At 37.9% G+C, this 540,797-nt stretch overlaps 28 protein-coding genes, 1 long non-coding RNA gene, 2 other non-coding genes and 1 pseudogene across 70 annotated transcripts in view; 12 read left to right on the top strand and 20 right to left on the bottom strand.

Moving 5' to 3' along the window:
* The first annotated feature begins 8,471 nt into the window (after positions 1 to 8,471).
* Positions 8,472 to 11,688, top strand: LOC132118071 (3-hydroxyacyl-CoA dehydrogenase type-2-like). Its single transcript, XM_059527589.1, has 6 exons — positions 8,472 to 8,554; positions 8,983 to 9,147; positions 9,281 to 9,445; positions 9,689 to 9,817; positions 10,025 to 10,133; positions 11,161 to 11,688. The coding sequence occupies exons 1-6, from the start codon at positions 8,531 to 8,533 to the stop codon at positions 11,349 to 11,351; spliced, it is 783 nt and encodes a 260-aa protein (XP_059383572.1). The 5' UTR covers positions 8,472 to 8,530; the 3' UTR covers positions 11,352 to 11,688.
* A 21,840-nt stretch (positions 11,689 to 33,528) lies between these two features.
* LOC132118070 (chemokine-like protein TAFA-1) lies at positions 33,529 to 76,237 on the top strand. 4 transcript variants are annotated; one of them, XM_059527585.1, is made up of 6 exons: positions 33,529 to 33,600; positions 35,162 to 35,324; positions 36,213 to 36,345; positions 69,712 to 69,852; positions 74,709 to 74,833; positions 75,600 to 76,237. In XM_059527585.1, the coding sequence occupies exons 2-6, from the start codon at positions 35,316 to 35,318 to the stop codon at positions 75,627 to 75,629; spliced, it is 438 nt and encodes a 145-aa protein (XP_059383568.1). In that variant the 5' UTR covers positions 33,529 to 33,600; positions 35,162 to 35,315; the 3' UTR covers positions 75,630 to 76,237. The 4 variants fall into 4 exon arrangements, with proteins under 4 accessions (XP_059383568.1, XP_059383569.1, XP_059383571.1 ...); XM_059527586.1 differs by lacking the exon at positions 33,529 to 33,600 and adding an exon at positions 75,296 to 75,368 and having other exon boundaries at positions 34,988 to 35,324; XM_059527588.1 differs by lacking the exon at positions 33,529 to 33,600 and having other exon boundaries at positions 34,988 to 35,324; positions 69,715 to 69,852.
* Positions 76,238 to 90,362: 14,125 nt separating this feature from the next.
* LOC132117703 (chemokine-like protein TAFA-4) lies at positions 90,363 to 98,552 on the bottom strand. 4 transcript variants are annotated; one of them, XM_059527017.1, is made up of 6 exons: positions 97,809 to 98,552; positions 93,732 to 93,885; positions 93,374 to 93,536; positions 92,661 to 92,816; positions 90,846 to 90,970; positions 90,363 to 90,650 (listed from the first exon to the last, which is right to left on the bottom strand). In XM_059527017.1, the coding sequence occupies exons 2-6, from the start codon at positions 93,732 to 93,734 to the stop codon at positions 90,639 to 90,641; spliced, it is 459 nt and encodes a 152-aa protein (XP_059383000.1). In that variant the 5' UTR covers positions 93,735 to 93,885; positions 97,809 to 98,552; the 3' UTR covers positions 90,363 to 90,638. The 4 variants fall into 4 exon arrangements, with proteins under 4 accessions (XP_059383000.1, XP_059383002.1, XP_059383001.1 ...); XM_059527019.1 differs by having other exon boundaries at positions 93,777 to 93,885; XM_059527018.1 differs by lacking the exon at positions 97,809 to 98,552 and having other exon boundaries at positions 93,732 to 94,219.
* Positions 98,553 to 98,626: 74 nt separating this feature from the next.
* LOC132118069 (protein FAM13A-like) lies at positions 98,627 to 102,134 on the bottom strand. Its single transcript, XM_059527583.1, has 8 exons — positions 101,684 to 102,134; positions 101,240 to 101,357; positions 100,950 to 101,156; positions 100,666 to 100,843; positions 100,331 to 100,457; positions 100,077 to 100,135; positions 99,816 to 99,902; positions 98,627 to 99,600 (listed from the first exon to the last, which is right to left on the bottom strand). Exons 1-8 carry the CDS (start codon positions 101,741 to 101,743, stop codon positions 99,573 to 99,575), a joined length of 864 nt encoding a protein of 287 aa, XP_059383566.1. The 5' UTR covers positions 101,744 to 102,134; the 3' UTR covers positions 98,627 to 99,572.
* An 84-nt stretch (positions 102,135 to 102,218) lies between these two features.
* On the bottom strand, positions 102,219 to 114,522 carry LOC132118067 (NEDD8-activating enzyme E1 catalytic subunit-like). 2 transcript variants are annotated; one of them, XM_059527582.1, is made up of 19 exons: positions 114,437 to 114,522; positions 114,254 to 114,324; positions 108,163 to 108,277; positions 107,962 to 108,042; positions 107,801 to 107,883; positions 107,647 to 107,727; positions 107,488 to 107,531; positions 107,326 to 107,390; positions 105,089 to 105,244; positions 104,851 to 104,953; positions 104,603 to 104,716; positions 104,460 to 104,513; positions 104,327 to 104,363; positions 104,055 to 104,136; positions 103,843 to 103,943; positions 103,696 to 103,759; positions 103,531 to 103,585; positions 102,733 to 103,394; positions 102,219 to 102,682 (listed from the first exon to the last, which is right to left on the bottom strand). In XM_059527582.1, exons 2-18 carry the CDS (start codon positions 114,271 to 114,273, stop codon positions 103,288 to 103,290), a joined length of 1,362 nt encoding a protein of 453 aa, XP_059383565.1. In that variant the 5' UTR covers positions 114,274 to 114,324; positions 114,437 to 114,522; the 3' UTR covers positions 102,219 to 102,682; positions 102,733 to 103,287. The 2 variants fall into 2 exon arrangements, with proteins under 2 accessions (XP_059383565.1, XP_059383564.1); XM_059527581.1 differs by having other exon boundaries at positions 114,286 to 114,324; positions 114,437 to 114,502.
* A 1,834-nt stretch (positions 114,523 to 116,356) lies between these two features.
* LOC132118066 (nuclear ubiquitous casein and cyclin-dependent kinase substrate 1-like) lies at positions 116,357 to 121,999 on the top strand. 2 transcript variants are annotated; one of them, XM_059527580.1, is made up of 8 exons: positions 116,357 to 116,767; positions 118,295 to 118,344; positions 118,616 to 118,670; positions 118,859 to 118,887; positions 119,013 to 119,144; positions 120,050 to 120,220; positions 120,309 to 120,449; positions 120,596 to 121,999. In XM_059527580.1, the coding sequence occupies exons 1-8, from the start codon at positions 116,751 to 116,753 to the stop codon at positions 120,904 to 120,906; spliced, it is 906 nt and encodes a 301-aa protein (XP_059383563.1). In that variant the 5' UTR covers positions 116,357 to 116,750; the 3' UTR covers positions 120,907 to 121,999. The 2 variants fall into 2 exon arrangements, with proteins under 2 accessions (XP_059383563.1, XP_059383562.1); XM_059527579.1 differs by having other exon boundaries at positions 116,359 to 116,767; positions 118,856 to 118,887.
* Positions 122,000 to 123,360: 1,361 nt separating this feature from the next.
* On the bottom strand, positions 123,361 to 133,758 carry mfsd4ab (major facilitator superfamily domain containing 4Ab). The gene is made up of 10 exons (XM_059527016.1): positions 133,420 to 133,758; positions 132,281 to 132,479; positions 126,789 to 127,022; positions 126,560 to 126,713; positions 125,679 to 125,809; positions 125,429 to 125,602; positions 125,121 to 125,268; positions 124,118 to 124,188; positions 123,920 to 124,037; positions 123,361 to 123,824 (listed from the first exon to the last, which is right to left on the bottom strand). Exons 1-10 carry the CDS (start codon positions 133,647 to 133,649, stop codon positions 123,697 to 123,699), a joined length of 1,587 nt encoding a protein of 528 aa, XP_059382999.1. The 5' UTR covers positions 133,650 to 133,758; the 3' UTR covers positions 123,361 to 123,696.
* Positions 133,759 to 152,546: 18,788 nt separating this feature from the next.
* lemd1 (LEM domain containing 1) lies at positions 152,547 to 160,157 on the top strand. 11 transcript variants are annotated; one of them, XM_059527572.1, is made up of 10 exons: positions 152,547 to 152,678; positions 155,268 to 155,373; positions 155,469 to 155,627; positions 155,938 to 155,999; positions 157,243 to 157,311; positions 157,571 to 157,678; positions 157,800 to 157,889; positions 157,965 to 158,051; positions 159,247 to 159,311; positions 159,440 to 160,157. In XM_059527572.1, the coding sequence occupies exons 2-10, from the start codon at positions 155,292 to 155,294 to the stop codon at positions 159,708 to 159,710; spliced, it is 993 nt and encodes a 330-aa protein (XP_059383555.1). In that variant the 5' UTR covers positions 152,547 to 152,678; positions 155,268 to 155,291; the 3' UTR covers positions 159,711 to 160,157. The 11 variants fall into 11 exon arrangements, with proteins under 11 accessions (XP_059383555.1, XP_059383554.1, XP_059383552.1 ...); XM_059527566.1 differs by lacking the exon at positions 152,547 to 152,678 and adding an exon at positions 152,879 to 153,337 and having other exon boundaries at positions 157,571 to 157,672; positions 157,794 to 157,880; XM_059527567.1 differs by lacking the exon at positions 152,547 to 152,678 and adding an exon at positions 152,884 to 153,337 and having other exon boundaries at positions 157,800 to 157,880; positions 157,965 to 158,055; positions 159,251 to 159,311.
* Positions 160,158 to 160,283: 126 nt separating this feature from the next.
* Positions 160,284 to 484,468, top strand: LOC132118065 (N-fatty-acyl-amino acid synthase/hydrolase PM20D1.1-like). The gene is given in 14 exon segments (XM_059527578.1): positions 160,284 to 160,645; positions 164,262 to 164,348; positions 164,427 to 164,662; positions 164,743 to 164,829; positions 164,916 to 165,049; positions 165,126 to 165,245; positions 166,013 to 166,088; positions 166,172 to 166,233; positions 166,313 to 166,391; positions 166,551 to 166,622; positions 168,663 to 168,828; positions 168,988 to 169,087; positions 169,178 to 169,300; positions 484,393 to 484,468. Coding segments are annotated over 13 exon segments (1,548 nt in total). The 5' UTR covers positions 160,284 to 160,431; the 3' UTR covers positions 169,293 to 169,300; positions 484,393 to 484,468.
* Positions 171,595 to 177,476, top strand: LOC132118059 (N-fatty-acyl-amino acid synthase/hydrolase PM20D1.2). The gene is made up of 13 exons (XM_059527559.1): positions 171,595 to 171,866; positions 172,053 to 172,139; positions 172,848 to 173,083; positions 173,165 to 173,251; positions 173,327 to 173,460; positions 173,552 to 173,671; positions 173,848 to 173,923; positions 174,018 to 174,079; positions 175,655 to 175,733; positions 175,813 to 175,884; positions 176,166 to 176,331; positions 176,426 to 176,525; positions 176,607 to 177,476. The coding sequence occupies exons 1-13, from the start codon at positions 171,653 to 171,655 to the stop codon at positions 176,734 to 176,736; spliced, it is 1,563 nt and encodes a 520-aa protein (XP_059383542.1). The 5' UTR covers positions 171,595 to 171,652; the 3' UTR covers positions 176,737 to 177,476.
* On the bottom strand, positions 178,903 to 183,168 carry LOC132118668 (acidic mammalian chitinase-like). The gene is made up of 8 exons (XM_059528635.1): positions 183,139 to 183,168; positions 180,892 to 180,988; positions 180,501 to 180,709; positions 180,114 to 180,238; positions 179,852 to 179,972; positions 179,522 to 179,710; positions 179,300 to 179,416; positions 178,903 to 179,214 (listed from the first exon to the last, which is right to left on the bottom strand). Exons 1-8 carry the CDS (start codon positions 183,166 to 183,168, stop codon positions 178,987 to 178,989), a joined length of 1,116 nt encoding a protein of 371 aa, XP_059384618.1. The 3' UTR covers positions 178,903 to 178,986.
* LOC132118055 (acidic mammalian chitinase-like) lies at positions 191,297 to 262,873 on the bottom strand. 2 transcript variants are annotated; one of them, XR_009425877.1, is made up of 12 exons: positions 262,746 to 262,873; positions 262,623 to 262,649; positions 262,239 to 262,443; positions 261,928 to 261,984; positions 261,680 to 261,845; positions 261,099 to 261,223; positions 260,829 to 260,949; positions 260,499 to 260,687; positions 260,277 to 260,393; positions 260,060 to 260,192; positions 256,261 to 256,583; positions 191,297 to 191,514 (listed from the first exon to the last, which is right to left on the bottom strand). XR_009425877.1 is itself a non-coding variant. In XM_059527557.1 (11 exons), the coding sequence occupies exons 1-11, from the start codon at positions 262,771 to 262,773 to the stop codon at positions 256,315 to 256,317; spliced, it is 1,437 nt and encodes a 478-aa protein (XP_059383540.1). In that variant the 5' UTR covers positions 262,774 to 262,873; the 3' UTR covers positions 256,157 to 256,314. The 2 variants fall into 2 exon arrangements, 1 of the variants encoding a protein (XP_059383540.1); XM_059527557.1 differs by lacking the exon at positions 191,297 to 191,514 and having other exon boundaries at positions 256,157 to 256,583.
* Positions 191,508 to 200,773, bottom strand: LOC132118056 (acidic mammalian chitinase-like). The gene is made up of 11 exons (XM_059527558.1): positions 200,661 to 200,773; positions 200,541 to 200,567; positions 200,114 to 200,318; positions 199,749 to 199,805; positions 199,497 to 199,662; positions 198,982 to 199,106; positions 198,731 to 198,854; positions 192,809 to 192,997; positions 192,587 to 192,703; positions 192,369 to 192,501; positions 191,508 to 191,743 (listed from the first exon to the last, which is right to left on the bottom strand). The coding sequence occupies exons 1-11, from the start codon at positions 200,686 to 200,688 to the stop codon at positions 191,538 to 191,540; spliced, it is 1,377 nt and encodes a 458-aa protein (XP_059383541.1). The 5' UTR covers positions 200,689 to 200,773; the 3' UTR covers positions 191,508 to 191,537.
* Positions 211,347 to 241,633, bottom strand: LOC132118058 (acidic mammalian chitinase-like; annotated as a pseudogene).
* On the bottom strand, positions 266,883 to 280,231 carry LOC132118054 (neurofascin-like). Of its 3 annotated transcripts, none has more exons than XM_059527554.1 (27): positions 279,978 to 280,231; positions 277,149 to 277,260; positions 276,915 to 277,020; positions 276,514 to 276,704; positions 276,304 to 276,426; positions 275,283 to 275,453; positions 274,895 to 275,006; positions 274,585 to 274,769; positions 273,709 to 273,840; positions 273,482 to 273,625; positions 273,277 to 273,388; positions 272,953 to 273,116; positions 272,597 to 272,744; positions 272,364 to 272,488; positions 272,183 to 272,284; positions 271,881 to 272,093; positions 270,884 to 270,960; positions 270,546 to 270,771; positions 270,330 to 270,445; positions 270,034 to 270,244; positions 269,833 to 269,955; positions 269,237 to 269,410; positions 269,016 to 269,147; positions 268,859 to 268,925; positions 268,578 to 268,589; positions 267,868 to 267,903; positions 266,883 to 267,773 (listed from the first exon to the last, which is right to left on the bottom strand). In XM_059527554.1, the coding sequence occupies exons 2-27, from the start codon at positions 277,234 to 277,236 to the stop codon at positions 267,542 to 267,544; spliced, it is 3,522 nt and encodes a 1,173-aa protein (XP_059383537.1). In that variant the 5' UTR covers positions 277,237 to 277,260; positions 279,978 to 280,231; the 3' UTR covers positions 266,883 to 267,541. The 3 variants fall into 3 exon arrangements, with proteins under 3 accessions (XP_059383537.1, XP_059383538.1, XP_059383539.1); XM_059527555.1 differs by lacking the exon at positions 279,978 to 280,231 and adding an exon at positions 278,104 to 278,300; XM_059527556.1 differs by lacking the exons at positions 276,304 to 276,426; positions 276,514 to 276,704; positions 276,915 to 277,020; positions 277,149 to 277,260; positions 279,978 to 280,231 and adding an exon at positions 275,141 to 275,187 and having other exon boundaries at positions 275,283 to 275,367.
* On the bottom strand, positions 280,602 to 288,323 carry LOC132118053 (calcium-independent phospholipase A2-gamma-like). The gene is made up of 10 exons (XM_059527553.1): positions 287,967 to 288,323; positions 285,136 to 286,560; positions 284,293 to 284,442; positions 284,038 to 284,195; positions 283,739 to 283,833; positions 282,920 to 283,091; positions 282,783 to 282,840; positions 282,496 to 282,690; positions 282,211 to 282,406; positions 280,602 to 281,192 (listed from the first exon to the last, which is right to left on the bottom strand). The coding sequence occupies exons 2-10, from the start codon at positions 286,399 to 286,401 to the stop codon at positions 280,930 to 280,932; spliced, it is 2,553 nt and encodes an 850-aa protein (XP_059383536.1). The 5' UTR covers positions 286,402 to 286,560; positions 287,967 to 288,323; the 3' UTR covers positions 280,602 to 280,929.
* LOC132118052 (uncharacterized) lies at positions 288,355 to 289,868 on the bottom strand. The gene is made up of 3 exons (XM_059527552.1): positions 289,425 to 289,868; positions 289,017 to 289,205; positions 288,355 to 288,683 (listed from the first exon to the last, which is right to left on the bottom strand). The coding sequence occupies exons 1-3, from the start codon at positions 289,545 to 289,547 to the stop codon at positions 288,498 to 288,500; spliced, it is 498 nt and encodes a 165-aa protein (XP_059383535.1). The 5' UTR covers positions 289,548 to 289,868; the 3' UTR covers positions 288,355 to 288,497.
* LOC132118049 (nascent polypeptide-associated complex subunit alpha) lies at positions 290,734 to 299,359 on the bottom strand. Of its 8 annotated transcripts, none has more exons than XM_059527539.1 (10): positions 299,278 to 299,351; positions 298,336 to 298,411; positions 292,980 to 295,018; positions 292,727 to 292,925; positions 292,187 to 292,272; positions 291,991 to 292,068; positions 291,744 to 291,890; positions 291,335 to 291,463; positions 291,081 to 291,203; positions 290,734 to 290,855 (listed from the first exon to the last, which is right to left on the bottom strand). In XM_059527539.1, the coding sequence occupies exons 2-10, from the start codon at positions 298,403 to 298,405 to the stop codon at positions 290,841 to 290,843; spliced, it is 2,886 nt and encodes a 961-aa protein (XP_059383522.1). In that variant the 5' UTR covers positions 298,406 to 298,411; positions 299,278 to 299,351; the 3' UTR covers positions 290,734 to 290,840. The 8 variants fall into 8 exon arrangements, with proteins under 8 accessions (XP_059383522.1, XP_059383524.1, XP_059383526.1 ...); XM_059527541.1 differs by having other exon boundaries at positions 292,727 to 293,090; positions 293,160 to 295,018; XM_059527543.1 differs by having other exon boundaries at positions 292,727 to 293,624; positions 293,766 to 295,018.
* On the bottom strand, positions 290,928 to 291,003 carry LOC132118873 (small nucleolar RNA SNORD59). The gene has a single exon (XR_009426040.1). It is a non-coding gene; the product is annotated as a small nucleolar RNA SNORD59 (small nucleolar RNA).
* Positions 291,547 to 291,622, bottom strand: LOC132118875 (small nucleolar RNA SNORD59). The gene has a single exon (XR_009426042.1). It is a non-coding gene; the product is annotated as a small nucleolar RNA SNORD59 (small nucleolar RNA).
* LOC132118050 (tuftelin-interacting protein 11) lies at positions 299,291 to 306,492 on the top strand. Of its 2 annotated transcripts, none has more exons than XM_059527547.1 (14): positions 299,291 to 299,421; positions 300,069 to 300,281; positions 300,372 to 300,528; positions 301,023 to 301,176; positions 301,322 to 301,449; positions 301,702 to 301,857; positions 301,944 to 302,135; positions 303,276 to 303,590; positions 304,318 to 304,424; positions 304,497 to 304,665; positions 304,741 to 304,984; positions 305,067 to 305,209; positions 305,716 to 305,881; positions 305,985 to 306,492. In XM_059527547.1, the coding sequence occupies exons 2-14, from the start codon at positions 300,076 to 300,078 to the stop codon at positions 306,344 to 306,346; spliced, it is 2,499 nt and encodes an 832-aa protein (XP_059383530.1). In that variant the 5' UTR covers positions 299,291 to 299,421; positions 300,069 to 300,075; the 3' UTR covers positions 306,347 to 306,492. The 2 variants fall into 2 exon arrangements, with proteins under 2 accessions (XP_059383530.1, XP_059383531.1); XM_059527548.1 differs by having other exon boundaries at positions 299,302 to 299,421; positions 300,072 to 300,281.
* Positions 306,572 to 310,759, bottom strand: prim1 (DNA primase subunit 1). 2 transcript variants are annotated; one of them, XM_059527549.1, is made up of 13 exons: positions 310,546 to 310,759; positions 310,210 to 310,367; positions 309,416 to 309,522; positions 309,264 to 309,337; positions 309,019 to 309,155; positions 308,845 to 308,903; positions 308,649 to 308,758; positions 308,342 to 308,433; positions 308,073 to 308,208; positions 307,666 to 307,735; positions 307,430 to 307,536; positions 307,214 to 307,312; positions 306,572 to 306,887 (listed from the first exon to the last, which is right to left on the bottom strand). In XM_059527549.1, the coding sequence occupies exons 1-13, from the start codon at positions 310,652 to 310,654 to the stop codon at positions 306,868 to 306,870; spliced, it is 1,278 nt and encodes a 425-aa protein (XP_059383532.1). In that variant the 5' UTR covers positions 310,655 to 310,759; the 3' UTR covers positions 306,572 to 306,867. The 2 variants fall into 2 exon arrangements, with proteins under 2 accessions (XP_059383532.1, XP_059383534.1); XM_059527551.1 differs by having other exon boundaries at positions 308,342 to 308,439; positions 308,655 to 308,758.
* On the bottom strand, positions 335,238 to 343,677 carry LOC132118048 (rho-related GTP-binding protein Rho6-like). Its single transcript, XM_059527537.1, has 5 exons — positions 343,421 to 343,677; positions 343,019 to 343,106; positions 336,969 to 337,078; positions 336,442 to 336,576; positions 335,238 to 336,343 (listed from the first exon to the last, which is right to left on the bottom strand). Exons 1-5 carry the CDS (start codon positions 343,538 to 343,540, stop codon positions 336,098 to 336,100), a joined length of 699 nt encoding a protein of 232 aa, XP_059383520.1. The 5' UTR covers positions 343,541 to 343,677; the 3' UTR covers positions 335,238 to 336,097.
* On the top strand, positions 404,411 to 406,001 carry LOC132117701 (class E basic helix-loop-helix protein 23-like). Its single transcript, XM_059527015.1, has one exon. The coding sequence runs from the start codon at positions 404,678 to 404,680 to the stop codon at positions 405,359 to 405,361; it is 684 nt and encodes a 227-aa protein (XP_059382998.1). The 5' UTR covers positions 404,411 to 404,677; the 3' UTR covers positions 405,362 to 406,001.
* LOC132118060 (voltage-gated purine nucleotide uniporter SLC17A9-like) lies at positions 455,489 to 466,749 on the bottom strand. The gene is made up of 13 exons (XM_059527560.1): positions 466,185 to 466,749; positions 465,316 to 465,513; positions 464,049 to 464,188; positions 462,875 to 462,974; positions 462,642 to 462,772; positions 460,827 to 460,923; positions 459,531 to 459,627; positions 459,173 to 459,260; positions 458,858 to 458,892; positions 458,335 to 458,450; positions 458,141 to 458,196; positions 457,654 to 457,683; positions 455,489 to 457,500 (listed from the first exon to the last, which is right to left on the bottom strand). Exons 1-13 carry the CDS (start codon positions 466,313 to 466,315, stop codon positions 457,322 to 457,324), a joined length of 1,398 nt encoding a protein of 465 aa, XP_059383543.1. The 5' UTR covers positions 466,316 to 466,749; the 3' UTR covers positions 455,489 to 457,321.
* On the bottom strand, positions 466,924 to 467,382 carry LOC132117700 (uncharacterized). The gene is made up of 2 exons (XR_009425827.1): positions 467,098 to 467,382; positions 466,924 to 467,009 (listed from the first exon to the last, which is right to left on the bottom strand). It is a non-coding gene; the product is annotated as an uncharacterized LOC132117700 (long non-coding RNA).
* On the bottom strand, positions 467,709 to 473,424 carry LOC132118063 (glucose-induced degradation protein 8-B homolog). 3 transcript variants are annotated; one of them, XM_059527573.1, is made up of 5 exons: positions 473,376 to 473,424; positions 471,878 to 472,006; positions 471,589 to 471,785; positions 470,852 to 471,049; positions 467,709 to 468,644 (listed from the first exon to the last, which is right to left on the bottom strand). In XM_059527573.1, exons 1-5 carry the CDS (start codon positions 473,407 to 473,409, stop codon positions 468,471 to 468,473), a joined length of 732 nt encoding a protein of 243 aa, XP_059383556.1. In that variant the 5' UTR covers positions 473,410 to 473,424; the 3' UTR covers positions 467,709 to 468,470. The 3 variants fall into 3 exon arrangements, with proteins under 3 accessions (XP_059383556.1, XP_059383558.1, XP_059383557.1); XM_059527575.1 differs by lacking the exon at positions 473,376 to 473,424 and adding an exon at positions 472,773 to 472,850; XM_059527574.1 differs by lacking the exon at positions 473,376 to 473,424 and adding an exon at positions 472,477 to 472,579.
* LOC132118064 (dnaJ homolog subfamily C member 5-like) lies at positions 472,926 to 488,866 on the top strand. The gene is made up of 5 exons (XM_059527577.1): positions 472,926 to 473,086; positions 482,163 to 482,324; positions 484,063 to 484,276; positions 484,675 to 484,846; positions 488,298 to 488,866. Exons 2-5 carry the CDS (start codon positions 482,215 to 482,217, stop codon positions 488,399 to 488,401), a joined length of 600 nt encoding a protein of 199 aa, XP_059383560.1. The 5' UTR covers positions 472,926 to 473,086; positions 482,163 to 482,214; the 3' UTR covers positions 488,402 to 488,866.
* Positions 488,867 to 492,520: 3,654 nt separating this feature from the next.
* On the top strand, positions 492,521 to 497,522 carry trim101 (tripartite motif containing 101). Its single transcript, XM_059527536.1, has 9 exons — positions 492,521 to 492,908; positions 494,800 to 494,948; positions 495,025 to 495,199; positions 495,277 to 495,372; positions 495,458 to 495,691; positions 495,788 to 495,810; positions 495,897 to 496,021; positions 496,101 to 496,324; positions 496,500 to 497,522. Exons 1-9 carry the CDS (start codon positions 492,744 to 492,746, stop codon positions 496,584 to 496,586), a joined length of 1,278 nt encoding a protein of 425 aa, XP_059383519.1. The 5' UTR covers positions 492,521 to 492,743; the 3' UTR covers positions 496,587 to 497,522.
* An 8,179-nt stretch (positions 497,523 to 505,701) lies between these two features.
* Positions 505,702 to 516,351, top strand: LOC132118045 (tumor protein D54-like). Of its 8 annotated transcripts, none has more exons than XM_059527527.1 (10): positions 505,702 to 505,930; positions 507,613 to 507,764; positions 507,920 to 508,068; positions 511,433 to 511,480; positions 512,276 to 512,377; positions 513,591 to 513,617; positions 513,918 to 513,962; positions 514,271 to 514,319; positions 514,771 to 515,708; positions 515,740 to 516,351. In XM_059527527.1, exons 1-9 carry the CDS (start codon positions 505,912 to 505,914, stop codon positions 514,855 to 514,857), a joined length of 678 nt encoding a protein of 225 aa, XP_059383510.1. In that variant the 5' UTR covers positions 505,702 to 505,911; the 3' UTR covers positions 514,858 to 515,708; positions 515,740 to 516,351. The 8 variants fall into 8 exon arrangements, with proteins under 8 accessions (XP_059383510.1, XP_059383511.1, XP_059383514.1 ...); XM_059527528.1 differs by having other exon boundaries at positions 505,703 to 505,930; positions 513,921 to 513,962; XM_059527531.1 differs by lacking the exon at positions 511,433 to 511,480 and having other exon boundaries at positions 505,703 to 505,930; positions 513,921 to 513,962.
* A 1,866-nt stretch (positions 516,352 to 518,217) lies between these two features.
* Positions 518,218 to 520,088, top strand: LOC132118044 (pancreatic progenitor cell differentiation and proliferation factor B). Its single transcript, XM_059527526.1, has 5 exons — positions 518,218 to 518,392; positions 518,910 to 519,002; positions 519,101 to 519,178; positions 519,537 to 519,636; positions 519,815 to 520,088. Exons 2-5 carry the CDS (start codon positions 518,948 to 518,950, stop codon positions 519,936 to 519,938), a joined length of 357 nt encoding a protein of 118 aa, XP_059383509.1. The 5' UTR covers positions 518,218 to 518,392; positions 518,910 to 518,947; the 3' UTR covers positions 519,939 to 520,088.
* Positions 520,089 to 538,096: 18,008 nt separating this feature from the next.
* The window catches only part of LOC132118041 (protein-tyrosine kinase 6-like), a 10,487-nt gene continuing 7,786 nt past the window's right edge, over positions 538,097 to 540,797 (bottom strand). The window contains exons 5-8 of the mRNA XM_059527522.1: positions 540,192 to 540,350; positions 539,879 to 540,060; positions 539,338 to 539,491; positions 538,097 to 539,158 (exon numbers count right to left, since the gene is read on the bottom strand). Coding sequence (XP_059383505.1) covers positions 538,980 to 539,158; positions 539,338 to 539,491; positions 539,879 to 540,060; positions 540,192 to 540,350 — 674 coding nt within the window. The 3' untranslated portion in view covers positions 538,097 to 538,979. The remainder of the gene's footprint in view (positions 539,159 to 539,337; positions 539,492 to 539,878; positions 540,061 to 540,191; positions 540,351 to 540,797) is intronic.

Here is a 540,797-nt window from a genome sequence, read left to right as displayed (position 1 = left end):
TAACAATTTCTCATTTTTAGTATAAAGAAAGCACCTGATTGTTTTGGAAAGAAACTTTTTCTTTTTAATTTGTCTTGCTGTTGTGGTCTGATTTCACAGTGGATTGGGGAGAAAGCCAAAAGGCTCAAAGAGAGAGAGAGAGAGAGAGAGAGAGAGAGAGAGAGAGTCAAAGTTGGCAGTCATGTTTGTATGGTTGGGAAATGACTTACAGTGCTGAAATAAAATTTATTCTTTTAGTAAACAGGAGTTATGGTTTTTATTTACCTGTATATTTGAAAGACATTCAGAATTATACTCCTATGTTTTCTATGTAAGGAAATACTGATTCTGTGTCTTAACTGAAAAAGCAAAACTTGTCAAATTAAGGTTAGGTTTCATGCACAATGAATAATGTGGACTACAGTTAAAAAGATTTTAATGTTATTCAGCAAGGATGCATTGAATTGAACAAAAATGTAAGAAAGAAAAAATATTTAAAATAAACGGCCCTTTTATCTTTGTCCGCCAATGAATATATCAAAAATATTAATCAGCTCAACAGTTTTCAACATTGATAAACGTTTCTTGAGCACAGAATAATCATTAGGATGATTTCTGAAAGATCATGTGACACTGAAGGCTGGAATAATACTGAAAATTCAGCTTTGCATCACATTAATAAATTACATATAAAAATTACAATTAAAACTGCCAGACACTTATGGTAAATATACCATTGTTAAATACTTTTTGTTTGTTCATCATCATAGTACCTGCTGTTAATGTCACAACTGACAACTAAATGTGAACTGAATGTATCCGTAGCTAAATAACCTGCCTACTGTTAAAGTACCGTTCATTTATAAAAAAAAAAGTAGGCTATAAAAATAATGAGGCAATCAAATCACAAGTATTTTACTCATATTTCTAAGCATAACATGTTCAAAAGGTGCTGCAGTATTCTCTTGGTCCGGTTGTGACATTTGACAACCACTGCTTAACTGAACACTTTGTGGTCCACTTAATATCCACAATGATCTCGTCGTGATGTGAATGGAAGGCGGGTTGGATCGGATCACTGGAGGGGCAGGTCACCTCAGGGGTCGATCTGCGAGCCTGCAGCAGCTGAGCTGGTGTATCTGCTCGCTGCTGATGTAAGATGGCGGTATCGTGTACAGTCGCGGTCTCAGGTGAGCGAAACAACACGGTCCTTATTTAAAATATCATTACCGCAGTCACCGTGAACAGTGGCGCTACATTTGCATTCTGTCTTGATTTTGCCTAGACACGTTTCAATTCAATATGACGACTAGGTTTGTTTAGCATGTAATTTATTGATGACCATACCGGGCGAACTAGTGAGGCAACCGCCATTTTTCGTATTTGATAGCATAAATATAATATCCGAGTATATGATCATAATGTCATGTTAAAAGAGGAGTGTTTCATGCATGCTTGTCTACAATTTCCTCTGAAGTATTAGCCGACAGAAGGCTCCATTTCAAACATTAAGTAAATCAAGTTAAGCTGTCGATCTGATTTGTAAAGCTGCGATTTTTTGATAAAACATTTGATAATCGCACGCGTGTCTCTGCTTGCCATGATAAAGTGAATCTGGCGACTAGACAGTCGAAACGCCTCTTGTGATTCAAACACATTAGACTGACGTGCATTATCATGCCTCTGCCAGCTGTTGATTCCTAAGACTCAAGTACTGAGCTAGTATGGATAGTTTGCAATTAATAACAGACCATGTGGACAGTCATCATCAGCCCTGGCATTCAGTTCTAATGCATATTATTTTGATGCAAAGATGTTTGAGTCTTGCATTGCTCAAATGTGCACATTCCTGCTGGAAAATACAGTTTAAGATGGTCGATGAGTTGTGGAGCATGGCAGCTTGATTCTAGCTGGTGCAAACTGGTAGACCATCATTGGTTTGGGAACAAACAAGAATAAACCAGTAAAAATATTATATGACTCAGCTACCAGCTTAAACTGGATTTTCCAACTGGGATGCATGTTCAAGGGACCACAGTGCACGTTTGCATACATACTATTTTGTAAGTATGAAAAACGTTTCCATATGGGTTGATTCATTGCTTAATTTCACTTGGTCCTAATACATATTGACACAGCTATTTCCTTTCTTGCATCATCTTTACAAATGCATTGCACTGTATAATGCATATAACCAGGGACACAGTCATGCAGTGAAATATAGGCGTGAATATATTGTAATGCATAATATATTATTGTAAATCAATATTTAATATGCAGCATTCATGATTTTTTCCGGTGCTCTTTAAGCTTCAATAATGAGCACATGTAAGTTGCACATTAATCACATCAAATGCCGCAGAGCACCGGATCCTTAATCCATTTTGTGCAGTCTCTTTGTTGTTCATGGTATATCATGACTCACATTTCAAAAGATGAGTTGTGTTGCAAGAAATCTGCCCACACTCATGGTGTGGATTTTTGAGGAAGGTTAATACTGGGTTAAAGGGATGATGACGACAGACAGCTTTCACTGTGGGATTTATAGAAATCAAATTAGTAACTGCAAAGGTGGTTCATTAAATATAGAGTAAGAATGGCCACAGACACTGACATGTCTTTGTGCCTCTCTTCTCCTCCCGCAGGGTACCAGACAGAGGGGCTGCAAGGTTGGGGGCTGTGGAATGAGGTAGTAGTTTGTATAGTTTGGGATCACACCAGATCTGGGAGATAACTATACAGCCTACTGTCTTTCTCACAGCTACTCCCTCACATCAGATGACGATGACGTACCTTCACATGGGATTTGTGGGATAGCTGAATATATTATGCATCTTTGTACTGTCTGCTGAGTGTGTAAATAAATAGTAGATAATTGGTGATTGTCTCTTTGTACAAATTACTATAGCTCATCCCACAAATAAAAAATACTGAAGATCTTGTTTTAGCTCATGTGGTCTTTACTATGGAATGGTTATGGATGTGTAAATGTTGATATCCAATGTGCTATAACTAGATTGCTATGGTATGTGATTATGTTCACTGCCAGTTTATACATTGGTGTATCTTGTGTGATTACTTATGTTATTATTTTGTTTGTCTACATCTGTTGTAATTTATATGGGTAAATTAAAATAGACTCATGTGTGTCTCCTTCCTCAATTCACTTTATTAGTAATAATTTAGGGACCCATATTATGCGATTTTTACTATTACTAAATTAAATTGACCTTATAAAATCAATTATCCAAAGGTGAGTATTCAGGCAACCTTTAGCCAATCTTAAGGAGGAAGTTATGTAATGTATGTTTGTTTTGTATGAGTCTGTCAAAGTTACTTTGGAAACGTAATAGGTCCTATCCTATCCTAATCCTATCTAAAATGTAATAAGTAGTGTAACTATTTCGATTACTTTTACTAAAGTAATGTAAATGAATACATTTGATTACTTTTTGAAATTTGTAATGTTTTAAACTTTTAATCATTTTCAAATATGTAAACGGCAGGGTTAACCTTACAGTAGTTTCCAGCACTGATTACTGTCAGACTTTCCAAATTCTTCATCACTTAAATTAAGATTATAATAATTGAATTTTAAAGGGTTACTCCAGCCCAAAATTAAAATGTTGTCATTAATCACATACCCCCAAGCCGTTACAAAAGCTTCGTTCGTCTTAGTCTTCATTCAACCGTAATGTTATGAAGCGACGAGAATACATTTTGTGCGCAAAAAAAAATATATATATATTTTATTCAACAATTCGTCTCCTCTGTGTCTCTCTACATCACCGTTGCACCATTTTGGAGAATATCCGCTGAATGCAAGCAGCGTCACATCTTTGCATAGTTACGACAAGAAACACTGGCATCTAATAAAAACAGTTTCTTAAAAAATAAAACATACATAATACCAAGGGCGTAGATTTGGTTTGAACATTGGGGGGGTTGAACGTTGTATGCTGCCTGTTATTTAAAAAAAAAAAACATTTTTATGTGTATTGTTATTGGATAATTTATTTCTTCCTATCTATCTATCTGGCAACATGCTTTAACTGATTACAAATTCAACATATACAAATATGAAAGAGACAACATTTAGACATTTATTTTAAGATTTTTACATTCCACCTTAATGCATTTTATTTTTTTTTCTAAAGGGAAACAAATCTTTAAAACATTAAAGGCATTAATGTATAGTCTAACTTTACAAAGCTGCTGTTTTTCTATACTGTTTCCTATTTTATTTTATCGATTGAATGGCATCTTCTTTACCTGATCACCTGCTCCCCCTCTCCCTCTGCTGACTTTTCTACCCTGCTGCTATATTTACCTCGAATCTGTTATAAAAACATGTTAAGAGATTATACACCTCATAACGTTATGAAATTTGTGTATAATCATCATTCATAAAATTCTAACATAGTAGAGATTATCAAAAGAAAGAAAATAAGTATTGAAACCGCCAGTAGGCGGCAGTGTTTCACTGTTTTAATGAGTTAGCCACTTAAATCGTTAATTCATCCAATTCGTTCAAAAGTCAGATTAATTTAGTAAGAAAACAAACACCGATGTGAATACTTTTGTCGTTGATAATTACAGACACTATTGAAAAATATACTAGCAAAACAGACAGCTGCTTTGGTAACTTGTTATACTGATAGTTATAGCTAAATACATTGCAATGGATTAGCTAGCTAAAATATATGTGGTGTGTACTAACTATTACACAATATTCTCATACCTCATTCTCAGTACATGCTTTATTTTTTTATTTTGCATCCCTCTCTGACCAGCAGTTAAATATAGTCCGCTGTGCAGCGTTTCTCTTCATTTTTGGCGTTAACATTAACCGTGTGCTCTCCCATTCAAACACCACTCGCTTGTTTTGGTGAAAGTGCGACTCATTGGTTGGGCGTTACCAATCGGTTCAATGGAGGGGGATAATTTTTTGTCTGATTTATTATGACATACTCATATTTGATTAGGAACAAAATTATTTTTTACAAAATAAATGAATTCTATTTTTTCATATTATATTTTTCATTTGATCTACTGTGATTTTCATGTTGAAATATTGGGGGGTTGTAACTGATGGATTTGAATATTGGGGGGGTTACCTCCCCCCCATCCCCCCCATAAACTACGCCCCTGCATAATACATACACAAACATACATAATAATTGTAAAAATTTTCATAAGTAACTTTAATTTAACTACACATTTCTTCTCAGTAACATTTATTTTGTAATTAAATTACATAATTTAGTTACATGTAACTTACTTCCCAACTCTGGTCAAAGACAATTTTTGTTCTTTTTAATCTTGTCATTTTATTTTACAATAACAATACAATGTTAATAGAAACATAGCAATGTTATTTCCAGTCCGGCTTGTGGGTTTTAAAATCGAGGAGGCACACTAATTGTATTCATCTGGGGATCGCTGCCAATTATTATTATTATTTGCTTAACCACTTTAAGATGGCTTTTTGGTAGATTTTAGTCAAAAAACATAAAGAAAACAACACATACAGCAAGACAATATAACTTCACTTGCCTGTCTTATCACTTGAAGCGAACATTCTTAAAAGTCTGTTAAAATCGCATTCTTCAGAGACAAAACCAGAATGATCAATAATCAATTCTCATCCCCACACACTCAGGACCTCAAACCAAACATACCCACTGCTAAAACTCCCATCTTCTACTTGTGTCCCCTCACTGAGGCAGAAGTATCAAAATTCCTCCTCTCCAGCCATCCTACAACATGCCCTCTAGACCCAAACCCCTCACACCTCCTCCAAAGCAATCTCTCCTTCGCTCTTTCCAGCACTCATCAACACATCTTATCTCACTGGCACCTTCCCCACTGCATTCAAGCAGGCTCAGATAACCCCACTGCTCAAGAAACACTTCACTTACAGACCTGTCTATCTCCTTCCATTCATAGCAAAAACCCTCAAAAGAGTTGTTTTCAACCAGATATCATTGTTTCTTTCACAGAACAACAAACTGGACGCTAACCAGTCAGATTTCAGGAGTGGCCATTCAACGTAGACTGCTCTACTGTCAGTCACGGAAGCCTTGCGGATTGACATCAGTTCTTTTTCTGCTGGATCTAGCTGCTGCTTTTGACATTGTCAATCATCAGATCCTTCTGTCTGCCCTCTCATCACTGGGCATCACAGGGATTCCACTTCGCTGGTTTGAATCCTATCTTACTGATAGGTCTTTCAGGGTGGCTTGGGGAGGGGAGGTATCCAAAGCACATCAACTGGTCACTGGGGTTCCTCATGGATCAGTTCTTGGACCCCTCCTCTTCCCCATATACATGACATCACTGGGTCCCATCAACCAACCTTTGATGGCCAGCTGACCTTCAAAGACCACATTGCAAAGAGTGCTTGATCTTGCAGGTTTTCATTGCACAACATCAGAAAGATCAGGACCTTTCTAAAGGAGCATGCTGCACAACTTCTTGTCCAGGCCCTTGTCATTTCTAGGCTGGACTACTGCAATGCTCTTGTGGCTTGACTTCCATCAAGCACAAATCTCTACAAATGATTCAGAATGCAGGGGCAAGCTTGTACTTATTTGAACAATGTTTAAAACTTGGTATTACAAGCAGTTCCTATGACTGTTTGTCTCTTTAAGAAGAATCGCTTCATGTACCCCCCAATTGTAAGTCGCTTTGGATAAAAGCATCTGCTAAATGACAATGTAAATGTAAAATATAAAAGAAAGCTGCCTGTTGTGCTATTTAATGAAGCCGACTTCTGTAGCCTATATCCAGCTAAGACGTGTTCTAACTCCCTTTATCTTTAATTTGTATATATGCTGTTTGAATGGCAGATTGGAAAATCTGTTGACGATCAAATATTTAATTTTGCTTCTCATCGTAAGTACTTGGGACATTATCAGTGTAATGGGAGATGTTCAAACTAATATCACACAATTTACGTCTCTATGATGATTGGTTGATAATATACCAGAAAGGAGGCTAGCCTTCCTTGCTAGGTTTCTTTTCTCAGTGAAAAGAGAGCACTTGATGATGATTGGCTAATTGTTTTTTAACCAATGGGGACACGAAAGCTCAGCTCTCCACTGGCCTCCCCCTCTCCTTCTCTATCATTTAGCGGTTGTAATCACATCAGCAGATTTGGCACATTCGTGATAGAAAAGCGGCAATTTCACGTTATGGTATTACAACTGTCAAATTATAACAAAAAATACACATTCTAAGAAATGAGATATGACCAGATACCATCTGGTCAACGCTACAGACCTCGGCCAGACACAGGAACAGTTTCTTTCATCTCTTGAACACTTAAAGGTTTACTCCTCCCAAAAATGAACTTTTTGTCATTAATCACTTACCCCCATGTCATTCCAATACCCGTAAAAGCTTTGTTCATCTTCGGAACAAAATGTAAGATATTTTGGATGAAAACCGGTAGGCTTGAGACTGTCCCATAGACTGCCAAATAAATGACAGTGTCAAGGTCCAGGAAAGTATGAAAAGCATTGTCAGAATAGTCTATCTGTCATCAGTGATTCAACCGTAACTTTATGAAGCGACGAGAGTACTTTTTTGTACAAGAAGAAAACAAAAATAATGACTTTATTCAACAATTCCTCTCCTCTGTGTCTCTCCAAATCAGTGTAGCGCCATTTTGGCAAATCTGAGCTGTACGCAGATGGTGTATGCTCCACACTGCGCCGATGCGTTGTCTGCTTTCAAACCAAAGCGTAAATACACGTAAAAAAAACATATCCTTGTGGCGCGGCTGATACAGAATAGCATACGCCATCAACTTTTACGGGTTTGGAGCAACATGGGGGTAAGTGAATAATGACAAAATTTTCATTTTGGGATGGAGTATCCCTTTAACAATAATCTTGGTACACACAACATTACCTATTTAAGGCCATACTTGTTTACATTTCAAATTTGCACATATCATACCTGTACTCAATTGTCTACAATTTATTTATTTTTTGTACATTGTCTATTTTTTATATTATTCTTTTTATTATCTGTGTCCTGTCTTGTCCCTGTCATTCTGCTGCACTGTGCAGCTTCTGACACTAAAACAAATTCCTCATATGTGTAAACATACCTGGCAATAAAGCTCATTCTGATTCTGATTCCGAAATGAATTGTGAATTTTATTAATATTAAATCGTCCTCCTTTTCATCTCAAACTGCCACTGGTTATTTCTCTAACTCTGCGAATTAGAAACAACAGTAAAATACAATATACCGTGATTTAATATTTGAGGCAATAGAATTAAAGTGAGAAATACTGCACAAATCTAATAATCAAATGTAGAAATGTTTTGAGACCTTTATCGGATCAATATATTAAAGGTAGGTCGCTGCTGAATGATCATCGACTGGCGTGCGACTTCCTGTGAAGTTGTCAATCAAATTAACTGTAGCCAATCGGCTTAAAGGGCGCTGTTTTGTCCATATTTCTGATTGGGCTGCAGAGCGCTCACGCGCGGTGACGTCACCACTGGTACCATAGCAGCAGCTGCAGCGCGTGAACATGGCGAACATCAGAAGTGTCAAGGTGAGAGGGAAAGTGAATGAATTAATGGAAATGTACTGGCTCAGAAAAGTCACCTGTCCTGAAGTTCAATATTTCAAGATTGCTTTGCAGCTCGTTTTAGTCTGCCCGTCGTTGTGTGGTTGTGTTCCGCTTCTTCTCACTATATTTCGAAGCTGTAGCCGCTGTGCTAACTACTTCAGTGGAACTTCTGTGCAGTTATGAGAGTGATTGATAGACGTAAACATAAGAAACAATGGCGATTAACCAGCTTTGCTCTTACTTATTACATTATTATTAAATTCCGGTGCTGTAGGCTTAAACATCATCGGTTTGAAGCATATTGCAGTTGAACCATGACCGAATTGTGTTTGTTGTATAATCATGAAACACGACCAAGCTCCATGCAGGCTGTGTTCCAGTGTGACCTGACTGACTGTGTGCCGTGGCAGGGTATGGTGGGTCTGGTGACAGGAGGGTCCTCTGGTTTGGGCAGAGCCACTGTGGAACGGCTCATCAGTCAGGGGGCCAGCGCTGTGATCCTGGACCTGCCCAGCTCAGATGGACACAAGGTGGCCGCTGCTCTCGGAGACCGATGTGCATTTGCCCCTACTGATGTGAGTGACACTTATTGTTAATGACCTTTTGATATTTTCCACTTTCTCTTCTTGCTCTTTTAGGCAGCAGTGCTTGATTTGGAAATATGAGCTATTTGTTTTCTTCTGATTGGGCTTTTGTTTTTTAATTCAGGTCACGTCGGAGTCAGATGTGAGATCGGCTGTGGATTTGGCCAAGCAGAAGTATGGCAAAGTGGACCTGGCGGTGAACTGTGCTGGGATAGCTGTGGCTGTGAAAACATACAACTTTAAGAAGGACCTTCCTCACAGTCTGGAGGACTTCACTCGTGTTATCACTGTAAGCCTCATTGTATTTACAGTGCTGCCTGAACCTCATGACACTGGTTCATATTTCTATAAATGATGACCATTTCAAATATCCTATAGCAGCTGTCTTTTTTCACTGTAAATTTTGTCTCTATTTCTCTAAAGCATCCATCTTTTTGAGATGGGTTAAATCTGAAGACAGGTAATGCCATGATATTGCATAAAATATAATGTTTTTTTTGTGTGTGTGTTTTTTTTTTTTTATCTGTTAAAGGTGAACATCGCTGGGACTTTTAATGTGATCAGACTGGCTGTAGGGGAGATGGGAAAGAATGAGCCTGATGCGGATGGACACAGAGGCTGTATCATCAATACAGCCAGTGTTGCTGCTTATGATGGACAGGTATATCAGCTATACACGAACGTTCAAAAGTTTAGGGTCTGTAAGATGTCTTATTATTTATTTTACATTTATTTTACTGAGGCTGCATTAAGTTGATCAAAAGTGACAGTAAATGCTTTTATGATGCTACAGAAAATTTATATTTCAAATAAATGCTGTTCAATTAACTTTCTTTTCACTGATAATAATAATACATGTCTTTTTAAGGTGGGTCAAGCTGCGTACTCTGCATCTAAAGGTGGGATTGTGGGTATGACACTTCCTATTGCTCGAGACCTTGCACCAATGGGGATCCGTGTGGTCACCATCGCTCCAGGTCAGTGCCCCTGAGATTCATATTTTGTTTCTAAACCGAAGGATCTTTTCATTGTGTCCCATCATTGCTGTATGAAAATTCATTGTTTGATAGGCATATAACGATTCATTCAGCTCGGGATGTGATATGATTTTTTCACATTAAATTTTTTGCAATTTTTTTTGTGAAATTTAAATATCTTTTGTCAAATGACAAAAATAAATTGAAATGTAAAAAAACAAATCCCAAATCAAATAAATAAATAAATAATACAAATCTACATATAAAAACTTAACAAATGAAGGCTTTGCATGGGCTCTTTCCTCACTTGGATTTTTTTAAAGGGGTCACCTTGCACTCTTACAGGAGAATTGCCAAAACAAGAAAAGCCATGCTTGAAAAAACATTTTCCGAAACTTATATGAAGCCAGGAGGAGTGTATTTGGAATTACTCCATCATGTTTAAATCGTTTTGTGAAACTTTGGCCATGTTTAGCATGAGAATTGAACTCTTTAACAGTGTAGATAACTCAGAATGCATGAAATAGCAGGAATTTCTCCTTGTACAGAAGATGCATTTGTAGAAAACAGAATGGTCTGATTTAAGCTTCATGAAATTATGCTACATAAAACCACATAAAGCATACAGACTGAATAAGAACGCAGATTAACTCTCTTGACAGCAGGTGGCGCTTATGGAACAGCAGCGAGACAGCATTTCCTTTGTTACTGCTGTTAACAAAACAGCGCTGTGCTTATAAACACTACTTTAGTACACATTTTACAGAGGCAAGATGGAAATAAAAGATTATCTAAACTTTTTCTGATTGTAGTTAATTGCCATCGGAGACACATTCATATAAAACAACACCACAAATTGTATTGCGGTTAGATTAACATCTCATCCAACTTGAATCGTCACATATTTTTATAAATTTTCAGGGTACATCTCTACTTCTCTATTGTTTGAACACAGTTAATAAAGTATTTTTTATTCTTTTTGAGACCTTTTCAATTATATCCTCCATATCATTTTCTTTCCCTACAGGTCTGTTCTCCACGCCACTTCTAGCAGGATTACCTGAGAAAGTGCGAAGCTTCCTGGCCAGACAGGTGCCCTTCCCGTCACGTTTGGGAGATCCAGCTGAGTTTGCACACCTTGTGACTGCAATAGCAGAAAACCCCATGATTAACGGCGAGGTGATTCGCTTGGATGGAGCCATCCGCATGCAACCCTGAAAGAAAAAAGGAAACAGAGTAGAGAAACTCCAGTTGAAATATCCAAAACTAGTCTGTGACCGAAGACCTAAACTTACTAAGCTTTTTCAGCATAAAGTTAAGATACTTTGTATCTGAGAGAAAGTGCTTCCAACTCCAAAGAGTGGAAATCTTGTAGATTTTTCAACTTGAGTCTGTCTTGTATTTATATACTGACTGCAATTCTGTGCCTCTGAGGTACTAATGACTGATGACTGATGTGTCTCCATAGTAAATGCATTTATACAATCAAAGTTGTACAGGAGTCAAACAATGTCTCTGGTATCCATGTATCTTTGTGTGAAATAAAATATGTAAAACATAATGTGATGAGTTTTAATGAATTAATATTCGCTGATGTAGATAAGCTCATGGATCACCGCAGTGAACTAAATACAGCTTCAGGAAAGATGATCAATATGCAATGTTTTGGATTTGCCACTTTACTGACAATTATATCACTATTATATCAGTGGTTCTCAACCAGGGTGCTGGGACCCACTAGCAGGCCTCAGCATAATTTAGATATTATTCATACAGTTCAAATAAAATCTACTGCTGTTAAGTGTTGTCACAAATTATGACTTCGATACAATACCAGACTAAGTTACCTTGATAATTTACCAAAACCGAATAAATGACAGAATGTCGAATGTAAAGTTGTTATTTTTAATATTATTATTTTATTTAAACATTACTGTTTGCCAGTGTGATTGTTATGCTTGTGTATAGAACTATTTGCAACACAAGTTAAAGTCAAGTAAAATCAAAGTAATTTTTATTCTCATTTGCTTTGTAAGATTCTGATGGTGAAAATTTTCATTTGTCAAAATGTTTTTATATTTATTTTGTATTTATTTTTAGACCGTTTTCCATCCTTGTAAGTAATTTTATTTCACAATAACAATATATCTAAATATAAATATTTTTTCTGGTACAGAAAAACTTAACAGTAGCATACAAGTAGCAAAGATACTAGGCCTACACAAACTGACTAAGGAAACATTTTACTGCTCTAAAAAAAAGAATCACTGCTCTTTATGATACTCCAAAATTCTTCTCTTTTCCCTTTGCTGTAAAATGACACTTTGGGGTCTCGTTCTTGTTTTTTTTTAAAGATATATTACGATCATTTTGTGTCTGCGTATACTACCAGAACTACCAACAGAGGGCAGAATTGAGCTTGTTTTGACAATCAGGACAGGAGGCTCATACAACTTGCATGTGATCTACAGTATGCTGTGACTGACAAGGTCAAAGATCTTTAATTGCAACAGCATTAAAAGACTTGTAAATGCTATTTTAGATAAGTTAGATAACATTCTGTATATCTTTTACATGAATAATTATATCTGTAGATCTTTGTGGATTTTTGTGGCTTTTTAAGTATCAACTACACAGCACATAAGACTCATCACCAGCCAAAAAAAGTAAAACTGGAAAATATTGGCAGCTGTGCACAAAAGTCCTGCTAAATCCTTTACTGAACAGATTGTGCATAATTAAAGTAAGCCCAGATTGATGTTGGTAAATCTGCTTCAGACACACACACACACACACACACACACACACACACACACACACACACACACACACACACACACACACACACACACACACACACACACACACACACACACACACACACACACACACACACACACACACACACACACACACACACACACACACACACACACACACTGATGGATTTCTGTCCACAGGGTGGCAGTTTCAGTTCACCCTAAAATCTACATGGGCCATATTAACACGATTACACTTCAGAGGTTAACAGTTCTCACAGTTACCATTTGGTTTTGAAATATGCAAGGATGATTCATATTTTCTACCATCCAGTTTACCATTTTGTTACTATGTTGTTTTATTATTATTATTATGTTTTCAATTTTATCTACCATGCACAGCACACTCTGATATTCCAAACCATATGGAATGGGTCAAACATACATTTGTGGAGTGTGCAGTGAAACATCAGGTTGAGGCGAGTGGTTTGAATCATGGCGGATGGTTATTGAGTGTCACTGTGTTGTTTCACTTCACTCTGATGTGTTGCCCAACGTCTGCTCCATCATGTCATGCATCTATCTGGGGGCCGGGAGTTAGGACAGCTTTGATGGACACTTGCTATCATCCCATAGATCTCTGCACTGTCAGGAAAATTACTTTCACTATTAACAGTGGAGCTCTGGCTTCCGCAGAGGACAAACTGAGGTTGTGTGAAGACAAGGTTAAAGACTGAGGGGTGTAGGAAAGAGACGACCTGGTGCTTGTTCCCAAAGCAACTCCAGAGCACACTAACAGACCGATTCATCAATATGCATTATTAATGTGCTCGGGACAATCCCCCCTGGACTGTGTAAATATGAGAGTTTGGGTGTAGGCTAATCAGAACACAAGACCGCTTGATGCTGAACCTCTAGAGGGCAGACGGCACAAGCATGCGACAACCTGATCTGCGTTTAGGAACACGTGCATCGACAGCATGAACATGCATCATCTGGATAACAGGCTGTCTCTGAAAATCCCTCAAGATATAGAAAATACAGTGCTTCATGATGATTTTATCAGCATAGATCCCCAAGAATTCATGTCTAGCCTGCTGTGTGCTCCATGAAGTAGTCTAAAGAAAAAACAAGGGATATAGGCTGAGACTCTGTTGGAGAGGGGGACAGATTTTGATCTGGTTGTCATTTATCTGGGTCAGCCAGACCGACCTCTTTTCCTCAATAAAACATAAACATGCATATGCACGTCTTCAGATATATCAGTGAGATATCAGCAGTATATTAGTGATATTGTGTGCAGATGGGTTACTCTTAGAAAACAGAGAAAAAAAGTTTAATTAAATGAAGCCTATTTTTAATTTTTTTTTGTAATGAGACTTAATCAAATTTTCTTGTCTATTACCATAATGCTTTTAGAAAAATACACACATACACAAATTGATTATTAAAATTTTGGAATTTATATGATAGTTTGTTATTACTTTGTTATTTCCACATGACAGTATAAGAATATAATACTGGTTTTTGCATTATGTTACTGGGATTTTGGTGGTATATGAACTCAGATATCATAATGATCCTAAAAATATGCTTCATTTTTTCATGCAATGTATTAACACTACTGCTCAAAAGTTTAGTCAGTAAGATTTTTTTTTCAAAGAAATGCCTACTTTCATTCAGCAAGGAATTATTAAATTATTTGAAAGTGACAGTAATGACATTTATGTTCATGATGTTAAAAATATTTGTATTTTAATTTAACCCTTTAAATGTCACCCCTATTTTTGAATATAGACATGAAAATGCACCATCCAAACTTGTTTTAATTAATTGTTTTAATTGATGAACAAATACATTTTGTAATATGATTTCCATGGTTATGCAATGTCTGATTTTAAAATGGTTTTTACATGACAAATTTTGAGACAAAGATCAGAACTCCTGTTATGATGTAGATTTTTTTTTCTATTATTGTTCACACATAATTTAAAACAAAAAACAGCTATATATATATATCTGTTTAGGAGTCCTTTGCAATATATATATGTATATATATATATATATATATACAGTACAGACCAAAAGTTTGGACACACCTTCTCATTCAAAGAGTTTTCTTTATTTTCATGACTATGAAAATTGTAGATTCACACTGAAGGCATCAAAACTATGAATTAACACATGTGGAATTATATACATAACAAAAAAGTGTGAAACAACTGAAAATATGTCATATTGTAGGTTCTTCAAAGTAGCCACCTTTTGCTTTGATTACTGCTTTGCACACTCTTGGCATTCTCTTGATGAGCTTCAAGAGGTAGTCACCTGAAATGCTCTTCCAACAGTCTTGAAGGAGTTCCCCGAGAGATGCTTAGCACTTGTTGGCCCTTTTGCCTTCTGTCTGCGGTCCAGCTCACCCCTAAACCATCTCGATTGGGTTCAGGTCCGGTGACTGTGGAGGCCAGGTCATCTGGCGCAGCACCCCATCACTCTCCTTCTTGGTCAAATAGCCCTTGATGCCTTCGGTGTGACTCTACAATTTTCATAGTCATGAAAATAAAGAAAACTCTTTGAATGAGAAGGTGTGTCCAAACTTTTGGTCTGTACTATATATATATATATATATAGTAGTATATATATATAGTTTGTCATGATTAGATTTGGATTCATTTGTAATATATAGTGAAGTTAACTCATATGGGTGACAGTAGAGAGGTTAAAAAACACCTTGAAAGAAACATCACCTTTAAAATATTAAGCAGCACATCTGTTTTAACATTGATAATAAGAAAATGTTTCTTGACCAGCTAATGATTAGAATGATTTCTGAAGGATCATGTGAAAATAAAAACATTTTAAAATATATTACAATAGAAAACAGTTATCGTAAATAGTGATATTTTACAACATAACTGTTTAGACGGTATTTTAGAGCAAATAAATGGAGTCTTTGTGAGAACAAACTTCTATATGGCGTTATAATGAATATATAACTGCATGAAGAAACATAAGCTTATTTTTAGCATAAAAATGTGACAGAAGAATCATACTTGGAGAGTCATTAGAAAGCACATGAGCAGAAACAGCTTTCAGACTTGGGTGTTTGTAATTAAACGGCACAGCGACGTCCCACTGAGACGTTCAATCCTTAATCTCCAGAGAATACTGCCGTGAGAGCGCTTAGGACAACAAGATCCCTCCTCCGTCAAAAGCAAGAAAAACAAACAAACTTTGGGAAACTCAAGAAAAACACCCCAGAAATCTTCAAGGGACGACTGCACCCACTAAAGAAACAGCGAAAGGATGATTCCCAGTCATTAAATCTAAAGAGTCCCAAAGATCTCAGATGTGTAGGACCATTGGCTGGTTTGCATATGAGCATTATCGCTCAATCCCACATTTACAATACCTTTCACATCCAACAATACCATAACCCAGCCTGACACTGCTCATTTACGTCTTATCCTTTAAGAAAACAAATACATTTGTCTGAAACATTGGATACAGTGTCTTTCTGGGACCTATTAGAGGCATTGTGTTGGTTTTATCAGTTGAGCGCAGGCTACAGTAGCAGTCTTTGTGCTGAGGGACAGTAATCCTGTATCTGTATGTGTATTTGTGCCCACTTGAGGCTTCGAGAAAAGAGGAGGGAATCCACTAATGCTGCCGATGCTGGAGAAAACAAATCAACACAGCAGGCCTCCAACCAGCCACGGCAGAACAGATATTCCCACGACATTCGGTCTATACAAGTGTATGCTCAAATAAAGCGATTATTCATGTCTGTTCCGACACACACATGTTCCGTATGGCTTGGACATCGATTAGAGTGCTTGTAGCTCGCAGGATAACAAACATACAAGGGCCACAAAGAATCACCTCCGGTGACTTTAATACCACTCTGTTATATATATGTTGCCAGCAATGGGATTCTTTTTATATTTACTGGGCATTCAGTGCACCATCAAGAGCCAGTTGTGTTCCTGAGAGGCTAGTGAGTATATTGTTTTCTGGATGGCCTTTGAAACAGCCTGTAATCATAGCTTTGAGAGCGTGATGAAGATCCAGCGCTCCTTTAGCAACACACACTGACTTCTGACCTCATCCAGCTCTTCACTGTAGCATGACCACAGAGCTGATAGAGGTTATCCGATTTAATCAGAACACAGTAACAGCCTCTCACGAGGGTCAGACACTGACATCCTCACAATACCGCTGCGGAAAAAGCTTTGCTTCTGAAGTACGCATCTCCTGAACACGGCGGAGTGATCTCTAAAGGGATCGGCATCACAACGGTGCCATGGTGGGTGTAATTTCTTTACAACCTACTTTGAGACTCGACAATGTGTAGAAAATCATCGAAATCATGTTATCGAAAAAGCATTTCAAACCGAGTAATAACATGGTAAAAAAAAATATAATTTGACTTCTCTTCTCATTTGGAGGATCTTATCTGATCTGTGTGATGCTCAAATCTTTATCAAAGGAATAGTTCACCCAAAGATGAATATTTGCTGAAAATGTACTCACCCTCAGGCCATCCAAGATGCAGATAAGTTTGTCTCTTCTGATTTGGAGATATTTAGCATTACATCACACACTCACCAATGGATCCTCTGCAGTGAATGGGTGATCCTCTGCATCATTATGATGTTTTTCATTTTTAAACTGTTGCTTTCGGCTAAAATACTAGTCATTTATCCATAACATTGCTCCAGTTCAAAACAGTTATATGTCAGTGGATTTTGAAGTAAGAGAATGGATTTTTTTCACTGGAGGAAGCATTATTATGGATTATGGACCCAGAAGCCACAGTTTGAAGTTAAAAACATCTTCATGATGGATTGGTTTCTTACAAACACGCTTTTCACTTCACAAGACATTAATTGATTGGAGTCTCGTGGATCGCTTGTGGGTTATTGTGATGGCACCCATTCACTGCAGAAGATCAATTGGTGAGCAATTTAATGCTACATTTAATGCTAAATTTCTTCAAAACTGTTCAAATGAAGAATCAATTTTTCTTTGATGGCATGAGAGTAAGTACATTTCTTATTGGTTGAACTATTCCTTAAACATCATCATGCAGTAAGAATCAACAATTTATATTTTTCTGGAACATTTCAATTCAAAGTTTATTACAAATTATTTATCCAGGTACATCATTATTTTTTTACACTGATCTGTGTGAGGCTCAAATCTCTATTAAAGTCACAAAATAAAAATAAAAACTATTTCATTGTTTATTATAAATTATTAATTCATGCACATCATTATTTTTATTGAATATTGCAATGATTACTATAAAATATTTGTGTATGTATTTATTTGTGAAATATTGCAGTGTTTATTTTAAATGCCTTATTAGTTTATATCGTTCTTTTTTTATTGAGTACTGCAGTGTTTATTTTAAATGATTTATCTGCATGCATCATTTTGATGATATGCTGCAGTGTTCATTGTAAATGATTTATCTGTGTACTTAATTCATTTGCCCTTATAATCTTTAATCAAAAATATTAACTTCCCCTCCCTCTCACACATCTCATCTCTAATGACGTGTGCACCGACATGATGATGGGACAATAACCCTCTCCTCTCCTCTAGCAACCTGTCACACACATGAGATTGCAACAATTAGCACTTGACAATGATCCAACCAATCCGTTCCCAATGGACAAAACAAGTCCCACCTAACATGTCTCCTCATATGAGAAGCTGTTTCACTCGGATATACATCAGTATAGGGAAGAAAAGACGACTGCAATTTCCGTTTCATGCTGACTTTAACATGGTGAACAGGCAGCCACACCGGTGACAGGTCCACTGGGAAAGAGATGCCAGCTTCAGATGGGGTTTGAGAGAACAGAAAGAAAAAAAACTGACACAGAGAGAAACAATTATGAGACATAGTGAGGCATGTCTGTCTGCTCTACCCTAAGGAGAGATTGAACCATCAACTCCGAAGCATAGATCTGTCATGACATACAACTGAAACTTAAAAATGTTTCAAAGTTTAAAATTATTTTCCTCATATGCCAGCTTGATATACAAAGTCTGTGAATGCTATGGCTATCAAAACATTGCTTTGTTTGAATCCAGCTGTAGGGCAATACTGGCTCAACCAGTGGCATAAGGTTGGAGGCCTGACTATCTCTTTGTTGAACCAATGGCAGACAAGGGAATATTCACTGACCTATGAGATTTTTTTTTTTTTGAGTGTAAAAAAATATTTTATTTACTGGTGTCTATAGTTTTTGCAATCTTTTTAAATCTCAGTTACACTAGACAAATAACAGAATGTGCTGTTGCATTTAAAAGTGCGAATACAACATATATTTGAAAGACGCTTTCATCTAAATGATATGCAGTTCACGCATTCCCTGGAAATCAATCCTGTGACCTTAACATTGCAGCATAGTGTACTGTTTGAGCTACAGGATATGTTGCATGCTTATATGTTAGACTTTAAACATGATAGATAGATAAATAACATTATGCATGCATACGCCTCCCAAGGTCTTTTATGCATGCAAAATCTGGATCATTTTCCACCTGCAAAATAATTACCATGTCCATTCAATTACCGTGTGCATCTGGATAATGAACACTGAAAATCATAACTTTGTTAATGAGAAGGTATCAGCATAAATGTGTATTGCTGGCTTGCATGAAAAGAAATGCATTTTTAATTTCAACAACTGCTGAAGTTTTCCACCCTTTTGAGCCGAATAATAGAGCTTACAAATACTCATCTCCAGCTGCGAGTCAGTGCCATGGAGCACGAACTGTTTTTATCCATTCATAGCAGCCTAACTCCAATTGCTTAGTATTTCAAAGACATCATTACCACAGTACGCAAGCATCTTGATAGTCTGGGATGTAGTCAGCGAGACTTCATTAGCAAAGCAGTTTCATGTAGAGATCCCAAAGGAGAGCAAAACTCAGATGCTTTCCATTCCTTCAGCAGGGTGCCATTCTCTCAAACTTCCCCTCGAGAGCAAGAAACTCAGGTTGTAAGAGTTGCTATTAAATGCATTACGGCTGGTCTGTTACACAACGCTCCTCGGAATACCAACCCCCCCCCACCCCCCCGCCCCCAAAGTTCAGGGTAAATTATGCAGAGGCTAATGTCATAACTGAAGTACAGTTTATACACGGGCATTTTTCAAACCCATCTACATGATTCATATCAAAGACACATCGCCGATGAATTAGTTACTGATCTGGGGATGAAGGGTTGATCCTGAATCACAGTTCAGCATATTTATATGCTTTCGCTTTTGCACCTGAATTGCCCTCAGAGATCCACTCAATTATCTATGCATCTATCTGTCTGCCACACCTTTTTTCTCAAACTGCTTTCGCACGTCTTTTCCACACATTTCAACTGAAACAAAACTCATAATAATATCGGATGGCATTGATAATCACCTTAGAGACCGGCATGAAAACCTGCAGCTGAATATAAAACACTTTTGCTCTAGTTTATAACACTTGTGTGTCCGATCAATTTTAATATATTGAAATCTATTCAAACAGAAGCTCAATTATGCAAAAGATGAATCTCATACAGGATATGCCAGTGTGACGAGTGGGGCGGGGCCGAGGGACATGGGAGCGAGGCCGGGGGAGTGATTGGAGATGAACTACACCTGTTCGTCCCACCGGTCTCTCGTCCTTCACTGTCGTCGCTCCAGTTTTATATCCTTCCATCTCCTCCATGGGCCTCGAGACCGGTGGGACGAACAGGTGTAGTTCATCTCCAATCACTCCCCCGGCCTCGCTCCCATGTCCCTCGGCCCCGCCCCACTCGTCACAGCCAGTAAGCCTCAAAACAGCCATCAGCATACTTAGGGCTAACGTGACCGACTCGAACATGCATGTAGACACACTTCAACTGCCCTGAAACAACTACTAGAAAAATATAGTGGATTAAAGTTTACAACAAGTAAATTAAGGTCAGAAATACTCATAGTAAAATCTCCTGAATTATATATATATATATATATATATATATATATATATATATATATATATATATATATATATATATATATATATATATATATAAAGCTTATAAGGGAAATTTTCAATTTTCACATTTGCACGTGTTATATTTATATTATTCATATTATTAACTTTCCACATGCATAAGTTCACATATAAATCCAAATGACCTTAATGGTTAATCAACAAATCATTTGGTGAACCTGTAGATTATTATGTGTGTTCATAAATGATCACAAATCGAAATAGTTAAACCAAACGTAATAATGCTATTTTATAAACTAGTAATACACTAGTACATGCACTACAGTATTAAATAGTATATGGTGTAACTGTACACATTTGTTAAAGTTCTTTTTACAGTTCTTCATTATTGACAGTTTAGTAATGAACAAATGTTGCCTATATTTGCACATTTCTAAATAAATTATATCGAGATTCTACCTTCACAAATCTTTGTTCTGGTAACACTTCACTTAAAGCCTTTATGTATAATGCATTCTAAAAGTAGTTTTAATGCATTAATTATGCCTTGTAAGTCACCTTATAATCTCATGAATAATTGTAACCACAGTTAATATATTATAACACTTATCAATTTGTTATTATACTGTGCATTTTAAATAGGGTTATAATTACTCACGACAAGATATAATGTATTAATATGAATAATAGCAACGCATTATACCCTTTCATAACCCATTCTAATGCATTATACATGATAAACTTTGACATAAATCAGTGTCATTCAAGGTACTGCTTTTGCATCTCCTCTGTCACAATAAAGCCAAAACAATATGATACAGTATGTATAACTTGAGATTGAGATCTTCTGTAATTTTAATATGCATTAGCTCTCAAAACATTATAAATGCAAAACAGGTGTTCTTCTACATGCAACCAATTTCTGAAATCGAAACTATTCAGTCAATTACACACAACTGTACAGCCAGCTCTGTGGAAACAAGACGATTGTTACACATTTCAAGTGTTCTTCAGTGAATGAATCATTTTGAGGAGAGGGAACAGATTAGCTCTCCTATCTCCTGTCTTCTTTGCTAAACTCGCTCTTCTTGTTGGAAATCACACACAGTCTGAAAAGGCCTTATTTATCATTCAATGTTGCATTGTTTCTAATGGGATCACTATAGCCAATATAGGGCAAAGTTTATACGTCAAATTTGCAACCAGTACTCCGTGACGTGAATGATTTAGTTGGACAGATGACATTTTGAGTTCCTTCTCCTTCATTATGTGATGTATGGAGTTCATGGACGCACTCTTTAAGAGAATAATTCACCTGACCAACAGCGCATGTCACCCGGGTTGTGTCAGCGCTGGCGATGAGATGACGAGGCTGCGTGATCCTGTATTCAAGAGTATGAATAGAACATTAGTCCACGTTACATGACTGCTCTGAATACATAACACTGTATGAAGACAGACAGAGGCATCCAGAGAGCCATCACCCCCCAAGCACTGAACTATGAAATGAACGCCTGTCCTCTTGCTCTTTGAAAGGCAGGTTCACTAGAAACTGGACAGAAGTGAATTTAATGATGTCTGAACAATGAAGAACCATGCCCTTGGTTTGTAAAACAATGTTGAAAAAGGAACTGGGATGCAGTTATCAGATAATGAATCCAGGTCGCTGGGTGAAGCAGGTCCATATTTGCAGCTAATGTCTTGGCCGAGATCCTAATTGAGTCCTGAACAATCTGGCTGGTGGAATGATCCACTCAACTAAAAGGATAATTAAAGATAAAGGGCTCCCATTTTTCTATTCAGCGCTAATGTAATTGTAACGGTCTTAAACGAAGTACAGCTCAGGGAGGTCATTATCTCGCTCTTGTTAATATTCTTTGGAAACTCCTGCAATGAGATAGCTGCATCTTACCTGTCTCACTCACGGAGGGCTCGATCTATGTCAAAATACTCCAGTTTTCTGTGGCTGGAATCAAAGTAAAGTTAAATGTCCATACGTAAGTCAACCTCCAATGTGCTTAAACGTACAATTTGTTTTTGATTGTTATTTGCAGTAAAATATCCAAAAACCACTATGCTAGTGTTATATATTTTGTCCAGCTGTTTACTAACAATATCTCTAATGTTTTCAACTACTTGTAAATTATGAGAAAATTCCCATTCTGAACAGTGATACAGGGCAGTGCAGTCGCCTGTCAATGACGTTAGTTCCCCTTTGTTCCCACCTTTACTGACGTAGAAACCACATGCCAACTGTGTCGTGGACAAATGCGGAAGTAGTGTCTAGCGTCCAGCAAACCACTAGCTTGCTTCAAGCAGTTCCTTATTTACTTCTTCTTGCACGTTTTATGGTGGATTGTGTTACTTATTTATGGAACATAATTACTGTTCACCGTCTGCCGCTGGTTCTGTCAACAAGGACAGCTCCCGTAAACGTAAGCATACGGGCCAACCAAACGACCCAAGAAGAGTTTGGGACAAGAGGAGAGAAAGAGCGAGGATCAATATTGGTGTTGCATTTTCTAGATGGAGAGAGCTTCGCGACAAACTTCAACTAGAATGAGATGCCGATCACGCTTGTGTTTTACTCGACAGGCGAGTTGTTTTGATTCGTATCTTTACAGAAAATGTATGCTATTATAACGATCAACAAGATTAGTATTATGGGGCATACACGCCAAACGCGGGGCATCGCGTCTCTACTCGCGCAAATCGATGAACTCACGTTTGCTATGTATTTAGTTGTAAACCTTCCATTACTCGGGTCTAACACAATATAATAAATTATGACATCAAACACAACATTTATAAAACTTTACCTCATCCGTTAAATCCATGAATTATCTTTCCGTGTGATTGATGGCCGTCAGCGGTTGGGTGGAAGACAACAAATCCCATCATTCCACGCTCCTTCTTAGCATCATCAACCATGCGATTGTTATTATTTAGGTAGTGCGCCCTCTTGTGGCAGGTCCTACAACCTGTACCTTTAATGCTGTTTTGATTTTCACATGATCCTTTAGAAATCTCTAATATGCTGTTCAAGAAACATTTCTTATTATAAATGTTGAAAATAGTTGTGCTATTTAATAGCCTATTTTTGTGGAAGCAATATCTTTTCAGGATTCTTTGATGAATGGAAGCATTTATTTGAAGTTGAAATAATTTTTTGCATTATAAATGTCTTTACTGTTACATATAAATAAATATATTAATACCCTATATAAATATTATAATATATATTGACCACAAATGTTTTAACTGTGGTCTAAAAACTGTGTACCAATTGACTACCCACTCATCCCTTAGTGTCTATAAATGAACAGGAGACATATTTACAATAAAGACACTAATGAAACCTTGCAAGCAAGAATGTGGAATGTAAACTTATAGTTTATCTCAGGAGTTGTTCAGTATGAAATGTTTGTTACTTGAGGTGTTAAGTTGTTACCAGTAGAAATCTGCAGGAATGATGCTGTAGTGCCTGTAGCAACTTAACAGCTCAAGCAACAAATATTCTGCTGAATTCAGCTCTGTGTGAACAGAGCTCTACAGATGCTGGCATTACTTCCAGCTACTTCCGCAAAGACACTTAAAGAAATCATGTTTACCTGTGAAACTGGTCATGACATGAGTTAATATTTACTGATGTAGCACATGTACTGTCAGAGTGCTATTGTTATAGCTGCATATTTTAAACATTTGTATTCTTTCTGCTTACTTGATAAGAACAATTACAACTTTTCACTGTAAACACATTTCCCATTCACTCAGGTATGAATTATTGTCCAAAAATTAACAGGGCACTGTCAATGCAAATAATGGATAAAAGTGGCCCTAAAACCCCCAATTAAATTATTTATTGCTGAAATGTGCAACTTCTGTGAAATTAGTGTCATCAGGTGGAAGTAATATATATATATATATATAGGAACTGACTTATGCTGAAAACATTGGTATTTTTTGTAGTGAATTGATAAACTGTTAGTTATCATAGCTATTACAATTATTTAACTGATTTGAATCAACACTGAACTGTTGTGAGTTGAATAATGAAACTATTGTCTTTTAGGAGCTGTTTTACAGCAGAATTTGAATTTGCCTCATATTTAATGAAGATTTCATCATGTATTGTTATTTTCCTGTTATTATTATCCTGTTATTACTGTCAAGCACAGTGAGAATGTAAAGCACTATATAAATAAAGGTTACTTAACTTGAAAAACTAAGAAAATGATTTAACTATCAACAGTAATGTTTTAAAATAGTTTTCCCAAAATTGCATCAGTCTAAGAATACCTTATGTACGACAGTACATATTAAGCTGAAATAAAATAAAACATTTTAACGTATAAATAACTTAAAACGTCACATGGTAAAAGCAAAGTCAAATTTAGAATTTTGCATTTATTTTAGTGTTGGAAATGTGCTCATAACTTAGCAGCAGACTCGGATGATTATTATATACTAGTCATTAATGGATGTAGTTTAACTATAACAGACAGAAGTAGAATTGAACATAAAAGTTTAATAGATTGTAATGGGAAAAGAGTCTAGTAAATTGGCCCCAAATAGATAATAATGCATTATAAACATTAGTCTAAGAGTTTAGTCTGGAAAAAAAGACATTTTGTTTTTTAAGAAGATTTTGCAAATAGTTTTCTGAACAAACTGAATGAATCAGCTCCATCCTAGGGGTTTAATGGACCTCTCAGAATACCTAGTAAGTAACACAGCTCTCACTTTGAACTTGAAGGCTGAATTGCCCTCACTCATTACTCATACACACACTCACACTCGCACACCAAGAACAAAAGAGAGAAACGTCTCTCAAAAGACCTTTGCTGTACAGTTCCTCTGAAAAATTGCACTTATCAACTGAATGATGATGGCACGTATCTATCAACGGGGCATTACAGGGCAGGGGAACAGCAGCCTCTCGGCGCTATGCTTTCTGCAGCAATGCGCCGTAAATTTACAGGGCAATAATTATGAGTCTTTTCAGGAAGATAAAGGCAGGACCCTGTTTCCCAAAAGTAATAAACCTGACTCACGCACCCCTAGTTGAGGATGAAAAATGTTCCCCTGGCAACTGCGTTTGTCGTGCATGCTGGTTTTCCTCAACTGGCTTGCTAGGCAAGCAATCTCCTTTCATCACAGGGAGAGAATGCAATTTCAGGGCTCATATCCACCAATTTTGTGTAACTCACATAAGGGAAGAAGGAATGTAAGCTGAAAAACATAACACGAGGTGAAAAAACGGCACACTAGACCCATCTCCTCTTGTAGGACTGTAAATACTCCACTTTTCGGTTAAAATATGAGACACTCCAAAATGAAAACATTTCAGACTATGAAAACAAGATCTAGGAGAAAACACTCATTAGATCCTAATTCAAGTGCCACATGATGTCAAACTGTTTTCTTGAAGTTTGGTCAGATTTACACTGGTGGCCAAAAGTTTGGAATAATTCAGATTTTTGACAGAAGTCCCTTATAATGAACAAGCCTGCATTCATTTGATTAAAAATATTATTGCAAATTATATTGTTCAAAAAATCTAATAAATAATGTTGAATGAACTTTATATTAATCAAAGAATGCTGAACAATTGTGCAATTATTAATAACTGAGGACCAATATAATTAAGCACCAAGCAGAAATATTAGAATGATTTTGAAGGATTTTATTACTAATGGCTGCAAAAACAAAACAAAACACACACACACACACACACACACACACACACACACACACACACACTTACACACTTACACACACACACACACTTACACACACACACACACACACACACACACACACACACACACACACACATATTAAAGATATTGAAATACTGTAAAACAGAAAATAATTATTTTAAATTGTAATACATTTTCACAATATTACTGTTATACTGTATTTTTGACAAAAAAAAATGCAGCCTTGGTGAGCATTAGAGACTTCTTTCAAAAACATTTAAAAACTATCATTCTTATTTTACATTTTTTGCCAATAAAGTATGTGTCAGGAAGCCATCAGGTGACATTTCATTGACGTTCCAGATGCAATAAGCCTTCCTGAAATAGTTATCTTCTCCAGTCTAATCTTTGTCACTCTATATAGTTTGTGTCAGAAGAATGACACCTAGTTTCCCCCCAACATGGAGTTTGGTAAATTGGTGTGTGCTAAAAGAGAGCGGAGCTATTCTACATCTGCGCGTCCCTGCAGGCACGTTCCACTGACAGGCCCAGTGCGAGATCTGTCCATCACCGTGTTCCTCTGCTCTTTCCCTGCTGATACACGCAATGTCCTTCTCCCCTCATTCCACAAGACACAATCACACCAATACATCTGTTTTAGACTAGGAAAACCAGGGATAGTTCAAGTTCGATCAGTGATTAGATGCAAACACCCTGATGAAATTTGTGCTGTGTCCACCAAAGTGAGCCATGAATGTGAACAAATACCGAAACGGTCTCATTCATTACATGCTTGTGTGTAACAAATAAGTGTGTCGTCTGCTCCATCCAGGTGCTTTGTGTCAGGAATGAAAGCCCCAGACACCAAGCAAAGAAGTCCTCCTTTCAATAAGTCTTGTGTAAAAAACTTACTGAAGCTTTAATCTGCAGCACAGTGACCTTGACATTTTCACATAGAATGTCATTGTGCCACTTCCACAGAAAGAGATGTATCTGAATTAATCAGGTATCTGGGAGCTTATGCAGTGTTGAAAAGGTAAAGCTGTTGATACAACACTCACCGCCGAGTTTAAAGCAATGCAGGTACCTCAGATGCAAACTGAATAAAATGACAAGAAAACTTCAACTTTCAAAATTCAAAATTCAACCAAGCAACCAAAATTCAGCTTTGCCATCACAAGAATAAATTACGCTTTAAATATATTCAAACAGAAAACCATTATTTTAAATTGTATTTTTCATCAAATAAATAAATAAATGCATCAAAAATTTTCATCAAATAACTAATTGCATAAGGGCCTTTTTTTAACCTTAAAAAAAATTCTTACTAACCCAAACTTTTGAACGGTAGAGTAGGTTTAAGAAATAAGACACCCACCCACCTACACACAGATCTTCACTTTCAGCATGAATGAATCAATTTGAATAGACAAGCTCAATGCTTCACAAAACAAACCACTAAATTTGACAAAAACATCAACAATAACAATGCAAAAAAGTTTTGAGTTTTCATTTCTACAGACTTGAATTGAGTACAAATGAAGTGTGTCCAATATTTTCAAGTTTACACTTGAACAAATATATTTTTATATAGAAAGTCCCAAATCTTGTCTTCTGTTTTTACTTCAGCACACAATCATTTTCCCGAGTGCATTCTATTACTATTGAACATCTTAAATGCACTTTCATGCAGAGGTTTAAAAAACCCCTTAACGTGAATAATAAAGACTCTAGAGACTGCATTTCAATCTCAGAAGAGGCTTCACTTCCAATCTTATGACATCATCAAAACATCTATGCCAAACAGTGTCAGAGTATCCCTGTCCACTCCATGTGATCTTAAAATGTCACTTAGACCTCTTACACGCTCAAATCACTTTGTGACTTTCACTTTCACAGGGCTCTCAAAACCCATTTAGATGTGAGTCCAAGTGAGAGGGCAAAGCTGTGAGTCAATTTTAAAGGACACCACATGGCAGAACAAACATCTTTCTCAAAGCGCTCCTCAATGTGACGTGAGAAGTCCTTATGTACTCACTGTTAGCATGCACCTGCATAACATTATACAGAGAATTATTCATAAACATACAGTATGCCCTCGATGAAATGTGATATTCCACAGGAAAATGCCTGATAGGGCATCTGATTTCAGGTTCATTAGAGTGGAGTGAAGGCCAGAAGCTGGAGCAGATGCTCACTCTGGAGATGTTCATCAGCATTCTGGACGGAACCCCTGCAGTCATATTCCATTCCATCTGCCTGCTTCTGTCTTTCAGCTGGAAATGGAGCACCTAGGTCCATTAATTCCCCAATAAGTGCTCTGCACATTCAAATGCTTTAAAAGAAGGACATCCATTGTGGACCATCCATTTAAGCACATTATCTGGGCCAGTCAAAAATGACAGCAATCGAGGGACTCAGTAGTAAGGATGAAGCAATGTGCTGTGATGTGATATGAGCTGGGGCATCTTTTCGTAACAGGACAGGATGAGACTTTGGCTCTAAGGCATGAATGAACCAGAGTTGGAGTAGGTGTGAGATACTACCGCTTTACCCTTGATTGGGTAAATGACATGGAGCCTTGTTTTTTGTCAGGATCTATTTATTCATAAAATTACTTGAACAGACCTCTACTATGATGAACCTGTTCTCATTTCTGAATTAACATTTATTTGTATGTTTCTACAGAACAAATGTTTGGAGTCGGTATGATTTTTTAAATAGTTAAAAAAATGTGTTTGATTTATATGATTACAAATTAAAATAACTGTTTCTAAATAAATATGAAAAAGTTATTCATTCCTGTGATGGCAAAGCTCAGTTTGAGCAGCTATTTCTCCAATCTTAGTGTCTGCAGAATTTTTCTGCAGAATTAATTTTAATGCTCAACATTTCTTATTATTATCATTGCTGAAAACAGTTTGCAACTATTGAATTCTTAATATTTTTGTGCAAATCATACTATTTTTTTCAGGATTCTTTGATGAATGGAATATTAAAAAGAACAGCATTTTTTTGAAATTGAAATATTATGTAACATTATAAATGTATTTACTGTCACTTTTGATTCATTTAATGCATCCATCAATTTATATCAATTTATCAATCAAATACCATTTTATTTAGAAAAGCCAAAATTTTATTTTTATTATGAAAAATGCCAGGGTGATACAACTGGCCTGATATCATTAAATAAAAAAGGCTCATTAATAATTAATTAATAGTTATTTATGATTATGTTTATGATTTTTGTTTTTTAAATCATGTAAAAACAAGTCAAGTGCTACAGAAAAAAACACATAAAACCGGAAATTATATCATAGAGAGTACCTAAATCTCTCAGAATATCAGATAACTGTGACTTTTTATGACAAAGTTAGTTCATGATGTAAAATGTCACATGGAGTAAAAATATTCTTACATTACACGAAAAATTATTTTCATTAATATGAACAGTCACAAATAGAGAGAAAAACAGAATACATTTTTTTTAATCTGAATTTTACCCAACATGAAATTTTTACCTTTCTTGAATTTTTTTTTAAAAAACCATATAAAAACAAAATGAATTCAGAGAGTACAGTACATTTCTATGACATTTTGTTTTCTTTATGGTGGCCACTCCTATTTGTCATTTATCCGATTGTGTAGGATTCAATTGCGCTCTATTTCTTTCGGTGCATCCACATTCTTATTCATCGCCTGTGGGAACACCAGCAAAGGACAAAGTGCAATGCTTATTAGCGTACAGCATGTGCTCACACTTGCTATCTCTCCTCGATTGAGCTGCAACCAATTAGAGCTAATAGTCTACAGTAGCTCTTGTATATGTGGGAGCTGTCCACTCAGCAGCGGTGCTGAACAGAGGCTGCCGCTATCCGTGGTGCTGAGGATTATCAGTTGCCAGTACTGGCTTAAATGGCCATTGACAATCACTCCAAAAACTCATCCCATCCATCATCCATCACATACTTGCCCTTGGTGCATCACTACTTCTCAAGTGCACCCCTCCCCCCCAAAGCCTCTTCCATCTTCCTCTCTCTTTACATCATGTCCCTCTCATCCGTTCTCAGACACCACTTGTCAGTGAGATGTGCAATGTGGTCAGATGAGTGTGTGGAAGTGTGTGTGAGGCCCACAGGGCATCTTTCCCTCCATTGAGAGATCAGAGCAGGTTCCAGATGCCTGGAGCTCATAAAAAAAAAGAACATCTTGCTTTTCAGCTCACCTTCAGCTCCTCGATACCCACGCATATAAGGTTAACTCACTTACTGCCGACAACACCTGCACATTGCATACTGCACCACGTTCCCCCACAGTTACAAGAATCTTGTCTCACACGTCATGCGGCATGAGTGCTTCTCAGTGCTGCTTTATGTCATTCATAATGCTGCTTGACAGAGGTCTCGAGTTCATGAACACTGCATTTTTATGCTGCAGAAAGCACAGAATAAACCAGAGCGACTTAAGGATAAATGACTATTTATCATCTGTCACCGAGTTCAGCAGATGAAGTGAATATATGGGGCTGAAAAACCACGAGCCATGTTTCTCTCAGGCAAGATATTAAAATGTGTTAAATTATTAAACTGTGCCCTCTTGACCCAAACGCGCTCAGTCAGACACGATATGCAGATATGAGATGTTTAATCAGACATTTCATCATGTCGTATCAGAGACTCCTACACTGAAACTGTTCAAATTCACCTGTCGTCCACCGGCTTCCCTAATGAATATAAAATAGCGAATATATTGAGAGGACTGGATTTAGACGGATGACGTTGATGTGGCTGACGAGATACAAATGCACATGCGATGCAAATCCCTGGCATAACATTAAAAATATACTTTTTAATAGAGCATATGCACACCAATGACGTTTGGAAGGAAGATAGAACTTTTTTTTTTTCTGCTGTCATTAGTAATCTCTTCAGGGCATGTAGAAAAAGTCACTGATGGGAGAATCGGCTGAGAGACAGACTGTATTAGAAGAGAGATCTGCATCCGGCAGGCTCACTGTGAAATGTAACTGTCAGCCATTAGAAAGAATCAGAGGAGAGAGATTTGTGCTCATGAGATAATGAGTTTCAATCTAAATCCATTCCATACAGAAATATTCTCATAAGACTGACATTCAGTTCTCCAGCAAACAGCAGAAGTATTGACACACGCATTTCCTTTGATTTCCCTTTGGTTAAAATCCACATAAATCACACCCCAAAAGGAGTAAATATTTAAAAGTTTCATGGCGCTCATTATGAAAATCCTGCTTTATCAGCTCTAAAGCACATTTCTGTTTTGTGTTTTCTTTTTTTTCTCCCTCAAACGCCTCTAGTTCTCTAGTTTCTTCAAAACTCTTACTTCTGGGATTTGTCTTACATGGTCCCTTGGTTTTGCTGAAATGTCTCTATTACAGTGTTTCCCAAAGAATTACATCCTGATCCTGTATTCCCTCGACTATATCCTGGTGCTTTGTCTCTATAAACACACCTCCCATAGATTGAGGTTAACAAGGGAATCAGGAGATATGCTGATGCTGTATTATCTCACCGGGTTTATCTTCCTAAAATTGCTCAAGTGCAGCTCTCAGAATAAAGGTCTCTCTAGCAATTTAAAAATCCAGAGATTTCAGAACAAAGTTTAAATTCTTTATATATATGATAAAGTATATAATATTCTATATAAATATAATATTCTAATAAAGGTTTTTTAATTAACTGAAGATTTTCCAAATGTCATTTAATCACTTCATTTCATCAGCATAAAAAGCTGCAATTTTCTTCTAATTAGTGTACGGAAAAGTATATTTCCTCATAAACACCTCATACACAGCGTGTTGATCACAACCCTTAACCAAAAACACAAGCCTTTTGTGTGATATTAAACCCAAGCACACAGCTTGAGTTTCACTTCACAATAAAAAAACTCCAAAAACAAAATAAAAAATGAGCTAGAAACATGTTGCTACTGTATATAATATCATTAAAAATGCAGTAAGAAAAAACATTCCCTAAATAGTTTCCGACTTCTTGGGAAAATCTGACAATACCTCTGTGAATTGGAGATGAATAGTGATAAAATCTCAAAATATTTAGAGGTATGGAATGAATAGAGGTGTAGAGGTGTCAAAGATAAGTACAAAAATATGTCCATGAGTTTAGTTTAAACCAATGAACAGCATAGCAGGCTTGAAAGCTAATGGATATATATGGAAATACAATGTAATGGCCAAAACAAACAACCAAAAAAAATCTGGTTTTCCATAATAGGAAAATTCTCATCTCTTGGTTTAAATTTTAAGAGTTTCGACTGTTTTAAATAATTAAATGTTCCGGGGAAGAAAGAATAGAACAGGATTAAAGAACATTTTTATTCAGATTCTGTCAGGAGTTAAACATTACTTGGTGGTAAGCACTCAAACTGTTTCAAAGACCGCTCTAAAACCTTCTCTTATGTCTGGTTTGGGTGACGTTATACATGGGCTTAAAAGGGAGTGGGGGTAACATTAAGACTTTAGCACAAAATGTGCTTGTACTTTCCAGCTTGTCCAAAATTTTAACTCAGACTTTACAAGAAAAGTGAAGAAAAATCCAACTGCCAGTGGCTCAAGGTCTCAGTTCAGACAGCTTCAGGAGCCCTGGTCTGGCAGATCTACTCTCTAAAGTGAGTGGCTGTACATGAGCTGTTGCTCTGGAAGAGTCAAACTCCACTCAGGGAAACATTGTCTGTTTGTAGATACATGTTATTCAGAAGCAGCTCCCTCATGTGAGCAGCACTGCAGTGACTAGTCTTTAGTAGGAGTGATATCAGGTTTGCAGCAGCCAGCAGGTGGAAGTGAGCCGGCCAGGAAGTGAGCCGGCCAGGAAGGGAGTCGGTAGGCAGGCTGAGTGGGAGCTCTCCATGTAGTGATGGTTTCCAACACATAACCATGGTCTGAAGGTCTGTTTTACAAACTCATAAAGGAGCATCAAATCCCATTACAGGCTACCCCAGGTGGAACAGCCTGAGGTAAGTTATCTTTTAAAGCACCTTGCGATGATCTGTGGTTGATAAAACATAATATTTGGATTTCGTTTAGTTAATTAGTAATTTTACATTGAATCACCCCATTCCCAAAGTTTAATATACTGCTGGATATTGTGGGCCTATTTTTCTTCTAGGGACCCTGGACATCTTATACATGGCGTCGTGGATTCTATCAAATACCAACAGATGAAAAATCTAAACCTGAATGAATCTTATAATGGGCCGTAGTTGGATCTTCCATCAGGTCAATGAACCAAAAAACAAAACAAAAAAAAAAAAACATCAAAAATGGGTCACTGAAATTAAAATGAGGGTTCTGACATAGCCACCCTAGTCCCTTGACCTGAACCAGTTAGAAAATGATTTGGGTGAACTAAGAGGAGAAGCATCAACATTGACCTCAGCATTTGACGAACCTTGAAAGGTTCTGCATGGAAGAATGGTCTCCGATCTCCAACCTTACCAAGCATTATAGGAGAAGCTCAGAGGTGTTATCTTGAAAAACTGAGGTTGCAAAAAGTAATGAATAAAAGAGGGCCAATAATTGTGGCCACCATATATTTGAGAAAAAAAAAACATTTATTTACTTCCCCTTTCCCCCACAATTTCAATTGTCTTACTTCAATGAAAGGTTGCATTTTTGTAACCGAACGAATGAATAAACAATGCAGATTTAATTTTACAACCTTATTTGCTCATATTTAGGGGGCTAATAATTATGACCTGATCATTGTCTAATTATATATATGTATGTATATAGATAGATAGATAGATAGATTCTGCACTTAATGCTTGTCCCTTTAAAAGAGCTAATTGATTGTTTTTAGGACCTAGGATTGTGTGTAGCCTGGTTCAGTTTAAAGAAAAACTAAATAAGAGTTTTGTTGTGTGAAACACTGCAATTTGTTGGTGACAAGCAAGTGACTCCAGGTCTGGGCTCAATTACATGCTGAGGATAGAAGGAGCTTAAAACCCTAAGAGTTACTGAGATCACAACCACAATCTGTTTGCATGCAGAGTGAAAAATATTGCTCAAGGGGGGATTTGTGTTGCGCTAGAAAAAAAATAAAAATGTTTTTGCTAAATGTCAGTTCATCATCATAACCCATTAGAACGATATATTAAGATACAAATGCCCGACATCATTTCCCAGTTTTCAGTGACTGCTAGATCAAGGCAGGTTTTAGATGAGAGATCAAGTATAGCTTGAAGCTAGGAGCTCTCGTGTATCGGGAAAAAAATAATTACATGCAATAGGAGGGAGGAAGAGAAAGATGGAGTAAGGGACTAAAAGAAAGAGACAGAGAGAAAGTGTGTGAGAGAGAAAGGGATGAAATGGGAGAGTGAAGCAAAAGAGAGAGAGAGCAAGGAAGAGGGAGGGAGGAAGAGAGAGAGAGTACCGCCCTTCAGTTGTGTTTAAATGTGAAGCGGAAAATCATCACTGTGGCTCAGGGGAGTGAAGAGGCGATTCTAGGGTTAGATGAGCGGGTTTGCCGTGCGTGAATCATAGTGCTCTCTCTCTTTCGCTCTTTGTTTGTCCTAGAGTGTCCCTGATTTCAGCTACAGGCTTCAAAGTGAGAAGACAGAATAACTGAGAGTTTCTACAAGACAACAATACCTGGACACAGGGATATCTGGACACCTCACAATGGATGGATTGAGGACAAAGTGTTGAGTTCTCCTACGGCTGTCCCTGAATGATACAGGTACAGTAGTTGTTTCAGCTTTGTTTTGCTATTTACCAAGTATGAGCATGCAGCTGATGCAATAGAAATGTTCAGAAAACAAATATATAACATATTTTTACCTTGATGCAAGGAAAATGTTTTTTTTTTTTGTTGTTTTTTCTGTGAAAAAGGAGTGCACTGAAAGATCAGCATGACTACCTTTACCCGGTCTCATGTTCAGTGATTATTATAGCCTACATTATGAAGTATATGTCATGAGACTGAATGGCTGGCTCTTTTCATAAGTTCTCCAGACGTTTTTATAGTTTTATTGTCTGACATTCAATTTCAGTACATACTATGTGGATAACTGAAGAATATGTGACTGTAGAGTCATAACTCTAATTTATGAATATGAATAGGCAATTGGAGACTCAAGGACGGAGGAGACTGTCAGGTGGCTGAGGAAAAAAAAACAATTGGCACTTTCATCTCTAAATGTGGCCTAATAGACAGACTAAGAGGCTAAAAGCAAGTTGGTCTACATGGAGATTGGATCTGCAATATTTTCTCTGCATTGAAAAAAATGTGGTGTAGAATCCATTTCTCACACAGAAATCACTAGTGCATTTCACAAACAATTACAAAGAAATGGACAACACTGACTTAAATGTGAAATACTAAAGTATAAAACTGAAATAGCAATTACCTGCAAAGCTTTATTTACAAATTCCTAGTAATTTTTTTAGAGTGTGAGGAAGTTCTGTCAGACTCGCATAAATTAGAATATATATTATTTCAGATTTAATTAGAAATACCAGGTTTGAATGAACCTCATGGAATTCACTGCACTTAAAAAGGAATGAATGGAAGTGAGAGATGAAAAGCCAGTGTGTTAGTTACTGACCTCTCTCTGTGTGTCTTCAGAGGAGTGTTGGGATGTCGTGGCTGGTGTGGGTGTGGGTCAGTGTGACAGTCATGATGCTGATGTGTGAGGCCACTTTCTATGAGACCATCCAGCAGCACCTGGCCCCACCTGGAACCAACATACAGATCCTCGGTGAGTCCTTCTTTCTCTTCATCTCCTGTCTCATCATCCACTATGACATCTGCATGATTTATCAGTCTCAATCTGAAAGTCCACACGACCAAAGATTTCATGCATCAAAAACAACACAAATAGATTTTAAAAGTATATAAATTGAGCAGTTTAATACACACATTGAAGAGAAACGCTTTATATAATAAAGAAATTAAATTAAGGCTTTTTTTGGCATATAAATATTGATTGATGAGCATACATATAGTATACATATAGTACTTTAAATATGGTAAACGGAAGCTCAGACATGCTTGTGTGACATGCAAGAACAAATCTCATTGGTTTTCACAGTTCAAGCAAGTATGTCAGCATTTCTGTTTGCCATATTTAATGTGCTCTATATATGTGCTTTGATCATGTTTTCTATATAAATAAAAGTTTAAAATGATGAGAATAGACACACTTTCTTTTTTAAATTTCCAATTCCAATAAAGAAATTAAAGGAATAGTTCACCCAAAAATTTCTGAAATGAAATGAAAATAGCTTCATAAAATTATGGTTGAACCACTGATGTCACATGGACTGTTTTAACAGTGTCCTCACTACCTTTCTGGGCCATGAATGTGTCAGTTGCATTGCTGTCGGTGAAGAATCAGAAAGCTCTCGGATTTCATTAAAAATATTGCTTGTGTTCCGAAGATTAACAAAGGTCTTACAGGTTTGGAATGACCTCAGGGTGAATAATTAATGACAGAATTTTCATTTTTGGGGAACTTTCCCTTTAAGAGAGAAGCTATTCTGAAAAATTTTCATAATGATAACAATTCAACAAAGGATACTTAATGAAAAATAAACATATACAAAATAACAATATCACAGTATATACAGTATTTAGATATTTTACGTGTACAGTAAATGCAAACAATATAATATAATATAATATAATATAATATAATATAATATAATATAATATAATATAATATAATATAATATAATATAATATAATATAATATAATATAACATATAAGCTATTTTTGATATCCTTCTCTATATGACAAAAAAAAATGGAATACGGTTATTTCCAGAGTATTTGAAGAGATTTATGCTGCTGTTTACTTCCATTGGTTAATCTACCATGGCAGACAATCAAAATTAATTGCAGGTGAAGGTTTTAATCACTGGTTTGTTAGGCAGTGTATTATTAAGTAGTGCACTCAATTTCAACAAATCCTTTTCTTAATTGAATTCTCATTGGTGCAACTCTGATTCAGGAAAGTAGACACACAGGGGATGGATTTCTAGCACAGTGGTTCTCAACATGGCATTGCTGCAGGACCCAGATTTGGACATTTATCAAGTGGCAACCCAACACAGTAGCACAATTGTTTTGATGGTTTCAAGCTCTCGGTACCCAGTAATTCACCGCACACAACAGATTTTGGTCTGTATTTAATGATGTCGGGTTTTGCAGAGTTTTTTTATGCTTTTCAAGGAGTCAAGCACTTGACATCAAGGACATGTCAAGTAACTCTGCCTAATTTGGCTAGCTTTTACCATCTGTAAATAAATGATAAATTTGCATTGGAGTCATGTCTTTTGACATCAGCAATTTTTCAATACAAGTTAATACATTACTATGCTAACCAAGCACAATTATGTGGTTAGTTGTATTATTTAATTTCCATTTAACACAGACTTTTTTTCTTTTTTTTCTTTCAATTTTGTTTTTTTTATCCCTATCAGAACATGCAAAACACCAGCTGAGAACTGCTCTCAGACCTCGTGGTTAGCCAAGTTTACAAGCACCTGGGTTGTGAGAGGAATTTTCAATATTTGTTCAGGTTCAAACATACTTACAGTTTTTCTTTCACACATCGGGTCAAGAGTATATTAGACATTTTTATCAGAATGTAAATCTATTAGAAAATCCTGTTTGTCTAATATCTCAGCGGTCTGGTGTGGTTTATAAGGTTCACCTCAATTGAAACAGAGCACAAATGCTTCTTGTAACCTCACACCTTCAAATGAGAGGGCTAAAAGCAATTTGAGACCGCACCACTTACTTTAACTAATCTTGCTAGAGGCACTTTAGTGGGATTGGATCCTGAATTGGAATTGATTTTATTGTACAGACTATAGAACAATTATAGAGGTACATGCTATTCTTGATTCAAAGTAGATGGTCGGTGGAGTTTTGCCTCTTTGACATCAAATACTTTTGACTATTTAGAATTGGCTTCAGTGCCATTCAGAGTGTATATAGAGCGATGTTAGGAAAGCTAGCCTTGATTGAACAATTGAGCTCCAGCTAAGAGACTTATCAGAGCACAGCAGTATTTCTTAACAATCACATGTTCATCCTAAATGGAGGGCTATATATTGGCTCTCTGGGATTCCACTACCATAAATCTGAATATCAAAGCAGATAAACAAACTGCACAGATTGGGCTTTTATGAGCTTTGGTGATGTTGCATAAAATTCACATTTGGTGCTGGATGGAATGAATGGACAGAGATTACGTTTAAGTGTCCATATGTTCTCTCAAAAGATGAACAATACTGAGGCATTTAGATTTTTCTTGACTGAGTATAAAAAGGGGCACTAAATAATTCATATTTAAGCCCCCATTCTGCTCCAAAGAGATGAAGATGTCAATTTATGGTCATATTTTCTGCACTACTTCAGTTACAAAGGAATGAATTTGAGATATCAGTGTTTTCTGAAAATAAATCTTTACAGTCATTTCATTTTACCTCTTGCCTTATATGAAAAACACAAACAACCGGCACCGATTGTAGTAGCTCCAGGATGTGTTTGCATGTTGTGAAAACATCAAGCTCAGCAAACATTCTCTCAAACTGCCAATCATATAAGAATTTTTTTTAAAGGTCAGCAAAACTGACAACATCTGCTCAGCTTTCAAACCTTGTGTGATTATGTTGACGTTTTTGATGTTATGACAATTGTGATCTCTAACGGTAATGCTTTTCCAGTCAGGGTTAGATTGTGGATTTGGAGAGGGTGGGAGTGTGTGTGTGTGTGTGTGTGTGTGTTGTGTTACAAAGAGATATTTGTTTAAGTATTGAGTGCTTTGAGGCTGGTAGATTGCACTGAGTATCAGGGTTGACAGGTCATGAATTGTTGCGGTACCGTTGCTATCATTAAATACATCAATGTAACTAGTGACCAAGATCACTGCAGGAAATTGCAAAATGGTGTTGTTCACAAACTGATGAATTGAGCTTGCATCCATTGCAAAAATGTTTATATATATATACTGCATATTTTAATTTTGTATTTGAATTTCTCTGGAGGTCAAGGTTTATGAGAGCATATGTTTGATTTATGCAGTATTGACTATTATGCAGTATAAACTGCACATATTAATGTGCCAAAATAATGTAGTCTGGGAACTGCAAACATCCTATAGTTAGAAAAATTGACTAAAAGCAATAGACCACAGAGCAGCCGATGTACACACATAATGTAAAAAAAAAGGCACTATGTTGCTTCAATGCATATAGCTATAATAATTCAGATTCCTCAATGTGTTTTGCAAAAATGCTTGTCAGAAGTTAGATAGATATGTAGTCATCTATATTCAACCTTTAAATGCTTGCTTTTGATTTACTAAAGCTATAAGCCAGAAGAAACTTGCAGTGATTTTACCTGGAAACTGTGACTCTGAGTGGCTTATACTGTAGCTTCACTGTAGATTTCTAAAGAACCTTACAGCGTTTAAAAATGACTAATTTTAGTTTTTAGTTTCAAACTAATTCAACTAATTCAACAAAATTCAAACAACACGTGTATAGAACTTTAATATCATTCATCGGTTTTCTACCATAACAAGAAAATAATTATTGATATCAACCAGAATTTTAATATCGGAGCATCCCTACTAGAAGATGAACTCCCGGAAATAACAGAACGCTGATATGCTATAAAAAATAATGATCCACTATGGGAGTTGTGGAGTGGTGTGACGAACAGCTCAAAGCTGTTTCTATATTGGTCAACACATCTGGGATCACCACCTTTATGCGAGAGAGGGGTTTGAGTACCCTCTCTTTGGAACTAGAACAATGTAATGAACAATCAGAAGCCAGGACTGGAACTATCTCTTCTGTAATGTTATTATAATATTATACTCATTTAAATAATTGGCAATAAATGTACATTTATTTAAATATGTCTTTAAATATCTATTATAATTATATAAACTATTATAATATGAACATTAAATATGATATATATTATCAATAAAAACTAAATACATTTATACTGTGTATTAAGCATTGGTGTCTTTTATCATAGTGCTGTGAAGCTACAGTATAAGCCACTCAGAGTCACAGTTTCCAGGTAAAATCACTGCAAGTTTCTTCTGGCTTATAGCTTTAATAAATCAAAAGCAAGCATTCAAAGGCGGAATATAGATAACTACATATCTATCTAACTTCTGACAAGCATTTTTGCAAAACACATTGAGGAATCTGAATTGTTATAGCTATATGCATTGAAGCAACATAGTGCCTACTTTTTTTTTTCTCTACATTATGTGTGTACATTGGCTGCTCTGTGGGCTCACAGGTCCTGATTTACTTGCCGCTGCAATGCAGTGCAAATCGATGATTATATGTGTTTTAAATGTAGAGATGAGTAAGAAGCGAGGGATGGAGAGAGTGAAAAGCACAGAGCGAAAGACAGACGGAGAGACAGACAGAGAGAGGAATGTGTAGCACTTCTCACAGATGTGCTGCCGGCTGTTCTTGCTCTCCGGCTCAGACAGACAGATGAGGATGGGTGATTCACGAGACCAGGTCTCTATTGAGCTCTGACAGCTGCAACAGCACTAAGCAAATTGTGTTAGTCATGCATGCATAGCTGCCATGTTTTAGTGTTATGAGTCTGAACTCTCCAGATGTAGAAAATAACCCTTCTTTAACAAACCGAGACCTGAACCAACCCTTTACAAACAAACACAGACACAGTTTCTCTGGCCCCTGGGAGACCATCACTAAGTCCAAGGACAAGCAGGCTATTACAAAATCAGCCACACCGTAATCAACCTGGGTAGATCAGAGATTTAAAGTCCAAGTGTTAATAGTAGACAGACGGCTAACTGTATTACGTTGAAAATACAGTAACAGCAGGCTAATCTGATAACTGTGGTTCAGCTGCCTCTTTACTTTAACAGCAACACAACTATGACTTATGAGCTTCTTGCTGTGGTTTTAGAGGGCAGATATCATATCAATCTTGTGGAGTTTCTGGGAAATATAGATTGTCTGTCAGATTCACTTTACTTGTTAGGTTCTTGATCAATGTAGCTCTTCCTGGACATGAAGCTGTGAAAATCTATGCCATATTGCAATATGTATCAACATACATCCAGACATGGTCATCAGATATACATCACGCCACACCTCCATTTAGATAAATATCTTTAAAAGGTATGCACTTTACTAGTCTTAGTAATGGATGGATAATGGTTGGTGTTCTCATGAAGAAAAAAAACTTTACTGGCAAATTAAATACAAATCTAACTAAATTCTTGATATACATTTTTGTCTCTTAAGTAAATGTATCTTGGTTTAGGAACGTTCAGACGTTTTTTTTTTTTTTTTTTTTACTGGAACACAAAAAAAAAAGACTGATTACGATTTTTTTTCAATGTAGTCAACTGCTGTATGTTGGTCTTGCACTCTTCTTATAGAGTGTGAGTTTTGTTAAAAGCATCTCCTGTCCATAGAGATATCCTCACAGGTAAATATCTACTAAAATCTCTGTTGAAATTAATATTAAATGTCTTAATTATGGTGTAAAGCAGTATGAACTATCACACTATATGGGATAATTCATCTGTACAGTGCAGGTTGGTTTATACGTTGGATTTTTTCTGGTTCACTTTGCTGGTAAAAAACAAAAAGCCTAAAAGCGAGATGATATTGATAATAAAGTGGAATTAACAGGACTGATAAGCTGGATAGACACTTCTTATGGACTTAAAGATGAAAAACTTAATCCTAAAAACTAAATTAAGATGAAAAGAGACCAATACATTTGTCTGTTTTATATATTTTCTTCTTAATAAAACATTGAATGATTTTTAACTATATTGTTTATCAAATTCAATTAAATGAAATCAATATTAACAGGGTTTCTTTCAGCATGAAAAAGAGAGATATCTGCAGACATTCAAAGCTGAAGTGTATAATAAAACATTTTACAAGCAACCACAAATATTTCATTTATTACTGTAGATGCTTAACCAAAGCCTGATTCTTTTTAAGAGGCTTCTAAATATATTTTTTGCTCCAAATTCCCAATTCGTGACATTTTTGTGTTGCCATCAGCTAATCAGTGTGATCATGACATCATTTTCCTCTGGGCTCTACAGTCATTAGTCACATGCCATTTAAGTTCAGTTAATTGGCTCAAAACAGCCTGGCAGCAGAACTGAGCCCCCATGAAGATGGCAGCCTCCAGGTCACTTACTTCCAGGCCTGGCCCGATGCCAGCCGAGCAAACGCTGCTGAGATAAATGGCAATTCTAACGCATAGCTCTCTCCAGGTATCACATAAATCTATTTATTTGCCAGCGAATGAACAAACAAACAGTCCAACCCCTTAACTCACGCTGTTTTAACTTTGTTAACAGTTTAATGCACTCATTGCGGGAGATCTGGCAATATTTCACATATTTCCCAGGCTACAATAAAGACATGCCCGGATCTCTTTGAATCAAAGCGTCATCTGGTTTCAGCTCTACCATTAGAGTTTCTCTGGAGGAAATCTCCAGGAGGGCTCAATAAAGCTCAATAACAGAGGTGACGTGGATGCCGGTTCTCCATCTGCAGCTCTAGGCTGCTGAAGCCGCCCGAAGACTTTCCTACAAAGTGCCTCTGACAGAATCAGGGCTCGACTGCGGCACGGCATCCTGCTTGTCCTTCTTAGTATTAAATATTTCTCAGCGGCATGAGAGAGAAGACAGTCATCTGTGATAATTCCCCCCACACACACCGACAGATGCAGGCCATGGATGTAGCTACATCAAAACAAACATGGAATGTGTTTTTCATCTGCTGCAAAACAAAGGTTATCTTCCCCTATGTATGGCAGCACACACTGACAGTTTAATAGCCTTATATAATACAGCTCCTAAAGGCACATTATTTTAGCAGAGACGTTCCGTCCATCTCTCCCGCTTCCATCCAATCTTCCTGACAGTGCCAGCTCGCCTGTAGGAACAATGGGAGAGTCTACAGTCTCAGCCCCTGGGCTGTCCTCCATCTGCTCTCTGTCACACTACTCTCTCTCTCTCTCCGCTCCAGACAGCGCTTCTATGAATGCCAATCTGACCTCACAATACCTGAAGCCACCACACACATGCAACCACATATTACCTGTGAATTCTACCCTTGCCAGAGCACGGAGGAAGTCCTACATCAACTTTATTACATCAGCCTTATGAGTTTTACTAGACATGTGACATCTACTGAGCTACCTGAACCAAGAGACAGATTTATATACTTTTTTCTTTTATTTAAAACACAAAGCTTCTGCACATTATTGCCAATTTTTAGCATTTCAAGCTGTTAAACATGCATAGTCAAAGCCAAACATATATTTACTATAAGTAACACTACATCTTCAGTACCAACAATATAGTTCCCCATGTTGGTAATGCATTACAAGTAAAGCAAGTTACGTAATCAAATTACTTTTTAAGTAACTAGTGAATTACTTTTTTAAACAAGTTATGCAAGTTACTCTGTTTTACAGACTTCAACATGAGGCTTATTGATTTCACTTTTGGTGTGAAAGGGCCTTTTACAGTTGCCAAAAATAGATATATATTTTATTATTATTTTTATTAAGGTGTGTCAAAAGTAACGCAAAAGTAATGTAATGCATTACTTACCATAAAAAGTAAAAGTAATGCAATTAGTTACTTTTTATATATTATAATGCATTTACTTTAAATAGTGACTTTCCCAAACCCTGATGGTGCCTATGAAAGAAGTATTCATCCCCTTAGAAAAAAATCGGTCAAATTTAAATATAGTTACTGAATACAAAATAAATATTACATTTTCATGTTTAATTTTCTTACAACACTGAACCACAAAAAATGTATTTAGACTTTTATGACACATTGATGAACATGCTTTTTTAATATATATATATATATATATATATATATATATATATATATATATATATATATATATATATATACACACACACACACACACACACACACACTCTGTATACTATGTGTCAGAGTGAGAATTACTACAAATCATTTAAAAATAATCATATGCAAAAGAATTTTAAGTCCAAATCAAGTATTTAGTAGATACATATTTGGCAGCAATTCTAATCTTGAGTCTATGTGGATTTAGATCGGGCCACTGCAGTTTTCCTCATTGTTCTCTGAACAACTGCTCCAGACAGGCTGCATGGAGATTGTAAGTGGAGCCTTTTTTCAAAACTCTCAGTTGGATTGAGATTTTTACCAATCCAAGACTTTAGCCTTGTCGTTTTATAATTGAGGTCTCCTTCTCTCAAGGTGCAGGTGTCTTACAGATTTGAGTCAGTTCTATAAAAACAAACAAATAAAATAAAATCAAACATTTTAAATGTTGCAAGTGAATTCAAGCATCAAAACATTATAATATGCAAATGTATTGATAGATAATTTTTTACATGAATTAATTTATTCTTAATTATCTTGCTTTTTTGTTTTTTTATTTACATATTTATTTTTGGAGACCATTTTTCACTTCATAAGATAATACAGTGAGTGTTTTTCTATATATCAGTGTCAACAAGGTCAAATGAAGTCCATTGTGATTCATTTCTGTAAAACAATACAACATGAAAACAGATTAGTGAGAACTGTTTATATGGCAAATAAATATGTTAAATGTCACAAAGAAAAGCTAGAGAACTGATGAAGTATTTCTACTTTACATCTGTATGTTGTGTCGTTACATGATCTCTCATCTCATTCTGGTTCAATGTGTTAATGCTCTCCAGATCTCCCATGATGCAACAAGTGTAGAACTTAGTGACATATTGCTGATGTTGTCATGGCTACCCTAAACTGATGATATGAAGCTGCGTTCTCCGTTTGATGGTTTGTGGTTTAATGGGGGATTTGCTGGGGTAATCAAAGTCTTCACAGCACAGTAAAACACTGATCTGCTCTATCCATTAATCTCTTCTAATTGATTTCATATCTCACAAACAGCAGAAGTTTAATAGGCTTGTTTGTGCCATCAGTTTCAAAACAAACAATTTCCAGTGTGCAAGTGAGAAATCTATATTGCAGATGAGTTTGGGCTGATGTTCAGATATTCAGCAGGGAGGAACTGAAACTGAGCTGCTGATGCATAGCCAAACATCGCCCTTATTGTTTTTTGTTGTAGTTTTAAATTTGTTTCTGTGAAACAAAACATGACAGCTCCAGAATTAGAACAAATATAGACAGAGCAGCAGACTCAAGTGTGCGGCTGTCTCGCTTACAATTCAACCTTCCTGCCATGGAAATTTTCTGCATAATTTGTGTGTAAGGAAACAGCCCATCCGTGATTTGTGAATCATATTCTGGGAATATCTGATGAGAATCAATATCCGAGTCCAACATGGCCAAAAGATGTGGACAGAATATTAGTGTTGCTTTGTGTAACTGGGCAGATTTGTAAACCACTGTTGTATATATGTGTACATTGACTAAATGATTACATATTGTTTACACAATACAAATAAATACATTTATTGAATCTCCCTAATTCCTCTTTTTCATCTTTTAAATGTAAATTTCTCTGACATTCTTATTTGATTTGTGACAAATATGTCAGAGACGAAAAGGAGGCATAGTTTAAAAATCCATCGCAAGTGTTAAGTTCTTATAAATGTAATCTCTTTATTAATTTTGGTTTCATTCATCCATCAAACACCATTTTCAATAGAAAAATTAACTGATTTATATGACAGGTCAAATTAAATGTAATGAAATACTTTCCTTACTTATTGAATGCCATTAATTATACTCATTTAGTACTCAGTCTCCTGGGGTTAATCTATTTGACCTGAACAAACCTTGTCTTTTCATAAAAAAGTCAAACTATATAATATTTCTTAAAGACATACTGACCTACTGTAGATACTCAGTCATACAGGTTTTTTTTTCTTCACTAAATGTATGTAAATGTACAATTTCAGGCTTATAATATTCTTTTTTTCTTTATTGCAGTCTGGACAAAAATGTCCTGACAATCACCCATTTGACTAAATTTAGATTTAAAAAGCCTAAAAAGGCACAAATCAGGATTCAAAGCACTTTTCTCTTTTATTCACTTGAATAAATCACACTGTGCATGAGACAAGAACAAACCGAATCTTTAAAAAAACCTGACTTCCCAAAGTGATACACTTTATGAGACAGAAGACCATTCAAGACCTTCCATTTCACTTGAATGGAGCAGACTTTCAAAAGGAACATTAGTTAGGTAAAGATTTCAACTTTCAGTTACTTCCCAACACTGATCACAAAAACAAAAGGCATCTCTACTTCTCATAGTCTTCAGTTACCAGTTTGAGTTTGTGGCTTGCAGTCAAAAATGGCTTTTGGAGATGATGAATAATTCAAAGGGTGTATCAAGAATGTGTTTGTGTGTAATTGTTTAAACAGCAGGAGTAATTGAAAGTGTACAGGCGGTGGTTGAGAAAAATGGATTTCGGTCGCCTACAGCTTAATTAATTACACCACACTTTGTTCTCACAGCCTCGCTCACAGCCACAAAGACCCAATAAGTGGATCCCCATGCAATAATAAATATGCCATCTCTCTGAATGTCTCTCTCATTTACTCTTTCTCGCTTCCTCTTTTGCATCCACTCTCACACCTACCCTCTCTCATACAATTCCTCTTCCTACCTGCAGCAGTAGAGGTGGCAAGGCAATTTAACTGTTTTGCATGCGAAAGTTGCAGCCATCAGCCATACAGAGAAGTAATCAATCAAAAACCGTCGTGCAGACAGGAAAATGAAAACCACATTGAGAGGAAGCATTATCTCTCGCAATGAATTTTAAGCAGTTCAACATCACTTGTAGCGTAACGCAGCTCAAGTTTTCATTGGTCTAAAATAGGTAATCATTGAACCGATTCACTAAAAAAATATATCAGCCATTCCAGCGTTACATAAAACAGAGGAACTGTGCAAGATGAACTGATTCAATTAAAATAATCAGAATTTCTAATGTCACATAACAGAAGGAAGACAGTTCAGGATGAACTGGTTGACTAAAAGAAAATATAAAAAATACAATTAGAAAATGATAAACATGGTTGTTAAATACCATTAGTCTACCATTTTCATGTTTGTTTCATTTTTGTAAAATCACAATTTTATTCGATTTTAGTTATAACATGTATTTGACTTATTTGCTATTTACTATGCTAATTATTTAAAATTTTTCATAGAATGAATTTTGGTAAATTATATTTAAAGCAGCTAGGGCTAATTTGATAATTAAAAATGTCAAAACATGTACATAAGGAACCCACAACAATTAAACAACTGAAACTCATTAAAATTAATTGTTAAAATTAAAAACATTTTTTTTTTTGGTTCAACTTCTGGCTCATCTTCTTTCCTGTAGATACAGTAGAATTTTATAATAGAATGTGTACCAAATTGAGTCTTTTAATATCATTGTCTTTGGGTGAGAAAACATTTAAGATTTCCGGATTATAGTTCCGTTATAACAAAAGAAATGTGTGAGAAAACTTGTTGCCCTGGATGTTGTTTTAGGACATTAAGCCACTTTAAAAAAAAAAAAAAAAGATTTCAAAAAAGGCATAAAGAAATAACCAATGACATCACGTATCATTTATGCAAAGATATTGTGCCCACAAATATTATCAATAAAGCCGCAGCTATTTCATATATTTGGTGAAGCAGAACATTAAAGGCTTACTTAAATTATACAAATTTGCATTTTTATTAATGATGCTTTTAAGATGTATTTAATATATGTCATGTTATTACAGCTACTGGATTCCTTCTGAACTTCAAAAAATACCAGAATGCATTTATGAATGTAAAAGCATGTGTGTAATAAAATATTGTCAAAATCATGATTAAAATTGAAATCAAAATACAGATTTAAAAAATAGTGATGGTATTTATTGTCCATATCACACAGCCCTAAGCACACGTCTGAACACACTGAGGGCCCTTCAGATGAATAGAAGAGAGCGCTTAAGTACTTAGGTTTGAGGGCAATTCTGAACTAATCTACAGACATAATGACTCACTTCAGCAAGGGCAGGACTTTTCTCCTGTCTGGACGCCACTTTCAAGAATTCAGTGCGAGAGCTAATGAATTCTACAGCATACAGTGGAAATGGACAGAAGGTTAGTGTGCCATTAATGTGTTCTAGCTGTGTGATGGAAAAACTGCAAACTCACATGCTGAATGTTTGTGAGAGAGTAAATTGTCCCAATACTAGACAAACTAAAAATAACTTAAGTCAAGCAAGTTGTCTGTGCACAGTGTAATTTTATGCTATGTGTCTCAGATTTTAATATAATTTTCCCATAGCTGTATGGTACAACATGATACTTTTACATAAACGGTATAAATTAGTGTCAAGTAGAAAGAGTGCTGTTACAACCTTTCACACTAGGCTGAAACAATATTACAAAACATGGGATGAAATTTTAATTATTATCTATAAATATATTGTTGCAAGCAAATTTCCTTGATCAAAACTAATATTATGCAATCACCTATTTCATTGAAAACAACATGAAATTAAATATAAGAAATATTACTTGTAACTTTAGTAAGTGTTGCTGTGAACAGTGTTACTATCAGGGGATGGTTGTTACAACACACATATATCCAAGTCAGCATGACAAAGCATACAGTGGAGTGGAAAAGTGTTGGCCCCCTTCCTGATTTCTTATCCTTTTGCATTTTTGTCACACTTTAATGTTTCGGATCATCAGACAAATTTAAATATTAGTAAAAGATAACACAAGTAAACACACCATGCAGTTTTTAAATGAAGGTTTTTATTGTTAAGGGGAAACAAAATCCAAAACTACATGGCCCTGTGTGAAAAGTGTTTGCCCCCTAAACCTTATAACTGGTTGGGGGACTCAAAAGTCTCCAAAGTCTTTATTTTGTCTTTCTTCAGCCATTTCAGAGGTGGACTTGTGTTGGTGTGTTTTGGATCATTGTCCTGCTGCAGAACCCAAGTTCGCTTCAGCTTAAGGTCACGAACAGATGGCTGGATATTCTCCTACAGCTGAATTCATGGTTCCATTTATCACAGCAAGTCGTCCAGGTCCTGAATCAGCAAAACAGCCCCAGACCATCACACTACCACCACCATATTTTACTGTTGGTACGATGTTCTTTTTCTGAAATACGGTGTTACTTTTACGCAAGACGTAATTGGACACACACCTTCCAAAAAGTTAAACTTTTATCTCGTCAGTCCACGTATATTTTCTCAAAAGTCTTGGGGATCATCAAGATGTTTTCTGGCAAAACTGAGACGAGCCTTTATGTTCTTTTTGCTCAGCAGGGGTTTTCATCTTGGAACCATTTTTGCCCAGTCTTTTTCTTATGGTGGAGTCATGAACACTGACCTTAACTGAGGCAAGTGAGGCCTGCAGTTCTTTGGAGGTTGTTGTGGGGTCTTTTGTGACCTCTTGGATGTGTCGTCACTGTGCTCATGGGGTAATTTTGGTCGGCTGACTATTCCTGGGAAGGTTCTCCACTGTTCCATGTTTTTACCTTTTGTGAATAATGGCTCTCACTGTGGTTCGCTGGAGTCCCAAAGCTTTAGAAATGGCTATATAACCTTTTCTAGACTGATAAATGTCAATTACGTTCTTTCTCATTTGTTTCAGAATTTCTTTGGATCTCGGCATGATGTCTAGATTTTGAGGATCTTTTATGGCAGTAAACAGGCCTGGGTGTGGCTAGAGCAAATTAACTCAGGTCTGATAAACCACAGTTTTAACAGGGGGGCAAACACTTTTTCACACAGGGTCATGCAGTTTTGGATTTTGTTTGATGATCTGAAACATTAAACTGTGACAAACATGCAAAAAATAAGAAATCAGGAAGGGGGCCAACACTTTTTCACACCACTGCAGATCTGATAAATGATCTGTATGAAGTTTGAAGAAGCTTGTTTTGTTTTGTATATTAAAAAAATCCTACATTTTACTTCAGCAGAAGTCCTAAGGAAGCTCATATACTCTCAAAAACACTAAAAAGATCAATGTCAGTAAGATTTATTTTCCCTTTTTAATTTTTTATTTTAAACATTGATAATAAGAAATGCTTCATTAGCAGAAAATCTGCATATGATGAATTTCTGAAGGATCATGTGACATTTAAGAGTGGAGTTAATAAACGGAGCAAGATTTAAAAAAAAAAAAAAAAATCCCCCGAACTTTTGAATGGTAATGTAAGGCGGTGATTTCATCCCGCTATTTTTAATTGGTTAAACCGATGATGTTACAACTCACCCCATGTTACAGTACATCACTCCCCAGCCTCCCCTACTAGAAAACCTGCTCACATTACAAGAAAACATGAACATTAATGAGATTAACATTTCTATATGCAATCAAGAGCAGTAAATTGAAAATAACCCTACGCTGCTGGTATAATTTGCAAAGATTTGAAACACATTTCCACAGTGAGGGGAAAAACTCATCACAACGGAAAATGCCCAGAAAATAGAAGCCAATTCCCCACTAAATGTGCAAAAAGTGAGAGATAATAGGAATTAAAAAGAGATGTGAAATCAGTGTGTTTGAATTAACACATCAGTTCATCTGTTCTTCCCCCAGGCCATGTGAATATTCCTAATGAGAGTTTAAAAGGCCCACTGCGACTTGTGTTTTGTATGCCCTGCAAACAAAACGGCAAGATTAGCACTACCTAAATCACAGCTAGAATGCTGTTAGTGCTTCTCTGATGCTAAATGATTAGCTTGTTAGTAAAACACGGTAATGATGGTTTACGGGCAAGAAGCATGATCTCCTTTGTGGAATAATGAAACTGGACACTCTCACAAATATGATCTCCTGTGTCCATAATCTCAATGCAAATGTTTAGATTGTTATATTCATATTATTATATATATTTTTCTTTTAAGCCTTTTTATTTGTGCCAACAATGGCCATAGGACTCATTAAAGCTGAATATCATGGGACTTCAAAACGAAATGAGTGGTAAACTGTGTCATAGTCATAAATACAATACGCATTAAGTTCTGTTGAGATATGCTGTTATTTTCCAGTCCACTGGGAAACTGCAGATACATTTCAATGAGACGCATTTTCACTGAATCTGCATTCTTCCAATAAGACTTCTTCAGGAATACACTGCAAAATTAATTACCATTATTTCATATATATTTAATTACCTTATTATTTCCAAAGAGAAAACATCTTGAGTTGGAAATTGAGCCCAAAAGGGAGGGAAACTTCATAAATTAGCAAGGTAGTGAGCAACCCGATCTGGGGCTTGGTATGTGATTAGGGCTGTTGTTGTTATTCAGTTCCTCATGTGTATTTTAGCACCCCCACATTCTGGCGTTCACCTTCATGGAGTTACGAGGCCGTTATTGCTCATTTCTCTCATTATGAGAGGATGAAGGGATTAGACAGAGGTTGTTTGAGGTGTGAATGGAGTAAGGAGGAAAAGCAGAGTGCATGTGTTTGATAGTGTTAACATTGGACAATTTGAGCCCATCGCATTTATACAGCACAAGTGGGCCGCTTTGATCAGTGTGTCAGTACTGAAAACAGATTGCTCTGTCCATTAAGACAGGTATTCAACAGGGTTCAGCGGCTGTATATTTTTAGAAAAAGAGTAGATAATACTTATGTGCTTGAATGCATCCAGAGCAGCATAACCGAGAGCGGCTTAATTCGGTTCTACCAGTTCAAGCTCTCATCTCCTGGTTATTCATGCATGTGGGCAGACAATCTCGTCACGTAATTGTGTTTGTCTGAAACACTTCTTCGCGACATTAATGGCAAAATTACTCAGGCCACAAGGCTGTCTGTCTAGGTCTATCATGTTGGTGGTGATTACGCTTGAGAATGAGACAGCTGTGTGAAGAGCAGCCAGGTCCAAATGTTCCACACACACGCCAGCCTCTTCTGGAGATGAGATGAGCTCTGTTGTGGAGACTGGAGGACGCTGGAGAGGAAGAGATTAGAAAGAGGACAGGGAATCACTCGCACACAGATCACATACTGATCAACCAGATAGACTTGACAATTACAGATGCGCTCATTGCATGCAGATGCACTTTCACATGCAGATGCACTTTCACTAGACAGGGATTTACAGGGGATGAAATTCGACATGGCACCCACAGTGAAGTCTGTAAGAAATGGTTTATAGTGTCTGGGTTGTGTAAGGACTCGACTGCTTTGCACAGACCTGAACTCCACTGGACACCTATGAGAATCTAAAGCACTTGACCTCAGTAATGGCCGTGACTGAAAGGGAGCAAATCCACACAGCTGTGATCCAATGGAAAGCTTTCCTAGAAGAGTGGAAGCCGTTATAGAAGCAAATGGAGGATCCACTCTCTATTAATACTAGTGGTGTTGAAATTAAAATGATTACCTGACGGTGCACTTGCTTTTGGATTTCAAATGGAGCTTTAAATGTAATTCTAATTGTTTTATAATTAAGTTGCAGAACTGTAAAAAAGTGCTTGTGTAAATATGCTCTGGCAGAAATCACACATCCACACGTCTAAAGTTAGTCAGGCCAGTTGACTCATGCCTTGTTCTGCAGATCATCTGCTTTAAACTGAATATTTGGTCATCTACCCACTCTCATGTATATTTATCATACATATTTTTCTTAAATATATACCTGCATGTGTAAAAAAATGAAAAAGGAGCCATTTTTAACTTTTCTACTTTCAATATTAAATCAAAAACCAAATGAATGAATGATACTCAGATACATGTGCACCTCCATATAGATTTGGTGTTTGAATTTCCACATTATACTTTAATGTAACCTTTTACTCTAATTCTGTCAACTAGCATCACTCTTGGATATGTCTCTCACACTGGAGCTTGGTGTAAAATCACTAGTGCTGCATGTGTCAGTTTGCTGGTGAATCTAGTGCACAAACAGAGCACCCGCATTTTATTTATTTATTTTTTTTTTTGGCGACCAGCTTCTCTCAGGGTCCTTTAGGAGATTCAGAATATGATTTCATGCCCCAGATCAGTTCCACTGTCTGAAGCTTCAGCCCGCTCTGAATGTGACAGCCCGCTGACGGCCTTTGAGGAAATGCATACTGATGTGGATAGATTCTCTCTCTTCCCCATCCTCTATCCTTTCTTCCCCTCTTCTTCTCCTCCCTCTCTCTTCTTCAGTCCCCTCTCTCTTTACCCCCTTTCATGCCATTCTTATTCATCTAAAAACAACACCAGCTCTCGCCTTTTGTAGTTGCACGGCATTTTAATAAAACATTGGCGGTTTTATACAGGCCTCCCTTGGCAGGTTGTTTTTCACTCAGCACTTGGATAGTGGTGCTCGGAGGCATGTGTAGTTTTATAAACCACCAGCTTTCATTTGTCTTCTGTGACTCGTGCTTTCAGTCCCGCTATTGATATTTGCTTCACCCATGTGTAAAATACATGTGTTGTAAAGATCATAGTGTGAAAAAAACCCTACCTGCCATTTGAAAGGGCACTGTTTCGGCAAAATGAATCTATGACAGAGATAATAAATGGAATATGTGCCCATTCAGAGTTTTTGCATAATTTTAGCTGTGATATATATCCATGCCTAACGGCTACTGGAATGAGTAAAAAAATAAACTGTATATTCACACGTGAGTTGCTTACAGAGATGTGGTGAAAAATGCATTAGCTGCTAGTCACTTCAAGTATCTTATTCTTTAGTGGTTGGGTCAGAAAACAGCCTTGCTCTGTCTCGGCACTGAACCACACTCAGAGCAGAGGTGAAGAGATGCCTCAACAGAAAACAGCTTGCATTTGTTTACCGAGTACACCTTTCAATACTATATCTTTCTTTTCATTCATATTTTGTTTAAGACGTGGTGCTGTGCATTTTAAAGGGGTGTCTCTCTCTGTTTGCCCTTCATGTGAAATCTCTCATTGTGAATCAGCTTCATCTCGAAGCACTGAACAGCATGACTCCATCAGACTGACATCATGCCAGCAGCGGCAGCAGAGAGACTGAACATTTAAAAGTTTTTCCAAATGCTTGTTCTCAGCTAGTGCTGGCATTTTATGGAAGTGCATATTGTTTTCAGAGTCTATGAAAGTCTGTAAAAAGTCATTAATCTCCAGATTTATATGATGGAGCAACAGTATAATATAATAATATAATAAAGTTTCCACCTGACAATTATATAGAAAACCGAAGTTTGCAATTGCGTATCGCTTTAATTTTTGTTCGGGTTCAGTAACACTTTTTCATGTTTTTGAAAGGATTCTCATATGCTTACCAAGTCTGCATTTATTTGATTAAAAAAAGAGTAAAAACAGTGATACTGTGAAATATTACTGTAAATAACTATTCATATATGTAATTGTAAATGTAATTTATTTCAGTAGCCATCACTCCAATCTTCAGTGTCACGTGATCCTTCAAAAACATTTTTGTGGAAACTGATGTGGAAACTTTTTTAAGGATTCCAATAAACAGAAAGTTAAGAACAGCATTTATTTGAATAACTGAATAAAAAACTGTCAGCTGAGACAATTTTAATGCATTCTTACTGAATAAAAGCAATAAATAAATAAATAAATAAATTAGTTAATTAAATCTTACAGACCCCAACGTTTTAAACAGTGTATTTTTCAACCTTGACTTTATGTCTTGAATTGTGACTTTAGATACTGTATGATACAGTGTGCCTTTTAATACTTATTTTAAACCTAAGTTCACAATCACCTATTCTGTTTTAAGTTTGAGATGGAAATAGGCTTCTATTTTACTTTCATCATAAAATATAAATAAAAAAAACTACATTCATAATGCTCATATGTGACTGCTGTTGTGTGTGTGTGTGTGTGTGTGTGTGTGTGTGTGTGTGTGTGTGACAACGTGAACAGTACAAACCACATGGGAACCGTTGGACAGGTCTGATATTTTGCCAGACATCTGCTGAAGTAGATGGTGGAGCGACAGTCAGGTGTTAGAACTCATAAGTATTACAGTGACAGCTCTATACCAGCAAAACTCAGTCATATCATAAATATTTAATTATTATCTCCCCGACCCTGTCTTCGTCCTCCTTATAGCCTGTGCACAAATTCGTAGGCTTCCACGGTATATCACCTTATAAATGCTGACTTTAAAGGCCTTCTGCATGACAGAGCCCTGCTTGCTGTCTTTGTTTATAGTTATTTTGAGCATGTAAGTCAGTTCAGGACCATGATCAGTTCACACACAAATCATAATGTAAACATTCAAGAAAAAAAATTGGATTGGATAAGTCTAATTTTGGTTCTCTGTTGGGTTACTTGAATGCCAAAGTAAACTTATAAAGCAAAACTAGTTAAACCCACTGCACTTTAATGAAAAAAAAATGCTGTTATATTAATTAATTTTTAAATAAATTATAAATATAATACATTTGTACTATACACCCCTTTGCTTGACAAATTACTTTTATACAAGTTAATTACCCTTTGCAAAGTTGCACAATAACCTGACAGGAATCCATTTGAGTGTGTTTCAAGCTGTACTGAGATATTGTATTTCCAAAGAAACACCAAGGAACACTAAAAGTAATTATGAGACAAGGTTCTTGAAAAATATCAGTCAATGGACGGCAACCCAATGAACTTAATGTACCTCTGAGCAGAGAGACTTCCATCACTGAAATAGTTTGGACACGAGGAACAACTATGAGTCTGTCCAGAACTGGCTGTTCTCCAACAGCTTCTGTGTGAGAGGAGAAACAGAAGCAGAGGTCATTAACAGAAACACTAACAGAGTTACAGTCCTCTGTGATAAACACAGAAGACTGTGAATCTGAGACAACAAGAGCAAACAGAGTTCAGAAATCTGCCTGGTACAACCAAAACGACTTTGTTGGGAGAAACACACACACACATGACTCAGCAGGAGTTTTTCCCAAGGGTGTGTAGGAGACACTCACAATTTGGAAGAGGATTCTGTAGTTAGACCAGATTCCAACTTCCAGGCCTTAATACAAAATGCTATATTGGAACAAACCTAACAAAGCACATCACAATGAGCACAGCATCCCTACTGTGGAGCAGCATCACGCTTGAGGCACGATTCTTTGCGGCACAGACCAGAAAACTCATAAAAAAGGGAAAGGAAAATGGATAGAGAGCAAAATCGAAAGCAAAGTAGAAAAATCCTGGTGGTGCAGTAAGGAGCTCTGGGACATGGAAGATGATTCATCTTCCTACAGTAAGAACTTACAACAAAAGTCACTGAAGTGACTTAAAACCAAAGTGTGTAATGTCCTGGAGTCACTCAGTCAGAGGCCAGACCTCAATTCAACAGAGAATGAGAATGACTTCTCTACAAAGATAATTCTCACGTGACTTAGAAGAAAAAGGCCTTTGCAGTTTAGTGTTGTTGAAAAATGATATACTTGTTTTTCTTTACAGAAAGAGAGACATAATCATGCTTAAAGAAAAATATTTGGAAAGCAAAATTGTATAACAAAAAAACTGTAAAGTTTGGGGTCAGATTCTTTTATACTTATGTAAAAGTGGCAGTAAAGACATTGTTACAAAAAAAATTCTAATTATATCTCAAAAAGTGCTGTTCTTTTAAACGTTCTACTAAAAGAATCTTCTGCAAAAATATTTATCATTAAAATTGATTTCAACATTCAAGTAATAATGTTTCTTGAGCAGCAACTGATGAATCACATGTCAGAGAAAACTGCTGAAAATTCAGCTTTGTCATCAATTTTTTTAAAATAGATAAATAAATACATTTTAAAATCTATTACAATAGAAAAAGTTATTTTAAAATTCATAATATTACTGTGTTCACTGTATTTGTAAATGCAGCCTTGTAAAAAATAATTCATTGACTCCAACCGTTTGTGTACAGATGCTGATTTATTTATTTATTTATTTATTTTCTTCACAGGATAATTTCAATTTCTATTTTATTTGTATAGCGCATTTACAACAGCCCCCAGGCTGACTAAAGTGCTTTACAGAAGAGCAAAAGTATTACACATACATGGAAAATATACCTGACAGAAATTTAAAACCATCCATTTAAAAATTTTACATATCAACCAGTCAACCAGTGAAGGGATCTAAGAATTGGAGTGATGTGTTCATGTTTCCGAACACTTTAAAAGAAGTCTGGCTGCAGCATTTTGGACAAGCTGAAGTCGCGCAATTTGAGATTTAGATGTACTGAATCTCTAGAGATTTTGGAGAGAGAAAGTGTTTAATTTTAGACAGTAAACGAAGCTGATAAAAACTGGATCCAATAACAGAGGAGATATGTTTATCAAATTTTAAGTGTTGGTCAATATTAAAGTTATGCATTTAGCAGACGCTTTTATCCAAACCGACATACGCTACATTGCATTCAGGCTAACAATTTTCTACTATCATGTGTTCCCCGGGATTGCCAACCTTGCGCTTGCTAACGCAAAGCTCTACCAAAGTGAGAATAGAGAGGGAGCTAAAATAGAGCCTTGTGGAAGGCCACAGGTCAGAGGAGCAAGGGAAGAGGAACAATTTCCCAGCTTCACTGAAAACTTTCTGTCAGATAGGTATGACTGAAACCATTTCAGAGCGTTTGCTTTTAGACCTACCCAAGACTCTAATCCAGATAGTAAGGAGGGGTCTATGGTATCAAAAGCAGCCAATAAATCTAAAAGAATTAGAACCACAGAGTCCCCGGAATCAGTGGAGAGGTAAATATCATTTAACACTCTCAAAAGGGCGGACTCTGTGCTGTAGAATTAGTGGTCAAAAAGTGTTGATGTTGATTCAGCACAATTTCTCTTAAACTTTTGAAATAAAAGGCAAAAAAAAAATTGGACGAACATTTTTTAGGATAGTGGGGTCCAGTGAAGGCCTCTTGAGCAGAGGAGTGACTGTAGCGACTTTAAGGTCGGCAGGAACACAGCCAGTTTGGAGACCCTTATTAATAAGAGACAGCAAACCTGGCCCAATCGAATCAGTTATTAAGTAAAAAAAATTGGGGTGAATGATATTGCTAGAGCAGAAAAAGGGGTTTAAGATTGTCAACCACCTACTTCAAATCCTGGAGATTGATGGGTTCAAAAGCATCCAAAAATGCTGAGGAAGATGACATGATTGGAGAGATGGTTAAAGTTAGTGTGGGGAAGACACCAAGTCTTAAGTTAGTAATTTTGTCACTAAAATATCTCAAGAAGCTTTCACAGAGAGCATCAGAGGCAACAGGCAAGGTGTTAACAGAAGGATTGGTAACAGATTGAATAATTGAAAACAAAACCTTAGGTTTAGAATGATTAGTTTCAATTAGGATAGAAAAGTATGCAGCTTTTGCAGACTTAGCTGCAGTCTAGTAAGAAGTAAGAGAGTCTCTGAACATTTGAAGAGAGATGTGCAGCCTGTCTTCATTAATTTACAGACTGTTGGGAAGCTTGGTGGTGCATGTAGCATTCCTAAAAAACAGATTCAGAGATGCTTTTGTGTGGAATTTTACTGTGAACAGAGCGGCCTTTCTACAGTTTTGTCTTAGGAGACGGGTATCAGAGTTTTGCCATAGTACAGATTTTGTCTTTTGCTTGTGAGACTTAAGGGGGGAAGTTGCATTTTCTGCCTTAAGCCAGGCAGAGTTCAAGAGGCTAAGATGTTGATCAGCATCCAGGTCAGATAGCGGTTGATCTAAGTGCAACTGTGAGCAACATTCAGAAAAGCACAAGTTATAAGTTGTGCTACACTGTGGAGAGTAGAAGCGAGAAAGACTTACAGTTGTATTTGAAAAATAAGAGAGTTCTGGAAGAGACAGTGTGAATAATATAGGCTTATGGTCAGAGATCATAAAATCAGAGAGCACAATATCAGTCACATCAAGCCCATATGAGAGTACAAGATCCAACGTACGTCCCTGTATATGAGTAGAGTCACTGATCCACTGGGATAGATTAAAAGCATCGATTATATTAAAAAACTCATGTGATAAAGGGTTAGACGGACTGCAGACATGGATTCCATGTTTCCCCCTTTGCTTTCTCCACGGGATGTTAGGGGCCACCGGCGGATATGTCCCGGGATAGCCGATGTGAACGAACCATCATCAGTTTTGTTAAAGGAGCAGTCCACATCTAAAGTGTAAGATTTTGTGAATGAGGTCGCAACCAATGGCGGATATCCAAGAGTGTTCGACGGTCGTAGAATAAAAGCGTGTAGCAGTTTAAAAATAGAGCAGACAACCCGACAAGAAACCACAAGAGCGACAGACGACAAGCCCAGTACACAAGCGCCATCTTGGATTCCGATCAGGATAATAATTCTGCTCTATTGGTGGATGTTTTTCTGTAGCAGTAAACCCCTGTTAGCCATTATTCCTTAGGGTAAAAATACACTGTTATGGATGCATTTCATGTGCACTGGAATAGATAACTTCTGTTCTTACCTCAGAGTTCATCCTTTGCCCTGGTGGATGCAGCTTGGTTGTGAGAAACAGTTTTTTTTCTTCTATCGGTGACAAATATGTTTTGAGGGTTCCGAGGATAAAGCAATTCATCAGTGAACAGTACTCACCAATTTCAGCTTTTCCCAGAAGAGTGACAGCGTTCTGTGATGTAACACCCACAGGAATAAACACCCCTGGCCAGTACGTAATAGCGGTGGAGGTTGTGATTTTTCTGTGTGTCATCAGTCTGCTCTCTCATCAACTGCTGTTGACAGCACTGTCAGTGTGTATGGCTAAAACCTATATTCTGACAAGGTCACCTTAAGAAACCTTCTGCTTTTGGGCTTTGAGACATTCTTGTTTTCTGGCTCGATCTAATCAGACCTTGTTTAGGGAGATAGGGTGAATAATAAAGAAGTAGTGACAGAAAATAACTGTAAGGAAGCAGTCTCTGTGTGTAATGGGTTTGTTGTCTTTAAAAATGAAGGATCCCTTAAAAAAGAGAAATATTCAAATAAATGGAGCCCCTTGGCTTTGTTTTTGCTGTAATTGTCATCATATGGCTCTTTTTACTTTAAAAGTAAAATTATTATTATTGTAAAAATAAAGTTAGGTTGTTTTTAATCCAGTGTTTTTAAGACTATATAAATAATAAAATATAAATGTTTGTAAAATAAATAAATAGAACACCTAAGGCTAAAATTATTTGCCAAAATAGAGTCTGCACATTGAGCAAACTGGATTAATTGCAAAGTACTGTGGAAAAAACAAGGTTATTTGCAAAAAAAGGGTGTTATTAACATTAATAGCGATAGATTCTACTTACACTAAGTGAAAATAACAGTATTCTTTTTTTTATAAAAAGTGTTAGATCCTATTTTTACTCGCAAAGACTTGCAAATACTATTTCCACCTCAGTGTTTTTTACTTCATTAGAAAACAGCACGCAATAATAACAACAAAAATATCAACAATAATACAATACTTTTTTTTACTTATTACATTTTTGCTACCTCTACCCTAACCATATTTATCCATCTGCTCCCTGTCCTCAAAGGTGCAGGATGATGGTAACAATATGAGCTGCACATATCATGTTCGATATGAAGCTTGTCCCATCAACGCGACCGCATCCAGTTTCAATTAGGCCTATTAAATAACCATTAAACACTTTATTTGCACTTTTTAAATATTTTTATTTAAAATAAATCCCTCTCTGAGCTGATATGTAATCGGAAAAGGGAGAAAAATCGGATACATCTCAGGTTCATGTCAAAATCTACATTTACTATTATTCACCACACCAGTGCTTCTGTTCTGGATGGTTTTCTTTTGTAATTTTTCAACCAGACAGCGGTGGGCGGAGTTAGTATAAATAGGCTCTTTGCACCTTAGTACACATAGACACTTAGTACACATAGAACAAAAAAATAAAATAAAATAAAATTTATAAATTGCAGCCTTGCAAGCACTTAATTGTTTTCAAATGTTCCTCCAAGAAATTGTAACCATCCCTTTGCCCCGCAAATCAGTATTTGTCAACAGTTTATCCCACCCAAAAACCAGAAGTCAAACCATTCATTCACACAAAGTGCCAAATAGTTTACACTTCTATCAGAAAGGTGACGTAATTTTAATTATAGATGGTTCTGTTCAATAAATTCTGATAAGAGACATTGAACAAATTACACAATTTAATTGTAAATTCATTCGAAACATAAAAAAACACAACTCCTGATCCAGACTGGCTCCTCTTTTCATTGTCCTATTCCCCCTCTAGTTGTTTTGCAGCATGTGACTGAAATCTTTCCTGTCCAGGCTCATATGTTTATAGTCAGAGCCGCATTGTGCCTGCTCATCTGTCGTGTTTTGTTTGTCCTCTGAAAGCGTGTTTGTTTGCTGTTGAGAGGTTGTGATATAACCTGTCTGTCAGGGGAAACTCTCACGCACATGGCTGCGTTTGAATGGAACAATTGAGGCCGAATGTGCACACTACGCCTTCTCCAGACAGACCGACACGACACACACACACACACTCCAGCTGGCTAATTAGACAGCAGAAGAGTCAAAGTTATAGCCCGTGTGTAATACGCTGTCTATTTTTCTCTTCCACCCCCCTGGCTGCTGAAGGAAAATGAGCTTTTATTGGTCCCCGATGGCCTGGTCTCATATCCATTAAACTGAATAAGTGCCTGAAATAGCCCTTGTAGTAAGCATTATGATGCAGGATTCCCTACCAAAGCAGCTATCAGCGCTTCCGCTAGATCAATCAGCGGTGTAGCCCACGCTCCCTCAGGGTGACCTTATGTTTTTAAAAATATGATACTCAGCACCATTCAATGATACTCTGTAGGTTTTCTAAGTTTGCTTAGTCATTAACATTTCATGGAATTATACACGAGACTTTTAAATTGAATTTTCGGGATGTTTTTGAGACGTTCCAGCAGGGGTTAGTGAAAATTATGGCAGCAAAGTGCTAGACTGCTTTTGGCTTCTTCCATTTAAATGGATACTGGATCTAATTTCAGATATAAATTTGATGAAAGGAACCAGAAAAGAGGTCCAGAAATGCTAAAAAATAGTATAAAGCTTTAAAAGTGAAATTGGAAAATGCTGTATTGTAGTCTGGTTGATGGTACACCGGGAGGTCCAAAGTCTGAGAATCTAATTTAAATCTGACCAAAAACCATTTTAGGACAAATAAATGCTATGCTGCACGATTCATAAAAATAAAATCTAAATCTTGATTTTGCTTAGTGTAACTATCAAATTGCAAAGGGTGAAATTTATTCCAATATTTGCGCTGTGTGTTCAGAGTGTTTCAGTTTCACGCAAACAGCTCATGATACAGTGTTTTCAGTGCCTCAAAGCCGCTCTGTTCACAGTAAAATTCCACACAAAAGCATCTCTGAATCTGTTTTTTAGGAATGCTACATGCACCACCAAGCTTCCCAACAGTCTGTAAATTAATGAAGAAATATTAGTATTGTAATTTTACAGTTTTACTGTAAAATAAAATAATTATTATATTTTTAATACCCATTTTTTATTTTACAGTCATGTTAATATATAATCACAATTGCTAATCACAATAAAAAAAAGAATCACAATTTGATGTAGCCCTACGTTATGACGTAAAATGATTAAGACATAAGCCTATTTAAGATTTCTAGGTCACTAATCAAATAAGTAAGCATGACTATTTGTACAGATGGTCAGATGCTCTTGCTTCCACTGAAGCTCAAGATGCTCTTTGGGTCATCTCAAATCATGCTGGAGAATACCAGGTTTTACACAATCTTATGGAGTTCATGCAGCTCAAGAGCTGCAGTCATTAAAGCAAAAAGAGAACAAATTCCACGACAAATGTATGTATTTTCTCACTTCAACTTTTCACTCTATTTGTAATGAAAAAAAAGAAAAAAAAAAAGAAGCAAAACAGCATAATTTTCACTAGTGGTCTCAGACTTTTGGTTTCAGTGTACAGTATGAGCGCACACACACTGACATAAGGTCCAGTTAATGAAAGCTGCTCGACAGTGCTTTACCACAGCTTTAAATGTCCCCTGACCCTCTGTTTGATATGTTGAGTAGGAAGGAGCCACACAGAGGCCTATACGAGATAACGTTAAGCCCCTGAGGTTCAGCAATCAATTTTTAGCGAGTCGCACAAAGTGACAGAATACAAAAAGCAATCACGTCCCTGCATGGATCTGAGCTGTCCACTGTCACCTGCTTAAACATTCAGAAGAGCTTTAAAATATTCTGATGTGATGTTAAAACAGTTGACAGGCAGCTCTCTGTTCCTGTCTTCCTTTGTGTGTCTCTTCCCTCCTGTTTTGACTAACTTCAATCTAGAGGTAATGAGAGCCTAAGAAGCTAGAGACAGAGAAGCTATTTACATTTTTATTGATTTCTGAAAGTGCATTTAACATTTTTTTTCTCCCCTTTCCCCCACTCTTTTCAAATCCCCAAATGAGAGGCCCACTGCTCTGTTTACGCTCATTGAGGAGTGAAGATATTTTAGTCAGGAGCTCCTGCATTTTCTCCCTCTCTTGATAGATCAAAGCGGAAACTGGGTCTGTCTTATATAATTAAGACTAGGCATTAAAGAAAACAAACCCCTGTGAATTCTGACTGAAGCCCCGCTGGGAAATGGAGTATTTTTCATAATTAAAGAAGCACAAACAAGGCCTACTCAACAATCCACAATAGATCTCAGTGGAGCATCATTGTTTCCTGATTTCCACAATGCTTTTTGTCTGTTTGACTCCTTGAAGCCAAACCTTCTAGTTAGAGTATGGCCATGACTGACTCGAACTGTGTTGTAAGCAGGTGCACATATTGTACTATGCAAATTTCCTTACCTAATCTGGATCATTTTTGATCACTTATGACTGTAAGAGGACTAGGATGGAAAACCTTTTTTTTCTGGACTTAATTTTTTAAATCTTGTATGATTTTTACATTTTAGTATAAAATTACACAATTTGGTAGGTCTTGCTAGATGACGCGAGGTGTGTATCCATTATATGTTGCTACATAAAAATACTTAAACACTAGAAAAAAAATGTATGTCATTTATTTATTTATAAAAACTATATTATTTTATCAAGCAAATTCATTAAGACAAGTTTTTAAAAAATTAAGCAAAAAATTACAATTATGATTTACTCACCATCATATTATTCTCAATCAACAGGACGTTCTTTCTTGAACCAAAGACCAAGGGATAAACTTTTGCAAATTTGCTGCTTTACATCCGTAAACGGTCGTCTGACTTTTATGCTTTAACAATAACACAAAACAACACCATAAAAGAGGTCTGTTTGAATCGTGTGCAGGTCTTCTGAAGTTATACGATAGCTTTGTGCAAGAAACAGTATGAACTGCAAGTTGTTGTTGATGTTAATTTTTTGAATGAGTGAAATTAACTCGGGAACCTAATCAGTGAATTAAGCATTTTAGATTGGCTTTGTGAACTGAATCAACCGATTCACTCAAAATTTCTGACTCAAAAGAACGATTAAAGGTCCCGTTCTACATGATCCCATGTTTTAAACTTTAGTTAGTGTGTAATGTTGTTGTTAGAGTATAAATAATATCTGTAAAATTCTAAAGCTCAAAGTTCAATGCCAAGCGAGATATTTTATTTAACAGAATTCGCCTACAAAAAACGACCCGTTTGGACTACATCCCTCTAGTTCCTGCAGTAATGACGTCACTAAAACAGTTTTTTGACTAACCTCTGCCCACATGAATACACAAAAAAGGGGGCGTGGTCTTGTTGCGCTCCGACGGAGAAGAGGAAGAGTTGCGTTTGTGTTTGTCGCCATGTCGTCGAAACGCTGCTATTTTCATCCCGAGTTCCAATCACCTTTGTTTGGCCTTCCCAGGGACGCTGTACTTGGAGATTAATGGTTACAATTTATGTTTAACTCGGTTCCCGAAAATTATAATCCACATGTAAAATTATGTGCAGCACATTTTGCTGAGGACAACTTCCTCAATCTCAATCAGTTTAATGCCGGATTCACACAAAGATTATTCTTCAAAGATGGAGCAGTTCCCTCTTTGTCTGGAGAAGGCGTTGTTTATGGACCACAACCGGTAAGTGTATTTTATTATTTAAGTTGGTGCATTTAACAGTTTCTGTAACTTATTACACAAAGGACAATGCTGTTTAGCTGTGTTAACTAGATGATAGGGCTGTGCAAAAAAATCGAATGAGATTTTCATGCGCATCTCGTCAGTAAAAACGCTCCTGTGATTATAAGTACATCTCCAGCACGTGCGTTCACATCAGCATTGTTTTCAAAACAAATCTTGCCCACATGCTTCTCAAAACTTGTCCAAAACTAGTCCAATCGCGTTTCGAGGAGGGCGGCGCACGCTCAGCTGGTGTCGAATCACAACACAGGAACCGCTGGCACAATCAGAACTCGTTACGTATTTCTGAAGGAGGGACTACAAAGAACAAGGAAGTCATCAGCTCGTTTTTATGACAGTGAAAACAGCGGTATACAAATAAGTGAATTGTGTGAAAAATACTGTGTTTTTTTACACTCGATACATGAACACGTTATATTGCACACTGTAAACACAAAGCTTCAAAAAAAGCATGAAAAACGGGACCTTTAAAACATGAATCAGACGACACTGCTTGCTTGTCACAAGAATGTATGAAGGGAGATTCAAACATTTTCAAACATTCCATGAAAAACGACTTTAATTTTAGTTTTTCCTCACATAAATCTAATGTAACTTCATCAGAATTAAAGGTCAGAAGGTGCACAGGTCAGAAAATGTAAATGACTCTGCTGCTCTCTGTGGAAGATGGGAGAAAGTGCTTGCAGATCAGAGGCATGCAGTAAAGAAAGTGAATGGGCTACAAACAAACCCAGGTGTTTATTTTTTCTTTTCTTTTTTTTTTAGACTATGCTTTAACTTGGAATAATATTTTAGCTATATAAGTAGATTTGTCTGATCATTATAATGCATTTTGACTGCTTTAATCACTTTTTAAAAGCTTACTTCAGACATCTGCAAACTATTTAGCAAATAGTTTGTTAATGAAAAAATACACATTTCAGCATTAGAATAATCTCTCTGTTGGTCATCACTCAGAAACATTTGCAAAGTTTTAATTAGTTTACATGGTTATGAAAGTAAAATTTAAAATAACCTGCAGGGAAGGTTCTGGAAAGGTTCTTAAATGAGCAATTACACTCGAGTACGAGAGCGTTACCGGCTCTATATCAGCATGACAGTGATTAGGCCAGAGGCACGACGCCATCACAATCGCTGATACAGAACCAGTATCGCTCAAGTACGAGAGTGATATTGCATTCATACTACAGTTTGATGGCACAAGTGTGTAAATATGAGAAGAAAAACAAGGGAGTTTCTTTAAAAACCCTTTTTTGCGGAAATACTTTCTTTGGCCACAGATTTAAATCACAGTTTAACAGCTGAGCTCAAGCAAAGACTATAGAATACCCAAGACATGTCACTCATATACAGTAGTTTTGAATGGGAAAATGCAATACTCATTATGGCCGCGCAATCATAGGAAGCCCCGCCTTCTGCATGAAAGAGACAAACGCTAATGGGTAAAGACATCACATCACTGCAGCTGCCGTTAGAAGTCGTTCTGAGTGCTCTTAGGACTGCACATACGTACTGGCAGATCAAGTCTGAAAAAAAAAACGCTTTTTATAACGCTGTATGACCAAAGGTAACAACATTGATGAGACAGTTGTTGTTAGGTTTCTTTGGTGATTTCAAATATGAAATTTAATCGTAAGCTTAGTGAAAAGTTTTGGAGAATTTGATGTTTCCCCATAAAGAGATCAGAGTTGAACTTGCCTGATCAAGAGGCGTTTGAAAGATGGCCGCCGAGTGACATGACTTGTCTTAAAAGGACTTTGGCTCAAGCCTCGATTACAAATTCGAAAACGTCACTTTAGAGCTGGAATGGAATGGATGGAGCAAGTGTGATTACCTGCATCTGATACAGCATTCATTCTTCAGGTCAATCTCATATTCACAAAAAGCAAGTTTGAATGTCCACTGAGGAAAGCGATATTGTCATACTCTCCTTTCATCAATTAAGGATGATTTCCGATGACAGCGCTGCTCACTGCATTTGTTAACTGCATCTTACAGGCAGTTATTACAAGTAAAAATAACTTCTGTTTCAGTCTCTTTCAATATAAAAACCTTTGCTGGCCTGTAAAACAGTCACTTTACTGTCAACAATGTCACGAAAATCACCATCATGAACATCCCCAATAATACTGTATATAAAATATTATTTATTGAATAATAAACAAAAACAACAACAACAACAGCCATCATAAATGCCATGCTCCAATATACAGCATTAAAGTTACATAAAATAACGTGATGAGATTTTTCCTTCAGCCGAAACTATTTGCTTTGGAACAAATAATAGATTAATGAGAGCAAAGACTGCTCATCAGATTTACCCAAAACTAATTATATGTCATGTTTAACCAGATGCATCAGAGCCAGTGGCAAATTCCAGAAGATCTGTAGTGATACAAACAGTGAAAGGCCATTCCTGTAGAGATACCAGTACAATATATCACAGTTCTCAACCATTGAGAGTCAGAACGAAATGTTGCTGTTATATAAAATATAACTTACAGGGAGCATTCCCATAGATTCAGAATGTTCTTATTTTGTTCCAAAAACACAGGGAACCATATGGGAACAGCTTTCTTGACAATCCCCCTCACAATGAATTTATTTTATATTAAGAAAAGATTGATCATGATAATCTTCAAAATGAACAGAAGTCATACTGGTTTGGAATGAAATGAGAGTATGTTAATATGATAATTTCCCATTTTGGATTATCTTTCCCTTTAATAATTGGTCTCTGTGGGTGTTTTGCACTGATATAAACAGTACTTGAACTGTTTTATCATAAGTTTATTTCTCTCCGGTGGTCTAATGTGGTTTTGTCATTTGATTCAACCGTTCACACAAATCTGTTTTTGACACAAAAGTACAGTAACCAATATGCTTTAAATTGGTAGCAAGTCTTCCCATTGCTGTTCAGTGTATTTACTGAATATCTTTTTTTAAATTACCATTTATTTAGGTAACCTTAAATTCAGAGAGCACTGCAGAATGGTGCTCAGTTTAATGAACAATAGGTCCAATCTGCTCATGAACGGAAGATTTTCCATCTCTATCTGATATATCTGTCTCTAAAGGCTGGATTAGCTGGAGTGTTTTGTAATATCTCATTGACAGAACATACTGCTGTACCAAATTAGACAATCCAAAAAATAAATAAGATAAAATAGAGAAATAAATAAAGGAGAAAATAAAAGAAAGAAACAAGGAATACATAAAAGGAAAACATAAAAAGAAATAGTCAAGTTGATAAGAAAGTATACTGAAAGGGTAATTTAAAAAAGGGAAGAGAAAAATAAATAAATAAAGTAAATGAATATTAGATTTTAATGGGAACATTAATACAAGGACAAATAATGGGAATATAAAAGAAAGGTAAGGTAGAAAATAAAAGCAAAACAATTAAACTTAATATAGAACAAACATAAGGAAAATATAAGGAATGGACAAGGCATAAATAAACAAACAAATAAATAAATAAATAAATATTATGTAATTAAAGAAATAATGAAGGATAACTTTTAAAAATGGACAAGGAAGAAAAAATAAATAATAAATTAAGTAAAGAATACTTCAATGGGAACATAAAATAAAGGAACAAATAAATTAAATCTGAAGAACTGAATGGAAAAATAAAGGAAAGTGACAAGGAAAAAAATGACAAGGTTAATATACTGTAAGTTAGTGGGTGGAAAAGACAAAATATATTAAAATAAAATAATAAAATTTGGATTTAAAATATGGTATATATACCTGTACAAAATATGTGTTTCATCTCTCATATATATTTCACTCCCTATATCTCATGTCTTTTCTCTTCTGCTTCTAAAGCACTACCTCATTTCATCCTCCCTAAGGAGTGTCTGCGGTGTCTACATTGAAATGCATGATGAATTATGTGGTAATATAAGGGGACCATGAAAGATGACATGCATGAGATAATGATTGCAAATGTAGATCCATGTGGCGAGTCAGGAGTTTTTGTTTGTTTACTAATGGTTTTTTCTTTTGGCAGAAGGAGGGACATGCCAGGTGATTGCGGCACACCGGTGCTGTAACAAAAACAAGATTGAAGAGAGATCTCAGACAGTGAAGTGCTCCTGTTTACCAGGGAAAGTGGCAGGAACCACCAGGAATAAACCCTCCTGTGTTGATGGTAAGTGAATAGACATGGCAAGCATGGATGAAGTCTTAAAGGAATAATTTAAGACAAAATTTAAATTAGCTGAAAATCTACTCACATCCAAGTCATCCAAGATGCAAGTCAAGATTTTTTTCTTACTTGGAGCAGATGTGTAGAAATTTAGCATTATATCAATTGCTCATCAATGGATCCTCTGCAAGTGAATGGGTGCCCGCCAGAATGAGATTCAGCTGATAAAAACAATAATCCACAAGTAATCCACACCACTCCAGTCCATTAATTAACATCTTGTGAAGTAAAAAGCTCCATGTTTTTAATAAACAAGTCCATCACTTGGACATGTTTCATTATTTCAAGTCCACTATACATTAAAGGGTTAGTTAGAAAAACATAATCAAAGTAGTCCATGTGACATCAGAGGGTCAGTTAGAATTTTTGAAGCATCGAAAATACATTTCGGTCCAAAAATGACAACTTTATTCAGCATTGTCTTCTCTTCTTGGTCTGTTGTGACTGTTGATGTATGACGCTACTGACGTGTTATCTTGTTATTGGGCGCACCAGAAAACCCGTCAGCAGCATTATACGTCAGCAGCATCGTGAACGCGCTCACAACAGACCCCGAAGAGAAAACATTGCTGAATAAAGTCGTAATCTTTTTTTTTTTTTTGGACCAAAATGTATTTTCGATGCTTCTACAAATTCTTACTGACCCTCTGATGTCACATGGACTACTTTGATGATGTCAGATGGATTACCGAAGATGAATGGAGGTCTTACGGGTTTGAAACGACATGAGGGTGAGTCGTTAATGACATCATTTTCATTTTTCGGTGAACTAACCCTTTAAATTGCTTTCTTCAGTGAAAATACCATTTCACTGGATTATAGATTTGTGTTTTGGCCAGAAGTGACAGGTTTAGGTTAAAATACCTTAATGATGGATTTGTTTGTTACAAAAATGCAGCTTTTCCCTTTCACTAGATGTTAACAGATGGACTGGAGTTGTGTGGATTATTGTGATGTTTTTATCAGCTGTTTGGATTCTGACAGCACCCATTCACCAAATCTATTCCCATCAAGAACTAAACGCCTATACATCTTTAACATCATTTGTTTTATGTTGTTAGAAATGTAACAAATGCTCGACTGTTTTGAACCATCTCAATGAAGCGTTACAGTGTGTGAACAGGTTTGCACAGTGCAGCTGTGCTTAAACACACTCTGTGCAGCTGTGTAAACCTGCAAGGTGCTCCAAAAGACTGTGGAGCTTTTTTTAAAGTGTGGTATGTTTAAAGAAACTCTGTTCAGGGTCGCTCTTGCAGTGTACCTGCCCTAGAAAAGCTCACATCCTCAGGGCTTTTCATTATTAATGCTCTGTCCTTATGACAAACGAGCTGCTGTAAACTAACACTTCTGGGAGAACATCTCACTCGCAACGCACCCAGAGATAATCAAAGAACATTAACTTTGACTGAATCTTGCGTAGGAGCATCCATGTCAAGCTTGTTAGGATATTCTATTCCTAAAGGTGAAATGTGTAATTTTTTGGATATTAAAACACCTAAACGCTCAGCTTAAAATGATTCTAGAATCATTTACTCATCATCATGCCATTCCAAACCTGTGACTTTCTTTATTCTGTGGAAAGGAGAAGTTAAACAGAATGACAGCATCAGTCACCATTGACTGTCATTGTATGGAAAAAAGATGAACGGTGACTGAGGCTGTCTTTCATTAAACAGCTAGGGCTAAATCAAGGGTTAGCATTTTTTATTTAAATTTCTATACAATCTCAGCAAGACATAAATATATAGGCAGTTGATGTTTCCATCTTTACAGGCCATAGTGTGTTGTCTATTCTGGTCTAATAATGTTCAGAGCCAGAGGTGTGTGTGTGTGTGTGGATGGGACTCTTTCCTGATATTTGTGTGTGTGTGTGTGTGTGTGTTTGCACGTGTGAGATTTCTGTAGTTGATGTTACAAAAAAAAAGAAAAGAAAGAAAGAAAGAACAAGAAAAATACACAAGGATGGTCTGTGCTCTGAAAGTCTTGATTTGTTTAAAGCAACAAGGGAAACAGCAACAGCGTTTGGTCCAAAGATGCCTTAAGTTATTTGGAACTTAATGTCGTTGCTGGTTTACGTTTAAAAAAATAGAATTTCTGCCAAAAGATGAAATAAGGGATAAAATGCAATTTCTGACAAAAAAAGATTCTGGAAGCTTTATCCAAATTTTTAAAGGCATCCCATATAATGTTTTTACGATTTAAAACTGTAATTTTAACTGAAGTAATTAAGTAATACATTTATTATATTAAATTAATTTTCATCTTCCAACAGTAACTGCAAGCAACAATATGCTGATATATATATATATATATATATATATATATATATATATATATATATATATATATATATATATATAGTACAGACCAAAAGTTTGGACACACCTTCTCATTCAAAGAGTTTTCTTTATTTTCATGACTAGGAAAATTGTAGATTCACACTGAAGGCATCAAAACTATGAATTAACACATGTGGAATTATATATGGAATTATATACATAAAAAAATTGTGAAACAACTGAAAATATGTCATATTGTAGGTTCTTCAAAGTAGCCACCTTTTGCTTTGATTACTGCTTTGCACACTCTTGGCATTCTCTTGATGAGCTTCAAGAGGTAGTCACCTGAAATGGTCTTCCAACAGTCTTGAAGGAGTTCCCCGAGAGATGCTTAGCACTTGTTGGCCCTTTTGCCTTCTGTCTGCGGTCCAGCTCACCCCTAAACCATCTCGATTGGGTTCAGGTCCGGTGACTGTGGAGGCCAGGTCATCTGGCGCAGCACCCCATCACTCTCCTTCTTGGTCAAATAGCCCTTGATGCCTTCGGTGTGACTCTACAATTTTCATAGTCATGAAAATAAAGAAAACTCTTTGAATGAGAAGGTGTGTCCAAACTTTTGGTCTGTACTGTATATATATATATATATATATATATATATATATATATATATACATACAGATTCTGCCACAAAAGTTATATGAAAACAATTAGTATTTTATATAAACTTATTTAATATAAACTAATATTTGTAATAATGTATTTAGGTTTTGCAGCAGTAACATTAAAGTGTCTATTTACATTAATATCTTAATTGTTTTAACTTATTATGGTCTTGTAGCAGTAAAATTGACCGAAGTTGCTGTTATATTTTAGCAGTAACTAGGATTAAAAATGCTTATAATTGCATTGTATGATCTCTGGTTCCTAGTTAAACCGTGATAACACATTTACTGAGTTGTCACTGAGATGATGGCCATTAAAACTGGTCCATGTTCTCGTTCTCCTCTCATCACATTGATATTCTTGGATATGAGGCTGAAGGCTAACTCTCCCTCTCTCTGTCAAAGCAGTACATGACTTCGAAGGCCAAATGTTATATATGCGATGCTTTGTTTACTTTTTGAAGGATAAGAGACCTCAGTAAAGTGAATTTTTATAAAAAAAATAAAATAAAATAAAAACGCTCTTGCCTGAGGTTATGTTTTCCATGGATTTTTTTGAGTCCTTGGCCATGCTGAACTGGCAAAAACGGGAAGAACAGTATTAGGTTCGCCTCAGCCAGTGCTGTGAGTATTGTACATGTGTGCAAAGTCTATAAAGCATGAATGTTTGTTCACCCTTTAAAAAATCCATGAAGAAAGTGTTGAGCACAGGCAAATAAAATTTTAATGCCCTGTTTGCAACGAGACAACTTCTTGGTTGAGTGCTTTTGGGTTTTACAATATTAATGTATGTGACTTAAGTTCACCCATTATCACAGACAAGGAATAAGTCACAAACTTGTCATGTACCTGTCAGAATATTAATAACGTAAGTGCATTATATTATATTTTCATGTCACACTCTCTCCTTAAACTTTTGGTGTTGGATGTTAGATAGCATTACTGTGATGCATTATTGTATCACATTCTAACATATTCATACTGATGCAAAGATAAGATGTTCTCAAACCCCTGAGCACCTGCTTCCTTAATGGTCTCTACTCTTTCTCCATCTGGTAATGATCATAAATTTCACAAAGTGGGAGAAGTGATAGTTTAACAAGGATGCTTCTGTTTCAAGCAAGTGAAATGACGTAAAAATTTCCATTGAAATGGCAGTAAAGTTACCTTTATTTTATATAAATATAGAATACAGACCATTTAAATCTTCGTAAGATTTCCTAAGACTACAAGCTGAAGCAGTTTCAGTGAATGGATCGGCATGGGATTTATTTTCAGAATAATACATTTCATAAAGTACCACTCTTTGAAATACCTGTGCTCTTACTGACCGCAGACATCCACTGAGGCTATTCAAGCACATTAAATTCAAGTCAATTTTATTTGTATAGCGCTTTTCACAACATATTGTTTCAAAACAGCTTTATAGAAATTTGTACCTTAAAGCACCAATGAACAAACCAACAGCGACTGTGGCAAGAACAAAAATCCATAAAATGTTTAAGAGAAAAGCTTTCTTGAGAGGAACCAGACCCTGCTGGAAAAAGCCATCCTCCTCTGATAAAGCACATATTACGATAATGACAAATATTATTGTTACGTATTATATGTAAGTGTGCTTTGTATATGCTATGCTATTACTGTATCTGTTCACTGAATAAATCTACTCACCATGGACTCCCACTGTATAGTGCGAGCGTGATTTCACCAAGTACAGCATGTTCTTTAATGAAGCATCCTCTGACATGTAAATATGATGTCAGATGCTCAAGGAGCAGTCGATCATGGAGAGTGGAACATTACTCTGTTTTAAGTCAGATGCCAGTGAGAGTCTAACCCAGTTGTGATCTGCTCACAGCTTCCATAGTGATTGGGAAGTGGTGGTGTGAGATGGAGCCATGTCTGGAGGGAGAGGAATGCAAGACTCTACCAGATAACTCCGGCTGGATGTGCTACTCTGGAAACAAAATCAAAACCACCAGGGTAAGATTTAGAGCAACCAAAAGCATTTCTTGTGTTACTTTAGCTATTCTGTTTGATAATACAAGACTCTTGGTAATGCAGCATGTGATTGCATGATGTTAATGAGTGTGTATGTGTGTGTGTCCCATCTGTTTTTTTTGTTTGTTTTTTTGCTTATTTCACTGAAATATTTTATAAATAAAAAAACTGAATACAGCACAATAAATAAACAACCCTCCTACACCTGAATGGCTGCAGGCAGGTGTGTTTGACGCTGGAAGTATTATAAAAATAAAAGAGCTGCACACTGCTGGATCACGCTAGAAATCCAATATTTATTAAAATAGCAGCAATTTGGACATTCAACTTCGCTCTGAATAGCCAATCAGAGTGTTCATTTCAGGTAACCAATAAGTTAATTTCTATAGCAGATGTAAAAAAAATTCTTACATTCTATTCTATTCTATTTTTTTTTTTTTACAGAATACCCACCCTTACACATCCTTGTAGCAGATGTAATGTTACTGCAAGCTCATAACGGAGGAACTTTATGAAGGTTTCTGACATTATTCCTTCTTTCTGTCACAATTGTGATTCAGTCAAGGCATAAAATGGCTGATAGGCGTAGACACCATGGTCCATTTGTGAACTTATAATAAATTCTGATGATTCCAATCGCATTTAGTTAGCCTGCTTGATATGTTGCTGCAAATTATTCAAACATGAAATTCATTTTCAGATTGTTTTTCGTATTACTCATCCAGCTTTATTTACTTTATTTTTTCAGGGAAACATCCAAGATGAAAAGCTGAATTAAATTTTCTCAACTCTAAACCAACAGACATGTGTTTAATGACTTGAAATGGAGACCTCTGTTCATAAATCCATCTGTCTCTGAGTAACACGGACACCAGACTTCCTGAGAAAATCTTTGTGGCCGTTGAACACTGCTGGTTCTTTCGTTGTTTTGTTTTTGTTTGACATTTGTCAAATATTTGTTTCATCTCAATGGGTCCTGGATAATTAAACTCGTATCCCTTTGTGTGGAGTGCACTCAAACCAGCTATACCTTGCCTGGAATAATCTTCAACTGTAATATTCTTGGATGTTCCTATGTTTCCAGAAGAACGTATTAATTCTCGTACTATATGTAGTGAAACTGGCTTCCTGTTCATGTGGATTTTCAGAAGGGGATTGACCCTCTAATTAAGACACTTTGAGCTGCGACTGTGAGTGAAATGCTGAGGAGCACATGTACATGGAATGACCGTTCCAGTCCAGAAATGTTCCTCCGTTTCCTGGAACATTATATCAGATTCAGAATGAATTCTGGTAGTGATACTTAAACCAAATAAGTCTTCAGCATGATTTCTGTAAAAAATAGTTGAAGGAAATGTTTTACATAAATAAAATGAATTCAAAACAGGTGAGAATGATGTTACAAATGTATTGGACTTACAATAAACAATAATTTCATGTCAAAGTAAAGGGTTGGGAAGTGCAAAGGAACAGTCTTGTTTGCATATTCTTGTCCTCTGTTCTGTTGATTGGTTAAAGATGCAGTTTTTATGATTATTTTTGGGCTTCAGTAATATTTTGACAAATTGAGTCATCAAGGCTTAACTGAAGTATTCTGAGAATTTACATGTTTAATGAAAAACTAATAGACCATCACTTTGGCTGCAGCAATATATAAAAGTTGTGGATTTATTACTGAAGTTAACGAAGCCTGATTGAAATATGCTGGTGCATGCACATATAAAATACCATGACATTTAAATATTCTAAATCAAATTCATTTTCTGTTGTTCAAATATACCTTCATTAAATGGTACAAGACCTATTAAGAACATTCTGTATATTGGGGGAAAGCAGGTGGAGGGTCTTTGAATGTGTAGGCAGGCAGTCAAAACTGAAGGACACTGTGGAAATTCTGACACCCACTGGGACATTTACCTGTCGTTTACATTCAGAAATAGTCCTTTCTGCTCGAAGCAGCTGAGGGCCAGGGCATGCACTCACTCTGAATATGTAGCTCCAGCAATTTAAGCAGGGAGCCGTGAACATAAGAGCCTCTGTGTTACTGTCGGCATGCAGAAAGGAGGCTCTTACTACAGGCTGAGTGAATACAGATCACTACATTTACAGTCCTCCACATGGGACAGCAGAGGATGAACTTTAGCCCTCACCTTCAGTGGAGCTTTAGTGGAATTTCAAACAGTTGACTACAGAATATCAGAGTGGAAAATGAACGCAAGGAAATCTTAAGCAAATATCAGCATTATCTCTGACAAGCTGAGCATTTGCTAGTATGGTTTTTGCTAAATTGAAAAAGTTATTTTGTTTTTTGAAAAGATGAAGAGGGATCACAGTATTATTTTTAAGAACATAAATGGAAGGAATAAGAAATGTCTTCAACATCTTTATACAATAGTTTCCGTAATCAGATTTGATTGGCTGAGCAGTGTTCCAAGAGTTCTGATACTTTTCACTGTTTGTACCACTCCACTTGTCTGTGTTTGCATGTTTAAAACATTAATTGTGCATTAATAGTGGGGAATTCACAGTGTTCCTTTCCGCTGTTTGCATCATCGCAAGAGAGGGCGAATCACTGAATGATTCATTCAACCAGTTTGTTAAAAATGGATTCATTCAGAAACATAACAAGTGACTGTCTTTATAAGTGGATCAATAAATCATTATTTCAACTGATTCATTAAAAACTATTGACTCATTAAATCATTTTACTAAACAAGTTTATCAAAAAGACTGATTCATTCAGGAAATGGTTGTGTCTGAATTTGCATACCCCTAGTGCTAAGGTGCTTCTTCACAATAAGTACTTTGCAACAGTTAAAATAAAATATTATCTATATAGTATGTGTAATCCAGACATAGGCCTTTGTCATGTTATCATTGTCATGAGACCTACTAGCATCAGTTGCATTTCTTTACTGCAATTCAAAAGCACTCATTCAGGGAAACCATTGCTAGGAAATGATTTGCTTTGACTGATTTTCTTATTTTTATTGGCAGGGCACGTAACGTCTCTGTTAAGTATGTAATCCTTGTTCCTTGAAGGAGGGAACGGAGATGTCACGTTGGTGACCGATGAATTGGGATCTCCCTTCTAGAGACCAATTTACTTTGAATGTGAATTAAATGAGCCAATGCACATTGGCATGCAATTATTGCATCCAGCAGCAGCTGATCACACCGTGAGCATAAAAAAGCAGCAAGTGCAATGCATACCATGCTTACGCTGAGGAGCCGAGCCGGTGAACCGGCCACTCAGCAGTGGTACAGTAGCTGTGGCAACAGGATGTGACATCTCCATTCCCTCCCTCAGGGAACGAGGGTTACATACGTAACCGAGACATTCCCTTTCAGTTGGTCTCTCTCGACATCATGTTAGTGCCCCTTCCAGTGCCCTGTGCGAGCCACCTGAACCCCTTTTTGGTGTAGGCCGGGGCTTGCAACAAGGAGACCACTCACCATTGTCGTAGCACTACCCAATCAGTGAGATTGGATAACACTGGGAAAACATAGCCTTCCACTTGGAACATGTACGCTGAAGGCGCCACATCGGAACACAGATGCTGTAGGCACCCCATCCTTTCCGAAGGAGGTCTCGAGAGCAAATACGCAAAATGGAAAATTGAAGGTGATTGTAACCATCTTAGAAATGTCAGAAGTCTGCCGGGGAAACTCGGGCTCTGAGGCTATAAATTGGAATTTACACATATGGGATCCACTTTGGTCTCACATATGGAACCCAGCCTTCTCTCGGTTCTCACAGATTCAACGAGTGAAGGCTTCGAGGAGGGGATGGAGGAGCTTGACATGGTCTACAGTACGGACACTCTGGAGTAGTTTTAGCAAACCAACACTTTAACTGGGGCCTTTCAGTGCCACTGCCCATTTGAGTTCAGAACACAGGAGGATACTGGCTCCACATGAAGGCTATAGAACCCAGCAAACGTGTTGGGGGTCACCCAGCCTGCAGCTCTACAAATATCTGTCACTGCATGCTCATGTACATGACCCCCCCATTTCTTCCAGCTCTGTCTCCACTGTATGTTGCCATGTTATTCTTGGCCTGCCACATTTGTGTTTGCCAGGTGGTGTCCAATGCAGTGCCACTTTAGGTATCCTTTCACAGGGCATCCTAAGTACATGACTGAGCCATCTTAATCGACTTATCTTGATGTCCTGAGATATGGTATTTGATCTTGTCTTTATGTACAGATTGGTATTGGAGATGGTATTGGGCCAGTATATGTTATTGATCTTTCTAAGGCACTTATTATGGAAGGCATCTATCTTGCTCATGTCTTCTTTCACTACTCGGCAACATTCAGAACCATACAAAAGCACTGATTTAATATTGCTGTTATAGAGCTTGATCTTTGTTTTGAGGCTTAGCTGTTTGGACTTCCTAATGGTTATGAGTCTGCTAAAAACTCCTCTAGCTTTAATTATTTGGGCTTTGATATTTTTGGGGGTTCCATTATCAGTGCTAATAACATTACCAAGATATCATGAAATCATTCACTAGCAGTATAAGTGCTGCTGCCATATGCCCCAGGAGCCTATGAAATATTTTCAGAGAGACCGCCATCCTGCCCTTGAATGAATTCAAGCACGTTCCTCTGTGAGATGTACTGTCTGTTTGACCGAATACAACTCCATACTGAGAAAAGAGATCCTCTTCATCGGGGAGAGTTTGCTCTTTTCCCAGTTGACCCGAAGACCGAACAGGCTGATGTGCTGAAGCACCCGGTCCCTGTGCTCGCACAATTGATCCTGAGACTGTGCTAGTATAAGCCAATCATCTAAATAGCTGAGGATGCGAACACCCTCCTCTCTGGGGGGAACAAGAGCTGCTTTTGTGAAGACACGGTGAGACAGCCCGAATGGCAGGACCTTGAACTGATATGCACTTCTTTCAAACGCAAACCGCAGAAATGGTCTGCTGTGTGGAAGGATTGATGCATGAAAGTATGTGTCTTTCAGGTCAATTGCTGCAAACCAATCTTGGGGACAGAAGACAGCAAGACGGGCTGGGTAGGAGCAATGAAGCCACCGCCGTACCTGCACTGGGGCAGTGAGGTGGAACGCACAGACCCAAATCGGGTGACTTGTGAGTGGACCGGAGATGGGTCTGAGTGTGCAGTGCAATGCTTACCTGGTTCCACAGGTGGCAGAGAGTGTGTGAGTAGGGCCTTTGTTGATGCTCTCGAACTGCCTGCTTCTGCCGGTTGGTGAAGGACAAGAATGAGAGAGGTCCGGTGTTGGGCCGTCCGCAAATCTCTTTGCCCTCCAGGTACCCAGAGAAAGAGAAAACTGCTCTTTTGTCGAGAATTTAGGTAAAACGAACCAGAAGATTCTCCATCTGGCCCTCTTCTGGGGGAAGGAGTGGTGCGTTCACCATCTCCTGAAGAGCAGATCCTTCCATCTCCTGAAGAGCAGTTCCCTCCACCTATGCCCAGCTCCAAAACACTGCTTGGCTGGAGGCTGCTGCAGATGCTGTGTGGGAGTGGGGGCGGATGCAGGGGGCCACCTTCAGTGACTGGGGCGCTGCGGCCAGTGGAGAGGGGGAGGCAGCAGCTGCCCACTGGGGCAGGATTTGTCAGATCACCTCCATCTGCTTTTGGGCAGCCGAGAACTGCTGGGCAAAGCTCCAGACACAGCCAGAGATGGCGTTCCTGGACCACAAGCATGGACATTGCATGACCTTGGGAACTCGCGGTGACCTTTGTCGCTTTGAGAGCAAGGTCAGTGGCAGTTCAGAGCTCTTTCAGAACTGCTGGATTGGGACCACCCTCATGCAGGTAGTTCAGTTCCTTGGCCTGGTGCACCTGCAGTAACTCCATAGGATGTAAGGCAGAAGCAGCTTCCAGCTTTTGCAAGCCGCATAAGCACTGCTGGTTAAACCAGAAGAATGCCTACAGGCCTGGGAAGGGAGCAATGGGTCTCCCCACTAGAAGGAGGTGGACTAAGGACACAATTGGATCTCTACTGACCATTCCACCAGGGGATCGCTGAATACCCCTTTGCTGCACCTCATTCGAGTAGAGTTTCCACTTCTTGGCAGCCTGGGAAAGCATAGTATAGCATAGCATATTAAAGTGCATAACCCGCTCGACTCAGAACGACCACCGCTAAAGTAGTGTACCGCCAACACCAGAAGCTTCCAAGAGCGTGTTGAACTCGTAGTCACTTGAAGACACTGGATGAGCAGAATGATGTTATTGCTTAGCTCCAAAGCGAAAAGCTGGTATGCATTGCACCTGCTGCCTTTTTATGGTCAAGCTGTGATCAGCTGCAGATAGATGCAATAATTGCATGACAATGTGCATTGGTTCGTTTAGTTTACACTCAAAGCGAGATCCCAATTCGTCAGTCACTGACGTGACGTCGATAGTGACCAATTAAAAGGAAACGTCTCAGGTTACGAATGTAACCATGGTTCCCTGAGAGGGAACGAGACACTGCATCCTCTAGGGGTCGCTTTGGGGAACACCTCGTTGTGACCCGTGTCTGAAGCATACTTTGAAAAACGCCAACGTGTTGGCCGAAGACAGCCTCTGACGTCACTACCGGCGCGACTATAAATACGCGCCCGTAGGACCCGTCACTTATCTTCTTCGTGAAGCTTGCGTCCGAAGCATGGCAGGGAGCTAGAGGACGCAGTGTCTTGTTCCCTCTCAGGGAACCATGGTTACATTAGTAACCATGGGGTAGAGCTGAAGGCTTGGAATCACGAAAGATTCCTTTAAAGGGATACGGCTAAGAACCTAGCATGTTCTTTACCAAGTCTTGCCTGTCACACAGGGGCTACCTTTAGCTTTCGCAAAAACCTGCCGAAAGAGATTTGGCTTTTGACTGGTCTCAACAGTTCTCTAGTAGCAATGCCTTGTTCTAGATAAGTATCAGAGGATACCTGGGTGGAGTGGCGCCCAAGATGAATGGGGCTTTAACCGACTCAAGAAAGGGCACGAAGCAACCGCGCAAAGTCCTCACTATATAGGATTTTAGAAAGAACGCAGAGTACTAGCGTGCGAACTTACCACAGTGTGGATTTCAGAAAGTGTGCAAAGACTTCACGTGCACACTTACCATAGCATGGATTTACAAATACTGTTCTAAGGAGGGGCTCTCGTGGCACTCTGATAGCGCAGCTCATAGATGGAATGGCCCGGGAGCAGAGCAATTGGAGGAAGAAATGTACAGATGAAGCCTCGGCCACGCCTGTACCATGGCGTCCAGCCGCAGTGGAGCTGGATGAGTCAGAGGAAGCCAGAGGGGATAGTTCGATGCTCTCTCGAGTCGCAAACCGATCCACCCAAGTCTGGCCAACCTCTCCAACTCTGCTTCATCACTTTGGTGCGAAGGCGACATTCCCCAAGCCTCAGCCCCTGCCTCAACAGGATGTCTGCTCTCACAGTGCATCTCAAAAACAGTATGTAGTACTGGAGCACTCTGGTGAAAAAACAGATAATTCAGTCTCATATGAGAGGAGGACTCCGAGCCCAGAGTAGCAAGCTCATAGGCGACCCTTTTTCTTTTGGAAAAGGGGAGCGCTGCTAAACTACCACGAGAATTGCCCAAACAGCCCCTCATGTTGAGGGAAGTGATGCTTGAGGTGTATAACAAATACACACTGGCTGAATGAAGCCCAAGGAACCCAGGGCTAATCATCTTAAGAAAGGGAACGAAGCGGAGCGCGTAACCCCTACCGTACAGGATTTCCGAAAGTGCGCAGAGTCTTGCGTGCACACTTACCACTTACGTGGATTTCAGAAAGTGCGCAGAGTCTTGCGTGCACACTTACCACTTACGTGGATTTCAGACAGTGTGCAAAGTGTTCACGTGCACACTGACCACCATGTGGTTTTGAGAAAGTACACAGGCTTAGCTTGTGTACTGAAAGGTTCCTAAGCATCGCAGAGGTGCTGGATCGCACGGGAGAGGCCAGCTCCAATTTTCCAAACCTCAAGCGAGGGGAGCATCACCTGAGGCAGTACATACAGAAATACTTTCGTAACTACCACCTCCACCTTCCCATTGGACGTCGCTAAGCGGCCAGGAGGCCCCTCAGGGTGACCTGGCCGGACATCCTGCCGGATGCGCCAAGCGGCCAGGCGGCCCCTTAGGGTGACCTTGCCAGACATTCATGAAATTCCCTTTAGTGCTGCAAGGAAACTCACAGAGTTTGTTAGTAGACATATAACCACCAGCAATAAAACACCCATAAGCAGATAAAGAAAGGGTTACATACTCACCCACCCTCCTGTACCGGAGTCCCGCTTACGGGGCGCCCCCTTTTGGTCCGGATCATCAGTAAAGTGGTTACCATGAATATAGGACCAACCTAAAACATCATAGGTCCAGCATAGGAGACTGTTATGAGAGAAATTTTCCACCTAACCTCGATCAGGTGGAGAGCTGGTGGTTACAGGGGAATTAGGCAGGGGACGATAAAAGCAGAAGTTAAAAACATCCAAAGGAAGTGAGTAACTACTTAGGTATCGCTCCGATCCGGACGAGAAAGCTGCCTCGTCTGAATCACATCCCTCAGGTCCTGCTTACCTCTTCGTGACCCACGATTCCTCTTGCCCCTGCCCTTAGGCGGGGGAGGAGCGCGAGCTGCGACACTAGCCTTCTGTGGCCGTCTTTGATTCTCAGATCGAGATGGGCCAGGACCCCTTTGTTGTTCGGGCTCAGACCTGGTCCTTCGTGGAATGAAGGATTTAAAGGCAGCTGAGCGCGCCCTTGCCTCCCTGAACTTTTCGACCACCATCTCGACAGAGGTACCGAAAAGCTCAGAAGGCGAGACTGGAGCATCGAGAAGAAACCCCCTTTCTTCCCTCCTGATGTCTGCTAGTTTCACCCACAGATGTCTCTCCGTTACTACCATGGCCGTCATAGACCTACCCATGGCGGAGGCGGCCTGCTTGGTAGCACGGAGGTCTGTGGTGCGGCGCAGCTCGGCTTCTTGGACAGCTGAAAGGCCTTCGCCTGTATCCAGGTCCTTCAGCAGGTCAGCCTGGTAAGCCTAAAGCACTGCCAACGTTGCGAACTGAAGCACAGCACTGTTGCGTATGCTTTACCATTTAAGCGGGATGTATCCTGGAGGGGCTTAGATGGCAAAGAGGGAGATTTAAGAGAGGATGTTTCCCCCACAGAGAGATAGCTAGCCAGTGTCTCTTGTACAGGGGACATCCTCTCATAGCCGTTTTCGTACATGCCCTCGATATTAGCATAACTCGTATGCTGAAACCGATGGATGCGAGAGGAAAACGGCCTCTTTCATTCCTTTTCGACTTCTGCATGTAAGTCAGGCAAGAATGGAGGGCTCATCTGGGCTTGAGGGCTATTGTCAGACAAATATCGCTCATCGAGGCGACCTCGCGGCGTCACTTTTCTGGCACGCTTCCATGGCAAGTCTAATTTTGCCGTGGCGCGATCCACAACCTCTAACAGCTCCCCATACGCAGGGCAGGAGGATTGAGAAGGCTCAGCCTCAGCTTCTTCGCCACTCTCAGATATCTCCTGCTCTTTCTGGGTAGAACCCAGCAGAGCACTAACTTCAGTATCAGAATGGGTTAATGACAACGCATCTTCCTCCTGAAGTTCACTCTCGTTTGCAGCTGAAGAGTGTGAAAGGAAAAGTCCCCCTCTACACTCCTCAGCGAGATCCACCTGTGATCCCCACGAGCTCATTCTCCTCCGTGCCTCGGCAACGGCGGGTCCTGAGCCGCGGGAACCAGATGGCTGTCCCTCTTTCCTTGAAAAGAGAGACAAACGAGAGCGGAGCTTTTTCACAGAAAAATGCTCGCAGTGCACGCAGATTGCCCGCTCAAGGACATCGCGCACGTGCTCTTCACCCAAACAAGAGACGCAAAGACTGTGTGTGTCATCAGGTGTCAAATAACGCTGACATGGATGCACACACTGTTTAAACGCCTTGCTAGTGGATGCCATGATAACAATGATAGATCGCTCTTACCGTTTTGGTCGTTTCTCAGATGCACGCTTCAAACAAAACAGTCAATGAAGACGAAGAAGATAAGTGATGGGTCCTACGGGCAAGTATTTATAGTCGCGCCGGTAGTGACGTCAGAGGCTGTCGCCGGTGAACACGTTGGCGTTTTTCAAAGTATGCTTCAGACACGGGTCACGACGAGGTGCGACCCCTAGAGGACGCAGTTCAAAATTCCCTTGACAGGAAACTGACAATACTGTGTCTAATATTCATGTTTCTTATTTACTGAACTGTATAAAAGCAATATCTCCCACTGCAGCCTTGTGCATATGGATGAATCACAGCCCTTTTGCCTGTGTGATATTGCTTCATTATAAAATGCCTACCAATTTTTCAGATTTCTATCTACTGAAACTGGACACATAAGTTAGCTATTAAATCATCAAAACTCTCAAACAAGCGATTTCTTCTGTAATTTAATCACATGCATATGGGTAGTTGACAACGTGTCGATATGGATCTTTTGAATCAGTCATCATTTTATAAGGGAAAGTGTATATGTAGGTCACAATTTCTTACAAAACATTTTTGCCTCTATTAGTTCATGTGAAATTGTTAAATATTAAATACAGTTGAAACAGTCTGTCAGTAATATGAGCTCACAAAAACAGCTTTCATAATAATTATAACAGAAAATAAAAATAATTACAAGAGAAAAGGCAGTTAAACACAGTTGGGAAAGTGTAGCATGTCACACTACAGGACATTCACTTTCCTGTAGTGTTTCATGCCAATTACCCATAAACTTATTTCACTGGATTTCCACGTCCTTTTACCACTTCTAACCTACAGGGGTTTTTTGGGGGGGGAGTGGGGGTGGGGATGGAGGAGGGAGGGAAAGGTATTCATATGCACTGTGAGTTTTTCAAAAGAGAAGTGTTGGAAAAAACATATCACACATGCTGGTGGTTGCTTGTTGAGCTCTTTGAGGTCCAGCAAATGAGGCTATTAAGAATTCAAAGCAGTTTCTGACACAATGAAGCCGCTGGAGCTTTGAAGGATAAAAGCAGGGATGTCCTCCTCACTACCACAGAGTTAACTGCACTGATATTTGCTCAGAGAGACAATTCAAGGTCTGGAAAGTCTGAAATACTCCTGTGAGGCTGTCTGCTCTGCAAGTCTCAATGTCATTACAAAAAGTCATTTATATAACACTTTAAAAGGACAGCAAATGAGATGCAGCAAATGCAAATTGGATCCTTTTGAAAATAACTACCTGGTATTTTTTCTACGAAGGATTCAAAAGAAATACAGGAATCACTAACTGAAATTCTCATGTATGAAATGAAATGATCTTAAAAAGGATAGTTTATTAATAGAGGATTCATTTGTTTGCCAGAAACAATGGTTTGATGTTAAAAACATCCTAATGATAAATTTGTTTATTGCAAACATGCAGATTTTCACTTCACAAGATGTTAATTGATGGACTGGAGTCGTGTGGATTACTTGTGGATTATTGTGATGGTTTTATCAGCTCTTGTTCTGACGGCACCCATTCACTGCAGTGTCCATTGGTTATGTAATGCTAAATTTCTCCAAATCTGTTCAGATTAAGAAACAAATTTATAATCTTGGATGGCCTGAGGGTGAGTAAATTTTCACATTTAAAGTTTTGGATGAATTTTTTTTTATCATTATTACAAGGTCTACAATGTAAGTGTCTGCTTTCTTGTGTTTAACTGCAGCATGAGTGCTGATAACAACATGAGCGCCCATGTTTTTGTTGGTAAAGTCTCTCTTTTTGACTCTGATTTATCTTGACATCAGGAGATTCTTACACAACCCTGCTCTCAATCACAATTATTAATGACCAGCAGAGAGTCAGGAGCTGTTGACATATGTACCGTTTGGAAATGTGCATGCAAGCAGAATTTAAACTTCCCCAGAATCACTACTTCTGAGTATTTCCAAATCAAGTAATGGCTGACACTGAATAATAATAATAAAAAAATCATAGTTTTACAAATTTAAAACATGTTTAAGGCATGCACAAATGCTCACAGTTCAAATCTCACAGTTGTCTGAGTTGGTTTTTAAAATGCCAGCCATCATTGTTCTTTTTTAATCATGGTTCCTGAAGATCAGAGCAGCACAGGCTCTCACCTTTCATTTTCACCTTCTCACGTCACTTAATTCACAGCCTCCTTTCACACCCTGTTACACAAACAAGACAGGTATCTCTCAAATGCAAACATGCATACACTAAAACACTTGATCAGAAGGAGCAGCCAAAAAAAGGAAATCAACCAAAAGCATCCTAGACAGCTCATTAGAGTCTGAGTAGTTCTTCACGAAACACAAAAATAGTTAAAGTGTGCACAATTTTAAGGTAATGGTGAAATAAATAAATAAATAAACAAACAAACAAACAAACAAACATGTTCAATGAGGTTAAAACACCACAAGCTTTTTTCAATAAGGTATTTTTTTATTTTCTTTTTATAATTTCTTGTGCATGGGGTTCGGTTTAGTGTTGCAATTGTTGGTTCAAGTAACCAACTGGGTTGTAAACATACACATTTTTTTTTTTCAATAAAAATATTTTTATCAAATTAAAATGTATATAGCGCTGTAAAAACATTTATCACTTTAAAATAATAAGCACACTCCAACTCAAAGCCACATGCAAAAGAACATTCCCTCACAATAAGAACATCCCAGATATGAACCGAAACAAGAGAGTTTAATAAAAATGATCCAGCAATCAGTTTTGTCAGTGTTGCTCTATACATCAATAAGAGTGCGTTTTATGATTAATGTGCATGTAAAAACATACTAAATAGAATAAATTTCTGGACTTTGACTCAATCCATGTATGGAAACTCAGACACATCTTTCTAAATCATACAAAAAGAAAAATCCCAAAACAGACGGAGCGCATCATTGCTCAATTATTTATAAACACCTTTACAGTTAGTTCATTTCCTGACTGGACAATTCTCAATTTAGAAGTTCTCCAGTTCTCTAAATCTATGCTATAACGTACTTGCAGGTAATTGTAAACTACATTCAGTTTACAATTAAAAGAACAGCGATTCAGTTTGTAATTAAAAGAAAATGTACTTAGCCTCAGGTTATCCAAGATGCAGACGAGTTTGTTTTATCTTCCTAGAAGATTTGGAAAAATTTAGCAAAAAAAAAAAAAAAGTATTTCTCTTCTTAGTATTTTCACCAAAAAAATAAATATATTTCTGTGACCACCCTTTGCGTTTAAGACAGCTTTTGTCCTTGGTACACTTCGGCATTGTTTTCCAGGTAGCTTTAGTCAGTATGTTTCTTCCTCAGATCTCTGTGTGGATCTCAATGGATTATAACAATTAATGGCAAAAGGTATGTTTGGTAATGTTAACTGATATTTCCTATCTGAAACATACAGCAAAAAAAAATAAAAAAAATTGTTGACAGTTTTGGTGGTGAAAATACAAATGGCCTAAGACTATATGTATATTAGTGCTGTCTAAACATTTAGTTGTGATTAATAGCATCCAAAATAAAAGTTTAGTGTATATGTGCTGTGTATATTTATTATATAAATACACATGCATGTATATATTTCAGAAAAATAGGTTATGTCTATATATTAAATATATTTATAATATAAATCATATGAATATAAATATAGACATGTAAATACATGTAAATATTTTAAAAATATTATGCAGAACTTTTATTTTGGATGTGATTGTTTGACAGCACTACTATATATATATTTAAAGGCAAAAACGAAAAATCTTTGGAGATGTTTTGGACCCACATCCATTCCCGCTTATTTTCTCCTCTTTAAAGACGGATCCACCTGAGCCTAGTAATGGTAGATTGCTGGTCAAAAATAGTTCATAATTTGAATTTTTTATTTCCCACAGAGCCAAACAATTTTCTCTGTCTTCCTCCGCTCACTGCTGGATGTAATAAGATGCTGGCATAGCGTGTTGGCATGAGTTCCTCATTTCCTTATTTTAAAGTATGTGAACAATGGCACATTGAGTTATTCAACTGCACTCTTATTATTAACAATGCCATGCAAACAGAAGAGTGTGAATGCAAAACTCAAGAACCCCACTATTAAGTTCATTATGGACGTCAACATTGTTTAAATTCAAGCAGGTATCCACTGTCCTCAGTTCTTCTGAAACACTACAGGAGAAAGCTGGCCCTCCCCAGGGGACTGATGCCAGGCACGGCATGCATAAGTAATGCCCTGTTTTCTGAATCTCAACACAGAACAATTACTCTCTCCAGAAGAGTACTGTGTCATTAAAATTGAAATGTGTTTATTTTGAAATACATTCAAATTCATCTTTCCTCTTGCCACTTAAACTGTCAGGTATAATTTTATGGGCACTGCAGAGCGAAAATGTGAAAAAATACCCACATTCCTCATGGTTAAATAACGATAGAGAGAAGCACCTCAATAATGAATGTTCATTCATTAACACTTGAAAAAATCTCAGTGTTTTACATTTGGAACTACCAAATTAATTCCCGCGAATTGTCATGCGTCTTAATGATCCTCATGAGAAATCATTCAAAATAGTCAGCGGTGACCCGGGTGTGAATTAATAACAGACTGGAACCTGCAGTGATCCCCAACATGTGTTCGTGTAAGCAAACTGATACATAATTTCACTGTTTTTACAGTCATAATTTGAAGATGAGCCCCCTACTTCCCCAAACCTGGAAAAAAAAGGAATCAAAATTTTAATAAGCTCTAATATGATAATGACCTACAACTCAGGAGCACATGGGCTCCTGCATAGTCTGGTTCTCCATCTGTCTTTCCTCACACATCCAGATAAACACACACACACTCTCACACTCCTCTGTTCCATTTCCATATCAAACAGGGCTTGTTTTGCTCCAAACTTCCATGTTTACTTGCCTCCACTTGCAGGTGGTATGTCAAGTCAGTCAGATGAAAATGAAGAGACAGGCGGTGTGTTTGTGTGTTGGAAGGAGCTTTATTTTAATATTTGTCTAAATCAGAACCCCATAAGAAGTTTTGCTGTGCAAAAACAACATCAGAGTTAACTTGGTTACAATTTGGGGAACAACAGATTTTTGCCTTATTATGCAACATGGTTTAATCGATATAAAACAAAATATACCTGTGATTTACAAAGATATTTAAAGGTATAGCTCTCTCAAAAAGCAACAATTTCTCACTCTTGTGTCCTTCAACACCTGTATGACTTTTTGTCTTCTTCTGTAAAGCACAACAGATGATATTCTGGAAAATATACTATATTACTGTTCAAAAGTTTGGGGTAAGACGCCCTGTTTTTGAAAAAGGCTTTATGCTCACCCAAAAATACAACTGTAAAAAGAGTATTACTGTGAAATTTATTACAATTTTATTAATAATTGTTTTCTATCTAGATATTTATTAAAGTGTAATTTATTCTTGTGATGCAAAGCTGAATTTTCAGCATCACTACCCCAGTCTTGAGTGTCACATGATCCTTCAGAAATCATTCTAACTTGCTGCTCAAGAAACATCTTATTATTTTCAATGCTAAAAACATAATTATTTATGGAAACTGTGATACTTTTTTCAGAATTCTGGACAAATAGTGTAAAAAACAGCATTTATTTGAACTAGAAATATTTTGTGAAGCCAGTGCCTTGCATCGTTTTAACTCTTTTCACAGTCTTAGTTCACAGTTTGCACATTTCTGCTCAAGCATGCAGTTTTGTTGACATTTGCAGGTCTGATTTTAAAATATGCTCGCGTGAAATTATGAGTTGTCATCACATGTCCACAGAAGTGTTGCTTTACCTCGTGACCTAAGCCGGGGAGAAGAGCGAAGATGCACTTTAGGTGATATTCCACATGACAGGTAGAACTAGCAATGAATAAATAAATGCATTTGCAGTCTAAACAAGCATCACTGCTGGGAAAACCAGCCAAAGACATCTGGCGATATACGTGTGGTCTCTTCTAAGAGTGGACTCTCTCCATAGACAGGCCTTACAATTCACCTTGGTAGTTTTGATTTTGTTCCCAGAGCTGCAGGACCAGCCAGTGAGGTCAGGCAACACTTTACACTCTTCACCATTTAAGCAGGGCTCCATTTGACACCACCACTTCATCCGCACGATAGACGCTGACAGGGAATGAAAAAGAAAAGTGAAAGACAGGAACAACATAGTGCCATCAAGAAATTATATATATATTGACTCTAAACTACATTGACCTATTCCAGAGATCAGTGTACAAAGAAATCACAAATAACCACATTGGATTAAAACACACTGAAATGGTGAGTTTTCACCTGCTCAGAGGCATACAAAAAAATGACCATATCATCACACCCACATAAACTCACTGCCCAGCTCTCAGATGCACACAAACCCACACTCAAGCCCACACAGAAAGAAGAACATGCATGCTAAAATACACAAAAAGGCACAAGCTATGGCTGATTAATGCTCCATGCTGATAAAACCTCCTGACAGAACAGCATATGTTGGATTTTTGATGCAGTCACAGCATGGGTCCCTTAACCTGCAAGATCTGTGCTGGTCATTCAGCTTCATCATAAAAACAGGGCTGGTCTGAAAAATCATGCTAGTCTTTTCAGCAAGATATTCAGGGACAGATCCATACACAGTCAGCAGCTTCTTTTGTAAAAAGGTAATATCCTGCTTAACACAATACATGTGCAGCCCAGGCACAAGAATACAGTAATGCCATTGAAGATATGAGAAAATATATGAAAGTGAATGTGGTATTACATCTGGATTTTTCTTTCAAAACTTTTTTTCTTGACATTTTACCTATTGAATTATAAAGACTGAAACGAATTCTGTATGATTCTGCGTTATCATTTTCCCAATCTAAATCCAAGTACTAGAGAATCTTCCCTGATAGCACGACCGAATTCAAACTCAAGTGACCTGTGTGCAAAAAAAAGGCATTATATAGGGTATATTAATGAGGAAAATTGTTTATATGATTTATAATCATAATCATATGACCATAATCAATCATCTGCCAATTTTGGACATTTAAAGGTATACTGATATTCAATTGTAATACTTAAGAGTTATTCTTCAAAAACAGAACACTGTTCAAAATAATCTTTATCAAAATTACTTTAAATATAATGTTAGGATGTCTAAATTGATGTGGTGTATAAAATGACTGAGTTAAATTTTTAGTTTTATATTTCTTTTATATTTTTTATACAAAATACTATTGAATTGTAATATCGACCATTTATTGGTTAATTAATTATTTGTTTATTGTATCAGCCAGAATATAGATATACCTCCAGCAAGAAACACAGTCTGTGGCAGTAAATCCCGACAAATATCTGTTGATTGAAAAGTCGACAAACTGGCAGAGCAGGGTTAGATTCCCACCTCGAAGCCTGGGCTAAATTTAAGTAGAGTGACAGCTTGAGAAAGCCACTGTTTTTTGTTGCTGGAGTTTTAAATCAAATGGATCCCTGAAGTCCAACCTGTTTCTGAAACTAAAATAGAGCCAACGGCCATCAAATGTAGCCAGGGTTATTAACAGGGTTTTAATTTTAATAAAAACTGCATAGACATATTTAAAAAAAAGAAAAAAGAAAAAAAAAGTTACCAAACCTTTTAAAAAAGACAGAAAATACAATTCTAATTCAAAATATTAACAAAACTATAACAGAATCTCCATGAAATTAAAATACCACATAGAAGTAGTTTGTTTTGAACAATATAACAGTTATGGAATGCACTGATACCTACTGGTATAGAAGCAGCATTACAAAAATGAATATAAAAAGCTGTGACCATGGACAGTGGACATACCATCAACACATGAAGGTTGGGCATGGGTGGTCCCAGCAACCTGTCCAGGAAGACATGAGCACTTGACCGTCTGAGACCTCTCCTCTATTTTATTCTTATTACAGCAACGATGAGCTGCCACCACTTCACAGGTTCCCGGCTTAACTTCAGACCGGCCTTAGATTGACAGAAAGACAGTTCAAGACATTTCATGCAGAATGTTTGTCATATTGTGTGCTAACACATCTTGAAATTTTAAATGGTGAAAAAGGCACAGGCGGTATTATTTCTAGTATTCTGGCGCCCTCACATGGACATTACACAACACTACAATTAGTCTATGCTGCTGAGCTCTAACCCAGTAGCTTCGCATAAAGCAGAGGAAAAAAATTAAAATATACAAAATTAAACCTTTTAGCAAGTTCAGTTTCTGAACTTTCGTTGATTTGACACAGAGTGATGGAGTATATATATAAATACATATTATTTGACTTTTTAAGTATGTAAATAAATCTTTCAATCTACCAAACACCTCATGGCCAAATGACTGAATGAGTTATAATGGGTGGCAAATGGTTCTTTAGCTGTTATTAGCAGTGGTCTGACTGTGTTCCCAGAGGGGCCATGTAACTGTGTCCAGTGTGTTTAATTAGACCTGAGGGGAAAGACAAAAAGGAGAGAGAGAGAGAGAGAGAGAGAGAGAGAGAGAGAGATGTTGCCGGAGCTTAGCTCACCCGTTTGGCCTCGAGAGCTTTGGTTGCTGCTGGACACTGACTGAGAGCACAGAAGCCACACACACACACACACAAGCAGAAGAGCCCCTGGTTTCCACTTGACTTTATTCCTGTAGATAAGTTCCACGCAGGTTTCTTTTTTGAAAGACATGCTTGCATTTTCCTGTAAGGAAAAAACAGTGTTTTTTGTCTTGATTATTATTTTAATACTTTTAAATAATGCATGCATCATGTGTAATTACAAAAGCCTATTTCTATTGCATATTTAAAAATAACAGAATATGACCAAAGCTTGCAGCTAAAATACCAAGGGATATTAATATTATGACACATTTAACATTCAGTAAATCTTACTAACCATGGTAATTGCTCTGCCTCAAACTGGTAGATCTGAAGAGGATACCTGAATCTAGTATGACACTTCACTTAATGTTCTGTCATCTGCGAGCCATCAAATGCAAAAGAGTGTATGAAGTTCAACTGCTTCATCCTTGTTATCATCTTTGCAAGGCCTAGAAAGAAACAAAAAATGTGAGGGAAATAAAACACTGTTAGCGATTAGTGTCAGTATTAGTGTCAAGTCCCCAGGGTTAATCTGATCTTTCATCTGATCTGTAGCCCTGCTGTGACTAGTGAGCTCAGGGGTGACAGCTCTCATCTGACTGTCTTTAAACACAAGCTTTTATATAGTACCTGATCTTACTATGGAAACTGATACATGTGCTCTTCCATATCATCCAGGAAAGATAATAACAGTTTTTTTTTGTCAGAACAACATTTTTAATGTTCAGGATATTCATACATTTTTCAACTTCTCAATAACCTCTAAAGCCTGTCTAGATCCACTTGCTTACCAGCTCATTGTGACAGGATGTGAAATCAATATGTAAACAAAAACAAACAAACCAAACATAAACATAGACCAAAGGTCCGTGCATCTTTTGGTCATTTGACTTTCTACTTAAAATGAAATAAAGATAAATGAGAAACGGATTGATTTTTTTGTTTTTCTGTTTTGTTTAAAAAACGGAAAACGAAAATTTAGCTGGATTTTTCGTATTTTTGTTTATGGGTATAAAATGAGATTATGCTTTAATATTTGTTTGAATGTGTGGGCGGCGCTGAAACACCCCTTTCAACTCTTCTGTATTCTGCGAGCTCAGTTCATCTTCAACAGGAGAGAAGCGGCAGACAGCAGAGCTTATTAATCCTGCCGATTCTTTGCTAGTGGTGCTTGCAAGATAAAATAATAATAATAATAATAATAAAAAATAATATTATATTTTCAGGCTGCTGCATGTTATTGACAAAGCAGATTTGACAACTTTATTCATAAAACGCCATTTGAATTTTACTTTAGCCTGCGATCTACAACGACATGGAATAAAATATACTACAAATTTTTTGCCTACTTAATTTATTCTAGGCCATTCAGAAAAAAAAAAATAATGGGAAAAATCCAACCCACATTTATAATAAAATTTATAATAAAATAAGTTAAGTTTTCCCCATAATTAGTCTGCTTTAAATAGGCTATAGGCTACTTAGAATTATGAACTGAATTCACAAATTCCGTAGATGACCGTATGAATATACTGATGGTGCGACATCATTACAGATAATGAGTTCAGACGGGAAACACTGCACCTCTCTTGGTTTCATATTAATTACATAGGCCTAAACATAAAATTATTATTATTACTTTTCTATTTGAATGGCTTATTTTAAAAGTAGACATGTCCAGCTAGACATGGTTCATCTGATGCATAAACATGGTTAATTTCTGATGTTTCAGAAAGAAGTTCATGTAGACTGAGATGGCAGAAAGCACATTGTGTTGAGTTTTGTAAGGTTTTCATGTTATTTAGGGTGTCTTATGACCAAAACTGACAGAGCTGAAGCTCTTTCCTCTGTTATCGGGATGGAGATTGTGGAGAAGTGCAGCAGACTACACTCTACAAGACAAAGCTTCAGTTGCTGTATGTAATAGTAAATGAAAACGTTAGGCTACCTGTGAGGTTTTTCTTAAATAGGCATAGAATAAAATTAGTAGGCTAAAAATCAGCATATTTCATGTTGTTGTACAGTCGTGGCCAAAAGTTTTGAGAATTACATAAATATTAGTTTTCAAAAAGTTTGCTGCTACAACTTCTGGGCCAAATCCTGACTGATAGCAACCCATTCTTTCATAATCACTTCTTGGAGTTTTTCAGAATTAGTGGGTTTTTGTTTGTCCACCCGCTTCTTGAGGATTGACCACAAGTTCTCAATGGGATTAAGATCTGGGGAGTTACCAGTCCATGGACCCAAAATTTCAACATTCTGGTCCCCAAGCCACTTAGTTATCACTTTTGCCTTATTGCACGGTGCTCCATCGTGCTGGAAAATGCATTGTTCTTCACCAAACTGTTGTTGGATTGTTGGAGGGTGTTTTGGTACCATTCTTTATTCATGGCTGTGTTTTGGGGCAGAATTGTGAGTGAGCCCACTCCCTTGGATGAGAAGCAACCCCACACATGAATGGTGTCAGGATGCTTTACTGTTGGCATGACACAGGACTGATGGTAGCGCTCACCTTTTCTTCTCCGGACAAGCCTTTTTCCAAATGCCCCAAACAATCGGAAAGGGGCTTCATCGGAGAATATGACTTTGCCCCAGTCCTCAGCAGTCCATTCACTATACTTTCTATTCTATTCTATTCCTGAGCAAGCTCTGCACTGGTGGCACTCCGATCCTGCAGCTGAATCCTCTTTAGGAGACGATCCTGGCGCTTGCTGGACTTTCTTGGACGCCCTGAAGCCTTCTTTACAAGAATTGAACCTCTTTCCTTGAAGTTCTTGACGATCCTATAAATTGTTGATTTAGGTGCAATCTTAGTAGCCACAATATCCTTGCCTGTGAAGCCATTTTTATGCAACGCAATGATGGCTGCACGCGTTTCCTTGCAGGTCACCATGGTTAACAATGGAAGAACAATGATTTCAAGCATCACCCTCCTTTTAACATGTCAAGTCTGCCATTCTAACCCAATCAGCCTGACATAATGATCTCCAGCCTTGTGCTCGTCAACATTCTCACCTGAGTTAACAAGATTTACTTAAATGATTACTTAAATGATCTCAGCAGGTCCTTTAATAATGACAGCAATGAAATGCAGTGGAAAGGTTTTTTTGGGATTAAGTTAATTTTCATGGCAAAGAAGGACTATGCAATTCATCTGATCACTCTTCATAACATTCTGGAGTATATGCAAATTGCTATTATAAAAACTTAAGCAGAAACTTTTCCAATTTCCAATATTTATGTAATTCTCAAAACTTTTGGCCACGACTGTAGATCATATAGGCCTACAGTAAATTTCAAATGTCATAGAATAAAGTAATTTCTGTTTTGTTAATATATATATATATATATATATATATATATATATATATATATATATATATATATATATATATATATATCTTGCAAGCACCACTAGCAAAGAATCGGCAAGATTAATAAGCTCTGCTGTCTGCCGCTTCTCTCCTGTTGAAGATGAACTGAGATCTCGTTGCTGCTTGTCGGTGCAGAACAGAAGGATGAAAAGGGCGTTTCAGCGCCGCCCACACATTCAAACAAATATTAAAGCATAATCTCATTTTTGACCATAAACAAAAATACGAAAAATCCAGCAAAATTTTCGTTTTCCGTTTTTTAAACAAAACAGAAAAACGAAAATCAATCCGTTTCTCATTTATCTTTATTTCTTTTTTAGTAGAAAGTCAAATGACCAAAAGATGCACGGACCACCAAAATATGACGTTAATTAGAAAGACGATATTTTAGGATAAACTAATCAGGTTTTGTTTTAATTCGGTTTTAAACTCCCCCTTTTTCACCCTGAAGAGTGAATAATAAAAAGTAATAGGCTTACAATTTATTTGTTTATGAGGAAACCTATTGTAAAATTAAAGTAAAAAACATTTCAGAGGTTAAGGGAGAAACATTATTAACGACTGCAAACCAATACTGAAAACAACTTATAAAATCTGCTACTCAAATGACTAGTATACTAATTTACAGACACTGACTCCCAAAAGACAGAAAATGTGATAAATTGCGACAATATTAGCTGATTCGTGCCCATCTTCCCGTCTCAAGAGTGTGTTGTTTTCGAGTACTATTTCTCTTCACTGATTTTTATATGACGAAAAATGCAAAAGATTAACATTATCTAATTAATGCGATACCTGCCCGCGGTTTTCATTTGCTAGATAACTTTTGATTTTTGCAAGTAATCTCGGACGTAATGCTCACTCCGCGTAGGCTAGCCTACTTCATAATTTATTACCATGTAGTACTCAAGGTTTATGAGCATAATTTTGTATTCGAATAGAAAATACAAATGATTCAACTTGCTCCTTTTAAAAATTAAAATTTAGAATTGCCTTACCTGTATTTCTTCAGGAAAACGTGTCTCTCCTCTTCATGTAATACTTCAGCACTGGTTGACTGGAAAACGCTTCCTGCATGCGTCAGTATCAACCTTAATCAAGAGACCATCTGTTCAATCAGATCTTCTCTATTACTACTCTAAACCTAAAGGCGATTACTTGTGTTAGTAAAGTGGTAGACAGTGATATTTAATAGCACGAGCTTATGACAGGAAGAAACTATGTTTATTCTTTACCACCATAACATTTCCATATAGGGTTTATAATAACAATACATGTGATTTAACTTAAGTCCAATTAAAATAACTTTTTAGATATTCAAACTGTCTAATATGCGCTTTATAATTATAAAAATACCTGTTTATTGTGGAGTACATGTAAATAGCTTAACTTTTAAGTGCAGAATTTTGGCTTCTGTTAAATGTAATATTTTATACATTAATCTAAAGACTGTGTTCAGACTTAATCAAGAAAAAAAAAGAGTCACTAACTGATTGAAGCTTTATTTGTGTCTGAAACATAACCATCTGTCACGTCTGTGTCTTCATAATCAAACTTGCCCTCTTCTCTCACCATCTCCAGTGCCCTTCACATGCCCTGCTGTCTTTCAGTGACCCCCACCGGACTCGTTGTCTTTGTGGTGAGTGGTGACCCTCACTAGCACCATTTCTGTGTTGTGTGATGATCCTCACCGGCCTCAGTGTCTTTGCAGTGACCCTCAGTTGCCCCAATGTCCTGCTGTGATCCTACCAGTGCTTTGCAGTGACCCTCACTGACCCCACTGACTTGCGGTGACCCTCACCAGCACAAGTGTCTTGCGGTGACCCTCACCAGCACAAGTGTCTTGCAGTGACCCTAGCTTGGCCCAATTATCTTGTGGTAATCCTCACTGGACCAAGTGTCATCCAGGTGACCTTCAACTGCCTCAGTGTTTCCAGTGTTTTGCAGTGACCCTTGCCGGCCCCACTGTTTTGCAGTGATCCTTTTTTGGCTCTAATGTCTTTTGGTGACCCGCACCAGCCCGTGTTTTGCTTTAACCCTTGCCAGCCCTACTGTTTTGCGGTGATCCTTAATTGGCCCTAATTTCTTGCAGTGACCCTGACCAACACCTGTGTTTTGCAGTGACTCTTGCCTGCCCCATTGTTTTACAGTGACCCTTACTTGGCCCCAATATCTTGTGGTGACCCTCACCAGCCCCAGTGTCTTGCAGTGACCCTCACCAACCCCAGGGTTTTACGAGGCTTTCACCAATGCTCTTGTCTTGTGGTAACCCTCACTGCCCCATTGCCTTCTGGGTGACCCTCATTAGTTCCATTGTCTTCCAGTGACCCTCACAAGCCTCATTATCTTGCAGTGACTGGCCCCAGTGTTTTGTAGTAACCTTAATTGAGCCCCAGTGTCTTCTAGTGACCCTCACCAACCCTACTGTATTGCGGTGACCCTCACTGACCCAGTGTCTTCTGTTGGCCAAATCCGGCCACACTTTCTTCTGGTGGCCCTCACTGGCCGCAGTCTCTTCTCATAATCCTCACCAACACCACTGTCTTCTGGTGACCCTCACCGACCTCAGTGTTTTCCGGTGACCCTCACCGACCCCACTGTCTTCCAGTGACCCTCACCACCCCCAGTCTCTTCTGTTGGCCCAAACCGACCACACTGTCTTCCGGTGACCCTCACTGACCCCACTGTCTTCCAGTGACCCTCAGTGTTTTGTGGTGACCCTCACAAGCTATAGTGTCCTTTACTCTCTTATATCTGGGTCTCTAGAGGCTTTTTCCACTCTCTGTGTCACTGATATGTGGTGAAGGAATGAAAAAGAAATAAATTAAACATTTAACACGTTGTTCACTTACATTCATGACCCATGTAAATTTAATATTAACTTATTCTTATCTAGTCTTATTTATACCAATTTCTTAACATCCTATGAACACATGCACAAGACAACCAGATCAATGTCTTTCTCTCCCTTTTTCATAAAAGTCTACTGTGATCCTACTGTGTACCTGTAAGTGCATGAGCACAATTTTCTCCAAAAACCTCTTAATCGTTTTCTCAATCGCCCAAGTCGTCCAATTTTGGGAACCTTTAATCTGGAACATACATACACAAAATAAGCATGAATGTTGACTGACAAGCACGCTACAATTAATTAATTATAATAAACCTATAATGACCACCATCCTGAGTGTCTGCACATGTGTGTGTGTGTGCATGTGTGTGTGTGTGTGTGTGTGTGTGTATGTGTGATTTCAGCATATATATACCTTATTTCTTTGAGTGGCATTTGTTGGACACACTCTTCATTAGTCCAGTCCATTTCCTCCTCAAACACACAAACACATTTCTAAACATTTTCAATCTCACAGATATATAAAAAAAATAAAGAATTTTCTGTTATTTTAACTCTTTTATACTATCAATGACTAATAGTTAAAATATCCTTATTTAATTAATCAAACCAATCACACAAAGATGCAACCATCATTTGAAACAAATATATAATGCAGTATAAGCTCACTGCTGTGTTGCTGGTGGATGCATGAGGGTACATGTTTGGCAGCAGGTGGATCAGGTTGTCCAGCAGGTGCTCAATCAAAGCATTACACTGCCCCTGTTCTTCAACCATGGTGGGGCCCAAAGGAAAACTGCACATGGAAATAACAAACACGTCACCTTACTAAATACACCACACACCCCATCTTTGTTTTATGACTGACAGCTCCATCAGACAGGTCTCTGTGTCTTATAATATCCTGAAAACTTGTGTGTGTTCTAGACATCTCAGTCCTTAAGTTATTTGGTAATGTGTTCAGAAAAACTTAATCTGCTGAATACACACATACAAAGACTTACTGAAAAATGCTGGGTCCAAAAACTACTGACAAGTTTTCAGATGTCATAAGATTTAGATGACTCTCAGCAGCAACACGGGACAGGAAGAACATTAGGTAGCAGAGGACATTAAAATGTTCCTCTGGAAGACTGTTCAGCACGGTCCTCACAGCCTGATTCAGTTCTTCCTTTTGTGAATCTGCAAGATACAAGAATTCAGTAAGACTGAGTCGGATCTTTTAAATCTCTTTTGTTGTGCAGCAAGATCAAAAATGTTAACTCATCACCACCTCAACTTCTCTTACCCTTGAACACCTTCAGCAGCTGTGTTCTGTGTGGCTCTGGAATAAGTCCTCCAGGCAATTCCCTGAGGAAAGCTTTCAATAAGGAGGCCAAAGAAAGAATATCCCAAGGGTCAAACTCTGGAAAGCCTCCTTCATCAAAACTTTTCCTCAGTTCCTTGCAGCGTTTCACTGAACCACAGGTTCTGAACAGGCCAATCTCACTGAGACCTTAACACAAACACACATTTTGCAAATACACATAAACCCTACATACAAGTGACAAACACTGAGAAACACTATCAAACACTCACCATGCTTCTCCACAAACTCCACTATGTGTGTGAGCACCAGAGGAAGACCCTGCCTCATCTGTCCGCTCTTCCTCAGTCTGATGAGGGGCACACTGAACACGGCTCTTGGTGTTTCCACCTGCACAAGCCGAAGGTTCAGTGAAGAAGAAAAAAAAAAAAACTCAGGAACCTGCTTTACCCTGCTTAGAATTGTACTGCACAAGCACACAATGCAGAAGAAGGGTTTTTATTTCTAACAGGTATACATTTCAATATCCAAGAGTGTATAGACCAGAAACATATTTATTATAATATTTCTACACGTTTACTAATACAAGTTTACAATTCGCAATTTGAAAATTAAAGCAAATATGATAACATATTTTGAAATGTTCTGAAACTTTATGAAGCTCTTTATTAGGCACTTATTGTTAGTAATCTGCTGTGTATATATCGAATACTTACACACACTGATAAAACACCAATCGCTCCCATTTCCGTGAAAGGATCGGGTTTTTTTTTCATCAGCAGAGCTATCAACCAATCCGAGGAGAGTCCGAAGCCGTGGGTCAAAAACAGAAAAGGGTCAAAACCGGGAGTCCAAACAGAGTCAAAATCGAGCGTCAAAAACAGAAGGGAGTCAAAAACCGATTGTCAAAATACGAAGCGAATCCAAAGCCGATAGTCAAAGTCCAAAAACAAGTCAAAAACCAAAAATAGCCGAAAAGATCATTGTAAAAACTCGCTAAACGCATAAAACCACCAACCGCACAAATCGCCAAAACTCCCAACAGAGAATTCTACTAAAGAATGTTCAGACACTTGCACTGCTCACGTCATAATTGCGCTCTGCTGATGATGGAGAATATTCTTAATGTAGTCTGTGTTTAATTTACATTACTAATTGTGCATACATTAACATTTCAGACATTAAAATCAAATAAATATTAAAGCACATTTTATAATACTGATATGCAAATAAATACGTGTCAACAGTGAATACCGCTACATATTGAATTTTATTAATCGACTAAAATATACATTTGCCAATAAATGTTAATTAACTTCAGTGAAGAATTTATTATAGGTCACTTTAATTATAGGTCAACATTAATACACAAACATCTGCGTAAACAATATGTACAAACGTTAATTTTAATACAGATTTTACAAGACACAAAGGCAAAACAAGAGAAATAAAACTATAATGGTAACACTTTACACTAAGGTTCTATTCGTTCACACTGGTTAACTATAGTTCACAAACGAGCAACAACAACAATAAAAGTTAATTTTAGCATTTACTCATTCATTATTAAAATCAAGATGTCTGTGAACTAACAATGAACAATTGTATTTTTATTCACTAAGGTTAGCGGAGATCAATAAATATACTGTACCTAATGCATTGCTAATGCATTAGCTGATGTTAACTAATGAGACCTTACTGTAAAGTGCTACAAACTTAAAAAAAAAAGAAAAGAAAAAAACGATTGATTACCAGAGGCCTGTACTACAAAACTATTTAAAGAAATTCAATACAGGATTGGTTTCATCATTGTTCATTATATAAAAAAAAAAAAAAAGAAAAAAGAACATGAAGATTGTAAACACTAACACAGCATAAGAAATCGTGATGAACACAGAATGAGAGATACAGGATGAGTGACTTCATTGCACGTCTGAGACAGGCCGATTGGTCAAATACATGTTTGTGACCTGTGATTGAGACTAACTTGCACTGGAGTAGGTTGTGCAGTGTTTCCTACTATTTCAATGAACACCCATCCACCTTTGTAGGACTTAATTCTAACTGGTTAAACTTTCTTTGTGGTACAGGTCTCATCATCTGTGCTTAATAATCCTAAAATTGTCTAGATAGTTGGTTGATAAAATGACAACATTCCTAATAAATTAACAAATTAATGAGAAAACAATACATGATGTTTCAGTTTGAAGTACAAAGCAGATACAGACCCTACACATGAAGGGACTTATTTACGTACATGCTGCAAATAAACTGTTACAGGTGAATCTGAGGAACCTCTGCCATTAAATAAATTTTGTACTTATTTAATGCTGCATGTTTCTGATGTGAAGTTGAGCTTGAAGAGGACAGTCTGAGGTGTGGTGACATCAGCAACAGCTAACTCCTGTCCATCAGCCAATCCCAGCTCTTCAACAAACACACAAATCATATTATTTAAAAATCATGACATTTATAAAGAGGATAATGCTGTCAACATCTTGACCATTTGGGAATTCAATTTAAACTGTGCTTTTGTGTTTCTCACGACTGGAAAACATCTCACCTTTCAAAGTTTTGCAGAGATTGGGTCTTGTTCTTTCTTCAATTGAGGCAATGCTCTGAAGGACACAAATAAAACCTTATTATTTAAGGAGTGCAAAAAATTCAATAAACAGGACTATATTCAGAATCTTAGCATATTAATACTGTCCCTGCAGGGGACAATTACCTGCAGGTAGAGTGTTTTATTTTTGCCTTCAAGTGTTGCAGTGATAGCTGGGGACTTCATTTGACTAAAAACAATTTAAAAATCAAGTAGATCAGTATTTATGAATCCTTTGCAGTGAGAGAGAGTTAATGGGAATGGTGTACTTACAGAGAAGCATTCTCAGTCAAATACTCCAGCACCTCCTGCAGTTTTGCAGATGGTGGGAACTGTAGTTTTTGAGGAACCTGACTACATGCTGTACAGTTGTCCTGTCAATTATAACAGACAACAGCTGGGATCATTTCACATCTTTTACTTTCAAAAAGCTGAATCTTTGTAAAGAGACTTTACAGATAAAAGATTAAAAATGTCATCGTTACCTTTCGCTCGGCTTCAAAAGTATAAGTATACAATCCATCCACATCATTAAAAACCAGATAATTATTCAATGGGAGATATGCGCTGAAAGAAGTAAAAAAAGAAAAGAAAAAGTAAATATACATTTTGCATATTTTAGGTTAAATGTTTGATTAATGTGGCTTGGTTCATAAAATCTAAACACAAAACTTTTAAACAATAAATTTACTAGCCATGAAACAAACTTGAAATGTCAAAATGTCAGAGATGGAATCAAAACATATAGATTATTCACCTTGTAGCAATTTTAAAAACTTCTGTGGCGCAAGCAGCTGAAAACAGGGAAAGAATTAAAACTTCATAAATTAAGAATTTAAAAAAAAACTAAGGGAGGAAATTAGTTGTTTCCTCTCAGGTTCGATCCATACCAGCGATGACTGCATTTGTGGATGCAACAGCAGGGATGATTCGTTTAACCACACCTGAAAGAAAAGCATGAACATCTTAGAACTACAGTCTATAAGAAAGCACTCTTGAATTTTCTCAGATACATCAGTCCAGCCGGCTTTACCTTGAGTGAGTCTGTAGGTGACACCAGTGATATTATACTCAGTTGCTCTCTTTAAAGACTCCTGGAACACCCACTGAACGTGCTCTGGGTTATCACCATCCAGACCAACAGCATCTGCAAACACACAACAATCACACGGCAACGTAGAGCCATTTAATGCATCTGCAAAAATTACAGAATATAATATAAACCCCTAAAAAAGAAAAATATATAAATATATATAAATATATTATTATTATATTAAACACCTCCAAAGGGTTTGTCTTTGGGCCACTGCAGCACTCTCACGTACTCTATACAGTGCTCTGGTAGCCGTGGCATTGAAGCAATAGTGCACATTGGGAAAGTGATCTGAAGAGAACAGACAAAAGCAGAGAGTCACTTCATCTCAGCAATACGAGTGATGTACAATTGTATGGTCACAGAAAACCCTTCATTTACAGTGATGAATGGAATTAACAGTGTGTGAGGGTGAGACTACAGTACTTGTGGTGGGTAAAGCTCCAGTGTGCAGTCTATACAGGCTGTCATTCCCGGCAGGATGACTCTTGCATTCCCTTTAAAGCCCTCTGTCCCTCCATCTATCAGAGGAATGATAGAGCTTGGATCCAAAACTTCATCTTCATAAGTGAGCAGGGACAACTGAAGAGAAACCACAACAACTACAGTTAAATCAAAACATGTCTGTCAGGGCTTATAGCAACTGTGGCAGACCATATAATGGTTACTACAATACTGCATATTCCTTTTTAAAACCACAGACTAGTCAGCTAGGAGCCAAGGAGACAGAACTATTTGCACTGTTTTTATCAGTGGGACAATATTTATACAATACTATAACCTAGAAATAATTTAACGGGGTCTCTTGCAAGTCGCAGCGGCACGAATTATGTCCCCAGCTACATCTGATTAAAATATTATGATAAATGAAAGAATGAAAAGACCGAGCTGAAGGTGGAGCGATTCGACCAATCAGATGAAAGCAGTGTTTCAGCTCCGCCCACAATTGCGAATGAAATATTGAAGCCACAAATCGAAATGATCAAAACGTACACGGACCATCTGTCTTGTCCATGTTCTCTCACTTGAATCCTCGAGTCTTGAGTCTCTTGACCTTCTGCAAGCCCCGCCTTGTTCACGCAGTGATTGACATGGCGGGAGGGGGCGGACACGTGATCGGCTCTGAATACATTTTCAATGTGCACATTGAATTTTGCTACATTCATTGCAGGACATTGAATGAAAATGCAATCGTAAGTGTCTTGACTGTGAGTGTTAATGCAATTAAGAAAAATAGCATTTGAATGATAGTTTTGCCACAGTTTTTGCTTGAACATTTTATACATATCTAATCATTTCTGTAATACATTTTCATTTTAATTTTGCAACTTATAAAGCGTTAAAATTAGTATTCATTTTACATATTAAAACTAGTGTGTGAAATGGCAAATGAAAATTGTGTAATTTAATTTTCATTTTCATTTTGCACCAAATGTTGCACAAATGTATTGGAAAATGTAAATGTAAATACAGAAATGCATTGCCATTTTACATATTGCATTGTCATTTTGCATATTACATTCCAAATTGAATATTGCTAGCCATTTGCTTCCATACTATTGCGCGCTCAAGTTCGTTATTTCAAATGTAGGCGAGCGGTATGCGCGCTCATAATGGAAGCGACGCGGTCGCGAGGCGCACGCGGTGCGACGAGCTCGTTTTTATTCCAGGCGCGTCCGCACGGCATTGCGTTAAAAACATCTCAACTTTTCAGAATGCCGCAACACAGGTCATGTAGCTTCCTCACCTTTTCCGTAACAACGTTGAAAGCTCAACCAAGATGATCGGAACAGCTGATAGCTGTATGTGGATTTTTAAATTAATTTAGTAGCAGAGCTACTGCAAACAGTTTTAGTGCTGCAAATCCATTTATCCATTGCTGAAATTTCCGTGTCTTCATGGAGAGAGCAGGTCAAGGTTGCTTAGCAACGGCAGACTCCTAAGGAGCGCAAGTTCCCGAAGGCTTTGGGGAAAAAAATCAGAAAGCGGTGTGCCTAGCGTTTTCCATGCATTTTTAGACGCAATATGTGAACGGCCCCTTACAGTATGAAAACTCCCGCTTAATACAAAGAGTGACGATGGCGGAGACGGCAAAACGTTCCAAAGTGTGGTTATACTTCACTAGAGTTGATGCAGACAACGCTGGTTGTCATAAGTGCAACAAAAATTTTGCATGTAAGGGCGGAAACACAAGCAATCTGTCAAAGCATCTTTCAAAAGTGCATTATGTGCAGACAGAGAAATGCAAAGTTTTCGACTGCCTAACACAATACAAAGTAACACAACACAAAGTACCGATAAGAATACTGTTAAAGTACCGGACCGTTAAGCAGTATCGGTAAGAGTAGTAATACCGTTAAAACCTTAACGATACCCATCCCTACTCTTAATACACAAATTAAGAATTTAAGATATTTTACATAAAAACTAAATAAAATAAAATAAAATTCAGAGTAAAAATAAAAATACAATATCTGTAAATACAAATATTACAGATGAAGAAATAAAATGACTGCGTGGATTGTCCGTCAATGGTTAGAAAGGGGGCAGTGTAGTTTTAAAGTGCTGGTAGTTTTAATGCATTATTTAGCATATATTTGTTTGGCTTTTGATTAATTCCAAATTAGATTTCAAAGTTGAATGCATGATGTATAAGAACTGACCAGCATCCCATTGATCCAGCGCCGGGCAATGATTGAGTCCAGCCCACAAACAATAATATGAAACTCTACAGGGCAAATAAGAAATATTCAAAGATCAGATCATAGACTCTATAAATACTTCACAGAGATGGTTTCAGATACGATGAAAGAATCTACACTCACGTCTATAAAACGAAGCATCAAAATCCTGAATTTTTTTAAAATGTCTGAAATCAAATTAAGAAAATACAATATTTGTTTCATTCACAGAGATGTTAAGCATGTGTTTTCAGCACGTCAGTAAGTGTAAAGTCATAGTCACAGCATTATTTTAAAGGATACGGTACAACATTACAACCAGGAACACGCTGGTTTATAAACTCAGCTGCCACATCTGCTTTAGATCGTCCAACATCTTTGGACCTTAAAGACAAAATGAAATAATGTAGGTGCCGACAAAACGAGGATATCGGTTTTAAAATGCACACATTCATACCTAAAGAGGAACTGTCTGTTGAGGTTGGAGACATCAATGATGTCCATATCCACAACATGAATATGACGAAAACCTGACAGAGCCTTAAAAAGTATTATCAACAAGTTTTCAACAAGTTAAAAAATCAGGGACTGGATTGAAAAATTATATAGAGACCTTACCAGGTTTTTCAGTAGTTCACAGCCAAGACCCCCAGCTCCAATGACCAGGATTTTGCATGTTTCCAACAGAAACTGTAATGTCTTTTAAAATTACGAAATATGTTAAAAATAAAAAAATATATATAAATATATAAAAATATACTAACTTAATAATATAAAAAGTACTAAAAAGCAAGCAAAATTGTCCAATTGTTTTCTGACCTCCTCACTAGGTTCAAAGTCTGGGTGTGTGAAGGGGCCAGTTCTCTCCAGGAACTTCTGCACATGACTCCAGCGACCATCCCAGTCACCGACACTACAACCTTCAACTGCCATGCTAGCAAAAAACAAAATAAAAAAAATACCAAAATATACTTAAGATACATGCAGCAACCACCAGAATTAAAAAAATAATAATTACCTACACTAAACAACCCATAATAAAGAAACATAATATATATGGCTCTGATTTCTCAATGAAATGTTTGATACATAACATTTGACTCAAATTGTTTTAACTGTGAAGCAGTTGTTTCAAAATGCTGAGGTTTATAGTTTCTATGTCAATGAGCTATTAAAGGCCGTGTTGCAGGGTTAATTTTTTAACGAATTTGTGCAATTTGCTTGTTGGTAATAAACATTTAAACTGTTATCCATTGTATTTTATGTTGTTGGGTATCACAAAACGGAATATAATAAGAAAAAGTAGGTACTATCTTACAGCGGTCTCCTTTCCCCCACAATGCATTGCATCACGTCACATTGGGGAGAGAATTTACCAAAGCCCGCCTTGAGAGCATTGAGAGTGACTAGAGAGAGACGAGTAGTAGACGAGAGTATTCAGATAGCGCAGATTATAGATAAATACATAGATATAGATAGATAGACTACATATATAGATAGATAGACAGACAGACAGATAGACAGATATCGACCAACAGCGACCCAAACGCACTCACTTCCCTACAGCACAAGCTTTCCAACGCAGTTTCCATGGACCTGCCAAACACAGCGACAGACACGCGGCTACGTTTGCAACAACATTTTCACCGGAGGAAGAGATAAACGCATAAAAACGCCCATATAGCTAGCATGGTGCCTTCTATTTCTAGATGACAAAGACAACGTTTACCGGTTCTACGACACTATGACAAAGGTTACCGGTACTTATCTGAACTAATGTCATGATCACTGCCACTAGATATAAAGAAAACGTCTCCGGTTACTATCGTAACCTCGGTTCCCTGAGAGGCGGGATCGAGACATTACGTCAGCTAAGACGTATATGGCAACTCCTCCGTTCTCCACTTTCGCTGAAATCTTATTGGCTAATGCCAGCTGGCCAATTGACGCAAAGCATGCAAATACGGACAGGTCAGCGGGCAGTATAAAATGCATGGGCGCGAAAATTACGTCAGAATCATGACTGAACGCTAGCACAGCTGATCAAACAGCGAACACGGCGGCTAACGTAATGTCTCGTTCCCGCCTCTCAGAGAACCGAGGTTACGATAGTGACCGGAGACGTTCCCTTTTGAGGCGGTAACTCAACATTACGTCAGCTAAGACGTATATGGGAACTGTATAAAATCCCGCCGTGAGAGCAGTTAAGATAAGCCCTGAACGGAGTCGATCACCCCCACACATAAGCAGGACAGTTCTAGCCAATGACCGTGTCGCTAAGAGTGCTTGCATCTGATAGGCGGAACTAGACCAATGAGACATCTGCTCCGACCCTAACAAAATTTACATAACTTGAAGCAATAAATCGAAGTCTGCACTAACCAGGGCAGACACAACGCAATAAGCACACAAGCATGAAACTTAAACAGAGTCGACGGCGTTTGCGGTGACTACTGCATAAACCATATAAACCATAACACAGAGTTAGCAACCATGGTAACTACTGTATAGCTGGTTATAACAGAATGAATAAAACTTAACTCACCGAAAGTACATGTGACGCTACAGGGGGTACATCCAGCTTGTAAACCCTGGTGATTGTGTTCTGGGAAGACCAGCCAGCAGCAAAACATAAATACTGGACAGACATACCTCTAGACCAGGCCCATCAGGAAGCATTTATATTGTCCTCGCAGAATGAGGTCTGATGTTGAGGGGATAATCCTTCCCCTGGCATTCGATAGCATCCACGATCCAGTGAGAAAGTCTCTGTTTAGAAAAAGCACGTCCCTTATTACATCCACCAAGCACACGAACAGCTGGTCCGACTGACGAAAGGCGGCCGAGCGATCCATATACACCCGTAAAACCCTAACAGGGTCCCGGCGCTCTGAGCATCAGCGTCACGCAAGGCTGACGGCTCAACAGATAAGGCGGGCAGGGAAACAAAACGGTGTATTGAGTGACTTCGGAACGAAACCCGGTCTCGGCGGAAGAGTGATATTACAGTCTCCAGGTCCGAAACTGATGCAATATCGTTCACCAAAAACTCATGAAAGTCTCAAAGGCGAGAGCAAGAAGCAAAGCAGACTTCAGGGAAGCTCCTTAACCGCAATCGAAGCTAAGGGCTCGAACGGTAGTAAGAGATAGAGCCCTCAAAACTAGAGCTAAATCTCACGGCGGCACGGAGGGCGGCCATGAAGTACACAATTTCCTTGCTCAGAAAACTGATTACCAGAGCGTGCTTACCGATCGTTTGCCCGTCAACCGGGGAACGAAAAGCAGAAATAGCGGTCACATACACTCCCCACTTCTGCGCTTAGCAGCGACTGTTTGATGGTGCGCGCGTCTCTGTAAGTGTGTTCAGCACTCGTGAGTGCAGAGCGTTCCGCTTATTAGGGTCCCCGCAGCGGCCACACATGAAGGTTCCACAGCTCGGGGCTGGGGTGCCATATTGTGCTGTTCGCCTGAGACAGCAGGTCCTGCCTGAGGGGGATTCGCCATGGGGGAGCCATCACTTACTCTCTCAGGTCCGCGAACCAGGGCTGATTCGGCCAGTTCGGGGCCATGAGTATAACTGACACTCTCTCCTCCCTGATTTTGCACAACACAGGTAGAATCTTCACCGGAGGGAACGTGTAAGCCTGGCTTCCGGCCAACGCGATGTCAGAGCATCTCCCGGCAGGGGGGAGTGAGATAGCGAGAAGAACGACTTACAGTGTGTGTTCTCGCTCGTGGCAAACAAATCCACTTCCTCCCTCCCAAATCATTAGATCTGATCCTGGGTGAGGCCTCCATCTCCTTGAGGAATCCCGTTCCTCGAAAGCATGCTCACTCCACAGTTTAAAGTAACGGGGATGTGCGATGCTCTTATGGAGATTAATTGTCGAGATATCCAGATAATTCAACATGCGCATTCTACACGATCTGAGGGGAAATTTCGCTCTATCGCTCCCTCTCGAGCAGACTGAGAACTTCCTGTCGCAGAACAGGACGGTTTTGGGGCAAATTCAGTGACAGGACCATGCCATTGAAGCGGGGAGGTCTCCGTTTGAATTGGGAGAATATCCGTCGTGAATTATTCCCAGTATCCACGGTGAAACGCCCGGGATAGCCCTCCTACCGTCCATGAAATGACACCGCGGACGTGTTAGGTCTACAGCCACTGATGACTTATTATGACCAGGGCCCCGCCCCCGCGGGGCTAGAAGCACTGGTGGGAGGGCGGTTCGCGTCGGCTATATAATGGTGTGACACACTTGCGCCCTCGGGAGGCCATTATAATCATGGGTTGTGGCTCTGTGCTGTTTGAGACAGGGCGAGTGACACAGTGTTGGTTGCAAGAATTTGGATACATGCTTCGATAGTAAAAAATGTTTTCACACAAACATCATTTAAACGCATATAGCAATTATTGTGGAACTCACACAAACAGCATTTAAACAGACATAGCAATTGTCGCCCAAAGGAACATGGGGGACATGATGCATCTGAACAGGGAGAGTGGACACCGTGTTTATGTGGTGTTGGCACTCTCGCGCGTTCGCGAGGCCATTATAATCATGGGTTGTGGCTCAGCGCTGCTATGAGACAGGGCGAGTGACACAGTGTTGAGTGTAAGAGAAATAAAAAGCTCTTTTGTTGATTGTTTACATGCTTCTATTGTGAAACTCACACAAACAGCATTTAAACACACATAGCAATCGTCACCCGAAGGAACATGGGGGACATGATGCATTTGAACATGGTGCTTGGGGGCGGGGCCTCCCGCGCACTCACTCTTTCACTTTATTGGTCACTCAGGGAGACGGCTCGGTGGCCAAGGATGGCGTGCTGGCTCTCTCGCGGCGCGGGGTCCACAACTGACCCTGACGTTTCCTCCCAGGCTCTTAGCACTGCTGGTTTTGGCTGAAACGAGCGTCCGGTTCAGAGCGGGGTGCCACTGGGACGTTTAGGAGATCCCTGATGACGTCAGCGCTATTGTGTTCGCGGGGCGGAAGCTATCGTCCACCACGTCGACGTCAAAGTCGTATTCGGGGACGGGCCCACCAGCGGCTTGCTGGCGGCAGTGGGCCTCATTCCCGCTGTTTTCCGAGCCACTCTGGCTCTGAGGGCGCACACTGGCAGCTCGGCACAGTGGGCGCACGTGTGGTCCGTGTGAGGCTCCCAGGCAGGTCACACAGAACTGGTGAAGGTCCGAATCTAGCATTAGCAGCCATCAGATGTGGAGAGGAAAAACAGGGTGAGTAGTCCTCTATTGCAACTTCCACGATGACTTAGATAAGACTTCTAGCGTGAAGAAAGAGATTCTGACGTAATTTTCGCGCCCATGCATTTTATACTGCCCGCTGACCTGTCAGTATTTGCATGCTTCGCGTCAATTGGCCAGCTGCCCCCAGCTGGCGTTAGCCAATAAGATTTCAGCGAAAGTGGAGATGGGAGGAGTTCCCATATACGTCTTAGCTGACGTAATGTTGAGTTACCGCCTCGAGAGGGAACGTTGATTTTTTTACTCGGTGCTACTCAATGACATTAAAAAAAAAAATATATATATATATATATATATATATATATGTGTGTGTGTGTGTGTGTGTATGTGTGTGTGTGTATGTGTGTGTCGTTATTGTGCACTGTTGCTCGTAGACTAGCTCCAGTGCTCATTGCTGCGATGCTAAATGATAGCAACTCACCAGGACACTTCACCAACTCTCCACTCATTCTCCTCGGACCATGCATTTAATTAGCCTGGACGCACATCAGTTCTTGACAATTCCTCATTTGCCCTCTCACGTCTGGCTGGTTCGAAATTACACAGCTGCGGGCCATCATACATGTTGGTTCTTGCCACCTCTTCCTCATCCCAGTCAGTCTCTATAATATTAGTTCTGATGCTGCGTTCCAGGCAGGTTTTTGAGCTCGTAATCACTATTTCATACCACGACTAACGACTTTGTACCGTTCCAGGCAAGATACGTCAAACTTTCTGAGCGCAAGGAATTGTAACTAGATTATTTATTTTATTGCAACGTTACATTGACCTAAAATCTTTTTTCAACGTGTACCACTTGCATAAACACTGCATCCGTAGGCAGTATTATCCGTAGGGGCTGTCATTGTTGTTTCGCGTGCTGTGTGACCTCGGAACTCGGAGTACATCGATCTAATATGAGACACGAGTTCACGGGTGAGAAGTCACGAGTTTGATTGCCGTTCCAGTGCACTTTCATGGGTTTAAGGTTGGAAAAACACGGGTTACGGGTTGCCTGGAACGTGGCATCATACTAGGCTGAGGCTACCTTTCCTCGACTTCTCCCCAACGTGACGTCATCCCCAAGTTGCATAAAAAAAAACGTTAATACCAAAAACTTAAAAAATAGGTCTTTAAGACCATTTTTGAGACATTTTAAAAATGATATACATATCTTAAGTGATTTATGTACCCATTACTCAAAAGTGGTGGTTAACCTGCAACGTGGCCTTTAAGTGCTGTCGATACAGTAATCTTACTTGAACCCCATGCAGCACAGTTAATACAAAACTGCAACTTACTAGAATAACACTTCACGTGGTTTAAGAGTTTTATATCGAAAAGAATGCAACAATAAAAAAAATCACAGCTAAAGCTCAGATACAATTAAATTGATAATAACATTTTTACTTGAACACAGACAAGACCTAATGAAGACCATTAGTGCACGACATACAGTAAGGTTACGTTTTATAAGATGCCTTGAAAGTTATTAAAAAAGCCTATCGGCATAACACTTCTATATTATGTGTGCTGCTAATATATTGCCCTTCGCAAATTCAAATCCGATTAATCCTTAGATTCTTGTTACTTTGTCCGCTTTGTTTACAAGTCAAATGCAGGATGAATTGTCACAGTCCCTATGCTAAGCAATCCTCAAACCTGCAGCCAGCTCTTAGCATTTCATCACTAACTTCTCAGTCAGCGCCGCTATTCTCCTTCTTTTCTTCTCCCTAAAAAGAAGAAACGATAGAAGGTTCAAACAAGCCTGCACACGACCACATATCCGTGTAATAACGTTGTAATACGTTTATCTGCGCTCATCGTTCATTCTGCGGCACTCACGTCTCTTCTCCATCCGCCATACTTTCAGCGTCCCATTCCTACCCATCCTGCTTTGCGGCGGCGAATCTGTCGGAGTTCACGTCCAAATCCTCGCCACTGGACTTGGAGGCCTGTAACCCACTTCAAACGCCATTTAATTTGACAGGAAGACTTTTTCTTTGCAGATTTAAGCATGTGATGGAGGGATGAAGCACAGCGCCAGTGTTTTTTTTTTTTACAGTTCGACATTAAATATCATGGTTATCTGAAAAAGGTATAAGGATATAAAATTATGTATGCAGCACAAAACTAAATACTACCAGAGCTTGTATACAGCTTGAATTTTACACATGACAATGACCATGAAAATCACAATGGCTGGACCTTTTACTATGCCTTTACTAGTTTATTTTCTTTTATTCACAGATTTTATGTTTTTGTCCCTCGTCACAGGCCCAGAGTTTTTCAATTTTAAAAATCTATAAAACAGTTAATAAAATGGTTTAACTGTGAGACTATGATAATGTGGAAATATTAGCCATTTATATTAGCCAATATTCATTGTAAAAATATTTTATATGACAATTTATACAACAAATTTTACAATAGGCTATAGGATATGTGTAACAATGTTTTTTTTTTAATAACTGCTAAATATATATATATATATATATATATATAATTGTTTTTTTTTCTGCCAGATGTGCTTTTGTGGTTACTAACGTGGCATGCTTTCTCAGTCTTTCTATTATCAGTATTTCTGATATTCTTAAGGTTAATAAAGCAATTTTTGTTTCAAGCAAAGACCACTATATCAAGATGAATATTGAACTGTTGATGCATTACACCTTATGATTATTTGATTACATGTGTTAGATTGTTTGATTTTAATTTTAAGTTAGAGATTAATGTTTACAAGAGCTTCAAACCCAGAAACCTTAATTCAAAATAACAATTTCTTACACAAAAAGACAGTCTACATTACACATCTGTTTATCTGAAATCATATCATAATGATGATTTGTTAAACTGTCTTGCATTTTTATTTATTCTTCTTCAAAATGTATTGATTTTATTTGCTTTTGAGTGTCAAAGCTCATTTATAACCAGAAAACAACCCCATTCAATTTGTTACAAATTATAACCAAAGTAGCAAAGTAACTGATACTTTATAGGTTCAACAACCTTAAAAACGTTATTATATTTTAATTACATAATTATAGGACACATCTTATAAAAATATTTTTTGTCATGTTTTTTGTGTTGTTGTTTTTTAGCAAAATAGATATTTGAATGCTTTCCTTTACTAGGTTTTCAAATACCAGTGCTAAACCTTCATTTGGTTCAAACCAGTGAGGAGAAGGATTTTCACAAGGTCTCAAAGTGCTTTTCTTTATCTGTGAGTGAATGCTTTTTGTACCCTGACCCTCTGACAAGCACTTCTCATCCCTAACCTACTCCCAGCACTGTGCAACAAGGCTGATGTTTGAGTCCCAGACTAGTATATAAACATGTATTTCTGTGCTATTAAACAAGAAAATCTGAAAGAAATTAGATTATGCCATGTCAACACTGCTTGTGTGTTTTAATATCATAGCTAATGAAAATGAAGTCACGTGTCTTTGAAATAAAACAACTCCTACACACACCTGTTGCCTCCTACAACTGCAGCACACACCATTTCTCAGTTTGCTTAACCCCCTTTAAATCCGAATTAATGTACACAATTGTCTGGTGATGATGGAAACAGCCCTAAAACTTCAGTATGTTAATTACACTGATTGAACGAGTCTAGCTTCACTCTCTCATGGTAATAACATTATCTGAATAAACTAGATTTGGAAATGGTCCAAATAAAATAATCTAATCAATTGATTAACCATCTTTGGGAATGAGTGTGTAGCAAAGGACTGTTGCTGAGTGCGGTCATCCAATCCTGTTTTGCGGGGATCTTGCGTTCTTCAAACTCCCATCCCACTTTTACTCATGAAAGAGTCGTGGTTGGCAGGCCAGGCAGTAGATAATTAGTTAGCTACTATTCGACAGCAGGCTTAACCAGGTCAATCCGGCCTGTGTATACTTCAACATTTCTCAATTTTCTACCCACACAGACCAACGCGGTGTGTAAACGCATGCTCTAGATCGCACACATTAGCGCGTCTTTAGTGCAGTTTGCATCGCATCGGATAGTTTCGCACAGCTTGAGCTTCGTGCTACAGAAGCGCTTTACAGCAGCAGCAGACACCTGGAGTTCAGCTGCAAAACGCCAGCACCTTGGTTTTTTTAAATACACTTGCAGTTTGGGATAGCACAAGTCTCTCAATCTGTGTGCAGAATGGCGAGACCTTCAAGGTAAGCGTGTTTTGTTTGTCTCTTGCTGTACAGCAATCGCAGGTTGGCACATGAAGCGATCTGTATGTGGGTATCTCCATGTTTGCTAAATGCTAAGTGGCTAACCAGCGTTTTTCTACGCGTGTTTACACTGCGACCCAAACCAGCTAAAATCACATGTAAACACGTAGATTTCAATCTCTTTATACACGTATAGATATATTTTCATTAAAATCATGGCTACATCGGTTTCTGCATCCACGACGTACGTATGCTAACCGCAAGCAGCCAGCATCAAGTCAAAAAAAAAGCGGGATAGTAGTTCACGCTGGTGGCTAATTAATAATATACAAAACAAGGAGCTAGCCATCGCCCAAAAAACACAAAACACTCGCTTTACGATTATCTCGTAATTTGGCTAAAATATGTAACGTATAGCGGTGTAAGTTTGAGGTGTTTTCCCCAGTTAGCCCCGTGAGCTCAGTGTTAGTTTATCGGCGGCGTGTGTTTGAGCAGCACAGCGCGCGCCATTACTTCACACACACCACTCGAGACGTTTCTCCTGCGAACTTGTGTTTTTAATTAATGCACTTTGGGTCCGGATCTGGTTTCAGTCAGAAATCAATGCCCTTAAGTAGATAACCAATAAACGTGTTTACGTTTCGCGATAAATATATGTATTTAAACGCGCCCAAGCTTGTTGTTTTCGTAACATTAGCGTTTGATAACAGCCAACGAGCTCAAGTGACGTTAACACTGGCAACATGTTTTTCATCTGTCAAGACTATTTTTTTGTAAGTATGCGAGTTCTGGAGGGAATATTGTTCTCGTTGGTATAATTTATGGACCGAGGAGGTCTTGTAGGCAGTGGATATGTGACCTGCAGGGCCTGTAGTTCAGTGCCCCTATCCGAGCACAGAGTCCCTCCCAATCTATGGTCCCTCCCCACACTGCTGCTGTTGGCATGGGGATTAACCTGCTCCAACATGACACCCCCTCTCCTCTGCCCCTTCACTTAAGATGCACTGCTTTAAATAACAGGAGTGACAGCTCTGCTGCTATTGGGAGGATTAATACTTTTTAACATTTTTTATATTCACACAATTAAAAAATAAATTGTTTTAGTTTTTTAGCCTGGAGAGAAGTTATTTAGCCTTCAGATCAGGTTGTTTAAACTTTTTTTTTTTGCAACAACCTGCCAACTCTTTGAGCTCAGACAAATAAATAATAATAAAAAAATACACAAAACTTCAATCAGAGCTAAATGCTTTATTGTTCCTCTCACGTTAAAAAGTACATTTACAATATAATGTACTAGAATAGGCCTCTGCATCATTCATTATTATTTTATGTTTGTTTACATTAGAATGTAATCACTGAAGCATGTAAATGTATTAATATTGTATTGACATAAAAATATTCATATAGATTGAAGACCCCGGTTGTGAACTAATTTTAGGTCATAGATAATAAATGATTTATAAACACATGCTGCTGCATGTTATCTTGTTGGTCATTTACCTTTTCTTTCATGTTCTTTGTGCACAGGAATAAAAGGGTTGTTGACTATGCACAATTCCAGGAGTCTGACGATGCAGGTAAGCTCCTCTAATGCAAATATTTATACTGTTGCATGCATTACCATTGTGTTTCCAACTTTACAGATTTCCCACAGTCAAATCAGAGAGATTTTAAAAATGTTTTCCTCCAGGTTTGGAAAAATCACGAAAATGCTTAAAATAAAAAATGATGGGAAAAGTGCTCTAATTAATGTTAAATAATGACATCGTGCTGCATTAATAGTTTAGTAGATTTTTCTTTGAAGTCTTGCTGTTTTCTAACCTGATTCAACTGAATGACTTCATACAGATGAGGAATATGCAAAAGAATCGGATCGGCCTGAGAAAACCTCTGTAAAACGCAGGTCAGTCTGTTTGAATAATTATAATTTTGTTCAATATTAATATGTAGCATCTGAGATAGTAATAAATGATTACTATCTTATGAAGGCAATTTCCATGCTTTTTTTTATGTATTTATTTAAAGTCATGTATTTCCTCAGAATTATTTTAAATACCCTTAAAAATAAATGCTTTATTTTTTCTCATGTAGTGATGATTCTCGAATCAAGGACCACAAGAGTAAGTAACTCTTATATTACCTTTTTGCCATTATTTTATATTTAGGATTTAACATTTAAATATTTTATTTTTAAATACTTATTGAATATTCTATCAAAATGCACCCCCCCCCCCCCATATTCTAGAGGATTTAAGTGATGATGACAATGACTATGGGGAAGATGAGGAAGAGGAGGATGATGGTGGTGACAGTGATTTTGATGCTAAAGAGGCCAGCAGGGGGAGACGGACAACAGCTAAACGGAAAAGGGCTGCAGGTATTACCAATATAAACACTGATACCAATATAAATATTAATGGTACAAGCTACTTTCTGTGCAGCCTTGTAAATGTTCTTATGTTTCAGGATCTTCGTTAAATTATAAATATTGGTATATTAAATTTAAGTTAAATCAAAATAATGGCTTGTATTCTTCAAGTGGTCATCTGTGTTATTTTAGTATCATTGATGACACTTATACCTCTTTTTTATATCTCTATAGTTTGTAGTTTTTATTTCAGCTTTAGTTTGAGTCATTTTAGCACATCAAGGTAAACTAAGTGAAAATAAGAAGTTTGTTTGGCAACAAGCTGATATAAAAGGGTTTTTTTCATATTGTATTTCAGTTAAGAGCTTTTCATGTCAAGTAACAAAATGTATATTTTATTTTTTATATGGTTTTAGTTAACATTATTAAAACTGATGGCAATTAAGTAAATATTGTTTCAAGTTTTTTGTCAATTAGTTATTCAGATAGTAAGCAGTAAAAATGTAAGCATCCCAAATAAGGGAAAAATTGTTTTGCTTGACTTGTAATGTATAATGTTAAATAAAAACCCCACATCACAAACTTTACTGTCAGTAGGCAGTGATTAATATCTATCTATTTAATCTCTATGCAATATCTATTGTAAATAATAGTCTAAATGTCATGCTTTTCTTAATTCGCTCTTTATGCTATTAAAATGCAATTTTGTTCTTTTATTCCTCTTTACATAGTCAGCCTGCTCTCGTCTGTAATGTTGCCACTCTAACTAACTTGCTTTTATTCACTTAAGCAAAACCGCAGTAACATTTTCATGCCTGTGTTTGTGAGTTGTTTATGAATTTTGCATATTAATGTAGAGTTAACAAACCTTCAGCTTGGGTTAATTAACCATGCATCTGCTCTTTTGATGCAAGATGACAGTGATGATGATGGAAAGGTTGTGAGGAAGAAGGGCCGGCAGGTGCGTCAGGCTGCCACTAAAGCTGCATCCAAACAGAGGGAGATTCTTCTTGGGGATGGAGGAAGTGAGGATGAGGAGGGAGAGGAAGAGGAGGAGGAAGATGACAGTGACGTTTACACTGGGGGTATGTAGAGCCAAAATATTTGCCTTAGACGTTAGGTAACATTGAGATACTGGTTGCTTTCATTCATACTTCTCTCTTCTGCTCATAGAGGATTCAGGCAGTGATGAAGACTTCATGGTTGAGGATGACGATGATGACAGCGATTATGGCCGACCCAAACGGAAGAACTCAAAAGTGAGCCGGAGAAGCAAAGACAAGAAATCCCCTAAACCCAAGTTAAGGGCTTCAGGTAAAGCCACCCATTATCCTCCCATCAGAACGGTCTACTGTAATACCCTCCTAGTTAATCACTTCCTGCTCAAATTAATTAAGAACTTCCTCCAGATGCCTTTAACCGTCACAGTTACAGTAATTGAGTCTATTATCTTCTCCCAGTGACCCGAGGGCCCAAGAAGAGGAGAGGGAAACGTCAGATGAAGGTGAAGAGAGTTGTGAAGAAGGCCTCGCCTAAAGCTGAAGATGAAGAGATCGAGAGCAACAAGGAGGAGGAGGAGGAAGAGGACAAAGCACAAAAGGAAGACAGAAAGGAGTCGCCCGCCCCCAAGAAGACACAGGATGACGAAAGCGGCGCCGAAGGAGAGGAAAACAATGACAACGGAGAAAAGGAGGAGGAGAAGGAGAATGAGAACGAGAAGGAGGAAAAGGACGATGTTTCTGAGGAGGAAGCTCCATCAGGCGAAGACTGAGCTCTTTCGCTTGCTGGTGAACGTGTCTGTTATCTGTTTTTTCTTAACGAGGAGCAGTAGGATTTAATTCCCACAATACTCAAAGAGTGTTTCGAATGTTTGTTATGTCCCTCAGCTTGTAAATACCATATCTCAAAAAAAACGAAAAATGTAAAGTATCTTCAGACCCATCCTAAATCTGTAAGGTTTGGCCTCCTAATCCCGAAATGCGGACTTTCATATTAATATTTATCAATGTTTCAATTATAGCTGTGCCAAAACCGTTTTGTTACAGCTGATTTGCCCAAGAAAATACAGATTGTACTGTAGGCGCTGTAGTTTACTTTCGGGCACCTTCAAATTTTTCCAAATGCATTTGAAAAGAACGCAACAGCTTGTTAATTCCCAAACAAAACATTTTTGTGACTTTTAATGTACATGATCTCATCCCAGCTGCGTTGACCGGTGAAAAACCACAGGCTTATAATGAACACATACGCTTGTCGTCATGAGCTGCACTGGATTGTTGTGGCTGCAGTTCAGTCATGTGATTTCCTTGTTTCATAGCTCTAGTACGCTACTTTCTCCCACTTTCCGTGCAGTTATTTCTTGATTCAGTCTAGTAAATCATAATTTTTCTGTCTGAGCATTTGAACTAAGATGACTTTTTCTATGGTTGTATTGAGCCTCTTTCATGGCTGGCATGCTTTCATGTACGTGGTGCGAAGTACGTCGGTGGGCAGAGTCTCGGGCTCCAATGTAAACAGTCAGGATGAGTGATGTCAGAAGTGAGCTAGTGAAAACCTTATTATTGACCTCTGTGATGCTTCATGTGTGTATTTTTTAAAGAATATTTGACGCTTATAGATGCCTTTTTTAAATGAGCAGTCCGTTGAGCCATTAGAATGGTAAAAACAAGCTGAAATCAGTGCACACCATCCATAGCTTTCTCAGCTGCATATGACCATTTTTATTGCTTGTATCTCCATCCTAATCTGTAGCCTTTCAGTCTATATCATAATTTATCCGAAATAAATTTTTGTTTTAATTACGCTATTCTGATTTTTGTAAAATTTGTTTTACAAGGAAAAAATAAAATGTATCTTTAAAGAAATCTTGTAGTTGGTTGACCCGTTCTTCACTTTTTTCTTTTTTTTATGGCATAAACGTTTGTTAGACTGTAATGGAAATGTCATCATGATGTTTTACTAGCTTCTTTCAGATTAAAAACTGACATCCAGATGTTTTCTTTAAGTGCTGGATGAATACAGTTGAAGTACAGCTCCTTCCTGAGTTCTTACAGGTTTGAAGATCAGAGAAGATTGATCTCTGATGTGCAGCTGCATTGTATGTTTGCACAGTTCCTTAAGATATGCTATATACTTTCTTTTATAACCAATTCTGTACATCCCAGGATGGCTGAACATTGTATCACACATGAAATCCAAGCAATAGCTTGAGACAAACACTTCTTTTTCTCTTACTCGTCTTTTATATGTTTTTTAATGCATGTAAGATGCAAAGAATCTTCTGGAAGAGTTCAGCTGAGCAAGATTTGCTTTTATACAAAGAGAAAACTGCAATGACCTCTGGCATTTTGAGGGGATTTCTCAGCAGTGCACAATAAAATACTTAAGGGTTGTCACATTTACTATTCTGTGAATTTTTGTGGATAGTTGTGACTGGACCTTTAAGATGACGATCATTATGAAGCCCTACACATGACACCCTGAGGCAGGAAAAATAATTAGTTCCCAATACTTCATTTGTTGCCCTGTTTCAATTAAATCATCACCAGAAATTAAGAATTAATTTGTGACCACGTTGTACTAATTTGTTCCTTATTTTTTAAATCAAAATGAGGGAACAAATTAGTACAACGAGGCCACGATTTACTAAAAGGAGGAAACGGTTTAAGTGTTTCATATAGGCTAATCCTTTCTGGATTACAATCCGCCATCAAAATTATTTTTTGACATTTAATTATTCCAGCTGCTGTGAGGAAATGCTATAAACGATCCACCATCTGCAGGATCCTCACATGTGACATGGACAACTTCTTTATGTTTAAAGACGTGACGTAATGACGCAGCAACATGCTCGAATTTCCCGCGAAAACCTACCCGTACCTCTCAAATTAGAAAACATTATTATAGGATAACCGTTGTGAATCGGGCTAAAGTAAGGTGAAAGTTTTGAACACTGGCTTGTTATGTACTTGCTCAAATATTGATTTGGATCATTTTTAACCAAAAAAAGTTACGGACTGCAACTTAAAGTTTACACAGTACGGTGAATGACAATGGTGAACAATAATTTATTGCAAATAATTTTTTGCCTTAGTCATCATGAGCTCATTTATTTTTTATGTAAATACAGTACATTACTCCATGAGCCTCCATGAATTCCAGCCCAAGACCAGTTTAACCAAGAAAAAAAAAAGAAAAAAAAAAAAAAACAACTAGGAAGTTCTAGGAATTTCTGCTTCAGATTGGCGAATTATTAAACAAGAGTTTAATCTGGTATATCATGATTAGTGTCAATGATTTTCAGTCTTGGTTACTAAATTCCCCTCCTGTAATTAAAGATTTATAAAAAAAATTTAGACCTTAAATTCCAATAATATTCATAATTTAACGGTCAAGATTATCTGCGAGAAACTGAACATCAAATAAACAAAAAAATACATATATACCAAATACCAAACTTAGCAGAAATACATAAAATACACAAACAGGATAAATGAAAGCACATGAAAGTTTACAGTTGCATCATTAAGTATTTCCAGCAGGTTATGACCCATGAATAGTCTCATCCAGAGTCGCATTTAATTGATTCAGTTTGTATTACAGCAACTTTCTGTTCTGGAGCTGCTTTCTCTGAAGCAGGTGGAGCAGGTGCTGGTGGCGCTTCCACCATGGTTGCTTTTTTAGATGCTCCTGGATGATGAACACATTGAGCCAGAGTCATATAATGTTTAACTAAAACAGTGTTAATATCACCAGTGCATAAAGTATCACCATGTAAGTTTTACCTGTAAGATTTCTGTGGATGTGGTTGCACAGGATCACGCTGAGAAAAAAGACGAAACCGAGGCATCCGATGGCCAAACCACACACCAAAAAACTGTAAGTGCCTTTTTTCTGAATTAACTAGAAGAAATTTCCTCAGGGTTATTTACTTCCTTAAAAAAGTCTTTCCCAAATGTTAGAATAGGAGCCTAAGAACTTACTGATCCAACCAACACCTGCAACGTCATCTCACCCATTCCAGCAGTTGTCACTAAGACTGTTGTTGCACATCCTGAAGAAAAAAAGAGAAAGTGTGAGAAATTTGGCTTCATTTGTTCATAATTGTGGAGACCATCAGAGCAATCTGAAGTCTCGTGTAATAAATATATTTAGCTCTATTACAGTTTTTTTTACACACAAAATCTTTACTTGTCAAACAATTTTTTGAAACACCAGAACCACACACTAAATCTGCAAAACCATACTAATTCTCTGCCTTTGTCTCAGTTTTCAATTCAATAAAACACATTTTCAATAATCGCTTTAGAATAGGCCTATAAATACACAACTACAGATGACTGATGTATTTTTTTTGTTTCGTACTGTGTAAAACTGTATTCACAACCACAAATGCTTACAGTAAAAAAAAAAAAGTTTAGTTTCAATCTTGCTTTCATGTTTCCTGTGAATTTTTCAACATTTCTCTGCTAATAATTTCAGTCTTGCACAGAAATGTATATAGGAGCTCATGAAAGAAGAGCTTTTGGTTTTGAATAACTGTGATATATCCAAAAATGGCAACATAAGAATGTGTTTGCTTTTGAGTGATATTTTGAATGCTTGTTTCATTTTGCAAGATAAGTGAGGCATTTTGCGTGTACAATTTGTGAATAAAGTTTTGAAAAAAAAAAAGGCAAAGTTTAAAAAATGTGCATAAGGGAGTTGAACATCATCAGTAGGTTTTGTCATATTTTCTCACTTTTTGGGTCAAATTTGAATTTCTATAATAATACAATTTAAGAAATTCATAATATAAAATGACAAGTATTTGCAATTTAAAGTCTTTAATATAAATTCATAATATATAATTGTTTAGAAGTTATAGAATAATAACAAGTAATATTTTTTTTTTATTATGGAATATATAATATAAGAACGATAGTAAGTTAAAGGTCTCCACCATGATATAAAACATGAAGTACCGTATGTGTGTGTGTAATTTACCACGATACTCTAGGATGTCCTCGGTGTAGGCCACTAGGCAGGGGAAAACACTGCTGATGAAAAGCCCAAGCAAGGTCGTCCCAACAAACAGAAACACTCTGTTTGTGTAGAGGATCAGTAACAGCAGCAATGTTACAATCACACCAGCCTTAAGAGAGAGAGAAGTGAGAGGATTCACATTCAACAATCCTAAATCACTGATTCATTACATACTCAACAGCCAGTATACTAGTAAAAGTTTAGTTTGAGTGGATGAGTACTCTTTAGACATGAGCTATACTGTATTGCAGAGTTTGATAATAGATTACCAGGTTCACGACCAGCAGATGCACAGATCTGAATCGGTATGACAGCGGGATGGACACCAGTCGTCCAGCTGTGACAGCAGCCCAGAAGATACAGTTCAGGTACGCTGCCATTTTAGCTTGCAGAGACATGGGAGCCGAAACAGCATATGTATAAACAAATCCGGCGTAGACCCCCTAAAAATGAGGTTCAAGGGTCAATAGTAACTTGCAGTTCTCAAAAATATTCATAAAATTCATTGAGCTCACTTACCATAATACCTTCCGTCATGAATAAGACCAAACCGCCTAAGATGTGGATGCCAAAAAATGTGACCGGTAACCCACGCAGGCTACCATTCATACAGCAGCTGAAGATGTTTCCATGTCCTCCATGATGAAAACCTATGGGGACCATAAAAAAAAAAAAAAATAAATAAAAAAAACATAAAACATGTTGTGCACGAAAGCCGTACCCCAATGTCAGAAATTCAATCATATAAATGGTTTTACATGTTAGTGTCAGTCACCTACACTACTGTTTAAAAGGCTCAGTAGAATTGTTTTGAACAAAATTTATATTTTATTAATCAGAAATGCATTAAACTGATCAAAAGGGACAGTAAGGACATTTTTTATGTTTACAGAAATTTTTTTATTTAAAAATTCTGCTTTTGAATTATCTATTTATCAAAGAATCCTGGGAAAAAAGATTATGGTTTTTCACGAAAAAAAAATTAAGCAATACAACTGTTTTCAACATTGATTATAATAAGAAATGTTTCTTGAGCAGCAAATCAGCATATTAGACTGATTTCTGAAGGATCATAAATCTTTCACAATATTGCTGATGTATTTTTGCTCAAATAAATGTAGCCTCAGTAAGCCTTCAGTGATGTTTTATATTAAAGGGATAGTTCACCCAAAAATGAAAACTCTGTTATTAATTACCTTTCTGGGTCTGGGAACATTTCAGTGGCGTTGCTGTCTATGCAAGTTCAGAGAGATTTTGGAATTTAAAAAAAAATCTCTTAATTTGTGTTTCAAAGATGAACGAAGGTTTTATGTGTTTGGAACGACATGAGGGTGAGTAATTAATGACAGAATTTTCATTTTTGGGTGAACTATCCCTCTAAGACTGCTGTTCACTCGTACCTGCATCGTCTGGTTCAGATATTTCTGTGCCTTCTGGTGCTTTAGTCTCCATGGCCAGCTCATCTTTGTCCAGCAGTCGTGGTGTGCTATTTGGGCAGAAGGGGAGCAGCTTCTCTTGGTACATCAGCACAAAAACTGCAATCGGCACGGGCAACTAGGAGAGAAAAACACTGAGATCTCACAGAGAGCCATGACCTTCTGCACACCGCAGGGCTATGCATCAGCTTACATTTATGAGAGCCATGATCCAGAAGGCATACGCCACGTTGGCCTTCTCCTCCAGCGGCTCTGAGTGTGGGGAATTCTCAGTGAGGATTACAGGTGACCTGAAGCTGGATCTGAAGTGGTGAATTATCTCTGTGGCATTTTCTGTGCTATTACTGCCCGGGCAGTGCTCTGATATGAAAGGGTCTGCAATCAGGGGGCTCACCAGAGCACCGAGCCCAATGAAGAAGTGCAGTGCCTGGAAAGAGAGTGAAGACACAGACAGGAAACTCAAATTAGAGCTGTCAATCTAAGGTGTTCATTTAATAAAATTAATTATAAATTAAATAAATAATATTTAATTATATGCCTATACAAACTATATTCCCCTCCCTAAAATGTTGCATATAAAAAAAGGAAAATATGGCAATCCTTTTTTTTTTTGTGACATTAAAGGGTTAGTTCATCAAAAAATCAAAATTATGTCATTAATGACTCACCCACATGTCGTTCCAAACCAGTGAGACCTCTCCGTTCATCTTCAGAACACAGTTTAAGATATTTTAGATTTAGTCCGACAGCTCTCAGTCTCTCCATTGAAACTGTGTGAACGGTTTACTGTCCATTTCCAGAAAGGTCCATGTGACATCAGAGGAACAGTTAGAATTTTTTGAAGCATCGAAAATACATTTTGGTCCAAAAATAGCAAACACTAGGACTTTATTCATCATTGTCTTCTCTTCCGTGTCTGTTGTGAGAGAGTTCAAAACAAAGCAGTTTGTGATATCCGGTTCACGAATGAATCATTCGATGTAACCGGATCTTATTGAACCAGTTCACCAAATCGAACTGAATCATTTAAATGGTTCGCGTCTCCAATACGCATTAATTCACAAATGACTTAAGCTGTTAACTTTTTTAATGTGGCTGACACTCCCTCTGAGTTCAAACAAACCAATATCCCAGAGTAATTCATTTACTCAAACAGTACACTGACTGAACTGCTGTGAAGAGAGAACTGAAGATGAACACCGAGTCGATCCAGATAATGACTCGTTCACGAGTCAAGAACCGGTTGCATCGGTTTTCGGATCACCAGTAGTTCTTTCGGACAGTTTGATTCAATAAACCGATTGAAGAAAACAGTTCACCGGTTCTTTTGCGCTCAACGTAATGGCGTCATTGGCGATGATTGCCCTTGATTCAAGCCTTCGGTTTACCCGCGCTCATAACACTAGCACAGAACCAGTTCAGAATCAATCACCAGAAGAATCAGTTCGGTTCAGACGCTCTGTGTGTCGGTCTGCTTCACGCTGAATCACACATGCGCAGTATCATTAGCTCCTCGGTTCTTCTTATCTGGCTTGGCTCGGTGTTCATCTTCAGTTCTCTCTTCACAGCAGTTCAGTCAGTGTACTGTTTGAGTAAATGAATTACTCCGGGACATTGGTTTGTTTTAACTCAGAGGGAGTGTCAGCCACATTAAAAAAAGTTAACAGCTTAAGTCATTTGTGGATTAATGCGTATTAGAGATGCGAACAGTTTAAAACGATTCAGTTTGATTAGGTGAACTGGTTCAAAAAGATCCGGTTACATCGAATGATTCGTTCGCGAACTGGATATCACAAACTGCTTTGATTTAAACTCTCTCACAACAGACACGGAAGAGAAGACAATGCTGAATAAAGTCATAGTTTTTGCTATTTTTGGACCAAAATGTATTTTCGATGCTTCAAAAAATTCTAACTGACCCTCTGATGTCACATGGACTACTTTGATGATGTTTTTCTTACCTTTCTGGACATGGACAGTATACCGTACACACAGTTTCAACGGAGGGACTGAGAGCTCTCGGACTAAATCTAAAATATCATGAAAGTGACGTGACATTCAGCCAAGTATGGTGACCCATACTCAGAATTCGTGGTCTGCATTTAACCCATCCGAAGTGCACACACACAGAACAGTGAACACACACACACTGTGAGCACACACCCGGAGCAGTGGGCAGCCACTTATGCTGCGGCGCCCGGGGAGCAGTTGGGGGTTCGATGCCTTGCTCAAGGGCACCTAAGTCGTGGTATTGAAGGTGTAGAGAGCACTGTACATGCACTCCCCCCACCTACAATTCCTGCCGGCCCGAGACTCGAACTCACAACCCTTCGATTGCGAGTACGACTCTCTAACCATTAGGCCACGACTTCCCAAAATCTTAAACTGTGTTCCGAAGGTGAACGGAGGTCTCACTGGTCTCACGGGTTTAATCACATCCAAAATAAAACTTTTTTTTACATGATATATGTGTGTGTGTACTGTTTATATATATTATTTATTACACATCCAGTATATATTTTGAAAACATTTGCATGCGTATATTTATATACATATAATTTATATTATATATAAATATATTTAATATACAGACATAACATATTTTTAATATATACTGAAATATATACATGCATGTGTGTGTATGTATATATATAAATAATAAATATACACAGTACACACACATATATTATGTAAACAAAAACTTTTATTTTGGATGCGATTAATCGTTTGACAGCTGTGATTTATTTATTTATGGGGATGGCCTTGTGAGATTTATGACACTTTCTTGCATTTACTTTACACATAAGCCTATACATCAAACAGACTGTCATGCCAATATAACTAGTTGAAATAAACACCGTAAAGAACTGAATGTATGGACTAGCACCTCTCCCGAGTGAGATTCAGATTGAGATTCGAGTGAGATTTCAGCTGTTCAGAGCGGACCGCGAAGCAGAATCAAAGGGGAAATCGCGCGGCAGCGGGACATGCTTTTACATCAATGAATGGTGGTGTACAGATGTAACTGTGTTAAAGAAGATGTGCTGCTCAAATCTCGAAACACTCTTCATTAACTGCAAGCCGTTCTATTCGCCGCGGGAGTTCCACTCGTTCATTCTGGTGAGTGTTTACATTCCTCCACAAGCGCACGTGAGCTCAGCTTTACAGAAACTCGCTGATCAGATCACAGAGACAGAACAACAACACCTGGACTCTGTCTTAATCATTCTTGGGGACTTTAATAAAGCCAATCACGAGCAGCTTTGGGACGTTCTGATCACCTTCTGGTTCATCTTATACCGACCTACAGGCAGAAACTAAAATCAGCTAAAGCTGTATTAAGGACTGTAAAAAGATGGACTAATGAAGCAGAGCAGGATTTACAATCTTGTTTTGAACTCACTGACTGGAGTATTTTTGAAGCTGCTGCCACCGATCTGGATGAACTCACAGAGACCATAACATCATATATCAGTTTCTGTGAGGATATATGCATTCCTACCAGGACTCAACTAAATTACAGCAATGACAAACCGTGGTTCACTGCAAAACTCAGACAGCTCCGTCAGGCCAAAGAAGATGCTAACATGAAGGGGGACAATGTCTTGTATAAACAGGCTAAATACACACTGGAAAAGGAGATCAAAGTGGCAAAGAGGAATTATTCTGGTAAAATAAGGACTCAGTTTACTTCGAACGACTCCGCATCAGTGTGGAAAAGTCTAAAGAAGATCACCAATTACAAGACACCACCCCCCAGCACTGTGGAGAATCAATGACTGGCAGACGATCTGAACGAGTTTTACTGCAGGTTTGAAAGAACACCCATCACCTGCCCTGAACACCTCCCCACACAACCATTCACACCATTCACAACTACTGTAACCCATCCTGTACACCTCTCCAAACAACCGTTCACACCATTAACAACTCCTGCAACCCGCCCTGAACACATCTCCAATCAAGCGCTCTCACCATTCACACCTACTGCACCCCCCCCCCCCCCCCCCACACCTGCAATTCAGATCAGCGAGGATTCGGTGCGCCAGGTCTTCCGGAAGCAGAAAAGGAAAAAAGCACCAGGCCCAGATTGTGTTACACCAGCCTGTCTGAAATCCTGTGCTGACCAGCTGGCCCCCATCTTCACAAAGATCTTCAACAGATCGCTGGAGCTGTGCGAAGTCCCTTCATGCTTCAAACGCTCCACCATCATCCCCATCCCAAAGAAATCCAAAATTACAGGACTAAATGACTACAGGCCTGTGGCTCTAACGTCTGTGGTCATGAATTCATTTGAAAAACTGGTGCTGGCCCACCTGAAGGACATCACTGGACCCTTGCTGGATCCTCTTCAGTTTGCCTAAAGAGCAAACAGGTCTGTGGACGATGCAGTAAACATTGGACTGCATTATGCTCTGCAACACCTAGACAGACCAGGGACTTATGTGAGGATCCTGTTTGTGGACTTCAGCTCGGCCTTTAACACGATCATCCCAAACCTCCTCCTGCCCAAACTAACTCAGCTCTCCATGCCCATCTCCATCTGTCAGTGGATCAACAGCTTCCTGACAGACAGGCAGCAGCTAGTGAGGCTGGGAAAATACACATCCAGCACCTGTACAATCAGCACCAGAGCTCCCCAGGGCTGTGTTCTCTCCCCACTGCTCTTCTCCCTGTACACCAACGATGGCACATCTAAGGACCCCTCTGTCAAGCTCCTGAAGTTTGCTGGCTGTCTGGTGCACTCTCAACAACCTGGAGCTTAACACGCTTAAAACAGTGGAGATGATCGTGGACTTCAGGAGAAACCCCCCTGCACTCCCCCAACTCACCATCATGAACAGCACTGTGACTGCAGTGGAGTCATTCAGGTTCCTGGGCACCACTATCTCTCAGGACCTGAAGTGGGACATTCACATTGACTCCATTGTGAAAAAGGCCCAGCAGAGGTTGTACTTCCTTCGCCAGCTGAGGAAGTTTAACCTGCCACAGGAGCTGCTGAAACAGTTCTACTCCACCATCATCGAATCCATCCTCTGCACTTCAGTAACTGTCTGGTCCAGCTCAGCTTCTAAATCAGACCTCAGAAGACTACAGAGGGTAGTCCGGACTGCTAAGCGAATCTTCGGTTCAACCCTCCCGTCTATTCAAGAATTGTACTTATCCAGAGTGAGCAAAAGGGCTGGCAAAATCACTCTGGACCCCTCACATCCAGCACACTCCCTCTTTGAACTGTTGCCATCTGGTCGACGCTACAGAGCACTGAGCACCAGAATGACCAGACACAGGAAAAGTTTCTTCCCTCAGGCAATCTATCTCATGAACAATTGAAAAAAACTGTGGAACACACTACACTATTTATATTTATATATACATACACTTATTTATCTAACACACATACTTAGCGTACACTTAAATTTTTTGCACATAATATACCTGTACATACATAATGCTCATTGTAATATACCTGCCATACATTGTCAATTTGTATATTTTCGTTCCTTATCTACCTATTTGTATTTTTTATTTTTTTTTATTCCATTTTGTGTTTTTTGTTCTGTCACTGTCATTATGTTGCACTGCAGAGCTTCTGTCACGAAAACAAATTCCTCGTATGTGTGAACATACCTGGCAATAAAGCTCATTCTGATTCTGAGATATATGAAGATAAATATCTTTCCTCACCTGTAGAAAGATAGCAGAGTCTTTCTTATAAATGGACACCAGTTGGATGTTTGCAATATTGTCGATGATGCCCATGGCCAGGCCTGACACTGCCATAGCAACCGCCAGCAACAGCACATTATAGCAAAGTGGGATGATAGCAAAAACCACAGAGATGATGAGGGTAGAGAGGAAGAGAGCGATGAGGGCCCAGAACAACCTGAGAACACAACAAACATCATGAAAGCTTGATTACTTGTTATTTGTTAATTACACCTCTTTATTTCTTACATTTTTGCTTTTGTTTCAATTACAAATGCTAATGTTTAAGGTATGGAGCAGCTATCAGGACAGCTATAGTATAGTGCTGCACAAGTAATTCATTTTTTTCTTTTTACAGTGAAATATTTTTATTTGTTAATAATAATAATTTTCATGAAAAAAAAACTTTAATTGCATTTCCCCAAATGGTGCAGGTCTAGTTAATGATTTTTTTCCCTGTGGGTACTGCAAGATATCTGTAAAATACAGTAGACACATGTCTTTAAAACTATAATGATTATATAATATAATATGATTTATATGTATAAAATTTTATATATTTTTTGAATATAATTGTATTTTTTTATATAATATAATTATTTATATAATTTTAGTTTTATGTTTTTTCATCATTTTAAACAAGTTATATAAATAATCATATAGTTCTTAGCTTCACCTTATGCGGCAATTCACAGCTCAAGTGTTTGTTTGAGAGACTTGGTGAGAGTGAAAGCATTTTTATTGCACTGTGTTCAGATCACATGTGTTGAGGATTTCAAGAAGTTTCAGGATGAAAGCTGACATGAAGCTTTGCAATAAATCTGTGTTAAACTATAAAGCGGCCATGATAAAAGGTCAACCAACATCTGAGATTCACAAGGTTAAGCTTGAAAAAAGGAAAGAGGGACAGAAAGCGCATAAACTGTACTCTCTAGGCTGGAATGTAATCCAACTCTGCCTTTTACTGTGTCTGACATGAACTGAATATCTAAAGGGAAACTAAACGACAGCGTGTTTCCCAAACAGTGGAGTAACAGAGAGTTTATCTTGATGCAGATGTCCATCTCCCGTGGTCTCCTCATACAGTTTCTCACTGCGAGACTCACTGCTCTACTCACGTTTTTGTGAAAGCTCCTCCAATCGAGCTCCCGATGAGCAGGCAGAACTGCTGGGAGAAGAACACCCAGGTGATCTCCTGTAACGTGGAGCCAGTCTGGCATTTCAGATCTTGGATCGTTGGCCCCAGAAAGGCTATGCTCAGTCCAAAGCTGAAGAACACACTCCAGTATGTCAGTGTATGTTGACAGTTCCTTCTGAAAAGTGTTAATATACGCTCTTCAATTAACATAGCGTGAAAATCTCCAATCTATTCCACTCACAGCTGTAATTCTTGGAGTCCTGGTATCTGGATGTTTCTTTCTGAGTTTCGGATAATTTGCTTAGATGACAGATCACTGAATAGAGGATCATTTCTCGCTTTTATATTCCTTCACTCCTCCCATTTCATGAACCTTTGTGCGGTGCTTCTGAAGTTAATGCCTAAAAATCACCTCTCAACAGAGCTCTTCGAAACTGTCAATGATTTTCAGTTCAACTGTCAATGATTTTGATTCTCAATGAGAGTCGTGGATCACAATGTGATAATCTGAACACAACTGGACCACTTATTTTACATCAGCATGTTTTATGAGACATTATGTCTGCATGATTTCAAGAAGAAACAATTTCTAAAAGAGCATTTCTAAGTCATTTCTAAAGGTTGGCTTTGCTATGGTTATGGCTCTTTAATTTAGCATGAGTGGATTGTTACAAGGCTTACATCATTGATTTAGGTTTATTCTACAAAATAATTCAGAGAGCCAATGGGACAATCATTAGCTTTGTAAAATTACAAAGTGTTACTTATATACAGTACTTGTTAAACAATGTCCTATGAACCCATCCTAATGTTTGTTTGAAATGTTCAAACCCATATGTTTATAAGGTCCAGGTGAAGACCTGCATGTTAAGATGCACATCCCTTTAAAGCAAAACAGTTACAAATAATGAAAATTCTCACCCTATAGTGTCAAATCTACATGACTGATTTTGTTCTGCAGAATATAAAAATACATTTTAATTCAAGATTAAATATATTATTTGTATTTTTTCATTTTTAAATAACTAACTATATTTATTTTATAATTCATTATAAATATTAACTACATTAACAGAAATATAGTAAAATCATATTAAAACAAAAATGAATATTCATCATTAACTTCCTCTTATGCATTTTCAATCCTGTATGAATTTCTTTATTCTGCAATATACAAAAAATGTATTAAAGATATTTGAATTAAAGAGATAGATAGACAGACAGACAGACAGACAGACACAGAAAGGCGTACAGGTAGATAGATAGATAGATAGATAGATAGATAGATAGATAGATAGATAGATAGATAGATAGATAGATAGATAGATAGATAGATAGATACAGGGGCGTCAGACTGGGGGTGAAACCAGTACTGATTACCAGGGCCCCAAAGGAAGAGAGGGCCATTGAAAAGTCTGGAAAATATATTTCCGGGGGGGGGGGGGGGGGGGGGGGGTTGGGGGGGGGGAATAGATGGGGGGGCATTAGGACTTCTTGTGCTGCGCCCCTGGATAGATAGATAGACAGACAGATAGATAGATAGATAGATTTTTTTTTAGATTGTAAGTTTTTAAAGTTTTAATAGATTAATTACATTTAGTTACTGTGGAAACTATATAAATACAATTAATAATCGGGTTAAACATATCATATAATAACTACAAACTGCAACAACATTGCAACAAATTCACACATTCAAGGAAACTCAAGGCTCTGTGGACCTACAGTCCAAAACTTTTACTTTAACTTCTTGTATTTATTAACAGAGAATATTTTTTCTTGCATGTAAGGCTTCATTATTCATTTCTTATTGTAACTTGCAACTTTTGGAATTGTTGAGCTGCACTGAGTTCTGCATTTAGTTTACACTGTGTTACACTCTATATTGTATAGTGAGAATAAGAGGAAGCATTTATATTTCTGCAAAGCAAAACTTTCTTAAAAGTCAAGTTCAAATCAAGCAGCTGCACAACATACAAAATGTGTTCAAATCTGCATAGCCTGGTTGCCTTTCAGGGACCCATTTGGGAGTTTGCAGGAACAGACGTGCATATTTCTCCTAGCAACAAAAACCTTTCAGTGGCTGTCAAACCATGATCCACTGATGCAACTATTTTCAAACATTTATTGGGCTCACGCACACATGCATGCTGATTTCTTCTTTGTCAAGTCTGATTAAATAACAATAGCCAGTAATGCTATGAAACCAAACAGGGAGCAATCTGATTTAGGGAGCGAATAAAATGGCTGTCTTCGATCTTAGAGGAGAGGAAGACATGACAGATGTGTGCTTTTATAATGGACATTGATTAACACATTTAAACACTTTCACATTTCCTAAAGCTAACTGAAAGTGACTTATTGCAAAGTAATTGCAGACTAGACCTCAAATATGTCTGACATTCTGAATGAAGACATGTTAATTTTCAACATAGCTATCATTCTGTGAATTGCAGAATGCACTTTGTGATTATAGAGATCTGAGGAGAAGTCGTTATATTTATATATTCGGCCTCAGTCTTATGGCAGCATCAGAAGAAGGAGGCATCATTTGTCTCATCAGCATGACGCAGCTCTGAAGCATCAGAGACCAAATAAAATTGATTGCAAAGTGACTGTCTAACAGAGGCTGCAATTTGTCAAATCCATAATTATTATTAATGCATCGCCCTGTTATAATCAGATACCACATATTTCATTTGCCTTGCAGTTTTGGCATCAGCTGCTGTACTAAAACATTTATAATTCATTTGTCCACATTTAGTGGTGGAAAATTGTTTAAAATAATTCCTAAAAAAAGCTTTTTTATATTTATCAACAGATAATGTTCCAATGTCTCTTGATCAAAAGTAGATGTATATACAAGAGCACTGGTTATGAGCACCAGTTAACCATTGTTGCATTTTAATGACAGGATGATATGTGCAATGCAAAAGGTCATGGGATGTTAAAATTTTGCAAACTGAGATGAGAAAGGGAAACCTGTTATACGTGACAAACAAATGTTTGCTTTCTTTGTTTCATCTTGATCAGATAGTTGTATGGAATCCCGTAAGTTCTTCCACCCTAACGTTCTTGCAATTCTACACAAGAATATATTGACATTACCAAAATACAGTGTATAATAAATACAATATAAAAAATAAACAATCTAAAATACATTTTTGTTCTCTTCCACTCTTTTTTAGCTGTTCTTTTGAACTTTTCAGTTGATTATATATCTGCTCAAATTAGGCTCTGTCATTTCATGCACAAGAACATGATCCATCACAGTAGCTCTGATTTCATCTGAAAGGAATGTTCTTTGTATTGCTCTTCATCCTCCTCCTCTTCAGCAACCTCGAATATGCACTCTTTTTCTACCTCTCAGATTGCTATCCATTGTCGATTGATGCACCCGTGCCATCTGAAACAAGTGTGGACAATTTTTAATTATTAACAATGAGCTGTGCTGCAGTTGTGCTTGTGTTTAGGGTTTTACATCACAAGTCTATCACAGTGTAAATTGTGTTTTAGTGAGAACGTGTTTAGAGTTTTGTAAAAAAAGAAATGCATAAGATCTGCAAACAGTGTGTAAACTGCTTGAACTGGTTTTGCAGAAAGAGTGATTGCTTTGACAAAGTGGTTTAGGCTATTGAGAATTTGGTACAGGGATTTGGTTTTAGTGTCTTAGAAAATGTGGAAAACTAATTATTGGTGAAAATAATTGTTATTTCTCCATGTCTCCACTAGATGTCATAATATAATGACATCTAATCAATGAAGTACTGTGAAACAAGGCAAAAAATGATTTTATACAGTAACTGAACATTGAGGAGCCATTTTATTATTATAGTTCATTCTTTTTTCTTTTCGTTACTTTTGCATGTGGATGTGTGAATTGTGTGTTGTATTTTGACAAGAAGAGCCTTGTTTTTAAAATCATGCTTAAGCAATCGTAAAAAAACCTCTAAATTAGTCACAGCTTCTGCACATATTTAATTTATTGTCATATTACTATTGTCAAATTCATAAATGTATTTTAAAGTTTAAATATCTGTTTAAATCAGAAAATAGAAAACAGAAAATAAAGAAAAAAAATTACTTAATAATATAATAATCATAACAATATATAAAACATTTGGGCAAAATATTTTTCATGATTTTAAATAGTAATTAAGCCCTCTGCAGTTATCAGGTGTTAGGGTTTGAGAAATAACCAATGACTTGAGCTATTTACTGTTTAATACTATTTTTAATGCTAATGATAGCAAATATTACATTATGAGTATTGGACATATTGAATTCACACGCACACACACACACACGTTTGTGTGTCACATATAACATGTGTTCATGTTACATTTAATGTTTAATATTTTACTTTATGAAATCTGTTAAATTTAATACCAATACTATATTGAAATAACATTTAAAGAAAGAAACAGCTCTTTTGCTTATTCATTGTATAAATGCTTTTTATAATATAAAATGTACATTTTTTATTTTCTACATTTAGACAAATATTTGAAATATTTTTGGGAAAAAGAAAAAAATTGCAAGAATTTACTCTTTTTGTTTTTTTGAATAGCAAAATACAGCAGTACATGACAAAAGACAGAAAGTCATACTTTAGTTGTGTCACTGAACAATTATTTACTAATTCCTCAGTCAGAATTATTTTACACATTTATTTTTAATGTAAATTATTTTATTATTTACACACACACACACACACACACACACACACACACACACACACACACACACACACACACACACACACACACACACACACACACACACACACACACACACACACACACACACACACACACACACACACACACACACACACACAAACACCCAGACTCTTGTCCTTAGTTCATCCAGACATATCTGCTGATATTTGGTATGGGTGCCACGTCAGTGTTGTGCAGCTGGTATGACCCTCCTCCCCTGCCCGACATTTAGCAACACTTTAACTCCCATCAAATGCACTGATGTGTATGCACACTTAAACTGAGGATAATTAGAAATCTGTACACAATAATTGTTTGACTCTTCCACGGTGAATTTTTAATTATCTCACACAGTTAATCTTTCCATCTCTCTCTCTCTCTCTCTCTCTCTCTCTCTCTCTCTCTCACACACACACACACACACACACACACACACAATATTGTAACTTAAGCTGTACAGTTACGGCAGGGGTAGCATGGACCTGACATTATCCCTGTCTGAGGGGTTCCCCAAAGGACAGGATTGTTACATCCAAAAAATCAGATAATGAAAGAAAAGACAAATCAAGTAAAAACAAAAATTAATACCTTTTGTGAAATGTTACTCTGAACCCAAGTTATCTTCACCAAATGCTCTCCAGTGTACAATACAAGGCATAAAAAAGCCTTCCCAAGGCTTTAAAGGCAATAAAATCAAAACGAGATTTTCCAACATCTATCGCACAGACCTCAACCACAACAAATCAATCTATTCCACCTTGACACACCAAGGTAGACTATCTATCCCACCGGCAGGATCAGGACCTGGTGTTTGCAGGTTGGTTACAGGCGGACTGTTCTGTCATAATTAGAGCTCTATAGACTTTAGTGTGCTGCTGCTCTGTGCATCTGACTGAGATTGAACGGAGTCCTGGAACAGGAATGCATCTTTCACTTTGCACCCTATTATTGCTCTATCATGTTTTAGCATGCACCCTTTTGCCTCAGTATCATGTTTTAGTAACCTAAACTATTAGCACTGACTGGATAATACTTCACTATGCATCCTGAATCATGCTTGTGTATTTAAACTGTCTGTACTGTATAATGCTTTAGTGTACAAATTATTAGCATTGCATCATATGCATCCTCGCATCCATGCTTTAATATACAAACTATAATCACTGTATCATATGTCAGTATATAAACTTTTAACACTGTATCATACTTTTGGTATGCAACCTTTATCATGTTTTAATATACAATCTATTAGCCCTATATCATTCTTTAGTATTCAGACTATTAGCATTGTAACATGTTTTAGTTAGTATACAAACCATTATCACTGTCATACGTTAGTATATGAACTATTAGCATCATGCTTTAGTATATAAGCTATTAGCACTTTAGCATATAAACTGTTAGCACTGTATCATACCTTAGTATGTACACTTTATCATATTGTGTACAAATTTTATCATACATCAGTATGCACCCTATAGTAAAATAACTATCAGCACTATCATTCTTTAGTATACGAACCATTTGAACTATGCATTAGTATACAAACTATTGAATCATACTTTAGTATGCACCCTGTATTACACTGTATTATACAAACTTCTAGCATTATATCATGCTTCAGTATGCACTCTTTATCACGCTTTAGTATTGAAATTATTAAACTATCATCCTTTAATATAAAAACTATTTACAATACATCATGCTTTAGTATAAAACTACAGTGTTATAATTATAACACACTTTAGTATACAATTTATTAACATTATATCATGCTTTAGTATCATTACTATTAGCACTGTATCACACTTTAGAATAGTTAGTAAGTTCTGTCATGAAACTCTAGATGGCACAGTCCAGTAGGTTCAAACACAGTCTGACATTAGATCGTTATTAAAATTGCACAGCTGATTGGTTACTTTTCATATCTACATTATACTTCTAATATGCTTTAGTGTACATACTTTTTTGCATTGAATTACAATTTAGTATTCATCCTATGCTCTGGGGCAGTTTAATAAAAATGTATCAGTTTAATGTTTGTATTTTATATGTAAAGAATCATGAAAGGCATGCTAGGGGAAAAAAAAATTAAGGTAAATCATATTTGCTGTTCAGCCAGCTGTTCAGACTGATGGAAACCATCTGTGAAGATCTGAGACAAAAGCAGGCTTCCTTGCAAACAAGAGCAGGCCTGTGTGATGATCACAACTTTGAATACCATCTAAATATGCAGATTAAGAGGAAGATGCTCTGGAGGTTTCTTAGAGGTTTAGATTGTGCTTGCACACAACCGTCTGGCTGAGAGAAGATAAAATGGCCACAATTCTGATGAGACGCCTCTCGATTTTGGCATCCACAACAGCCACAATTTGTTCTGAGCCTGTCTTTTAGGACCACATGAAAAACACAGTCCCACTGAACATCTCCTGCCAAAATGACCCACAAAACCATACTTGCTCATACACAATCTAGAAAGCCTTTTGTAACAGATCTGAAACATCCAGAAATGCCACACAATGCTTTTGCAAGCAGGCTCACTTTAATGATCCTCGTTTTCAAATAACCTTGAGCAGCGAGTCTATCGTAAAGCCATGACCAGATTACCAGCACGTCTGATGGATAATGAATAATTATAGCTCCAGGCCTGGTTAATTATTGACGGTTTTAATATGTGAGGTGAGTATCAATGTGTTCTGATACTAGTGTTCTGGCATGCTGATAAGTCTTTCATTACGACACCCTCTCGTCCCTGGAGTCTTCATCCTCCCCTGCTCCTCCTCCCCTCCCCCCGGCTGTGTCCTCGCTTAAAATAGAGCTACACACAGACTGGACCTGAACAGACTGACAGCTGAGAAAGAGAGAGAGAGCGGAGAAAAGATGAAGAGAGAGAAGAGAAATTAACTCTTGATAAGTGCACAAAGCATCACACATCCTTTTCCTATTTGGCGCCTAAACTCTGGAATAACCTACCTAACATTGTTCGGGAGGCAGACACACTCTTGCAGTTTAAATCTAGATTAAAGACCCATCTCTTTAACCTGGCTTACACATAACATACTAATATGCTTTTAATATCCAAATCCGTTAACAGGAACACTTCCCATACCACCAGATGTACTTGCTACATCATTAGAAGAATGGCATCTACGCTAATATTAGTCTGTTTCTCTCTTATTCCGAGGTTACCGTAACCACCAGATCCAGTCTGTATCCAGATCAGAGTGTCACTGCAGTCATCCGGATCCAGTACGTATCCAGACCAGATGGTGGATCAGCACCTAGAAAGGACCTCTACATCCCTGAAAGACAGCGGAGACCAGGACAACTAGAGCCCCAGATACAGATCCCCTGTAAAGACCTTGTCTCAGAGGAGCACCAGGACAAGACCACAGGAAACAGATGATTCTTCTGCACAATCTGACTTTGCTGCAGCCTGGAATTGAACTACTGGTTTCGTCTGGTCAGAGGAGAACTGGCCCCCCAACTGAGCCTGGTTTCTCCCAAGGTTTTTTTCTCCATTCTGTCACTGATGGAGTTTGGTTCCTTGCCGCTGTCGCCTCTGGCTTGCTTAGTTGGGGTCACTTCATCTACAGCGATATCGTTGACTTGATTGCAAATAAATGCACAGACACTATTTAACTGAACAGAGATGACATCACTGAATTCAATGATGAACTGCCTTTAACTATCATTTTGCATTATTGACACACTGTTTTCCTAATGAATGTTGTTCAGTTGCTTTGACGCAATGTATTTTGTTCAAAGCGCTATATAAATAAAGGTGACTTGACTTGTATGTAAAGCAGTGATGTTGTGTGGCTTTGCGGTCATCTATATGCTAGTGTTCACACTAAGAATGATACTATAAAGATAACTCTCACTATATTAGCATCTATACTGAGCTCTTTAAATTGGGTGATTTTGATTGGCTGCCAATGTTTTTATTATTCATTGACTGAAAAAAAATGTTCTGAAAGTGATTTCAGCCATTTTTTTTTCTTATAAAAAAAATTAAAATAAAAAAAATCTTCTTGAATGAACTCAAAAATGTGTTGGATGTGTTCGTCCAATCAAATGCACTCTAGAATGAGAATGTCTCGCCCTAGCACTTGCAAGTACCAATAATAATTCATCCATCTGAATATGTGTATTTGCCTCTATATAGCAAGTGAAATACATTTTATGAAAAGAGACTGAATTCATATTTATAAAATAGTAAATTAAAAGCACTTGAATGACTTAAATGAAGTAAGATTCATTCTGAAGTGGGCATCTGATGAACACTTTACCATCCCACAAGGCCACAGGAGAGGATTTGTGAATGGCACTCACATGAAATTGACTAAATGTTGGATACTTTGAATTTCATTTATACTAATGATATTTATACTATATAGTACTTTTTAACGGTCACAATCAGGTTAGTTTCAAATCTGCAATTTTGTGAGTGTTCAAACAGTGCTTGTCAATCTTTAAAGCACAGAATATATTTTGAAGTATGATGGTAATATGTATGGAAAAAATACTCAATGGCTACCAGCAACTGGAAAATTCTTCAAAATATCTTCTTTTGTGTTTAATAGAAGTAGTAAATTCAAACAGATTTAGAACAAGTGGAGGATGCGTAAATTTAAATTTTTGGGTAAGCTATTCCATTAACACTTTTGTTGTTGTTTATTTATTATTTAGTTTTTAGGTTTAATTATTATTTTATTTTATGGTTTAATTATTGCATAGATGTTAAAGGGATAATAAAGAGGTTATAAAGTTATGTCATTCATTTTTCATTAAATTACCACCAAAGATAAATGTAAATAAATATATAAATGTCAATAAATGTCATAATTTACTCACACTCATTTGTTCCAAACTTTCTTAATTCCTTTGAGTCAAGAAATATGACTCATAAGAATGATTCATTCATAAATCGCTACTGCTTTCATACTTTTATGAACTCACCAAGCAGAGCCAAGTCATATGTCAATATTTTTCCATGAATAATGACGTGAATGTCCATCTTTTCCTCACACAATCATTTTTATATCCCATTGGAAGACTGGAATACAGTGCACAAGTCATTTGAACCACGTTTATGGTGCTTTTTTCTCATTTACTTTTATTAGTGAGGTTTAGAGGTTTATTTAAAAAGAGAGGCCGTAACATTTCAAAAAAACACTTCATGGGTTCTACAAAAGAAAACATCAAAGTGAGTAATTAATGACATTTATGCACATAAAAAAACAAATGAAAAGGATCATTAAAAAAAAAATGAAGGGTTGGACGTGGTAGTTGAGCTTGTGGGCAGGATTTAAGTGATCTAAATGATTAGAGAATTGGATTAAATCACTTATGAAACGTTGATGAAAAAATTCAAGGTCAAAAATGAAATATGACCATGGATGAATCTTTCTCTTTAAGAAAATAATTTTTACTTTATAAAGTACTATCTATATAAGTTCCTTATAGACACTCAATATGTGTCTCTATTACAATATTCCAATTGTGAGAATTAGTCCATGTACTAAAGTTTTACCAAAAACGCATAAGATGAATTTCCATTTCTTGGAGACTTTTTAGTTTTAACCTAAATTAGGCCACTCATACCAACACATTCCATTTTGAATAGTCAGTCAACCCATTTCTGTTCAGAGATAGTTTATTGTAAGAGACCTAACGTAGACCAAAAATTACAAGTAAGGCGCCACCAACCAAGCCTAACGGACCAGATCATGTGTAAAAGGATTTCCACTCTCATTTCACTCCTTTGTCTACAGCGTGAGGCAGAACGGCTAAAGAGGAGGAAAAAATGCAGGAAAGGTAACTTGCAAGATCGTCCTTGCAAGGAATTTGGCACACACAAACAAAGAATTACCTCCAAGAACAAAAATGTCCATGCACCGATGCACAGAAATCACAAGCTAACAGAACAGGGATTCAGTGACACTCTGTCACATTTTTCAAGTATTTTTTTCCATGCATTACACTCAATCTTTCAAATGACATCAAAACTCAAAGCTTCGCATCAAAAAAAGTTGTTGAACTTGATCGAACCGAGTGCAGAGCCCAGAGGCACACGGCTCCTCGAGGGAAGCAGCTGGTGAAGTTGAGAGTGTTGGAAGACTCACATGGCTAACCTCAGTGTACTTGCTCTCTCTCTCTTTACCTCAGCCCTGCTGCCAGCTCTCTAGCCAAGCGAGACAGATCACTCCCAGCAAACGCTAGTAGAGGGAAAATGGGAGAAAAACAAAGATTGGGGGTAACACAAGAGGGATTCGATGAATGGGATAAGACAGCGTTTTAAGATGGTGGGAGCATAACTTTGAGATAAGACTCGAGACATTTCAGCACATACCTGTATTGTGTATCATGAGCAACAAAAAGGACAGACAAAGGAATATATTACATTGCTGCTTATTGCGTCACAGTTTTTGGACGAGGGGAGGTGGAAGGCTTTTGATAATTCAGAATGGACGGAGCATGAGACATTTCACATTAGATGCAACAAGCCTGTTTTCTCCTCACTGGCTTCCTCTCTTAGTAGGGTAGGGTTGCGCGTCTTAGGAAGACCCGGTGAATAGTAATGAACTAAGGTTGTGTGTCTATTTGACAGTGCAGAAGAAGGGGGGAGAGGTGGGGGCTGTGCGGTGTGTGTGTGTTGCAGGGAGAGCTGTGAGAATAAGGCAGAGGGATGCAGAGGAGAATAGAGACAGCCTTCCCATTCCTCCACTCCTCCCCTCTCACTTCTGCTTTTCCCTGACAGAGGGAAAGGAGTTCTGAAGATATACTACTGAATTCTTATGTAATCTCATTTTTTTTGTCTCTTTCCCTTCAGTTTCTTGACAGGGGTCTGCCAAGTTTCTGTGAAAAGCGGCATTGAGAGGAGAAGAGTTGTGAAGATGTACTGAATTATTTGTGATTTCTCATGTTTCTCAGTGAAGATATGCTGGATTTCTGTAAAAAATAGGCATTTCAGAGATTCTAGTTTGAAGAAAGAGAGAAAAACAGACTGAATTCACCTCAGGGAGACAGAGCGCTTTCATGGAGACCCTCACTGCTCTGTGTTCCTCTACCCACCTAAAGGGGCACCAGGAAAGAAAAGACTATGGAAGGAAACCTCAAATTTGGTAAGATATTAAATTTAGAAATGTTTATGTCTATAGATAGATAGATAGATACTGTATATTGTATTAATAAAATGCATCTAAATATAGTTAATTAATACAGATGTCATTAAATTTTGTGGCAAAATTGCAATGGCTTTTTCATAACATTTGGTAGAACTTTAAAAATGTAAATACAGTAGAAAGTATTATTTATTACATTTGTATATTTTGTATTAATATTCACATGCTGTTATTTTAATGTTATATACATACATATATACACACACAATTTAAATATACAATAATATAGCATTTGGCATAATATATGTAGTATTTCATATATGTATTACTTAGTTATTATACTTTTTATATATATATATATATTTTATTTTTCTATAATCCATTTAACTCGGTTGTATGTCTCAATTCGGGAAAAAAACGATCTGTCGCTTCTTATGTTACATTGCGACTTTAATGTGAATAAATGTCATATCATTCACTTTCATGTTTCCTTTTGTGGAACCCAAAAAGTGAATTATTGTAAAATGTTATGGCCTCTCTTTTTAATACCTGTAATAAATATGAAAAAAAAGCACCATAAAAGTGGTTCATAAGACTTATGTACTGTTTTATAGTCTTCCAAAGGCTTATAAAAATGAAAAAGATGATGTTATTCAAATGTGGAGTTTGCTATGCCTTGTTCTCAACAGTTGGGAGCACGATGGAGAATCTGCCACCCCCACTCATGAAATGCCACCCGATCAGTCTTGCTTTTATGTCCCTCCCCTAAACATAGATGTTGTGCCCTTGAACAGGACACTTAACCCTAAATGGCTCCGGTGGGAACCCTCTGTCTGAATGCTGATAAACGCATTTGTGTTTAGATGAGGGAATTTGCCTAAATAGGGTTTCTGGTGCTCCTTTCCGGAGCAGATCAAACCGGTGGAGTATGAAGAGTTCAGCATCCGGTGTCTGTGTAACTCAAATAGCAGTTGTAGTGTTAAGAAGAGGGGGGCACATACAATTGCTCTCCCCCTCCCTCCGTGTACTCTCTATCTAAGAGGCAATGGCTCAGTGCCAAAACTGAAGCACAAGGACTCATTGAAGAAAGTAAAAAAGAGGCTTGGTTAAAGATGGCCCCCGTTCTCACCCTTGTTTCACATTTTATTGTGCCATTTAAAAATGTTTGAATTTCTTTCTTGTTTCCTTTCATGTCACAGAAACATTGTTACCGGACTTAAACCAATTAGATTTTTCAGGCTCTCTTGGTCCCATTTTTCTCGCTTCTTTAAGCAGTTGGTTGCCCATTCCCTCGTCCACAGTCTGGTGAGCTACTCATTTGTTTAATATGTTTAATGTCTTGAGCATCCTTCATTATGTCTTTTTAATACATACACAAACAATGAGTGTGCTTTATATCCCATTAACAATTCCATTTGACCAAGCACTGTAATGTTTTTGTCTAATTAGCTTTCATGGGATGTGACTTTGATAGTGATTTGGCAGAGAGTCAGAGTTAACAGCCAATCAGAGAGATCGTAAGAGCCTCTAAACTGACTGTTTTGCTGTGTTGCAATGGCTTGGCATAATGATCATTAGTGCATGCATCTGTTATAATGTGAGTAATTAGAGTTTCGTCTGATGCATAAACCTGAAACACTTAATTTAACTCCGTGTTGTATCACTGGCCTGAGTAAGACACATATCTTTCCTTATCCCTTTCCTGAGGATGAATTATAATGCATGTGAAAAAAGCCTGTCAGATTACATTTGTATTTATATTTATGTGACACAGGTTTTACTTGACAACATTTTAATTGGCTAGGTTTGCTGCTTGATTAACATACAAGATATAAAAACAGAGCCGTGATACTATTAGTGCAGTTTTTACTGTTGCCATTAGCGATTCTATTTGAATTAGTGTCCCTGAATAAGCATCAGAAAGCGGGCGACAGCCTTGACTGCCAGATACTTAATGAGCTCACAAATGCACATTGTTGCTCATATCAGTGTAGGTATGGAGTGTGTGATATTGATATTTAAAATAAGAATCACAACACTACCCTAATGACTGAGAACCACAAGTTTTTAGGTTCTCATTTAATAACCTTGTTTCAGACAGACAGACAGACAGACAGATAGATAAATTTTTTAAGTGATTTTAGTAACTTAACTTAATTTCAGTTAGATGCCAGAGTCACAGTTCTAATATTCATGTTATATTTTTATGTTGTCCATAATTATTTTAATAGTTTTAGTTAAAAATAACAACATTCTGAATCATTTACAGATATTTTCACAGATATGTTACCATCAACATACATGCAATAAATACATTCATTCGAATGTCACCAAAAACTGCTGATATTATGCAAATTCCTATTTTTCTGTGGGAATTTGCATGTGAGTTTACACTTTCCCTCTTTGCCCAGTGTTATTAAACTGTATTTTCTGCAAAAGCAATTTATAGCTCATATGCTCCACATAATACGCTGTTCATAATACAAAGAAAATTAGGGCATTTCTGAAGCTAAAATTCGCAATTGCTAGCTTATGTTCCTCCAGTTATCAATCTGTTCTAGTCTATTTGGAGGGGCATATTCATCACATCCAGAGAGGGATTTCTATTCGCAGTGTATTATTCTCAGATAATGAGGTAGGAAGAAATGCAATGGCAGTATGTGGATATTGTTTGTGATGTGTTGTCATGACACACACAGGTGTCTTTTTCCCATTCTGATCACACTGTGTTGTCAGAAGACATTAGGCTATGAATATAAATGTTAATCAAATATTAATCAGCTCTGATACACAGCGGAATTGATGACATGTGTAGACTCTCTATAATCAGCTCTTTGCCAGATATTTATGAGGATAAATGGGCAAAGACGACCAATCTATAATTATTGCCAGAGAGAGAGAGGCAGAGAGAGATGCAACCATCAAAACTGACAATCTGCAACACAGAATATGAGACTCACAGAAAATAAGCATCTGTATTATTCTGAACTAATAAATGTTGTGAAAATATGATGCAAGCATTCATGGCCTACATTTGATTTGCCAGCATCTTTAGTCTTTTCTTTTCCAGAACTAACTTAATTGTCGCAGATACTGACAACCATGCAGATTTCCAGACCCATTGCTTTTGCCCGAGGGGCGTGGTTGGATCCAGATCCGTCTCCACCCCCTAAACCTACCATTATCCATCCCTAGATGTGAATCCAAACACGCCCCCTGGTTCTTGTGTTCTGCAGTCAGGGGCTACTGGAATGTATTGAAAGAATCAGTATTGAAACACAGATTCATTCAGGAACAAAGCAAGTGACTTGTTGTGAGTCATTAACTCACACAATAAGTCACTTGCTTTGTTCCTGAATGAATCTGTGTTTTAAACAAACCAGCTGTGACTCTCACTTAGGCTACGTTCACACTGCAGGGCTTAATGCTCAATTCCGATTTTTTTAAAAAATGCGATTTTTTTTGCAAGGCCGTTCACATTTCCAATTAAATGCGACCTTTTGTGATCTCCTGTGTGAACGTGAAATGACCCAGAAGTGATCCGCATGCGCAGAAGAGTACTCAACAGCCAACGACGTCACTCATGGTTTGCGGAAGTAACTAACTAAACATGGATGTCAACAACAGTGTAGTCAACAGCGGAGCTCGTTTAGCAATATTAAAGTTATTTAAGCAGCATCGTCCGCCATGGTTGTTGTTTATCTTCTCATTCCCGCCTACTTCAACGCAGAATTATGACGTTTGTAGCGTATCAATGACGTACGGGTCGGATAAATGTGACCTGGCCGTTCAGACGGAGGTCGCATTTCAAAAGATCGGATACGTATCGGATTTAGGACCACATACCCAAGTGGCCTGGGTCGCATTTGAAAAGATCGGATCTGTGTCGTTCAGACTGTCATGAAAAGATCAGATACAGGTCGCATAGGGGCAAAAAAATCGGAATTGGGTCGTTTCAGCCTGCAGTGTGAACGTAGCCTTATAGTCACTTTTAGAATTGTCGCCACCTACTGGCGTAACGATATAACGTGCAGAAAAAGCAACTGTAAATACTAATGCACAGCCTATTTGGAACGCCTAGCCAGTCATTTCAATTTTGTTTTTTATGATAATAATTTGAAGCATAAGATCTAATGAGGGGACATAACCATTAGCAATAATTTTTTGTGTTTCTTTTGTAATTCTCAAAATACCCATTTAGTTGTGTGAATAAGCAACAGCACCAAGCACAGGCTCAAAACAAAAATCTGATTATAATGTGCCATTTTCATCAGCCATTTCATTAGTGTCGGAACGGCAAGTTTGCTTAACTGTTTATGCGTAAATTGTGTTCATTAATCAGATCTTCTAAACTCCCTCGAGCTGTGATTTTGTCAGAGGCAGAAAGTCAGCTAGACTTCTGAAGTCTAATTGTAAATTGAATGTTTACATAATCCCCTCAGCATTCACCAGGGCCACTGTGGAAATCACAAAAGCCTTTGATTAGCGCCGTACCTTTTTATTTCTTGGCATCGTTACACTGTCTCATCAAAGACAGTTTGGAATGTTCTTGAAGACTGATGGACAAAAACACATCTCGCTACTGAAGTGTGATGAGGAGCTCATAGAAGGCTTAGTGCAAGAAATGAAAAAGTAAACCCATACATAAATCAAGAGAAATCCCAGAATTTCCCCCAAGGAGAAACTTTAAAAAGAACAATGAGATACAAACACTTTAATCCTCCCAGGCCAGAAAAACTGAATAATAGTCTCTCTTTTGTTTAATTATTCACGATGATGTGAGTTTTTTTGCTCTCTTTAATCTTCTCTGCAGACTGCAACTTGGCTCAAGTGGTTTAAATAGAATCTGTTTAGCTGTGAAAAAAAAAAAAAACACACAGTACAGAAACACTGCAAGTCTCATGGTGGTTTCACCTCAGAACTAAACACGAGTACAGTCTGATTCAACTCTAAACACTACTGTGCTTTATGGCTTTCTATTCCTATGTGATTTTGATATGGTGTCTCATGTAGGGTTCAAAGCCATTAGGTACAGAGTGGTTTATCAGCAGTGGATATAATCAATCCAGTATCCAGAGCATTCGCTACTACACATTTGATGCAGTTCAGGCACAATTGTCTGTTGAACTAACATGGGCTATAAAACAGGCCAGGAGAGCGGAGATGTTTCATTTGCAAGAGATAGACAACAACATAATAATTCCTAAATAGATAGCAGTGTTATTGTTTAACAGAGTGTCGGTTTTGAATGTTAAACATGCAATTTGCTGCTCCAGTCTCAGCCTGTCTGGGTGAGCATTGGGGTGATGGTATATGCATATTTGCCCTCCCTTGCATCATGGTTTCCTGGGAGAAGAGATGCATTCATTTGAGAATGAAAGGAGAAAAAATTAAACAAAAAAGATGAGAAAGAGAAACACAGAGAGACGGGGTGGGGGGATGGATGTGGGTTATGCATGTTGATGAGCGAATGAATGCCACTAATCTGGGCAACAGGCAAAGCATTGCATTTCCAGAATAGAGAAGCGGAGTGAATCGAAGTTTATCCACTAGGGATGCACCTTAGTGGTGAAACACACAGCATCTGTGCCTGCGCCTGCCAGATACATGAGGGAGACAGAGCGCAGTTGTCATGCATGGCATGTTTACTGTTGGCAGATCCTTCTGGACTCTTGAAGCTTATTAAAGTGGCTTGTAGTACACGATAATCCTTTTGGTAGAAGCCCCACGGAGTAATGTATGAGGCAGATATAAGTCTAGTGAATAACCAAAATACAGTCCGGAGCGAGCATGGAATTGAAAACCAACAGTGTGTGAGGAATATGAAAATTATTTGCAGTTTGTTGAGAGGCAGTTTTGATAATTTGCCTTTTATCTGTAAAATATAGTAAAATATATATTCTATTATTCAAAATTTCCCCTTGCCATTAGGAGAAACTATAGGATGCCATTACATGAATGTATGTTGTTTCTGAACTTTGTTCTTATGTGGATCTCTGGAATTCTTATTGTAGCAATGAATGGTTAAATAATTTTATATGACCAATAAACTGGGGATTTCACCATGGCAAGATACCAGAGGTCCTTTTGAAGATTGACATGAAATGGATTGTGATAATTGTTTTCATTCCTATTATGACATATATTTGAGTGAAACAGCTACTGGAACAAACAAAAATGTTGAACGGGAGTTGATTTTGTCCATTAGATCAGTGAATTTTCATGATTAGATCATTGTCTAATGAGTGCTGCAGTGATGATGTAAAAATACCAACCCTGGCCAACCCAGAAGTTTCTGTAAAAAAAATGTTCCATTGGCTTTTGGATTACAGCAGAAAATAAGTTCTGTGATAAAAAAAAAAAAAACGTTTATGATTCTTACATGTTTTGTTCATCATGGTAATCATCCCAAATTAATAATACTTTTAGGTTTTTAAACAAGCTATACTAAGGTCACATGACTTTAACGCAATTATCATTAATCTTCTGAAAACTGACAATTGACAACAAGTAAAAGCTTTTTCTTATTTTTTGTTAAGTGGCTTCACTGATGTATTTTATGCTATAAAATGTGAAAATATAGTGAGCTTGTGTTAAAAAAAAAAAAAAACATTTCAACCCTGACTTCAGGATGATGGAACACGATGGAAAGCTTTTCCAGGTTTTGGCCTATAAAAACATCTCCAACATATCCCTGCAGCACTCTGTGATCTCATGTGAGCCACATGTTGTTGTTTATGTTTAAATAAATAAATAAATAAAAATAACAAAATAAATAAGACTGTCAGATTTTGTTTCAATAACGCAAGCTTAGACAATAGCCTTTTTTACTGAGCTTTATGCTAATGTAATGTACACATCTTATGCTAAAATAAAGTTAAAAAAAAAAGATTAATTTTTTTATACACACACACACACACAATGATACAATAATAATAATAATAATTAAATATATAAAATAATTTATATAATTTATATTATGGACTTCACGTGTCGCCCACCAGTGCGGAACAGAAGGCCACCACAACCTTGTGGTCAATAATTTCAAATCAGTCATTTAATTTAATTTAATGTAACATTAGCCTACTTATTTTTTGGCATGCAGTATGTATGCAGTCCAGTGAAAAGAATGATGCAGTGCAGTAAGCAGGTCATTATCACTTTACATATAAAACTGAAATCAATTGTATGGTTAAAATACATAAACACTGACAATAAAACTATTTTTTTTTTTGCAGTTCAAATTTAATTGAAGAAATGGCGGGAAAACACTCAACCCGTGACGTTGTCAGTAATCACCAGAGGACGTCGCGTGAGTAAAGCGGCCTCGTTAAGGCTTGTTTAAAGCACTATATTGTTCTTTGGTAAATCTCACAACAGCTTCTAACAAGGTGAGTTTGTAAATATGATCGAGTTTATTAATTAATTCACATTAAACAAGCCACTCGTTTTCTCGCTAAAACATTAACTGGAGTTACATTACCAAACACTAACGTAGACTTATATTTAACACATGCATCCTACACGAGTTATTCACCTTAAATATGACTTAATATCCGCGTATATAGTTCCCCGTGTCTTCTCTGCGGATTTAAACTTGTAAAATGTTGTCTGTGGTATTTTCCACGGCCACATGAATGAACCGAAAGGCGTTTCTGTGAACATATAGAGAGACAGACCCCTGTGAACAGCTGTTGGTGCTGCTGACACGGCTTTGGGACACTCAAAACCGAGCGAGCTTACTAACGTTACTTAGACAGTCTTCTGGAAAACAAAGCCGACGTTTCGTTCACCGAGCATCGGAAATCATTTTCCTCAGGCCCTGTGTTTTCAGATGCATTAGTTTTCCACACCTGACATGCCAGTGTTTGTGGAAGACCCCGCTCTTTTCTCTAAAGAGAGGCTCAAGTCGGAGCTCATGGCGCATAATGTGGATCTGCCCCCACCGGAGAGCAAGAAACACGCTTATGTCGAGCTTTATCTCAAACACGTGAGGACAAACACCACGGATTTCTCTAGCGACGAAGAGGAGGATCATCTCAGTGGCAGCGTGAGTTAAAGAAAGACGCTGGTGTAGCAGCTGTAGAGGTCACGTTATTAAAAGTCTTTCTGTGATTGACGGGTTTTCACGTCTTGCAGACTGATTTTGAAGGATTCCCCAAAAATCTTTCCATATCCGCACTTGTCTGTCCAACAGCTTGACACAAGGTGGCGTGATTGAAATAGATTTGATTTATGCTGTGAATATTCAGACCCATATGTTCTTTGCTTTCAAGCTGTTGAGAAGTTTGTGGGTTATTGCCTGTCAGCTCCCAACTGCAGTGAAATACAGATAAAGCACGCATGCTTCTCAAAACATCAAAGACTGCTCTGTCAAAATGGTTTTTTTTTTCTTCCTTGAGAGTGAAACATGATTTCTTAGAGTTGTGGAATTGAGCTCCAGCTGTCTCACACACTCGCTGGCAGTGTGTGAGACCACTGCAGGTGTGTGTGTGTGTGTGTGTGGGTCAGGGGGCCCTCAATGGGGGCTGGGGAATCTGAGTCATAGCCATTTTAGACTTGGGTGTCAAATTCTCAGTTTATGATTAGACGTGTTTAATGTGCGATGACCAAAGTGGTGTTGCACTAGAAAGTAGCAGGTCTTTGCCAGATTCATGAGTTGGCCATTTCTATTTTATATTTTGCATTAAAGCTAGTACTTTTGAATCTGTGTGTTACTGGTGCAGATTTACCGTAGACAGTTATGATAGGAAATGATAGGAAATTATAGGAACTTTTAGAAGGGTGAGCAATTGTAGAAACATGTAAGCACCTGCGTATCGTTTAAATTGATTATGATTTTGTGGATTGACAGTGCATGCACACCATGATTGCTATTGGAAATGAAAACCAAGCTTTTTTAGTATTAAATATTATATATTAAATATTCTAGTATTAATAACTAAAGCACTAAAATCACAAAAAAATCTAAAACTGGAATAAAAATAAATTGTATAAACTATAAAATTACTAAGATTTATAAATGAAAAGGTAAACCGAAAATACTATACTAGTGTATAAACAATACAAAAAATATATCTATTTTTTAAATGTACTGTGTATGTGCATATATATTATACATATATAGATTGTTTTTAAGTTTCTGATTTATGTGACTCCGTTATGCGTCAGTGTATGTAAATGTTTGGCTTAACTTGGCTAACAGTCGGCTTATTTAGGCTCATTATCTGAAAGTAGCATTCTAGTTCATTCCAAACTGCTGTTTAGAATTGTGTTTTTATTTTGTTAGAAAAATGATGGATATTATTGGAGGCTCAAGGCAGGATCAGTAAACTCTATTAGCAAATGAGACTATTAGGTTTTCTGCAATTAGTTTTATAGTTGGAGTGGTCTGCTGCCTGTAAGTTTGAGGAACAAAGTCCTAAAGGGATTTTTGACTAAATGTTAGGATGAAATGGCTCAGATAAATGCCATCTGTTCTGAGCCATTAGCACTGCTAAATATTTTTACATAATGCAAACCTCAAATATTTGTCCAGCATTATTCTTTTTTTTTTTTCAGTTGTTCTATACTTTTTCTCAATTTGTCACAATTGTGTTAACTTTCCATCTGGACTCAAACTTTACTTAATCGCTATCTTTTATTTTGTGCAAAGCGTTTTTGCTCAATTCTGCTAAAAAGTGAAGAAGTTTCTTCAGCCTGAGGTTGGTTGGGAAACTGCAACAGCAGCTAATATTGGATGTGACCCCTTTTCAGAACGTATTGGTGCAAGATGCAAAGGCGAGAAGCCTCAAAACAAGAGTCTGTTGAGGATTGCGTGAGCCGAGGTTCACCCTTTGGCAAGCTAGTGTCAGCATATGTTTATTAGATTATGCTAAAATGTGCTGATTCCTCACTCCACCATGATGAATCACTGTAATTTCACTGCCTCGACAGGATTTGTTTATTAAATTGTTTGTTGTGTGTATTTCACTGTACAGGCCGAAAAGGAAGAGAAAGCAGAAATGGTAGACCTGGGCTTACTGACTGATGATCAGCTAAAAGCCAAACTGCTCCAGTATGGAGTCAAAGCTGGACCCATTGTAGGTTAGTCTGTTTGTGTCACAGTCCTTTCCTTCCAAAACTGAAAATGCAATAAATTTAACATGTTCTTATGGTGTCTGTGTGTATGTTTTGAGCAGCTTCTACTAGAGCTTTATATGAAAAGAAGCTGAAAAGGCTGATGGATTCTTCAGCACAGGCCTCCCAGCACAGGGTCAATGGCACGAGGGATGCAGGCCTCTACTCAGACAATGAGGAAGAGGATGGGAGGGAGGAAGAGGAGGACAAGGACTCCTCCGGTAAGGAGCAGCATTGACTCCTGAATAGTCTTTGGGTTGCCTGAATGACTGAGCCATTAATAACAAAACTATGAATGATAAGGCTTGTTTGAGTTCACCTGACTCCAATTAGAGTGGTTTACAACCTCCTATAGGATGTGCTGTTTCGATGGTAACTAAAGAAGTGGATCTAAAATGATCTAAACTAACTTCTGAAGACTGGATGTCTTGTGGTCATCACTAAGTTATAGACATTTTATTGTCCGTTTCATTTAAAGGCTGTATATTACTGTTGTTGCTGGTTATACATGTGTTTTACATGGTTCTTTAGAGTCAGAGCAGCTTCGGTCTGATACGATGGCCCGAACTGAGACCAGCAAAACGGCAAGCAGAGTAAGTGCCTTTACATGCACCTCAACCCACCCCCCCGAGACTTAAACATTATTCATCCATTATCTCCACTGCTTGTTCTGCAATGAGTGTATGTTGATCATTAACATGAGCAGAAGTTGTTGCTTGTAAAGAGGTCAAACAACCAGCTGTCTGTCAGTTTTGTTGTGTAACTTCATAAATTATGTATGTGGGACGGACACTTTTGATGCATCATAGAAGCTCTTGATGGTAACTCAAGCTGATTTGGTGGTATAATGAGTTTAAAGCTGAAGTGTGTAATTTTAGTGCCTCTAGCATCACATAGTGCTGTGATAATGACAAACAAAATAATCCTGCCCTAAAGAGCCAATGCTGCTGTGTTGGCCTGCTAAGGATACATCAAGGTTCCTAATCTTAAATTACGTTCTATAATATGAGGCTATAAGTCTTAAAATGGCATGAAATTGAAAATCAAATTATCTATTTTATAAATGCATGTAATGGATAGTCCATCCATGCACATTGTGGTGACTTTGTATTAACACAAACCATTTTAATACACAGTGAATAAAACATGTCTTTAGTATTTTACATTTGCAGTTAACCTGTCTTACTGATTAGCAGTATGAAGTCCTCATTAAATGTGTGTCGCAGTCTTTTTAATTAAGCAAAAGATTCTAACATTTGAGAGAGTTTCTTAATTATTTGTTTTGAGGTTATGTCAGTTTGTTCTGAATGGACAGGATTGTTTTTAGTGCAGATTTCTAAAGGGTCTTAAAAAGCCTTAATTTTGACTTGACAAATCCTGCCGATAGCCTTTAAACAAACTGAGCAGTTGGTGCTGTGCACCTAAGTAGAAAAGTCATAAATTGCTATTTTTGTCATAATTGTTAAAGTAGCTTTAGCTCAATGTCAATTTTGAGCCATTTTCCTTTTTTATTTCCTCTTTGCAGGTATTTTGTATGGGCTTTATAAAATGTCTGCAGCTTGCATCTAACCTAATTGCACCCACACACCAAAGAGAGGCAAGCTCTACAAGCAGAACAGTGTTTAGCCTCATTGTTTCAACCTACAGAGACACCCTATAAGAAGTTGTTTCTGCTTATTAAGCTGGGCAGGAGAAAGTATTTAACATATAAAAATTGATGATGCAGTTTTAATGTCTCTGTTTTTCAGTAGGATGAACAATGGTACCACTCTGTGGTTAAAATTGATATGACATTAAATTGCGATGAATGTCATACTGCAATTTTTACATCCACAGACAGGGACGGTTAGTCAGAGCAGAGATTTTTACCCACGCTGCTTTGTGCCCTCAGCTGGATTCATAAATGTACAGTATGAACATTTCCTTTTGGCACAGGGATGCTTTTCTGCAGGGGATAAAGAGGTCAACAGCACTGTAATTCTGTTTCTTCCACAGATTGTTTTGTGGTGTGAACAATTTTGAATATTTTGCACTTTTCAGTTTATAGAAATCATTGGATTCCATTGTACTGAAGGATTGTGGGCTTTTGGTGCAGCAACTGATTGACTATTCAAGATATCATAATGCTTTTCAGTTCTGCTTATTCAGTTTAGTTCACTTGCAGGGAAAGATTCAGCACAAGTCTTCAGAAGCCATCCAGAATGAATCTTTGAGTCAAAGCGGGTCCCCGTACAGATCTTTCAGCATCACTCAGATGGTGGAAGAGGGGAGTGTGTGTGTGTTTAAACTGAGAATCTCAATCATTTTAGAATGATTGTCAGTGGTAAGTGTAAGTTATGTGAGTCTTGGGTGTTTATTATTGCTGTGGGATTGTATTTTTTCAACAGATTGAGACCAGATTTAGTCCTCAGTCAAAACAAACAGAGATTGAGAGGCGATCTGGTTCGGGAAGCAAGCAGACGGTGGACAGCAGGGTCCTGCGGGTGTGTGTCTACAGATATGTTTGCTTTAATAGCATCCTTCAACAAATCTAACAAAAGCTCTGGTTTTCTCATCAGGACTTCATGAGACTGGATAAAGACACCATGACTGGCAGATCTCTTTGTTTAACATCTCCATCATCCCATCAGAAACTAACAGTCACAGTAACTGCTTTTCCCCCCTCAGCCTTCCTCTTCTCTCCTCAGGGTCTGCCTCTTCGTTTGTCCTCACTCTTTCGGTGGATGTTTAATTCAGCAGACATGCTGCATTGCCAGACATCTAATGGGCTTTCACACTCCCTCTGTACTTTGGGAAATACTTCGGAGTTCTCTTTAGTTTCTTCCTTTTCTCCCTTTATTGCACTGGCTTTTTAGATGAAAGAGCTGTACTCACAGTGAAATGTTCAAAGGAAAATGTCAGGAAAATGCATCTTTTTAATTTGAGAGAGATGTTTTTTTTTGTATTCCTCTCTTCCTTATTTTATGTAAAAAGGTATTGTTTTTTTTTTTGCAAAAATCAAATCCAAACTTTTGTTTTGGATTTGATTAATCGTTTTACCGCCCTCTCTCTCTCTCGCAAAAGGTGGCTACTTTGAAGAACCTAGAATATGACATTTTCAGTTGTTTCACACTTTTTTGTTATGTATATAATTCCACATGTGTTAATTCATAGTTTTGATGCCTTCAGAGTGAATCTACAATTTTCATAGTCATGAAAATAAAGAAAACTCTTTGAATGAGAAGGTGTGTCCAAACTTTTGGTCTGTACTGTATATGCGTGTATATATATATATATATATATATATATATATATATATATATATATATATATATATATATATATATATAATGTATATGTATGTGTGTGTGTGTATATATATATACACACACACACACATATATAACTTTTATTTTTGAGAATCTGATGAAATATACTTTATTGTCATGAAAATATAATTCTCAAATATCATTCAAATGTTTAGGGTCAGTAAGACTTTGTTTTGGAAAGAGTAACTCATTCAAGATGAATCAAACAAAATAAATAAAAGTATCAGGGTTTCAGTATTGCTAATCAGCATATCCGTATGATTTCTAAAGGAGCATGTGACATTCACCTTAAAATGTATCTTATCACTCATGGACTGTGATTTGTGTTTTTCACATGACTTCCAAATCTGCTTGTCATGAGTCTCGGCTGGTGTTTCTCTATACTTTTTCACTCCATCCTCCCTCAATTATTATTAATATTTTGGTGGTGTCTGTTTCACTCTAAATTGTCTTCCTTGTTTATTTGTAGACCACACATTTAAAGTATATCTTCTTATTCCGTCTGTTTTGATTGGTTTCTTCTGGCCATTAGGAACCTGTGACGGATGTTCTTTCAGAGATGTTTCCTGACACTGCCAGAACCCCCACTGGCATCTAGTGAGTAACACCTGTCATACTTCACTCGTAACTAAATACTACCATTGTTCACAAACTATGGACTTGCATGCCTAAATTTCAATTCACCATTGTAAATTAGTTCTAAGGACTTCTTGTTCTGCCTGCAGTGCTACAAAGAGACGGCCTATAAAGGGAGCAGCGGGCCGCCCTGTGCAGTTTAAATACCCTGAAATGCCACTACTGAGTCCCACTACACTGGAGAGGCAGGAGATTCAGCAGCGTCTGGTGCCTCTGTGGGTTCAGATCATGGTCTTCCTCCTGGTGGTCTGCATGCTGTACCTCATCTATGCATCCATGGAGGAGCCTCTTTCCAATACTTTCACTGATCTACTTGAAGATCTGCAAGAAGCTGCTCTCATATTCACCTCAGAGGACTAATCAACCACTGACACTACAGCTTAGGTGTGTAAAACGGATGCTAAAGAAGGTTCATTCAAATTTACCTCAGGCCAAGTGTCCTTCAGATGATTATCTTTTTAAACCGGTATCAGAGGAAACCGTGTGATTGGACTGAATGAAACCTAAAGAGAGCTACATCAGAACACCTGAATTCACTTGCTTTCAAAGATCATATAGGATGTTAAACTCGAATTGATGAGATATGTAGTTGGCTGATCCTGTGCATGGTGTTTTCTCTGATAGATCTTTTACCATAGATGTGTATTTTATACAGTTTATTTGAGATTTGAACTCCCACAGAAACAATCACATTCTTCTCCTGCAGTCTTATACAGTTGGACTAATGAGTCATGGGATATCTTGCGGTTTTTAATGTGTACTTTTTGTTTGTTTTATTTAAAGTAAATAAAAATTGTTCTCCTGTGATTGTTCTGTCTTAATGAAGATACACTTGCAAATTAATTTATTAACACCAGGAGGAATACTTCAATATTTAATGATTGATAATATTGTTAAATATCTGTTGCTGATTATTCAAACCCCAGCAGGTGGTTAAAAAAAAAATCTCAACTGCTTTTTACCTTTGTGATTGACTCCACACCAGCCCAGGCGCCTTATGTTGCATCACCAGTTAACAATAAGGCTATAAAAAATGTGAACCCTGATCATGCAGATGTAATTCCTCCTAAACTTCTGAAAGATGAAGACCAAAATCAATAAGAAGACAATTTTGAAGTTTTCTGGAATACTGCTGTTAATCCTTGTGCTTCCAGTTTTAATTTTATTTGCTGTTTTGATCGGTAGGGCGTTTACATTTAAAGTGAACACAGAACTTGGACAATGGGAAAATGCAACAACAATTTATCCCAGTTTAAGTCCAGAACAGAAAAAGCAGCTGCTGGAAAATTTCAAGGGTAAGAAATGCCTAATTATATAAAAATTATACTTGTTTATACATTTTAAATACTTTATAAATTGAATGGGAAAAGTAATAATAAATAAGTAAAGAAAGTTGTTTTCAGACAATGCAAAATTTAAATATTCAATGAAATGCCCTGATTGGCATAACTTATTTGCAGTGGTGTATAAAGCACCTGAAAGCCATGCTCAAGTAAAAGTACAGATATCTTACCAGAAAATGACAAGTTGAAGTCACAATTTTAAATATTATGTAAGTAAAAGTACAAGTGCAAAATGGAAAATGAGCAAATATATTCATACACCGCTGGAGTAGCAAGATTTTGTTACGTTTTAACTCTTTTTTTTTTTTATTTTTTTTTTTTTATCCATTTTGTATTTTTGGATAAGAACAAGAAGCACTTCATCTGTACTTTAGTGTCTTTTCAACAAAAAAATTCCAGCATCTGAAAAAGCATTTATGTATATTTACAGTTCATGTATCTCAGAGAGAACACGGATTCATTTAAACTGCAATTACAGATGGATAATATTTTGTTTTTAACATAAAATGTTGATTACTGATTAAAAAAAAAGTCACAATGTGAAATTTAAACCACCAGTAGGTGGCAACAAGTGACTGTTAATGAGCGAGTCATTGAGATTCAACCGATTCATTCAAAGGGCTGCTTCATTCAGAAACAAAGCATTTGACTGTTAATGAGTGAATCACTGAATCATTTATTCAACTTATTCGTTCAGAAAGCTGATTCATTTCATTCAATAAGCAAACACCGTCCATTGATTAGAGACGCAAAACAGTGCTGTGATGTTTGTTTGGAGCTTTTTCTTTAGCAAAATTGATTAAAAACAAGCGATATTATGTCTAAACCCTAAGTCACTTATTTCTTTACTGAACTTTTATAAAAATGATTATTATATTTGTTCATGCTGACATTTGCAAAAAACAAAACAAAACAACAACAAAAAACTGTACACTTTGTGTAATATAGATTGTTAACTATATTAAATTATAAACAAAAAAAGGATACAGAAGCATTTTTGCCGTCTACAGTTTAGAATGCCTGGAATTTTGAGTTTTATTAAACTAATAAATCACGTGGGTGCACTCTGTGTGATTTGGTGATATACTTGATAATGTCAGATAGCACATCATTACAACAACTTACCATATTATCGCAGACGATGCTGTGTCCCACAGTACACCCCTGACTCGACTTCAGTGGGAAATTGATCATCCGCGTTTGTGCGTGCACGAGCAAAGGTGTGTTTAGGAGTCTAATAACTTGCAGACGCCAGACCACTGATTCATCAAACCTACTTTCCGACTTTTGTAGTAAGCTAAGTAATGAATATGCTTCAGGGAAATGTATCGGAGTAAAAGTGTACATTTTAATTAGGAAATGTAATTGAGTAAAAGTAAAAGTTAGCTGAAATATAAAACCTCAAAGTATAGATACTCCCAAAAAACACTTAAGAACTGTAACGATGTATTATTATAGTTACAATACTCCACTGCTTATTTGGGTCAATGTTCAGATTATAAGAAATCAGAGTAAAACAGCTTGCATGCCTGTATTAACCCTACAGCCTTGTTTTTATTGATTGGGGGAGAAATACAACGATAACTGAGAGATCTAATAAATGTTCCTAAAAACATTGAACTGAATATTTGATACATTTTAACACGATTTTTCTAATAAACAGGTGCTTCTCAATAAATCATAATGAGGTGGGAAAAGTTCATTTATTTCAATAATTCAACTCAAAATGTAAAACTTGTGTATTAAATAAATTCAGTGCACACAGACTGAAGTAGTTTGAGTCTTTGGTTCTTTTAATTGTGATTTTTTTGGCTCACATTTAACAAAAACCCACCAATTCACTATCTCAACAAATTAGAATATGGTGACATGCCAATCAGTGAATCAACTCAAAACACCTGCAAAGGTTTCCTGAGCCTTCAAAATGGTCTCTCAGTTTGGTTCACTAGGCTACACAATCATGGGGAAGACTGCTGATCAGACAGTTGTCCAGAAGACACATTGACACCCTTCACAAGGAGGGTGAGGACCACAAACATTCATTGCCAAAGAAGCTGACTGTTCACAGAGTGCTGTATCCAAGCATGTTAACAGAAAGTTGAGTTGAAGGAAAAAGTGTGGAAGAAAAAGATGCACAACCAACCGAGAGAACTGTAGCCTTATGAGGATTGTCAAGCAAAATCGATTCAAGAATTTGAGTGAACTTGGACTAAAGGAATGGACTAAGGCTGGGATCAAGGCATCAAGAGCCACCACACACAGACGTGTCAATGAATTTGGTGAACCACAGACAACGTCAGAGGCATCTTACCTGAGCTAAGGAGAAGAAGAACTGGACTGTTGCCCAGTGGTCCAAAGTCCTCTTTTCAGATGAGAGCAAGTTTTGTATTTCATTTGGAAACCAAGGGCTTAGAGTCTGGGAAAGGGTGTAGAAGCTCATAGCCCAAGTTGCTTGAAGTCCATCTGCTGGTGTTGGTCCATTGTGTTTTTTGAAAACCAAAGTCACTGCACCAGTTTACCAATAAATTTTGGAGCACTTCGTGCTTCCTTCTGTTGACCAGTTTTTGAAGATGCTGATTTCATTTTCTAGCAGGATATGGAACCTGCCCACACTGCCAAAATCACCAAAAGTTGGTTAAATGACCATGGTGTTGGCTGAACCCCAGAGAGAATCTATGGAGTATTGTCAAGAGGAAAATGAGAAACTAGAGACCAAAAAATGCAGATGAGCTGAAGGCCACTGTCAAAGAAACCTGGGCTTCCAGACGACTTCAGCAGTGCCACAAACTGATCACCTCCATGCCATGCTGAATTGAGGGAGTAATTAAAGGAGAAGGAGCCTCTACCAAGTATTGAGTACATGTACAGTAAATGAACATACTTTCCAGAATGCCAACAATTCACTTTTTTATATATATATATATATATTGGTCTTATGAAGTATTCTAATTCGCTGAGATAGTGAATTGGTGGGTTTTTGTTAAAAGTGAGCCAAAATCATCACAATTAAAAGAACCAAAGACTTAACCTACTTCAGTCTGTGTGCACTGATTTTATCACGAATTTCACAATTTGAGTTGAATTACTGAAATAAATTAACTTTTCTATGACATTTTAAATTATTGAGATGCACCTGTATTTATAAAGAGATTATCAAGTAAACCTAAGATGTGTCAGTACAGTGAGTGTTCATCTTGAAATATTACTTACTATTTAAAAGTAATCTTTTATGCTTATGATTTTTTTAAAAATACATAAGCATGGACATTTTTACAATTATTCCAAAAGGGCTTTTACTTGCTAATATGGTACAAAATATAGTCGATTGTAAACAAATTTTGCAGCAAAGTTTTGTTGCTGATATATTGATAAGGTAGAGCCCTTAGGAATTTGTGTGAAATATAATACAGTTTTTTTTTATTTGCTAATTATTGAGCTTTTGACTGAATAAAATAAATGCTTAATCGGAATATTGACATACATATAAACATAGTCAGATTTTCTTGTTTTTGTTCTTGTTTTGATTGTCTAGTTTTCTTTTATTCTTTTTGCATTTGATCTCCCACAGTGGCAGTTCAGATTCCCACAGTGTCATTTTCAGAGTCAGAACAGAACACAACTGCCCTGCAAGAGTTTGACCTGCTACTGAGGAGAGGTGAGAAAGTGATGATTTAAGGATTATTTTTGCATGCTTTATTTGTAAAAGGTTAATACTGAACTGTTCCTTTCTCAGTCTTCCCAAAGGTCTTCTCATCCAGTGTGGTCCAGCATGAGATGGTGGGAAGCTACAGCCATCTGTTGACTGTATCGGGAAGCAAGGCTGATCTGGAGCCCTACATGCTGCTGGCACACATTGATGTAGTACCGGCCGATGAGGCAGATGGGTGGGATGCTCCTCCTTTTTCTGCTCAAGAGATCAATGGCTTCATTTATGGACGAGGAACCATTGACAATAAACAGTCTGTGATGGTACAGTGAATCAGCACTGCATCGTCTTCACATCTGTTCAGTCCAACCTGATGCTAACTGTAGAGATGTGTGTTTTGAAGGGGATCCTTCAGGCGTTGGAATACCTGCTGGAACGAGGTTACACTCCTCGGAGAAGCTTCTACATTGGCTTGGGTCATGATGAGGAGGTCCATCCCTCTTCTAATCATAGTTTATCTGCTAATATCCCAGCAGAAAGCTTGTGTTAATCCAGCTGTTAATTTGGTTTTCTCAGATCAGTGGCCCACAAGGTGCTGTGAATATCGTGAAGCTCCTGAAGAGTCGTGGGGTGAAGCTTCTGTATGTTTTAGATGAAGGTCTCACGATCATGGATGGTGTGGTAGATGGCCTGATCGGACCTGGTGCCCTGTGAGACCTTCGTTTTACTGCATTAATATGATCTTTTAGATGTTGACCTAGTGTGTAATTTTGTGTGTATTTGTAGAATTGGTGTGAGTGAGAAAGGTCAGGCCACAGTGAAGCTGAGTGTCAGCAGTGCTCCAGGACATTCGTCCATGCCTCCCAGAGAAAGCAGCATCGGCATCTTGGCTTCAGCAGTAGCAAGGCAATATATATATATATATATATATTTTTTTTTTACTATAATATGAAAACTGTGAATACGATCTTAATTTAAATATTTTTTTGCACCTCCAATGGGTCCGTTCTTAGTTGACATGATCTTGCATTTAAAAAAAACAAGACAGAATGGAATAAACCCAATGCAAAAGCCATAATCAATGTCCATCAGGCACATTTATGTAAAAAAAAAAAAAAAATCTTATTCTTAAAATTGTATTGCACTGTATTCTAGCATGTAATAAAGTAAAATACCATTAACCTTCTTGGCATTTATTTTGCCATTCTGCTTATTTAGTTTAGTCTGTGGTGTAAAGTACCGATTTTCGTAATGATATCATGTTTTTATAATTAAAATTAAAATTAATATTTTTATAATTCTGATTGAATTTCATATTCATAAATGCAAATTTACTATTTAAAACATATGGTCTTTTTAAATGAAGCCAGGCTCTCCACTATCTAAATAAACAAGCTAATTTTACTAAAGAAATAGTAAAATTAGTTTTATACATTTTGTTTTATGAATTATTCATTCTGCCTTGCATTTTTCTTTTTCTTTGTATCTGATTTTGAAGTCATTTCATGCCCATTTTTGTATAATGTTTAATTTTTCTAAATGTATTTTGTTGATGTTTTTGGATGAGAAATAAAATAAATATTTTAAACAAATGCATAAAATAATAAATAAATAAATCCTTCATAAAGTAATTATCTAGGTAATTCTTTGTGTTTTGGTTAAAAATGACCCAGGCTGGAGAAGAACCGGATGCCCAATCTTTTTGGTCATGGTCCAGAGCGTGCCACATTTGAGCATCTGGCACATAAGGTAATAAAACAAACATGCTATAAAATGCTTATGACACTCCTACAAATAATAAATAGGTTAATACGTTCTCTTTTGCCTTCTAGTTTGGCTGGCCATACAGAATGGTCATGTCTAATCTGTGGCTCTTCTCTTCACTGCTCAGCAGGTAGGCGGTGTTTTTTTCTCACTACAGTAACTAATGAGTACATGCTTTAATCCGTGGTACTTTCCAATTACATGTGCAGGGTTTTGGAAGAACAGCCAGACACAAATGCATTTGTGAGGACAACAACTGCTGTCACAATGTTTAACTCTGGTGTTAAGGTGGGCTGCCATTCACATCAGTTATTTTCTGTTTATACATATATTCACATAAAATACTGTAACTCTTAGCATTAATGAAGATCCAACTGTTCACTCCCGCCTCTCTCTCTCTCTCTCTCTCTCTCTCTCTCTCTCTCTCTCTCTCTCTCTCTCTGACAGATCAATGTAATGCCAGCATATGCAGAGGCCTTTGTCAATTTTCGCATTCACTCTTCCCAAACACTGCAAGAGGTGAGAGGTCAGCATTAGCACATTTAATTAGTTCATACTTGTAAAAATATTTGCTTTACCTAAAGAAAACCAGTGCTTGGAAGGTAACAAAGGTTTAAGCTTGAGCCCAACCCTTAGTTAAACCTACAGTTACAGAAATATACTGATAACATCTATTTTATGTTCTTCTGAAGCCAGGCTCTCCACTCTCTGAACAATAAAAACTATTAAGAGTTAAGTCATCTTACATGTTTAGAAAAATGAATGATTATTGTAAATGTATTTATTTAAATTATCTACAGGTGCATCTCAATAAATTAGAATATTGTGGAAAAGTTCATTTTAGTAATTCAACTCAAAATGTGAAAGTCGTGTATTAAATAAATTCAATGCACACAGACTGAAGTAGTTTAAGTCTTTGGTTCTTTTAATTGTGATGATTTTGGCTCATATTTAACAAAATCCCACCAATTCATTATCTCAACAAATTAGAATACTTCATAAGACCAATAAAACATTTTTTTTTAGTGACTTGTTGGCTTTCTGCAAACTATGTTCATTTACTGTACATGTACTCAATACTTGGTAGGGGCTCCTTCTCCTTTAATTACTCCCTCAATTCAGCATGGCATGGAGGTGATCAGTTTGTGGCACTGCTGAAGTCGTCTGGAAGCCCAGGTTTCTTTGACAGTGGCCTTCAGCTCATCTGCATTATTTGGTCTCTTGTTTCTCTTTTTCCTCTTGACAATAGCCCATAGATTATCTCTGGGGTTGAGCACACCAACACCATGGTCATTTAACCAACTTTTGGTGATTTTGGCAGTGTGGGCAGGTTCCAAATCCTGCTAGAAAATGAAATCAGCATCTTCAATAAGCTGGTAAGCAGAAGGAAGCTCCAAAATTTATTGGTAAACTGGTGCAGTTACTTGGTTTTCAAAAAACACAATGGACCAACACCAGCAGATGACATTATACCCCAAATCATCACAGACTGTGGAAACTCAGCACTGGACTTCAAGTAACTTGGGCTATGAGCTTCTCCACCCTTCCTCCAGACTCTAAGCCCTTGGTTTCCAAATGAAATACAAAACTGACTAAATGAAATTCTTGAATCGATTTTGCTTGACAATCCTCATAAGGCTACAATTCTCTTCATTGGTTTTGCATCTTTTTCTTCCACACTTTTTCCTTCAACTCAACTTTCTGTTAACATGCTTGGATACAGCACTCTGTGAACAGCCAGATTCTTTGGCAATGAATGTTTGTGGGTTACCCTCCTTGTGAAGGGTGTCAATGTGTCTTCTGGACAACTGTCAGATCAGTCTTCCCGATGAGTGTGTAGCCTAGTGAACCAAACTGAGAGATCATTTTGAAGGTTCAGGAAACCTTTGCAGGTGTTTTGAGTTGATTAACTGATTGGCATGTCACCATATTCTAATTTGTCATATTCTGAATTGGTGGGTTTTTGTTAAATGTAAGCCAAAATCATCACAATTAAAAGAACCAAAGACTTAAACTACTTCAGTCTGTGTGCACTGAATTTATTTAAGTTTAACAATTTGAGTTGAATTATTGAAATAAATGAACTTTTCCATGACATTCTAATTTATTGAGATGGTTTTATATTTCTTCCTTTGGTGTTTTTTTTTTTTTTTTGACTTTAGAATGATAGGACAGTTTAAAGTTGACAGGAAGTGAAGTCGGGGAGAGAGGTCTGGTATTATTAGTTGCCTCAAGTTTTTTCTTTTTCTTTGTTTATCATTTTTGTTTAATGTTTTAAGTAGTATTATACCCATCTCGTTTTATATAATGTTGGTTTCAAATTGTATACTGTTGATATTTACCGATAAATAAATAAATAGAAAAAGAATAGAAATATTTATTGAAAAGTCAAGAGCAGCAGTCAGAATTAATTAGGCAAATATTATGTTGATAGGATGTTGCTGTTGGTTACTTCAAATATATTCAGTGTGAGTGGCAGATTTTCAAACTTACATACAAAAAGTCTTACATTTTACCAAAGCAAAAAGTTCATTGATTGATTTCCTATTTCCTTTCTAGGTCCTAAAGCTGATTGAATCCACTATATCAGATGAGCACGTGAAGGTAGAGTTTGTCAGTGGATTCGACCCGCTGCCCATCAGCTCCTATGATGAGGATACATTCGGCTACCAGATCATAAAGAAAACAGTGCATGACATTTTTCCTGAGGTCACTGTATCTCCTGGTAAGGCTTTCAGCATTGTGCCATTAAATACTGCATGTTTGCTCTCTCTAGTAAGAGCTCAAGGGGTTTAAGTGGCCCTTATATACTTCATTGACCCATGATGAGCTTCTCCCACTCTTAGTCTTGTCAACAAAGCAGCTCTATGATTTCCTCTCACAGGTGTCTGCGTGGGGAACACTGACAGCCGTCACTACACAGAACTGTCTCCAGACATTTATCGTTTTGCCCCATCATGATACAAACCTGGAGATTCTGCGAGGTAGGACACACAGAAATGCTGAATGCTGACATACTGGCCTCATGTACTGTAAAAATAACAAAATATTAAACAGCTTATTCTTCCCTTTAGATTTCATGGTGTGAATGAGAGAATCTCCATCCAGAACTATGAAGAGATTGTGCAGTTCTACTTTCAGCTCATGCAGAACAGTGATATCAGGAACTTGCCAGGACCTCGCACCTAAAATAAACTGTGGAAGTCATAAGCTGTGTTCTAATTAGAGCAAATTAACTTAGGTTCAAAGTTTGAGGGCAGTAACCATTTTTTTGGAAAGAATTTAACACTTTTATTCAGCTGGATGCATTATAATGATCTGAGGTGACAGCAAACATATTTATAATGATACACAAGATTTGTATTTCAAATAAATGTTTTTTTTTTACTTTTCATCAAAGAATCCTCAAAAAATAAAGTATCACGTTTTCAACAAAAATAATAAGCAGCACAACTGACTTCAGTTTTATTATAAAGAAATGTTTTCTAAGCAACAAATAAACATATAGGAATGATTTCTGAAGGATCATGTGACACTGAAGACTGTAAATTACTACAGTATATTGCTTTTACTATATTGCTTTTTTTTTACTGTATTTTTGATCAAATAAATGCAGCCTTGATTTATACAACAGATTTCTTAAAAAAATATTTAAAAAGCTTACCAACACCTAACTTTGGAAAATTATTGTAAATATATTTTCTTAATTTGCTTGTTGAAATGATGTAAAATTACATAATGGATAATAATAAAAAAAAAAAATTTCTTGATATAATGTTTTTTTTTTTAACAGTATCTTTAGTTAGTTTTCCCAGGGTGAGTCAACATCCTGCTACATTAAAATACAAATCACAAGGTTACTCATGCCATACCAGTGGAAATGTTATTAAGATATGACAAGTAACATTTCTTTCCTTCATGCAAAACCACAGTGCTTGCAATTATTTTTTTAAAAGCTGTTTTAGTTTTTAAAGTTCAAAAGGGTAACCTATGCATCTTCTGTCTTTGCAAAATACTCCAATATTTCAGTTATCTCAAGATTTTCTTGTTATTGAAAAAAATATCTGAAATGCTGTTTACCAGCTATTTTTTTAGTGCTGAGTAACCGGAGGCTATATGTCTGAGGCCAGTCGCAGCACACGCAGAGATTCTCTGTGAATTAAGGACATCAGCTGGTTTATTGTTTGTCTACACAGATCACTGCTACTCTTCACTGAATAGACAATCTTAGGTTGCAGGTTATTGCATTTTTATGTAATATTTATTCTGTATGTCAAAGTTTATATTCTTGACTTTGCTCTATCAAGCTGTCAATGATTAATAATTCTAACATTACATAAAATGGACCAGTATGTAAATGTTTATGGATCTGTCTGAAAGGATAGTTGCCCTATAAAACTATCCTGTAAAGTAATCAAGTTACAGAGAGCAGATAAAGACTTCTTCAAAATGACATTGCCTTTATGTAGTTTATAACCTTGTTATGTATTTTACCTTTGTATCATTGCTCTCCTTGGTGTCAGACTCTAGTCAATAATTTCCTTGGTTGCATCAAAAGTAACCTTAAAACAAAGTGCAGATCTAAAAAGAAAAATATATAAATTATTCTGAGATAATTGTCACAACAACATTACAGCATATTAAACAGGCACTGGTTTCAAGTGGTAGTCTATACAGTGTTAGTGCTTCATATTATACTATAATTTACTTTCACAATAATGAGCTGAGCCTCATTTTAAGGTTGTTATGACCTGCTTTCACAGACGGGGCTTAGCTTAAGCCACAACTAGGCCTTGGTTAAATTAAGATATTTAAGCAGCAGAATTAGTGTGTAAAAGGCCTTAGAAAAAAATGTTACATGTGTGCATCTTGAGGCAGAACGGAATTGACATATTTGAAGATATATCAGAGCAAGATATGTTCAGTCGAGACATCTCAAACATGCATTTTAGTCTGGAACTAGCCTTAAGCCATGTCTGCGAAACCGGGAGGTATATATATGTCTCATATAAAGTGCAGCCTTTCAGAAGGAACTCAAATCTCATGCACAAACAGTCATTCATTTACTTCCTTGATGCTTTTCTCATAATGTCTGCAATGAATTTTGTAATACCTATCATCTATAACTCTGGCCTACGGATGATTTGTATTGTGCAAATCAAATGGCAAACATAACTGAATGTTTTTTTTTTTAATTGAAATGTAGAACATTTTTTAATATTAATGAATTGTTATTATTAATTTAAGCTATTTAAAATTTATTTTTTAACTGAAATTTATATTTATTTAAAAATAAAATATTAAATGTGTATATACTGTATATATTTAAAAACCGCAGCACACAACAAAATTATTAAAACTTCAATTAAAATTATAAAGAAAATATAATAACACGTAATTTAAAATATTTATAAACACTTTTTTTTTTTTTTTTTTTTTACATGCGACTGTAATCCACATCAGCAGATGGCGTTACTGTGTTATCGGTGAGGTATTAGATAAACATGAACTCTGGCCATGAAATGACTCTATTTTGCACTTCCTGAAACATGACAGGCCATAACGCTGAGTGGAAATTATTTAAATTTCTCAAAGTGTTGCTGTTTAGTGTCATATTTTTGATTACAGTTTTGTTCCTTATTGCCACAGTTAGGACGTTTACATTTGACGCGGGGCTTCAGTTGGGAAAATGGGAAAATACAACAGCCATTTCTCTTCATTTAAGTCCACAACAGAGAAAGCAGCAGCTGGCACATTTCAAAGGTAACATACAACGAATAAATGCTATGAAGAACACCTCTCTGTGCAGATTGCTAAACCAGTAGCTCATCACGTGACATGAATAGATGGCTCTGGAAAACGCATTTGACGGATGTGCTGTCAACATGAGCAGATTGCTGCTGTAGACATTACAAATACTGTAATGTGTTGTTTTCGTCTCTTTCATAGCGGCCATCCAGATTCCCACTGTGTCATTCACTGAGACAAACGTGAACACTAGTGCGCTGCGTGAGTTTGACGCGCTTCTGAGGAAAGGTGAGACACCATGCCTCAATACTTATAATATAAATATAATTATTAACTAATTTTAATTACCAAAAACATAATTAGCTGATTATAGTATATATAGTATATTATTAGTATATTTTAAGTTCAATCCTGTTACCACTTGATCTCCCCCACTACAAAAAAATAAATAAAATTAGACATTTTATAAAATTATGCACATAAAGTGACATAACGTGGACCTTTTCTGCAACATAAAAAGCATAAAAAAACTCATATTAAGATTTCTCAAATTGTAAAAAAAAGTATAATTTAGGCTAAATCTGCAACCCTATTACTTGCATTTTCATTAGTACTTATTAACCTAGAACATCATTAATATGTGATCATTTAATTTACTGTAAATATATTACATATATTTATTAATTGGCATTATATAATTAAAACAAGTTAATTTTTATATTTAATGTTTATTGCTTGAAAACATTGTAATATATAGCCTAATTCAAGGCATTAAACTTTTACTAATTTGGTAACAGGATACCAAAAACCACAAACTATATATAAAATGAAAAGTATTTTCTAAAGGTAAAGCACTTCTTTTGACATTGTTTATAAATATTACCTGTTAAAAAATATATATATATAAAAAAACCTTTTCTTGTAAATCAGCTACTTGTCCTTTAATAGTGATTAGATGTTTTATTGAGTGTTATTTAAGAATCTTTCCTTTCTCAGTCTTCCCAAAGGTCTTCTCATCCAGTGTGGTCCAGCATGAGATGGTGGGAAACTACAGCCATCTGTTGACTGTATCGGGAAGCGAGGCTGATCTGGAGCCCTACATGCTGCTGGCACACATTGATGTAGTACCGGCCGATGAGGCAGATGGGTGGGATGCTCCTCCTTTTTCTGCTCAAGAGATCAATGGCTTCATTTATGGACGAGGAACCATTGACAATAAACAGTCTGTGATGGTACAGTGAATCAGCACTGCATCATTTTCTGCATCTGTTCAGTCCAACCTGATGCTAACTGTAGAGATGTGTGTTTTGAAGGGGATCCTTCAGGCGTTGGAATACCTGCTGGAACGAGGTTACACTCCTCGGAGAAGCTTCTACATTGGCTTGGGTCATGATGAGGAGGTCTGTCTCAAGTGAATTGACTAGCTGTGGTTTAGAATACTTATTTATATTAAATTATTTCTATGGTTTTGTCAGGTGAATGGTTTACATGGGGCAGTCAATATCGTGAAGCTCCTGAAGAGTCGTGCGGTAAAGCTCCAGTATGTTTTAGATGAAGGCCTGGCAGTTCTGGATGGTGTCATAAGTGGCCTGGATGGACCTGCTGCCCTGTGAGACTGTTATTCTGAGCCGTTCTACTAGCACAGTCATTTAGTAATTGTATTAGTGTGTAATATTTGCCTCGTGTGTGTGTTTTTGTAGAATAGGTATCAGTGAGAAAGGTCAGGCCACAGTGAAGCTGAGTGTCAGCAGTGCTCCAGGACATTCATCCATGCCTCCCAGAGAAAGCAGCATCGGCATCTTGGCTTCAGCAGTCAAAAGGCAAGCAGAAACACCTATTTTTTTTTTTTTATAGTAAAACGATTAAAAAAGATTAAAGATGGATCCAAGTTATTCTCAAACCAGCTGCATGACAGTAGTATTAGACCAAACTACATGTATTTAAATGAAGATTTATTGTACGTAATGTTATCAATTACGGTAATATCTTTTCCCAGATTGGAGGAAAATCCAATGCCCAGGCTGTTTGGTTATGGTCCTGAGCGTGGTACGTTTGAACACCTGGCCCATAAGGTAAAATGCTACAAGACTTTGCAGGCCATAGTTTATGAAATACTGACCTGTATTTTATATATGTGAAAACCATTTCTCTTGTTTTCTTTTGTAGTTTGGTTTGCCTCTCAGATTCATCATGTCTAATATGTGGCTCTTCTCTCCACTACTCAGCAGGTAGCTCATATTGGTCACCTTAATGTAGTAAGTAATGTCATATCAAAGTGTTTTATATACAGGATTTTTCCTGCATTGAAAACTTTTCGGACCTCCAAAGACAATTTAATAATGGTTATGGGATTTTTTCCCCCTCTCTATATGACTGTCATCACATCCCATTCTGTACTTTTATATGAAAAGCTTGTTACACAAGTCAGGATTTAAAGCCCCGAGTCTGCCTTGTACTCATATCATAATAATTCATAGCATTGATTTGTGATAGAAATTAATAATTTACTTCAGCAAGGATACATTAAATTGCTCAAAAGTGACAAGCCTACAAAATCAATTAACAAACAATTAACAGTTATATTGTAATTATGCTGTAATAATTATATCAATTGACAAACTGTAAAATATAACAAGTTTTAAGAGCCCTTTATACAGCAGACAGGCTTATTAAAAATCCAATTTGATTCTGTCAGTAGCAGGTGCTTTTGGAACGTCAGAAATATAGGGGTTACTCCAGTAACGACTGTAAACAAAGAAGTGCTGTGCTCATGAACCCTACTTCATCAGGAGCAATTTTGCCCAAATATCTTGAATTTTAGGGCATAACTGCATTTATGGAGTCATATTTGTCAACAGTCAACTGTATGACTAAGATGATATTACAGGTCTGGGGGCAGGGCTAGCACATTAACTGCATTCAAATATTTTAATCAAGTTATTTTTTCATAACTAATTAAGTAAACACTTTATTAATTAATTGCATCATGTACAGGTGCATCTCCAAAAATTAGAATATTATAGAAAAGGTGTTTATTTTTGAAATTTAATTAAAAAGGGTTACCTCTTGGGCTAGTTAAGAACAGGCAAATACAATTATGGGAAAGACTACTGACTTGACAGTTGTCTGGAAGACGATCATCAACATCTTCCACAAGGAGGGTATGCAACAGAAGATCATTGCTGAAAGGGCTGGCTGTTTACAGAGTGCTGTATCAAAATATATTTATAGAAAGTTGACTGAAAGGAAAAGGTGTGGTAGGAAAAGGTGCACAAGCAACAGGAATGACCACCTGACATGAACCTCACAGAGAATCTATGGGGTATTGTGAAGAGGAAGATAAGTAACATCTCACAAACAATACAGAGGAGCTGAAGGGCGCTATCAAAACAACCTGAGCTTCAATAATGGCTCAGCAGTGCCACAGGCTGATCGCCTCCATGCCTCGCCTCATTGAAGCAGTAATTCATACAAAAGGAGCCCTAACAAATTATTGAGTGCATAACTAAACCTTCTTTGGAGATCTTGAACATTTATGTTTTGTGAATCTTTTTTTTATTGATCTTTGAGAAAATATTACATTTTTTGGAGATACTGATTTTTTAAGATGTAAATTATAACCATCAGAATTAAAACAAAAAACTCTTGAAATATTAAAGTTTGTGTGCAATCAATCTAGAATATAAGAAAGTTTGCTTATTAAAATTAAATTACAAAAAATAAAGAACTTTTCCATGATATTCTAATTTTTTGAGATGCACCTGTAAGCATTTAAAACCCAGGAGAATCCCTTTCATATGCAGGGTGTTGGAGAGAAAACCTGACACAAATGCTTTTGTGAGGACCACAACTGCCGTCACTATGTTTAACTCGGGTGTAAAGGTGGGTCTCTCTTTTTTGTTGTAAGTTAGTTCACAAAGTAGCGTGAAGGTAGATCTGATTATTTCTCCTTCTCTGACAGATTAACATAATCCCGTCATATGCTGAAGCTTTTGTTAATTTCCGTATCCACTCATCCCAAACACTGCAGGAGGTGAGAGGTCACACCGTGTGCCACAGCAATGACTCATTCAGTTCAACCAATAACTCTGATAGATCATCTATTAACTTTTGCTTTTCACACCTTCTTCACACCAACCAGTATCTCATGAATCACTCTGATTTAAAAACTGATTAACTGAAGATGGTTAGTGTGTAAATAAGGATTTTTTTTTTAGTGGGCTATCCCTTTAAAACAAATGCTATTTACAATAGTTTAATAAAAGCTATTTTCGTCTGAACTATTTCATAGTTTGATTCAGTGTCTTCTTTTAGGTTCTGGAGTTATTCGAGTCAACTGTGTCAGATGAGCGTGTGAAGGTAGAGCTAGTCAATGGATTCGACCCACTGCCCATCAGCTCCTATGATGAGCGGGCGTTTGGCTTCCAGATCATAAAGAAAACGGTGCAGAGCATGTTTCCTCAGCTTACGGTGGCTCCTGGTAAGACAAGTGATGCATTTCTGCTTTCCGTCTCTTACATACATCATTGACTTGTGAAAAAACCTCTTCTAACTGAGCTGATTTCCTCTCACAGGTGTCTGTGTTGGCAACACTGACAGCCGTCACTACAAGGACATCACTCAAGATATATATCGCTTTGCTCCGTCATGGTTTAAACCAGGTGATCCTCAGAGGTAAGACACAGGAGAAATGCTCTTTGTAATACTGTCCAGCTAGAAATGTCATGTTTTTATATAATTAAACATCTCCTGTAGATTTCACGGTGTGAACGAGAGAATCTCCATTCAGAACTATGAAGAGATCGTGCAGTTCTACTTTCAGCTCATCCAGAATAATGACATCAGGAAGCTGCCGCCACCTCACGGTAGCCAGCATGAGCTGTAAATGGTGCGATGTTACTTACACGGATCTCAAAACACTGAAGATTTAGAAGGCTTTGTTTTAGCATGTATTTCTTTTTAAACTGTGTTATCACCCTGACTTCTATAAGTAATGAGGTTTGCCAGTTAGACCAGCCAAATTACTGTAAGTTTACTGTAAGCAATCATGACCATGACCAAAAACACCCTGAAGCATTGCTGAACACGACTACACTTCAGCTGAGCCCCTTCAAAAACTGTAGGTATGCAAATAAATCAGAAGAAATGGGGATTGTGATGTTTGGAAGTGTGAGTGGGTGCAGAGGACATGATTGAATTAGTTAACTCTGCTTCAAAATACATATAAATACATTTCTGAGAGATTCATCTTAAACAGCCTGAGCTCTATTATCTGTATCTTACCTTTATAGTGTTTTCATTGATTCAGATATTATTAAGATTTAAGTTAGTGCTGTGTTACATTTTTAAAGCTTGCATTATGGGCCAATAGCGTTGGACTGAAGTGATTTATTATGACTGATTATGTCTGGATATAAACATTTACCACTGCATATCACCTGTAACTCGACACAAAGGTATTGTTATCGGTTGTTTAAATGTTACTTTGAATCCTTAGTGATTGAAATGGAGTGTGCTGAGACTGAAAATGAGTGTAAATGTTTTGCATTTATCATTTAGAAATGTCAAGAATGTTACATGAATTTTTCATTTCAAGTTTAAATTAAGAAATAGTTTTAATAGAAACAGATGGGTGTTCTCTCTTATTTATTTATTTTCTAATGAATATTCAAACATTGGGGAAAAAAATACCACAAGTTTATCAATGCAGTCTCTCAAAAAATTCTAGTGACTGATTACATCTACATTTTTCAGTTGAATTCACATTAATTCAATTTGGCCAATTGAAAAATTTAGATGTGATCAGTCAATAGGAAAATTTAAGTTGGAAAGTACTGATTTTTTGTTTTGTTTTTGTTTTTGTTTTTTTTGTGTTCGGACAGACAGGTGGGAAATGTGAAGGAGGAAATTTTAATTTGATATTTTATCTTAGTTTTCCAGTTATTGATCTAGTTTATTACATGGCTTTGTGGAATAGCTGTGCAATAAGCAGACATTGTACAGTCAGTCAGTCATTATCGCAAAATAAACTATGACAGGGTGACGCAGAACTTATCTTTATATAATCTTTATAGTTCACGATTGTTAAAAAGACAGACACAATAAATTATAATGATATATCAGATATGTTTGGAATCCCTGAGCCTCAAAATGCCCAAGTGATATTTCTGACATTACACCTCCAAACATGCTGCTTTGGTGATTTGGAATATTTTTTAAGAGCCTCATCTCAAACAGCCTGGTCTCAATATGGAGCTATTCTAGTTACCTTTATAGTGTGTCCATTAATTCATATTATAATGCTGTGGTACATTTCCAAAGCTTGCATTATGGGCCAATAGATTATTAATGTAAATTTTTTATTTATGTCTGGCTCTATGAACATTTATTTCTGCATATCATTTGCATCACAACAAATTATTTATTGCTCAACACATTTATTGTTATTGGTTGTTTAAATGTCACTTTAAAAACTTTATTTTTGCACTGAAATGGTCTGTACTTAGAATTTTTTTTTAAAATATTTAATATTAATAGCTTTAAGATTTAAAGGTTAATTTTTTAGTTTACAAACAAACATAGATGGATGTTCTTTTTTATTTGAATAAATATTCTAACATCATAATAAAAGCACCCTGTTTAACATGTTTAATAATGTCAATACATTATCAATTGTTGGATTTGGTGAAACTGGTGGGAAATCTGGAGGAGGAAATTTCAATATGATATTTGATCTTAGTTTTCTAGTTATTAGCTTATTACACAACTTTCTGGAATACGATTTTTATAATGTAGCGGTAATGAGCCATTATGAACAAATTTCACGTTAAATGAATATTTAACAGATATGTATTAATTTAAGGAGAGTAGCTGTGCTCCTTATAATTACTGTACACTCAGTCATTGTCACAATATAAACTTTGACAGATCACGCTATTAATTATAATGATTTATCAGATGGAAACTCAATACCACATAAAAAAAATGGATTGGTAATTCATAATTATGACATAATATGATACTAAGTCATTATGAAATCATAATTGTGAATCTCAGTTCCTACTTTTTGTCTCATAATTATAATTAAGCATCTCATCATTTCTAATTCTTGTCTCATAATTATAAAGCAAGTTTTTTAAAGTCTGTTCATGTCATAATTTTGATTTACCAAAGCATGATTTTTTTCCCCTTCTGTGACAATAATGCCCTTGATTAAGATATGAGATGTACCTCTATTAAGAAGTGTGCTGAGATGTCCAATGAGAGGGTATTTGCCCTGATCACAGAACTGTCCTGTAAAGTCATCAAGATCCAGAGCCCAGACGAAAGCTCCTCCAAACTTTTCCTCCTTTAGGTAGTTCACCTAAAGCAGAAAAGATGTAGTTATTTTGAGCGTGAGAGCTGCATTACATTTCATGTATTTCCCAATCTTTATTATATATCCTTACCTTAGTCTCAAAGCTTTCCTTGTTGTCGAATCCCACCCATTCATATCCTTTTGTTGCATAAGGAAATTTCTGATCCTCAATCCATTTCACAGAGGTTCCTTGAAGGAAAGTACAGACCTGATGGGAGATTATCGGTTCATTACTCTTCTGATTTTAATCTGCCCAATAAAATAACAAGCTGTAATGCACAGTAAATCGATGTGTTCAGATTGAAGGTAAGACCTCATAATAGGACCAGAATCCGGCCTCTCTGGTGTATTTTCCAGCTGATCCAGAACCATTAGCTGAAGCTCCAGCTCCACTGGGTCCAGAAAGTGAAGACAGGCGAAATGTTCTTCCATATGTAGCAAAGCCCATCCTCAGCTTCTCCACAGGAGCGCCCTCATCTCTCCAGTATTTCATTGCAAAATCCTGCATTGTCATGACAAATCACTTATTTCCTGTTGCATGTTTCCAGCTTCTTGTTATTTGCAGTGACTCACAGTCTCATTAACAATCATTTAAATGTTACGCATGAAGTTAAGAAAACAGCAGGATATATGGCCGTCTTACAGTATTATAGATGTTCTCTCCTGTGTATCCAGAGCCAAGGTACAGAGGACTGTTGTGCCCAGTGACATTTTCCCATGAGCCGTGGAAGTCATAGGTCATCACATTAATGAAGTCCAAATACCTGCATTACCAGAAGTTCAGAGTCATCAGCTCAGACTCAAGACATTGAAGCAAATAATGAATCAGACTGTGTGGGTCTTGGCCAGACTACATATTCATTTGATTTATATTCATTCATTTAAAAATTCTTTAGAAGACATACTTGGCAATTTCTGCAATTTCATAACCAGCATCAATGGTTCCTTTCTGAGCAGCCACTAGAGCAGTGAGCATGAGTCTGGGACGTCCAGTGGCAGCATTCTCTGCCTCATATGCTTCCAAGAGCTCCTGTAATAGTCACATGTTTGCAGTGGATTAAGGTCTTATTTTTTTTCAAAATAAATAAATAGATAAAATTTAGAAATGACAAATATTACAAATTACATTCTTTTTGCATTATTTTTAGGTCACTCTTCAAAATATTACATTTTTTGGGATTGATCATGTACAGACGGTCAGATATTCATCTTCCTCTGAAGTTTTAAAAAAATGCAAATAGAAGTATTAATGCATTAATGCATTAGTACTAATGCATTCCATCAGATAGTGCATACTTTTCCTTTAGTCCATTGAAAGATTTGTACAGAGTTTCATCATTAGATTCAGAAGTGATCAACTCATTTGTCGAATTAATAATGGAAAAGGCATAAATTAAATGAGTGCACAGATGTGGATCCACATTTTCTGGCATGTACTTGCCAACATCAGGTCTGTACTGAGACCAGTTTGTGAAGTAGCAAACCAGTTCGGAGGCCCATCCTGAAATAATATAATATAATATAATATAATATAATATAATATAATATAATATAATATAATATAATATAATATAATATAATATAATTAATATAATATAATATAATATAATATAATATAATATAATCTTCTTCTCATTATTATTAATATTAGGAACTGAAAAACAAATTAAAAATCAAAAATACCGAAGTGACACAATGCCAGGGAAAAACCTGAAAGATAAAACAGAATGTTACAATTTATAACATATAAAACACTCCAAGGCCAACAAGCTCTTTCATTCTGTAAGATCAACAATAACTTACCAGCTAGGTAAGTTAATAAATAAAGTTAGTAAATAAATTTGGTCATCATAATGTGATGGTCATATCAGTCAAGAAATTCTGTCTGCTACTGTTGTATTAAAGACAGAAGTTATCATTTATATAACACGTTTTTCACAAACACGCCAGGTTCCACCTCCACACAATCAAGGCGCACACCCTCACCTGAATTCTAATCATCACCACCTGATCCTCATCACCTGTCATCCACCACAGCACCATAAAAACCACACACACGCACCCAGTCATTGTCCGGTCACGTTCGCTACAAGATCATTCCTGTGTGCTAACTATTTGGACTAACTCCTCTTTACCTTGTCTCCAAGGATAACCTCCGAAGACTCTTCTTCCATCTTCTCTCCAAGGATTGCCTCCAAGATCCTCCAAACCCCTACGGTGCGTGTGTGTGGTCACTACCTTCCCGGCACGGATCCCAACACCCATCCACTCCTCACTTCCCGCTCCTCTGCTTGTGTCAATTCAATAAATACCATCTTTCATCTGTTACTCCTCTGTCTCCGAGTGATCCGTAACAGATGACCGGACCAGCACAGAGAGACACAAGCATGAGCCTCACGGACCCCTTCCAGGAACTAGTGGATGCACTCCTTCGGACACTCATGTCGGCACCTGCATCACCACCACCAGCGAGCACTTCCGCTAACCCCGTCATCCCTCCTTCACCTGCCATGCATGCCAGTCCCATGGCACGGCCAGCGCCCTACTCTGGTTCGGCGGAGGAATGCAGCGGTTTCCTGCTTCAGTGTTCACTGGTCCTGGAGATGCAACCGCTCTCATATCCAACGGACCGATCAAATGTAGCTTTCATTATCTCCCAGTTGGAAGGCAAGGCATTACAGTGGGCAGATTCTCTCTGGACTCAGAATAACCCTGTAACCCAGTCATATTCTAGCTTCATCTAACATTTCCGGGAAGTTTTCGGCAAACCAGCCTGGGACTCCTCAATAGGTGAGAGACTATACAACTTAAAACAAGGGAATATGTCTGTCAATGATTATGCCTTGCAGTTCAGAACTCTGGCGGCCTCTAGTGGGTGGAACGAACAGGCCCTTCTCACTACCTATTGCCAAGGACTGGAGCCCAGAGTGTGGTTGCATCTCGCTGCATACGAGGATACCATCGGCCTCGAGCGATTCATCCAGCTGTCCATCCGCTTCGCCACTCGTATGCAGTCGTGCTTAGAAGAGCACCAGGGCCAGGCGCATTCCTCCACTCCGCTCTGCCGACCAGAGAACGTCAGCTCCCTAGAACCAGCCAGCGAGCCCATGTTGGTGGACTCCTACCGCCTCTCTATGGCGGAGCGTCAAAGACGGCTGGCCCAGAATCTCTGTCTATATTGTGCAGCTTCAGGGCATACCATAGCTGGGTGCCCCGTTCGTCCTCCTCGTCCCATGGTGAGTGCCATCCTTCCTTCACGATACCAAATGAAACCACTCACCACTGTTGTGACACTTACTGCGGCTGATGTTTCTCTTCCAGTTTCCGCCCTCCTCGATTCTGGGTCAGCCGGCAACTTCATCTCCGGCGCCCTCTGCCGTCAGCTCAGGCTCCCAACCGCGGCCACGCCGGCCGCTTACCAGATCCACACAATCACCGGCAGGCCGTTGAGCAAAAAGTATGTACGCCACTGCGTGGGCCCCATCTCCCTCCAAACCGGACTCCTACACCGTAAGGACATCCATCTGCTGGTTCTGGAGGATTCCACCGCTGACGTCATCTTAGGGCGCCCATGGTTGGAGCAGCACAACCCGGTAATCTCCTGGAGGACAGGAGAAATCCTGAAGTGGGGCGAAGCCTGCTTTCAATCATGCATCTCCGGCTGTCCTGTTCCAGTGGAACGTCCCCCCGAACCACTACCAGTCTACTCCACCACGATTGAAAGCCCAGTCGAGAACCAGTCCATTTCCATACCCCAGTGCTACGCCCCCTTCAGTGATGTCTTCTGCCCGAAGCGGGCCTCCAAGCTGCCTCCACACCGGCCGTGGGACTGTGCCATAGATCTGCTGCCGGGTGAACCAGTGCCTAGGGGACGGATCTATCCCCTATCATCAGGGAGGCCCTGGCTCAAGGATACATCCGCCCATCTACCTCCCCTGCTGCTTTGAGTTTCTTCTTCATGGCCAAAAAGGATGGAGGTTGACGGCCATGTATTGATTATCGAGCCCTTAACAAGATAACACAGAAGTTTCGCTATCCTCTTCCCCTCGTCCCAGCGGCCCTAGAACATCTCCGTGGTGCCACTGTGTTCTCCAAGTTGGACCTCCGCAGCGCGTATAACCTCATCCGGATAAGCGAGGGGGACGAGTGGAAGACCGCCTTCATCACCCCTACTGGTCACTACGAGTACTCTGTGATGCCGTATGGGCTAGTAAACGCCCCCTCAGTATTCCAGGACTTCATGCATGAGGTGCTCCGGGAGTTCCTCCATCAGTTCGTCCTAGTCTACATCGATGACATCTTGATATACTCCCAGAGCCAGGCTGAACATCAATGCCACGTTGCGGAGGTCTTGCAACGCCTGAAGGGGTTTCCAGCTCTACCTAAAAGCAGAGAAGTGTTCATTCCACCAACCCTCAGTGCAGTTCCTTGGTTATACCATCGACTGCAGTGGCATCCGGATGGATGAGGGGAAGGTAAGCGCCGTCCGGGATTGGCCCATTCCTACCACCATAAAGGAACTGCAGCGATTCCTTGGCTTCGCTAACTTTTATAGACGATTCATTCAGAATTTTAGTACTATCACCAGCCCTCTAACCAACCTCCTTCGTCAGAAGCCCAAGTCCCTGTCATGGACTCCTGCCGCCACCGAAGCCTTCCAGGCCTTGAAGCTGGCCTTTACGACCGCCCCACTCCTCGTACATCCAAACCCCGATCTGCCATTCGTCGTGGAGGTGGACGCCTCTACCACCGGAGTGGGTGCGGTCCTGTCTCAGCAGCAGGGGACGCCCAGCCGCCTCCATCCATGTGCCTTCTTCTCCAGGAAGCTCAACCCGGCGGAGGTAAACTACGACATTGGTAACAGGGAGCTACTTGCCATCAAGCTTGCCCTGGAGGAGTGGAGACATTGGCTGGAGGGAGCCAAACACCCTTTTCAAGTTCTCACTGACCATAAAAATCTGGAATACCTCAGAGCAGCCAAAAGACTCAACCCCAGACAGGCCCGCTGGGCGCTATTCTTCACCCGCTTCCAGTTCTCCATCACCTACCGCCCAGGGGCAAAGAATGTGAAGGCCGATGCTCTGTCCAGATGTTACTCACCCGAAGAGAGATCTGAGAACCCCGAACCCATCCTTCCGGACAAGGTCATAGTCGCTCCTATCACCTGGTCTGCAGAGACCCTACCTCCAGCCGAAGCTCCTAACAACACTCCGCCGGGTTGCCCACCAGGACACCAGTACATCCCTAGGACACGTCGCACTCCACTCATCCACTCCACCCATACATCACTTGGCACTGGTCACCCGGGGGTCAATGAAACCCTCTCGTTGCTACGGGAGCGCTTCTGGTGACCTAAAGCTTGTCGTCTTCTTCCTCTGAAGGGTCTCCCCACTGCCATGGAAACGGCAGAACTGATGTTTAACCATGTCTCCAGGTACTTCGGCATTCCAGAGGACATGGGGTCGGATCGGGGCCCCCAGTTCATCTCCCGGGTATGGAAAACATTTCACTCCCTCCTAGGTGTGGCCATCAGCCTGTCCTCCGGCTACCACCCACAGTCCAACGGGCAGACTGAAAGAAAAGTCCAGGAGATCTGACGCTTCCTCCGTACCTTCTGTCATGGCCACCAGAACTCCTGGAACCAATTCCTGGGGTGGGCCGAGTACGCACAGAACTCCCTCCGTCAACCCACCACCGGACTCACACCCTTCCAGTGCGTACTCGGCTACCAACCACCTCTATTCCCCTGGTCAGGAGAGCCCTCTGATGTTCCCGCGGTTGACTATTGGTTCCCGGGAGAGCGAGAGGGTCTGGGACGCGGCCCATCACCAACTGCAACGGGCGCTCCGTAGACGCAGGACGGCAGCCGACCTTCGCCGTTCCGAGGCCCCCCAATATCAACCCGGTCAGAAGGTCTGGCTGTCTACCCGGGACATCCGCCTCCGTCTACCCTGCCGTAAGCTCAGTCCCAGGTTCATTGGCCCGTTCACAATCATCCAACAGATTAATCCGGTTACCTACAAACTTCAACTTCCCCCTGAGTACCGGATTCACCCCACTTTCCACATCTCATTGTTGAAACCTCACCATCCTTCTGTTCTTCCCTCCACAGAACCTGGCGAGACGGAAGCCCCTCCTCCTCTCCTCCTAGATGACGGCGCAGCCTACTCGGTCAAGAACATCCTGGACTCCGCGTGGTGGGCAGCTGGAGTACTTAGTGGACTGGGAAGGATATGGTCCAGAGGAACGCTCCTGGGTCCCACGCAACGACATCTTGGATCCCGCCTTACTGGAAACCTTCCACTCCAGACACCCCAACCGACCAGCTCCCAGGGGAAGAGGACGCCCACCACGACGTCAGGGTCCCCGGCCCTCAGGAGCGGGCCCTGGGGAGGGGGGTACTGTCACAAACACGCCAGGTTCCACCTCCACACAATCACGGCGCACACCCTCACCTGAATTCTAATCATCACCACCTGATCCTCATCACCTGTCATCCACCACAGCACCATAAAAACCACACACACGCACCCAGTCATTGTCCGGTCACGTTCGCGACAAGATCATTCCTGTGCGCTAACTATTTGGACTAACTCCTCTTTACCTTCTCTCCAAGGATAACCTCCGAAGACTCTTCTTCCATCTTCTCTCCAAAGATTGCCTCCAAGATCCTCCAAACCCCTACGGTGCGTGTGTGTGGTCACTACCTTCCCGGCACGGATCCCAACACCCATCCACTCCTCACTTCCCGCTCCTCTGCTTGTGTCAATTCAATAAATACCATCTTTCATCTGTTACTCCTCTGTCTCCGAGTGATCCGTAACAACGTCAGTGTCACTCCTGGATATACCAATGATTAATCAAAAAACACGAGAACTGAATTTACCTGAAATAGCTTCTCCCTGTCATTGGCCCGGTATGTTATCACACATTTTTAGGAAATCGACTGTTACACTATAACAGTCAGAGTCTTAGTTCCATCGTTTAAAGGGGTCATATGATGCAATTAAAATTGTTCCTTTATCTTTAGAGTGTTACAAGCTCATGGTGCATAAAGATGATCTGTAAAGTTGCAAAGACTAAAGTCTCAAATCCAAAGAGATATTCTTTATCAAAGTTAAGACTTAAGTTAAGAAAGGTGGTGTAAATTTTTTTCTCGCTGTATTGTTGTTGCCGCTGTGTTTCGGAGATGCTGTGTGTTTCACTGTGAAAGAGAAACTACTTTGTTTGGCCTTCCAAAAGAGGACAATATCCGCTTCAACATGCTTGGGGCTGATGCATGCTGGTGGCTGAGGAAGTATATTAATTTCATGCTGCGAATCGGCTTTCACTGTGGACGAAGCAAAGTCCTGCCCGGAGTCATCACATGTGGTTGCTGCAAGCCCCCGGGCAGCTGCGCCATTCCTCAGTCAAGCCCACAGTGTGTGACACATTATATAGAAGACTCTCGTAGGTAATAGCTATAGTTAGTTTATTTACCACTTCACAACTTCAGTAAATTAGTCAACATTATGCTTTTCTACAGCCATATTATGCTATACCTAATCTTTTTCAGATAACAAGTAAAGAAATGTTTTTAAAAAACTGCTTGCAATTATATATTTATTGAAGTGTTAACTTCAAACTTTTTACAAAAAAGATTTAAATGTCTTAAAAGTTATCCATGCAACTTTTTCTGTATCCCAAATGTTCATAAGGCATATATGGTAGAGTTTGCTGAGAAACAAATCGAAAATGTAATCTATTTTTATTCGAGTCAGCACGCCAAAAGGACAAAAGCGAGTCATTTTGAATCATCAAGACAAATAAAATCATGACACTAAACACGATTCTTTCTGATGGACAGGCAGTGCTGGATAGACACATGTAAGGTGGATTACATAATATAACTCCAAAAAATAAGTGCTTTTAATTAGACTATATGACATTTTAAAATACTTGTAATCAGTTATTTTTTCATAATTTATTGATTATGACTGATTCTTTTTTTTTATCTTTTAAAATTTCCTTCATACAATAGTCTACCACTTATACAGATTCACCTATTGATGTGGCTATAATAGATACAAAAATAATTAAAACTTTACAACATTTCAACATTGCATCAACTATATTGTTATGATATACATTTTTTATTTGAATTATCACTCTTATTTAATCATGTATTACCATGTCTTTGGAAGACTTTTGTCTTTCAAACACATTTAAATGCACAATTAATGTTATTTCATATTTACATGTAATGCAGGGATTTCCAAACTTTTTTTGTCAGATGAACCTCTTTAACTTCATATATTTACCTGAATTTAAGGTAATAAGTTAATAAGTAATGCATTTGCATGCTCACAGTTATTTAATGTTGGTTAATGGTCACATGACATGCAAGCAAATAAAATGTTTCATCTTTTTGAGTAAGTGTTTTATTTTGGTTGTTGTTCATTAAAATTATTTTATTTTATGATTAAATGAATTATTAGCAAATAATTAAACTCACAATCACCCTGTAGTTTCTTCATGAACCCCAGTTTGGGAAACCTTGACTTCATCTTGTTAAAAACAATGAATGGAATATATTTTCTTTCTCTTTCTATTTTAAAACCCTTTAACTGTCACCCCGTCCCGTATACAGGACGCCTACATTTACTTCACTATATTACAATTAAATCTAATTTAATCTTGACAAACTATATATCGTTTGAAAGGTCTAAGACTCCCAAATATATATTTTACCAATGTTTTTTGTAAAAAATTATGTAGGAAAATTAATAGATTAATTTATGACAAGAGTGAACCCTTAAAAATCTACATTATAACAGGAGTTCTGACTGTTGTTAAAAAAAAAAAAAACTTCTTCATTGCCTTTTTCTCTATCACATTTTAGAAATCATAAGAAATTATATATCAACTTAAAATTTCAAAATTCATCCTTTAAAACCCACTTAAAAAATCAGACATTGCATTACCATGTAAATGGTACATCAATATCATGTTACAAAAAGTTTTCATTCATGAATTATAAAAATTTAAGTTTGTTAAAAATGTGAGTGATAGTTAAGGGGTTTAAATCAACATGATACAGGAATATTCTATTTAGATCAATGTAATAAACTAGTTGGCACATAAGTAATCTAAAAAGACCATAACTGTTTATGTAATGGATTAAATTACTAATTTGCTCATTCATCTGAACAGACTCATTCAATCTGATTCAATATAATTCTGATAGCTATAAACTTTTGCTCTGCACATCTTCACTCTCGAGGGGGATTTCACCCAAAAACGTGTCATCAGCTACGCACCCTAATGTGCATCCATTCATTTGGCAGATGCTTTTATCCAAAGTGACTTTATACAATACTATAGCTAATGTCATATACACTGTTTGTATTTCTATTCAAACCTTATTACCTCTAAGTACTGAGTTTTGGGTTGAAGTCCATTGACAACTTGGAGACTACTCTGTTGTCATCCTTACTTCCTTTAAAGCTCAATAGCATTTGCGGAGAAAGACTTACAGTCATGAAAACAACTGTAATGTGTTCATTTAGTCAAGTCAAGTCACCTTTATTTATATAGCACTTTAAACAAAATACATTGCATCAAAGCAACTGAACAACATTCATTAGGAAAACAGTGTATCAATAATGCAAAATGACAGTTAAATGCAGTTCATCATTGAATTCAGTGATATCATCTCTGTTCAGTTAAATAGTGTCTGTGCATTTATTTTCAATCAAGTCAACGATATCGCTGTAGATGAAGTGATCCCAACTAAGCAAGCCAGAGGTGACAGCGGCAAGGAACCGAAACTGCATCGGTGACAGAATGGAGAAAAAACCTTGGGAGAAACCAGGCTCAGTTGGGGGCCAGTTCTCCTCTGACCAGACGAAACCAGTAGTTCAATTCCAGGCCACAGCAAACAGGGCCGGCCCTGACCAATTTGCTGCCCTAGGCAAGATTTTACCTGGCGCCCCATGCATCACATCCCATTTCACCCTGTCATTGTGTTCATGATTTAGCATATATATATATATATATATATATATATATATATATATATTCACACACACACACACACACACACACACATTACAGCAGAACTGTTTCCAGCACTCATAATAAATCATCATATTAGAATGATATCTAAAGGATCATGTGATAGACCGGATGTCACATGTGACACTGAAGAATGGAGTAATGATGCTGAAAATTCAGCTTTGCATCACAGAAATAAATGATAATTTAAAGTATAATAAATTGAAAACAAATTATTTTAAATTGTAATAATATATCACAATATTACATTTTTTTTCTGTATTTTTGATCAAATAAATGCAGGCTTGATGAGCAGAAGAAACTTCTCTCAAAAACATTCAAAATAGTAATGTTTCCAAACTTTTGGCCTGTACTGTATCCCCCCAAAACTGCACAACTGTAGAGTAAAACATTAATAAAAAAGTGATAATAAAAAATGCGTCTTAAAACTGACATGATTGTACAAAATCACAGTCTGGGGACTCAGAACTCAGAACAACTGCTAACATTTAGTTTAAGGTAAAAATAACTGCCATGAAATTATAGTATCTTACTTCTATGCAATAAATTGTTCATTCACTACATCTCTTTACCTCTGTCTTTATCCTCTTCTCTTCTTTTTGGCACTGTATCTATCGCAGACTATGCTCATTTATAATGTGTCATGTAAATTCGGCCTTCCGTCACAATCAGGAAACTTTCACCGTGTCTAGAACTGGCGCGAGCTGCCAGGCCCGTTTCTACGAGCTGTGTGTTAACAAAAGCAGTGCTGTCTACATTGGATGCGGCATCGGGCACGCTACACAACAAATTACCAACAACTGATCGTAGGGTGTTATGGGAAGTGTTACATGTCATTTATTTACATGTCAAATACAAGAGACACTTTATACATTTTTAATATGTATAAAAATAGATTGTACATTTAGCAGACACTTTTATCCAAAGCAACTTACAGTGCATCAACAAATTTTACCTAACATGAGTTTCCTGGGAATCAAACCCACAGCCTTGCGCTGCTAACGCAACAGTCTACCACTTGAGCCACAGGAACACATTGTAAATAATTTAGGTAAAAACAAAAGACTGTATAAAAACAGGTAAAAACGAGGCCCATATATCACTTTCTGGTAAATTTCTGGGAAACTTTTTTGATGTTAATATGAGTTTTAATGTCAGAAATAATTTCACCACCATAATAACACTGTTAAAATACATAATGTAGGCTAATACAAAATATAAAATAACATGTTATTACAAATGCCTGAAAAGGGAGACAAAGGGCAATTGCTGCTGTTTCACTTACAGGAAAATCAAATCCTTGTTTAGGCTATTGTCCAAACATTTAATTCAAATAATCTCTAAATCTTTAATTTTTGGTATAGATGACACAGCCTTTATAATTTCTTCAACAAAAAACATATGGACATCACAACCCTTACAAAAATAAACCATGGTTTTATCATAGTAAAACTACTTAATTTTCTTTTGCATGATTTGCAAATGCTTATGATGATCTGAATGCTTAACACTATAAAATAAATTAGAGTCATAATAAAGTCAAAGCCAAAGTCAGGTAAATGTCGAGAGCTACAATTGTAATTTATAAATAATACAAATGTATTTATTTACTTAAATATTTTTTTTATTAAAGTTCTATTTTGACCCCTAGTAGGTGTTTTTGTTGTTTTCATGATATTTGAGAAAGGTGGGCACAACAATACAATCCTGCTTAAGGCACCCATTTTGCCAATAGATTATTAATTAAAAATGTTGTTAGACTGTAGTCAACATTTACCTCTGCACATCACCTGCATCACAAAGCTGTTGCTCAACACAAAGTTATTGTTATTGGTTATTTAAATGTCACTTTGAATGACATCCGTGACTACGGATTACAAAATTACAGTAAATATTTTACAGTAATAGTTTTAATTATCTCAAGGTGGTTTATTGTTTATTTGTTTAGTTTACAAACAAAAATACAGTAGATGGGTGTTCTTTTTTATTTGAATAAATATTCTAACATCGTAATAAAAACCCCCAGATTTAAATGTAAAAATTAGCACTTATCAGGTTAGTTTTAATCAGACAAGTAAGACCGTGCTTCCTTTTTAAAGAAACATCAAAATGTAGCATATTATTTTATTAAAGTAGTATTATATCATATATGTCTTTAAAAAAAAAAAAACCTTAACAGAAAACAGAAAACGTAAAGGTAAAGTGTGAAATTATTATGCCATTACTGATACCAAATAGTTTTGCAAAACCCTGCCAAAGTTCTTAACATTTCCCTAGTAGGAGTGGAACAGAGAAAACATGTTAATTTTTACGCCAGTTGCAGCACATGCAGCCAGGATTGAAGACAGTCCCATCAGGGCAATGCATTTTATGGGGCATGCGATTAGAACATGAGGTCTTGTGGCATAAGATCCAGCGCTGGATGCTGTTGTGGTCTTACCAGGCTCATGTGTTGGATTTGGTGAAACTGGTGGTAAATCTGGAGGAAGAAAATTGAATTGGATTTTTTTATCAACTAGTTAAAATAGAAAAAAAATTTTTTTTTGGAATGATTAATCTATTTTATTACACAACTTCCTGGAATAGCAGAAGCTTTAAAATAACGTAGCGGTAATTAACCATTATGAACAAATTTCAAGTTAAATCAACATTTTACAGATATGCATTAATTTAATGAGAGTAGCACTGCTCATTATAATTATTGTACAGTCAGTCATTATCACAAAATAAACTGTGACAGACCTGTAGAATATCTATTCTTTTTATCATCTTAAAAAGTACTTAAAAGGCAATCACGATATTAATTATAATGATTTATCAGATGTATGGAAGATAATTTTTGAAAGAAAAAATTATGGATTTGTGAATTTATAATTATGACAGATCATAATATATTTCATATATAATATAAATCATAATTGTGAATCTCAGTTTCTACTTTTTGTCTTATAATTATAACTTAGTATCTCATCATTTCAAATTCTTGTCTCATAATTATAAAGTAAGTTTTTTACAGTCTGTTCATGTCATAATTTTGATTTACCAAAGAATTATTTTTTCCCCTTCTGTGACAATAATGCCCTTGATTAAGATATGAGATGTACCTCTATTAAGAAGTGTGCTGAGATGTCCAATGAGAGGGTATTTGCCCTGATCACAGAACTGTCCTGTAAAGTCATCAAGATCCAGAGCCCAGACGAAAGCTCCTCCAAACTTTTCCTCCTTTAGGTAGTTCACCTAAAGCAGAAAAGATGTAGTTATTTTGAGCATGAGAGCTGCATTACATTTCATGTATTTCCCAATCTTTATGATATATCCTTACCTTTATCTCAAAGCTTTCCTTGTTGTCGAATCCCACCCATTCATATCCTTTTGTTGCATAAGGAACTTTCTGATCCTCAATCCATTCCACAGAGGTTCCTTGAAGAAAAGTACAGATCTGATGGGAGATTATCGGTTCATTACTCTTCTGATTTTATTTTACACAATCAAATAACAAGCTGTAATGCACAGTAAATGCATGTGTTCAAGTTGAAGGTAAGACCTCATAATAGGACCAGAATCCGGCCTCTCTGGTGTATTTTCCAGCTGATCCAGAACCATTAGCTGGAGCTCCAAGTCCATTGGGTCCAGAAAGTGAAGACAGACGAAATGTTCTTCCATATGTAGCAAAGCCCATCCTCAGCTTCTCCACAGGAGCGCCCTCATCTCTCCAGTATTTCATTGCAAAATCCTGCATTGTCATGACAAATCACTTAATGATGTTTTATTAACAAGGTTCGGGAGGAGCACGATCAGATAATCATCTTGGCACAAGTGCATCTCGTTTAGCTAACCATCTTAACTAGCACTACAAACTTATATATATGTAGTCTTCCTACCTCTGTCCTACGACAGTTTTTTGGCATTCAGTTTTGCTCCTTTGGCCTTAATAATCACAGACTCAATTTTTTCGGTACAACGAGGAGATCTGTACTGGGGATTTTTCGTATCCTCCGTCGCAACCTGCCAGCCCTAAGCATACCCCTTTACACTTTATCTCCAGGCTTCATCATCACAGACGAATCATTCTCAAGGAGGCTAAACAAAGCAGAGCTGTACAATCTATTCTTCATCTTTCAAATTATCCAAGTCGGCCAATAGATCGAGCATAGCCCCGAATCTCCTCATAGACCTGGATCTCCTCGAGTTTTGGGTTGCAGCAGCAGGACTCAAATAAGCCTGGGCCGTGCCCCAGTTCTAACCGCAGCAAAACCTCATTCGCTTCCCGATTTGGCTCAACTTTTTCACCGTGGATCTTCCGGATGCAGTGCGGCATGTAGCCAGGCCTTGAGCTCTTGTAGCCATAAACATGGATACTATATTTACTTATGTCTATGCTTGTTACAGTCGCTAGCGTGAGGCTGCCTCAGCTAATAGCATAGGCTGTGTTGCAAATTAAGTTTTTAAGTAAAGATGCTAAAGGTTAAAGTTTTTAAATGACATGATTTGTGTTTCTTTGTTTATAGACCTCACAAAGGCGTTTGATACTGTGGACCATCCATTACTGGTTAATACCCTGCTGAGAGCCGGCATTGGATGTAATTCGATCAAATGGTTCCATAGCTTCTTGATCAATCATTCGCAAATGGTTAAATATGGCAACGACATGTCAAACCCAGTTCTTGTTATGAAGGGTGTTCCACAAGGTTCAGTTTTGGGACCCTTGGTTTTCCTAGTTTATATTAATAATATTTGTGATAAGTTTAAATTTTGTAAGTATCATCTGTATGCAGATGAAACAGTTTTGTATTCCTGTGCTCCCACAGCTGAGTTAGCCTTTTCAAATTTGCAGGCAGATTTTGAAACCCTGCAATATGCTCTACAAGATTTGAAGCTGTTGTTAAACCCTCATAAAACTAAAGTTATGGCTTTTACTACTGGGCGAACAAAGCTACCATCTGTCTCCATCACGTCACTGGATGGAGTTTGTATCCAGTCTGTAGATAATTACAAATATCTGGGATTTTGGATGGATATTAATCTAAACTTTAAATACTTTAAATAAAATTCACATTGGGTTTTTTGTATAGGCTAAAGTCCTGTTTTTCATTGGCTCCACGAAAACGCTTAGTTGCTAGCCTTTTTCTGTCTCAGACTGATTACGGGGATACTATCTACAGATTTGCCTCTCTGTCCACCTTGTCCAAACTTGACCCCCTTTATCACTCTGCTCTCAGATATGTCACTAACTCTAGTTTTAGGACACATCATTGTATATTGTAAAGTATGGTAGGATGGTCATCCCTTCATTTGCGCAGACTTGAACATTGTTATGTTTTAATTTACAAAGTTATTTTAGGAAAACTTCCAAATTATTTAAATAGGAAATTTTTATCTTTTCAAAGCTGTCATAATCTCAGGTCACATAACTGCCTACAGTTCAAAGTGCCAGCTATTAGATCAGAGGCTGGAAAGCTAAGCCTGTTTTATTATGGCCCTTGGTCTTGGAATGATGTGCAGACCAAACTCAAACTACAATCCCTCATCTCTTTAAATTATTTTAAACATAGAATAAAGGATCTGGTCACTGCTAATTGCAGTTGTTTTGCCAATTCTACTACCACTTAACTCCTTTTTTTAAACTTATGATTTAATAATGTCGTATCTGTGATCAGTATTATGTAAGGTTTTGTGTAATATCTAAATGTATGCACTGCTGTGCTGTGTTTCAATGTTGTATTATATTTTGTTGTGGAGACTTGTTTGTTGAGTTTTCTGTTGTATCAAATGATGATGTTGTTTTGTTTTTATTGTGGCTTGTTATATGTTTAATTCCGCTATTCGACCCTGTCTTGACCAGGTCTCATTTGTAAAAGAGGTTTTAACCTCAATGTGACTTTCCTGTTTAAATAAAGGTTAAGAAGATTTTTTAAGATCAATTTTGTAGAATACAATGAAATTACTCACATTTCTGTCATTTTACCTGTATTTTAAATCCCTCATCGTACTCAGATCGATAGGATGGAAATTGATTTGACAAATTAAGTTCAACGCTGTACCTAAATAATTTAAAATAATAGGCAAAAACTAATAGCCAAGGAGTATCAAAGAAACCATAAAAATGATTGAACAACTACAACTGGCAACCTAATTTGCATGCATTGTGCACACTGTTAGGCACCTCTCTCCATGTCTCTACCAGCCGATGAGCTGCTTGGCTGGGTAGATGTTTCAATACTTACTGCTTTTTGTGTGGTTAAGAGGAAAAGCATGTATTTTGTCATTTTTTTTTTTTTTTTTTTTATTGTCAAAGACGTAATTTCTCCTACTAACCACTCTCTCTTTTCAGTGGTCTCCAGCTCCCGTAACACATGCTTGTGAAGCTGTTTCTGCTAGCTGTGCAAGGCTGCACAGGCTCCTCAGCATTTCCCCCCGAATATCACAAGCCCCCATGGACTACAGCTGCTTATGCTGGCAAGACATGCCCTCACATCTCAGTCTTTTCCTCCTGCTACTTCTAATCCTTTTCCTTTTCAGCGGCCTTCAGCTCGCATAGCAGATGCTAGCATGAGGCTTCCTCTGCTAGCCATGCAGGATGCACAGGCTCTTCAGGATGTCAATCCAATCCACTCCCTCCCTGTGGCCTACAGCAGCTAAAGGAAGCGTGACACTGTCTCCACTTGTAACTCAGGCCAAAACATCCCAGGCTTTTTCTCTAGTTACTAATGACCAATTTTTCTTTTCAGTGGCCTCCTGCTCCCATAGAAGATGATTTAAACGTCAGGCTGCCTCTGCTGACAGTTGCAGCCCATGCTCCTCTTCCTCATAGCTCCCTACTTCATTTAAAATGACGTTGTTTTCCAGATCAAGTTCCGGCTCTCCTTGAGCTTCAAGACAAAGCAAGTTTAGGTCGTGCCCCAGATTCAGACGCTTCTCACATTGCACTGCCTCCCTCCTCCTCTCAGCTAATCACTGCATGTAACATCGCCCACTGGCATGGCTTCTCAACCGCCATTCCTGATTTGTCTATACTTGATAGTGAAACTATCGCTTACTTCATTAAATAAAGATGGCCCAAGAAAGGAAAGGCCACTCCATATACATGTTTTATCTCCAATTCAACCTTATCAGGCTCCCTTTTCTTATGTCCAACTCCGGAATGCTCAATCTAAATCTGCACTGGACCATCTCTTCGTCGATGACTCTAACCATCCTGTTACACGTTTTTGATTCCAAAAACCCTCTAAACTGATCCTTGCTCAGTCAGCCTTTCCCGCAGAAAAGTTTCCAGTCACTCATTTTGTGAAAAAAAAAATGCAAATAAATTAATGATTAAATGAAATTTTAAGTGTTTTTAATTCATTTTATTTACTCGATTATGCAGTAAGTCCCCACTCCTTTGGGCAAAGTAAGGGCCTTCCAGCCATCGTTACAAACATCCTCACCTATTCAGCATTGGACAGGGCTCTCCCTTTTGGTGCAGCAGGGCAGTGGCTCCCTTCGATCGCAGTGTGAGCCTTCTGTCTGTTGTTGAGTTGCGTCAAACCATGCCTCATATCCAGTCGCAAAGGGGACTCTCCCTTCCAGTGCAGCAGAGCTTCAGCTCCCTTCGGATGCAGCAAGAGTCCCTCCATCAGTCGCGTTTAATTGCTTATTCAGCATAAAACAGGACAAGGGCTCCCCTTCCGGTCCAGCAGATCCACGGCACCCTTAGGTCGCAGGGTGAACCCCCTGTCTGAGATATGTTGCATGCTCAATGGTGGTCAGGGATCTCCCTCCTGGTGGAGTAAAGCCACTGGCTCTCTTCGGTTGCAGTAGGAGCCCTCCATCTGATGAGTCAAAACGCGCCTCGTATCTCCTTGCCTATTCAGTATCTGACGAGGCTCTCCCTTCTGGTGCAGCAGACCCACGGCTCCCTTCGGTCGCAGTGAGAGCCCTTCATCAGATGCATCAAACCGCGCCTCATACTCAGCCGCAAGAGGGACTCTCCCTTCCGGTGCAGCAGAGCCACAGCTCCCTTCGGATGCAGCAAGAATCCCTCATTAGATATCTGTCATTGTGCTCCTCTCATAGCAGCACGGAGGGCTCGCCAGTAAGACGTGGCGAGCCGCAGCTCTCGTCAAACACTGCATGGGCTCTCCCGGTCGCTCTGTGCCTTCTCTCTTCTCAGCACGCATATTTGAGGGGGCAACCAAATTTAGCTCTCTGGCTGCTGTCCTATGCCTTTTAAGCTTCTTTTGGGAAGTTCTTTGGGTTCAGGCTATGTTTCGGGCCCGGACCCCTCCCCCAGGACAACGCGCCAAACTATGCTTACTATTTGCTATCAGATTAGATGTAAGGGTGAACTTGTGAAATTATGTTTTATTAACAAGGTTCGGGAGGAGCACAATCAGATAATCATCCAATTTGGCACAGGTGCATCTCGTTTAGCTAACCATCTTAACTAGCACGCCAAGTGTCCCTTATGAAACAAAAATATATTGCAGTATATTGGAAAATATCATGTAATATATTAGGCATATATTCTTATATATATTTATTTTTTCCAATAAAAAGCTTTTGACTCACAGCTTGTAAGTCATTTTTTTATATTTAAGAACTTGCCACTGATGATTCAACAAGTTTTAAGCAGTGTAGAGTACCGCTTGTTGTTCATAATTTTTTTCTGATCACAAATGCAGACATAGTTATATGTTTACACAGTCTGATACACAACGCATAAAAACACAGCATAAGTCATCTCGCTGTTCAGAACGGTGAGCTTTGTAAAAAAATTACGCGTTTGCAACGTCACATGACCCCTTTAAACCTTTATGACTAAGTTCAGTGAATCAAGAACATGATAAGTCTTCTGCTCCAAGTTCCAGTTGACCTAAATGTAGGGTCGGACTTAGTGATTTGGGGGCCAAATCTCTCTCTCTCTCTCTCTCTCCCTTTATTATGCTTTACCAAATTTTTTTGGATAACAAGTGAAGACGTAATTTACAAAACTGCTTGCAATTGTATAATGAATGAATTGTTAACTTCTTCAAAATTTTTACATAAAGGATTCAAATGTCATAAAAGTTCGTTTGCTGATCCATGCAGCTCGTTCTGTATCCCAAGTGTTCCCTCTTCAGCTCCGGCCACACCACTAGCACACCAAGTGTATGTATATGCAGTCTTCCTACCTCTGTCCTACAACAGTTTTTCGCCATCCCTCCTCCATCCCAACTCCTCACTTCTAATATATTTTTCATCCCAAATTAGGGGTAGGGGAGATCTTTGGGTTCGGGCTATGTTCCGGGCCCGGACCCCTCCCCCAGGTCAGCACAATAAAATATGCTTACTATTTGCTATCAGATTAGATTTAAGGGTGAACTTGTGAATTTCATGTTGCATGTTTCCAGCTTCTTGATATTTGGAATGACTCACAGTCTCATTCACAATCATTTAAATGTTACGCATGAAGTTAAGAATACAGTACGATATATGTCCGTCTTACAGTGTTATAGTAGATGTTGCCTCCTGGGTATCCAGAGCCAGCGTACAGAGGACTGTTGTGCCTGGTGAAATTTTCAAACGAACCGTAGAAGTCATAGGTCATCACATTAATGAAGTCCAAATACCTGCATTACCAGAAGTTCAGAGTCATCAGCTCAGACTCAAGACATTGAAGCAAATAATGAGGCAGACTGTGTGGGTCTTGGCCAGACTACATATTCATTTGATTCATATTCATTTTAAAATTCTTACTTGGCAATTTCTGCAATTTCATAAGCATCATCAATGGTTCCTTTAAAAGCAGCCACTGCAGCAGTGACCATGAGTCTGGGACGTTCAGTGGCAGCACTCTCTGCCTCATAGGCTTCCAAGAGCTCCTGTAATAGTCAAAGTAAATTATAATGGAAATATAATGGGAAAAAAAATGAAAATAAATTATACTGGGATTCAAAATCTAATATAAACTTGTAAATAAACAAAGTTTTTGGATTTAGAAAAATGTTACATAAATAAATGTTATGAGGTAAAATGAATAAGACAGTTTTCACTGAAGCTTAAGATGCTCAGAACCCTTGAAGTTTAAAACAAACTTGTGTAAGCTCAAATACTTACAAAAGAAAAGAGTATTTTCACTAGTGGAATTATCTATTATCTTTATTGTTTTGTACTTAAGCATTCAACCATGTTATCATCTCATCATATAAACAGCATAATTCGATTTTTAAAACTATTGTATTGTGTAAAAATATCTGTAAATACTGCAGTACCTTACAGAGCAGAGTGAACCTCTGCTTGTCTTCTGGAGGACTTCCACGGGAACCCGGATACTCCCAGTCCAGATCCAGACCATCAAAGCCATGTTTCCTCAGAAATGTGATGGAGGACTGAATAAACGTCTGCCTGTTTGCTGATGTGGACACCATGATGCTAAACCTGATGAGAAGTACCATGAAGATGAAATAAACAGTTATGTTTAACACACATCCTTCAAAATTCACTGTTTTAAGCAGGATTCTTACTGTTCTGAGCCAAAGCTCCATCCTCCGACAGCCAAGAGAGTCTTCAAGCCGGGATTTCTGTCAAGTCAAATATTTGTATCATTATTCACTTTAATGTCTCTGTCAAATTATCACTACACTCTTAAAAAACAAGGTTCCAAAAGAGGGTTTTCAGAACAATGCAATAGAAGAACCAGTTTTGGTTCCCCAAATAACTTTTCAGTTAACAGTTCTTGAAAGAAACATTTATTTTTTACATTGTCGAGGACCTTTAGTGGAACGAATAGTTTTAGAACCTTTATTTTTAAGATTGTATTCAAAACTACATAATGTATTCTATTTGATTATAAAACGCATTCACAAACAAAACATCAGATAGCACATACTTTTCCTTTAGTCCATTGAAAGATTTGTACAGAGTTTCATCATTAGATTCAGAAGTGATCAACTCATTTGTCGAATTAATGACGGAAAAAGCATAAATTAAATGAGTGCACAGATGTGGATCCACATTTTCTGGCATGTACTTGCCAACACCAGGTCTGTACTGAGACCAGTTTGTGAAGTAGCATATCAGTTCGGAGGCACATCCTGAAAGAAATAATATAATATAATATAATATAATATAATATAATATAATATAATATAATATAATATAATATAATATAATATAATATAATATAATATAATATAATATAATATAATATAATATAATATAATATAATATAATATAATATAATATAATATAATATAATATAATACTCATTATTATTATTTTTAGGAATTGAAAAACAAATAAAAAAACTAAAATACCTAAGTGACACAATGCCAGGGAAAAACCTGAAAGACAAAACAGAATGTTACAGTTTATAACATATAAAAAACTCCAAGGCCAACAAGCTCTTTCATTCTGTAAGATCAAAAATGACTTACCAGCTAGAAAAATAAATTTGGTCATCATAATGTGATGGTTGTATCAGTCAAGAAATTCTGTCTGCTACTGTTGTATGAAAGACAGAAGTTATCATTTATATAACACGTCAGTGTCACTCCTTCATATACCAATGATTAAGAAACGTAAGTAGACTGAATTTCCCTGAAATAGCTTTTCCCTTTGTCATTGGCCCAGCATGTTATAACAGTCAGAGACTTTGTTCCATTGTTTAAAGGGGTCATATAATGCAATTAAAATTTTTCCTTTATCTTTAGAGTGTTACAAGCTCATGGTGCATAAAGATGATCTGTAAAGTTGCAAAGACTAAAGTCTCAAATCCAAAGAGATATTCTTTATCAAAGTTAAGACTTGTCCATGCCCTCCTAAAATGGCTCGTTCAAACTCGCCCCCACATATCTACGTCACTGTGTGGGAAGAAAGAAGGCATAACTTTTATTCTTGGTGTAATATTGTTGTTACCGCCGTGTTTTGGAGATGCTGTGTGTTTTGTTGTGAAATCAAAACGACTTTGTTTAGCCTTCCAAAAGAGGACGATGTCCACTTCGTCATGTCTAGAGCTGATCTGTGCTGGTTGCTGAGGAAATACATAAATTTTGTGCTGTGGATCGGCTTTCACTGTGGACGAAGCGGAGTCCAGCCCGGAGTCGTCACATGTGGTTGCGACAAGCCCCTGTCCGGCCGTGTCGTTCTCAAGTCTGCTAGCCATTCCTCATCAAACCCGCCATGTGTGACACATTTCATGGAGGACATCATATTATTTAAAAAAATCTATAAACTATGAAGCAAAAAACTAGTGTAACGAAGAGGCTGAGGCAGAATAAAAAAAAAAAAGTGAAGTGACATTCAGCCAAGTATGGTGACCCATACTCAGAATTTGTGCTCTGCATTTAACCCATCCGAAATGCACACACACAGAGCAGTGAACACACACACACACTGTGAGCACACACCCGGAGCAGTGGGCAGCCATTTATGCTGCGGCGCCCGGGGAGCAGTTGGGGGTTCAATGCCTTGCTCAAGGGCACCTAAGTCGTGGTATTGAAAGTGGAGAGAGAACTGTACATGCCGGCCCGGGACTCGAACTCACAACCTTTCGATTGGGAATCCGACTCTCTAACCATTAGGCCACGACTTCCCCTAAAAATGTGAATCCATTTGCAGGAGTTTATTAAAGGAAGATCTTACAATCAGAGTCGTGTAACCAGGCAAAGTGTCAATACCGTAAGGGCAGTCCGATCTTTCAACATACAAAGGGGTAATCCAGTAGGCAGAGACGAGTAGGTAGGCGAACAGGTCAAACACAAAAAACAGTCCAATCAAACAGTAAATCCAAAGGGGCAATCCAAGAGATGTGAATGAGGTAACAGGCAGAATTGTGAAAAAAACAGGCAGTCAGAATACGCACAAGGAAAACGCTTGGTAAGGCAGGTTAACTGGCAATACTTCGCAGTGAAGTGACATGCTGACACATGTTAAATAGTCCCAAACAGGAAATGACTGTAGAAGCAGAGGGAGTGGCGAACAGTCAATACTCCAGTGAGGGCTCCCTCTGCTGGCGTGGCATTACAACTAGACATATGGTCATGGGCGGATCTACAGGGGGGCAAGGGGGGGCAGGTGCCCCCCCACTCTAGAGCCTTGCCCCCCAAGCTGCCCCCCTAACTTTAATGATCCAAAAACTGTACTTACAAAAACAACCCACCACTATGTCCAATACATTTACCAAAAGTGAACAATTTAATTTTTAATTTTAAATGTATTATTCGCCCTTCCCCCCTGCCCCTCAAATACTTAGTTACGTCCCTGATTCAAACGTGCAGAGCGGCGTTCGCTCAGTCTGGCTCATACACACAACGAGTCTGCTTCGGTGCGGTGGCCCTGCAACCAGAGACTGAACTGCCCCGGACAGATCCTCTGAAGGTGAAGTGAGTTTCCCCAGGTGTAGTTTAAACACACGTTTAACTTAAAGTTAAATTTGTAATGAATGTATTGTATGCTAAAGACGATTCAGCATCAGCAAAAACAGCGAGTCTATTACGTTAGGCAAAATCAGCGGTCAAATCGCTCCCTCGTGATTTGTAAGAGCACTCTTCTCTTTGATTAGCCTGATTTTGATTTTAGTAAAGACAAGAACAGCTTAATAAAAAATATAAAATATTGAGGGCCAGCGCTAGGGCTGGGCTAATGGGGCTTAAGCCCCGAAAGTTTTTAGTAAAGCCCCGAATATTTTGCTAACTTGTCTTTCTCACAGAGCAAAACAATTCATCAGAAAAACAAATGTGAATAAGATTACAGCGGCCGCGATTAACTAATCATGAACAGTGCATATTACATTTTTATTTATATTTTTCCCTTTGCATTAAAGGTACTTTAGACGTGCTTTTGCAACGTTGAGCATTGTAGCCAATCACAGACATGTCTGTTGATCACATCGGCCAATCAGAGGCGTTTAAATGAGTCGCTGTGCTGAAGATGTTCACGTTCGCAAACCTGTCATTATTATTGGCAATGAACTTAAGATGCAGATAAGAGATTCACTTGATATTATTATTGATGCTGCTCTGATGCACTACATTACGCAACTCTCTGTTTGTTGTTAGGAAGACTAAAAGTTCAGCGGTCTAGCTCATCAATGTCAAAATTATTAAATAAGTTAACAAATGCCTGGTAAAATGTAAGTAGATAATTTAATATTTGACTGTTTTACAATAGAAAAGTTCAACTTTTTTTATCTATTTATTAAATTTTGCCTTTTTGAATTGAAAATATGCTATAATTTCCTTGATTCATTTATGTAAATTAAAAATAAAATATTAGTTGCAAATAGTTACAATTATTTCACTAATACAACAAGCCTTTCTTTTTCTTTATTCCCTTAAATCGCTTTAATAATTAATTAATTACTTTAAATAAAAATACCCAATTTAAGTTTGGGCTGTTACGTTACAACACACAATACAGTGCCAGTTAGGAGATCGATCATTTGATAAGCTAAGCCTAAGCAGTCCTTTTAAATCCAATTCCTCTCAGATATCACAGCAATGAAACCAGGTTACAACTGGGGAAATAACAAATACAATAGAATTAAGTAGTCTAAACATAACTGGTGTGTGTGTTGTGAATTAAAAAACGTTGTAGTGTGTAAGGGCATGATTAAACAATAACTACTGTAGTTTAAAATTGTTTTTGTGTTTTTTTTTAAAGCAATTCATATATAGGGATTCCATGTACCCCTGCCACCCTGCCAAGACCTCTTGCCACCCCTTTGCCCCCCCATGCAAAATTGTCTAGATCCGCCACTGCATATGGTATTTTTTGAAAGCGTATAACCCGAGCGGCAACCTCCCACTCTCTCTAGTGAAGCCAATAAGGAAGTGACTAAAATTGCAATTCATCGACTGGCCGCTTGAGGCTGGCTGCAAAAGAGAGTCAATCCCATAGACTCCCCATGTTAAAATGCCCAACTTTACAGCAGAAAAAAACATGTTTTCAGCCTGGTTCAAAAAATGATTTTGGTCTATATAGCTAATTTTGCCCTTCATGACAACTGTGAGGGGGGTGAATTTTTTTATAACTCATCCATTTAAATTATAAGCCTTAAATTTCTGCATAATTAAGGGCGTGGCCACTTGAGTGAGAGGTGAATTGCCACTGCTGTCACAGCCGTCGCGCTAGGTGGGCGTGGCTTCAGCAACCAGCTCCCGCCCTTTTGCCCATTTTCGATTGTCCGGGAGAGTCGAGCGGTGACGCGCTGCCAAGATGGCGAAGGCTCGCTCTGCACACTTTAGGCTTCAAAAACTCTCTTCAGGAGTCTACGGGTGACGTCACGGACACTACGTCCATGTTTTTATACAGTCTATGGTATAACCTCTGCTTTCTTGCAAGTCCCATGATACCTGGCAGAGGTGGGTAGTAACGAGTTACATTTACTTCGTTACATTTACTTCGTTACATTTACTTCGTTACATTTACTTGAGTATTTTTTGGGGGTAACTAATAATTTTTGGAGTATATTTAAAGATGGGTACTTTCACTCTTACTTGAGTAAATTGTTTGGGAAAAATCTGTACTTTTACTTCGTTACTGTGGGCGACGCTCCTCTCGTTACTTTATCTTAATGCAATAAATGTTATAATGCTTCAGTTTATTCCAAACGCGCCGTCTACTTTTCTCTGGACAATGAGTGATGCCCATTCGCAAATGATTCATTCTTTTGAGTCAACTCTGTTCAAAGGCTTGATCAAACCAATTGGCAAACGAGTGAATTGGTTCATGAATCAGTTTGAATGATTCGTTCAGTTCCCTGCCGCACGCGCTGAGCTTCTGAAGCGGTTCACTCAGAGTTGTGTTTAAGAACATCAGCAGTGGTGAAAACGTGGCTATGGAACTGCACTGAATTGAAAGCAAATCTGCAAAGCATATTATTATTTGCTTGCGATGGAGATCCTTATTAGATGAACACCGCGTTTGCTGTCTACTGTTTAACAGGTAACAGGTAATAACTTGGGCTACATTCGATTACAGTACACGATACCACTGTGACATTAGTTTGTGTGGCTTATAACAGAGGGGAGTCAAGTTGAATGCAGCTTCCAAAAGACAAAAAATAGCCGATTAAGATTTTATTAATTTTAATACAATCACACCGGTGCGAGTACGTTCAGCGAGTCAGATCTGTGATCGCTTGCTGGCGCTGAGCCAGAGATAGATGCGTTTTTACAGCGCTGGCCATTATTAACCAATCACACAAGATTATGTTGAGCTTTTGAATGCAATGGCCAATCAGAGGCATTCAGATGAGTCTGATAATGTAAATGTTACTTGCTCTCTTTCTGAACAATGAAAGATTAGTAGCAATTTTTATATCACATTAACGTTCAATGTTAAATTCACATTTAATATAAAGTCAGTTGTATTAAAAATATGTTATGGCATGAGACCTATATCTGTTACTTAAGTAAACAGGGTTTTATAATAAATTACATAATTAGGCTACTTTGACCATCGTATATTATTGTTATTAACATTCTATGAAATGTGAGAATCAAGATATTTCATTATATAGTTCATGCGTCTTGGAATGTTTCTAATAAAAATGAAAAAAATTAATAAATAATGCTTAATAATAATTTGCCAATATGCTGTTGTGGCTGCTGTGTGTCACATGATGACCCCCATATGCCTAGACACAATTAATTATGATATTTCCACAATATTTACGCTTGCAGAAATATACTTCTGCGTGCAGACAGAAGAAGATCCGTCAATGGGCATTTGGTTCGTTATGTTCAGATGTTCGGTAACTTAGCAGTCATGTGAGGAGTTTTCTTTCTTCTCTGTGTCAGAGGTTATTTATACATATATAATACATACTTTAAAATATAATTTATTTTGTGATGCAAATTTTCATCAGCTGTTACTCACAATTTTCCCCTTGAGAAAATCAGACAAAAATGTTCATATTTCATATTTATAGTACGTACACAAACTCACCAAACATAGACAAGTCACACGTCAAATGAAAGCTCTCACTCTCAGGAATGTTTGTTTCACAGATCGTATACATTACAGTGACATAACAAACAATAATTTTCAAAAGAATCACGAAAACTGAAATGACTCCTGTAAACAAGCAAACTTATGAATCATATTTCTGCGCTGATAACTACATCTGTGCTCACATACTAGCCTAAAATCCTATATCAGCTTTTACTTTAGGTTGTTTTCTTCAATATGAGACCATTTTTATCAATTTATTCCAAAGTATGTGGGTAGTGCTGACTTCTGCAGGGAAATAGACCTAACAGGTCCTAAATAACAGACTCCTAAATAAAATTCTTAATTTAAAAATAATAAAAATCTGACTTTTGTCTGTTTATTGTAATATTGTAAAAATACAAAATATGCAATATCTTACCCTTGTGTTAAACTCCAAAGAGTTTTCTGTAAAATGAGATCATTTCTATCAATTTATTCCAAAGTATGTTGGTAGGGCTGTCTTTTAAGTTAAGGTATGCCTACTGCTTTCAGAAATAAAAAACGGTGACTGTGAAAGTACACTTGGAGACTCTAGCGCCACCTTGTGGTTAAAGCTAAATAACTTTTGCTGAGAATATGTTATCGACAAAATTCGTTTTTCTCCTGTTTATTGCCCCCTAGTGGAATCAAAAGAGATTTTCTCAAGCAACAGACCAAACATTATTCAAACATCAAATTACAGACTCTTAAATAAAAACTTAATTAAAAACTTAATAAAAATCTGACTTTTTGTCAGTATTTATCACAGTAGTGTAAACATATAAAATACAAAATATGCAATGTTTTACACATGTTTTAAAATGAGACCTTTTGTATCAATTTATTTCAAAGTATGCGAGTAGGGCTCTTTTTTAAATTCTGGTATGCCTAATTCTGTAAAACAATCCAAAATATGCTGCAAAGCTGAAGAGCATATATGGTAGAGTTTGCTGAGAAACAAATCGAAAATGTAATCTATTTTTATTCGAGTCAGCACGCCAAAAGGACAAAAGCGAGTCATTTTGAATCATCAAGACAAATAAAATCATGACACTAAACACGATTCTTTCTGATGGACAGGCAGTGCTGGATAGACACATGTAAGGTGGATTACATAATATAACTCCAAAAAATAAGTGCTTTTAATTAGACTATATGACATTTTAAAATACTTGTAATCAGTTTTTTTTTCATGATTTATTGATTATGACTGATTCTTTTTTTCATCTTTTAAATTTTCCTTCATACAATAGCCTACCACTTATACAGATTCAGATAGTTTTCTACCTATTGATGTGGCTATAATAGCTACAAAAATAATTAAACATTTACAACATTTCAACATTGCATCAACTATATTGTTATGATATACATTTTTTATTTGAATTATCACTCTTATTTAATCATGAATTACCATGTCTTTGGAAGACTTTTGTCTTTCAAACACATTTAAATGCACAATTAATGTTATTTCATATTTAAATGTAATGCAGGGATTTTAAAACTTTTTTTGTCAGATGAACCTCTTTAACTTCATATATTTACCTGAATTTAAGGTAATAAGTTAATAAGTAATGCATTTGCATGCTCACAGTTCTTTAATGTTGGTTAATGGTCACATGACATGCAAGCAAATAAAATATTTCATCTTTTTGAGTAAGTGTTTTATTTTGATTGTTGTTCATTTAAAATTATTTAATTTTCAATTTTAATGATTATATGAATTATTAGCTTATAATTAAACTCACAATCCTCCTGCAGTTTCTTCATGAACCCTAGTTTGGGAAACCTTGACTTCATCTTGTTAAAAACAATGAATGGAATATATTTTCTTTCTCTTTCTATTTTAAATCAATATGATACAGGAATATTCTATTTAGATCAATGTAATAAACTAGTTGGCACATAAGTAATCTAAAAAGACTTCATTCATCTGAACAGACTCATTCAATCTGATTCAATATAATTCTGATAGCTATAAACTTTTGCTCTACACATCTTCACTCTCGAGGGGGATTTCACCCAAAAACGTGTCATCAGCTACGCACCCTAATGTGCATCCATTCATTTGGCAGATGCTTTTATCAAAGTGACTTTATACAGTACTATAACTAATGTCATATACACTGTTTGTATTTCTATTCAAACCTTATTACCTCTAAGTACTGAGTTTTGGGTTGAAGTCCATTGACAACTTGGAGACTACTCTGTTGTCATCCTTACTTCCTTTAAAGCTCAATAGCATTTGAGGAGAAAGACTTACAGTCATGAAAACAACTGTAATGTGTTCATACATGTGAAATACATTACACACCTTATACATTTTTAATATGTATAAAAATAGATTGTACATAATCTAGGTAAAAACAAAAGACTGTATAAAAACAGGTAAAAACGAGGCCCATATATCACTTTCTGGTAAATTACTGGGAAACTTTTTTGATGTTAATAATGAGTTTTAATGTCAGAAATAACCATTCACCACCATAATAACACTGTTAAAATACATAATGTAGGCTAATACAAAATATACAATAACATGTTATTACAAATGCCTGCAAAGGGATACAAAGGGTAATTGCTGCTGTTACACTTACAGGCTACTGGCCAAACATTTAATTCAGATATTCATTAAATCTTTCATTTTTGGCCACCTTTTTGGTATAGTGATTTTATTTTGTGTTTTTTGTTCTGTCGCTGTCATACTGTTGCACTGCGGAGCTTCTATCATGAAAACAAATTCCTCGTATGTGTAAACATACCTGGCAATAAAGCTCATTCTGATTCTGATTCTATAGATGACACAGCCTTTATAATTTCTTCAACAGAAAACATGTGGACAACACAACCCTTACAAAAATAAGCCACGGTTTTATCATAGTAAAACTACTTAATTTTCTTCTGCATGATTTCCGAATGCTTTAGACTATAAACTAAATTAGAATCATAATAAAGTCAAAGCTTAGGTAATGTTTGAGAGCTACAATTGTAATTTGTTAATAATACAATTGATTGACTTTTTCATTTTTTTAAATTAAAGTTCTATTTTGACCCCTAGTAGGTGTTTTTGTTGTTGTTGTTGTTGTTGTTGTTTTTTTCATGATATTTGAGAAAGGTGGGCACAACAATTCAATCCATTTTAGGGCACCCATTTTGCCAATAGATTATTAATTAAAAATGTTGTTAGACAGAAGTGATTTATGTCTGGATCTGTGAACATTTACCTCTGCATATCACCTGCCTCACAAACCTGTTGCTCAACACAAAGTTATTGTTATTGGTTGTGTAAATGTCACTTTGAATCCCTCATTAATTTTGCACTGAAATGGTCAGTAATTACAGATTACAAAATTACAGTAAATATATTACAATAATAGCTTTAATTACCAACCTGATTTCAAAAAAGTTGGGACACTACAAATTGTGAATAAAAACAGAATGCAATGATGTGGAGGTTTCAAATGTCAATATTTTATTCAGAATACAACATAGATGACAAAAAAAAAATTTTAACTTAGAAAATGTATCATTTTAAGGGAAAAATAAGTTGATTTTAAATTTCATGGCATCAACACATCTCAAAAAAGTTGGGACAAGGCCATGTTTACCACTGTGTGGCATCCCCTCTTCTTTTTATAACAGTCTGCAAATGTCTGGGGACTGAAGAGACAAGTTGCTCAAGTTTAGGAATAGGAATGTTGTCACATTCTTTTCCAAAAAGAACTTCAAATTTTGTTTTGTCTGACAACAGAACAGTTTTCTACTTTGCCACGGTCTATTTTAAATGAGCCTGCGCTTCTGGTTCATGTTAAGATATGGCTTCTTTTTTGACCTATTGAGTTTTAGCCGACAAGGTCGAATGGCACTGTGGATTGTGTTCACTGACAATGTTTTCTGGAAGTATTCCTGAGTTCCATGTTGTGATTTCCATCACAGTAGCATTCCTGTTATATAACACGGACAGTGTTTTCTCTACTTCCTGTTGGCCTGCTGCAAATCATAGCTCCGTGTAGCTGTTTTTATTTTATTTTTTCTCTAGAATCTTTATCTTACTATCACTCTCTGTTTTTTAAAGTGGTAAAATATAACTTAATTCACACCATATTTCTGATATTATCGACCAATCTTATCAGATTAACTTTGATAGTTCACTTTTATTTTATATCCGTGAGTGCAGTACACCTGCAAAGCGTTATCACTCGTTAGCTTGTCATTGTGGTGATCCTCTGCCAATCTTGACTTCTGAGAGACACTGCCACTCTGAGAGGCTCTTTTTATACCCTATCATGTTGCCAATTGACCTAATAAGTTGCAAATTGGTCCTCCAGCTGTTCCTTATATGTAACTTCATATAACTTTTCCGGCCTCTTATTGCTACCTGTCCCAACTTTTTGGGAATGTGTAGCTCTCATGAAATCCAAAATGAGCCAATATTTGGCATGACATTTCAAAATGTCTCACTTTCAACATTTGATATGTTATCTATATTCTATTGTGAATAAAATATAAGTTTATGAGATTTGTTAATTATTCTATTCCTTTTTTACTCACAATTTGTGCAGTGTCCCGACTTTTTTGGAACTGGGTTTGTATTATGACTGATTATGTCTGGATATAAACATTTACCACTGCATATCACCTGTAACTCGACACAAAGGTATTGTTATCGGTTGATTAAATGTTACTTTGAATCCTTAGTGATTTTTGCACTGAAATGGAATGTGCTGAGACTGAAAATGACTGTAGATTTTTCACATTAATCGTTTTGAAATGTCAAGAATGTTACATGAATTTTTCATTTCAAGTTTAAATTAATAAATTGTTTTAATGGAAACAGATGGTTGTTCTTTCTTATTTATTTTTTAATGAATATTCATACATTGAAAAAAAAACTTTATCTTAAAATGTTTAGAAATGTCACAAGCTTATCAATGCAGTCCCACTTTAAATTTAAAAACTGCAGACGACTAATGCTTAATCAGGTTAGTTTTATTCAGACAAATTAGACAGACTGCACCCGTTATAAAACAACAATTTATGAATTTATTATTTTTTTACTATATATATATATATATATTTTACTATATATAGTATATATATATATATATATATATATATATATATATATATACACACACACACACACACACACACACACACACACACACACACACACACACACACACACACACACACACACACAGATATATATACTGGCAAAATTCAACACATTTTCTTTGCAGAGGTGGAGCACTGATTAAGGCCAGTCGCAGCACAAGCAGTCAGGATTGAAGACAGTCCCATCAGGGCAATGCAATTTATGGGGCATTCCATTAGAACACTGAATGAAGGTCGCAGGGTCGTCTGGGTTTAAATATAACCCATTCTGTTTGCCTTCACAGAATTCTGAGGGAACTGTCGGGACAACATGAGGTCTTGTGGCATGAGATACAGTGGTGGATGTTGTTGTGGTCTCATCAGGCTCATGTGTTGTGTTCGGAGAGACAGGTGGGAAATCTGGAGGAGGAAATTTCATTTTGATATTTTATCTTAGTTTTCTAGGTATTTATCTAGTATATTACATGGCTTTCTGGAATAGCTGTGCAATAAGCGGGATATTGTACAGTCAGTCATTATCGCAAAATAAACTATGACAGGGTGACGCAGAACTTATCTTTATATAATTTTTATAGTACACGTTTGTTAAAAAGGCAGTCACACAATTAATTATAACAAGGGAATGTATGGAATCCCGTTTCCTCCACCCAAAAAAAAAAAAAAAAAATATGGCATAAAAAGTCATAATTATTACATAAAAGGTCAAAATGATGAGATGCTAAGTTATAATTATAATGAAAAATTTATGGAATATTAAGTCAGTTACAAGATCAATAGTCTAAATTATGAGATACTAAGTAAACTTATTAATTATTATAACTCATAACTCTGCATATCACCTGCATCACAAAGCTTATGCTCAACACAAAGTTATTGTTATTGGTTGTGTAAATGTCACTTAAGACACAACAAAATGTAACATATTATTTTATGAAAGTAGTATTATATAATAGCTTTTAAAGGGGTCATATGATGCTATTTTAAAGATCATCATTTTGTGTATTTGGTTTAACAGAATATGTTGACATGCTTTAATGTTCAAAAAACACATTTTTTAAATACTGTATTGTAGTTCCTCTATGCACTGCCTCTCTCAAACGTGTCATTTTTTACAAAGCTCCTCCTTCCGATAAACACAGTCTGCTATGATTGGCCAACTGACCCAGTGCATTGTGATTGGTCGAAAACCACAAGCATGCATAAGAAATGTAACGCCCCTTTCCATAATCGCGAGCTTCAGCTTTTAACATAACTGTAAAGACAGTAAATAATGTCCTTAGTTTTACCATCAGTTCAAGCCTGAAAAGGGGAACAGAGTCACATGACAGACACAGTGATGAAGCTTGTGTGTATTTGCAGTACACAAGCCACGATTTAGAAAGCTGACACCACTTTGATGTGTCTCTGTCTCTATCTCATGCATAGACACAAACATAACATTTTAGACTACTCTCCTAGGTTCACAAAACTGTGGTCCATAAAATGCGTTACACAAATACGAACATCTGGGTTGTGCTGTTCTTTTGTAAATAAATCTTAACCAGTGATTTCTAATTGCATCTACTCTACTTTCAGAAGGCTAAATAAAGTGCTTTTGCACAGAAACACACAGCGTCTCCCTGACATGGCTACATCAACACTACTGCAGTTCCTGAAACCACGCCTTATGCCTTTGCCTGTGTAACCCCTCTCTCCCGGGTCCTGACCACCACACCTCCTTCTCGTTCCGAATGGTCTCGAACCCGGGTCTCCAACATGAAGGCAGACGCATTAACAAGGAGGTTAAATGACTGCAGCCACTATAATGTCAGTCATTGGTGTGTCTCTTGAGATCAGGGGAGTGAGGTTCACCTGCACAGCACCTACTCGCTGACCTCCGTTTGAATCACCCCCGTAAGCCTCACTACCATCTGGGTCACGGCACTAATGTAACCCCTCTCCCCGGCGTGGGAGGCGGACGCACTAACAAGGAGGCTAACAGGAACACATGACCAGGTGTTCCTGTGGCTCAAGTGGTAGAGCATTGCGTTAGCAGCTTGAGGTTGTGGGTTTGATTCCCAGGGAACACATGTTAGGTAAAAAATGTTAGCCTGAATGCATTGTAAGTCACTTTGGATAAAAGCATCTGTTAAATGCATAAACGACTGCAGCCACTAGTGTCAGTCGCTAGTGCATCTCTTGAGATCAGGGTAGAAAGGGGTGTTAAATGCACAACACCTACTCACTGGGCTCTGTTACACATGAACATTTCAGTGGCATTACACAAATATTTCCACATCGTGACGTAGACATGTGGGGGTGTGTTTGAATGAGGCGTTTTAGCTTTTAGCCCAGTCTGGATCAGCTTCTCTTTTAGATAGAATAAATCCTTTAGTGGGAGACTTTGAGCTTTGTAACTCTGCAGTTCCCTTTCAGTCGGTCATGTTCTACGTTATGTCAGAAAGAGACTGACAAATGGGGATCTCGCCAGAGAGCCCAATCACCTTCGAATGGTAACAAAACGAGCCAATGTTGCACAGACTACCTTGGAGCTACCTTACGAGCTCTGCCCCGCAGTGCAGGTAAATAAAGAGCAGTGCGAGCAACTTGCACTCAAGCTTTCGCTTCGGAGCCGAGCACATCACTTGCTACTTTCACCGGAGTGTTTACAAGCGAGTCAGCTGGTGTTGGTGTGACGGCGCGATTCAGTGTTTTTTCTCTCACTAAAGAGTAAACGGGTTGAATTTGCGTCTTTTTAAATATGTCATTTCGCCCGTGTGTTTCTGGGTGCGGTCAATATATTGCTCCTCGGCCATGATCACTGAGTCACTTTTACTTACCCATTCCACTTTTGTGTTTAAAGAAGTGAGGGTCAAACTGATGATGATGATGCCAATATAAATGCTTTTCCTGCTAAAAAGCGGAGCAGCTGGAATGTGCAGAGGACAGATCGAATTTCAGTGCTTCTTCTCAACTGGTGGTTCGTGACCCAAAAAAAGACAGCAGGGAAAGATCATGTTAAGCACCGATAGTGTCCAGCACTTGCGTGCATGCCCTATCGGTCAGCCCTGTTTGGGACTAGGTGCCTCCATGTGTTGTGATTCCCCTTTCTGGACAATCCCACATGTGTATTTTCACAGTAAGTCTCTTCATATCATGTGTCTTTCCCTTGGCAAGCACCTTGTCAGCTCTGTCGTTGAAACTTCCACCAGTGATGCGCGGGTTGATCCAATATGAGCGGGTGCCTGTGGTCACCCGTGGTTACGAGTCATCCAAAAATATTTTTAAGGATATTCGGGTCGCGGTCGGTCGGGTCGTTTGAAACAAAGATGCCAATTAAATCTTTGTAATTTATATAGTACTAGACACAATTTTGAAATACATGCCTACACTTTATTGGCTGAATAACTGGCACGAAGATGACTCTGAAGGTAGAGATGGAGGCGGCAAGAGAAAAGGTGAAGACTGGCCCCCTAGTGGGCCGCGATGGTATTGTAGGTGGGCCGCCAATTACTAATAAAATAAATAATATATTTCATATATATAATTAAATAACAAAAAAATAAATATTAAACTGTAACTATGCTTCCACTATTGGAGCTTGCTGATTGGTTTAAGAATAAACCGCCAATTTATCTTAGATATTTTTTGCTGCATATGCTACAGAACAACAAATTCAAACATGCATAAATGCTGTCAACATGTTCCCTGACTGCTTGCTCCGCTGACTGTCTACCCGCTGCCGAGCTCTGCCTGGATCTGGTTTTCCCGTTTTGCTGAGCGGTGCCAGTCCGAGTTATTTTCTGTTCATTGCCAGTTCATTCTAGGGCTGTGCGATTAATAGAAATCGTCATAAAATAACGATTTGAGCCTGCGCGATTTCTAAATCGCTTTATAGCAAGATTTTCCGCGGCTCTGACCTCCCGCATTATGCTATCTGATCCAATCAGAATGCAGCGCCTACTGCGAGAACAGAACAGACTGGGCATATGCCTAACTCCAGGTTCACACACTGTCTGCGATGCGCCTTTTTTCCGAGCCCATGTTAACGGATCAGAGCGTTCACACTGCACGAGGTAAAAGGCTTTAAATAAAAACGTGAGAAAATTAATATCTAGCACATGAGCATAGAGAGAGTTGTGAGTGCACAGGACGCAGTTTAAGTGTGATGAGAAACGTTTTAAGTGCGCACACTCTCTCCGGGTGAGAGCAGCGTGTATCTGAGCAATCTCGTCTGGTTTTGTGACAGAGCAAAAGGAAATCTGCGTGCGAGCGGAGAGATTCGCTCTCGTGCATTATTTTAATGTGCTTTCGCGTTACAATAATGCACTCTCTCTGCTGCTTCTGCACCGCACACATAACTGTATATATTTATATTTTATTTATTTTTTGCCATAAGTCTATAAATGTTGTTACACCTTTAGTGATTATTTTGACTTATGTCTGTTCTAGAGACGTTACAACTTTTTGATAAAGCTCTAATTGGTTTTCTTTTGGAAATATGTTTCAAATTCATCCTGAATGCATTTATGACTGTAAAGCATATATGTGTGCGTCAAAATTGTGATTAAAATCGAAATATCAAAATTGATCAAAGAAATCGCGATGTTTTTTTCCCCATATCGCACAGCCCTAGTTCATTCAATAAATACAGTTAACAATCTAGCTTCTGAGTACTAAGTTATTAACCGTACAATAGCGGGGTCAGTTATTATTATTTATTTTTTTTGCAGTGGGCCGCGCAAACATTGGATGTGTGGGCCGCGAGTTGAAAAAGGTTGGGAACCACTGCTGTAGACTTTAGCCTATTTATGTAATTAAATTAATATAAAGGGGCAATTTGTCCACGAATGGCTTAAATGAACAACTACTAGTCGACTAGAAAAAAAATTAGTCGGAGGCAGCCCTTATTCCTCATATTTTCAAACCAGCAGGCCATTCTGGTTTGAGCGAGCAACCTCACGGAATGAGTGAGCGGAGCGGGATATTCAGAAATGCGCTCTCTGCCAGGGGCGGACTGGCCATCTGGAGCACCGGGACTTTTCCCAGTGGGCCGCTAGCCAATGTGGGCCGGCCCACCCGGTACACAAATATATATATATATATATATATATATATAATTATTTTTTTTTTTTTAATTGACGGAAATCATAATATTACATCTCTTTTCTACGCAAATGGATGAGTGAGTCGATCGCGCAGCCAACAAGCGCGTTTTCGTCTAATTTAGAGAGAGACAGATTCATCTGGTACAGCGAATTTCTCTGAGCAGCAGGCCACTGTATACGTTCACTTAAAACATAACCGACTGTGTTTACGAAAATACTTGAAGAGACAATTATTTTGAAATAATTGTGTGTGTATTTGTTCATTCAGAAGTTACGATACCCAAAAGATGAATTAATTCTTTGTACGCGCATTGTCTGAAATGCTGCTCAGAGCGCGTGCTTTGAACGAGTGCGCCCAAGCTTCGAACGCGCGCAAATTGTTTAAAAAAGTTGAATCAGCAAGATTTAGAAACAAGTGAAAACGATCAACTACGATAACATTTCACCCCTCCAAGCGAGTGAACAACGCGAATTTTAAATCGCTATTCACGATAGCCCGTCGGGAAGAGCAGTGATACATTTTGGAGCCCGACTGCAAAACACAATAGCCCCTGGACGTCGGGCTAGCGATTTTGCGAGCCCTGCACCTCAGATCTATCCAGTTTGTAAACCACTGGTTTCCACAATGTTTTCGTTAAACAAAATAAATGATTATTTTAAAAGATTTACTCAAGAGAATAATCTGTTCACGAATCGGATCATGAACTTATTGAACTTAATGAACATGAACTTAATCGGATCATGAACTTACCGCATATTCATGCATCTGTTAACTGAATGCAAAGTGTGAGTTCTAGGAGAATGTTTGTCTCGTGATGAACATGTATCGCTCACTAGGAGTCGCTAAATGAACAGCTGCAGCACGCAGGTTATCTTTTTTTTTTTTTTTTTTTTTTTCAATGGAGGATCAGTTGCCCTATTGGTTAAAATCCCCAAACAGTATACTTAAATTTCAAATAAATAAATTACATCAAAACAGGGGCGTTTGCGTTTTGATGTGGTGGGCTGCTGTGGGCCAGAAAGTCCAGGGCCACTTTTTGGTCCCAGTCCGCCCCTGCTCTCTGCTCACGAGCTCTGGGCTGGTTTTCCTGATAACGATTGATCTTAGTGTTTGAGAGCGTTCCCTACGAGTAATTTTACGATCGTTCGTTATTGTTTAACAGGCTTTAAGTGCTACTTAGGAGTCGCTCTCTGTTTGTCAAGTGCTGAAATGTCATCTTAGAATGGCTCGTAATAATAGGCCTAGTACGCAATCGTTTATTGACGTTAACCTAATGCTGTGTTCCAGACAGACAACGATATAATAACTATAATACAATGCAACATTATATTATATTATAGCATATTATACTTGACATAATCATATATAATGTACTTTATATACAGTAGGGAGAGAGAGAGAGAGAGAGAGACGTTATTGGTTTTCGTCTTTGACATACCCCCCCCCCAGTCTTTGAAGCATTTCATACATTTGTTATTTTATTAGTTTTTTATTATTATGTGTATTTCTGTTTTTTTTTCCTGCCCCTTTTAATTATTTCATTTATAAATGTATAAAAAAGAGGAAAAAAAAGAAAACGAGTCATAAAGTGTACAATAAAGCACAATCAAATCCTTATATTATGATCACATTGCACTTGAATCAGGTTAAAGGTGTAATCTGCTGATTGTCCTGCAGGTGACCACATAAATCTGTCTTCTTGCGATGCACTTAGGTCTTTACGATTACTCCAGCCCCCGTAGATCTATGATGATTTTCAAGTACTAATTAAGTTACGTTGCTTTTGGGAAACAGACCGTAATATTAAGATCAGTCGTACGATCGTTTTTTACGAATTTCTTAGGCTTACAAGCTTTTGGGAAACTCAGCCCTGATCGGAACAAACCCGAAACTCACTGTCTGCTGAACTTGCAGAAACATCAAAATAGACATAGCCAGACTAGACTATTTTAGTACTAATTATGAGCTTATTGACAATTTTTTTTATAATTCTTGACAAAATTAGAATATATTCAGGTTTTTTTTGCCTAGTTCCTACGTCTATGGCCCAAGCTGTGTCCCAAACCTAAGTGCATGGACTCCGAAGTGCGCATTTGAAGTGCGAATGCGTCACAGGAGTCCGACGAAGAGTGTCCCAAACTGAAGTGTGTGGACTCCGAAGTGCAGATGTGAAGTGCGATTGCGTCACAGCGTCGCGACGTAAGCTGTCCCAAAGTCAGAATGCGCACTTCGAAGGGCGTATTTGAAGTGTGAATGCGTCACCACGGTGCGACGAAGGCTGACGAATTTCAAAAGCGACTTCAAATACGCCCTTCAGTTCCCATGAAAATGAAGTGTACATCTATGGACACTTCGCACCCTACCATATCCCAGAATCACTTGCGTGCATATGACGACGTGGCAGAGTTCTGTGGAGGACTTCACATTAATATGTAAGTAAGCTATTGTATTTTCATTCACTCAAATACCTAGCGAAAGTGTTAAAAGACAGCCGCTATATAAGACAATGGTCTTTCTCTTCATTGTGTTTTTGAAGTGCTGTCATGCAAGAGATGTCTACAAATGTTTTAACCAAACTTTAGCACTTCAGTATTTTGTATGCATGGCCTGCTGTGTCATATTTTCTATTGTTAAGATTACAAACCTGTCTTTATATTTTTTATAAGTGTTTCCATTTTCCTTTTGTTTTATTACTATTCTGGAGTGAGTGAGCCTGCTGGGAAAGACTTAAAAATACAAAGTTAATTGTACTTTTTTTTTTTTTTGCTGTAATTCATTGTGCTGTTGTTGTTAACAGGCATGGTTTATTTGCTAAGTGTCCTGGGACAGGTGAGGGAGCGAGTGGAGCTGCTCAGGGAGGACATCAATCTCCAGAGAGAGAGAGAAGAGCGCAAGTTTTCTCTTCTTAAGAGAATGCATAACAACTACATTCTTCATTAACCAAGAGATAACAGTAAGAAAAAATTTGTATATTACAGTTTTTCAATATATATTTTTTAAATGTAATATTGTCAATGGAATAACCTAATTTCTCTAGTTTATTTTTGTGATGCAAGTTAAAAATGAAATGCATAAGTTGTATACATTTTTATTTTTTAGTGTGTAATTTATTCATAAACAAGCCTGAGTACTTTCTGTACATTTTGTATTTTTGTTTTTCATATTCACGTGTAAATAAAAGAGAAGTACTCATGTACGTTGTAATTTTTTTTTAATGCAGCTTATACATTTTTTCCACAAAACATTCTGTTATGTATTAATTTTTTTGTCTTGTAAATTTTTTTTTTTACACATTAAAACAAATTGTTCTATACATAACTGAAAGTACTTTTTACAACCATTTACTGCATAGCTTAGGTTTAACATCAGAAAAACAACATCAGTTTGAGCCCAGCGCTGCCTCCATGTGTTCTGGGGTCTTCAGGAGGTCCATCTCTTGGTGAATGGTCCTCAGCTACTCGGAGGATAATGGGGTGACAGTGGAAAGAGGCACATGTCAAACTCTCTGGAGAGCATCTTTATGATGTGCCACTGGCAAACAGATCAGAAACACCAGGGTCTGGATTGTGGCACCCATCACTGTTGGCGTTCACTTCTCAGAAGTTCCACTGTCAGGGCCTCGCTGCTCAGCACAAAACCTTTAAAACCTGTCCAGCGTTGGTACATTCAGCTCTATCCTTCAGTACAGGGGTCTGGTCTGATTTAGGGAAGGAAGGAAAGAGAAATTATTTAGAGCTATGACAACGTAATTAGTAAACAAAATATTGAGATACTTTAGTAAACTATAATAACTACTAATACCATATTGGGGAAAACTACTAGTAGGCATATTTAAAACCTTAGAAAGGCTAGAAAGGCTTAGCTAAAGGGACAGTTCACCCAAAAATAAAAATTCCAACCTGGAACAACTTAAGTGTGAGTAAATGCTTACAGAATTTTCATTTTTGGCTGAACTGTCCTTTAAGTAAAAGTATTATCTTGCATACTCTAATATACTTAAGGTATTGAGAGTAAAACTGTTGGGTAGTTTAATCTACAACAATACATCATGTTGTAAAAGACCATATCTTTGTAGTGCTGCTGTCCTGTGAGAAAGAAAAAAACGTAGTACTTTATATTTGTACGAGTATACTTTAAGAATGTACTTTCTTACAGTTTTAAAAATGAAAGTAACAACATTTCTTGTGAGAATATTAATACATTATTGTAACTATATGAAAGACTGCATCTGCAGGACTGGGACCGGTCAAACAGAGCACTGTCAGCGGTCACAGATGCCACTGAACATTAACCTGTACTATGCTAAAAATAAAAAAAATGATAATCAGTTTATTCCGTTTTATTTTCATGGTTAACTGCCTTAAAAAATCTGGGTTGCAAACCGGTCTACATATGATCACCTTGGTCAAGACCTTTGTAAGATATCAGTCAGCACTTTAACTGCTATGTGTGTGTTCGTGTATTTTGTAGTTTTTCATATGTATCATTACATTATTCAAGTAAGCTCCGAACCAGTACCTGCATTTAAAGTTGTAATCAAACAAAGGACGCAGCAAACCAGTGTAATTTACCTTGCCTCGGTCTTGGCAAAGCCTGAGGTACATCACATTCTCCACTTTGACGTAAAACTTAAAAACAAAAACATCTCGGATACATATGTAACCATGGTTCCCTAAATAGGGAACGAGATACTGTGGTGACGTCACCTGCTATGGAACACCCCTCGGTGTGACGAATGTCTGAAGCCCTATACCATCCCGCCAATCCTATTGGCCAAATAGTGCTTGGCACCGCCGTACGCATCGTATACCTGGGTGCCGCACGCCATTTCGCTCAGATTTCATGACTGAAGAAGAAGAATGCTATCAAGGTACGGCACGGCCAGGACCGCAGCATCTCGTTCCCTATTCAGGGAACCATGGTTACATACGTAACCGAGATGTTCCCTTTCATAGGTCACTTCGATGCTACGGTGACGTCACCTGCTATGGGAACGCTATACCATAACGCCTGACGTACCTGATAGCTGGGATCCAAGGAAGCATCTGCTCAAGCGGAGAGAACCCGGGAGCCAGGAGCCATCCTCACATCCAGACTGTAAGACTTGATAAAAGTGCTCGGTGACAGATATCATCCATAAAAGATCCACTGAGAAAAGCTCGAGAAGAAGCCACTGCTCTCGTGGAATGAGCTTTAACTCCTAAGGGCGAAGCGAGCCCGCGCGCCTCATAGGCTAAAGATATTGCCTCCACCAGCCAAAGTGACATGCGCTGTTTGTAACCGCATGGCCTTTATTCTTATGTCCAAAACAGACAAACAGCTGGTCAGACTCACGCCATGGGGCAGTACGATCCACATAAGTCTTTAAAGCTCTCACAGGGCAAAGACTTAGATCTCCAGACCCCACCTCAGCAGGGGATAAAGCCTCCAGGACCACCTGCTGAAAGCGAAAGGGATTAGATGCGACCTTAGGGACATAATTAGGCCTCGGTCGCAACAACACCTTCACAGCACCCGGTGCAAATTCCATGCATGAAGGTGTAACAGAGAGAGCCTGTAAATCCCCAACTCTCTTGAGGGAGGATAAAGCCATAAGAAGAATCGTCTTCAGAGTCAGGATTTTATCCGGGACAGTTTCCAAGGGCTCAAACGGATGCCCTGATAAACCGTGCAAACACAATGGATAAATCCCATGAAGGAACTCGCACGGGGCGGAAAGGCCTCAGCCGTCGCGCACCCTGTATGAACGAGAAACCAGTGGATGACAGCCCACCGAGGCACCATCTATATACTCGTGGTAAACTCATGGTGCCAGTCCCTGTGCTTGTGATAATAAATCCTGTCTGAGGGGAATCTCCCATGGAGAGCCCGCTAACAGACTGATCAGGTCCGCAAACCACAGCTGTGTGGGCCACCGCGGAGCCACCAGCAGCAGCTGTTCCACTCTGTCCAGCCGTATTCTGGATAATACCGCTGGAATCAAACGAATTGGGAAAAAAGCATACAAACTGGTCCTGGGCCAACTGTGAGCTAACGCATCCGAGCCCAAGGCGATGGGGGGCATAGGGAGAACCAAGCGGGCAATGCGTAGTCATATTCGACGCGAATAAATCCACTCTCGCTTCTCCGAAAAACTGCCATAAGAGATTCACCGTTTGGGGGTGTAATCTCCATTCCCCTTGCTCCAGAGTCTGTCTGGATAGCAAATCCGCTCCGAAGTTCAAACGTCCGGGGACATGAACAGCTCGGATCGGAAATCGGAAATTTGTTCTGAGACCAAAGAAGAACATGTCACGCCAGCCTGCACAGGGGGCGAGAGCATAATCCTCCCTGATGATTCAGGTATGACACAACCGCTGTGTTGTCTGATCTGAGCAGCACATGACGGCCGATCAGCAGATTCGAGAAATACTGGAGTGCCAACCTGTTTATGTGCCAACTGCGTTGCGCCGCTGTCCACACTCCGTGGGCTGAGCGCCCTTGACAAACAGCTCCCCAACCGGTCAAAGACGCATCCGTCGTGACGGTCTCTCGGAAAGCACAAATCCCCAGCCGAACCCCGGTTAGAAGAAATTCCGTTGACATCCATAATTTTAACGACATCACACACCTCCGTGTCACCGAAATCGTCCGATGCGGAAGACAACGGGGTGAAATATTTTGTCTTTTCGTCCACCACTGAAAAGGGCACATGTGAAGTAATCCCAGACGAATAACGGGGAATGCCGCTGCCATTAGACCTAAAAGTCTGAGGCACAATCTCACTGTCACTGTGCGACCCGCTTTGAAGCGCCGCACGCATGACGCAATCGACTGTGCACGCGGGAAAGAAAGCTTTGCTCTCATCGCGCGAGAGTCCAAGTCTATTTCCAGAAGGTTGTCCGTTGAGATGGGATTAAAACACTTTTCTGGAAATTCGTGCGTAAGCCCAGGCTGTTTAAATGATTCAGCACAAGATCCTGATGAGAGTGTGCTTGAGTCTGCGATTGCGCTAACACCAGCCAATCGTCTAAGTAGTTCAAAACACGAACGCCCTGGAGCCGCAACGGGGCCAGAGCTGCGTCCATGCATTTTGAGAAGGTACGGAGAGCCAGAGCTAAGCCAAAGGGAAGAACGCGGTATTGATATGCTTTGCCCTCTACACTTTGTGTCTCTTGATGATCTGAATATGAAAGTATGCATCCTTCAGATCGATGGTGACAAACCAGTCATTTGGTTGAATCTGAGACAAAATAGACTTTACCGTCAACATCTTGAATTTGCTCGGCCTGAGTGCAAGATTCAGACGGCGTAAATCCAGAATGGGTCGCAATCCGCCGCTTTTTTTTTTTTTTTGGGTACCACAAAATAACGGCTGTAAAACCCTGACTCCATCTGAGAGGGGTGTACTTCTTCTATAGCCCCTTTGCTCAGCAGAGCTGACATCTCCTGTCGCAACACCGCTATTTCCATCCGTTTCACCACCGTGGAAAGAATTCCCCGGAAAGGAGGCGGGCCTCTTCGAAACTGAATGGTGTATCCGTGACAAATTGCGTGTAACATCATAGGGAAATGTCGGGCAAGCGTTCCCACGCGGTCCGAAATAATACCAGCGGTCTCAGATTTTCCTGTCATACACGTTAAAATGTCGTGGCACGAAAAGCTTGTGGCGTTCGTGCACAGGGGAAGTGTATGCGTAAGAACCGTTGCGTCTCGTTGTGTATAATCCTGAAAAGTGTCCACGGCAGGAATTAGGCCAACAGATTGAACATCGGGCTCTGCCGCTAGCGAAAAAGCGGCGGCTGTGCGAGCTGTCATAAACGGGTCATCTGTGCAGGACCTTTGAATCGCCCCTCGAATTCTGAAAGCTGGATTGCACAGAGTGTCTGAGGGAACGTTTGGCATTACAGCTCGATCCAATGCTGCTCAAAGTGCTGTTTGCTGCGAGACAGTCAATGTTAGAGTGTGGGGACTACAGTGAGAGGGTTGGATGTGCATTAGTAGTCCAACAACACTCTGGGGGGGGGCGTAGTTTATCCACCACACGGGTAGCCACATAAATAGCTCACTGAGTTAGGGGAGGCGCGTTTCTCCTGTCCACTCGGAGGGAGAGAACCGCCGGTTGAACAAACATAGTTTGAAAAAGCAAATCTGCTGATAAACACGCTCGAGTGGGGGAGAGTGAGCAAATGGGAAAACTCCAGTGCATCACTGTATTCATAGTCAAGCCGCACATATCGCCCCTAACCAAAACCTCGTGCGGGGCCTCGGCGACCGCAGAAACGAAACGGTGGGGGTTAGACTTATAGGAATACACTCCAGAGCGCGGATTCCTCTTTTTTTTTTTTTTTTTTTTTTTTTTTTTTTTACTGTAGCCGTAGGCTATCATGGAGAGAACATGTAGAGAGGCTTCAAATGAACCTCTCATGAGTGCCTCCCCGTGATAAACCCATATATGGCTCTTACCTTTCGTTGACTCATCGCGTCCGCGAAGAGGAGTTAACACTGCTCGTAGAAACCGCTGGAGAACGCGAGATGATTCCTAGGGCACAGATGATTCGCTTCCCTGAAGGAATGAAATCTGAGCGAAATGGCGCGCGGCACCCAGGTATACGATGCGTACGCATGCGTAGGGCGGTGCCAAGCGCTATTTGGCCAATAGGATTGGCGGGATGGTATAGGGCTTCAGACATTCGTCACACCGAGGGGTGTTCCATAGCAGGTGACGTCACCGCAGCATCGAAGTGACCTATGAAAGGGAACTAGCAGTTCTGGCTCCACCTATCCTGACAGGATTGTCCTCTCTTCAGCTCTCCTCTCGCACCGTTGCTATGCGACAGAGCGCTAATCGGAAACACCTGGTGGAGGAATAAGGAAATCCTGCAAAGGCGGAGCATCTCACGCACTTCGGAGGGCCCTTCGCGCACTTTGGAGACCGGTCTTCGAAGTCCGTGGCATTCGAAGTGTGTACAATCAACTTTGGGACACAGCTCCAATGACACTACGATGAGCATATACTACTTTTAAAAAATGCGGGTCAGAAAGCGGGTCGGGTACAATATTTTCTTTTTCTTTTTTTGCAGTCCGAGTTGCGGGCCACCTCTGTTACCTCACTCCCCTGATCTCAAGAGACGCACTAGTGACTGATGCTATATGAACAAATTTCAATTCAAATCAATATTTTACATATATGTATTCATTTAAGGAGAGTAGCTGTGCTCCTTATAATTATTGTACAGTCAGTCATTATCACAAAATAAACTGTGACAGTTTAAGACACAGACTCGACTGTAGATTATCTATTATTTTTATCATCTTAAAAAAGTACTTAAAAAGGCAATCAATTATTATTAATTAATCAGTTATATATATTTATCAGATGTATGGAAGCTAATTTTTGCCACATAAGGAAAAAAAAATCTTGGATTTGTAATTCATAATTATGACATAATGGGATACAAAGTCATTATAAAATCATAATTGTGAATCTCAGTTTCTATAATTATAACTTAGTATCTGGTCATTTCGAATTCTTGTCTCATTAGTTTCTTTTATAGACTTTTCATGTCATAATTTTGATTTACCAAAGCATGATTTTTTTTCCCTTCTGTGACAATAATGCCCTTGATTAAGATATAAGATGTACCTCTATTAAGAAGTGTGCTGAGATGTCCAATGAGAGGGTATTTGCCCTGATCACAGAACTGTCCTGTAAAGTCATCAAGATCCAGAGCCCAGACGAAAGCTCCTCCAAACTTTTCCTCCTTTAGGTAGTTCACCTAAAGCAGAAAAGATGTAGTTATTTTGAGCATGAGAGCTGCATTACATTTCATGTATTTCCCAATCTTTATGATATATCCTTACCTTAGTCTCAAAGCTTTCCTTGTTGTCGAATCCCACCCATTCATGTCCTTTTGTTGCATAAGGAACTTTCTGATCATCAATCCATTCCACAGAGGTTCCTTGAAGAAAAGTACAGACCTGATGGGAAATTATCGGTTCATAAATCTTCTGATTTTATTCTGCCCAATCAAATAACAAGCTGTAATGTACAGTAAATGCATGTGTTCAGGTTGAAGGACCTCATAATAGGACCAGAATCCGGCCTCTCTGGTGTATTTTCCAGCTAGGGTGACCACCTGCTAATAAGCCCAAGGGGGGACAAGGGGTACGTTTCTGAGGGACAATGTGGGACACCCCATGGGCAGACTCACTGATAGTGGTTTACCCATTTCTAGCACATACCACCTTATATTAATAATGCCCTATTCCCCTAAACATGTGTAATTGCTGATGTATGCTCATGACAGAATTGACAGATGCACTTCCACTTACAATTTACTTTAGCTATTTTATTAATTTTTCATTACAATTTATTCACTTTAAATAAATTATAATATAAAATTATAGAATTAAAATGAATTGTAGTTGCTCAACACCACAGGAAAAGTAAAAAAAAAAAGTCTGACATCACAACTCAAGGGAAGGGAATTCACTCATTCACTAATCCCTATATAGTGTATGGCATTGAGTTCACTATATTAGGAAGGAGTGAATAAATAAATAAGTGAACGGATTCGGACAGTGACGTATAACCTACACTGCGCGTGAGACTTGGAGCTGTTGCAAAAACATTGCCATGTGTACTTTTATATTACATCTACCTAATTTTAGAAAATAATACTAATAGCAATAATACTCAAAATTACTTTATATTGCAGTTATACATACCTCCCGCGTCAGCTTTGTGGTTTCATCGATAGTATATAGTAATAATAGCCTAATAATAATAATTATTATATATATATATATATATATATATATATATATATATATATATATATATATATATTGTAATGCTTTTATGTTCATAATCATTCATTGCTATTAAAATACAGGGGCGCCCCCAAGGGGCCACCACTGAATAAACTCTGGCCACCCCTGTGGCCACCCCTAGGATGATTTTCAGTGTGTAACCTACTATAAATTGAAATGCAGAATGTAAATTCGTAATAGTTTAAGAAGTGGGGGAAAAAATAAATAAAAATGCAGCACATGCTGCAGCCACCAAAAAAGATCGCAGATTGGCAGCACCGGAGTAGTCCTCCCCCCGTCGCCCTCCCCCGTCCAAACAAATCACAGAGTGTGCACACACGTCTAGATGGTCTAGACTGGTTCGCATTCGCATTTGTAGTGCGTTCTTTCACTGGAAATTTAGAATTATCACATTTTTCAAGATATGGGGCAGAAAATTTATAGATCTATATAGTTTATATAATTTCATATAGTTATTATCACACGAAGAGTTACATTTTTCTCTAAAACCCTTACGAAAAATAACCATGGTTTTATCATAGTAAAACTGTAGTAAACCATGGTTTTTTGGCGTGTTGACTACCATTTGTAGAACCACAGATTTACTACAAATACCATGGTTAAACCATGGTTAATATAGCAAAACCATGGTTAATTTGTGGTTACCATGGTTTAACTATAGTAACCATGGTTTTTTGGTTTTATTTGTAGTAAAACCATGGTTAATTTTCGTAAGGGAAGTCAGCATAATTACAAGAGTGAAATTGCTTTTATACAACAGTTCAAACAAAAATCATTCCAAACACAGCCACTGTTTTGCGTCTCTGAGCAACATGACAGTGATTCGTTCCTGAATAAATCAACCGTTTAAATTATTCGGTTCAATCGCAATGACTCACTTATTAACAGTGACTCACTGCAACCTACTGCTGGTTTTAATTTCATATTTACGGTACCTTCTTATTTTTTAAATAATTTCAAACATCAGTTTTCAATGTTTTATTTTTAAAATATCAGAACATTATTTATTAATTTATAACTGCAGGCTAAAGTTACCATGTCCCACAGAGCTGCATTAAACAGTGTGTAAAAATATCTCGATGGCACTTCAGATGCAGCTTCTGTTTTCTCTGCATTGCAAAGATCATTTTTGTTGATACTGATTGCATTTGCTTGGTAACAGCCCAAATGCAAGTATTTGACCTAAAAGATGGTGCACACTTCTAGAAAAAATGGCGTAAATGTAAAAATAAAAAATTCAGGAGTCATCTGTCAGCACAATTAGAAATAAGATATCAGTACAATTAAAGTGACATTATTGTCTATTTATCGTTATCGATAAAATCCCAGAAATACCAGGGATACCATGTTTTTGTCAGTATTGGAAACCCTTGATTATTTTCTCTTTATTTTGGTGTGCCACCCCAAGATTTACTGTGGCCTCATCTGGCCACCCCTGTTAAAATTTTCTGGGGGCGCCACTGTTAAAATAACGTACTGAGAACAAAAATAAACACACATAAACGTTCATAATTATGTATTTATTACTTTTAGTATCTTGACACTTGCTCAAGCAGCGTTTTGAGCTCAGATAAGATGGTTGTTGAGCGTCCACAGGCGACTGTTTTTACATCGGAATACACTACCTGTTATTAACGGAAAAATGTAAATTATCCACCAAATTATCATTTTTGTAAGTTAACAACGATGCCACCTCAGTAAATTAGTCAAATAGTAAACTGAGTTATTGCCTACATGACATATTTTAATATAAATAATGTAGGAAAAACGTTAAAACAGAAAAAATAAAGATGTAAACTTCATCTCTCATTCAAACTCGCTCGCTCCCGCTCTCGCAGTAGCGTGCTGAACTGTCAAGTAATGTTCGTTTGGCTGCCTGGGGCTCGAGGATATAGAGCCATCAACCTTTTTTGAGCAAGCATTAATTTTGCGTGACACAGTCTCAATTTGCGGGACGCATGAATTGGGCTTCAAACGCTGTGCGCGCACGCGCTACGCGGGACGGGTGGTCACCCTATTTCCAGCTGATCCAGGACCATTAGCTGAAGTTCCAGCTCCACTGGGTCCAGAAAGTCAAGACAGACGAAATGTTCTTCCATATGTAGCAAAGCCCATCCTCAGCTTCTCCACAGGAGCGCCCTGATCTCTCCAGTATCTCATTGCAAAATCCTGCATTGTCATGACAAATCACTTATTTCCTGTTGCATGTTTCCAGCTTCTTGTTATTTGCAGTGACTCACAGTCTCATTAACAATCATTTAAATGTTACGCATGAAGTTAAGAATACAGTAGGATATATGGCCGTCTTACAGTATTATAGTAGATGTTGTCTCCTAAATATCCAGAGCCAGCGTACAGAGGACTGTTGTGCCCGGTGACATTTTCCCATGAGCCGTGGAAGTCATAGGTCATCACATTAATGAAGTCCAAATACCTGCATTACCAGAAGTTCAGAGTCATCAGCTCAGACTCAAGACATAGAAGCAAATAATGAGGCAGAATGTGTGGGACTACATATTCATTTGATTCATATTAATTCATTTAAAATTTCTTTAGAAGACATACTTGGCAATTTCTGCAATTTCATAACCAGCATCAATGGTTCCTTTCTGAGCAGCCACTAGAGCAGTGAGCATGAGTCTGGGACGTTCAGTGGCAGCACTCTCTGCCTCGCAAGCTTCCAAGAGCTCCTGTAATAGTCACATGTTTGCAGTGGATTACGGTCTGTTTTTTATTCAAAATAAATAAATAAATAAAATTTTAAAAATGTAAAATATTACAAATTACATTATTTTTAGGTCACTTGTCAAAAGATAAAAAAGACGGTCAGATATTCTTCTTCCTCTGAAGTTTTAGAAAAATGCAAATAGAAGTGTTTTCACCTTTGGACATCGGTTCATGTTTGCTCATTCTTTCCATGATTATCTTTCCTTGTTGTCTTTTACTTAAACATTAATCTATGCTATTATCTCATCATGTAAACAGCACAATTAGATTTTAAAGAAATGTGTAAAAAAAAATATCTGTAAATACTGCAGTACCTTACAGAGCAGAGTGAACCTCTGCTTGTCTTCTGGAGGACTTCCACGGGAACCCGGATACTCCCAGTTCAGATCCAGACCATCAAAGCCATGTTTCCTCAGAAATGTGATGGAGGACTGAATAAACGTCTGCCTGTTTGCTGATGTGGACACCATGATGCTAAACCTGATGAGAAGTACCATGAAGATGAAATAAACAGTTATGTTTAACACACATCCTTCAAAATTCACTGTTTTAAGCAGGATTCTTACTGTTCTGAGCCAAAGTTCCATCCTCCGACAGCCTTCAATCCGGGATTTCTGTCAAGTTAAATATTTGTATCATTAATGGCTGTAATGCTGTCTAACAAATTATCACTCTTGAAAACGTACTCGGTTACTAACGTAACCTCGGTTCTCTCTAGAAGAGGGAACGAGTACTGCGTCTTAGCTAAGACGCTACGCAGGGGCGTCACTAGGCCCTTTTTAGGGGGGCTTCAGCCCCCCTAAACTTCTGCCCAGCCCCCCTAAAAATATTTGATTAACACATTTTTGATCGCTTCAGTCCCCTTTAAAAAAACTCATTTGAAACGGCAGCAAGCTGCGTCAAGTTTCGGCTCCTCCCCTTATCTGAGTCTGCTTGGATTTAGCGCATTTTTCAATCTTCAGTGGCGCCGAGCAGAGCGAACATCAGAGAGCACAAGGTGTGTGTCGTGTGTGCGTGCATTTATTGATAGATTGCTAATGCTATGATATTACATCTGCATCGGTGCAGTTCTTTGTCATAAATGCATTGCAGTTTACATAATGTAATGTTACTGGAGCATTGGGAGCAACACAGGACGGTTCGGTTTCTCATCCAATACCAATACGTTTCGCTGCGTTCACCTTCAGCCCTTGTGTGATAGTTGTTTTTTATTCCTACAAAAATGAAGTGATTAACACCCATGAAAACATACTTTAGATTCAGAAAACGATCATGATTTATTTTCATTTACTTTTTAAAATTACAGACATATTATAATGTATTTTTGACATTACATTATGCAGCCATGCACAGAAATGATTAAAGACACACAACATTGTCTGAAAGCACTAGATGGCCCAGAGAGAGAATGTGGAGTTATTTTGTTTTGTATTATTAAATATAGTTTTGTATTAAGTAATAATGAATCAGGAGGAGTGTCATGATACATAAATTAGAGTAAGCGTAGAGTAAAGGGATTTTTGATTTTCTTGATTTATACTAGATTTGTACTTGATTTATAGAAGTGGCAAATTGATAATTCATGTTGTTATTTTTAATAAATAGAAATAAATATAGAACAGATTAATCATATTGCCAATAGACAATTACATTAATACATGGTTTGTCTATATTCTTAATGAATATTAGCTGGTTAGTTAAAATACTTAAAATGACATCAATTTTCATGGGGTGACTTTATGAATATCCAACCGTATTGTTGATTATAAAGGCTAAAAAGCTAAAAAACTAAAATAATTTATATTTCATTGTAGATGGATATACGAAATTTTTTCTTGTCGTGCGGGAGTAGGTCTGCAAATGAGCAACAGTCAGGTGAGAACAGAACGTAGACAGCCTCTCACACACAATACCACTGTGTTCCCAAGATTCATTTCAGTCATTGAACCCTGACATCGTTTTAATTGTCTGCCAATTTCCCTGTACATTTTATAAGAAAAAGCAGTGGTATCGTCAAAGGAAAAAATTCCTATCTGAGGTTTGTATGTGAGCATAAAAATGCAAACAGTAAAATGTTGTGTTTGTACTGGAAACATGTGTGCGTGTGTTTGTACAGTGAATGACTCAGGAGGTCTTCATTGTAAAAATAAATAAATAATCGACATTCCCTATTTTCTAGTGGTCACATCCAATAATTATTTTTTTATTACAGTGTTGTATATGGCTCAGTCAGTACTCCTACTCCCATATATGAAATACAGGGAATACAATGGAATAGTGGATTGCAGTAAGGTTAGTAGCATACCACCCTACCCTAATAGTCAAATAATATTTTTTTAATCATACCCTTATTGGGGGCTGAGCCCCCCTAAAATCAAAATCCTAGAATCGCCCCTGACGCTACGGGAAAAGTCTCTTTTCACGAAACACTGAAGCAAAAAATTATCCTTAATTTTGAATTATTGTAAAGCGCATTTGCAACAGCACACAGCCATAGGCGAGATGGCTCCCTCGCTCATTGGCTGCTCTGCGGCACCTGCACAAGCCTATCGAGCGTAGGCTGATGCAACATCAGACCAATGAGTGCGCTCGCGCCCTCCATGCCACTTCCCGCCAAAACGGGTGTGGCCTAGCCCTATAAAGGGAGCTCGAAAAGGTTGACTCACCGGATTTCATCGCCGAAGTGAACCAGAGTGAATCGTACGCACGGCAGAGAACGCAGTACTCGTTCCCTCTTCTAGAGAGAACCGAGGTTACGTTAGTAACCGAGTACATTCTCTTACGAGAGTTCTCTCGTACTGCGTCTTAGCTAAGACGCTACGGGAACCCCATGTAAAGCGCCGTGCGCGCAGGGATCACACACCAATAAACCTGGAAGCGGGGAGGGGGGGGGCCCTCCGTCCCATATCTAGCAGCGTCCGTAGACGCGGCAACATGACATCACATAATCAAGGCAAGGCCTGACCAATGTGGTAATGTGGATCTTACGCAATACTGCCCATATAACAGTCGGCAGCGCATAGCGCTTGCGATCTCAGAGTTCCAATCAGGACCCTGATTCAACTATGCCGACAGCAGCTTTGCTTGCAGGGCAGGAACCTCCAGGTTATAGAACCTGATAAATGTAGACGGCGAGGCCCATCCTGCCGCCATACATATATCCTGTAAGGAGAACAGAACGTAGACAGCCTCTCACACACAATACCACTGTGTTCCCAAGATTCATTTCAGTCATTGAACCCTGACATCGTTTTAATTGTCTGCCAATTTCCCTGTACATTTTATAAGAAAAAGCAGTAGTATCGTCAAAGGAAAAAATTCCTATCTGAGGTTTGTATGTGAGCATAGAAATGCAAACAGTAAAATGTTGTGTTTGTACTGGAAACATGTGTGCGTGTGTTTGTACAGTGAATGAATCAGGAGGTCTTCATTGTAAAAATAAATAAATAATCGACATTCCCTATTTTCTAGTGGTCACATCCAATAATTATTTTTTTATTACAGTGTTGTATATGGCTCAGTCAGTACTCCTACTCCCATATATGAAATACAGGGAATACAATGGAATAGTGGATTGCAGTAAGGTTAGTAGCATACCACCCTACCCTAATAGTCAAATAATATTTTTTTAATCATACCCTTATTGGGGGCTGAGCCCCCCTAAAATCAAAATCCTAGAATCGCCCCTGACGCTACGGGAAAAGTCTCTTTTCACGAAACACTGAAGCAAAAAATGATCCTTAATTTTGAATTATTGTAAAGCGCATTTGCAGCAGCACACAGCCATAGGCGAGACGGCTCCCTCGCTCATTGGCTGCTCTGCGGTACCTGCACAAGCCTATCGAGCGTAGGCTGATGCAACATCAGACCAATGAGTGCGCTCGCGCCCTCCATGCCACTTCCCGCCAAAACGGGTGTGGCCTAGCCCTATAAAGGGAGCTCGAAAAGGTTGACTCACCGGATTTATTTCATCGCCGAAGTGAACCAGAGTGAATCGTACGCACGGCAGAGAACGCAGTACTCGTTCCCTCTTCTAGAGAGAACCGAGGTTACGTTAGTAACCGAGTACATTCTCTTACGAGAGTTCTCTCGTACTGCGTCTTAGCTAAGACGCTACGGGAACCCCATGTAAAGCGCCGTGCGCGCAGGGATCACACACCAATAAACCTGGAAGCGGGGAGGGGGGGGGGCCCTCCGTCCCATATCTAGCAGCGTCCGTAGACGCGGCAACATGACATCACATAATCAAGGCAAGGCCTGACCAATGTGGTAATGTGGATCTTACGCAATACTGCCCATATTACAGTCAGCAGCGCATATCGCTTGCGATCTCAAAGTTCCAATCAGGACCCTGATTCAACTATGCCGACAGCAGCTTTGCTTGCAGGGCAGGAACCTCCAGGTTATAGAACCTGATAAATGTAGACGGCGAGGCCCATCCTGCCGCCATACATATATCCTGTAAGGAGAACAGAACGTAGACAGCCTCTCACACACAATACCACTGTGTTCCCAAGATTCATTTCAGTCATTGAACCCTGACATCGTTTTAATTGTCTGCCAATTTCCCTGTACATTTTATAAGAAAAAGCAGTAGTATCGTCAAAGGAAAAAATTCCTATCTGAGGTTTGTATGTGAGCATAGAAATGCAAACAGTAAAATGTTGTGTTTGTACTGGAAACATGTGTGCGTGTGTTTGTACAGTGAATGAATCAGGAGGTCTTCATTGTAAAAATAAATAAATAATCGACATTCCCTATTTTCTAGTGGTCACATCCAATAATTATTTTTTTATTACAGTGTTGTATATGGCTCAGTCAGTACTCCTACTCCCATATATGAAATACAGGGAATACAATGGAATAGTGGATTGCAGTAAGGTTAGTAGCATACCACCCTACCCTAATAGTCAAATAATATTTTTTTAATCATACCCTTATTGGGGGCTGAGCCCCCCTAAAATCAAAATCCTAGAATCGCCCCTGACGCTACGGGAAAAGTCTCTTTTCACGAAACACTGAAGCAAAAAATGATCCTTAATTTTGAATTATTGTAAAGCGCATTTGCAGCAGCACACAGCCATAGGCGAGACGGCTCCCTCGCTCATTGGCTGCTCTGCGGTACCTGCACAAGCCTATCGAGCGTAGGCTGATGCAACATCAGACCAATGAGTGCGCTCGCGCCCTCCATGCCACTTCCCGCCAAAACGGGTGTGGCCTAGCCCTATAAAGGGAGCTCGAAAAGGTTGACTCACCGGATTTATTTCATCGCCGAAGTGAACCAGAGTGAATCGTACGCACGGCAGAGAACGCAGTACTCGTTCCCTCTTCTAGAGAGAACCGAGGTTACGTTAGTAACCGAGTACATTCTCTTACGAGAGTTCTCTCGTACTGCGTCTTAGCTAAGACGCTACGGGAACCCCATGTAAAGCGCCGTGCGCGCAGGGATCACACACCAATAAACCTGGAAGCGGGGAGGGGGGGGGGCCCTCCGTCCCATATCTAGCAGCGTCCGTAGACGCGGCAACATGACATCACATAATCAAGGCAAGGCCTGACCAATGTGGTAATGTGGATCTTACGCAATACTGCCCATATTACAGTCAGCAGCGCATATCGCTTGCGATCTCAAAGTTCCAATCAGGACCCTGATTCAACTATGCCGACAGCAGCTTTGCTTGCAGGGCAGGAACCTCCAGGTTATAGAACCTGATAAATGTAGACGGCGAGGCCCATCCTGCCGCCATACATATATCCTGTAAGGAGATCCCACTAGAACACGCCCACGACGAGGCGACGCCTCTTGTGGAGTGTGCTCTGACGCACAGTGGGCACTGAAGGCCCCTGGAAGCGTAAGCTAACGCTATGGCGTCAACTATCCATCTGGATAGGCTCTGTCTCGAAACAGCCATTCCCTTAGAACGTCCACTGAACGAGACAAACAGCTGCTCAGTCTGTCTGAAGACAGCGGAGCGAGACACATAAGCTCTTAAAGCCCTAACGGGGCAAAGAAGACTCGAGTCTCCATCCTCTCCTGACACCGACAGGGCAGACAGGGAAATAACCTGAGCCCGAAATGGCATGTTGAGGGATTTCGGCACATAACCATGCCTAGGTTTGAGTATGACCCTTGAGTCATTAGGCCCAAACTCCAAGCACGTCGGGCTCACCGAGAGCGCGTGCAGGTCACCCACACGCTTCACTGAAGCGAGAGCCAACAAGAACACCGTCTTGAATGACAGATGTTTGAGGCTAATCTTTTGGATAGGCTCGAAAGGGGAACCTTTCATGGCCTCCAAAACCGTCGAGAGGTCCCATACAGGGACTGACGGAGGTCTGGGAGGATTCAGCCTCCTAGCTCCTCTAAGGAACCGGATGACCAAATCGTTCCTTCCTATTGACTGACCGAGCGTTGTCTCAGAAAATGCTGCGATAGCCGCCACATAAACTTTGAGCATGGAGGGGGCTCTGCCCTTATCCAACAGATCCTGTAGGAAGGAGAGAACCTCCGTCACCTCACAACTAAGGGGTGAACGTCCCCGAGCTGTGCACCAGCTGGAGAATACTGACCACTTCGAGGCATACAGCCGTCGAGTCGACGGAGCTCTAGCCTGAGTGATGGTATTTAGCACTCCCACTGAGAGATCAGCGGGTAACCGTTGAGCGCCCACACATGGAGGGACCACAACTCCGGTTGAGGGTGCCAAATCGAGCCCCTGGCCTGCGAGAGGAGGTCCCTCCTCAACGGCACTGGCCACGGGGCAGTGTCTGCTAACTGCATCAAATCTGGAAACCATGGTTGGTTCTTCCAAAGTGGTGCTACAAGCAGCACTGAGCATCTCGTTTCCCTCACCCGTTCTATCACCTGCGGAAGGAGGGAGACAGGGGGGAAAGCATAGAGCGGGCAGCATGGCCACCTCTGTGACAGCGTGCTTTCGTTCTTGGAAAAGAACGCGGGGCAGTGAGCGTTTTTTGTGGGACGCGAAGAGGTCCACTTCCGCCCTGCCAAGTCTCTCCCACAACAGCTGGACTGTCTGTGGGTGTAGAGACCATTCGCCCGTGGGAATGTTGTTTCTGGACAGTCTGTCTGGACCCAGATTCTGTAGCCCAGGCACATGAACTGCTCTCAGCGAGCGCACGTTGCGCTGAGCCCAAACCAGGAGGCGTTCTGCCAACCTGTACAGGTTTCGGGACCTAAGACCGCCCTGGTGATTTATATAGGACACCACAGACATGTTGTCCGAACGGACTAAGACGTGGTGGCCCTTGATTCGGGGACAAAAGCGCGTCAGCGCGTTCTCTACTGCCAGCATTTCCAGACAGTTGATATGTTGGAGCTTTTCCCGTTCTGACCACAGGCCAAAGAACGGTCTGCCCTCGAGCAGCGCTCCCCATCCCGAAGTGGAGGCGTCTGTCGACACCATTTTCACTTTCGAGGAAGTCCCCAGGCTTACACCTGATTGGTACCAGTCGTCCGCTGTCCAGGGTTTCAGGGCTGTAACACAGCTCTGATTGACCTTGAGACGCAACTGACCGGATATCCACGCTCCACGCGGTACTCGCGCTTTCAGCCAGAACTGCAAAGGGCGCATGCGGAGCAGGCCCAACTGATGCTGAGGCCATGAGACCTAGCATCTTCTGAAATTCTCTGAGCGAGAAGGTCGTGCCGCAGCGGAGAGAGCTCGCTGCGCGCTGAATGCCCAACGCGCGCTGTGGCGACAGCCGCGCCGTCATGGAGCGTGAGTCCAGAGCTATACCCAAAAACAGTATCGTCTGACTGGGGTTCAGCGAACTCTTCGTCCAGTTGACACTGAGACTGAGTTTCTCGAGGTGATCGAGTAAAATTGCCCCGTGTTCCACGAGCTCTGATCGTGATTCAGCCAGAATCAGCCAGTCATCCAAATAGTTCAGCACTCGCATGCCTCTGAGTCTGAGAGGAGCGAGCGCTGCGTCCATGCATTTCGTAAACATACGAGGAGCCGTGGACAAGCCGAACGGCAGGACTGTATACTGGTATGTCTGGCCCTCGAAGGCAAATCTCAAGTATCGCCTGTGACGTGACGCTATCTGTATTTGAAAATACGCGTCCTTCAGATCCATCGACATGAACCAGTCTCCTCTGCGAATATGCGCGAGGAGTTTCCTGGTCGTAAGCATTTTGAAACTGTGTTTCACCAATGCCTTGTTCAGCTGTCTTAGATCCAGTATGGGCCTGAGACCCCCGTCTTTCTTGGGCACTAGAAAGTATCTGCTGTAAAGCCCCCCTTCGCTTTGAGCTTGAGATACAGGCTCCACAGCCCCTTTGCTCAACAGTTTTGATATTTCGGCCCGAAGTAGGTGTGCTACTTCTGTTTTGACCGTAGTTTCGACGAGCGCTAAAAAGCGCGGAGGGCGTCGAAAAAACTATAGCGAGTAGCCTCTCTTTATAATGTCTAGCACCCAATCCAAAACCCCTGGAAGCGCTGACCATGCATCTGCATGAATGGCTAAGGTTTGGATGCGAAGCGCGCTCTATTGGCTGGGCAACGGCGGCGGTTCGGTGTGCTGTAACATGGGCGTTATGCCTGTGACGTTTGAGGCGGGGAGCGCGCTGATCACAGCGGGCAGATCGCTCTTCCTCGACTCCGCCACGGTGCTTAACCGAGTGAGGGAGGGCTGAGCGGGTCCTGGGGGACTCGTGCTGTCTGTGAGTAACTGTGGGCTGTAAGCGTGCACATTTACTGCTTTCGACTCGCTGTCTGCCTGGGCAGAGCGCACGTGCACGGGTTTTGTTTTTACAGAAACCACACGCCGTGTGTGACATAGTGTTTGTGGGCACTGAGGAGTGGGCAGGTTTACTATGTAGTGCGCGCGATCGAGTCGATCTTATGGGCGCGAGCCCTGTGTGAAGGGCTGTGCTTATATGTGGAGATGGGCACTGAGCAGTGGGCATCGTCACTACATTTAAAGCACCATCGGCCGTGGCCGGGACACCAGAAATTACACTCTTTTCGGGAAATATCTGGGTAGCCGTGATAACGGTTTTTGTTTGCAGGCAAGCGGGCAACTGTACAGGCTTGCACGTTGCAGAAAACGCTAAGACAGTCACAATTCCTGGAACTGAAACAGCGGCACGCTTGGGTGAGAGCTCGGCCACAGCGGAACTTGTACACCGGCGCTTTCCTAGAAGTGCTAGGATTACTTCGGGGCTTCCGGCGACGGCTGGTAGAGCGAGAACGGGGTCTCAAGCTGCGTTGCTGACGCTGTTGCGATGAAGCAGCAGGAGGCGGGGGGCGTGGCTGAGAGCTTTACGGGGCCGGTCTAGCACGACTCGCTGCAGAACCGGAGCGCTTCGGCAAGAAGTGCTTGAAAGTGCTCTCTCAACAAACTGGTTGACAGACGATCCGAAGAGGCCAGCGGGAGTCAGCGGGGCGTCGAGGAACGCAGCCTGCTCAGACTCTGCCATGTCTGATAGCGTCAGCCATAGATGTCTCTCAGCCACAGTAGCGGAAGCCATAACCCGTCCCATGGCCTGTGCAGCGGACTTAGTAGCGCGGAGAGAGAGATCCGAAGCACTCCTCAAATCCGCGAGACAGATAGCTTCAGGTCCCATCTCATCCAGCTTACGGAGGAGATCACCCTGGAAAATCTGCAGCGTGGCCATGGTGTGTAACGCAGACGCAGCCTGCCCAGCAGCAGAAAAGATCAGCGCGAGCAGCGATGACGTCATGCGGCAGGCTTTCGATGGCAACGCCGCTTTCGTCTGCCGTCCAGCAGAGGGCAGGCAAAGGTGCGTCGCTATAGCCTGTTCCACCGGCGGAAGTGACTGGTAGCCTCTGTTTTTAGCATCATCCAGTGCGGAAAATGCTGGCGAAACAGACAAACGAGTTCGCGCCGAGTATGGAGCGTTCCAAGCTTTCGCCACTTCTTCATGAAGCTCAGGGAGAAACGGGGCGGGCTTTGAGCTAGGAGAAGTACGCTCATCCGGAAGAAAGCTACCATCCAGCCGGGAATGAGAGAGGGGGCGCTGGTGCAGACCACTCGAGGCCGAGGCTCGCCGCGGCCAGCGTGAGCACTCGCATCAACTCCTTCTCCTTCTGCTGGGCTTCTGAGCAGAAGGCGCGAGATCCCCGGAGCTCGCCCAACCCTCACTGCCCCGAAGCTAGCAGAGAGCACGTGTCCTCTTCCCCCGACGCGGCCCTGAGTTCCGCTTCCTCGGAAGACGCGGCAGCAGACAGCGGGCGCTGACCATCGGGAAGCAATGTAGGGGAGGCCGGTGAAGCAGGGAGAACCGGCGAGCTCGGTTGAGCTGGAGACGGTTCCGGAGTTCGCTGGGAGCGGCGCTGCAGCGCAGCAAGGAATGCAGGCTCGGAGAAGAATGCCAGGCGAGTCCTCAGAGTCACCATCGGCAGTAGCTCGCAGTGAGGGCAGCCGCCGTCAGCGAGCGCGAGCGCTGCATGATCCTCACCCAGGCAGGAGACGCAGATGATGTGACGGTCTCCTTCGCTGAGCGGGGCTCTGCACGAGCCGCACGAGGGCATCTTTAAAAAGATGCAGCTCTTTTACGCAGGGCGAACACACACGAGGATACAAAAAGGATATAGGCGCCGGAACGCGCAGCAGGAACGGCAGTGGAAGGTGCCGTAGGCCAGCGGCTTCAGGAATGGCTCGTCCCGCTGAGATGCTATCGACGGCGCTTGCTTCCTCTCGTGATCCAACGATGCGTGAGCTTCGCTGAAGAGATGAAAAATCAGGTGAGTCAGCCTTTTCGAGCTCCCTTTATAGGGCTAGGCCACACCCGTTTCGGCGGGAAGTGGCATGGAGGGCGCGAGCGTCCTCATTGGTCTGATGTTGCATCAGCCTGCGCTCGATAGGCTTGTGCAGTTGCTGCAGAGCAGCCAATGAGCGAGCGAGCCATCTCGCCTATGGCTGTGTGCTGCTGCAAATGCGCTTTACAATAATTCAAAATTAAGGATAATTTTTTGCTTCAGTGTTTCGTGAAAAGAGACTTTTCCCGTAGCGTCTTAGCTAAGACACAGTACGAGAGAACTCTCGTAAGAGAACTAATGCATTCCATCAGATACATACTTTTCCTTTAGTCCATTGAAAGGTTTGTAGAGAGTTTCATCATTCCATTCAAAAGTGATCAACTCATTTGCCGGATTAATGATGGAAAAGGCATAAATTAAATGAGTGCACAGATGTGGATCCACATTTTCTGGCATGTACTTGCCAACACCAGGTCTGTACTGAGACCAGTTTGTGAAGTAGCATGCCAGTTGGGAGGCCCATCCTGACAGATATAATATAATATAATATAATATAATATAATATAATATAATATAATATAATATAATATAATATAATATAATATAATATAATATAATATAATATAATATAATATAATATAATATAATATAATATAATATAATATAATATCAACTTATTGTTCTTATTATTAGGAATTGATAAACAAAAAAAAAATACCGAAGTGACACAATGCCAGGGAAAAACCTGAAAGACAAAACAGATTGTTACAATTTATAACATATAAAATACTCCAAGGCCAACAAGCTCTTTCATTCTGTAAGATCAACAATAACTTACCAGCTAGAAGAATTAATTTGGTCATCATAATGTGATGGTTGTATCAGTCAAGAAATTCTGTCTGCTATTGTTGTATGAAAGTTATCGTTTATATAACACGTCAGTGTCACTCCTTGATATACCAATGATTAATCAAAAAACACGAGAACTGAATTTCCCTGAAATAGCTTGTCCCTTTGTCATTGGCCCAGAATGTTATAACAGTCGGAGACTTTGTTCCATCGTTTAAAGGGGTCATATAATGCAATTAAAATTTTTCTTTTATCTTTAGAGTGTTACAAGTTCATGGTGCATAAAGATGATCTGTAAAGTTGCAAAGACTAAAGTCTTAAACCCAAAAAGATATTCTTTATAAAAGTTAAGACTTCTGCAATGCAGAAAAACAATATAATAATCAGTAATTATGTCCCCAATGGATACAACAAATGCCTCGTCTGTAATGGGTTATATGTTTGCAAGAACACATATGTTAAGGGGCGTAACATTTTCATCACACGCTTGAGGAATTCGGCAATCAATAAAATTGGGTCATATAGGAGAAACAATAATAGACATTATGTGGAAAATAATGTGTTTTTTTTAGACTGAAAACACATAAACACATTGCCTTACACCAAATACCCAACTGTTACCCAGTTTGTTAAACGGGAAGAAACCGGGAACCGGCGGACATTTAAATAAAATGTTAATAACAAAATAAACATAAAACAGCGTGAGAGGCCCTCGCACAAACAAAACCAAAATAAAGCCCAGGTCTGGTCCTCTCTCATCCTTCACTGTCGAAACCTTCCGATCTCCTCCGTGGGACTCGACACCAGTGAGTGGCACAGGTGTTGCTCATTTCCAATTACTCCACTGGCCTTGACCCATTCCCACAGCTCTCAGCCCTGCCCCACTTGTCACACCAACATAATGTCAAAAACAATTTTAGCAATGTCACATGACCCCTTTAAACCTCTTCTGCCCTCGGTTGAGTGTGTGGCTACTCAGCCTATGCAGCGAGCTAAACATTCAGTAAGAGAAGGTGTGGCTCCAGGAATGACAGAACACAGTTTTCTTCTTAGTGCCTTTACTGAAGACCTCTCTTTTCTGATTTGTAAAACTGTAAACATACAAGCAAATTTTATAAAAAATAAATTATTTAACAAACCAAGACACATTGCTGTGGATTTAAATGCTGGAAGTGATCAGAACTCAAGATTTAAGAATCGCAAGATAACATTTTTAAACAATTCAGTTTGTGTCAATTTGCGACCATGTGGTTGCAGAATATACAGCAGTTAATTGCAGTTTAAGTACACAGATTAAAAGGCAGTTCAAAATACTGTTCGACATATTTATAATGCCAAAATTTATTTACTGCTACTATAGAAGAAAGTTATACATTTGTTTCTTTTTTCACCGTTCTGTAAAAGTATAACAGGTCTAACTTTTAGAAAAAAAAAAAATTGGCCATTTATTACTTACAGATTATGGGATGTCAAAGCTTCCCAAAGATGTAAGGGGTCTGAGAGGAGTGTAGCATGTCAACACCTCTGGACATTTTCTCACACTGCATGTAACAAAGCTTTTTCCTGCTGCCTCCACACATCACCAACAGAGCGCAGTCATAGTAAATGCAAAATATAATCGAAGAAGAACCCCCAAAAAACACTACAAGAGATACTGACCCCTAGTGGGAAAATAAAGAAATGCACTAGCGAACTAATACAATTCTATTGAACATTGAGGGACAGAATACTCCCCGCCTGACATCTGTAGAATGTCATCCATAACTAGCATGTAAATACAGATAAATTACCTGATTCTAAGTACTGTCCTTAGACACCAATAACACAACCTCACTTATAGGTCTTATGTAGCATCTGAGTTCACCCTTGCGGAAAATCTTCACCTCTATTTTCCTGACAAGTCCATCCTCGCTTGGGAAGATTTTGGTGATGAGACCAAGTGGCCAGTTGTTCCTATGTTCAAGTGCCTCCTTTAGCAGAACAACATCTCCTGTTTGTAGATTTGGTTTTACGGTTTTCCATTTGCGGCGGTTCTGAAGTCCTGAAATGTATTCCCTTTGACATCGGCTTCAGAAAACATTGGCGAGGTATTGCACGCACCTCCATTGCGCTCTGAATGCCATTTGCAGCCAGAATCTTTGAGAAAGCTGTGAAGTTTGCAGTTGTGACAGCCCTGTTTGTCTATTTGCAGTTCTTTGCAGGCACTCACAAAATTTGTCCCACAATCGATCCGAGAAGTTTGACTGCACCCCTGATGGCGAAGAAACAACGCAGCGCATTGATGAACGACGAGGTGTCCATCGATTCTATAGTTTCAATGTGAATGGCACGTGTGCTCATACATGTGAATATGACTGCCCATCGCTTAGCATCCGCTTGCCCACCACGTGTTCTTCTGACTGTGACAGGCCAGGGGCCGAACACATCAAGGCCTACATGTGTGAAAGGAGGGTCCGTGGACAGCCTGTCCTCTGGTAGCTCAGCCATGATCTGTTCCTGTTGTCTGCCCCTTAGTTTGCGGCATGTGACACAATTGAATATCACTCTGCTTATTGCTCTTTTACCTCCCACAATCCAAAAACCTGCAGCCCTGACTGCCCCTTCAGTAAAATGTCTGCCCTGGTGGCATACTTTCCTGTGGAAGTGTTTTATAATGAGCTGGGCAAGGTGGTGCTTTCCAGGGATGAGTATGGGATTTGTTTCGTCCGATGTCAACTGTCCACGTTTTAGTCTCCCACCCACTCTGAGGATTCCATTAGTGTCGACAATAGGGCTCAGTTTGCTAAGTGGGCTTGAGTTTTTAAGGGGCACACCTTTTTCAACTTGTCTTATGTCCTCTGCGTAAACTTCTCTTTGAACAGTGTGAATGATAGTGTTCTTGGCTTGGTTGAGTTGTTCTTCAGTTAAATGTTCATTACAGCTGTGCCAGCCGTGACAGGAGCTCTCTGTGTTCGGCTTAAATGACTGGGCAATGTGCTGGAGTTTGGATATACCTTTAAGTAGTGCATTCCAACTCGAAAACCTTTCAAATCTGACACCACTGGGTCTATCCCTTGAGAGAGTGGTGGCACAAGTAGTGACCTCAGGTCGCAGTTATTGTCAGTCTCCGGGTCTACAAGATCAAACAACTCTGCCTGTGGTTGACTCTTTCCTGAATTTGAAAGGAAAGTGGGTCCACTGATCCATGTGGAATTAGAGAGCTGCTCAGCGGGTAGTGCTCGTGTGGCATGATCAGCAGGATTTAAATGAGTGGGCACGTAATGCCACTGGTGAGCTTGTGTGAAGCGCCTAATACGTTCCACTCTGTTGTGCACATAAACGTGGAAGCGTCTCTTTTTGTTAAAGATGTAACCGAGCACTACTTTGGAGTCGGTGTAGAAACTCACCTGTTCGACTGCGATGTCTAGCTCCTCCAGGACTAACTCGGCCACCTCAACAGCCAGGACTGCTGCGCAAAGTTCAAGTCTGGGTATAGTGATGTCTGGTTTTGGGGAAAGTCGTGCTTTGCCGAGAAGGAAACCCACTTCACTGTGCCCATCTCTATCTGTGAGTTTGAGGTAAGCAACAGCGCCCACTGCCTTAGTGGAGGCATCACAAAAAACATGGATCTCCTTAGTTAGAGCTGCAGATAGTGGTATTGAGGTGTACATTCTGGGAATTTCAAGTTGTTGTAGATATTTGAGGGAGTCTTTCCATTGTTGCCACTGTTGTAATTTGTCTTTGGGCAATTCGTCCCATTCACAAATGTCAGTGGAAATGTCTCTCAGTATGGCCCTGCCTTCTACAATGACTGGTACAGCAAAGCCAAGCGGGTCGAACACACTATTAATGACTGACAGCACTCCCCGTTTAGTGAAAGGCTTTTGATTGACTGTTACCTGAAACTTGAACAGGTCTGTGAACAGGTCCCAGCCCAAGCCTAAGCTGCATTGCATAGGTGGGGTAGTCTGCCCGAGGTCAAGGCCCTGCATGTCCGTTGCAAGGTCCTCACTTGGAAAAGCACTTGTGATGATAGGACAGTTGGATGAGATTTTGTGCAGGCGTATGTTACACTGAGCCAGCATCTTCTGAGCTCTACAGAGAATGTCAATGGCCTCATCTGTGGAAGAGAATGATTTCAGTCCATCATCTACATAAAAGTGACGTTCAATGAACTCTCTTGCATCACTGCCGTATTCCCTTTCTCCCTCCATCGCTGACCGTTTCAGTCCATAAATAGCCACGGATGGGGAGGGGCAGTTCTCAAAAACGTGTACTCTCATCCTGAATTCCTGCACTTCTCCATCCAGATCATGGTTTTTGAACCACAAGAAACGAAGGTAGTCGCGGTGGTCCTCTCTAACTAGAAAGTTGTGAAACATTTGCTCCACGTCTGCCATGACTGCGTATGGGTCAGACCTGAAACGCATCAGAACTCCCACAAGTGTGTTATTGAGATCTGGCCCTTTTAGTAGCACGTCATTGAGAGAAACATTGCTGCATTGAGCACTCGAATCGAAAACTACCCTAATTATCCCTGGCTTTTGATGGTGGTAAACTCCAAAACTAGGGAGATACCAGCATTCCTGGTCTGGAGTAAGAGCAGGAGCTGGTTCTGCATGGCCCTTACTGAAGATTTTGTCAAAAAACTCAACATAGTGCTCCCTCATTTCAGGTTTCCTTTTGAGCGTTTTGCGAAGTGACATTAAACGACTGAGGGCCTGGTCCCTGTTGTTGGGCAAACGCTGTCTGGGGGTGCGGAATGGGAGTGGAGCTACCCAATTATTCGCATCATCTTTTGCGAAGTCTTTGTGCATAATATCCAAGAACAAAGTATCTTCTGCCGAAAGTGCCACTTTGTCATCATCTGCTGTTTGCTGGAAAATGTGTCTGCCCAATTCAACTTGTGTCTTATAAAGTGTATGACAGCTTTCTGTGTATTTGTCTTTGATATAAATTTTGTTTTCACAGGGGCTGAGGAAGGTAGGGCGGCCGTTGTTAAGAACGTTTGTCTTAAAAGAGTTCACTGTGGGTTTGTGGGCACCTGAGAGGCAGACATCACCTATAACTACCCATCCCAGATCAAGGCGTTGAGCATAAGGCGCACTGTTTGGACCATTCACCTGACTGCGGACCTTGTGAGCTTGGATGATATCCCTGCCCAAGAGGAGAAGGATTTCTGCTGATGGGTCCAGAGGAGGAATCTGCAAAGCGATCGCCTGTAGATGAGGGTGAGCCAACACAGCCTCAGCGGTGGGAATCTCGTCCCTGTTATCTGGAATCTGATCACATTCTGTTAGTATAGGCAGCAGCATGGACAGTTTTCCATTCACATCCTCAATAACAAAGTCACTAGCTCTGCGCCCTCCAGTCTCTGATAAACCAGCGCATGTTTTCATGGTGTATGGGAGTATGGTACCTTTTACATTAAACATATCAAAGAAGGCAGACCTGGCTAAGGATGAATTGCTTTGATCATCTAACATGGCATACATCCTCCTTTTCTCTTCAGGGGATGTGCGGGGATACACGTTGACTAAGCAAATCTTAGAGCAGGATTTACCTTTGAGACCTCGGCCACACACTTCTGTGCAACTGGTTGTAGTTACAGGGCTTGGGGAATCGGACTCCCCGCCGTGGTTCTGAGGCAGAGGGTTAGAGCCTTTAGGTATCCACGGAGGTGGACCAGCATACATGGCGGACACGTGCACATTACTATTACATTCTGAGCATTGGATAACGGCTTTACAGTCTTTAGCTCTGTGACTTGTGGAGGAACAACACCTATAACAAATAGCGTGTTCTTTGAGAATACTTTTTCTTTCATCCAGTGTTTTTGACCTAAATCCCCTGCATTTAGCGAGTGAATGGGGCTTGTGGTGAATAGGACATTGCTTTTCCGGATTGAGAACTGATGTTTGAGCTGTGGCGTTTGTTTGACTGATATCTGTTTTGTTCACCGTAACAGGGACTCTGTATCTGGTTGGTTTTACCGGTGTCTTGTCAACCTTTGGAGCTACTATGTTTGAACTTTGTAGCATAAAGCTAGGGTCTGTTTTCATTTCAGCATAGTCATTTACAAACTGAACAAAATATGAGAAAGGTGGGTAAACTGCACCATTGTCTCTTTTGTATTTTGTCCCTTGTTTCAACCATGACTCCTGGAGTCCGTAAGGGAGCTTTTCAACTATTGGGTTTATCCCCCTTGGGGTGTCAAGAAAGCTAAGGCCTGCAGATAACTTTCACTTTGTGCATACTCTAACTCTAGCAGAAGATCTGCAAGCTCCTGCAGCAGGTGAGTGTCTTTATTGGATATCTTTGGAAAAGTCTGTAAGCGTTGGAAGAGTGACGCTTCGACTACCTCTGGAGAGCCATAACTCTTGTCTAGACGCTGCCACAAACGTTGGAGGCCTGCTTGTGGGTTGTTCACATGGACCGCCCTGATCCTCAGAGCGTGTTGAAGTGACTCCCCGCTGAGCCACTTGGTTAGAAGGTCAAGCTCTTTGCTGGGCTTAAGGTGAAGGCCTTCTATGGCGTTGCAGAAGATGGACTTCCAGGACAAGTAGGACAGGACAGTTGTCGAAAACCTTGAATCCCGCTGTCAGCAGATCACGGCGTGCTAGATAGGCTGCTAGATCCGACAGTTCAGTTTGTGGAGTCACTGAAGGTCTAGGCTGGGGTGAAAAATTCCTTTTTATGTGTGTAGGAGGGTGCTTCAGCTGCTCCCTGTCTACAAAATCAGTGAGATGTTCACCTGGAGAGGAAGCGACTGGTGTTTGGCTCTGTTGTAGATGGTGAGAGTCGTTATGACTGAACAGTTGTTTTGTGTCAGCCTTTTCTTCTTTTTCACTTGCAAAATGAAGTTGGTGAAGTGAGCATTCACATAGTCTCGAGCACGTCTAATGGAAGGAGGCGTCTTAGGGGAGATGCCTTGCTCACTGAGGTCGATGGCGTGGTGCTCCTCGTCAGCTGCCGCTTCCAGGACATAAGCTGCAGCAAGCGCTGCTTCAGCCTCACCCTCCTTCACCAGAGCGTTTAGCGTTGCCTCGATGCGCGCCTTCTCAACCTCCATGTCGATCTGGCGTTTGGCGTACTGTGCTCTGGCACGGGCAGCTTCTGCGTCTGCTCGGGCTCGTGCTGCAGCTTGGCTGGTGGACGAACGGCACGAAGAACGTGAGTAGCACTCCGACCGGGCCACCATCTGGGACATAGGCGGTGTAGTTCTACACCGTAGTTCTAGCTAACGGTCCTATCATTATCACTTCTAAATATTCTGTAACATCACTTACAGCCGCTAATGCATTGCTATATTAGATTAGCCACAAAGCTAATACCATGTTTATCAGTGGAAGAGCGCGAACGTTAATAGGAGGTCAAACTATAACGTTAGCGTTTAACTTATTCTTATTCTATTGCGGTGTGTTTCCCACATAATGACCGCGTTATTGGGCCTTTCACACAGGACGCGGTATGCACGGCGCTTGCCGCTGGGTTCAGCGTTGCCCTTCAGATACAACGCGATTTGCGCTGCGCTATGGCGTAGGCAGGGTTTTAAAAACGTTTAGCGGGAGCTCTTTCATAGTCTGTTCCTCCACCTTTCGGTCAGCAGCAAACATGTATCTGTCCCGTTGTAATAAGCGAGCGATAGCGCTAGTCCTGCTGATGAGAATTAAGAGAAAAGCAAGGAAGAAGAGGCTACCCTCAGGTCCAGAGAACAATTTGGTGAATTCAGGCTGGTTACGTTACTCTAACGCTAATAGCTTCCTTTTTAGCAGTCCCCTTAAATGCTTGCTATTAACTTGAAGGTGGTTCTTCTCAAAATTGACAGCAGTGTGTTCATGACACTAACGTTACCCATTCAACTTAGAATTGATTCCGTAATCTTCCGGTAATAGTAGGCAAGACGATGTTCTGTGAGAGCAAATATAGTGTAGTTACAGTAACTACAGTAGGTGCGTCAGAAATGATTAAACCAGAGGGGACATGTAAATAAATGTGAGCTGAACAAGCGCTTTTTTTTTTTTTTTTTTTTTTTTACATCTTGTTTCAAAGCAGCTTTACAGACATAACAGGAAAATGTTGAAATCATATTGTTAAATATAAGTAGGTAATACCTATTACTTAACAAATAAATAAAAAAATATATATTTCTCATTTTTGCCTATGTAGGAGATCCCAGTTTATTATTATTATAATTCTAATGATGACATGAGTAATGATACATGGTGATATTATTAATACACATGCTTATTCTTTCTCTGTCTCTCTTTCTGCCTACAGATGGCTGAAAAAGGTGAATGCTGTAGCAGCAAAGTGTGGGACTACTTCTGCAAATACTTTAACTTTAGTATTATAATTTATTTACAGTACACACACAGACTGTTAAAACCAGCTTCAACAGGAAGAAAGTAAAAGTGTTAAATGTTTAAAACCAGACTGTTTTTTTATCATAAAAAAATATATACTTTTGATGTGCAATTGTTTAGTCATTGAGACTGTAATCTAAGGCTTTTTTTTTTAACATAGTCCATTCTGGAAAATGGTTTATACAGCCCACATACATAGAACAGGCAGATATTTTGCTATTGAATGTTGTGTAAGTGCAGTTTATAGGAAATGGGTCTAATATCCAGATTATTTTTAAAATCAAAATATCGGCTTATAAATCGGCTCTTTTCGAGTTAATATCGGCATCGGCCCCCAAAAATCCATATTGGTCGGGCTCTATTAAATTTAGTAGAACATGAACTCAGCAAGCCTTGGTCAAAGCTACACAGGAAAAACAAAAGCTACTTATTTTACTTTGACAACCTATATGTACAACTTGACGACCTGAGTTGTGTAAAAACAGAGCTGACATTAACTTATAAGAAACTTTGCAACCACATACCAAACAGAAGCTAGCAACATTAGCTTGACTTAGATCACAAACATCTTTTGCTTGTGAGAGTCAAAATAACCTCTTAAGTAACAGAACTTTTAGAAAAAACAAAATTGGCCATTTATTACTTACAGATTATGGGATGTCAAAGCTTCCCAAAGATGTAAGGGGTCTGAGAGGAGTGTAACATGTCAACACCTCTGGACATTTTCTCACACTGCATGTAACAAAGCTTTTTCCTGCTGCCTCCACACATCACCAACAGAGCACAGTCATAGTAAATGCAAAATATAATCGAAGAAGAACCCCCAAAAAACACTACAAGAGATACTAGTGGGAAAATAAAGAAATGCACTAGCGAACTAATACAATTCTATTGAACATTGAGGGACAGAATAAAACCTTAATGACTCAGCTCAGTGAATCAAGAACATGATAAGTCTTCTGCTCCCAGTTCCAGTTGACCTACAAGCAGGGTCGGATTTGGGGGGCCTAAGCAAATTTCAGGTATGGGGCCCCAACAATAACTATATGATCTTTTAGGCTAACCCTTATCTCTCTCTCTCTCTCTCTCTCTCTCTCTCTCTCTATAGCTATGTTTGTTTATTTACCACTTCACAACTTAAAAAATTATTCAAATTAGAATCAATGGTACAGCCCTCCCCACTCTCCAAGTATTGCACTAATCACCACATTCTGCACTTATTTTGCAAGGGTGACAGTGGTCTGACAGGACCCCACATACAAAACATTGAAATAGTCAAGGCGAGACAGAACAAAGACATTAATACCTTCTCTAAATCTTTTCTTGTGAGTATAGGCTTTAGCCAAGCAATAGATCTAATCTGGAAGAAGCAACTCTTAACCACAGAATCAATCTGCTTATTATACCTGGCGATAAAGCTTTCTGATTGTTCCTCTCTTAAATCAGAGAATGTGTGAAATTGTTCCTCAGGGGATCTATAGTGCATCTATTTGATGTGATACTGTAGCTGATGGCTACATACATACGTAGTTATTCATTTTATTTCTATATCGATCTTTGAAAGAAAATTCTAAAAGTCAAAACTGATGTTGTTGGGAAATGCGCCTGTTGATGCTTTATTTTTCATTCATTTATCCACTGTACAGAATAAATAAGTGGGGTTGTGTGATTGTTTTCTTCTAAAACAGATGAAAAGTAATAAGATCTAGCCGTTTTTAACTGCTTTTCTGTAGAAGGAACTACTTTCCCTCCATGCAATGCAAAGCACCTTTTGTTTTCTTCCAGTTGCCCTCCGTTTTCCAGTAGGCTGCTCTCTTTAAGGCTTGAATGTGTTGCTTATACCACAGTGTCAGACTGTTTTATATTTATCTTTATCTTTTAGATATCTATGAGTCCATAGTTTCTGTTACAACAACAAGTTTTTCTGAGCTATTGAATATGCTGAGGAATTGGGACAAGTCCTAAAGATTAGTTACAAAGCACTCTTTTGTGGTACAAGTGATGGTTCTAACTCATTTGTTACATGGAGTTGAGTTTGCAGCTTTAGCTATATGGAGTACACACAAATTGATGCTCTGTTGCAGAATGCCTTAACATCCATTATACAGTATGTGACAGTTTTACATCTAGATGATTACGAAAATGACTAAGTTGTCAAACCCATATAGAGTTTAGAATGTCTATATAAATGCTGATCACAATTTACCCTTTTCATTATCATTGTGGACATTAAAATCACCAACAATTAAGATTTTGTCAGCGGCCATCACTATCTCAAATAGAAAACAAAGCAAATTCTTTAATAAAGTCTGTGTGTTACTCTGGTGGCCTATATAAAGTAACCAGTACAAATGTCAAAATGGATTTATCATGAACACTTATTACACTAGACAATGTTACATAAAGCACCGTTTCTCGAATGAGTGTGTCATCATTCCATTTTTATGTTTCAAGATCATTTGCATGGCCACTGATAAAAATTCTAAAAAGTTTGTAGCGCTCCAAATAGCAAAAAATAAACCCTTTTGCTGCAGGTGAGTAGAGCCAAAATAATACTTGGAAGTAAACAAGGAAGTGACTATCCGCACACAGATTTCAATAGAATCCAATAAAATCTCTTCCAGCCTTATTAGATTCAGTGTGCGGCCGGTTAGCTACTTCCATGTTTGCTTCCCAGTAATAAAAGTTCACCACACTTTAAACCATGCCCTCACATTTGTAGAGATACAAAGAACATTGTTTTTATTTTTTAAGTTTCATAAATACCCTGATTAGTGTAACACAAAAAAGACTGACCTTGAAGCACAGGGCATTAAAATAAAGGCCTCAGTAATTCCATTTAATATTATGTGGTAAACCACCAGGCAGCTTTTCATTTGTGTGTCACTTTTCATAAAAACTAAATATCTATTAAATGTAAATTTGAATATAAACTATATTATCATGAATGCTAAATGCTTTTAATAAAAGTTTATAATAAAATCTAGATCTGAAAGTTCTTGATTATCTAACAACATTAGCAAAGTTTTGCAAATCTCACACCCCACGGCAGTCAATATTGGACACTGCATTCTGCAACCTCTGGAAAAAAAACAGGGACTTATGTAATGATCTTGTTTGTGGACTTCAGCTTGGCTTCAGCTTGGACTTCAGCTTGACCATCATTACTGCTCTTCTCCGGACCAAATAAGCCCAGCTCTCTGTTCCTTGCTCTATCTGTCAGTGGATCACCAGATTTCTGAAGAATAGGCATCAGCTAGCGAGACTGGGGAAATTCATGTCCAACACCTACAATCAGCACTGGCACCCTCCAGGGATCTGTGCTCTCCCCACTGCTCTTCTCCTTCTACAATGCACCTCTAAACCCTACCCCAGCATTACCCCTACTCACTCATCATCATGAACAGCACAGAGACAACAGTTGAGTACCATCTCACAGTTCCTGAAACACATAGGCTCAACTGTGAAAAGGGCCCAGGAGAGGATTTATTTCCACCACAGTCCAACTTGCCACCAGCGCTGCTTCTGCATTGGTCTCCCAGGGTCCAATGATTCATTGTGCAAATTACAGTGTATTTCTATGTTTTTAATATTGAAAATTTATTGAACCAATGATGATTCTGAAAGAATGCCAGGACTCTACTGTTGCCATAGAAAGGAACACAAATGTAATGTGCATGTGATTGTCAGGCACTGCTGGGAACACATGTTAGGTGGATACAGAAATTAATGTTATTTCTCATTTAGATGTAATGCAGGGATTTCCAAACTTTTTTTGTCAAAATGAACCTCTTTCACTTAATATATTTACTTGAATTTAAGTAATGCATTTGCATGCTCACAGTTCTTTAATGTTGCTTAATGGTCACATTACATGCAAGAAAATAAAATATTTCATCTTTTTGAGTGTTTTATTTTGATTGTTGATTTTATTTTTAGATTTTTATGATTAAATTAATTATTAGCTTGTAAGTAAACTCACAATCCTCCTGCAGTTTCTTCATGAAACACAGTTTGGAAAACCTTGCCTTCATCTTGTTAAAAACAGTGAATTGAGTATATCTTCTTTCTCTTTGCATTTTATATCAATATGATACAGGAATATTTTATTACAATTATTATATTTTTTACGCACCCTAATGTTGTCCCAAACCTGTATGACTTCCTTTCTGTGGTGGAACACAAAAGCTGTCAGATGCTTTTATCCAAAGTGACTTTATACAGTACTATAGTTAATGTCATATAACATACATACACTTATTACCTCTAAGTACTGAGTTTTGGGTTCAAGTCCATTGGCCACTTGGAGACCGTCTCTGTGGTCATCCTTCCTGTCCCAATGTTTGGACTGTGTTTCACGTCTCTCTCTGCTTGCTGTCTCTAGTCTACTGTCTACTGTATCATTTCTTGCAGAGCCCTGACAGTTGCTGGGTGCAGACTGCAGAGAACATGACTGAACATTGTTAACTCTTGGTTTAGTCTGCTTCAAAATGCCCAGGTGATATTTCTGACATTACACCTCCAAACATGCTGCTTTGGTGTTTTGGAATATTTTTTTAAGAGATTTATCTCAAACAGCCTGGTCTCAATATGGAGCTATTCTAGTTACCTTTATAGTGTGTCAGTATAGGCAGATTTGTAGTATAGGCAGTTTGCGTAGGGCACCAGCTACCAATGGGGAACCATCCCAGCTGCTCAAAAAAACCCCCCCAAAAAACGCTTCTTTTCCTCCACCCACGCTCGCACCTCATGTTTGTCGGTGTATGCTCATGACTGATGGATGGACATCTATGCCAGTGGACATTGAACGTTAAATATTAGCAAATTTAGGGACCGTCTCTAATAGTTAAATGCAATATTGGTATACACTTTTCTAATGTAAAAAGCATTTGAGGAGAATGACTTCATGTGACAGTCATAAAAACATCTCCAAACTGCTCATCTATGTGTCAACTATAATGCACACCTTTTACATTTTTGATATTTACATTTTAGATATTTATTAAAATAAACTGTAAATCAAATGTAAATTATGCTACTTTTTCACAACCAAATGGGCTCAAAAAGCAAATTTAAAGCTCAATAGCATTTGAGGAGAAAGACTTTTAGTCATGAAAACAACTGTAATGTGTTAATTTATGTGCCAACTACAATGCACACCTTATACATTTTTAATATGTATAAAAATAGATTGTAGATAATTTAGGTAAAAATTAGGCCTGTCTATCACTTTCTGGTAAATTACTGGGAAACTTTTTTGATGTTAATAATTAGTTTTAACGTCAGAAATAATTTCACCACCATAATAACACTGTTAAAATACGTAATGTATGATAATACAAAATATTCAATATCATGTTATTACAAATGCCTGAAAAGGGAGACAAAGGGCAATTGCTCCTGTTTCACTTACAGGAAAATCAAATCCTTGTTTAGGCTATTGTCCAAACATTTAATTCAAATAATCACTAAATCTTTCATTTTTGGTATAGATGACACAGCCTTTATAATTTCTTCAACAGAAAACATGTGGACAACACAACCCTTACAAAAATGAGCCACGGTTTTATCATAGTAAAACTACTTAATTTTCTTCTGCATGATTTCCGAATGCTTTAGACTATAAAATAAATTAGAATCATAATAAAGTCAAAGCTTAGGTAAATGTTGAGAGCTACAATTGTAATTTGTAAATAATACAATTTATTTATTTACTTTTTATTAAAGTTCTATTTTGACCCCTAGTAGGTGTTTTTGTTGTTGTTGTTTTCATGATATTTGAGAAAGGTGGGCACAACAATACAATCCTGCTTAGGGCACCCATTTTGCCAATAGATTATTAATTAAAAATGTTGTTAGACAGAAGTGATTTATGTCTGGATCTGTGAACATTTACCTCTGCATATCACCTGCCTCACAAACCTGTTGCTCAACACAAAGTTATTGTTATTGGTTGTGTAAATGTCACTTTGAATCCCCCATTATTTTTGCACTGAAATGGTCAGTAATTACGGATTACAAAATTACAGTAAATATCTAATATAAATATCTTACAATAATAGTTTTAATTATCTCAAGGTGGTTAATTGTTTATTTGTTTAGTTTACAAACAAATATAAATGGGTGTTCTTTTTTATTTGAATACATATTCTAGCATCGTAAGAAAAACACCCAAAAGTATGTTTAAAAATTATTAATGTCAAGGTTACCAAAGCAGTTCCACTTTAAATTAAAACAATTAAAACTTAGCACTTATCAGGTTAGTTTTAATCAGGTAAGTAAGACTGTGCTTCCTTTTTAAGACACAACAAAATGTAGCATTTTATATTATGAAAGTAGCATTAATCATAGCCAAATAGTTTTGCAAAAACCTGCCAAAGTTCTAAACATTTCCCTTGCAGGAGTGGAACAGTGACAACATGAGGTTAATTCTTAGGCCAGTCGCAGCACAAGCAGTCAGGATTGAAGACAGTCCCATCAGGGCAATGCATTTTATAGGGAATGGCATTAGAACACTGAATGAAGGTCGCAGGGTCGTATGGGTTTATGTATAGCCCATCCGTTTTGGCAACACAGAACTCTGAGGGGACTGTCGGGACAACATGAGGTCTTGTGGCATGGGATCCAGTGCTGGATGCTGTTGTTGTGGTCTTACCAGGCTCATGTGTTGGATTTGGTGAAACTGGTGGGAAATCTGGAGGAGGACATTTGAATTGGATATTTTATTGACTAGTTGCATTAATAGTTATTAATCTATCTTATTACACAACTTTCTGGAATACTTCTTTTTTTAGCAGAAGCTTTAAACTAATGTAGCGTTAATGAACCATTATTAACAAATTTTAAGTTAAATCAACATTTTACATATATGTATTAATTTAAGGAAAGTAGCTGTGCAATACTCCTTATAATTATACTATATATATCCTTATATTATATATAATACTCTGTATGCTGATTTCCACACTCTGCTTGCCTCTTTTGATCTCAACCGAGTATCAACTACTTCTACTCACAAATCAGGTAACCAACTGGACCTTATTTATACATGACACTGCTCGACTGATCGTGTACTCGTTTCTCCACTGCACACGTCGAATCACTTCCTCCTCACTCTTAACCTCAACATGGTCCCTGACACATCACCTACCCCTCCACATGTCATCTTTCGAAGTAACCTACGCTCACTCTCACCCTTCCGGCTATCTGCAATGGTTTCATATTCACTTCCTTCCCCTAAACTGTTAGCATCTTCTGATGCTAACAGTGCTACTGATACTTTCTGCTCCACTCTTACATCTTGTTTAGACACTGTTTGCCCCTTGTCTTCCAGGCCAGCCCGTACCACCCCTTCTGCCCCTTGGTTATCTGATGTTCTACGCAAACACTGTTCTAAGCTTAGAGCTGCTGAAAGGGTGTGGCGCAAATCCAAAAATACTACTGACCTTAATATGTATCAATCACTCCTATCTTCCTTCTCTGCTAATGTCTCCACTGCTAAAATGATATACTACCATAACAAAATTAACAATTCATCCAACTCTCACGTGCTTTTTAAAACATTTTCCTCACTTCTTTGTCCTCCTCCTCCCCCTACTGCTTCATCGCTAATAACTGACAACTTTGCCAATGACGACGTTTTTCATCAATAAAATTAAAATATATATATATATGTAAAGCTAATAGAACTAGATGTTTCAATCCCTTTAGAAGGAAACTCCTGATAGTAGCAATCGGTGTTGAGCGGTAAAAACAAAGGGAGGGTAAGGTGTGCCATTGGGGTCATTAGGTGGGAACCCTGCTTTATCGACGTTTCATTGATTTAAGCCCACAACATCTCCAGAAGGCTCAACAGTGTACCCAGTGTCCCGGGTACACCCCCCTCCATGCCATACCCTCTATGTCCCTGATGGGTTCTGCATGGCAGGGGTGTCCTTCTCCCTGAGTCAGGCCTAAGCCTGACCGCATACCATCTTTCTCTACCTTACTGCCCAGATGGGATCCTTGCGCTTGATCCAGAGCCAGTTACTGCTTTTTTCAGCAGCACTTGATATGGACTTGATGGCCTGTTGGAGAGAGTGACCCTTCACCCCTATTTTTTTTAGCAAACTGGTGGTAGATGTTGCAACAAATCCCCTGCATCCCACCTCTACTGGAAAGATGCTAGTCTTCCAGCCGTTCTGGGATGCTTCAGCTGCCAGGTCAGATTATTTATTTGTTCTTTTTCCTCTCATAAGCCTCTTCGACCCCCTCTTCCCATGGTACTGTTAATTCGACAACATATACCAGCTTTGATGTTAGAGACCACAGGACCATGTCTGGCCGGAGTGTTGTAGCCACTATTTCTGGGGAAAACACAAGCTTCTTATCAAGGTCCACTTCCAATTTCCAATCCCGCGCTGATTGCAGGAAGCTTGCAACTTTTGGTGTTATAGGATGCTATGGATGTTGGCCAGGTGGTACAAAATTTGTAAAGTTGACCTGTCCTGCCAATGTTTGTGGGAGGTTGTATGTGGTGGTTCGTCCCTATTCTAGTATTGATGCCAGTTCTCTAAGTACTTGGTTATGCCGCCAAGTATAGCGCCCTTGGGTGAGACTTGTAGTGCACCCTGATAGAATGTGCCTTAGGGATGCAGGTACTTGACACAGGGAACAGGCGGGATCTTCTCCATACCACTGTTTCATATTTTGAGGGGATGGTAGCAGGTCGTATGTGGCTCTGATGACAAAACTCAGCCGTACTCCATCCATTTCCCAGATGTCACGCCAACTGAGCTTTTTCTTCTCCAGACCCTCCCAGCTGGTCCATTTCCCCTGCTTGGCCATTGAGACAGCTTTGGCATGTTGCTCACCCTCCTCCTGTCTCCTAACTTCTTCTACCACTAGCTGTCTCTTCTGCACTGATGTTGCTTTGTGCCACAGAGGAGTTTTTGGGATGAGTCCGAACCCTGCCCTCCCATGCTGTACTTGTCCAACCACATCTCTGAAGTGAAGCGCAGACTTTGCACTCTGAACAGCTTCTGATGGAGTCCACTTCCTTCCTGCTACCACTCGGGGGGCCGCTGCTCGAATGACTGCATCCTCGGATTCAGTCAGGGTCATGACGAGCCTTGCCTTGGTGCATTTGAACTCTTCCACGAGCCCTGTGATTGGTAATTCCAGCTTGCCATGTCCATAAAGTCCGACGGAACTTAAACAACGTGGAATTCCCAGCCACTGCTTCAACTGTGTGCTTATCAGCCGTTCCAACTTTTCAACTTTTGTGATGGGGATCTCATACACAGTTAACGGCCACAAGAGTCTTGGGAGTATGCAAAACTGAAAGCACCACACCTTAAGTTTTCCTGGTAACAATGTCTTGTTAATGCGCTCCATATACATTTTGATATCATTTTTTAGATGTCCAAACTGCTCGGTGTCTCTGAGTTTCATATCATACCATCTCCCCAAGCTCTTTACTGGCATTTCTAAGACTGTTGGTACAGGTGTTCCTCCGACATGAAATCTTTGGTCTGTGATATATATACATGACCTTTAACACTAGCTTGCTCTATTCGTTTTCTATTCTATCTGTTTCCTTTTTATTTATTATATTATTTAAAAGCCCTTGCTTCATGTACCGTGTTAAGCTAACTGAGACTTGTTATAGCACTTATATATCATTGAACTTTTTGTTGTTTTTGATTGCTTCCACTGTCCTAATTTGTAAGTCGCTTTGGATAAAAGCGTCTGCTAAATGAATAAATGTTAATGTAAATAATTACTGTAAATTCAGTCATTGTCACAAAATAAACTGTGACAGATTAAGACACAGACCTGACTGTAGATTATCTATTATTTTTATCATCTTAAAAAGTACTTAAAAGGCAATCACAGTGTTAATTATAATGATTTATCAGAGCTTATTTTGCCACATAAGAAAAAATATATAATGGATTGGTAATTCATAATTATGACAATATGATATTAAGTCATTATGAAATCATAATTGTGAATCTCAGTTTCTACTTTTTGTCTTATATTTATTACTTAGCATCTCATCATTGGTAATTCTTGTCTCATAATTATAAAGTAAGTTTTAAAGACTTTTCATGTCATAATTTTGATTTACCAAAGCATGATTTTTCCCTTCTGTGACAATAATGCCCTTGATTAAGATATAAGATGTACCTCTATTAAGAAGTGTCCTGAGATGTCCAATGAGAGGGTATTTGCCCTGATCACAGAACTGTCCTGTAAAGTCATCAAGATCCAGAGCCCAGACGAAAGCTCCTCCAAACTTTTCCTCCTTTAGGTAGTTCACCTGAAGCAGAACAGATGTAGTTATTTTGAGCGTGAGAGCTGCATTACATTTCATGTATTTCCCAATCTTATGATATATCCTTACCTTAGTCTCAAAGCTTTCCTTGTTGTCAAATCCCACCCATTCATGTCCTTTTGTTGCATAAGGAACTTTCTGATCATCAATCCATTCCACAGAGGTTCCTTGAAGGAAAGTACAGACCTGATGGGAGATTATCGGTTCATTACTCTTCTGATTTTATTTTACACAATCAAATAACAAGCTGTAATGTACAGTAAATCCATGTGTTCAGATTGAAGGTAAGACCTCATAATAGGACCAGAATCCGGCCTCTCTGGTGTATTTTCCAGCTGATCCAGAACCATTAGCTGGAGCTCCAGCTCCACTGGGTCCAGAAAGTGAAGACAGACGAAATGTTCTTCCATATGTAGCAAAGCCCATCCTCAGCTTCTCCACAGGAGCGCCCTGATCTCTCCAGTATCTCATTGCAAAATCCTGCATTGTTATGACAAATCACTTATTTCCTGTTGCATGTTTCCTGCTTCTTGTTATATGCAGTGACTCACAGTCTCATTAACAATCATTTAAATGTTACGCATGAAGTTAAGAATACAGTAGGATATATGGCCGTCTTACAGTATTATAGATTTTCCCTCCTGGGTATCCAGAGCCAGCTAACAGAGGACTGTTGTGCCCGGTGACATTTTCCCATGAACCATAGAAGTCATAGGTCATCACATTAATGAAGTCCAAATACCTGCATTACATATTATTATGAAGTTCAGAGTCATCAGCTCAGACTCAAGACATAGAAGCAAATAATGTGTCAGAATGTGTGGGTCTTGGCCAGACTACATATTCATTTGATTCATATTAATTCATTTAAAAATTCTTTAGAAGACATACTTGGCAATTTCTGCAATTTCATAACCAGCATCAATGGTTCCTTTCCCAGCAGCCACTGCAGCAGTGAGCATGAGTCTGGGACGTCCAGTGGCAGCACTCTCTGCCTCGTAAGCTTCCAAGAGCTCCTGTAATAGTCAAAGTAAATTATAATAAAAAAAAGTATATATATAAACAATCTAATATAAACCTGTAAATAAACAGTTTTTGGATTTTGAAAAATGTTACATAAATAAATATAATGAGGTAAAATTAATAATATTCACATTTTGCACTCTTTCTAGGTCACTAATCAATTTATTATATTTGTGGCATTGATCATGACTCTTTTTACAGATGGTCAGAACCCTTTAGGTTTAAAACAAACTTGTGTAGTTCTTATAACTTGTGTAGTTCAAATACTTACAAAAGAAAATACTATTTTCACTAGTGGACTTACATACTCATTCTTTCTCTGATTATCTATTATCTTTATTGTTTTGTACTTAAGCATTCAACCATGTTATCATCTCATCATATAAACAGCATAATTCGATTTTTAAAACTACTGTATTGTGTAAAAATATCTGTAAATACTGCAGTACCTTACAGAGCAGAGTGAACCTCTGCTTGTCTTCTGGAGGACTTCCACGGGAACCCGGATACTCCCAGTTCAGATCCAGACCATCAAAGCCATGTTTCCTCAGAAATGTGATGGAGGACTGAATAAACGTCTGCCTGTTTGCTGATGTGGACACCATGATACTAAACCTGATGAGAAGTACCATGAAGATGAAACAGTTATGTTTAACACACATCCTTCAAAATTCACTGTTTTAAGCAGGATTCTTACTGTTCTGAGCCAAAGCTCCATCCTCCGACAGCCAAGAGAGTCTTCAAGCCGGGATTTCTGTCAAGTCAAATATTTGTATCATTATTTGCTTTAATGTCTCTGTCAAATTATCACTTCACTCTTAAAAAATGTGTGTGTGCACTTTGGATGGGTTAAAAGCAGAGCACAAATTCCGAGTATGGGTCAGCATACTTGGCTGTATGTCACTTCACACTCACACACTTTATTTTTAAGATTGTATTCAAAACTACATAATGCATTCTATTTGATTAAAAAACGCATTCACAAACAAAACATCAGATAGCACATACTTTTCCTTTAGTCCATTGAAAGATTTGTAGAGAGTTTCATCATTCCATTCAAAAGTGGTCAACTCATTTGCCGGATTGATGATGGAAAAAGCATAAATTAAATGAGTGCACAGATGTGGATCCACATTTTCTGGCATGTACTTGCCAACACCAGGTCTGTACTGAGACCAGTTTGTGAAGTAGCAAACCAGTTCGGAGGCCCATCCTAAAATACATAAATTCATAATACATATAAAAATATAATATACAATTATTATTTACAATACATTTTAGAAATATAATTGAAAGCACTTTTGCAGAATGGCTAAATTATTATTAGAAGTACTACATAGTGGTTTTTAAATGCAGTATTTAAGAAGAAACAACAAATTAAAAGAAAATTACCAAATTGACACAACGCCAGGGAAAAGCCTGAAACAAGATAAAAAGAAATGTAAACATATAAAAGGCTCCAAGGCCATCAAGCTCTTAAAAAAATGTAATTCTGTAAGATCAGCAATCACTTACCAGCTAGAAAAATTAATTTGGTCATCATAATGTGATGGTTGTATCAGTCAAGAAGAAACGTTGTCTGCTGCTGCTGTATGAATGACAGAAGTTATTGTTTATATAACCCCCAACACACAGAACTTCTAACATAATACCAATGATTAACCAAAAACAAGAACACATTAATTTCCCTAAAATAGCTGTTCCCTGTCATCTGCCCTGGATGTCATTACACAAGACATTGCATTTTAACAGTGTTAATATTTTGTACATTGTGATTGTAGGAGTGCTTGTTCCGTTTTTTCAACTTCAATAACTGAGTTCAGTGAATCAAATGTCTAATTGTAATGGTCATTTCAATGATACAGGCCCATCTGATTCAAAACTACGTCTACTGCAAAGAATATACATTAATCAAAAAAGACTGTCAAATATCCCTTAGATTTACATTTTTTCCAAAGCAACTACACAAACATAAACAAGTTGTCATATAAAGACATTCAAACATTCATAGTGCACAGTGGCAGGAATCTAGAAATCTAGATTAGGAGGCAAGCTAGAGTAGAGGGGAAATTGTTTTTTTTTCCATCTCTATGAAACACAACTTTCAGGCAGCAATATAATGCACCATTAATTCCTATTACAAAGTAATACTCAGTAACATTAGGTTGTTCCCGGTGTCAACATATTCAGTGCACATCCGGTCTGATCACCTGCTATTCATGCTTCAAGGATCTGAAAAGTATGTCATCATTCCATTTGTATGTTAAAAGCTGATTTGAATAGTCAGTAGTAAAAATTTCACTGCTATGGTGATAAATCAGAATAACAGAATACATAGCTGATATAAAAAACTGGATGTGTGTAGTAATTTTCTACTGCTAAATCCTGAAAAAAAAAAAAAAAAAAAACCTGAGTGTTAATTATCGGACCAAAAACCTCAGAATGTAATAACCTAGAACACTGTCTAGCGCTTGAAGGTTGCTCTGTTAATTCCTGTCATCAGTTAGGAACCTAGGTGTGCTATTTTGATCACATTTCGACAGATCCTCTGCTAAGACCTTGTCACCTCGAGACCACGAGAACCAGACACATCCTCTGCTTAATCTGACTTGTCTTGTGACTACATCCCGTTGGCATACAACTTGTTATTTTACAGTAAGCTTTTATTAAAACAAGATGTTGGCATGCACTACCAAATTAACAAGGTAACCTACCCCTGTCCATATTTCAAATCTTCCATTTATGTCTAAAATTTTAGAAAAAGTTGTGTCTGCTCAATTGAGCACCTTCCTGCACAAAAAATGATCTGTATGAAGAATTTCAGTCAGGTTTCAGGCCCCACCATAGCACAGAAACTGCACTTGTTAAAATTACAAATGACCTGCTTCTTGCGTCAGATCAAGGCTGCATCTCATTTCTAGTTTTACTTGATCTTAGTGCTGCGTTCGACACCATAGATCATGACATACTCATAGATCGATTACAAAACTATATAGGTATTCAAGGGCAGGCTCTAAGATGGTTTAGATCCTACCTGTCCGATCGCTACCATTTTGTATACTTAAATGGGGAGTCATCTCATTTATCATCAGTAAAATATGGAGTGCCACAAGGATCCGTCCTAGGTCCCCTTCTATTTTCAATATACATGTTGCCCCTTGGTAATATTATTAGAAAATACGGAATTAGCTTCCACTGTTATGCTGATGATACTCAGCTATATATCTCAACGACACCAGATGAAACCTCTAAATTATCTAAGCTAACAGAGTGTGTTAAAAATTTAAAAGATTGGATGACCAATAATTTTCTCCAATTAAATTCGGATAAGACAGAGATATTAATTAATGGACCAAAAAACATTACACAGAATCTTGTAGATTACAATCTGCAACTAGACGGATGTACTGTTACTTCTTCTACAGTCAAAAATCTGGGTGTTATATTAGACAGCAATTTGTCTTTTGAAAATCATATTTCCCATGTTACAAAAACTGCATTCTTCCATCTTAGAAACATTGCCAAGCTACGAAACATGTTGTCTGTTTCTGATGCAGAAAAGCTAGTTCATGCATTCATGACCTCTAGACTGGACTATTGTAATGCACTTCTAGGTGGTTGTCCTGCTTCTTCAATAAACAAGCTATAGGTAGTCCAAAATGCATCGGCTAGAGTCCTTACCAGGTCAAGAAAATATGATCATATTACCCCAATTTTACAGTCTCTGCACTGGCTACCTATTAAGTTCTGTATCAGTTACAAATTATCATTACTTACCTATAAGGCCCTAAATGGTTTAGCTCCTGCGTACCTAACTAGCCTTCTACCACGCTACAACCCATCACGCACCCTAAGGTCACATAACGCTGGACTTTTGGTAGTTCCTAGAATAGCAAAGTCCACTAAAGGAGGTAGAGCTTTTTCACACTTGGCTCCCAAACTCTGGAATAGCCTTCCTGATAATGTTCGGGGTTCAGACACACTCTCTCTGTTTAAATCTAGATTAAAAACGCATGTCTTTCGCCAAGCATTTGAATAATGTATCTTAAATTTTGAGTATAGTTCTAATTCTTATTCTTTAGCTTGGGTTAAACTAATTAATTTTACTTTGTTGGAACAGCAGCTATGCTAATGATGTCTCTATTTGTTTCTATGTTTGCCTAGGATTACACAACTAGGATTTACACAAGCTCCAGTCTTGATCCAGAACACCTGAGAAGAGATGATGCTGACCCTCAGAGGACCCCAGATGATGCTAACCCTGAATCAACAACAAAACTAACAAATATTGCTACAAGTGTGACTGCATCATATAATAATTATTAATTATTAATAATATTAATAATGTTCATCATCTGGCTGACTATAAATTTTTCTACAAATCCTGTCATACGTGCACAAACTGACAGTCACCACTTACAAGCTTTTACTAAATATTGTAGAAACATAATTTTCTGTAAAGTTGCTTTGTAACGATTTGTATTGTAAAAAGCGCTATACAAATAAACTTGAATTGAATTGAATTGAATTGTTGTATTGTTGAGCAGGGTCACAACCAGTGGTTTACAGACCTTTGATAGGAGAACCACAATGAACAAAGTAATTGACACAGATAATTTCAGGTTAGTCTTTAACACTTGTTCTGCATGGTTATGTTTATCTTTATGGCCCAAATAAACTGACAGGCTGGATGATTACAGCTGCCACTTTCATTTGCACTGGAGTTGAAACCTACAAATGACTCCAAAAAACAATGCTAAACATTTAAATGGCAACCTTAAATTGGAATCTATTATGTGGTTAACCCAGATATTACCCTTCATCTATCCTGTGTGTGTCTTTAACACAATTAGACTTGTTGGTCTCCCAGGGTCAAATGAAGCTGATGTTCACATAGAGGAAAAAGGAACAAGTCTAAGAATATCTGTTATACCATAATCTGTTATAAAACGATTAAGAAAACAGTCATTTAACAGTGTGACGTGATATTTCACTTCCCTGTTGTGAACTTCCTTCTATGATTGCACAGAATGCTGTATTATAAATGTTAAGTAGCACTAAATATTGCAAGCCAATCACGCAATGTTCGTTTAGCACAGGAAACGTGACTGAGACATGAACTAAATCACTGAACTTACTGTAAATGTACTGATAAATCATTATCAGCTCTGCTATTGTTAGACATGTTTTTTTCTGTTTCAAGGTCATAAAACGAAACATAATATGCAGCTTACAGAGACTGTTGTCTGAATATAGCTCAGGTGTGTAAGTGTGTTCGTGTTGTTGAGGGTATGGTCAGTTAATTCTGCCCTATAATGGAGAATATTGCCATATCAGACTCATAAAGGCCACTTAAAGTATCAGGAGTTCACACATATGAAAACAGTCTTATTGTTTACTTACTCTCATGTAGTTCAAACCCCGTATGTGGGACAGATGTGAGCTTCGGAGGAAGGCAAGATTATATATTCTGATCTGTTCTTCACACAAATCTTTAATATGACTTTAAAAGAGTTGGAAGATAACAGTGAATTACTCACACAAAACATTTTTATGGTGCTTTATATTGTGTTTTGCTCTCTTTGGAGCATGATAGACCATGGTCACCGTGAACTGTTATGACCTTTACTTCAGTTATGACAAAGACATTAATTCTCTTGATGCATTTTAATAACTGAAGCACTACACTTATGATAGTACTCTTAACAGACTCAAAAATATATACAAAAAACATGATGCATTTCACACTATAATAAGCAGCGAAGGGTTAGATTGTATTTTGTGTAAGAATAAATGGTTTGTAGTCCATTAATGTGACCTACCGAGCAGCGAATTCACAAAAACACAAGTGTGCTATTGAAAAATAAAATATACACGAATTAGTAGCAAATTTCATTGAGATCAAAAACTGGTTAAACAATAAAGCCCTATGGGTGTTCTTGATGCTCAACATCTCTTCATACATCTGTGTAATTAAATCTGTGTGAAATGATCCAGAATGTTATTTTATAACATGAGTTTGTTCAATGAATCAAGCTTCCATCAGCCGTTTTCTTTCAGTCTTTTTATCAACATGATAAACACATCAAGGCATCTTCGCTTGGCCTCCTCGCACATGATTTGTGGATTTGAAAAACACTGATTGGTACTTTTACTGTAAATCACCAGAAACAGCTTTAAATCACACCTCTATATGCACTACTCATTTGCAGCCTGTCCGACAGATTAAACCGATCATAATCTTGTGTTGTGTGTTTTGAGGTGCGTGTAAAGTTAATTCAGTTGGACACTGTAGGCATCCACCATGAGCTCTAAGCAAAAGAGTAGATGGCCACAGGAGACGTGGGCTCAGAGCTGTCCTGGTACGGGCTCCTGTCCATGTTCCTCTTACTGACGCCCGTGTACTCGCCGATGAAAGAGCCATCCTCGTTAAACTCGATCTCTTCACCCTCACCGTACTCCATGAGGCTGTCGTCACTGTTCGTTCTTCTGCCAATGTGCTCGATCGCACCTTGACTGCGTCCCTGACGACTTTCTTCCTCACTGAGGAGGAAATGATTCATTTGAGACAAATTTTACGGGGAAGAAGATCTTAATTATTGCAAACAAAGCACATAAATCTTAAAGAGATGCATACCGCCTGGTATAGGGCATTGTGGACACTCGTGTTATCCTGATATAGAAGCCAAGAAGTCAAAATTAATATGATGTGAAGCAGCAAACATAAACATTACATACAAAACATGAAACAAAACAGTAGTCAATAAAAAAATACACTACCGTTCAAAGGTTTGTGGTCAGTAAGATTTTTTAATGCTTTTGAAAGTTTTTTATGTTTTTTATTACATTAATATTGTAAAATATTATTTACAAAGAATTGTTTTCTATTTGAATATATTTTAAAAAATTATTTATTCCTGTGATCAAAGCTGAATTTTCAGCATGATAACTCCAGTCTTCAGTGTCACATGACCCTTTAGAAATCATTCTCAAATGCTGATTTGCTGCTTAAGAAACATTTAAGATCACAAGTATCAATGTTTACTGAATAATATTTTTGTGGAAACTGTGATACATTATTTTATGGGCAGAAAGTTCAAAAGAACAGCAATTATTTGGAATTATTTGAAACTCTTTTTCAAATTATTATCATAAATATTCTTTTGAACAATTTAATACATCTGCTGATTAAAAGTATTCATTTTCACAAACCATTGAACCAGTAGTGTAAAAATGGTTTACAAATCACTTAATCGTTAGACTGGAATAGTTGTAGTGTATTAAAGTACTACAGTAAAAATGGAGCCATTTAATTAAACAACATGTTAAAAATGACATGAATCATACCTCTCAAGAGACCTTCAGTGGTCCAGTCGCAAAAGACATAAAACAAAAATAAAGGGGGAATAAACAAAGTGAGAAATGTGTGATGGATGGAGTGATGGAAAAGGAACAATTATTGTGGTGTACAGTACATACTCCAGATCAACCTGTGCTAATGTGATAATGTTATGATGTAAATGATAGGATTCACAGGCTGTTTTTATGTAAGTGCATCACTGAAAATAAAGTGTGTCTGTAGTAAATAAACGTAAGAAAACTTTCAAAATTTTCTAAATCGAAGTCACCTGTAATCAAACGTTCCATTCTCTCTATCATCCAGTTGCTCCAGTGCAAAGTCCCTCTTGTCCCGCACTTATAAAAAAACAAACAAACAAAATAATGTTTTGCCACATATATTATATATAATTACATGCAACTTGTCTCAAGGAATTTCTATCGCACCTGGGTACTTTCCTCCTCGGCTCCTCTTGATGAAAAAGACTATGAGCATGATAAGAACAAGGAGAGCGACTGCACACATTAAGCCAATGAACCAACCCTGGGTCACAATGTCCACTTGATCCCGGGTATATTCTGTTCATGCACACAGCCAATCATGCAGACGTGTCAGGAATTTTGGTTACAGATCATTGACCATATGAATGTAAATGAAGACACCATACCCTCAGTTGTAAAATGGGGTGATTCCTCTGTGAATGCCTCCCCGACTCCAGCCTCGGTTTGTGCTGCCAGTGAGAACTTGTATCGTGTGTAACGGTCAGATCGCCGCAGGGAGAAGTAGGTGATGTTCGGAGGAATGTATTCAACCTGGATTCTGTCACCCAGAGTGACGTTCACTACAGAGAAATGATAATCACAGTCTTGTAAGGCTAGATACCATTAAGAACCCTGATGTGTGAGCTCATTTAGTCATTTTCATGTTAATGATTACAAAATAAATAAAATGCTGAAAACCTACAAATGATGACATCATTTTAAGTAATGCTATTTGGGGAAAAGATGTTTTTTACATCAGTAAACTAAATATTAGTTCAAGAGAATGATGATGTCGTGAGAATAGTTTATATAATTTACACATATACCACCATTCAAAAGCAAGAATGCATTAAATTGATTAGCAATAAAACATTTATAAAGCTACAAAAGATATCCATTTTAAATAAATGCTGTTCTTTTGAAATTTCTACTTAAAAAAAAAAAAAGAATTTGTGACTAATGCTTTTAAAAAAGTAATGAGAAGTGATGTAAGTGCACTTACATGACTGATATTTGAGGATATATCCGGTCAGAATGCCATTGGGTTCTGCAGGTTCTTCCCAGTCCAGGTAAATGGTGTCATAGTGCCGGTGCATGATTCTGAATGATCTGGGAATCGAGGGCACTAGAATGGAAGGGAGATGCACGTAAGAAGTCAAGTATGTGTTCTTTGTGTTATAATGTTAAGAGAACAGTTTAATACCTCCTTCAGGTGTCTGAAACTCAATGGTGTTGCTGGGCGGCCCCTCAAAGCGATTATTGGCTACTACAATATAAATCTTGTAGTTACTATATGGTACAAGACCGGTCAGGGTCCCAGACAGACGAGGTCCATTAGCTTTAAAACTCTTGGTCTTAATCCTCCTGCTCACAGTGTGCCAGGGCAGGCGACTGCTCTCTCTCCAGTAATAAACCTGAGAAACCAACCACAGCTCCATCAGCAGCCCATATTATTTACTGCATGCAAATCAACTGACCTGAGCATCTAAGAAGGCATACTTTGTACTCCTTTATTTCACCCATGATGTCAGCTCGTGCCACTGGTTCCCAGTGGACTGTCAGCGTTGAACTCTCGATGTCTGACACTCCCAGGTCAGATGGAGCAGCAACAGGACCTGTTAGAGAACACTATATGAGCGAAACACTGACTCGCATCTCTTTTTCTAATGTATGTTGAACAGAACTTCAGGGTTACTGAAGTAGATGTGAACTTACGGTCCTCCCCAGAGTAGCCAATCACAACAGGGGATTCTGGGCCATAGCCAAAGAAGTTGACGGCCTGAACTTTAATCTCATAGGGTGTGAAGGTGTCAGTGTCATAGATGATGTAGCTGCACCACCAGTATGTTGTGTAGTTCTTCCACTCTTCCCTTGAATCCCTTCTTCTCCACCAAACCATGTAGCCCAGTTTCGGCCCATTCCATTCTCTGTACTCCAGTGGCTACATACACAACAAATACATCACAGTTCATATAAATCATATGCATGCGATTACATCCCAGTCAGCATCTCTGACTACAATAACTGTCATCCATCAATCAACAGTACATCACCTCCCAGCTGATCTCCATGTTATTTCTGAACACTCCGCTTCCCATTCCTTGGATGTTCCTTGGGATGGCATCAGGCACTAAAGACACAAAAAATAACTCATATATATATATAATATAATATAATATAATATAATATAATATAATATAATATAATATAATATAATATAATATAATATAATATAATATAATATAATATAATATAATATAATATAATATAATATAATATAATATAATATAATATAATATAATATAACCATTCAAAGTTTTTTTTAATTAATAGTTATTCAGCAAGGATGCATTAAGTTTATAAAAAGTTACATTAAAAAAACCTTTATAATATAACAAAAGATTTCTATTTCAAAGAAATGCTGTTCTTTCGAATGTTTCGAAGTATGTTGAAAACATTTATCATGGTTTCCACAAAAATATTAAGCAGCACAACTGTTTTCAACATTGACAATAATAATAAATGTTTCTTGAGCAGCAAATTTGTATATTAGAATAATTTGTAAAGATTAAAATGACACTGAAGACTGGAGTAATGATGCTTAAAATTCAACTTTGCATCACAGGAATAAATTACATTTTACATTATATAAAACATAGAATACTGCCATTCTAAAATGTAATAATATTTCACAATAATGGCCTGTTCACACCAAATATGATAAGTATATTGATAACTATACAAGTGTCCATGTTTATTATAAGCATATGCTGCAGTTTTGTTGCCTGCCTCTTTAAATGTTCAAGCTCTTTAAAATCATGTGGATTCTGATTGGCTGTTAATGTTTTTATTCATCAATCTGAAAGTGATACCGACAATATTATTCCACTGTGCTGTAATCATTATAGTTGTGGTGTGGACTTTGCTACTATTTTTTAATTTATAACCATTTTTAAAACTACATCTTTATTGTTATTACAGTTGTCGTCCTTGCTATGAATGGACCTTGTCAGTAGTTTTGAACGAGAATAGAACAGAATAGGGACCTACCAGCTCCTCCTGTCTGGTAGTATTCAGACGGCCAGCTGGGTTTACTGGGACCTATACCGTTGATAGCGATGACCCGGAATCTGTACTCTACAAATGGTGTCAGCTGTAAAATGACAGAGTTTAGGCTCCCCGGGTAGCTGGACAGGTTCTTCCAGCCACTTGGCAGCAGCCAATAGTCTGCAAGGAGATCTTCAGTATACTGAACCAGGTACTCTAAAAAAAATTAATTCAGAATTATGTCATTGTAAAGCTAGATTGTATCAAATTTGTGTTTGCATCTATGTTTGTGTGGATGTGTGTGCCTTTAATAGGACTGTGGTTGCTCAGTCCTGGTACCCAGGTGAGTCTAACGCTCCTCTCTGATGGGTCTGATATCTCTAGGTCACTGGGCGGGTCTGGACGATCTGAAATCAAAAATATACATCAATAATATGCTCATGTTTGTACCGCATACATGTATAGAAACTGTATATGTGTTGGTACCCATCACAGTGAGTTTGGCTGAGGCAGTGACCTCCTCCAGTTCACTTTTAACCCTGCAGGTGTAGACGCCTTCATCTTGTCTGTACACATCAGCAATGCTCAGAGAATCCTCATCCCTGGTCATCCTGTATGACACAAAGCAGTCAAATACGGTCTCTTTTACTGTAGTAAACCACTAGAATAATTCATGGCACTTGTGCTTTTGGCCAGATGTAGCAATTTGTTGTGTTTACCTCCTTCCTAAGATCAAGAACTTCTTGTCCTTAAGCCAAGTGACGGTGACATCCAGATTTTGGTCAAATTTAATCTTACAATCAAAGCGAGCCAGACTTCCTCTTATGACTACAGTATTGTGTGGGGCACGGACGATTTTAATGGGCTCTATAAAATAAAAATATGTTTAATCTTCAAACAATCAGGTTAACTTGGGTTATTATGACACATTTACAAGTAAAAAGGAGAATCACGATTCTATAAAGCAAAAAGTTTGTATTTTCTTCTAGGCTTTTTTGTTTTAATGGACTCGTACTTATGAAATATGGGTATGTTTAGTAGACATTTCAAAGAAGAAACTTTTCTAGATTCTGACCTTTGACCTCTAGTTGGACCTCCTTCTCATCTCGTCCAATGACATTGCTTGCAACACACACATAGCTTCCCTGATCTTGTAGCTTTGTATTTCTGATTTCCAGTGTACCATTTGGAAGAATCCTATGACGACCTCCCTCTAAGGGACCGAGTCCTCCTTTTGACCTATACACAGGTTGATTGAAAACTTTGCTATATACACTTTTGAAATGTTTAATGCAATTACTGCATGTTTTGTTTATTAACAACATCACAATATATATATTTCCTGGTTTTATTCTTGTATTTGTAGCAATTTTAAATTAGTGTAAGACAATATATTTACCAACGCAGGGCAGGTTTCGGAGAGCCAAAATATGGGCAGTCTAAATGAGTATGATTGCCTTCAGTTGTTTTAATGAGTTCATCTCTGGGACCTAACAGGCGAGGTTTCATATCTGCCAACAACATAGTAAAGTTGCAATTAATCATTAAAGCTGATGGTGCACGTAAATTCTAGAATTTTCAATCCAGCTTCTTCTAGCTCTTACCCATTACAGCCAAGAAAGCGTTTGCCATGATATAGCCATACTGGTTTGAAGCATTGCACTGGAACACAGCAGCACTGTCTGGAACCACAGCCCTGAACGTCAAAGTGTCTCCTGTAACCTGTCTGCCTGGACTCTTAGGAGCATCTAAAGTGAACACAGAAAAAATAAGCATTAAAAAGCTTAGCAGTGCACCCGGTTGTATATGAAGCTGTGTTTTATTTTCTCACCGCTGATTGGCTCTCCATTAACCAGCCACTGTATCTGTGGTCGAGGAATTCCATCAGCACTACACACTATACTACCACTGTCATCACGAGACAAAACCAGACTCTCAGGCTTCTCCACCCAGAACGGAACCGCTGCAGACGGAAAGAGATTAGAGAACAGTTAGCCATCTTGATTTTGTCATTCATCTTCATATTGTTCCATAATGCTTTTCTGTATAGATTTGTGTTTTTGAGCACCAAATCAGCATAATATAACGATTTCTGAAAGATCATGTGACATTGAAGACTGGAGTAATGACTCCTGAAAATGCAGCTTTACCAATAGATATATCCAAATAGAAATGTATTTCAAATTGCAATAATATTTCACATTTCTGTTTTTGGTAGAAAATAAAATAAAATAAAAAATGCAGCCCTACTGAGCATTAGAGATTTCCTTGAAAAATATTTTAAAATTATAGAGGCCTCAAACTTTGAACAGTACTATGAATATGGAACCAGGTGTAATGTCACTTATGTTAGATGTTGTTTTAAATGTCAAAGCTGACACTGAAATGGTGTCAAATTAGATTTTTTAATTCTTCGGTTCTTAGTGAATAAAGACAAAAATGTTGATCTGTTCCTCACACAATGTATACATCAAATATATAGCAGTTTGGAATGTCGTTATGGTGCTTTTATAATGAGTCTTTGTTCAGTGACAGATGTGGTCTTGTCAATATGAAGCATTAACTGGAATTGTATAAAAAAGAACAGAGTAAACTTTCTTCAAATTCTCTGTTTACGTTCTATAGCAAAGAATGAACAACACATTTTTGGGTGAATCCACCTAATGAAAGTCATGAACAATGATAATAAAGTAATGAAGTATTCTACATTTGACCCTGACAGTGATGACGTGGTCCAGGCTGCCCATCCTGTTTGAAGCGGTACAGATGTAGTCTCCTCCATCATCCATTGAGACGTTCTTTATTCTTAGCGTCTTATTAAAGTTCTCCAACTTCTTTCCTGTCATGGACATCTCCTCCCAATCTTTAGTCCATTTGATGGAGGGAGTCGGACTACAAGAAAAAAGAGAGAATCAGAGGTACTAATGGTTAAAAACAGGTTTAACAACAAGCTAATCAACCTGCATTCAACTGGTGTCAGAAAACAGATATGTCTTCAAAATGATTTTAAAACTCACACTCCAGCAGCAAAACACTCCAAAATAATCTCTTCCCCCAGCATCGCAATGGTTGTACTGGCAGTTCCTTTAGGTTTCAGAAACTTGGGTGCTGTATGGGCTGCCATGCGAGCTACATAGACATAAAATAACACACATTTGATAGAGAACTTGGCACTTTACAAACCTGGCCAGAGCAGAAGTGAATAGTTAGTGGATCAGTCTGTTCAGTGTTTACAATAAAGAAGCATAAGAGTCCTAACTCACCATGGCGTTAGACTGTTAGATGGTTTTAATCATGGTTCTTCCTCAAACTGAACATACACAGACATAGGCATGGGGGAGTATTAAATCAGATTTGCTTAAGCAATAATCCCAAAGAAGAATGAAAATATTTCATCACACAGACCTGTGAGCACCTGCAGGATGAGGGGCGGTTTCTGCTGGATGGTGTTCGTGAAGGGGAAGCGCGCGACACAGACATAGTTTGTAAGAGCATCTTCTGCTACAATACTGGAGAAGTACAGATCTCCATTCTCTGCCTTTGATACTCGACGGTCCTGACGGATTGGTGCCATGGCTATGGAATAAAATGAAATTGGATACAAACTATAGCCAGTATATTTAAAGGCTTATTTAAGATTCAACAAACATAAGATACAGATACAGTACCATTTAAAAGTGTGGGCTAGGTAAATTTTCTTTTTAATTATTTTTCAGTTTTCCTTCAATGATCTCTGAAAACAGTTGTGCTACTTAATAATTTAGTGGAAGCAATGGTAAAAAAAATTATAATTTCTAGATGGAAAGAAAGTTTAAAAGAACAGCATGTATTTGAGATCGAAATCTTTTGTAACATAACTTTAACTTATTTAAAAAAACGACTGACTTCAAACTTTTAAGCAGTCATGTACATCCTAGTACAACTTAGCACTGACTGTGACGAGTCCAAAGCAACTTTAGATCATTTGTGACCCTGGACCACAAAAACAGTCATATGGGTCAATTTTTCAAAATTGAGATTTATACATAATCTGAAATCTGAATAAATAAAGATTTCCATTGATGTATGGTCTGTTATGATAGGACAATATTTGGCCGAGATACAACTATTTGAAAATCTGGAAAAATCTAAATATTGAGAAAATTGCTTTTAAAGTTGTACAAATTAAGTCCTTAGCAATGCATATTACTAATCACAAATTTAGTTTTTATATATTTACAGTAGGAAATTTACAAAATATCTTCATGGAACATGATCTTTACTTAATGTCCTAATGATTTTTGGCATGTAAGAAAAATCAGTCATTTTGACCCATACAATGTATTTTTGGCTATTGCTACATATACCCCAGCGACTAAAGGCTGGTTTTGTGATCAAGGGTCATATTTTATCTTTCATATCAGAAACCGCTAAGCTGGAGACTTACTGCTGTTCAGCCAGTAAGTGTCAGGTTTTGGAGGACCTACAGGAGGATTGCAGGGAAGGATGAGAGGAAGCCCAACAACTACTGAGACCGGCTCCAGATACTCCTTCAACCAGGTACGGGCCTCTGATCAGAGAAATTACATGTTCAAAAAACCCATTTACCAAATGTTATTGCTGTGAATTAACAGTTGCATGCTGTATACGGGCTTACTGGAGACACGCAGGTTGATGTAACTGGACAGAGCAGACCCAAACTCATTAGTCGCCGTGCACTGATAGACACCCTCATAGTCATCAGGACGACCCCAGAAGAAAATCTGTAATGTGCCAGAACGCCACTTCATGCTGACCTGAGGATCTCGAGCCACATTCAGGTACACTCCATTACGTGTCCATGTGAAGCTACATGCAATAAGTGTCATATATCAGTCAATGCATACATTTTACATTGCGATCAATTAATATTTTAGTACTTTTGACACAAAGACAAATAATAGGGAAGGAAAGGCCAAAAAAGGTCAAGGCAAGTAATCAAGTTAGTCCAATAAAGATTTGACATTTATGATTATATATTACAGTGTGTGGACACTAAAGTGCTTGTAGGATACTTACACTGGAGGTGGATTCCCTGTTGCTTCACACTCCACTATAATAGGGTCAACTGGATCTACTATGTAGTCTTGAGGACTTTCTTTAAATATCATTGGAGGCTGCCTGACTGTGAGGATGTACAGTACACATAAAAATATTATGTTAAACGGATTAAAAGGACAACGAATGAGAAAAAAACAATAAAGTTTGGTCACAAGCCCAGCTGTGGACAAGTTCCAAACAGCAGTTCCTCACCATCAGGAGGAATTTCCATGGCTAAAATCCGTGTTTGCTGTAGGATAATAAGTATGGCAGGAATCCTCCAACACTTCAGAGCTCGCATCTCTGCGGTGTACCTTATTGTGACCTAAAAAATAATAATAATAACACTAACACCAGTACTAAGATAACCACAAAATAATCAGATATTGACTTACGTATGCTTGTCTTGAATCTCCTTGTTTGTTAATTTATAACTAATCAGTTTTCATAATTATTAATGCTTTGTTTTGTTTTGTATGAGTTGCGTAGAAGTTACAGGTAAACCATGTAAACGCTGCGTTTGTAATGATGAAGTGCATAAACCAAACTATTCCATATGCAAATTAATCGCTGGTTGTATTGTTTTAAGTTCCCGCCCTCTTCCGCTTTCCTCAACTGTGATTCGCTGCCCACGATAGAGCTATTTGCATTTACGCACCTCCGTTCCCTGTGCGTAATCCTTCTGCGTCAATGATAGTTTTACATTCAGAACAAGCACGAACGTATTCATTTTGATATTTTAAAATGTAAAACCCGCTGAATTGTACATTACAATGTATGTTTAATATGTTTAAAGAAACAGCCGTTAATATATAGCTAAACGGACAAGATAAAAGACCAACAACAGAAAACTATTCGACTCCTTTGCACGGATAATTTAATACAATATAGGCCTACATATGCAAATACATAATGAATCTGTGTTTGTAAAATAGCATAATTTACTTACTACATCTTACTTCATAAGTTTCCTACAGTGACAAAAAACAATTAAGTTACACAAATCTAGCCAACTGAACTGGAGTATCCAGGATTCACAAAATCATATTTATCCGTGTCAGCAGGTAATTTCACAGTGCTAAAATAAAACAAATATTACACATTATACAAATACTGATATATTATACAATTATCACATTTGTCAAGTGCACCATCTGGAGATTGTTACCTTTTATATCAGCCCTGCAGTTTGTTTCCTCATTATGCTAATATTAATCTGTCATCATTGCCCCACTTTCCAAAAATGTCATTCCAATTTCAAATGTATTTGTTGCATTCAGATAGGTCCAAAACAATGTCAATCCAAGCAGATGTTTTCTGTAATGTATACCTCTCCAACTAACACCCCTCTTCATTGTCCCATGAACCATGAATGACGCCCCACCTCCTCCATCCATCCATCTCTCTCTCTCTCTCTCTCTCTCTCTCTCTCTCTCTCTCTCTCTCTCTCAGTATACTTATGGACGGTGTCCATAAAAAACAGCAAAATATATTTTAGTTATAATGACATAGGATTTACTGTAAAAATAGTGATTCAAGAATATAAGTCTTTATTTTAATGTCTGACCTTCTTTTAATTATCTTTCATATTTACATAGGCCTCAAATAGCCAAACTCAGCTGAAAGATATTTAGCATTCTTTCTGATTATGACATCAATGTGTGGGTCTCATTGTTTGGTCCTAAAAAACTAAGCTAACTCGTAATGAATGAAATGTTTGTTTCTCAGCAAAAATTCAAATGCGGTCATGCGACTCGTGACTGCATCAAAAAGAGATTTAAATCAGCTTTAATAAACTGGTGCCCTTTTTGTGTACTTTAAATATCCACTTTAACTGTAACCAAGCTTTAAACATAGTTAACATAAATTATCATGGTCAAAAACAGAAAAAAAAAGTTGAATGAACTGCATGTCACAACAGCGTCCCAGAGGGCAGAGCTTGACTCAGGAGAGAAGATGTGGGTGGAAACAGGATCTCAACCACTGAAACACATTCCCAGCCCACATCGGCTCAGGCATCCAGGGACGCATAAAGTACAATATGCCAGTACGGTCTTACTGTACACTCCACAGATGAGCTAATAAGACGAAAGAACAAAAAAGTTCTTGAGTCAGCTCACTTAGTGAACAGAGACATAAGCATGATCTAATTCTGGTCATGTTCCTCAGCACTTCAGTATCCTCAGGGGTGCGTATGACATCAGCAGCGCTGCAGTGCCATGCACCAGACTGTACAGCGCAGGACAGCAGCCTGAATGAACCGCTTCCTCCAGAGACGGGACAATGAAACCTCTGTCCACACGGACACAGTAAGCTGGCTCTGTTCAGACAGAATAACTCAGGGTTTTATCAGTAAAAGTGGCACTAAGCTTGTTTGGAAGAACATCCGCTGGTTAACCTGTCATGAGATGTTGAATCTAAACTATACAGTATAACCAAAATGAGAATAGGCTAACCTAAACTGCAAGATAGCACATTTTGTTTTCATATGCTGATTAATAATCAGTGGTTTTAGTACCATTAAAAAGTCTTTATTTTATGATCTGATTTTGCATTATTTTGGCAAAGCAATAAATAGCCAAACTCAGATGAAAGATATTGATATTTCACAGTTAGTGAGTAGTCTAAAAGCAAAATAGAATGAACTCATTTTACAGTTAGCCACGCACAATTCTTTATGTTTATTTTCATAACTACTAGCAGTCTCTTTAACAGACTCGTAACACGGTTTATACATGTCTGCGTTCTTTGTGACTCTGTCTTCAGTGACAAGTGTTAATTCAGAGGAAGCAGCTGACTCACAACTCTCAGCTCAAGTCAGAAAGAAGGATGACATTATAATGAAACATACATTGTTTGGCTAACAGTGACATCACACTGATTTACAGCCAGTAATGGTGGAACTCCAAAAGAAATATTAATACAAAGTTAAATATATTTAAAAAAAAATTATAAATATAAATTCATTAAATATATTTAAATGTATATTTAAAATTAAAAATCTACTTAAATAAATCATATATGTAATATAATGAAACTTACCCAAGTTGATATTTCAGTGGTTTCAGTGTTCAGATGGAGGATCCTGGGTCTGTTTTCAATTTACAAAAACATAATTATTGTGCTCTTTGTCCATGTTTTGTCTCCTAAACCATGACAGTCTGTCAAAAAAATCCACCAGTTGTTTGAAGTTTCAAGCAGAAGCTGAAGAAAAATAACTTCTCAGAGGGACACATTTGCACAACTCTCCAAAATAACAAACAGTGCTCTTGACTGATGTCCCAGTCACTGCTAGTCACATGAGCGATGACTATGTTTGGTTCATTTAAGCATGAAAAACATAACTAAAATCACCATTAGAGACTCTAACATACCATATTGTATATTTAAAGGAAATGGTCACACTGCCATAATCTGTCACTTTGGTAATGGTAATGATTATCGATCATCTTTATAGTGTGACTAGTAGAGAATATCCATAGGTTTTTGTTTTGTTTTAATATAAATCCCATGACATTTAAAATGTCAAAACCACTGCATTTAGTCCAAACTTCACGGTCAATGTATTAAAAATACCTGAATTTTTAATTCTTAACATAATCTGTAATGTGCTTTAATCTTATTTAAAAAAATATATATTATATATAAAAAAACATAAACCAGTGATTATATAGAAGTAGTGCTCTTAGTTTTATTTCATTTCATAAATCTGAAAAATTTAAACAGAAATAAATACATCAGTCTATAAATATTGACATTCACACAAAATGTACATATAAGTGCATATAAGTGCTCAACACGTTCAGTGTAAAATGGCTGTGTATTTGATTTGTAACTTCTCTAACATAATTTGTAACTTGTCAAAACACAGCCCTTCACAATCAGACCAGTAAGGACATATCTTCAGAATTTAATGATGTTCTTGTATTATAGCTTTCATCCACATAATGGCATTCATTCAACTGATTTCTCTTCAGCACTGTGTAAAGTCCACTCAAGCCCAGCGCTGCTGCAGCTCCCACGCTTTCCCACCGATCCAGTCCCGCGTTTTCCAGATTGCTGAGCGTTCTGTCATCAGCACTTCACACAGGCGCTCCAGTTTGGGTCGGTTCCGGTCCAGGTACAGCTGTGTGTCTTTCTGCAGCTGATGAAGCACTTCAGGCCTGCTTTCATCCAGTGTCACGTTTGAGCTCAGCATCGGGTTAAAGCGGAAATACACATTCGGTGATAAGAGGTCATCCAATAGAGTGTGAACACCTGAAAATGGCAGTATAAACAATATGTTGAAATGAACCTCAGTATATCTAAAGGGTTTTTATTTTATTTTTTTAAATTAAGTGCAAACACTTGCAAAACAGCACAGTTGGCTAAATGCACATATTGTATATGCATACATACAATACGTGCATTTAGCCAACTGTCTTGTATATATATATATATATATATATATATATATATATATATAGTATAGCTCGTTTACAATTGGTCCAAAACGCAGCAGCCAAATTTCTAAAAAAAAAAGCTGCAAATATGATTCTGCCACCCCCCTTCTGCGAGCACTTCATTGGCTTCCTGTTAACTCTAGGATACATTTTAAAATACTCTTATTTGTTTATAAATGTTTGCACAATCTCGCTCCGCATTACCTATCTGAATTGCTGCACCCTTTCAACCCTTCCAGAGATTTAAGATCTAGTAATCAAAACCTACTATTGGTTCCCTCTACAAGGCTGAAACGTAGAGGAGATAGAGCTTTTTCGGTGATGGGCCCTAGATTGTGGAACAGCTTGCCAGCACCCCTTAGAGCTGCTCCATCTTTATCGGTTTTTAAATCCCTTCAGAAAACTCACTTCTTTTCTGAAGCCTTTGCAAATTAATTGTTGTGTAAATGTAGCATATTTTATTTTTATCTATGATCAGTATGTTGTACAGCACTTTGGTCAGTCGTGTGATTGTTTTAAATGTGCTTTATAAATAAAAGAACTAGAACTAAAGAACTAGAACTATATAATTAATAATCATTTTTTTAATCATTAAATAATTGTAAATTGTGTATTGTGGACAAGTAATAATTTCAAAAGAGTTATTTGCAAATGTGTGCCAAACAGTACCGTATTAATGATTGTAAAATGATGCTCATAGTAGTATAAGACAAACCAATGAAAGATATTTTTTTTTTTTTACATTAAATTGTGTATTGAACACAATAATTGTAAAATGATTATTTGTAATATTAGTAAATGTAAAATGCTTGTCATATTGATAGCAGCCTAACCCTCAGTATCGGTGGCGCTGCAGATCAGGTTGCTGATTTTGGCTCTCAGACTTGTGGAGGTTGCAGGCCCTCTTCTAGCATTATCATAGCGACCAGTTCCCAGTGACAGCACACACTGGAAGCGCTGGCTGGGCCACAGCAGTCGGCTTTCATGGACAGCCAGAGCACAAGGGTTATTGAGGATAAGACCACCATCCTGGAGAAAAAAGAAAGGAAAGAAGGTCTGGATACAAGTATGTTTTGAGTCCTCAAATTTACAAGTCATCTGAAATGGACTGTTCTGACCTGGTGTATGTCGCCATGAAGAGGGAACTCCTGGAAATATCCTGGAGCGGCAGATGAGGCCCGGACGGCCTGCCACAGCCGGTATCCTGATCCTCCAGCATAGCAGCTCAGTCGTCCTGGAGCATGGTTATAGTTGCGGAAGATAAATGCTTTTGGACTTTTTCCCCAGTTCACTACGGCACTTACAGCAGACACCTGTGTGAGAATAGAACAGCAGTCAGGAGATCGCCAAAACCTGGATTTTAAAAAGTGTGTTTCAAAACAGCCAGATGCTATCTTTGATTGACCTTAGGGCTCAGCTCATCTCTGGCTGTTTTAATTAAAATCTCTTCCCCCAGCTTTTCCCTATGATGAACATGTAGCAATAGTTAATAAAGCAATGCTTGCATTAATACAGTACAGTTTTTTACTGTGTAAATCCAACCTTAAGATCATCTCCCATGTTTCTGTGTTGTAGTAGGAGTGTGTCCAGCCCATCTTCACAGTACCAACCAGGGGGTTTTGTCGAAAAACATCTGAGCCGAAACGATGATACATCTCTTCACATTCATCTAAAGAGATACGAGCTAGACCCAACATGAAAGCCAGAACTGCTCCTGTACACCAAACAGAGACAAAAAGTAGACTACATACATATATATATATATATACAGTACAGACCAAAAGTTTGGACACACCTTCTCATTCACAGAGTTTTCTTTATTTTAATGACTATAAAAATTGTAGAGTCACACTGAAGGCATCAAGGGCTATTTGACCAAGAAGGAGAGTGATGGGATGCTGCGCCAGATGACCTGGCCTCCACAGTCACCGGACCTGAACCCAATCGAGATGGTTTAGGGGTGAGCTGGACCGCAGACAGAAGGCAAAAGGGCCAACAAGTGCTAAGCATCTCTCGGGGAACTCCTTCAAGACTGTTGGAAGACCATTTCAGGTGACTACCTCTTGAAGCTCATCAAGAGAATGCCAAGAGTGTGCAAAGCAGTAATCAAAGCAAAAGGTGGATACTTTGAAGAACCTAGAATATGACATATTTTCAGTTGTTTCACACTTTTTTGTTATGTATATAATTCCATATATTATTCCACATGTGTTGATTCATAGTTTTGATGCCTTCAGTGTGAATCTACAATTTTCATAGTCATGAAAATAAAGAAAACTCTTTGAATGAGAAGGTGTGTCCAAACTTTTGGTCTGTACTGTATGTTTAGAATTGTAGAATAGTTTTGTCATGCATTATTACCTGTGCTGACTCCACATATGTAGTCAAAGAGCTGATACACTCGTTTTCCTGTTTGAGCCTCCAGCTGTTTTAGCACTTGTAGTGAAACTAACCCTCTGTAATACACAAAATAACTTTAAGTAAAAAGCCATCTTGACATAAAGATGTTTGTTTAAATGAGGGACAAAAATATTTGACTTTATTCTGTAAATTGCTCCCAGATGTTCAGCATCATTAAAAAGCTTTTTTGGAAAATGTATTGGATCATATTTGACCAGTTTTACAGGCATAAACTGTTAATTAAATGTGGTGTTTCCTACTTGATTCCACCTCCATCAATGGAAAGCACCCTGACCCCGCGACCTCTGACCGGATCCACATAACCAATCAGAGCGAGAGTTTCCCTGATGGCTTCTTGAAGTTTTTCATTCATCCAAAAGGTCCGACGGCGTCTAAGCAGCTGCAGTGCTGCTTTTTCCTATATTTAATCAGAGAAATTAATTGAAAATTCTGAATTTCTACAGTTACAAGAGAGATCTATATTTGGTGTAGGGATTGTGTTTTTTACTGTATACCTGCCACATCACAGCCTTGCATGCTGGGTGCTGAAAGAGGTGAGCGTTTAGCTCCTCCACACAGGAAGTGATAGATGACAGTACTGTAGCCTTTTCAAGTCTCTTCAGTAGAACTCTAGTCATCTCATCTGCCTTTCTCCTCCTTAAAACCTAGAAAACAGATTTCCTGCTATAATTAATCAATTTAATTCGCTTCAAAGTAGATTCACTGCAAAAAAATATATATTACAAATAAATAAATACTGTTCTAGGGTTTACTTTATAACAATTTTCACTCAGAAATTTCTAATAAATTCCACAAATTATTACAAAGAAACACATTCAATTCTGAGAAAGATGGAAAAAAATATTTTAAAATCCACTCAAACAATCTTTGACAAATTTACAACATTTTTTACTGTGTACCACAAGCAAATGCAAATGGATGCATTGATATTAAACTTCTGGCTAACACAATGAGCTGAAAATAATTTTCAAGTCATTCTCAACTGATCAGTCAACTGATTAATTAAATTCTGTTCTATTTTGAATAAGCAAGGCAAACATAAAACACTAAAAACTTAAATCCATAATTTTAAATGCTACAAATCGAATTTAGGCATCACAACATTATAATGTACAGAATTAAAAATTTAGATAAATTTGGGGATTTGCAAAAAAAAAAAAGTAAGGGTATTAGGTTATTAATGTTTTAACAATCATAATAATAATTAAAAAATCTTCAGGTAACTGATATGGTACTTATATTGTGCATCTGTCGCACACGGACCAATGAAAAAAAAAAAAGTATGAGTACTCCTAGCTGTCATTCACACAATGGAACTCAAAGTCAGCAAGACTCACTGTTTTATCCCGAATTTCCTCTGGGGTCCTTGTTACAGTTGTGTTCTGGTCACTATGCCTGGAAGAGCCCATTCCCAGGTAGCTGCCCACAAAGCCAGGTATAGTGGAGGGCTTTAGCAGACACTCAAAAAAGGATGTTTTTTCCCAGATCACCGTGTACTTCGGTGAACCTCTGTAAAGGTTTAACTCTCTGTCTACCTCCTCATTCTCTGAAGCTGCAGATCCTTTAAAGTACTGGTTAATGTGATTGGCCATGTAAGTGTAATTTTCCCCAAAGCGTGTGGTGAGGCTGCTCATGTGGAACAAGCCTGGGGATTTGGGCTGAGGAAGTGGATCTTTAGGTTTATTTAGAGTGTCCAGTGAGACTGAAGTCTTCAAGATCTCAGTATGTGCTGTTTTCTCAACAGTGTCTTCTACTTTTGCGCCAAAGTATTGGTTGATGTGACGAGCAAAATGGAGACATCCTTCATCCCAGGAACTAGATACATTGTTATCAATCTCTGGTCTTGTACACATACTAATGTTTTGCTGAGTTTGCGCAGTTTCCCTACAAAGAGATCTTTTATTACCCATAACTCTTTGCTTTCTGCTTATAAATCTTTTGAGCCCATCATCTGGTGATACCGCCATATGAATTTGCTGTTCTGGATTTCTAGAGAATACAGAGTTAATATGATTGGCCACATCCCCAAATCTGTTTGCCAAGGAACTGATGTGGAACAACTGTAGTCCAGGATAGATTGAGGTCAAAGGTTGATGTGAGGATGATTCAGAGACCTGCTCAATGGCAGGTGTCCCTATAAAAGCTCTGGACTCTCCAGTGTGTCTCTCACGTTGAGCTCGTCTTGATGTTCTGGTTAGTGGTTCCTGCACTGCAGACATCATTCCACCTTGCCCATGATCTACCACAGATACGTGTTTCTGCTTAAAGTACAAGTTTATGTGTCTAGAGAGATGATTAAAAGACTCTCCTAATCTCAGTCCAAGTAAGCGCAGCTGAAAAGTAGTCCTGTTGTGCTGGTAAACTCCAATGGGAGCTTCTGCTTTGAAAGTCTCTCTACTGGAGTTTGAATATAATCGATACATCTGAAGGCCAAATACATTCTCATATTTCATATTACTGCTAATTGTTCCAAAATATCTGATAGTCTTCTTTGATCTATGAGATTTGAGAGGGATTCTCCTTGTAGACTGAGAGGAGCAGATACTCTGACATGACCTATGAGGTTTGGAAACATTTCTGATGTTTGTAAAAAGATACTTCATCTTGTACAGTGACCGGAGCTGCTTTGAACCCAGGTGAGTGACCCGGGTTTTGTCGAGATACCAAGCCCTCAGTGACGCACCAACAACAACAGAGACCAAGCAGATGATCTGGACGAGGACTGAATGAGCACTGGCAGCAGAATCAGAATCATGGGATGTCTAAAATAGAAAACAAAAATCAGCAAAGGGGAATAGATACTTATTCATAATGTGTCTGTCCATATGGTGTATAATTAGAGAAAATTCAGTTCTTTGTATTTTTTTCCCACATAAATAGGAAAAATAATGAAGATTATTATAGTGTTTAACAATGCAGACCACAGTGTTGTACGCCCCCTCCTGGTCAGTTATGGACGATACAGTTAAATAATGAAATTTCGCAGTTACTAAATAAATCATATGTAAATAAATGTAAAAAATAAATCAATTTCCAAATGTAAATTATGTTATCCATTTACTGTCTTTTTCATTATTTATTGACAAGTTTGCCACTGCAAACCCTCCATAATCAATTGAAGTTTCGACTTATGCTAATTTATCAATAGTAATTCAAAGCAATATCTTCTAATTAATTACACATGCCGATTACAAAGCAAACTACAGAAAAAATTGAGCCAATTTGATTCATAAAAATGCAGTCTTTTTAATCGTGATGTTTTAATTAGCCAAGTTTAATTAAGCCTTTAATTCTACAATCTCTTTAGGGCTTTTGCAGAGTGGATTTTATAAGCCATGCTGTGCATGAGAACAGGGTGACTGCACAGAACTATGAAATGGGAAACCGAGGTGTCGACTGTAGGTCAGAAAAATACCGTTTAGTACTTCCACGAACCTCCGGTGCATATTTATAGTTGCATGTTGGTCACATGGAAGACAGACAGCAGAGAAGTCCAGCTATTTGCCTCTTGTCTTTGTTGTGATCTGTGAGGACTGGAAGCGGCCTTTGCGTCACGATGTGTACAGGACACAACATACCTATATCCATAGGCACAGTGAAGTTTAACCAACAAGTCCTCTATTTAAAATGCCAAACATAGTAAAAATTCAACTGCAGACCCAGTTACTGCTTTCTCTTTTGCAATTTGTTCCAACATGTGAAATATTAACTGGTTGTTAGTGTATTGTAACAAGGCTGACCTTGATGTATATCATAAAAAACAGAGAATTTAAATGCTACACAATCTTCAGTATCTATTATCAGATTATTATCTATTCAGCAAAAATTACAAATGCACTAGTAAAATGAGGTCTATATTTTTTTATATAAAAATGTTATTAAGAAGCAATACACATTTTAATGAATGATAGAAATCTATAGTCATAAATCTCACTGGCCTTAATAAAACAACCAAATCAGAGATACACACACACAGACACACACACACAATCCATTTGTCGTAATTCTGTAAGATAAAGACTGTGAATGTTTACAGTGTGGAGCTTAAGTAATGATTACAACTTGTAACATAAAAAAAATATATTTTATTCTTCACTAAAACTGAAGGTCAAGTTAAGTCCAATTCAACAAAGCACACTTTTCAAATAAACTAGTTAATTTGTCTTACCTGTCGCTCCTTATTTTTCTCCTGAACTTGACTTCAAGGTGATCAATAAATGCGGACTTTCCTTCTAAAACACTTATATTGCTTGTTTTCTCTTGGATTATGTCCGGTGGTGTTTACACTTGTTTTGTTGTGGTTTTTAATCCCGCCCTACTCTGAAGTTAAAATCCTATTGGTTGGTTTAAAGGGACTACTGACCAAACCCCTGGCTATTTCTCATTAAAGGACAATCTGTCCTTCTGCATCTTAATAACTGTTGATGAACAGTCAGGAGGCTTCTAAATTTAGAGAAAGTTCCCTTAGAGCCGTTCAAATTGTCAACACAAAACATTTTTACCCTAACAGTAATTTATTGTATACACATATTATATCACAGTGCGTGTATTTTTTTTTAAAGTTGTAGGTCTTAATAAAAGATCATTATTCTGTGCACATATTGACATTACAGTTATATTCAGAATCTTAAACTTTAAATGCAATAACAGCTGTTACTTTCAATACATCCATTGACCTGATGCTCTCTATCCCTTAAGACTATTTTTTAGCACAGTGTCCAGTGGTGCAACCCTCTCTGCCGGTCCACTTCAGTCTGTTTCTTGCAAACACCCCATACGCTCGCTCCATTATAGGCCTGAACAGTGGAAGAGAGATGAACGAGCCAAGCCAACCCAAACCCACTGCACTGTACATCACTGTGAAAGCTGGAACTCCACGATGAATCTGCCCTCAGAAGAACAAAAAGTCACAGAGGAATAATGAATTATATATTTGATAAGATTCCTTTAATATCCTTTTAAATACCATACAAATGTTTCTGAATGTTTTATAGACATTCATAAAAAAAAAAAAAAAAATCAGGAAAACTCCAAAGATTCATAAATTATATTATTTTTTAATTATTATTATTATTTTTTTTTTTTTTTAGTTTTTGACTAGTTTAAGTTCCCAAAATTATTAAATTATAAGTACATTATGACAGATCTTAATTTTGTGTGGACTTTAAAAAAAATGACTTTACACAAAAAATAAATAGATCAAATAAAAATCCCTCACCTTGTTCTTCTCATCGATCACTGTCATTTCCTCCATTGCCATCTCATAACTCACTCCTTCATATTTGCTCCCGTCATATTCTGGCAGTGAGATGTCCACAAAATCTACTTTACCTGCTCTGTTTCTCTGAAGAAACTGAAGAAAGCTAATTTCTTTAACACATATTGGGCATTCTCCATCATACAGCACCTATGACACAAAATGAACATGATACACTTATAAAGATGCCTGGGTGGAAAGCTCACTAGGCTGCCTTTAAGATACGTCTTGGATGATGCGTGCAAGCTCAGAAATGTACACTCCAGTCTATATATAGTATGTGTGCAAAATACTTATTAGACTAACCTGGACGTAAAAACACCGTGGCTGTAATTAGCTTAAGGATCTAAGAGAGGAGTGTGTTCTCACCCTTATAGTGTCAGAAGATCCTTGTCCTCTAGTTTGAGAGCAGAAGAGTCTCTGTGCAGAAACGACACTCGTTCTGGAGTCGATGTAACGTACAGCTCCAACCAAAGCTAATCTGATAGCCATTTTAGTCTTATAAAGTGATTTGACTGAGAGAAAGCAGCATTTAAAATCACGTGCTGTACTGTATGACTTATGACATCGATGACTCGTTCCGATGTCTTGTTAGCTAATTCTCTAACTTACACAACACATTTAGGTAACGTTAACGCATTAAGAGACAAAGTAACTTCACATTTATTTTTGCATACCGAGTAACGTATGCAAGCATGTGTGACGAAGACATTTCAGTATCACGGCATCAAGTTAATTATTGTATTTGATCATTAGTATATTATTCTAGACAAAAGTCAGTGCACACGTGAGCTCACCGACTGCTACAGTTCCTTGTTGCTTTTCCAAAATAAAAGTCCCACACACTGTACATTCCAAATATCTGGAAAAACTAATAATATAATAATAATAATAACCGGGACTCAAAAAAAAAAAAACAGTGACCATGGCTTTCACTTATTAAAATGTAAATATGCACTCTAGACACTTTTCACACACACCGCTGTGTGTACATAATACCACAAGACTCCGCAAGATGTTTACATGCTTATGCACAAATCATCTTGCAGTTCCCCACCCAGCTGCTTGACTTACAATGTTTCACTCTGCACATGTAAAGTGTTATGCGAAGCATTCGTACAGTCTATATATTTTACTTTTTCCATCTATGTATAGGTAAACATTTCTATATGGTATATTCATATAAAAATCGGTCAGAAGGTTAGTTGTGTATAGGTAGTGTTTATGTGAAGCATTCGTATAGTATGCATTTTTTAGTTTATGTATAGGTAAACATTTATATATAGTATATTTACAGTTAATATCTGTCAGTAGGTTACTTGTGTAAAGGTTTATACTGTTTTACTTAATTGTTGTATGTCTGTATTTATGTAGCACCGTGGTCCTGTGAGGTATGACATTTTGTTCCAAACTGCATGTCCACACGTAGCGAAATGACAATAAAGCTCAACTTGAATTTAATCCAACACAGCCTATACATTACAATCTTTATTTTAAAGAATGTTATATATATATATAGAATTTATTAAAGATCCATCCTCAGAATGATAAAGAATTTTTTACTTCCTCTTGCTCTATCCAGTTCATGTTTTGAGCTGCGCTGGACAAATTTACCAAACAATGAAATACATTTCCAACAAAAGAAAAATAAATAAATGCACAAAATACAATAAAATAGATCATTTCATCAAGCCACGCATTTATTTCTCTTGGGTATAAATTGTACAAACAATAGTGTAGATCAAATCAGCAACATCTTAATGTGACCCAGTCCCTGATCTCCATCTACATCGTCAATTCCTGTGAAGGCAGGCAAAAAGATACATTAAGTAATATTGCTAGTAACCATGGCACCAATTTTAAAGCCTGAGCTCTTCTCAGAACAAATGAAATGGCTTCAGGACAAATTCAGAAGAACGAAAGTCAAATGTTAATTCATCACAGAAGAGTTTTGAAAAAAATTGAATTGTAAAATGCATTTACCTGCATAAAGTAAGAACTCTTAAAGTTATCAGTTTAACTCACCATAATAGCATTGACAATGTCATTATTGTTATTCTTCAGTGCACGCACAGCCTTTGCCCTGGATACATTGGCCTGAGACATGACCAGCTCAATGTCCTTGACCTCCACTCCTGTCTCATCAACCTGCAAATGGTAAATCAAATCACTCATGAATGTGGAACATTCACATTTGTTGAACATATGAACAGATTATGTTTCATGAAGCATTTTCAGTATTATTCTGTTCTAGAATCACAACAGGTGTTAACACTCACCTCTTCCTCTTCGCTCTCCTCCTGTACTGTGGGCGTCTGTGTGTTTTCCTGGATGTTTGAAACGGCTTCTCCTTGTACCTTGAACTTCTCTGCGGCTGCTAACTGAGCTTGCTGGGACAGATCTTCAATCTGAGAGGAGCAAAAAGCATCAGGATTTTAGTTTGTTTTGTGAGCTTCAATGTGTTCTCCACTTAAACCACTGTGAAAGTTTCCTCTCTCAGGACAGAACGTTTGGCTTCATCAGACTCAGAAGAACGAAAGTCAAACTGTTTAAATCATCATCAAGAGGTCACTTAGGTCTAGATAATCAGGCAAGGTTGCCATGTAGAATTAGCTATCAACCAAAACAGGGCTGAGAAAGGAGAAGTACGTCAACCTTAAATAAAGCAGATTTTATTCCAATCTTTACCTTGGCCTCACCAAAGACAATGTAAGTATCTGAAGCTGGACTTTTGTAGACATCTGGTTTGGTGATGACAAAGAGAATGTTCTTGGACTTGCGAATGGTTACTCTGGTAACACCAGCAACTTGTCTCAACCCCAATTTGGACATGGCCTGGCAAAAAGAAGAAAGGGTACAGATAAACAACACTGCATTAATTCTAATTGAATTTGGTGTTAAAAATTACATTTATCAGTTCCTGTGGATGACCTACCTTCCTGGCTTTCTTCTCACTCCTGCTTTGTTTTGCTTTGCTGACTGGCTCCTCGTCGATTTCAGCTGCAGCTGCAAGCTGCGGAAAGGGAATGTAATTTCAATCCAAGTTAATGCAAAATTGTAAATGAAACGGTGAGAAAAAAAGTGGAGAGAAATTAAAGCTTTTTTGTATGTGCTGATCAAAAGAATCTTACCTGTGCCTGCTGTGTGTGTGTCTGTGCAGAGTCCTGGTCCTCCAGTTCAGGAACAGATTCATCACTGTCAGATTCAGTGCCAGACCCTAAAACACCAAGACACATTAAGTTAATTTGCCATTAGACACATAGATTTTCACCAAAAATCCTGTTGGAATAATCTAAATCTTCAATGGATATGGAGAAAACGGTGGATTGGTTTTACAGTGTTTTAATTGCACAAATACTTTAATACACTTTAAATATACCTCAGAATAAAAGCAAACGTAAATTGCCATTATGCTTATAACTCTGAACAATATAACAATGAACCATTCAACTGTTGGCCCTATGCTCTTTGAACTACTTCCTGAAAAGCATCCAACTGAAGCTTTAATTTAACTCAAATATTAAGGAAAGGTAATTCCCAGATCATAGTTACCAGACTAACTTTCACTGATGAAGAGACCCTAAAGAATTTGTGGGGAGGAAACATTTGGCAATATATACCAGCATAAGCATGAAAAGCAAAAACAGACAGAAAGAGGTAAAAAGAGATACCCTTGTCGTTCTTGATGAGTGGCTCCAGTATGGATGGGGCTTTAACTTGTTTGGGAACAGGGGCTGAATCAACTTTAGTGACAAGGACAGATTCAGCTTTAGGGGTAGGGGCAGCCTCAACTTTAGGGGCAGAAGCCTCAACTTTAGGGGCCGGAGCAGACTTAACTTTAGGGGCAGCCTCCGCTTTAGGAGCAGCAGCCTCAGCTTTAGGGCTAGGCTTGCCTTTAGGGGCAGGCTTAACTTTAGGGGCAGCCTCAGCTTTAGGAGCAGCAGCCTCAGCTTTAGGGCTAGGCTTGCCTTTAGTTGCAGGAGCAGGCTTAACTTTAGGGGCAGGCTCAGACTCAACTTTAGGGGCAGGAACAGCCTCAACATTAGCAGCCGCCACCTCAGCTTTAGGAGCAGCAACAGGCTTAACTATAGCGGCAGGAGCAGCCTCAACTTTAGGGGTAGGAGCAGAGTCAGCTTTAGGGGGAGCCTCAACCTTAGGGGCAGGAACAAGCTCAGCTTTCGGGCTAGGAGCAGACTTAACTCTAGGTGCAGAAGCAGCATCAGCTTTAGAAGCAGGGGCAGACTCAGCTTTAGGGGCAGGAGCAGGCTTAGCTTTAGGGGCAGGCTCAGGCTCAATTTTAAGGGCAGGAACAGCCTCAACTTTAGCAGCCGCCACCTCAGCTTTAGGAGCAACAACAGGCTTAACTTTAACGACAGGAGCAGCCTCAATTTTGGAGGTAGGAGCAGAGTCAGCTTTAGGGAGACAATCCACCTTAGGGGCAGGAACAGGCTCAGCTTTAGGGCTAGGAGCAGACTTAACTTTAGGTGCAGAAGCAGCATCAGCTTTAGAAGCAGGGGCAGACTCAGCTTTAGGGGCAGGAGCAGGCTTAGCTTTAGGGGCAGGCTCAGGCTCAATTTTAAGGGCAGGAACAGCCTCAACTTTAGCAGCCGCCACCTCAGCTTTAGGAGCAACAACAGGCTTAACTTTAACGACAGGAGCAGCCTCAATTTTGGAGGTAGGAGCAGAGTCAGCTTTAGGGAGACAATCCACCTTAGGGGCAGGAACAGGCTCAGCTTTAGGGCTAGGAGCAGACTTAACTTTAGGTGCAGAAGCAGCATCAGCTTTGGTAGCAGCAACAGGCTTAACTTTAGGGGCAGGAGAAGCCTCAACTTTAGGGGCAGGAACAGGCTCAGCTTTAGGGCTAGGGGAAGACTTTTCTTTAGGTCCAGGAGCAGCCTCAACCTTAGGGACAGCCTGAGCTTTAGTTGTAGGAGCAGCCTCAGTCTTAGGGACAGAAGTGACTGCAACTTTAGGAGCAGGAGTCGGGTCAATTTTAGGAGCAGCCTGAACTTTTGGAGCAGGTGCTGCTTTCTGTTCAGCCTTAGGAGCTGGCTTAGCTTTGGGAGCAGCCTTTGCTTTAGGGGCAGATTCAACTTTACTGGTAGAGACCGGTTCTGCTTTAGGAGCAGGTGGGGTAACTACGGGAATTGTACTAGGAGGCATAGGGGGAAAATCAGCCATTGTAAAATGATTCTCAGGTGGTAAGAGAGGTGGCAGATCATCATCCTCAAATGCTGCAGGAGCAGGTTTTGTGGGAGCAGCAGTGGGAGGGTTCACATTTGGTACTTGGGCAGCGTTAGGCTTAGCAGCTGCTTTTGAAGGCAAAGGAGTCTTGGCTTCTGAAACAGCAGGGGTTGCTAATTTTGGAGCTTCAGGGGCAAACTTGGGGGCTTCAGGCACTTTGGGTGGACTGGTGGCAACAGCTTCTGTAAATGACTTTGGTGCTGGGGCAGCAGATTTAGAAGTTACTTTAAAGGCAACAGGAGCCACAGCAACTTTGGGAGAGACAGGGGAAGCATTTCCATCTCCTGCTGATTTTGCTACCTCTGGTTTTGGTATAGCAAGAGATGGCAGTGCTGCAACTGGTGCAGGCTCCTGAGCAGGCTTAGAGGCAGAGAGAGGTGCTTGCTCAGGTTCAACAGGTTTAAAATTCTTTGCCTTCTGTTGCTTCCCTTGTTTGCCAGCCTTTACCACCTTGGGAGCAGTCTGCTCAGTTTTCCCAGCAACAGGACAGTCAGCTGGAGGAGAGGCCAAAGGGGAGCATGGTGGGGTAGCACGGGGGGCAGAGGCAGATTTAGGAGAGGTAGGGGAGCTTGAGGAGGCAGATAGAGAGGAGCGTTTCCTGCGTCCAGCAGGAACTGGCTTAGGAGCAGTGGTGTGAGGAGAAGAGGACAGCTTGGGGTTAGTTTTGCCCTCTTTAGGCTTTGCCTGAGAGGGAGCAGGAGCCGCAGCAGCAGGTGTGGCTAATGGAAATAAAAGGGCTAGAGTGACTTTTTTTTGCCTATTAAAAAGTGCATGGTGTAAACCATCACATCCATGCTGGTTATGAGGGATGCAGTCAATTGCACAAATGTGTTAAATCGCTCCACAAAATGACAACAGACTACTAAATCAAATCAAACACACCTTGATTAGGAATTAAGACTTTGCAAAAGCACCAGTCAACTGCAAGTGTGAGAACCAGACAGGGACTGGCAATGAACTACAGCATTAAAAGATTTGCAACAAACTAACATTGTTCAAAGATTAACACAACCTTTGGTACATTTCAAGTCCATGTAAACTGGATGTTGCTACCCACTTCAGTATTGTGATGCGGAAAATATATCTATTCAACAAATAAAGTTGTAACAAAACTGAAACAGTGAATATTAGTAAAGCAAATACCCTCAGAGGCACAAGTAATAAACTGCTTCTTGTTTAATATATATATATATATAAGGGGTGTAACGGTACGTGTATTCGTACCAGACCGTTTCGGTACAGGGCTTTCGGTACGGTGCACGTGTGTACCGAATGCAATATTTTGTTTGCGGAACATATACATTTTCGTGTTTCCAAACGAACATATTAAGTGGCGGAACTCTTCGCGTTCAGCGCAAATCCTGCCCTGCAGCTGATTCTAAGGCCGGTGACACACTGGCTGCGTGGCGTTTCTACTGTTTGTCAGTTGCGTGATGGCTGCTTCGCGTTTTCTGTGTCTTTACACACCAGAATCGTGCCGGACGCGGTGCTGGCGCACTGCTGCTGCTGTAGGTGACATAGAGGGAGGCCGCCGACAGACCAGGATCTTGTCTTCACGACAACAATATCTATTCTTCATGTTAAGCATAAATATAAAGCCTACTGATAAAGGACACCGTCAACAGTATTGACGGCAATATAGACTATGTTTGACAGGTGCAATATGCCAGTGTGTCACCGGCCTAAGGTTTTCAAAAGGCATCACGCAAGTGTGAACATCACTACAACTAGGAAAAAAACGATTGTAATTCAAACGCAGCTCCCGTCGGCATTTAAACAGACCTTTGCTCTTAATTCCGATCGGGCCAACGCAATAACGAAATCTGAGCAGGTCTCAAAACTGAAACGGTTCATGCTGCACTTTACACTTTGGAAAAGTTATATATTTTTTTAAATATGAGCAGGCCTACAAGCTGAGATTGGTAATGCTGCACTGTAATCATAGTTATTTATTTATATTTTTCATTATATTTTATTATATGATATTGGTTTGAGACTGAGAGTATTTTATTTAGTGGAGAACTTTGCAGCAGTATTTTATTTCTTATTCTTTTTTATTTTATATATATTTTATTAAAAAGTATTTAAAAAAAAATACAAATTGTAAACAAATTGTTAAAAAAAAAGTTTATAATAATAAACAACCTGCAGTTTAATGTTTGCATTTCTTTCCCTTACTGTACCGAAAATGAACCGAACCGTGACTTTAAAACCGAGGTACGTACCGAACCGTGATTTTTGCGTACCGTTACACCCCTTATATATATATAAGTGGTATATTGCTTCTACAGTACAGGATCCCAATTAATAAGTCTAAACATAAATATATTTTGAAAATGATTACAGAGCAATATAAACTTAATATATAGTGGCCAAAAACACCCTCCTCCTGGGTCAGTGTGCGAGCAGCAATGATGTGTGAGACTGGATAGGTCTTATGTGCATTTCTGTTGAAAAAGACACAGTAAAATTGACCACGTTGTTGGTTAAAATTATGAACTGTGATCCCTCCATCAGTATTTCGTAAATTTTCAATAATAGGTCAAAATATACACTTCTAACTTTCATAACAACAAAAAAAACTACTTTTAATAAATGTTTACTTTACAACTTTCACAACAGACTAGAGAGAGCCCACTGCTAATTTATTCCATACAATGCCAAATAAAAATCAAAACAGCAGTTAAGAAATCAAGAAGTATATGAAATATATTTAATCAGAGAATGTATGAAATACTTAGCTCTTTTACTATAAATCTGATGGAAAATATCATGACTCTCAAAACCAAGGCAATAACATTCTTCCTAGTGGAAAAAGCATTGTCTCTTGCTTGACAAAAATGCCCCTTGTAACAGCTCCAATAAATCATATTTCCTATTCATACTGTCATAACTGCAGTTTACCAAAGTGCCATCCAAGAGATAGTGTTCCAAATCTATGATTCACATTTTTTACCTAGATTTGTATGCTTATTCAACTTTTCTTAAAATGATTAATTTTGTTGCTTTAACACTTAGCTATGAATATTTACAGTGTGAACCGAATGAAGCAGTACATTAAGAGATACACCGAAAAGCATGTTCCTCAAAATCAGAATCATTGGGAGACCAGAAAGCCTTACAAATACATTCATGTACAATAAATCCTTCCAATAAAGAACGATACACTTCCTAATCTAAGATAAATATTTTACAGCTATTCTGGTTGCAGTCACTGAAGTTCAGTGAAATGTTAGGAAAATGTTCATGCAGAGTGGTACGGTCCATATTCCATGCACAAAAAAAACTTTAAGGATGCATGTGGTTTCAATATCAACTCAACTTTAGTGTAATATTGCGGTAATCAGTACAGGCAAACACACTGTTGGGCAAGGCAGTCCTGGATCACTTTTAGAATCAAATGTTGTTACCAGCTCATAACTACATTCATAAGTAGGCTAATTCATTAAATAAATAAAAAAAACTACACTGAAGGTTAGAGTTGCAGCTTAAAGAGCCAATTCTCCCCCAAAACTGATAATTTATTTTTTTGTTGAGAAATTATATATCCAATTTTTTTTTTTACTCTGTAAAATTAAAGTCAATAAAAAGTTCCAAAAGATCTTATTTTGTGTTCCGCAGAAGAAATTCATACAGGTTTGGATCAACATAAAAATTGGCTGAACTATCCCACTGCCAGAACTAGTGCAGTTCTTTTTAAATCCAGGGAGGGGCTCAAAAACATTAACCTAAAAACTTAAGGTGGAGAAATCTGACTCAAACAGCATCCCCACCCTACAAAACAACATGTCACCACTCCAACTAGAGAAACTCGCTTCGTGAAGTTTCTACAACAGCTGGTAGGACCATAAAAAACCCTGAAGAAAATCTAAAGCAGGTGCAAAAACACTGTAAAAATAAATGATCAAACTCACAGTAACTGCCTTATTTTTTCCAAACTAAAGTATTCCCTAAAGGATCAAAACTATAGCTCCAGGACTCCTCACACAACCTGGGTTGGTTTAGTTAGACATGCACATTTACAAGCAGTACTGACCCGTCTCAGCCTGGGGCTGATGCATTTCCTGCTCTGTAACAGGGACAGTTTCTGTGGCTTCGCCTGGCATTCTGGGCTGCAACAGAAATCAACAATACACAGACAAACATTACAAGTTTTACAGAAAATAGAGTCAATAATAGGTTTTAGACACGTGTTAGTCTGTGCTGTGTGCTCATGTGTCTATTCAAAGTGAGCAGTACACTAGGCCTCTACAGTCAGCTGTTAACAGCCGGATTGAATTGAACCCACTGCTGTGTTCACATCTGATCCAGTTTCCAGCTCGACTGATAACACTTCATAAGTCCACTGTATGTAAACTGTGAGTTTTATAAAAACACAAACACATCATATAGCCTATTCAACATCATAACTACACAAAAGCATGGTTTTAACAGGCTGTTCACGGGCGCGCGCGCGTAGAGTGACGCACACTTCACGTGTGTAACGGAGCAGCACTCTGTCCTCTATCGGAGAAAACTACCCAAATAATAACAAAACAATGCGGACAGGAGGAAATTAGTTTGATATTTTATAATATAATGTCATCGTGACGTGTACCTCTGTATGTTCATAAACTGTTTGTTTAATAGGCGAGATCAACTTTCTAATGAGTGCTTATTACCGACGCACACAAAGCAGGTTCATTTTGTCATTACATTGAAGAGTTTCCACAAATATCGCTCTAGTCGTTTATAAAACTATATTTCATGTGATCTCGTCGTGTTGTTAGACAGTCCTCGCACACATAGAGCGCGCCCCCATTTTGAACAGTCAGCCGGTTGCGTTCATCAAGATATTTCCTCAACAATCAAGACGAATAAACAAATCTTTACCGTTCAGCACAGAGGAACACTAAAGCATCGATACAAGTACTAAATCAGAAGTCAAACGCGTCGAAACAGCGTTGGATGACAGTAGATATAACACAGAAGCACTCACTTGTTCAGGGCACAGGATCCAAGATGGCTGTAAGAGAGGGCTTCTGACCCCCGCGTCGCTCTGATGTCACAGCTCTGCTTCCGGCTCCGACAGGAAGTTGCTTTTGGATACGCTTTTGCCGACAGTGAGAACCCACATTTTCAGGTAAATATATCGTTTATGTGCTTGAGCTCTGCTATTTTAGCGCGGATCTGTGTATATATTAATTAGACGTGATGGAGAATTCACAGTAACGTTAACAGTTTTAAAAGAAAGCATGTTTTTTTTTGTTTACAGAAAACGAGCAATGCTATGCTAACCTGACGCTTTTTTAAAAATATTTTGCCTGACGTAACATTACTAATATTACGATCAAAAGCACTTTCTTTTATCGTAGGAGATTAATGTGAGAAAATGCATTAAGCAGGTTAAACACCTTTGTGTTATATGTTAATGTTGTTTCAAACCGGGGGTGTTCAGCTTTTTAGGTCACTAAGTTAGCCCCAAATATCATCATCCTAAGATTTTTAAAAGCAGCGATATATTTTCATGTTTAAAGACACAAGTTATACTGTAAAAATAATATTATATACGAGAGAATATAATTAGTACATTTTTATTTTATTGTATTCTCTAGCATTGTTTGATGTATTTTTGTTTTACTATTTTATCTATTTTTCTATATGTATAATTTATTTGATCTTACATTTGTTACACTGTTTTTCTCTCAAATTTTCCATGGACCCCTTAGTACTCCATTGCTTCCCCTTGGGGGTCCCAAAAGATTCCTAAAAGCTTCTGTTTAATTCCAGCAGAGAGATGTCTATGTCCCATTTGTATGGGCGTAGAGGTGATGAGGAGGAGGATGGTGTGGAAATTGAAAAGTTTGAGGTGTCCGAGTGGGACTTGGCCAACGAGTTCAACCCAGAGAGACGCAGATACAGACAGACTAAAGAAGAAGCAACTTACGGGATTTGGGCAGAGCATGACTCTGATGATGAGCGGCCCAGCTTTGGAGGGAAAAAGTATTTTGGCTGTTAAGTTGCTAGAGACCTTAGTGAATAAGAGGTAAATGTCACTGACAATGTTAAATATTGATAATTGTATCCACACAGATCGAAGGACTATTCAGCTCCCGTGAACTTTGTGAGTGCTGGCCTACGAAAGACTGCAGCTGAGGAGAAAGCAGAGCAGGAGGGTTCAGATGACTCGAATGATAGCGGAGATGCGCCTCCTCCACCCCGCACTGCTGCTTCCAAAAAACTCCAAACGGTAAAGTGAGATGTCAGTACACAATAACAATGGCTTTCATTTGGAATATCGGATCCAAAAGTATTAAGGTTAATTCATTTTTTTTGTAATTGTTTTTGAAAGCCCAGAAGTCTGAATTTATTTGATCAGAAATACAGTAATATTGTTACATTTGTATTACTATTTAAAATTATGTATTTAAAAATATAAACATTAGCATCATTACTCCAGTCTTCAGTGTCACATGTTCCTTCAGGAATCATTCTAATATGCTCATTTGATGCTCAAGAAACATTTATTCTTATTATTAATGTTGAAACAGTTGTGCTGCTTAATAGTTTATGGAAATGTTTTTAAGATTCTTTAATGAATGTCTTTTCTGTCATGTTTGATCAATTAAATGAGTCTTTGGCTCGTAGAATAAGAGTATTTATTTCTTACAAAATATAAAAGTCTTACTGATCCCAAATATTTGAACAGTGGTGTAATATATGTCTTTGAATTCTTTATTTTAGGGTGGGAGCTTTAAGACATCCCAGAGGTTTGCAGGTGGTATCAGAACAGGACAGGACCTCGGATCCTGGGAGAAGCACACACGAGGCATTGGTCAAAAACTTCTGCAGAAGATGGGCTACGTTCCAGGAAAAGGATTGGGCAAAAATGCTCAAGGTAAAACAATTCAGTCCTTTATTTCAAAATTCAGTATTCTGGTTTTACTGCATTAAGCTTATTGTGAATTATGTTGTGCATCATGTGCTTACTTGGGGATGGTGTCATGATGTGAATGTCCTCTTCTGAATATTTTTGTGTGTAGGTATTGTGAACCCGATTGAGGCGAAACTGCGGAAGGGGAAGGGAGCGGTTGGAGCATATGGTACTGAAAGGACCCAGCAGTCCCTGCAGGATTTCCCTGTTGTAGATTCTGAGGAGGAGGAAGAGAAAGTAAGTCAGCATCAGCAAATTCCTGGTGGTTACAGTAAATAAATCAATTTCAAATGCTCAATCAGCATTGTTTAAAAATTTCCCATATTTATATTAAATAAAGTGATCCTTTAAAATGCAGAATGGAGTCAGGAAACTAAACTAGCATTTGATTAAACCGATCAGCAGCAGCTCAAATCTTTCTTCAGCAGCCCTGTTTTCAAATTGTTTGCTTAATTATTCTTTTTTTCATTGTTGTTCCATCTTCTGAAGGAGTTTCAGAGGGAGTTGGGCCAGTGGCGTAAAGAACCAGGAACGGCGAAGAAAAAGCCCAAATATTCTTACAAGACTGTGGAAGAGCTAAAAGCTCATGGCAAGTTGACCAGCAGGGGCATGAGCAGACCTGCTGGAGAACTGGCTCAGGTTAAGGTGAGAGTGCAGAGCACTTAGATAATGCACATTGGTCTTTTATATATCTCACAGGAAGCAGTTAACCCATCCTTCATGTGTTTCAGGTGATCGATATGACAGGCAGAGAGCAGAAGGTGTATCACAGTTACAGTCATATGAGTCAGAAGCACAGTGTTCCTGAGGAGGCTCCTTTGAGTGTGAGCACTCGAGAACAGAAGACCTCTGGCTTCTCCTTACCGGAGCTGGAACACAACCTCGAACTGCTGATTGAGCTGACAGAGCAAGACATTCTACAGGTACAGCACTCAGAAACTTGCACTGATTTCCATTTGACATCAAATAATATTATATCATATCAATTAAGTAATATAATAATATTAATTATAAAATTGTATGTAATAAATAGATCATTTAGTAGCCTGTTTGTAACCCTTCACATCTTTTGTATCATATTTATATGATAATTCACCTTTTAATAAATGCTTGTTTTGGCCTAGTTCTTATGCTGCTTTCAAGTGCTATTGGAAATTTCCTAATTCCTGCTTCTGAAGTTGTAATTACAAGTTTATTGTGGTCAAGTGCTTTGTTGTCTGAAAGAACAGAAATCATGGAGGACAGCCGGTTTATTCTTGCCTGTTTCTTGGGCAAGTCTTATTAAAGCCAAAAGGTATAGATTAGAAGATATTTAGTCCGTATCCAAAAGGTTTTGAATAAAATATAGCCATTGGTCACCACAGCGCTATCTAGATGATATCTAGATGATTCCTAAATTTCAGTCAAATAAATTCTATTTTTGCTGTGTTCAATACATACAATATGCATCAAATGGTTATTTATATATGTAAATACACAAGACTGTAACGGCAGGAGAAAGCAATGTAGATGTTGTAAGAAAAACAAATACAACTTTACAGTACTGCTATGTTAGTTTCTCTCCTCCACTTTCAAAGTTTATGGCTCTTAGTTCTGTCAAACGATATATATATATATATATACACACACATGCATATATATTGAAGAAAAATATGTAGTCTATATATAAAATATATATTTATATAATATAAATATAAATATAAATATATGCATATAATATAAATATAAATATAAATATATGCATGTAAATACATATATATATATATATATATATATATATATATATATATATATATATACTGTATGTGTGTGCTTTTTATATATATATATATATATATATATATATATATATATATACACAGTACGCACACATTATGAAAACAAAAACTTTTGGATTTGGACTCTTTGGATGGATTTTGCGTGCGATTAATCGTTTGACAGCACTAATGGCTCTAATGGTCTAATTTCAGACTAGGAAACCTCTATTTATGATTATTTCTGATAGCACGTGAAGGCTACATGAATTTTCTTAATTTCTGTCTGGGTTTTTGTTGTGTGTATAGAGTGCACGATGTCTGCAGCACGAAAAGGACACTGTGGTGACCCTGACCCACGAGAGCGACACACTGCAGGTCAGGCTGGCAGAGGAGGAACAGGCTCTTGGTCGGCTGGAGCAGGTGATGAACCTGGTGGATCGGTTTGAAGCAGGAGATAAGGAGGGCAACCCTGCGCTCTGCCTTCAGGAGTGCGCTAAGATTTTTCAACATCTGCAGACAGAGTTCTATCAAGAGTATAAAACCTTGGGTTTGGGAGACCTAGCTGTGTCTGTGGTGCATCCTTTATTGATGGAGAGACTTCGCAGTTGGGATCCACTGAAGGTATACATTTTATATAGTATGTATTTATAAAACCGTTCAAAAGTTTGGGCTCAACAAGGTTTTTGAAAGCCCTTTATGCTCACCAAGGCTGTATTTATTGGTTAAAAACTAGTTCTGTCAAACGATTAATCACAGTGAATCGCATCCAAAATAAATATAAAACTTCTTTGTTTACTTAATATATGCATGTGTGCAGTGTATATTTATTATGTATATATAAATACACACACAAGCATTTACATATTTCAGAAAATTTTATATATTAAATATATTTATATTAATTATATGCATAAATATAGACGTAAATACAAGTGAATATATATATATATATATATATATATTATATATATTAAGATATGTGTGTGTGTGTGTGTGTGCATGTGTATTTATAGATAATCAATGTACACAATACACACACATATTATGGAAACCAAAACTTATTTTTGATATGATTAATTGTTAGATGGCACTATTAAAAATACAGAAACTAAACTTAATATCGTGAAATAGTATTACACATTAAAATAACCGTTTTTAGTTGAACATATTATAAAATGTAATATATAATTTTACAAATATATTTTTTAAAAGTCCAGTAGTCGCAAACTACACAAATCTTGTTAGATCTTTGTATTAATCATCATTGATTTTGTTATTGTTTCCATACTTTGTATAAGCTCTGGATTATTATATATGAATTCTGCACCTTCCCTCTGTTGATCTAAAGGACTGTGCAGATGGATTAGAGGAAGTCGGTCAGTGGAGGGCCATTCTTGAAAGCTCACAATCTCTTCATGGTGGCCCAGACACTTCTAACATGGACCCCTATCACAGGTAACCCATATCTGGAAGTGTGTGTGTGGAGGGTCTGTGGAAGAAAATGACTCGAGTGTGTTTTGTGTGCAGGTTGATATGGGAAGTGTGGGTTCCAGTCATGAGGATCTGTGTGTCTCAGTGGCAGCCTAGAAACGTGGGGCCCATGGTGGACTGTGTGGAGTGCTGGGCTCCTGTATTGCCGCTGTGGATTCTGGACCATGTTTTGGAGCAGCTTATTTTCCCACGACTACAAAGAGAGGTTTGTGCTGATCATATGACCAATTCACACTTTCTTGTCCAACGTTTAAGATCTAATCTCTCTGTTTTTGAATAGGTGGACAATTGGAACCCACTGACAGACACAGTGCCAATCCATTCATGGATTCATCCCTGGCTGCCTCTGATGCAAACCCGTCTTGAGCCGCTGTACGCACCCATCCGCAGTAAACTAGCCCATGCCCTGCAGCGCTGGCACCCCAGTGACTCCTCCGCCAGACTCATTCTACAACCCTGGAAAGAGGTCTTCACACCTGGTGCCTGGGAGGCCTTCATGGTCAAAAATATTGTTCCCAAATTAGGTATGTGCTTATCTTTTAGATTGTCATTGTCAGACTTTGGGAGTCTTAGGGAGTCTCTGGAGGTTTTGCTACTGTGTTGCAGCTCTGTGTTTGGGAGAGCTGGTGGTGAATCCTCATCAGCAAGTACTGGAACCGTTCAACTGGGTGATGGACTGGGAAGGGATGCTCTCGGTCTCCACCATGGTTGGACTGCTGGATAAGAATTTCTTCCCTAAATGGCTACAGGTCAGTCAGTCTAAAGAATAGGCAAAATAATACAAAAAAACATTTTGTTTGAATAAAAATGATGTAGAATAAACATCAGTTAGAGCCAAACTTTACTGGTGTAATACATCAGTATAGCTTGCATTTTGGAACTAAATGTGTGATTGACCAAGAGTGCCACTTATGAAGAAAATGAAGGAATCAATTATCTTTTTCTTTATTTAAATTTTTTTAAATGAACCTATTTATTAAGACATTGGCCGATATTTAAAAAAAATCTAATTTATATTGTATTATTTTTGATAGATTTAACCAACATTTTAAACATGAATTAAATGTACATTTTTACATTTCTATTCAAGGTTTAAAATGTGATTCATTCATTTTACTGTTACATTGAACTACATAAACAACTATTAGCATTAGAAAAACTACTAAAAAATATATATATATTTTTTCTTTAGTTTACCCTTAAGTGTCACTCGTACATTGACTACTAGTTGTTGTTTTTTTTTCTTTTGTTGCAGGTGTTGTGTTCCTGGCTCAGTAACAACCCAAACTATGAGGAGATCACCAAGTGGTATCTGGGCTGGAAAAGCTTGCTCTCAGAGACCCTGCTCAGTCACCCACTGGTCAAAGAAAAACTGAACGAGGCCCTTGACATCATGAATCGTGCTGTTGCCTCTGGGCTAGGTCAGTCACTAGGAAAAAAATAACATACAAAGTCCACTAAATGTGTTTGTAGCTTTGTTCAGGTCTCTCATTCTTCCTTCAACTTCACTTATGTCTTTTGCAGGTGGGTACATGCAACCTGGAGCGAGAGAGAACATTGCATATCTGATTCAGACGGAGAGAAGGAAAGATTTCCAGTGCGAGCCTCAGCCTGAGCGCCGTGACATGGAGAATTCTGTCACACGGCCACCAGGCACCACAGCAGTACCAGCATCTGTACCTACCAACTTTAAAGATCTAGTCCAGGCCAAAGCTGAGGAGAATGGCATCGTCTTCATGCCACTGGTGGCTAAACGGCATATGGGCAAACAGTTGTTCACATTTGGTAGAATAGTCATCTACATTGAGCGTGGAGTGGTCTTTGTCCAAGGCGAGAAAACCTGGGTTCCAACATCACTACAGAGTCTGATTGACATGGCCAAATGAGACTGATGCTCAGTCAAAGAGAAGCTGTTTAAATGTTGCTGTCTAGTCTGCTTCCATGCAGTTTATAACACTGTATCAGACTTGTCTATCAAGGTTGTTTTATATTGCTGAAGAACTGGTTGGGAATAAAATTGTCTTTAACACCATGCTTGAGTCATGTGAAATACAGATTTCACAATTAACCACTTTTTGTATTTTTCCTCTCTTTTAACCAGACAACAAATATAACATTTGTACAAGTTATTTTATTTAGCTGGTAGAACAATAAAAATAAAAAAAAGGTTGATTTACACAACACAGAACATGAGGGAAAACCTATTCCCATTAGAAAAGTAAAGAAACACAGTATCACATGAAAATAAATGACATTATTTCATACATAATCGTCCAATGACATGTTTCAGAGCAAAACTGTTGTGGCTCTTTGAATGTGAAAGTATCTATATCTACAGAAGCAGACAGCAGATAAACGTACATGAATTCTGATAAACTTGGTGTTTTATAGTTCCTGCTCTTCTGTCTTAGAAGTCCTTCTGAAGATCTGCAAAACCCAAAAATCGATCATATTCAAACAATGAAATGATATAATCTTCAGACACAACAACTAGAACCGCCATCATCAGTTTAACGTACCAACACTTAAGCCAATCCTTATTTTTTTATATATATAAATGGCCAATATTAAGAATTTGAACTATTTTGTCTAACTGAATAAAAATAAAAATAAAATCAAAACATACCGACTAAAGATTACATTTTAGCATTGCTAAATGACCGATAACTGATGTGCCATGCATCCCTAATCCATTTGTAATGTAAAAGCTGAGATCCAAGTGTATGTGGAAAAACAGAAACATTTTATCTCACCACTCTTCTTCAGCATCTCTCCTTTCCGAGATCGAGCCATTGCCTCCAAAAACCGATCAAAGACCTTCACATACTTGGCCAGGCTGGTCCGCTTGTAGTCTACAAATAACCAAAACCATGTTTAGCACACAGTACCAGCCCACAGAACTGAAGTTGACTCTCAAACAATACCAACATGTAGAAACCAATTAAACTGAACAGTCGATGTTTGCTCACCTCTGATTCTGCGTCGTTCTCCAGCTTCCTGTTCATTCTCCTTGTCCTTCATGTCATCTTCCTCTGCCTCTTCTGCTCTGGGTCTCTCCAGCTCCTCACAGATCAGACTACAGAGAGACCAGTGAGTCTAGCATATCGAACATCCTCAAGTATAGAAGCCACACATATATAAAAGCACTTGTCACATTATATGGAACAACCTGACAAAGATGGACACTGAAATATTCAGCATTTACCTGATCGTAGGCACCTCAAAAGGATCAAACGTGTTCAGTTCTTTCAGATCTATTGGCACGGAGATTCGACCTAAAGAAAATGTTGAAAACAATATCAAACTGAAATAAAATTGTAAACCCATTGTACCTAAAACTTTAAGCACAGATGAAACTTGCACCACAAAACTAGCAATGCGATTCTGTAATAATAAAAAAAAAAAAAAAAACTCCAGTCTTCAGTGTCACATGATCATTCAGAAATAATTCTTATATGCTGATTTGCTCATAATGAAACATTATCATTAATGTTAAAAACAGTTGTGCTGCTTTAAGTTTTTTGTGGAAACAGTCATCCCAAAAGTAAAAGAAACAAAACAACTTTCTTAGCCCAAACGTTTAAACAGCAGTGTATAAAGTCAGTTTCTCACCTGTCTTTGGGTGTACGCTGAAGGGGCTCTTCAGTAAGTGGTTGACTCCTTTACTGACGTTGACATCCAGGCGTGGGTAACAGTACTGCAGCATGATCTCCTTATCGAAGTACTGACCCCCCTTCTTACTATTCGACTTCACAGACACACATGAAAAATTTAAATCATAGGAAACTCAACTACCTTCCCTGGTGAAAGATTTCACTTGTCTACAAAGAGGAGATCTCAAGGTTGTTGCGTGGTCAGTGGTGCCAGTACTTTGCTTTTACCTTTTTACGTGCAACCAGATCGCAGAGTAGGTCCCATCGCTTCATTGGGTCCTTTTCATCCTTAAAAGAAACTGCCAGGTCCTTTTTGATATGTGCACGTCAGACTTAAAGAAATAACGGTCTACTGGTCTCCTCATATAAAAGGAGTTACACTAATGAAATGACACAATGAAAACCTGCTTAAGTATTTCCAGTCTTTTTTATATGGTATCAAAACTGGTACAGAGAATTTTGAAATTTGACTGGTATTTGTATGAACTACTGAAATCCTGGTATTGTAACAGCACTACTGGGAATGAAAGGATATCTTCAGGCAACAGAGCGAGCACTTTATCTACACTCTCCTTACTGCCCAATATGTCCTGGTCCACAATGGCATACTGACGGAAATAGCGCTCCACCACCAACAGAGAATGACTAAAAGAAAAAGAGAGAGACTATGGTTATATTATTGACATGAATGTGTTATATGCCTAAGGAAGTAAGTCATTACTTCCCCTTACTTGATGAAAGGATGGATTGGATCTGACAACACAACTTTTCTCAAGGTCTCCTCACCACCCTAAATAAACATGCACAGGGCACACAATTGAATTAATGCAATTACAGCTTTTAGATTACACAGCTGAACATAAAAAACAGATTCTATAATGATCAATTATCTGATATGAGGGTACCTTGACTAAACTGAGATACTCTGCCACAGCAGAGCGCGCCGCCACTGAGAGCTTCCTAGCAGCATCATCACAAACCCAGCAGTGCACCCCTCTTCGGCCCGAGTACACCCACAGGAGATGATGGAAGCCAAAGTCCTCTGAACCACACAAACAGCACAAAATTGGTTAAATTAAATTCAATTTGTACATTTCTTATGATGTTACTCAAAACTGTAAAAGTTCTGTTGATAAAAAGTTATGCTTACCCCGAAGTGCCCGGTCCAGAATACGGATAGCAATGGTCATTAAAGTCCAGCACTTTAAACAGATATCAGCAGCACTAAAGAACAAAAAGAAAATAACTGCATTTAAAGCAATAGTCCATAAGATGAAAGAAGCAGAAAAGTAATCTGTATACCTGCAGCAACGTCTGACATCATCATAATCTGTCATGTCAATGTCAAACACCAGCTCCTTCTCCAGCGCCTGGAAGGTCCCAGACTTCACTGCGTTATGTTGACTGGGCTGTCAATCACAGAACCAGAGAAATTATGAGACATTTCAGTTCATTTATTCCCTACAACAAATATGAAGCAGTTTAAAGTAGTAGTAATTTATTGTATTGCCATGTAAGCATCTAAGGCTATCTTCTTTGCAAAAACTGAGTAGCAACAACACAAGAGTTACAGAAAAAAACAATCAAACAGAAAAATACAGCAGTTAAAATTATACAAGATAAAAAATAAAAAAGATCAAATATCTTTTCTGATCTTACTAAAGTCCCTGAGTGAGCATACTTCATTTAAAAAGTTCATTAAAAACAGGATGAAGCAGATTAAAGAGCAACATATGTAATTATAATTGACATTTAAATATAAATAAATGTATTTTTAGAAGCATCTAATCACACAGCAAATATTTCATAGCAACAAAGACTTAAATATACTTACTATATACTTACTAGAATATTATCTACGTAGCTACAGAACTATGAAACTACAGCACAGTTTTATTTGTATATTTTGCCCACTTTTTTACTTGATTTATGCATAGACATAAAAACTCACAGGGATATGCATAACTACTTTAATATAAAAGAATGATCAAAATAATGCTGTTTTAGCATATAGCACCACAGGGCATGCAATATAATGAAATATAACCTAATATAACCTCAATGTAATGTAATATAATATAGAGGAGTTATATTACCCTGTGGCTGTAGACTGCTCCAATATCAATCTTGTAGGGGACCATCTTCTGCATCTCTTTCTCCAGCTCACTCTGTGTGGTGAAGGACTGATATCTCACATAAATGTCATCTTTCAGGGTGAAGGAAAACTCGCGGTTCTGGAAGTAATTTTTAGACACTGCAAAAGGGAAAATTAGAAATATTGATTCTAATAGTGTTGAGGTAGAGACATAAATGTTGTTGAAAGATAAAGTACACATGTAAAAGAAATATTGCATAAACTAAAAACTCATAAAACAAATACAAGAACTACAGAAAGACAGCATTTTACCGACCAGTCCGAGAGATGTACTTACCCCCGCCATAACTTAACCAGCGATAGTATTGTGAGAAAGGGAACAGTCTGCGGTAATAAATCGGCAACAAGTCAGGCAAACAAGCTGGATCATAATCTGAGTTTGACATACTTAAATCGTACAGTGTTTATTCTCGGTGACAGCTGACCCTACAAACAGCGCGGGAAATTTTACGTAAATAGGAAATGACGTACTCGGTTCTTGTTCGTTGGTCTCGCGCACGGGTAATGTTACTATTTTCCGCTTGCTGTGCTGCCACCTCAAGGCTCGGAAAAGAGTGGGTTATGATTATGATTATGCGGACTCGTGATTAAAAATGGACAGTCCACACACCTGTTTCGCACTCCTGCAATCCCGAGACGCTACATCGGGTAGAAGATGGATGGTGAATCAATGTATGATTTACATCTCTCGTACAGATTAACAGTTTTGCCCCAATTAAATTTCTAAAAGACAACAGTATCAATAGAAGAGTTTGAGATATATGAGACGTAATTTGTGAAGATAACAGAGAAACATATGGTAAATATCAGGTTTGGACAATATGTATACTTTTTATTATGCAAGTAAGGTGAATATATTGTGTGTGTGTGTGTGTTTTTTTTTTTAATTAATACATTTATTTATTTATTGAAAATATGTAAAAAAAAAAATATATATATATTACAGAAAAAAAACAGGCATCAAAAACAGAAACTCCAAAGATGATTAAAAAAATAATAAAAAAATAAAAGGAAACATTCAAAAGACGCCAAATACAGATTCAAAATATCTTACAATAGACATAGCTTTTTAATTTTTTACAATTTTAAGAGACTTCATTAATAGAGTGAGTTCGTTAGAGAAAACCTTGTATAAAGGAGGAGATTTTGACAATCTACATTTATGAATGAAAAATTTGCCATTCAGGATGATAAAATTAACAAAATTATGAATATTTTTATCATCATTCTTAAAGTAGCAAATAATTTCTTTCACATTCAGTGTTATCATTAGATTAGTTTTCTATATATTGTGTGTGTATTAAGGGTATTTGAATGCTAACTGCGTAACGTTAATTAGCCTTAGCAAAAGAAAGGAGTTGTAAAAAGTTGTAAAAATATCTATGTAAATACCTAATTTTCTAACTGGAATGCTATTAAACACAAATGGTAGAATTGTTTTATTTGTTTAAAATATACGCTGCTGAATGTACCACTAAACATTGTTAGAAGACAAAATAAATAAAGTACTAATAGTGTGAATAGTGTGTTTAAAGGGATAGCTCACATAAAAATGAAAATTCTGTCATCTTTTGAAGTTCATTGTATTTTATTATGCCTTTAGGACCTTTTGGGATATCCTAAGTGTTGGTTATCTGGACTTTGAGTGGAGGGACAGAAAGCTCTTCAGGCTCCATTAAAATATCTTAAAGGGATAGTTCACCCAAAAATTAAAATTCTGTCTGGTCAGAGAGCTCTCAGAATTCATCAAAAATATCTTAATTTGTGTTCCGAAGATGAATGAAGGTCTCTCAGGTTTGGGACGACATGAGGCTGAGTAATTAATGACAGAATTTTCATTTTTGGGTGAACTATCCCTTTAATGTGTGTTTCAAAGACTAATCAAAGTCTTATGAGATTGGAATGACATTTTTGGGTGCACTGTAAAAAAAAGTCCGCAAAAATACAGTACAATATACCGTAATAACTTAAAGGAATTGTCCGTATTTTCTTTTTACAGGTGTTTCTGTGTATTTTTTTTTATTATGCTTTGCATTGGGGGTACAAGAAGTCGACAATCGGCGGGAAACCAGTGCTTGAGCAGGCGCCATTATTCACGGAGAAAGTCTTGGTCAAAATCTCATTTTAAAGTCGGATTTAGGATTTTGAGAATGGTTCTTACTCTTCCTTTGTAAATTATGTTTTGTTAAATGTAACAAACTGTAACGTTAACTTAGTTGCTGCCTGGCTTGTTTGGCAAATGGATGTCGGAGCCGTCGCATTCAACATTTTCAGCATAACGTTAAGTTACCGTTATACAGCGTGGAGGTACGTGTTACAGTATAGGAAGCATATGGGTAGCAATATTCAATTTGGGATGTAATATGCAAAATGACAATGCAATATGTAAAATGGCAATGCATTTCTGTATTTACATTTACATTTTCCAATACATTTGTGCAACGTTTGGTGCAAAATGAAAATTAAATTACATAATTTTCATTTGCCATTTCATACACCAGTTTTAATATGTAAAATGAATACTAATTTTAACGCTTTATAAGTTGCAAAATTAAAATTAAAATGTATTACAGAAATGATTAGATATGTATAACATGTTCAAGCAAAAACTGTGGCAAAATTATCATTTAAATGCTATTTTTCTTAAATGCATTAACACTCACATTCAAGACTCTTACGATTGCATTTTCATTCAATGTCCCGCAATGAATGTAGCAAAATTCAATGTGCACATTGAAAATGCATTCCGAGCCGATCACGTGTCTGCCCCCTCCCGCCATGTCAATCACTGAGTGAACAAGGCGGGGCTTGCAGAAGGTCAAGAGACTCAAATGTCAATTAGAACATTCAAGTGAGAGAACATGGACAAAACAGTTGGTCCGTGTACGTTTTGATCATTTCAGTTTATGGCTTGAATATTTCATTCGCACTTGTGGGCGGAGCTGAAACGCTGCTTTCATCTGATTGGTCGAATCGCTTGGACTGAACAGTTCCATGTCTGTAACATTTACCACTCTCATCTTTTAAGTCATAAGGCACTAGGTATGTGTGTGTGACATTAATAAATAATTGTAAAAATGAATATAGTTACATTTCTAAATAAAAATAGTAAAATCAGCTCTATGCTGCTCAGTGCTCCTGTAGCCTACCCCAGAGCGCCTTCTCGCGGCTGTAGATGGTAATGTTTTCTCTTGGTTCTGAATAAATGCGACTTATAGTCCAGTGCGACTTATATATGTTTTTTTCCTCATCATGACGTATTTTTGGACTGATGCAACTTATACCGAGAAATACAGGTAACATTATTATTATTATTTATTATGAGAGTAATTGACACAGACTAGAAATTGAATGTTTCACCAAATTCAGCTCAGATCTTCAGACTCGTCTGACTCGTGTTGCTGTATATCTGGCCAGACTTACCTTCCCAAAAAATCCTATTTAATTTTATTTCATAAATGTAACTATATTTATTTCCACTTCACTGTCATCCAAGGAGACAGAACTATTTGCACTGTTTTTATCAGTGGGACAATATTTATACAATACTATAACCTAGAAATAATTTAATTTAACTGGCCAGACTTACCTTCCCAAAAAATCCTATTTAATTTTATTTCATAAATTTAACTATATTTATTTCCACTTCACTGTTATCCAAGGAGACAGAACTATTTGCACTGTTATGCTAATTAACAGTGAGTGTAGTTTCAGACATTACAGTGCTTCACTCGCACTGACTCTTATTCTGCCTGAAAGAATGAAAAGACCAAGCTGAAGGTGGAACGATTCGACCAATCAGATGAAAGCAGCGTTCATTCTCCGCCCACAAGTGCGAATGAAATATTGAAGCCATAAACCGAAATGATCAAAACGTACACGTACAACTGTCTTGTCCATGTTCTCTCACTTGAATCCTCTTCTTGAGATTTGAGTCTCTTGACCTTCTGCAAGCCCCGCCTTGTTCACTCAGTGATTGACATGGCGGGAGGGGGCGGACACGTGATCAGCTCGGAATGCATTTTCAATGTGCACATTGAATTTTGCTACATTCATTGCGGGACATTGAATGAAAATGCAATCGTAAGTGTCTTGACTGAGTGTTAATGCATTTAAGAAAAATAGCATTTTAATGATAATTTTGCCACAGTTTTTGCTTGAACATGTTATACATATCTAATCATTTCTGTAATACATTTTCATTTTCATTTTGCAACTTATAAAGCATTAAAATAAGTATTAATTTTACATATTAAAACTGGTGTATGAAATGGAAAATGAAAATTATGTAATTTAATTTTCATTTTGCACCAAACGTTGCACAAATGTATTGGAAAATGTAAATGTAAATACAGAAATGCATTGTCATTTTACATATTGCATTGTCATTTTGCATATTACATCCCAAATTGAATATTGCTACCCATATGCTTCCATATTACAGTACTCACTTTCAGTTTTATAAATAAAGGTTTATTAACTTTTTATTGTTGTTAATGCAGTGTAACGTTTTTTTGTTAATGAGCATCTCGTAAAGCATCCGGCATATTAACGTTACTGAGGTGATATTGAGCAGCTGTGATAACGTTAAATCTGAAGTGCGGTTACAACTGTGTTTAGAGCGCTTTATGCCTTCAACAGGAGCTGGCAGAGTACTGGGCAAGAAAAGAAGACACCATTAACGTTACGACTTTATGTTTCAAAAGAGATTATACGACCAGGAGAAGATCTGACATCATGTAGTTCTTCAAGGATAACACACCTTTTCTGCCGAACGAGGTAACGTTAGGTTTAGACCAGTGTTCGAATTGAGTCAAAGCTCTTGGGGGGTCCCCCAAGTTTTTGGGGGGTGGAAACCCTTTTTTATTTCATTAAAAAAACTAATTTATCTTGAATGTAGTTACATAACCCTTTCATATTTTCAAGCAGAAGTTGTCATAGTTGGGTAAACTTCTTTAGTGGTGAATGAGAGTATATGTTTAAATATATGTTTTGTCACAATAGTGTTTCTACAAGAGGGAAAAAATAGAAATAATTTGATACGATTACGATGCTGATGACCATTAATCAATTTTGATCTCTTGATTCACTATCAATTCACATGAATAGGCCTACTGTACTTACTTTTCTTGGGTTAAACTCAGTATTTTCTTGCATTAATTAATATTCACTTGTGTGTGCTTATACGAGTATCTTTTTAAAATGTATAATCTAGTGTTTGATCATGTCTAAATATTTATTTAAATGCAAAACCTAAAAATAAGTAAGCAGTTATGACCTGCAATACTCTTTTGAGCAACTAGAGTATGTATATTTATTAGAGTGGGTAAACAATGGCATTGCAAATGGAAATTATTATTTTTCTGGCCACAAAATGACTTTAATTTGCCTCTTTGCATTGAATTTAAAATCCTTTTCTCCACTTAACCTTAAATACTACACTAATTGTATTAGGCTATACATAATAATGGAAAATAGGATACAATTCATAACAAAAACGGTTGATCTGCATGTTTGTCTTCGGCGTAATAATCAATGCATGTGTGTCTCACGCACAATTCGTGAGAGTTAGCAACCCTGCTTTATCATCGTTGACACAAAAAAAGCCTTCACCTGATGAACATTTTCATCAGTAATAATGTCCTTAATTAAATTAACACTGTTTTTGAGCAGTTAAGGTTACTAGATTTAAAATGATTTGTTTAATTCAGAATGGGTGCAATGCTAGCTCCAAACAAGATTCTATTTTTCTCAGAATTACGTTAGATGGCTAATTACAACTAACAAGCCGATAGTGAGCTAGCATCATAAGATAAAAAAAAAACAACTATTGACAGACCAAGATTATAAGTGACTCTCTGATTCTGAGATAAACACTTATTCAGTAGCAATAAATTAGGTGTACCAAACAATCATAAAACAAAGAAATATTATCTTACCGTTATCGTGAGGTAAAATAATGACGAAGGATCACTCTGTCAGCCAATCACACAGCGACGTCGCGCCCGCAGTTTGTAAATTCCTTCAGAAAACAGCGTGTGGCGCACTTGAGCGTATTTTCAGATGCACATCTAATTTGAAGTAGCTTTTTATGGGAGCGGCACTTTTTACAGTCTATGGAGCGGCAGCGCAATACTTTGGTAAAAAATAGATAGATAGGGCTATGTCAAATATTGTTTCTATTTTAGTTTTAATGAAAAACCAGGGGACCCCCCAAGGTCATTTTTTTGGGCCTTATGGGGGGTCCCTTGATGCTTATGGGGGGTCCCGGACCCCCCCAGCCCCCCCTCAATTCGAACACTGGTTTAGACATTTTATCGGCTTGTTTATGTTAAACACACACACACACACACACACACACACACACACACAGACTCGATAAGTTAATTCTGTAACGTTACTGTAAATTTTCAAAATGAGAATTTTTGGCGAATGAGTCTTAAATAAGTCTTGACTGATGTAAAGAGTTGGGTCTGTGTCAGATGTCTGTCGATGTGAGTCATGTTTTAAAGGGACAGTAGTTCATGACATTCATGGTGTTTCTTTTCGTTTTCTTTTCTAATGACAGGTCATAATTGCTGCTGTACTTTGCATCCCAGCAAGCAAAAACTGTAGTAAAATTATAATTTAAATTCAGTTTTTCCTAAATAAATTTTGACTTGGGGGTAGGACCCGTGGGATTGCATTTTCATCATAATACAGCATGATAATTGTAGCAAAATACAATGAGAATTTCAGAATGCATTCTGAGGCAAAGGTGCTGCAAAGTGTTGTTTTAAATTTCTATTTTTCTTTTATTAAGAAGTGGATTGACACTTACAATACAAGATGTTTCAATTGCATTTTCACTTAATACCTCGCGATGAATAAAAAGTCAATGTGGATTTGAAATGCATTTGAAAATGCAACACGCCCCTTGCTTTTCAATCGTTAGGCTACATCAAGGTGGTGCTCGGCAAGCATTCGGCAAGAGTCAATGCATTTAAGAAAAATAGAGATTTAAATCACCATTTTGCTGCACATTTGGCTCAGAATGCATTCTGAAATTCTAACAGCATTTTTGCTACAATTATTATGAGGTATTATGATTAAAATGTGTTCTTCCCTCAAGTCTAAATGCATTTAGGAAAAATGGCAATTAATAATAATTTTGCTATAGTTTTTGCTTGGACATGTTAAACATATCTAATCAATTTGAGTAATACATTTTCATTTTCATTTAGCAACTTATAAAGTGTTTAAATGTTTTACATTTTCATATTAAAACTAGAGTAGAAAATGGCAAATGTAAATCATATAACAGAATTTATTTTGAACAAAATTTTGGACACATATATGGTAAAATGTAAATTAAAACACAGAACTACGTACATTTTACGTATTGCACTGCCATTTTGCATATTTCAAATTGCTACCCATATGTTTCCATATTTATGTACCATTAGGGATGTTCAACACTGACAAAAAATAGTCATTGAGTTGTTTATTCAGTTAACTTGGTTAGTGAAGTTGTTTGTGTAGGAAAGATTTAATCAATGTTTGGAGTGGCTTTCTGAATTTACAATGTGTTGTTTATAATTTCTCTGTTTATCGTTATTTATGATTCCAGATTGCTGTCATAGAAGTTACCATTTCCTCCCCTATTGAGACTGAGCTACACATTCCCTTTGTTTTATTTGAAACATAAACATCCGGAGGAGAATGGCACTTAGGCTGGAATTCATACAAATGTAAAGAACATATCTAATGAAACTGTGTATTAAGCATTTTATGTTGCCTTTTAGTGGAAAATAATCAAAGGGTTAGTTCAGTCAAAAACGAAAATTCTGTCATTAATCACTCACCCTCATGTTGTTTTGAACCTGTAAGACCTTCGTTCATCTTCAGAACACAAATTAAGATATTTTTGATGGAATCTGAAAGCTTTCTGACCCTGCATAGACAGCAAGGGCCCTACCACGATCAAGGCACAGAAACATAGTATAAGGACATTGTTAAAATGGTCCATGTGACATCAGTGGTTCAACTGTAATTTTACAAAAATATCATTATTATTTATTTTTTTTATAAAAAATACTTTTTGTGTGCAAAGTAAACAAAATTAAAACTTTATTCAATGATTTATCCTCTCCTGGGAGAGTCTGCCACCATTTAATAGAGTACCACTACGGATGCGTGTGCATTAATTTGCCAGTAAACAAGGTGCAGCGCATGCAGAGTCTTCGTCAACAGGACCACACACATTCCCCATGGGTCAGAGAGCTCTCGAATTTCATCAGAAATATCTTAATTTGTGATCTGAAGATAACTGAATGACTTAACAGATATTTATAAGCAATGTTTAAACTGGAACTTAATAATTCAATCTCAACCTGTTCTGCATGTTATTCTGTACTTTTTCATTCATTTTCATTTATTGTCATTAACAGTCTTCCTGTGAAGAAATCCTGAACGAGCGTCAAAGGTTCAGGTGAAGGTAATCCACGCTTCCAAGACTCATGTATGAACTACTTCTAGATTCCGTGTAAATTTGAGTTTTTTTCAAATCTCAATTTAGGACTTGGACTAAACATGCAGCAGAAGAAAAAGTAGTTTCCTCAAACGGGCACATGGCAAGAGATACTAAATGCACACAAACTCAATGCCCTGATCTTAATTTGGATTGTATAGTTTTCTTAGTTTAACATTGAAATGTCAGGAGTGCATAAATCTTTGTTCTTTATTTTCAAATGCTGTACAAGAAAGTTTTTTTTTTTTTCAATGTCAATTGTAGATGCAGATAATTTAGCATGAATAAGAAGTTAGTAATCTAACTAGGGTTAGTTCACCCATAATATTTTATAAATAATCTCATTCCAATCATGTTAGACTTTTGTTCATTTTTGGAACACTAATGAAGATCCTTTTTAATTAAATCTGACAGCTGTAATGTATTGGACGTTGAAATGGTAGTTGCATAGGCTGTCAATTGAGGGACAGAAAGCACAGAGATTTCATTAAAAATACTCTTCATTTGTGTTTCAAAGATGAATGGAAATCGTATGGATTTGAAACGGTATGAGGGAGAATAACTGATGACAAAATTCACATTTTATGCTTTTTAAATAATGTTGTGTTCTATAGGAAAATGGTGTCATTCACTTGACTAAAGACTATTAGTCTGTAGCAATTGTTGATAATGACAGCCCTGTCTTTGTATTAATTTTTACCCCATGTATTTGAAAATGTATTCTTTGTTTGGTGCAACACCAGTATTGTACAAGTACCTGTTCATGATTTCTTTTTTCTGCATGTTGCTGTTTAAACTAAAAATTGTTCTATAATACAAACATTTTCAATGGTGCTTTTCACATTGTTAAGTTGATGTCATAATATTTTTGTCTTCACCTGTTTAAGGCAAATAAAAAGCTACCGAATGCATTTTTAAGAATGTTCACATGAGGTAAAAATAAACCATGTTCAATTTGTACATATTGTGATGGATTTATTTGCTACAGAAGAGGACTATGCTCCAATTTCTTTTTTTAATCTCTGCATAACGGATTTTCCATTTATGGTACGGAAGAAAATGTTAATCTACAGAAATTTCCGTTTTAATGTTGAAGGAAGTGTCCGTAAAGTGTCCGTAAATTTAACAGAAAATGTCCTGGTAATGTTCTGCCAGTACATTATCCGTTTTTTTACGAAATTTTTTTTTACAGTGTGAACTATCCTTTTAAGATGTTTTTTTTGTAAATGTCAGAGGTAACAGCCATTAAAATATTATTGGTTATGTACTGAAATACGTTGCTCAAACAGAAAACCAGTCAACCTTTTAATATCTGCATTCAGCATAAAACCATCCAACACTGACATGCTTTTTTCTGAATAGTTCCTTCTCAGGAACGAGACGCTGAGTCGATCGCTTTGGGGAACGTCCCTGACGAGAACGACTCTGAATATCGTGTGCAATCTGTCCAACGGAAGGGCGTAACGTCACGGGTGGGGTGACGTAGCGACCAGGAAGCTTTAAAAGCACGTGCCGTGCAGCTGGCTTCAGCTTCGCGTCTGTCAGCAAGCGCTCTGTGTGTGCATGTCAAAAGTCTGTTCTGTTGGTCCTATTTATTGTTGTCTGTCTCTAAAAGCATTAAAATATCGCAAGAACAGCTCAATATGCCAAAAGTAAGACCAAGCATGTGAGGGGCGAATCCAAGCCACGTTACAGATTGTGTGTTCCTCCCTGCCCTCGCTACATCACGGGTGGGGATACACACAATTTTTGTGCGTGGCTTGCCTGGGATCGAAGCACGCTGAGTCGGCTCTCAAAGTGGCCGACTGTCCACATTGTGAACGATTGCCAATGCGGACGCTTCGATCCCGGAGGACTCTCTTCGAGGAGGGAGCCTTCACCAGCGTTCCCCGCGGTGCTGGCCCGCTTCTGCCAAGGCAGAATGGCTGCTGCACTCGTGGGGTTAGCAGGTGGATCTGTCAGAGGGAATGGAGACGGGCCAGTCCTTATCTCCTTCCTCATCTGCCAGATCCGGCGCCCAAACCCTGGGTTTGGAAGCACGCTCGTCGGTTTCTTCCCCCCAGGGTGAGGGATCAGCGCTTCACCTCTATTCCTCCGAGGAGGTCGATGTGGAGACTGTTGCTGGGGATTCGCCACCCCTGTCGCCCCATTATGAGGAGCTTTTGGAGGTGGTTACGCGCGCAGTGGATAAATTAAAAATCTAATGGCCTGCTGAGGCTGAGAAGCAGAGAAGCAAGTTAGATGAACGCTTTCTGCGGCCGAGGCAACCGCCTCCACGTCGGAGCCTACCATTCTTTCCCGATCTCCACGACAAAGTATCAAGATCGTGGAATCATTCATATTCTATACTATACTATGGCAATGTGATGGGGCTGGGAGAGCGGGGTTATAGAGCGGTGCCACGGGTCGAACAGACGCTCGCGGGCTATCTGTCGCCCGGGTCGGCATCATCTCTAAAGGCTCCGACGTTGCCCACCAAGCCTCTTAGAGGGACATCTTCGCTGGTGGGCAAAGGTTATGTGGCAGCAGGTCAGGCTGGGGCTTGCCTTCACACCATGGCAGTCCTGCAAGCATATCAGGCCGACCTGCTGGGAGATATCGACGAGGGGGAGGGGATCAAGTCTGAAGATATTGAAGAGCTTAGAAAGACCACTGATCTCTCCCTCCGCGCCACTAAAGAGACCGCTCGCGCGATTGGGCGGTCTATGGCAGCCTTAGTGGCCGCGGAGAGGCATTTATGGCTGACCTTGTCAGAAATTAGAGAAAGAGACAGGGTCTGCCTCCTGGATGCCCCGCTTCAGCCTTCTGGCCTGTTTGGGGACACAGTCAATACTGTCGTCGACAGGTTCCAGGAGGCACGGAAACAGGCGGTGGCGTTCCAGAATTTCCTCCCTTGTCGCTCTCGTGGTACATCTGGGCGGGAGATAATGTAGTGTATTTTCGTCGGCCATGGATCTGAGGAATCACACTGTCTCAGGGTTCTGTTTCCAGAAGAAAGATTTTATTCTCAAGAGAAAATAAAACCGAGAAAGCTCTGCAGAACAGTCTGTCGAGTCTGTGTCGGTTCTCTATTTTATACAATGCTTCTGAAGGCGTGCCCATGTTCAATACATTTCATACATATGGTTCTGTTTATCAACTCTTTTACCTTTTATGGCTGTCTCCAGCTTGCTTTTAGGATGTAGAATTTATTCTAAGTGTAACGAGGAGGCCTAATCATATATTTTGTCTTATGTCAAAATAGGGTGTCCAACTTTACTATATGCTGTATTTTGGTAATGTCTGCACCAAGGAGGTCTGATCATATATTTTGTCTAATGTCCAAATAGAGTGTGCAGATGCACCATATACTACACCCCTGCACTCTCTGCACATTCCATTCTCAGGCAGGCCTCTACTTACAGTCAAAAGCATGATTATAACAGTAGAATAACTTGATACATAAATGGCTAGAGTCACATTGATTATGCCTGATTAGTTTACATATTGACCAATAAAAATCTTCCACAATGACTTTGCCACATGCCGGCTCCTCATATCGAGAGGCTCAAAAACAGAGTGTCGCCACTCGTGTTCCCCCACGTCGGGACCGAGGAGTTGGGGACTTCCAAATCAAAGCCCGATTTAAGAACAGTTATCGAGGCCCGGAAGTCCTCGACAAAGAGATCCTGACGCCAGTGACACAGGGATCTAGAGGATAGCCCCTACTGGGGTAGAGCGCGGTCCACCTCATTATACGGTGCCCGCCTCACCTCAGTGCCCTCAGGAGGTCGGTCTGCCAACCCTGCCAGAGTTTCAGGGCACAGCGGCCTCCAGCGAGCGCCACTCCCAGTTATTTCCGCCCCTTCGGGGGCCTCTTACACCAGAGGTCAGTCTCGAGAGACTGATTCCCTTAGTAGATTATTTAGCAGCATGGAAACTACTGCCAAATGTATCTCATTGGGTCCTGCGTACAATAGAAAAAGGCTACTGCATTCAGTTCGGTCATCCACCGCCGAAGTTCAACGGGGTTACACTGACAGTAGTCGGCCCCCGGCAGGCTCTGGTTATGGAACAAGAAGTGAATACCCTATTAAGGAAGGAGGCCATCGAGGTGGTCCCTCCTCTAGACAGGGAATCTGGGTTTTACAGCCGGTATTTCATAGTTCCAAAGAAGGATGGGGGGTTGCGTCCGATCTTAGACTTACGTCCCCTGAACCGCTCAGTTTTGCCACTGAAGTTCAAAATGCTCACTGTCAAGCAGGTTGTAGCTCAAATCAGATCCGAGGACTGGTTTGTCACAATAGATCTCAAAGACGCATACTTCCACATATCCATCCTTCCACAACACAGGAAGTTTCTGAGGTTCGCTTTCGGGGGCAAAGCTTATCAATATCGAGTACTTCCCTTCGGCCATGTACTCTCACCCCGCACGTTCACGAAATGTGTAGATGCGGCTCTGGTATCCCTCCGTATGCAGGCCATCTGCATTCTAAATTATATCGATGATTGGTTGATTCTAGCTCAATCAGAGCAGATGTCGTTCTCGCACATATGGGGGAGCTGGGTTTGAGACTAAACGCCAAGAAGAGTGTACTTTCTCCAGTTCAGAGAACCACCTATCTAGGCGTAGTGTGGAATTCGACCACGATGCAGGCACGTCTGTCTTCTGCTCTGATCGAGTCGATCCTCACATCAGTCGAGAGAGTCAAAGAAGGCCAGTCACTCACTGTCAAACAATTTCAGAGATTGTTACGTCTGATGGCAGCCGCGTCCAACGTGATACCTTTTGGCCTGCTGTACATGAGACCCCTGCAGTGGTGGCTCAAGTCCAAGGGCTTTTCCCCGAGGGGGAATCCACTTCGAGTTATCAAGGTCACGCGGCGATGCCTTCGTGTCTTAGACATGTGGAAGAAACCTTGGTTCTTGAATCAGGGCCCGGTGCTGGGAGCTCTTTGTCGGCGTGTAACGCTAGCGACAGACGCGTCCCTCACCTGTTGGGGTGCGGTCATGAGTGGCCACCCTGCCCGCGGTCTGTGGAGTGGCCGCCATCTGACATGGCACATCAATTGCCTAGAGATGCTACCAGTCTATCCAGCATTGAAACATTTCCTCCCAGACCTGAGAGGTCACCATGTGTTGGTGCGCACCGACAACACATCAGTGGTCTCTTATATCAATCACCAGGGGGGGTCTGCGTTCACGCCCCTTGTGCAAGCTGGCACACCAGATCCTTCTGTGGTCCCAGGGCAAACTCCTCTTGCTCAGAGCAGTGTATATTCCTGGGAGATTGAATGTGGGAGCAGACATACTGTCGAGGCAGGGGCCAAGGCCCGGGAATGGAAACTTCACCCCGAGGTGGTGAAGCAGATATGGAGAGTGTTTGGCACAGCCCAGATGGACCTCTTTGTGACCCAGGAGACATCGCAATGTCCCCTCTGGTTCTCTCTAGTTCATCCAGCTCCTCTGGGACTGGACGCTATGGTACAGACCTGGCCGAGGCTTCGTCTGTATGCATTTCCCCCTATCGCTCTGCTCCCCGGAGTTCTGGCGAGAGTATGCCGGGTCGGGGTCCGTCTGTTATTAGTAGCCCCGTTCTGGCCGAGGCCGAGTATGGTTCGCAGATCTAGTCTCGCTCCTGGACGGCTCTCTGTGGGAGATACCGATCAGGACAGACCTACTCTCACAGGCGCAGGGCACGATAATTCACCCTCGCCCAGAGCTGTGGAAACTGTGGGTGTGGCCCCTGAGGGGGCACAGCTCATAGAATCGGGTCTCTCAACTGAGGTTGTTGAGACCCTCCTCCAGTCCAGAGCTCCCTCTACGAGGAAACTGTACGCCCTGAGGTGGAAACTCTTCACCTCATGGTGCAGAGACCGCCAGCTTGACCCTGTTAACTGCCCAGTTGGTACAGTTCTGAAGTTTCTACAAGCTAGGCTCTCTGCAGGGTTAACCCACTCCTCCTTAAAGGTGTACGTGGCGGCCATAGCTGCTTACCATGTCCCTTTCAATGATCAGTCAGTGGGTAGACACCCCCTAGTTACACGTTTCCTCCACGGTGCGCTGAGGCTGAGACCTCCAGTACGATCCCGTGTTCCCCTCTGGGATTTGGTTGTGGTTTTAGAGGCTCTTTGTAAAGCTCCATTCGAGCCAATACAAGACATCTCAGATAGACATCTGACGCTTAAAACTGCCCTGTTACTGGCAATCACCTCGCTAAAGAGAGTTGGAGATCTTCAGGCCCTTTCGGTGGCCCCTACTTACCTAGACTTTGCCCCTGGTATGGCCAAATTATTCTTATACCCTCGAGCGGGTTATGTTCCGAAGGTTTCCTCTGTTACACCACAACCTATCATACTGCAGGCCTTCTGCCCTCCTCCCTTTTGGGAGCCAGACCAGGAAAAGCTAAATTGTATGTGTCCAGTGCGAGCACTGGACGCATACGTCCACAGAGCTGCCCTGTGGAGAAAATCCGACCAATTGCTTGTTTGCCACGGTCCTCCTAAAAAGAGGTCTCCTGCCTCCAAGCAGACCCTAAGTCGTTGGATAGTCGAGGCTATCAATGTCTCCTATGAGTCCTCTGGTCTTCCCCTTCCTTTGGGAGCCAAGGCTCACTCCACTTGGGGTATGGCGGCCTCTAAGGCCTTCTCAGCAGGTGTGTCCCTCTTGGACATCTGCAACGCTGCGGGGTGGTCCACACCCTCTACATTATGATTTTATGACCTTGATTTGCGAGCCACTCCAGGCTCTTCTGTTCTCTCGCCTTAGCTGTGCTCTTCGGATACACACTAGGCAGGGATTTGGAAGTCTGGCAGCGTGGGCACATCGTTCCCCAAAGCGCTCGACGCAGCTCGAGTTCCTGAAAAGGAACGTCTCAAGGTTACGAATGTAACCCTGGTTCCTTGAAGGAACGAGACGCTGCGTCTCAGAGCCATACTCCCGGCAACCCTGCCGGCGCCTGCTTCCCTACTCGAAGCTGAAGCCAGCTGCACGGCACGTGCTTTTATAGCTTCCTGGTCGCTATGTCACCCCGCCCGTGAGGTCACTCCCTTCCGTTGAACAGATTGCACACGATATTCAGAGTCGGTCTCGTCAGAGACGTTCCCCAAAGCGCTCGACGCAGCATCTCGTTCCTTCAAGGAACCAGGGTTACATTCGTAACCTTGAGATGTTTTCTCTTTCAAATTCTCTGTCTTACCACAGGAGGGCAGAAATCGCTTGAGTACTGGAGAGACTGCGACAGTCATATTGACTGCATGCATATTGATAATTCTGCAGCTGACATTACTGTAGATCTGATGTGCTGAGTCCACAGTCACTGTAGTAAACAGGTGAAGGTGTATAAATGTTTGATATGATGCTTGTGTCTATGTAAAGATGTGTGGGTATGATGTTGCACTGGCCCATCACCAGGAATATTATCCCAGGCCTTTGTCCAGTGCCAGTGAATGAAAGGCCCCACCAAGGCATCCTGTGATGGAAAAACAAACTCTGTCCCAGGCATCATGTACTAAAACAGAAACTGGGATGCAAGCTCTCGCTAGCACTTTAAAGAAATCTCATATTTTATGTGAGTAACTGACAGTAAATCCTAATGGAGTGCAGCTCACAGGAACTCTTGTACAAGTGAGTGCTCTCACAGAGAGAGTGTCTGACTGAGAGTACTTGTGTCTGAGTGTACTTGTCTCATTTACTCCTCTCACTGACTTTCTTTTATTTAGTTTTGAATTCCGTTCGGGTTAAGCAATGCCTAGTTGTTCCTTATGCATGTTAGAGGATTTTACTTTCGTCAGCAAGCCTCTATATTAATTACTAGCACCTTCCTGAGTGGCTCAGCAGATACGTTCTCATGTAGCAACTGGTCAGTGCTATTTTAGGCTTAATATCCTTCCCTGAAGAAGTGCATTTCCTGTCGTCCTTCACAGATCCTTTTTCAGCACTTTTCTGTTCTTGAAGATATGCTATCCTCTAATAGAAGAGCATGTTGTTATACTATAAGGGGTAAGCTGTCATAATGCAACCTATGATTAAATAGCTTTTCAGCAAAATTATAACATTAAAGCAATTATGAAACCCAGATGACAATATGTACACTACCATTCAAAGTTTGGGTTAGTAAGATAATTATTCGAAAGAAATTAATTCTTTTATTAGGCAAGGACATATTAAATTGATCAAATGTAACAGTGAAGACTCTTACAAAAAGTTACAGAAGACTTTTGTTTCAAATAAATGCTGTTATTTTGAACTTTTATATTTATCAGAGAATCCTGAAAAAAATATATTATAGTTTTCACATAAATCTTAATCAGCACACTTGTTTTTAATATCAATAATTATAAGAAATGTTTCAAATCAGCAGACTAGAATGATTATTTAAGGATCATGACTGGAGTCATGATGCTTAAAATTCAGCTTTGCCACCACAGGAATCAATTACACTTTTAAAAATATTAAAATAGAAAGTTATTTTTAATTAAAGTAATATTCCACAATATTACTATATTTTATTTACTCATTGCCTAGTGACCAAAGGAGACTTAAAAAGTAAAAAATATTACCAACCGCAAATTTTGTAATGGTAGTGTAAAACAATTAATTAATTAATAAAAAATTTATAACAATTTATAAAATGTAACAACTTGCCCTGATCTGAAGTTTATTTACAAAAAAATTAAAAAAATAAAAATGAACATGACCATGGAAAAAAACTACCATGCTGGTCTTGAGAGTACAGGTTCAGGTTTCAGTAAATCTACCTTGATTTTATGGTTGGCTTTCACCTAAGTACATGCTACATTCTTACATTTGTAAGTCACTTTGGATAAAAGCGTCTGCTAAATGATTAAATGTAAATGTTCACTTGTTTTAAGATTGAAGTTTGGAGGACAGAAGTCACAAAAAATGGTTCTAACTTAAAGTTGAAGCGCAGTGATTGAAACCCACATAAAAAATACTGCTTGGAAAAAACACTTTGGTATAATTTGATTTTTGACTTATAATTACTGAGATATAGTCCTTGTGACACCTTCTCATATGACAGCTAGCTCCTGTGTTACTGAAACTGCAGCTTGGAAACCTCTTTTTAGTGTTTGTTTGGCACAGAATCTCTGTGATGAGATAAATAAAAAGAGGTGGGCGGTGCAAGTTCAGCACCACCTTGTTTACTTGATCAACCTTGACAGGAATAGACTGTAATGTTTGTCTTATAACAATGGCTGTTGTTGCGGGGCAGGATGAGGGGCTGGTAGAGAAGCACAGAGGGGAGAGAGGCTTATCTGGGCGACAGGGTGAAGCATGTCAGCGCTTCAACTACGAAACTCCATCGACACGCGAGTCTCTATTGTTCAGTTCACATCCTCCTCCTCCTTCTGCAGTAGTGTTCTCCATGTGTGGGTGGAAGTGACTTTTCCCTCTGTGGAAAATCTAAAAGCCGGGCTTCCCTTTATTCTGAGGAAGAAAGAGAACTTCCTTCAAAACAGGTGCAGACTGTTGATGGGGGGCTTGTGCTGGTGAGACAGGCTCTGACACACTTCTGATCTAAGGAGGATGCCTGCCGTTTGAGTTACAGGTAACTTAATTACCAATGGTATCTCACCCATCAACAGCTATCTAGGAGCATTATGAACATTAATACACAGTCTTGATCGTCATTTGTGTTCATTCGAATCAAATGAACTTCAAATGGGGTCATCGCACAGAAAGGGTTGTGTGGAGACGGTTTCCATTACTGATAAATGCAGGGCACAGGTGTTAATTAAAATGTACCGCTTCAGTTTGCCTGAAAAGCGTCTGTTTGGCGCTTTCATCTTCACGCAGAGAATGTATGTGTGCTCAAAAAGAGAGCTGAATCCGTTAAATATTTCATTTTGCACAATTTTTCTCTTTCAGGCCATTGAAAAGTAAGTCTGTTTGTACACATGCACCTACACACAGACACTCTTGCACTAAGACTTAGCTGCTGTTGCTATGACTACATGCTTTCTGCGGTAAATGTTTTGTCTGACACTGTAAAGTCAAAGAGAATACTCATGTTTTCATATCTGCTTGCTCCTCTCAGGCACACTCAAGGTTGTGGGTAATTTTGATTACAGCTTTGTGTGACCTTGAGAATCTTACAGAGCGGCATACAATACCGATCTTTCTTTGTTGTGAACTGTTTACACATAACTAGCAGCAATGCACAAAATATCCAGATTTTGACATTAATCTATGCCATGAGTTTTCAACCTTTGGATATCTTGGTGGATAATAATGTTAATTTTAATGTAATTACACACTTTGTTTTGATGCCAAGGTTTAGGGTGGGGAATCGTAAGAAATTTTCCAGTTCTGGTTCCATTTAATAATAAAATATTATGGACAAATTATTTAATTGTACTACATGTGTTTAATATGGGAGAGACATACAGTATACTTTAATATAATATAATTAAAATATTAATATTTGAGAATATGATTAATGTCAAAAATGTATTTTTAATTATTATTATTAAATACATTTTATTATATTTGCAGTATTAACATTACTACATTTATTGTTGAAATGTCACAGGTCTGGTTCCAATTTCTGGTTCCATTCAATAAAAAAATATTATGGGAAAGTAATTTAAAATAATTTAATTTTACAAAATATATTTAATATTAGAAAGACAACTAACTAAGTTACTTACTGTAATATAATAAAATATAATGTAATATTTAAAATGTGAAAATATATGATACAATCATAAAAAGTTGTATTATGTTTGAAAATTACATATATTAATAATATTTCATAATATTGTATTTTTTGTTTTCTATGTATTTTTTATATATTAACTGAGTTTCTCAAGAAGTACACTGTAAAAAAAGAAAAGTTGACTTAACTTAAAATTACAAGGTAATTTGCTGCACAGCTTTTTTGAGTTTACTCAACTTTTTAACTAATTAGTTTACTTAATTCACTGAGTAAGGTCACATGTCTCCCAACTTAAGATCTTTTGTTCAGTTGATTGAGATTTATAGTTAAAAAAACTTTTGTTATGTAATTTCAACTTTTAATGTTATTTTCACTTGACTTAATAAAGTACGTTCAGTTGACTAAAAATGTGTTTTTAAACAGCATCACAAGGTTAAAAAAAACTACTACATGCTTGATATTTTGGTCCAGGTTTTATTTCAAACCAGCAGCAACACATTGGTAACTTTAGCCATACTTATTCTTAAAAAAAAGTAATTAAATGAGTAGGCAGAAAAAAAAAACATTCAAAGTACTATCTTATTCAATCAGTCCTAAATACTTTAAATGTTCTATGTTAAACATTTTAAATTGTTAACACAAAACATGTTAAAAAACGAGCAATATAACTGCAAGTTAAAGGAGTACGCTGACTTTTTGGGGCTTTAGCTTATTCACCGTATCCACCACAGTTAGGGTGAGGCTCCTTTGTCTGTTTGGTGTTAGCGCGCTTCATTGCACATGTGCCAATTTCATAGTCGTTACAGTGCGCATGCTCCAACCTCCAAACCAACTTGTATGCTTGTTAACTTGAATTTACAAATTGAATTTACAATCAATTCTAGGTTGGCCCAACGATTGTTGAACCAACGTCTTTTCACTAGTTATGCCAACATTTTTGCATTTAATGTCCAGTTAACTAAAATATAATCATTAGTCTAACTTTTTGTGAGTTGGATTTTTTATAGTGTAATCAGCAGGCCCCCTGCAATCCCACCTCGTACCCCCTGTTTTAGTCCATTGACCATTGCTTTAGCCTGTATCAGTCTGGAACTGCTCCAAATTCTCTCAAATCTTTAACTTTGAAGTCTGTAGTGCTCATGCTGATAGTGATAAGCTATGAAAGCAGTTTTGTTTAAAATATATCTTTAATCATCATTTAATTGTCTTGGATATTGTCAGTTGCTGTGAAACTTGATTGATAGCATATTACAAACATGGAATTGCATTCAGGCTTCATTGTTGTATTTTTAGTTTGTTTCCTGGTTTAACAGGAAAATATTGTATCAAGATGCCCTTTTTCTTTTTTTCTTTTTTCATTTTTTTTTTTTTTTTTTTGCATGTAAGAGACAAGTTACCAATATCTCCGTGATATTGTGACATATACAAGCATTTGGGGAAGTTTCCCCACCATGCTGTGATTGTGGGCAGTACTGCATGTGTAGTCTACCCTGACCTAATTAGTTATTTACACTTTCACAACCAACTGGACTCCATATGTTAAAATGTGTCCTTAACTTAAGGACCTTAAGGGACAAAAATCTCTTTTTTAAAATTTATTTTAGAATTAGTTAACACTGTGTTTACAGATAAACAGGTCAATCGAAAGTCAAGCACCTGAGCTCAACATGGGACATCCAGGCAGTTTATAGCCTTTAATTTTTTTTTTTTTTTTTTTTAGATTATTTTTACAGTAAAACATTGCTCTTCAACCTACATTTTCAGTTGTAACCAGCAAAAACCCTGTTCTACTTTAAAGTCCAGACATGTATGGCCGTCCTGACTAGTCCAAACACAACCCACACCTTCTTTCTTCTCTATAGCCCAGAGACCCAGATGCCATAAAACCACAGTTGGCTAATTAAACAGCCAAATGTGCTCATCCATTATCAGCATACCTGAGGGGTTCACTGTGACACACTGTACATATGTGTGAGAGTGAGTGATAGTGGGGGTTGGGTGAACCTCATGGGTTTTAGGGCAGCCTAAGGGACCCCGTTGGCAAGAAAAAGCCCATGGCATTGTGAGAGGTATGCTCATATGAGGGCAAATGTGTGCGGTTGTTTTGTTCTGTTTCAAACGTAGCAGAAATTAGCGAGAAATTAGAGTCTCACAACACTGTGGCAGAACACAAAAGAAGATGGTCTAGTGTGGTTTTGGACCCCATTTACTTTCATTCTATGGAGACTAACAGATAAGACGTTCTTGAAATTATAACAAAAAGTTTGATTCCCTTCATCAAGTGAGCATCGAATGATGACAAAGGTAAAATATTCCAAATAATCTGATGTATATTTAGTATTGATATCATGCATCTCTAAAAAGGACATGTAATATAAATCAGAACTGTATGATGATGTGAGTTGAGAGGTTTCACATTGTTTATGCTAATGTCTGAATAAATTGAATATGCTGATTATGTACATTCATTTCTCCTGAGGCCACGAGGCCAGCTTGTTCTTGTGTGAGTGTGTGTGTGTGTGTGTGTGTGACATGCTTTCTGCTCCAGTGAACAGACAGTCACCCTGACTGATTCAACAAGGGTTTACTGAGCTTGTTGCTTTGGAACAGCACTGAAATTCTGTTTTGAACCTTAAAACAAAAATCCTCTGATAATGTAAGTATGTGAAGGTGAATAACACAAGCAGAAAAGGTGTATAAGAGAGTAGACACCACATTTGAAGGTCTGAACTCGCATACTGAACACATTTGTGTTTTTTCCTGTCATTATGATCCCACATTATTTCAGCAGTTCTAGACGATCTATGGCATTGTTAGTGCTGGAGTCACGGTGGCTGGTTTGATGGCTCTGTGTGTGTTTGTGTGCACTGCAGACTGCAGCTCGTCAGTAATTGGAGAGAATAAGTCTCCCCCCATCATTTCATTCCCTCCTTTACTGATTTCTCCCCAGTTTCTCACACTAGGTTTCTGTATGTGAGGCACTGGTAATGAACTGGCATTCTGTCATTCCCTTGCTAGACACCATATAGCCTTGGAGAGGAGAGAGGGACTGGGGCTGTTTGGGTGGAGAGGACTTCAATCAGCTGGATGCTGCTGGAGCTCTTCCGCTAAGCAAACCCTATCTGATGCTGGATTTATCATTCTAAAATCATGTTTAATGGCCATGCTTCAAGCTGTGACTGGTCAAGGTCATCTTGTTCTAATGTATTAAATTAAAGAGCTGAACATGGTGTGGGGTAACACTTTATTTTAAGGTGTCCTTGTTACACGTTACATGTAATAACTATTATAATAACATAATTAAAATAAGCATGATAACTTCAAATAAGCATAGTTACATGTAAGTAACCATGATCCTAATCATAACCCTAACCATATAGTAAGTACATGTAATCAATGAATTAATATTACTCAGTACTTAAATGTATAATTAAACTGTAACAAGGACACCTTAATATAAAGTGTAGCCTGGTGCGGTACACAGGCACTCTTTGTCTATTTATATGCTATACTGTGAATATGTACTCTACCATTTAAAGGTACTAGACTAAAGAGTTGACTGATGTAGGTAAGGGCGTTTGAACTGGTTTTGTGTAGAAATTCATAGAATTAACAAACTATGCAAAATGACTAAATTCTTCTAGCAATTGAGAGATGTTTTGTACCAAAATATCATAACGTTAAAAGTGAAAATTCACTGAAAAATTAAAATTACTCACCCTCAAGGCATCCTATGTATATGACTTTCTTCTTTCAGACAAATACGAGTGGGGTTATATTCAAAATGCCCTGGCTCTTCCAAGCTTTATAATGGCAGTGAATGGTGGTTATAAATTAGAATTTATCTGTCATAAATTAGAAGTACAAAATAAATGTCGATGTAAGTCAAGAGGAGACTGGTTTTCCTTTGCTGTAAACAAAACGTGGTTCTTGCAAGACTAGTATATTCTTACCAGAGCTTATGTTACAACTGCATCCTACGTCATCCGCTGGAACCATTCTCTCGTGAACATGTGTACGACATTTAGTGGAAGATTGAGATTACAGTTTTTAAAGTTTGAAATATGGATATTTTTCTTACACAAACACACTGCTTCACTTCAGAGGGCCTTTATTAACCCCCGGAGCCATGTGGAGTAATCTATAACTTTCTATGATAGATGGGTGCACTTTAAAATCTCGATCTCCATTTACTGCCATTATAAGGCTTAGAGGAGCCAGGAGGACATTTATAATGTAACTCCAATTGTATTCATCAGAAAGAATTAATTCATATACAAAGAGATATACATAGAATGGCTCGAGGGTGAGTAAATCATGGGCTAATTTTCATTTTTGGGTGTACTATTATTTTAATGATTGTTTGTAGCTGATTGCCTAAATGGATAAATGGTTACTTGCAAAAGTTTTTTTTTCAGTGTAGACCTATATCCCAGATGTAGAATAATATGGAGGTTTGTGAAGATGGATAGTTTAGTGACTTGCAAAAATCAGTAACTTGAGAAAGCGTGTTTGATGTGCAAGCTTTAGAACCTGTAGATGGATTCATAAAGAAAATAGATGGATCAAAATTGTTCAAGGGATATTTATTTATTCAGTTAGTTAAAGCTCTTTTTGCCTAACTATTTCACCATATATTCCATAGTCTTGTTTGCTTGTTGGCTTTGTGTACTGCGCTTACTAAGGTTCTGTTATAGGTGCATATGCACACAGGAAATATTTTTATTGTTTCTGCCTCTTTATTATTCAGTATTATGCCATTTCATTGCATACCATTCCTGCAGAATCACATGATGTACTCCTGGTTTTTCTTAGACCTGCTGGCCTAGATTTGAGTGGCATGTGAATAAACAGGTAATTTGAGAGTCTGTCATATAAGGATGCTTATTTGATATGAAATCTCTCCTGATATCAGATTCAGGCTAATGAGTTCCCATGACTTTTCCAGGTGTTGTGCAGTTTATTTTATAGAGATTGCTGGGAAACTCGTTTTTATGTTAAGTGTATATACGGATTATTTAGACATGTTCGTTTTCTCATATTTTGGACTGCCACTGGATCTGCAAGTATTCACACGTAAAAGGGTTATAAAAATCCCAAATATTTAAAAAATGCAAAATATTTTTAGATTAAGGATTTTCTTTAATGAGTGCTGGCACTAAAAAAGAAGAAAACCTTCACACAAAGTTGTATTGACCAAATCCAAGTTTTAAGTAATTTAAGAGTGACACATGACATCAGAGACAAAGGAAAATAATCAATGAACAATATTCAATATAAAACAGATAGTCTGAAATGAAATAATAAAACAGAACCAGCAATAATCAACTATTAATAAGTTACAGTTACATTGCACACACAATCATACAGTCTGTTCTGAATTTGTTTGCTTCAGACTTCATTTAAAGGGCAGTACAAAACTGATTATGCACAACATATGTACGTCCAGACCGCAGTAACAAAAAGAAGATTGCGGAGATCCACCACATCAAACATATAACAAATAAGAGTGCGACTAAACCAGACAACAGTAACAAATTCATATTAAGATGATGCAAATGCATGAGAATCACTGAAATTACAATGCAATCTAAAGTCCAGCCTCGAATTATAACCAGAAACTTTACCACATAAGAGAATAATTTTTTTACAGGCCTGTTTTTGAGAATTAAGTGTTGTGGCAGATTACTGTAAAAGAAAAGTCAACTGGAACATTCAAATTATCTTCTCGCTTATGCAACGTTGATCAGTTTTGGTGGACTGCGGTGTCCCTCAGTAATCCCCCATAACCTTTACATCTGGAAAGGTTTTTTTATTTTTTGCAATAACTCCTGCTCTGTATTAAGAAATGGCCCGGGCGATGCTGGGCTTCTCCTCATTGGCTGAGATTTATGAATTGTTCTCTAGGGGCAGAAAGTGCATGAAGGACTACAGTAGAGATGGAGAGAGAGAGAAAGTGAAAGAGTGTGTCAGCATGTCCAATACATCTGGATGTACAAATGTGATTGGATGCTTCATCTAGCAGATTTATAACACTGTTCACCTTGTCAGGAGGACATCAAATCTTGTTTGGCTCCTCCCCTCATGCTTGTATGAGATCTCACATCGTAGATCGGTGCCAGCTAATACAAGCAAAGTATAGTTCTGTATTGAAACATTAACTAATGCCAACCCGTATTCAATCATCCTCTCACTTTCAATTTAACAATCACATCCATGTTAACTAAAGTGCGTACTGTGTAACACATCCTCTTCCTTTAAATATTAAATTACGTTCACAGCTCAACTCACATTCCCACGCTAACTACCCATAAAAATATCTGACTGTGTCCACTGTCTAGTATTCACTACATTTCCTTCTTCGTCTGACTGATTGATCATTGATATAAAATGCAGTTCATGTAAAGGCTGGTGAAGAGGATGTGTAACAGCCGAAAACCTTAAACAATGGCAGCAGCTCTTTGTCGTTTTGATGAGCATGTTTGTAGGTGGGGTGTCAGAATTGGAGAAGAACAACATAAGTATAGAGAGAGGGAGGAGGGGTCATTAAGGGTCATTAAAGGTCATGCCCCCCCCCCCTTCTCTGACCCCCCACCCAAACAACCGGTTCAAAGAGCGAAAATACATTTTTGGGGGGAATTGGAGTGGCACACATGGAGCTCACATGATGGAACAGCTCTTGGTTCTCTCCTTGCTGAAGGAGGAGGTCAGGAGCTCCGCTTTGCTGGGCAAGTGAAGGAGGCGTTTGGACAGCCGGCGTCTGGGGCTTTGCTTTATGGGGGGCTGCAGTTTGTTAAGGCATGTTAGTGCTGCTGAGCGGAAAACGCTGTGGATGCTCTTCTCTGATGTGAATGCAGAGCTCTCCAGGTACACCTCTGCTCCTACCTGCTTCGCCAACAAAGTGCCCTACATACAGAAAGATAGACCGAATGCAGTCAGAGATGGAAAAAGAGAGACGTGGAGTCTCTAGTGGAGTTTACATAGGGAGGGTACGATTGACTGACCTGCTCATGGGAGATGGGCGTCAGTCTCTGATTGGACAGCTCCATCAGTGTGCAAACATCTGTTCGCAGGTCTGTCTTGCAGCCGACTAGGATTATTCGAGTACTGGGGCAGAAATCCATGATTTCGGCTTTCCACTGCAGGGAGAGAGCTGTTAATATACTGCAGAAATCATATTTTTACTTGAGAAGGTATTCAGGTTTAGAATGACATGAGGGTGAGTAAATATTGAAAGAATGTTTTTTTTTGATGGCATATTTATTTTGAGTGTATTTTGTCTTATTTCACTTAAATTAACTTTTTTTTATTTGTTTTTAACTTGTTTATACTTAAAACAAGTGGGGGAAAATTGCCTGTGCAATGAGACAAAATAAACTAATTAATGCATTTTCTGAAAAGTCTTAGTATTTTATGCAGTGTTGTTTCTTAAGTAAAACAGTCTATTTTAAGAATATTTTTACTGGAACACAGGTAAAAAAAAACAACAACAACAGATTAATAGAACTGAAGAAGTCATAAAATGTCTTGCCTTTTTCAGAGAGCTTTCGACGGTCTCCGGACGACTTATATCAAAGCAGAGCAGAACAGCATCTGCATCACTGTAGCAGAGAGGTCTGACATTATCATAATACGGTGAACCTGCAGGAGCAAACACATGACAAACATTAATAATGGAAACTTGGCATCAAGTAAGATGCTTGTGATAGAGGAGTGAATGCAGCTGAATATGGAAGATCAAATGCTATGAGGGGGAACTGACAATAGCGGAGTAATGTAAATAGCGTTCGTGTGGCAGTTCTCGTAATAGGTGTGTGCATGTGTGTGGGCGACTCTCTGAGATTCCTTTATTGACAGAATGAGTTGCCGAGGAGGTCTTGTCCCCTGCACACACCGATCATTCCGTAACTACGGCAACAGCATTGAAGGATGTGCACATAAACACTCTCATACTATGGGTCTATGTCAATTAAAAAATAAAGCAAGTCCATTAAAGTGCATTTCACCCAATATTCAGGTATTTGTGCTTATTAGTATCGACTTTCAGCTCAGATGCTGGGTGTTGTGTGAGCCTCCCTGAGTCACGTACTACTGCTGTATATGTAGACAGTGACTCAGCTCACTACGTTTAGACAGAGAATATATGGCTTATCAGTAGAAAGAGAGGGGAGATGTGATGAGACACAGCAATGAATTTACAGGCAACCCTGACACCACTATATATATACAAACACACTAGACAGTACAGGTCTCAACAGTGAGGACACTGTAGCTCATTAATTCTGATTTAACTGCTTTAAATGTGGCACCATTGTCATATTAATTAGTTTGCAAACAAGATGAGGTTTAGTTCAATTGAAGCATCAGTAAAAATGGAATGAATATCATAAACCAATAACCATATACCACCAATGTTTTCCAACAAATGACTATTGATGAATGTATGGCTGTCACTATGAATATTATATTATATTGTATTGTATTGTATTGTATTGTATTATATTATATTATTATTAATATAATAATGTGCTTTAACAGTGCTGGGTACTAATTGATTACATGTAATCTGGATTAAATAATCCGATTTAAAAAATGTAGTACTTGCAATTAGAAAATTTTAAATTGTTTGTAATCAGATTATAGTTACTTTGATTGCATATTCAAACAGTGGCAGTAAATTATTCATAATTTATTGATTCTGAAAGTCTGGACAAAAATATTTCAAATCTGGAAGACCTCGGGCGCGTGTCATTGTATTCATGTTTATTAATATGTGTTTAATGCAGGTATTCCCATTTTTGTCACCCCTTAAAATAAAATATTTGTTGAAATATCACAGAAGTTGTCAATATTTCAATAATTTAACAACACATTTGCACGTTTATAGTTGTCTGATGTTGGTTAATTGTCACACTGACATACAGGTAAACAAAGTATTTAAATGCTTAGTATTCAAGTGTTTTAAATTGCTTTTATTTTACATTTTTATGAGTTTAATTGAATTATTATGTTTTTATCAATTCACTATTCACTTTATCACTTTACTCACTAAATTAATGTGTAATGCATTTTATTAATTTGACACCAAAACATGGTATTTTCTTTCTCTTTTCTTTTATTATATGACTATGGTACATGTTATGGTACATTTAAAACAAGTTTGTAAAAATGTAATCTATATTGCATTACTACATACAGTTTTCATCATGTTATATATAATGGACTACAATTTTTAAGTAATCTACCCAGCTCTGGTAATTAAATATCTTTATTAATGTATTCAATAATGTATACATTTTTATATTGTTTGTAAAGAATGTTTTAGTTTATAAATTACATGCATTTATTTTTGACAAAAATATTTGAGTTGTAGATCTAATGTGTGGGGGGTCATGGATCTTTTCAGATGTAAAACTCAATGGTAAGACATCTCCCTGTATTTGTTATACTAGGTAGCAATTGCTCTTGACACCTGACCATAGCTACTGTTTGAAAAACAAATGATAAAAACTGTATATTCCTCTTGAATCAAAATTCTAATGATAAGAGCTACAGGAGTGGGCAGCACCAGGCCCTGTCAAAGGCTCAGTAGCAGCCTTTAATGTCCGTCTCCTCTTTGATCTGGAGAGTGTGTGAAGAGATGCCCGAAGCAGCGAGAGCCAGATGAGCAAATTCAATTAAAGCTTCTGTAATTAGTCGTGATTAGAGTGTGTTTGTTCACGTATGCTGATGAGTGTTTGCTTGTGGGTGCATGAGCATCTAGCGCTCTGCCAGTGTTCCTCCTGCGCATTGCCATCTAACGAGACTGTGCACAATTAACAAAGCCTAACTGGCTTAATGAGGGAATAGATGGGGGAGCTGTTTGATTGGCTTCTCAAGCACTGATCTTCCATGCAATATTCTGAGTAAGCTGTTGTACATGATAAAATGTATTTTCTCTGACATTTACAGTTTTACCTTCTGATCTGGATTGTGTGTCCAGGGTTAATTTAAGTTTTTCTACTGTTGTTTCACTGTTCTAGGTCAGTAGCCTTTTAAGTGTTTTTAACGTTTCACAATAAGGCAGTGTGTTTAGATAAACTGCACAGCAGGAAACACCTCGAGCTAAACTGAGCATAGACAGGAAGTCCTCCTTGCGTAAGAGTTCATTCACCAGTTATCACACGTACAGATGATGTTCTAGGCATTTAGTTGGATGTTATGGTTGCTTGTTTGATATTAATTGCTGTTGTTTCTATAATATAATATTATAATATAATTTATAATACTATATATTAATATCAATATTATTATAATAATTCATTTTAAAATACAAATTATTTTATTAGTAGTAGTAGTAGTACTGGTTCAAAATCAGAACCAGAACAATAATTAATAATCAACTGTGCATATAAAAATGTGTTATATGAGCTGCAAAAAAGTCAGTAAATCATTAATATGAACAAATGTATAAGTTCAACTTTGAAACAAAGCAGCATCACTGACTGATATGTTACACAACGTGCTATGCAACATGACCCTGAAGAACCCAGCTTTCACTTGGCATGCAATATGACAGCAGCGGGGATTTAAAAATATTAAACTTATTCGCTATTGCAAAGATTAATCTAGGTTGAAATATCAGTTAGGCCTATAAAATAAGGGCATTTGGAAAGGGCATGATGTACTTTAAAAAATAAATATCCTTCCAAAACAAGTTTACAAAGATAATGATTTAGATTGAAGGAAAGATGGGACAGTTTGGTACATAATTGGTATGAGAACAGTAATAATAATTTTCAGGAGAGAAATATGTTTTTGTTTATACATTTTTTGGGTGAACTGTCCCTTTAAGAGATGTCTTCTTACTCTTAAAACTCCATGAATCTAAACATAGATTAAATAAATGAGACTATCAGTAGAACATTCCATGTGTCTTTGAAAAGTAAGAGCTTCAGTAATCAGTCATTGAACCACGGCTTTCTACTACTAGCCTTATCTTAATAAGACTCTCAATCAGATACACATGCAAACATTCCCTAACCAAATCAGTCTCATAGACAAAACCACAGGCACTGGAACGGATCTGTGTGATCTTTTTCAAAAAAAGAGAGAAACAGTATCTCTAAAAAGCCACCTACGTCATTGAAAAGGCTTTGCGTGCCACAATGAGCCAAAACCTTGTACTGTCTTGCACTGTCCTGAATATTTTAATAACCAGTTGTCTATCTCGTCTGATCCAGAGGCAGACAGAAGGTAAAGACGGCACGCTGCCAGCGTCTGACGCTTGGGGACTGGTCTCAGGTGTTGGAGCCGCCAGACTCCTCACACATCAGCTTGTGTTCCCCGACTCAGGGCTCAGGTGCTGATGGTGGGTCTTTCCTGTAACGTCTGACTGACCTACTAGCCCAATAAGTCAACACAACAGCTGAGGATAGACAGAAGCTAATGCATGTGGACGATTTGCAGAAAGTGATTTTGTAAGTAAATCTAACAAAACATTGTATAGATAAATCCAAATCTATTCTTAATCTACTTTAAATGATAAGCAATAGTTTTGTATATCTGTAAATAGTAATGCAACATATGATCCACTGAAGATACAATTCAGTTATCACAATATCACAAAGGCGATAGATAATTGATCAGGTACATTGGTTACTACAATGAGTATATATTTGATATATATTGATTTAAGTTATATGAGTTATACAATGAAAGTAAACATGGTGCAAAATGACACACACTGTAAAAAATAATTCTGTGGCTTAGTAAATATTACAGAAATTTTTAACTTTATTAACTTAATAAAATCTCTGAATATCGTGTACTTGATTGTTTGAGTTAAACATACCAAAATAATTGAGTAAAAATCCAACAGTTCATTTTATCTAAAATTTACAGATATATTTAAGTTGTTTTCAATAAAATTATTTAGTATTTGACTAACCAATTATTTCTTTATAATAGACTTAATATATTTGTGAAATTTCTATCAAAATATTTGAGAATGTTGAATTAAACTGATCTGTTTCAAGAAACAAAAATATTACTTAATTCAAATCAATATAATTAATATATTTAACACACTCTTAAAATTTGAGTAAGTTTACTCAATTAAAACAATGCACCCCTCCCCTCTGACGTGATGACAACTCGACGGTTGGTTGAGTCAGTGAGCGCGGGCAGTTTGAACTCTCCAGTCTCCAGACAACAGCTCTCTTCTCAGCGTCCCAGATTTGGTGCATTTCCTCTGTGAAATTCAGGTTTGTGTATGTTTTATTTTATCTATAAAATCTTTACTGTGCTTTAAATCATATTTAATGCAAAACAACATACAGAGGCGTAATTCGACACCTAAACGAGAGTCGCGCCTGTCTTTTTGCATGATTGAAACGCTTTGCATAAACACATGACTTCATTCCTAATGATAATAAATATAATTATTATCATTTGGATGATAAAATGTCCTCAGAACTGTCACTGTTTGTTTATTGGCAGGTTATGTCAGTCACTCGCAGTATCTATCGGCTGTGAGTGAAACGCAGGATTGCGGTATGAAGTTCAAAGTTCACCCGCAGAGGCGAGTCCGTCTCCGGCACGAGGACCAGCGCTGATCCGGTGGATATTGGGTTGATTTGATTACACTTGAATTAGGCTACCTGAATTTTTAAATACTTAATTTTTACTTATAAAATGTTTGTTAAATGAGTTTAAATGTAGGCAATATTGTATACAGTGTAAAATGTGCTGTATTGCTGTACTCATTGACAATAAAGGCCAATGTCATGTAACGTTATACTGGTGGTTGTGTGGAGTACTATTTTACAAAGGTTTAGAGAAAATAAAAAGTTTATATTACTCATTAATAAAAACAGTTAATATTACTCATAAATAATGTTTTTAAATGTTTAAATGTTCAATTATTTCTACTCAATTTTATTTGTTAATGTACCAGATGCAGTTACTCAGATTTACTTAATTTTTTTACTTGCATTTACTCAATTCATACAGTATATTTCATTGATTTCACAGCTTTAAAATGTACTCAATTTTTTTGAGTGTAAAATGTTTCACCAATAAAATTGAGTAAATAATAGTTAAACTTTTTACAGTGCAGGACCCATCTGAGGCCAATATAGATGACTTAAACTACTAGTACAATTGGAAAGAATAAGAGCCTATTTGACGAACACTTCATTTGCTTTCACTGTATGCATGAAAATGAATTAAACAAACATAAACAGCTTCACTATGAAGTGGAAGCACGTAGTTGAACAAATCACATGTATTCAGGCCAATATAGGTGCCTAAAACTAGTACTAAATGTTGGTCAGAGCAATTGTACCGACAAATTGTAAAACAGACACTGGGACGTTTTTCAAAACATTTTCTTTTGTGTTCCACATAAAAAAGTCCTACAGGAACGAGTATGACGACAGCATTTTAATTTCTGGGTCCATTTAATGATATTTAAAGTGTGTGAAACTGTATTAATTAGCAAAAACGACTGTGTGCAATTGTGTTCATCGGTTTAAATGCTCTGTTACGTAAAGCTTGCTTTACCACCGCTGTACAGCTGTAGGTCAGTCTCTCTCTCACCTGACGTGTCCCATAAACTGAGCTCCACGCGCTGCTCCTCTAATTCCAGTCCAGCTGTGTAGTTCTCAAACACTGTTGGGACGTATGTCTGTGCGTGAGGGGAAACAAAATAAAAGCCGTTACTTAATGACTTAACATTTCCATAAAAACACTTAATTTCGTTTAAAACGTTTTTTTAGTTTTTATCCCCTAGGGTCAACACGTGCACAACAACTCACATGAGAAAGATGCATAAAGTATCATCTTGATGTATGATGTATGAATGTACATATCAAACGCAGTGTGTACTAGTCACAGTATATGGTTGCATAATGACATAAGCAAGCATCCAAGTGCCGTAGCCTACTAGCAAACACACAAATCAATATCCGCTCAGTGAATACGTGAGAGAGCAGGACATACCTCAGGATAACAGTCTTTGGCCAACACTTGCAACATTGCGGTTTTCCCGCACTGTACATCTCCTACTAAAACCAGTTTACAACGCATGACCAAAGGCTGGCTGATTCTTCTCTCCTTCATTGTAAATAAGACGATCCTGTGCGCGACGGCTTTCTCCTATGACGGCCCAGGGCAGTTTGTTCAGACCGCATTGGGGTTTGGACTAAATCTCCACGAAAGAGAGAAATACGGCACTGCGGTAATTTATACAGCTCTGCTGTCCAATCAGCGCCGCGCTCTCGTGCTCGCGCTCGTGTTCCACTGCCCCCGAAATGCGCCCAACCCAGCTGGAGTCTGCTCATTGATTTAACCGATGTAAATGCTAGAGATGGTAAACGAATCTTATGGCGCGTTTGAAAAAAAAAGTTTCCAGGCAAAGTGTGAAAATGACATCATAGATAGACGTGAGTTTAATAAAAGTTGAGGGAGGAAAATCTCTATAAAAGAGAACGTCTCAAATTCTTATCAGTGCATTAGCTATTAAATAAAAAGTGCTGCACAAAATGATGCATGTAGCTTATTAATGTAATCTTAATATTACCCAATCAGTTGTGATACCTTCAACAACAACATGAACGCTTTAATGCAAAGTGTGAGGAAAATTTCTTTACACTTTTTGGGTTAGTGGAAAAAATGAATCATAAGCAGACCTTTGAAAATATGTTTATTTTTTTTTTTACATTCTGTTGTAAATCTCCTGAACAAAATGAGCTAAACCACCATTATATATCATTTAAAAAAAAGTGTTCATATTGACCAATTCATTCTCTTAGGCAGGGGCGCTGCACAAGATCAGGGGCCTATGCATAGGCAGTCCTAATGCCCCCAACCATGCCTATTGGTTTGACCAAAAGAACCACTTTCTTTTCTGAATGACATTTTAATGATTTACAGTAATGCACAGACATCTCCTGACAAATGGCTTAATCACACGTTATAAAATATATTTAAGAAACATAACATTTCTCTTGTTCCTAATTTTATTTAATTAAAGATTATATTAAAGTGACTGACCACTTTTAAAAAATATATATATTTCCATAAATTTGAATGATTCAAATTCATAGCTGTCGCATAGAGAAAGAATTCAAAGTATGTGACATAAAGAGCCCATATTCACATTCTCCTCTGACTCAATGACCGAAACAGGTGGATATACGGCCATACTTCTGTTGAGCTTTATTGAGCGTGAGTTGTGTAAAAGACTGATAACCTCTGACAAACTAGTGACTGCTTGTTGAGTAACAGTTTGACTCTTTTTTCTGGTATTTCCTCATTTGTTTTGGCCCTGAGAAATGAGAGCATAATTGAACGAACCCAAAGCTGCACACCCAATAAATCCATAAACTGATCACATTGTTTGTGTGTTGTGTACGCATCTGACTGTAATTAAAGCCCGTTCTCTGCTCATAGATGCTAATTACATGATACAAAGATTGTAACCGGCTATAATGCTATATTTGGTTCACACAGGGCAGCGTTTCAGAGAATGTGTTCACACAGACTTTGCCATTTATTTTGAGACCCTTTGTGCTAAAGCCCCTAGGAGTGAAATGATTATGTAACTATCTCTGGTTCCTTTGTTAGCTCAGTCCTCTCTCTCTCTCGGCCTGTCTCTCTCTGCTTATAAAATATATACATATATTTATGACTAGCAGACAGGGGTACAAACAGTCATAAAAGCTAAAACAGGAAAAGAACTGAGGGGAATTATTATGTGTCGACTATGATTTGACCCATTTTAGAACAACTATAGAAATAGTATAGTGTTCTAGTTTAATAGTATAGCTATATATTACAGCATTTTTTTTCTGTAAATGTGATTTCTGAATGTATTCCACCCTGCAAAAGCACAGTGTGGCAGCATGTGTATGTTTACAAGAGAGTTCTAGTGGTGGCCCAGGCCAGACAGAGACAGATGGTCTGGTCTTCCCCAAACTGAGACAGGAAACACAGCAATGACATCTCAGCTGGGGAGAAGCATCGAGCATATCCTGCAAGCTGGAGGAAAATGACTGTACTTAGACAGTCTCATATCCACAGACAAGTCTATTTAGTAATAATAGTTTACCCAGAAATGAAAATGGACTCGCCCTCAGGCCATGTAGATGAGTTTGTTTGTTCATTGGAAGAGATTTGGAGAAGTTTAGAGTTACATCACTTGCTTCTCCGATGGATCCTTTGAAGTGAATGGGTGCCGCCAGAAGTCCAAACAGCTGATAAAAACATCACAATAATCCACTCCAGTCCATGTTCTATTTCTATTCTAACTACTTGTTTTCTTAAAAAAAGAGCCTCTAACACTAGCATTATTTATTCTTTTTCTTTTCTATCTAATTCTTTTCTTTTTATTTATCATAAAAACAACACTAGCATTCTCTATTCTTTCTATTATTTTAACTTGTTTTATTTTTATTAAAAAAGACCCTTTAACAGCATTCCCTGTTCTTTTTCTATATCTACTTGTTTTCTTTTCATTTATTATAAAAATAAAAAACCTTGCTATGTGACCGGTCTTAGGCTAACCAAGACTTGTCACAGCACTTACATAATGTTGCTCTTTTGTTGGTTTTGATTGCTTCTGTTCCTAAATGAATAAATGTAAACGTAATGTTGTGTGTTAGTAAGAAACAAACCCATCATTAAAGTGTTTTAATTTAAACCATCACTTCTGGGGGGGGGGGGGTGGTTAATGGTTCCTTTAAAGATTCCATCAATACGAGAGTGAATTTGACTTTGGTATTTGTATGATATTGAATTAATTTGTGCAAAAAGATCTGGTCACCCATTTCACTTGATTGTCATTCATCTCACATAATGCCCTATCTGTTTCTCTCTTAGTTTCTCTCCCTCTCTCTTACTCTTTCTCTGGCAGTCAGGTTGAATTGTAATGTGTTGAATAATATTCCTAGGTCCTTGACTACATGTGCGCACATTCTCTCACTCCGGGGAGAGGTACATTGTAACAGAAGAAAATACAGTCATTTCAAACTGAAAATTGTATTTCACTTCAGCTCACTGAACCACCAGGGCTATAGATTAAAAATGGGAGAGGATAGAATATAGAACAAGTTGTTTGACAAGCATGTGATACAAACATTTGCGCCCAGATTGATTAGTGACATCTTGTAGAGGTATCAATATAGTAAAATGATGCTCATTTATGGAGTGTTGAGGTTTCCTGCTACATTCTGGTTTGATAATCACCTCTTAATAGGACCATAGATATAAAACAAAATAGAGACACAAGAGGGCTGGCGAAACAGCAACCTAATATTTATATTCTATTTAATATTTATTAACTTCATGATGTGTTTGTCATCTGTCGCACTGAAGACACATGCATGGCGTGCGTTTTGAGGGTAATGCTGACCTCAGGTGGTTGATGTTGGTAACAGTTTTTCTATCTGAAAAAAAAAAATGGTGTAGAAATAGTTTATGGCAAACACCTTTAATAAAAGTGATTTTTTTTCCTATTTAGTACATACTCCAATTTTAAAACATACTCCAATAATCTTATAATGTACGACTGTATGGGACATAACAATCAATCAATTCATACATGAAAAGGAAATTACATCATTCTGACATGTAGGCCAATATATCATGAACAAAATTGAATTGAAATAACTTGTTTATGTTTTATATTATGTTGTACTTTTAGCGTTGTTTTGTGTTGTTTGATTTGTTTATAAAGTGAAGGCATTTGTTTATTTTATTTTTTTAAATAAGCAAGAACATGCACACCTTTGTATAAAATAGTTTTCCTTTCTGTGCAGTTTTCCATAGGCCATTTCAAATTTTCGCGAAGAACACGAGACATGAAGAGTGTCTGTCAGCTAGATGCCCAGTGAGTGCACTTTCAGTACAGGAAGAGAGAACATCCGCGAATTGCTAGAAACAATTGCTTTTTATCCAAAGGCGACTGTTTGAACTGATAGGTTAGCTGTTAAGAAAGTGCTTAGATATATGTGCCAGCTGTAAAGCTCAAGGGCTGCGAACTTGTAACGTGTATTTGAAAGAAATTGTGGCGTGTCTCCTTTGATCAGCGGGATCGTATTTGGCCTCGATATAGAGGCCTATCGTACAGTTAAAGTAGAGCTCTACCCCGCTAGGCGGCAATGTTATTTGCTATCGCTCCAATGTGCCTTTGTTTGTTTCACCACTGAATGAATTTGTGTTAGTGTGCAACTGTAAAACGGCAACATTTTCTAACATTAATGCATGCATGTTGTCACTGTCTGTCATTGTCCCTGTTCGAATGAAAGAGAGCAGAGCAAGTGTCGAGCGCGCACTCGGAGCGGGAGCTCTCCATGGTCCTGATTTATGCCCCAAATATTGCCTCGGCGTTTTGCAGCTTGTCACATTTCCTTAAAGGTTATATGTGCTTTTATATTAAATTATTTTCTTACACAGTAGCTAAGTATGTATAAACCAATAGGCTGATTCCCTCAAAAGTGTAAAAACTGACTTCAATTATTTCTTTCTTTATTTTCCATTGTACGGATCAGTTTAACGTTCTCTTTATCTTTGCCTGACGTTTTAAATAGTTTTAATGTGCGTGACTGGCAAATGTTTAATGCATTTTCTTATTAATTATTCAACTTGATTATGCATTAATTGATAAACTGAATGCTTGAGACTCGAGGACTTTGACTGATTTTGCCAATGAAAGAATAAATGTTTATTCCTTCATTTGTATTTTATGCCTTTAGTAACAAATAGTAAATTGCTCATGACAATAAAATTAAATACCATATAAATTATAAGTCAAAATTAAAACCACACTTTATACTATAGCCCGTAAGATGCTTCGCTCTAGAGTTTATACACTGAAACACTGCCCAGTCTGACAAGGCTCAAATAATGGTGTAAGTTTAGGGCAGGACTACCGATGGCAGATGGGAGTGTTTAAGACACCAGTTTGAAACGGTCATTATTTTTGCAATTCCTTTAAGTGAAGTTAGTGGCGCACTATTACGCACTTCAGCTTTCATGGATAATATCACTCAAATTAGACCAAAACCAACACACACACACAAAAAGACCATAAAAATACATTTACTCAATACCAGGTTCAGTTGCATGACACTTTGTATTTTTTATTTTTATTTTTTGCTATATTTTTTCCTCAATTTGGATGCATCTGCTTTAATGAGCCATTTTGCTTTAAAAATCGATTTCTAGTAATTACGTGTCATATCACTTTTTCATTTATATAGTTGTTTATTATTAAACTGTGTAGGCCTTTATGCACCACCATAATCAGAGCACAACAATGCAGTCATTTAGATGAGTTTTGAGAAGAAGAAGAAAAAAAAAACAGACAAAAAAAAAAAAGTGATTATACATGTTTATTTATAAAGGTTACACCACATGCTAAGAATATCAATAGTAAATGTTTAGCTGAAAGTCGATTCTTACCTTTGTAGAGCTCTATAATCTGTGTGTGTAATATTTCTGACGATGTAGATATTTATGCAAAATATCTATTATATATTCAGTAAGTTTCCTCTAGCATATCTTGAACTTTGCGAGACAAAATTATGTAATCTTCCTGATCCTCAAATAAGTGTTAGGCCTAGCCCTGTGGCTGAGTAAAGTCATTGGAAACTAGGTTAATTAATCATCCGATTACATTTTTTACCCCATCTCAGGAGAAAAAGGAACTTTTTTTTAGGAGTTGGCAATTTCGTATTAATTCGTACGATTTTACTAAGCATGACGGTACAGCCCTAACGAATTTCGCCAAAACTTAAAACAGTTAGGAATTGCCATGAGTGTTGCATTTTACACATAATTTGTCCAGCAGTTGTGAATTGTATAACATCGCCCCATTTAAAATACATGTAATTTGACTACGTGTTTTTTATTTTTATTTTGGTATTTTTATTTTTTTAATGGTGAAGTTCAGTGGTGATGCATGATAGGAATGAAAAACAAAACAAAACAGGATTCCGTCGTTAAATATTAACAATTATGTGATGACATATTAGATGTTTTGATTGGTGTAAGATACGAAAAGACTTAATCTATTTCTGACATATTTATTACTCTGGTAATGTATGTAGCTTCAGATCTGAATTTAAAGGTGCCTTTTAGCTGATCATTCTGGATGTTGCATAGACAGGTGCGCGTTTTCTTCCTCCTTGGACAGGATTTGTTGAAGGGAAATGCAGCGCCATTTTTGTTCTTACATTTTACCATTCGCACATTATTATATTAGAAACCCGTTTTTGAGCGGTGGATTATGAATTCAGGCGAGGTTTAAATTATGTTAAGGCAAAGGGACCATCTCCAAAGCATCTTAAAGACCGTGAAAACGATGTGTGTAGATGGCCTGTTCGAGATTTTTATATAGCTACCGTATAGCCTATATATGTAGCCTACTTCTACAGTTTAGTTTCAACGGATTCTTCTTTCTCATGAATAAGAACAGGATTCTAAGTAGTTTTAGGCAGAACAAAGTAGGCTACATTGTTTGGAAATTGTGACATTATGTAATTATCACTTTTCTTCAATTGTTGTTGATTGGCAAGAAAACATTGATAATGTGCCCAATAGATGGCGCCCTCGAACAGAAACATCAAGCTAAATTCAAGTCACTTTGCAGTTAAAGCAAATCCGTTTGGATAAGAGTAGGCTATATAAATGGTTCAGACTAACTACGGATGTGAAACCATGTGCGTTTTGTGTTGTTGTTGTTGTTGTTGTTGTTTTTGTACAGTGCGTTTTTTCAATATTGTCGTCCTTAGGATTAAACTATCCAGACAGAGTAACAGCGTCCTCAAATAAAGTGCTCCAAACGTGAAGTCCAGAACAATCCAACATTTTTTTCTGCTCATTGCAGCCTCCCTCCTCCGCCCTTTTAAAACCTCTGTGCACTAGGATCCATTTTCCAATTAATCTATGCAGTCAATCAGGCCTAGCACGTATATTAGACTACTTAATTCACTTTAAAATACCGTGGACATTTCGGAAAACAAAAACGCTGCCTAACCACCCACTTGTCTACTCACTGCTAGAGGTGATTATTCTAAATCTATTATAATTGTTTATAATAACAAACTTTATTTATTGGTCCCACTGAGCGATATTCTGAACGCTTTCCCCTCTTTAGTGCCTTGATTTCTGAACTGAGCAGTTGTCTAACTGTAGGCTACTTGCGAAACCCGGCTGCTGCGAGATTCTTCTCTTGGCATTCACCGCGTGCCTTAATTGTATGGACATTAAATCAAGGTCCGCTGTGAACACGCAGAGCGAGAACTCTGAGAACGAACGAGCCTAGTGGTCATGAGCAAAACCCCTCGAGGATCATCTGACACTCAAATTTCGCGCCCTGACTTGCACATGCAATCTACCCAAGAGCTTCCGAGAGAGAGATATAACATTTGAACACTTTCACTACAACACTGCTTTAGCAACTGAACTGCATGCGAGCTAAACATACGAGGCGACCTACCTAACACCCTTTCATCCACCACTTCAGTGTTCAGTGGGGTTGTCCATAGCCTATCTGGTACGGTTGTTAATGCAAAGACAGATTAATGACTTGCACGCTGTCTAAGCTTACACAGTGGAAAAATAAGTCAATCGATTATGCTCAATAACATTTTCCATACGTGTAAAAGAAAAATCGAAGCAAAAAAAAATAAGAATAAAAATAAAATCTTGCTTTGCGTCCACTGGTTTCTTCATGCAATCTTTAAATCGGAGCTCTGGTTCCTTTGTCCTTGATGTGTTTGAAGAAATGAGCAATGGAAGCGTCACGTGAGAAATGCTTACTGGGTCACATATCGAAAATTGAGGACAAAACCCTCGCAGTACTTAAAAACGGACTATCCTGGTGTACGAACAGGGATGTTTCCACAGCTCAGATTCTGCGACTCCTCTTGTCTACGCAAATACGCCCTCCTTCGCGGCTTAACGCCGCTACACAATAGCGCTCCTCTTCTGGATCGCGAAGACACGTTAACAGCGCAGAAAGGAATCAGAACGACTCGTATATTGCAGCGGTATCCCTATTTTCGAGCGCTCTGTTCTGTTATCGTTTCTGTCCAGTGACTTTGCGGAAGCTAATGGTTAGTGCTCGAAGTCTGTTCTTGAGGATGACTTGCTTTTCCCCTCCATTTAAAACAATCTCCGCCGCATCCGTCGGTAAATTCATCCTCAGACGAGCAAGCACTGGGGCCAGTTCTTCCCGATCTATCCCTTTTAATCTCGATCGTCCTCGGGCAGCGGTTTTTTGGTCCTGCCCTGAGTGGTTTTTCAGCCTCTCTGATCCAGTCTCGCGGATTAGAGGTCCTCTCTTCCCGTCCCAGACACGCGCAGCCTTCTGCTGATTGGGCTCAATGCAAGCGGATTACATTGGGACATAATGACGTCATGGCCCGGGCCCAAGTACTCCCCCATTAGCCAAAGCCTCATCAGCGAGATGTCCTTGAAATAGCGCGCGCCTGACATTCTGCAAAGAGAAGCGGACATCCAGACGTGCATTATGGACGGAAATAGTTTTATTGCTTTGACGCGACAAACGTGTTTGCATCCATGTTTATACTGGTCTTACAGAGCATATGTAATGTGCATGCAGACCCCTTAATGGGCTGTCCTAAACTGTATGAAGTATGGTTACAAAAGTGGTTACATAGAAACATATTTTAGATATAACCTCAGTATCTCAGTCCTGTCGATATGTATAACGTAATGTTTGTCAAAAAAGCAAATGAAAAATTCCTACGGATTGTAACGTAAAGCAAATAGGTCTACCTGTTATGCAATGGGAAACAGGCCAATCCATAATCTCTCAAGGGGGATTTTTTTATTTTTTTAAATTAGATACAGTATTCTGAGAGTACCAAGTGAATGAAAATGTTTTCGTTATTTTTGAATATTTATTGACTAAATTGGTTTGTTTTTCAATTTCTTAATAAGGTGCGCAATGCTATTAGCGTTGCATTTCAAAATGTTTTTTGACCTGCACAATTGTGGATTGAGAGTTTATCTGTGAAAATGTTCACTGAGAAATCATGTTTTAGGTTGCACCATGGACATATTGCTCCGCCACTGGAGAAAGCGTGATTCACTAATGCATATATATATATTTATTTTTTTCTTTCTTATTTTTTTCATATTATTTAGTTGACGTCAGTTTAAATGCTTGTTGTATTTTTTAATTTTAAGCTTAATAAGATCAAATAGTTTCCGTAGTTCTAAAATGAAGGGCGTAATATTAAATTACATGTGGTTAGTACCTATTGCTTTACTGAATTTGATAGACACACCACTCGTTTTTTAATAATGTCACGTGTATGTGGCTTTTGATCACTGTTCTATTCATTTTCTTTTCTTATCTCATCAAGCCATTGAACACTGCATTAAACGATGCCGCTTAACATGTTCCGTTCGTGTTAGGTGCGAGTTCAAATTTAGCCCAGTTTTTTTCACGGTATCATTTTCATATCGAAATGTATGAGATAAGTAATGTCCATTTTTTCTCTCCAGTAATTCTAATATTGTTTCCTAAGAAAATTACGATTAATGACACCTTTAATAGATGCTCACTGTCTTTTTTTGACAAGCGTCTTTGACCTCAGTGACATTGACGCTAAATGATTATTTGTAGTGTTATTTTTCATATTGCATATAGAAATAAAATTCTTAAATATTTGTTGATAGACTATAGCACGGTTGTGGTAGAATTTAAAGCATCTTGACCATTGCTGACATGACTGAATTTTCAAGAGGCTTTTCTCCAGACCTCCCCTGCGGATGGAACAAAGGGTCCCACATTTCAAAGTAGTATATTCGGGTAATATTTTGCTTCCCAAAGATGCATTTTAGCCTTAGAAAATGGGTTGTTTATTTGTGTTAAACCTACCTCGGTTTCTGTTGTTGTCGTCCACATTTATTTAGTAAAGCTACGATATGTTTTGCTACGTTTTGTTTGGATCACAAACGCGTCTATGCATAGGCCTAACCTACGGTATATTAAAACTGAGATTCCAGCACAGAAATGCGCTCCGGTCAGGATGATACCTGCGTCAAAAGCTATACGCATTTTCTCCAATCGAGGTTTTTGGGATGATTTGAACGCATATTCGCCTCGTTTCTTTTTCAGTGGTTTTAGATCTCTTGCCACACAAATCCCGGCTCTTAACAGAAGGGCCTTAGAGGATTTTATCTGTGGCGAAAACACCTTCCTGAATCCGATGGATAACGACGGCCACTTGTCCATAGCTGTAGAAGATGAGAACAGGACGGCAGAGAAAAGGACAGGAATGGTGCGCTGAACGCCGTCAGTTGGCTATTTCTCCCGGCTCAGTTGAGCGGCCTTCTCGTCTTAAACTGCGTGAAGGAGGAGCTGTTCAGTTGCATTACAATGACATTCAGTCCCAATTCATTCAGGCGCTGTCTAACGGTCTTTGGATAGCAAATCCACCCCATCGGGGGGTCACAGCCCTCTCATTACGCCCCCAATCCCAACACACACTCACTACAATAGGCCCAACAAAGAGCGAGGGGAGTGGGCCTCAGCTCTGCGCTGAACTCTGGGCTCCATGTGAGAAAAATGCTCTTTAGTGTTGGTGTAACGAACAACGTGTTAAAGTGTTTTGTTATTTAGGAGGACCCGTTCTCAAACGATTGAAGAAAAAAAGAGACGTCACACGCGTTAATTTTATAAAGGGCATTAAAGGTGAACACCGTTATGACTGCGCTGGCAGCCCTTGGCCGTTGTGTTTTTACACACATTCACGAATGCTTGCATGTGCTGTATGGACGGATTAAAGCATCCATCATCGCGCGTACAGTGGAGGAATTGGCGATAGGCTATGACTGATTGGGCTGGCTGGTCGTGGTTGTCAAGGCCAGGGGACGGCTATTTTCGAGTTGAATGCACGTTTCACTTTCCCTGAAACCCTATAAAATACAGCTCAACTAAATCTTTTTTTTTAAATCAATTTAATTATAACTCATAAAGATGCCTTCAAATAAATCATGATAGATATGTGATTTAGCTTTCGACAAACTAACGCAAGTATACAGTATAGTTTAGTAGCCTATACATATTTATTAGATCATAATATAATAACTGAATATGAAATCTCTTCTACAAGTAGTTAAAAAAACCTGTCATTTTTGAACCACCTGCCAACCAAGGCATATGACTGAAAATGCTGGCTGCTAAAATTAAATGCCTATATTATTCGAAAATACATTGTTGTAAGTGTAAGAAAAATACTACTCTTACAAGAAATCGTTATGTATTACAACAAGCTCCTATTGTATAACTATAACATACTATTAGCCTATTATTTTATTAATACTATTTTCACCAATAACAACAACTACCCTATAAATTATTAGTATAATTATATTATATTATTATTATAAACCTTCTCCGTTGCATTATTTGTGCCATTCCTTTGTATGACACAGAAACGCTCATGAACATTTCCAGATTTTAAAGGATTTTTTTTTTTTCCAGGGAAATCATAGCTACCGATTTTCGAATTGACGTTGACGTTGAAGGCTTAGACAGGCCCAGCTGGGCGCTTTACTTATGCGCCTATTCAAGCAGAGGACGGAAAGGTCATCTCTTCGGCCGGTGCGCCTGGGAAACTCGCTAAACATGGCGCCTGTATGGCCGCTCAATTCTAACGTAACACACACACACACACACACACACACACACACACACACACACACACACACACACTCGCTCATATGCGCTGCCCTCTGCTTTCGGAGTAGGCTACGTGTGATGTGCACGTTTAAGAGTGATATAAAGAGAGACCGCTGTGAGTATGTGTCATTTTGTGCGCATTTTCTCGGTGTTGGGTAGACACAAGTTACATAGCCTATGTGAAGATCCTGGTTATACAATTAAAATATCCAGTGCGCCTCTACCGTCATATAAAAAATATCCCATTTAGTGGCCACTTGCATGTGGAAAAGAAGTTTAATACTGCCTATTTGTTTAGAGAGGTATAGTAAGGTGTAACTTTGCAAACATTTCCTGAGAGCAGAACCAGAAGGACCCTCAAGTATTGTCTGAGGAAATAAAGAGAAACACCTTCATAAAAGAATCCATTGTCAAGCCCGAACAATCTGCGGGGCCTCATAAGCTGTCCTCCACAATCAAGATGGTGGGCAATGATTTGAATGCGAGAGGGGCCTGCACTTTCCTGTGTACCGAATGGTAATCACTCAGAGGATAACCATCCAGTCAAACCCGGCACACACACGTGTCCAACGCGCACTGGTCAAATTCAGAAGATGCTTGAAGTTACATCGTGCGAAAAAGTCGGTTTTACAAAGTCAAAAGGGAAATGTATTGCTTCTGGAGCACAGAATAAACGCCAAGTCTATATTTTTACACTCGCATTATTTGTCCTGAGCGGCAATGAGGAAAGTTCGTTTATTTACAGGTAAGGAGGAAATGTCAGAGGGTGCGGTATTTCTTTTAGCCCTAAATATAGGCTATACTATACTAAATGTAACAAAATTCGTTTGCACAAAATTATCCCTCAAGAAGAGTTTGGACGATTTTTTCAAATTAGTTTGGTTGCCGATTGCTGCCGAAAACCAGGTCAGGTAACGTCAGAGCAGCGAATAAATAAACAGCAAAAAATCCCACAATAATATTCCGAATACAAATGACAGGATGAATCTCTGCAGTATTAAATATTTAAGAATTATTTGAAATTCCAAACCGTCAACCAATAAACAATTTAAAGTTCCTTTGGATTCACTTTCTAAAACGGAATCATCCCCTTACCATTTAGAAAGCTCAATGGGGATGTTTATGCGCTGCATATTGTTTTATCTAAGGTTTCATGCCATGGTAAGCTATTTTCTTTAACAACTTAGTAGCTAATGGTCTCAAATAGGAGAGAATAACACACACACACACACACACACACACACACACACACACACACACACACACACACACACACACACACACACAACATCTGTATTTATTAACAATTGGTGAGTTTTAAACACAGGTGCTGAACTGGAAAATCCAAAGAATAAGATGCTATTTCAGTACAGTACAAATATTTGTGACCTTAGAGCCCAAATACTGTTCTACAGCCATTTTATCATCGCCATGAAAACACAAAACATATTCCAGCCACTTCCCTTCCCTCCCTCCCCTCTGGCTCTTTGTTGTATCATGCCTCTGACCAGATCAGACTCCATGACATAGAATATGACATGAGAAAGGGACCATAACCATGTCTCAAAAGAAACCAAAGACCTTTTACAGCATTCAGCACTGGCTGGAGCCAAAAGCTGGATGTTTGGAACTCTGCTTGTGTTTTTCTTGATTAAACAGAACTCAAGTGACTTAATAAGTGTGCAAAGAAAATACCCCCCCCCCCCCAAAAAAAAGGTTGTGTGCTGCATGCATTCAGTCATGATGCTCTTCAGAATTATTGACACCTTGCCTCTTGAGGTACTTGGCTGATGCATCTGAGTGTCGATATCAATGCAGGAACTTCAGTACAGCCTAATAAATGTCAGCATCAGCAGCCATTGATCCATCTGCACCACGGTTGGGACGGTATGGCAGTCTTTGCAGTCTGATCTGGTATTTGCAACACCTGAAGCACACCAAACTCTCTTGTGGGATATTTTAACAAGCAAGTGTTGGTGTTGAGGCTGAGGATGCTGGTGTTATATAATTGTATCTGATCATTCTCACGTTCACATGAAAAATTATATTCTAATAATGTTGCCAGTGCCCGCTGTTTATTTATTATTTCCGCCCATCCCTCTATCATGTAACTCTGCCATGTCACAATGAATTGATACCAACTACACACATTTAAAAAGCCCTCATGCCCACCAGGAAGCTGTGTGATTTATTGGGCAAATCAGGCTGAAAAATGTCAGCTGCCTTCTTCAAGTCTTTCTGCATCTTCAACAAGATGAAGAAGCACAATACTTTTGCATTTACCGATGCATTTCCCACCACATCCTGTACAGCAGTGTCCAGAGATGACTGAAATAAATTTCTAGCGCTCTTGACTCTTCTTTCATGTTCCCTTTGAATCCACTCACAAAGCCTGCAGTATAGAGGGAAAATGAACACCAGCGGACAACTGGATTTGGAAACCTTGCCAGAAAACATGTTGTATGACCTAAGAACTTTTTTCTAACAGAAATAAATGTATTTTTGCCTAAAAATGCAACAATTTTTTTAACCCAATTTTTTTAATTGAAGTTTAACTCTATATTGACTCACCTCTTATAGCAATAGCATGTATATGGAATATACATAAATATTGCTTAGCATTACATATTATAAATGGCATATGCAGAAATATTGCTTAGCATTATATATTATAAATGGCATATGCAGAAATATTGCTTAGCATTATATATTATAAATATTCTAATATTGTAAATAATATTTTCAACCATTTATTTTGCTGTTTATAATATTACTTAAATAATATTAGTTATATATTATTATGTAGTCTTTATTTAAAAACTTGTAAATATTTTGCATATATATATATATATATATATATATATATATATATATATATATATATATATATAACCTCTAAGACATTTTATTAAATTTGTATTTGTTGCAGTCCTTTTTCTTAAATGGGGCAATGCTGTGCTATTTTGTAAAATTTTTTAGTTTTTATTCATAACCTACATGAAATAAAATGAGCCAGCAGATGCTCACAAAACGGATGAATTTTCCGCTGCCTCCATCACTGCTTGTCTTTGCTGTGTGTGTGTGTGTGTGTGTATAAGAGAGGCTGTTTAGGAAGGTTTAGCATGCAGCTGTTTGAGCTTCGCCTCTTCTCGGTGCTTTAAGGTCTGTCGTCTTGAATCATGCTGTACGGAATCCATCCCACATCCACCCTACGGGCTCATTAACGGCACGCTGTTTGCCGGCTGATCACATGCATTTCAGACGTGTTTGTTATGTTTTATCATGTGTGTGGTTCCAAATGCCATAGAGTGTTACACTTATTTGAATTTGTTAAGAAAGGTCACCTTTCTGTTTAAGGAGCTATGAATTATGAATATGATAAAGACTCTGTAAGACAAGAAGAAAGGAAGTGTTATGGTACCATGTTTCTTAAAAATGCATACGTTTCGCTATAGTTCGGTCACCTAAGCGTGATAATTTTTTATATAGTTATTATTTCATATAATTTAATCATTCCTGGTAGTCCCACATAAGGAAATTGAAGATCTGAAGGATTATCTCACTTTTTAAATTCCTAACATTTCTCCTCACACTCATTATCTGACAGATAGAAATCCCAGCGTAAGCTCCCCATCTCTCCGAAGCTAAAATGTTGCAGGTTTTTGGGTAGCAGTGTTGTCATTTCTCTCTGTCTGTTTTATTCCCAAGGTCTCTGAGAGAAAGGGTGAAGACCTAAAGGGGGGAAGGGAAGGAATGAGGAGATGAAAACAGACATCTTCTGAAAGGTCAGGTTCTACCGTGTTCGTTTTTTCCAGGTCAGCTCCTTTAGGCCTGCACTGTATGACAGACGTATTCAAACATCTCCACCATCACAGAGATGACTGACTGAGGAAAAAATATCTGTCATCAGCCTTTTACATTTACAGAGAAACTGCTGATGTACATCAGAATACATTCAAATGCATGTAATTTAATGTCTCTATGTCTCTGCAGTCACAGCAACACAATTCAATTCTTAAAAATAACATACATGTATTGTGCTTTGATGTATTTGCATACAAACACTAAGCAACCACTTCCTATGTGCAAAACAAAAACCAAAGTGTTTAACCCTCTCAAGGCAGGCGTTGCTGATTTGCAACAGTTAAAAACTAAAAACCTTATTACTCCAGATACATATTTTATGTATCTGGAGTACTAAAAACTTTACTAAAGGTTACTAAAGTTACTAAGTTACTAAGTTACTAAAACTTAATTTGAGCCTGAGAGAGTTTTAAGAAAGTTCCCTTCCATAGGCAACATATATATTTATTTTTAAGAATGAAAAAATTCATATGTAATTTCTTACTTGATGTAATTCCTTAATTATTCTATAGCCTATATATATATATATATATAGTGGTGTTTATTTTTATTTTTGCCTCCATCCTGTTCTTAATTGTTTTGCATATTTATCACTCTTGAATGATTCAGATCATCAAACAAATTTTAATATTAAACAAAGATAACCTGAGTAAATGCAGTTTTGAAATAATTATTTCATTTATTAAGGGGAAAAGCTGTCCAAACCTGCTTGGCACTACGTGAAAAAAGTAATTGCCCCCTAAATCTAATTACTGGTTGTGCCACCCTTTGCAGCAACAACTTCAGTTAAGTGTTTGAGATAACTGACAAGAAGTCTTTCACATCACTGTGGAGGAATTTTGGCCCACTCTTCTTTGTAGAATTGTTTTAATTCTGCCACATTGGAGGGTTTGAGCATGAAAGGACTGTTTAAGGTCATGCCAAAGCATCTCAATCAGATTTAAGTCCAGACATTAACTTGGCCACTCCAAAACCTTAATTTAGTTTTTCTTGAGCCATTCAGAGTTGGACTTGCTGGTGAATATGGATCATCTTCCTGCTGCATAACCCAAGTGTGCTTGAGCTTGAGGTCACAGACTGACAGCCGGGCATTCTCCTTCAGGATTTTCTGATAGAGTGCAGATTTCATGGCTCCATCATTTATGGCAAGTCGTCCAGGTCCTGAAGCTGCAAAGCAGCCCCAGACCCTCACACTACCACCACCATGTTTGACTGTTGGTATGATGTTCTTTTTATGAAATGCGGTGTTGGTTTTATGCCAGATGTAAAGGGACACTCTTTGTCGCATCAGTCCACAGAATATTTGCCCAAAAGTCTTGAGGATATTCAAGATATCTTTTGACGAGCCTTTGTGTTGTTTTCGGTAAGCAGTGGGTTTTGCCTTGGAACTCCCCATAGATGCAGATTTTGGCCAGTCTCTTTCTTATTGTTGAATCATGAACACTGACCTTAATTGAGGCAAGTGAGGCCTGCAGTTCTTCAGATGCTGTTGTTTTACGAGCTCCTGGAAGAGTCGTCGTTGTACTCGTGGAGTAACTTTGGTAGGCCAGCCACTCCTGGGAAGGATCACCACTGTTCCAGGTTTTCTCCATTTGTGGATAATGACTCTGACCATGGTTCTCTGGAGTCCCAAAGCCTTAGAAATGGCTTTATAACACTTTCCAGACTGATACATGTTTTTCTAATCTGTTCTTGAATTTCTTTAGATCGAAGCACGATGTGTTGCTCTTTAAGCATGCTTGACTTTATCAGACAGCTTCTATTTAAGTGATTTCTTGATTCAACAGCTCTGGCGGTAATCAGTTCTAGGTGTGACTAGTGAAATTTAACTCAGCTTTCTAAAATAATGTGGTTAACACAGTTCTTTCATGATTTAACAGGAGGGGGCAATTCAATATTCACATAGGGCCAGGTATATTTGGACAGCTGTTTCCCCTTAATAAATGAAATCATTATTAAAAACAGCATTTTGTATTTACTTGCATTATCTTTGTGTAATATTAAAATCTGTCTGATGATCTGAAGTGTGACAAATATGCAAAAAAAAAAAAAAAAAACAGGAAGAGGGCAAAAACCTTTTCACAGCATTGTATCAAAATTATAAAAAGTGACATTAAAGACATTTATAATGTTATAAAATAAACAAAATAAATGCTGTTCTTTTGAAGTTTCTATTAATCAAAGAACCCACAAAATCTTAATCTTAATTTTTTTTTTCTAATATATTTATAGATCACCAGAGACATCGATATATTTAGTGAACCCCTGAATTTTTTATTTAATTGTAATTTAATTTATGTCTTTCTTTTAATGTTCCATGCTCAAATAAATATATGAATTTAATAAGACTAGGAGCTGAGAACCTAAATCACCAATCATACAAAATTCAAAAAACAATTAAATAAAATAAAAAACTGAATTCTGACCACCAAAATTCTTTACTTGGATCCAAATTATCATAGTTTAATATGATTGTAAAATCATACTTGGATTCATAAAGTAAAAGCTCTCATGATTGGTTTAGTGTTTAACATCTCAAAGCCTACAGTAGCTCTGCAGTGCCTTGGAGGTCACCCCACACTATTATAGCACAGGTCTTGGGAGGGGGTCTGAGGGCACAGTTGGACACTCCGAGCACATTAAGAGTGGCTGGCTTTATTGGATGTGATTGGTCTTAGAGATTTTATTGGTTTCATTGACTGTCTCTCCAGTATTTATCGGCCCTCTCCATGCACTCTAGACAGTGTAACGGAGGGCTGATATGAATCTGATGTGACAATAAAAGGGCAATTATGTACAGCGAGTAGAATATCTGCTTCCTTTCACCTGGGAGAAGAAGAAGGGAAGGGTGAGATAAAGAGAATGATTTTCTTCTTCCCATTCAGAGCGCCGTCATTGTTAAACATGGTGCTCCCAAACACAATGAACGTATATATGTTAATACAGCATCCTCTTTGTAATGTATATGAATGACTTCTGAATGCCTCTTTAACAGGTCACCTGACAAAACAATGTATAAACTGCTTTGACGTTCCCCTGCTGCTATTTATGGAGGAATTAGGAATTAAGATTTGTCTTTTTTTATTCTTTTAATTTGCCATTTAACATTTGCAAAAGCATGTCATTCAACACATCACCTACATTGATCGGTAACACTTTAGAATAAGGTCTCATTAGTTAATGCTATTAATTAACATCAATAAACAATGAACAATGCATGTATTTATTAATCTTTTTTAATGTTAGTTAATGAAAATACAGTTATTCATTGTTAGTTCATGCAAATTCACAGTGCATTAACTGATGTTAACAAGCACAACTTTTGATATGAATAATGCATTAGTAAATGTTGAAATGAACATGAACTAAGATTAATAAATGCTGTAGAAGGATTGTTCTTGCTTAGGTCATGTTACCTAAAGTAGTAAACTAACATAAACTAATAGAACCTTATTCTAAAGTGTTACCCATTTCTCAAAATATCTTCTTTTATGTTTAAAAGAAGAAAATAGGAAATTTGTAGGTTTGGGACGACATAAGTAAATTGTCACCAATTTCATTTTTGGTTGAACTATCCCTTTAATTTCTATTTATCACCCAGTGAGATCCCAAAATAAATTTCTTATTCTCAAACAAATGAACAAAACTTTCATAAATGGCAGAAAAAGCCATTTATGATAAACTGTATTTTAATGTAATTGTATTTTGTTGTTATTGTGTTTTTTGTTGAGAAATCAATAAAAAAAATATTGGAATTGAATTGAAAGTGAAATTTGAATAAAAATAAATAATTGCCATTCTTTAAAATTTTCTATTGAATCCTGAAAAAAAAAATCCATAAATTGCATCCATAAAATTATTTAGCAGCACAACAGTTTTCAGTTATTTCTAAATTATCATGTGCCACTAAAGACTGGAGCTGAAAATTCAGCTTTGGCATCACAGGAATAAATGACACTTTAAAAAAAAAAATCAAATAGAAAACTCTTATATTAAATTGTAATAATATTTCAAAATATAACAGTTTTTACTGTATTTTTTAAATAATAAATGCAACCCTGGTGCAATATCTTTCAAAATCTTACCAGCCCCAAACTTTTGAACCGCATTGCCCATCTCGAAGAGCATGTCCTTGTTTTTTGTTTCACAAAGAATAAAATATGAAGAGGTGAGTTTTCATAGTCTCTCGCTTTGCCTTAAATGCCTCTCAGAAAATAAATCAGCGTTGTGTCAGCTGACCGGCATTAAACAAGCTTTTGAGAGGAGAATTCAGTGTTTGATGGCGCTCTCTGGTCTGCACAGCAGGACTCAGTGCATGAAATGTTGTAGTGGTGACAGCAGGCCACGCATGCTTCTGTAAAACACGGCTCTCATTCTCTCCCTCGCTCTTTCACCGTTCACGCAAGGAGCAAAATAAGGCAAATGGGTATAGAAATAACATGTACATGTTCATGTGGATGGGATTCGTGATAGCTGGCAAAACAGGCTGATAAATAATTTCCACTGTTTATCTGGGAGTAGGTGTGAAATGATCAGAATTATTTACGGGTTTTATATCCAATTAAAGCCTGTGAGAGCTGTTGTGCTGTTTTATTGTGCTATAAACTGCTACCGTATGTGCTTCAGTAGCCAAACACAATGAGCTCCAATAAGGCCGTCTTACTGGCAGGATCCCGGTCAGAGGGTTGGTGGGAGGGGTGCGAAGAGGAAAAGAATTAGAGGAAGATGTTAGGGGCTGGTTTTGGCTGTGGCCCTCTGGCACTGGGGTCTCTATGAATCAGTCAGATTTGTTAGTTTTGGAGCGAATCCTAGTTGTTAAATGCTCCATTCTTCCACTTCAGGCCTGTCCTGGCTGGAGAGTAATGTAAACTTAAAACAGTTTATATAGACTCCTATTCCCTGTTATTCAAACGGCTCAACCCATTACCCAACTCTGTTGTCATGGAGAGCTGCTCGTTTGTCTCCGTGGAAACCTTGATTGCCCAAGATGTGCTGATATGGTCAGCTCAGGAGTAATATCTTTCAGTCTGCGTTGATTTATTGTTTATCTAATGACTAGATACTTGTAATTGTTTGTAAAAGAGTGTTTTTCATATACATTGATGACGATAATGCAAGTGACCCTTCGCAAAAACCCACTCTCCTTAGTTACCGTTGCTATGTCCGACAAGCTATACAAATCTCGCACAACATCATGTTCTCACGCAATGAAAAATATGTGGCGGGGCAAAGAGGAAACTGTAAACACGCCGACAGACAAGACAGAGCAGCTTCATTCTAGTATGAAACAAAGTCTTAGCTTTCTAATTTTTCTTAATTATTTTTTTTTTTAAATGAAACTCAATAAATACTGTTTTGTGGCTCTTAAATGTGTTGTGACAGATCGCCTAAACCAACCGTCTTTTCATATTTACTTAAAATTCACTTTTACATATTGTTTGAACCACCCTCAAATGATAAGAATCCACCCACTCCTTTTTTAAATTCCGTTAAATCATAAGCAGTGTCTCAGATCAAGCCATTTACAGAATCTGTAAAATGTGACATCACATTTTACTAGCCCCGCCCACGACTGTTGACGGACTCTGCTAGTATTAGCAGAGAACCTTCTGACCGGGATCCTGCCAGTAAAGGCTGGGACACACCAAGCCGACTTCAAAGCACTAGCGGCGATGAAAGCTGACAGTGTTGTCGCCTCATGTCGGACCAAAAAGCTGCACTGGAACACACCCCACAAACTACATCCGATGGCAAACTAACACATGTGTTCTGCGCATACCTGAGAGGAACGAGCTGTTCATATCAGCAGCTATTAAAGGAATATATTTGTCATTCAAAAGGAGAAACTGAAACAAAGATATACGAGATAAACGCAGATATAAGAAATGTAAACAAAGCAGAGCTTGCTTAACATTTTGAATATCAGTAACGTTTATAACTTTAACCATTTTAAGCGGCTCATGTTGTTATGAAAACATTCGCGTATTACAATGATTGGGAAAGATCACAAACAGACTTCTCTCTTTGCCGCCTTCATTTACTCACTTGTTTTCATCACTTTTGCTTTAATTCTGTGCACTGACTCGTGTGCTAAACTGAACATCCAATCAGAGCTCTCACTCTTCAACATGTTGAATCAGGCAAAATGCCACCGATGTGAGACCGACGAGAGCCGACGAGTGTAATATATGTGTGTGTACTGTGTATATTAATTACGTATATATAAATAGACACACATGTATGAAAATTTGCATGTTTTTCATTTACATATCTAAGAAAAATATGTTATGTTTGTATTTATATATTTAAAATTTAATTATTTTTGTATAAATATATGCATGTAAATACACAACATTAGGGTTAGGAGTCAAACTCTGTAACTATTAGGCCACAGCTTTATTTAGAGAGGACAGTGTAATGACAGAAAGCAAAGTGGGAGAGAGAGAGAGGAGAGTGGGATCAGGAAAGGTCCACAAGCCAGGATTCAAACTTGGGACGCCCATAGCGCAGTGGCACTATATGTCCACGCACTGCCCACGAGGCTATCGGCACCGATGGATTTGGTGTTCTGATTGGCCATATCGCTGGTCAGACAAACTCTTTGCGGAGGGTCAATTATTATTACGTTCTAAACCTAAATTTATCCTCTTCTGTCATGAAGGTATTTTCATGTTTTTGCTTTGTAAAATATGAATCATACATCACTCCTCAGAATCACAAGTAGCCAAAGAGAGGAAAAGGACACACTCCAGTGGCTCTCCATGGTGTGTGATCACACACAATTGCAAAAATAGATGCGCAAATAGTACAAAGTGTTCTTGGAATAGATTTTGTAAAGAGCTTTTTGATAAAACACCTGTTATCATATGTTTTAATATTTAAGATGACCTTAAAGGAACAATTACATCTTAAAATATATTCTCTATATATATATATTCTATATCCATACAACTAAATGTCAGTGGGGTCCAGTGTTGTTCTGTACTCCATTGACTTCTATTGTACAGACAAAGACAAAGGAAGGAAGTCATACAGGTTTGGACATGAGGGTGATTAAATGAAAACACAGTATGCTTTTTTTTAGGTCAGCTCTCCCTTTAACAAGTGCATCTTAGAAGTAAAATGCTCTCTGTCATGAAGTTATTAAAACTCAGATGTATTTGCTAATTTTTTTAAAAAAATCTTATTCTTTAGTATGAAGATGGTTGCTCAGAGTTTGACCTCCTTCTCTATCTTTTCCTGAATTTGATGCTGGTCTCCTCATATCATTCCCTCTTCTGGCTCTCCACTTGCTTATCCATTTCTCCAAGCTGGCTCTTTATTCGTCTCCTGCTTCTTTTCTCTATCTCACATCCTCTTCCCGCCTCTCCCTTTCTACTCTTCTCCTCTCTCATTCCTCTCACTCATCCTTATTTCTCTTCTCTCTTTCGCTCTATCCTGCATGCTTCAGCAGCCCCCCCCCCCCCCCCCCCCTCTCTCTCTTTCTCTTCTCTGGCTCTGCCTTTGCTTGCTAGCAATTTATGCTGATTGGACCAGCTGTTCCACTTAAAGTTGCCATGGCAACCACAACCGGTCACCTAGCAACCATGCCCATATCTCTGAGCTCTCCACAGGCAGAGAGAGAGAGAGAGAGAGAGTGTGTGTGTTTGTGTGTTTGTGGGAGAGAGAGGGGGGCAATGTGAAAATTCCTTTGGATATAATGTTAGCTTTTTTTGTGTGTGTGTGGGGCAAATTCAATTGGTCCACCAGCAGATATTTAATGTCTATAGGTTTGTTTATAACGACATTCCTGAATAAGCTGGAAGATTTATATGATTGTAATCGAATATTTAATTGTGAAAAAAATGTTGACTATAGATTAAGTTCGACAATTTTTGTTTTTTATTTGTAAATCATTTTTATTTTTTTTATTATTTAATCTTATTTAAAACATTGAAAAAATAACATATACATATACATATATATATATGTGTGTGTGCGCGTGTGTATGTATTATAAGTATAAGTTTTACACTGTAGAGCAGTGTTTGTGTCATCCCGTTCTCTCAGCACTATTCTGAGCTGAGTATCCTCTTGAGCTGAGTATTATCTAACATGTTAAAGTGAAGCGGCTTACAAGCTGCTTAGTGCTAATGGTCTTTCCTGCTGCCCAGCGGCCTTCAGACCTCACCTTAGTCTCACCTCTCTCACCTGATCCCAGCCCACTGCATCCTGACAGGTGCCTGACAACACACTCCTAGGTGCTGAAACTTAATTCCCACATTTTCATCGCATTTGTTTCTATGTTGTGTGTATGTGTGTGAGCTGAATATTGTCTCTCCAGGAGCTTCCACTCAAGATTTATTTTGATTGATTCCACCCAGAATGTCTGTGGGTTTATGTAACTCACTATATGTTCATATATGTATGCTTAAGTGTTAAAGCCAGTGACATCTGATGTGGTTTGCATGCAGGTAACTGTGTCAGAAGTCAAAAATGAAGAAATGTTGCTTTAATCCAAAAAATATATATATTTTACAATGATGATACCATGAAATCACCAGACTGAAAAAAAAACATCCAATATTATATTATTTCTACTGTTGCATACTGTTTCTTGTTAATAATAGTAAAAGACAATTATTGCTCTTATTATTATTATTATTGGCATACAGTAGTAATTCATTTAAAGAATAAATGATAAAATATTATTATTTATATAATATAAATATATGCTGAAATATTGTTAGTTATCATTATTATTATTTTATTATTATTATTATCAGGAAATATTTTTGTAACAATTGATTTTATTTTTCATGTATTATTGTTATAACTGAGCAACAGTTATTAGTTTCCTTTGGCGACTGTCTGTATTGGTGTGTGTGTGTGTGTGTGTGTGTGTGTGTGTGTGTGTGGTGGGTGGGTGTGTGTGTTTTCTGTGTGTGTGTGTGTGTGTGTTTTCTGTGTGTGTAGTGGTGTGTCTGAAATGGCCACTCACTTTGGCACATTAAGTCCTAATACCAGGCAGCTTTTCACTTAAAGGTGTGATGTGCTTTGGGCTCACTCTGTTGGGCTGAAGAGCTCATGTTTATTCATGTCTTTAAGAGCACTCCTATTTGATTTAGCTGAACGGGCCAGTTTTCCTGTTTTTTTTCGCTCTCACTCTTCTTTACTTTAGAAACACATTCATATGGAAATGAGTGCCTACTTACCTGTTCAGTGTCTCTCTCTTTAAGCATAGAGGTCAGTCTCGCTGGAAAACTCTATGCTTATTTTATTGCCAGTCTGCAAATAATAGAATCCTCCTCTCTCTCCTCACTTCACTATGAAACCATTCTGCTGAAGGTTGAAACATGCTGCCCCAATGTAAATGTATGTGCAAGCGTGTGTGTGTGTGTGTGTGTTTAGGTCAATGTTAGGCTAATCTCCTGAGCTCATCCTCACTTCTCTCAGCAGAAAGAGGGAAATCCTCCTGGCCTTTCTGTAATAAGATCCGTTCTCCACCGGCTCCATCTCATTCCCTGTCTTGTCTTTGCTCCGGCCCATCTGGTTTGGTGTAGAGGCATGTTTAAATCAGGTAGAGCACACACTCTTGTCAGGGCAGGATGACAGTGCAGGGTTTGGCCTCTGCGGATCAAAGCGGGCATCTGCTCTTTCTGATGTTTTTTTGTGCTCTCTGCACCGTTGTGATATGAATACATCCACCTGTGGGGGAGTGAGTGAGTCACGTGTCCCTCCTCAACATGGCCGCCAAAAATAGAGTAAACTTTTCACGTTTGCTGAAGTGTTGCTGGCCAATGTAAAACTTGCTATGGTGATGCTTGTGTGTTTTGGTTGCTTGCCTAGGCGTTGTTAAGGTATTCTGAGTGGCAGCTAGTGGTCGCTGATTCCCAAAAGCAACTATTGTTGCAAGTTCTGTCACACCAATATGTTCAATGGAACTAATGACCATAGTTAGCTAACGAGACTTTTAGGAAACGCTCCCCAGGGTGGTTGTATACTAGTATACTATTCTGGATTCATTTAAGGTTTTCTGGGCATCTTTTAGCCTGTTGCTGTGTGCTCACTAGAGCATTCTAGGTGGTCGCTGAAGTGTTCTTAGTAGTTAGCATGTTTCTATGTGGTTAGTGTCATATTATTTTGTGTTTGTTAGGTGTGTTGAGAGCTAGAGCATTTTAAGTCGTTGCTAGGGCTTTCTGTGCAGATCTTAGGGTGGTTGCTAGGGTATTGTTTGGGTGTTGCTAACTAAATCACACAACAATAAAGCAACCACTCAGAACGCCTTCGCACTCTAATGAGCAATACTGACAAAAGATGATATCTCTATTTTTGAGATGATATTATTATTATTATTATTATTATTTATTTTCTTGGATAACAATAATTAAACAATGCTTTGCTCAGCATGTTTTTGTGCTGGTACCTTGGCTGGTTTAGGCCTGTCAAGGATAAATCAAGTAAAAACACCATTAGGTGGCATCAAGTCTCGGCATCAAAATGATTCATTGAATCATTTATTCAAACGATTTGTTGTCTGATTCGTTTAGAACCCAAGCAAGTGGCTGTCTGGATTATTGAATCATTGACTTAAATGATTAATTCAAAAACGGATTAATTGAGGAATGAAACATCGCAGTTTTGTGCAAATGTCCTGCTCTGGATTTGTGTGGGACTACATTAATTCATGAATCTTATCAAAACTGACAATATTAAGTCTAAAATGTAGCTAACTTAATATTAATTTCTTGTTTTTTGAACTCTTTTATAAAAGTAATATCTCACTTGTGATCACACTGAAATGCTGTTATTCAGGAAAAAGACTCTCTTGCTTATGTCATATTATGTGTGTGGGGATGTGTGTGTGTATACATATATGTGTGTGTGTGTGTGTGTGTTTGTGTAAACCCATACATGGATATGTTTTGCATTCATTACTTGAATTATAGAGGCATTTTGATAGGCTTCGACATAAACAAATGCTTTCAGACTCTCGGGAAGTCGTGGCCTAATGGTTAGAGAGTTGGACTCCCAATTGAAAGGTTGTGAGTTCGAGTCCCGGGCCGGCAGGAATTGTAGGTGGGGGGAGTGCATGTACAGTTCTCTCTCCACCTTCAATACCACGACTTAGGTGCCCTTGAGCAAGGCATCGAACCCCCAACTGCTCCCCGGGCGCCGCAGCATAAGTGGCTGCCCACTGCTCCGGGTGTGTGCTCACAGTGTGTGTGTGTGTGTTCACTGCTCTGTGTGTGTGCATTTCGGATGGGTTAAATGCAGAGCACAAATTCTGAGTATGGGTCACCATACTTGGCTGAATGTCACTTTCACTTTTTTTTTTAAAAGAGTAAGTGACATGATCGATAATGTCAGCTCGCACATTGCCAAAACAACAATTATGATATTATGTAGCTGATAAATATGGCACACCTCTAGCTGCTGTGTTCTGAGAGCTTTGGGTGGTTACTGGGGTGTTGCTAGGTCATTTCTCATTTGTTCAAATCCTAATTGTAGGCAATAGCTTTGTCAAGTCGATTTCCAGACACTTTTGTAACTTATTTTTTTCCTTTACTGGTTCAAATTTAGTGCACATTTATCAGTTAAATGTAAAAATAATTGAATTATAAATCCAGAATATGCTGTTGCTGTGAGCAGTGATTCTGATTGCCTGCTCATTTTTCTTATCTTTGCTTCTTATTCACACTCTCCCACATCCTGCTTAGATTGTTCTCATCTCTTTATTATGCCTTCATTTTACATTTCATCTGTCTCTCTGTCTCTCCCCTTGCATTTGCTTTTTTTTTGCTCCAAATTCCTCTCCTGAGGTCTCTGAGGGTGAGCAGGTCACAGAGCAGTTATTCATTGATTGCTTCATGTGTATGAGCTGTGAATATGACACTACTGCGTCACTGTGGGGCTGAAAAACACACTCACAAGGCCATGAAACACAAGAAAGAAAATTCATTTGTGAACAAAAGACTCTTCGTGTTTCATATTTAGCAGTAGCTTCTGTGTGTATTACACAAAAAGTATTAATTAACGCTATAGTGATGTACATAAATAGTGAAGGCACTGAGGTGACATCTCCTCATGATCCGCTCTCTCCCTCCTCACTGCCGAGACGTAATCTTGTTGATCGGAAAACTCAGACTTAATTATCTGCTCTCTCACACACACACACACACACACACACACACACACACACACACACACACACACACACACACACACACACACACACACACACACACACACACACACACTTTCTGAAGCCTCGGCTGGAGAAAGAGGGTAAAGGTCAGCGCACAACTACCATCTGCGTGTCCCTGTTCTCACCTCCCCCCTTAAGTTTCCAAATGTCACATTTCACCCCAGCGATGAGACACCTGCCCCTCCTGCAGAGGGCCTTTTCTGCGGTGCAGACGGTCATTGAGTCTCTTTGTTTGTATGGATAAATGAGTAAAAATCCATATATTTGTGTTCCTGAACCTTTAAAAGAAAAGGGAATTTAAGCAATAACGTTTTTTCCAAAAACCAAACGAACAAAAAATTATATAGATACACACACACACACACACACACACACACACACACACACACACACACACACACACGTATATATTAGTTATATTTCATGTTCACCGTTAGGGTATATATTTTTTTCCCAAACATATTTTGTATCTTTGCCATTTGATTGTCCATGCACACTGCACATTCATGTTTTTTTTGTGTTTGTATATTTATTTGTAAATATTATTATTTTGTAATTTGTTTGCTACATTTATTTACTTACTAGAATTTCCTATACACATATTTGCATTTTAAAATGTTTTATAAGATATTTTAAATGTTTTATTGAATCCAGACTTTAGTGTCACAATTTTTTTTTTTTGAGAACGTTTTGATGAAAGGCACTTTAAAATAGCATCATTTATTTTAAATAGAAAGCTTTTGTAAGATTATAAATTCTTTGTTGCATGATAGCAGAAAAAATATATAAGTAAAAAAATGTAAGAAAATTTGACCGTCCCAAACCATGTGAACTTTAGTTCAAATACCTATTTTTTTCCTTTCCCCCCCTCGTAAATATACTTCTAATGTATTTCTCAATATTTTAATATTTAAATTTAATATAATATAATTATTATATTGTGGAGCACTAGTTTAATGACAATAAACAATTTGACTGTATAACTAAAATATAAAATATCTGTCCTGTTTTGTGTTTTGAAAAGCTTTCGAAAAACCTCTAGCTGTCATATTTATCTGGTTAGTGCCATTTTAAAGCAACCAATTAGAAATTAGACAAAGAAACCCTCTAGCTGCCACTGCAACACAGTGCAACATTGCCAATAATCTGTATTTTACTTACCCTGAAGTACGTTATTGTTGCATTGTAATGTTATTGAATGTTGTACGTTGTTAAAATACACTTACACGTTCATTTGAGTGGACTGAATGATTCAGTCATTTTTCTGTGATCATCTGTGTGTCTGTACAGTCACTGCTATCTGCACCCGGTGGACCAGACGAGGGATTACACCAGGATTAAACACCCTAATCTGACACACACTCTGATTGGTCCTGAATAAGGAAGCAGTGATACTGTATGCAGAGAGCAGCGCTCAGCTCTAAAATGGTGGAAGAACCAAGAGACCGAGACAGAAAAAGAAGCGAATCCATTCAAAACACTTACATCTCACAATCTACACATATCTACAAAAATACGACCAGCATATACAATCATACACACGTTTGTGAGATATCCTACATAAACTAATTCACACACAACATACTGTTAAGAATAACAGCTTTCTCGCAGCCAACCGTTAGCTCCTAAAAGCATCACCAAATTCACTATTGATCGTCTCTCTCTTTCTGTGCCTCTCTGACAGGTATTTGACCTTCCTCTTCTTTTCTTTGGTTTCCACTGCAAAAGAAATGAATAGAGAGATGGAAAGCTTAACTGCAGGAGAGCTATTTTAAAGCTTTGGGGTGGTGGGAGGGCGAGTTTGGCTGCTTTAAACCAAGCTTTGACTGTTGGTTTATCTTTATTATCGAAAACCATAATTGAAAATCGACCCCTGGCTCCAGATTTGGAGGCGTGCTTCCAAAATATTGTCAATAACAAATAGTTTGAGCATCTTTTTTTCATTTGTTTTACACTAAGCCTAAATTTGTTTTGGGTGTTCCTGTATCAAGTGTCATATTCAAAATATTTGACTGTAATTTAAAACGCCTCAGATATTTTTTTGGTCTTACATTTAAATAAACCATTTTAATTTATGTCCTTCCTATTGAGGACTTGTCCAGAGCTCCAATTCGGGGACACATTTATCCACAACAAGAGATAAAAGAGTTAAATCTGGTCATCATTTTAACTCCGTGCTCTTTCGTTCTCAGGAGGTAGCCTTTTTCGTGCTATAAAATGATTCAAAAACGATCATATTTAATTCAAACAAAAATTAATCTGTTCGGCAGCCAGATGGTTATGAGTCTCACATGAATTCAAAAGACAGAGAAGGAGAGAGAGAGACATTTTCCCCCAGGACAGCGCAGGGATTATCGTGCTCGCTGGAAAATTTTGATTTGCTTTGTGAGCGCGGGGCCACACAACTGCCTCCATTTTCTACGCATGTTGTCCAATTATATAGCTCACAGTGTTTCAAAGTATGCCTACATTGCCAAAAGACTGTTTTCATCCAGAAATTGCAAACTTTATTTATTTGCGTAGTCATAACTGAAGTACAACCATGATGCTTTAATATCATTTTCAGTTGTTATTGCCCGGCCTGCCCGTTACACTGCGAAGACAGGACAATAGGAGGGTGCAGAGCGCCCTGACTCATGGTGACCCCCTTTGTTCAAGCGAGGACACACAGACAGATGGTTAGAGCCGTCCTGGTGAATTTGTTACCTTTCTGTATGACGTGCAATATGTCGACATTCCCGACCGTGTGCGCGCAGGGAGAGCAGCTGTCCATCCATCACGAATGTCAATGCAGAATAAACACTAATGTGGCTTGAGACACTCTGAGCATAATGAATCTGATGATATAATGTTTGTGTTCCGGATGATGATGATGAGGTTGAGGATAATGATATAAAATTGCCTTATGCGATTGTTTTAGCCTATTTTTGGATAAGGCGTCCTGCATTAGTGATGCATATCGATCGTGACTAAACCAGTTACATTAAAAGCGCAAAAACAGTGCTGGAGGAGAAATCTAAAATGGAGCAAGAGAATAATAAACACCTATTAGCAATGAAGGCATTACAGGCCAGTGCATTCACTTCCTGAGCGGCCCCTCATCATCTCTGGCTGGGTCTTTGGAGAAGGGCTGTGTGGAATTGGGGTAATTTGCGTGAACGGGCGTTGATTTACATTCGCGGCAGAGGTTAATGACAATGTCGTTCCTCGCCGCCTGTTCTTTTCATTGTAATGTTGTTAGGGAGAACCCAGGGCCGCACACCCCGCCCCATGTTCCCCTCTTAATATACGACTGCCAGCACGACCTGAAAAGCTTCCAATTTGCTTGAATGTTTGCGTGGAGATCTGTGACTCCTAATAGATCACGTGCAGATGGGCATTTTCAGTTCAGGTTTACCCATCAGAACAGGATCGACTGAAGCAGAGGACTGTAATGTGTGCATGTGTTATTGTTTATTGAATAACTACGAATCCAATTTTGACTGGTCTCTCTTAGACGAGAGCTTAGAGCACAATTGTAACGTACTATAGTACTTAAAGGACACATGTAGCACATATCTGTTTTACTATACTTAGTATTTTTCAGCATTTTATTTAACTGATGTTGAAGTACAAATTTTCTGTCTGTATTTTTGGTTTGTCTGTCCATCTATGTTCACCAAGGCTGCTTTTATTGGTCACAAATACAATAGAACATGTATATTGTAAAATACTATTACAATTTAAAAATAATTATTTTGTCTTTAAATATTTTAATGTTATTTTTTTTATTTTCAGCAGTCATTACTCCAGTCTTCAGCGGCACATGATCCTTCAGAAGTCATTCTTATATGCTAATTTGCTGCTCAAGAAATAGTTATTATTATTATCAATGTTGCAAACAGTTTTGCTGTTTAATATATTTGTGTAAACCATTATTCTCTTTTCACGATTCTTTAATAAAATCTGTAAAATAACCTTTTTTATTTGAAATAGAAGCCTTTGCAACATGTAATCCATCTTTGCTGAATAGAAGTATTAATTTCTTAAAATAATTTTTACATTAGTCTATAAATCACTAATGTAACTAAATGGAATCTCAAGGAAACCGTGGTCAACTGACCTTCCAAAATATGTAGTATAAAAGGTTCTAAATAGACTTTGTGTGGGTTTTGAGAAATATCCCAAAAATGCCGGCGAGGAATTGTGTCTGCAGAGATGGAGATGCAAAGAAATGTGCTCGTACATTGATGTTGTATTGAAATTCTTCTGTGGTATCTGCTGTGGTATGCACCTGTCTAATGAGAGTTTCTTGGGTTTTTGGTCCTGTTGTAACTGTAGCAGTGTATTGCAATTAGAATTCTGCAGCATGTCAAGCCCTTTGTAGAAGATTGGGATGGATTTCTATGCTTCTTTTCATGGTGCAAATTATCTGTGAGGTTCTCCATAGAAAGCTCATGAATTCCAAACGGTGTGTTTACAATGTCTTTTTCACTTCATGCAGTCTAGTGCAGATTTAGATACTGGTTATAGTTATGCATGCCATTAATTAGTTTCCAGCATCCATTCATTAAGGATGGGTCTGTTGTCACCAGATGTGTTTTGCCGCACAACAGAATGGAGCAAAACTGGTGTATAGATGTTTGTTTTTGTAAACTTTAAGTTCTTTTGACTTACGGCAGTTAAAAGTTCCAGTGCTGTAATACTGTGTCATATACCACAAATTAAAGGACTGGAACTAACTGCATATAAATAATTTCTACAATAAATAAAGAGCAACAAGCAGTGATGAACATAATATGATTATGAGCAGATAAGGGCAATTTCATCAAAACAGAGACTTTTGGTGGCTGCTGTGCTGGTACACGCTCACACACTCACCAAAATCTGTGGCCATCTGTCACACACTCATCTTCTCTCACTGTGTGTATACTACACTCCCTTAAACACCAAAACAAGGATATCGACAGCTTGCTGTAGAGCCAGGCGTGATGTATGTCATCAGTTATATTCTTGCTGACTCCCTGGACTCCTTCCAGCTTGAGCTGCACAAATCTCTTGATTATGTTAAATTAGCACAGGCATGCCAATTCGATGACCTGAGTTTAATTTAGTTCTCCACTGATTGGTTGTACTTTAATTAGTATTCCTTGATGAGTTAAGCATCGCTATCACTATTGCTCATACTCTGAACTAAGGATTTGATCTAACCCTAGCCCTAACATGTCCACTGGTGTAGGCTGAGTGGAGTTTGACATTTTCTTATATTATCTGTTTTATCTTGGTGACTGCTCGTGAGATTGACAGCAGTGTGGAGTAAGTGGTGAAAGCATTAAAGGGTTAAGAAATGCGTAACTTTACGGAAATTTAAGGTGAGAAATGCCAATGGCCGCCAATCGCTGTGAGAGGAAGACAAGCCAAGGTTATGAGATGTCATGAATGTGTTTCAAGTTCTATTGCCAATTTTTTACTGAAGTTTCTTATCTTGCACTGTATATAGTTGTATAATTTATATGTTTGTGTGTGTGTGTGTGTGTGTCCGTATATATATATAAACTCCTCGGTGGCAAGGCACCGGGGGTGGATGAGATCCGCCCTGAGTACCTCAAGTCTCTGGATGTTGTGGGGCTGTCTTGGCTGACACGCCTCTGCAGCATCGCGTGGCAGTCGGGGACGGTGCCTCTGGGATGGCAGACCGGGGTGGTGGTCCCTCTTTTTAAGAAGGGGGACCGGAGGGTGTGTTCCAACTACAGGGGGATCACACTTCTCAGCCTCCCTGGGAAAGTCTATGCCAGGGTACTGGAGAAGAGAATCCGGCCGATAGTAGAACCTCGGATTCAGGAGGAACAGTGTGGTTTTCGTCCAGGCCGTGGAACACTGGACCAGCTCTATACCCTCTACAGGGTGTTGGAGGGTTCATGGGAGTTTACCCAAAAAGTCCACATGTGCTTTGTGGATTTGGAGAAGGCATTCGACTGTGTCCCTGTCGGCAGCCTGTGGAGGGTGCTCCGGGAGTATGGGGTCCGGGGCCCTTTGCTAAGGGCTATCCGGTCCCTGTACGACCGGAGCAGGAGCTTGGTTCGTATTGCCAGCAGTAAGTCAGACTTGTTCCCGGTGCGTGTTGGACTCCGGCAGGGCTGCCCTTTGTCGCCGGTTCTGTTCATGATTTTTATGGACAGAATTTCTAGGCGCAGCCAGGGGCCAGAGGGGGTCAGGTTTGGTGACAACACGATTTCGTCTCTGCTCTTTGCAGATGATGTTGTCGTGTTGGCCTCATCAAGCCAGGACCTTCAGCATGCACTGGGACGGTTTGCAGCCGAGTGTGAAGCAGCTGGGATGAGAATCATCACCTCCAAATCCGAGGCCATGGTCCTCAGTCGGAAAAGGGTGGCTTGCCCTCTTCAGGTTGGTGGAGAGTTCCTGCCTCAAGTGGAGGAGTTTAAGTATCTTGGGGTCTTGTTCACGAGTGAGGGAAGGATGGAACGGGAGATTGACAGACGGATCGGTGCAGCTTCTGCAGTAATGCGGTCGATGTACCGGTCTGTCGTGGTGAAGAAAGAGCTGAGCCGAAAGGCGAAGCTCTCGATTTACCGGTCAATCTACGTTCCTACTCTCACCTATGGTCATGAGCTTTGGGTCATGACCGAAAGGACAAGATCCCGGATACAGGCGGCCGAAATGAGCTTTCTCCGCAGGGTGGCTGGGTGATCCCTTAGAGATAGGGTGAGAAGCTCAGTCACCCGGGAGGAGCTCAGAGTAGAGCCGCTGCTCCTCCACATCGAGAGGGGTCAGCTGAGGTGGCTCGGGCATCTGTTCCGGATGCCTCCTGGACGCCTTCCCAGGAAGGTGTTCCGGGCGCGTCCCACTGGGAGGAGACCCCGGGGAAGACCTAGGACACGCTGGAGAGACTATGTCTCCCGGCTGGCCTGGGAACGCCTCGGTGTCCCCCCAGAAGAGCTGGAGGAAGTGTCTAGGGAGAGGGAAGTCTGGGGTTCTCTGCTTAGACTGCTGCCCCCGCGACCCGGCCCCGGATAAGCGGAAGAAGATGGATGGATGGATGGATGGATGGATATATATATATATACATACATACATACATACATACATACATACATACATACACATACACATACACATACACATACACATACACATACACATACATACATACAAAACATATGTTTTATATATATCCCAAAATAATATATACACTGCCGTTCAAAAGTTTTCGTTCAGTTTTTATCAAAGATACGGCAAAAACAGTAACATTGTGAAACATTATCAAAATTTTAAATAACTGTTTAGAATATATGTAAAAATCTAATCTATTCCTGTGACTGCCAAGCTGAATTTGTATCAGCCATTACTCCAGTTTTCAGTGTCACATGATCTCTCTGAAATTTATTCTAATATTTATTCTGTTATGTCTGTATTATACCATTGAACCATATATAATATGGTGCAATATTATTCTAATTAATCAGATTTATGGTTTTGCAACTGAAGTCATATCTAAGACTCAAGGGATAGGCTAAGAAAGTGCATTTTTAATTCATACTACAATCAGCTGATATGCCACAACCATAAGCATATCCAAATGGCCCCTCAGATCAAAGAATTCTTCATGGATCTACACAGAATTAGGGCTTCACATCCCGATCAGGTTCATGTGATCCTCATAACATCTATATCAGGGATCCTCAAATCTGGCCCACGAGATCCACTTTCCTGCAGAGTTTAGATCTAACCCTAATCAAACACGCCTGAGCATGCTAATCAATGTCTTCAGGGTCATTAGAAAATCACAGGTAGGTGAGTTTGATCAGGGTTGGAGCTAAACTCTGCAGTGCATTGGCCTCAACTGCAAAATTTGAGGTGCGCTGATCTATATTCTGCAGATTTGAGATGATCTGATTCTGGGTCTGTCCTGACTCTGTGGAAGTGTGTCACGAGCAGACGAACCTGTGAAGCTCTACCGCAGCACCACTGAGAGTGTTATTCCTGGTGACAGTGCACTCCAGTGCAGAGCACCGCATCCACAACGAGATCGAAAACACCTCCTAACATTCATTCCCAAATCTGAATGGACCATATGGAGTCCAAACTGTCCACCCTGAAGACTCTTTCTATTTTTAGGACAATTGTCTTCCTTCTGTTGAGGTCAAGGTCAGTTAAGGGGCAATGTCAATAGCATATATATATATATATATATACATGTTTGCATGATGAGGTGCCGTCTGAGTCCCATGAGGAGCTAGACCTCTTTAACCTTTCGTCCCTCCCCGGGCCGGCTGGTGCACGTAGACGTTACAGCCGGTGACCCCCACGGCAAACACATGCAGATGCACAGAGAACTGCCACGCTTATGTTGATCTGCATACCAAATGTAATACCACCCCAAAATTCAGATTCGGACCCCCACACACATGAACTCTGACCTCCCCAACATAATTAGAGAGAATGAGCCAGTGGAGCGGCTCTATTTGTCTCTTTTTGTGGGTAATGTGGTGATGGAGGGGAGAAGTGGGGGAGGGATGGTCCCCATCTGACTCAACCCTCCTCCACATCACTCCCTCGGACTCCTCCTCGGGGGGAAGAGGATTTATTGTGCACGTGCGAGTGTGTGTGTGTGTGTGTGAGGGAGAAAGGCACGTGCCAAGTGTCTGGTGCTGAATCATACCCCCCGCTTCCCCCAAACCTCGAGGCCACATTGAATTTACACACAACACACGTGTATGAACACACACAGGCCTGGATTTGTTGACATTCTTGCAATAAAAAAAAAAAAAAAACTCATGGTCCACAAGAAGTATAGCCAGTTGCCATGGAAACAAGAAGATATATGTGGGTTTAGCATTTTAATTCTCAAAAGTCATAAATATTATGTAATATAGCATTGTATAATATAAGTAAATTAAAATACACATAATAGGAATATTATATAGTTACGCATCAATATAATACATCAATGCCAAATATATGTGTGTGTGTGTGTGGGGGGGGGGGGGGTATGTTTTTGTGACATATCAGGACACAACTTTGTATTATGACATGGGTATGACACAGGTATTACAAGGAGAGGGTGACTTATGAGGACATAACCCATGTCCCCATTTTTCAAAACGCTTATAAATCATACAGAATGAGTTTTTTTGAGAAAGTATAAATGCACAAAGTTTCCTGTGAGGGTTAGGGTTAGGTGTAGGGCCATAGGATATACAGTTTGTACAGTATAAAAACCATTACACCTATGGGATGTCCCCACTTTTCACAAAAACAAACGTGTGTGTGTGTGTGTGTGTGCGTGCGTGCGTATTGTGTGTATTACATGCATAGAGAGAGACAGAAACTATTAAACAAATATTGCACTTTGTAAAATCTTTATTATTATTATTATTATATTTGGTATTTTTGTATAGAGAATTTATTAGATGGTTTTTACACATTTAAATTTACATAATGCAACACATAATATTTTTTATAAATATTTAAATGATATTTAAATATATTGTTTTTTAATATTGTGTTTTGTTGTCATTTATTGCAATAATTTTAGTCGATAATCTCTTTAATTAGTCCCCATGATCCAGCTTTCAGAAATGGAGAATCAATCTTGAGCTGCATAGATTATTTTGCTAAAACCAACCTCATAAACCAGTTTCTACCCCCACGCACACACAAAATCTCTCTCTCTCTCTCTCACACACACACGTAAATTTGTTCTTGTGCTTGTTATTGGTGTGAACGAGTGAAAAGGATTCTCTTCACATGTGTTAACTCTACTTTCCCATCTTTATTATTCCCTCCACAGTCAGACTGAGCTCTTATGCACACGCTTGCCCTGCACATCATCCACATAGACTGTGGAATAAGAGTTATTAATAATACAAATGGCTTTTTTAATGTGCTGCTGCATTCGAGTAGGTACGCTGAGCAGTTAATCATGCTAACATCAATGTGTGTGTGTGTGTGTGTGTGTGTGTGTGTGTGTGTTTGTTTGTTTTGCACGCATATCCTCAGACTCCATTGTTTTCTATATCTGCCCCTGAGTCAGCAGTTAGTTGGTAATCATGCCACAGTGGTTTTAATTGCTCTGTTAATTGATAGAAAACAGAAAGGCTCTAATTAGATGTAATGATACGAGGCACTCTCTGTCACTGTAGAGTTAATGATTTAGCATGCTAGCACCAGACTGGATGCTTCATGAGGAGATTTACATATGAAAAGCATGTGTGTCTGTGATAGGGAGAGGGGAAGAGAGAGTGGGGTGAACACAGAGAAACAGAGATCAAGTTGGAGAGCATTTGTTAAGAACAATAGGGAAGAACAGAGGGAGGTTGAGTGAATTTCAAGCTGTTTTGTTTCATCGTTGCAAGCTATAGTGAGACCTTTGCTGGTTTGAAGCATCAGTTTCTAATCAGCTTCTATTTCTACGAACTGCTTTTCTAAGAAAAGGAGCTTTGCGGAAAGCACAATTGCCTAAATATTTGTTTTAAACGCCACCCTTAAAAGGATAGTTTACCAAAAAATAGAAATACTGTCAACATTTTCTCAGCCTCATACTGTCTCAGACCTGTCTAAGGGAGGTTCTTCAGCTTTGGGGACTTTTATTTCCCAAGGTTGATTTTTTTTAAAGATTTCAGTTATGCCTTCATTATTTACATTTGCTAGTGTATATTAGTACTGTCAAACAATTAATTGTGATTAATAATATCGAAAACAAGTTTTTGTTTACATAATATACGTGTGTGTACTCTCTCTATTTATTATGTGTATATAAATACACACCCCGGGCGCCGCAGCATAAATGGCTGCCCACTGCTCCGGGTGTGTGCTCACAGTGTGTGTGTGTGTGTTCACTGCTCTGTGTGTGTGCATTTCGGATGGGTTAAATGCAGAGCACAAATTCTGAGTATGGGACACCATACTTGGCTGAATGTCACTTCACTTCTTCACTTCACGCATGCATGTGTATTAAATAAAAATATGTTATGTGTATATGTATAAAATATATTTATATATAATATAATTTATATGAATATAAAGTTACACATGTAAATAAATGTAAATATTTTCTAAATATATACTGTATGTGTGTATTTATATACACAAAATAAATATACACAGTACACACACGTATATTATGTAAACAAAAACTTTTATTTTGGATGTGATTAATTGCAACAATAAACAAAGGTTGTCAAATTAACATGAATAATTTTAAACTAAAAATACCAAGTAAATATTGTATGTCAAAGGAATCATTGAATTAAACTAATTTATTGTGTTAAATTTACTTCTTTAATTAATAAAAAAAAGTTAATTAAATTCAGTTTTGCTATTATTTCCAGCACACAGAAGAAATAATACTTGGTAATACTTTATCAAATAAAGCTTGAGTTTGAGATTAAATGAAATGTGAAGCATGAAAATAATAGAAAAAATAAATATATAAATATGATTTATTCTTAGAGTGGATCTTTTTCATGCAAGCTGTAATTTTGCCAAATTATGCAAAAGGTGTGTCAATAGTATTTAATTGTGTGTATTTAAGATAAAAAATACTATGAAACTAGCCTAGCATAACAAAGTAGTCAGATATCTAATTCCAAAAATGTTACAAAATTTAATTTCACTCCCTGTCATTTCTACCACGGAATGTCATAACTTGAGATGTACTGGAAATAACACTCTGCTGGAAATTTTTATGACTTTCAGAAAAAAAAAAGGGTGTCATAATTCTCCAGTGATGTTTATTCACCGGTGGACATTATTAGTCGACTAGACGATGGCTTTCAGTCTTTCAGGGTTTAAAACAACATGATGGTGAGATGACAGAATTTCCATTTTTGAGGAAACCATTCCTTTAACATCTGAATCTGTAAAAAAGGCAAGGTGGCTGAGAATTAAAGAGACAGAGCCGGAGAGAGATGAAAGTCTTATCTCTCTGAACAGAGCCAGATAGGCTATCGTTTATCTGTTTACACAGATGCTCTGATACAGAGAAATTACTGCAAAACATTTGAGTGACAGAGTGAAGGAGAGTGTGAAAGAGCGCGAGGGAGGTGAAAGGAGCGATGAAGTGACCTTGCTTCAGACCTCTGTTGGATGTTTGACATTGGGGCATGTTGCAGGGCACACCAGTGTTTATCTCTGATAGCACGAGCACTCACCATTTGCTCATGGTGTCAGTTATTTTATGCCTGTTCAATCATGGTTTGTTTTTTTGGGTGGTGTAAGTTATGACATTGTACAGAAACGCTGTATTTTGTTCAATGATGGGCTCATATTTCAGTCTAAGAGATGTGCTGTGATATTGGCTTCTTGATGCAGGACTCTCACTCGCTGATTTGTTTCTCTCATCAGTCCCGTGGGTAATTTAGCTAGTGAAATCACACCTTTTCTTTCTCTCCGCTCTTCTTCGATTTCCTGTCCCCAATGGTGGGCAATCTCACAGCGGTGTCCTTGGGGGCCAGCCTTGGGTAGGGGACAGATGAGGGGGCCACGTTCCCCCCACCTCCTCATCCTCTTATATTTTTTGTGCTGAAGACAAGCCTTCTCTCTCTTTCCCACTCTCTCAGTGGTCCTATAAGATATACTGGTCACACAGTAGTATCTGAACAGAGGACAGGTTTTTTTGCTGTGGTGTTGTAAAGCAGTTGAATTTGCAGATTAATTAAGGATTGCATTGGTTTCTCTGTTAACCTGCTAGTAAAATACCGGAAGAAATGTACACTGACTGTATTTTGATGGCACATTTAGGAGGCAAAGGTTCTTGCTATATAGTGGTGAAGCTTGCAGTATGGGGTTGCAAATGATAAAGCTTAACAGTAGGATAGATTCAAACTCTAGACTAGAAATTTTATATAAAATATTTAGAGAAATGGCTCCAAGTTGTTCATTAGATTTATTTATTTTGCTAAAAAAAACGTAATAATATTACTTTATATTCCAAATTATTGTGTACTTCACATCCATTGAAGCTCTGTTAGAGTGTAAAAGCGCTTGCTGATATTTCCATTTTGAAAGGTTGAACAGTTTTACAGGAAATGTTTTTATTTTAAAATATTTTTTATTTCATAATAAAAAATATTGTTGTGTTTTTATTATTGTTAAACCATTACATTTTAAATATATGTTATGTATTTTTTCTACTTAAAGTTTAGGTTAACTATTTGTAGTGTTTATTATTAATAATCTTAATATTTAAATTACCTTCAGAAGCCAAGTTTCAGTAGACTGTAAAACTAAAAATAGTTTCATGTATAAATCTATAAAATATATCCTCCAATTATTATTATAAAAAAAAATTTTGTTGTTGACATTTTGCTTCTTAAAAATGTATTTTTGTTTGAAAGATTTGTATTGGAAAACCAGACAAAAATACTGATTTATATATTTATATATAATTTATTTTTTACATTTAGCAAGTGATGTTAATGAACATGTAAATGTTCAGTCTATTTTTCTGTAAAATTATTTGAAACCGATTTTTGCATTTTATATCCCGTTCCTTGTTAAAGTATATTACTGTCTATAATGTGTCTTAAAGTGCATGTGTGAGAGTGTGTACTTTTGCTGAAGTGTGTGCATATGTATACATTCGTGTGTGTGTGTGTGTGTGTGTGTGTGTGTGTGTGTGTGTGTGTGTGTGTGTGTGTGTGTGTGTGTGTGTGTGTGTGTGTGTGACTACAAAAGCTGGCTAATTCAGATTTGGGACTGTGCCGGTTATCACACAAGAACACGCCACGGTATATATGCATGCTTTTGTTTCTGACTGTCTGTATTTTAATGAGCTCAGCCTATCGCTGCAGTGCTGCACGCTACAGTGACTCTTCACGCAGGACAAGGGTGACAACAACCCCCCACCACTTCACATAGCAGATTACCCACCACTCACACACATCCATCTATTAACATTCTTGCCCAAATATCATAAACGAGCTCATGCACACATTACCTATACAGCCCAGAAGCAGGCAGTAATGACTGTAAAGTACAGAACTGGAACAATGTCTAAAAAATGTGTTTATATGTCATTCTTTAGATAATCATACTATTAAAACCAAGTTGCATCAAAATCTCACATTTGTAAACTTTTTTTACTACATTGCTAATGCAGTGTCACTGTTAATGCCTTTGTACAATACAATATCTCCTACATTTTGTACAGTACAGTATATCCTTACATTTTTTAAACATTAGTACAAAATCTGTAGAAAAAAGGGAAAGCTACTGCTATTTTTTTGCCAGGACATTTTCCTTTCATTTATGGACATTTCCTTTAATCCTAAAACAAGAAACAAAGCTTAATTTTAAAACAACTGTGAAAAAAAAAACAATACAGAAAATTCCTTAATATTAACTAAGTACCATGGACCTTTTTATGGACTTCAGAGTGCAGTAAGGTGGTGGAACAGAGGTGAAAAAATGCTCAATTCTCAATTCTCAATTCAAGTCAAGTTTGTTTTATTTTTAAGATTTTTTATTTTATTTTATTTTTATTTTTTTGCATTGTCACAGTGTTTCTGGATAGTGTTTAGTTTAGTTAGAATGTTCAGTTATTCTAAAATAAGTAAAATAGAAATAATTAATAAAAAAATGTATACATCTTTATTTTTGTATTTTGATTCATTTATATTTATTTATTTTTCGGTTTTTGTTTGAGACGGATATGTCGGCAGGACCTCTGGTTGTATAGAAAAGAAAATGTTTAACAACAGTCCAAGAATGTTGAGGTAATTTTGCATTGCTTTAAGAAAGGGGTTAAGAAATAAAAACAACTGTAAAAAGATTTTTATCCTCTTAACATAATCAATAATTTCTGTTATTTTTGCTAGATGTTGTGAGAACTCAAATTCTTTAATTTAAAGTATTGGAAAAATGCAACAAAGCATTCAGTTTTTGGGTTGCCGTTTTGGCACCACTTTGTCATTTTTCATTCTATCAAGCTATTTGTAATTTAAATTTTTTTTTTTCACAGTGCAGCATGGTCAAGATAAAAATGGGTAGCTTCATTTTGTTCCTTTTAGTTTAATAGTCCTTATACACTTCAGAGACTTGAACTCTCCCTCTCAGGGGACCCAGCTCTTTCCAAAACCTCTGGATAGTGAGTCACGTTCTCTGTTAAAACGGAGGCATATTAAATGGCTTCTCTCAGTGTTTAGAGTCCAGTGTAGCACATCACTGAGTTCTGCGTTTATGTGTGCATCTGAATCTGGCTTGTGTCTCTATGCATAATTGTGTTATTATTAATTCTGCCTGCAGTGGAATATTGCAGGAAATTATTGTTATGGATTTTTCTTTGAGGGACAGTGCGTCCAATTAAAGAGCACCCCCCACACCCCCCATTAATAATAGCAGTTGTGAAAAGAAGTAGTCTGAGTCGGCTGCCATCTCTTTGCTGTGAAGTTATCAGCGCAGAGCAGGCACAAGCTGGTTTCACATCGCTGAATGCTCACTCAAAGATGAACATACAGCATAGCCAGGACCACTCTGTCTGAATAAAGAAATAACCTCCTGTACAAGAGTGAAGTCTCTCTCTCTCTCTCTCTCTCTTTCTCACCCACACACACACACACACACACACATACACACACACTCACACACTGATTTATACACAGAAGGGCGATTATATCTTATAAAGGGCTGGAATTCCAATTTTAAGTAATTCTACAATACTCTTCTTATTGTGAAGATGCCTCGTCTAGTTGGGCAGCTCACACAGCCAGAGGTTTTCTTTCAGTACCAATCCATGAACAATTGCTGCTAATCTAAAAATATCAAAAGGCTACAGATTCCTCTACAACTTGATATCAAACCAGTTGACCTTATTAAACTAATTAGCTCAATTAGAAAACAAAAGCCTCCCCTCTGAACCCCTGGTCCTTTGTTGTGCCATGATTCCAAACACAAGGGGAAGGAGGGGAACTGGCGCATTTATTCTCAAATTCTGAGAAAAGAACAAATATTATTTTATATCATTAGCATAAACAAATGAGGGCAGCTCATTGTTGTAGCATTAGTGGCTTGTTAGTACCACAGCCGAGCCACCTGCCTGATCAATGCTCTTGTTTGAGAGACCAAAGCTCGGAAACAATCATGGCCTATTCTTCAGCACAGCTCATTTGCATTTACAATTGAGGTTTAGTTAATCAGTCTCGTTTGGTGTCTGGTTTTGTCCCTACTATATGAGATATAAGAAGGAATTGGATTTGAGGAGCAAGATAAAATGAGTATAGAATGGAAGAGTACTGTGATAATTAATGTAAAATAACAGTGTGATGATATGGAAAGAGTAACTGTGATCAGATCTTAGGTGTGATGAGGTGAGTCAGTATTGTCAGTACATTAGTACTGAGATAATATGTGAGAAGGAGTGTGATGAGTACTGATAGGGTTTGAAGAGTCATGTGATAATCTATGGAATAAAAAAGGATAAAGTGGTTTGATGGGAGTTGTAAAGAAAAATGTGCTTCTATTTAAAGAGTATGTGATAAGCTGTGAAGAGTAGTGTAATGATGTGATGAGTACTGTGATCAAATGTGAGGAGTGATGTGGCGAGTACTGTGATACAATGTGAGGGGTGATGTGATGAGTACTGTGATAAAATATGAGGAGTGATGTGATGAGTACTGTGATACAATGTGAGGGGTGATGTGGCGAGTACTGTGATAAAATGTGAGGAGTGATGTGGCGAGTACTGTGATACAATGTGAGGGGTGATGTGGCGAGTAATGTGAGGGGTGATGTGGCGAAAACTGTGATAAAATGTGAGGAGTGATGTGGTGAGTACTGTGATACAATGTGAGGGTTGATGTGGCAAGTACTGTGAGGGGTGATGTGGCGAGTACTGTGATAAAATGTGAGGAGTGATGTGGTGAGTACTGTGATACAATGTGAGGGGTGATATGGCAAGTACTGTGAGGGGTGATGTGGCGAGTACTGTGATAAAATGTGAGGAGTGATGTGGTGAGTACTGTGATACAATGTGAGGGGTGATGTGGCGAGTACTGTGATACAATGTGAGGGGTGATGTGGCAAGTACTGTGAGGGGTGATGTGGCGAGTACTGTGATGAAATGTGAGGAGTGATGGGGCGGGTACTGTGATACAATGTGAGGGGTGATGTGGCGAGTACTGTGATACAATGTGAGGGGTGATGTGGCAAGTACTGTGAGGGGTGATGTGGCGAGTACTGTGATGAAATGTGAGGAGTGATGGGGCGGGGACTGTGATACAATGTGAGGGGTGATGTGGCGAGTACTGTGATAAAATGTGAGGAGTGATGTGGCGAGTACTGTGATACAGTGTGAGGGGTGATGTGGCGAGTACTGTGATACAATGTAAAGGGGTGATGTGGCAAGTACTGTGATAAAATGTGAGGGGTGATGTGGCGAGTACTGTGATACAATGTGAGGGGTGATGTGGTGAATACTGTGAGGGGTGATGTGGCGAGTACTGTTATACAATGTGAGGGGTGATGTGGTGAGTACTGTAAGGGGTGATGTGGCAAGTAATGTGATACAATGTGAGGGGTGATGTGGCGAGTACTGTGAGGGGTGATGTGGTGAGTACTGTGATACAATGTGAGGGGTGATGTGGTGAGTACTGTGATCAAATGTGAGGGGTGATGTGGTGAGTACTGTGATCAAATGTGAGGGGTGATGTGGCAAGTACTGTGATAAAATGTGAGGGGTGATGTGGCGAGTACTGTGATACAATGTGAGGGGTGATGTGGTGAATACTGTGAGGGGTGATGTGGCGAGTACTGTTATACAATGTGAGGGGTGATGTGGTGAGTACTGTAAGGGGTGATGTGGCAAGTAATGTGATACAATGTGAGGGGTGATGTGGCGAGTACTGTGAGGGGTGATGTGGTGAGTACTGTGATACAATGTGAGGGGTGATGTGGTGAGTACTGTGATCAAATGTGAGGGGTGATGTGGTGAGTACTGTGATCAAATGTGAGGGGTGATGTGGTGAGTACTGTGATCAAATGTGAGGGGTGATGTGGTGAGTACTGTAAGGGGTGATGTGGCAAGTACTGTGATACAATGTGAGGGGTGATGTGGCGAGTACTGTGAGGGGTGATGTGGCGAGTACTGTTATACAATGTGAGGGGTGATGTGGTGAGTACTGTAAGGGGTGATGTGGCAAGTACTGTGATACAATGTGAGGGGTGATGTGGCGAGTACTGTGATACAATGTGAGGGGTGATGTGGTGAGTACTGTGATCAAATGTGAGGTGTGATGTGGTGAGTACTGTGAGGGGTGATGTGGTGAGTACTGTGATACAATGTGAGGGGTGATGTGGTGAGTACTGTGATCAAATGTGAGGGGTGATGTGGTGAGTACTGTGATCAAATGTGAGGGGTGATATGCGAGTACTGTGATACAATGTGAGGGGTGATGTTGCAAGTACTGTGAGGTGTAATGTGGCGAATACTGTGATACAATGTGAGGGGTGATGTGATTAAAATACAAAAAGTGATGTGACGAGTATTATGATCACCCATTTAGTAGCTAGGGGAAAAATGGATGAAAAAAAATGTTTCCTGCTCACAAACACAATCTGTCCAATACAAGCCTATCTCCATCTAGTGACGGCATTTTAAAATATATCTTATATATGAACATTATAAATAACTGAACAAGGATTAAAATAAAACAAAAGTTGTACAATAAAATTGGCTGGTAAAACTAAACACATTTGAGTTTCCTGAAAAAAAAAAAAAACTACCTTTTAAAGTTCATATCCACTATGCTAAAACAGGAAAATTTTAAACTGGGAATGCCAAATAAGTTTGTAAATATAATCAATGAATGAATACGTACAGTAAAAGTCTGTGATTTGTAGATTTTTTTTTTCCACAGGCTAGGGTGCAAAGTGCAAGTACTTTGATACTTTGTGAGGGGTAATGTGGTGTAATGACTGCTGTTGAAGTGGTGATTGATGTGGTGAATACTGAGGTACAATGTAAGATGCAATGTGTACAGTTATAAAATGTGAGAAATGATTTGATGATATGAGTACTGTGATTAAAATAAGAGGAGTAGTGTAATGATGTGATGGGTAATTAAAATATTAGTAATGTAGTAATTTCTGTGATAAAATGTGAGGATCAATTTGATGATATGATAAAATGTTAGGAGTATGTTGTACAGTGTATATGATGGGTACTATTATAAAATGTAGTAGTCCAGGTGATATGTGCAAAATTTGAGATGAATTGTTAACTTTTTCATAAAAGCATTACATTTGGTACATTTGTATGGTTTGTGGCCCTGAACATTTTCAGGAATGGAGCTATCACTAAAACATCTCGTCTTTGCAATGGCATCCATTTTACTTTCCGTCAAAACCAAATTATGTATTTTGTAAATTATGTATCTCCGGAGCCAGACATAACACAGAAAAGGTGATATCTACCCCTGTTTTGACAGTCAAGGATTACAATGACACCACATACAACAACATAAACTGTTCAGGTGAACAGTTAATGGGGAAATCAGCAATGTGAGAACAAAATCACAGTATCTGAGTATCACAGTATCACAGCATTTACAATGGTCCATATTATGGCTATTCATTTTTTTATTTCTCTGATAACTAACTAATATTTTATTAATAAAACAATAAAAGTAAATATATTTTATAAATAGTATAAAATATATAAAATTTTCATTTTGTTTTATAAAATATATAAATATATTTCAGAGATATATTTAAAAAGACAAAATCTCAGGTAAGTGTAATTTTCCTTAGCTCTTAGGCAGAGTCAGGTAGGCAGTAGTATGTTTCCAATACATTCTTGTTCCCTCTCAACCACGTTCTAACATCAAATGCAGACAGCAACACAATCTTGCTAAGCTGTGTTCTATGTGCACCTCTTCTGCTGCACCTCTCTCTTTTTCTGTGGGTCTCTGGAATTGTCAGTCAGCTGTCAACAAACAGGCTTCTTTCCACCCATTGCTTCTCAGTCTACTCTTAGTATCTTGGACTTGTCTGAGACCTGGATTAGTTCAGAAGACCCAGCAACCCCTTTTGTTTTCTCTAACAGCTTCCCTTTCTCTATTTAACCCCTTCCAGGTGAACTGGGCACCTTAATAGAGGAGCTGGATGAACTGCAGTCCTAATTCTCTGGGGATGGCAGACTTACACTCAATCACAAAATTGTATCACAACATTTTGGAAAAAACTCTAGACGTCTCTGATTATTTGTTATTACATTTAACCTACATCTTACTACCTGTGTGCCACTGACAAAAAAACTATTACCAAAACATTTATATTCACCATTCCTGGCTAGTGAAATGATCTCCCCACACCTGCAGTAATTAACAGAACACCCGACACTACAGCTGTCAATCAGTGGCAGCGCGATTGGCTACCTATCACCGTTCGGCCTGAACCTGCACTGCACCCGACTCATAAATAATATTCCACCCAATACATCAAATATTAGCAGTTCGCCTGCATGTACCCGCCAGTGCTCAGGACTCTGGTTTCTCAACTGTGCACACTAATGTAATGACAACACTGACCCTAGAGAGTGATTGTAAATGAAGTTAAATTAATATATGAAATATGTTTGAAGTTTCAATCTGCATCTAATGTGATTTAATTGTTATCCTTCTCATAAAGTCAATTATCAAAGAAATAAAAAAGTAATGGCCATAATATGGACCATTGTAAATGCTGTGAACCTGTTTTGTTCTCACATTGCTGATTTCGCCATTAACTGTTCCCCTGAAAAATGTATGTTGTTGTATGTGTTCTTACAGTATTGTAATCCTTGAAAGTCAAAACGGTGGTAGACATAACTTTTTCTGTATTATCATGGTTGGTTCAAGAGATATATATGTGTGTCAGATATGACACAATACATAATTTGGTAATAAAGTAAAACGGTTGCCATGGCAACCACAAGGTGTTTTTGTGATGTCTCCATTTCTGAAAATTTTCAGGGCCACAAACTATACAATGTTCCAAGTTTCAAGCTTTTATGAAAAAGTGAACAATGTACACATATGTGACCCTGGACCACAAAACCAGTCTTAAGTCGCTGGGGGTTATTTTTTAGCAATAGCCAAAAAAAAAAATAAAAAAAATAATATAATAAAATAAAATAAACATTTTATGGGTCAAAATTATAATTTTTTCTTTTAATGGCAAAAATCATTAGGATATTAAGTAAAGATCAAGTTCCAAGAAGATTTTTTTGTAAATTTCCTCCTGTAAATATATAAAAACTTAAGTTTTGATTAGTAATATGCATTGCTAAGAACTTCATTTGGACAACTTTAAAGGTGATTTTCTAAATATTTAGATTTTTTTGCACCCTCAGATTCCAGATTTTGAAATGGTTGTACATTTGGCCAAATATTGTCCTGTCCTAACAAACCATACATGAATGGAAAGCATTCAGTATATGTATAAATCCCAGTTTTGAGAAATTGACTCTTATGACTGATTTTGTGGTCCAGGGTCACATATCACCTGGACTATAAGGTGCAATGTGATAAGCACTCTGATAAAATGTGAGAATTATGATGATATGAGGAGTGTTGTGATACAATGTGAAGAGTAATATAATGATGTTTTGAGTACTGTGATTAAATGGGAGTAGTGAGATGATGTGATGGGTACTGTAATACAATGTAAGACAATGTGATGTGTTCTGTAATTAAAATGTAAGCAGTAATGTGATGAGTACTGTAAAAAGATGTGAAGAATAATATGATGATGTAATGAGTACTGCAATAAAATGTTAGGATTAATATGATGATGTGATGAGAACTGTGATAAAATGTGAAGAGCAATGTGATTAGATAAAAAAGACTACACCTGCATTATTTTCAATCCCTTTTTTCCTCAGTTTTTGCAGAGCCTGGCAAGAATTTGTCAGTAGAAGGAAGAGTCTGGTTACACCTCAAATGAGGCATGTAGTGACGGGTGAGAGAAAGAGCTGTCTTGACACATGCAGAAGTTTCTGCTGATGCATAGGAGATGTAGCAGAGTTTCTGGCAAGAGTTTTCTGTCACAGTGTAAAAGCAAACAGCTGTGTCATGACCTAACATTATAAAATAGGTATCATGTCATGTTAATGACTTCTTCATTGAGATGTAATTATAACATTGGTAGGAGTTTAAAGGGGACCTTTGCTAAAATACTGTAGTGAGACATTTTCACATTCTAACAATGTTCAACTTCATTCTGTTCCAATACTCCTTGACCTGGCTCCAGCTCTCAATGGCAAATGACAGAAAGAAAGAAAGAAAGAGCAGTGGGTCTTTTGGGAGTCTAGTGACCAGAGGATAATGTGCAGATGCCAGGATTCCCATATTTTCGTATTCTCATCATGTTCCTAATTAATTCCTAACTCATTATGCTCTCACTGACTAATTTGTACCCACAGCTGATTTGATTAAACCTGTCTCTATGCTAATAAGCCTTTTTTTATATATCACTTAACAGTTAGATTGGAGCATGCAGGACTCGTCTCAAGTGTTTATGTGTGTCAAACAGCTCAAACACATTTAGTCTTGGATACACTACTCCAAGATGTTCTATTTGACTATTTGCCTCAATCTGTTCTTTTTTCCCCTCTATCTCCAAATCCCTCCCTCTTTCCCTCCGTCTGATAACGCTGACTTGTGAGGACAGATGTGTGCGGTTCATCAGCAGAGGTTGAGATTTAACAAATGAAAAAAAGCTGATGAATAAAATCTCTAAACACGAACCATGGCAGAAAAAATCCAATTAAAACTCCATTTGATGTTCCAAAAACCAGCAGGAAAAAAAGGAATATCATTTAAATATTTCAGTGATAACTGAGAGAGGGGAGTACAACATCAGCCCTGCTTCTTACTGTCTTGAAGATTTAAAGATTGTTTCAAAGCTTTCTTCAAGTGCAAAACATTGTGGAGTCTAACAGCCAAAGTTTCAATGCAGGACAAAAACCGTACACTGTGGGTTTAGCGGCGCTGTGTATGAGTGTGTGTACTCAAGCGTACGCTAGTTGGCAATTTTCAGGCTTTCCATATATGGTTGTTTGACCTACATATTCAGATCAGATACACACACAGGCACAGATACAAATGCGCACACAGGAGAGAAACTGTCCTTCCAAATTACGCTCTTATGTTAACTCTCATATATGTTAGTGTGTGCTTGCACGCCAGTTTCTCATGGGTTTATGGTGCATTTAACACATTCTTTTCTGCATGCTTCAACATTCCCATTGTAAATATTTGATGAAAACCCTTTAGATGTAAGTGATGTTTAATTAATAGTTATGGGCAAAACAGAGATTTCTGAACATCTAGAACTGGCCCTTAGCTTTTTAGTTTCTGATAATATTGATGTTCTGGGTGTTTGCTGATGAGCGGGAATTCTTTTAATATGCTGTCCGATCTCACAGACGAACGCGCTCATGCACAACTCGTCTGTCGTAGAATAATAATCAAGGCTTTAGTGCAACTTCAAGCACAAAAATATCCCTCATCTATCATCTGCTAGAGAACATTTGTGAAGTCATCTCACTGGTTTGATGATCATTAGTTTGCAGTGGCATATACATGTATACTGAAATTATTTTTAATACATCAGATCAAATAAAAGAAGGTGCAAGAAGTGTGTTTATGTGTTGTTTTATGTGAGTTTTCTAAGAAGTGGGAGAGTGTGTTTGATGGAATGATGCAGTGGTATTTCTTGGGAAAAACAACCAAAGCCCTTCTTTCCAAAGAGAAGGAGCCGAGAGAAGGAATAGAGTGAGTGAAGGAGAGTGAGGGTCCTAAATTAATAAATAAAAGCCATAACCACCCTCTGGTGCTGAACAGGAGCACTTAAAGCATTTTAACAAGAGGGTCACTTCATTAAATATTGACCTCCTGTCTAAAAACTCTCTGCAGGAACACTACGACGCCTCACTATGACTAGAGGAGAGAGAGAGAGACGAGGAGAGAAATAGAAAGTAAAGAGAGTACAGAACAGAAGCTAAAGTTAAAAACAGAGAGATGATAGCCAGGATGAAAAAAATATTCAGTCATATAGAGAGACAGACACACACACGCATACTATACAGTCATTCTGTGTGTGTGTGTGTGTGGTAAAATCACATACAGGATAATGCAGGTTATCAATACTGCCATAATAATAATAATGCAATAAGAGACTTTTAATGTAGTAATAATAATATTATTATTTATATTATTTACTATTACTCTTATGCAGAATAATAACTTTACATTAAAAGATCTATGTAAATCTGTTTCATTATTATTCTATAATTAAGCCTTAGTTTATACACTTCTGTCGTAGTATTTTGAAACTGTTTGAATGAGTATCATCAATCTAAGACTTGTAATCTTCACATACATTTTCACATTTACAGTGACATGTGTTAATTAATCTAACTAAAACTAGTGAATGAATAAATTGAGATTATAAAATGGTTTTAAATCATTTTCAGCATCATCTATTGAATGTGAACCATAATTCCTGATAAATCTTGCCACTCTCTACTATATTTTGGCTATTAACAAATTAAGGTGAAATTTGGCAAGAGGGTGCATTAAATGGGTGCATTTTACATTTTGCATTATTTTTTATAAACATTATACAATCTTAGCAAGACATCAAGACCTCTTTTTTTCTGTGACTTTTGTAATGTTTCTTTATGTATATGTGTTGATATTTCTGTCTTTTCTATATTCAATTTTAAATATATATTAAGAATATATATAGAAAAATGTATTACATTTTATGGCCTGGTTTTGTAATGGTTTTGTAGTAAGTTATAATTTTGGTTAAAAACAAATAAAATAAATGGAAAGATACATTAATGTTAAACATATTCTAGTGATAATCTGATTCATTTGAGAATTAGAAATGTTGCTAGTTAGCTTTAAGTTATATAATCTATAGTATGTCTATTTAATATGATATTATGACATACATAGACATTTTTTTCTTTAGATATGGTATGCATAGTAATGCATGTCTACAGAATGTAAGTTTACCCTTTCCTCATCATTACCCGAAGTGCTTGTTCACTCTCGGAATATGTTTGTTTTTGCTCCAGTAGATTTTGGACTGAATTCAGTGTGACCTCTCTGACCTATTATCTCCATGGTGACCGTCCTCTAGCAACCAGCCTCATCAATCAGACACAGCGACAGCTCATCTGTCCCCTGCACTGCACACACCAGGGCCTCCAGCCAGATGTTTGCACGACAGGAGAAACGGCTCCTCCAATCAATGGAGCCGCTCTGTTTGGTAAGGAATATGAGCTGACACGGTCGGAATCATGTTCAATGCAAGCAAAATTATGATGCTTAATGTTTTACCATATTCAGATTGTTTGTGCATTTCAATCACAAATGCCAAGCAGGTTCACTGATTATGGTTTAGCAAGACGAAAAACTATACCTATAAATTATATGGGCAGAAATTGCACAGCCGCCTGCTTCGAATGAAAACCTCACATTTTACAAATATTTAAATTACAGCTCTGACATCACTCACAAAACCATTTTACTTCAGCTTTGTTTACTTCCATTCTTTCAGTCATCTAAAAACGTGAAATAAAAGAGGAACGATTTGAAAAAGTGACTAATTCCTTTTGTTTCGAACGAATTGTGAATTTCATCAGGGTTGATCTCGACCCGCTGCGGTTTTCCGCAGTCTCGGGATGGGAGAGGAGCAGAGCGCTGCTCCTTTAAGAGGTTCGAATTTGACTTTAAAGTGGGTCACAGTAAAAATATCTTCAACAATTATTCATGCAGCCCTCCCTCTCTTTCTGTACCTCCTCTCTAAAATCTGCATGGTGCTGCAGTGCTGGAGTTGAGAAGCAGGAGAGATGACTCTTTTGTTTGGTCACAGGCGGATCTGATGAAATGTTGGTGAAACAAATTGTTTTTTTGGAGTAAACGTCTGCATTCAGCCTGTGATTACCATCTTGCCCATGTCCCGCCTTCTGTGCTAGCAGTTGTTGTTTTTATTATTGACTGTTTTGATGCTGAGACGGTAATAATGTGTTCTGTCCAGCATGGAGATCCTACGATCGACGTGCCCCTCGGCCAGTTGCGTCCCTTGTTTGTGACACGTTCAGGTGGATGGCGTGGAGCATGCTCAGTCTGTTTCGAGAACGGGTAAGCATGTGATCAGTGCAGGAGTGAATGGTACAGCACTGCAGCATATGGGAGTCTGTCTCTCTGCTCCCTGTAGGTTTAAACTGAACATCTTCAAATTAGTCAGAGAGAGATCAAAGCAGCCCTCGCCATCCTCATCGAGAGGAAGGCTTTGAACTTCCTCCTCCCTCTCCTGTGAGTGAGCGTGTGTGTGTGTGTGTGTGAGGGAAAGAGAGCGAGAGAGAAGGGATGAGATAGGGTGGTGTGTTGGTATGGAAATGAGTGAAATCTCATGAGTGTGTTTCTGAGAGGCGAGAGAGTTTCTTTTTGATCGTGTGTGTGTGTGTGTGTGTGTGTGTGTGTGTGTGAAAGAGAGAGAGTTCTTGTGCATTCTTGTCATTCTCTTGCACAGATTTTAATCCTTGGAATTCATTCATTACTTGGTTCATTTTCATTGTTATGATTTCAGCATTTAAATACTTTATTAGCTCATGTTGTAATCAGAAATTGTCCACTACATCTGCCCAAAAATACAGTATCACACTTATACTATTCTCAATTTTAAATGGCTTAATTCAGATAAATGTATAAACGTAAATATTTTATTTACATTTACATTTACAATATATTATATTATTTTGAATATGAATATTATGTTGGACAGTACTTTCACATAATCTAGGAATGTTGATATAGGTAAATTAATTAACCACATTAATTTTGTGATTACAGAAGTGTCAGTAACTATATGTTTTTTCATTTCTTTTTCTGATTTCAGTTTACATTATAATTAGATATACTAGAATTATTTTTTAAGTGTTGGGTGTGCATTTATTATATTAATGTAAATTATTAGTAAATAAAATATATTTATATATATTCTTGTTTATTAGAATTTTAAATTAGTCTTGGCCCCATTTTTTAAATAAAAAATAAAGAAATAAATAACTGATAATTGTTTTTGTTTAATTTATTTTTAATTGATTTTTAAACATTGTCATAAACGCACTGTAAACTAAAATAAATCAAAATAAACTCAACATATTCAATTAATTAAAAAAATCTTAAAATTAACACTAAAATTATCAAATCAAATCACTGAGAAAAAGAAAATCTGTAAATAATGGGCAAGATAGATGTTTTGTTAGAATATTTTTTAATAAATGGCTGATCTCGATGTTAGGTAATTTTTGTACGGTCTACCATTTTGCTGTAATCACTATGACAGATTCTGCGGTTGTCTGGATTTTTTCACGCACCGTGTTTTCATCAAAAAATGAAAAAATAAACAAAACTTCATATGAGCTACACATTCATATTCTGCCTGCTTCGGAGACGGATATTTGACATCTAGGTCACTAAAGAAAGAGCCTCATAACAAGAAAGGCCTAGAATACCATGAAATACTGTGAAAATAACATGACAACTGTTAACATAAAAACAGCCAAGAAATATATATATTCACCCATAAAGGCATATTGGCCCCCTCATTGTTTAATATCTGAAGTTTTTGTCCCTTTTTTTGCCGTATTTGCCCTGAGCCCTGATTCATTTCTGACCCTGGCTCCCTGTTGCAGTTCCACATTAGAGACATAATCACATTATGCAGCTTATTGTATTTTCGTGTTTATGTGAAATTGCAAACTGCAGTGAGAAGCTTCGTTCTAATGACCGAAATTATAATTTCACACGAGAGAGATTGTACTGCTAACGGAGGCCTTATAATGATCTGAGAGGTTCAAAGAGAGATGAGTAACAAGCTCACACCAACCATCAAGTCGTTCGATTTTATTGAATGTGATGTTTTACATATCCATGAAGCATTCCCGCACTTTCTTAAACATCTCTCACCTCCTCTAGTCTACACCTGTCCCGACGATCTTCTGTTACCCTCCCGCTCCTCTGGTCACCTGCACCTCAATCCAGCAGTGCACCTTAAGTCCTTTAAATATATACATATCTTTAAAAACTAGACTATTTGTACTGAAACCAATTAAACTGTCTCAGTACACACTTCACCTGTGAGATCGCTGGCTCTCTTATCAAACCATCTAGTACTGTTAAAAATCTTGGTGTAATTTTTGATTCCTCTCTATCTTTCCACTCTCACATTAATTCCATCACTAAATTGGCATTCTTTCATCTACGTCGTATCGTTCAGCTCTGTCCCTTTATCAGTATCTCAGAAGCTGAAACTGTCATCCATGCATTTGTCACCTCACGTCTTGATTACTGCAATGCACTTTTCATTGGTCTATCAGCTAGCTCCATTTCCAAATTACAATACATTCAAAACTCTGCTGCCAGACTACTCACCCACACCAAGCGTTCTGCACATATTTCCCCAATTCTGCATGATCTTCACTGGCTTCCTGTGGCTCACCGTATTAAATTCAAAATTCTCCTTCTCACTTTTAAGTCTCTGCAAGGCCTGGCTCCCCCCTACCTCTGTAACCTGCTTCTCCCCTACACCCCTACTCGCTCTTTACGATCCGCTGATTCCAGCCTTCTCGTTGTCCCTCGGCATCGCCTTGCTTCAATGGGGGGCAGATCATTCAGTGTTGTTGTGCCCAAAATGTGGAACTCTCTCCCCCGATCACTCCGTTCTGTTAACACTATCTCTGAATTCAAATCCATTCTCAAAACACACCTATTTTCTGAATGTTATAGTTCTTAGTTTTTTTCTGCTGGTTACTGCCCCATCTACCCAATTCTCACTTACTTTACTTGCACTCTCAATTGCCTACTGTTGTTCTGTCTGCTGTCTTTGTCAACTGCCTTTATTGTTGTTTGTTTATTGTAAAGTGTCCTTGAGCTCTGGAAAGGCGCTATATAAACAAAACTTATATTTATTAGTATAGTGGCACAAAGATCATTTGAGATCTAACATTGCCTCCACTGACTCATTTCCTGAGAGTAAGGCTTGTTAATGCAGCTCTTGGCAGCTGCTGCCCTCTTGAGGTCTCTGGACATCACTGTGGGATCTCAGAGGGACTCAGTCCTCAAGTGGCTTGTCACCTTGGAGTGCAGTTACTGTGACAACAGGGAGCAGCGATCAGTTGCACCGCAAGCGTGCCAATACACAACTGAGTCATGCTTTGTTTTGTACAGCTAAATATAGGCTATTTCCTCTATGGAGGGTGTTGACTTTACAACTTGTGTAAAAAAAAATATAGGTTTAATAATTTCTATTTAGAAGATTTATATTATCTACAAAATCTACAAATGTTATCATCAAACATGCTTAAGTTCTTTTTTTTTTTTGGCATTGATGGATCCATAAAGAAATGATGGTTCACTGAAATTGTTCTCACCTTTAAGCCTGAATATGTTTGTTCAGTAAATTTTAAAATTAATTCAGTCTAACCTCTGGCCTTTTTGAACTATTATCTTAATGTTGTATACAAAGATCCTCTGCAGGTAGTGTCTTGTGAAGCAAAAAGTCACATGATTGTAACAAATACACAATTAAAACATTTTTAAATTCAAACCATTGCTTCTGGCTAAAATGTATGTCTATAATACATATTGACACTTTCTCTTGTGAAAAAGACTGAATCTGGAGAGAAATATGCACAGATCAAGCACCGTTTACAAGCAAAAACAGTCCAAAACTGTTCTAAACAGATATGTCAGTGGATTTTGATGTGAGAGGACGACAGGGGATGGACTTTTCACTGAAAGAAGTATTATTATGGATTGTGGACTTGTATTTTTGCCAGAATGAACAGTTTAAAGTAAACAAAAAAAAACCTTAATGATAGACTTTTTTGTTACAAACACACCGCTTTTCACTTCAAAAGATGTTAACTGACGGACTGGAGTCATGTGGATAACTGATAGATTGTTGTGATGTTTTTATCAGCTGTTTCGGAATCTAATTCTGACGGCACCCATTCACTGCAGAGGATCCATTGGTGAGGAAATTATGTAAAGTTAAATTTCTAGGTCTACCTCTTGGATAGCCTGAGGGTGAGTACATTTTTAGCACATTTTCATTTTAGTGAATTTGAAGTGCTCGTTATAGTGAATTCTTTATTTGAAGAACTGTTCATTAAAAGGTTTTATAATGAACCCAAAATGGTTTTTCTATATGACATCACAGTAAAACCCACCTTTTTGAAACCTTTATTTTTAAGAGTCTAATACTCTTATAGCCAAAGGTTGTTTTGCTTCTGGTCTTTGTGCTGGCACTTGTCATGTATGTATGAATGATGGAATTAAAGCTGTTCAAATCTGATCTAAATTGTAAGATCCTTTTGTCAGACTTATTCGTCTGTGCACCAGTCGTCACCTAGCAACAACCAAATAAAAGTGTGAGCATTCTGTTGTCTGTGCCATGCATGGTTTCTCACATTAGTGAACTGAACACACACATAAGCGTGTGTTTGCCATCATTACAGACCTGTATACGGAAGGTCAGTGGCTATTATATTGCTGAGAGATAATATTCCATTTGATTTTCTACTCTCAGGCAATTACTACACAATCTTTATCATGCTCTGTGGTCATGATGTTCAAAGCGAGGGGGTTTGTGCAGCTTTTGTTATCTCTCCCTGGCCCTTTGGAATTAAACTTAGATATAACATCATACCCAAAATGACTTCACATGATGACTACTTTCAGATGTGGAAAATGGTTTGAAAACACAGACAAAATTGGGAATACTCTGAAATGTTCCACCTCTCTCACAATAGCCAAGGAGCCCTATAATTTCATGGCGTGTTAGGACAGAGGCAGGAGATGTCTCTGGCGGGTGTTTGACTGGAGGGCCTCAGAGCCTGATATCACACGCTGAATGATAACTCTCAGAGAACCGCTTGCCTCTGCTCCAAAAAAAAAAAAAAAAAAAAACTCCCGCTGATCACAAAGGGAATAGCCTGGAACAAGAGAGATAAAAGAGGTCAGTCTCTTTGTTTGTCCAGCCATCCATCCGTCTGTTTATCTGTCTTTTCTAAGCACAATGCACAACTGCTGCGTGTGCTATGCAGAAACATCAAACAATCTTAACAATATATAAAAATCATGTTTATTTACACACATCCCCCCTAAACCAGATCTTCAACCCACATCTTCAATTGAGTATGCACATGTAGATGGTCTGTGCATGTAGGGATTTTGTTGCAATTACTATTATTTATATTTTAATGACACTGTTCTTTGTAGTGTGAGAATGCATTGTTTTCATTCTGCATAGCTCTAGTGTTTTCACAATACAATCCAGAATTGTTTTACCGCAGCGCCCCCTTGTGTATCATACGAGAAAGCACAGATTTGTCCTGTATAGATATTCTGTGTAGTTGTTTGGTTTGGTTTATCATGCAAGGAAAATGCTTTTATAGCAAACCTGAAATATATCAGCTTCTGCTTCTGCGGCCATCAGCCTCGTGTTTTAGATCCTCAGTCAGGGACAAAACCTTAGCATTTTATAATTATTACATATTATTTCTACTCATTGCAAGACAACGTTTTTATATAGTTTAACTGTTTAGATGTACTAAAATAACAAAACTGAAACAAAAAATAAGATGAAAACTGTACACATACAGTATTTTTTTTATCTAATAAAAAACAATAAATATTAGAAAAATAAAAACAAAATATTACTAAAAACTATCGTATTCTCTCAGTGATCCTAAAATAACACTGATTAGGAATATCACTTTAAATATATATATATATATATATATATATATATATATATTATTCAGCATTACTATAAGCTGAATTCACACGTTTTAACAAATATCAAAGTGTATTATTTAAGATTTGAAGCTTTAATAATAACATTTAAGTATTAGCCTATTAGCAAAATTTTGATTGACTTATTTTATTGGTGTTAGTTATCCGTATTTATTATTTCTATCATCCGTTAGTTTGGCTATGCGAATCTTTCGCCTGGTTTTGGAATTGTACTTCTCTTAACTGAGCACTAGATGGCGGTACATCATCATTGCATTAGGTCTTTGTTATTGAGCGGTCCATCTCTTCGTTTGTTGACTGTTCAGAAAGAGTTTATCAAGTCTTGACTGATGGTTGCAACTTGTTTAATAGCTTTAAATAAATATTTTTGTTACTGTAACATAATAAGGACTGTTTTCCAGGACGACTAAATTGTTCTGTTTTATTAACTACCATGGCACCTTCTTCCATAAAGAACCAACCCGTTTTTACCAACCCGCGAATACTCAGGAAAATGTCCCCACCTTCACATGTATTGTAAGTAAAGCGGCCTTGGCTGGAGGTGTTGCAGCTCACTTTTGGGTCTCATCCAGACCATGCGATTAATCCCTCACAGCACGTGCTCGCTCCCCCATTCACTTCCTCCGTGTCCAAAAAGAGACACGCGTCAGGTCACATAAACAACAAACGGAATTTAGCCTGCATGGTAAAAAAAAAAAAAAAGTGTAAATTTAGAGAAAATTTGAAAAAAAAAAAACGATTTATAAAAAAGAGACTTAAAGATCAGTCCTACAGTACAAACTAATGGGTAACATTGAAGAAGTGTGAATTCTTAAGCATGTTCAATCAGATCGTTATGGCTGTTTTAGTCATTTGCTGCAACTAGTATTTAGCTTTAAAGCCGCTACATGGTTTGACTGTTTGTTATTTGTGTCTCTTCTAGAAGCATAGTTGATCACATATCTTAGTTTATTTTGCCTATATACTCGGTTTAATGATAACAGATTAATTCAGTGGTCATCAATTCTTCATTGATTATATCACTTATGTGATGTTCTACCTTTGTTAACCTATTAGTTCACACGGCTGCAAGTGGCAGAATAAATGCACGCTATGCATAAAGTTATTTTGATCGTTAGTTAGCCTAACTAAAAAGAAACATTTCGTTACAGCAATACTGTGTTAATTCGGCGATTGTAATATTACAGAATGTTTGGTACAATGGCTGTTCACTACAATGTGCCGGCCATGAATTGTATTATGCCATCATCTTTTCAGCAGTTATCATTGCTATAGTTGAATTTAGAGCATGCCAGTTTCTAATCTTCTTAATTAAAACGCCCTCCTGATTGGACAGAGTGATAATCCCGTGGGGCCTCGCGCTCTTACTCACTAGCGAGTAAGACTGCGCGCGAGTCTCAATCTGCCCAGGGCGAGGGCAAGACGCACTGCAAGAACGCGCACGAGTTCAGACGACGCGTCTAAAGTGCACGCAACATCGCTGTCTGCGCGGAAGAGCGTGATAGGGGAAGAAAGATCTCTATCAAAAAGTGTCTTCGTTTCAGCAGCCCTTTGGAGAGCGCCAACGAAAGAGAAGAAAGAAGACAGAGCGAGGAAGCTTTCAAGAGCGCGCACCAAAGTTTTCTACCCGCTTTGTTTTTTGTTTTAGTTTTATTTCGTTTCTCCAAAATGAATGCCAGCGAAGAAAACTTGCTGAAATCGATCAGCAACGACACCCTGCTGGACCTGACGCAGCGCTACGGACAGTCCGCCTTCGGCTTCGGCGCTGGCCATGGTGCTGGGAGTCCTGGCCGCTTCACCCTCACACCTGCCGCGGATTTCCTCTCCGGGCAAACGGGAAAGTCGAACGAAAGCGGCGGAGAGCAGACCAGCGATGAAGATGACGGCTTCGACCACCTAGAGACTCGTAAGAGAAGCGCGGGCTTCGACGAAGAGAAGCATCCGAGTGCGCTCTCCAAAAAGCCGAAGGAGCAGAGATCTCTCCGGCTGAGCATCAACGCGCGCGAGCGGAGACGCATGCACGACCTGAACGACGCGCTGGACGGCCTGAGGTCTGTGATCCCCTACGCGCACAGTCCATCTGTGAGAAAACTCTCTAAAATCGCAACTTTGCTTCTTGCAAAAAACTACATCCTAATGCAGGCACAGGCACTGGAGGAAATGCGCCGGCTGGTGGCTTATCTGAACCAAGGGCAGACTATAACTTCGCCGATTCCCACCGCGCTCGCGCCTTTCGGACAGGCGGCCGTGTATCCGTTTTCAAGCACTGCGCTGGCCACCTGCGCGGAGAAATGCAGCTCGTTCAACGGGACCCCGTCCAACCTGTTCAAACACTGCAATGACAAGCCTTGACTTCCACGCGCTGAACTCTTCCTGCTTCATCCTTATGTTGCTCTGAATTCGCGTTTTTTTGTTGGGAACGGACTTAGGTCTGATTCAAAACCCTTGCTGCGTGTAATTACGATGATTTATTAGAAACACAATAAATAATGTTAACTGAAGGACACGGTATTAATGGAGCAAGCTTTTAAACCCCTCCATTTTTAAAAGCCTTTTCCCTTTTATCCCAAGTGATGGATTGAAAATGATTAGTATTTGTGTGAAAAACTAACAAACAAACAAGAAATTCTGTGTTCACAACTTGCGGAGGACTTATTTCCCAATTATACATTTTCTCTTTTGGGTTCAGCGTTGTTGGTGAACTATGCAATTTACTGCAATTGCCCAAAAACAGTCATTTCTTAAAAACCTGAATCAGAAATGAATAAAGCTGTCTCACCTCCGTCGGTGTTTTCGGAAACACGGTGTAACATTCTCAAATGTTTGGCCTGAAACGATTTTGTTTTTGTTATAGCACAATTCACTTGATTGTATTGTACAACTGTGAAGAATACTTGAGGAAGCCTACAAAGCATTTGATCTTGTTGCGACATGAGTTTCATACTGTATATTGTTTATATGTCTTTATAATTAAAACATATATCTACGACCATCTCTGTTGTTTTCTCCCAAACATACACTATGCTCACATTACTCATTCGATTTATTTTCAAACTGGTTTAAACAAAGGAAGATTTTTATTACAAATAATGCGACCTTTGACATGAACAAACTTTGGGTTCTGTTTCACTAATGTGTACTTTAGACAGGTCAGTTTTTACTGCTTTCGTTTCATATCACATGCAATGTCATTTTGCAAATCATTTAATAACCATTAAATGATTTAAAATAAGTGCAGTATTGATGGTCAAAAATAAAAGCTTCAGTGGTTGCTATTGTTGTCAGTAAGCAGGGCCTAGCACGTGTACATGCCAACACGAGTGTCTCTGCCACATTTCTGTGTATTGAAGGCTTGTGTCACGATTCTAATCGTGTATTGGATTTCTAATCTCTTAAATGAGACTGGTCTTCACTGGTGAGATGCGTCCTGCTGCTGTTGTGCAGGGGCCGGAAGCGCCCCGGGGCCGAGGGGACCTGTCCTTGAGTATTTGTGTGATCGTGAATCGGCAGTGTTCTGTAACCTACCCCTTCCACTTATTAACACGATTTCAGCGCCTGTCGTCCACAGCCTGCTAATGCATGAGCGCAGTTTCATACACACCACTCTTTAACTAAACCTTTTGTCAGTGATCTAACATCACAGACTGTTTTTCTTGATGCTTTAGCCTCGGAGAATTTAGTTTTTAATCGTTTAACATGTATTGCGCAAACAGAGGAGGCAAATAAACACCACCGAGTGTTTAAAATAATTGTTAGAATTAAATTCTTTCCTTAATACATTTGAGATGACATATTTTAAGTTATTAATTTGATGTAGGCCTGTATTGTAATTTTGACCTCTGTTTTGAAAATAAAAATAAATAACGATTCCTGAGTAATGCACGATAAAGGTAGCCTACCTTTTATTTTCCCAATAAACATGAACAGTGCCTTTAACTAAGAAAGGCAGACGTTGACTGTTATTATGGGCATTTTTTTGACACATCAACAGTCTAACTTTATTTTATTTTATTTTATTTTATTTTATTTCACCATCAGAATAGATTTTTAGGATATAACTTCTTGTTGTAGCCTATTATCAAATGTAGCCTACACATTTTATTTAGAAAACACTTTGGGCTTAGCACAAGTTACCGTTACTTTTTAATGGAACTGCTATTCCAAAATATATTAAAATATTTGCCTTTAGCTTAATATGGCACAATGCAATTTATTAACACTTGTTAAACTGCATAATAAAATGTAGGCTAATAAACATTTTTGGGGGCTACCTAAAAATATTGTTTACACTTCAAAGAAACAAAACATTATGCATAACGTTTAGTTTTTAATGTGTTTTATAGTCATTACAGTGAGATTTGTTCTTTAAAAACGAGATTGCCCTCACATTATGCCATCACTTCTAATGAGCTTCTCAGTCTCTGTACCTGTCCAATAAGTGTGCGCTCGAGAGAAAGTGATCTTGAACTCACGCTGCGTTAAATGAACAGTCATCACTCCCAGTGGGTACGTCACTGCAGTGTCGTGTCGTAACAGCATTACACCGCTCTCCTGACACATGACTTACCGCTGAACACTTCTGACAAGGAGGAGAGCAGCGATCTCGAGTGACAAGCGCAGTTTCCATAATCACTCTTGATTTCATCTAATTGGTGTGGATTAGAAATGGGACCGCTGTAATTACTTTTTTTTAAGCCTGTTTAGTGCTTTTATGAACTTGTTTTAAGATGAGTTTTCGATGATTGTTGTTTTTCTGGTTCTTGCAGGACCTCTGGTTTTAAAGAAGAATCTTATAATTTGCTAATTAAAAGCGTGCACAAAGACGTGGGATATAGACCTACAGCAGAGAAGGAATATATATATATATATATATATATATATATATATATATATATATATATCTTTTTTTTTTTTTTTTTTTTTTTTTTTTTTTACGTGGAACCAAAGATCGCTAATGAATCGCTTGTGAACGAATCCTTTCGTTCAGGTAAATGATTTGGTGTTTTTAGCAAATCAGTTGGGTCAGTTGACTCGATAATAGCTCATAAAAGATGCTCGTTTACTGCCATCTACTGACCTAAAATTACATTTAGAAATTTACGAAGTCAAATCTTTACATATAGCATAGCATAGCCTATTTAAAATAGTTAATTCAAAGGGATAATTATGATATATAAAGAGATTTTTAGAAGGAAAGATAAAATAAATAATAATTTTCACTTCACTTCACTTCACTTCACTTCACTCATAAATAGAGCAATAAATATATTACAAATATAAAAAAACAAACGATCAGTGAATGGATTAAAAAAAACTCTTCACTGCCTGTCCAGGAAATATTGTCACTTCTCAAAGATATTTGTCAGATTACTGTGTCATTAGATTCGTTATAGTGTTTCCAGCAGTTATGATGTCTGATTTGTGAAACAAATGTCTCTAATACACCGTTTCTTTTTAATGAATCCGTCAAAGGATTTATGAAAGCCCCTGAATTTGCTTGTGAGTAGCAATGTGATTCGGACTTACTCAGTGAATCGTTCAGAGCCTTCGAACCAAAATGAATCAAGAACTGTGAAGTATATGTTAACGTAAGTATATATTAGCGATGCATTTAATAAGCTGAAGCATTTTTGAACAACTATATGTATCAATTGAATCTGTAATTGATTAACTCAACAAGTAATGCAGCTCCTAAATGTTTCACTCAGTTACTATTTCTGCACACTATTTTTAAGGTTTATTTGTTTGTGAGCTTTTCTTATAGGTACATGAGAAACTCTTATGATTTGGAATCTGAGCATTTTGTGTATTAGAGAACCTTATTCCATACTAATTAGCATTTAGCTTAAACATTTGGTTTAGATATTTAATCAGATAAACAACTTTGCATACATACCTGTTAACTGCAAATACCTGTTTTATGGCATAATGAGTGCTGATAAATGCACCTTCTGTTTGCTTCAAAACTAAAGTACTTTATTATAGGGATTCAGCTATTTCTCACGTCTTACAGTATTTGCCCTGCTTTTCTGTGGGTTCACTGCAGAATGATTTCATTACCGTAGCTGGGAGCTTCTGTTTGTGAGTGTTTGTCGCTCTTCGCAGGCGGTTGAGGAGAGGGAAAAACATATGCCCTTAAGTGCCGGACTCTGCCGAGTGTTTCTGACAGCACTGCTGAGAGTCATTAAGCTCTTGAGGAAGCACATCACAGCTCTGCCCTCACTCATGTATATACGTATATAGCTGCACACACATGTTTGGGACTGCGAGCTTCGGCAATGCAAACAGGCCGAGAGCAACAAAGGGGAGATGGGGGCGGACTGCTGGAAACGGCATTCAGGTTGGTGCTTGTTTATGCACAGCAGACATGCAGACACTGGAAGGCACACAGGCAAAATGTCAGAGGCCTCTGGAATCAGAAGAGGTAGTTTGGAAGGAAATACAAAAGTGTATAAAGCAGTACGTCTGTATGTGGTGACCCTTGATAGACTTGCGTGTGCGTAAGAGCGGGCTGAAACGCTGATTTAGAGGGTACAGATGGTCTGTATGAGATAATTAGTTTCTTTTTATGTCCCTTTGGTGCTGCTTTTTTGTTTGTTTTCTTCTATGTCTTGCACTGTCTCTCCATTTATTCAGGTGGAGATGTGCATTTTTAAGAGGGGATCCCCTACGGTGGGTCTGTGACATCATCCCAGCCCCCCTGCTCGCGGCCCAGTTTGTCGTATGCGATGACCAGCTAAGTCATTTGGTTCCGAGGAGCCATGTGATTCAGGCCGACGTGAGAGACAATGCGGCATGAAGGACCAGCCCTCCGTTCGTTACTCTAATCAGACGTGGATGCGGGAGGGCGGCACTGCCTGTCTATATGCCCGCTAATGCTCTTAGCATGGCATGCAGGCCTGATCCTTCACCCATCGCCACAAGGCATCTGACACCATGCATTTAAACTGTAGAATTATGCTGGATGAAACGAGGAGCACAGAGGAGAAGAAAAGAAGGTTAATGGTCCCAAGGAAGAAAAGCTACAGCTTCATACAGATGTGTTGGTGTGGTCTAGCAGACCCAGCTGCTATATCAAGAATCAGGATTTTTGTTTTGTGTCTATTTGATTCCACAGAATATTACAGGTTCAACTTATAATCAGCATTTGGGGCATAATGGTGATTACCACTAATATATATATATATATATATATATATATATATATATATATGTATATATATATAGTAAAATAAATAAATTAAACAAAAGAATATTTTGGCTTCGGTACAAGTCCTCAAAATTTTTATCAATTTCCAGCTATCACAAAATTCATTACCACTTGTCAAAAAAGGCAAACATTTGGGTTGGAGTTAAGGCAATTATTGGGGCCAATACTGTATGTGAACATTAAAATCCTTTTAATAGTATTTCCACAAGGTATAATACGGATGCTAACACAATTTTAGTGTGAAATAGCTTATTAAACATATCTGTGTAACAACAGAATTTCAGCTCTAATAATACACAAGATTTAACAGAAAACTTAATTTAAATTGTATAAAATGAATACATTTCTGCTTTTAAATCATTTAAAAAATGTCCCCATTCACTTCCATTGTAAGTGCCTCACTGTAACCCATATCTTTGCCTTTTTAAAGAAAAATAGGGACAGGTGCTAATTAATTTTTGTGGTATTTAGCATGGTACACTTTACAATAAGGTAAATTATTAGATAACATTTATGTAATGACTAACATTAACTAACAATGAACAATACATTTGTTATGCTATTTTCTAAAAATGTTGTTAACCTATAACCTTTTGTTAACTAACTATTAATGTATAATATGATTGTTGAATCATATGAGCTCAGGTCCATTCAATAATATTAACAGACATATCTTCAGATATTAATCATGTATTAGTATGTTGGAATTAACAAATGATTATAAATGCTTAAACTTTTTTTATTGTTAGTTTATAATGTTATTAACTAACGTGATCTTAATGTGTACTGAAGACAGAATTTTACTTCTGAATCACTGAAAGAAAAATGCATAGAAAGTTTTGCTATAAGCCCCCAGGCATGTAGTCTTGCACTGTATTTAAAAGCGGTGTAACAGAATGAGAGAGAAAGGAGGACAGAATAAGTGGTTGTCTCCCAGTTCGTCAGTGTATGTGAGCTGACACACAGGGCAGCCAGTCCACTTCCTCAGCTTAATCTCTGTAATGGCCCTCAGACGCCAAACTGGTGGGGGGAAATTTGGGGCGACGACAAGAGAATAGAAACACTGAAAAAAGAGACATGCACCAGTTCAACCACATTTCCCCTCCACTGTCAGGGCCATTACATTCATGAACAAACAATCAGGTAGTGGTGGTTTGTGGTAGTGTAGCACATGACATGCTTGCACAATGCAGACATGTGCATGCTAACAAGGTCTCTTTGAAAAACATGAATTGATTTTTAAAGATGAAGTAATAGAATTGCAGGACATTAACAAACATATGGACATTATGTTGTGCATTAATTTATTTAGATGCAACCCTACAGACAATACGCCTACACACACACATTCACCCGTTCTGCCCTCCTGGAGGCAGCTTAGCAGAGACTCTGTTTTGTAAGGAGCAGGGGGAGATGGTTAACATCTTTAATTAATGCCAGAAACTATATAATTTGCCATCCATAATCTTCCATGCACGTAGGATTCTGACAGACAGGCAAAGGTGTGCGGCAATGCAATGGCTAATAAACACAGCAGACTGAATCATAATGCATCACGCACCTTTATGTGAATGTGTTTTATGAAGGAAAAAAATCATAGTTAAACATTTAGAAAAATATATGTTAGCTTCAGTTCAGTTTAAGTTTAATAGTATAGCAATCCTACAAAAATACAAAATAGTATCATAATACTACAAAATTGCAATTTCAACTTATTAAGAAAAAGTACAAGTCTGGACTACTTAAACTGTCAAAGTGACAAACACATCTTTACATCTCAAACAAAATACACAAGTGTTACCAGAAAATTTCATGTGAGTGCTTTTATAAAATTAAGTTTCAATTTTACTACAATTTTACAATAATTGTTTTACTAAATGTTACAATTTAAAACCATAAAAGTGACACGCACAACTTTACATCTCAACTAATGCAAAGGTTTTAAATGAAGAATTAATGTGCTTTTGTAAAATTAAGTTTAAATTTTACTATAATTTTACAATAACCATTTCCAAATTTTACAATTTAAAACCATAAAAGTGACACGCACAACTTTACATCTCAACTAATGCAAAGGTTTTAAATGAAGAATTAATGTGCTTTTGTAAAATTAAGTTTAAATTTTACTATAATGTTACAATAACCATTTCCAAATTTTACAATTTAAAACCATAAAAGTGACACGCACAACTTTACATCTCAACTAATGCAAAGGTTTTAAATTAATAATTAATGTGCTTTTGTAAAATTAAGTTTAAATTTTACTATAATTTTACAATAACCATTTCCAAATTTTACAATTTAAAACCATAAAAGTCACACGCACAACTTTACATCTCAAATAATTAACAACTTTTAACAGAAGAATTTATGTGTTCAATTTATTGTCCATTGCAAGTGTCCCCATAATCATAATCTAAAGGGGAGGGGGAAAAAATCCTTAAAAAAAAATCTCTTATCCAAAAATAGCTAATGTTTTTCATTGATACTTGATTAGCCTCATATGTTTTGAGGTATTTTTTATACCTTTTATGACATACATTTTACTTCATGCACTTGACTATTGAATTCATTAAGTGTTGTAAAATGTGTTTGGGTTTTCACATGGATAAAAGAAACTCCTCCTAACTTGGACATACTCATACGCAGCCCTCAGCTCAAGCCGGCACTCACATTCCCTCAGGCTGGCAGGCAGACAGGAGGTGGAGGCTGCGAGTGCGAGCAGAGCTGGCTCTCTGCGTTCCTGGGCGTCTGAGATGGAATGAAAGGAAAGATTAATGGCGTTTAGCACGGCAGTGAGACTCATGCGTTCCTAATTAAAATCGGACGAACAAGTGCGCGGCCAAGGATCAGTGGCTTTTAATGAGGAGCTTGTAGGCTGATTTGGGCATAATTTTCTGCTTAATAAGGCTGGTTTAAAAAGTCATTTTGGAGGGATGGCACTCTTTTGAACCTGCTCATTATCAATGAGGGTACCTCACTTAAGTACTTCAGGAAACGGTGACTTTAATTAATATAGAGCTGCCACGTGGCTGTGCTGACAAGACAGAGCGAAAGCAGTAGAGACAGAGAGCGAGAGAGCGAGGGAGGGTTAAAATTGATGAAGAACTTTCAAGGGCAATGGTTTCATTAAGCGGCTTCATTACGAACCGAATAACTCTTTGTGTCATTTGGATTCCTGGCCCCTGTGCTGTACTGTGCAGACTGGGAGGTGATGTACTGTCACTCGACAAGTCCTGACATGAGAGAAGAGCTGTGTAGAGTCAGACATGCTAACAGGACCTAATAACCCTCCACCCCCCCCCCCCGTAATGTCCCATTCAGAGTTTACAATTCACCACACACCCCTGTTATCTACATCACTGGGTGAGAGGACAACAGGACAAAGCATTTGTAGCACGGCCATTTATTTGTGATTAGTATTGTTAGGTGAACCCTGTTTGAGCACTGGTAAGTCATGCACTCGTTCTCAGCGTGTCACTGGTTTCTGGACATGGCCCACACTGCATCAGGTCCAAATGAGGGAATCTGGGTTCGAGAGGGATGTGTGGCCTCAAGGGCTAAGTGCAGGCAGGCAGGGAAGGAGGGGGTGTTGAGATTTATCTAGACTAGTCACAGTCGATCTCTGCTGCAGTGAATTGGGCTAAAGACTCTCAAAGCCTCCTCATCTCATTGAATTAATCTGCTTATGGCTGATTCTACAGTTCAGGATCTTTATCACGGGAAAGTGCTTCACTCCGGGGACTCTCACTTAAAGCCCAGTCAATCACTAACACTCATGTGCCTTTGCCGTTTTTTTCTTTTTAAACCACTTTTATGTTCTGCTAATTACACCTCACTTTTGAAGAATTCTCAACAATGATTTATGATCTAATTTGATATACAAACAGACAGAAAGACAGACAGACAGACAGACAGACAGAAGTAGATGCATTAATTTAACTGAGACTTGCTATAGCACTTGCATATCGTTGCTCTTTTGCTGATTTTGATTGCTTCCATTGTCCTCATTTGTAAAGTCGATTTGGATAAAAGTGTCTGCTAAATGACTAAATGAAAATGTAAAAGAAAGATAGATGGATAGATGGATAGATTCAAACCAGATAAAAGGTATGATAGATAGATAGATAGATAGATAGATAGATAGATAGATAGATAGATAGATAGATAGATAGATAGATAGATAGATAGATAGATAGATAGATAGATAGATAGATAGATAGATAGATAGATAGATAGATAGATAGATAGATAGATAGATAGATAGATAGATAGTTTTTTTTTGGACGCCCTGGCTCAACATGTGAACACATTCACAAACCAGCTTAAAATGTATTGCTTGAAACAACTGCTGAAACTAATACTAATCAAATAATTCACCACTGGCTCAGAAGTGGGCTTTTAATTAAGAATCAGACATTCTCCTTTCTTGTCTTTGTTGTTTTCTTTCTCTCCCATTTTAATTTCTTTTCAAGCATAATACTTGTTTTGAATGTGCTATAATGGTATAATGGCACGAGTAGAGAGCGGGAGGACAGTGAGAGGCTGAGAGACGGGCACAAACACACACACAGACTCATTTTAATCATCTCAATGGGATCCACTGCCATGATTCCAGCCTTTCATACTGGTTGATGTCATTCACACTCTTACCCCATGCAAACCCAATCAGTATCAGGTAATATCAGCCACTCTTTGAAGGATTAAAAAGAATAAATGGGGTTTTACTGCGTTTTGTCTGAGGGATAATGCCTCTGAAATATTGTAATAATGAAAATGGATTTGATTTATGTAATTTCTTTCTGACTTAGGTTTCTCCAGGATATGGGGGTGGCAGAAGGCCTTCTTAACTTGCTTTGATATTAAAGGGATCCAGTTGTTTTTCAGTTCTTCTGCCCCTGAGGTAGAAGCTTTAGAGTTGAATAGCGAGAGAAGAGATGTGCCCTAAAGCCTCCTCAGCTAATACTAATATCAAGATAAGCCCTTTCACGAGTAACTTGTTATTTCGCACACGCAATACCACTGAAATACAATAATGTAAGATGCTTTTTCTTTTTATTGTTTCATGTTTGTTTTGTTCCTTTGTAACACAACAGTTCACTTGTTTTGAATCTGCAGGCACGTGACTTAAGCAAGTTTACTCTTTATCACCTCAATCCACTATAAAGCCCACCATTAAGAGATAAAGGGTAAAACAGCATTCACGTTTATTCCTTTAGCAGACACTATTCAAATAGACATTATTCAAAGAAACAGGGTTAAAAAAAAATTATAAACGATAATTAGAAAAGATAAAAATGTACATTTTCAGATTTAGGCAAATCTAATTTAAATGATATTCATTATTTGATTCATCTGTTATTCCATGCTAAAATTATCGGTAACACTTTAGTGTAGGGTCAAATTCTCACTAATAACTAGTTACTTATTAGCATGCCTATTATTAACATATTGGCTGTTTATTAGTGCTCATTAAGTACATATAATGCATGACATCCATAATCCTACCAAATACCCTAAACTTAACAACAACTGTACCTTATAAAGTAATAATAAGCAGCAAATTAGGAGCTAATTGAGGCAAAAGTCATAGTTAATGGTTAGTTAATAGTGAGAATTGGACCTTTTTATCATATTTTCATATTTTATATTTTATTCATAAAAAATTGTGACCAAATTATCATATTTTACCCAAATGTCCAGTCCGAATTATATTTGAAAAGATAAAAAGGCCACAAAATAATTTCAAGAAAACAAATCTTTCTACAAGTCTTTACTGCATGCAAACCAGTTTAGGTTGATTCATGAACAGCTCATATGAATGAATCATTCAGAAAGATTCACAAACTCACTGAATCCGTTATCATGGGGTTTTATTGTAACTGTCTGGAATATTTAATTAATACACCTAAAAATTCATTTACACACCTGTTCAAAAGTTTGTGCTTGGTACGAATTTAAAAATTCTTATGAAAAACTGTAATATTGTGAAAAGTTATTGCAATTTTAAATAATTGTTTTAAAATGTATTTCTGTGAAGTCAAAGCTGAATTTTCAAGTCTTCAGTGTCACATGAGTCTTATGAAATGATTTTAATATGCTCATTTGATGCTCGAGAAACATCTCATATTATTATTAATGTTGAAAACAGCTAACATTGTTTTTTCCACACCCTTTTAATTGAATGCATTCTTCCTAAATAAGTTTTCTTACTGACCCTAAAATATTCTTTCTGTGTATCTTACTGACCTTAAGATATTTAACAGATTACTGTATGCATGATATAAATGATGTACAATATACATTTTTAAAGTGAATATTTAAACCCTATTACCAAATGTATAGCAATTTTAATTTGAAATCACGAAATATTGATTTCATACCTGCCAATGAAAAAAAAGTGATAAAAATTTCTATGTTTTTAAGATGACATACATTAATAATATATTGGCTTTACAAATCAAAGTAAACCAGAAAAGAAAATTAGCAGATCTCTCTGCAGTCCTCAAAGAGTCTGGTTTTTCTATCACAGTGCTGACCCTTTCATTCAAGATGCTGTTATCACTCAGCCCTGCCATCTGCATTTTGATAATTAGACTGTGTAATGACAAGTGTTTGGTTTTATGTGATTAGAGGTGTGTTATGGCTGGTCCTGCACCCCTCTGCTGCTAAGGTTGATGTGACAGCGCTCCATCCATCATGCTGAGAGGGGCCGATCCATAAGAGGGGTGAGGGGGTGTATCTGAGGTAATATTCTCCCTCTTAATTACTCTTGAAGGATAATGGCCCAGATGACTTTGAGGAGGAACAGGACAGAACACAACAGATAAACTGATGCTGGGTAGAATCACTGTCAGATTCAATATGAAGTAACACATATGGCCCTCAAAAGCTTGATAGTCTGTTATTAAGTGTGTGTGTGTGCTGTCTAAATGAATAATGTAATGAAAACAGAGGAGGATCTGGTAAGGGACTTTTCTGAACTCAGCATTTATGTGTCATTTATTTTTGAGAGAATATGGTTGTGTAGCTTCAGCTTGTTTTAATATATAGCATGAATGAACACTGCTTTCTGAGCCTTGTGTGTGTGTGTGTGTGTGTGTGTGTGTTCATACGCTTTCGAGGAGGTCTCTTCATTACTGCCACTCCCCTGCACTTCCTCAGATAATCCTCACACCCTGCAGAGACTACAGGAGAACTGGCAGAAACCAACACACACACACACACACACACACAAACACTCACGATCTCTATCTCAACTCTATAGGATGTTGTAGAGCCATTATTGAAAAAAAGCGTTTTTCTTTTCAGTTCTTTACCCTGAATAAAATTATCTTTGAAACAATTTTCACTCAGAAATTGCTGGTAAATTTGAGAAATAATTACAAAGAAACAGCAAGTAACACTGAATGTGTTTTCATGTTTACAAAACTCTTTTTTTACAGTGTACTACTATTTGTTCTATAATGAAACACATATCACTTGGTCTCAAAATAAATAAATAAAAATATGTTACGGTTTATGTTACAAAAGAAAAAGTTCCAAAATAATACGTGAAATTAATTAGAACTTAAAGGAATCGCTAATTGTTTTGGAAAATGTTCTCACCCTAAGGTGAGAGTTTTAAAGTTAACATGCCAAAATGATGGATTTGTTTCTAACAAACACACAGATTTTCACTTGATAAGCCATTAAATATCTGTTTGGACTCTCATTCAGACGGCACCCATTCACTGCAGAGGATCCATTTGCGAGCAAGTGATGTAATGCTACATTTCTCCAGATCTGTTCAGATGAAGACACAAACTAATCTACATCTTAGACGGCCTGAAGTTGAGTCAGTGTTCAGGGAATTTTCATTTTTGGATGAACTTATCATTTAATTTAATTTATCTTTATAAATCTATCTTTTTAGTAAGATTTTATTACTAGAGAATGAGACCAAACTACGCATTTTTAGCAGAGATTTTGCAGCATAATGGACAAAAACAATCTAAAGTTGTTTCTGGACCACTGTCCTTTTAAAATGAACACCCAATAACATTTAAATGTACAGATTTCCACTTGCACATCCTGAAGCTTTCCAGCCAATGGTTGATACTCTGTCCTTGTCAACCAATCATCTCTGGCCCATGTATTATTATCACATAACAGCAAACAGTGGCTGATCTGTATCAAAGACTCAGTGCAGATATATTTGTGTTCCTCCACCCTTCCTGATATCTCTTATATTCAGAACATGGGATTTTCCATCATTTCATTTTAATCATGACAATGGGATCAGATAATCCGGGCCAGAGAGCGGGTTTTGATTGTTCTGATTGAGTCTCTTTTGTTGGGCAGATATGTAATATGGAGCTGTAAGAGGATTTAACACAGTAGATTGTCTGATTTAATCATGTTTGCAGAGGTAAAGCAGCACTTACATGCTTGGAGGGGGTTAAAACAGAACATGACAGTAGTTTGAGGCAGTGAAGGGGTTGGTTTAATACTCAGTGGTCTGATCGCCAGTTATTTGGAGCTAAACATAAACTACGCTGTAAAGTGTGAATATGTGCAGTTATTATATTAAGGGACTATTTCCACCTGATCCGACCCTTTAATATGAGACTGAATTATCGGGTTTTTTGTGAGTACAAGCACATGCATATTCCAGCATCATGCAGGGAACGTCTCCAGCTTATTAAATGGATTCTGAAATGTGACTCGCAAAAATATATCATAGATTGTTGAGAGAAAAAAGAAAGTCTGAAATGTATGGTCAGTTAAATTGACTCAAATTGACCCTATGCAGATTAATTGCTCTTAACTGAAAATTTATATATTTATTAGGATAAGTATAATATTTTATAGAATATTTGTAATAATTAATAGAATGTTGTTCATTTATTTATTTATCTAGCATGTTATATAATTAAATAGTATATAACTATTGTGTGTGTGTGTGTGTGTGTGTGTGTGTGTGTGTGTGTGTGTGTGTGTGTGTGTGTGTGTGTGTGTGTGTGTGGGGGGGGGGGGGGTCCTGTATAGTAATATCAGTAATTTCTGACCTTGTGGTGACATTTTTTTGGTCCCGATGAAGAAACAAGTTTATAAATCCTACAGAAGGAATTTGACACTATTAAAAAAATATTTTGTATATATATATATTTTATTTCAATTTTGTATAATTCATAAATATATAACTAACACATATATTTTTAACTTAATTTCATCTGCCCAATGTAATATATTGCCTTCCAAAAAAATCATTGTATTCATTGACTGTAAAGTCCAGTTATATCTATAGTGTATAGATATATATATTCTACTGTATATGAATAGTCCGTTTCATATTCTGTCTGTTTTCTTTTATGTATTATGTATATAAATTTGTCCTTCTAACATTAGCACTCACTATTCTATTTCTATTCTATCTACCTGTTTTATTTGTAATAATTATAAAATATAATATTAACAACTCTCTCTATATTATTTCTATTCTATGTTTTTTCTTTCTATATATACACATATTTTAGTTTCTGTGTATACACACACACACACAACAATACTACTGATAATACATACAATATACATAAAAAGTATATGCTTGTAATTTTGTTATATTTCTTATAAGTGTCTCCATCAGTGAAAGTTGCAATCTGGCTGAGAGAGTAAAAGCCAGTGTGAGACAGAACACACACACACACACACACACACACACATACAGGGAAGGAGTGTGTGGGGATTAGGGGGAGATATTCACCCCCTCTATTAATCCCCTCAGTAGAAGAAGGAGTCTGCTCTCACACACACACACACACACACACACACACACACGAACAAATGCATGACATTTTAGCATTTCTGAATGGCGCTGTGTTATTTCTGTACCGACAGACTGTTTGACTCTGGTTTACAATGACAACATTTCTGTTTGTGTCTGTGTGTACATGAACATTACTTATTGAGTTAGCATCTTAATTCAGAAATGACCATCTGACAGTGCCAGATCCAGTGATTACTTGTGAATAATCCATATGACTGGATGTTTGTTGGTATGTGTTAGTGTGCATTAGCACGCATGTGTATTTGTGTATGGGCCTGTGCTAACAGTCATTATTTACATTAGAGCTGAAGGGTTTTCTGTGGTTTCTGCTCTAATGCTCTGCTGTAATCCAGCTGAGAGCTCGAGCCTGTCTCGGACTGAGCAGGGCCAATTTCCCTCCCATCCCTCTCACACTTACCCACACACATCAACACCGAAACATTCTGTTTCATTCATCTCATTCAGCTCTCCGCAACCTTTGCGTTTACAGTGGGGTCCAATTGTCTGAGGCCACATTCAACACTGGGTCTAAAAAATCTAATTTAAACCTGAAAATAAATAAAAAAGTTTTCAGAATTTGTAAAATAAAGCAACACTATGCCATAACATTTTTAAGAAATAATCTGATTCTGAAGTATTTCTAGATCAGTAGTCAAATAAATACATTGGTGATATTATTCCCTAATGATGCTGGAAAACACGATCATCAGGTTTTACAGAGGTCATAGCTCGAGTGCTGCTTTCATTAAAGCAACATCTGATGCAAAATTGTCATGCAGTTTTCAAAAATGTAGTGATTTAGGAAAAAGCAAAAATATATTTTGGACATCCCTGGACCTCTTCTTTGGCAAAAATACGAGATGCATGATTTAGAATATTAGCATTATTTCAGCAAATAATTTTTGTGTTACTCTTAGGCAAGTGACAATACAAAGGCTTACTTTGGTGATACCATGTAATGACATTGATATGTAAGTAATTGGAATAAAGAAAATCTGATTGTTGTTATTTTTGATATACTTAAAAAAAATTGTACTCTTAAAAAGTTTTCACTCTGAAATTGTCAGCTAGAAACTGAAAGTAACACAGTGAAATAAACAAACAATTCTGAAGTATAAAAACTTGGTATTTTCTTGCTAATGTACTCAGTGACCTTTGTTTTAATTACTTTAAGATTTTTTTGGTGTACAATATTACTTTCATTTTTATTTTTAATTAATTATAATACATGTTTTTTTAAATAGTTTTTATTCAAATAGCTATGTGACAAATAAATAAAGAAATAATAAAGTATAAATAATCGTCTCAGTTAATAAGAAAATGATTCATAAAAATAGCATGTAAAATAATTATAAAATAATGATGAAAACATTTTGGATAGAATGTGTAACGCTGCAGGTCGCTAAATGATGACCTTAATTATGGACCTTCCTTGCTATTTGACTGGTACTTCAATACACTTCAAAGTACATCATGGTAATACTGTGGTATATTTTGACAGGCTTTGTTAGTGAAACATTATCCAGTTGTAACAAACATGAATACTAGAGCAAAAGTCATTTCTAATACATATTACAGGTTTTACAGACAGTGATGTTAATGCCAGTTACATGATGTTAATATCATAACTACACATATTAAGGTACATCAGCTGTATCACAAGTACATCTGTGTTCATCGTGTGCTATGTGGATCAGACGATCTCTTCCAGACAGGAGACACAGACCCCCATCTGCTTCTCTCCCCTCCCCAAGAAAGATAGCTCCTCTCTGGGTCATGGGTGTGAAGTATCATATCCACTGATTTGTGTGTTCATATTTAATGTGTGTTTGTAAGTGATTATGACTGATATCAGGTCACACAGGCTCAGATTAACACCAATAAGTGTAATGGTGACCAGCTGTTTAGTCTCTTTCTGGAGTCGCTCTCTGTCTCTGGTCTAAAGCACGAGTGACTCCTGTCCTAGAGATTGCTCTAGATTAGGAGGGAGTGTGTAGCGGTGGATGGGGGGCTGTGCTCAACCAAACCATGATCCATATTAAATCTCTCTAAAATGAAAATTGCAAAGATTTAGGCAGGGATCATGAGCAATGGTGAATTTAATCACAACCTGCTGGTGGTGAAGTGTGTGTGTGTGTGTGTGTGTGTCTGAGCAATGTACCAGCACTGAGAACCAAGATTACTGTGTTTATTTACTTTTGGTGTATGCATATATTTTAACGGTATTAAAAATATTTAACAGTAAGTTTCCTTAACTATGTATGTTGAAAACTTGTAATACATCTAATGTGACATCTAATTTAATTTTACAGTAAAATATTGTTAAATTTAGTGAAAAACAAGAAGTCGTCTTATAATTTACAGTGAAAAAAACATAAATTAACATTCCCAGAATTCCAGGTGACACTTCACATTGAATTGTTTTTCATTTAAAGACTTGTTTCCTAAATTATTTTCTTATTAGTTATGTGCATTAGTGTTTTATGTTACATCTTATGTTGTTAGATTAATGTTTGTTGCATTATTTTAGGGTCATGTTTGTTACAACATGTTGTTGGTGTTTTATATTTGTTTACATGACATTATGCACATTCTACACTTTAGTATTTACCTCAGCCCTTGGAAAAACTACTTGTGATTAACTTTCCTATTACTTCCTGTGATTCTATGGTGGTTGTTACAAAATGTATTACTTCAGTATGCTGAAATATAATTTTTTTCACTGTAAATACACAAAGAACACAAAAGGTGCTATTTAGCAGAGTGTTTATGCTGCTCTTTTGGTGTGGGATTTACTTTGAAACAATTTTCACAAAGTTTAATTTCCTTTAACAGTTTTTAATTCCAATCAAGGATTTTTCTCGATTTCCTTGCAAGAATTCACATACTTTATTTCTTTATCTATCTGTGTGGTTACCTTACCTTACATCTGTGAGTCACATGTGTTGTGTTTTCTACCCCAGGGCTGTGTGTGTGTGTGTGTTTTGTTGTGACACCTCTGAGTGCGAGACTCATGTCTGACCGTCCTACTTGTGCTCACCTTCATCTGTGTCTGTTCTTCCTCTAAACACACGTGATGGATCGCTCGCCTCTGAGTAAATCTCTCTCTTGTGTGCTTCTGGCTTGCTCTCTCTCTCTTTCTCATTCTCTTTCTCTTTCCCTCACACATGCACACACACACACACACACACACACACACACACACACACGCACACACACACACACACACACACACACACACATTCACTTTCTTTCCATCTCTGTCTGTCTTCAGTTAAGTGTGCTTGGCTGTTGATTCGTTCTCAGAACACAGTCGGGTATAGAGCAGATGGTGACCGTATTCAGTTTTCCAGACTTGCATTAAACGTTCGTTATCGAGCACAAATGCAGCCAAGCTCTTCTTCTACCACCAGCACCCCCCTCAACCACCATAAATGTACCCCCATCACACACACACACACACACACACACACACACATTATCTCGCTTCGTCATGTCATAAATGTTACATCTACAGTTGTTAACAGCCAGTCTTGGTTAGATATTATAACACAGAGAGGCTGCATTTATTTGAAAAAAAAAATACAGTAAAAACAGTTATATTGTGAAATATTATCACAGTTTAAAATAACTCTTTTCTATTTTAATATATTTTAAATTGTGATTTATTTCTGGATGCAAATGTGAATTTTCAGTATCATTACTCCAGTCTTCGGTGTCACAGGATCCTTCAGAAATCATAATAATAAGCTCATTATAACGGTATTTATACGGTAAAACAGTTGTGCTCATATTTTTGTGAAAACAAATTTTCAGGATTATTTGATGAATAATTTGATGAGTATTCAGGTAAAATATTGAACTTTAAATGTATAAATGAATGAATTAATTATTTTATTTATTTAAAAGTTATTTATTCATTATTAAAAGTCAATTTGAAACCTGAGACATTTCTGACTTTAACTTGTCCTAGAGCTTACAAGCTATATCCACCTTGGCACAGTCCTGTAGTCCTTCTGTTCTGTCTTAGTGTCTTAGTGTGCTATGTATTTTTTAAACAATCTAACTTACAGTTTTCTCATAGGGGATGATCAAAGATCCTAGATTACTCCTGAAAAGAGCTTGCAAGCTACCAAACACAGCACAGACCTTCTGTCTGTCTATAGATCTATATTAACGTCACACATAAAGGCGTTTCCAACTTTTTAAAAAACTTTCATACTTTGTCAACTCAACATCAACACTGTCATGAAAAACCTTGTTCTGCTAGTTTTAATTGTCACCTTTATTTTTAAGCGTCACTTCCTCATCTTACATATAGTGCACATCTTTTAATATCTTCTCATCTCTTTTGCCTCTCTCTCTCTCACTTTCTCTCTCTCTAGCTCTCCTCTTTCGCTGTAATCAGAATTACAGAGAAAGATAAACCCTGTTAGCGGTGAATAAGCTTTAATCTCCTGCATGAGGCAAAGATGAACAGTAATCCACATCTGTCCATACAAAATGTTTATCACTTATATTTCATACTGTCCTTCACATGCCATGTACACATATGTGAGAAGCGGTGGGAAAGAAAACACATACTCCTATATATGTAATGAAGAGGATGTTGTATAATGTATTTGCAATGCACAGTACTTTTTTGGAAAAATTGAGTAGGCTCATGGTCAATCTGACATAAATATGCAACGATGAATGATGTAGCTCATGCATTTCTCTCAAGATTACTCAGCGAGGTCAAAGCTTAAAGGCACTGACATGGCTTCATGTAGGTGTTGATGATCACTGATAATGAAGGCTGAAAGAGGAAAAACAAGACACTTATGGAAGAAATCTTATGCAAGAACTTCTGCTAGCCTTGCAGTGCACTGGTATTCTATTACAAATTTAACTGCATTTGCATTGTGATTCAGTTAGTTGTAACAGAAGTTGTCTATTTATACAGTGTCTATTTAGATACTGACTGTACATGGTGCATATGAAATGCTCTTTATTCCACTTCTAGGTCTCCAAGGCGCTAGACCAGATCAGAGCTGGGTCTGGTTTTTGTATGAATCATCTGTGCAATAGGACACCATCTGGCAAATGCCCGATTAAGAATACTGAGTGTGTGTTGGCTGACCATGCTTTTGCTTGGGTTTATTGAGCCCAATAACACCTTTATAATACATATTGAATATATATCTCTAAATCAAGGGTTTTTAACTATTATAGAGATAATAGAGAAGTGAAGTAGAAACTTCCTCTACATATTGTGTAAAACTGGGTTTTGCATTTTAAGCCTGACCTATAAAATCATGCATACACTACAGTATGAATGTATTTACAGCTATAAAAATAATCCTTGATGTAGCAAGTCATTTCTACTACATTTTTTTTAATTTTAATCATTTGTGGGTTATTATAATTATAATTAACTTAATTTTCATATGGGAGGAACGTTTAACTATAACTTTGAATTTGGAATTCGGAACCTAGTTTTATTCTCATTTTATTTAATTTTTTCAGAACAGTCAATTTATGATCCAATAATAATTGATTGAACACTTGAAAACCCCTGTTGAAAATCTGTTTCACTATAGAAAGCAGGAGACATTTGCTGATTTGCTTGAGTTATTATAGAGACCTTATTTGAGTTTGTGGCACATGCTTCACACAAGACGCATATAACAGCTCAGACTTGGCTATTGGCAGATCAATGCTCACACAGAACAAATTCACTCAAAATAACATATCAGATCAGTTTTTTTGCTATTTTTAAATTCATTTCCTCCAGATTTACCTGTGATCAAAACAATGTTCCCACAACCTTTTTATAATGTAAATTGTTACCTGGTTCCACATCGCTATTATAAGATGCTTTCTTAACTGCTGTTTTCGCACAGCTGTCATTTTCTTGCGTGTTTATTTTGTCATTGAGAGGAAAGTGTGCAGCACATATTCATATATATTTGAACACCACTCCCAGCAGTGCAAACAGTGTCTGGATGCTCACTGACAATAAACTGCTGCAAAAGTATTTCAAACGTATTTTTACCCCAATCAAAGAACAAGAACTTTGTTGCGAGTATATAAGGGCCTTTAGGTTGTAATAGATATTATGGTCACAATGTACTGCATCTCTAGACATTCATCCATCCATCCATCCATCCATGTCTCTATCACCCCCCACCCTCTCTCTCTCTCTCTCACACACAAACACACACACACAGACACACACACACACACCTACACACAGCGTGGTAGGCCACCTGTCTCTAATGGCTGTGATCTGCTGAGTTGCATAACCAGAATGTCCATCAGCTCGGCCTCCTGCTGACAGCGCCGCAGTGGTCCGCTCACTCCATGTGTTTGTGTGTGTTTGCTCCTGCACAATACTGTATCTATTTGTGTTCATGCATAACCCATTGATTCCTGCGGGTCAGGGTCAGAAAACTTTCAAGAGGCGTCCTTGTCCCAAGGAAATTACGAGCACTTTTCACCCATACAGTGAGTCTGCCCACTGTCCCAAATGACTTAATCTGTTAAGCGACGTTTACCACTGAGGACGACGCCTAGAAGAGAATCTGCAGTGATTTAAAGGGATTGGTTTAATTACTGTGATCTGTGCGCCGTATTTATTTAGTAGGATCTAAAGTAAAAAGCCAAGCGTTTGGCTCATAACTAATGCGAACCATTAGTCTGATTATGTTGTCTTGTACTCGAGCACCAGCCGCATACCTTTCGCTGTCTCTCTCAGGAGAGAGGGGTGTAATGGCTTTTAAATAATGGTTCATTGTTGCAGTTAATCCAGATTAACAGAGGATATGCTGTGTCTACGTTGTGTGGCTAAAGCGGAATCTGTCTACTGACTTTATGGCACAAATTTCATTAATGATCCAAATCCTGTAGTGACAGCGATACAGCTGTTCTCCCAACCTGCACCGATATTCATTTATTAAACTGTTGTGTTGTGTGTCGTTGGGGTGGCAGTGACAGGACGTAACCTTAATCGCAGGCCTGGACGTCTCGTTTAATGTTTGATGAAATGTCTGTGGATGTATTTTACAGTTTTCTTGGACATGTGAGTGAGAAGACAGCTTGACCAGGCACCGTGTTCCAAAATCCTCCCCCGTTCAGTCCACACTTCCCTCACGTCCATCTCTGATGCGTGTGTGTGTTTGGCGTGGTGGTGTTAGAGGTGTGAGATTGGCGTGGATGTGCTGCAGGTGGCTCTGCCCACTTGTTCGCCGTTGACGTTTACCTTAACTGCCTTCTCCCTGATCCACTCGTGCAGCCTGTTATTTAAAACTTAGAGGGATAGTTCACCCAAAAATGAAACTTGACTCAAAGACTTGAAAAAGCAAGCTAAAATTGCATGGTTGCTTCAGCAAATGCTGTGTTTCATTTCCAAACTGCTGCAATATGTACAACAATGTAATAAAACATTGAAGGTTTAAGTTTATCTGTTTCAGATAGCATGCTTTTAGTGGCATTTACTGGACATTTCACTTTGAAAGTGCCACACAACATGCAAGTTGTTCGTAATATCATCTTCAGAAATGTTTCAAAAAAAAATTCCCCCAGTTCAAGCATCACTATACTCTATGTATATGAAACATGTGACAGCATGTCCTAGTCATACATTGAAAATATCACACATATTGTGGAGTCTCTTTAGACTTGGGCTAGTATTAGCAAACACTTTGCACACTGTGTTAAAAACACTTAAAACACAATAGCAAGATAGCAGCACCCTGGCAACTACCCACAACATTCTAGCATCATGGTAGTGAGTTTTGCATAGTCAAACATTTACATTTGCTTCAGAAATTGAAAATGTCTAGAGAGAGAGATATAATAAATGAAGAGTGGTTGTATAGTTTATAGGAGCAATGCGGTACTACCATTCTATACAAACTGTTGGTACAGTGTCATTGTCTGTTATCTTAGACAATGGATGGATTAAATGCATGCATGCAGGTTCTTTCAAACTGCACTTTCTGAATGTTTACATGTCCCCCTTTCTTACTCTCACTCTCAAACACACTCTTTCCAGTTCTCAGATTACAGATTATTACAGATATATTGCCATAATCATCTAAGTTTATAGCACCTTTAAATGTCACATGTAGTCAGAGTTATGGACTTAATATTACAAAGAGGGTTGAAGCACAAGGATGACTTAATAAAATTATAATTTCAGTGAAGCAAAGGATTCAATTCATTTTGTGCATGTCTTTAATGTTTCATGTATGAGCAGGCCTACAAGCTGGGATCATGTTTTAATGTTAAATGTACATATAAGGAACAGCTGGAGGAACATTTTGCAACTTATTAGGTCAATTGGCAACATGATTGAGTATAAAAAGAGCCTCTCAGAGTGGTAGTGTCTCTCAGAAGTCAAGATGGCCAGAGGATCACCAATTCCCCCAATGCTGCGGCGAAAAATAGTGGAGCAACATCAGAAAGGAGTTTCTCAGAGAAAAATTGCAAAGAGTTTGAAGTTATCATCATCTACAGTGCATAATACCATTCAAAGATTCAGAGAATCTGGAACAATCTCTGTGTGTAAGGGTCAAGGCTGGAAAACCATACTGGATGCCCGTGATCTTCGGGCCCTTAGACGGCACTGCATCACATACAGGAATGCAACTGTAATGGAAATCACAACATGGGCTCAGGAATACATCCAGAAAACATTGTCGGTGAACACAATCCACCGTGCCATTCACCGTTGTCGGCTAAAACTCTATAGGTCAAAAAAGAAGCCATATCTAAACATGATCCAGAAGCGCAGGAGTTTTGTCAGGGCCAAGGCTCATTTAAAATGGACTGTGGCAAAGTGGAAAACTGTTCTGTGGACAGACGAATCAAAATTTGAAGTTCCTTTTGGAAAACTGGGACGCCATGTCATCGGGACTAAAGATGACAAGGACAACTCAAGTTGTTATCAGCGTTCATATCCAAGTTCTAGAACAACATATGCTCCCATCCAGACATCGTCTCTTTCAGGGAAGACCTTGCATTTTCCAACATGACAATGCCAGACCCCATATTGCATCAATTACAACATCATGGCTGCATAGAAGAAGGATCCGGGTACTGAAATGGCCAGCCTGCAGTCCAGATCTTTCACCCAGAGAAAACATTTGGAGCATCATAAAGAGGAAGATGCGACAAAGAAGACCTAAGACAGTTGAGCAACTAGAAGTCTGTATTAGACAAGAATGGGACAACATTCCTTTTCCTAAACTAGAGCACCTTGTCTCCTCAGTCCCCAGACGTTTGCAGTCTGCTATAAAAAAGAAGAGGGGATGCCACACAGTGGTAAACATGGCCTTGTTTTTTGAGATGCGTTTTAAAATCAATTTATTTTCCCCTTAAAGAGTAACTAAACCCTAAACCAACTTTTTTTAGTTAATGATCTATAAGAATGGGGCTTTATTAGTGCTGTTCATTGATTCGAGTAACTTTTTTGACATTTGAGTGTAAAGTGTTTTAATTCTACAATATATGGTGTAAAAACGTGTGAGTGCTGCCCTCTTCAGGTTGAACGGTGGCTACTGCAGTTGAATTTTCCTATTGGATGTTGCAGTGGCAAGTGACGTAAGCGGTGGCAGGTGATGTAAGCAGTTTCCAGCTCACCACGCCCCTTGGTACGAGCTACCACGCCCTTGGCAGTATAAAACCATCAAAATCACTGTAGTGAGTCAGGAGCTGGAATTGCAAGTATTGGTAACGACCATGATAGACTATTATAGCATCTATTTAGCATAGCAATTATATAGTTATTTAGATCTTCAAGTTAGCGTAGATTTATCTGTATTTAGTACAGTGGTCAGGATGGTGTGTGTAGTGTTGCTGGTTGCGACAGCACTGCTGGACTGCATAGTTTTCCAGCAGACTTTAAAATTAGGAGCCAGTGGTTGCATGCACTTGGCCTGGAAGACCGCAAGTTCCCGCCTAGAGCTCGAGTGTGCAAACTGCGTTTTACACGGGATTGCTTCTCCAACGCAATGGAGGTGGGAATGGGATTCTCCACACAGCTCGCGCTGAAAAGCGACGGGGTGCGGGAGTTAAGAGCGCAGTTTGAGCCAGCGGCTGGAATTAATATGAACAGACACCTCGACACCCTCCACTTCAGGTGAAAGTGGGGGAGAAAAGTCATCTACTTCAAATGATCGCTCTGTTGCAAAGCTACTTGCGTCACTACAGTCACTCTCCATTTTAGCGTCTCTGACAGCAACTGTCAATCAATCCGTCACTGCGGGTCTCAGGATCACGCCGCACTTGCTCAGCCCCGCCTTCGTTCTCGTATCTCCGCTGTGATTTGCCCACTTTTCAGCATTTTTCAAATATTGTCAGTGGGTGGAGTCAGGCCCTGATCAGGGGTTTAGTTACACTTTAAAATGATAAATTTTCTCCGTTTAAATATTTGATATGTCATCTATGTTGTATTCTGAATAAAATATTGAAATTTGAAACTTCCACATCATTGCATTCTGTTTTTGTTCATAATTTTTACAGTGCCCCAACTTTTTTGGAATCTGGTTTGTATTTAAGCCCTGTGTGTGTGTGTGTGTGTGTGTATATATATATATATATATATATATATATATAAATATATATATATATATATATATATATATATTAGGGGTGTAGCGGTACGTGTATTCGTACCGGACCGTTTCGGTACAGGGCTTTCGGTATGGTGCACGTGTGTACCGAATGACCGAATGCAATATTTTGTTTGCGGAACATATACATTTTCGTGTTTCCAAACGAACATATGAAGTGGCGGAAGTCTTCGCGTTCAGCGCAAATCCCGCCCTACAGCTGATTCTAAAGGCCGGTGACACACTGGCTGCGTGGCGTGAGCATGGCGTTTCTGCTGTTTGTCACTTGGGTGACACCTGCTTCGCGTTCTCTGTGTCTTTACACACCAGAATCGTGCCTGACGCGGCGCTGGCGCGCTGCTGCTACTGTAGGTGACATTGAGGGAGACCGCCGAGGCGCCGAAAGACCAGGATCTTGTCTTCACGACAACAATATCTATTCTTCATGTTGAGCATAAATATAAAGCCTACTGATAAAGGACACCGTCAACAGTATTGACGGCAAAGTAGACTATGTTTGACAGGTGCAATATGCCAGTGTGTCACCGGCCTAAAGTTTTCAAAAGGCATCACGAGAGTGTGAACATCACTACAACTAGGAAAAAACGATTGTAATTCAAACGCAGTTCACGTCGGCATTTAAACAGACCTTTGCTCTTAATTCCGATCGGGCCAACGCAATAACGAAATCTGAGCAGGTCTAAAAACTGAAACTGTTGATGCTGCAATTTACACTTTGGAAAAGTTATATATATTTTTTAAATATGAGCAGGCCTACAAGCTGGGATTGGTAATGCTGCACTGTAATCATAGTTATTTATTTATATTTTTCATTATATTTTATTGTATGATGTTGGTTTTTCTGACTGAGAGTATTTTATTTAGTGGAGAACTTTGCAGCAGTATTTTATTTCTTATTCTTTTTTTATTTTATATATATTTTATTAAAAAGTATAAAAAAAAATACAAATTGTAAACAAATTGTTAAAAAAAGTTTATAGTAATAAACAACCTGCAGTTTAATGTTTGCATTTCTTTCCCTTACTGTACCGAAAATGAACTGAACCGTGACTTTAAAACCGAGGTCTGCCCTCTTCAGGTTGAACGGTGGCTACTGCAGTTGAATTTTCCTATTGGATGTTGCAGTGGCAAGTGACGTAAGCGGTGGCAGGTGACGTAAGCAGTTTCCAGCTCACCACGCCCCTAGGTACGAGCTACCACGCCCTTGGCAGTATAAAACCATCAAAATCACTGTAGTGAGTCAGGAGCTGGAATTGCGAGTATTGGTAACGACCATGATAGACTATTATAGCATCTATTTAGCATAGCAATTATATAGTTATTTAGATCTTCAAGTTAGCGTAGATTTATCTGTATTTAGTACAGTGGTCAGGATGGTGTGTGTAGTGTTGCTGGTTGCGACAGCACTGCTGGACTGCATAGTTTTCCAGCAGACTTTAAAATTAGGAGCCAGTGGTTGCATGCACTTGGCCTGGAAGACCGCAAGTTCCCGCCTAGAGCTCGAGTGTGCAAACTGCGTTTTACACGGGATTGCTTCTCCAACGCAATGGAGGTGGGAATGGGATTCTCCACACAGCTCGCGCTGAAAAGCGACGGGGTGCGGGAGTTAAGAGCGCAGTTTGAGCCAGCGGCTGGAATTAATATGAACAGACACCTCGACACCCTCCACTTCAGGTGAAAGTGGGGGAGAAAAGTCATCTACTTCAAATGATCGCTCTGTTGCAAAGCTATCTTTGATCTTCCCACTTTTCAGCATTTTTCAAATATTGTCAGTGGGTGGAGTCAGGCTCTGATCAGGGGTTTAGTTACACTTTAAAATGATAAATTTTCTCCGTTTAAATATTTGATATGTCATCTATGTTGTATTCTGAATAAAATATTGAAATTTGAAACTTCCACATCATTGCATTCTGTTTTTGTTCATAATTTTTACAGTGCCCCAACTTTTTTGGAATCTGGTTTGTATTTAAGCCCTGTGTGTGTGTGTGTGTGTGTGTGTGTGTGTGTATATATATATATATATATATATATATATATATATATATATATATATATATATATATATATATATATATATACAGTGTTGGGGAGTAACTAGTTACATGTAACGGCGTTACGTAATTTAATTACAAAATTATTGTAACTGTAATTAGTTACAGTTACTAAGAAAAAATGAGTAATTAAATTACAGTTACTTATGAATTTTTTAACGATTACAAAGGGGATTACATTTGAATATTTACACACATCCACATACAGATTTAACTGATTTATTTCCCAAATTGCACTGACTATTCTGAGACATACCGCCCTAATAATTTCCCGGATGCGGAAATACAGTCTGGTTCGTAGAATCCAGTCATAAAAACGGAATGCCTAATGGACGGAATATGCCACATTTTGGATGACTAAATCAAAAGTAGGTCAGTACACTTGAATCAAAACATGACATGGACTTGTGTCTGTGAATATAAAGCCCCAAAAATGCAATATATGACTTGCACATTCTGCGTGTCTGTGGAAATCAGGCGCGGACTGGACACCGGGAGAACCGGGACAATTCCCGGAGTCCTGGCAGCCGATTTTGCCCCACTATTTAATATCATTATTGTATAATTGCCTGCCGAATGTACAAAAGCGATCATTTGCGAATCCGCCATTTGATAATTAAATCTCTAATAAGTCATGAAGTGTTAGTTGTGACTCGCGCGCTCTCCGCGCCTCCGCCAAACGGTTTGGATCAGACTCAAGAGTAATCAATGCGAGAGAGAGAGAGAGAGAGAGTGGACTGCTGGAGCAGAGAAGCAGAACTCCTGTTCAGGGTTTCAGGTCAGTTTCATCTGTAAAGATGCTTTTTTGTCTTTGTTTTTTTATTTATTTAATCAAGCAGCAGCACGTTGCTCATCAGTCATAACTCAAAATACTATATAAAGGACATCATTATTATCTGTTGTAATGTTACAGTAGGAATTTAGCTGAAAAAAAATCCGATTTTTTAAATAGGTTTAGGGGGAGCTACGACAGACAACAACACAACCCTTACGAAAATTAACATTTTAATATTTAACTATAAATCCAGAGAAAATGGTTACTATTGGTTAACTGTGGTAACCAAAAATGTAAAATTATTTTACAAATGTATTTATTTAAAAATAAATACAAATCCATTTGCAAAAAAAAAAATGTTATTTTACTTTTATATAGGCTAATAAAAGAATGTTTAACTTTTGTAAGGGAAAAACATCACTCGTGTACAGTATTAGGATTTTTCTATAAAGATATTGTAGTATTGTAGAGTATTGTATTGTAAAGTATAGTTTTGTTCAATCTTGAGTATTAAAGTCATGAGAGAGATGGATAACAGGGCAAAATAAAGAGACTGAAGAGAAAAATGGAAGTGAAGGTGCAGTTCAGGAGAGAACTTTTAATTATTTTGCATGTCCCCAAATTAAAGATTTAAACCTTTTTTGTCAGGTCCATACAAAAAATAGTTTTGTCCATGAATTTGTTTGTATGAGTTTGAATTTTCCAGTCTGAGTTTTTTTCCCAGTCCGCCCCTCCTGTAAATTAATGGCAAAGACATGGTTTCATTTACTACACATAGGCCTACTGAAGCTCGCAGTGTTTTCAACCTCTGCTGCCTCAATATAGAAGTACACGAGCACATAAACATAATTTCTAGAAGTGCTCTGTGTCACTTCATGCATTTTACTTATTTTGAGAAAACTATCATCATATACAGAGACAGCAGTTTCAAAAAAACACCAATGTTTCAGGAGTTTATTACACAGAATACGTCACATGCTTATTAGATAACTGTATTTGAGTTGATGTATATGCTTTTATTTATTATTCTTTAATTTTCACAAATTTATAAAAGTAATCAAAAAGTACTCAAAAGTAATTAGTTACTTTACTTTAATAAAGTAATTGAAAAAGTTACACTACTATTACATTTTAAACAAGGTAACTTGTAATCTGTAACCTATTACATTTCCAAAGTAATCTTCCCAACACTGTATATATATTAGGGGTGTAACGGTACGTGTATTCATACCGGACCGTTTCGGTACAGGGCTTTCGGTACGGTGCACGTGTGTACCGAATGACCGAATGCAATATTTTGTTTGCGGAACATATACATTTTCGTGTTTCCAAACGAACATATGAAGTGTCGGAAGTCTTCACGTTCAGCGCAAATCCCGCCCTACAGCTGATTTTAAAGGCCGGTGACACACTGGCTGCGTGGCGTGAGCATGGCGTTTCTGCTGTTTGTCACTTGGGTGACACCTGCTTCGCGTTCTCTGTGTCTTTACACACCAGAATCGTGCCTGACGCGGCGCTGGCACGCTGCTGCTACTGTAGGTGACATTGACGGAGACCGCTGAGGCGCCGAAAGACCAGGATCTTGTCTTCACGACAACAATATCTATTCTTCATGTTGAGCATAAATATAAAGCCTACTGATAAAGGACACCGTCAACAGTATTGACGGCAAAATAGACTATGTTTGACAGGTGCAATATGCCAGTCTGTCACCGGCCTAAGGTTTTCAAAAGGCATCACGAGAGTGTGAACATCACTACAACTAGGAAAAAACGATTGTAATTCAAACGCAGTTCACGTCGGCATTTAAACAGACCTTTGCTCTTAATTCCGATCGGGCCAACGCAATAACGAAATCTGAGCAGGTCTAAAAACTGAAACTGTTGATGCTGCAATTTACACTTTGGAAAAGTTATATATATTTTTTAAATATGAGCAGGCCTACAAGCTGGGATTGGTAATGCTGCACTGTAATCATAGTTATTTATTTATATTTTTCATTATATTTTATTGTATGATGTTGGTTTGAGACTGAGAGTATTTTATTTAGTGGAGAACTTTGCAGCAGTATTTTATTTCTTATTCTTTTTTTATTTTATATATATTTTATTAAAAAGTATAAAAAAAAATACAAATTGTAAACAAATTGTTAAAAAAAGTTTATAGTAATAAACAACCTGCAGTTTAATGTTTGCATTTCTTTCCCTTACTGTACCGAAAATGAACTGAACCGTGACTTTAAAACCGAGGTACGTACCGAATCGTGATTTTTGCGTACCGTTACACCCCTAATATATATATATATATATATATATATATGTATATATATATATATATATACATATATATATATATATATTGTGACGGGGTGAAGAAGCACACGACACGAGGATCAAGGTAAGTTCCCCGAAGGGTGGATTTTATTGTAATGGTGAAGGGGGAAATAGCCAACGTGAGGGGTTTCCGGTGCTCAATGCTCGGCATTCTCTTCTCCTTCGGTGCGCAGTGCTGTGTGGGTCTGTGAAGTCCATGTCCTTTGTGGGCTGGCGGTCACACGCTTCTGTCTGGAGGGAAACACAGAGAATTGTTAACCGAGTCTTTTGGAGACATCTCTCAACTCTGTGTTCGTCGACGCTGCTTATAAAGCCCGTCCCTGATGGGCTGCAGGTGTGACCGCTCAGCCCGTAATGAGCAGGTGCAGGTGTGCCTGTGTCACCAACCCACCGCCCCCCCCCCCCCCCCCCCCCCAAGCGTTGTCCTGTCCCTGTGGAGAAGTGGGGAAATTGGGGGAGGGTGGGGAATGGAACCTGACAGACCTGCGAAAGCTGACCATATCCTCGAGAGACCGTCGGTGTTCGCGTTGGTCATCCACTGTAGAGGGGTGTGATCTGTAATCAGGGTGAACTGGTGGCCTAGGAGGTAATAGCGGAGCTCCAGGACTGCCCACTTGACGGCCAGTGCCTACTTTTCGACAGTCGCATACTGTCGCTCCGCTGAGGTCAGCTTTCAGCTTATATAGATGACCAGGTGTTCCTCGAGGACCTGGGAGAGTACGGCTCCCAACCCGGTATCGGATGCATCCGTTTGCAACAAGAAGGGGCGATTGAAGTCGGGGGCCCTGAGCACGGGCTCGGAGGTGAGGGCGGCCTTCACGTGCTGGAATGCGCTCTCCGTCTCTGAGTTCCATGGGACCTTCTCTGGTTGCCCCTTCCTGGTCAGGTCTGTCAGGGGAGATGCGAAGGAGGAGAAGTTAGGGATAAAACAGCTGTAATATCCCGCCAACCCCAAAAAGGCCCGTACCTGCATTTTGGTGGTGGGCCGCGGCGCGGAGAGGATCGCCGCCACCTTCTTCTCATGGGGTCCAATGAAGCCGCGGCCCACTTGGTAGCCGAGGTACTTGGCTTCGGTGAGGGCCAGGTGACACTTACGGGGGTTGGCTGTCAGCCCAGCCCGGCGGAGTACCGACAGCACCTTCCGCAGCCGCACCAGGTGGTCCTCCCAAGTCTCGGAATGTATGACTATATCGTCCAGGTAGGCAGCGGCGTAGGCCTGGTCGGGCCGCAGTAGGATGTCCATTAGCCGCTGGAAGGTGGCAGGAGCCCCATGCAGGCCGAAGGGTAGGACCCGGTATTGCCAGTGGCCACTAGGGGTCGAGAACGCCGTCTTCGGCTTAGCCTGCTCGGATAGGGGGACCTGCCAGTAGCCGTTGGTGAGGTCGAGAGTTGAAATGTACCGGGCCTTCCCAGGCAATCCAAGAGTTCATCAACCCACGGCATTGGGTAGCCGTCAAACCTCCTCCTCAATGGCGTGTCGCCAAGCCTCCGGAACACGATAGGGCCTCTGCCGGACGATTACTCCGGGTGCTGTGCGGATATCGTGCTTAAGTGGGTCCGCCCTGGCTGGGGAGAGAACACATCGGTGAACTGACTGACCAGGTGTTGCAGCTTCGACTTTTGGGTGGCCGAGAGGTGGGGGTCCATGTCCACAGTCACGGGAGGTCGCTGAGCGAGGGCTGCAAGCTGGGGCCCGGTCCCAACCCAGTGCTTCAGAAGGTTCACGTGGTACAGTTGGCTGCGTCTTCCGGGCTGCCGGACTCGGTAGGTGACAGGGCCGATCCTTTCCGTGACGGTATAGGGACCTTGCCAGCTGGCCAAGAATTTACAGGCGGCAGTGGGGACTAGGACCATGACGTGGTCCCCTGGCTGAAACTCCCGTGGCTGGGCCGCCCTGTTGTAATGTCGTTGCTAGGCCTGCTGGGCTTTGGCAAGATGCTCCCGGACGATGGGCATGACCCTGTCGCTGGTCGCTGGGTGCCCTCCGGCGCGCGTCGCTCCTGGACCACCCTTCGGGGAAAGGGCGGCGCTCGCTCCCCAGCCTCCCGGTGTTGGGTCGCCTCTGCCAGCTCGATGGCCTCCACCAGCTCGTAGATGTTGGTGGGGTTCCACATACCGGCCGTCTGCCGGAGAGGGCGGGGAAGGACCCGTAGTAAGCGGTCCACTACTACACGCTCCGCTACCTGGTGTGCCGTGGGACCCCCGGCAAGTAGCCAATGTTGGGCGAGGCGTGAGAGGTCGGTCACTTGCGCATGGGTGGGCTGCCGTGGGTTGTAGGACCAGTCATGGAACAGTTGGGCGGCACTAATGGATGACAGTCCAACCCGCCTGAAGATTTCCTTATTCAACTCTTCATAAGAACCGCTCCGCTCGGGGGTAAGCATAAAGTATGCCCGTTGTGCTTCTCCCATCAGCAATGGCGCCACGATCCGCACCCATTTGTCCCTGGGCCACGCCTCCCAGATTGCGATCACCTCGAACATCTGAAGGAATGTCTCGACGTCATCATGCACCATCATCTTCGGGATGAGCTGGGTAGCCTGGGCTCGGGGGTCAGGTAGCGGAGTTCGCGGGGCGGCCACCATGCGGAGGGCGGCGAGCTCTCGTTCCGTTTCCCCTTGTCGGCAGGCCATGTGCTCCATAAACTGTTGCTGGCGGATGCTCACCTCGGTGAGGTGCTTCAACAGATCCTCCATTGTTCGGGGAGGAGCGCCACCTGGGGAAACAGGAAGGGGACGTGAGAAAAACAACCCGGGAAAAAACGTCCGTCAACAAACCAAGTAAATGGTGATAGTGATGTAGTGGGATCCTGGTCGGTGACTTCTTCACTGCAATGCCCGCATTCTCCACCAGTGTGACGGGGTGAAGAAGCACACGACACGAGGATCAAGGTAAGTTCCCTGAAGGGTGGATTTTATTGTAATGGTGAAGGGGGAAATAGCCAACGTGAGGGGTTTCCGGTGTTCAGTGCTCGGCCTTCTCTTCTCCTTCGGTGCGCAGTGCTGTGTGGGTCCGTGAAGTCCGTGTCCTTTGTTGGCTGGCGGTCACACGCTGCGGTCTGGAGGGAAACACAGAGAATTGTTAGCCGAGTCTTTGGAGACATCTCTCACCTCTGTAGTCATTGAAGCTGCTTATAAAGCCCGTCTCTGATGGGCTGCAGGTGTGACCGCTCAGCCCGTAATGAGCAGGTGAAGGTGTGCCTGCTCTGTTTCCAGGGCGACGCTGATGAGAGCTCGGGACCCGCGTCACAATATATATAAAACATAATATAAATATATAAATAATTTCTCTATGGGAAAGGTGGTTAAATGCATGCATTGGTAAATAAATTATATTTTAAAGCAGACTTTTATAAATCCAGATATGAGTAAATGACAAGTGTCAGTAGAGCTGTGAGGATGAATCACAAAACCCAGAAATGTCAGCAGCCTGCAGTCAAGTTATTTATTTCCTTATGACTAATGTGTTTGGGCCATTTTAAATGTCAGCTTCTGGAACATCTATATGCATGCTATTAGCATCAAACACTTTATGAGGTGCTAACACGTAATGAGGTCCTGAGGTTCTGGTTCCTGTTGTGTAACTAGGAAGAGAGATTTGTCCTGTTAAGGATTCAGTTGAAGGCCATATTAATTGTTTTAATTGGCCTTATTAATATTACCATATTTTCCGGACTATAAGTCACACTTTTTTTCATAATTTGGCTGGTCCTGCGACTTATAGTCAGGTGCGACTTGTTTATCAAAATTAATTTGACATGAACCGAGAGAAATGAACCAAGAGAAAACATGACCGTCTACAGCCGCGAGAGGGCACTCTATGCTGCTCAGTGTAGACTACAGGAGCACTGAGCAGCATAGAGCGCCCTCTCGCGGCTGTAGACGGTCATGTTTTCTCTTGGTTCTTGGTTCTAAATAAATGCGACTTATAGTCCGGTGCGACTTATATATGTTTTTTTACCTCATCATGACGTATTTTTGGACTGATGCGACTTCTACTCATGTGCGACTTATAGTCCGAAAAATACGGTAATTGTAAGGCCACATTAAATTCATATTACATTTGTGAACTTGTGTCTTATGGCTACGTTCACACTGCAGGCTGAAACGACCCAATTCCGATTTTTTTGCCCCTATGCAACCTGTATCTGATCTTTTCATGACAGTCTGAACGACACAGATCCGATCTTTTCAAATGCGACCCAGGCCACTTGGGTATGTGGTCCTAAATCCAATACGTATCCGATCTTTTGAAATGTGACCTCCGTCTGAACGAGCAGGTCACATTTATCCGACCCGTACGTCATTGATACGCTACAAACGTCATAATTCTGAGTTGAAGTAGGCGTGAATGAGAAGATAAACAACAACCATGGCGGACGATGCTGCTTAAATAACTTTAATATGGCTAAACGAGCTCCGCTGTTGACTACACTGTTGTTGACATCCATGTTTAGCTACTTCCGCAAACAACGAGTGACGTCGTTGGCCGTTGAGTACTCTTCTGCGCATGCGGATCACTTCTGGGTCATTTCACGTTCACACAGGAGATCACAAAAGGTCGCATTTAATTGGAAATGTGAACGGCCTTGCAAATAAATCGAATTTTTTCAAAAAATCGGAATTGAGCATTAAGCCCTGCAGTGTGAACGTAGCCTAGTATCAGGCTCCTTTTAAAAATAAAGGTACTTAATTAGTATTGATAGTTCCATGAAGAACCGTTAAGATACATGGAATCTTTCCACCACACAGAGTTGAGTTATTTGTATTCATATTTTTTAAATGTTTTTCACACTTAAAAGTTAACCTAGTTACAAAGCGCAGTGCTGCTTTGTGTACAAAGATACCAGGAAAACCACTATTTTTACCGTGTGTGGCAAAGAATGAATTTGTATTTTCATTCAGACCAATGCGAAAAGACCAACAAGTGTGTTTCATGTTGATGTCAAATGGGATTCATTTTAGAAACGACTTGTTTCAATGATACAGAGTCAACTCTTTCTTTTGAGAGACAATAACTTTACACAATGTGCACTTTCAGATTTAAAACTTTGAAGGATGTTTTCATTCACTTAGAGCTATGTTACACACTGCATGAAAGGTCATTTTCAAAAATTCATAAAAGGGATCACTTTAAAGTTTTAGGGTGATCGTTCTCATTTATGGCCTCTTGGCTTTGGAATAGTTTCTCCACTTTAGAGCTTCTCCCACTGTAGATGTTTTTAAAATTTCATTTTAAGCCTTTCTCCATACTCTGTCTATAGCATTAAGTTCTTAAAAAATAACATATTTTTATATATGATATAAATACATTTATAGTGGTTTAGAACCAGGGAAATGAGAATGTATAAAAAATATATATTAATATATATATTTTGAGTGATCTGTCCCTTTAAATCTCTTTATTTCATGTCTTAATTTAATTATTTTGCAGTGTTTTGATCACCATTTGTTGTTTTTGAACATGCTATAGACATAAATGTGATGTGACTAACCAAAATCATGAGTTTAGGCACAAGGGGTTCAATTAAGTTTGCTGTCGCTCCCCAATCAGGTTTGTTTTCAAGCATTTTTTATGAAAGTCTATTTTTTCCCTGCTACCTGTTTCCAGCTTTGCTCTCACCTGGTTTCACAGCGGAGTTCAAAATGCGATATTTGAATGGTCCACGCTCTGCCAAAACCTGGCCAGAGCTGTTTACTCAGTGATGGGAGCACATTTGGGATCTGTTCAAATTCAAAGACATGCCAAATCACTCTCCCTTTCTTCTTCGTTCCCCCACCGTCTCTTTGAGCCTCTCACCCTTACCCGCTCTCTCCCTCTCTCTCCCTCGTGGTAAATGGAGATGTGAAATATTTAAACACACTTTGTTGTGTGGGGACAATGCACTCTAGCAGATGGACAAGCCCCGCATGGGTTGGATGTATGCAAATCTCCATACAAAGCAGCCCAGGATGTTTTCAATCTAACACCAGCGCCTCAGGCCCTGTTTTAATCCCCCTTTACCCACAGCCAGCCCAGTTTTTTATCAAGTCAAACGCCGTAAGCGCTGTGTCAACCTGGACATCTGGCCCCACCACGAAACCAGAGGGAGAGCGAGACAGGCGAGCGAGTGTGGGAGAGAGTATCTGGCTGGCCTGAAACATTTGGAGATGGGTTTGGGATATGGAAAGACTCGGAGAGATGAGTAAAGGACTGTGTGGGATTGTATTGGAGCTTCTGAATAAAAGCTCTCTAACCCTCTTACTTCACTCTGCCGCCTTGGTGGAGATTCGGGCCCGGGAGGCTTATGTTTGCCTGGGAGGCCAACATGTTGCTGAGACGCTCTCTCTCTCTGTTTTCCGTTTCTCTATCACTTTCTCTCCCACTTCTTCTTTCCCTGCCGCTTTCTTTTGCATTTTCAAAGGCAATAAATGATGCTGGGGGCTGTCGCGTTTGACTGATTGCTTTCTGATGTGACAAATGAAGCAGGGTGCAGCCAGACACCTGGAGACCCCTGGCATCTCTACGTCGAGCGAGCGCACCATCACGCAGGCATGCGCACAGACACTCCTTATTCAATTACTGGGACAATTAAAACATCGAACCGATGATGCGTGAAAACTTCACATTTCCATGTTACAACAACCGCTAACTGATGAACTGATAAACCGGTCGGTTAACTGGAACTGACTGATGTCTGAGAGGAAAAAGGGTGTGTTTGATAGATGCTTTGTCTAACTGGATATGCGTGTATTCAATAGAGTCTAATATCCAGCCTAGTGACATAAACAGGATTTAAAGAGACAAGGAAAAGTCTAAGTTCTTAGATATGTACTCTTAGATTTCATATGCATTTCATTTGTCTTTAAAACACAATGTACACTTCTTAATTATCATTATAAGAAATTCTGATAACACTTTAGTACTGAATATGGGCCAATTCTCACTATTAACTAGTTGCTTATTAACATGCCTATTAGGAATACTTTGGCTGTTTATTTGTATCTATGAAGCACATCTACATGTTTAATCATACCTAATACCTAAACTTAACTACTTCCTCACTGACTATTAATAAGCAACAAATTAGGTGTTTATTGAGGCAAAAGTCATAGTTAATAGTAATTGTTTGTTAATAATGAAATAAAGTTTGACTGCAATGTTTTTTTTTCTTTCCTCCTTATTTATTTATTTTTTACGAATAATATAAATTATTAATTCACAAGTTTCATGAAGAGTTTATGGCATGCACCACATTACATTTTACAACCTAAACTAATCTGTTATGCCATAAAATGGCCAGATTGTTGTGAGGGTTTCCAGGTGTCCTCTTTATGATATCAACTCCTGTTTTGTTTTTTTCAGCCTGTACAAAAAGTTTATACATGTTTTAAAGCAGCTTCACATTAATAAACAGGAAAATAACAGTGTTATTGTTGTGAAATGCATCAATCATGAAACAAATTAAAGTTAATCTATAAAACATTATCTACAGAAGATCATATTGCCATTATTCAGCACAATTTCAATGTTTAATAACAGTTTAATAACTGTGTCAATCTTGGAAAGATATGAACCGAGTATGAAGATATCGTAATTGATTATGAAAGTTCATTTAAGCTAAGCAGCTCTACAGGGGAAAATACTGTTTACTATTTATAATTTCAATTATATATTATTTGTTAGAAATGTCAATCTTTAAAAATTCTCTGTCATTATAATAGGACAGTTGTATCACCCGGACATTTTTGACTTCTTGGCCCAAAAATATACCAAAACTAATTGCAATTTAGAATCTAAAAACTTACTCATCATGGAAGAGGTGTGTTTATGTCATTGTATTTAAGTATAGATATATATAGATATATATATATATAGAGAGAGAGAGAGAGAGAGAGAGAGAGACATTATCTATCTACCACTTCTTTTCTGTTTTCCTAAGAAATGTAGGAAAAATTCACCTCTGGCTCTTTGAACATGTGAGACGGAAGGTAAGCAAGAAACATCCCCTGTGTGTGTGTGTGTGTGTGTGTGTGTGTGTGTGTGTGTGTGTGTGTGTGTGTGGCAGACGTACCTGTCTCTTTCACAGCTGCCTCTCAGACTGCAGGAGCCCAGCTAGCATGACACCTCACATCTCTGAACAGGGCCCGAGGACTGAAAGGATAAACATACACACACATATATATGCATGAACACACACACACCGCTGCTCCAGCCCTCCAGACCACCACCTGCCTCCATGCACTCGTCTGCGCACAAACTCATGAAATTGTCTCCCTTCCTATGTTTTCCTTTTCATAAAACTTCAACTGACAAACCCGCATTAGCTTCCTATGCTCATGTGGGACTACATGCATACACAAATGTACATATTTATATGATTACTGTACGATTATATACATGCACACTGCCTACGGCCCTCGCTGCACGCTGCAGGCCAGGCTATGACCCTGGACAGTCCCAGTGACCCTCACTCAGTTCATTCATTCCTTCAGGTGCAACACAAATAAATAGAATCACGCATATGTGTCTTTCTATCATGGTTTCTATTGTTGTTGTTTTTCATGACGAGGAGAAAATGAGTATATTTTCTATCCTCTACACTTAAAATTAATCCTCAAATAAACCTTGCATGTTAAGATCTTAATTAAGACATTATTTTGTGTGTATATCAAGCTGTTTTCTCTTCAAATGTAGGTTTCTGATTTTATAATACATTTGATATTTGCAAAACCTGAAACACACACACAAATAATATATACAACAATATAGATAGCACAGCTGAAAGGTGTTTGTATTTCTCAACGATATATGAGAGATTACAGTCCTGACTTAAGAAAGAAAAAAGAGAGAGAGAAAGATAGCTGGAGAAAGAGCAAGTAAAGAAGGAAAAAATCTGGGGGTAAAAGCAAGTGTGAATCTGACAGACCAGATTGCCTGGCAACAGAATGACCATCATCTGGTGCAAGAGAAAGAGTGAGAGAGAAAAAGAAAGAGGGATTGAACATAAAAAAGGAGAAGATATGGTGGCAGTTTTAGTGACCACAATGCCAAAACCAAATCATTTTGACTGAATTAATTATCTTTAGATGTTCGTTATTTACAGAACCCAAGAGTCCATTATATCAATGGCAGTTACATAAAGGCCTATCAGAAATATTAAAAACAATAACGATGCTGAAACAGAAAACTTCTCCTCTATGCGAGTATGACACTATATGAGAGCAGTGTCAAGGGTCAAATCTTCATTTAACGATGCAGTATTATTACGGAGATTCCCACTGGCCCCATCAGTGAATGACATTTTGGTTTCCTGATGTCTGGTTGAGACTTTTAGCCAAACGTTCTGGGCTGACTGTCACAGCACAGCCTCGGGCGCAAACTACACCAGTCCCCTCTCTTCACACACTCGCATTAAACATGCGGGAGGAGGGGAGATCAGCCTATACTGTGCCAAATTATGTTCTTTATTCTCAAGCGTTATTTTAGATTTTACATTTTAACATTAAAATGAAGCATAATGTATCCCGCAATGCACTCAGTTTGAACTCAATTTGAAGATTTTTAGCACTAGTTCTTTATTCATTTAGTATTTGCATGCCCTGCCAAACGTCAAGACCATTTTATGCAATTTTTGATTACAAGATGAACAATTAATATGCAATGTTTTGAAATCCTGTGAGAGTAAAGTGGCGTACCTCTGTTTGAAACACTGCTTGATCTGTTAAGCTTACTGTTAAAAATAGTGTTCCATTCTGACTATAACCATAATTTAACTGTGTCTCAGAATCACATATACATAGAGTATATACTGATGACGATTTGATGAAGAACGTCTTGCCAGTTCATAGAGTACTCTACTGTTCAAAAGTTTGAGGTCATCAAGATTTATTTGTATTTTTGATTTTTATTTTTGAAAGAAGTCTCTATCTAATGCTCACCAAGGCTGCATTTCGAAAACAGAAATATTTTGAAATATAATTACAGTTTAAAATAACTGTCTTCCTATGTGACTATATTTCAAAATGTAATTTATTCCTATGATGGCAAAGCTGAATTTTCAGCATCATTACTCCAGTCTTCAGTGTCACATGATACTTCATAAATCATTCTAATGTGCTGATTCAATGCTCGAAAAACATTTATTCTTATTATCAGTGTTGAAAACAGTTAAGCAGATTATCATTTTTGTGTAACCTGTGATCCATTTATTATAAGCAACTTTTATCTTGTTTTTTAAGAAGTCACTTAGAGATTTGTGCAGTCACAGTTGCATGCTTGCTGTGATATGTTTCTCTAGCTGTCAGTGCCATGGCAATAGCTGCTTAAATGAGTTCTTTGAGTGAGGAAAGTAAGTGTGAAAGTTGCTTTATCACTGAAATGGTGTTATTTGTGCCAGTGCAGCATGCATTTAAAGACTACGTTACTGACCCTACAAAGTCACTGTAACTTATTATTCGAAATCCAAAGTAATTCAACATCTTTGCCATTACAAGCTACATTTGATGCAACAGTAAGAAAGATCTATATTAGAATATATTTCTAAATAACAGAAATAGTGTCCATTAGAGGAGTACTTTAGATTTTCAACAGAAATATTTTTAGATGTAGCAATTTGGCTTCCTAGTACAGAAGAATATTGCATAGTATACAGTATGTTAGGGGTGGGCGATATGAACAAAATCTTATATCACAAAATGAGTAATTTTATTTCACACTAACAATATAGTACAAATACTTTTGCTCTAAATAAGTTCTTTATGATATAAAAAAAATTGAAACCATAGATATTTCATAAATCTTGTCACCAGTGTCAATATCACAAAAATTTAATAATAGCCTAAAAAAAAAACTCAAGCTTACTGAAGACAAGTAAACAGTCAATGATTAAATAAGAATAAGAAACTATTTATGAGCAATAGGACAAAAAACACAGTATAATAAATAAAAAAGAAATGCTACATTGTGTAATGAAACGTATAAAAACACTGTCTTTTTTTCACTGTGTAAATTAAAATATATATATTTCTTCTTATTAAAGTTACAAAAGTTATTCATTCAAGAGTAGTGAGAGATTTTATGTCTTTTGTTGTTTGATAAACATAATTGGCAGATAGTACTGACAGAAATATTAGACTGCTGTCACTTTAAGAGCTGCCCAGATCCAGTATACTGTTGTCTTTCACTTAAGACCTAAATGACTTTGTTTATTAGGAATCTTGCAAAGATGGGCATTTTGGCACATACAAGTGTGTGTAACCGTTGGCCTATAAAGTGGCAAAAACTCGGTTCAGTACTCCCGCGTGCGTGCACCTCTCAAATAGTGCTCAGAAATTAGTTCTCTTTTGCTGCTGATTGCATTTTAACAGCTTAAAATGACTTGTTTTTAAACCGTGATACTTAAAAATGCAAGCAAATGACAAGTTTTTGTGGCCATGTAGCACAGCAGCGTCACGTGGGCATGTAACCGCGATAGACACAATAATCCAAAATCTCTAACGGTTGGCAGATTTCCTCCAGTTAGTCGTGTCAACCTGTATATCACCCACACCTAGTATTTGTATGTGAGTCACTCCTGCAGTCAAGTGAACAACAAAACACAGATCTGAAGTCCTTGACCCTAGTTTCACCTACAGAAATACACTGATTAAATGTGAATTAATTAGAAACATTGAGACACAAGAGCATATATTACACATAAATAACTCTAATTAGTCTTTGGGTTTATTGCTACAATATCATTAGAAACATGGATATTAGCTACTCACACCACACACTCTGCTGGCATTTTCATTAAACACATAAAACTTGAAGTTGTAGAAAACAACATAAATAAGCTATCTGGAGAATGGTTTATGGGCCGGCTGGAGCTCACGCTCACGCTAACCTCTAAACTTCTCCAATAATAGTAGCTCGCTGTATGAGTGCGTCAGTTTCTTTTCCATCTTTTTCACCCAGTCAACTTCTCCCGCTGTACTAATTAATGAATGCTTAGTGTGGGTGCCCTTTCTATTGAGTCCCTTTAGTATAAACATAATTAATGCCCGGCCTCTTTTATGGAGGCTGTCATCAGTATTCATCCACATCCCCCGGAGGAGGGCGCACTGAACCGCTGCTGCAGCCGGACCGGCTCGCCTCGGCAAAGCGACACTCGGAGCCCGAGTGAAAGGACCTGGGAATGCACACAAGTGGTATTTGTAAGCCGAGATCAAAAAGCATTTACCTTTAGATGTTTTCCTGTTATGAATATTCAATGGCCTTATTGAAATCTAATTTAGGTCTCCTTATCTCTGGGGGTTTTAATCAGTGCACATAGCCGGAGGGTAGATCTGATTGACAGCCAAACTTTAGTGAAAGACAGAGAGCTGGTGGAGGGGGGAACAGACACAGGGCATGGACAGAAACACAGAGAGAGAGAGAAAGCTGTGCACTTGTGTTTTTGGGGCACAAGATGTAAGGTGTAAAAATGCTGTTTTGAATGCAAACTGGTATCCGAACAACATGTTACCACAACACTGTTTAAAGGGATAGTTGTTATAATACAAAAATGTAAATTCTGTCATTCATTGTCGTTCATGTCGTTCCAAACCTGTAAGACCTTTGTTCATCTTCGGAACACAGTTTAAGATATTTTTGATGAAATCCAAAAGCTTTCTGACCCTGCATAGACAGCAAGGCTACTATCACGTCCAAGGCCCAGAAAGGTAATATGAACATCATTAATAGTCCATGAGACATCAGTGGTTCAACCGTAATTTTATGAAGTTAAAAGAAGATACTTTGTGTGCAAACAAAACAAAAATAAGGACTTGTTTCAATGATTTCTTCTCTTCCAGGTCAGTCTCCACCACCATTCACGAGAGAACCATTAATTTAACAATAAAGGAATAGTTCACCACAAGATGAAAATGTCTTTATTTATTCACTCTCATGTGGTCCCATATTTCTTCCATTAAACAAAATGGTATTTTCAAGGGTATTATTTCAGTATTTTAATTCAGATAGTGTATATTTCATATTAATTGACCTCATAGTCAATTGACCTCAAAATAGAAGGTTTGTATTGGCATTGATGGTTCCATGAAAAACCTTTAACATCCATGGAACCTTCCATTGCACAAAAGGTTCTCTGTAGTGGACAACTATACTTGCTGAAACATTCAAGGAACCCACTGTTGCGAAAACCCCCTATTAGAACAATTATTTTTTAAGAGGTAACTGCCAGTGACTATATTATTACCCATCATCATGTTAACATTTTAATTTAATTTTAATTTAAATAAAAGTATTAGACAGCTGAAAAAATCAGGGAAAATTCTGAATTAAATTCAGAAAATTTTAAATAAAGCACAAGTCATTTTTGGTTTGCATTTTGGTCAGCTTGACAGCACCATATGCCTTTACTGTATGGAAAACAGAAATTCAGATTCCACTTAAGAAAGAAAAATGAGCTGAAGGCACGAGCGTGAATAAATGATGACAAGTTTCATTTTTGTCTGAGCCCATCCCGTTAATTTGACCAGACTAAAAGAAGCTCAGCTGTTTTACTGCTGCAAAGCTTCGCTGATAAGCAATGACACATTTTAAGCTAATGACTTACAGAGACTGCTTAGTTTGAAACAAGAGAATACAATTTCCTTGCGTGATGAGCAGATAATCAACAAAGGAGAGGTCCACCAAAGCTCTGAGCTAATAAAGGTCTTTTGTTAGGAAGAAGTCTTCTTGTTCAAGTCTTAAGAACATACAGCACTATCACTCCTGCAGTTATAAAACAGCCTCATCGATGAGCACAGCGAGAATTAAGTGAGTATTAAACACATTGTTAAGTGTGACCATTTGAGACCTTCTGACTGGATGGAAAGATGGAGGGAGTTTTCTGAAGAGGGCAGCAAATGACGACTCCCTGCCAAAGCAATGCATCATATTGTTCTGTAAACAAACATTTGGCATTTTTGCAGTTTGTATGAGTGTGTGTGTGTGTGTGTGTGTGTGTGTGTGTGTGTGTGTGTGTGTGTGTGTGTGTGTGTGTGTGTGTGTTGGTTTTAAAAGTAGACTGGAGGTCTAACTGTCGGCAGCATATTTTTGTGTTCTTTCTGTCTGTTTCTTTCAATGATATCAGCACAAAAGTAAGAACTACAGACAGTCCCAAATAACAGCAGCTGTCTTCAACAACATCACCCTGATAAAATAACTTTAAGAGCACAGTTCAACTGAAAATGAAATTCTGTCTTCATTTACTCACCCTTATTATGTTGCAAAGCCGAATGACTTATTTTCTTCTGGGTAAGACAAAAGATAATGTTTTGAATGACTAGAGTGTTTAAGCTTTAAAAAAGAAAGCGGCATAACGGTATCATAAAAGCTGGTCTGCGTGACTTGTGCACTATACTGTATGTTAAGTCTTGTGAAATCATATAATAGCTTGTATGTGAAATATTGTGATATTTTAACAGTTCACAGACGGAAGTTAGGTCAAATTTGTAAATAAATGATTTGTTTTGGGTTGAGTCTTTTGTAACAAATAATGAATGATTTGTTCATAATATTCCACACATGATCCACAATTCCAGTCCATCAATTAGTGTTTTGTGAAGCGAAAAGCTGCGTGTTCGGAAAAAAAACAATTTATCATGAAAACACATTTTGAACTTAAAACTGTCGCTTCCGAAAATACGATTCCTTCATCAATAATATTGATTATTCCAGTCATCTCATCTGAATCAGGAGAGAAATATGCATTGATCAAGCACCATTTATGAGCAGTAACAGTTCTAAACAAATATGTTGGTAGATTTTGATTTGAGAGGACAACTCGAGATGGACTTTTTCCCTGGAGTAAGTGTTATTATGGATTATGGTATTTTGTTCAGAAGCAGCCGTTTAAATTTAAAATGCCTTAAAGATGGATAATTATGAATTTCTTTCTTACAAAAAGCTTGACACAGGACATCATCTGATGGACTGGAGTTGTGTGGATTACTTGTGGATTATTGTAATGTTTTTATCAGCTGTCTGGGCTGGGCCGGACATTCTGACGGCACCCATTCACTGCAGAGGATCCATTGGTGAAATAATGCAAAATTTCTCCAAAACTCTAAAAAACAAGCCCATCTTCATTTTGAATGGTCTGAGGGTGAGTTTATTTCAGCAAACTGTAATTTTTGGGTAATTTAAGGGCCATTCTAACACTGGTGTACTTACAGATCCAGTATGTTATTTATGTAAATTGCACTGAAATTACACTATGTTTTAATAGCGGTATACACAATAATATTATATTACCTGTCCGAAAAAAAAGGGAAAAAAAGAAGCAGCAGCTTGGGCAAGCAAGATAATAAAAGTTTCATTGTCTGATTTTTGCTCTTTGCATTGCCAAATGGTACTAGTGTATCTGATGGCGTTCATGAATATCTTGGACAGGCTTCATTGAGACAATGAGAATGTTTAAGTTCTTGCAACATCTCTTGATATGTTGTATGGGTGTTTCACTGACACTTTCTTATCATGGCGTGAGCGCAGGTGTGGGGTCCTGTCCCAGAGGGCTCCATTAAAATAGTGTCCACCTCTGTGCCGAGCTGCAGGACAGTGTGTGTAACGCTGGCCATATGCTTACCAGGAGACCAACAGCTGACTGAGATAATTGACAGAAATCAACATATCTGGACGCGCGCGCGCGTGCATACATTTGTGTGAGATGTGAGCGGGAGGAAATGATTGGCGATCAGCAACACCACAGGGAGCACAAAACAAAGTGATGTAGTAATTTAGTTAGTGGAGGGAGAGTTTAATGCCACAGGGCTCAGCCTTTAACAGAAGAGAGAGACAGAGAGTAGGAGCTCGGAGCTTTCTTCTGGTCATACAATATCTTTGTTTAGTTATTTTGTTTGACTAATTTCCTAGTCTTTTTCTTTTTTTGTGCTCAGCAGCCTCTAAAAATATTAATTTGTTCTCTAAATACTTTATTAAATTATTAAAGTAGTTTCTATTGTTATTCTGGGACTGGAATTGTGTTCCAGTGTAATAACATTTATTATTTGGGAAGTCGTGGCCTAATGGTTAGAGAGTCGGATTCCCAATCGAAAGGTTGTGAGTTCGAGTCCCGGGCCGGCAGGAATTGTGGGTGGGGGGAGTGCATGTACAGTTCTCTCTCCACCCTCAATACCACGACTTAGGTGCCCTTGAGCAAGGCATTGAACCCCCAACTGCTCCCCGGGCGCCGCAGCATAAATGGCTGCCCACTGCTCCGGGTGTGTGCGTTCACTGCTCTGTGTGTGTGCATTTCGGATGGGTTAAATGCAGAGCACAAATTCTGATTATGGGTCACCATACTTGGCTGAATGTCACTTCACTTTCACTTTTTTTTTTCACTTATGGATTTGATATCTATAATATAAATCATTTTTATTATGGAGAGTAAATAGTGCATGTGTTAGAATAATTAGCATGCAGATCAGGGCTGAGCTTGGGGGGGGGGGGTATATAAGGAGAGGACATTCGTAGAGACGACGACACAGTGACATTGTCATTAGCTTGAAGTTAATTAGTAATTAACGGCACTATTTCGCTCAGGCACATCTCCTGCTCCTCTGACAGGCTCTTTATTCCTCCATTGCGACGAAAACCAATAATGCGTGCAGGAGGCTGTTTCTCTGTCACTTCCCGCGTGAGTTAATTAAGGGCTTTGCCACGATCCTTAAGATATGTAAAAGCTGTGATATTATGGCATGTTACAACCAGCTGTGTTAAATTCAATAATATCCTGAAAAAATACAGTGCCACCTCAGGTTTGATGTTGCTTAAATCCACTTAATCAAACTAATTAAAAGATTTGTAATAGGGCAAATTATCATTTATATTTTTAAGATTAGATTGACAATAGATTTTAAATTACTGTTAAATGTCTATGTTAAACATCATCATCATCATCTTTCACCAGTTATTTATTTATACAGAATGTAGTATTTAGTTACTATAATGGACTGTTGTGGCATGTGGAATGAAAGCCAATGGATGTGTTAATAAACGTGTGTACACATGTGTAACAAAACCCACATGCAACCTTATTTCTCCCCACTTCAACAGTATATAGCAATGCAAGAGACCATGAGACCTTTCCATATACAAAACACTGGAGGATTCTTCTATTTATTCAGTCTTTTTTCTGAACACAATGACCATTTCAATCACACTATATCTTTTCCAACAGAACTCAAATAACGTATGGTTTACACACAGACACACACACACACACACACACACATATATGTGTGTGTGTGTGTGTGTATTTTTATATTATTATTACATATTTAAATATAATTATTTAAATATTTATATTTTGTAATCTTATTTAAATATATTAAATATTATATATTACATTTATAATATTTTAATTTCAACCTTTTATCAATAGTTTCTGTCACAATTTTTTACTTTGTCATAAATATGTTTGATCTCATAATTTTCATCTGTCACATGATTTTTTTCATCTCACAATTTCAATTGTTTTGACAAATTTGGACTTTTAACCTCTTAGTATGTAGTACTTTCAACTTTTTATGTCATGATCATGACTTGTTAATCTCATAATTGCGATTTACCCAAGTACAGGCTTCCATATATTTACCTTGATTTTTCTTTATTTTTGTCACAAATATATTAAAAATGTCAACTTAACTAAGAATTGTTGAAATGACACATTAATGATAATTTATGTAAAATGAAAACAAATTTCAGACAATGCATTTTTAATTTAAACACTGATAATTCTAGTTCATTCATTCATACATTCATTATTCATTTATTTATTTTGTTATAATATTTGTACTATGGATTTTCATTGTGTGACAGGAGAATGCAACACTGTGAACTATCGTCTGCACATACGCGCACACACAAATGCATCCACACATCAGCCCATCACTCAGATGATCTGGACATTAACCGGATAAGACTCTGAGAGCCTGGGGACGTTATTCTCTGCAGTACTCTCAGGTATATATACGTGCTTCAAAGTGAGGAAATACCCAATGAATACTGGTGCGACAGTAACTAAATGCTCTTTTCATTACTAAACATTCGGTGACCTGAATTACTGAATGGCACATTCCACAAAAACAGTATTTTGTACTGAAACTTCTAGATATATTAGATAAACTATTACCAAATAAAATCAACCTAACATGAAATCTAAATAACATGTTCTCTTGAACCTACAGATCCTTCCTGGAGCCGCATGGAGCACCTCTCATCTTCAGGTGTGACACAGTGTCGCCCACTTTGCCCCAGGCCCCTAATCTCACCCCAAATCCCACCGCCACGGTAAGCGGCATCGCCATCTGTCTCTATGGTAACCCGAGAGAGTCCCGTGAGAGGGGTGACGGATGCCTGGCACACACACACATTGCCAACTCACCAGCACGGCACGCAGCGACCTGCCATATGGTGCCACCCCATATATCTAGCGACAGAAGCGAGGAAGACCTGCATGTCCATCCATGCTGATATAGCTCTGGAATTACGACAGCAGTGTGAACGACTAGTTGCCACAATATGGCTCTAAAAGATTAATTAGCGCACTAGGCTTTCCAATACAGGCTACTTGCAGACATATATTTCAGCTGCTCAGAATAATGAGCTCTGTGAAAGTGTCTGTTAATATATGTAGATAATCAGAACTGAAGTATACTAAAGAGGGTGTGTGGAAGTTGATGGCTGGATGCAGTTGGTGAAGTTTCCAAACTGGAAACTGAGGTGTAATGATGCTACAAACAGTCGGGAGGTGCCAGCCATGACACTCCAGTTAAACACACACATATGCCCACCCTCGCACTTTCAATTACGCACATAAAGGCCTCTTTTCAGTATTTAAATCTCTGTTCCAGACACAGTTAGAGGACTGTAAACCTTTAAGTGATGTAGGCCTACTACACCAAACTATGTCCTGGACTCTGCTGCCCTCTGGTGGTGTAGCTCTCAGTGCAACTTCAACATGTCTTCAATCACTCTGAAGAAGGTGTGAACTTAAACACATTTTACCTTGAAAACGTACTTTTATATTTCAGCAAAATACAATTACAGATACAAAATACATAGTTTTGAACGTTTTACAAGCAATATGGATTGGTTCAGTGTTCAGTAAAACATTTTGACTATTTCCTAATTTCTATAGGCCTTCTTTTTAATTACTCATATTTTCTTATGTAGCTAAAATGAGCTTCCATTATTTACCTTGATTTTCTTTCATTTTTATCTCGGATTTCCTCTCAAGCTCTGACACGTTTGTCTTCTTGGTAAAGTTATTAAGTTACAATACATTTTTGTTAACCAATAGTTTAGCTAGTCGTTGGGGAATTTATGGCACAACTAAATAACAGTCATAACTTACTTAAAACGTATTCTAAAAAAATTTCAGACAATACTTAAATAAAAAAAAATATTTTCTGATAACTTGCTCTTTGTTGAACTTATCCTAGCTAAAAAAAAAAATAATAAGAAAACATAAAACAACAATGGATTTTCATATTTTAAAACATTTGTCCCAGTTTGGGACAAGGGTAAAACTAAAATTAATTAATTTTTTTATCTGAAGAAAAAAAAGGCAGGAGTATGTAACACTGTAAACAATTGTTGACACACATGTGCACATTAACATCATCTCTTGGCTCATTCTGTTGGAGGTGTAAATTAAAACACAGCATTTCCCACTTGATTAAAATATACTTTTATATTTCAGCAAAATATGCTTACAAATACAGAATACTGCATTTACATTGTTTACATTTCTTTTTAATGTGACATTTGTCTTGAAAGAAAGATCACAGTATGCATTGATTCAGTTTTCTGTGATACATTTCTTTCATCCTCAATTCAGTATGCTACGACACTGCATTAATTCACAGATCATCTATTGTGTTTACTAGTCTTGAGTAAAATAATAATTATAAGGAATGACGCAAGCATAATAAATATGCAGAATTTCCTCATCGCTACACTAATGCAAGTTATTGTCAGCTGTGATAATGAAACAAACCCCACAATCATAAATCAGTTATGCAGAACAGTCTATTGTAAACCATTAACACTTTAAAAATCAAATTAAACAGCCTTAAATGGAATGGAACAATATTTATGCAAGATGGCATTTCTATAAAGCTGCATCAGTCAAAACAAGATCAGAATCCAGAGAAAAAATACAATATGAATTAAGAAAGCAAAGATCATGTATGCATTTTCAATCTAATCTCTAAATTAGGTATAAATCAAATATAAAAGTATTCTGAAATATTGTCTACTGCATATTACACACAGTGATATCTAATCTATGTATAAAGTAACATTTTAATCACAAATAACCTTTGTGAACATATTTCTTGTGATTTTATGTACTAATGTACTGGGGAAAATACAATTTCCTCGAGTTCCATGCAGAGAACAGTGTTATATAACAATTCAAGTTTTTTTTTTTTTTGATTGTTTCTTTGCAAATCTGTCATGATCTTCCTTGCAATATGCCTGCAAGAAAATATGTTGCAGAAATATGTTGCTGATTCAATGCACACTGAAAAAAGAACCATTAAAGCGCAGCTAAGCCTCCTAGGCCTTGCTTTTCCTTCAGTTTCTTTAAAGTAACTAAACAGTAACATTTTATTTTACTCTGAGAAATAGATTTACGGCACAATGTATGACTTTTGTGATCGGAAATGTTTTAGTTTTTGATTTACGGTACATTATACACTCACAGGTTAAATATTTAAATAAGTTGCATGAATTGCATTGAAATATTTTTGAATTGGATATAATGTTCAGAGTCTTGTCTCTACATAATAAAGCTTCTCACCATAATACATCCATTTCATTGTGCAACATCTTGGTCCAAGCAAATGACCCACAGAGAGGTCTCTAACGATTAAATCAAAGACAAAAGCATCCTTTAAAGATCAGAAACCGTTCTCAACAGCAGACAGCGGAGACAAAGAAAACGCTTTAAAGGATCAGCCAATGTCAAGATGACCTAGCACATGTTTCATCTAATGACAGTAACGCTCTTCAAACTGATACAAACTATAATTCTGCGGTAACAAACTGTAATCTCGATCACACTCACACAGTGTGAAAAACAGCTGAGATGTCTGAGATGAGGTATTTTAAAATGTCACACGATGCCATGACACTGTCAATACTCAGACTCTCGAACTCAATCTTTTGGTCTTCATCTGGTTAAATGGACGGTGTATTGCAGTTATTCTGAACTGCTTTGGTCGCAGTAATAATGATATTAAAGCAACTGCTACCATAAATCAACACAAGTGCTACAGGGTAAAATAGAAATGAATGAATGCAAAATATTCAGTAACACACTTCATACTGTGGCTCCTAGTGATCTTTAACAGATCTCATCCAGCTTCTCCTAGATTCTCTTCAGCCAAACAATAATAAAACAGTCTCTGAAGAACTGAAATGAAGAAACCAGTGATTGCTTGAGAAAGGTTTCTGTCAGAGTCTGTCATTTCTGCTGCTCTGCTCCCGTCATCTGTGCTCTCAGATGTGGATGTTGTGGTAACGGCCCTTCGCTAGATCTATGTCCACTCTGCGAGCTTCCGCAAAGCTTAAAAATGTTCCTAAACCCAACAGGTTCACTACAGTGATGAGCCCAAATACTGACGCCCAGGAGCCAGTGGTCTCGATCAGATACCCCGAGAAATACACCATGATGACCCCTAACAAACACACACAAACACACAACAGCATTAACACATACAGCACACTAACAATCCTCCTTAAAACTGAGATTGAGTGCTTGTTATTTGTTTGCTGTTTGATTAATATCAAATTTACATTCATAAAATATCAACGGGCTATACTATTCTTACCTGCAAATGCTCCACAGGTATTCATTACTCCTGAAAGAAAATATTTTTTTTTTTACAATTTAGTAAAGAAAAGAAAATAATGAGACTGGTTATATTTACGGACAGTCATATTGATCACTGTAATATTACAATAAATCTGTGCACACCAAAAACTACAAAGTTTGAAGAAATTGTCCACACCACAGATACAACGATAATGAGAAAGAGGGAAGCTGACTTATTATATTAAAAAAATAATAATAATCTAACTTGAAAATAAAAGATTTAAAAAGAAACATATTGAAACTTTTATACTAGTATAAACCTGGCTACAATCACTTTCAGAGCTGATGAACAATTAATCCACTGACAGCCAATCGAAAATATCCTTCCTACTGATGCATGTACTTTTATAAACAATGTTATTGTCCACTGGTGTAAAAGCTAATATAGTTAGCCTTAAGTGTGCAATCAGAGTTTGGGTTAAAGTAGAGTGAATGCTACATACCAAACAGAGCCCCCGCACAGGATGGAGCGAGATCCTGAACGTTCACTGAAACCCCACTAGAGAGACACAATTACATTTCCACATTTACATTCATGCATTCCGCAGACACTTTATTTGACCTGGAAATCAAGCCATGACCTTGCACCATGCTCTACTGTTTTTTCAATGCATGTGTAAGCAGTGAGTGACATTACCTGTGGCTGAATGTGGTGAGGCCCATAGTAGCAGACACGAAAGCCACAGCTGTGGGGAAGGTAGTGGTCCAACACAGGAACAGAGTAAACACACTGGAGACGCCCATAGAGAAGAACTGAAAACACAGTAATACATATAAGATTCACTGTTTTTGAAAGAAATTAATACTTTTATACAACAAAGATGCATTAAATAGTTCACAAGTGACAGTAAAGACAATTATTGTTACAAAAGACTTCAATTTCAAATATATGCTGCTGTTTTGGACTTTCTAAAAGAATCCGGAAAATATATTACAGCTTCTACAAATCTTTTAAGCAGCACAACTGTTGATGATAATAAGAAATGTTTCTTGAGCAGCAAATCATGTGAGATTGAAGACTGGAGTAATAATGCTGAAATGAAGCTTTGCGATGAATGAATAAATTCTAATATAATATTGTAAGTGTTTTTTTTACTGTATTTTTGATCAAATTAATGCAGCGTTGGTGCACATAAAGAGAGTGTATATTTCAAACATACCTGCATGAGTTTTCTAACTGACGCAGTATCAAACCCTTTAAAAGACAAAGAAAGGAGCGAGAGTATTAGTGTGGCAGACGAGGAACATTTAACTGTTTTATAAGTCACTTGCAACCATGTAGACTTGACATTTACAACAGCGTAAAACTCAAACAGACTCGTAACAATGGTGGGAAAGAGCAAAGTCATGACAGAACAATGATTACAGAGTGACACTAAGGAACAGAGAATATTTCATTGCCTTTCTAATTGTCTATAAAAGCCATGAACATGAGAAACAGCGAGTGTATTTGTGTAGCATGTGCGGTTTCGTACCCTGACTGATTAGATGGTCTGAAAGGCAGCCACTAAACAGGGAAGAAGGGATGGCCACAAACCATGGGATCACGTTAAACACCCAACCCTGAGGAAACACACATGCAGACATACACAGGAACAGGCAATGAACAACAGGCGAGTCCAATACATGTGAATCAAACACACACTCTGATCTGATGCCCCCTGCTGGAGTTCAACCACAACAGCATCATACTAACATGACCAGCTCTCTCTCCTTCACAGATATTAATTACTGGAGACCGTTTTTCTCACATAGAAGGAGAGAGATCTCAGTATACAGTCCGACACAGATCGTGTTCTCACACACTGTTTGAAAGAGCGTAGTTCAGCTTACCTTGGCATCAGGGAAGGTGTCCTTGAAAAACGTTGGCAGCCATGACAGCAGTGTGAAGAAGGTGCTAGCGGTGCACAAGTGTGTAATAATAACGGCGCTGAAATTCAGACAAGAGCATTTAGATTGAAATCAATGTCACCAACACAGCATGTCAGGAAAAAATCCACTGCAGGTGCATTCGGTCATTCTCTCTTCATTCATTTCTCTCATTTTTTTCTTATAAATATATTGTAGTTTAGAGAAGACCGATATGTTTATAATTATGTAGATGGAGAATCTAGTCATATCATCACTTGAACAAAAAGTAAAATTGGCGGAAAATGAGAATGTGAAACCCCCATATCTAGAGACTTATGCTTGTTGAATAAATCAATCATGACTAATAGAACTTTTCTACAATGGCATCAGTAATAAAATATCCTGGATCCACACCAGTGTCAATCTACAGGATTTTATATTATACTTTATGATTAATATAACAATAATTATTTCTCAAATTAAAAATGAAAGGGGGTAATTTAAGAATACAAAAAACTAATCTAGTTATGAGTCCGCAGTCTTGCTGTGTTTATACTTGCACTCTTGCTTATTATTGTAACTGAAACTTTCAGAGAAATGCTTTTTACATAACGAAAGAAATGAAAGAGTTGTCAGAAGCTTAGTGATGGTAGCGCTGAAGTCACGTGACCTTAGTGTAATTTGTTTATTGCTGACATTTAGCTTTTTACTTCTGGTGACTGTATTTAGGCTTCAGAAGTCATCAGTTGTGTTCATTTGTAAAGATTACCATGATGAAAAAAATGTATAAGAATGAAACACATTTGTTGGTCTGCAATAATCCAAAAGCCAATGGAAAAATCCTATTGAGTTTTTGTCAAGGGAATCAGAGTGATGCGTATTTCTGGACTGGCCTACAAAAATAGATTATCAATGCTTCAATAACAACATATGTAACAATAATTACTGCTAAAGCACTCCCTCTAAAGCACACTCAAGCATAAGCAGCATTTTTAAATAATTTTATAATTATCTACTTTTATCATCTTCTTTTCCTAACTAAAATGTTACAAAAAACATCCACGTCATGTGCTGTCAGAAACACTCTGCCATGTTTAGCTGACGGGACGGAGTGCTGTATTACTGTTTCGGAGTGCTCTAAATATAGACCGACACAGAACGGATGTGAATCAGGCCTTTATGGGAGCTCAGTAAAGACCCTTTGTTCAGCATCCATGCTCTCTCTCTCTCTCTTACACACACACACAGACACACTCAGTATTCAGGTGCTAATCTCACCACACAGCTGGCTGTCTGAAGAGACGCAGCAAGTTTCTCTTGGACAGTTTGGACTGGGTCCCAGCGCTGCCCAGAGACTCCAGTGTGATGATGGGACCTGACAAACACAAGCACAATCAGTTTTTAAACAAACATTTGAACACCTGTTAAGGAAGAAATAACAGCACAGCTGGTCTCTACTGCACCTCAAATACTTAAGTATCACTGAAATTATTACTTTTTATATATATTGTTTTCTGTTTCATAACATAAAACACAACCAACTGAGACAGACTAAATCCAGAAGAACTGTGGCAATGTCTCCAAGATGCTTCAAGAGTCCTACCTGCAAAGCTACCTGAAAAACAATGTGCAAGTGCACCTATGGCAAAAACTGCTTTGAATGAATGGATGGTCACATTGGAATGTGTGCTGCTCTTAAGTTTATTTATTGCATCAGCACTGCCGCTTTAATTTTCTTTCATGTAGTTCTGCGACACTCCACAAATGACATTTTAGACACTGCTCTACCCCAATAATCTTATATTAGAACCTCAGGACTACTTATAACTCTTAACACAGTCTACCCTTACTGTATCTGTTACTGCCACTTATTTGTATGTAATGCTCTGTCCGTGTCTGTTCTGCCTATGGTCACTGAAGTCGCTCAAAATCTCAGTGCCCTCCACGTATGTATGTCTGTTAATGTTCTGTTATTGTCACTGTATTTCTAAGCCTCGCCATAAGCATTTCAATGCCCAGTTTTCCCCAGTGTTAACTATGCAAATGATAAATAAGAGCCTCTCACTCTCTATCTCTCACCAAATGTTGATTTAATTTGGTTAATTGATTAAAAAAAAATACTTTTATAACATTATTTTTGAAAGCATCCTCATTCCACAGCATTTATACACAAGTGCCTAAAACTTTGCACAGTACTGTAGCTTTACAGTTTGGTATCTTGGAGCATCTTGGAAATGTTGCCACAGTTCTTCAGGATTGAGTTTGTCTCAGTTTGTTCTGTTTCTTCATGTTCACTGGATGATGGTGAGATCAGATCTCTGTGTGGAGCACTGGCTGCTGTCAGACTCCTTGTGCAAACCAAAATCTCACTGGATTATTACAATTAATGGCAAAAATAATGTTTGGAAATGTAAACGGATATTTCCTACTGACACACTACAGCAAAAGATTTAACTTAAAACTTTGACTTAAAACCATTTTAAAACATGTTTTAGCTGGTAAAAATACTAGTGTTCTAATAATTTTGGCCACCACTGTATATACACAAACATATATCTGAATACTGTATGAACATTAAGGAAGAAAATCATTCTGACCCCAAAACTGTTGAATGTCAGTGCATATGGCCACAAAACACATTAAACTGCGAAAATATGAATCTACTACATGAAAAATGCATTGAGAATCTTTTAGGAATTGTACCATGATGCTCAGAATCACAATTAAATTATAAGGTGCTAAGAGGGTCCCAATGCTAATGAACGTTTGTGCTTCTATCCACCTTATTCTTTAACGCAGTGGTAAGCCGTTTTCATTAAATGTGCAAGACTTCCACTTCATTAGCCAACATAGGGAAATAGCTAGAAGAATAACAACGTCCAGTTTGCATTAAACCATTTTGTTCATAATTAAGATAATACATTAAAATAATATGGTAAGACACACCAATTTGCAATATCAAGCAGCAAAACGAGCTGTTTTGTACAGCTAAAAATAGCTGGAAGTGGATGACACCGGACGCCAGACACATTAATCTTACAAATGGCCACGACTGCTCTTACGGGAAAAATAAGGTGGATATTATAGACATACCTTCTCCTTTGAGCAGATACTTCCACATGCAGTACGACCACAACACAGACAGAAGCCCAGAGACGTAGAATACACTCTCCCAGCCATACAAGTCCAGCATCAGAGAGCCTATGCCTCCTATCACCAGAGTCCTACACACACACACACAGTTAGACAAGCTCAGTCTGAAAGACATCTGTTACCTTTCTAAATGTAACAGAGAAAGCAGACAAAGTCAGAGATCAGACACTAACCCCAGGTATGAGCCGCTTCCTACGGTGCTCATGAGGAAGCCCCTCTCACTCTCCACAACCTTCTGAGAGCACAGACTGGCCAGAGATGGGTAGTGAACACCTGAACACCACAGGACAACAGAAGGAAAACAAACACTCCATTAGTGGATTATTACAGTTTTCATATAATGGCTAATAACACACAAACAGTCAATGTTATCAATTTATACCACCTTGTTTAATAAAAAATAAAAAAAAAACAGTAAAATTGTAGTAGTAACCATTAAATAATTAATTAAAAAATTATATTTTTTATTAATTTCTTTATTTTCTTAAATATTTATTTTTAAGTAGACATTTATTTACTTAAAAATTTATAAATTAATATTTATTTTTAGAAGTAAAAAAATTGGCTGATGAATTATATTTTGGCCTTCCTTGCACATTACAAATATTCATGTTATTTTTTTTATCCTGTATTATAGTTTGTGTATTGTAATGTGTAAGTAATACTATTGTATTGTAATATTACATTTTGTACCCATCTCATGATTCTGACGTAAAGCTTAGAATGTATTCTGATTAGCTGCAGAAGCCCGGACAATACGATGCCATTAATAACTTTGAACAAACTTAAATACTTCAGTAACACTGTGGCACCATCTATGCTGGCAAAGGAATCGAAGTCAAAGCCTTTATAGAAATGGCATATTTTATAGCAGCCCACTGTGTTTTTACAGACCTCTTTCACTAGTTTTAAGAGAATACAACAGCAGTACAAAGACATACAGTGTAATTAACTTGCAAGGGCGAGCATGATCGTGGTTAGATTTCAACGCTTTGCCAACCACAGAACAATTATGCTCTGCTCCACAGCAAATGACCTATTCTCATAAAAACGGGTCACAGTTTGCAGGAGGGAACATTTAGCAATTTGCCAGCAATCTGGAAGCAATGATTTACTAAACAAGATTCCCCAATCCGCACTTTGCTGCAGTTTCCAGCAAACTACAGCCCCATTTCAAAAAACACAGAACAGCTGAATACGGTTTTGTAACTTTCTCCAAGCTTAACTATTATTGCAATTCAGTACCATTAGATCTTAGGTAGTAAACAATCGGTACAGTATGTAAGCATAAAAGCACATTTATGTGAAGTCCAGCTGGTTTTGTGAGGGTGCGATGCGATCGCTCACCCTGCAGCAGGCCCATGAGGAAGCGGGAGACGGTCATGGAGACGATGGGCTGGGAGCAGAAATGGGCTAAGATTGGCGTGAAGGCCGTCATTGCTCCCCATGCTGCCGCCGACAACAGCATCACTTTTTCTCCTCCCACCCTAAACAAATCAACAAGCATATATGAATACCAGATCAAATCCAAACAAGTTATTGCATTTGAATATACTTCGGAGCATTTCTCCAGCAAACCAGACATTCAAAAAATTTGTAGCGCTGTTTCAGTCCTTAGATCTGCAGCATGGGACCAATGCAGACAAGCGATTCATTGCAAGCTTCATTTGCATCATTGTAACCAATGCAGACGCCAAAGCTAGATGCCATTTAGTCTTCAGACTGAAGGTCTGGAAATCATGGCCATGAAGCCGTTTGACCGACATGTCCAACAACCAATCACAGTTCGTTTCGTTCAGCGTCACGTTTCGAGGCATGGAAATTTCACCACTATAACTGACTGGTGTGTAAAATTCTTGGACGTATTTTAAAGATTCTATGCCGTGAACTTTAAATATTTCACATACATTTGAAAATCAAGCATTTAGTTGATCCTGATAAGCGCTCGTCGTCACAGCTTTAAACATGACAACTTTCTTTTTTCGTGAGGGCGTTTGGCGTGACGGTATCTTAGTTTCTGGACAGAACATTAAAGAGCGCGACACACACGTCTCCCGGAAATCCTGTAGAATTCAAACAATCTGATAACAACTTTGACATTCCTGAAGTGTTTCCACTTTTTTGTCCCTTTTTTGTGCATCATACGTTTAGTCAACGGTCCATGGGCATGACGTCTGAGGCTGAGACTAGATGCCATTTCACCCACAACCTGTTCAACAAATATTCAAAGCATTTTTGACATCTGGCAACTGTGATGGTTTTTAAATAGAGCCACACCTGTAAAACGAAGACTGACGTCATATTAAGGTAATATGTGAATAGAAATGAATGCATCATGCAACTGCCCTTCCTTTCAAACATTAAAATCAGTTACCTTTATGCATTACGTGTTGTGATTCAGTGGAAATAAATGCTGTGTTACTATTAATGAAGAGAAAGTGAGTCTTTCATTCAACACTAATTTGTGACCTACTAGCCTAACTGTTGCCCAACTATACTAACAATTATTTACGTTTTATAAAATTTTAAGAGCAGGGCAGCACTCAGGAAAGCTCCACTCTCTTATTTAATTTAAACCAAGTAAACAAATAACGACCTTTCTTGTTTAACTAACCTGTCACTGACGTAGCCTCCAAGCACCTGAGTGAAGCAGTAGCCCCAGAAGAAGCTGCCCAGCACCATGCCCGTCTCTCTCTTGGACCAGCTGAAGCGCTCAGCCATGCTCACTGCACAGATAGGCATGGCCACACGGGCACAGTACAGCAGGCACGTCCCCAGCAACAGCACCACCGTCCATATCCTCGCTACTGGCCTGCAGATAGACAAACACAACCCTCCAAGCTTTACACCAAACAAGATTCATATGAGAACTTATAACCAGCCAATGCACATAAATTACATTTCTAACTGGTTAATTTGCTTCAGATGCATTGACTAATGTTGATGCAGTTCATTATCCTTTTTGAGAAAAAGAAAAAAGATGACCTAAATAGTACAAAGTCTCACAAAGTTTCTTTTAATCCTCTGGTGTGGAACAAATGGTGACTGAGCACTCATGTATAATATATGTAGCATTAATTTAAGTTTAATACTAATAAGTTTAATAAATTAATACATTTAATACTAATACATGCTTCTTAATTTTCACTTTTTGAATGAAACTGTTCACAAAGCTTGTTATAAAATGTTTCAAACCTAAATAACTGGAAAAACAGAGATATAACTAGCATATATTTGAAAAACTGACATGAAACTATTGAAATCATTTTGACCATTCACAGTGTGCTGCCAAAATAAATTCAAACTTGAAAAGGTGATTGTGTGTCCTAGAATGAAGTGAATTTATGTTCATAACATTGAAATACTTTTATTTTATAATGTATTAATAGACTTTATCATAATAATGTATTTATTTCCTATGACCTTAATTTGTATTGGGTTAATAAACATTATTTAGGGGAAAGTTTGGTGAGGTGGTCTCACCTTGTCCAGTTCTGACTGGACTCTGCCCACTTCTTCTGTGCTCCAGCTGGTCCGACATTATCTGCGGGGTTCTCCTTAAGACTGGCCAAATCTGGACAAGAGTTCTTTCCATGTTTTTGTAGAATTGCCATTCAACGACAAATATATCCGTGTGTGACTATCCGCTCTGTTATCCTCTCGGGTCAGTCTGTGCGAGTGTGACAGGCAAAAAAGCAAAGCAATGAAAAAAATATGTTTCTTCGCCGAAGCATCTCATTAAAACATCTCCGCATCCATTGCGCTCCGGAAGTAGTGAGCGGACTCTCGGCTTTCACAGCTGCTATATCGCAGCGAGAGGAATTTCAGCTTTTTTCTGATATCTGAAGTGTTGATGAAGATCCACGTGTCAGTTTCTTTTTTCAGCCACGCAGTTCCTCCAACCACTGGCTCTTCAAACCAGGAAGTAACGTGACTCAGCCCCTTCTACTCATAACAACTGAAATGCAGGCATGGTTTCGGCTTCGGCAAAATACCTGAATGTGAAATTGAGGACCTTATACGTTTTTTTAAAGAACAGTTTTAGCAGACACAGCACCACTAAAGGTGACGAAGTTATCACAGACACACCGATGTAGTGATGTGAAGTCCACGAGTCGATTCTTTTGAGCAATTCATTAAAAAAAATTCCCTTATTATTTTACGTCAATTTCCTTTATGGGCGTTTTAAATACTGTAAACGTTCAAATAAGATTTAATGCAATTTTATGATTTAATAGTGTTTATTATACGTGTATTCATGCGTCCCAGTTCAGTTTGTTGCAGTTATGGTTCATCTCATAAAACTAACTTTAGATCATAATGTGTTTTTACTTTAAACAACGTTATCATTTATTTACATTTCTTGACTGAAAACGTTTTGTACTTTCAAATTAACTTTATTTAAACTTCGTATGCATGTTGATAAAATGTCAGTCATGAACGAATCTATTTATTTTCACTCCATCAGTGAACTCTTTGGTTCACTCCAGCTGAATCAAATTATTAATCTTTTTAATTATGTTGTCAGATAGGTCTGATAAAGAAAATTGTCATTATCATTAATAGTTAAATAATGAACGATTCTTTCAGACTCGCTTTGTGAACAGAATCATCTGATTCACTGAAAAGATCCGACTCAAAATAACAATTTGTTCAGTCATCCAATTTCGCTACAATATACATTATACAGAATAGTCACGTCCAAGTTAATAACGAATCACCTGGACAGGACTGCAGTGTCCAAGAAATAGACTTTTATAGGGTGTTACAAGTCCAAGTTAACAGTACATGTTCTTACTCTGGCTTATTTGAAGTGTAATTTCTGGTTTGTGTCTTTATCTACGGCAAACCATTATCATAATCAGTCATAAGAGTCAAGGCGGGGCTTTCATTTGCCATTAAACAAAAAAAACACTGACTGCAACATTAAATTGGGCATCACAGCATAAGTGTTTGGCCACAGCCTTCTACAACAGCAGCAATTTTAAAAATCAAATAGTTTGGGGATTAAAAAAAAAAGAATATTTAATACCCACGTAAAGCATCTGTCTTCAGAAGCTTACAATTTGATCTCAGCAATATCTTTAAATCACAATTGAATGTCAATGTAAGCAGGAATACTATGACAATGTACAGTAGAAAACAATGTCACATGACTTTATAACATTATAATGCAATAACATTAGTACTCGAAAAGGGCAGATTTTCTTTGACAGAACCCTTTAAAATGTATACCTGTGCACTGCAAATAAAAGTTGTGAAAGCACACAGAACTCGTTCTCCGCATTGGTACAATCAAATCCACTGTCCTTGATGAAACACTACTGTCGCGCCGTAGGTACCTCACATCAGATGACACAGTCAAATACTTAAAGTTAAATCTAAATAGTGTGGTTCAGTCCTCAACTATATTTGTAGACTTTCTCAACATTTACTGACAAAATAGATAATAATCCTCTGCAAAAACAAAATGGCTAAAATGCAATCAATTCAGCTCAGCAAGTCAAACATTGTGGTAACAATAATCACAGAAATCCATCTGTGATAAAAAAAGTGTTTCCATTTTGGCTAGGAGTCCCCCTTCAATCTTAATCTCAATTCCCCAGCAAAGCAAAGTCTCTGATAAGCAACAAGTAAACAAACAAAAGGTTGATAAAAGGATGTTTGAGTGTCAGTCACGGAGTATAAATAGTTAAAGGTAAATAGGAAAGGGAAAGCGTCCATTTTGTTCCCCACAGAATGCGAACATCGAGAGATGCCGGTTCGTTTTCACTTGGGGTCCTCGATGGTGCCTTTGCTAAGATCTGTCATTTTGGGGTACTTGACTTTCTTCTGGTCCAACTCGTTCTGAGCCCACAGCAACAGTTTGAGGAGTTTGGCAAGTTTCGGTGTCGACTCCCTGTTTTCATAGTCCAGCACCGCCTGGTTTACCTCGCTCCACACCTGTTATAGAAGACCACATGCTGTCAATTACTGACAGACCGAATGAATGACGCCCTTCATTACCCTCTACAAATGCCATGATTTACATAAAATTAAATGTGGGGGGAGGTGGAGTGACAGCAGTGAAAACACATTTCAAAAAGGCAAGTTATTACATTTTGAGTACAGATCTATATATATATATATATATATATATATATATATATATATATATGCACTGAATCATTCACAGTAATTCTGGGAATGTACATTAAGTATAAGGGATCAATTTCACATAAAAAAAAACTCAATATTGAGTTGTCAAAGAAATTAATAATTTTATTTTAGTCATTTAGCAGATGCTTTTATCCAAAGCGACTTACAAGCCCCAAAAATATATAAAATTGATAAAGAATTAAATTACACAAAAGACTTTTCATTGTTACAAAAGATTTATATTTCAAATTAATATTGGTTCTTTTGAACTATTCATCAAAGAATCCTGAAAATAATCTATCATGGTTTTCATAAAAAATATTATTAAATTATTTTACAATATTACTGTTTTACTACAATATTGATCAACCAAATTATAGAGCCTTGGTGGATATAAATGACAAAAAAAAATAAAAAATCTTATGGACCTCAAACTTTTAAATGGTTGTATAGCCTACTCCAATATGTAAAATACATTTCTGTATATTGAACAAACATTTCCTTTTTAAGTAAACCAAATGGTTCTCTGCCCTCACACTGTACTAGCCTTGAAATTGAACTTTGAGAACCTGCAGGACTGGAATAGCCATAAACTTTTTTTTATTTTATTTATTTTTATTAAACAATTATGCCAATATGTAAAAATTACCTAACCGGCTTGTTGAAGGTGTTAATTTTATACACTGCTTCAAAATACAGGTGCATCTCAATGAATTAGAATGTCATAGAAAAGTTCATTTATTTCAGTAATTTAACTCTAATTGTAAACCTTGTGTAATAAATAAATTCAATGCATACAGACTGAAGTAGTTTAAGTCTTTGGTTCTTTTAATTGTGATGATCTCAACAAATTAGAAAATGTGACATGTCAATCAGCTAATCAACTCAAAACACCTGCAAAGGTTTCCTGAGCTTTCAAAAATGATCTCTCAGTTTGGTTCACTAGGCTACACAATCATTGGGAAGACTGCTGATCTGACAGTTGTCCGGAAGACAATCATTGGCATCCTTCACAAGGAGGGTGAGGACCACAAACATTCATTGCCAAAGAAGCTTGCTGTTCACAGAGTGCTGTATCCAAGCATGTTAACAGAAAGTTGAGTGGAAGGAAAAAGTTTGGAAGAAAAAGATGCTCAACCAACCAAAAGAAGCGCAGCCTTATGAGGATTGTCAAGGAAAAGGCATCAAGAGCCACCAGACACAGACATGTCAAGGAATTTGGCTACAGTTGTTGGATTCCTCTTGTTAAGCCACTCCTGAGGCGTCTTACCTGGGAGAAGGAGAAGAAGAACTGGACTCTTGCCCAGTGGTCCAAAGTCCTCTTTTCTGATGAGAGCAAGTTTTGTATTTCATTTGGAAACCAAGGTCCTAGAGTTTGGAGGAAGGGTGGTGAAGCACACTGCCAAAACCACCAAAAGTTGGTTAAAAGACCATGGTGTTGGTTTGCTTGACTGGCCAGTGGCCAGCAAACTCACCAGACCTGAACCCCAGAGATAATCTATGGGCTATTGTCAAGAGGAAGATGAGAAACAAGAGACCAAACAATCCAGATGAGCTGAAGGCCACTGTAAAAAAAAACTTGGGCTTCCATACCATCTCAGCAGTGCCACAAACTGATCACCTCCATGCCATGCTGAATTGAGGCAGTAATTTAAGCAAAAGGAGCCCCTACCAAGTATTGAGTACATGTACAGTAAATGAACATACTTTCCAGAAGGCCAACAATTCAGTGAAAGTTTTCTTTATTGGTCTTATGAAGTATTTTAATTTGTTGTGATAATGAACTGGTGGGTTTTTGTTAAATGTGAGCCAAAATCATCACGATTAAAATAACCAAAGACTTAAACTACTTCAGTCTGTGTGCATTGAATTCATTTAATACACAAGTTTCACAATTTGAATTGAATTACTAAAATAAATTAACTTTTCCACAACATTATAATTTATTGAGATGTACCTGTATGTTAAAAATAGCATTACTTATAAAGAGAAGACAGATCAACCAACTTTACCTTCTGTCTCTGCATCATGTTCAGCAGGTCACCGAAGGGTGACTCTTCTGGGTTATCAAACGCCAGGAGTGCGAGGGTGCGCTCCATCTCTGTCAGACACTCTCGGCTTTCCTCTCCCTGTTCAGCCAATTGTGTCTGTGCAAACTCCAATGCAGCCTCCGTTTCCCGCAGGCGAATCAACTCTATCAGGTGTTGTTGCTAAAGGAGGAAAGCAGATATACCTTACTTGTTGTAAAATGAAAAGCCTTCTCTTGTGATTTAGCATCAGACAGTTGACAGTTTGAGTCACTGTGGAACAGTACAACTTTTATTTATATAAACATTTAATATTAAGATTGATAAACCAGTTTACAAAACAAAAGTCCAACAGTGTACAACTTAAGATTTCTTAGGGCCCAAAACGTATTTGAACTTTAGGCCACATTTAATTTTGTTAGATTATATACAACTTTTTAGTTGTTTTTTTAGGTTCTAAATGATACAGTAATAGATCTGCTTTTCAAATGGAAGAAAAATTATCTACACACTTTCATTTACAAATATTATTGGAACACATTCACAGATAGTATGATGAACTACAGGTGTAGTACAAAAAGGTATAATTTGTTTGGCTGATATGTTAACCATGCAATGACATTCATACATTTGTAGAGTGGCTTCGGTGTCAAAATACAGCCCTCAAACATATGAAGATATGTAATAAATATCATGAGCCAATTGTCATTAACCTTCTATACCTGAAGATGAAAGTACAGATATCGGTTAGTGTCCAGCAGCTCAGGATGCAGACTGTTGATCAGTGCAATGGCCTCTTGAATTTGTCCCTTCAGCACCATCTCCCTAATTTTTATCCTTTCATCCAGAGAGTCCAGATCAACACTTGGTTCAATGCCTGATTCCATCCTGAACTTCTCAGCTGCCTCTTTAAACCCCTCTATGCAAATAGAAACAAACAAATTATGATACAGATCTTCTGACAGTTGTATTAAAGGTGAAAAAAATAAAATTGGTCAGTTGATCACCTACCGGTCACCAGATAATTCATAATGAGCCGATTCATGTCTGCCCGCTGAATGTGAACATTATTTAGCTTTTCCATCCACTCCTCTCGTGTCACGTCATCTGGCTTTTCAGCATAACTCATCATGAAGTGTTCTACATTGGCAAACAAATACATAAAAATTATATCTAATAAAAATACGCACACATGCATGCACGTGTGTGTGTGTGTGTGTGTGTGTGTGTGTGTATGTGTGTAAAAACATACTATTATTATGTTTACTTTTTAAAGATTTTAGAAAAAGAAAGACTAGGGCACTAATACAACATATAACGACAACAAGTTAGCTAATACACCATGAGAATATATAAATAAACAATGTTATGGAAAGCAAGCAAGACTACATTTTCGCTTGCAATGACCGGAAGCTCTAATTATAAAGGCCTGTATCATAACATTGAAGCCTGGACCGCTGGAGAGATCACAACAGATTAAAAAATGTCCGTAACAACATACATATATAACCGTTAATAAGCACAGATATTCTCATAGCTTTTATATATTACCATTCGTTTTCGACATTTACAATAACTTGTCGATTATGCAAAAAATTATAGAATTTTACCTGATTGTGTACACTCTGATCGCCAGCAGCTCGGGGAGAAAGGCCGTACCAAGCTCTCGCGGTTTTTAAAGAAAACGAGATTTCACAGCGCTACCTCGTTTGGATTGGCTGCTGATCGAATCATCGAGGTAAAGGACTGCTAACATTAAAATAATAATAATAATAATAATAATTATTATTATTATATTAGTTTAAAGTATAAAAAACTAAAATATTACGTTCGTTTTAACTTCTATTTATTTTTTTATTCTATTTTACTTTTGTATTGTTTAATGTTTTCATAAATCAGCTCTTACCTTGGCATTATCTCACTATATCATGAATTCTCCTCAGTAATTTTGACACTGCAAAACACAGCAGCCTTTCAGTAGACCGCTTTACGTTTACGCTTTTTTTTTCGTTTCCGCCCATGTTCCTTTCTAGCGTGACGTCAGCGCACGACTCCCATTGAGCGGGGACGCGGCTCGCCTCGCGATCATATTCATAAACTAGGACGCCGTGTCCGAGAACCGCAGCATGATTTACTCCAGCTTTCGGGACGTTTATAGATATAAGTATTAATTTACGAACAACTGAGGAACTGCACTTCTACCTACGCTTCTCCTTGACGGTAAGAAATGAGATCGCAGTCAGAGGAAAATCCTGTCTGTGCGCCTCAATCCTGCTACATGCTGCCGTTGCGCGTGGATTAGTAACGTTACTGTTGTAGAAGGTTTTTGTGCAAGAAAGCTTAATCCATTAAAGGGATAGTTCACCATTAGTAAAAATTACATAAAATACAAATTCCCAACTTCATGTCGTTTGTAACCCACATGACTGACTTTAATTCTGGAGCATAACATTAAATGTTAAACACGGACAGATTCAGTAACCGTTCATTTTATTTTCCGTAACGTTACCGTTAAAGTGAATGGTGACCGCGGCGGCTGTCATCCCGCATCTCCGCCGTGTGTTTCGGAATTGGTACAGACTTGAAACAAGTAAATGATGATACAACCTCTATATTTGATTGAACTATTCATTTACCAAGCAAACCAACATGAATGCTGAGCGATTAAAGTCTGTAAATCTCCAGCCCGTTAGTCAACACGGGAGCACTGAACCTTCACACCCGGCTCTCATCAGTGTCTGCGGTTATTCGTTAGATTTGCGTTGAGCTCAGTCTCTAACAGTGTTTGCTTTCTAATCCTCATAGACAAGATACTTCCAGCTCTCATTGGCTTTCCTATTTCTAGACGTATAGAGAAGAATAGGCTCTTGACTCTGTATTGCTATCAAGTCTTTGAGTTGTAATAATCTAGCCTGCTGTAAATGGGTATGATTTTTGATTGATGGCTATAATTGTGTGTGTGTGTGTGTGTGTGTGTGTAGTGACATGAGTTCTGCATTGTGACTCGTAACCTTTAACCACCTCACTACTTTGTAACGTTACTTTCTCTTTCTCCTAGAGCTTGGCTCAAGGTACATCAACTGCTACTGCTAATCATTCTTGATTGTAAATTTAATGAAGTGATTTTGCAATATAGGAGTTGTGCTGAGCAATTTAAAGAGATAGTTCACCCAAGAACTTTAATTCGGTCATCACTCACACAGATCAGAAATGTACCAGTGAGGCTTTTTTTTGTTGTTTTTTTTAACAGTGGATGTCAATGGTAACCAAACCTGATTTGTTACCGACAGTCTTAAAAGCATTTCCTTTTAAATACCACAGAAGAAAGTCTTAAGGGTTTGGAACATGAATGGGAGTAAATGTTGAATCTTGCTTGCTGTGTTTAAAAAAAAAATCTTTCTAGCTTTAAGCATCTTTGTGCTTACATCTGTTGTCATTAGCATATGTAATATTTTAATCTGACAAATCTCAGTTTTGAATGGGGTTGGCTATCCATTTTGTCTTATATTTGTTTCTAAAAATTGCTGCATAACTCTGAGTGGTCCTTCTCATTCAGAAGTCTCTTATGTTTTCCCTTTTAATGTATTTTATAATGTCATTTATTCCTGTTATAACAACACTACATTTTCAGCATTGTTACACCAATCTTCAGTCAGAAATTATTCTAATACGCTGATGTGTTGCTCAAGAAGCATTTATTATTAAGATTGTTGGAGAAAACAGTTATGCTGCTCTTTTATATGGAGTTATTTGATGAAGTGTAAATTCAAAGGAACAGCATTTACTTGAAATATAAATCTTTTGTAACATTACTAATGTCTTTACTGTCACTTTTGTTTAATTTAATGCATCCTTGCTGAGTAAAAGTATTATTTTTTTTATATTAATTTAAACTTACTGACCTTTCTTCTATATTTAACACGGATACACTGACAGTTCCTCATGTTTAACTGCCAGAATAAGACTTCAGTGGTTTAATAGACACTATTGGTCACTGTATTGATACCTTTATGTAGCTAACTGCTATTTAAATGATCATAATAAAGTTTATAAATAAATGTATCAATCTATTGGCTAGAAAATGTTAAGAATTGTTACTGCACGAGTAAGTGATTGTTTTAACCCTGGTAAATGGGTTGTTTTATGGTAGAATATAACACATTAACAATTTTGAATGCATCTCGGTTGATGATTCAGTTTCCCTAAAGATAATACTGGAGTGATATTACAGGGATGCAGATAGTGATTAACAGGTGTGATCATCATATAGTGAGATTAAAGCTCTGTTGGAAATGACTGTTATAGATTATATCACACTGAAAAGAGTTTATAATAAGGTTTGTTCACCTGATAATACAAATCATTTAACTTTTTTCCTACAAATTTCTTTCTTTTATGGAAGGTGGAGTTCACAACATCAACAAAATACACAATTACTGTAGGTCACTTTATGCTTTCACATGAGGGAACATAGTCAACCACCTTTTCTCAAAATGGGGATTTCCAAACTTTTTTGTCAGAACCCTCTGATATTTTAAATGATTAGTTTGTAGTTTTGCTTGTTTGTAGTTATTTGATATTGTAGTTGTTATTTCCTTTGTTGGTCACTTAAATTAACATGCAGGTAAACAAATGAAACATTTAATACTTTGTAGTAAGTGTTTTTTATTTTTTATTATTTATGTTAGGGCTGCACAATTCATTACATTTCTAATCGCAATTTCAATTAAGGATGCCATAATAATGTGTTGTTCAAAGCGGCAATTAATCATCTAAGTGAACTTATGTTATTCTGCATGCTTAAGATATGTTTTTTTTTTCTTTTATTTAAATTTGAGTTTTAGTATAACATAATACCATTCATATTTTTACTTTTTTATTATTGGATCACACTTCACAAAGTGAAGTGACGTGACATACAGCCAAGTATGGTGACCCATACTCAGAATTAGTGCTCTGCATTTAACCCATCCAAAGTGCACACACCGTGAACTCACACCCAAAGCAGTGGGCAGCCTTTTATGCTGCGGTGCCCAGGAGCAGTTGGGGGTTCGGTGCCTTGCTCAAGGGCACCTAAGTCATGGTATTGCCGGCCCGAGACTCAAACCCACAACCCTAGGGTTAGGAGTCATAATCTCTAACCACCAGGCCACGACTTCCCCACAGCAAGGAGAAAGAGGAAACCAATCCAATGTATAGTTGACATTTGAGGCTTAATGAAAAAGCACTAAAAGTTTCTCCATGCGAGTTATCATGGTAATCTTGTTGTGGATCTTAGTTTATTCATATTAGAAAAATGGCAAGACATTTTTTGTTATCAACACAAGACCATGTGACTTTCCATAAAATTAGTGCTTTTGGCTGTTCATTCATCACATTAATCCTAATTTGTTTGGTCTTTATTCTTGTTCTTTGAGATGGTTTGTCCCTGTCCTTCAGGTTTTTGAGCAGCACCTGTTTGCTCCTTGTGTTGTTTTGATAGATGCTTCAGATCCATTCATTTGGCTCTAACTTGAAGCTCCTTATTTTTGGTCAGTAATCAATAACAACACATTTTCTTAAGCAGTGTTGCTTTAGTATCATTGACATACTATTCATATATATATATATATATTTTTTTTTTTTTTACTTTTTTTTTATTATTAGTTTCGTTTTTTTAAATGTCTACTTTTATTACATTTTAGTTTATTATTATTTAGTTATTTTAGTGTTTCAACTTGAGGGATAGTTCACCAAAAAATACAGTTCTGATATTTTAACTCACCTTCAAGCTGTTCCAAACCTGTAAGAGTTTCTTTCTTTCTTTTGAACACAAAAGAAGATGTTTTAAAATTAGTTTGAAACCAAACAGTTGCTGTTAGCCTTTGACTTCGATAGTATGAAGAAAAAGTCAGTGGCTAGCATCAGTTATTTGGTTTCCCTCATTTTCCAGAATTACTTCTTTTGTTTTTCATAAGTTGTTGTTCTTGCTTTGGCAACCAGCTGAAAAAATTTACTTTTTTATATTTCAGTGAATTTGAAAATTATTTTAATTTTAAGTTTTATGCTTTGGTTGACCATAACGACAGGTTTTTTGGTACGTCGACACTATTACTTTGTGTGTATTTGTTCATTGTGAAGAGAGACTCTCATCAAACATGCTCACTCCATCTGTTCCCTCCCTCTACAAACAGCAGCACATAATACCAGCCACATCACTTCACCTGCTCGGATAGAGAGAGAAGAGGATGCCATAGTGATGTGAGAGGATGATAGAACACAAACAGAGGGACCAGACAGAGAACTTGATGCGATGGACAAACCTGGACAGCGATGTTCATTAAGCTATGGAGACTTTGGCAGCCATCTCTTGTCCACAGACTGAGATGGCCACTAAAGAATTAGTCAGAGCATATGGTGGTGCAGAGACAGGAGGGGGAGGGAGTGTGTGTGTGTGAGAGAGAGAGAGAGAGAGAGATGGATGTAGTGGCTGCATTGCAGAGCCCTGCTCCTGATGAAAACTGTTAGTAATCATTTAATCAACCGATGGAGCTGCCAGCAGCCCAAACATACACACTTATTTCTGACACGCTATTTAAACACAACTTGTAGCAACAGACTTTTACATCAATTTTTCCTTTTCTGCAGTAAATGTAGGTGGTATTTCTCAGTGTAAAGAATACTGCCATGATGCTAAGGTGTTGTGGGAGGTTGCCGGCAGTGTTGGGGAGTAACTAGTTACATGTAACGGCGTTACGTAATTTAATTACAAAATAAATGTAACTGTAATCAGTTACAGTTACTAAGAAAAAGTGAGTAATTAAATTACAGTTACTTATGAAATTTTTAAAGATTACAAAGGGGATTACATTTCACACATACACATACAGATTTAAATGATTTCTTCTGAGACACACGGCCCTATAATTTCCGCGATGCAGAAACATAGTCTGGTTCGTAGAATCCAGTCATAAAAACGGGATTGCTATTGCCTAACGCGGACAGAATATGCCACATTTTGGACAAATAAATCAAAAGTAGGTCAGTACACTTGAATCAAAGCATGGAGTAGTGTCTACGAATATTAAGCCGCAAAAGACATTATGAATCCTGCACGTTCTGAATGTCTGTGGAGAACAGGCGCGGACCGGACATCTGGAGAACCGCGACAATTCCCGGTGGCCTGGCAGACGATTTGTCCCGCTATTTTAATATTATTATTGTATAATTGCCTGCCGAATGTAATGTACTAAAGCGATCATTTCCGAATCCGCCATTCGATAATTACATCTCTAATAGTTCATGGATCGGTTAGTTGTGACTGGCAATGGTTGGGCGCGCGCGCTCTCCGCGCCTCCGCCGAACGGTTTGGATCAGACTCAGAGTAATTAATGCAAGAGAGAGAGACCGGAGTGGACTGTAGCGCACAGCTGGAGCAGAGAAGCAAAACTACTGTTCAGGGTTTGCAGTGCAGGTCAGTTTCATCTGTAAAGATGCTATAGTAGTTTTGTATTTGTTCACTTAGTCAAGGAGCAACAGCACATTGATCACACTCACTCAAAATACTGCATAAACGACATCATTATTATCTATTCTAATGTTGCAGTAGTAATTAAGCTGAAAAATAATGAGATTTTATTATAGGTTTAGGGGAAGCTACGACAGACAACTACACAACCCTTACGAAAATGTATGTTTTAATATTTTGCTATAAATCCAGAGACAAAGGTTACTATTGCCACAAAGCACACAATACACCATGCCACAAATTAAAAATTATTTAACAAATGTATTTATTTAAAAACAAATACAAATGGTAATCCATTTGCAAATAAATAAAACAAGGTTAATGTACTTTTATATAATAAAAGCATGGTAAATTTGTGTGAGGGAAAAACATGACTCATGAATTAGGATTTTTCTATAAATATATTGAAGTGATGCACTCATTTTGACATGTAGGCAATTTAGAAAGTATAGTTTTGTTAAATCCTGGGTATTGAAGTCATGAGAGAGATGGATAACAGGGCAAAATAAAGAGACTGAAAAGAAAAATGGAAGTGAAGGTGTAGTTCAGCAGAGAATTTTTAATTATTTTGCATGTCCCCAAACTAAAGATTTATACCTTTTTTTATGTCAGGTCCATACAAAAAATAGTGTTGTCCATGAATTTGTTTGTTTGAATTAGAGATTTCCTGGTCTGAAATTTTTTTTCCCAGTCCACCCCTCATGGAAATTGATGCAGACATGCGGTTTCATTTACTATACATAGGCCTACTGAAGCTCGGAGTGTTTTCAACCTCTGCCGTCTCGATATATTAGTACATGAACACATAAACACAATCTCTATCATGAATCACTTCATGAGCATTTAACTTGTTTTGAGAAAACTATCATCATATACAAAGAGCAGCAATGTTTCAGGAGTTTAGTACACAGAATAGGAGGTATGCTTATTACATAAACATATTTGAGTTGATGTATATGCTTTTATTTATTATTTTTTAATTAACTTTTTCCTTCCAAACTATTGTTAGAAGCAGTGTTTCCTGTAACTATGCAAAGATTTGGTTTCAAAAAAAGTTTCACTAAACAATTTCTTATGATTTTAAATTTGCATTGAACTTCAGATCAATCTTAAAGTAAAATGCATAACTAAAGTCTGATTGTGTGGTGGATGTGTTCAAATTTGATCATCTTAATTCAAGTGATGAAGGATGGTGAAAGTCTGACAGTATTGAGCTCTACTTTAAGGTTAAACCTGCATAGTGTAAATGTTGACTAACGGTTGCAAATAAACATTTATTAGAGATTTTTAAAAGTAATCAAAAGTAATCAGTTACATTACTTTAATAAAGTAATTGAAAAAGTTACACTACTATTACATTTTAAATAGGGTAACTTGTAATCTGTAACCTATTACATTTCCAAAGTAACCTTCCCAACACTGGTTGCCGGGGCATTGATATGTGGTTGTTTTGAGTGTTTTTTTGTGATGTGGTTGCTAGTGTGCTGAAGTACGCAAATGTTGTATTTATTTTGTAAAGAAAGCTTAAGTTTTATTAAGCAAGGATGCATTAAATTGATCAAAAGTTAAAGTTAAGGCATTTTATAATGTTTTAAAAGATTTTTATTTAAAATAAATGTTATCTTTTTTGTATTCATCAAATCCTAACACGTATCAGGTTTTCAGGAAAAAATATTAAGCAGCACAGCTGTTTTCAACATTGATAATAATAAATGTTTCTTGACCACCAAATCAGTATATAGACTGATTTCTGAAGGATCATGTGACACTGAAGTAATGATGCTGAAAAAAATTCAGTGTTAAAATCACAGAAATATTTTATATTTAAAAAGTTTAAAAAAAGTAAACATTTATTTTAAATTGTAATAATATTTCACACTGTTACTATTTTTTTTTTTTTTTTACTGTATTTTTGATCAAATAAATGCAGGCTTAGTGAACATAATCAAAGCTCAAACTTTTGACTGGTAGCGCACTTTATTAACTATAAAAAAAAATCATCAAATGCATGATTTTGAACGCAGTTAACGATATTGTTGTTCTCGAATTCAGTTTTTTCATTAATTAATTTGGTTTATTTTTGTTTGTTTGCTTGTCAACAGCAAATCTATTGGCAAGCAAAAATCTTAATTTGTAATTGTCTAGAAAAGTAATAGCTGATAATTATTAATATTTATAATTATCATTACTATTGAGAATAATAAGAGGTTTGAAAATCCAAAGCATGAGCAATATTTTTTTTAAATCTCCAGTAATATCTGAGCAGATGTTGAATTTGTTTGGAGTGTCCCAGTTGAAAAAGCACACTGTTTGAGAAGGGACAGAAATGACCCTTCACTTATTCAAATGCTCTGCTAATACTAATCTGCTAATGCTAGCTGACAAGCTGCACGATTAGCCTGGAAGGGAGGCGAGACTGTCACACACCACGCCACAGCAAGCTCCTCGCATGAGGAAAAGTGGTGTTTGTACTCATGTAAAGAATCCTCATACCTGTATTTTTTGTTTTCTCCAAATAATTGGTTATTGACATGTGAAACGTCTCCTCACCTGGCAGCCAGTTTGTGTGGAGGTGTCTTAACCTGAATTACTCTGGGGTTAATGGGTTAACTGTCTTTGATTCGTACTGGAGGATGTAACTTTTGATCGTCTCTGTGTGTGAAAGATGTGTGTCACTGTTTATCTCGTTCTCTTTACACAAACTGTACCTGACAGTCTGTAGCTAATACTCTGACTGAGCCGGTCTTTTATCTGTCTGCATAAAGTGAACTTTCAATGAGGAGAAAATGTGCTTAATTGTCCTCAAAATAATGCCACACTGCAAATAAATAAATACGTATTTAAGATTGAAAGATTTAAGCTTGCGATATTGTTCTTTTTGCTACTTGAATCAGTTCATGGTTTAAGATATGAATATTAGTGTTGTAATTTTACCATTGTGCTATAGACAATAGCTTTTTTCAATATTTTATTAAATGCTAAATTAAATATTTGCATTTTACAGTACAAAGATAGTATTCTCATTTTAATACATTTATTTAATAATAATCACAACAAAAATCATAATTCTTATTATTTTATATACATGACAGTTGGCATTAATTACAATTTACTTGATATATTTTCTAAATGCATATTACAGATCCAATCAACAAACATTCATAGAATCAAGTCCCTGCTCTGTTTTCATTATTATTATTATTTTTTTTGATAATCCATATATGTACATCACAATAAAGAAAAGAAAATATGTTTCACTTCTTCCATTTATGTTTCGCTGCTTCCAGTGCATGAGGGGTATAAAACCTAGCATCTTTGATATAATATATTAACAAACTATGATTAGGGCACATTAATTCTAATTGTCATAGCAGGTATAGTATACAGATAGTATTCAAATACAAGGGTTAGACATGGCAAAGTGTACTACACCCAAACACCTCTCTTGACTTCTGTCAGCATGTGTGGATCCTCATTGTTAATGCACTGACTCAGAACAGGGACATTGTGGGAAATGATGAGCCTATGACTCTCACTGATGAAATAATGGTGGTGTTTTGCTGCACTAAAGGGGATGGATAATGGGTTTTAGATTCACAGAAATAGTGTATAATGATAATAAAATCATTTCAAGTTTTATTGCCATATCAGCCATATCACTGGGATGGCAGTTTGTGTACGCTTTAAATATTTTTGTATGTTATGATGCTATGTAAAAAAAGACAGACAAAAAGCACTGCAAGAATAAAAGCAGACGCATATAACATGTCTCTCTGCTTTTTCTTTCAGAAAGAGGTGGTGGTTGTGGTGTGAGAGGAGTGTGTGTGCACCCGTGTGAGTAATGGCAGAGCAGCAGAGACAGCGTTCACTCTCCACGGCAGGAGAATCACTGTATGTGGTCCTGGGAGTTGATAAAAACACAGCACCAGAAGACATCAAGAAATCTTACAGGTGAGACACTCTTAACAGACATAGAAAGATTGTTCCAACCAGGGCTGGCTCTAGGTTATTTGGTGCCCAAGGCGAGAGAGCTCCACCCCCCAGGAAAAAGAAACTCCACAGTTATTCCATAGTTATTCATTTTTTATTTTAAATGTTCACACAACAACTCTTTAAAAGCAACAACCTGAAGGATACAGTAGAAAACAATAGAGAAGCATTAAGATCTCACCTCAAGGAAAAACAGTCATAGTGTTTTCATTTTATTACGTCTTTTCATTTACCCTATCATTTAAAGCGCTAAAACCAGCTGTCAGATGTTTTCGCGCCACTCCCGGTTGCTGAGCAGCTGAGTTTGACAGCTGCCTGTCAGAGTGACTCAAGTCGTTTTTTAGGATTGTAAATCTAGTAAAAGAAATGGACAAATACAAGCAGTGTGTGGACAGTGCACAGTAAAAGTGTACAGCGTGTGCGCAGCTTTCATAATACGATACATACACTTAATTAACTTTTTTTTTTTTTCATTCTACAATTTTGCGCCCCGTCCAGCAGATGGCGCCCCAGGCGGCTGCCTGTGTCGCCTGTCGGCAAAGCCGGCCCTGCTTCCAACAATGCCATCGAAAATAGTGGATAAAACACACTAGATGTTTTTCGGTGTGGGGGTTCTTTCCTTTTATTATTTAATTTCTTTTTATAACTCCTAAACGAATTATGCGAGAAAACGAAAATTTCTTAAAGGGATAGTTCACCCGTTGTGTCATTCCAACCCTGTATGTATTGCCACCAAAAAAAAAAAAATCATTATGGTTTGGAAAGTGAGAGTAAGTACATGATTTTTTTTGGGGGGGGGGTGAAAAATCTATTTGTATTTCCAATTAAATCCACTAGTTAACTTTCCCTCATTTCCTCTCATGAAAACGTGCTACCATACTGTTCTTTCTACTGCCGTTTTATACAGTATGAATCATTTATCATGAAATAATACTAAGTATTTTACATGCAATTTTTAAATAAAAGTTGCGTGTTTATATATCATGGAGTCATTACTAGTGGAAGTCGTCCACTAGTACTTCAACTTCTATAGTGGTGAATGGAAACTACAACAAATATAATAAATTATAATACTAGAATTTTTGCATTGCAGTTTGTTACAATATCAAAGGAAAAACAATCCAATCCAGAACTCTTTCACATCAGTCTTTGACATGCATTCACATCGCATGAGTGTGCAATCCTCTGCTTGCAAACAAGCTGCAGCATGTCTGAGTTTTACGTCAGAAAGCCAGTTCCTCCGTCAGCAGCATCACACAATCATTATGTTTTTTTTATTTGAGCAGAAAAAGTCTTCTTGTAGATGCATAAAATTACGGTTGAAGCACTGATGTCACATGGACTGTTTTAATGATGTCCTTACTAGCTTTCGGAGTCTTGCATGTCAGCTCCGTTGAGGAATATGCAGGGTCAGAAAGCTCTCAGATTTCTTCAAAGATATCTTAATTTTTGTTCCAAAGATGAAAGAAGGTCTTACGGGTTTGGAACGACATGAGGGTTAGTAATTATTGATAGAATTTTCATTTTTGGGTGAACTGTGGAAATGCATAAACACAGTCTGTGAAAAGGGTCCATTTTTAACATAGTAATAGTTTAACATTAACACATCTGAAAGCAGATTGGCAAGGATGCTAGACAAAGGTCATGGTTGCATTTAATTTTTAGGAAGTGAAATTATTTCTGATCTTCTGATTTGCAGAAAACTAGCTCTGAAGTTCCACCCAGACAAGAATCCTGACAATCCAGAAGCAGTTGAGAAATTCAAAGAAATCAACAATGCTCATACCATTCTGTCAGACCCCACCAAACGCAACATCTACGACAAATACGGATCTCTGGGCCTCTACGTGGCAGAACAGTTTGGAGAGGAGAACGTTAACACATACTTTGTATTGTCCAGCTGGTGGGCCAAGGTTAGTCATACACACAAGACCCATCAGATACACTGTATACTTAGTTTAATACTTAAATTAATACTTTTATTCAGCAAGAATGCATTTAATTATTCAGAAGAAGTTTATCTCAAAAGATTTATATTGCAGCAAATCAGCATATTAGAATGATTTCTGAAGGATCATGTGACACTGAAGACTGGAGTAATGATGCTGATCCTGAAAATTCAGCTTTAACATCACAGAATTGCATTTTACATTTTAAAATAAACTAAAAGGGAAAAAAAAAAAAAAAAAACCTTGATGAGCATATGAGGCTTCTGACCCCAAACCTTTTGATGGTATAGAGCATATAGTACATTTGTGTACATGCTGTTATTTGTGTTGAATTCCTCTTTTTTTTTCTACCTTCTGGCCAGGCGTTGTTTATATTCTGTGGTGTGGCCACAGGCTGTTACTTCTGCTGCTGTCTGTGCTGCTGCTGTAACTGCTGCTGTGGGAAGTGTAAACCTCATCTTCCTCCGTCAGATGAGCCGGATTTCTATGTGTCTCCTGAAGACTTGGAAGCTCAGATGCAGTCTGATGAGAGAGGTGAGACACACTGACACACGTTCATTTACAATAGTCAAATAAACACGATAACATTGACATGAAATCAAAATGGCAGTTTTGTGTGTATAAGTCCATGTATTTTAGCGTTTTAATACCATTCATAAGCTAGTGTACTTACAAAAGGTAGTGTAATGAACCACTCCCCACATCCCACCTGCCACTGACAACCAATAGCAAGTAGCAAATTATGCTTTGGTGACTTAAAAAAAAAATAGGGTGGTGTTGGCGCAGTGGATAAGACACATGCCTTTGGTGTGAGAGACCCGGGTTCGAATCCACTGTGAGACACCAATGTGTCCCTGAGCAAGACACTTAACTCCTAGTTGCTCCAGAGGCGTGCGACCTCTGACATATATAGCAATTGTAAGTCGCTTTGGATAAAAGTGTCAGCTTAATGAACAAATGTAAATGTTAAAGGTGTACTTCACCAAAAAAATTAAAATCATTTCCTCACCCTCAGGTTGTTCCAAACCTGTATAATACTCTTTCTTTTGTACAAAAGAAGGTATTTTGATGAATGTTGGTGTCCTAATAGTTTTTGGTTCCCAGTGACTTCCATAGTATTATTCCCATACTGTTTGGTTACCCAGATTCTTCAAATATTTTTATTTTGTGATCAATAGAAGAAAATCAGAGAGGTTTAGAACAACTTGACGTTGAGTAAATGATGACAGAATAAAATTTTTGAGTGAACTGTCCCTTAAATGTTTTTTTATTCTATTTATTTTTTTACTGTGTATTATTTCATTGTTTAGTCATAACCAAATATAAAGAAGAATGCAGTTCTGCGGAAAATGCAGAATATGTAACCTTAATCCACGTTAGTTATTTTACTTTAATACAATTTTAGTAAACGTAAAATTATAATAAAATTATTAAAAATGAGTGCACATTTCTTTTAAATGTTAATTTAATTTTTTTTAAATGTTAATTATATATACATATATATTAGGGATGTCCCAATACCACTTTTTCACTTCCGATATTGTTGCCGCAACTTTGGCTATTTGCCGATTCCGATATCAATCCGATATTTTTTTTTTATTCTTGAACTATTATTAATAATAAAATAAATGGAAGCACTTTGCTCAATTAGCCACCTAAAACATCTCACTCAAATGGAGAACAAATACTTCTCCAGTATATAGTCCACAACAACAGTTGATTAAGAAAGACTGCCACCCTTTATTCAAACACTTCAAAAATAAATAAATAAATAAAAATACAGGTACTTCAGTACTTAAAGTTACCAACAGATTTAAAGTTAAAAAAATTTAAATGGTGATGATTGGGGGGATGGGTTTGGTGTATTTGTTTGTTCAGGTTGTCAATATTGCAAAAATGACACAAAAAAAAATCTTTAGAAATATCATGATTTTATCATGATTGTTTGTCATGTTGGTTTTTCTAATTTGCAAGCTGATTGAGCATTATAGCCAAACTAACATCCCTATAAAAAAGACAAAGCTTGTTACATTAAGGTAACAAAATATGAAAAAATATGGCAGAGTTTTGCAGGTACAATAGTATTTAGCAGGAGCATTCAAAAAATGTAATGAGCAAGTAAAAATAAAACACAATATACATTGATCCTATTAAAGCAACAGTTTAAAAGTTTTTCAGTCACGTATTGAGTGATTTTTCTCTTTGTGTTTGGTGTTTCATTAACATTAAAGGAATAATTCACCCAAAAATGTACTCCATGTACCCACACAAAAATAGTTTTAAACCTGAATGAGTTTTCATCTTCTGCTAAACATAAACACTATTTTGAAGGAGGTGCAAAACCAAACAGTTGCTGGTTCACAGTGACTTCCAGAGTATTTTCCCCCTACTATCAAAGTTAATGTGTACCAGTAACTGTTTGGTTATCAGCTTCTTCAAAATATCTTCTTTTGTGTGCAGCTCAAGAAAGAAATTAATATACTGTAGGTTTGGGACAACATGTTAGTGAATAAACAATGACAAAGAAAATTTTAGGGTGAACTATCCCTTTAATTACAGTCGTTAGCATTTAGCCTACTGTCCCTTTTAAGACCTGCACACATCTAATATACAGACATGCATCCGTTAATTTCAGTTGTTTACTTTCATTTCAGACATAACTAACTGAGGCTATACATAAACCTTGTGTTTTTGACAGTATTAACACAAAACATAACTTAGTTCAGTAATCTGGCGCTGTTTGAAGGGTTTTTGGTTTTCGTGCGCACGCTTTGAGTGTGCTCAGAAAAAAAAACGCATGTCAGAACAGCACACAAATGAAACATTTAAATAACCAGTAGGGCTTTCTTCAAAAGCAGATCATGGGGACATTTGTATCGTCCACGATTTAAAATATTCATATCGTACACCCCTTCCCTGGGAAGAAAGCGCAGACCGCAAGAGCACCTTAGCGTCGGACCTCAAAGGGGCAGGGGCTCAAACAGAAAATGGCTCATTCGACCATTGGACTTTTTTCCTCTTTATGGTTAAAATACTTCCATACCGCTGACATGGATATTCTGTAAGTTAGCTAACTCTCATACTCATGCGACTATAATTGGCTACTACTGTTATCATGTGACAGGCTGCGTGCTTAACTGGATGTTGCAGCAAGGGAAATGCTCATATTCAAGCATTTAGGGATGGTTTAGCTAGATTTCCCATGGTTTGTGTTGGGTAGGTATCGAACATAGGTATCGGATCGTATTTATTTATTTTTTCTCCCCTCCGATCTCCGATCTTGCATTCTGGGCCAGTATCTGCACGACACCGATATCGTGGATCAGATCGGGACATCCCTAATTTAGACAAATAAGAACCATGTAGTTGCTTTAAATTGTACAATAATACTGTTAAATGTAATCAGAGTAAATTAATATTAAAATATTGTGACGTCTAAAATCACAGCATTTCTAAACTGAGTTTGGTTTCTAGTGGTTTTGTTGTTGCTTTTATTATTCATTTTAACAACAGCTGCTTTTTTTTTTACCTTCAATGTATCCTACTTCCATACTTGTATGATTTTTAAATAGGAAGTACATCTGGAAATTGTGTTAATCAAACTGTTTCATTGGGTCAATAAATGTTCAAAGCGCAGTTCAGTGCATGTTATTGTAACTTGATAATGATTGTGTCATAATCTTTCATCACAATGTCATCATTTTATCTGCTTCTTAAACCTTTCTTTTCTGCTGTCATAACTAAGGCCATGCAGGTGGGTCAATAATATCATTGGTTTCAATCAAATACCAGTAAAACAGGAATAAAGTCCTGCCCAGTATTTCTTAGAATTACAGTTAAAATGCCTTCAGATTGTTTATTTAGCCATTTGAAGTGGCCTCCTGGCACTCACTATCATGCCTGTAATGCTTAGCAACAGGGTTCAGTTTGAGTTGCTAGCTGCTCGTATTATAAAGCAGTGTGACACTAGTGTGTGTTTCCACAGATGGCAGCAGTCCCATCGTGATGCAGCCGTCCTCTGCCACGGAGACCACTCAGCTGAAAGCAGACTCTCACCACACCAGCTACCGGACAGACACCAGCTATTAAACCTCTCTCACAGACACACGGGACCACCATGCCAGAAAAGGTCACGGTGGGCAATGGGTGATCCAGAGGAAAGAGGAAAGTTAGTAACATTATCATTGGAAAACCTGAAACGCTCCACTGTACAGGGCAAGAAGCCAGTTTATTTTTATTTGCCTTTAACCTCTATCATGCCCAAACCTACTGCTGTGATATATTCAATACACACACAAGGGCTTTCTTCCAGTGTACATACAGTCTTCCTGCTATGACTTAAGCTTCATCTTGCCAACAGCTCTTGTTATGCACTGGTTATCACATTTGTCTACATAATAGGTTAAAATAATTTTGATCAATCTTACTTGAAGCACAAATTAGTTGAATTGGCATGAATGAAGCTTGCGTAACATTGACTCGAAAAATGTGATAATTGTAGAGGTTGTCACACATACCCTGTCATTCAAAAGTTTGGACTCCGAAAGTTACCGTAAAGACATTTGTTACAAAATATTTTTATTTCAGATGCCATTCTTTTGAGCTTTGTTCATCAAAAAAAAAAGAAAAAGAAGAAGCATAGAAATATTAAGCAGCACAACTGTTTTCAACCCTGATAATAATAAATCAGCATATTAGAATGATTTCTGAAGGATCATGTGACCCTAAAGACTGGAGTAATGATGCTGAACATTCAGCTTTGCATCACAGGAATAAATTACTTTTTTTAAAATACAATAAAATAGAAAACTGTTATTTTAATTGTAACAGTAATTCACAAAATTTGTTTTTACTGATTTTTTTGGGTTTAAAACCAGCCTTGGTGAGTGTAAGACGAAAAAAAAAAAGTGAATGACCCTTTCATGCATTTGATTGGCTCCCACTAGCACAAACCTCACAATCACATCATAGACATTGTCCTGGCTTGTTTTCATGTTTCCACTTTCTTTTTCTTTTCTTTTCTTTTTTTACAAACAGACCTGTGCCATTTTCATTATCTAGAAATCACACTTTATAAGTTCTGATCCTTCAGGTTCAAGTGTTTCGTAACATTAACTGGAAATAGTTTTCAGTAGTTTGAGACCTGTATATTTTTCTAAACAGTAAGGCAGTGTGGTGTAGTGCAGTCACTGAGGACACAATTGAGGACTCATTGCTGTGTCATGCGTGTATGTTTATGTGAGCCGTCTCTCGTGTTAATGGCATCCGGTGGGAAAGTACTGTCAAATATAATACTGCTGTGCTTAGCTGTGCTCAATTATGTGGTGTATATGGGGAACAAGAGTTTGGGGTCAGATACATACAAACTTGACCTTTGTGCCAGGTCATTTAATCTTGAACAGGTGTTTTGTGTTTCCATCTGTATTCTCAAGGATTTGCTAAGTTAAAGAGTGTTTGCATTCCTCAGGATTGTGGTTTCAGAAAGCATAAGCCCATCCTCTGACAGCTGTGTTCGATTTAAGCATTGTGAGTAAAGGGATTCATCTGCACAAAACATACAATATGTTTCCTATATAGTTCAGTAACATCAGTGGTTTTCATCTATTGATTCCATAGTTTCACACTGACCCAAAAATGTTAGTGTGATACATTTTTTAAAATGTAATTTAACAAATCTGGTTCTAGACTTCCATCACTCAGTTTGATGTTCTGTTTTGTTTTGGCTGTAATTATACCCATAATTTGATGTTGTTCCCTAGTACCATGATGGTTTGATTCGGTCAGCATATTACACATTAACAGTATTGTTACTATCATGCCAGAAAATATGAATAACTCTTTGATCTGTGTGCTTCAGACTAAAATTTTTCATGCTCAATTTGATCATATCATATGCACAATTCAGTCGTCCCAGTCCTGGGAATATCACAGAAGGGTAAAATTGTGGCTTTTCAGCCAGGAGCATTCAAGGAAATTAATGAAAAGTAATGAAAATGTCCATACTCCATATATTTTTTAGCTTTGATCAGCCCTAAAATATTTTAGTGGCTGGAAATTGATCTTCATGAACTAAAATCCTAAACAATATAGTAATAGAAAAGTCATTGGACAAGCAATTTGGAAACCCTGACACTTGCAGCTTTTTAGATCTTCTATTTTTTTTATCTGTCAGAATACATGCATATTTTTATTTTATTATATTGATTTTATTTGTATTATTTGATTGGAGTGAACCTAAACATACAGATGTCTAGGTAACCTTAATTTCAGTGTGTGTGTGTGTGTGTGTGTGAATGCGTATGCTGTGTGAAACTGAGATCTTAATTGAATCACTGTATAATCTTTTTATGTTCTGTTTAAATATCTGTAAGATGGATTAGCTGTAGCCGTCCCTGTTTGTGCATACATTCATTTACATGCACTTAAAACAGGATATACGAAAAACTTGTGTAATTTACCCCAAAAATATGTGTGTTTTATTTGTTTAGGATCACATCATGAATATGTCATAGATCTGTAGATTTATCATGTAGTTTTTTTGTATTTTATGTATGTCTAAATGATTAGGCAGATTATTAGTGACCATGTTTCTAAGCATTTCTAAGACTGAACTGTTTGCCATGTGTAACGCTTTTTATTTGCAAAATATTATTTCTCAACACAAGCTCAGCTGTAACACAGCTACTGATCTGTTTTTGCTTCATCCCAGTTTTCCTTTCAATTTATGTTGTATTCATTCATTCATGATCATAAACAGAACAAAAAAAAACACTAATCTGATTTCCTATTGCTTCCGATCTAAGAATAAGAGAACGAATGGAGCATTGTGTGTGAATGCAACACCTAAACCGAATCATGTTAAAAATGAAGGAAATAGTATAATCATGGTGATGAGAAACAATATTTTATTTTTTATTTTCATATGTTTTTAATGAATTACATAGTTCAGTATGTGTAAACGAATATGACTGTTGTACAGAATGGTTGAATTCTTTTGCGTGTTCTGGATAAATCAGATGAAATTGTTGTAGAATAATGTAATGTGTCAGAGAGACGTAACATGGATAATAGCTCTGAATTACAGCTGTAAAATAAATGTGAAGGAAGCTAAAAAAAAAAAGTATCTGTGTTGATTATTTGTGTATTTCTGCAAAGGAAATAATGATCTACAAAATAAAATTCTAATGTTGCTTTTCACACATTTACAGGGATATAAAAAAAACCTCTTAATTAAAATAAAGTAGAGCTGTCAAATGATTAATCATGATTAAATCACAATTCAAAATAAAAGTTTTGTTTGCATAATATATGTGTGTGTTCTGTGAATATTTAATATGTATATATAAATACACACGTACATGCATATATCTTAAAAATATTTACATTTATTTACGTCTATATTTTCATATAATTTACATATATAATAAAAATAATTTAAATATATACATGCATGTGTATGTGTGTCTATTTATATACATAATAAATATACAAAGCACACACATTATGTAAACAAAAAGTTTTATTTTGGATGTGATTAATTGACAGCACTAACATAAAGTAAGAATATTAAAACAAAAACATTTAAGTGAAAGTAAGAAAAGTAAGTATTAAAAAAAAGTTTCATAAATGTTAAGATACAAGTGTGTGTGTGTGTGTGTGTGTGTGTTTGTGTTTGTGTGTGTGTGTGTGTGTGTGTGTGTGTGTGTGTGTGTGTAGTTACAAAGTGTTGTTTTGAATATTTCATAGAATGGGTAAAAACAGTTCTTCAAAACACTAACTTTAGAATTTTACAGAATAACAAAGTCATACAAGTTTAGAACTACATGAGGGTGAGTAAATAATGACTCTTTATTTTAAGTACACTACATTTTTCTGCAATTATTTGATCAAAAATACTGTAAAAACGGTTAACTGGGAAATATCGCCATTTTAAAAATGGCAATTCCTCTGTCTTTTTCCAACTCGAATGTACTTGTACACATTTGTAGACGTTTTTGTCATAAACTTCATAAACACCATCTTACTCTCCTCTAATACTGTAGCTGTTCTGGCATTATTGACTTGTTGGCTGTTTTAAGACTGAAGACATGAATGATTGGAGTAACTGGAGATGAGGCATCATCTCTGTTTCCCAGCATTCCACTGGCTGCCTGATATGGGCACAACTGATCAAGGGTAGGGGGTGTCCCAGTGAGCCAGCAAGAAACCGGACACCTTCCCCCTCTCACACAAGCACACATTCAGCTGCAAACCAACACAGGCCCATAGCACTGTTCAAGCACAGGGACAGAGCAGCTGCCTGCTGCCTCCAGAGACTGGACAACCACACAACACAGAGACATGAAGACAGTGGCGTCTCATCTGCTTAGCTGTGGTTTCACTCTCCGATCTTAATTTCCAGTGAGTGTGGGGTCAGCAGGGGCACACGGCCATGTCTCTTCCACTGGATATACGCGTTTACCACAAAGACCCCTCACTGGAGACGCTGGAGAAACAACTCATCTGTCCCATCTGTGTGGAGGTCTTCACGAAACCAGTGGTCATTCTGCCCTGTCTGCACAACCTCTGCCGCAAGTGTGCCAATGAACTCTACCAGGTGTGTACCAACTCACTCAGAAGATGATGGTTTATGTGTGGAGGTAGAAACCATGTGGATGTGTTTGAACCATTTGAAACATGTTTACAAGTACCTTTTCGAGCCTTTGGTAAGATGATGAATTCTCAAAATAGCATCTGTGCACTTGATACACATCCAGTTCATCCTTCATGAACCAAAGTGTTCTCTATGTGCTAAGGAGCTAAAATTTTAAGCATAGGTAATTTTTGCAAAGCTGGATGGTCAACAACATGTAAAGGTGCTTGTACATGTGGGTACATACATGCCCATTTATCTCAGTAACGTTAAATATCTTAGCATCCACACTAATGGATAATAACATTCTGTGTTTTGTCCTCTGCCACTGTAAACGCTCAAGCAGGATGGATTCTCATTGGCTCATTGAGTTAAACTGAATGTTTTTTTAATCGATTGACACCTGGAAAAAATAATTCTAATTCCAGTGATATTCCTCTTTCTTTATCGATATTTTTGTGGTATAAATTTCCATATTCTTGGAATGATAATTAAAACTTTACAGTTATAGTTATTATTCTAGACATATTTTTAGGAGTTTCTAAAATCATGAGAGTACCACAGTAACCACAAACACAGACAGTTTTCTAGCGACCTGTCATGTGGAAAGCCAACAGGTGGGGATTGCAAATGTCTAAACTCAATCCCCAGTCTGAAATCTGAGGTATAAAAATAGGTGATGGCCTACATTTGATGCATTTGAGCCATCAGCGGTTTAATGTTCATGCAGCACACAATGCATACTGATATGAAAGTCCCTTGTAACAGATATATGTTTTGTCTGCATAACCCGTCTCCTCCTCTGCATCTAAATTAACTGATACCTCACTGGTTTTCCCTTACACCTCCTCATAAGCAAAGGTTAAAAGCCGAGCAGTGTATCTGTCATGAGGCCAATTTACATGGGAGAAAAATTATGACATCCTCTGGCTGCACTTTTTTATCTGCATGCTTTTCTTACCGTTTTCAAAAGCTATCACATTATAATTATCAGATAGTTATACACAGCATTAATCACATTATGCTGATGTAAGTTAGGAAGGTGGTACAAAGAGATCTTTTAAGAACCAGGGCTGTTTAATCATGCACTGCAGGAAGCTGAATTAACATTTGAATTGGATTGAAATTTAATTTCAATTTAAAATCAATTTCAATTTAAATTCCACTTTCTTAAATTAAAATGTTTCAAACTTACATTGCTGCGCAACCCTGCTAGCTGCATACACTCTTGACCTTTGACCTCTCAGAGTGAATGTAGTGTCATTTTGAAACTGAAACCAAGAACGAAGCAATGGCATAAATATATTATCATCATGATTCTTGAGGAATATCAAGTTGTGCATCTCTTGAAAATAGATAATACGGTGAATAAATAATACCCATCATGCCTCAGGACATGATTATTATTGAGCCAGTGATGGTGCTGTGATTCACACTGGACCTGCAAGCCTCAGCAGCTGAGAGCTATTAAAGAGTCTGACTATTTTTGGATACCTGGTGAGATCAGTCTCAAGCTCCTCTGTTTGCAAACTCTATTCTATGCCTCTGCAACTATTGATTAAGACAAGAGACAGACACAAGCATGCACAGATTTAGACTGCTCAGTAAGATCATCTTACTCTAGAAGTACAAAGCACATCTCTAAGGAGGTACATGAAAGTCCAATTAGTCTAACCAAGAGCTGATGATGTTATTCAGTCCGGTTAACCATACTAGGCAATTCTTCTTTTTCTTTTTTCCTGCTAAGAAAGACATCTGTATTGAATTATGAAAAGTGGTTTCAGTTGTCAGTCGATGCATGTAATCACAAAAACTGCTGACATTTGAAGAACAGCATGCTGAGTAAGATGTGCAGCCGTCTCTCTTCCAGGTTGGAATCGGAGGACGTTTTCGCTGCCCTTCCTGTCGGCGTGAGGTTGTCTTGGACCGTCATGGAGTTTATGGACTGCAGCGCAATTTACTCGTGGAGAACATTATTGATGTTTACAAACAGGAGTCCGAAAGGTCAGATGATAGAGAAAGATCAGTACAGTAAGTTTTTAACTGATCTGTAATTTATTGTAAATCAATGTGTCTCCAGCTCTAGGCCTCCACCGAAGCCTCCTGTACTGTTTAGCTGTACGGAGCATGAAGATGAGAAGCTTAATATTTATTGCCTGACATGTCAGGTGACCTCCTGCTCTCTCTGCAAAGTGTTTGGGGCCCACAAAAACTGCCAAGTAGTTCCACTGCCTGATGTTTACCAGCAGCAGAAGGTGTGGTCTTCAAGATATTTGTGTCGTCGTGTTACATCTTCACATCTTGCACCAAATAATTAATACAATTCTTATAGGCTGAACTCAGCGACAGACTTGCTACTTTGGTTTCCACAAATGAACGCGTTCAGTCATTTGTTAATGAACTAGAGGCACTCCACAGGAACATAGAGGTTCGTGAGGATCTTTTACAAAGTCATGCAATGAAATATTAAAAAAACTCTGGATCTGTTAATTCACACAATTCCACTTCGACAGGAAAACAGCAGGATCCAGAAACAGATTTTGTGCGAGAAGTTTGATCAATTATCTGCCATTCTGGAGGAACGTCGTAAGATCATGACCCAACAAATCACCTCTGAGCAGGAAGAAAAGACTGGCTGGACCCAGTCTTTACTGGATATCTACAATGAGCATGTAGACACAAACTCAAAGTTGATCCAGGCAGCCCAGAATGCCATAGAGGACCCAGAGATGGCTTCTTTTGTGCAGGTAATATAACTTTTGTGTGGGGCTCCTCAGAAATCTTACATTTTGAATGCCAAAGGCATGCAGTGTTTAATATATATTTTTATCTATGCTTTATAGACCTCACAAGATCTAATTGAAAAGTAAGTTTATTAGCAAATTTAGCAAGACTTTTTAAATAATGTTCACTCAAATCAAACAAAAACAGAATCTTTTCTTTTCTCTGAAGGGTTGGTGAAGCATCTAACTGCTTCACACAGGAGACCCTGGATCCCGACTATGAGAAGATGGATCACTACAGAGTGGATTTTGATGCAGAGGAGAGAGTTCTGTACCAGCTGGATTTCATGGAGAGTGAGCATCAGAGACCCAATAGATTAACTTTAATCATTTATTTTCACAAATCCTCTGATTAATGCTGCAGACTTTACAGCTGAAGAAGAAGTGGAGGAAACACCTGATGAACCAGAGTCAGAACCAGAGTCTGAACATGAACCAGTGCTGACCCCAGAACCTGACCCTGAACTGAAATCAGAGGCTTCTGAGATGATGAATCCCACACCAGAGACAACAGAAGACACTCGTGGACAAGCAGACAGTTGTAAAGACATCAGAAAAGTGGCTGTGTGTGAGAAGAATGGCTTAAGCACTTCACAGGTACATTCATCTACTAATGTGTGTATCTTTAGTCTCAGTCCAAGTTTTTAACAAGATTTTCTGCACACTTAAATAAGAACCCCTAACTTGAGACTTATTAGATAGAATTGTTTGTGGTATTTAAGGTTTATTTAAATATACATTAGTAATTGCTTCTTTTCTATTTTTCCTTTAGATTGTCACGCTAGTCTTTTATTTCCTGGGCTTTCTGGTCATCCTCCAGCGAATATGGGGAAACATTCAGTGCCTTATATGTATATAGCAGAGATGAAGATGCAGGTACTAAAAAATGCTCATGTTTTTGAATAAAAACAAAGCCAAAGATTTTTGTTTAAATGGGAGGAAGGTTTTAAGATGTTCTATGTTCTTGCATAAAAGTAAATTCACTTACCAAGTTTTCTGCAGATTGGCAGAGCTGTGAGCTCAGCACTAGAAGGACTGAGCCCTCCAGTGGTCACCAGTGAGATGATTTGTCTCTGTTTCTACTGGCTCAATCCTCCAAAACAAAACCAGAAGCTCAAAGAAAGAATGGTGACTTGCCACTGGTCAGAATGTGTTCTCTTCCCTTCTTGAAATCTTCTTTGTGTTTGTGCAAAATAATAAAACACTGTATACACTTATTTTGGGATCTGTTTTTTGTTTGCCCAATAACATTGACTGTTCTTGCTGTAATAGTCATTGAAAGCTCTTGCCATTTGTTAGATGAGTGCTCCAAGACTGTATCATTTGAAACATACAGATTTGGTTGTAATGAGATTAATATTGTTTATAACTGATGGATTTGTTATGGGTATAATCTTAAGAGTTGGCTTGAACTAGCATACTGATTTTATTTTTATTTTTTCTCATTGTGTCAGCATTGACTGTTTAATGGTTTGTGCAATGCATTATATTAAATTTTGAGAAATGGTGAATTATGGTCATAAATGTGTGTTTTCCTCATTGTGTCAGACTAATACAAATGAGTTTATTTTTGGTTACAGAGCAGGACATGCAAAGGAGAAAAACTGTGTTAATTTGTTAATGGCACAACATTTATTTTTTTTCTTCCACATGTCTTGCGGGGCTCTGTATGATTAACATCTAATTGAAAGTTCACATGAAAGGAAAGTTTCAGCTGTCTTTTCTTCCCAATTGTGACATATTTGCTTCTCAAATTAATAAAATGTAGGATGGGATTTTGTCCATCTGGAATGAATTTGATTGTTGTTTTGACTCAGAGTGGAATATTATAAACAGTGACGTTGCAAGGAAGTTGTTTTGATTAAAGTCACAAAAAAGGTAAAATTAATTAGCCTATGTGCATGAATAAATCGTTTATAAACACTGCAATATTGTATAAAATAATAACGTGCACGGATTTAAAAAAAACGTATAATAAAAACTAAACTGTACTAATCGCACCTCGCCAATGTTATAAGAAATAATTTCAATAATTGTATAGTTGTAGGGATTAGGTGAATAAATCAAAAGTCTGCGCATGGCTTGACACAAAGTCTCTCATGAAAAATTAATCATGGTTTTACTACAAATAAAACCCAAGGAAACAAGGTTAACTGTAGTTAACCTGTTAGTCAGCACCCCCCATTATGGGACTCACAGCTGAAAGTGCTCTAACTAACTTATAATTGTAATAGTTTCCTACTTCAGTGTGTTACAAACATAATTGTGGTGTCTTTAGAAAGAAGACCCTTTGGGCTTCACTTTTTATCAACCAGATTTGATAATGCTCAAAAATATTAAAAGTTATAGACACTGAAGTGCCTTGAATTTTTTTTACCACCACAATATTTTTTTATTTGATATAAAAATACATTAAATACGTCCTGGAGCAATCTAGAAAAGTAATGGGTTGAAAGCCACATGTCTCATGAGTTTCTATTTCAAATCTGAATAAAATATCATGAAAAATGAGACTCCTGCAAATATTTTTCTGAGACTATGTCTACACCCCCCCCCCCCACCCCAAATATAAGAAAATATATTTCCCAATAGTATTGAAGGCTTCTACAAACTATTTAGTCAGTAAACATACCACTGCATAGTTTTTTTCAATTATAAAACACTAGACATAAACTTAGACATCATATAAATGATTTATTTGAGCACTAGAAAAATACAATAAGAATAATTTGAGTAAGAAAAATAAGAATAATAAGAAAAATAAAAAAAGATTTAACATTGTTTGCCAATATAGAACATCCTGAGATTGCTAGAGATGCATATTTTACAATGAATTACGATGCAAATAAGTGCTGATGTGCTGATGGCCACTTATACAGATGATAATAACACAAATGTGTTCATATAGACGCTTCACTTTGATAGCCGTGACCATTCAGTAATAGCGAGCTGATTTGGGCTGATTTGCACTCAAACAGATGGTAATCATGCACATACATTCACATTCAACATAAAACACACTCTCACATATATAAAAACTCTCTAAAATAAAAAGAAAGACAGGAATTTGCGATCGCTGTAAGTTCCGCCTCCATCAGCAGACAGGTGCGTCAGAGCGCGTCACCAGCTCTGAGGAGAGAGCGCCAAATTCAAATAAACTATTTTCCGCCTATTTTTCATTCATTCTTTTTTCCGGTGGATCGCCTCATTCTGTTTGTGACACTGTACGCTGCAAAACCGTGCCGTGTTTTTACTACCAAGACGCAGTTTACGACCGTGAGTTATTCCATAACGGACGCAAACAATTCTGTCCCTGAAGAAATGAAATGTAAACAAAGGAATTATGATCCATATTACAAAGTTATTGCTTCGTTGGACTAAACGTGCTTCATGAGATGTCGTTCAGTGGACCCTTACCTTTCTAACTAAACCGGGATTTACAGCTGTGGATGTGTTTATGACTCCTTATTACGACGGTCTGGTATGTACAGCGTTTTCATTTCATTTCATTTCATTTCAGCGTTTATTTATGTGAACTGCTTACACAAATGTAGCAAATACAGTCTTTATAAGCTTTCCATTGAAAAACAGCGATCTGTCGTCGATGCTTGAGGCTTAGATTTTTATAATGATACATAGTTTGTCAAGATTAAATTTGTCCTGTTTCATTTAATCTATTCATAATCACTGGCATGTGCATGTGGGAGAGGCTTTGAGGATGAGGACGTTCTGGTCCAGGTTAACAGGTTGTGACCACAAATTAACATTGGTTTAGCAACACCAACCATAGTTTAACCATGGCATTTATAGAAAAACTTTTTTCGTTCGTTTTCTTATTACAACAGCTTAATGCCTTCAGTTTCTAGTATTCAGTTTGTTCATCATTTATAACATGCTTTTCTTAAGCACTTAAGCACTGATCTGCTAGAATTTCCTAAAACGAACACTTGCTGCTTTTTAAATTTAAAATCAATACTTTTGGAAGACCAAAACTCCGGAGCGGGGAAGAGTTGATTCAGCTCCCGTGACCACACCGAGTTTTTTGGTCTGGGACGTTCCGTGGCCACCATCGAGTTAGGAGCGTGGGAGGGAACGGCATTTGGGAAGATTGTTGTCTTGGTTTGTGGCGTATGGGGATGAAGGTTTTGAGCAGATTGCAATAACCTACAATAATTAAGTCCTTGCTCCTGCAATGCAGGACAAGGATGAAGGTGGGGGAGGATGGGATCAAAATAGTAAGGGGAAGAACAGGAAAAAGAGAAATAAAACTAGTGATTCACAAGAGTCAGATGGAGGGAGAGATCAGCAGGTAAAGATAATGAGAAGAAGCAGTATCCAGTTGGAAGAGTATAAAGTGATTTTTTTAAGTTGAAGGAGGGGCAGTCTGGGTTTAGTTCTCTCAACCCAATTAGGCTTGCTGGGGCGTTGAAGGAAGAGCTGGGTGATATCTTGAATGCAAGAATTTTGGCTGATGGGAAACTGCTTGTATTTTGCAAGTCTGTGGCTCAGATGAATAAAGCTGTTTCACTGGATGCGATTGGGAAGAGGCGAGTGGAAGGATTTATTCCAGGAAGCAAAACGGGATTGAAAGGGGTGATTTATGGGGTTTCTCTGGAGGTTTCCATGGTTGAGTTGATGAAGGGTATAGAGGGGGCTAGGATTGATGAGGCTACACGAATTAAAGTTTTTCATGATGGAGCTAAGTGGGAATCATTAACTGTGGTATTATCTTTTCAGGAAAGAGCCCTGCCAGAACGAGTGTTCCTAGGGTGTTTGTCATTTAAAGTGCATCCATATAGAAGGCCACCTTTGAGGTGCTTTAAATGTCAGAGGTATGGACATATTGCTGCTGCTTGTAGAGGAGATCGAAGATGTGGAGGTGAGCATGAGTTCTCTGAGTGTAAGGAGAAGGTGGTTCATGTGGTGGAGGGCATAGCTGGAAATCGTGAATGTGAACAATATAAGCAGACTATGAGGGTGCAGCAGTTTAGGGAGATTAACAAAGGGGTGTCTTATGCTGAGGCTGTTAAAAAGATTGCAACATGTAGTAAGGTAAGTGATTCAAGGAGAAGAGAAGAGGAATGCCCTCCGTAGGTAGCTTGTGTAACAGAAGATTCAGTGGTGGTTAGTAAGATGAAATTCCTGGCTTTCATTGTGGATGTGATGTGTGACATGAAGCAGACTAAGAATAATTCAGACGTTGTTAGAAGTGTGGTGAAGGCTGCGGAGAGGAGTTTTGGGGTTGTAGAGGTTGAGCCAGCTGCCCTCTATAGATATGTGTTTTCAAGAGACCGAAGGGGTAAGAATAATGGAGGTCAAATGGAAGATGATGACGATGGTGAAATTGATAGTTAGTATATTAATGTTTTGTATCCTGCATTGGAATTCCAGGAGTTTGATAGCTAATGGACAGGAATGAAAAAAGTTTGTGGATGGTTTAAAAAATAAACCGCAGTTAATATGTATTTAGGAGACATGGTTAAAACCATCTTTAGATTTTGTGATGCCATGTTTTATTTGTTTACGTAAAGACAGAAATTCGACTGGAGGGGGTTGTGCAATATTTGTTAAAAAAGGTGTTCAATATAAGCAAGTTAACATAACCTCAGGGCTTGAATGTTTAGCAATTGAGGTATGGAGTACAGCAGGTAGGTTTTCATTGGTGAATTTTTAGAATCTTTGTCTTTGGTTAGAAATGGATAAGTTAGACGATACAATGGATCAGGTGAGACCTCCAGTAGTGTGGACAGGAGATTTTAATGCTCACAATCCTATTTGGGGCAGCAGAATCAGAGATGGAAATGGAATTTTAATAGAAGATTTTATAGATAAAAACAATTTGGTGGTATTAAATGATGGAAGACCGACTAGGATGCAGGTGAATAGTGGGAGTTTGTCATGTATTGACTTAACATTTGCGTTAGGTGAACTTGCTAGGTGTGGGAAGTGGTATCCTATGGATCTTAACACATTAGGGAGTGATAATTTCCCTATTTTTTGTGAATTTGGCAGTGCTTTGCAGGTGGAGAAGAAGAGAGTGGAGAGAGGGTTTAATTTTCTAAAAGCAGATTGGGATAAATTTAGAGATCAGTTGGTAGGAAGTTTAGGAGATGTAAATAGCCAAGGTAGTACTGATGAATGGAGTATTTCCTTTTGTGGAGTTGTGAGGAAAGCAGCAGGAAAAGCAATTAGAATGAAGGGAGAGAGGAAAGAGAGGAAATCAGTGCCGTGGTGGAATCAGGCTTGTGATGATCAGGCTGTGCGGGTTAGAAATAGAGCTTATAGGCAGCTTTACAGATGTCCTGTTGAGAGCCTTGTTGTTGAATATAAGCAACGGTGAGCTGAGGCTAGGAAGGTTATAAAGTGTAAGAAGACAGAGTTTTGGCAGAAGTTCTGTGGCACTCTTGGTTCTGAGACTATTGTTAAACTGGTATCATGATATGGCGGGAATTAATAGAGGTTTATCTATTCCTGTTTTGGTAGAAGGGTGTAGAGAAGTGGTTAGTAACAAGGATAAGGCTGATCTGTTGGTTAGGAGTTTCCAGCAAGTGCACAGTGATAAGAATGTTGGTAGTGATGGTTTGATTAGGAGGGAGCCAATGCTTAAGCAGGAAGGGTATAAACTTAACAAAAATAATGACAATAGTGATGTAATTAATTTGTTATTTTCTTTACATGAATTAAGAAGGGCAATAAGATGAGGGAGGCTCACTACTCCTGGGAGAGATGAATTGGGATATGAGATCTTTCAGCATATGGATGACTTTGCATTGGAGGAGGTATTGGCATTGATTAATACTGTGTGGGAGGAAGGATCAATTCCAGCTGAATGGAAACATGCAGTGATTGTGCCGATTTTAAAACCCGGTAAGGAAGCTGAAAGCCCTGGATCATATAGACCAATTGCCCTTACAGCTGTTATCTGTAAGATTATGGAAAGGATGGTTACTGATAGGTTGGTATATAGATTAGAAAAGAAAGGTTTTTTCTCTACATATCAGAATGGTTTCAGACTTGGTCATGGTACTTATGGATTCAATTTTAGTGTTGGATGATGATATCAAGAAAGCCCTTGTAAATAAAGAGGTGGTGGTAGATGTGTTTTTTGACATCGAGAAGGCATATGATATGCTGTGGAAAGAAGGAGTTATCATTAAGCTGTATGATGCAGGGATTCAGGGTAGAATGATTAATTGGATTAAGGACTTTCTGAGGTTACGGTGTATTCAGGTAAGAGTAGCCTAGGTGGGAGTTTTTTTGAATCTGTGTTTGTAGATAATGGGACTCCGCAGGGTAGTGTAATCAGTCCAGTCCTGTTCAATATAATGGTTAATAATATGTTTGATGAAGTAGGAAGTGGATTTCAGCGATCTTTGTTTGCAGATGATGGAGCATTGTGGAAAAGAGGCCGTAATACTGGGTATTTATTTAAACAAATGCAGTGTGCTTTGAATAAGGTGCAGGCTTGGAGTGATAAGTGGGGTTTTAGGCTATCATTGACAAAAACAAAGTATATGGTTTTTGGCAGGAAGAGGAATATAGAAAGTCTAGGTCTTAAGTTGTATGGGGAATCTCTTGAAAGAGTTGGGGTCTTCAAGTTTCTTGGAGTCTGGGTAGATGAAAAGCTAACGTATAAAGAACATGCAAGTAGAATGGTGAGTAAATGTGGAAAAGTTATTAATATTTTGAGGTGTTTGGTGGGATGCTCTTGGGGTGCAGACAGGAATCTTATGCTGATTATATATAAAGCTATGATAAGATCAGTTTTTGATTATGGATGTCTTGCATATGGATCAGCAGCTAGGTCCATACTTAGTAAGTTAGATGTGGTACAATCTAGGGCTTTGAGGATATGTATGGGGCATTCCGGACAACGCCGATTCTGTCGCTGCTGGTGGAAGCAGGGGAAGTTCCACTGAGGCTGTGACGTGCAAAATTGGAATTAAATTATTTCATTAAAATTAAAAGCTCTGGGTCAGCTCTTCCTTCATTTTCTTTGTTTACAGAGTGTTGGGAGTTTAGGAAGGGTGAGAGTAGACTTAATAGATTTAGTGTTTTACATTCTGTTAAGACATATGCAGAGGAGCTTAAGCTTAATGAAAGGAAAATGGTGCCTTCTGTCTATTGGCCATCTATCCCTCATTGGTTATTGCCTGAGGCTGATGTAGATATATCTATTAAAAATTTAATAAAGGAAGGAAGTGCAGGAAATGTTGCTTACTATGTACAGGAGCATCTTAGGAATTTGTGGAATAGCTGCATAGATATTTGTACAGATGTATCTAGAGACCCTGAGATTAAAAATGTGGGCTTTGGTTTATATGTTCCGTATTTCCATGTTAGACAGTGTCATAGATTGCCTGATGGTCTTTCAGTCTTTACGGCTGAACTTGTAGCAATCATATGGGCTCTGAGGTGGGTGGAAGAAGGTGGGGTGAAGAAAGCCATCATTTGTTCTGACTTGCTATCTGGCTTGATGGCGATAGGGGGAGAAAGAGGAGGTGCTAGGTTAGATTTACTCGGGGAGATTTTAACAAGTGTTTATAGATTAGAGAGGCGGGGGTGTAGTGTGGGTTTCTTGTGGGTTCCAGCACATGTGGGGGTTGAGGGGAATGAGGCTGCTGATGAGGCTGCTAGGGCAAGTTTAGTTAGGGGAAAGGTGGAGGTGCCATTTGATAGACTGGAGAGCCGCAGCATCATTAATGAAAGACTTACACAACAATGGCAGCACTAGTGGAGTAAAGACATTAGCGGGAGAAAGTTCTATGACATAAAACCATTAGTCAACCCTGGGAATTCAATTATCCTGCCTCGGATGGATCAGATTAAGTTGGCCAGACTAAGACTGGGTCATTGTGGATTGGCAAGTGGGCTGTTTCTGGTGGGGAAAGCACATGGGTGGCAAGTGTCAAGACTGTGGAGTACAGGAGTCTGTCACGCATGTCATCATGTTCTGTCCGAGATATGCTGAAGAAAGGAGATTGTTATTCATTGGTCTAAACGTTCTGGGAGTTGATTTAGTCTCTGTTAAAACTCTGATGGGTGATGGTCCTAATCAAATAGAAAGAGCATTGGAATTATGTCACTTCCTAAAGGCCACTGGCATATATTGGAAAACATAGGCTAGGGGGAGCTTTAATGTAGATTATCTTTATCACCAGTGGGAGGCAGCAATGCACTAGAAGTGCCTAGTCTGCCGGAAAGGAATAGAAGAAGAAGAATTTCCTAAAACGAAATAACGATCTATTGGAGACAGGCGGGAAGGAAGTCGACCGGAAGTTGAAGTCGTGCCGACATCTTGTAGCAGAACTTCACTTGCGTTAGCATACCATTGACTCCCATTCATTTTGGCGTCACTTTGACAGCGAATAACTTTACATCTGAGGCGTTTAAAGACTCCAATTTTCCATTATTTATTTCTAAAGATACACGACAATGTATTAAGGGCTCCATTACCTTCTATGTTACATTATGGCCCCGTAGAAACAGTTTTTGTAAAAATAGGCTAACGATTGCGTCATAACCACTCGACTCTCTGTCGCACAGTAGAGAAATTACCGCACAGACAGGAGGAGAAGCTCGCTGGCAATCGGGGAGACGTCAAGGGGGAAGCCCATAGACACAAGCCCTGGCGTTACATTTTAAAATACTATACAAAATAATTAATCAGAATACTTACTCCTGCTCATTCACGCCAAAGAACTCCCCGCTCAAGCTCGCCGTCTCTGCAAGATTAACGATGGCAGTTTGTACGCACAGCTACTAGAAGATTTACATTTGCCAGACAGGTTGCTGACGTCATCAATCTTAGTTTGAGTCTGCGCGTCAGAAACGGAAGTGCTAAAAATCGCTAAAAAATGGGCTTCACTTGTCTCAATTGAGTTCCAATGGGGTCGCTGTGTCCATTTCTTTTACTGTCTATGATTGGAGAGCTATTGTCGGGCCAAACATGTTTTTCTCGTTGATCTCAGGGCGCAATGGACAACGTCATCTCAGGGCGCCGGAAGGCACGCGCACTTGGGCAGCTCTTCAAGCTGAGCTGAGCTGGCTGGTCGACTCGCTCGGGATCCTGTGTTGACTTGTCAAGCGCTTTTGGATGTTTTGGTAATAGAGGAAAGACACGTATTTACGCCTCCCAGAGATTTTTCCCTCTGAATTGCGTTTTTAAGATCTCAACCGACGACATGGATTCCGCCAATCAAGGTAAACAAAAACAAAGCAGTCCAACACAAACACAAACATTAGATTGATACAACCGCTTATGCGTTTATGGCGTAATGTAGAGTAGCTGTAGCCCTATCTCTGGATCCCAGCGTTGTGAATGTGTCCTGGTGAAGGGGAGATCAGGGCAGGGCAGGCGATCAGGTTACTAATGCATAACAAAAACACATCGAGACGTTACAATCATGAAATCACAGATGATTAAGCGAAATTATGGTTCCGTTTCTCTGTTGTTTGACGTGTGCGCTTGTAGCGTGGCGATTTTCAGCTTGGATTTGGGATATTATTATTAAACCATTAGTAAAGACAACACCACTCCGTTATCTGTTGTGCCATATTATGTGATGCTATTTAAATTAACAGTTTATGGTCAGTTTATTACTATAGCTCAGACCCACGTGACATCTCTTTAATAGACTGACCTAAATTGACTGTTTGATCAAACATTTGAACTGTGCACACGTGTTTATTGAACGGCTGAAAAAATATATATAAACCATAATAGATGAACAATGCACCATATGTTAAATGTAGTCATATAAATGCGTTTTCACTCATTTTCATGGTACTGAAATTTCTGCTGTCTGAATGTGAGTTAGATCAAATGCTTGTGTGAAGAGTGATTATAGGTTCATGCTGACAGGATAGATACCATAATTAAATAATAAAAAATGGTTTTTTTTGTGGTTATGTATTTACTATGGAAAAGGTACATTTGGGTGGAACAAATCGAAGGATTAATAAGCTTTAGTTGAGTCATTTTAGAGAGGCTTTGATTGGTCAAAAATCTTGGTAGTACAGGATGAGTCATCAGTGTTTTAGTTTCATTTTCCCTAGACTAAAATTTAAATATTAGTGAATTTTGTCACTACATACCCTCAAATACACATGTTAGTTACAGTGCAATTTCTGCAGCAATCTGAATGAAATAAATACAGTCAAACCAAAATGTATTCAGACACCTACAACATTTCTCACATTATCCGTTTATTTGCTATAATTTAGGAAATGGTAATAAAATATGACAAGATCTCGGAGTACAACTGTGTCAGAACAAATTAATCTTGATAACGTCAGATAACTTTGATAGAAAGGTATATAATAAATTAGGTTGAATAGCTGTCAGCTGTTAAATTTAAGTATGCGATTAGATAATACCAATTTAGGTAAACCAATAACCAAGCAATACTTAATTTTGTTCAGTCTTTGGTGTAAAAAGTTTGAGTTAGCAATTAAAGAAAAAACACTTAAGCGAAACATGGTCCGGTCAAAGACCAAAATAATTTTTTGGTTCCAATTTTTTTTTTATCAGTTTTACTGGTAGTCTACTGTATGAAGAATTTTGTGTATAATATTTCAGTTTATTTTGCTATCCTAAATGAACTAATGTGTCCTGCACCTACTAGTAAAAAATATATAAAATAATTAGATCTGGTGTCTGTATAATTATTGGTTTGACTCTATATTTTCATAAATATTTTTTTTCTGTCGTTTTCTTGAAATAACTTCAAGAGATCAATTCATCAGTATTATTTACTCGTATATGTTTTTTAGAAACAGCTTAAATTAATTTTTATTTTTGTACTTTTATTTTACTATTGTTTAGTGTCACAGATATTATGCACTTCATCTTTAACATATGTCATTCTCTTTCGATCCCACAGACATCAATCTGAACTCTCCGCATAAAGGCCTGGGCTCTGACTCTCTCTCAGACGTGCCTGAAGGGACTGGGGCGGCCGCTGTGAGTCCTGGGACTCTCCCTCTGGGTCTGACAGAGGAGGAGGCCGAAGAACTGAGACTGGAGCTCACAAAGGTAAACACCAACATCCACTTCGTGACCAGGGGTTTGATGATGTGCTCATCTTCTCCAGTATATCTCAAGATTAGGGCTTTTAATTCAAAGTGATTCATTATAAATAGAAGTAATTAATTGTTTATGTCTTTGAACAAACTGTGACACCCTGTTAGGTTGAGGAGGAGATCCAAACCTTGCGGCAGGTGCTGTCGGCTAAAGAGCACCACGCGTCGGAGCTGAAGCGTAAACTGGGCCTGAGCCCCCTGACTGAGTTCAAACAGAACATCACCAAAAGCTGGCAGGACGTCCAGACCTCAAACGCGTAAGAATGCATTCCTTCTACATGTCTTGCTTACTCAAACACCGGAGGTAACAGATACAATCTTCTGGGTTGCCATATGCAAAGTCGAAACCTAAACCTCTTTCACAGACCCTGCGGTGGCAAATGGGTAACTACTCTGCGTGATGGCATATGCAAGCTGGTAGCTGGTTCTGTCAGTGGAGGAATTCATGGGAGAACTGAAGCCTTTCTAACTAATCCAGCTTCAATGCGCTCTCTTCCAACACACACACATTCCTCTCGCTTTATGCTGCTGGAAATCAGCCTAAAAATAAAGAGTCGCAGGTGTCCAGTTGCATTTTTTGCAGGATTGTACATTATCAAAGAAAGCATTAGAAAAAGCTCTTGAGTGCCTGTTCAGACGGAGGAGATGACCATTGTTTTCTGTGTATATTATATGCCGTCAGCTGAAAGTCCTTCAGTGTAATTATTTTATCAGTTGAAAAATGGCAGTCCGGTTTCAAAGGGCTCTGTAGGAGGATTGTAGTCGACTCAAAAATGAATCACCACCATTTATTGTGTTTCAAGCTGGAGCTCATGGTCATCGGTTTGAGTGTGACTCTCAAGATCTTAGACAAAAAGCTGTTTTTGATCCTGTAGGTTGAAAAAACTTTGGTGGTTTTATGGGTATGTGTAGTATTTTACAGGACATTACTGAGGTTATGGTCCTGGTCAGTACCTTGGGCCCTTAATAGCCTCAGGTTGTGTGGGCCAAGACTGCCTTGATGTGCAATTTGACTACTATTTTGGTAGTCTAATGTTAGCCTACCAAAACATGTGATTTCATTTTTGTTATAGCGTAATCACCCTGTGGGTAGTTTAGGATAAAGTGCCTGTTATATCAGCCTGTTCATTGTCCATAAAATGCATACACCAAAGTAAGCATTTATTTTGCACAGTATCTACTCAAATATATACAGATTAGCCACTGGCAACTCAAAATGGGCAAATATCAGCATAATAATTTGCCTAGCCAGTATTTCAGTCCACCAGTACTTCAAACCACGGAGTTATTGGTTTGTATTCAGTCAGAGGTAGTTATCAGTAACACCATATTTTGCTTTAGTGCTGTGCCGTTGAGCTCTGCTGCAGGCAGCACATAACAACGCCTGTGTTTTTTAGCTATGTGGTGATGTCAGAGAAGCTTGGACAGTGGAATGAGAAGGTTGCTGGGTGTAATATGTGAGTGTTTGACCGCATCGGGACACATATTTGCAGTGAATGCATGAACTCCTCTCACCTACTCTCAACCTGTCTGTGAGAATTGAGCATTGAACACCTGAAGCCAGTGTGTTTTAGGAGACGATATAGGCCTAGCTGCTGCCTTAAGGGTTTTTCTGCACTGGTGATCACAAATCAATGGATGCAATGCATCAGCTATAGATTCAGGTGTTCAAATGCTCCACCCCTTGATGGGTTAAATAAAACCATGCATGTCAAATACAGTCCAACACAAATGTCTCTCAAACAGAGATGCTATGATCTAATCTCTTGTATGACGCGGTACAATGTACATATTTATCAGCCCCATAAATGCTCCACTCGACTAACTGAAACTTTTAAAAATACCAGAGGTATTTTTGCTTTTTAGTTGAAGTGGGCGTCTGAAACACTGAATCATGTCTCACATATTTTTGACTCTTCTTTTTTTTCCCCCTTCATAGTCTCTTTGTCCACCTATGAATATTATTCTGTCTCTGAAATGCTCAGGATCCTCCAGCTGTTCGCTGCTTTAGAAGTTCTGCTGCGTTCATGTATCATGCCTGAATTATCAGCCGCTGAAATTCAAATCAGCTGTTCACATCCTTGCTTGTTGAAATTATTTGTCTCTATAGCAGTGCTTTGTCTTCAAATAATTAATTGCTACATTAATTCATCTCTATACTGTATATACACTACTGTTCAAAAGTTCAATAGAAGATTGGGGTTGATATACGATTTAAAAAAAATTTTTTGTGAACATTTATGTGAACAAAGGTGATTTAAAAAGAGTAATATTGTGAAATATTATTACAGTTAAAATAACTGTTTTCCATTTGAATATATTTTAAAATGTAATTCAAGTGAAGACCAAGCTGAATTTTCAGCATAATAACTCCAGTCTTTTGAGTCACATAATATTTCAGAAATCATTCTAATATGCTTGACTATTATCAATATAAAACGCAGCTATGCTGCTTAATATTTCTGTTTTCATGTATTTTCAGGATTCTTTGAATAGAAGTCTCCCTTTGAACAATTTAATGTGTCCTTGCTTAATAAAAAAAAAATTGTACTGACCTCAAACTTTTGAATGGTACTGTTTACTTTTATAAAACATTAAGGGCTTTCATGAGAGCGATACTCTGGAAATGAGACTAAGGTCCTCTATGGTTTTCTACGGAGCCCCGCACATGACATGCAGGAAAAAATATTAGGCTAAATCGTGTGCACGATTTACTAATTCGTTCCCTCAATGTACTAAAACGTGCACACGATTACTATAGCGTTCCCTCGATTTACTATTGCGTTCACTCGATTTATAAATTGGGAGCACAATTTACTAATTCGTTCCCTCGAATCCTGTGCACGATTTAGCAAACCGAGGGAACGCAATAGTAATCGTGTGCACATTTTAGTACATTAAGGGAACGAATTAGTAAGTCGTGCGCACAATTTTTTTTTTTTTTTTTTTTTTTTGCATGTCGTGTGCGGGGCCCTGTAGTTTTCCACAGGTCTCATGACTTTTAGTGGTGGTCCTGATGTAATTGGAGGTTTAGCTGAACCTGTAAGACAGGCTACGTTATCACGAGTGTGTGAGAGATCTCTCACTTCTCTCTTTACACACACAGTTTGAATCACATTCAGACAGAGACGTCTGCGCAGAGAGCAGTGTTTGTGTAAGGAAGGTCTTGTCATGGTCAGATGAATGAATGCCACGTCTGTAGCGGTAAATGCCAATAAATGCTTCCTGAGTCCATTCTGCATTCATTTGTGCACTTGCTGTAGTCATGAATATTACATCAGGATCCACTTTGCAATATCCTCTTTGCAAACATGCTGCTTGTTTCCCAGTAGCCGAGGTAGTGTGTAATGCTCAAGATTTGCAGTTTGTGACTTTTTGTGCTTAAAACCGAAAGCTCCAGTATACTCACACATCATATTTGAGCACACAAATTAAACAGCAGGAGTTAGGATGTCAAATAACCTGCTGCTGTTTTTCTCTGTTGCTTGTGTTTTGTTTGTGAGGCAACATAACTGTATAATCATCATGTTTGAAATGAAATGTTGTATGTGTGTGTTTATAGCACGTTGTGATTAAGAGAGTGGAAATCTGAATGTATTACCCTGTTCGTTTGTACTGTAGATATCTTTCAGCTTCTGCCACTCTGGATGACATTGCCAGCTCTGAAGTGTGAGTTACTTCATTCTTTACGTTAGTTTTTTTGTGATTTAAAGGATGTTTTCTGGTCTCATTGAGGTCATGGAGGGTTTAAAGATTGATTTAAGGTGGCTTGCTATGCTTCATGGATATTTTGTTGCTGGGTTATTAGATAATACAACCTTATATAGCATTTCTAAGTATTGTGAATTGCAATTGCAAATGTGCTTACTCTGTAAGATGTGCATTACCATTTAAGTTTGAGATATGTAAGATTTTTTCTTTTTTTCTTACCAATGCTGCATTTATTTGATCAAAAATATAGTAAAACCATAATATTATGAAATATTATTACAAAATCCAGTCTCTTCAGATTGATGTAGAAATCCTGATCCTATGGAAACATTTAAAACCATTTTTGCTGCTATATGTATTCATGGAAAATGTGCTAAAATATTTTCAGGATTCTTTGATGAATAAAACATTTAAACGGAGCAGCATTTATTTGAAATAAAAACACTTTGTAACATTTTTGCCATAACATTTGTCACTTTTGATTAATGTAATGTGTCCTTTCTGAAAAAAAGGTATCAGTTTCTTAAAAAACAGAATCTTACCCCAAACCTTTGAATGGTAGTGTATGACCAACTAATATTTCTTGGATTACTTCTGACTGTTTTTGTCATCTGGAGGCTGTGGTCATGTTGACTTACTCCTGAGAAGTAGAGAGGTTTGGATACTGAAGAGTTTCACATGATTTTTGTATTTTTTTTCTCTCTCTCTCTCTCTCCCCCACTTCCCTTTCTCTTTGTGTTCTGGCTCTTACAGGTATAAAAAGACTCAGGAAACACTGTCTCAGGCTGGACAGAAGACCTCAGCTGCCCTCTCCACTGTTGGCACGGCCATCAGCAGGAAACTGGGTGACATGAGGTATGGCACAAGTCAAAGTACCCACCCTTGTGCGTCCTTTGTTTCTCTAATAGTCTTATTCCAGTCACAATTATTTAGATTAGCATCTTTTATCTTAATTTGCATGTTTTTATTTAATTTAGTTTTTCTTGTGTAATATAAATTAAGACTAACACATGGTTCCTGGTTTGTGTGTGTGTGTTTATGGCATTTCATGGATTTATATTGGATCTCCATCACATTCTGTCTTTGGCTTTGTTTAGACATGTAACAAGAATCCACTCAAAATTCATTGATTCTGAATACCAAAAAAAGAAAGAAATTACAATCCTAACAACATCCATATGTGCATTGAAGTCTAATGAAATAACAGTGCAGACAAAGGATTGGATTAGAAACTGATTTGGATTTGCATACAGTGTGAACAAAGCCTTCATGCCTGTTTCCTCTGTCCCTGCTCTCTTTGGTTATTGATCCACGCTTTTGCATTTGTGTCACATCCTGCTGCCATTCATCATCACTGTGGAGCCATTATTATCCATAATGAGAGTAAATGCAGTGCAGCCACAGTCAGCAGAGCCACTTCAACTGCAACGGCTGTTTTAGTCCTCATATGATGAACAGAAGCTCTCCCTAACTTGTTTTCCTGGCTCCTGATTCACTTCACTGATTCACTTAGCTCTCCATGTTCTTACCATTATTTGCACACATTTATTTAACTTCCCTCACCACTCCTAACACAAACAGAAGGCAGAAGAGAAGGAGTTTTATGAAAGCCTGAAATATGACCTGTTGGTAGTAGATATTCAGTGTTCTGACATGCAGAGGACATGAGATTTAGTTATAAGTATCTAAATCATTAGCTGCTCAATAGATCAGTCTCTAGTGTGTGATAAAGAGACGTTAATAGCTTCATTCAACAGATCAAAAACTTCAGTAATGTTTTATGAATTAAATCCGCTGCTCTGTCAATCCAAATATCATCTTTCGTTCATTAAACAAATCATTTTATAACTCAAAATTATTAGCCACTTTCATCATTGTTTGTGTCGTTAACGTCTATCCATCTTATTGACCCCCATGTAATGGTTTGATTGTTTTTTGTTCTCCATATTCCCTCAAAATCAGAACAATCTTTCTCATAATTTGTTCTACCTGCTTGCTTTGGCCAACTCGATTGCTTTTGTATTTTGTATTTTTTTCTTTTTAAACGCTGCCCTTGCTTGGTCTACAGAGCTCTTCCGTTCTCTAACTCCTTTGGGTAAGACTGATTAATGTCATCAAAAAGTGAATGCTTAACACGCAGCTCTGTTTGTAATACCAAGCTGATTTAATTGTTTTAAATGTATTTAATTATCATTTGGATGTACTGTTGATTTTAATGCTCAAAACCCAGCTCATTTTGATTATGCATGATTCCAGTGCTATTTTCTGTGTGAACAGAAGTGATTTTTAAAGATCTAGCACTCTGTGTGTGGTGTAACCCAGCTGATCTCTCACATGCTGTGCTGCTTGCTTGCTAATACACACAACTTTTTCTCCTTTTAATGCTTCCGAAAAGTAGCAACTACTCCATTCGCCAATCAATAAGTATGCCAGCTATGAGGTAAAGTACTAATGTAAACCACTGCCCCTCAACTCAAATGGTTTCTGATTCATTAGACATTAAAATGTTAAATAGTCATTAGTGTGAAAAAAATAAAACCGTTTTAAATCAAAACCAATAATACAGAACTGTTTAAACTGCTGGATTGAATATTCTCATACAGCTGGATAAAAGTATTTCTTTGCATGCTTGTGGTGATTAACCTTTTATCTGCCAGTTACGTTACTGAGCTCACTTGCTCATGTCTAATTAATTTCAATGTTTCTTCTGCTATGAATTCTGGGATTAATGCATGTTTCATTAAATAGGAACTCTCCAACCTTCAAATCATTTGAGGACAAAGTAGGAAACATCAAGGTAAGGCATACTTTTGAAACTGGGTCAGTGACATGATGCTTATTTTTGACAGATCTATACATTTTTTCTAAAACACATTTCATATATTTAAAGTACTGAGACAGACTTTTGTCCACCAAATCAAAGTCATGTGGTACAATCATGCAGAAAACAAGAAATGATAATAATAATACACTTAAGACTTTTAGAAAGTCTCGTATGCTCACTAATTCTGTATTGTATTCTGGAGAGAGAGAGAGAGAGAGAGAGACTGACTTTTAACATTATAATTACACCAGATCACTTTTTAATCACTAAATGGAAACTTTTGTTAAAAAAATGTTGTGTGTAGAGCAGGTCTCTGTACTTGACGCATGCTTTTTATACTTGACTTAAAAAAACTTTTTTTTTCTTTATCCTGGGATCCTGTGTCCTGCATGTTTCTAACTGGTTTTCTGTTTGTGTGTCTCAGTACAAGGTGGTTGGAGGCAAAGCCAATGGTGAAAGTGCTCACTCTCCGAACGAGTCAAACCCGGTGCAGGACAACGCTCCGTTCTGAGATTAATCACTCATCTCATTCTTTGTGAATCCTAACTACACCCACACTTCCGTTCTCCCAGTTCTCTCTGAATTCTTTCATCCCTCCTTCCTCTGTCTCCTTTGATACCCCTCCATCTACTGCTAGCATGTGCTTGCTCATCTCACTGAAAACACATATGTAGTACAGATACTGTGACATGAAATCATCACAGGTTGTACAAAAGAAGACAAATGATTAATCATTTTGTATTACAAACTATTTTACACTGCTTTGCATAATGTTTTTACATAACTTTTATCTATATATGACTATAAAGGAATACAAATAACTATATTTAAACAAAACTGCCAAGCAGCATTCATCAGGCGGCAGAGGGGTACAAAATACACAAAGAAGAAACATTTAAATCTCAAGGGGGGAGGATTTTAGACCGATAAAGAAAAGAAACTTGCTGCTGATCATTCAGTTGAGTTGTTTTTTTACTCTCAGTACAATGTGAAGCGATGCTTTGCTGTACACCTGGTGAATGTCTGACCTTCTCAGTCGGCCTTACACTCGCACTCTCTATTGCTTTATTGGTCTGTTACTGGTAAAAAAAATACATGTTACACAAAGTTGTTTTTGCTTTTTCTTGCTCATTCAGTTTTTTCTTCTTCTTTTCAATGATGGGAATGTTTTATTTATGCTGTTGACATCGGAAATCGCTCTTGTCTTTGCTTTGTGCCATGCTGTGTGTGCCAGTTAGTAGATGCCATAGACCTTTTGTTGTCCGAATGTTACACACACACAAACTATCACATCACAAAGATCACTGTTCACAATTTTATGAAGCAAAAATGCAGTTATTTTCATGTGCACTAATCCAAAATGTCCAGTGGCTAGTAAGTCCTGCTAAATCAGTTGAATTTCTTTTGTTTGTGGCATTTGTTGATTTTTCCCAACAGACGTGAACACTAGTGTTGTCTGTATGGCAAAACAGTAATTTTTACCTGAAAGTTATTGGAGTATATTTCATTATTAGCAAGTGTAATCTCTTATTTTTCCTTTATTTTTATCTGTTCTATCCTGATATTTCATTCACTTATATGGGTGTCATTAGGTGGCCTTGTTTCAGTATATTACACACAAGTACATGCCTCATTGGGTGAAATGCAAGGGATTACATACATTTGACACAGGTGCAGATGATGAGACGCCAACATCACGTGATTTTCCACTGGGATCCACGCGTGGTGCCATAGAATTGGTTGGATACACCTGTAGTTCTGCAAACGGTGAAAAAATGTTGAACATGAGAGGGAAAGGACTTCTTTTTTTTATTATTTTGAGTAGCTATTTTCGGGAGTTTGTTTTTGTTTAGGTGACAGGCACAATATAGCTTTAAATTAGAGATCTCAGCCTAGCTATTCAAATTTAAAGGTTCAGATCGTTTTCTTTTAGAACAGTAGTGGTGTAATGCTTCGTTTGTTTTTGTCAGCTGTCTGTATATCAATAAAGCATTCGTTCAAATGGCGTTTGGTTTGATCTTATTTTTTATTACGTTAGTGACATAAATATGCCAGGAGGTGGCAGTAAAGCACGTACTGGAGGGGCCATGTGCTTCTGCAGGCTCTGCACATTTTACACAAACGCCTTTGGAGGATATCTTCTCAACTTATCTTTGTGTTTTAGCATCTGTTTTGTTGTTGCATTGAAATATAGATTTAAATTTGACTAGAAATGTAAATATTATAGAGTTGGATAAAATATAACATTTACTTTTAATCCAAGGCCTTCAATCAAGTTTGATATGTGGCCTTTCATAGTAAAACGTTTGAGCACCTCTGCTTTCCAGACTATAGGATTGATTCACACTCAGCCTTTCAGACAGCCCTGGTATTCCTGGTATAAAGAGAAGCTATTAAGACTTTATAGCTTTCTTATATTAATTGCTATTATGCAATGTATAATTTTTTCAGATGATTTTTTACCAAAACTAATCGGCTAATAGTAAGAAATTTTATTAAAATGGTTTAAATTAAATTTTATGTCGTATTCTTTACGCACCCAAGTTCAAAATGGTGACAACAAGCAGTAAACTTACAATTATAATACATTAAACAAAGATATTCGTCTGAAGGGTTAATGGTGTGGTCAATTTCTTTATTTTGGGGGGGGTGGTGGGTCCTATAGCTAATTTTACATAATGATTACAAATTTTTTCTAAATTTTAATATTTGCCTTATTAAATGAAATATTATTTATCAGCTTTTTTTTCCTTTCTTGGGCCTGAAATGGAGGAATTTGGGTCAATAATAATATTGATAATTAAAAAATATTTTGCTAAATGTGCTAAACTTTTGCTGCTATTTGGTACTTTTGCTATTTTAAGCCTGTCATGGATAAATAATAATGAAAATAAAACCACCAGTAGCTGGCAGCAAGCCCTTGTTTTGATAAATCATTTATTGAATTTTTCAAATCAAATGACTTGTTCAAAACGGCTGATTCAATTAGAAACGTAACAAGCCTGCGTCTCAATGTGCATAACATCCATCCTTAAATTATATGTGATATTAGTCTTTTTTCAATACTGTTTAGGGCAGACAGGCTGTATAGTATTCACATCGGGACGCAGGGAAAGTGTCCATCTGAACGGGCCGCTGAATCACTGGCTCACTTGATTCGTTCAAAAACAATTTCATTCAAGGAAAAAAAAACACTGCGTTACTATGCCCTGTATAAAATTAATATCACATTTGTGCTCGTGCATGTAGGCCTACTAATATTCAGAAAAGTACATTGCTTCTGCAAAAAATTATAAAAACATAAAAACTCATACATGGATGGATGGTAAGGGGGAATGGTGGTTTTACTGAAGGGATGCTTATTTTTTTGTCATTTCTTTCAACCGGGGGATGCTATCCCTGTGTGTGTGTGTGTGTGTGTGTGTGTGTGTGTTCTGATTAACGACTAATTCGCAATATTACACTTATACATTAAATTTTTATGTTGAATACTGAACAGCTGTGAATAGCATTTTCTTGGCTGTATTTTATGAGTGTTAAACTGAGAAATATCACAAAAGCATTAATTCCCTGACCAGGACTCGAACCCGCGCCGATATCCGATATTATTAAGGTAATTCTCTAAACTATTTCGAGATTCAATTGTGTATGCTTACTTATCGGTAACCTTTTGAGGTATTATGGAAACAATTTATTGCGAGACCAACGTCTTTGTAGTTTCTGACCGTTTCCAGAGAACAGAGCACGAGCTGCTCCAGCCCTGCTTCTGCTGGTTTGATCCGGTTCCGCGCTGAGGGCCTTATATAGAGCAGAGGAAGGCCACGCCCCCATTCGCCACTGCTAGTCGTCGACGTCATCTCTCTGTATAAATCAGACAAACGAGTTGTTTTTGTTAGACAGCATTGCGGTAGATATTTTCGGACGTGGAGGATCTTATCCATCCAAACCTTTTCAAATGGGCCCCGTCGCCTAGCGTTTTCTCCCCAAAGCCTCCGACTGAATTGAGTAGGGTGCTCTAATAACATCTGCAAGAGCGGCAGAAGAAGGTGAGATGGTGGTCTGCGCTTCATATTTTAAAGGCTGGACATTGTTTGGGTCAGAGAATTTGAAGAGGGTAACGTTACATCTACTCTAACACTATTAGTGCTATAATGGGGTGTATTCTCACGTTTGAGACAATTTTTTTTCCTTTGATCTCAACTGCTGTAATTCCCATTGGATTACTGTAAGGTTAACTTCCTCGTGTAGCCTTCTGAAAAACTGCAGTATGAAGCTTGTTTGTAATGAATGTCTCATATCGCATAACGTCAGTTTGGTTAGTCATGTGGTTTGGCACTAAACTGTGTAATAATGAGAATGAAAATATGAAAACAATACAATTGCAATTACAAGACAAATAGGTAACCAGCACAATGTTTCAAACCATACGTGAGAGATAAAAGCTTTTAAATGCCTTCCCTGAGTCTGTCTGGATTCATTAAAATCCATTTTCAGGGTTAATATGGGAACTTATGAACTAGTTTGTTTTATTTACATTAAATTCATGTCTTAATGTCTTTACAGGGTTTCCATCTAAGTCACTATTGACACGAGTCTGTAAAATGGCAGCCATCCCATCTAGTGGTTCCCTTGTTGCTACTCACGACTACTACAGAAGTAAGTTGCCTTTGAGAGTGCTTTGCAGTTATAGTTAATTGCAACCATTAACAGTTGATGTCATAAAGAGCATTTGCCTTATAAGACTTCCTTTTCAGGGCGCATTGGCTCTACGTCCAGTAGCAGCTCGTGTGGCAGTTCAGAGTACAGTGGGGAGGTTATTCCACATCACCCAGGTGAGTTACGTGTCATTTCAGTCTTTTCAACCCCCCCCCCCCCCATCTCAATCAATACTTCACTGCAACAGTTTTGACACGACATGAAGACATTTACATGTTATGCAATTTGCACAGTTTGCACACACATCACAGCTCTGTTGAAATGGATACTTGTCTGATTGCTTTTGAGTAATCAACTGCTGCGGAAATCACTTTTGTGAATTACAAACAGGACTGTTGCTTAAATGCATCAGCCTACGTCTTTGTTAAGAGACTCTTTAACAGTTAGTGCCTACATCATTGTATACTTAATCCATTAGAAGATTAGACTGGTGGTGCTTTGCTTGTTCTGACCTGTTGTTGAACTGTGCTTTAGGTCTGCCCAAACAGGATTCTGGTCATTGGTGGTCGAGTTTCTTCTTTGGGAAGCAGAACCAGCCTGGGATGGGAACTCTTACTGAGGAGGCTCAGCAGAAGTGAGTCACTGGATTGAGTTTCACCCGAGTTGTTGCATGTAACACGAATACCTTGCCAAGTGCTGATGCACTTTTAAATTGCAGATGCAGTTGCAAATTTTAGATTTCATTACTAGGGGTTTTGGTTTGACAGCAATTTTTAAATTCTAAATCCCTTCATCTGACTGGCTCTCTGCAGGTCAGGGGGGGTGAGTGTGACCAATGGGCAGGTGACATGTATCGCTCGGGAGATGGTGATGAGGCAAGCGAGCGAAAGTAGCGATGGAGGCAAGTCGGAGGCGGGGATTTCTACTCATTCCTGAATCGGACACCAGATCAGGACACCAACGCTAGGGGACGGAATCGGCTCCCCTTTTCTTTTCCTTTTAATTTCCCATCCATATGGGCTGTTAGTATATATATTATGTAACACTTTTTTTTTTTTTGTATGCATTGTTTATATATATATATATATATATATATATATATATATATATATATCATGTATTAAATGGAAGAGCTGAAACTTGCAAAAAAAAAAATTTTGTACATTTTTACACATCCCTTACACTGATGACCTGTTTTTTGTTACTTGTTGTTGTCTTATCCTGTGTTATTCAACACAATAAATGGTCTTAAACAGCCCACTACTGCTATTGGACATCTATTTATTTATTTCATATTTTGTTTCTGTATTATAAAGAAACAATACACCACCATCTCCACTTTACAATCAAGAGAAAAGACCCCATACATATAAAGCATATTAGCTATACGTATAATAGAGTATTAGAAGCTGTGTTTAAAATAAACTGAATCTGGAAAGGTCCATGAACCAGGACTCAAACTTGAGATGCCTTAAAGCAAATATATCATACAAAATGGTGCTATATATAAGTGTGCTGCCCATGAGGCTATTGGCGCCAATGAGAGAGATGCTATTTTCAGCTGATCTGCACATAGATGTGTTGATGTACTGTTTGACATTATTATGGAAAATTGTGTATAAAATCATGTACTAATTTGTCTGTGTTCAAAGTGTGTAGAGAAGGAAAGGCATTTATTTATTTCATAAAAAGAATGATTTGATTATATAGCAAGCATGCTGAAGCTAAATTTCAAAGTGGACTTTGGCAAGGAGACAAACAGGACTCTTGGATGGTAACTGAGGCAGACATAATGTCATGACAACTGCTCTTGAGTGAAATGTCAGTTCTCCTCATACAGAAATAATCAAAGAAAGCAACCGTTTTCAATTATCATTTTTTTAAGAATTGTATTTTTAATTCAAATAAATACTTTGAGCTTTGAACAGGGTGAGCAGCAGGTGCAAGCATAAATACAGGTCTGAAGTGCTTTTGTTCCAAACACAGAAACAGTGAATATGGGAAACAGTCCATATGGGACATGTCTTGCTAGATGATGCTGTACAGCTTTGTTCCTGTGTGTACATGGATTTTCCAGGTCACTAAGTTCTGATGGTTGGCTAGATACATGAAAAGGCCTCTTTGTGGCATGCTGACTCTGTTCTTTTTCAGACATTACTTCCCCTTTGTTTGCAGCAATAGGTCCCAACTACAAGACTGTGACATGCAGGTGCTGTGGTTGGTAGTTTATTGAAGATGAAAAGAAATGTACTTTTTATTGGCAGAATTGAAGTATATCAAAATCTGTAAATGACTTATCTGTTGCTATATTGGCTACACAGGCAATAGAAAATGTTTCTACGTATTTGAAAGGCAAAAGCTTTTCAAAACTTTCAGTGCCATGCCAAGTTAATCTCGACAATTAAATCTAATAGTATTATATGTCAAAACACATATTACAGATTAGGTTGGTCCATCTGATGTGCGTGAAAAAAAGCAAATAAACGATTGCTCTCTTTAAAATTTGGATATTTTAACAGCGAAGTAAGCCAACATATTGTTAGCTGCAATTTCTCCAATTTGCTCTTTTAGGAGTACTTTGTCTCATACTGGTGTGGGGACAGGCCTCGCGTAAAGTAAGGCAAAATAAATGCAGCATATTGCTATATGGATATTTATACAGTATAATTAGAGTACTGTTCAAAATTTTGGGGTCAGTAAGAATTTTTTTTCTATAGAATAATTTTTCTAAATTAATTTATTTTATTCATAAAGGGATGAATGACTGATTTGTAAAGTTACAAAAACAAATTACATTTCAAACAAATGCTGCTCCTTGTGTCCACAAAAATAATAAGCAGCACAAGTGTTTTCAACACGGATAATAAATGTTTCTTGAGCAGCAAATCAGCATAGTAAAATGATTTCTGAAAGATCCTGTGACACTAATGACTGGAGTAATGATGCTGAACATTCAGCTTTGCATCACAGTTTACACTTGAAATTATATTCAAATAGAATACACTTCTTTTAAATTGTTTAAGAGACTTAATAACTCCAAGAGTCTGAATAATAGCATATAAACAAAATAGGATTATTCTCTAGCATGAAAAAAAAAGAAAAATAATAGAATAATGATTGTAGCAGCACTTTTAAGAAGCACATTCCATTCACGTTTTGTGTCTGTGGAGAAGCATTTTTTTCCAGAGCTCTGTATGTTATTCTGTCTACTTCACCACACGATCAGCAGGACTTTGTCGTTTGGAAGAGCTTCCGCTGGATGCTGGACTCTTTAAAACCACATTTACTGTCCAGCCATCGCTCTTAGGCCCTAAACCTGTATTTAGACAGAAATTCATGGTTTTGTTGTCAATAGGGCTAAATGTACACCTGTATAGATTGGCAGATCCCAGTTTGACTCATACTATACCTTTGTGCTTGGATTTGGTCACCCAGACAGTCACTTGTCTTTGCTTTGGTTCCATTAAGTTATCAGAAAGACTGCTGACTGCCTTCATTTTGTCTGTCGGGCAGATGCCTGCAAACAAAAACAATCACACACAAAAAAACAACTTAAATTTACCAAAGCCCTACTGAGAAAATCCTCTTAGGCATGTGTTGTGTTTAAAAATAAATAAATACATAATGTGTAATCGCTTCTGTAACTTTAGTCAAGATAAAGAGATCTTTTAAATGTAATATGAAACATTTTTAGTTATTTACAGTAAATATATTTGTCTTTCTTTAAATGTTTTTAGTACTCAGTACGGTATAAGCAATCAGACTAGGTGTATTTCTGGCAATTCACAAAATTGGGACTGATATTTTTATTAGGTCAACAAATTAGTCAATCACTATGTTGATTGATAAGGCTAAAACTGAAACAATTTGTCCTGCACATTCAGGTACAAGTTCATTCAAGAGACACAAACAGAGCTTTGTAAAGCAGATAGTCAGAATAACACATGTCCTGTAGCTGTTTAAACAGAGGAGAGCTAAAAATAGTGCTGCACTTACTCCGATAAAACTCATTCCGAGCAAGGAGACAGACAGGGGCATTTACGGTGGTCATGGTCAGCTTTTACTTTTAAATATGACAGAACCAAATGCTTGGAAAGTGGGGTGTTCTTTGGAACCTGGAAACATACAGCAAAGGAGGAGTTAAGGTCAGTGCTGAATGAGCCACAAACACAAACTCTTATCATGCTTTAAAAACTTGTTGACTCCACAAAAAAAAAAAAAAAAACATGTTGATTATAGATAAATCACGTGTGTGTCAAAAGTCAAAGAAAGGACTTTTGTCCTAGTTTTGCTCAAATTGTAAACACAATATGCTTGTCCTCCGTAGGGTCACGGAAGCCATTAATAAAAAGCCCAAAGTAAACTTCCGTTTTTGCTGGGTATGCACCGTCAAAAGAGCAGGGAACAGAGGGAATTAGAAGTTTAAACTATTATTTTAATAGTGACAATGAAATAGCATAAAGACAAAGATGAAACATTCTAGTCGAGTGTCTTTTATGTCTTTCTAAATACGACTGATTCGGCTCTAGTCATTTCTGAATGAGTCAGTTTTTAAACAAACCAGTTGAGTGAATAATTCAATGACTCACTCATAAAGGGAGTCACTTGTATCATTCCTGAATGAATCGGTCGAGTGAATAATTCAGCGACATACACATAGACAGTCACTTGTCACCATGTACAGTACTAGGATTTCAGTGTAAGTTGCAGAAAGAGTGTAAACGGTTGTTATGTTAGTTTGTTGTGTGCTTGATGGGAATTCACTAGGGCTAATAATGACGTCATTGTTGTGTTACTTGGCATAATTAAAAAAAAACACACACAACAGAAACCATCACAGAATTTGTAATGGTTTTACTGGTTATACTAGGAATTGTACTGGTTTTAATGGAAACTGTAATGGTGTCTGTTGATTCAGCAATACTGTTAGACTGACATATCTCTGACACATTCTTAATCTTAAGGGTGTGTTAGAGGATCTCTACCAAAATATTGTTCCATCTCTAAAAATAAAACCGCTTCCTCCACACTAACACTCATATATATATATATAGCTACATAGCTATGTGTGATCATAGCTGGGTGGTGCTAATTATGGAAGTGAACTTTGCTCTATATAGCCAGCCAGAAGTGCATAGTTTGATCTCGCCTATATTGGTCCTCTTGTTTTGATGCAGAATACAATGATTCTCAACAGCTCTGCAGTCTCCTGCATTAATCTTTCTTTTCTTAGACACATAACAGGCTTTTTTGTTAAGGCTCCCTTAAGCGCAAGACTGTTCATGATCACTAATCCCTCACAAAACACGAAATTGATCTTGAACACAAAAGCCTTTGTGTAAAGGAGGTTTAATCTGCAATGGCATAACAGCAGGGAGAACAATGCTTCATCAGCAGACTCTGATGATGTTAAAGAGTGAAACAGCAAGGGATTGAAGGAAAAACTTGTCGCTTGATCCCATTTGAAAGGTTAGTATGTGAACAGAGACGTCTGGAATTGAATACAGATACAACAGAAAACAGAAAAGCTAATGGACAAGGGTGTCATTCTTTTAAAAAGATCCATATCGGTCCTCCAGGCGTTTTTCTAAGACCAAAATACAGAAGTGTTTCTTTGTGAATTGATGTATATGGTGGGCGGGTGTATGAGACAGAAAAAAAGAATGAGACATAAGAATAGAAGCAGAAGAGATACAAAAAGCTTGCCGAAGATAAAGAGAAACAAAGAAGAAGAGGAAAACAGTCATCACAGTTGTGAATATTTCCCTGCTAAACTTCATCCACAGTAAAAACAAAACACAGAAACAAGCTGCAAAGTACATTTATGAAAAACAACTCATAAATGAGACCTATTCGGTTAGTATCAAGTCAACATATTAGATATATCTAAATCAGTTTAAATATATATATACACACACACACACACACACACAGAAGTGTGAGAAGTCTGCTTAAAGTTTTGTTTTACATTTCTTCAAATATAAAAACAATAATGCTGCTGTTTATATTCCTATGATTAGAAATGTTGTTTTAAAGTCCATGCAATATGTCTTGATTTTATCTTTAAGTAGACCTTGCCTTTTTGTAGGCTGTCTGTCATGTGTAAAACTCCTTAAAGTCCAATGGCAGTGTAAATGTTCCAGAAATGTTTTTAAATCTTGTGAAGAAGGGAAAGCCTGGGATCATAATGCATGTCCAAACAGATGAGACAGCTTTATATCAAACCCCTCCTTTGCTTCAGGCTCGAGGACTGACAAGCTATTCGCTAAGGAGGCGAAGGTCCCACCCTGAGGAACACCCATTAGCTTTCCTGACCATTTGAGAAAGACACTGGGATGAAGGAAAGGTCGGGACGCTTATGCGCTGCTACAAATATTTTCCAGCCCTCACAAATACCAGTGGAGATTCATTGCATAAGAGACAAGCTTGCACATGGATGCTACTGTTCTTAAATGCACTTTATTGCAGTACACCCTACTGTCTGTAAATCTGTAAAATGTTATTTTTGCCTTTATGTGTTCTGATTATTTCAATAATAACAATCTCTGCAAAGTTCAACTTTTTGAGGTTACAGAAAAACCCTGCATGCCATTATTCCACTTTGACCTATATTCTTCTAGTAAGAAAAACAGGACTACTTCAGAAAGTCATGTGACATGCCTGCAAAAGAGTCTTGAATAGGAGGAGCTATTGGGGTGTCCAGTGCTGATCACGCTCGGACTGCATGAGCAGCTCTGTGAACATCCTCCTGCTGCATGGCTGACCATAAATCACTCACACCGAGAACTAGAGGAGCTTTCCCTGGAAGAGATCATGTCACCGTAAACCCAGCATCACAGCAAAGCTGAATACTTGTTGCATTAAGTGTTTAACTGTTTGTTAAGGTAGCCTATACAACAAAGCCTTTATTTTTTATGCTCGTCCAAACATGTAATTTCTTCCAAACTACTATTTAGACAATGGCAAGATGCCAAACAGGAAACAACCGAACTTAATGGAAAAAGCTATACATGACGGACATGTCCATGTCAACATAACGTCCATTTTAAGAACATAAATATTTATTTAATCCATCGGTAATACTTACTGATGTCTATCTATATACAGTTGTTTTCCAACCAAAGTTAAATTAATCACTTTCTGGAGGATGATGCCATAAAGAACTGGATTTTTAATTAAACACAGGATGGAAATTCAAACCTAGAGACCAAAAAGAAAAAAAAAAAGAAATATTTCACCAGTAATGTTTTTGAATAACAGTTTTGAATATTGCTTATCGCTAAAAATGGAAAGATCAGAGTAAACCAAAGTAGCTTAAGTAGTTATTAATCACGCTATGTACATGTCATTCTGATATTATTGCCATAAAGAAATACCATATATGCTTAAAATGTATAACTATGCTAAAAGGAATAACAGGATCCTGTTGCTAATGATGATGATAAATGACCAACATTAGCAGTTCTTGTCGTTATTATTGTTGTTGAAACTTTATGTGAGAGAACATGTTATTTGTAGGTTAAACTTAAGAACAGAGTCATTGAAAAGCCCTTGTGGTGTTTGTTGTTGAACTGAAAGCATGGAGGAACAGTGTTGATACGCCTCGTACATTATACTTTCCCTCATGACATAAGCATATACATTTGATTAACATGCTCTGAAATAATTATGCTATTTCATGCATTATTATATCCATGCTATAAGTAAATGACATGCAGTATGGCAAGCCTTGTTAACATTTAATCAATAAGCTGTACTAGCATCTTTTTTTTCATGTTACTAGTACTTATTTTTTAGACACTACACTGAAAATAATGACTTTGTGGTATGGTAAAATCTATTACATTAATTAATGTAATTTATACATTGTAAAATCAAGATTAAGTTGGAACTATAATATCTTAACACTATTTATTAATGTAATAACATAACTGAGAAGAAAGAGTAAATTGTATTATATATTTACAAGTACTATTTAATGTTTTATGGTCACAGCACATTCACCTAAAAATACGAAGCAAATTTTAATCTGAAAAGCAAAGTGCGTTTGAATCCGCTCGCTTTTTTTTTCTTTTCTTTTTTTAAAAATAAGATCCGTCTGGCAGTGGCAGAGACGGTCGGCTTGGGGGGTCACTTTTGGCTGACTTATTTTCGGTAAGTTTTGACTTTTGTATTTTAGATTTGTGATACCAACTATGTGTTCGTTTTCAAGGTTTGATTATTGCATAGACGTTACGGTTCAAAATTATCTGAATGTGAGTTTTAATCACAATAATGTTAACGTTAGCTAAAGCGCCACCATTATCCACTTCTATAAAGTTGAGACTGATGGTTAGTCAAAACTAAATGTAGTTAGCCGCGTTCTTGTAGAAAAAGTCACCCAGTCTGATTATCTGAGTAATTTAATGTTAGCTGGCCGGGATTAAACTCAAACTGTCAGGTTAAGTTATGTAAGGAAATCGATGTAACGTAAAATTAACGTGCTGACTGCCTGTGTGTGTCCTAGCTAATGTTAGCCTTATTTAAAAGTGTCTAACATTAACGTTAGTCGTTTTATATCCACTGAAAATTTCGCAGCAAGTAATTTATCAAAGTCTGCATCAAAGAAGGAAATTTTGGAAAAATGCAGTACCAGATGGCAGGTGAACTTGGATACCAATTACGTTAAACATTGATGTGTAGCAGCAAGTGCTTGTATGAATTCAGCCATTTTATTTTTGTAAGCTAGCGGTATGAAGGTCCGGTCACCTTTTTAATGAAAATAAAAAGTAATGTTTTTAAAACCTAACTTAGACCACAGCCTTTCAACGGCTTAAGTGAGGGAGGAGTTGGGCTAAAGGTGAAGTGAAGTGACATTCAGCCAAGTACGGTGACCCATACTCAGAATTTGTGCTCTGCATTTAACCCATCCGAAATGCACACACACACAGAGCAGTGAACACACACACACACTGTGAGCATACACCCGGAGCAGTGGGCAGCCATTTATGCTGCGGCGCCCGGGGAGCAGTTGGGGGTTCGATGCTTTGCTCAAGGGCACCTCAGTCGTGGTATTGAAGGTGGAGAGAGAACTATACATGCACTCCCCCCACCCACAATTCCTGCCGGCCCGGGACTCGAACTCACAACCTTTCGATTGGGAGTCCGACTCTCTAACCATTAGGCCACGACTTCAAGTTAGCATCAGTAGCTTCATCCCTGTGCATCTCAGTCTAGGAGATGAAGCAAAAACCGTTAACTTTGAATGCAATGAGCGGCAAGCCTCTACGCCTCGTTGCCATGCCAATTCATTGTCAGGCACAAACTCGTAACAAGTTCTATGCTGTATTAAAAGTAATTAAAACAAAATGTAAATGAGATCTCAATGCCACAATTTGTTTCTTTCAACAGGTAAAAGAACAGTACATGAGTGCGTTGCGATATCTATCTGGTCTGACACGGCAACGTTCTCATACAGGCAAGTAGAAATCTTTGTAATAATACTATAATATTGCTGCTCTTATTTCTCACATTACACACCAGGGAGTCTTTTCAAAAAATGTCTAACAAATAGATAAAAATGTGACAAATAGATAAGTAAATGCATGTGTTTTTGACAGGTCATAAAACTGTAATGGATTGGGATATATATATATATATATATATATATATATATATATATATATATATATATATATATATATATATAATTTTATTTTTAAAAACTTAAATTTAACTTGTTAAAATCTGCAGAATACTGCACACAGACAAACTGCATGCAGGTATATATGCAGAACAGCTCCTCCTGCTTGTAATTCACACAGTATTGACACATTATCAATCTGTTCACAGTACCAAAGTAGACGTGAAACTGTCATCCGCATCCTTATCCTGTACCTCGGCGAGAAAGAAGAAGAGCTATTTGAAGATTGCCCGGTAAAGCATGATTTTTTTTTTGTCATAAAAATCATTTTTAAGCGCAAGTGAAAAAGTAAGACACAAACATGAAGATTTTCCACTCAGGAATGGTCCAAATTATGTGCAGTCACAACTTAAACGTAGTCTGGATATTACAAAGGGTTTCCTGGCACTGTAAAGGTGCAGAGTCACACAATGTATGGTTTCGAACAACATTCATTTTATGGGTACAATCTGTGAATTGCATCTGTCTTGTGCAATGTTCTACTAACTTTTTTACTTATGTTGACTCAAGGTAAAACACATTATACTGAATTTAACAATGTGAGTTATGTTAAGTAATTTTTAGCGAGCATGTTCGTTCTGCATTGATAATGAATCTCTTTTGTATTTGTTTCTCAATTGAATTGTGTTCTTTCTTTTTTATAAACTGTATGCAGGAGGACACTCGCAGTGATGCCGCTGAACATATCCTTAAGATACTGGTCATCCAACACCGAGCCGAGCCAGATAATGAACAAAAGACTGACTCATCGGCTTTTGGATCACCAGTAGTTCTTTCAGACAGTTCGATTCAATAAACTGGTTGAAGAAAACAGTTCACCGGTTCTTTTGCTCACTACGTAATGGCGTCATTGGCGATGATTGCCCTTGATTCAAGCCTTCGGTTTACCCGAGAAGAGTCAATCTTTCGTTCATTATCTGGCTCGGACTCGGTGTTCATCTTCAGTTCTCTCTTCACAGCAGTTCAGTCAGTGTACTGTTTGAGTAAATGAATTACTCCGGGATATTGGTTTGTTTTAACTCAGAGGGAGTGTCAGTAACATTAATCAAGTTAACAGCTTAAGTCATTTGTGGATTAATGCGTATTGGAGATGCGAACCGTTTAAAACGATTCAGTTCGATTTGGTGAACTGGTTCAAAAAGATCCGGTTACATCGAATGATTCGTTCGCAAACCGGATATCACAAACTGCTTTGTTTTGAACTCTCTCACAACAGACACGGAAGAGAAGACAATGATGAATAAAGTCTTTGCTATTTTGGACCAAAATGTATTTTCGATGCTTCAAAAAATTCTAACTGACCCTCTGATGTCACATGAACTACTTTGATGATGTTTTTCTTACCTTTCTGGACATGGACAGTATACTGTACATACAGTTTCAATGGAGGGACTGAGAGCTCTCGGACTAAATCTAAAATATCTTAAACTGTGTTCTGAAGATAAAAGAAGGTCTCACTGGTTTGGAACGACATGAGGGTGAGTTATTAATGACATAATTTAGATTTTTGGGTGAACTATCCCTTTAAGTGAATTGTAAGATTCTAATTGGGTATTTGAGAAAATATAATCCCAGATATGTGTTGGATGGAGTAAAATAGATTTTCCTTTTCTTTAGGGGAAATTGTTGGTTAATTCTACAGTTATTGTAAATGATCCGAGAGGTTACTGAATGTACCTTAACTACTTATCAGTTGATGTGAATATGTGAATGTTGACATAATAAACTGTTAAACTTTATTGTATTTATTTGTGATTTGTGAGAAAAGTATTTGATGCAGAGAAAATTACTACATTTATTTGGTAACACTTAAAAAAAAGCAACATTTACATAATAATAGTGAGTAATAAAAGTAATTCAAAATGTGAAATGGACAGACATTCTAAAATCTACTTAATTAATTCATAACAGTAAATATAACAGATTTATAAAAGTTGATAAAAAGTGATATTTTCACATTTTAAAATTAAATTTACTTAATTACTTTTAATAAATACAACCTGCTAAGTTAAATATAATTAAGTAACATTTACTTAATGTCTTCACAAATGTTACATTTAGTGTTAAGTAAATTTCACTTGATACTGGCAAGTAAGTTGTACTTGATATTACAGCAGTAAAATTTACTAAGAAAAATTGAGTGCAAATTGTTACAATGATTTTATCAAGTAAATCCTACAAGTTGTTTTTATCAGTGTAGTATCTTTTCCATTAAGTACTAGTACTTATTCATTAGGTACTAGTGCTTATTCATTAACTATTCTTTAGGTATTAGTGCTTATTCATTAGGTATTAGTGTTTATTCTATAGGTATTAGTGTTTATTCTTTAGGTACTAGTGTCTTTTGTAAAGTTACTAGTACTTATTCATTAGATACTAGTACTTAATCATTAGATACTAGTACTTATTCCAATAGTGACTATTTAATTAAACTATTCGTGTTAACAAAAAATAGAACTAGTACTTATGTTTTATTTACTATTAACTTTTTAGACCAGAGATATCCTGAACTTAAAACTTTTCAAATTTGCATTTCTTCCCAGTATGGTAATTGTATGTTGAATTTTAATGAGTCAGCAACATATAGGAGAGAGATTAAAAAGGAAACAGAAACAATGAGATGGATGTACTTTTTTTAGAAAACCAAATAGAAAAGAAACAATTATTTGTACACAAGCGCATAGAAAACTTATTTTTGTCAGTTTTTTAACTGTAATTTCGTAAATATAGTAGCCTAATGTGTTTGTTGGTCTTTGAGGGACCTCTGCTGGCAGGATGGAGATACGACACTAACTGTATTAGATGTTATTTTCCTATTTTTTTCTCCAGTAAAAACAATAAATATCATACACGAGCTGTATGTTAACTTTATTTTTTATTTTTTTTCATATACAGTCATGCCCAAAAATATGGACACCCTTGATAAATATGATAAAAGAAGCCTGTGAAAATTAATCTGCATTGTTAATCCTTTTGATATTTTATTTTAAAAATTCACAAAAATCTAACCTTTCATTGGATAATAATAATTTAAAATGGGGGGAAATATCATTATGAAATAAATGTTTTTCTCTAATAAACATTGGCCACAATTAAGAACACCCCTAGAAATTCTTATGAGTAAAATAACTCTAAAGTGTATTCACAGTCATATTCACAATTTTGAATATAAACATGATTATAAACATGAAATTATCCAGCCATTGCTTCCTGTTTCACAGAAATATAAAGAGGAGGGAAAACAAAGCCCAAATGCCCTTAATCATCCATCACAATGAGAAAAACCAAAGAATATATTTCTGATGTGCAGCAAAAGATAACTGAGCTTCACAAATTAGAAAGTGACTTTATCAAATGAGCTAGAGCAGTGAAAATTCCCATTTCCACCATCAGGGCAATAATTAAGAATTTCTAATCAACAGAAAATGTTACGAATCTGCCTGGAAGAGGACGTGTGTCTATATCGTCCTAATGCATGGTGAAAAGGAGAGTTTGAGTGTCTCAAGACTCTCCAAGGACCACAGCTGGAGAACTGCAGAAAATAGTTGAGTCTCTGGTTCAGAAAACCTTAAAAGAAAAATTGTCAAACAGCACCTACATCAATACATGTTGTTTAGGAGGGTTACAAGAAAAATTCTCCTAGCTCATTCAAAAACAAACTAAAGCATATTAATTTATAAGACACAGTGTTGGGGAGTAACTAGTTACATGTAACGGCGTTACGTAATTTAATTACAAAATTATTTTAACTGTAATTAGTTACAGTTACTAAGAAAAAATGAGTAATTAAATTACAGTTACTTATGAAATCTTTAACGATTACAAAGGGGATTACATTTGAATATTTACACACATCCACATACAGATTTAACTGATTTATTTCCCAAATTGCAATGACTATTCTGAGACATACCGCCCTAATAATTTCCGGGATGCGGAAATACAGTCTGGTTCGTAGAATCCAGTCATAAAAACGAAATGCCTAACGCGGACGGAATATGCCACATTTTGGATGACTAAATCAAAAGTAGGTCAGTACACTTGAATCAAAACATGACATGGACTAGTGTCTGTGAATATTAAGCCCCAAAAATGCAATATATGACTTGCACATTCTGCGTGTCTGTGGAAATCAGGCGCGGACTGGACACCGGGAGAACCGGGACAATTCCCGGTGGCCTGGCAGCCGATTTTGCCCGCTATTTTAATATCATTATTGTATAATTGCCTGCCGAATGTACTAAAGCGATCATTTGCGAATCCGCCGCTTGATAATTAAATCTCTAATAAATCAGGAAGGGTTAGTCATGACTCGCGCGCTCTCCGCGCCTCCGCCCAACGGTTTGGATCAGACTCAGAGTAATCAATGAGAGAGAGAGAGAGAGAGAGAGAGAGAGAGAGAGAGAGAGAGAGAGAGAGAGAGAGAGAGAGAGAGAGAGAGAGAGAGAGAGAGAGAGAGAGAGAGAGAGAGAGAGAGAGAGAGAGAGAGAGAGAGAGAGAGTGGACTGTGGAAGCGCACAGCTGGAGCAGAGAAGCAGAACTACTGTTCAGGGTTTCAGGTCAGTTTCATCTGTAAAGATGCTTTTTTTTCTTTGTTTTTTTATTGAATTAATCAAGCAGCAGCACGTTGCTCATCAGTCATCACTCAAAATACTATATAAAGGACATCATTATTATCTGTTGTAATGTTACAGTAGTAATTTAGCTGAAAAACAATCAGATTTTTTTTATAGGTTTAGGGGGAGCTAAGACAGACAACAACACAACCCTTACGAAAATTAACGTTTTAATATATTTCTATAAATCCAGAGAAAATAGTTACTATTGTTTAACTGTGGTAACCAAAAATTTAAAATGATTTTACAAATTGAGTTATTTAAAAATAAATACAAATCCATTTGCAAAAAACAAAACAAAAAAAAAGGTTATTGTATATAGGCTAAAAAAAGCATGGTCAATTTTTGTAAGGAAAACATGACTCATGTACAATATTAGGATTTTTCTATAAAGATATTGTAGTATTGTAGAGTATTGTATTGTAAAGTATAGTTTTGTTCAATCTTGAGTATTAAAGTCAAGAGAGAGATGGATAACAGGGCAAAATAAAGAGACTGAAGAGAAAAATGGAAGTGAAGGTGCAGTTCAGGAGAGAACTTTTAATCATTTAGCATGTCCCCAAATTAAAGATTTAAACCTTTTTTATGTCAGGTCCATACAAAAAATAGTTTTGTCCATGAATTTGTTTGTATGAGTTTGAATTTTCCAGTCTGAATTTTTTTCCCAGTCCTTCCCTCCTGTAAATTAATGGCAAAGACATGGCTTCATTTACTACACATAGGCCTACTGAAGCTCGCAGTGTTTTCAACCTCTGCTGCCTCAATATAGGAGTACACGAGCACATAAACATAGTTTCTAGAACTGCTTTGTGTCACTTCATGTGCATTTTACTTATTTTGAGAAAACTATCATCATATCATATACAAAGAGACAGCAGTTTAAAAAAAACACCAATGTTTCAGGAGTTTATTACACAGAATACGTCACATGCTTATTAGATAACTGTATTTGAGGTGATGAATATGCTTTTATTCATTATTCTTTAATTTTCACAAATTTAGAAAAGTAATCAAAAAGTACTCAAAAGTAATTAGTTACATTACTTTAATAAAGTAATTGAAAAAGTTACACTACTATTACATTTTAAACAGGGTAACTTGTAATCTGTAACCTATTACATTTCCAAAGTAACCTTCCCAACACTGATAAGACACGACTAAAAACTTCAAATGGTACAGGCTTCTATGATCAGATGAAACTAAAAAATTAGCTGTTTAGCAGCAAACACTTAAGATGGGTTTGGTGAACACAGAGATAAAAAGTACCCCATGTGTACAATGAAATATACTGCTCTATTTTTGATGTTGTGGGCCTATATTTGTACTGGAGGTCCTGGACATCTTGTTTAGATACATGGCATCTTTGATTATATCAAATACCAACATATAAAAAATCAAAAAGTGACTGACTCTGTTAGAAATCTTATAATGGACCATGTTTGGGTCTTCCAACCGTACAATAATCCAAACACAAACCTCAAAAACAATACAGAAATGGGTCCCTGGGCACAAAACCAAGCTTCTGCTATAGCCATTCCAGTCCTCTGACCTAAACCCTACAGAAAATGAGAGGAGTGAACTGAAGAGGAGAAGCACCAACATGGAGCTGGGAATCTAAAGGGTCTGGAGTGATTCTGGATGAAGGAATGGTCTCTGATCTCTTGTCAGGTGTTCTCTAACCTCATCAGGCATTAAAGGAAAACATTTAGAGCTTTTAAACTGGCAAATGGAGGTTTAAAAAAAGAATTCAATAAAAGGTTGTCCTGAATTGTGGCGAATGTTTATTAGAGAAAAACATTTATTTCATAATGATATTTCCCCCCATTTTAAATTCTTATTATTCAATGAAAGGTTAGAATTTTTTTTTTTTCATTTTTTAAATAAAAGATCAAAAGGATTAACAATGCAGATTAATTTTCACAGCCTTCTTTGATCATATTTACCAAGGGTGTCCATATTTTTGGCCATGACTGTAGCACTGGTGCTGCAGACACTGAATGTTTTTACATTAATATTCTGTACAGGGCACCCAAAATCCAAACCTTGTTGTTTTCAGACAAACATTTTCTTTATTTAAAAAGAAGGCCAAAAGGTATCACTAAAAAATTATAATAATAAAACACCAGGTGTGCTGTACTTGAAGGACTGCACAATTTTGCACAATGTTTGTTTTATTTTTTATTATATATATATATATATATATATATATATATATATATATATATATATATATATATATATACAGTACAGACCAAAAGTTTGGACATACCTTCTCATTCAAAGAGTTTTCTTTATTTTCATGACTATGAAAATTGTAGAGTCACACTGAAGGCATCAAAACTATGAATCAACACATGTGGAATTATATATGGAATTATATACATAACAAAAAAGTGTGAAACAACTGAAAATATGTCATATTCTAGGTTCTTCAAAGTAGCCACCTTTTGCTTTGATTACTGCTTTGCACACTCTTGGCATTCTCTTGATGAGCTTCAAGAGGTAGTCACCTGAAATGGTCTTCCAACAGTCTTGAAGGAGTTCCCCGAGAGATGCTTAGCACTTGTTGGCCCTTTTGCCTTCTGTCTGCGGTCCAGCTCACCCCTAAACCATCTCGATTGGGTTCAGGTCCGGTGACTGTGGAGGCCAGGTCATCTGGCGCAGCACCCCATCACTCTCCTTCTTGGTCAAATAGCCCCTTGATGCCTTCAGTGTGACTCTACAATTTTCATAGTCATGAAAATAAAGAAAACTCTTTGAATGAGAAGGTGTGTCCAAACTTTTGGTCTGTACTGTATATATATATATAACTAATAATGGTTATGGTTATTATTTCTAAATAAAAACACTAAACAAAATATTTTTACTCAAATTAGGGTTTTGCAAGTACTCAATGAATTCGAGGGCGCCCTCGCGCAGAAACTCCACAAGAACTGATGAAGTTCCAGGAAATTCAGCTTTCGCTGTAGATGTAGCTGAATAACATTCAGATAGACGTTTTACTGATGAAACTTGATGAAAATAAACAATGACTGCGACAATATATGCTTTTATCTCTGCTCTTCAAACCATCGCATGTATTTTTATGAGAATAAAGTTTAAAATGCAATCTTAATTTATTCTGCGTGCTGTATTACCATGTGGACTCTGATTGGACGGTGGAGAGGTACTCATGTTTATGTAATGATCTGTTTAAATGAAGATATCTCCAAATGCATTCTTACTAATGAGGTTGAAGATATCTACAAAATGAACATGGACTCGGAGTTATTCTGTTTTTGATATCATCTTTTAATTTCTGACTAGTAAATATTGCAATAGTATCTAGTATTTATTTAAATATTACTAGTAAGTATTCATTAGATACTAGTACTTATTTTTTAGATACTGGTACTTATTCATTAGATACTAGTTCTTATTTAATAGATACTAGTAGTTATTCATTAGGTACTAGTTCTTATTTAATAGATACTAGTAGTTATTCATTAGGTACTAGTTCTTATTTAATAGATACTAGTAGTTATTCATTAGGTACTAGTTCTTATTTAATAGATACTAGTAGTTATTCATTAGGTACTAGTTCTTATTTAATAGATACTAGTACTTATTCATTAGGTACTAGTTCTTATTTAATAGATACTAGTACTTATTTATTAGTTACTAGTTCTTATTCTTTAGACACTAGTACCTTTTTTAATCACTACTAGTAACTATTCTTATCTTACTAGTCAGATCTGCTTTTTTACTCGTCTTATGTTATGACTAGTCCAAATGGCTACAGTAGAGTTCAACAAAAAAAAATTACTAGTAAAATAAAAAATCAGTAACATTACTAGTACTAGTAACTAGTAAACAGTACTAGTAACATTTAGAATAAGTACTTGTATCTAATAAATGTGTACTAGTATCTATTAAATAAGTAATTGTATCTTTGTAATAGGTACTAGTATCTAATGAATGAGGACTAGTTTTTAATAAATAAGCACTAGTACCTAATGAATAAGTACTAGTATCTAATAAATAAGTACTAGTATCTAAAAAATAAGTACTAGTATCTAATAATAAGTACTAGAATAAGTACTAGTGTCTATTTAATAGGTACTAGTATCTAATAAATGAGTACTAGTATCTAAAAAATACATACTAGTACCTAATGAATAACTACTAGTACATAAAAATTAAGTACTAGTCACTAGTGGAATACATACTAGTCAAAACTCAATAGTTGATATCTCAATGACGGATCCCCATAGAAGTCAATAGCAAAAATGTTAAATTTGTTACTATTAACAATATAAAAGTTACTAGTCACTAATGAATAAGTACTAGTGTCTAATAAATAAGTACTAGTACCTAATAAATAAGCACTAGTATCTAATTAATAAATACTAGTACCTAATAAATAAGTACTAGTATCTAATGAATAAGTACTAGTACCTAATAAATAAGCACTAGTATCTAATGATTAAGTACTAGTATCTAATGATTAAGTACTAGTATCTAATGAATAAGTACTAGTAATTTTACAAAAGACACTAGTACCTAAAGAATAAGCACTAGTAGCTAAAGAATCAGCACTAATACCTAAAGAATAGTTAATGAATAAGCACTAGTACCTAATGAATAAGTACTAGTACTTAATGGAAAAGATACTAGAGTCTAAAAAATAAGTACTAGTAACCTGAAAAAAGATACTAGTACAGCTTATAGATTAAATGTTACAAAGGCTTTCCATACATGCAGTTAAATAAAACCGTATTAAAAATAGACTTCTTGGTTGCGTGCTACAGTACAGAGCAGCACTGTTATAATGGCGCCATCTGCTGGTGACATTTCATATTGAACAGGCCTGATTCATTGGTTTAGTTACTAGGTTCAACAATTTTGACCCTATGGATCAGCTCATTGCCAGCTCCATTGATTATTTTTATATGAATATTTTAATGAATGTGACACTTGCCAAAACAAAAAAACACTTATCTAAATAAGTCCCAAGAACTTTGAGTTTGCAGATATGGCAATAAAAATCTTTACTCTGGATAAAAATGTTAAAAAGTAAGTATTATTATTATTTTTATTATATTATTATTATTTGTCAATGTAAGATTGGCATGAGGAAAACAAAACTATGCATTACAATATACATTCAGTATACTGTGTTGTATGGTATTGTTCAGTATCGCATAAAGTTTTAATGTTGATTTATAGCATTTGACATGTTCTTTTGACACATTATTCTATCTTCTTATTGAAAATTATAATTCCACTTGTATGATGAAATATTCCACTATATTGCTTTCACATTTGCATCTGAAGTTTATGAAATATATAAACTTATATAAAAAATATAAAAATATAGGAATATAAAAAAAGTAAACATGCATCCAATACATTTTTTCCCCAAAATCATATTAATAATAAAACAGACATTTTAACTTGCCCCTACACTGTCAATTACATATTTATAAGGTGCACTTCAATACCTGAGAACGTTTATTACAAAACATATTAACAGTAGCATAAGTCTGTATAAATTCAGTCAATAATTGCTCCAAACATAAATAAATCTAAAAAAAAAAAGTGCTTTACACGTGCATCTTCCTCTTTATCTGAAACCTGATGTGGTGGACTAATCCAAGTTCATTGTATGATACATCTGTCTTTAAGAAATGTTCAAGGTCAGTTGCCTTGATAGTTTTCTAGTTTATGCCTCAGAGTCTTAAATGTTGGACGGTCCTCTGGCTCTGCTTTCCAGCAAGATCGCATGATGCTATAAATGACCTGTGGACAGTGAGGCGGCGAAGGCATTCTGTAGTTGTCTCGTGTGACCAGATCATACACATCACAATTACGGACACCTATAAAACACGGCACAAGGCTTCAATAGACAGATTCAAATGATAACGACTAAGATACATTTATGAACTATAAATATTTGTAATAATTTGTACAGTATCAAATACTTTAGTAATTAAATATTTATTAATTGATCTATAGTATAAATGATAAGAATTCGATCTCAAATCTTAAAACTGACCTGGATATGGTGCAGCTCCATGTGTGACAATCTCATAAAGAAGAATCCCAAATGACCAGACATCAGATTTGCCTGAGTAACGTCCATAACCTATAGCCTCCGGCGCAGTCCATTTATATGGGATTTTCTTGTCATCAGATATATAAATAGGTTCCTAGATATGAATGAACACTATTTTATTTCATTACTGGATGACTTTGCACTACCTAAGGCTATAAAACGGACAGAGCATCAAAAGTAGGAGTTAAAAGACAACTTCCTCTCTGGTTATGAAGAGCACATTTAAATGATGTAAAATCATTCACGGGGTTGGTTAGATTTGATTATTGTTCTAAATCATTATATATAGCAAACAAAAATATGATTTCATATCACAGGATCAGGTGAATACTGTTACCACTTTTACCTACTGGTGCTGTAGATACTACTTTACTTTGTTTGCATACTGCATTGGCAAATAATCTGCATTACATGTAGAACTTGCTGCATGTATTTTCATGCAGCATGTGTTGCACAATAAAAGCATATCATTTTAGCTCACCTTAATGATTCGAGCTAGGCCAAAATCAGCAATTTTGCAGACATATCTCTCTCCAACTAGAACATTTCTTGCTGCAAGGTCTCTATGAATACTGTTATGTGCCTCTAAATATGCCATCCCATCTGCCACTTGAGCTGCCATGTCGATCAGAGACTCCATTTCCAGTGTCGTACCCTCTGGATCTGATGGAGGAGGCAGAGCAAATCAAGAAGTGAGAGAGTATTATTACACACACAAGAAAAAGATATGCATTTGAAGAATATAAAGATATGAAGAGACTTCAGTCATACGTAACTAAGGGACAGTGACTGACTTTTTAGGAAATTCAGCAGGTCTCCCTTCTCTATTAGTTCTGTGATGATGTAAAACGGGACAGAGGAGGTACAGACGGCAAAGAGAGAAATCAGGTGTCTGTGACGGAAACGCTTCATGATCTGCACCTCCATCTGAAAGTCCTTCTGCACAAGAGCATCTGCGTTATATAAAGAAAGAGAAAAACATTAGATGGATGCATTTATTTAAAAAAAAGTATTGTTCTACTATTTCTAAAAATATACTTCGTTTTATTAGAGTAAGCTCTCACAGTTGCACAGCAAAAAAAATTGTTTTAAACATTTTGTTAGATTTACGCTTAAAACAAGAAAAAACTATCTATAAATGGAGTGAGAAGGATGTCGTTGTATAGTATGCAATTTCTGAGTAAATTTGTGCTATTTAAATTTGAGATTCTTATGGACAAACAAGACAAAGTTGGGTAGCACTTTATTTTACAGTCCTGTTCCCCATGTTCATACTATGTACATATTATAGTAGTTACAATAACTATGTAATAACTAGGTACTAACCCTGAACCTACCCCTAAACCTAACCCTACCCCATGTAGTTACCTTGTAATACCAGAACTTTCTACGACAAATAC

Source organism: Carassius carassius, chromosome 37 (assembly GCF_963082965.1).
Source record: "Carassius carassius chromosome 37, fCarCar2.1, whole genome shotgun sequence".
Classification (NCBI taxonomy): Eukaryota; Metazoa; Chordata; class Actinopteri; order Cypriniformes; family Cyprinidae; genus Carassius; species Carassius carassius.
This window is presented reverse-complemented; position numbering and strand designations above follow the sequence as displayed.

Excerpts from the sequence above, each read along its gene's own strand:
- LOC132118071 (XM_059527589.1), top strand. The coding sequence starts at position 8,531 with ATGGCGAACATCAGAAGTGTCAAG. Across the intron at positions 8,555-8,982 it reads CGAACATCAGAAGTGTCAAG|GGTATGGTGGGTCTGGTGAC; the intron begins GTGAGAGGGAAA and ends GTGCCGTGGCAG. Across the intron at positions 10,134-11,160 it reads TGTGGTCACCATCGCTCCAG|GTCTGTTCTCCACGCCACTT; the intron begins GTCAGTGCCCCT and ends CTTTCCCTACAG.
- LOC132118070 (XM_059527585.1), top strand. Across the intron at positions 69,853-74,708 it reads TAAACCCTCCTGTGTTGATG|CTTCCATAGTGATTGGGAAG; the intron begins GTAAGTGAATAG and ends ATCTGCTCACAG. Across the intron at positions 74,834-75,599 it reads ACAAAATCAAAACCACCAGG|GGAAACATCCAAGATGAAAA; the intron begins GTAAGATTTAGA and ends TTATTTTTTCAG.
- LOC132117703 (XM_059527017.1), bottom strand. Across the intron at positions 92,817-93,373 it reads AAGCTCTCGAGGCCAAACGG|GCCGGTCTGAAGTTAAGCCG; the intron begins GTGAGCTAAGCT and ends TGTCAATCTAAG. Across the intron at positions 90,971-92,660 it reads CCAACCTTCATGTGTTGATG|CGTCTATCGTGCGGATGAAG; the intron begins GTATGTCCACTG and ends ATTCCCTGTCAG.
- LOC132118069 (XM_059527583.1), bottom strand. The coding sequence starts at position 101,743 with ATGAAAAAAAAACCCGATCCTTTCACGGAAATGGGAGCGATTGGTGTT. Across the intron at positions 101,358-101,683 it reads TTGGTGTTTTATCAGTGTGT|GTGGAAACACCAAGAGCCGT; the intron begins GTAAGTATTCGA and ends CGGCTTGTGCAG. Across the intron at positions 100,458-100,665 it reads TTTGGACCCAGCATTTTTCA|TTTTCCTTTGGGCCCCACCA; the intron begins GTAAGTCTTTGT and ends TTCCATGTGCAG.
- LOC132118067 (XM_059527581.1), bottom strand. The coding sequence starts at position 114,456 with ATGGCGGATGGAGAAGAGAC. Across the intron at positions 107,884-107,961 it reads GTGAACTACTGAAAAACCTG|GCTCTGTCAGGTTTTCGTCA; the intron begins GTAAGGTCTCTA and ends ATACTTTTTAAG. Across the intron at positions 103,395-103,530 it reads TCTCTGCAAAACTTTGAAAG|AGCTGGGATTGGCTGATGGA; the intron begins GTGAGATGTTTT and ends TGTTTGTTGAAG.
- LOC132118066 (XM_059527579.1), top strand. Across the intron at positions 118,671-118,855 it reads AAAACCTCTGTAAAACGCAG|TAGTGATGATTCTCGAATCA; the intron begins GTCAGTCTGTTT and ends TTTTTTCTCATG. Across the intron at positions 118,888-119,012 it reads TCGAATCAAGGACCACAAGA|AGGATTTAAGTGATGATGAC; the intron begins GTAAGTAACTCT and ends CCCATATTCTAG.
- mfsd4ab (XM_059527016.1), bottom strand. The coding sequence starts at position 133,649 with ATGTTAATTGAAGAGCGTATATTAACACTTTTCAGAAGGAACTGTCAA. Across the intron at positions 127,023-132,280 it reads ACTCTGCTATCTTTCTACAG|GCACTGCACTTCTTCATTGG; the intron begins GTGAGGAAAGAT and ends CTCTCTTTCCAG. Across the intron at positions 125,269-125,428 it reads ATCTGCTGGTCGTGAACCTG|GCTGGTGTGATTGTAACATT; the intron begins GTAATCTATTAT and ends CTCTCTCTTAAG.
- lemd1 (XM_059527564.1), top strand. The coding sequence starts at position 153,146 with ATGCCAGTGTTTGTGGAAGACCCCGCTCTTTTCTCTAAAGAGAGGCTC. Across the intron at positions 155,628-155,937 it reads GGAGGACAAGGACTCCTCCG|AGTCAGAGCAGCTTCGGTCT; the intron begins GTAAGGAGCAGC and ends ATGGTTCTTTAG. Across the intron at positions 159,312-159,439 it reads AGAACCCCCACTGGCATCTA|TGCTACAAAGAGACGGCCTA; the intron begins GTGAGTAACACC and ends TTCTGCCTGCAG.
- LOC132118059 (XM_059527559.1), top strand. The coding sequence starts at position 171,653 with ATGACAGGCCATAACGCTGAGTGGAAATTATTTAAATTTCTCAAAGTG. Across the intron at positions 174,080-175,654 it reads TTCTCTCCACTACTCAGCAG|GGTGTTGGAGAGAAAACCTG; the intron begins GTAGCTCATATT and ends TTTCATATGCAG. Across the intron at positions 175,885-176,165 it reads CATCCCAAACACTGCAGGAG|GTTCTGGAGTTATTCGAGTC; the intron begins GTGAGAGGTCAC and ends GTCTTCTTTTAG.
- LOC132118668 (XM_059528635.1), bottom strand. The coding sequence starts at position 183,168 with ATGAAGAAGAAACTCAAAGCAGCAGGGGAG. Across the intron at positions 179,711-179,851 it reads GAGAGAACATCTATAATACT|GATTTTGCAATGAAATACTG; the intron begins GTAAGACGGCCA and ends ATGACAATGCAG. Across the intron at positions 179,215-179,299 it reads AGGAAAGCTTTGAGACTAAG|GTGAACTACCTAAAGGAGGA; the intron begins GTAAGGATATAT and ends TTTCTGCTTTAG.
- LOC132118056 (XM_059527558.1), bottom strand. The coding sequence starts at position 200,688 with ATGATGACCAAATTTATTTTTCTAGCTG. Across the intron at positions 198,855-198,981 it reads GAAATTGCAGAAATTGCCAA|GTATTTGGACTTCATTAATG; the intron begins GTAAGAATTTTA and ends CTGGTAATGCAG. Across the intron at positions 192,704-192,808 it reads GATTCTGGTCCTATTATGAG|ATCTGTACTTTTCTTCAAGG; the intron begins GTCTTACCTTCA and ends ATCTCCCATCAG.
- LOC132118055 (XM_059527557.1), bottom strand. The coding sequence starts at position 262,773 with ATGATGACCAAATTAATTTTTCTAGCTG. Across the intron at positions 261,224-261,679 it reads GGTTCACTCTGCTCTGTAAG|GAGCTCTTGGAAGCTTACGA; the intron begins GTACTGCAGTAT and ends TGACTATTACAG. Across the intron at positions 260,193-260,276 it reads AGGAAAGCTTTGAGACTAAG|GTGAACTACCTAAAGGAGGA; the intron begins GTAAGGATATAT and ends GTTCTGCTTCAG.
- LOC132118054 (XM_059527554.1), bottom strand. The coding sequence starts at position 277,236 with ATGCGAGCTCTGAAGTGTTGGAGGATTCCTGCCATACTTATTATCCTA. Across the intron at positions 276,427-276,513 it reads CATCAACCTGCGTGTCTCCA|AGGCCCGTACCTGGTTGAAG; the intron begins GTAAGCCCGTAT and ends TTCTCTGATCAG. Across the intron at positions 267,774-267,867 it reads ACAATGCCCTATACCAGGCG|TGAGGAAGAAAGTCGTCAGG; the intron begins GTATGCATCTCT and ends TTTCCTCCTCAG.
- LOC132118053 (XM_059527553.1), bottom strand. The coding sequence starts at position 286,401 with ATGAAGTATCTTTTTACAAACATCAGAAATGTTTCCAAACCTCATAGG. Across the intron at positions 283,092-283,738 it reads CATATGTGGAGTCAGCACAG|GAGCAGTTCTGGCTTTCATG; the intron begins GTAATAATGCAT and ends TTTGGTGTACAG. Across the intron at positions 282,841-282,919 it reads ACATGGGAGATGATCTTAAG|GGAAAAGCTGGGGGAAGAGA; the intron begins GTTGGATTTACA and ends TGTTCATCATAG.
- LOC132118052 (XM_059527552.1), bottom strand. The coding sequence starts at position 289,547 with ATGGCTATCAGATTAGCTTTGGTTGGAGCTGTACGTTACATCGACTCC. Across the intron at positions 289,206-289,424 it reads GATCTTCTGACACTATAAGG|GTGCTGTATGATGGAGAATG; the intron begins GTGAGAACACAC and ends TTTGTGTCATAG. Across the intron at positions 288,684-289,016 it reads TGATCGATGAGAAGAACAAG|ATTCATCGTGGAGTTCCAGC; the intron begins GTGAGGGATTTT and ends TTCTGAGGGCAG.
- LOC132118049 (XM_059527538.1), bottom strand. The coding sequence starts at position 298,405 with ATGCCAGGCGAAGCCACAGAAACTGTCCCTGTTACAGAGCAGGAAATG. Across the intron at positions 291,891-291,990 it reads GTGAGAAGAAAGCCAGGAAG|GCCATGTCCAAATTGGGGTT; the intron begins GTAGGTCATCCA and ends TCTTTTTGCCAG. Across the intron at positions 291,204-291,334 it reads AGGAGAGCGAAGAGGAAGAG|GTTGATGAGACAGGAGTGGA; the intron begins GTGAGTGTTAAC and ends TACCATTTGCAG.
- LOC132118050 (XM_059527547.1), top strand. The coding sequence starts at position 300,076 with ATGTCTATGTCCCATTTGTATGGGCGTAGAGGTGATGAGGAGGAGGAT. Across the intron at positions 301,858-301,943 it reads GAGAACTGGCTCAGGTTAAG|GTGATCGATATGACAGGCAG; the intron begins GTGAGAGTGCAG and ends CATGTGTTTCAG. Across the intron at positions 303,591-304,317 it reads GCAGTTGGGATCCACTGAAG|GACTGTGCAGATGGATTAGA; the intron begins GTATACATTTTA and ends GTTGATCTAAAG.
- prim1 (XM_059527549.1), bottom strand. The coding sequence starts at position 310,654 with ATGTCAAACTCAGATTATGATCCAGCTTGTTTGCCTGACTTGTTGCCG. Across the intron at positions 308,904-309,018 it reads AGTATCTCAGTTTAGTCAAG|GGTGGTGAGGAGACCTTGAG; the intron begins GTACCCTCATAT and ends ATGTTTATTTAG. Across the intron at positions 308,759-308,844 it reads CCAATCCATCCTTTCATCAA|TCATTCTCTGTTGGTGGTGG; the intron begins GTAAGGGGAAGT and ends TTTTTCTTTTAG.
- LOC132118048 (XM_059527537.1), bottom strand. The coding sequence starts at position 343,540 with ATGAAGGAGAGAAGAATCAGCCAGCCTTTGGTCATGCGTTGTAAACTG. Across the intron at positions 343,107-343,420 it reads CCAAAGACTGTTATCCTGAG|ACATACGTCCCAACAGTGTT; the intron begins GTATGTCCTGCT and ends CCTCACGCACAG. Across the intron at positions 337,079-343,018 it reads CAGTTTATGGGACACGTCAG|GTTCACCGTATTATGATAAT; the intron begins GTGAGAGAGAGA and ends TTGCTCCTGCAG.
- LOC132117701 (XM_059527015.1), top strand. The coding sequence starts at position 404,678 with ATGAATGCCAGCGAAGAAAACTTGCTGAAATCGATCAGCAACGACACC.
- LOC132118060 (XM_059527560.1), bottom strand. The coding sequence starts at position 466,315 with ATGGCAATTCTACAAAAACATGGAAAGAACTCTTGTCCAGATTTGGCC. Across the intron at positions 462,773-462,874 it reads GGAAGCGGCTCATACCTGGG|GACTCTGGTGATAGGAGGCA; the intron begins GTTAGTGTCTGA and ends GTGTGTGTGTAG. Across the intron at positions 458,451-458,857 it reads CAGTTAGAAAACTCATGCAG|TTCTTCTCTATGGGCGTCTC; the intron begins GTATGTTTGAAA and ends CTGTGTTTTCAG.
- LOC132118063 (XM_059527573.1), bottom strand. The coding sequence starts at position 473,409 with ATGACAGCCGCCGCGGTCACCATTCACTTTAACG. Across the intron at positions 471,050-471,588 it reads ATCTGTACTTTCATCTTCAG|CAACAACACCTGATAGAGTT; the intron begins GTATAGAAGGTT and ends TTCCTCCTTTAG. Across the intron at positions 468,645-470,851 it reads ACATGATGCAGAGACAGAAG|GTGTGGAGCGAGGTAAACCA; the intron begins GTAAAGTTGGTT and ends CTTCTATAACAG.
- LOC132118064 (XM_059527577.1), top strand. The coding sequence starts at position 482,215 with ATGGCAGAGCAGCAGAGACAGCGTTCACTCTCCACGGCAGGAGAATCA. Across the intron at positions 482,325-484,062 it reads GACATCAAGAAATCTTACAG|AAAACTAGCTCTGAAGTTCC; the intron begins GTGAGACACTCT and ends TCTGATTTGCAG. Across the intron at positions 484,847-488,297 it reads GATGCAGTCTGATGAGAGAG|ATGGCAGCAGTCCCATCGTG; the intron begins GTGAGACACACT and ends GTGTTTCCACAG.
- trim101 (XM_059527536.1), top strand. The coding sequence starts at position 492,744 with ATGTCTCTTCCACTGGATATACGCGTTTACCACAAAGACCCCTCACTG. Across the intron at positions 492,909-494,799 it reads GTGCCAATGAACTCTACCAG|CCGTCTCTCTTCCAGGTTGG; the intron begins GTGTGTACCAAC and ends TAAGATGTGCAG. Across the intron at positions 496,022-496,100 it reads CCAGCTGGATTTCATGGAGA|CTGAAGAAGAAGTGGAGGAA; the intron begins GTGAGCATCAGA and ends CAGACTTTACAG.
- LOC132118045 (XM_059527527.1), top strand. Across the intron at positions 507,765-507,919 it reads TGAGACTGGAGCTCACAAAG|GTTGAGGAGGAGATCCAAAC; the intron begins GTAAACACCAAC and ends ACACCCTGTTAG. Across the intron at positions 513,963-514,270 it reads ATAAGTATGCCAGCTATGAG|GAACTCTCCAACCTTCAAAT; the intron begins GTAAAGTACTAA and ends TTCATTAAATAG.
- LOC132118044 (XM_059527526.1), top strand. The coding sequence starts at position 518,948 with ATGGCAGCCATCCCATCTAGTGGTTCCCTTGTTGCTACTCACGACTAC. Across the intron at positions 519,003-519,100 it reads TACTCACGACTACTACAGAA|GGCGCATTGGCTCTACGTCC; the intron begins GTAAGTTGCCTT and ends CTTCCTTTTCAG. Across the intron at positions 519,637-519,814 it reads ACTGAGGAGGCTCAGCAGAA|GTCAGGGGGGGTGAGTGTGA; the intron begins GTGAGTCACTGG and ends GGCTCTCTGCAG.